The sequence below is a fragment of the Puma concolor genome, chromosome A1 (genome assembly GCF_028749965.1).
Source record: "Puma concolor isolate L17-30 chromosome A1, mPumCon1.1.hap2, whole genome shotgun sequence".
In the NCBI taxonomy this organism is placed as follows: Eukaryota; Metazoa; Chordata; class Mammalia; order Carnivora; family Felidae; genus Puma; species Puma concolor.
The window spans coordinates 133,347,835-133,924,550 of record NC_141667.1 but is presented as its reverse complement, the minus strand read 5'-3'; the positions used below and the strand labels follow the sequence as shown (position 1 = coordinate 133,924,550).

Below are 576,716 nucleotides of genomic sequence, written 5' to 3'. Positions count from 1 at the left end.
CAATGTCAAAACATCACATATTCTGTGATTCCACCTATGTAACATTCTCGAAATGATAAAACTGCAGGGATAGAAAACAGATTAAAGGTTGCCAGGAGTTAGGGATGAAGGCGGGGAGAGGAATGGGTGCTATTACCTAGGGGTAACATAAAGTAGAAGTTTGTGCTGGTAAAATACTTACAGATATTGATTGTGGTGGTGGTTGTAAAATCTACGCATGTGATCAGTGAAGTATACACATACATGTACTGATGTCAGTTTCCTGGGTTTGCTATTGTACTCTAGTTATGAAAGTGTAGCCATTGGGGTTAACTGGGGAAAAGGTACATGAGACCTCTCTGTACTATTTTTGCAACTGTTGTTTAAACTTATTACTTAAGAAGATAGTTCTGGAGCACCTGGGTGGCTTAGTTGGTTGAGCCTCCGACTCTTGATTTCAGCTCAGGTCATGATCCCAAGGTCATGGGGTTGAGCCCCGCGTGTGGCTCTGCGCTGAACATGGAGCCTGCTTGGGATTCTTTCTCTCTCCCTCTGCCCCTCAACCCCACTAGAGCACTCCCCCTCTATAAAATAATAAATAAATAAATAAACAAACAAACAAACAAACAAACAACTAGGGAAGCAGGGTGGCTCAGTCAAAATAGGTGTCCAACTTCAGCTCAGGTCATGATATTGCAGTTCATGGGTTTGAGCCCTGCTCTGGGCTCTGTGTTCACAGCTCCCTCTCTCTCTGTCTTTTCCCCACTAGTTCTCTCTCTCTCTCTCTCTCTCTCTCTCTCTCTCTCTCTCTCAAAAGTAAACATTAAAGAAGTTTTAAAACCTAAGATAAATAAATAAATTTTTTTTTTTTTTAAAAAGAAGAAATAGTTCTTGCCCGTGGTCGGTGAGCTCTGGATTTGAGCTACAGTTACCAAATATGTTTGTGAATTCTGTCATTTAACTGACCGTCAGTGTTTCTTGTCCTTATTTCTCCCCTTAGTCAGTTTGGACTGTGCTTTTCCATCATTTCAGTAACCCTCCTATCAACAGCCTGAATTCCGTTGTTCATCAATTTCAGTGCACCCATCTGACAAAACCCCTCTCTCAGGATCAGCTTCTGAGCACACAAGCACTAATGGAAACAGCCAAACAACAAGGCAGATCACTCCACGACAGACAGTAGTGTTCTGTGTTTGGTAGCAGGAGGATGAGGAGGTAATCTGCTGCCTTCTCTTGCCTCATGTCTCATCTAGAACCTTGCTCCCTGTCACTCTCAACTCCAGATCCTGTTCTTGTTTTCCTGCCTCAAACATGTCATGCTCTCTTTGCCATGATGGCCTCCAATCCTACTGCTTCCTCAGGTGAGAGGAAATTACAGCACAATCTTCTGTTCACGCTGCCCTCTTAATAAATGGTAATTGCCTCCTTCTAGATGCTTAGACAAAACATTGGAGTCATCATTGTTTTCTTTTCTTTTACTCTATGTTCAAAATATCAGTAAGGTCACATGAGCCTCATTTTTTCTAATTCTATGTCGTTAACGTACAGTGTTATATTAATTTCAGGTGTATGATACAGCGATTCAGCATTTCTATATATTACTCAGGGTTCATCAAGTTAAATGTACTCTTAATTCCCTTCACCTGTTTCATCCATGTTCCCACCACCTCCCCTCCAGTAACCATCAGTTCTGTATAGTTAAGCGTCTCTTTTGTGGTTTGTCTCTTTTTTTATTTGTTCATTCATTTTGTTTCTTAAATTCCACATTTGAGTGAAATTGTATTAGGATTTGTCTTTCTGTGACTCATTTCACTTAGCATTATATTCTCTAGATCTGTCTATTTTGTTGCAGATGGCAAGATTTCATTATTTTTATGGATATGAGCCCTACCTTTAAAACACATCCAGAGTCTTATCATTTCCAAACATCACCAGAACTCCAACCCTGGCACAAGCCACTGTCTCTCTCCCCGTGATTGCAGTAGCCCTCTAACTGGTCTTCATGCCTGTGCTCTCCTTCAGTCTCAAGAGCCAGAGTGATACATCTAAATTGTCAGTCATTTCCTGTTATTCTTCTATTCAAAACCCTCCAGTACCTTCCCAGCTCACTGAAAGCCCACATTCATTCCTTCTAAGGGCCTAGAAGGATCTCTGCTACCTGGCTTCCTCTGACCCTCTGACCTCATCCCTTCTGTTCCCCATCACACTTCCACCCATACTGGCTCACTTGCTCTGCCTAGAATAGGTCCTAGTGTCTTGAAAACCCCTGCTTTCCCTGCTGTAACACCATCTCCAGGTATCTGTGTACTTCATTCTCTCACCTCCTTTAGGTTTTTTGTAAAATAATAACTCAATCCCTTTCCTTTCCTTGCTTTATTCTTTTTTCACAGAACTCACCATCATCTGCCATAATACTTTTCCATTTTGTGTATTTAAAAAAAATTTTTTTAGTTTTTATACTTTTTGAGAGCAAAAGAGAGTGAGCAGAGGAGGGGCAGAGAGAAAGGGAGAGAGAATCCCAAGCAAGTTCCACAGTGTCTACACCGAGCCTGATGCAGGGCTCAAACTCTATCCATGAGCTCATGACTTGAGCTCAAATCAAGAGTCGGATGCTTAACCAACTGAGCCACCCAGGCACCCCTACATTTGTTTATTATATGTGCCCCATAATAATTGGAAGAACAGGGTTTATCCTGTTTTTGCATTGCTATATGTTCAACATTGTGAACAGTACCTAAACAGAGTAGGCACTTAATAAGGTAGGTGAATGAATTTTCTAGTGATCTCCTTGGGATAATAATACTTTATTCACTAGGCTTATTTATCATCCGTATGCCAAAGGAACACAGATGTTTATCTCCCACCCAGATCTCTCTGTCCTGAGCCCCTTCATTGCTTACCCATCCGTTGCATGGACATCTTCACTCAACGTCTCATTATTTCTTTTTTTTTTTTTAATTTTTTTTTTCAACGTTTATTTATTTTTTGGGACAGAGAGAGACAGAGCATGAATGGGGGAGGGGCAGAGAGAGAGGGAGACACAGAATCGGAAACAGGCTCCAGGCTCTGAGCCATCAGCCCAGAGCCTGACGCGGGGCTCGAACTCACGGACCGTGAGATCATGACCTGGCTGAAGTCGGACGCTTAACCGACTGCGCCACCCAGGCGCCCCACGTCTCATTATTTCTAACTCAGCATGCCCCTTTCCTTTCTGTCTCAGTCCTGCATCTGCTTCTCTCCCTGTGCTCTGTCACATGGAACGGTATCACGATCGGTCTCATTCCCAAGCTAAGCTAGGACCATTCTTCCTCAGTCTCCATGCCTGTAATCAAGTAGCAAACCCTCTTTGTCCAAAGCGTTCTCCTGCCAGAACGTTTGTTCATGTTTGCACTGGATTCTCAAACACCTTCCTCCCCTCTCTCGCCAGTCTTCTACAGCCCGTGCTCCACTTTTCAGCCAGACTGGCCCTTTAAAGGCTGGATATGTCAACCACTGTGCCATGTGGCACCCTTCTGTGAGCCCCGCTGCTCTCGGGACCAATGTCAGATGTAACTGCCTCTGGTTGCTAAGGCCCTTTGCGTGACCGTCCCTTTATCTTCTCTTGCCTGGGGTCACCGTCCCCTTCTGTGTCCTCCAGCACAGACAGGCGACTTCCAGTCCATCCCTCACGCACAGTGTGCTCTCTTGTGCCTGGGCCTGTACACGTGCTAGTTTCTCAGCCTAATACCTTTTCTTTCTCAGGCTTTGGTCTGTCTCTCCCCATTTATTTCCCTGAAAAATGGCTCTTGATTTTTTTGGACTCAGTTTATGTCAGGTCCTCTAGGAAAAAAGAATCTCCCTGATCCTCCAAATTGGGTATGTGCTCCTCACAAGCACCTTATTGTAGCAGATTTTGAGGTGTCTGTACTCTCTCTATGTCTGTGCTGAGTGGACAGACTTCCAAATATTAAGCTTCTGGTGAGTATTTGTTGCATAATTTTGAATATATATGCCATACCTTTTTATAGTAGGAACAATATGACTATTCAAATAATGAAAATCATCATCAGATCACTTGAGGGTCAATCCTATCTCTGCCTCTAACTGGCTGTTCAATTTGATAATATTAAATTCATTTGAAACCTGTTCATTCATATGTGAAATAAGACAGAGGAAACAGGTTTTCTCCAGAGTGTAAAAAAAAAAAAATTGGGATTGGATGGGGGCCAATTTAAAATATTAAAGCCAGTGGAAATCACAATTTTAAAAGCCCCTACCTCTTATAAAATGATGTGTATCATCAGAACGATCCACAATAAACATAATTAGCAGGTTAGCATTTTTTATAATTTTGTGACACATATCAATCAAACATGTTGGTCCATAGCATAAACAAAGTACACAACCGTGGTCTTTGCGTTATATAGCACTATGGAAGAAATTGAAACATCTAATTCTTTGAAAAAAACTCCAAGTCTTAATAACATATGACACCTTAAAATGCAAGGGGATTTTTCTGTTATTCTTATGTAATACATGAATCTGTGGCTAGGCAAATTAAATACAGGGTATCAATGCCATAGTGAACAGTTATTTTTAGAGACAAAAGATGCATGGCTTTAGCATTCAGGTGTTTTACATACACTGTGCTGAAATTTGGCTGAAATCCATGTTTAATGCATATCTTGGAAAGGGTTGGTCTCTTAAATCAAGACAAAGCCTGCCTGCCAAGGAAGTACTGGCTTGTTACAAGGATCACTATAATGTCACAATCTCAAGGGTATACTCCAGGAAGGAAGATTGGTGTCAAATGTTTATGTCATCTGTAAAGCACAGTGAATTGACAATACGCTGTAAAAGAAGAAATAGAAAGATTTTTATCTGAGTTCTCACTTGGAATGTGAATGGAATTTTCTAGACTAACTCCTTTCCACATTATTCATATATTTGGTTTGCTCCTCTCTTCAATGAAAACTCCGGAAGAGAATTATATATATATATACATTTATATATACATATATATGTATATATATATATAACTTTTAAAGCGTTGCAATTACAGCAGCTGTTTTTAAGTCCAAAGATATGACATAGTAAGCAGTCATTGAATAAACATAACCTACTTTGAGGTGTGAGAGCATACTGAAATGCTTTATTGCAGCTTATAATGGCATCTTAAAGGAAAATTTCAAAACCATGCACATTGAAGGCCATGTTCCAACTCCCCAGAATTGTTCAGAGCAGTATTCAGAAGCCACATGTGAAAACTGTTTGAAATGTTCAATTCTGAAGGCTCATTTAACTGTCTGTCTTCTCTTTGCAAAGTGATACCCTGTTCCATGCCTCTGGCTGTTATTTGGTATTTATAGAATCCCATCAGCATACGTGGAACTTTACTGAAGACATAAGCGAAGATCAGTGTCAAAGACTGTAAACTATTTTCCATTCTATTTATATGAGCTTAATAAACAGCAAAGGGCCTGACTGGTATCAAGCCAATAGAGTAGTAATGTAGCATGGAAATTGCTCTGAAGTTTCAGATTTGGATAATTCTACTACTGGTGTTACCAAATACTACAGTTCTTCTGTAGGATACTTAGAAATAGAAACAGCACTTTAAAAATATTTTGCCACTCTTGACTGAGCCTGATAGGCACGCCTTTTAACTCTAACCACCCTACCTTCTTGCTTAATGAAGCCCTGAAGAAGACTGCCAGCTATTCAAACACTCTCCACCTAGGATGGTGTTTCTTAACCTACATATCATGTATACTGGCATGCTTTCTGAGTAAGCAATAAAGGGAGTTGAGTCCTAGCTAGCACATGTGCATTCCAGGGAACGTTCTCATGGGATTCTGTTGCATTTCTAAACATCCTTGTAATGGAAAATCCTAGGAGAATTGCTTGTCTTAGAAATTCTTCTTTCTCCCTTTAGTAAGTTTGCAATTAGAAAATGCCAAATGTATAGGATTGAAAATTAGTGTATTGGAATGTAGAAGTGACATGTGAAGAAAGTTTTCATCAATAAGTAAATCTGAAATAGGCAGAATTCTGATATGTACTTAAGAGGCAGTTCGTTCCAAAGGATATGAGCAAAAATCAGTGGTTGGTGTGTAAAATATCTGCGGGCAAGAGTGATCAGTTTGTACGTGGTAGAGGTTTGGTGCCAGAAAATAATAAGTGATACATTTTGAAAATAATTTGAAGACATATTTCTTAAGGAGATAACTATTCATTGGATATCTATTTTTTCCCAGGCGTCCTCTCATTTTCCGCTCATAACTACTGTAGAATTGCATTACTCAGTTCACATCAAATTATACTTTGTACTCAACAACGTTCTGAAAAATAAAGCTTGAGATAAAAATACTTATGGAGTAACTTGTGCTCATTTTTTTTTATCCACTCTGTGTGTAGAAAAACCATGTGCCTTGTTTTGCTCTCCTGTTGGGAAAGAACAGCCTATCCTTCTATCAGAAAAAGTAATGGATGGAACTTCATGTGGATATCAGGGATTAGATGTCTGTGCAAATGGCAGGTGTCAGGTAAGACTTTTAAGAAGGGGGACTATGTGCTGAAGGAGGCTATGAGTGCCTTTGGGTAGCTGCACAGTATGGTGGAAAACTCTGTGCCCAGACTCAAAAGCTGTGGATTTAGTTCTCACTCAGCTGTCATCCTGAGCAAGTCTGATCTGCTTTGAAACCCCTTGTCTTCAGAAACCAGGGTTTGGACTAGATCATCTTAAAATCCATGACCAGCTGAAAGACCCTGAGATTTTAATTCTGTAGTGTAAATATTATGCATCTAAAATGGCATTTTCTGTCAAAATATTCCAGACCCAAAATTCAAGCACTGCACTTCTCCATATCTTGTGTCCAAGGCTGAGCTGTGTGGCAAAAACCTATAAAATCCATCCTATTACTCACTTAATATTGAAGCATTTTCAACATACTGGAAACAACTGATTTTCAAATATATATTCAGTTTTCTTACAATGCTTAAACATCTCATTTGCTTATATCTTTCTTTTTAAAAACCATTTCCATTGGGGCACCTGGGTGGCTCAGTCGGTTGAGCTGCCGGCTTGGGCTCAGGTCATGATCTCACGGCTCATGGGTTTGAGCCCTGCATCAGGCTCTGTACTGACAGCTCAGATTCTGGAGCCTGCTTCAGATTCTGTGTCTCCCTCTCTCTGTGTTCCTCCCCCGCTTGCTCTCTCTCTATCTCTCTTTCAAAAATAAAGATTAAAAAAAATTTCCATTTGCTACATGCATTGATGCAGTCTTCACTTATCTTGAGAAAAGTAGAAATTCTCTTATAGCAAGTGTGGACAGCAGAGTGGGAGAGATCAAAGGCTAGAAGTTAGAAGTTGCTGCTTATAATTCTACTGCTATCTCAAATTGGCTTTCCCTGGGAGATTAATAAACTGGAGAGGTTAATGCCAAGTGTCTGTATGATCACCATCCATGCTGGGAGGGGAAGGAGCCAGGGTCAGGCACAGCGAGAAAGTGTGCTATGGTACAGTCACAACAGGCTACCATGTGAGGAGCATTGAAGCTGGGATGGCTCTTCAGAGTTGTCCTCATTTGGGGTGAGAAAACCAGGCCTTTTTACCCTTAGCATCTACTCGTGTCTGGATGCAAGCTGCCCTAGGAGGGAGATGGGACCTTAGGAAAGGCAGTTTTCTTCCATCTAGGCAATTTCTGATGAGATCCATTGGCTAATGAACTTAATGGGCATGGGAAGGAAATAAATCCCTTAGTTAGGAAAGAAGCATCTGAGTGGAGCGGTACTGAATCCATGACAACCACTAAGAAATGACATTCTTATGAAAATCACTGAAAATGTGTTATACACCTATTAACCAGTCTGTCAAATGAAGTTGGTAAACCAATGGTCATTGACTTTTTTGTACAATACACTCCTTTGAGAGTCTGATGAAAGGTTTCCTTTTTTCCCCAGAAAATGCACGCCTGTGCGTACATACACACATGCACATGCGCCAAAATTTGAAAACATGTACAAGGTGTGGGTGGACCAACCTGTGTTCCAGTAGAGACCTACGGAACTCTGGGTAAAAACTTGGAAACAACATGGAACTTAAATGCTTTACCAACCCTAAGATTTTATGTTTTGCCCGCATTCTATAGAATTGAAAGCACAGAATCATGTAATACATTGGCATAAGAAACAGTCTTATAATTACATAGTAATTTCCTTTATTCTTTAACAGCTTGTGTCAGTTACCTGAAATGTAATTGTTTCATTTGCCTGTAAAAAAAAAAAACATTGCAGACATTTACCTATACATGTTTTGTTTTCAGACCTGAATGTTGTGCAGTTAAAGCTTTTAACTTTATTTCGTCACTGTATGTAAGTCTGTCAGATTAAAGTTTGTCTTCAATGCATTTATTTTTCAAAAAAAGGCATTTTCCTAACTGTATATGCTAAATACAATAGCCTAAATTGCCCATGTTTTCACTTAACAGTATTGTGTAAGCTAGATATTTTTACAGAGTTCCTAGCTAGACATCAAAATTAAAACAACAGCAACAAAAAAAATTCTGCGTAAGTGCCACGTGAATCTGATGGTTACAATTAAGTTCCACGAAATGGATTGTGACTTCTGACAGAGTTGGAATACTTCAACATTCTGGCTTTTAACTAAAATGCTACATTCAGTCTTTCCATATAATTAAAAGCATGCTACTTTTTTCTTTCTGACGACCTCCTGTTTTTCAGGTTTCGCTACACAAAATACATAGCACCAAAACTGAATGTACAATTGTATACTTGGAGAGGGACGAAGAAGGGCAGTTGAAAATAGATAGCTTTTGGGGTGCCTGGGTGGCTCTGTTGGTTAAGTGTCTGACTGTTGGTTTTGGCTCAGGTCATAATCTCATGGTTTGTGAGTTCGAGCCCCACATCAGGGTCTGTGCTGACAGTGCAGAGCCTGCTTAGGATTCTCTCTCTCCCTCTCCCTCTGCCCTTCCCCTGCGCTCTCTCTCTCTCTCAAAATAAATAAGTGAACTTTAAAAATTAAAAAAAAAGAAGAAAATAGCTTTCTCCTCGTGACCCATTTTGTCTCTGTGATATTTCTGTCCCAGAAAAGGATAGAAAAAGCTCTCTTCTGTATTATGTTATCTGCCCATCTCCAGGACACCAGTGGTATTTCAGGTGGCCACCCCAATTAAATTACATTACCTTCTCAAAGGCATTCATCCTCTATGTCTGGAGATATATAAGCATATTGTGATAAGTATGGGTACTTGACACTAAATTACAAAATAAAAAATCTTTGATTCTTATTTTTAAAATCCATGATTGTTGAGCTATGACATTATGTCTATCCCTGGCTTTTATATTAGGTGGACAGAATTATAGTATCCCAGTTACAAGGGTTGGAAAAAAATTAATAAACCAGTAGGTACTAATTTATTCAGTCATTTAACTACTATTTATTGGGTTTATTGTATTTGCCAAGAAACAAACTAGGGATAGAGCATTAGAGTTGTTGGTTTTGTTTTTTTTTTTTTTCATTTCAAAACCACTCTACACTCTACTGTAAATTTGTCCTCATTTGTATGTAAATGAGATTTTTTTTTTCCCCCTCACACCAGGACTCTCAGGTCTTTTCATGGCTCCCGCTTAGTGAGCTCTTACCCTACCTTTGTTGTATTTTGAGAATTTCCTGTGGTGGCCACCTCTTTCATCCACAGACATTCTTTCTATTTCTCCCTGAATACGCTTTGATTTGCAGATCAAGCTTCTCTACTAATGCATTGCTTTGCTACCTCTTGACATTGATATATCCCCCTGGATAAAAGGAAAGGATGCTATATTATGCAGGTTTAATGTGATTTTTGTCTTCTCAGGATATTCATCATCCGCTTGCACCACCAACACTAACCACAGGAAAAAAACCTGTTTTTGTTCCTGTTTCATATAATGTTTTTTAAATTCCTCTAAAATAATTGTAACTTGCTACAAATGGATGTATCATCAAATCTCTCTTGCAACTCCTTCTTGGCTAAGGATAATTGTGTAATCCAACCATTTATTTCTGACAGTATTGACATATTAATTTCTGCCCTTTGAGTATGCAGAACATTGCATACTTACTTATAATCATATTTTCTGAACATCAATGGGAGACCAGCATTATTCACTAGAAAGGAGTCGATGATTTTATCCCAGAAGATTCATAATAATGTAATTCCTCTGGAAGCAAATTAAAATGAATGTCCCCGCTGTTCATATTTTCTTACAGCAGCCGTGCTAGATGCCAAAGAACATGAGGATAGAAGTTTGTTCATGAACTATGGTGAAAATAAACATATGTTTGATTTTCACAAAGTTAATCTTTAATAATTGAGCATTTGCTTTGGAACCACTTTAAGAAGTGAAGCCTTCTATATATGAGTATATCTGTTCTATGTTAAGTAGAGTGAAGTAGATTAATCATGTTATATTTAATAGAAATGTGATTTCCTTGGGGATTTATATAAATTGCATTTGTCTCAATATTGTTTTTTTCCAAATTGCTTTAAGATACCATTTAATTCTTACTGTGAGAAAAATATTCTCATTGCTGTCCTGCTATTTGGTCACTTTACCAATGATATCATTTGACATGAGCTTGCTCTGTTAATTTGCACCAGAGAATATGACATTTTGCTCATTTGTCAATTAAATGTGTCTAGTGTGTAGATACTAGGTTCGTTCTAAATTAGTGGTGAAAAAAGCCAAAGTGGAAGAAAACTCACTTTATAATGTACTGTCAATCTCTTGTTACAGAAGGTTGGCTGTGATGGTTTTTTAGGGTCCCTTGCAAGGGAAGATCACTGTGGTGTATGCAATGGCAATGGAAAATCATGCAAAATTATTAAAGGAGATTTTAATCACACCAGAGGAGCAGGTAATTATTCTTTTAAATCTTTTCAAAAAAAAAATAAATAAATCTAAACCGTCTTTGGGAAAGAGATTACATGGAAGTTGACTTAGAAATCACAGTTCTGACTCCATCACTGAAGACTTTTTTAATGGATAGGAAGTGAGTTTTCGTGATGACATACAATACCTGTGACATGAGCCAAAGACTCTAACAAGCCCATGTCCCATTAATGTAAATATGAAGTCATCTGTTATGCATTTAATATATTGGAGCAGAAAGGGAATAATCTAATTTGCATTGGCTAATGCTATCAGGTTTCTAGAGATCTTATTCTCCAATGCAAAGCCTGATGTCTAACAGAGAATAATGATTTCTAACAGCGTGGAACAGCTATTGAGAGTATTAGTCTTCAGGTTTTCAGCCTTCCATTTTGTTTTTTGGTTTTTGGTTTTTTTTAATGTTTTTATTCACTTTGAAGGAATAAAATTTTGGAAACAGAGTCTATAGCAGTGTAGCATAGTGGAAATGATAACAGGGAGAATCAGAAGATGTTCCAGATACATGAATAGTGGAAAGTCATCCTTTCTTCTCTTGTTGCATCATCTCTAAGTACCAGTACTCAGGGGATGGAAGAATGAAATGACCATCAATGATCTATGTAGTGTGAGTTTTAAAGTGATCCACCACAAAAAGTGATACTGTCTGTACTGAAATATAATAACCTACAGATTTGCTTTATATACAGAAAACACCTTACACTCAGGTCCTCAAGCATACTGGGAGGAAGCAGACGTTTACATTAGTATCTTACCTGGATGTCTGTCTTTTAAACTATCTTATATTTATGATTATAATTTCATCATTATTAGCATGCTTAGACTACATACCTCAGCTTGTTCCTATTTTAAATTCTTTTCTTGTTCAAATATCAAAAAAACCTGAGACTAAAGTATGTATTATTTTGAATACTAAGAACAACCATTTGTGTTTGAATAATCAAGATAGCGGAGTTCCCCTAGGTAAAAGAGTCCTTCGGAAAAGAAAATTAGACACAGCCCTCTAAAGTTGAATGTAACCTTTTGCTAGGCCCCAGCAGAATAAAAGATAAGTGAGCTTGGAGATCTTAAAGCCTAAAAATAACTGAGGCCCAGGGTAAAGTGTAGATCAAAACTCTCAACCTCCAAAGCTGTGAAAAATGTGACAGGTCCTACAAGTCAAAATCTGCCAGAGCTCATTTAGAAAAGTCATACTTAACTGTAATAGCCTCTCAGACTTTCAACTAAGAAGTACAGTTATAATAACCTTTCCAGGATGATTGTAGCGGAGGAGGGTTTCCAGTATGAAGTTAAAATGAAGCCTGAAAGACCAAAGGGGTTTAAAGATACAAGAATTTTTGATGACTATTCTTGCATGGTTATTTACTATGCATGGAAACAGCATGCATAGGCATTCAGCCCTGATATCTTTATTTAGTTGTAATAACACTTTTTTTTCCCACTGAGCATATAAAAGAGAAATACCAGTTTAAAAATTGCTTTCCTTTCTGACTGTAGTTATGTGGGTACATCTTCCCCCAGATTCTTACTTCAAACCTCCTTTGTTTTTACTGCACTTTAATTTCTACTTTTGTTCATTTGTTCATTTGCTGTTGGTAACTCGTGTTCATGGAATCTATTATTTGGAAAATGTCTGAGATGCCTAAGATACCGAGAATATCAGAGACTATTAATGTTGCTTTCCTCCTTCCAGATATATGCTAGCTTCACATGGCTCTCAGGGAAAAGACTAGAATTGTTAGTTTGGACCGTGAAGTCCTGCATGGTGTTGTACCTACCTGTCTCTCCGACATCGTCTCACACCATCATCCCTTTCCTTTCCAAATTTCTTACAGATGTTCAAATGACCATGCTCCCTTTAGCACCTTGCATTTAAAAATATGGCTCTTTTAGCTTTCTCTTAGCTTTGCTGGTTAATTCTAGACATCACTTAGATCTCAGTTCAGATGTCACTACTTCGGTGAGCACTGAAAACCTCTACCCCCATCACTAACAACTATTTTAGTGACACTATATTTGTATCCATATGGTGAGGTTCTAATCACATTTGTAAGTTTACATTTATTAATTTTTCTTTCCCTGCTAGTCTTTAAGATTAATGAGGAAAAATCTCATGATTATTTTTAACTCTATATTCCCAATGACCAGCACAGTGTGTGATCCATTAATATTTATCAATGTAATTCATAATGAAACATTATATTTTAGGAAGTCTTAAAAACAAAAATCTGTATGAGCCCTTAATTATATCGTGGGCTTCATCTCCTTGTGATTTAGGGAATGTTTTGTACATTTCTCTTCAGACAATTTTATCCTTATGTTTATGGACTTCCTAGAATTTCTTGAAGGAATTGTAGCCTTATTTGGTCCAGTTGGCCATGGACACTGTATATATATACTGTATGAGTAACACATGTGCAGACACATGTGGGTGTTTTCAGTCCCTGTGCTCTATTTAGAGTTTGTTAATTCATTTTTCTTGGAGCTAGAAAATAAACTTGAGGAGGTTTTTTTTTTTTTCTTTTTCTTAGTGCATTTATCATGTCTCATTGTAACTTGCCTAGATGTGGGATAATTTTTAAAGGAATTTTTAAAGATAAATTGTATATTTGGCTGATAATAGAACTAGATAGTTATCAGTATACACTAAGAAGAAAATGGGCATAAAATGTGTTATTCTTAGCATGAGAGATGATGATACTGATCCTGTATAAGGAACACATCCTCTCAGACTTTTTGTTTGTATGTTTGGCACAGCAGTGGAGAGTCATAGTGTTATGGATTCTATTGCATGAAATAATAGCAGCGGGTCATAGCTCGAAGTCCATAGTGGAATCAGACAGATCTTAGGTCACAGCTTCAGTCATCTAATTACTGTGAAAGCAGTCTTGAAAATGGTAATTTTTCCCTTTCCCTTTATTTTCTCATCTATCAAATGAGAAATGTAGTATCTACTTTGGATGTTACCTTTATGATTAAATGAATAATTATGTAAATTGCCTACAATAGTGACTAGCACATAGCTAGTCACAGTCTGACGTTTATCATTATTACTACCATGAAGATAGTGATTGCTGTTGGCATTTTAATAGGTCTGTTTAAGAATAGAATCTCTGGTTATTAAATAGGATGTTCCTGTGAACAAAGCCAACTCTCCAACATGAGGATCAAATTTACAATTTTGACATCACAGACTTTATTCCAACTACTAAACTTGGCAGTAGCCACTCTCATATTCACTGCTTTAAAAAAAATGCACATTCTGGGGCACCTGGGTGGCTCAGTTGGTCAAGCGACCAACTCTTGATTTCGGCTTAGATCACGAGCTCGTGGTTCATGGGATTGAGACCCGCGTCAGGCTCTGCCCTCATAGCACAGAGCCTGCTTGGGATTCTCTCTCTCCCTCTCTCCCTATGCCCTTCCCCTGCTGGTGCTCTCTCTTTCTCTCCCTAAATAAATAAATAAAGCTTTAAGAAGTAAAATAATAAGATAAAAAATAAATTTAAAAATGCACATTCTCAATCATGCTAAATGATTTACCTACTGAAAAATATCTAGGTCCCCATTCATTGGCCATCTCTCTTCAAATCATTTTGCTCTGTATTTCTCTTTCTCCCTTTTTTCTTGAAACTCCGTCTAACTCATCTGTCCTTTAAGCGATTCCAGTTGAGTAATGACACTTGCTCTAGATAGAACTATAAATGTAGACATAACCTACTGTCCTAATGTACAACAAACCTCTGAGTTTACTGCTAAACTCAAATAGAAATTTACAGTAACTCCCTCTACTTCTCTCTCTCTCTCTCCTCTTCTTTCTTAACATCCTGAAATTTAATATCTTCTCCAAATACTTTATTAAGTTACTTTGCTCAGAGATGAATAGTCACCTCTTGATTGTGACATTCAGTGGGGCTCTCCTTAGTCATCTTTCTCTTTGATGTTTCTACAGCTTCTGACACAGTTGACCAACAGCTTCTCTTAAGACAATCCAATCTATAGTATCCCACTGCACCAGAACAGCCAGATCTCCTGCTTCTCATGATTATTCCTTCTCTGGATTCTTTTTTATTTTCAGTCTCTCTCTGTAAAGCTATGACTGTCCTAGGTTGAGTCCTTCACTTCTCTTCTCCCTCAGTTTTCTCCAGTTACTTCCGTGGCTGATATTACCACCTCACAAAAGTACTCCAATAGCCTAGTCTTTCTCTGGAGTTCCAGATGTTCCAGAGTTCTTCGTAGCTATTTTCACTAGTGTGTTATGTTGGTTTATTAACTATAATTTGCAAAGTTCAACTTGTCAGAACTATCAAAGATTGACTTCCATTTTCTTATAAACTATGGCTGCATTCTCACATAAGTAATAAGAAAGCTTTGTGTTCAGCGTTTATTTCCCCACTTTCTATTGGTTGTCAGTTCAGAATTTTTTTTTTCTCCACAGGGCCTACTGGGTTTTCTTCCTTAGCCTCTCGTGCTCCTGGAGTTTTACGTTAGCCTCCCAATACAGTTAATCCACAACTCGCCTATCACTAGGCATCCTGCATACTGCTCTCAGATAAAGCTTCTCCAAACCAGTAGCTGATTACCAAGTTCCTTGCTATGTTCACTAACTTCAGATGGATCAATTCAGTATCTTGGGCATGCATTAAAACTCTGTTTAACAGAGACATATTCTAACATCTTGTCTTTCTGACAGAATTATTTTACTTATGTGCTACGAAAAATATTACTTGCTCTCTTACTTTCTTTTTATACATATCCAATTCCTGTCCATTCTTCAATGACGGTTCATCTGTTTACTTCTTTGTGAAGCTTTACTTGACTCTATGAAATGTTCTCTTCTCTGAATCTGAGTGATTCGAGTTGATGCCAGTGTTTCTCAAACATGAGTAATGTGTATAACAATTTAAAAGGAAAACAAAAAATCCCACTTCCGTGAGTTAAAAATAGCAGTGAACCTTTTGAGTGGTGATGTGATCAGAGGAGGAGGACTATTGAAAGAGTGGTTTATATTTTTAAGCAGGGAGTTAACCATACCATCCTGCATATGATCTTTTTTACATAATTTTTGAATTTTTATTTAACTCTTATTTGTATAAGGTATTTTTGCTTTGTCTTTCCAATTTCATTATGAGCTCATTGAGTGCACAGATCTTCTTACCGTACTTCTGTGTATAAATCGGTAGTAAACATTTGCTTCTCCTTTCATCACTGCCTACTTTGTTCATGTTTTAAAATGATAGTGCTTGTATGATTTGGTTTGCTAACAATGGTTAAATTAGCATTCACTAATGGAAATTATGATTCAGAAAACACATGCCTCAGATTCCAGCCACTGCCACCGAGTGGGGTGTGTGCTACCTTTGGGTTTACACCAATAATTATAAACAGTTTCGGGACTTTGAAAAATTAATCAACAGATGACAACTCTGGGATCAGTTATTGTGCCTTTTTACTAGCTTTGAAGTTAGACTTTGATCAGATACATGGAGCTACACAAATGTTAAGAATATTAAATATTACCTATATCGTATATATTATAATATTAAAATTTAAAGCATAACTACTCAGCCAAAAGTAGGTGTCTGCTGTATAACTATTCTGCACTAAACGAAGTCTTAATTGTGACTTTTTCTGCAAACTCTCTTTTATCTCACTTTATCTTTTTATCTTATTTCACTTCAAGTGTTACATTCCTCACCTCTGCTAAAAAGGGTTTTGTAACAAACACTTAATTGGGTCTTGCTTCTAGCTGTTTGACATCTTTCAGGGTGATGCTAGATTGCAAGGTGCAACCTTACACTTTCTTGTCTCCAGCCCCAGTTTCAAAACCCTTTGTTAATCTCCTCAGGGAGTGCTTGGGTCTCTCTTGTCCTATTCTCAGCTACTCCAGGGACCTGATCCTGCCAGCTGCATTCTCTCCAGCTGCCTTTCCTTCTTCCCCACACATTCTAACTTAAAGGAGTTTCATGAGCAAAATCTGAAGTTACTTATTTTGTTCCATGATCTACTGTGTTTCTAACTGAGCTCTACCATTGTGGTTTTTCCCCCTCCTACTTCATAAGAGATCAATGAGCCTTTATGTTTTTTAACATAAAATACAGTTACCTTTTTGCCCTTAATACTGCTATAGACTCGACATCTTTCCAAGAAATTTCTCTCCTTTCAATGATGACAGCGTTTGTATGCATTTTTTTCTTTCCATAAGTATTGAAATACCATAGCAAAAACCAAAACCAAAAGAAAAAAAGAGCAAGTCAATTAAGAAAAGAGATCTTAAGAGAATTCAAGATTTATTTCGTGTTTTATTGACTCTTACAGGTTATGTAGAAGTGCTGGTGATACCTGCTGGAGCAAGAAGAATCAAAGTTGTGGAGGAAAAGCCGGCACATAGCTATTTAGGTAACCTGACACAGAGCCGATCCAAGTACGAGCCCCACTCCCTGCCCTGACAGTTCTGTAATGACGAAGACATCAATCTGTTTCTAGTTACATGTTTGAATTTCCCAGGAAGCACCTCTTGTCATATCGAGTAGGAATTTCTTTCCTTCTCTCCCAGGGACTTATCAGAGCAAAAGCAATCTGGTTGTCTATTTGGGAGAGTATAAATTGCTTCCACATGTTATGCTGTGTTATAAAAAAAAAACTCATTGGAGGATTTAGGTATGTTTTATTTCACACATATGCAGATATATTTCATAAACATGTTTATTTCATATATTCATATACACATTCACATTTATTGCACGTACAAATGCATGTATGTGTGTGTCTGTACATATGATTCCTTTAGAAATAGAAAATCTTGTGGGATTCTCAAAAAAATTCTGACATACTGAAAGGAATTAATGTTTTGATGGGAAATGATGCTGTTTCCTTTCCTCACTTTAGGTATATTCACCTATGAAGAGAGTATTTTAAATGTTTAAGTATTGCATATGGAAAGAATTGTATCAGCTATTTTAATTAGGCCAATTAATGATTTAAATATATGAAAGAAAATGCTCAGTTGCCAAAATACATATTGCTCACATATCAAAATTACAAACCAATTCAGTCATATGAAATGGTTGTCTGTAGTTATGGCATCCATGGATTAAAGGGATCTAATGTGATTCGGTCTGGTAAAAGAGTAAATATTCTACGTATAAGATCATATCATCTGCAATCAGAAATAATTGTACTTCTTCCTTTCTGATTTGAATGCCTTTTATGCTTCTGAATTCTGTTTGTTAGTGTATTGTTGAGAATTTTTAAATCAGTGTTCATAAGGGAAGCTCCTGTGTAGTTTTCTTTTTTTTGTAGTGTCTTTGTCTAGCTTTGGTATCAAAAATGAGCTAGGCCTCCTAAGTGTGAATTAGGAAGTCTTCCCTCCAATTCAGTTCTTTGGAAAATGTGAGGATTGATGTTGGTTTTTCTTTAGATGTTGCATAGAATTTACCAGTGAAGCCATTTTAACATCCAGTAATTTTCTTTTGGGGGATACTTTTGATTACTGATTCGGTATCCTTTCTAGTTATAAGTATTTGTGATTCGGTCTTGGTAAGATTTGTGTTTCCGGGAATTTGTACACTTCTTTTAGGCTATCCAATTTGTTAGCATATAAATTTTTAAAATTTCTATTCAAGTATAGTTGCCATACAATATTCTATTAGTTTCAGGAGCACAATATAGTGATTGGACAGCTTTATACATTGCACAGTGCTCACCGTGACGAATGCAGTAGCCTTCTGTTACCATATGGTCTTATTATAATTAACTGTATTCCCCAAGCTGTAATTTTAATCCCCATGACTTATTTATTTTATAACTGGAAGTTTGTACCTCTTAATCCCCTTTACCTATTTTGCCCATCCCTCCACTGCCCTATCTGTCTAGCAGCTACCAGTTTGTTGTCTCTATTTATAAGTCTGTTTCTGTTCGTTCATTTGAGATTACATATAAATGAAATCAAGCCATCTTTCTCTGTGTGACTTATTTCACTTTGCATAATACTCTAGGTCCACCTATGTTGTCAGAAATGACAAGAGCTCACTCTTTTTTTTTTTTGACTGAGTGATATTTCATTGTGTATATGCACCACACCTTCTTTATCTCTTGGTGGACACTGAGATTACTTCCGTATCTTGGCCATTGTAAATAATGCTGCAATAAACATGGGGGTGCTTATATCTTTTTGAGTTAGTGTTTCCATTTTCCTTGGGTAAATAGAAGGTGGAATTACTGGATTGTGTGGCATTTCTATTTTTAATTTTTTGAGAAATTTCTGTACTGTTTTCCACAGTGGCTACACCAGTTTGCATTCCCACCAACAGTACATGAGGGTTTCTTTTTCTCCACAACCTAGTTAAAGCTTCTTACTTCTTGTCTGTTTGATATGAGCCATTCTGACTGGCATGAGAATTATTACAGTACATTTCTTACCATCCTTTTTATTTCTGCAGCATCGGTTGTAACGTCCGTACTTTCATTTCTGACTTTTCAGTTGTCTTTTTTATTTTTCTTTCTTAGTCAAGTGCAGCTAAAGTTTTGTTGATTTTGTTCATCTGTTCAATGAACCAATTTCTGGTTTTGTTAGTTTTCTCTATTATTTTTCTATTCTCTATTTCATTTATCTCTGCTCTAATCTTTTTTATTTTCTTCTTTAGGTAGTGTTGGGTTTAGTGTGTTCTTTTTCTAGTTCCTTAGCTTATAAAGTCAGGTTGTTAACATTATAAGATCTTCTTTTTTTAATGTAAGCATTTGTTGCTCTAAGTTTCCATCCACAGCACTGCTTTTGCTGTGTCCTCTACATTTTGCTATGTTGTGTTTTCATTTCCATATGTCTCAAGATATTTTCTAATTTCCCTCATAATTTCTTCTTTGATCCATTGGCTTTTTGAGTGTTGTTTCATTTCCACATTAATGAATTTTCCAGTTTTCCCTGTTACTGATTTCCAAATCATTTCCCATTGTGGTCAGAGAAGATACTTTGTATGATATCTATCTTTTAGGACACAGGTATCTTTTTGGGGGCCATTATTTATGACCCCACAGTCACTAATTTCTATCCAGGAGTTTATACCACAACTAGTTCTTCTTGATAGTTGCCTTTACCACTCTAATACATCAGCAAGTCCTGTCAGTTACTCAGATATATCACTTTCTCTCCATAACCACCGTGACCCACAATCAAGCTACTCTCTGCTGCATTGTCCTGCTTTATTTTCTTCAGAGCACCTACCACCATCACCATCTGAATTTTCTTCTCTGTTTGCATACGTGCTTTTATATTGTGTATCTTCCAGTGTTAATTTTGAAGGCAGGGATCATTTTTCTCAGAGCTTTATCCACAGTAACTAAAGCAGACTCTGGCACACAGAAAGTAATAAAGACTTTTTTTGAGTGAATTTTAATTAAAAAAAGATGGTTCATACTTGTACAGTAATTAGTATGGGTGAGTTCTTTAAATATATCTGCTAAATAGATCTTCACATGTCTGTGAAGTAGGCACCACTAATTTTTTTTTTTTAAATCAAAAACTAGAGGACCAGAGAATTTAAGTTTCTTTCCCAAGATCATACATCTAAAAAACCATGATCTTAAATTTAAGCCCAAGCAGTGTGGCCATTTTATCTTGTTCCTACTGTCTCTTTTTACTTTTTGTTGTTTTTTTTTTTTTTAATTCATTGTCTCTCACATTAGGCTTGTGATTTTAAAGTACATGTCCTATCTGAACAAATTTTCCTTGAACTTCGCCCCCAATCTCCCTCTTTCCCCCCATTTCTTAACTAATGAGATCAATTGTATAGCGTTAACTCAGGGGAATATAAATCATGAAGTGGTGGTTTTCTTCTCCCGTCACTACCTCCAAGTATGCCAGATCCCATCTTCTTTCCCTTATGTATATCTCTAAACATAAATCTCCAACCACTTTTTGTTATGAGAAGAGCATTTAATTTAAAAACGGAATCCCATGTCTTTTTTTTTTTTTTAATTTGTTTAATGTTTATGTACTTTTGAGAGAGAGAGAGAGAGAGAGAGAGAGACAGGGCATGAGCTGGGGAGGGGCAAAGAGAAAGGAAGACACAGAATCTGAAGCAGACTGCAGCCTCCGAGTGTCAGCACAGAACCCAACATGGGCCTAGAACCCACGAACCGTGAGGTCATGACCTGAGCCAAAGTCAGACGCTTAACCGACTGAGCCACCCAGGCACCCCAGAATCCCATGTCTTTGTTATGTCTCTGGCCTCATGATTGTCACTTTTCTTTGTGCTTAGAATTAGGCATAAGTTACTAGGGTCTCTTACTTTTTAAGGAAATAGCATGAGTGCTCCTGAACCGTCTGAATACTACTTGGGAGATTCATGTTGAAAATAGAAGTTTCCTTACTTCTTAACTGAATCAATCACAGCTACCCTGATGAATTAGGAGAAGGGTGCAAGGATGAAGAGAAAGTGGCCAGTGGTATGATCCAGTCACAGACTGGGAATGGGAAGAACTCAGTGGCTTCTAGAGACATTGAAGTAGTTGAGCTCATGAAACTTGGTGAGAATGGGTGTGTGGATAGAAAGTAAAGTTCAAGGATCACTTCTAGGTTTATGGATTAAACAACTGGGCAAATAATAATGGCATTTACTGAGATAGCACACATGGATAAGAGGAAATTTTGGGGAAAAATGGCACAGTATTAAAATCCTCGATTTTAAGCCTAAAATCTTAGATTTCAAGCCTATCGTAGAGAACACATATCATAAACCACATTTCCTAAAGGCTTCTTTGGACATTGGAAGGAAGTTATTGAAAATCTTTATCTGAAATAGCATCAGGAAAATGGATTATTTCCTGGAAAGCTGATCTTTAACAAATTAACTTGTCTATATAAAACTATAATTTCATTGGAGACAGTTAATTCCCTCCCAATACAATTATTCTTTTATATTACTCGCTGAATTGTATTCCCATATGTAATTATTATCTGCATTTCTGAATATCATGGCTCAGTTTTGTTAATAATTAATCAGGAAGTCCAAAATGGAGAGTAGTTCAGATCGACCATATGTTATATCTTTAAAAAAATCACTGTAGCTTATGATTTTTAAAAGTCTAATAAAAAAGGTCATATGGGTCCATTTACCTTGCCTGCAGTTTTGCCTGCAAACCACTATGGAAAAACTTTTCACTAAAAACACTTTAAACTGTTGAGCAAATTACAAAAGGAGGAAAAAAAGAACACTTTTTTAAACTTACCTCTAAAATGGAAAGAAATTAAGGAGCCTTCACGTGCCAAAAACAAAGTAAGAACAGGAAGCCAAGTATTAGCCTGACCGAAATCCCACTTAAGCTTAATCCTGGTGACCAGTTTAGATTTTGAGCCCCAGGATACACGGTGGACAGAAAACAAAGCCTGAGGCTCTATAAAGTAGAGGCTCTAACAGGAGACACCTAAATAAAGCAGGACCCCAAAGGACTACAAGCTCAGCGTGAAGGAGACAAAGAAATGGATTTGCTCCATCAAAGATCAGGAAATGTGTTTGATACTAGGTGGAAGTAGAAAATCAACCTCCCTGAGGGTTCGTAACCCAAAGAAAATGCTCCTCTGGATTCATAGCACCATTTTACCCAACTATGAAGTACAAAACTCCAAGACATTTATTTTAATGAAGTTACCAAGGTGGCTGGCATATGCAAAGGCAAATCCTTTTTGAAGTAATGCGCCTTCAAACCAGGCCTCAAAGGAATTTTATAAGGTTCAACAAATATAATTTTGTAGTAAAGAAATGTTCAGAAAACACAAAAGGGAATAAACATTATGAGCAGTGAACATAAATAAACAGTAAAAATAAGGGAGAGCAGAATCAGATATACATTTGCATCATATACAGAAAATATAAAACTCTTGTAGTTAATTGTTTTAAAATATTAAAAATATTTTTAAAATATTAAAATAAAAATATTTTAAAATATTAAAAACATTTTTAAAACAAAAATATATAAATATTAAAATTTTAAATAATAAAGTTGTTTAAAATATTAAAAATTTATAATATTAAAATATTTTTAAAATATTTCATTAAAAAATTAAAAATACTAAAAATAAGCAAAAGTGGACTAAACACATATTCAAATAGCCAAGTACAATTTTCAAAATTAAATTTTAAAAATTCAATCAATAGAATACAAGATAGAAGAAAAATAATAGAAATATACAGAAAAAAATGAAAAAAGAAAGCACAAAAGAAGATAGTGTAAATAAAACAAAACATACTAGCAGTCTTAGTATGCATTTAAAAACTAAAATCTCTAGTTAAAAGACAAAAATTGTCAGACTGGATTTTGAAAATAATTCAGGTATATGGTATTCATCTAAGATTCACAAAAACTGAAAATCAAAGAATGGAAAACTATACTAGGAAAAATTAAAACCAAAAAAATACTAATAGAGCCATAGTAATATAAGTCAGAACTCACTTTCAAGGAAAATGCATTGTCTGAGGTGAAAGAAGTCACAGAATAATTACCTAAGCATTTAAGTCATCATTAAATAATATAATTTTATAATTATATGAACCCAGGAATATAGCTTGAAAGCTTTTAAGCAAAAATTGACAAAGAAAATTGGGAAAATTTATCTTCATAGTGAAATTAAGCACAAATGTGGGCATGAACTGACTTCTAAACATAGTGCTGAGGCAGCACAGAAGAGAAAGATATTCTTTAAACAAATAATGCTGGAATAACTGGGTATTTATATGAGGACTAAAAAAAATGAACTTTAGCCCCTACCTCTTATCATACATAAAAACTAAGTCAAAATGGATTGGAGATCTAAACAAAAAAGCTGAAATTCTAAAGCTTCTAGCAAAAAAACATAAGAGAAAACCTTTAAGACATTGGGCTTCACAAGGATTTCTTTACAATAGATGTACAAAAATACCAACCCTTTCACCCAAAAATGAATGTGTTTGATTTCGCCAAGAGTAAAACTGTTGCTCTTTGAAAGACACCATTAAGAAAATTAAAAGGCAAGCCATAGTGTCAGATAAAAATTTGCAAAAACTTACTTTTTCTAAAAACACTTGGCTCTAAAATATATAAAAATGTGATTTTCCTGACTAATAGTTACAAATAAATCCTTTCTTTAAATGTTTGTTTTTGAGAGAGACAGAGCACGAGTGAGGGAAGGGCAGAGAAAGAGGGAGACAGAATCCAAAGCAGCTTCCAGGCTCTGAGCCATTAGCACAGAGCCCAAGGTGAACTCATGAACCTAGAGATCATGACCTGAGTCAGTGGGATTTTAACTGTCTGAGCCACCCAGGTGACCCTAAATACAAATAAATATTCTTAATCAGTGTGTTACTTATGAAGGTAACAATGAAATGCAGGTATTTACACGTTATCTTTTTTTTTTTTTTTTTTAACTTTCTTTATTCATTTTGAGAGAGAGAGAGAGAGACAGAGCTAGAGTGGGGGAGGGACAGAGAGTGAGACAGAATCTGAAGCAGGCTCCAGGCTCAGAGCCCCAAGCTCTCAGCACAGAGCCAGATGCAGGGCTTGAATTCAAAACAGCAAGATCATGACCCAAGCCCAAGTCAGACACTTCACCGACTGAGCCACCCAGGTGCCCCTATATTTGTTATCTATCTCAGGAAAAATTATTTTTAGGAAGGAGCCCCTCCTCTTCTGTTTTCTATTTTGTTTAAAATTGGTAGTATTTTTTCTTAAATGTTTGAATGTTGGTATTTTCTTTGTGGAAAGGTTTTTAAAGCCCAACTTAATTTCTTCAGTGTATGTGTGTGTACCATATATATATATCCAGGTGGTTTTTTTCTTGAGTCAGATTTGGTAATTGGTGTCTACAAAGAATTAACCCATTTCTTTACCTTCTCAAATTTATTGTCCTAAAGCTTTTTTTTTTGTCATATTTTCCTATTATAATGCAGTGTCTGTGTTTGATCTTTTAAAATAACCAAGTTTTGGTGTCATTGATTGCCTTTGTTGTTGCTCTTTCTTATATATTTTAAGGTGGAAACTCAGATAATTGATTTCACTCCTTTCTTCTTTGCTGTTATGACAGTTTATCTATCTAAACACTGCTTTAGCTTCATATCACAATTTATAGATACTGTAATTTTAGTTAAAAATACTTTCAAATTACCATTGTAATTTTCTGATTTGACTGACCCATGGGTTATTTGTAAATGTGCAATTTAATTTCCAAATATTTGTAAGTTTTTTAATAGATATTTTGTTACTGGTTTCTAGTTTAAATCTGTGTGGTAAGAAAATACATTGAGTTTGATTTCAGTTGAGACTTGTTTCAATGACCCATGTTGGTTAATGTTCCATTTATACTTTAAAAGATTATATTCTGCAGTTGCTGACTCTTCTCTAAGCATCACTTAGCTCCATTTGGTTTATATTTTCTATATTCTTGTTTATTTTCTTTTTGCTTTATAAATTAGGAAAAGAAAACTATTGAAATCTCTGACTGAAATTGTGGATTTGTCTGTATCTCCTTTCAATTAGGTCAGTTTTGCTTCATGCATTTTTTTTAAGATTTTTTAATTTTTATTTTTAAGTAATCCCTATACACAACATGGGGCTCGAACTTACAAGCCCAAGATCAAGAGTCTCACGCTCTAGTGACTGAGATAATCTGGTGCCCCTTGCTTCATGCATTTTTTTAAAAAAAATTTTAAATGTTTTTATTTATTTTTTAGACAGAGAGAGACAGAGAATGAACAGGGGAGGGACAGAGAGAGAGGGAGACACAGAACCTGAAGCAGGCTCCAGGCTCTGAGCGCCAGCACAGAGCCTGACATGGGGCTCAAACTCATGGATTGTGAGATCATGACCTGTGCTGAAGTCAGACGCCTAACTGACTGAGCCACCCAGGCTCCCAGCTTCATGCATTTTGATGCTCTTTCTGTTGTACACTTAGGATTGTATCGTTTCCTTAATATATTTTTAATGGCATTTAGAATTTTGCATTTGAAGTAAGTTAAATTTAAGTGACATTTAAAAAAAAATTTTTTTAACGTTTATTTATTTTTGAGACAGAGAGAGACAGAGCATGAACGGGGGAGGGTCAGAGAGACTGGGAGACACAGAATATGAAGCAGGCTCCAGGCTCTGAGCCATCAGCCCAGAGCCAGACGCGGTGCTCAAACTCACAGATGACGAGATCGTGACCTGAGCTGAAGTCGGACGCTTAACCGACTGAGCCACCCAGGTGCCCCTTAAATGACATTTTAAAAACTCCCTTTTTTATCTCTGGAAATCCCTGAAGTCCATGCTGTCTGGTATTGATATAGTCAGTATATCTTTTTTTATGATTAGTGTCTCATGCTTAAGTTTCCCTATCCATTTAGTTTTAATCTACCTATTTTTCTGAACTGAATCGAGTGGGGTCTTCTTTTCCCCTTCTGGCCTGACAGTCTCTCTCTTTCCACCAATATCCTTAATGCATTTAAATATAATATAATTATGGGCATAGTGAATTATTTTCTGTGTTTTCCATGCCTTCTTATTCCTTTTTCCCTATTTCTCTGTCTTCTATTTTTTAGCCTTACACTTACTCTCTTTTATTTGCTTATTAGCTACATATAACTCTTGTTTTATATCTTTAATGGTCACTTTAGGATTTACAAAATGCATTTTTTAACTTCTTACACTCTCTTTTCAAATTATATTATACCATTTTACATATAATATAAGTTCCTTAAAACAGTGTGCTTCCCTCTACCTGCTTCTCCTCCTTTTTGCTATTATGCATTTTATTTCTACATTCCGTCTAATCACTTTATTTCTACATATGCTTTAATCACCAAAACAGATGTAATCATTTTTACCTTAAAGCCAATCATCCTATAAAGAACGGATTAACGAAAAAGCTTACTTAAGTATTTTTATGCATTTACTGGTGCCAACATTCTTCAGGCCTTCACATAGACACCCATTTCCACCTGGAACCATGTCCTTTCCACTTGAAGAACATCTGTCCTTTTACATTTTTTTTCTTAATGTTTATTTATTTACTTTGAGAGAGAGACAGACAGAGAATCCCAAGCAGGCTCTGCACTGACAGAGCAGAGCCCGATGTAGGGCTTGATCTCATGAACCGTAAGATCATGACCTGAAATCAAGAGTCAGATGCTAACCCGACTGAGCCACCCAGGTGCCCCTGTGCTTTTTCATTTCTTGCAGAGCAACTCTGCTGGCAGAAAAATTATCAAATTTTGTTTTTCTGAGAGTGTATTTTTTTTTCCTTTCTGAAGGATATTTTCACTGGATATAGAATTCTATATTTTGTTTGGTTTTCCTTTTTTTTTTTATTTTCTTCTTTCACTTTCAAGGTAATGTTTCATTGTCTTCTGGCTTGTATTAGTTCTGATAGTATATCCAGAAAGTTTGTAATCCTTTTTCCTTATATATAATGTGCCTTTTTCCTCTCTGGCCAATTTTAAGATTATTCTTCACATCATTGGATTCCAGCAGTTTGATTATGATATGCCTTGGTATGGCTTTCTTTGTGCTTATCATGCTTGGGTTCCCTTGTACTGAATAGTACAGTAAGTTTATGGTGTTCATCAAATATGGAAAAAATTGGTGCATTACGTCTTCAAATAATTTTTCTGCCTACCACCTATTCTCTGGGATGCCAATTATACCAATGTGAGTTTATCACATTTCCTGTGAGTCTCTTCACTTTTTCAGACTTTATTTTTCTCTTTGAATTCCAATTAGTTTCTAATCTATCAGCTGCTCTTCAAGTGTACTGTATTATTTTTCAATGTCTAATCTGCTCTTAAGCCCATTTAGTGAATTTATTGTTTCAGAGATTTTGTGTTTCTATTGTGAGAAATTTGATTTGCTCTTGTTCTTACAGTTTCCATTTTTCTCTTTAATATTACAGATTTTTCTTTAAATTCTTGTGCATACTGAACATATATAATAGTTGGGGTTTTTTTTAAGTCTTGGTCTGCTGGTTTCATCATCTCTCTGATTTCTGGGTCTCATTTTATTAACAGATTTTTTCCCCCTGATTCTGGGTCACATTTTCTGACTCCTTCACATATCTAGTAATTTTTTGGTTGGATGCTGGACACTGTTAATGTGACAGTTCCGAATGGCTGTTGTTTTTTATTGAGTGTTGAGTTTTATTTTGCTGCCCACTCAATTTAATTTCACATCAGCTTAACTTCTTGTAGCTTTTATAAAGGCTTTGTTAGGGTGGGTCCAGTGTGGCCTTTATTCTGGGACTAGTCCAGCCTTATTTCTAAAGTGCACATTTTCTAAGTGCTCCACTGAAGTCTCTGTGTGTTCAGTAAGACCTACCCACTCTGAATGAATAGAACTCGTATGTCTTCCAACCTTACATGAGATCCAGGAGCTGTATAGTTTCCAGGCCCTATGTAGTTGCTTTTTCCCAGCCTTGAGGAATCTCACCACACTTATTTACACCTTGGTATTTAGCCACAGGCTCAAAGGAACACCTCAGCAGATTTTTGGAGCTTGACTCTGTGTAGCTCCCTCTTCTCCAGTACTCCATAAAACAGATTCCAGATGCCTTAGCCAATTTGAACTCCATTCTCTGTGTCGTCATCTCACTGAAGCCGTTTCTATCTGTGCTTTTCTTGAGTTCCCCTTCCCTGTGGTTTGGTCTAGTAAAAATCTTCAGGCAGAAAGTCAAACAATTTTAGAGATCTCATTTGTTCTCCTTCTCTTAGGGACCTCAGTTCTCTCCTGACATTGTCCAGTGTCTGAAAACAGTTGTTTCATATATTTTTAGTTTTCTCATTGTTTAAAGTGGGGGAGTTAGTACACTTCCATTTTTTAAGGTATGACCAGAAACAGGTTTTCTAAAAACCCATTTTAAAGCTAATGAATTAGAAACAAAAACATAAAATAAGAAACATCACATACACAGAGTGTTAATTCTTCATATGAGGTTGCTATTAAGCTTATAAATTATGTGGATTTTCAGGTACCTGTGTGTTCCATTTTGAGGGGAATGCAGAATTCCAGAAATGTCAGTTGAGTCTAAACATTATACTATAGCCACCCCCGGAAGGTTTTTAAAGGCATTTTTATTAGAGATTTTCAGGAAATGTTTCTTTATAATTATGTCCTGAGTATATGTTGAAATACAGGAACAATATGGAATTATATGGACCACAGTTACCAATCTAGGCCAAAAAGATTTCTTAAAATATTTAATAGATTTTAGAGAAATATAAGGAAATATTTTATCTTTTAGGCAAAATCATTTTTTAAATCAGTTTAGCATTATCTGAAGTATATCCATTTGTAGATGGTAATAGCTATTTGCAAAGTGGTAAGAGTTTTCTGTCACCATTATTTCCCTCTCAAATTTAAAATTCAAGGTAAAAGTGAATACTTACATATTTTTCATAAAATATTAAGCATATATGTTTTCAGATTTATCTAAAATGTACTTTATGGATAGTACATAATAATCTTATTATTTGGTAGAAATTAATATTGATAAGGTAAAATTTCAAAAATTTTGTTGATACATCACTTATAAAGTGGAAATATTAGCACCAGAAAAATCCCTCAGTGGACCAGAAAAGCCTTAATAGAGAATCAATAATTTATTTTGTTAATTAAAAATTTTAAATGCAAATGCAAATGACTCATAAGCAAATGAAAAATACCTTTAACCCCAATAGCAACTAAACAAGAGATTTTTTTTAAATCTATCTTGTTCATAATTTAACTCCTGGTATTTCTCCTCACACATGTTCTTTTGCTTGTCTTTCCCATCTCATTATTTGTTGTCATAACCCACCTGTTTTCTCATCCTAAAAGTGTTGCATCATACCTCATACTTCCTATCACCCACGACAGCCAAGTCATCATCACATATTATCAGTTTCACTCCAAAATGCCTCTTGGTATTTTTCTCCAATACCTGAATCCAAGCTACCATTACTTTCAGTTGGGCTACTGTGTTAATGTTATATACTGTCTTCCCCATCCAAATTTGCTCCATATCGGTCCATTTCTATACAACATTGTTCACAAACTTTTATAGCTTTGTATTTTTTCTTAGGAAAAAAACCCTTAAAACATGAACAAGGCCTGTAAGGTCCGGCGATTCCTTAACCTCTCCAGCCTCCTCCTATGATCCCCTTCAGCGCATCTGGTGTCCTGCATACTTGCTCCCTGATTCTCACCAAGCTGTGACCTTTAAGGCCTTCCCATGTGTAGCTCTCTCGGTCTGGAATGTTCTTTCTCTGCTTCTCTTTTCCCCTGGTTAACATCCTCAGGAAATGATATCTTTCAGACAGGTTTTCTTCATTCTTCCCACACGAGTTTCAGCGTGTTCCAGTTAGATTAGAAGTTCAATAAAGCCAGATAACATATTTATAATTGTTAATTTGGGGAGGTCCCAGAAGTTTTGAGCATTTCCTACTTTATAGCTGATAGCTGATAACTGTTCAGTCATGATGAAATATTATACAAGAAAAAGGTGCTTCCATGAGGTATTTGAAGCTGGGTACTCTTGATCACTGTTACAGAAGCCTAAATTGATGCAACATTTGTGAAAATCAATTTAAAAATATTTCTCACAGTCTTTAAATGTTTAACATATTTGGGTCTGTAATTCCAAATCTAGGATTCTGTCTGAGGCAAATATTCAGATATACACATTATACGGTACATTTATCTGAGCATTATTTATAATATAAAAAACTTGGAGATGGTCAAATATTCAATCCATGAAGATTAGCTTAAACAATATTTAGGAAGATTTATTGGCTTACCTTATCAAAACATTTTCATAGAACTATGACATAAAAGCCTTCAATTAACCTTCATATAAATGTGTCTTAGAGAATTCAATTATGTGGAAGAGTCTGGAAGTTTCAATTAAAAAAAATCACTTGAAACAAAATAAGGACATGTTCAACTGTCATAATATTTTTGAACCTCTTTATAGCTCTACGCGACACTGGAAAGCAGTCTATTAATAGTGACTGGAAGATTGAACACTCGGGAGCATTCAACTTAGCGGGCACTACTGTTCATTATGTAAGACGAGGCCTCTGGGAGAAGATCTCCGCCAAAGGTCCTACCACATCACCTCTACACCTCCTGGTATGAGGGGACGAACTGATGACATTGCATAATCCGATTCCTATGGCAAAGGGCTTTCCCAATGTACCTTGTCTAATCTTTTTTCCAAGGTTGAATTGTCAGGTAGACATTCAAAGTTATCCGAGAGGTGGGTTTTTAGGTTTTCATTTTAATGTATTCTTTTTTTTTTTTAACGTTTATTTATTTTTGAGACAGAGAGAGACAGAGCATGAATGGGGGAGGGTCAGAGAGAGAGGGAGACACAGAATCCGAAACAGGCTCCAGGCTCCGAGCGGTCAGCACAGAGCCTGACGCGGGGCGCGAACCCACGGACCGCGAGATCATGACCTGAGCCGAAGTCGGACGCCCAACCGACCGAGCCACCCAGGCTCCCCTCATTTTAATGTATTCTAAATCACGATGTCAAAGCCAGAAATTACTGGGGGAAGAACAAGATGTTTTAGGGAATTCACGGACTCAAAGTAGAAGCAAATCATCAGGCAAGAAGGAGCCTATTTTTTCTAAGAGGAATTTTACTAACAGCATCTTAGTGAATCGCTAACCAGAGTGGATGTCTGTAAAGACAGTGTTATAGTGTGGCCAATCATAGCAGTTCAAGCATCGATGGAATGGGCATTTTCTGAATCTATATAAAATGCCTTTGATAAAATGCCTTTGATAAAATCCCTGGGAAAAGATTTGGTAAACACGTCTAACAGTGCTTCCAATCACCCTCTTCTGTTCTCTTATAGGTGAATTGATTCCTGTAAAGAATTAGGAAAATTTGAGTGTTTCTTACTACCATGTAGTAAAAGACTCAGTATGAGGCAGGACCGAGTATGAAGTGAAGGGAGCAGAACGCTGGGGCTCTGCGTCCCAGCTGGTGGCCGGTTCACATGCCCCTTTTGACCTTGATCTTTGCAGTCACTGGTAATGCCTCGGTAGCCAAGCACTCACTGCACAACTGGCACGTTCTCCATCTTAGTGGCAAAGTCTGAAATTCAGACACTTCAACACCTCCTTAAGTCCACACATAAAAACAACTCTAAAACACAATCAACTGACTGTTTATTTGGAGTGTAGTGTGCCCCATTACTTAATATCGGCACACAATTTAAGTTTTGAATTTGTCTTCAATTGGAGACATCTGTGTTGCTGGTCTAGGAGCCAGAGGTTCAAATCACATATCAGCCCGTTTGCTTTTTCTGCTTTAATGTTCCTGCAGATCACCTGGGGTTCTTGTTCAAATGCCCATTCTGATTCGTTTCATCTGGGGTGGGACATGAGCTCTGCGTTTCTGACCAGCTCCCAGATGATGTCACTGCTGCTGGTCCAGTGACCACATTTCAGATAACAGTGTTTCATGGAACTGAAATCATAGACCTTACCAACAGGAAGGAAGGGAGCCAAGTGAGATGCATGGGGACCTTCTGCTCCAGATCTTAATAGTAATGATCATACATACCACTCACTGAGCCCTGAGTCAGACACTGTTCCAAAGGGCTTTGCCAAAGGGCTTCATTAAAGCATTTAATCCTTACAGTAACCCTGAGTGATATGTATTATTACTGTTCCATTTCACAGATTAAAAAATAAACTTAGTATGAAATAGGTTAAGTAACGGGCACAGCGTCTCACTGTAAGTCATTCAGCTGTGAATAAACCAGGTGTTAATCAGTCTCTCCTGATATAAAGCTTAGATGTAAGTTCTTCACACCAGACAGCATGGGATCATAAGTATGCATATACTTTCAATCATTATGTTCTTCATCTCCTCACAGTTTCTTTGGATCCTGTTATTTAATTTGAATTGGAAACTCCACTCTGTGCCCTATGCCATCTGGAGAAAGAAAAAAAAAGTGACTTAACCAAACACTGTATGACCAACATCTGGCTCTTTCCATGATTGGGTCACTTATAATAACAACATTATCAACAACAAACCAATTTTTAATGCCTGGGTTGCAAAAAATGCCACCGGGTAACCTGCCTTATATGAATGTAACCTACATTTTTTATGGAACAAGACCGGTGCTCTTTATTAAGTCTCTAATTCAAAATCTTAAAACGGTCTGTGAGATCTCAGTGTTGGGCAGAGGAGTTTCCTTGCTGCAGAATCCTTAATCTGCCTGGTAATTACCAAGGTTTTTCCTGGAAGCATGAAGCATAATTAAAGTCAGTGAACTATGTCTAAAAGAAGGCATCTATGTGACCTGGATTTATTCAGTAATCCAAGGGAAACTGCACTTCTAAGATATTTTTCTTTAATGACTATTACAGATTGAAAGCCGGTACTGAATTTTGAAAGGCAATACCTTCTGCTGCCATGCTTCAAAATGTGCCCCTCAACTGTAACGCGGTCACACTTTCCTTCTCGCAGAGATACACTGCCAAACTCAGATGGTTTAAGAGCGAGCTAATGATTTTGTAGCCAATGTCTTTATTTTAAATGGCATTAGATATTCAAGGACAATCTAAAGTTCTATCAATGAAAAGGTAGTTTTTTAAGGAAAAAGAGACATGTTTTCATTAAATTAAAGAAGTTGGCAAATAGCTGTAATTTATGTTCCTTTTATCCCTTTAAAAACTATGTAATAGTCTGGTTATGTCCATAAACAAGATAAGTCAATCTCTATCTCTCTCTCTCTTAACTCATTTAGCCCCAAGTCACTTATAACTGGCAACATCAAATGCGATATTTAATGCCAAAATCAACACTGTGATGTACTTAGAATGAGTATCCCAGTATGTTATGTGTACGTGAATTTAAAAACTATTATTTTTATTGATACAACTGATTTATAATTCCAGTATGTTAGTTCCCAGATCCACATATTAAAATCTATCTTAGCATTTCTGTTGATAATATTGAGCAGAATATTGAGGGGAAAAAAGCAAAGAAAATTAACCCTGGGCTCGTAATTTTTTTTCCCATTGAGTGTTAACTGTAAATTACCTGTCATTACAACTCCCTTGATAGAGGTTTAATATCCAACAAAGTTCTTTAATAATTTAACAAAATATAAATTTTAAATAATGATTTATGCATGATATTGCATTGTATAGATTCTCAGATTCAAAGAAGTAATATGTTCCATGGAGTTGACATATTTTGTGTAAATGTACTTCTAAAGGAACATATATTCTCATTCATTCTTTCATTTAAAATGAATATACTTCAGGCATTTTTCTTTCATTTATTTTATTTTATTTTTTATTTTTTTAAAGTTTTTATTTTTTTTAGTTTATTTATTTACTTACTTAGAGAGATGGAGGGAGAGGCAGAGAGAGAGAGAGGGAGAGACAGAGAATCCCAAGCAGAATCCACACAGTCAGCATAGAGCCCGATGTGGGGCTCAATCTCACAAACCATGAGATCATGACCCAAGCTGAGATCAAGAGTCAGATGCTTAACCTACTCAACCACCCAGGCACCCCTCTTTCATTTAAAATAGACATGATTGCCCAAGATGATGTCCTTCTAATCTTGGCACTGGGCACCAGGGAGGAGCAAAACAGACATGGTCTCTGCTTATGTGCTAGTCCAGTGTGGCCCAGTGTGTAGTTATCCTCATGCATTTTTCTTGGTTTGTTGCACTGTTTACATATGTGTACCTAACTGTACCATTATTAAGTTAATATTTATTAAAGAGTTCATTTTAACAAAAATTTCTTTTCAAATGAAATGATCTTTGCTGCAAATGGAAAATCAGTAATCTTGCCAAAATTGGAAGTTAACTTTAAGCAACATGGAAAAATATTGTTGTTCTCTGGTTAATTTAGACATTCTCTATCCCTTCTGGGGAGAAGTGATTCCCAAAGTCTTCTATCCTCCTCCTCTACCAGTGACACAGGGACTTTCTGTCCATCTTTCTGTTTTATATGAGTGGAAGGTCTACGTTTGACATTAGATTATGGCTTATCTCTTGAAGTTAGGTAGGACAGATAGCCCCGTTCCCTCCACTAACTTCATCTTCTACATGTATCATAATTTGGGAAATTGCCTAGTCCATTCATAGATTAAAAAAAAAATGATCTGGTATCTCTGACCTCATTAAGTGGGCCATTTTTCATGTTGTCTTTAGCTCAGAGGTAAATGTGTAGCACCAGTCTTTTCAGAAGTATGACACTTCGATGATTTCAGTAATAATGTCACAATTCTGCATGTAAAAAGAGCATGTAATAAGTGTTTTAAGATATCGGTATCCTTGGTATTAGACTTCACATTGTCTGTGCTCTCCTTTAACCCATCTGCCTTGATCACTCTTATATATTATAGGTGCTGCTATTTCAAGACCAAAATTATGGTCTTCACTATGAATATACTATCCCGTCGGACCCTCTTCCAGAGAATCAGAGCTCAAAAGCACCCGAACCCCTTTTCATGTGGACGCACACAGGCTGGGAAGATTGTGATGCCACGTGTGGAGGAGGTGAAGGATTTTCCAATATTTATCTTACCAAAACTGTAGTTGTTTTCTGATTACTCACTGAGAATTAAGACAGCTCTGCAAACCCTTCTCTGAAATTCAAAGCTCCATAAAGGAGTGGAACCTGAAAGTTTTTTGTGACACATTTGGCCCCTAAAAGCCGAACTCTTCTGTGGCAAAATTGGACGTGATTTGAAAAAAGGCCATTTACAGTGATTCATTGCATTGCTTTGCGTAAATATTAATGCATTTGCTTGCAGGGTTGCCCTAGACCCCACACAAGCTGTTCCATCATGCATCATGCTTTTATAGTTACTTTCTGTATTTACTTTTTAATTTTCTAGAATCTTAACAGCTTCAAATTCTGGAGTACCTCTACCCACAAGAATTGTAGACCTGCAATAAATATAAGGGTCCTGTGAAGCAGCAGCCTCAAGCTTGCTTCTTTGCCACCTGCATACTTAGGGTGACTAGACGGAGCACATGGAGGACATCATTTCATTCCCCCCACTGCTTTCTTCCGATTTTTCAAAAGTATATGTCACTATTTTCTATAAAATATGGATGTATCTCAAAACTTCACTCACAGGTTTTAAATTATTTTTTCATGGTAGAACTTAAGGAGGCAAAAGCCCAAAATTACCTCGGCCTAAAATGTGCGCCTAGCAAATCACTTAATCCTACTAATGAGATCCTTGATTCCCAGAGATTCAACAGATTGTCACTCTCAGAGCCCGTTAGGCCAAGGCAAGATCTCAGGTCATGAGCAGCATAGTATTTCCGTTGTGCTTTGTACCTCATAACACATTTTCTATAGTTCTTTAGCAAGAGCTTCTTTTGAAGGCTAAAAGGAAACATTATATTCAATTATACCAAAATATAGAGAAGTGGAATATCAGTTTTGTTTTCCAGGCAAAGAAACTGTTGATATACATACCCTAAGTGTGCTGCGGCAGGAGCAGGCAAAGGTACAAACCAGACTAGCGTGTGGGGGAGAAGGTTTGGGGGAAAAGGAAAAGGAAAATATATAATACGAAGAAGTAATATAGTTTCAAAATGTGAAGAATACGCTCGATGAAAATTAAGCAAGAGAGAAAAATAAATACGGGTTGGGAGTTGGGAGGGGGTAGGTGCAGAAAATAGTCTGAGAAGGCCTCAGTGAGGACACCACACTGATTTAAAAATCTGTAGTGACTATGGATGGGCACAAGAGGGTGTCTGGTGGGGTGTCCGGTGGGAATGGGTTCCAGGCAAAGGTTCTGAGGTGGGAGTAGAGCTGGAATGCTCCAGGAATAGCAAGAATGCTAGCATGGTTCTCCTTTACTGAGTGATGTTATGTGCCATTAGAGGATTTGAATAGAGAAGTGGCTTATTCTGGTTTATGTTTTAAAAAGGTTTTTCTATGTCTGAGTTGAGACTAGATGGAATAAAAGAAAAGAGGAGAAGTAGATCAACCAGAAAGTTATTGCAATAATCTAAGAAAGAGATGATAATAGTTTGGCCACAGCGGTAGCAGTAGACATAGGAGGAAGTGGTCAGGTTCTATATATTTTTTAAAGTAGAATCAATAGAATCTGTTGAAAGGCTAGATGTGGAGTGTGAGAGAAAGAAAGATGTCAAGGATGACTGTGATGGCTTTGACCAAGCAACTGGCAGGACAAAGTCACCATCAACTTACCTAGGAAAGCCTGTGCAATAGCAGGATTAAGAAAGAGTTTGATTTCTAACAGAAGTGTGAGATCCCTATGGGACATCTAAGTGTGACATCAAGTAAGATATGTAAGTTGGGTGGCCGGGAGAGAAGATCAGACTAGAGATAGAAAATATATGGTAGGTATTCTAAAATGCTGAGGCTCAAGTCACCTAAGGAGTGAGTGAAGAGAGAGCGACGCTACTAAAGGATTGAGTCTTGGGACACTCTACTCTTTAGACTTCAGAGAGAGAAGGAAGCAGCAAAGCAGGTTAAAATGAGTAACCACCATCATAGGAGAAGAAGCAGGCAGAAGAGAGTGCTTTCAGCTAAAGTTGCTTTCAGCTCTTCCTGGGGACGAAAGAAGTATTGTAACATGGCGATCTGTCCCATTAAGCAGAATATAGGTCTTCAGTTTCTTTTGGGGGTTGGCACCCTCCTTACTCAAAGCTGTTTCCCAAAGGAACATTAGAAATCAAACATGGAGCAGGTCAGTGGCTTCTCTCTGGTGCCCCCAAAGGAGAGGTGCCGGGCTCAGCATGAGACGTGAGGGCATACAGGAAGAACCTCTAGAGGAAGTAAGTGAGAAAGTGATTACTCACTGAGAATTAAGACAGCTCTGCAAACCCTTCTCTGAAATTCCAAGCTCCATAAAGGAGTGGAACCTGAAAGTTTTTTGTGACACAAAAAAAAAAATGTAAGTGAGAAAATGTTATAAGAGGGATAGAATGATCAACTCTATCAAAAACTAACAGGTCAAAAATACTGTAGACTGAAAGTTGACTATTACATTCAAATATATTTATTATATTTTCAGATGTATTTATTTTATTTAAATATATTTATTATTATATTTTCAAATATATTTATTTGATTTAAATATATTTATTATATTTGAAATGTAGAGTCCAATGATGATCCTGACAAAAATAATTTTAATGAAGTAGTTGAGTCAAAAGATTAAATAGAGTGGATTCAAAAGAAAACAATCATGGTGTGAACTGGAGAAAAGACTCAAAGTAACTCAGGAAATCTTGCGGAGAGAGGAAAACAAAAATGTGGCAATAGCTGGAGGGGAATATGAGTCAAAGAGTTTGTTGTTGTTTTTAATAAGGGAGTCTATATATGATTGTTTGCCAATGTGCATTTTCTAGAATAGGACAAAAAACTAGTGATGCAAAGGAGAGAGCAAAAAAAAAAACTGCTGTTGTGATATCCTTGAGTAGGCAAGATTGGATAGAGGGAGTAGTTGACTACCTAGAAATATGGACAGCACATCCCTCGTAACAGGAGAAAGGACAGTATCTGAGCAGCAACAGGTGTCACGAGCTTATCCTTAAAGAACATCTTGCTGAGCATGAAGGTGGAACAGAAGACATTAGAATTTTGAAGAGTGATGTGAATGGTCACTTAAGACAATGAGAGAATGAATGAATTGGGTCCGTGTATTTTGATTTTTCAATAGCTTTCATGGTTCACTTGAAGTTAAGGGTCATGAATTTAGTGTGACTCCAGTCATCATAATAATATGTTGCCCTCCAGCTGTGTACAGCATTTAGATACACTTGTGAGTACGTTTGGAAATTGCCAGGTGAGTATAATAAAATGAGAGAACATGGTCCCAAGGTTGAATGCAAGGAGTTGAAAATGGTTGACCGTGGAATTTAGTTGTATAAGGAAGAAGGTAAAGGTATGAGGGGATTGAAAGACAGTAGAAAGGTGGTAGGACTGACAGACGACACAGCTCAGTGTGGGGCTAAAGAACTTTTAGACTTGGGGTACTCAAGGAGAAGGACTGGAAGTACAGGAGATGGTGACAGAAAATAGAGGTTAGGTTACGGAGGGGTTATAGTTTTGGTAATAACAAAATGAGGAAAATTGGTGGCTTGAGTAAAGTGAAAGGCAAGATCTCTGGGTAGGGATCCATTCAAATGAATACTGTAAACACAAAAATAGTGCCAGGGGCAGTGTTAGCAAATATCACAATCACCTAGAAGATAAAATCTTAGAGAGAGGGAGTGACCTAGGAGTTGATGCAGCAGCAAGGAAAATGTGTCACAGAGTCTGATCCAAAGGTGTAGGTTTAAAAAGAAGAAAGGGAAGATGGTCTGGTCATAGCAGTGAAGAGCTTGGACAGCCATGCCACCTCTCCATCCAAAGGTGTGGGACCTAAGTAAGAAAATGGCCACCCCGCTGGAAGTACAACAAACAGTACCCTCAGGAGAGAGGGGGAAAAGGTGGCAAGAACATGTAGAGGTACAGAGGATAGGGAAGAGGATTCCTGCCAGAAAGCTCAGAGCCTTTGGGTTCCCAGCCAACTGCTAGTACACCTGGCCCTCTCAGGTAGCCAGAGCAAAAGCAACATGGGGGACAAGAGAAGGAGAAGACACAGGACATACTTTGCTCCTGAGGATATAGAGTAATTACAGGGAAAGGATGTCAAATTTCTCTAGCAATTATAAAAAATGCTACCAGTCATCCTTGCCACAGTGAAGTTTTCATTGACCATGTTTCTCCAGGGACCCCATTATCGCCAAGTGACTTGGGATCCTCTGCCCCCCTGTCTTCTCTTGCTAGTGGTCCCATAAACACACAAAGTCCTGTTCCTCTGTTCCACCCATTCTTTAGTGATGCCAGGGCCCATTACAATTAGGGGGTTCTGCTTTATATCGTCTATCCAAATAAAAACCAGAAGCAAAATTAGAAACAAATACATTTGAAATGAAAATCTGTACAATTAGAATTTTCTCTTTAATACAACTCAGATAAAAGGAAGACCCGCCCCCATCCAATGGTGAGCTGCAGGGCAGTAGAGTGATGACAGGGTTGATAGTTCTTGTTAGACCCCTGAAAGGCATTCATTAAAATCTGTTTGTATTTGAAACTCTAAACAGAAAAATGTTTGCCCAGTAAATTTCGTTTTCCTCATTTTTTTTTCTTTCTTCTGCAATTGCAGTCAAAAAGGAGCTACATTAGAAGTAAACATACAGAATTTGTCAATCCTCATTTTGAATAAACAAATTTATGGGGGAGGGGTGGTTAAATTTTTTTTTTCCCAAAATCACATTCATTACAATCTAGATTGTGTTTTGCCAATTGCCAAACCTTAAGGAATAGAGATTTGCTACGTCTAGATATTCTTAAACATAACTTCTTAATTATCAATATGAGAAAATTTAAATGTGTAAAGATTAAGGGACTTCCCAAGGCCACATGCCCTGTGGGAGCAGAGTTCAAGTTAGAATCCAGGACTCCTAAACTCAAATCTTCTCTCTTCCTCACATCATATTTTCTTCAAGAGCAGCTCAAAAGGCTTAATGTCATTTCTTTTCACAAAATAGGTCAGGTCCCTTAGAGATCATATAAGTTTTGTTTTGATTCAAAGAGATGTTTTACTGAATCTGTTCAATGAGAAATTAGATATGTTTTTGTTTTTATTTTGTAAAATAAGTCCTAATTATACCCAGTCTTTATATGATTTGCGCTCGCACAGACCTTCTCTGTCAAATCTGTTCCACTGTGTTCATTCAACAGTTTTCAATTATCTCTATGTTAATAGGGTACATATTACTTTCAATGCCAAGATATTTCTGGGCTTTTGGTATTATTTTCCTTTGCAGTTCATAAATAAAGTGGATGGACAGGATTTCAGGAATCGTATCTTTTCAAACTTCGTATTGTCCATTTTATAGCCAGAAAGAGCTCTGTAATCTTTCAGCATATTCATGAATTAAAGGAGAGTCAGTTCAAAGCACAGAACATTGGAAACAGATTCATGCAAAATTTATCTTCAACAGCAAAGGCGAATAATAGCACTATTTTACTTCGCAGGACTATATTAAGCAAGAGCAAATAAAATATCACAGAGCTGTATAAAATTTCAATGTTTGACATGTTATTTTTTGGATTCTGTTGTAAGGCGTTAGATTGCCAGCAGTAAGGGGGAAAAAGAAATTTTTAAAAGGTACCTACTATCAGGTAGCTAAATTTTTATTGTAATGATCTTTCATGTCAGCGTCTCAAAACTGTTTTAGACTGAAAACCCAAATTAAAGTTAATTCACCGTGCAATATAGTTTTACTAATACTAGTTATTACAAGATATAAAAAGCCTTTAGAAGGAATATTTTTAAATATCAAATGGATGTTGATGATCTCAAGAAAAATTTTCCAACACAGTAACATGTATGCTTTTGACATCATCTTTTCAAATTCTTTTTTATTTTTTTTAATGTTTATTCATTTTTTTGAGAGAGAGATGGAGACCTAGTGTGAGTGGGGGAGGGGCAGAGAGAGAGAGAGAGAGAGAGGGAGAGAGAGGGAGAGAGAGGGAGAGAGGGAGACACAGGATCTGAAGCAGGCTCCAGGCTCTGAGCTGTCAGCACAGAGCCTGACACGGGGCTCAAACCCACCAACTGAGATCATGACCTGGGCCAAAGTCGTACGCCCAACCGACTGAGCCACCCAGGAGCCCCTCGTCTTTTCCCATTCTAATGATAGTTCTAGAAAAATTTGAAAGGGTGTATCATTTTATATTTTTGCATTGGCCACTAAAATGGGGTCCTTTTATTTTCAAACAGCTTAAAATGTATTTGAGAAATAAATGTTTACTTTGCATTGGTGTTCTAAAACATCTAAAAACTCTTTGAAGGACTGTTTTAAATTTATTTTGGCACCTCAGATGTAAGGTTTACTGGATCAAGTTCTTTTTGACATAAAAGACCTGTTTTAAGTGCTCTTGGAGTTCAGAAGCATTAGAGGTGTATCATTTCTTAATATCTGAGGGGGTATGTGGAATTAGCATTCCAAATACTGGATACAATAACTGCATTACTCTAGAGTTTATTTTGAGCTAGTGGATGAATTAATGATATAAAACCTAGAATAAGGACTCCAGAATTCCATAATCCCTTTTTGAAATAAATAAATAGTTAAACATGCTTTTAGGAAGACTAAAGAGATACAATTTGAAGGGAACAAAGTAGGTCAAATACCACATTCTTCACATAGTCCAATCCCTACCAGCTGACAACTCTCATTGTTGGCCTTGTATCATGAGATCCTTCAGACACAGCTTTCCTTGTGCGTGAACAGATTCTGAGGAGGATCCAAGCCTCCGGGTCCAAGTTGAGGAGACGTCTCCGAATAGAATACCCATACCTTTGCACTGGTACAGTTTGTTTCCATTTTTGCATCTTAAAGGCACCTTGCATGCACCACAGTAAATGTTATTAGTTGAAGAAAATGCACCAAAATATATTTTTTGTTCTCTGCATTATTTTACTTGAATATTATTTAACACAGTTTTGTATTCCAGTTTCTTTAATAAGAACATTTTATATTAATGTAAACTCTTTATCAACTTGAATTTTGATACCTACGTTATAATTCATTGACTGAAATTGCCATGGGTAACTGTGCCCCACAGTTAGTCATGTGGTTTGCCAATGACTTTTCACCATTTTAGGAACTAGTCTTGAGATGAACCTCTTAGCACAGAAAGTACTTTGGTCTTGACTTACATGCTTATATAGCGCTCATTGATTCCTTTACCAATACTGAATGTGGAGTCAGTATTGCTAAGTGGTCCATTGATGAGTGCTTTCTTCTTTTAGAGAATTCACTGTTCATTTAGTAGGGTCCAGATAATAGTAAAATCACTACACAAAGTGATATGGGAAGATGTAAAAAGCTTTCCAGGGCTATGCCTAGGTGCAAAGGCACTCAGGTTTGTGAGAATGTTTATTTCTGGGGTGTAAAATACGAGGATCGAGGAGTGGGAAGTAATTTGACCATTTTCTACTTTTTATAGAAAGAAGCTAGTGCATGAAAGTCCTTGAGTGTTATGCTAGAACTCAAGTTAAATTTATCTTGGAAGTTATGGGATCCCATTAAACTACTTATGTGCATGGAAATGATAAGTTCAGTTTGGATTATATATTGGGTGTTGAAAACAATACAAAATAAAAATATTTTCACTAAAAAAAAGATGAAATAGTCATTTTAATATTAAGCCCAAGCCCTGAGGGAAACTTTTTACAGAAATGTCAAAAAATGACTAAGAATCAAATGGAATGCACAATTTTGGAAGTTGACCAAGTTAGCAATTGTATGCCTAAAGAAACCCCTGCATTTTACATATTTCTAAGGAGTGCTCAGAGAAGAGCACTTCATCCTTATGAAAATATATTTACTTTTGGGTTACTTGTTTGCTGGCCATTGTGAGTTCAATAGAAAATAAATAGATAATTTGAAAGAAAATGATAAAGCCCAATGACTATATATAATCTCTGTCTTGTAGAGGTCCACAGTTTTATTTAAAAGTTTGGAACAGGGGCGCCTGGGTGGCTTGGTCGGCTAAGTGTCCGACTTCAGTTTAGGTCATGATCTCACTGCTCATGAGTTCGAGGCCCGCGTCGGGCTCTGTGCTGACAGCTCAGAGCCTGGAGCCTGTTTCGGATTCTGTGTCTCCCTCTCTGATCCTCCCGCGTTCATTCTCTGTCTCTCTCTGTCTCAAAAATAAATAAATGTTAAAAAAAAAAGTTTGGAACATCTAATAAGATAGAATTTCATCTACATATACTGAAGCACTGAACACATTCCCAAGAATGTGTTTCCACATTTATGGTGCCAGTTCTAGAAATGTGATCTATGTGGATAGAATATAGTTTTATTAAAAATATCCATTTCATGGGGTTAAATATAGAGCATAGAAAGAAGATCAGCTTGTATCTGAGACTGGAAAAGAAGGCACATGCATCTAGTCTTTGTTAAGTGTCTTCAGAGAACAGAGTCAGTAAATAAAAATTACCCTTCATTTTCAGATTTTGCCCGAATTTGGCAATGAGACCAATTGCTTAATGGTCATATTCTTGTATTCATAATTGTATTCAAAGCATCACAACTGATTTCCCCAAAACCGATTTAACGGGAATGACCTAGAGGTGAAGTTAATTGCCGTAAAGCAAGTAATACACTGTCAACAGCTTGCAGCTACTCATGGCTCAGGCGGAAAGCCAGTTACTTCATCACTTTGGGTCCGTCCCTAGGTTCCACAGTACGGGATGCATTGTAAATACTGCTATTAGATGCTAGAATGGAAATTTCCTGTGTTGGCTGGAACATAAAAATATATAAAAGAAAAAAGTCAAACAATAACATTTCCATATGGCTTGAAGATCTAGTTGTATTTTCATAGGCATAGTGTGCCTGTAGCTGAGCAATAGATTTCTTCCCCCTGATTCTATTGTTTTTGTTCAATGAAATTTTTTAAAAGTAGGGCCAAGTCTATCCTCTCTGCCAAAAAACGTATGATGTGAGCTTCCTTGCTCCAGTGTAGATGGAAATGTCCCAATTCATCATCACATGCCTTTCCACTTTCCTTGAACACCAAGGTGCTCCCTGAAATGAGATAGAAACCTATGTCTCTTTTGACATATCAACACTTGTCCTCAAAACATTTTTTTTCAATAGCTTCATATGTGAGCTCTGGGGTAGTATAACTAAAGTTATGCATTTCCTGAGGAAAGGAAAGAAATGCAGTGTAATTAGCCCTGAGTTATTTACTGCATGACTACATACGTGTTCACAAAAGCTTTCTGGATACTGTCTGTTAGTCATTTGTGTGTGCGTGTTGTATTTGGCAGAAAGCCACTCTTTAAATTAGTTTAGGCAACCACATCTATTCTGCAAAAGAGCGTCTTAGGAATTTGAAGGCCTTAAATTCGATTTTAAAACTAACATTTATATTTGATGAAAGGAACGTGTATTTTAATCCTGCTTTTAAGTGGGCATCATCATAATGTAGAAATTGTTACTTACATACGTTCGCATTATACAGAACTTGCATAATATCTATTTAATTGTGCATCAGGTCATAAAGGTGCACCTGGAACATGGGAAACTAGGAAGAAGTTACCCAAACCTCTGTGTCCCGATTATTTACACTTAGGTAACTCCTACCTTCTGAGGCCAGTTTTTTTTTTTTTCTGCAAAAAAAACGAACATAAGCCATTTCTGCTTTTCTAGCAATTTATTTGAAAATTGAAGTTGGTGGTACTGAACACTTCTGTGATTACATGTGATGCCGCACTCCACCCTTCTTGGCCTACCTGGGAATAGCCTGGACAGCCCCTAAGCATTTACCTCCAGCGTAAAATGTTGTCTTTTTTTCTAACAGTTGGCATCAGCTTGCCTGAACATGTGAGGTACACAGGTCAGGGCCAGGACTTCTGAGGCAGAGATGTTCATTCAAGCAGCTGACCATAAAGTCCTTAGCCTGGACACTGCAGTTGAGCTCACGTTCTATTTGCCAAGCTGGGAAAGGGCCTTTTACATGCCTGGCACTATGTTGTCTATATGGAGCTCCCATAGAATAAGCTGTATTGCACCGGAATTCTCCAGACCGGGAATAGTTTGGCCAACATTGTGCTAGTTGTACTAGAAAATAAAACTGAAGACCTAAATGATTTCAATAACATGATATGCAATAATCACAGATATAATTGTTAGTTAATACACACACACACATACGGGGGTGGAGAGAGAATCCTTTTTGTATACTACAAATTGTCATGGGACTATGCTCAGTGTTGTTGAGAGGCAGGTGAAGGGAAGATCCTCAAGCCCAACAACTGTTCTTTGCCTTCTACTGGGCCACCTTGTTGCTTCTCCCCATCCCCCATTCAGGTCAAAGCAAAAGATACTAAAAATTACTCAAAGTAGCTCTCTGTCTACATTCCTTCTTTTCTTCTTTCTTGATGCCAGCCTTCCCTGTCTGTCAATTAAATGACAGAATGACCTCTGTGCCACCAGCCCAGCCTGTCGTATTTGGCATGACTGTCATGAATGCTCTGAGTTTCCTAATTACCCATTGCATGACAGTCATGGGACCCTAACTAATGGCCTTTCAGTAGAGACCCAGAAGACTTGAGATTATTTTCTTAATCCTTTATGTCAAACAATAAGTTAAATTAGATTATTAAATCTTATGTAGATATTTAGACTTTTATAGAGAAATAGAATTAGCATATATTTACTAGGCTCTTTAGGTACCAGATGAAATAACGAAAATGTTGTCAAGTAAGTGTTCTTACCAGTCTCAAAGAACAAGAAATACCATACTAGTAGTCATTTTAACCTACTCTAATCAGACTTTATCATAACAGAGAAAGTAGAGAAGCCATTTTTCTGAAATCTGGTGAAAAATAGCAGGAGACCCATAGCTTTTCTTAGAGAACATCACAATGAATAGGGAACGAATATTTCTAGAATTCCTCATTGCGCTAAAACACTTTTATCAGAGACAATAAGAATAAAGGTGTGAGTTATACTAAAATATACAGAAAAGCCTGCTTTCCATAACTTACTACAGAGCACAGGTGGTACAGAGCCAAATGATAAAATACACACGCGTGTTTATGTGCTTCCATGAAAGTATACAGGTTTTTTGCAAATTACAGCTTTCCACCACTTAATGCTAAAAGATAGCGTAGTCCTTACCAACAAATCCTTAATTAATGTTTTATCAACTTATGCTGCCACAATCCCTTGGGAATGTAAAACTTGCCATTTAATTTCTAGTGAGGAAAACCTTACCATTTATCTTCCTTAAGCCTAGAGATGTATTTGCATGTAAATTTTAAATTATATCTTCATTGATATAACTTAAAATTCCTTTACAAATCTGAAAATTACAACCAGCCTATGCACACCTCCTAAGCCCATTTACATAAAGGCCTCTCATTTCTTTATGTTTGTTTGCTCTTTTCAGGAGAAAGGAAGACAACAGTGTCTTGCACAAAAATCATGAACAAAAACATCAGCATTGTGGACAACAAGAAATGCAAATACCTAACCAAGCCTGAGGCACAGATTCGCAAGTGTAATGAGCAACCATGCCAAACAAGGTAACCCTCTCCCTCCACTTGCTAATGCTCCATTTGGCCATTAAATCACTGGTCTTTAACACTGGGGCACCTGGGTGGCTCAGTCAGTTGAGCACCAACTTTGGCTCAGGTCATACTCTCACGGTTGGTGAGTTTGAGCCCCTCGTCGGGTTCTGTGCTGACAGCTCAGAGCCTGGAGGGTGCTTTGGATCCTGTGTCTCCCCTCTATCTGCCCCTCCCCCTGCTCGTGCTCTGTCTGTCTCTCTCTCTCAAAAATAAAATAAACATAAAAATGTTTTTTAAACACTCCAAATACTAACAAATCCACATTTTCCTAACAACAGTGCAAAGGAATATATACCAAGATGTAAGGTTTTAGACAAGCAAGATCTAGGAAAGAAAGATAATTGCCTGGATGGAAAGAGTATTAAAGCAGAAAGGATGGGGGGCACATGGGTGGCACAGTTGGTTAAGTGTCTGACATTTGATTTTTGGTTCAAGTCATGATTTCACAGTTGGGATCAAGCTCCGAGTCAGGCTCTGTGCTGACAATGTGGGGCCGGCTTGGGATTCTCTCTCTCTTTCTCTCTCTGCCCCTCCCCTGCTCATGTACATGCCTGTTCTCTCTGTCTCTCTGTATATCTGTCTGTCTGTCTCTCTCTCTCAAAATAATAAATAAGCTTAAAAATAAAAGCAGCAAGGCTAGGGCTTACCTCAACTTTAACTGTATTCTCCACAGGATGAAAACAACCACTAAGTGAGACAAAGGAGGTGTAATTAAAATTGCTTGGTAATCTGTTGGTCACTTCTTCAAAAACCTGACTATGGGTTGAAGTTAGCTATTTGTTCTTGAATTCTCTGAAATGGTATTGTAGAACTTGCTAAGGGAGATATAAAACAAAGCAGGACTGGCGGGACCCAGTCCCTCACGCGACACCAGGGATGGTGTGGTCCTCCTGGTTTCCCAGGCTACGTCTTCACTTCCTCTCCCAGAGCTCCCAGGGTGACTGCCCGATCCCTGACCTTCCATCGCCCAGTTCCTGAGCTGGGTCCTAGTTACTGGGCAGTCCATTTGTCTCGGTCTCCTGTGACTTCCCCAGTGAGTATGAGGCAACAAAGTAGGTGAGAAACTCTGAAGTAGGAAGTAAGACAGTGATGCTGAGCAGCTGAAAGTGGTGTAGAAACCTTAGTAACAGGCAGAGATGAAGTGGAACTGGAGTATCATTTTGGAGTGAGCTAGCAGCAAGATGGTTTGGAGTGGTTCCCATCATAGAGCTGAACGTCCACGTGTTTTCATATAAAAATTAAGGTTGGGCTTGAGTGGGACTGACCCCCAGTGTCAAAGGTCCTAAAAGCTTTCAAAGATAGAAGGATTAAATGAGTTTGAGGCTGCGTTGAATCCTCTGGAAAACAGAGACAGGCACATCTGTTCTATCCCAACACTCAGAGATCTGTTGAGGCTCAGAACACAGTTGTGAGTTCCTGGCGAGCCGAACAGAGATTGATCTCCCCTCTCATTGGCTCCTGTACAAGGGACACAGTGAATTTACATGTCCTGGAACTCAGGTGTGCAAATAATTTGTAGCTTTATAGCGGTCTATAACTAATATAATATTCTTCATGACCCTCCACTGAAATGAATAAGTATGGGGGAGCAGTTTAAAGAGGGAGGAGGAACAAAGTTGCCAATTAACTGTATTTAAACTTTTTTGTCTTAATCTCTTTGGGAATTAGTGTCATTGAGGCTAATGCTCAGTTCTTCTGGTTTCCCTGTTCCCCCTGCCTTCCCACCTCTGATGTAGCCCTGATCCTGAGTTCCCTGTATTTCAGGCTTATGGCAAAATTCAGTTATTAAGCCCTTCAGATCCAGCTCATGCTATATTAACGAGAGCTTAAAAGAATTTAGAAAATCCTTTCTTTCTTTACAATGCTGAAATGTCAAGGCTTGCTTTTCTGTAGATTCGGTGACAAAAGCTGAGTATCAGCTTTTTCTTTCCTTTCCATTTCTGCTCGAATATTCTTATTCTTCCCCAAACCCCAGGGCAAACTATGCTTCTAAGGAAAAGGACAAAAGAATGATATGTAAAAGACCATGCAAAAGATAAAAGCACATTAATATACTTCGATTGTGTTATGCCCATTCCCTCTACTTGACTGTATGTTTTTCAGGATGACTTCATGAGCAGATGAACTAATTAAGATTTTTTTACGTGGCAATGGAGTAATCAACAGGAAAAGTGACCTAGGGAATTACTGTTACCTGCAATCAAGTCCTTGACTCTCCTCTGTTCAGTGCGGGACAAATGGAACAGCAGAGTTTTTGGCCTTTGCCAAAAGAATCTGGACCATTTTTGTTATTGCCTTTCCTAAGATTTATCTTTTTCTGTGTCTCTTTTATCTTATTTTTTAAAATATTTGTTTATTTTTATGAGAGCACAAGTGGCTGAGGGGCAGAGGAGGAGGATGGATCCGAAGCGGGCTCTGCTGATGGGCTGACAAGCAGTGAGCCCGATGTGGGGCTCGAACTCACCAATGGTGAGATCGTGACCTGAGCCAAAGCCAGACACTCAACCAACTGAGCCACCCAGGCACCCCTCTATCTCTTTTAATAGATATTAAAATGCCACCTTATCTTGTGTTAAATTATTGCTAAAATATTTCAAAACTTCATTTGTTTCATATACCATATAACTTTTCCATTTGGAGGGAAGAGCATTGGCTTTTCCTGGTGTATCAGCAATCTTCGAGTTAAATATGAGGACTAGAACATGTTTGTCACTTCCTGACTTTGTCTGCAAGGGATCAGAATGTACAATATACACACCATTCATTGTTCGTTTGCTGACCTCGGCTATCTTGAGGGAAAATGCCTTGTTAATGACTTGGTAAAATGAATAGTTTCAAAGGGTCACTACATTTCTGAGTGAGAGTTTTTTGCACATGGAGACTGGATATCTTTTTTGTTAGAGATTGTTATCTTCCTTCCCTTGGAAAAGGAGTCAATATATCACAAATCACCAAGAAGCAATGTCAGTGAGGTTAGCCAAAACATTGAATAGTAAGAAATGGACACAAGCAATTGTTAAGGTTCATCATAGGAAAACTTTCTGTGACTTACTGGTTTTAATTTTCCTGCCTCTTCTTTCTCCCCACCCTAGTAAGAAACTTTCTAATTTCCATTTACATTTATTGAATAGAATCAAATAGTCTGACAGAACCCTATATGCCAAATATAAAATATATCAATGCACTAGTAAATAGCTTTGCAAGAGGGAATCTTTTTTTTTCTTCAATATATGAAATTTATTGTCAAATTGGTTTTCATACCAAATTGGTACCCAGTGCTCATCCCAAAAGGTGCCCTCCTCAATACCCATCACCCACCCTCCCCTCCCTCCCACCCCCCATCAACCCTCAGTTTGTTCTCAGTTTTTAACAGTCTCTTATGCTTTGGCTCTCTCCCACTCTAACCTCCTTTTTTTTTTTTTTCCCTCCCTCTCCCCCATGGGTTTCTGTTAAGTTTCTCAGGATCCACCTAAGAGTGAAAACATATGGTATCTGTCTTTCTCTGTATGGCTTATTTCACTTAGCATCACACTCTCCAGTTCCATCCACGTTGCTACAAAGGGCCATATTTCATTCTTTCTCATTGCCACGTAGTACTCCATTGTGTATATAAACCGCAATTTCTTTATCCATTCATCAGTTGATGGACATTTAGGCTCTTTCCATAATTTGGCTATTGTTGAGAGTGCTGCTATAAACATTGGGGTACAAGTGCCCCTATGCATCAGTACTCCTGTATCCCTTGGGTAAATAAATACAAGAGGGAATCTTAAAGATAAGGAAATGGGATAACTCCAAATCAATTCCAAAATATAAAGCATTTTTTCTCTTATTAGAATATGTTTTACACTTTAATTCTTATTTTTGAGCAGTTTTCACAAGGAATGGAAAAAGTAACTTTTACCATTATACTAAGGATATCTCAAATGTATTTTATTTAAAAAACATGAGATTCCAGGGGTGCCTAGGTGTCTCAGTCAGTTGAACATCTGACTTCAGCTCAGGTCATGATCTCATGGTTTGGTTTGTGAGTTCAAGCCCTGCATCAGGCTTGCTGCTCTCAGCGCAGAATCTGCTTCGGATCCTCTGTCCCCCTCTCTCTGCCCCTCCCTTGCTCACACTCTCTCAAAAGTAAATTTAAAGAAACATTAAAAGAACATGATCTCCCATGAAATTGCAGATACTTCTCTTTTCGGTAGTGTCTTCTAGGTCCCATAGTTGAAGGGAAAGGTGCATACGTGGGTTTAAATTTAATTATAACCCAGGTATCCTCATGTAAAAAGGTGAAGCAGGAAACTAAATAAATTTGGAAGATAAATACATTAGGAACAATCCACTAGGGGACTCCGAAGCAAAATGGTAGATCTGCATCATATCTGATAGATTTGCAGACAAGAACATTGTTAGAGGCAATATTGCAATGTAAATGTTATCGTGATTTTTTTTTTTTTTTTTTTTTTTTTTTTTTAGAAATAGAAGCATAGAATCATTTAGAACTAAATCCATTGTACAGATGAGAAAACTAGATTACATGAGGATGGGACTTCCCAAACTTTGAATCATTGCCAGGGGCATTTAGGCTTAAGTAAATTAGGAAGAATTGATGCTATTTCTGTAAAACACAGACACAAATTCCAAATCGAGAAATGTTTAATGACAGGCTGTTGTGTGCAAAGTGTTATGGATACAAAGGAGAATAAGATGTTGATCTCTGCCTTTAAAGAGTTATATCCTTTTTTTAATTCTTTAAACTTTTTTAAAAAAATTTTTTAGTGTTTATTTATTTTTGACAGTGCGAAAGAGAGACAGTGCGAGCAGGGGCAAGGTAGAGAAAGAGGGAGACAGAATCTGAAGCAGGCTGTCAGCACAGAGCCCACTGTGGGACTCAAACTCATGAGCCTCAAGATCATGACCTGAGCCTAAGTCTGATGCTTAACCGACCGAGCCACCCAGGCAGCCCTAAAGAGCTTATATCCTAATCAGGAAAAGGTCAACTTTTGTAGGGGGGCTGTGAGCCCCTCCACCTTGCTAGGGAATATTTAACAAGTGCTGAGTGCCACAAGCCAAATGCCAGAGGGCAGAGGAGAGCACAATCATTGTGGGTTGGGTGGAGAAGCTCTTTTGGGAGGAAGGGACTTGGACCTGGCTGTCAAGGATCCAGGCAGTGGATGCTCCATACACAGGTACCATGTGGAGAAAATAGAAAGTGTTTGGGGAGCAAACTAAGCATATGCTTTATTTTCCAAACAAATGAGAGAAGAAGCTAGAGAAATGAGTAAGTATAAATCACTTACAAATATATGGTAATATATATAGTATATACTATATCCTGAGTCCCTATTGTATGTCAGACAGTATAATAATAAACCCTTTTACAAAATGACAGAATGGAAACTTAACAGCTGTTAAGTATTGTTTCAAGAATGTGCACAGCTAGTACGAACCCCGAATTAAGCTCAGGGCTTCTGACTGCCCTTCACTGCGACGAAATAGGATCGTGCAGATAGTTTAGGGGGGGGATTTAGATCCCCCTGGGAGGTTGTCCTAATGATGGGAAATACAGAGAGGGTTTTATTGATGAGAATCATATATTGACTAGAATCATACAAATTTTATGAATCACTTTTCAGGCATAGGCCTTGCTTCTTCCTGAAATAAATTTGGGGATGTGTTTAAATTAGTGGTCCTAGGTTAGATCCGAATTCATTAGAAAAGGAAGTGCCATAGATATGTATCACTGCCCTCGTGGTTGGGTAAAGGATGTCCATCTAGGTATTAAACTACATGTGTGTGGGCTGAATCACTGAATCCGTGAAATCCAAGAATAACAGTTGGAGTTCTTGAGGACCTTTCACAATAAGGTCACTTGACGCATAGCACTCTGAGCCAGTCACTCCTGTGTCTGTGATTACATTGCAAGTACATAGAGGCTAGCCTGAGGAAGCACACATAGCTTTATCTGGAAGGTATGTCCCAGGCACAGAAATCTTGTTGCAGTACTAGGCATAATGTACTAATGATTGCTTCCCCCAGGTAAGAGGGCATTCTCAGTGACAGGGTTCTGTTACCTTGCTAATACCTGCATGTGTCTCCTTGTGAGGTCCTTGTACAACCTCACTTCCAATTTCTTACTTTACAACCTCGTGACCCTTGGTAAGTTGCTAAATCTCTCCTTGCCGTGGTTTCCCTCTCCACGATAGTTGTCGTACTTAACACATGGAGTTGTTGTGAAGATTCAAAACATGAAGAACAGGAATAACCCATGTATCTTAGCAATTGTACACTTAGAAGGTATCTCAGTGTGCCAATATGATAAGCAGCCACAGGTAAAGCACGTACTATGGTGTGGACAGAATCTCATTCTTTGAGATTCCAAGACGCACAAGGCCCTAAGGGGGGCGCTCGGGTGGCTCGGTCTGTTAAGCATCTGACTTGATTTCGGCTCAGGTCACCATTTCACAGTTGGTGAGTTTGAGCCCACATTGGGCTCTGTGCTGACAGTGCAGGGCCTACTTGGGATTCTCTCTCTCCCTCCTTCTCTGCCCCTTGCCTGCTCTCTAAACAAACAAACAAACAAACAAACAAGAACAAGGCCCTGAGATAGGAAATAAGGAGAATTCAAAATGATAGAAAGCACAGGTGTTTTAGACAATGCTATATTAATTAAGAAAAAAAAAGTCACTGTGCCACGATTCTAATTTCAGACATGTCAAACTACACCATGGGTTGATATCTTTTAACTTGTTTCAGTGGTTCTTGCTTTACTTTTAGATGGATGATGACGGAATGGACCCCCTGTTCACGAACTTGTGGAAAAGGGATGCAGAGCAGACAGGTGGCCTGTACCCAACAGTTGAGCAATGGGACTCTGATCAGAGCCCGGGAGAGGGACTGCTCCGGGCCTAAGCCTGCCTCCACCCAGCGCTGTGAGGGTCAGGACTGCATGACCGTATGGGAGGCAGGAGTGTGGTCTGAGGTACAGTGCACGCCCCCAGCCCTCCCCATTTCATTTCTCTCCTCTGATGCCCACCTTGTCTGACATCATGTGCTATCATGTTCAGAATCTCTGTTTACAGCAGTTTCAATACCATCTATTAACTTTTCTGACAAGAAAGAGGATATGCTGCTTATATATAATTTTGCAAACAGAAGAAGACAAAGTTATTTACTCTATTCAATAAATATTGTAACATAATCAAAAATGTATTCTATATACACTTTAGGTTGCTGCTTTTTTTATTTATATACCATGAGTATACTCTTCAGTGGGCAGATTTTTTTTAATTTCTTAATGTTTATTTATTTTTGAGAGAGGGACAAACAGAGCACGAGTGGCAGAAGGGGTAGAGAGAGAGGGACACAGAATCCAAAGCAAGCTCCAAGCTCTAAGCTGTCAGCACAGAGCCCAACGCAGGGCTCAAACCCATAACTGTGAGATCATGACCCAAGCCGAAGTCAGATGCCCAACCGACTGAACCACCCAGGCACTGAAGAAATTTTAATACACATTTGACTCATTGTCTTTCCCTCTCTGAGCACTTAAAAGAGAAAGAACAAGAAAGGGCGTTATCTTTTATCATCTCCTAGAAGCAAAGAAAGACTCTGTTTTTATTTCATATTTGGTATATGGTTTACATTTAATCATCAATCTAAGAAAGTTAATAGTTTCACCATTTTATAATTGATCTCAGAGACATTAAATAGTTTACCCAATCCTATCTAAGTAGAAGGGCTGGGGTTTGAACCCAGTGCAGTCAGACTCACTGTACCACACACCCATTGGCACGCAGTCTGTAGCACACCGGTGTGGTCCACGCCAAGCTGTATGGTTTATTTTCTTTTATCCTGATACATATGTTTGCATAATAATACACAGCAGTCTGGGCACCTGGGTGGCTCAGTTGGCTGGGCGTCCAATTTCAGCTCAAGTCATGATCTCACGGTTTGTGGGTTTGAGCCCCGCGTCAGGCTCTGTGCTGACAGCTCCGAGCCTGGAGCCTACTTCAGATCCTGTGTCTCCCTCTGTCTCTGCCCCTCCCCCATCACTCTGACTCTCTCAAAAATAAATAGATTTTAAAAATTTATATAGGGACTCCTCAGTGGCTCAGTCGGTTGAGCATCCAACTTCGGCTCAGGTCATGAGCTCATGGTTTGTGAGTTCGAGCCCTGTGGCGGGCTCTGGGCTGACAGCTCAGACCCTGGAGCCTGCTTTGGATTCTGTCTCCCTCTCTCTCTGCCCCTCCCCCACTCACATTCTATCTCTCTCCTCTTCAAAAATAAACATTAAAAAATGTATATAAAAATAATAAATGGCAATCATTACTTATAGTCTCTAGCTGCTCTGAAGCATTTTAGGTGAGTATGTGGCTATATGCCACACACACACAAACACACTCACGCTTACATACCCACACACATGAGCACACACACACACACACACACACACACACGCACATGCACACCCAGAGCCAAATCATTCAGATGCTTACTTTCAGAATATTAGATAGAATATAAAACTGACAAACAAAATGCTAGGGTATGATGAGCAGCTAATCCTTTGAAAATGAGGATAAAGTAGCTTAGATAGAAAGGTGTGGGAATATTCTTCAATTAACGCAACCCCACACCTACTAAAGTACATTGACCAGTAGCATGATTTGCCGGTGTCTCCCTTTTCTGAGCTACACCTTACACCTTGCTGCTTAACAGATTCTCCTTCATTTTTGATGTGTGCTTTGCCGATGAATGTAGTATCTAATATTACATCCAAATGAATCAGTTCAATCTGGAGAGAAGATTCACGTGAGCAAAGGAAAATATCCCACCTCCAGCCTAACCATAATGTTTTTGCAAACTCTTTAGGAGGAAATAGGTCAGAGAGATTCTGTACAGATTTTTGGCACCAGCTGGGAGAAATATTATGTCTCAATGCAGTCTACCATTTTAAAAAAATGTTTCTCTTGTTTTTATTTAATTTAAACATCGATTTTATGGTTGAGGGTTAGTTCCAACTGCAAAACATTAAAATATAAATTTTAAAATGCTAAGTCACACGTGTAGTCCACTTTAAAGCTCAACATATTCAAACATAAGCCATAAATTATGAGACAGTTACTCATTTGTGTAAAATATATGATATTTATAATATCATTAGTTTCATGCTCAGGTTTTCAACAACACACCTGTTGTAGTCCACGTGGTTATTCTTAATACTACGTCATTGTTAAATGTATTCCTGCAACTCTTGTTTTGGACATTTTTTAATCACAAATATTCATTGAATTTTCAAGTTTTGCCATATCTTTCATCCATTCCCTTCTCTCCTTCCTTTCCCTTCTCTTGCCCAATGCCATTTTGGTCCCTGTGTCCAGATAGTCAGTGATGTATATCTTTGTAAAACTGAGAAGCTTTACACATTCCATAATAAGAGACATAAATGAAAATGAGATGCCAAGTTGCACCTAGAAAAACTTGGTGGAATATACAAATATACATACATGTTTGTATGTTATGTCACCATCTTAAATCAGGCATCAGTTATTTATGAAATAAACAAACTGTTTTTCAACTGAATTTTATTTTCAACGCTTGCAGTCATTTAGAATGATAATTTCTAGGGGTATATAATTATGCGATTAAATATTTATTTTATTTTTGCTAAGATTTTTCTCTGTTTTAGCTTTAAGAAAAGTTTGTGAGAAATGACACCCTCTAAAAAATTTTTCTATCTTTTGCAAGCATTTCTTAGGGCTAAAACAAACTAAATCTTAGCAAAAATAAAATGAATTTTCTTAGGGGCGCCTGGGTGGCGCAGTCGGTTGAGCGTCCGACTTCAGCCAGGTCACGATCTCGCGGTCCGTGAGTTCGAGCCCCGCGTCAGGCTCTGGGCTGATGGCTCGGGGCCTGGAGCCTGTTTCCGATTCTGTGTCTCCCTCTCTCTCTGCCCCTCCCCCGTTCATGCTCTGTCTCTCTCTCTCCCAAAAAAAATAAATAAACGTTGAAAAAAAAATTAAAAAAAAAAAAAAAAAAAAAAGGAATTTTCTTAGATAATTATACATAAAAATTTTTATGGCAATCAAGTTCAGTATTTTATATTTTGATCATTGTATATTATTTGTCTTTAATAAACAATCCTTATGTTATATTGATCTCTGTAATAATGGTCCTGTGTTCCTGAAACTCATTTACCTCCAGCACTCTGTCTTGAGCTTCATCTGGCTCCTGGTACTGGCGTATAGCCAGGTGTTTAACTTCTCTTTGTTCTTTAACCTGGTCTATATGTGGTCATAGGCTTATGACAGATGATTAGAAATATTATTTAACAGTGGGCACCTGGATGGTTCACTTGGCTAAGCATCCGACTCTTAATCTCAGCTCAGGTCTTGATCTCAGAGTCATGAGTTTAAGCTCCACATCAGGCTCCACGCTGAGAGTGAAGCCTACTTTAAAAAAAAGAAAAAAGAAAGAAAGGAAGGAAGGAAGGAAGGAAGGAAGGAAGGAAGAAAAGAAAAAAGAAAAGAAAAGAAAAGAAAAGAAAAGAAAAGAGAAGAAAGGTGCGCCTTGGTGGCTCAGTCTGTTAAGCATCCAACTCTTGATTTTGACTCAGGTCATGGTCTCATGGTCCATGAGTTCGAGCTCCGCACTGGGCACTGATACTTCGAAGCTGCTTGGGATTCTCTCCTTCCCTCTCTCTCTGCCCCTCCCCTGCTTGTGCTCTCTCTCCCTCTCTCTCTCAAAATAAATAAACTGAAAAAAAAATTTTTAAAGAGAAAGAAATATTACTTAACATAATTTAACCGTTCATCTGTATCTCCTAATCACGGACTTCATCCAGACTCTCTGATATTTTCTGCTAGTGTTCGGTCAAGTGTGGCAAAGGCGTACGTCACCGGACCGTGAGGTGTACGAACCCTAGGAAGAAATGTGTCCTCTCCACCAGACCCAGGGAGGCTGAAGATTGTGAGGATTACTCAAAATGCTATGTGTGGCGAATGGGTGATTGGTCTAAGGTAAGAGTCTTTTGGCGTGTCTGTTGGGTTTCGATCATGTCTGCATCGCCCTGGGTGCTGTGACCACACAGCATGCAGTTTAGGACAAGTAGAGGACAGAGGTATAGATCATGGGAGATGGAGTGTTATATTCCCAGGTTCAAATTCGTGATCATGATCTCTATAAAACTGTTTTAAAGATTAAATAAGATAAAAGGTAAAAAAAACGCTGAAGACCATCTTTCACTTTTTGACACAAAGGAAGCTTTCAAAAACGGCTATTGTTATTTTGTTGTGAGTTTTTATTCATAATCGTTCTTTGTCAGAATATTTTTGCATGAAAGTTATGTAATATTAGAATACTATCAGATAAGACCATTTTGAAAATATAACTAAGTGAGGTAGTGACAGAATCAAACAGAGGCAATTCCCATCCTAATGTATAAAGGCATTCTTTTTCCCATCAATTTTTGGGGATGTGTATAGAAGACAAGGAAAGGAACAGCATACTTGAAGCCCTTTGGTCGAATCAAGTAGACACAACTCATGTGGCAGGTGAACAGAAAGTTTAATGTTGTGGTAATAGTATTATTTAAATTTACAAATAAAGTGATGCCCCATATATAAGTGAGCAGTCTATCTATTCAGTCTACATAAAGTATTAATCAATCCCATGTTTTAAGATAAAATTCTGAGGGGTGCCTGGGTGCCTCAGTTAAGCACCCAACTCTTGTTTTTGGCTCAGATCATGATCTCATGGTTGAGAGATTGAGCCCTGTGTTTGGCTCTGCCCTGGGCATCGAGCCTGCTTGAGATTCCCTCTCTCTCCCCCTCTCCACCTCCTCCCTCCTCTCTCTCTCTCTCTCAAAAAAAGAAAAGGTATTTGTTTTTAAATATATATATTTTGAGAGAGAGATCACGAGGAGTGGAGGGGCAGAAGAGAGCAAGAGTCTCAAGCAGGATTTGCACTGTCAGCACAGAGTCTGATGCAGGGCTCAAACTCACAAACCATGAGGTCATGATCTGAGCCGAAACCAAGAGTCAGATGCTTAACTGACTGAGACACCCAGGCTCCCCCCACCAAAAAAGTATTTAAGATAAGATTCTGATGATATTTAGGGGGAAAATGGCTCTCAAATACTAGTCTTCAGAAATTTAAGTGTTAATCAAATAATCCCCTGTGCCTTTCCACATCCAGTTGTGATATTATATACCTATTATCATGAAATCATAAAATTCTAAGGCTTCAAGGAGACATAATAAATCTTCTCTTCTTTCCCATTATTTTATTTGTGAAAAAAAAAAATGGTGGCTGCTGAGGCATGGTAAGGAGTGTGGTACTTTTCATAAAGATCCTAAAGGACATTCTGGAAGAAATCTTCTCATTGTATAATGCACTAGGGGTAGCCGTTTTGCCTAATGTTGCCCCCAAAGAAATTTCCTGACATTTAAAATCTATTTACTTGTGATTACTAATGGCTTTCCTCTCTAAAAATGTTTGCGTATTAGCATCACATCTGAGTTCTCATGAACTATACTCTTCTTTCTAAGACCTACAACATTTAAAGTTTGCATTGGGACTCTTTAAAGGATGCATTTGTAAACAATTTAAATTCATCCCTCACTACAGAATTAGGAAATATTCAGCCCAATCCAGGCAGCTTTGAACTGGTGAACCCTGTAAGGAAACTTCACACTTTAGAGCAAACAACTTTTAGGGGAAAGAGAATTCCAAATTAACCACAGATAGTTTATTTTATTTTCAGGGTTTATGTTTTCCTAATTCTAAGAGAAGGAAATAGAGTAGGAAGATAGGAAAGACCATGGCCTGGAAGTCAAGAGATGAGGGGGGTAGTCTCAACTCCTTCATTATGTAGATGGACTAATTGGTCAAGCTACTGAATATCTTGGTGTCTTTGTTTTCCTATGAGTGAAATAAGGAAGACAGACAACACCATTGCTTTCAAGCTTTTTGTATATTAATTCTTTCTTCAGCACTGATGATATAAAATAGGATGAGGAAATGGAAGTCCTAGTTGGAGGGATATGGGGAAGGTCACCTATTGTTTCCTTTTAATTCTGTGGGAACTCCACATTTGTTTATTTTGGCTAATAAGATTTGAGGTGTTTTCCTTAAGTGAAAGAAGTCTTCTGTAAGAAAAATTTTAAAACCCACAATAATAGCTGAGCTATATTTTTCCAGCTTTATTCATTAATAGGAATATTTTAAGTGGTAAATGTTAATCTCCAGTTCAACACACAAATTGTGATTACAACAAACAGAAGATCCAGGTTTTGTTGTGACTTCCAACACAGAACTGTAAATTCCTACATTGCTGTGTATGGAAATATGGCTAGCAAATCCTATTTTCATGACAAATACTATTGGTGTTGATTAATAAATGTGCCTATCATGTGGCCTCTGGTTAAATCTTAAGCAAAATCAAAATTTGTTAACTGGGGAGATCATAAAAAACAGGACTTTTGGGTTTTTGTGCTAAGCCTGAAAAAATATTTTTTCCAATTTTACTATAATTACATGTGTGTAAATTTTTAGGTATACTTAGACTGAATTACTTTAAGTTGGTTTTGTTGTGTTCTTACATTACTACGCAGCCAGAGCATTGCCTTTGTGAGTAAGGAAAGAAGGTGATAACTCTAATAACTATTCTTCTTTATTCTGTGACTTTTTACCTTTGTGCGTCTGTTTGTTCTTGTTTCCTTGTTTAGAAGATTCAGTATGTTGCACTTTTTTTCTTTATATGAATATAGTCTGCTCTTTACCTTAAACCAGTTTCATTGTTCTTTTTTATGACTTAGATCTCAGCCTAACAGATTTAAACAGCCTGCACAAATTAAAGTCAGTCGCGCCATGTGAACTTTATTGATTTCACCCCTTCTTTTTCACTCCTAAGAGATCACTTTCATGCAAAAATACAGACCATCCCAAAATAGTTACAGAGAAAAGGAATAATTCTGAGATTATTAAGTTTCAGTGAGTAAAGTATTCACGGACGGAGGAAACCATAGATTTCTTATTCTTATCAGCTGTGTCCCTGGAACAGGAATAGCAGCAAGATGTGTGCAATTGTAGGTGATTTCTGTGCTCCTTGGAGGTCAATTAATCTGTCAGTTTCACTTAAATTCTACGAATATTTTTTAAACTATTGATAAACCTAAGTGGACTTAAGATTAGGCCTTGGGTTGACTTGAATCAAGGATATTCAATGAGCTACCCATAAAATCTTGCTGTGCAACGCTGTTCCTCCCACAATATGGGTGGAGCACTAGAGAATAAGTTAAAAGCATAATATGTTCTCAGCTTCTCACACTATCTAAAAGTCAGTGGCCACAAATGGACTAAGGGTATATCAGTTGAATGGAGGCTTCCTAGGAAAATGGCTTATTCCCCAAACTGTTCACTGCATTTGTATCAGCCTGTGTGATGTCTATCATTTATGTTTTGGTGATTTTGTGTAAACAGTGGAAAATCTGCTCTCAGCTTGAAAAAGAAAAATATAAATACAGGAATATTCAAAACAGAAAAATCTGTCATAAAAATGTTACCTCTGATTCCTAAGTAGATGTAATACAGCCTTTGTTGAACAATGTTTGCATTTATTCCTTTGAAACTAGAAAATTGGCAAAAATAGGGCACAAACAATGTAGTTCCTTTATTCTGGCTTGCATTAACCAGTGACACAATTATATGCCACATTCTGACTATATCTCTGATATAGATATGGCCTTTGGGTCTTTCTTGGGATAACAGAACACAACCCATATGTTTCTGAGCAGTTAAAATCTGCATTCACTCATTTAAGCTGACCTTAGAACACTGACTTAAAAAATAACATAGTCCCTTATGTTTAATGAAATGCCTTATTTTCAGCCAGAATTTGACCTTTCTGCCTCCATTTGAATGTCTACAGCTTCTTGTTTTCATTATTGGAGCCTATAGAGAAGCAAATAGAAGAGCGTTGTTTTATCTACCTGTTACACAAAATTTGGTTCCTTCCTGAAGCTTTTATAGCATTAACGTTTCTGTGCAGCATTAGCAAGAGAACTCATTCAAGTGAGTGTTAATGAGAAACAAAACACCTTGGAATTGTACATAATTATTCTTGGTTTATTCTTAGATTCAATTCATAGTCCACAATTTGAGCTTAATTTAGTACTTCAAGATTCTGGGAAATGAATAGTTTTGGCCACATATCAAATCTTGACATGATTAATAGATTTTTGGACAAGAGATTATGAGTCTTTTTGTGATTATGATATAATTCAAAATAATGCTGGAAGCATAATAAATCATTTTGGATGATTTAATTATATAAATAGTATGTATGGCCTTGTTTAGAAGTGGTAAATATAAAGCTTGCAGTATAATGAGCCATTTTTAACTTATCCTGTAAAAGGAAACCACAGTTACATCCAGTATATTCAATTGAAGAAGAATCTAAAACTATGAAAGTGTGAATAATCACAGAGGACATTTCTTTCCACTGGAGGAAACCTCAGTGAATCATTGAAGGAAACGTAAAGAAATCCTCATCAGTGCAATCAAGAATATCTATCCTATGGCCAACAGGCACATGAAAAGATGTTCAGCGTCGCTCCTTATCAGGGAAATACAAATCAAAACCACACTCAGGTATCACCTCACGCCAGTCAGAGTGGCCAAAATGAACAAATCAGGAGACTATAGATGCTGGAGAGGATGTGGAGAAACGGGAACCCTCTTGCCCTGTTGGTGGGAATGCAAATTGGTGCAGCCGCTCTGGAAAGCAGTGTGGAGGTTCCTCAGAAAATTAAAAATAGACCTACCCTATGACCCAGCAATAGCACTGCTAGGAATTTATCCAAGGGATACAGGAGTACTGATGCATAGGGGCACTTGTACCCCAATGTTGATAGCAGCACTCTCAACAATAGCCAAATTATGGAAAGAGCCTAAATGTCCATCAACTGATGAATGGATAAAGAAATTGTGGTTTATATACACAATGGAATACTACGTGGCAATGAGAAAAAATGAAATATGGCCTTTTGTAGCAACGTGGCTGGAACTGGAGAGTGTGATGCTAAGTGAAATAAGCCATACAGAGAAAGACAGATACCATATGGTTTCACTCTTATGTGGATCCTGAGAAACTTAACAGGAACCCATGGGGGAGAGGAAGGAAAAAAAAAAAAGAGGTTAGAGTGGGAGAGAGCCAAAGCATAAGAGACTGTTAAAAACTGAGAACAAACTGAGGGTTGATGGGGGGTGGGAGGGAGGAGAGGGTGGGTGATGGGTATTGAGGAGGGCACCTTTTGGGATGAGCACTGGGTGTTGTATGGAAACCAATTTGACAATAAATTTCATATATTAAAAAAAAAAAAGAATATCTATCCTAAACTAAATGACTAGATAACACCGTGTTTTTAATCATGCATCTCTGTAGCCTAGTAGTTTTGTTTTCAGTCAAGGGAGACAAAAAGAACCAGACTCAAAATTCCCAAGGGAAGGATTTCTTCTTGGCCCATAGTCAGGCTGGGGCTTTAGGACTGTGGATTTCTACATACTACTGATCTAGTGCTGGCATACACCCCACCCAATTAAAATCCCCTTGCAAGAGGTCCCAGAATCCAAATGTGTGTCTTGTTGGTTTTAATACAACTAAACTAAGTGGGTTGTTAACAGGGTAGTAGAGGGAAGCTTAAGCACTTGTTAGAGGATTTCCCATTCAACTTTAAAGAAATAGTTGCAAATAGCCAAATTAAAAACCCTAATAGAATGTAAAAATAGAAAATGTTAACTACCAGCTGAAACCAGAGAATCAAAGAAATGAATGAAATGACAACTGCGATAATGGAGAAAATACTTTGTCAAGTTAGATACATTAGTAAGACTGGTATTTACTGAAGATCAAATGTCATCCTTTTTAGAAGACTAAATTCATATTAATTAAGGAATGCTTGAGGCTTGCATTTCCCAAATTATATTCTATGGCAAACCCATTTCTTGGGATGTAGTCTCCAGGTCTGAGAAATAATGTAGTTAAACAAAGATAAGCAAATACTGCAAATTGCTGTAGGACTTAAAGATCCTTTAACATTTTCCTATACTTGGTAAATCTCAAAGAGGGACTAGTATTTCTCTTTTCTTTATTTTTAAATTTTTTTTTTTCAACGTTTATTTATTTTTGGGACAGGGAGAGACAGAGCATGAACGGGGGAGGGGCAGAGAGAGAGGGAGACACAGAATCGGAAACAGGCTCCAGGCTCTGAGCCATCAGCCCAGAGCCTGACGCGGGGCTCGAACTCCCGGACCGCGAGATCGTGACCTGGCTGAAGTCGGACGCTCAACCGACTGCGCCACCCAGGCGCCCCGCTTTATTTTTAACCAAAGCTCACTTTTGCAGAGCATATGGCTAGTTTGCTATTTAGTGTAATATACTATGGGAAGGCTTACATTAGATTATTCAAATTTGAAAGATTAGTTTTGTAAATATTTTTTGGAACTGGAGAAAATTTGTAGATTGAAATCAAACTGAAATTATCTGTATCTAAAAACTATTCTTGGTGGATTAACATTTATATATAGAATTATTTTCTAATAATGTCTACAAGTCATTGGAAAAGATAATTGCCTATCATCTTTTTATAATTATAGTCTAAAAAGACACGAAAATTCGAGCAGCTACTCCATAAACCAATAAGAATCTAATACATCAAAATCTATCATTGTTGGATCAGTCAATGAATTAAAGAAATCAGAGATTGTGGGTTTGGTTTTAAACATTTGGACATCAAAGAAACCTATCACAAGGTGTCCTACAGAATAGATATTTTGCATTATAGGAACATTTACTTTGAAAATACACTTTCTCTGAGTAAATTGTTCATACTACAGAAATTACTCAGTGATAAATAGAATACTTTCTGTTATGTTGTTTAGATACATCTACTGAATATTTACAAAATTTGCTACTTACCATTCTTTCTGGAGAAGATAGCTATCTTCTAAACCATGCACAAAATCCCCAAATTATTGCCTATCAAATTGTTTAGCCTCTGATTCTTTTTTTAAATTTTTTTTTAAAAAATTAACATTTATTTATTTTTGAGAAACAGAGATAGAGCATGAGTGGGGGAGGAGCAGAGAGGTAGACACAAAATCTGAAGCAGGCACCAGGCCATCATGGGGCTTGAACCCACAGACCATGAGATCATAACCTGAGCCGATGTCGGACACTTAACTGACTGAGCCACCAACATGCCCCTGACTCTTTATACTGCAAGAGAATGGACATTTTTTGCATTGCTATCATTTTTAGTTTTCAGGTCATCTGACAATCTTATCTGTTGCCCAGATGTATTAAAAAAAAAAAAAAAAACAAATAACAAATTTCAAAGTGTTTGAATTACTCAAAGCAGTCAAAGCATTTGGCAGGTATGATTGAACATAGCAGATGTATATTAGCTTTGAAGAAATGATGCACATATACTATCTGTGTATATATTCTACCTAGAGAAAATTTAAAATTTAGAGAGACTGGGGTAGTGTCTCTGTGTCTCTCCATGTATACGTGTATAAGTATATATAATGTATGTATTATATATGTGTATACATGTATAATTATAAATGCAGATATAGAGACATGTTTAAGATCCTTTGTATTGGAAAATGCAAGACAACTTGTTTTTAATCCATAGGGCTTAATTATACTGTCTCCTTTTATTTTTAGTGTTTATGCATTTATTTTGAGAGACAGAGAGAGAGAGCACACATGTGGGGATGGGCAGAGAGAGGAGGAAAAAGAATCCCAAGCAGGCTCTGGGCTTTCCGTGCAGAGCCTGACATGGGGCTCTATCTTAAGACCGTGAGATCATGACCTGAGCCAAGATCAAGAGTCAGATGCTTAACCAACTGAGGCACCCAGGCACCCCTATACTGTCTTCTTAATAGATCATTGAAAAATCACCAGGCTTGTAAAATTATGCTACCAATTCTCTTTTGCTGCATACCAGGATATCTATAATTTCAGTTTCTAAATCATACCTGAAAATATTTTAGTAAATAAATATGACTGAGGTAAAAAATTACTTTTGATGTTCTTTATAGGGGATGGAGCATGGAACAGGCCAAAGTTCATTTTGGGTACATTGAGTGTTGGTGGGCAGCAGGGGAGAAGGGAAGCAGATTTTTTCACATAAAAAATATAAAGAAATTTGACAAGAATATTATAAAATTAAAATCAGTAGTATTAGCCATTGAGTGTTTTTTTGATTAGATATAGTGAAGTATATGTTTACCAAATGCCAGAGGATATCCAGAGATAGATATAACCATATCACCAGGACTAGCAGAGAATGATATCATTAAAATGCAAGAAAAATATGCAAATGATTAGCCAGTTAGAAAGACATCATATGGCAGGGTGCCTGGGTGGCGCAGTCAGTTGAGTGTCCAACTGTTGATTTCAGCTCAGGTCATGATCTCATGGTTCATGAGTTCGAGCCCCGTGTTGGGCTCTGTGCTGACTGCCCAGAGCCTGCTTGGGATTCTCTCCCTCTCTCTCTGTCCCTCCCCTGCTTATACTCTCTCTCTCTCTCTCACTCTCTCTCTCTCTCTCACAAAATAAATAAATAAACATTTAAGAAAGAAAAAAGGAAGGAAGAAAGAAAAGAAAGAAAGACATCATATGGGGTCTTGGGATGCAAAATGTACAAAAAAAAATTTTTTTAACAGGTCCCTAATTCTGCTTCAGGTTGAGTAGAACATCCAGAGAGCCAGTGTGCACAACCAGCATTGATTTTGTTTGGCGAAAATCAGTTCCCCCTAGCCTCGTTCCTACATCTGTAAAATGTGCCAAAGCAACTATATGTCTTTCCGAATTTTGTAGTGCTCTAACTGTGCAAGTAAAAGTAATCACCCAGCGTCAGTGGTCCAAATGGTACATAATCCAAAGAAAAGTATTTTGAGTGACTTGAAATGAAAGATCTACTTTAGGATTAGATTGGATTAGAAAAATACATTGGATTAGAAAAATATGTCTGTAGCTTTTTGTACTGTACACAGAGTATGTACAAGTCCATATAGTATAATAAATAAAACTAGGAAACATGTTTAGATATAAACACACACATGACTTTAGGGCACAGAAAAGCAATGAGAGGAGTGTGTTGAGGGATACCATGGGGCAACCAAAAAGCTCCAACTCTAAAGGGAGTGGATTCTACTCACTTCTGCCCAGGCGCTTTCACATATCTGTGTCACCATACTACCAAGACTGGATGTTAGCACACTTTTTTAAACTAATTTGATAGCTGTGAAAAGTAATACCTCATTTTGAAATATACACATTCTTAATTTTCCTTACAGACATTGTCACATAATTTGCTAACCGTATGTCTAAAGATGCTCATTGCAGCCTTCTTTGGCACAACAAATATTTGGAAACAACCCATATATCCAGTAACCAGTTCTATAAATCATAATCCCACATTCCAACAGTGGGATATTGTTTTTAAAAATATACGTATAGATAAATACATAATGATGGGAAAATTTCTCTAAGACCTACTATTAAGTGAGTAATTATGCAAAAGAGTTATATAGTATGAACTAAGGTTGTTTACATATATTATTCTTGTACATGTTAAAATTTTTCTGCATAGACATACAAAGAATAGTTTATTTGAATTACATTGGAGGAAAGGGCCTTCTGTGCTTATCGTTCCACCACATCCATATGTTACTTTTAGTGTTGTGAATGGGTTAATATTTTCTGTCTGAAACTAAAAGAAAACCTACTTGGCTAGTACTTAAATTTTTTAAGGCTACAATATAAAAAATGACTGAAGTCATAGATATAGAAAGATACTCAGAGAATATTACAGAATTTCCAGGGAAGGGAAAGGATTGGGGAGTATAAGAGGTAAGATAGCTCAGTGCCTGGAGTTAGACAGCCTTGGGTTTGAATTCTGGATCTTCTGTTCAGTGAAGTTAGTGAATCCAAATGAAATAATTCGTGGAAAGTTCTTAGCATAGTGTCAGTTACATAGTAACCGAATTAATGCTAGCTGTTCATACAGTAGTATAAATAGAGATAGAGAGGATTGGTTGGCTTTCGGAAATTGTTTTGAGGTTAAAATGAACAGACCTGGGGTTGATTATTTGTGAGAAAAAAGATGAAGAGTCAGGTGTTAAGGTAGTAAGGGCTCACGGCTTGGCTTTCAGGTCTGAACAATTTGTATGGATGATGCTTCTCTGATAGGAGGTAGGAAACCCTAAGAGTTAAGTTGGAGGGGAAAGATTTTCACTTTTATTTTGGGCGATCTTTCATTTGCCTGTAAGAGAGTTAAGTACTGGCATTCAGTAGGTAGATCAGAGGAGAGGAATGAGATGGAAATATAAATTTTGGAATTATCAACCCGTAGATGGCGCAAAAATGTTTAAAGTCTAAGTGTGCCTGGAGAGGGAGCATAGCTAGAGGGAGTGGAGGAAGGGGCGGACTGAATCTTTATTCTCAACCCAAACTTCAGTTGCCCTGGGACCCTGCCATTGGCGTTCCAGTAGGTCCTCAAATTTTGTATGTTTAAGACAAAATTCCTCAGTTTATTTCCTCAAATGATACTCCACTCCCAATTTCCTTTTTCTTGAAAAATGTCAATATCATCTTCCCAGCTACCCAGGCTAGAACCTACCCTTGGCACGTCTTCTTTACGCAAGTAGGGCTTTGCCTCAGTTGTTTTTACTCCAAATATAATAATACAGTCCTTATTTTTTTTCTTACCAGAACTGGAGTAACAGTTTCTAATACGCTTCCTTACCCCCATATTTCAGATCCATCCGCTCACAGGGATGACTTCTCCACTCAATCCTATAGCCTGAGTATTTGCAGAGAATTCCCTTTGGCTACCCTTTCAATTAGCAGATACTCACCCAGGCATTCAAATCTTTCCATATTCTGGTGCTAACCTACCAATTGAGAATTGCCTCCTTATTCCCATGATGGGTATCTCCACTAAGCTTAGGCCTGAGCGGTTTGTACTTGTACATTCTCTGGGTCTTTGTTGATACAGTCCTCTTTGCCTACAATGTGTTTCCTCTAACTATCTGAGTCCCTCAAGGACCATCGAAAATGCCTTATAATTTTCAAAGGGCTTCCCCAGTAAATGAGAGAATTTGTTTGCACTTACTCTGTTACTTTTTCTCTATTAATTATTTGTTGCCATATATGGTTGCTGTTCCGTTGAGAATGTCTTAACCCCTTTTACCCTTCCCATAAATCTCTCTGAGCAACCAGAAGACACCACTACATTTAGTGATGTTTATTGCATGAATGATCGCTGAACTGTTTTATCAAGAAAGCAGAAACTGTAGCATACTTCTACACATTGCATTTCTCCTGATCCATTTAATTTTCTGATTCTAATTCTGTAAGAACTATAGTGTTGCATACATTGTACTACCAAAGAACTAGTAATTAGCTCATTTTTTTTTCCAGGATAATTAATCAGTATAATTTTATGTAAATACAGGACCCCCTTGATCTTTTCCTGTGTGGTAAGTCAAACTACTTAAAAATGTGTTCTTTTTTTTAAGTAAATCCACCCTTATTTGAATAGCATAGTACTTTAAGCCAAAAAAGTGCTTAACATTGAGCTTCAAGGAAGCTGGCAGACTTCTTTTGCGTTCTCTTGAATCCAGTTGGCTGAGATACCTGCTGTCAGGTTAATGGCTGTTATCTAACCTAGAAGGAAAGCGGGAGATGGAAGCAAAGCACACTTAAGAAATTTCTCTGTCACCTGGCAAATACTTGGTTTATTTCGGGTTGGAATAACCTAAAGGTAATTACATAGTGCTCTCTGTGCTATTTTAAACCAAGACTTTATTAAAACAAACAAAACAAAATACACACACTTCTCCAACATGGCCCCCGAAGGATCTGATCCATTTTGGACACAGGATTGTTGGACTAGACCTGGAAAGTATTGTATTTGCAAAGGAAATTCAATCACTGTCATTCCAAACAGTTCTCTCTGGTGGGAAGATGTTCCCCTGGAATGATAGAGATAAAATAGAAATGTCTCGATAGTCTTTTTTCACCTCTCCAACACCCTGTGATTCATGGGCTGAGCACTGGCAGAACTGCAAATGTGTTCAAGAGTCTGTGCTTATTAATTGCTTCTTAATGCAAAACATCTTTTTTTTCCCTCCATCATTGTGGTGATCAATGTGTACTTTGATACAAAAAAAAGATTCAGGGGATTAATGTGACAGTCCTTTCAAAACATATTCACTTCTCTGCTAATCATTCATAAGCATTCTGCTTGATTTTGCCACACACGTTTCCTTAATTTGCTATAACTATATGCAGACATTTTCATTAAAGAGAAAAGAATAGTTTGAACTGTGGAACCAAATGATGAATTAATTAAACACATACGCAAAAAAATCCTCAAACGTCTGACCTCTAGGAATAGATTCAATTCCAAACAACCATGTGTTAAAAAAGGCAGATGAACTACTTTAAAAAGACACAGAAACACTGACCAAAATAAATAGCAAATCTTAAAAAACAAACCAAACTTTTGTTCCTTAGTATGCTTGTTTCACACTCACTTTATTAAAAAGTTGAAAGATGGAACCGCCAAACATATACATAAATGAATAGGAATGCTGCGCTAATAATTTCCAGTAGAAGTCATCATTTACTTTCCTTATGAGGTCCACTCTCCGCTGTGAATGCTACTTCAGTCTTGTTAAACCACTCTGGAATAATCCACTTATTCCCAAAGACAAATTATCCAAGTCAATGCTGTTAACCTTGTTATAGATTGGCACTCGTCATTATAGATTGTATCAGGTTCTGTAAGATTGTCTATTATATTGGTTTCAGAAATTTTTTTGAACTCTGTTTGCCAGTGACAATTTTCTCTTAATTTAGGAATTCCTATTTCTTACAGAGGCCAGCTGGAAATGAGTAAAGCATTACAGAGCCTTCCTTAGCTGTTGGCCTAGAGAATACACATTCTCTCCAAAATATATATCTTTGGCACACTCCAGAAGGAAGGAATCTCGGGTAATCTCTGTGCTGGCCAAGTGTGAGAATTATTATTTTTAACCCCTGAATACACAGCAATTTGTTTTTGTTTTTTTATAAGGAATTAACAAAGTAAACCAGCATTAGTTTAGCTATATTTGTTCGCCAACAAAACTGCAAATAAATATCTTATAGTGGTATTTTTAGTATTGGGTTTTCCCCTCTTTGGTGTGATGTTTAAAAGGACATTTTACAGCATTTACAGCTTGAAGAGTTTTACAGTTTAACATGAACAGATTAATGGTTCTATAAACTCACTGGCAAACTAGTTGATTATTTAACTGAAGTCTACAAATTTATTTATACCTCAGTGTCCCCATTTGTTGCCAAAGCTAAGTTATCGAAATATCCAGGGTAACAAATAACTAGCACCAAAAACAGTGTCTTTGTGACTCTTCTGAAGTTCTGAAAGGAGAGGTAAGAAACTATCGTTTAACCGATAACTTTAAAGTTTGGCACTTTACTACAGAATCCCAATACCCAAGAATAGATGTGGAAGTCGTTTTAGCTCCATGTTCAGAATTGTGTACGCAGAATAGATCTACTTGATCTCAGAACCTCTGGAGCACAGAAGCACTATGGAGTCAGAGATCAATGCCAAGAATGAGGGTCTCCTCTTTACATAGGAGAGTGGTTAAGAGCTGTTGGTGGACATTCCATTTATAAAGAGTTCTTAAGTGAAAATAAGTTTTCTAAAACTACATAGTAGGTTACTTCTTGGACCGGAAGAAAACAATGTTCTTTGCTGAATTTAACAGAGACATGACTCTTGGTAGATTTTACCATGAGACATTATGGATGGAAATTCTTACATGATTCATGAATATTCAATTGACAGAAAGATAATCCTATACTTTGCAAAAGTAGATTCAAGTAGTATGATGGACAAGAACCTATGAACCTTGAGGACCTCTTAAAATCATTCTCCTCTCTCATTTTGACACTTTATAAATTTTTATATGGCTATTTATTGGTGCCTGCGCAGCTCTTTTTCTTTGAATTAAATATGTTTTACTCATGTCAGTGTATTACAGAGCACATTTGCTATCTATCATTCACTACTATTTATTAAATTTATGTCATTCCGCATAATGGTATTCATAGAAACTCCGGGGAACAGTACATGTCGGTGATTTTTAAAAGATGCAGATTCTTGATAAACATATTGAAATACATCATGAAAGGATATTTCTATATAAAATAGTGAAAACTTAGGAACAGAGTACACTCATACCTCCTATGTAGTATTTGGTGCATGAAAAACTTGTTTATACCATTGTGCTCATTAAAAGCTAATTCTCTTCAATCCATCAGATTAGATTTGAAAACAAATAATCCCATCAGGCACTGATAAAATGTCTCAAGGTAAACAGCCTTTCCTTGAACACCTTCTCTAAGGTGTTTACATATTTTTCAAAATATTAAACCAAGACCTGAGCAACGCTGTCTATTAATGCCATAAATAATATCATTTCAGGAGTGAAATTTCCATGGTCACTTTCTTCCTGCAGTTCACATTTTGGGCAGTGCCTCACCACTCATCCATCTTTTTGTGATGGAAGGAAGGATTCCACACTGTGGCTTACCCATGAGATGAATTTCTCAGCCATTCAGAGTTCATTTCATCCCTCTCTATGATAATGCCACATAGTTAAGAGTTTGTTAAGGATTTTTTAGTGTGTTTGTTTTTCCTACATTTTTTTCTATTTCCCTTCGTTTGTTTACATTTAGGCCAATCCGTAACTTGGCAAAATCATTGTGGTATCTTAACCTGCCTTTACCAGTACTGGCAAATCCTGTCCATGACAGGGCTATCATCTAACTTATCATCTTAGTTGTATTTACTAAGTTAGTAGATACAACTTTCCAAGACATATCTGTATCTATCATCAGATCATCCTTGGCCATTGTCAGAAAAATGTATGAACTAAGTAAACATCTACTATACACTTTCCCCAACTTGGATGTCACTTACTTCTCCAGATATTTCTCTTTCAGTTAGTTTAAATGAAATTTTCTTAGGTAGAATAAAGTCTCTTATCTCTTATTGCCTCGCATAAGAATGGCAGAAAGAAAATTTTAGGTAATAGAAATGGTTATAAGATTCTATCAATGTGGACCTCATTTTAAAACAGGATAAAGCCTTCTTAATGATTTGCCAACATTTGTGTCTATGGTTCTCATTTACTAAATGATTTCTGTACATATTTTAATAACCCAAACTGTGAATTATCGAGAAAGTTTCCCTAATCAAGCTTAGTGTTTGACATACAGTGTACACATAATTTAATAGTCTTAAAAGTTGTCACTAATGTTCCAGGGCCAGAAAGGATTTATTCGATTATAAGAGAAATCTATGGTGATATGACTCGTGTGTTCCCAAGTGCAGGGAAGGTCATTATTTTCTCAGGTAGATTGAAATGATGACTATCAGGAAGTCAGTTAAACAAATTTCACTTCCAGAGACTTTGGGGCTCAGAATTAAAAGCTTCTAGTTCATGGAATTGATTCACGAGGTGCTTTGTTCCAAAGGTCCATCAGGGCAAGACTGACTGTTTGAATTCTTGTCAGACAATACAAGTCTTTCTATTTAAAATACTCCAGGGAATTTTCCCTGTAAAAGAAATATCAATGGCAAGTTATCAGGTACCCCTTGTGTTTCTTTACCAGTTGCTGGCAGGTTAATGTTGACAGTTCAGCATTTTGGCCTGTAGGGGGAAGTCTATAGTGCTGCCTTGTTTCAAGTACATTTTAAATTTACTTGGTGTTTGTATGAAGAGCAAGACTCAAAATGTAGTAGCTAAAAAGACAGAAGGAGGGAAGGTAGGAAGGAGGGAAAGAAAGGAAAAAGGGAGGAAGGAGAGAAAGAGAAAGCCATTGAAAGTAATTAATTCAAGATCTGTAGAAACACAGTGGAAAGAACATCATATTTGGAATCAAAAGACTTGCATTTGCTGTTCTTGGCACCCTCTCTGTGAGTCCTTATCTGATCCTCCTATTTGAATTACAAAGCCCCCCACCCCAAACTTTCCCATCCTTCCTTCCCGGCTTTAGTTTTTTCCATAGCACCTGTCACTATCTAATATGCAATGTAATTTAAATCTTTATTTTCTTGCTCCCTCCTATTAAAATGTAAACTCCCTGAGGGCATGTGTTTTTGTCTCTTTTGTGTACTGTCACATCCCAGTATCCAAAACAGTGTTTGGCACATTGTGGACTTCCCATAAATATTAATTGAATGAATGAATGAAATAATCTCAATGAGCCTCACTCTTTTCATTTGTGAAGTTATGGGGGTTATGACAAAGTGTAACCAAAGTTTAATATGCTGTGTAAAAGCATATTAGATAATGCATGAAATATAATAGCTGCTTCATGTGTCCATTCATTTGTGTTTACCGTCTAACACACAGATCAGTAAGATGTCTGTACATAGGGTGACTGTATGTCCCAGATTACGCGGGGCTGTCCCAGGGTATGCCTGTACTGTAGGAATAATTATCATCAGCAACTTCTTTCACAAGTGCCCTGATTTGGGTGATAAGTTATATGGTCACCGTATCTCAAGACAAATCATGCTTGTGAATTGTTCTTGAAAAACAAGTTTATCTTCTATCTTATAACCTGCGTTATAGCAAAACAAACCAAAAAGCCCTTCTTATTCATTAATGTTTAATCAAGTTCATAGTAAGATACGAGGATGAGAGGTTCATTTGGCAGGATAGAGGAAAAGAAAAGATTTCTGACTATTCATAGAAACAGAAGCGCTAGCAATGTTCCAGGATCCAGTAATTGGTTAAGCATCTAGTCTCTGAATTTAGCATATGTGAGTTCAGACTCCATTTCCACTCCAGTTCTGAACTGTAAAGACTTGAGCAATTAGTTTCACTTATTTGAGCCTCTATTTTCTCATCAGAGTAACAGGGACAAATATAGGACTTCATGTGAAATACTGAATAATCATGACCTAACACAATACCTGACATATAAGAAACAGTAAGTAAGTGCTAATTATCATTAGTGTTGTATGAAGTAAAAGCTTCCGGAATTAGTAGTATCAGTTTCCTTTGATCCTAAAGCAGAAAACTTTGGTTCTGTAGGGTGGCTGATTATTTAAAATACTAAGCCATTGAAAAAAAAATGAAATAAATAAATACATAAATAAATAAAATATTAAACAATTGGCTAAAAGTGGATGAAATTGCCCAATTTCCACAGTTTTGTAATCTGTTTCTAACTCCATTTATTTGATATGTTTTAGTGTTTTGTTAATAAGGTTTATTGATAAAAGTATCAGCTCCATCATATTAACAATTTTTGCTGTTTTTATTTTCTGCAGATCGTGAACAAAATGGGTGGTCAACAAATATTTGAAAAATCAATAAATGCTTGACTATTCTGAAACATTTAAGCAAACTCTAATCTTGGCAGAACTTCTGTCATACCATTGTTGGCTGGTACACTGAATAATTAATTAGATGATGAAATTATAGACCCTGTGCTGTGATGAAGCTTCACCACTTAAAAATTGCCAGACTACAGGGGCGCCTGGGTGTCTCAGTCGGTTAAGTGTCTGACTTGGCTCAGGTCATGATCTCGTGGTTTGTGAGTCTGAGCCCCGTGTCAGGCTCTGTGCTGAAAGCTCAGAGCCTGGAGGCTGCTTCGGACTCTCTCTCTCTTTCTCTCTCTCTCTATCCCCCTACCCCACTTGTGTCCTGTCTCTCTCTCTCTCTCAAAGTAAATAAAGTGTAAAAAAATTGCCAGACTATAGTAACTTAATAATAAGTCATTTGGGGTGCCTGAGTGGCTCAGTTGCTTAAGCATCCAACTCCTTTTTTTTAATACTTATTTATTTACTTATTTATTTATTTATGAGAGTGAGAGAGAGCATGTGCACACACGTGCATGAGGAAGGGGCAGAGAGCGAGGGGCAGAGGATCTGAAGCAGGCTCTGCGCACAGAGCAGAGAGACCAATGTGGGGACTCGAACCCAGGAACTGTGAGATCATGATCTGAACTGAAAGTAGACTCAACTGACTGAGCTACCCAGGTACCCCTGAGCATCCAACTCTTGATTTCTGCTCAGGTCATGATCTCCAGGTTCCTGGGTTTGAGCCCTGCATTGGGCTCTACGCTGACAGAGCAGAGCCTGCTTAGGATTCTCTCTCTCCTCTCTTCCTCTTTCTCTGCCCCTCCCCTGCTTGCATGCATGCACTTTCTGTCTCTGTCTCTCAAAACAAATAAGTAAACAGTAACAGTGTTATTTGGAATTTTTGCTTTCATAGTAATTTAGACCCAAAAGTGTAGTTATGATCTACTGCAATGCCTTGCTTAATAAAAAGGAAAAATAAGTTCCAGGTAAATTAGTTGTAAGAGACAGTATTGGAGCCCATTTTCCTCATGTCAAGGCCAGAATATTTGGCTTTTTCTTTTAATGTCTGTCTGTCTTTAATCGCAGTGACATGATTTGGGGAAATATCCAGTTGTTTAGTAGTATCTTCTATAATAAAGTAAGAACTAATTTAGAAGACCCTGGGATTTCACTTGTTTCAAGTATCTGTTCATATTTCACATATATGCAATGAAATTTTTACCCAAATGTATTTTATAAAGAAAATAATTAATAGTAACAGTCTGATATTTTTTATTGCCTAAGTGTGCTAATTAAAATTAGATCCTTAGGCTATTAGACTATTTAATTTTGTGAGAAAGCTTATTCTGTTAGTTTCAAAGGCAGAAATGATGGTCTTTTAGTTAAACGAATTATAGAATTTCCATTATTTCCTGGATACAATTTTCATTTTCAGGTTATTCCCAGACAGTTACAAATTTAGCTTGCATAAGGAATGCAACTAACATGTTTTCCTCTTGTTTTCAAAATTTTGAGAGGCACTATTCAGCCATTATCCGCTAAAATTATGTATTTTGAGTTATCATGTGTCTGTAGTTACTTCATTGCATTTTTTTATAATCCTGAACACTGATGTATGACTTTGGTGTGTTGATGTCCTTTGGAGTTGATAGAATTCTTTACATATTTTGCTAACTATGGCTAAATCTTTACTCTGTAGAAAATAGCATGCTTAGTTAATAAACCATTGTTTTCAGAAACAAAGTCATGTTTGCTCTTTCACATGTAACTCTGATACCATAAAACAATTGTATTTTCACAGTCAAATAAACATCAGCTTATTTGTGTTACAAATTAAATCTAGTGATATATTTGGACCTGAAAGACTTCTCTCATCAAAGACCATTGTATATCAAATATGTTCTTCTTTGAAAAATATCCTACAAATGAAGACAGACTCCATTCAGCTGAAATATAAGGAATCCATGAAAAGGGTATTTTATTAGAAAATCCAGATTATCATATTTGTTTTAAATTTTTTTAATGTTTATTTATTTTTGACAGAGAGAGAGAGACAGAGCATGAACGGGGGAGGGTCAGAGAGAGGGAGACAGGCTCCAGGCTCTGAGCTGTCAGCACAGAGCCCGACGCGGGGCTCGAACTCACGGACCGCGAGATCATGACCTGAGCCAAAGTCGGACGCTCAACCGCCTGAGCCACCCAGGCGCCCCCCCCCTTATTTTTTAATTTTTTTAATGCAGATTATCATATTTTTATTTGTACAATATTCTATCTCTCCTAGTGCTCAATTACCTGTGGCAAAGGAATGCAGTCCCGTGTTATTCAGTGCATGCATAAGATCACAGGAAGACATGGAAATGAATGTTTTTCTTCAGAGAAACCTGCAGCATACAGGCCATGCCACCTTCAGCCTTGCAATGAGAAGATTAATGTAAATACCATAACGTCACCCCGGCTGGGTAAGCAGACCAAAAAGGGGATGGTTTTGAGAAGCATGGAAATGCTTATGGCTGTTTTGTGTATTATCATAAAACTTTGTCATAAATAAATCTATATGAATTAGTTTGGTTCTAACTAAACTAAAACTATGCTTGACTATAGTTTAGTCCCAATGGTCAGGAGGATAAAAAAAATCCTAAAGACTAAACAAGACTCCTGAAACTGTCTACTCAGAGCCAGGCCCTGGAAATACAAATGCCACACCTCTCAAGGTCATCATAGAAAGGGTTGGAGGATGTAATCATATTTTGGTTCTGACCAGTTTTGTGGTAGAACTATCAACTAAGGTAATGGCTCTGGAAAGGTGAGATTGTGGTATATACCTTAGATGTCTCTGTTGTCAATAGCCTTCCTTTTGACCCTGGGTGCAAATTATCCTTTCGAGAGAGACAGAGTAAAAAATGGCTTTCAATAGGAATGGATACCTGGATCTAATCCACCAAACAAGAGGGAATAGCTTTTGAATCCTTAAGGACATAATATTAGATACGAATAAATGCTATTAACATGGATTTATGGAAAACCCAAAAGACTCCACCAAAAAGCTGCTAGAACAGATACATGAATTCAGCAAAGTCATAGGATACAAAATCAATGTACAGAAATCGGTTGCATGTCTATATACCAATAATGAAGCAACAGAAAGAGAAATCAAGAAATTGATCCCATTTACAATTGCACCAAGAACTGTAAAATACCTAGGAATAAACCTAACCAAAGATGTAAAAGATCTGTATGCTGAAAACTATAGAAGACTTATGAAGGAAATTGAAGAAGCCACAAAGAAATGGAAAAACATTCCATGCTCATGGATTGCAAGAACAAATATTGTTAAAATGTCAATACTGCCCAAAGCAATCTACACATTCAATGCAATCCCAATCAAAATTGCACCATCATTCCTCTCAAAGCTAGAACAAACAATCCTAAAATTTCTGTGGAACCACAAAAGGCCCCGAATAGCCAAAGTAATTTTGAAGAAGAAGACCAAAGCGGGAGGCATCACAATTCCAGACTTTAGCCTCTACTACAAAGCTGTAATCATCAAGACAGCATGGTATTGGCATAAACATAGACCAATGGAACAGAATAGAGAACCCAGAATTGGATCCACGAATGTATGGCCAACTAATCCTTGACAAAGCAGGAAAGGGTACCCAGTGGAAAAGGACAGTCTCTTTAGCAATGGTGCTGGGAGAACATAACAGCAACCTGCAGGAGAATGAAACTAGACCACTTTCTTGCACCATACACAAAAATAAACTCAAAATAGATGAAAGACCTAACTAAATGTGAGACAGGAAACCATCAAGACCCTACAGGAGAAAACAGGCAACAACCTCTTTGACCTCAGCTGCAGCGATTTCTTACTTGACATGTCTGCAAAGGCAAGGGAATTAAAAGCAAAAATGAACTATTGGAACCTCATCAAGATAAAAAAAAAAAACTTATGCACTGCAAAGGAAGCAATCAACAAAACTAAAAGGCAATTGACAGAATGGGAAAAGATATTTGCAAATGACATGTCAAATAAAGGGTTAGTATCCAAAATCTATAAAGATCTTACCAAACTCTACACCTGAAAAACAAATAATCCACCAAAAAAATGGGCAGAAGACATGAATAGACACTTTTCCAAAGAAGACACCCAGATGGCCAACAGACACACAAAACGATGCCCAACGTCATTCCTCATCAGGGAAATACAAATCAAAACCACAATGAGATACCACCTTACACCAGTCCGAGTGGCTAAAATTAACAGCTCAGGAAACAACAGATGCTGGCGAGGATGTGGAGAAATGGGAACCCTCTTGCACTGTTGATAGGAATGCAAACTGGTGCAGTTGCTGTGGCAAACAGTGTGGAGGTTTCTCAAAAAATTAAAAATAGAACTCCCCTATCACCTGGCAATAGCACTACTAGGAATTTATCCAAAGGATACGGGAGTTCTGATGCATAGGGGCACATGTACCCCACTGTTTATAGCAGTGCTTTCAACAATAGCCAAATTATGGAAAGAGCCTAAATGTCTATCAACTGATGAATGGATAAAGATGTGCTTTATATATACAATGGAATAGTACTTGGCAATGAGAAAGAATGAAATCCTGCCATTTGCAGCAATGTGGATGGAACTGGAGGGTATTATGTTAAGTGAAATAAGTCAGTCAGAGAAAGACAGATATCGTATGTTTTCACTCATATGTGAAACTTGAGAAACTTAACAGAAGACCATGTGGGGAGGGAAGGGGTAAAAATAGTTACAAACAGAGAGGGAGGGAGGCAAACCATAAGAGACTCTTAAATACAGAGAACAAACTGAGGGTTGATTGGGGGGTGGGGGTCTGGGGAAAGAGGAAGATGGGTGATGAGCACTGAGGAGAGCACTTGATGGGATGAGCCCTGGGCATTGTATGTAAGTGATGAATCACGGAACCTACCCCCAATCCAAGAGCACACTGTATACACTGTATGTTAGCCAACTTGACAATAAATTATATTTAAAAAAACGAATGAGCCACAGGAAAAATGATGTATATACATGTTTATATATAAAAATACTAAATAAATGAGAAAAATGAAAAAAATGTTGATTGGCATATTTTTATGTTATGAAATGTTTTCATGTATATTCTCAGTTCCCGTTATTCAATCTAATCTATCATCAAGAAACAGATTATGTATTTTCAGTAAATATAGCCTATGCTTGCCTAAAAAAAAATTCATAAATGAACTAGCCTTTATTTCTGTAGCAACTAGTGGCTTTTAACAACAGTACTACCTGTCTGTCATTGGGGTAATTTATGCTTACCACCTTTACTTTTAATCTGCGTGTACAATTTACAGGGTGACAATTAAACAGAACGATGTTGCCAAAATCAAAGGAGCTAAATTGTCATAGATATTTTTTAAGCAGTAAGATTCAACCAAATGGAAAAGTTTGGTTCTTCGTGGAAATAAAAATATTCCCATTTTCTAGCCAAATAATTAACATTTCTAGGAAATAGTCAGTTCAAAGGGAATTAAGAGTAGTTAAGACAAAAAGTTAAGCAATCCTAGAGCAGATGCCTTAAATCCATGCATTCAAAAACAACATAATCCCTTCCCTAGCAATTAGTTGGAGTCCTTCTTGAAGTATCACGGGGCAGAAAATAATGGATTGAAAGAAAAGTTTAATTAAAATTGCATTTTCTCCATTTATTATTTCTTGAAGGTATATCCCTGAACACACAAGCACAGTGGAAAACCTAAGGTTTTGAAAAGGAAAATAATGAATCTTATTAGAATAGTGGCAAAAGAAAGATTTCACATACCTTATCACTGTAAATTTCAGTCACTTTTGATGATCAGCTTTGATTTTATTTTTTTATTAAAATTTTTTTGGGGCGCCTGGGTGGCGCAGTCGGTTGAGCGTCCGACTTCAGCCAGGTCACGATCTCGCGGTCGGGAGTTCGAGCCCCGCGTCAGGCTCTGGGCTGATGGCTGGGAGCCTGGAGCCTGTTTCCGATTCTGTGTCTCCCTCTCTCTCTGCCCCTCCCCCGTTCATGCTCTGTCTCTCTCTGTCCCAAAAATAAATAAACGTTGAAAAAAAAAAAATTTAAAAAAAAAAATTTTTTTAACGTTTATTTATTTTTGAGACCTAGAGAGACAGAGCATGAACGGGGGAGGGGCAGAGAGAGAGGGAGACACAGAATCGGAAGCAGGCCCCAGGCTCTGAGCCGTCAGCCCAGAGCCCGACGCGGGGCTCAAACTCACGGACCGCGAGATCGTGACCTGAGCTGAAGTCGGACGCTTAACCGACTGAGCCACCCAGGCACCCCTCAGCTTTGATTCTAAAGATGTGTAAAATCAAGATCCCCAGATATCCCACCTAGATATGCCTGACATCTGAGGAAGGAGGAATGTGAAATAAGTGAGCGCGTTTGTTTTGATATTTCATCCATAACAATACTTGTTAATTTATATTCCCATAAAGGTGGATATAGTGAGCCTTTTCGTTTTTCTTTTTAATCTTCTCAACTGAAAATCCAAAAAGAAGCTTAAATGAAAGCCATAAAATTGAGCCTTAAACGCCATTTGTACCACAACTCACTGAATTTGAGAAATCTAGCTTGAATGAGTCTAAAAGGGCTCATAAGTAAGACCATTATTCATCCACTTTACTCCTTTATTATAGGGTGTGTGTGTGTGTGTGTGTGTGTGTGTTTCCTAATCTTACTGTTAAGTTCTAGAAGGCAATATGAGCGCGTCAAAGTGCTTGTGCAAAATCCTTCCCCTTAAGTGATTGCTACTTGTTTTGCCCCTGGCACTGAGGATATCGACATGTATTGAGTTCCCTGTTTTTCTTCTTCACAGCTGCGCTGACTTTCAAGTGCCTGGGAGACCAGTGGCCTGTGTACTGCCGAGTGATACGTGAGAAGAACCTATGTCAGGACATGCGCTGGTATCAGCGCTGCTGTGAGACGTGCAGGGACTTCTATGCCCAAAAACTGCAGCAGAAGAGTTGACCTCTAGCAGGCTGGCTGGCTCACAGCTCTTTGCAATTACATTATTTATAAACACACACACTAGCATGTTTCTCAGACCAAATATTATCAGATTATGTATAATTTAATCAGATTAATTTATTTTGGTGCCCGCCAAACATCCAATATGGTGTTTGTTTTGGTCATACAAACATTTTGATTTATACTATATGGCTTCATAAATAATTTTATATGAATAAGTTGGATCCAGTTTCCAGAATGAAAATAAAAAGGGAAAAAGAAAAAAAAAAAAGATCATTAGGCTCTAAAAAAAAAATTTTTTTTTAAGTTAGGGCTGTCTCTAAGGTGCTATTCTCTCCCTGCCGATACCATTGAGTTATCCAGAATGTATACTAACTTAGTGTAATAGTTTAGTTATATAAGGAGAGAAGTCATTTTTGTTTTCTTGGTTTCCTGATGCAGAATTAGCCCATTTTCTGTCACCTACAGGAGATGTGGAAACATAACAAACCTCAGAGTGTTGAACAGGTTTTTAGAGAATGTATTATGAATTTGGTTCGGATTTAGAGATATCCATAGGAAAAATTCTACTGTAATTATAACCTTATTTTAATAATGGAAAGGAAAAGTCAAAATAGAGACTTTGATCATGTTCATGAACATGTACTTGAACACAAGTAGTGTAACAATGAAACACTGTAATGATTTACACTGAATCACCATTGCACTGTTGATATAGTGTAGAGAAACCATTATAGAAATGGTAACATCCTACAAAAATATGTATTATTTTAACATGTTGTCATTAGATTTTAGCTTTTTAAAATATTTTGAACAAAGAAAGCAGCAATCCACCCGTTTCCTTGTATTTTTTTAGTAGATTTATAAAAGAGCATAGTACTTAGCCTCACGAATCATCATGAGAAAACTTACCAATTATTTTCCAGCCTTTTCCCTAGAAACAAGAAGAAACAAAATGCTTATGATACTGTGGTAGTTTCATTGTGTTTTTTCCTTTCGAAAACTAAAAGTTTTACAATTCTGTGAAACGTTAAAAAAAACAGCTTAAATGTTTTCTTGTGAGAAAATGTTGTACATGATTCACATGATTTCTTAGATTTTTTTTTTTTCAATAAAATATGTGAAGCTTCCTGTTGGGAGGCACTTCTTCACAGGTCTCTCACGTCTCTACACATCTTGGCACTGTCTGCTTTTGTTCGGGAGTATCTGGTAAGGGATGTTTGTACGGCCGTCGAAGACAGTTGCACAGCCTTGGATAAAGATGATGGAGCAAAGGGCAGACGTGCCTACCTCTCCTTATAAAGGTTTCCGGCCCTAAAACGGGGGTCCCTCTCCTGTGATACAAGTCACTGCATGTGCAGATATCACCCTGCTGTCTTTGTGTCACCCTGGGGGAGTTGGGGCTCAGGAAACTGGCACAAGAAAATGCTGACTCTGTGCTACTGCTATTGCTGTGAGTAACAAAGTCCTTTGTCTCCAACCCAGAGACAAAGAGTCTTCTCTTTGTCTTCTGTGTTCTGCCCTCAAAGTGGGCAGGCTGATACAACAGATTGGAAGTAGAGTAAAACCTCACCATCTGCACGGTTCATGACACATCCCTCATCAGTGATTTTTTACCTTCATTTTAATATGGAGGGCATTTTGATTCTAGATGTCCCCTTACTTATGTATATTCTTTCGTTTAATTGCTGAGATATAAAATTATTAACTAATATCCACACATCTTAAGTCATGAGAGTACGGGCATCGGAGAGGTAAAAAATTACATTTTAAGATGAGACGTTCTCAATCTCATCCCTTGATTCCTAAGTCTGTGAATCTAAGTAGAAATAGCACCCTGTGGGGCACCTGGGTGACTCAATTAGTTGGTTAAGCGTCCGACTTCAGCTCAGGTCATGATCTCACGGTTCGTGGGTTCAAGCCCCACGTCGGGTCTGTGCTGACAGCTCAAAGCCTGGAGCCTGCTTCAGGTTCTGTGTCTCCCTCCCTCACTGCCCCTCCCCCACTTGCACTCTGTCTCTCTCCACCTCAAAAATAAATAAGCATTTTTAAAAAATTAAAATGATGAATCAGAACATATGCAGTATCTTAGAAGACCTTCAGAATGTTTTGACCCAGTTGGTGCTAGAACTGAATACTGAGAGAGAGACAGAGACTGCATCATTCTATCAGGCCATCTGTTTCAGGGTGATGGTAATACCAGAGATTTGCATGAGCATGAGGCCTGTGCCACATTTTATTTGTTGTAACACAGGTTCCCTGAACGGAAACAAATATTGTATGGAATACCATAGCAGAGAATGAGGCATTTGGTAAATGAATGGGTGGTATTGTGGCAAAAACTTGGCAGCCTGAGAAGGCAAGTCCATGTTCAGGGTAAGTGTCTATTTCTATGAGAACAAATGACTCCTTGTTTTGTGATAGAAGCGATCTAATGTAATCCTGCAATCAAGATGGTTTGGCTGGATTGGCAAGGATTGGAAGGAGTGTGATTTTGAAACTGGTGACGAGGGAGTTCTAAGGAAAAGGTATATGGGCAGACCTTCCTGAAGAACTTCTATCCATATATTCTATTTGACCCCTCACCAAAGAGCACCCTCACCAGAGAGGTCTCAGTCATCAAGTGGATGAGATGACAAGGTCTGTGTATGTTGGCCAGTGTCTTTCCTCAGCCACCCTTTTCGTTGCCAATAGGCTCAGGAACAAGAGACATTGGTGGCAGAAATGGAGATTGTGCTTGGGTTCAGCAACATGAACATCCACTCACCAAGGCCAGTCACTGCAGAGAGCTCAACCTACCAATAGCAGAGAAGATATTTTTTCCCATGATGGTAGAATTCTTTGGGAAGACCTGCCCACCACCTTGAGTGCAGTATGCTTACATCAGTTCACTTGTGTCACAACACAGGCAGCGACTTGTTCTCACAGAAAGAGCTACTTGCCCTGAATGTGCATTTGCCCTTCCCAGCCTCCAAAGTTTCTGCCAAAATTTCTTCTATGAACCTACCAAATGTTTCATTCACTATTGTGGCATTCCATACAATATTGTTGTTGTGCAGAGAACTCATAGTACGGCAAATCAAACATAGCAGTGGGCTCATGCTCATGTAAATCTCTGGTATTACCATGTTCCCCATTACCCTCAAGCACGTGGCCTAACAAAATAATACAGTGTCTTTTTTTTTCTTATTATTCAATTCTGGCACCAGTATTGGGGGCCAGGGGCTTACCATTTTTGCATCCTTCAAATCCTTAATGATAGAAGTAATGGTGAAATCCCTCCAAGCATGCAATATTGGTTTTATTTCCAATTTCGGTACGTAGAGGCAATTCTAGGGGCTCCCATTGCCATTATTATCATAAAAACCCTCATTCAACGTATCATGGAACCAACAAGGTAAGCAGGGCTTCTGCCAGTTTCTGAGTATTGCTTTTCTAAATATGCTTCCCAGAATTAGGAAAATAACTGTGGTGTGGTTGTAGAGGCTTTGGGATTTTTATGAGAGAGACTTAAGCCAGAACTTGATTAAATTATCTGATTTCCATAAGCTCTTGCTCTGTGGGGCTATAATAGGAACTTAGGGTCACCAGGAATAGTATCAATTGACAATAATTTTCAAAAAGTATGATAATTTCCCTTCTCCAGTACATTGTGCCCATCAGAGAAAACCTGAAGGTAACTTACAGTATAATATTGGACAGTATAGCAGGATCCTTCCTTTTTTAAAATGATCCAGTCTCCTCTTCACTGAAGGCATTCTCAATGAACCGATTCTTATGTGGAAATTGATTAGGGGAGTGCAATTTCCTGATGTGGTTATCCAAATCAGACCTCTTCCCACAAAGTCTAGAGATTTAATGCTCACACAAATCAAATAAGACTTTAGTAGAATGCCCATCTATTTCAGTCCTAGGGACTCCATGATCAATTAGCCAAGATCTTTGCTGGTCAAACCATTCCCTTTACCCCTTTGATTCTGCTACCCTTCATGGTAACCATTCCCATCTGGTCTCTGACAGTGAAATGCAGCCCTTTGGTTCCTGCCCTTATGGAATTGTATCATCATTAAATTTAAGAGGTCCAGTTCTGTGGCAGCACTTCCCAATGTTATTTAAGGGCTTCAGAAAATAGGCTTTACCAAGTTCTTTAAGGATTCCAGTACAGCCTTCGCTGATGTGAAGGGAGTTCAAAGCCTTGGTCAAGGGAATGCCCTCTGGAGCCTTTCAGGGGATGAATTCAGCAGGTAGATGAGCATCTATCATATTAAAACCATCTCCCTACATGTCTGTATACTTTCCTGCATACTACTACATTATAACAAGGAAGTTTTGGCATCTCAATTTTATTCATTGTGGACCACCAGTGGGTCCAATTTTCAGGCCCTTTGTTGGAGTCACTCCCAATCACATGAAGTAACACTTTGAATCCAGAATCTCCACTTAGTGAACTCATATCAAAAACATGTAGGCTAATAAAACATTATATTCCTTCCGCCCTAATATAAAGCCATTAAGAATTGTCCCTATACATCTACCTTGGGTTTCAGTTAGCATGAATTAGTGAAATCTTGCAATTCCTTTGGCATGTGTAAAACCTCACATGTTATACCCCAGGGTGGTCCCCTTGGATCTTCTAGGACTTGACTCTGAATAGGAGTTTCGATGGTGGAGCATCAGCAGTACAGGTAAAAAGGTTTTATGTGAAGATAGTCATGGAAGCTTTCTGGTTCCCAACTTAGACCTTGAACTGTGAATTTAAAACCTAGGTTTATCATTCGCCAGATTTGAATTCACACAACTGCAGAAGCCCTGGCGAAGTGAAGAAGAGTTGAAGAATCAGAGGGGTCACCAACTAGTCTGAGCTGCCAGGTAAGTATGACTAGGGCAGGGTAATTTGTTAAGAGGTCTTTGGGATGCTGTCGCCTCTGTGAAGCTACCTCCTTTGTAGGTACACAAACACCTGGTAGTAGATCTGAGTTTGCTGTTGGTCAACAGGACTAACATTTGGAGAGAAGAAATGGACGTGGAGCTCAAGAGAGCAACGGCTTGGAACCCGCCAAGCACCTGTTTGCAAAAAGCCTTTCAGATTAATGGGTGCTGTTTCCACTTTCCTGTCTATATCTCACTGAAGTTCCTCTTTTGGCTAGTTCTAACCCAGAACCACACAAATAAAGAGATTCTGGGAAATGTAGTTTGTCTTTTAACTAAAGATGGCTGTGTGACTTTAACTTTCTTTCCTTTCCTTTTTTTTTTTTTTTCAGTTTGTATCAGAGACAACTGAAATAAAAATCTATGTTCTTAGCCACTCAAAATAACAATGAACCCTTTTTAAGCACTTCATATGCACCAAGCATTCTGTTAACTACTTTACCTATAAAATCTCACAGCAACCTTGTAAGGTACTTGTGTTATCTTCACATTATAGCTGAGGAATCAGGCTTAGAGAGATTCAGTATCCTACCCAGGAACACAACTTAGTTTGATGCCACTCTGACTCCAAATTCTGTGCATTCAGTAACCCTGATTGCCTCTGTTTACCAATTTTGAGACTGTTTTATAATAGACACAAAAGGGTTTATAAGCCAGTCACAGGCTTTCTTTGTAATCAAAACTATTCAAGTGATTTCCAAACTCTCCAATAATTTGATGAACCACAACTGCTCATCTGGACATTGTACAGGCTTTTCAGCTGGAAATACTTTCAAATATTTCAGTGGGTTATTGGTACAACCTAGAGAGGGAGGGAAGGAGAAAGGGAGGGAGAAAAGAAGGGAAAACAGGAGAGAGAATAAGGAGAAGAAAATAAGATTCATTCACATATAGACAGTTTTGTCTTGTGAGCCATACTTAATCCTATTTTTACAATTCTCACGGTTCAAAAAAAAAAAACAACCGTAATTCTGGGTCCAAATCCAAGAGGAAATGATACTTTTATAAAAATTGGTTACAAAGAAAAAGACCAAAAGATTACCTGCATGCTAAGTGTTGAGACGCCCCAGATGTGCACATTTCCACCAGATTTCCCTCCAGTAAAACTCTTTATATTTATTTATAACCATTGTCACTCTAGATGGAAGTTCCTAATGACGATAAAGAAATAAAAACCCTGAGCCAAAATTCGTCCAGTTACTTTTGGGTAAACTTTTTGAAGAGTTAAAAGGAAAACAATAAAATGGGTATTATGTGATCAAATAAATTTGGAAAATGCTAGACTTATCAAAGCAGGACTTCTCAGAGCCTTCAGTGTGAGTCTGTGCATCGTAAACTACCAGAAGAGAATATAGAGTATCATAAACATTTTTGGCAACGGAATCCTTTTTTTTAATGAGCTTGGAAAACAGCACTAAGCCATTTTTTAAATCAAATGTAATTGGATTATCTATTTCCAACCAGAGGAGAGCCCTTTCTAGTGCTTTTGAAGAGACAAGATCCATCGTTATTTATGGAGCAAAGGACTTCATGAGGGTCTTCAGGACATGACTCATGGGGAAGGAAGCATCCGAAAGGGCTGCTCTTTGGTAACGTATCATCTAGTATAAGGCTCATAAAAGAAAAGCATGAAATACATCATCAGACCAAAGATAGTAAGATGAGACTTCAAACAAATCACTCCAAGATTTCAAAGGAGGGAACAATCGTACCTACTTGGCAAAATACATAAATGTTTTGTGAAAGGCGAGTTATCAGCAGTAGCCCGTGAAGGATGATTCGGAGGTGGTCAACAGCCAGTTGGGAAGAAATGTTTCCAGGCAGAAGGACTGGCATTACCACAGGCACAAGTTGGGGTGGGGTGGAGTGGAAGTGGGGGCCAGGGGTGGGGAGGGGATGGCCAGTAACGATTTTCTGATCGTTAGTCATGTCGGTTACCTACAGTGAGAAATAAGAACCGATAGTTTGGGGGTGGGGGTGGACAAAGAATGGGAAAAGAGGGAGAGTCTAAAACTCAACTTGTAAACAGGAGGAGACAGTATACAAGCCTCTGGGCATCTAGAGCATGGCGGAGGGATCTAAGGGAAGGATGCCTAAGGAAAACTGAAGGCTCATTTCACCTACCTCATACTTTGGCCAAAGAAAAGGCCTAATCAAATATATTTGGACCTAGATTCTCTGTCTCTACTTGCCAATATAAAGAGCCAAAGAGAAGTAAGGTTCTTCTTGAAGACGTGTGTTATTCCCTGAAGAATCTTTTAGGAAAAGCAAACAGCCTGAGAAATATTTATTCATTAGATGTATTCTGGCAGCAGCCAGGAAAATCCAGAATGTATCAAGCACACGCACATGCACATAATACACTTGATTCTTGAAACACTTGTGATTTAACTGTTTTGTTATTAACTGTCATTATGAAGTAGCTCTTACTTTCTCCAGTAAATATATTGTAAAAACTACCCAAGTTTATTTCGAATATTGCAAGACAGTGGAAGAGTCTGGGTCCAAAACATTCTTACAGAAAATGTTGATGGTTCAAACCAGTTTTACAGCTATAAGTAGGACAGGATTTTTAAACTCCCTCATGTTTATTGCTATAAAGAAGGTAAGTACTCTCTAGTGTCTTGCTCAATTTGAGAACATCCTGGCTGCTGGTTCTTATAAGCTATATGGCACTCTTCTGAAATCTGGTGCTGATACATTCCACATGTGACCCCATTTACCCCTGGAAGAGAAACCTTCCTGCTGAATCAGATGGGTTTACAGAGGTGCACACATAACAAACAACCTATGTCTTTTTAAAACTGCTGATGCATCTATCCTTTGCCTTCTCACGGTGGGAAAGTATTCCTCTTACTCTAGATGGAAATCCATACTTTCCCAATGAGAAGCATGGGTTGCCTGAGGCAGAGTGACTTGAAATGTGAGAGCTTATGTCCATTAAAGTCATCATTACTTCCTGGCTTAATACAGGGTCTTCAGCCTCACTCCCACCTTGGCTCCCTGAACGGCAGATGGGTTCACTTAGGACAGCACATCATCCAAACCCAGCAGCCATGTTCCCCTTTGGTTCCCAATGTGCTGTGTGAACACCAAAGCACACCGAAGGAGTTTATACAGCCAGGAACAGAGTCAACGGGACCTTGGATAGCATATGGGTCAAGGCAGTAGATTAGGGTGCTGAATTCCTGTAGCAAACTATAACAGCAAAATTCTTGCCATTTCTCAGTTCGGACCAAAGCTGACAGTGGTCAGGTTTCATGTGAGCTTGAGACTCTGGGAGTCAAAACAGGAGGAGAAACAAGATCCTGCATATCATATGGGAGACTGCATCGGCGGGGCCAAATCAGCTGTGTTAGCTCAGCAATGTTCAGAGAGAAAAATTAAGAAATCTCTTCCTTACAGGTGATATCTCATGTGCTCCAGTTATGGACTGTGACACTGAAATTCTGGCAGCCTTTATCCAAAGACTAGTTCCTCTTAAACCGTTATGTCTGACCCTGTATGGAGAGACATTAAGCACTATATATCTAATTTTGGCATTTTGTGTAATTTAATGAGTACAACCCCATCTGTCCCTTTTAAGCCTCCTAAATGTGTGTGTGTGCATGCATGTGTGTGTGTGTGTGTGTGTGTGTGTGTGCGTGTGTTGGCGTGCTGTGTGTGAAAGGCAAGGCAGGGCGCTGCGTTGTCTATGTGCGTCAGCATATCATTTCGAGAACAGCTCCCCCGTGTAGCTGAGAGACCTGGTTTCAGATGCCAACCGGAGCATCCTCAGGCTCATTAATAATGGACGAGTCTGACAGAAGCAGCCTCACTTACCTTTGTTTTCCACCGTAGACGAGGGGAGACATGGATCTCTCTGTTTTGCCAAATAACAACCATCCTGACAAATTCCTGCAGCTCGATGTGAAGTCTTTCATGAGGAACTCAGCTCTTCTTCAGGCCAGCCTGGTGAGGTTTCCAGGTGGGAATTACCCTGCCGCCCAGCACTGGCAAAACCTCGTGTACTCACAGGTAAAGTCCAGGACAGCATAAAGCCCCCAGGCGAGGATCAGTTCTTTCTCACTACCTATTATTTCCTTATTTGTGCAGGGAGGGTGGGGGGAAGGCTGTAGGGAACACGGCACAAGGTGGCTGCCCTTGCAATATAAAAAAGGTCTTTCTCTCTTCCTTAACGTAAGGAAACTCTGATCACTTTATAAAATATGTGAATTCCTGCAAACATTCACTTCCCGCCAAGCACTAGCTTTGCAGCCCGTCCTCATTTTATTGCCTAGTTTTCATTTTACTCCTTTCCTTCAGAATTTTTCAAACCACTTGTTACTTTTGCAAATAAGACTCTGGGGGGGAGATCTACCTCTCTCTTCTGGTGCATTCTAAGCCCAAAGCAGCAGAAGCTTAAAAAGGGACTCAAACACAGCCTCTGAGACCACTGGGGAACTTGCTCTTGCCTTATTTAGGCTGGCTCCCTTTCATTTCTTGCAGAGAAGAGTCAGCATAACAATGGAAACCCAATGATTGAAGGAAAACAAAATAGAGGGAACTCTTCCCTTTTATTTTAGATACTCTTATTTTCTGCAGGTATCCATGTGGACAAGACATAACAATCAGACCTTCAAACCCAGTGCACACTTTATTTTTTCGCTTTCTTCTTTTGCACCTTCCTTCTTTTTGCTGACCAAAAGAGAGGAATAAAACTGTGATGAGTTCCATGTGCTGGAATAAACATAAAGGCCCTGACTGTTGGAAGGCTCAAGAAACAGGAATAATCTTTGTTTTAAGACGTGAGGGCTAATGGGGTTAAGGGTTAGTCAATTTAGAAACAGGAAGAAGCATTTCATTTCATAACAGATGTGACTGACCTACAAACCCCTGCAAGTCATTAAGTCCTTTGGAGTGGTTCAAATTCCCTGAACAGAAATTTGTTTTCTTTTAAGAAACAGTTGCTACTCATGAGTCCTGGTGTAAAGTGACTCCTTTGTGGTGTGTTTGTGGGCTCCTCGGGACCTTTATCATGAGATCATTCAAAATCAAGTACACTCAAATGATTATGTAAGTGTTTCCTCCACCTATAAGGGTTTTAATTTATTTCCATCATAAGGCAGCCTGTTATGACAACTGACTTTTTAAAAAATTTTGCATCCTTCCCTTTTGGAATCCCCAAAACTCTTCCCCCCACCCATACACACCTTTTTGGTTATTGTTTTCGTGTTTTAAGTTAAACACAATAAATTCCTCCTCATTGTTTATGCCACGGAATAAAATGACTCAAAAATCAGTTCAGAAAACCTTGGCCCTCCCATGCTATGAAGTTTAGTAGAAGAAAACATATCCAATAAATTCCTTTGAGGTTGGAACGTATCAATCTAACATCTTTTGTTTGGTACTGTAGTTGACCTATTTCCTTCACGGGAATCTTCACAGTTTAAAGCTCTGTTGAATGTTGTTCCTAAACCTGAATGAAATGCATACAATTTTTAAGGGGCATCTTTTTCAATAGGTAGGCTCTGATGAGTTGAAGCGGTTATTTAACAAAAAAACAAGGAGGTAAAAATCTGCTATGAATGTCTTTAGATATGTTATTGGTAATTTTTTAATTGTTTCTTTAAGTTTATCTATTTATTCTTGAGAGAGAGACAGAGAGAGTGAGCAGGGGAGGGGCAGAGAGAGAGGAAGAGAGAGGAAAGCAGGCTCTGCACTGTCAGCGTGGAGCCTGATGTGGGGCTCGAACTCACAAACTGTGAGATCATGACCAGAGCAGAAACCAAGAGGCAGACACCTAACCAACAGAGCCACCAAGGCACCCCTGTTATTGGTAATTTTAAACTGCACATGAACTCGATTTAATTATCCTTTTACCCTAAAATAACGTTAAATTGACAGAATAAAGGCTAATTTACTGTTGAAATAATGGGGTGAGGGGAAATAAATCTTACAAATTCAGTTAGCTGGGTAGCCATGACACAAATTAGGACTAACAATTATTTGTATTTACTACTTTAATTTGCAATATGTGAATAAGAAGTTCTTCTCTCATTAGCTGTATTTTAAAAAATCCAGGAATGATATATTTGTGGGATAAAATAAATACCTAAAATAAAGGACTTACTAAAGTTTTAAGTAGCTGTAGAGATACCTGGAAGAAGGCACAAAGTGTATCAGGTGCATTTGAGGCATTAAGGGTGCATAAGGTGGCCCTGTCAGAAGTTCTTAATTAAAAACCCTCAGTCTGCTGGGGATGCATTAAACCAACAGGAAGAGCATCGAATAAAGAGGGTGGAAACCTGGTTTCTTGTCTCACATCCACAGTAAGCCACTTTAAGAGACATCTATTGTGGCTCTTACTTGGTTCATGCCTCAATATTTTCACTTGAAAAACTACAATAATATTAATTTTACATATTTGTTTTAAAATGAGAACAAGTAAAATAACATGAGGTAAAACAATTGAGAGGAAATATTTCCCATAAAAGTTTAAGAAATGTGTGTTGTTGTTGTTGTTAGACAGCAGTCTGTTGTGTGTGTTGAAATTATCCTTTCATTAGACATTGCAAAACAGTAGATAATACTACTTGCATTTTTTTATTTATAGTGTGGATGGAGGGGTGTATGTGCTTGTGTGTAGACGGTGGTGTTAGGGAATATAGTCAATACATCTGTGAATCCATAACTCAAGCAGTAGATTTTTTACTCACACGAAATCTACATAGGCTTCAGAGTTGTGTCAGCTTACTGCTGGGTCTCACACCACCCAGGTGCATGGTGTTTGGGATTCAGACTACATCACAAAATGTCAAAGGACTTAACCTAGCAACAATTGCCTTCAAAATTAGTGGTAATTCAGCAGTTAAAACACAGATCTCATAATCCCGAATGTGAAGTTGAATTCATAACTATACGCAGCATATTCTTATCCATCTCAAATCTTTTCTATAAAAATTCACATAACATTTTCAGGGGAAATTCTTTAGGCCATAATTACACATGAAAGCAATTGTGGGCATATAGAAAAGCAAGCACTCGTTCTCACGCATGCCTATAGTCCAGGACGCTGTGAATTCCATGCCAGGCAAATACACAGGTCATCCATGTTTGCAGGGAGAGAGTATGAGCATATATTTCTTGATTCCACTATATTTACTCCTTCTTAAATTCTTTCAGTAGAGAAGCAAAGAAGCTTCACAATAAATTTCATCTCAGTGCAATGAACAAATGTTCGCCAAAATCTAATGTTTCTGGTTGTTAAAATAATTCGGGGCATGTATCTGATGAAGGCATGTGGAATTGTATTCTAAATATTTCTGCCAATCGCTTTATAGAACGAGGTAATGAAAGGAAAAGGGTGATTTTTTTTTTAGTTTAAATGCTAAAATATGTTTGGTTTCAGATAATGTAGTGCCCCCCCTTTTTTGATTAGCAGTCAGACTTCAGAGTCATTTCAGACTAATCTCTTTGTTTTATCTTTTCCTGGCTTCCATCACATCTTTTTCAGAACCCAAGAGCATTCCATGCTAAACTTGTGAGCTGGAGCAAAAGACCAAGGATAAGAGGTTGCTCTTCCCTTGATTTCTAGGCAGTGTCATTTCCTGGGTTTATTTCCTAGTCATTTTCCCCGCTTTTTGTTACAGTCTTAAGAGCTATCTTTTCCCCTATCTTCTAATGTCTCTTCTATCTCAGTTTTTTGTTTTGTTTTGTTTTGCTTGTTTGCATACTATAATTGTACTTCTTAATGATCTGTCTCTGGACAGGTCCCTGAAATCTGTTTTGCCTTCTCTAAAAATGTCTCTATTCCTAGTCCTCCAATTAGCGTTCTGAAAAGAATGCCCTGCATATGCATTAGACTCCCATTTTTAAGCATATATTTGGGGAAGAGCCTTTGAGGCTCTTAAATTATTATCTAGGAAGTAGATTGACAGGCACCGCTCAGTTGTTCAGGGATTTACTTGCAAATATCAGAACATGATTTATCAAGTTATGCTAAATTTATGCAGCTCACAAAATCTCCAGTGGGGTCTGGAATTTAGCCTTGGATGGTATGCTGCCAGAAACAACACCTAAGCTGTCTCATCATACTGCTCTCAGATCAGACCCAAATGCCTCTTGCACTAAAGCTTTTATTAAGGACGCCCTGAGTATTACAATAGCATGTGTGGGAGGTTAGGTGGAGGAGAAGGCAGGAAACAAGTTTCAAGAAAGGCCTGTGTCAGACAACAAAGGTTTGGTAATTGTCTGAGATTTTAAATTTTATCCTGAAAATTTTGAGGGGTTGGTGAAAACTTATTCTAGCAATTTGGGAAACAGAATTACTGGGGTCACTGGGGAGCTGATTTTGTTTGTATACCCACAAGTAATAGATAAACAAAATGCCTTGTTTGCAAGGCATTTATGATTATGAAAGGGACTTCGTTGTATGTACAGATTAAATTGGGGAAAAATGGAAATCTTTATAATCTTGATTCTCCCAATCCATAAACATGGTATATCTTTTTATTTATTCAGTTCTTCATATGGCCCTTCAATGATATCTTATAATTCTCCACATAGAAGTTTTCATAAAGTTTGTTAGGTGTATATCTAAATATTTATAGCACCATTGCTTTTAGACTAGAACCTTTTAAATCATGTTTCATAATAAAGTGTTACTCATGCATGCCATTGATTTTTATAGATTATGTAATCGTTATATATTAATCTTAAATCCAGGAATAGTGTTAAATCTTTTATTTTGACTGTAAACATCCCTACAGCTAATCATGCTATACGCTATTTTGTTTTATTTAAAACCCTATTTCTTTTATTTATTTTTCTGTTCTTATTGTATTGCTTAGGGCTTCCACTGAAATAATATGTGAATGTTTGTGATTACTGACATCCTCGTATTAATTCTGAAACTAAAACAAATGTTTCTAATATTGTAGCCATTTGGTAAACTATGCCCTGGAAGTTTTATGTAGATTCTCTTAATTAATTTTTAAAGATCACCTACTATTCCCAGGTGGTTAGGAAAGTTTGCTTTAAATGCGTTTGAATGTTTTCAAAATCTTTTTCAGAATCTGTTGTAAAATTCTGCATTTTTTTTCCTGTTAATGTGATGAGTTACATTCATCTTCTAATTTTAAATCACCCTCCAGGTAAAAATTATTTCCTGATATAAATCTTATTCTGGTATGTATAATTTATATGTATTGTAGGATTCTTTTTAGCAATAGCTTATTCATGGCTTTTGCATTGTGCTTATAAGAGAAATTGTCCTATAATTAAATTACCTTTTCTTTTACTTACTGCCTTTGTCTGGAGTTTATACCAAGCTTTCATAAAGTGAATTGGGGAGTATTCCTTGTTTTCTTATTTTCTGGAAGTGTTTGACAAAATATAAATGATCTGTTTCAGGGATATCCAGTAGAATTTGACTGCAATATTCTCTTGGCCTGATAATTTTCAGTTTGGGGTAGATGTTAAGTTATTGATTCAATTAATCAAATTATCACAGGTTTATTATCATTTTCTATTTTTTCTTTGCTTAAAATTTTTTCAATGTTTATTTATTTTTGAAAGAGAAAGAGACAGAGTGCAAGCGGGGTAGGGACAGAGAGAGAGGGAGACACAGAATCCAAAGCAGGCTCCAGGCTCTGGGCTGTCAGCACAGAGTCCAACACGGGGTTCAAACTCATGAACCATGAGATCATGACATGAGCTTAAGTCAGATGCTTAACAGACTGAGCCACCCAAGCCCCCCTATTTTTTTTCTTAATTAAGTTTGATAAGTTATATTATGATGGAAACTGCCCAGTTACATATAAAGTTTTTAAGTTGCTCATATTATTCTCCTATTACATTTATTAATCTCTGCTACGTCTCTTTCATTGTTTCTTTTACATTTCTAACACTGGATTTGTGTCTTTTTATTTTTCCTGAGCTGTATTGCCAGAGATATTTTAATCTGTTTAGCCTCTCCAAAGAAATAGTTTTCAACATTGTTCATCCTCTCTAATTATTTGTTTTTTAATTTGTAATATTTACTGATTTCTACTATCTTTTTTACTTGTTTAAATTGCAGTTAACATACAATGTAATATATCTACTTCTATCTTTATTGTTTCTTATTACCTCATTTTCTCATTCTGCCTTTATAATGCAGAAAATATTTTTGTAATACTCCCTCAAAATACCGTTTCAACTCCACCCAACAATTTTACAGATGTAGCATTTTCCATTTTAATTCTATTCTAAATTTTTAATTTCCATTATTTCTTTGAAGTGTGTGTTTTAGTTTTCTACAAAACGTGGCACTTTAACTTTTTGATATAAATATACAAATTTCTAACTAAGTTGACTGTGTTCAAACAGCACAATCCATATAATACTGAGTCTTTGAAATTTGTTTTAAAGTCTAGTACATTATCAACTTTTGTAAATATCCAGTGTATATTTTAAAATTAATGTATTCGGTTGTTTAATGAAGATGTCAGTATATGTGACTTGATCAAACTCGGTTTTATTGCTCAAATCCTTTATCTTTAGTAATTGTTTTGTCTGCTTGATAAAAATTCTCTGCATAAATTTCTCCTTGTAATTATGTCAAGTTTTGCTTTATAAACTTTGATACTATTTTATTAGATACATACAAGTTTAGAATTGTTATATTTTACTGATGATATCTGTCTTTATTCACTTTCTAGCAATTCTCTGTAACTAACAAAGTCTTTTATTTTAATACCTATTTTGTCTGCTAAATATATATTTTCTTAGTGGTTAGTCAGGCTAAGTTATGTTATGGAAACAAATTTTAGTGAGTTAACACAATAAAATGTATCTCTCACAACATCTGATGTGGGTGATGTAGATGTCCTAAAGGCCTGGCTTCCAAGTGGAATCCAGACTGTTCCTTGTTGAGGGTTTACTATATCAGAATCTCCATAGGTCTGAACATTGGAAAGAGAGTAACCCAGGAATCTTTCAAGGGATTTTAGGGGTCAACCATGTGTTGTTATTCATATGTCCTTGCCGTTGTATGCCCTTAAGAAGAAATGGATTTGCTAGTTAGGCTTTGCCACAGTTTATCATTCTGTCAAATATATTTACATACTATATATATATATATATATATATATATATATATATGTGTGTGTGTGTGTGTATATATATATATGTATGTATAGTGTGTGTGTGTATATATACAGTATATATATATAGTGCATATACATATATAAATACACTTATATGTTAAACATATTTACATAACATATATTGTATATCTACACAATATATAAATAACACACATATATATATAAACTCTCCCTTTCTGAATGGGAAAAATTAAAGACACAGCCGTCACTATTCCAAAGTAATTCTGAGATCCCATGGGAGTAGTTTGCATGGCCTCCTTCTTTGAGGATATGGAAGATTGATTAGGACATGATTCTGCTTTTTAGAAGGATTTCTGATGCATTGTTCTCTATAGTCCTTGATTACACTCTTTAGGAAACATCTCCTTGTTCACTTTTCTCTTTTGCCACATCAGAAGTAGACCCTGCTTCAAGGATAGACTTCAAAGTTTACTCCTACTCAAGGACATTTAGAAATCTAGGATTATTGTCATTGTTTTCTTTTGTTTTGTTTTAATTTTAAACATTTAAAAGCTTTTAGGTGTAGGCTTGTGATTTCTTTGGTAATACATTCTTTACAGAATTTAGGAAGCTATTTATTAATGTATCTTACCTAACATAACTGACTACTTGCAGTCACTTTTATATGTCAGTAAACACACCTACGTTCTTTGCAGACATAGCTCTCAAATAGGCTGTAATGCCTTGCTTTTCTGCCTCCATTTCTGTATTTTTAGAGTCAGTGACAACCGCATAGAGGCTCTCAGGGATAACAGTTGTGAAAGCACAGCCTAGCATGATCTTTATCTTGAGTCATTTTATTCAGTTGAGAAATTTCAATAGGTATTTTTTGCTCAATGCTTTTTAAAAAAAAATAATTCTGTGTTTTAGTATTGAGATCTACAAACAGACTTTCAACAATAGAAGGCATCACATTTCTAGATGCCTAGATTCCTCTCTACTATCTTTCTTCTTTCCAACTGTGCAGCTGTCTCTAATCTCATCTCTTTCTTGTAGCACATTAATGCTATGATTATTGTAATGTCATTATACGTACATGAATTCTCTGATTATTTCACATGTATCTCTCCTAGAGCTACAGGTGATTAGATTCCAAATTACAACAAATGACATTTATGCAAAAAAATTTTTTCCTATAGGACATGAATAACCATCATTCCAGCTTCTGATGTTTCTCTCATCCCTTTCCACTTTTTGGCTGCAAGTCCATGCCACATGTTTGTGGAATTTCAAGATCTACTACTTTATTAGGGAGGATAGACTAGGCTGTGCTAACACGTAACCCCACAAAACACCAGTAACTAAAAAGAATGTTCATGCTCACGAGAAGCCTAAAAAAGGGCAGGTGGATTTTAGAGGCAGCTCTTTTTTTTTTTTTTAATTTTTTTTTTTTAACGTTTATTCATTTTTGAGACAGAGAGAGACAGAGCATGAACGGGGAGCGTCAGAGAGAGGGAGACACAGAATCTGAAACAGGCTCCAGGCTCTGAGCTGTCAGCACAGAGCCCGACGCGGGGCTCGAACTCACGGACCGCGAGATCGTGACCCGAGCCGAAGTCGGACGCCCAACCGACTGAGCCACCCAGGCGCCCCGAGGCAGCTCTTTTTTAAGCAATAACCCATGGCCCCAAGTTCCTTCATCCTGTAGTTCTGCCATCACAGAACCCTTACTTAACAGTGACACAAAAATGGAAAATGAGCCAAAAATCTTGTGGAAGATTTCAGGGGCCAGGCTTGGAGGTGGTTTAGCTGGCCCCAATTTAACTTCAAGCCAGACTGGGAAAGACAGTCATCCATCCTTTATGCTTGGGAGAAGAGGATAAAATTCATAGGCATTTAACCAGTCACCACAGGACATAGCTCCCATTCTTCTTCATTTGCCAGTATATCTTTTCACATTCTTTCCCTCTCATTTTTGAGTCCTTATATTTTAGGTACTCCTCTTATAAAGATTACATAATTTCATTGAATTTTAAAAATCTGACCTGACAATCTCTGTCTTTAAGTAAAGAATTTAGTCTATTTACATTTAACATGATTATTTCTGAAATTGTTCTATTTTGCTGAAGTTCCCTCATTCTTGGTTTCAATTTTATTGTCTTATTATCAAGTTTCCTTTATCTTTTTTTCTGTTGCTGTACTGATTTAGAAACTATGGATTCTTTCTCTATTTTTTACTAATATTTCTATCCTCTCACTAACCTGATTTCTTAGAATGTTCTAATAAAAAATATTTGTGTTAAATTTTACTGTCAAGTGACTTAGTTATCCCTTATTCAAAAACTCACAAATTAGGGGTGCCTGGGTGGGTCGGTTGGTTGAGCATGCTGCTCTTGATTTCAGCTCAGATCATGATCCCAGAGTTTTGGGATCAAGGCCTGCACTGGGCTCTGCACTGAGTGTGGAACCTCTCTCTCTCTCCCCCTCTCTCCATCTCTCTTCCACTCCCTCTACCCCTTTCCCCCACTCATGCTATTGCTCTCTTTCTAAAATAAAAAAAAAATTAAAATAAATTAAAAATGGTTTAAATTCCCAAATTGGTGATTATTATCTCTGTTTTACCATAAAATCAATACTTACTTAGATATAGAGAGAGAGATATAGATAGACTTATCAATATTTTTTCCGTATTCCTTTTTGTTTTGTTTTGTTTTGTTCGGCATTTCTTCTTAATTTTTCCTTTTATTATCAAGTTTCTTCTTTCTGGAGTACAGTTTTTTTAGAGGCTCTTTCTTTATTGGTCTATTAATTGTATACTCTCAGTTTTTGTTTGTCTCAACGTGCACTCTATTTCATTAATTTTACTGATTGATAGTTTACTTATATATAAATGTTGTAAATAATGATTTAAGTGTATAAAAGATAAATGGACAAAGTAATGGTGATACGGAAAAGTCCAGGTAAGCTTTGAAATGTTACTTTCCTTGAATATTTTAAAATACAAATTATTGTAGAGTCCATATGGCTAAAATAATAGAATTACTGTTGAATTTTCCTTTGGTAAATATAATCTAGTGGGGTCGAGGGTTAGAATCAAATACATGCTTTTTTTTTCCCTTAGGCTATTTGAGAAAAATTATCAAAATGTGAATGAACCTCAACCATCATTAGTATTTTTTATATTGCTATCATATTCTTAGTAAAGAATATTCTATTATATATCTTAGTAAAAATATTCTATTAGTTTTCCCTTCACATGCCTTCAGACATGAAATTGTCATGCAACAGAAAAATAAATGGCACCATGTATTAAGATAAACCCCAGACTTCCAAGAATATGGTTTAGAATTAAGGGTTTGCATGTTCTTTTTACACTATAGGTCTGATTAATTTTTATCTTGTGCCTGTTAGTTTTTCAGGGTCTTTATACACTGTAATAGAGTCTGTTATTTTTTCCTGGCCCCCCAAACTGTATTTTCCTCATTTACAGAGCTTTCTTATTTAAGAAGCTCAAAGAATAGTCTAGTAGGCAAGAGAACTGACAAAGCAAATTTGTCAGTGTCCAAAGAATTATCCCTCTCAAAGATGATCAAAGATATCTATCCTCGAAAACAACAAAAAAGCCTTGAGTCAGAATTATGCGAAGCTGAAATGATCTAATTTCATATCAAATTGTTTTCATATCAAATTCAGAAACATGTTTTATGAGGTCATCCATCTTAAAGACAAATGCTAAGTCAAGATGATGTATTATTTCATTGCAAATTTCAGTATTGTAGAATATAAACTGATTTTCAGACCAACAACATAATAAATTCAGAGAAGATCTCCAAGTTGACCGCTAAGCATGTCAAAAATCTATGGGTTAAGAAAATTAGGGAAATGTAAGGCTGAAGAGAATGTGAATGGTTTTACCTAGATGGTTTTTTTTTTTTTTTTTTTTGGCTTATCAGCCATTTCAGAAGGAAACTGTATGTAAAACTAGTTTACAATTTAGCTTACATAAATACATATTCAATGTGACCTATATACCCCAATATATGCTGAGGAATCAGTATAATGGTGATAATAAAGATGACTAAGAAGAATATCAATTGCTATTGAACCTGTTTAGGAAGTCTGAAATATGTGAAACATATGCATTAAAAAATTGCTGTAAATTAGTGAAATGTGTCGCTAGCTTTTAAGGGTTAACCCTAAGTTTTCTGAAAATTAACTTATGTGAAATTCCTCTCCCTTGAAGCCCCATGATAACTGAGGCATTACTCTATAAGCTTTTGTTTCTTCTCAGCTTTATTTAACCAATGAACAAATTTTAATGGAAATATTTTCTACCTCCATGATACTTTTGTAGCCATAAGAAGAAAGAAAGAAAAAAAAAAGCAAAATACAAACCTGAAGGCCAGATCAGACACAAAAACACAACTGGCCTCCACTGTTAAACTTGGGACACTGGTTGTCCTTGGGCAGGGGAAGGGCAAGGCAGAGTGAGGTGTGCTGGTAGGTGCTCTGTTTCTTGGTAGCGTCTTGGGTTTATTTGGTTTGTGAAAATTTATCGAGCTATACATTTATGATATATGCAATTTTCTATTGTATATTTTGCTTCAAGTAAAAAAGATTTTAAAAATCTGAAAGTCAATATTAGAGCCATCTAATAGCCACCTGGTCTGTACACATATAAAGGAATATGATGCTGTTCTGTCCTCCAAACTGCCTGAAATAGGAGTCCCAAGAGAGTTTTTGTAAAAGCCAAGGCACATCTATAAAATGTTTGTAATCTTCACTTTGCTGGATTAATCCAGCATTGCTAAATATTATTTTTATCGGTCGTGGAATGCACAAATAGAAAGAAGTAAAATGTTATTAAATCTCAGTGCAAGTGAGCTGGAAAAGAAATTGACTTTGTTCAGATTCTGCGATTGGAATTAAAGGACAGCGTTCTTTCTCTATAGTGATGAAATAGCATTTTAATGAATGATTACTGAAGATGAGCAAGATCACATGCAAAGAAAAAACTCAGTTAAGGACAGGATTCTAGGTCAGACCAGATCCTAGAATCGTTTCCTCGTTCATTGTCCTAATCTGTTGGGGTTCCAGGCAGAATCAGCAAATTTTCAGGGGCGGTTATTTCACGTTTCATCCTCCGCCATCAATGAGTGGCCCATTGGTAAGAGGAGACTTGTCTCTGTGCCTCCTAACAGAGAGAGAAGAAGACTATCACTGCTCAGCGAATGAGAGGACCCAGTGCACAGCGTGCTGTTGCTACGGATCATCCCCCACCATCCCTGTCCTCTGTTCTGAAGAATAACCCACTGTACGGTGACATAAGTTTGGAGGAAGCTATGGAAGAAAGAAAAAAGAACCCCTCATGGACCGTTGAAGAATATGACAGGCATTCCCTGCACACAAACCTTTCTGGACACCTGAAGGTACTCAAAGCAAAGAATCACCTTCTTCAGTTGCTGAAGAAGATCAGTTGAAGTTTCGTTTTTTAAAAAAGGATATAAGGGTGCCTGGGTGGCTCAGTCGGTTAAGCATCCGACTTCTGCTCAGGTCATGATCTCACAGTTCATGAGTTTGAGCCCCGCATCGGGCTCTCTGCTGACAGCTCAGAGCCGGGAGCCTGCTTCAGATCTGTGTCTCCATTTCTCTCTGTCCCTCCCCTACTCATGCTCTGTCAGTCTCTCTCTCTCTCAAAAATAAATGAACATTAAAAAAAAATTTTTTAATGGGTGTTTAGGTGACCACCCCTCTTCACTAGACCCAAATGTCCAGATGTCAGATCATTGTGGCATCTGGCATCCTTTTCTCTGTCCTAGTCAGTACATGTTTATTGATTTGTTCTGAGTTTTACAGTGTCAGCAATTTCTGGCATCTGTATAGTGTAGAGAGGAGGAAATGATGTGATACAGAAAGGTTTACCTAGAAGGTAAAAGGTTTTTCAAAGTTAATTTGCAGATTATGTATGTTTTCCCCTAGTTTTATGACCATTTATTTCATGAATACTTAAGAATTCCCTATTCTGCATTTATTCAAAAATATTTATTAAATTCTCTGTCTTAGGCACTGTGCAAGGCAGTTCTCATCAAAGGTCATCTTATTCCAAGCCCACTCAATGATTTAAGATTGCAGATTTACATTTTGGACATTTTCCTGTGTCTCAGTAACAAAACAAAACAAAAACATTTCAACACAGGAAAAGTATGCAATGAACTCATTCACCCAGCCTAAACCCAACTTCAGTTTTTCTTTCCCCACCGCCCACCCGCACTCCCACCCCAACCCCACTGGTGGTGTCCTCTGTCACATGTATAGAAGATCTAGACATACCTGAACATCAGGGAAGGTGGCCCTGTATTTTTTACTAGATTCCTCCTCAGCCTCGGTTTGCCCTAGGGTCAGGGAGGCCTGACATTTTCCATATACCCTTCACATAACAAGGTGTATCTGCTCTGAGCCCCGTAACTTAAGCACCTGAAGATTTCTTTCTGTTGAAAAGGGGATAGCATTGTGTCCCCTTAAAATCTTACACTTAAAAATCTCCTATGTGCACTCTTGAAATATCTTCTTGTCCAGAGACTTTGAGGTTTTTTAATCTCCTAATAGATTTGATGTATCTACTTAATCTAGCCTTTTTTTCCAAGGAAGTTTCCATAACAGACACTCCCCCCTAGCAACAGTAATCTTGTGTTTTGTTTTGTTTTGTTTTGTTTTGTTTTGTTTTGTTTTTATCAGGAGTCTGAAGATCAGGACCTCTAAGAAGTCACTTTCTTTTTTTCTTTTTCTTTTTTTTATTAAGTTTTTATTTTAATTCCAGTGTAGTTAAAATACAGTGTTATATTGGTTTCAGTTGTACGATATAGTGATTCAACAGTTCCATACATCACCCAGTGCTCATGATGAAAATTGCACTCCTTAATCCCCATCACTTATCTCACCCAACCCAATCCCCCTCTCCTCTCCCCTCTGGTGACCATCAGTTTGTTCTCTATACTTAAGAGTCTGTTTCTTGGTTTCTCTCTCTCTCTCTCTCTGTCTCTCTCTCTCTCTCTCTCTCTTCTCTCTCTTGTTCCTTTCCTTGTTTGTTTTGTTTCTTAAATACCACATGAGTAGAATCATATGGTATTTGTCTTTCTCTGACTGACATACTTCCCTTAGCATAATACTGTCTAGCTCCATCCATCCATCCATCCATGTTTTTGCAAATGGCAGGTTATATTCTTTTCTATGGCTGAATACCATCCCATTGCGTGTGTGTGTGTGTGTGTGTGTGTGTGTGTGTGTATGTATGTGTATATATATATATACATATATATATATATATACACACCATATCTTTATTCATTCATCTATCGATGGATAACTGGGCTGCTTAAGAAGTCACTTTCTACAATTAGGAAAAAATGTATTGTTTTATTTTGCAAGCATTTCTTGACTGTATGCTAGAGCTTCTTCTCCACTCCATGTTGTTCACGTGAATGGCAAAGGGACTATAAAGATGAGTATTCCTGTCCCTGTTGTCAAATCGTTAATCTAACTGATCAAAGTAACAAACCATAATTATAAAACAAGATAGAGGAAGAGGATAGTGTTTGTAATAATAGTAGAAAGTGCTATGCAGATTCAAACGAGGACAAAACCACACTGGATTATAAAAAGGCTTCATGAGAAAGTCAATTTATGCTGGACTTGAAGAATGAGTAGAATTCCAAAAGATACGGAGAGTTTGCATGAGTGGGGAAGCTCTTCTGTCAGGAGTAGCAAGAAAAAAGGCACAAAAAAAGAAAGTGAGAGAGTTTGTGAGAACAGCAAATAGTCCAGTGTTGCTGGCACTGTAGTGTAAGTAATAGAATAGCTCTCAAAACCACTAAACAGAAAAGTTCGAATGTACGGCTGAGGAGATTGAACATCATTGGCAATGAGGAATAATGTTTTTGTTGGAAAATTCCATGAGTTATGTTTAGGAGGATCAAATGTAAATATGATAGATGTATTGCTTCACTAAAACCAGAGTCAGTCCCCTCCCTAACCATCCTCCACATATACAGTTACCTCAGAGCTTTTACAGACCTCATGATACTATTTTTCAGCACTTTTTTTTTTTTTTTTAATATGAGAGGGGTGGGGCATGGGTGAAGGGCAGAGGAAGAGAGAGAAAGAGAATCCCAAGAAGGCTCCATGCTCAGTGCAGACCCAATGTAGGGCTCAATCCCAAGACCTTGGCATCATGACCTGAGCTGAAATCAAGAGTCAGACATTCAACTGACTGAGCCACCCAGGTGCCCCAAGCACTAAGTTTTTAAAGAGATGTTTCTGGAAGTCATGACGTTTGTTCTCCTTAGAATTTCTTTCTATACCTCATGAATTCAACTTCTTCATCGCCATCCTTATCCATAGCTCATAACTAGCAGAAAGAGCCCCTAACGTATGTTCTGAAATTTTTCCACCTCTTACAGTCTATAAAATTCCAAGTGCCTTTGGTCAGTCCCATTTTTCTAAAATACTAAGAGTTTTATCAGTAAGAAAGGAGAAACGAAACCCCATATTTAGTTACCAGGGCAAACTACAAGCAGAATGTAAGAGAGGATTTCGACAAGGATTTCAAGATCATCTATCCTTCTGCACAGTTCATCCAAATTTTATTTTAATATTTTAGCTTTTCTAAGAGCAGGACATTGAAACTAGTAGCAATGTGGTCGAAGAATGGTATTGCCATCACCAGTATCCACCCACCTCCCTAGACGTGAGCCATTCCTCTCCTGGCAGCGCGAGCCTAGAGGTAAGTCATCGACCCCTGAGGCTAGAGAGGCAGAGAGGGTGAGCAGGCCGGCCGGCCGCTAGCCACTGATGATGAGAAATAATGATGCTATTCAGGGAAGCCTAGCCTCTCTTACTGCAACCATGACCCTTAAGCTTTACCCAGGGCAATAGGACTATTGGCCTTCAAACCTCTGAGAGTATCTTGTTCTATAGTATCAAGTGGTCTGTAACGCTGACTGATCACTGATTGATCCTAGTCTCCTGTGTAATTTTTTTTTTTTTTTTTAGGAAAATCCTAATGACCTACGGTTTTGGTTGGGAGACATGTACACGCCCGGTTTTGATACCTTACTGAAAAAGGAAGAGGAACAAGAAAAGCATTCGAAATATTGTCGTATAGGTCTGATTTTGCTCCTTGTTGCGTGCATCTTGGTTTTCATAGTGACCGTTTGCATGTTGTTCGCCTAAAGAAACTGCCGCAGACACAGACACTTGAAAGTTCTTAAGAATCTTTCTAAATAAACATTCGCAGAAAAACAGGTTCAAGTAGTACGAATGTATGCTTGAATGTACAGCTCAATGTAATTGTCTCGTAGAACACAAATGTTGCTGGAGATAAGCTGGCTTTCTCTCCTTTGTTCTATGAAATTTGTAAGAATTCCAGAATGGCTTTTTTCCTTTGGGAGGCAGGACTTCTGGGGATCACAGAAAAGTCACCGTATACAACCAAAACTTAACACTCAGAATAGAGAACGAAATCACACCAATAACTGTCAGCAGCTTCGTCTTACCTCCTTGCCACCCCCACCCTCCCTTCCTCCCTAAGACAGCTGAGCAAATCAGGGGCACCTGGGTGGCTCAGCCCGTTTAGTGCCTGACTTCCGCTCAGGTCATGACCCAGCAGTTCCTGAGCTTGAGTCCCCCTGGTTGGGTGAGTAGCTCGCCCCGGGAGCCCCATTTCTCCCTCTCTCTCTGCCTCTCCTGGGAGTCTTTCTCTCTCTCTCTCTCTCTCTCTGTCCCTCACTCACGTGCGCCCCTCTCTCTCTCAGAGGAAGGAAGGAAGGGAAGAAGGAAGTTGAGCAAATCATTTTTTGGCTGCCAGATATACAGGTTAAAAACTTGTGGTTGTGCTATCTATTGGGTTGGATTCAAGCTGCTTTATCTCGTTTTGTTCCTATTTAAGCCAGAAAAAAAGGGGTGGTGGAGGGGCTTGACTCAAACGTGTTCTTATTTTCCCAGGATTCCTTTTTAATGCCTCAGTTTGATGTCACACTGTCAGTACACCTAAACTTGAACAGGCCATAGTTATAGAATTAATTACATTTCTTTAGTTTTTTTTAACGTCTACTTACTTTTAAGAGACGGAGTACAAGTGGGGGAGGGGCAGAGAGCGAGGGAGACCCAGAATCCGAAGCAGGTTCCAGGCTCTGAGTTGACGGCACTGAGCCCAATGCCGGGTTTGAACCCACCAGCTGTGAGATCATGACCTGAGCCGAAGTTGGATGCTTAGCCCGCTGAGCCACCCAGGCACCCCCAAATTAATTACCTCTCCAGCCAATCTTGCTTACTAATTGATCCGCAGTGGCTAGTGTGACCCCTGGTGGCTCTCAGTGAGTATGTATCACCGGCCATGGCCTCAGAGGAAGGCCCTCGGAAAGCAGAGGAAATACAGCCAAGACAATGGGATCTGAATCCTGTCTTCTGCTAACTGTGGGACCCTGGGCAAGTTACTGTCTCTGAGAAAGGATAAGAATCAGCTCCCCCGTGGGGCTTGCCTAAGGACTGAACAGGAGCCAGATAAGAACAATACTTGGGTCCTAGTAAGTAGTTGCATAGTTAAGGACAATTGTTGCAACTAGTATGTGCTAGTTTATCGGTACCCTGAGGTACCTGACATTGCCTACAGATAACCAGGGACATGATTCTGGCCACAGACAGAGAATCAAGTCACCTCCCTTATCTTTTTCCTAGAACACTGGACCCTACATCACGTGCCCACTCCTTTCTCTTCTTTCAGGACTACCCCCACTCCCACCCCCACACTGTTTAGTGCATAAAACAGAAAAGGGACCTTTTCCTCTTCCCATCCATCAGCTTTTGCCCTTTGGGACTAGCACACCGTTCTACTGTATTTCTCTTAGAGTTACCTGAAATAAAAATTATTGAAGTGCAGCTTTACCGTACAATAGAATCACCGTGCACAACGGTAGTCTGAGCCATATTTGTAGTACTTCTTATTCCTCTCCTCCTTTATAATACGTTGTCATCCAATTTAGAACTGAATTAAGGAGAACAAAGGTCCCGGGGACTTCCAAGGGCAGGCCCGCTCACTGTGGATGCCTGGCAGACAACCTCTTGCTATTAACCCAGTTTGCGAAGCCTGCCCAAAGTTCGCCTCTAAGGGATTCAAACCATGTTCAGGTCTCTGCTACACGTAGAAAGCATTTGTGCTGCACCAGGTTACAACCAGCTGTCCAGGGTCACTTACAGGTAAGGCTCTCTAAGGGCACTCAGCAGGGATAACCACAGGACAGCTGTGTCAACCTGCCTGCCTCAACTTCTTGGCTCCTGCCCCCATCTCATTACCTTTCTCTTCTGCCCAGTCAGGAGCCTGGCATCCGTCCCCCTGCTGTCTCCAGCCCTCCTCTGCTTCTCGTCCATGATGCTAGCTAGCAGTCATTTAGATTTCAACATGATGTGTTTATTACTTTGCGTTGCTCCCAAACCAATCTTCACGTTTAGCCTTCAGTGTAACTATAGAATCAAAATATGTTATCCCTCATTGGATTAATGCGATGCACCTTCATGAAAGGGAAAGTCAAAGGACGAGTCAGTATATTCCTGTGTGCCCTCAAAATCATACCGTGAAAGCTGTTCCAGTTTCTCCTTCAGTATGGGTTTTGAAAATGGCTCTAGCAGAAAAAGCATGAGGTCATGGAAAATACAGAGGTGATGGCCCTAAACAGGCTTAAGTTCAAACCTGGGCTTTTTAAAACGACCTCTGATCCAGATTCAGTGAACGTATCTTTAAAGCATTTCAGTACAATCCTTGGTACATAATAGGTGGTCAATAAATAGTAATTACTATTATGTTCAAAAAATGACTGTTTTAGTCACCACTTTTTTTTCTAAATTGGGTGAGGAAGTCTGGGCTCCCCAAATTCCTCAGTGATAATGGTTTCAAACAGTGATCTTTCCCAGGCTCTTTAGAAGATGCTCCCCACAAAAGTTTTATTCTGTTGCTTTGTTGTGTTTTGTTTTGTTTTTTGGATATTAGGTTAGTGTGTGGGAGGCCTAAAAGCACATAGTCTGGTAATTTTCTAGAGAAAAACATTCCAACTGTGGATCCTGTTTTAAAGTGCTGCTCTCAGATTTAAAAGAAGAAATGAAATTGTTTTTTACATAACCCATTAATGGCTATTCCAATTATATTCATGTTGCTGTCACCTAGCGGAGACTTTAGTGGGTAGAAAACAAAGAAAAAGCGTCCTTGGCCGCACCATTTATCCAGAGTGCACTGCTGCCATCTGGTGGTGAAATATACCATCTGCCATTAGTCCATGAAAATGTATTTTACCAAAGGCGTTTTGCAGGTGAAAGCCCAAGTATGCTGCTGTGATTAGCAAGAGTGTGATCCGGTGGCCAATAGCTCCTACCGTCCCTCTCAAAACCGCTAATTTTGATTTCCTCTCATCTTGCAAGAAAAGAGACATGACTGCCCTAGAGTCAGACTGATTCCTGAAGACAGAGGAGGGATCCTCGGCATAAACTCGTGGCTCTACCACACAAGTTATGCTAAAGTCAAAAATAGAGGTATTCTTAGAGATTGCCTCCTTCCCAACCTCAAACTGGTTAAGAATTTAGGAATATTAAATTATTTACCACTATTTCAGGTAAGGCATGGTCTGAATTGCTTCCTTTTTAGCTCTCTGTAAATATTTTTTAAAATATGTTTTAATTCCTCTCTTCCCTCTACCTATCGTTTAGTAAGAGGTTTGAAATTCTCCCCTCGTGTCACTGAAGAGGTAGTTTTATCAGATATGAAAAATAATTTTAAAACTGGCATCAGATAGGGCCGATAAATATCAAGCTCTCTGGATTTCTACTTACTCACAGAGTCTAACGGACCGTGCTTCGTAGAGGAAAGATAACTTTTCTGGTTCCTTCCAAAAACTCACTTAGTCCAGGCTCTTGCCCAACTTGAGGTGAGAATATTCAACTGAAGTGAGCAATTTCAGAAACGGAACACAGCTCCTTGCCAGAGCGGTTGTTCTGCCGTTATTTTATGAACTATGACTCATGTACCTGATCACATTTCCGTCTTTGTGCAGACTGCTGGAAAAACTCCGGAGCAAACTGTGCTCTCTCTTCTTAGGAAGTGCGCTGGGCTTCCTCGTGTGCTGTTCTCATTCAAGGCTCCATCTCATAATCCGTCCTTTGCCTCATCTTCCTCTCTGCCTCAAATAGGTGGCATCTCACAGGGCTCTTACTATTTCTCCACACCTTAGGCCTACTGAACAGATAAACTACTAGGCAGAAAATTCTGCGTATGTTGGTTTTATGTGCTCCCATGTGTATATAAAAAACAAAGACGAAAGGCTCTCTTTCAAAAGGAAAATTTGAAATTAAAAGTATATTTTAAATAAGGAAATCCATGTTTTTGGTATAAAAAGTTCCCTGAAGAGGTTTCTCTGGCTGGAAGAAATGAGGTTCGAGGCTCACACAGTTTTATTCATACTATGCTTACTGTTTTCAAGTTCCTGACAAAAAGAAGAAAGTAAGCATTCGTGTTAGGCTAATTAAATTTTTTAGGTTTTTTTTTCTTCCAGGTTATGAAATAAATTCCCTCACATTTGAATTCATGTCCAAGTGGTCCAGGTTGGTGAAACGTTGTTTAGATAATTACCTGAATACTAAAATGATTGTTGTGCTAGATTCCAAACTTTATCAGTCAGTATAAGTGAAATAGTAGTTCATGAAACTTTCTAAATATCTATTTTTTAAAAGGCTAAACCATTTAGAATCAACGCTTCATCGTTAAGAGAATAATGTCACTGTATTTCCTGCCATTGTTTTATTTTTTTAATACAATGATCATAAGCCTTTTTCATGAATTCTAAACTTAGTTTTTTAATGGTGTTCTTTTTATTTTTTTTCTCAAGTTTTCATTTGAATTCTAAGTTAGTTAACCTATAAGGTAATATTGGTTTCAGAAGTAGAAACCGGTGATTCATCACTTACATACAACCGCCAATGCTCATCACAAGTGCCCTTCTTAATGCCCATCCCCCATCTAGCCCATCCCCCACCCACCTCCCTCCATCAACCCTCAGTTTGTTCTCTATCATTAAGAGTCTGCTTTGTGGTTTGTGGCCACCTCTTCCTCCTCGTCCTCCTCCCCTTCTTCCTCCTCTTCTTCTTCTTTTGTTTATTATCAACACATAAATGTACAACTTTAGAGCCATTTTTGAGCTATTCAGAAAGATTCTCAGTGGATACCCATGGACAGCAGCCCATACCTGCCACACACACACCTCAACCTGTCTGTTTGGCCTTCATTTGAGCTGTCTCGGGCCAGTATCAACACAACAGACATGGTCATTCTTTCTATATTTGATAGTCTCAAAACCCTCCCACTTCCACAGTCTCATATCACCTCAACTACAGTCTTGTGGGAGAAGTATCAAACCTGCATTTTATAAGAGACGAGATTGAGGTGCAGAACCGTCGGAAGACCTGTCAGAGTAGTGAGAGCCTCCATGATCTAAACGTATTCTGGTATTCTTTCCACCCTCATTTTCATCTTCTCATTACCGGCATGAGAGTTTGGTAGATTCCAGATTTTGACAGAAACAGGAGCAGTTTCTCTCTTCTCCCCTCCAAGCTCAGCGTATTCTTTTTCACCTCCAGTCTCCAAGAGTGATACAGAAAATGCATGATGTAAGTAAGGGCAAACACAGTTGCGCCCGCTGTGCCAGTAAAGGCGAATACCCTAAGGTCATGCCAGTTTGCCCATTTTAGTTCATGTGGCTTCTCTGTAAGATAAGAAGTGCTGACAGCCGAGAGTCTGCTTGGAATTCTCTCTCTCTCTCTCTGCCCCTCACACTCATGCTTTCTCTCTCTCTCTCTCTCTCTCTCAAATAAAGTTAATCAATCAATCAATAAAAAATAAATGAAATAGAAGCCAACCCTAGACCTCTTGATTAAGAATATTCATGGGCTAATTATCCTTTCTTAGTAAGTAATGTTGGTAGAATGTCTTTCCTCTATCACAGTGTTCCAGAGCACAAGACCTGATTTCTCCAGCGTTGTCTTGGATCATGTCAGCCCCAGGAAGCCCCAGCTCCTCTAGGGTCTGGACAGGAGGAGCCTGGTTCCATAGGCATTGGCATCAAACTCACTTGGAGGCGATTATAACCTCCTGCAAGCTTTTAGTTCCACCTCAGCCTCAGAGGCATTCCTGGAATGAATCTCTCAAATGCCCACTCTCCAATCCCGCCAGGTGAGGCACCGAGGCACAATGTGGCAACATCACCTTTTAAATTTTACACTCACCAAACACTCTTTGAATTGTTAACCATGGCAAGAGAGGGGTGGAGAGGGAGTAGAAAGGGGGCAGGGGAGGCAGAACTAAAGGATGGCTCTTACTTCCCTGTAACTTGGAGTTAAATTCTCACCACCAGATGGCAGGTGTGCACCGGGATGGGAAACTACTTCCTAAACGATTTGAGAGATGTCGTTCTTTGGTGTCAAAACAGGGAAATCCTGACAAATGAGCGGAGAACTTGCAGAGAACTGGAGTGATTAATTGTGCTGATGAAGCCCTAGCATGGGGAGCAGGGCCCTGCCGAGACTGTGGAGCATGCTGCGGTGCAGGAAGGTGACAGTAATTGAGGTCCCATACTGAGAAGTCTTCAGATGGAGCAGCTCAAGCTGCGCGCCCAGAACTCATTAACCAAGTCCTCCATGCAGTCTCTGCTCAAATTGTGGCTCATGCTTGTTAAGAAATGCAGAATTCCAGGACAGCTCAATCCGAATCTTCTTGTTTAACAAGCTCCCCGACTGATTTCTTTCTCTCTTCAGGTTGAGAAAAGATCTCAAAGAGTGTGGGCTCCTTAGCAAACTCTTTCAAAGCTGGGGTTCAGGGATGAGGGGCCCATAAAGATCCGGGGTTGTTTTGCAAATGTCAAAATACTCACTCCAGGCTCTCATGGATGCACAGTCTACTTGGTAGCATTTCCCTCTGGAATGAAAAGGCAGATATGGAGATCTAAGTGCTCTCTTTGTCCAGGGTCTATCTCCCTGCCTTTATACTGTCCTTGGTAACACTAAACTCATGAGCAGTATAACCCTTAACATATGGAAAACCTGATCTTTATTTAATAATGACTTAGTTTAAAATGTTGTGCTGAGGGGTGCGTGGGTGGCTCAGTCTGACTACAGCTCAGGCAGGTTGTGATTTCGCGGTCCGTGAGTTCGAGCCCCACGTCGGGCTCTGTGCTGACAGCTCAGAGCCTGGAGCCTGCTTTGGATTCTGTGTCTCCCTCTCTCTCTGCCCCTCCCCTGCTTGCTATCTCTCTGTCTCAAAAAGAAATAAACATTGAAAAAAAAATGGTTGTACTGAAATTGGTACTGCATTTTAAATGGAATCTTAGAAATATGTTTTGTGCAGGAAGAAATACTGAGAAAGCCTGGGCCATGACGGGTAATACAATAGTGATTTCTTGTGTGTCAGCAAGATTTTTGTGTGAGTTAGAGGTTAGCACTCTTGCCACATATTGTCTTTAACACTGGTTTCTGGGATACAAAGTGAATCCATCTGATCCCAAATTTCTGTCTCGGGTTTCAATTCTACAGCCACAGACTTGAGTGAGGAGAAAAGGAGCTACTGATCTGCCTCCAGAAAATAGTGTCGGGGCAAATTCAATCAGCCATTGATCAGGAGTACTAAGTCAGTCTCATTCAGGTTCGTATTTTAACTCTGAATTTCCTGCACCCTTTTCTGGAGGGGATACAAGTCTGGGAAGGATAAGTCCATCCAGATAATCTTCTGCACACCCATGGCAGGGGGAGTGGCATTCCTTTGTTGGTGGCATCAGTGCTATGTGGTACTGGCTCCTGCGGTGACACAATAGTCACCCATACAGTGTTCTGGGATTGCCAGCCTTTGGCTGTCTTCCAAAGGTCCCCATGCCTCACTGTAATGTGCATCTCCTTCACCCTGTGACTTTCTTTTGGTCAAGTGGCCTCTCAGGATGGTCATCAGCTCATTCTCCAAGTTCATTTTCACAGCTTCCCCTGGAGCCATGGGAACAGTATGGACCCCTTTGAAGTTACTCCCATGCCACAGGGAACAGCGAGTGAAACATGACTCTTCTGTCGTCCACGTGTGCCGGGTTTTTATTTTTACTCTTTCCCCAGAACTCCTTGAAGGGGGTACATCTCTGAGGTTTCTGTTCTTAAGCTACGTCCAAGGAATGGCAAATTTGTTTCATCTCTCAGAAACCCCCTATTTTTCAAGGTACCCACTTAAATTACCTTCCTTTCCCTTCTTCACCCACCCTTGGGCATGAGTGAGAATCTCTATTCCTCTGTCCATCTAAAGCAACATTCCTTAGTCAGCTGTGTCCTCCTAGAGCTTGATTTTTTTTTTTTTTTTTTTTTATCATTTCAAGGCAGGAAGGAAATTGGTGTGATCTGGTATACCCCTTTTGAGTCTGTCCTGTTTTGTGATAAGAGCAGCTTCTTTGAATGATGTGATTTAGATTCTGGTCCTTGCCCTCCATGGAAGTCTCCTTCACGTTTGTCAGTGCAGTCTGAGGTAGAAATCATTTGGGACGATGGCAGGAGATATGCTAGGGAAAGAGAAAGAGATCAATTATCAGTATTTCATTAGTCCTTCCCATTTTGTCTTGCCACATATAGGGGTACCCATGCAGAGTGAATCATGACATCATCTTAACCCCCTTTATCTATTTCATTGCATTTCCTTTGAGAACCTATTCACAAGGAAATGATCAATGTTACCACTTTCATTTAGACTGTAAGGCATTTCTGGAATCTCCCCAGAGTGTTAGGAACCATTGTGGGAAACGCTGAGTAAAATGTATTTGACAAGAGTCAAAACTATAGCCATAGAGAAAAGATCAACTGTGGCCAAGGTATGGGGAGATTTGAGTGCATGCCTACAAAAGGGCAGCCTGAAGGAATTTTGGCGGTGATGGAATTGCTCTATATCCTAATTCTGCTGGTAAATACACAGATCTATGCATGTATTAAAACCTTAAAAAACTATGCACCAAAATGTCAGTTTAATTGGACTCTATCATCTATCTATCTATCTATCTATCTATCTATCTATCTATCTATCCATCCATCCTTGAATGGTATATGAAAGCTTATTCTCAGAAAGTTCTACATCAAATAGTTTCTATAAGTAGGTTTAAATGAGCTGCCTTTTAAAATGTAGGTGAGGGAGTACCTGGGTGACTTAGTTAAGTGTCTGACTCTTGATTTCAGCTCAGGTCATGATCTCACACTTTGTGAGTTTGAGCCCCATGTCAGGCTCTACACTGACAGCGTAGAGACTACTTGGGATTCTGTCTCTCCCTCTCTCTGCCCCTTACCCTCGCTCTCTGTCTCTCACAATAAATATAAATGAACTTTAAAAAAAAGAAAGGAAAAAGTAAGTGAAAGTTGGGATTATTTTAGAGTTCTGTGTTGTGTTTATGTCCTGGGATAGGCTGGTTCTACCACCTGCAGATGAATTCCTAAAACAAATATTCCAGAGGATTTCCATAAATTCTTTATCACCAAAAACAATAGTACGATGTCCAGCCTATAGATTCATTAATCTTTTCACTAGTGTACCCATTTAATATTTGGGGAACTCTTTCCATTTCATTCAGTATTTTAAAACAGTTTTGTTGTTCTCACTCTCTTAACCAAAATTATGCTCTAAAATTGCATCCTGTTGTATCTAGTATAGGTGTTTGTTGTGTCAAGAAGATCAAAGAATGTACCTGAAGGTGCATCAGCCTGTTTTACGCAAGGGGCTTCTTTTGTTAATATCTTGTACTTGCTACAATCCCAGAAGTGTTGATCCAAGTACAGCAGGAGGTATTTGCTATGGCATAGACTCCCCTTGTTCAGCCAATAAGTAATTGAAAGCAATTACCAAGCAGGAATTAGTAATTCTATCACCTAAAAACCACCTTAGCAAGAAAGCCTAGGGACTTTTGTGGCACAGCTGTGGCCTTAGCAGTGGATTCGGCAGTAGTCGCTAGAGTTAAGGGGCACTGTTGTCACATGCCTTAACATGGACAGAAAGCAAATAGCGAAAAGGCAAAAGGAATAAAGGTTTCATACCGGAGATGAAGATCTTGATCTGTGAACTGTCTGCCTCAAGACCGTGTCTGTTTCTGGGGAGGAGCTTACCTAGTCCATTTTTTTCTGCCGGTTGTTTTGAGAAATAACTGACGTGCATCACTACATGGATTTAAGGTATACAGCATGGTGGTTTGATTTCCATATATGGCAAAATGATGACCACAATAAGTTCAGCTGACATCCATTTTCTTGTACAGAAATAATAGAAAAAAAGAAGCAAACATTCTCCTGGTGATAAGAAGTCATAGGATTTACTTTCTCACCAGGGTTCCTGTGTATCCCGTGGCAGTGCTAGCCACAGTCATCATGGCACCGCACATCACTAGCCCTCATTTACCTTACATAACTGGAAGTTTGTACCTTGTGACCACCTTCCCTTCTCCCAGACCCTCCACCTCTTATAACTACAGGTCTGAATTTTTTTTTTTTTTGGTAAGTTTTTTTTAAGGTTCCACATGGAAGCAAGATCAAACCAAAATTGTCTTTCACTGTTGGGCTTATTTCACAATCCCACCAATAGTGCGTAAGGGTTCCCTTTTCTCCACATCTACGCCAGGATTCATTGTCTCTTAGTTTTTGTATGATGACATTTAGCAGAGAGAAAAAGCAAGTAGGGAAGAAGAAAAGGGAATAAAAGTTTTCATACTGGAAATGAAGATGGCATGACATCTCATTCTGGTTTTAATTTGCATTGCCCTAATGACTAGTGAAATGGAGCATCTTCTCATGAACCTGTTGGCCTTTCGTATATCTCCTGTGGAGATATAGCTATTCAGGTCTTTTATACATTTTAATTAATTAATTTTAATTTTTAGAGAGAGAGAGCACGCTAGTAGGGGAGAGAGGCAGGGGGACAGAGGGAGAATCTCAAGCAAGCTCCACATTCAGCTCAGAGCCCGACGGGTAGCAGCTCAACCCCACAACCTTGGGATCATGACCTGAACCAAAATCAAGAGTCAGATGCTCAACCGAAGGAGCCACCCAGTTGCCCCTATCCGTTTTTAATTGGGTTATTGGTTTTTTTGCTGTTGAGTTGAATGAGCTCTTTATATATGTCTGATATTAATCTTTTATCAGATATATGCTTTGCATATATTTTTTCCCATTCTGCAGGTGGTCTTTTCACTTTGTTGATGGTTTCTTTTGTCCTGCAGAAGCTTTTTAGTTTGATGTACTTCCATGTGTTTATTTTTTATTGTAATTCTGTATTTTTTAAGTGTCACAGCCAAAAAAATCATTACCAAGACCCATGTCGATGAGCTTTATTCCTGTTTTCTTTCAGGAGTTCTATGGTTTTGTCTTGCATTTAAGTCTTTAATCCATTTTGAGTTAATTCTGTCAGTGTAAGATATCAGTTCAGTATGTTAATATCTAATTGCTTTAGCATCATTTATTGAAAAGGCTCTCTTTTCTTCATTGAGTATTCTTGGCTCCCCGTCAGATATTAGTTGACCATATATTCATGGGTTTATTTCTGGGCTCTCAATTCCATTTGCCTGTTTTTGTGCCAGTACCATACTGTTTTGATAACTATAGCTATATAGGATAGCTTGAAATCAAGAAGTGGGATGCTTTGTTCTCCTTTCTCAGGATTTATTTGCCTATTTGAGGTCTTTCGTGGTTCCATGATTGTGTTTTCTATTTCCATTAAAATATCATTGGAATTTTGATAGGGATTGCAATGAATCTATAGATGGCTTTATCTTAACAATACTCAGTCTTCCAGTCTGTGTATCGCGAGATACCTTTCCTGCAGCTTTACTGAATCCATTGATTAGATCTAACAGTTTTTTCGTAAAATCTTTAGGACTTTCCATCTATGAAATCATGTCATCTGCACATATCAACAATTTTACTTCTGCCTTTCCATTCTGTTGAATGGAAGTGGTCAGAGTGGGTGCCCTTGTCTTGTACCTGATGTTAGAGGAAAATATTTCAACCCTTCATCACTGAGTACAATTTTAGCTATGGGCTTGTCATATATGGCCTTTATTATGTTGAGATGTGTTTCTTTTCTGCCTAATTTGTTGAGTTTTTATCATGAATGGATGTTGAAATCTGCCGAATGCTTTTTCCGTGTCTATTGAGATGATTGTATGATTTCTTTCTTTCTTTCGATGAATGTGATGTATCACATTAATTTGCACATGTTGATGAGTGAGGCCATGGGCTGTGCTCTCTGTTCAGGTGCCGTTGTACATAGGACTGTTGAATGGGCTACGTAGCTCCAGTGTGCTTTGGTCAGGTTCTCTGTCAGAGAGGCTGAAGGCTGTATTTAGCAATGAGGGAGCAGGGCTACACATTTGATCCCCTGCGCAGGTGCAGCACGAGAAGCAGCTTTAAAGCTCTTAAAGCTCTTTGCTCCCTTAACTTGTGCTGACCCACCAACCCACATCCCAAATTCTCTGACCAAACAGGACCACTGGCTTTGTTTTGCCAACTATCAGCTCTGCACACCTGCCTCATAGCCTGAGTGCCACTGGAGTTGTTTTTCCAATACAAGTTGTGTCCCCAGCCTTTATGGTCACATGGAGCCTGAGGACTATGTCTCAGCTCCTTTGCCTGGGAGGGAGTGGTGGGGGGGGGGCGCGGAGGAGCTACTCCAAGCTACCCTCCATTTCCCCAATAGGCTCTGCAGCTGTGATGGGCTGAGAGCTACCTTCAGTCTTGGCTACCATTGAACCGCCCTGCCTGTGTGTAGCCCATGAATGCTCTGTGCTGGTAGTTGTGCTCTCGGCACATCAGCTCTGCCCCCTTGCCTCTCTGCTCCACTGCCGGTAAGTCACACTGCTTCCAGGACTCATTGCCAGCCCTTCTGGTCAGATAGGCCTGGAAGATATTCTCCAAGTGGCTGGGTCTTTGATTTAGCTCTTTGCCTGGGCATAGGCAAACCAGGCTGTAGAGCTGACAAAATTCATTTGAGAAACTAAATCAGATATGTACCCCCACTGAGTTCCCCGGTCAGAATGCACCCCTGACTTGGTTCTGCAGATGAGCAAAAACCACTAGTTAAGATTTCTACTCAAGCACTGCAGACATGAACTCAGTTTGCCAAGGTCCTTGTGCCGGTTGTTGCAAGCCCCTCTCACCTTTTTCATCACAGTCACATTCCTAGTGGCTGGGCCCCACAGACCTCCCTGAGTCCATAATGGTGTGAGACCAGAGTAAGGGCTCCTGCCAAGTGATCCACAATGCTGGGGGTGGGGCAACTTGACGTCCCCCCAGGTTCTCTTTTTCCGCTGGAGGAAGTGGAGGCTAAGGAGACCTCTCCAGGTGGTGCTGTCCTGGTGCAATGGAGGGGCAATGCAGTCAGCCTGTAGCTGCCTCTTTTACCCTTCTAATGCAGACTTGCCTTGGTCTCTGTGGTGTGGGGTAGGGGCTTCAGCCTTACCTCCGTGTTCTAGGATTCTCTCAGTGGTGTCTTGTTCTTGCACAGTTGTTAGTTGTTCTTGTGAGGGGGAGTGATGTCAGGAAGAATCTATGTTGCCATCTTGCTGACATCACTCCCTCTCTGGTCAATGTTACTTTTAGATCTCTAGGTGGCATATAGTTCCAAGAGGCTGGTGGAGTCCTTTTTCACTGAGAGATGTGGACTGAAAGTTCAGGCCCCTTGAATTTGGCTGCTGTCTGGGTACCGTGAGGAACCTGGCATGATCCCTCCCACATAGGTTCAAGACTGGACTTTAGGGGCATCTGGGTGCCTCAGTCGGTTGAGCATCTGACTTCGGCTCAGGTCATGATCTCACAGTTTGTGAGTTCAAGCCCCGCATCGGGCTCTGTGCTGACAGCTCGGAGCCTGGAGCCCGCTTCGGATTCTGTGTCTCCATCTCTCTCTGCCCCTCCCCAGCTTGTGCTCTGTCTCTCTGTCTCTCAAAAATGAATAAATGTTAAAAAAAATTTTTAAGACTGGACTTTATTCTTAGTGATTCCAAATCAGAAGTGTGGAAGAAAATTGAAAACATTTAGAAAGTTGTAGCCTGATATTTGAGGAAATTAGAAGAGTTCAGGATCCAGTTTGGTTTAGGGGTGTATAACAAAACTTCAAAGACAATGAAGAAGACTAAAATCTAATATTCACAAAGTTATGTTATCGTTTTCTACTCAAACATAGCTTTTTACTCTATAATAGCCCTCATTTCTATCAAAGATATTGAGAGCAGGACTAATTTGTTTGCAAAATAAGTCTAATTTCATTAACTTGGCCTGGTTATTTACATAAGTACAGAAACAGTAGTGATTGACCATAGAGGCTCTTATAAAATTTGCTTTGCAAAATCTATTAATAGAGAATCTTAGTTCAGTCTTATAAAGCTTCTCTAGGTTAAAAGGCCCACTCAAGGACCACCATCTGACTTCACCTGGAATACTTGTATACATTTGGGGTTAAATCCTCTTTTGTTGTTGTTGTTGTTGTTGTTTTGTTTTGTTTTGTTTTTCAGTTTTATTTTTTATTTTTTATATTAAATATAATTTATTGTCAAACTGGTTTCCACACAACACCCACTGTTCATCCCAAAAGGTTCCCTCCTCAATGCCCATCACCTATTTTCCCCTCCCTCCCATCCCCCATCAACCCTCAGTTCATTCTCAGTTTTTAAGAGTCTCTTATGGTTTGCCTCCTTCCCTCTCTGTAACTTTTTTCCCCTTCCCTTCCCCCGTGGTCTTCTGTTAAGTTTATCAGGATCCACATAAGAGTGAAAACATATGGTATCTATCTTTCTCTGTATGACTTACTTCACTTAGCATCACACTCTCCAGTTCCATCCACATTGCTACAAAAAGTCATATTTCATTCTTTCTCATTGCCACGTAGTATTCCATTGTGTATATAAACCACAATTTCTTTATCCATTCATCAGTTGATGCACATTTAGGCTCTTTCCATAATTTGGCTATTGTTGAAAGTGCTGCTATCAACATTGGGGTACAAGTGCCCCTAGGCATCAGTACTCCTGTATCCCTCGGGTAAATTCCTAGCAGTGCTATTGCTGGGTCATAGAGTAAGTCTATTTATAATTTTTTGAGGAACCTCCACACTGTTTTCCAGAGTGGCTGTACCAGTTTGCATTCCCACCAACAGGGCAAGAGGGTTCCCGTTTCTCCACATCCTCTCCAGCATCTATAGTCTCCTGATTTGTTCATTTTGGCCACTCTGACTGGCGTGAGGTGATATCTGAGTGTGGTTTTGATTTGTATTTCCCTGATGAGTGACGTTGAGCATCTTTTCATGTGTCTGTTGGCCATGTTAAATCCTCTTTTTTTGAGGTCTCCACAATATCCTGAGGTTCCCAGGACTGCCAGGAAGTAACCTTCCTTACTCACCTGGTAAAGCTTCAAGGTATCCTGTCAGCAGGATATCAGGCCAGTTTTTCCAAGGGCATTTTATTGTCTGCATAAAGTCAACATTAGTTCATTCAGTCTATCTGGTTATATCTGATTTTATGCTTATTCTCAAAAATGATAGTCTAGTCAAAGCCATGTTTCTAGTTGTGTCCTATTATAAGGAGATCTGATTGCTACTGAACTTGTGCAAATAATTATATTGCTATGAAATTAAGAATGCTCAGTAAGTTTCTGAATTATGGGGGGATTATATAGGGAGAAAAAGTAAATGTTTCCATTCTTATGACAAAGGTATATTGACAACATTAAGTCATAGGTAATTAAGAAAAAAGAGAAGAAACTTCCCTTAAATCTAGAAAATCAAAACAATAAGGAATGCTTCACAGAAAAAGTTATAAAAGTAATCATAATTATCCTCATCATTTCATTCAATATCTTTTTATTCTCATTTTCTTGAATCCAGTTTTTCCATTAGTTCTGGAAATTCTTCTCCCATTCAGCTCCATGATCTTCAAGTTATCAGAAATCTGTATTCCAGAGTTGTTCTCAGAGTCTTTTCCATGAATCTCCTGAAGATGAAGCATTTTTGCAAAAGTTTCAGAGTAAAAAGCTACAAATGACAAAAGGACTTTTTAAAAAATGGCTGTGGTTAGGGGCATCTGAGTGACTTAGTCGGTTAAGTGTCTGACTCTTGGTTTCAGCTCAGGTCATGATCTCGCGGTTCGTGACAGGCGCTTGAGATTCTCTCTGTCCCTTTCTCTCTGCCCCTTCCTGGTTCTCTCTCTCTCTCTCTCTCCATGCATGCCACGTTTAAAGCTGAGAGTTCATTTGATAAGGAAATGCAGTTATTTCCATGGCAGACAATAATTTAGAATAATAATTGGACAGTGAGAGTACTAACAAATTTTTAGAAACTTCACACAATTTCTGGAATACCTATATCAGTAACATATAACCATACACATGTGCCCTAATAAGGTTTATTATCACTTCTTGCTTGGTAATGCTTCCCATGGCATTTAACATACCAGTAAACCAGAATAGTTTAATATTTCTCCTTTACAAGATGGAGACAAATTCTTTGAGATTTTTTTTTTCAGGGGCCTTCTGGGAAATCTCCAAGTTAATTTGAAGTCAAATAGACTCCATTTAGAATTTGATTTTGGGAAGTTGTTAAAACATCAAAAGTTTTAAATATCTGACTAAATAGGATCACACAAAGTTATGTAATAATAACTATTTAACCAAAGTGGCAATAGAAGATTTTAAAGGCAAATACAGAAGGTTACATAGTTTTGGACAAAACTTAGCTCTTAATATTGAGAAGAGTAGATTTTCTTAAGTAATGAGAAACATGAGAAAGATAACGTGAGGCACAAGAAATAATTTTAAGACACAAGATCTTGGTTTTCTAGGGAGGTTATTTAAATGGTTAAAACACATGCACACACACACACACACACACACACACACACACACACACCTTCCACAATCTCTTATCAAGAGCAGATCAGTAGTCCAAGAGCATTTTGTTCTTTTAAAAAAATTATTTATTTATTAGAGAGAGAGAGAGAGGGAGAGAGATAGAGGAGGACGAGAGGCAGAGGGAGAGAGGAGATAGAAACCCAAGCAGGCTTTGTACTGTCAGCACAGAGCCCAATGTGGGGCTGTATCCTATGAACCATGAAATCATGACCTGAGCTGAAATCAGGAGTCAGACACTTAACCAACTGGGCCACCCAGGTGCATTTTGTCCTTCTAACACAGAAAAAAAAAGACAACAGATTCTAATTTTGCACCAGTGTAGTTCTGATATTAAGACACATTCTTTTAAAATTAAAATATCTTAACCAGCTTGACCACACATAACATTCCTTACCCAAGATTCCTTTTCTGCAACACTCTTATCCATTCTTGCTTTTCCTCCTTCTCACTCTGGAACGACCAGTCATTTTACTTTAAGTCACAGTTACTCTCTTTTTTACACCTTAACAACAACAAAAATAAAACATTTCCTTCATACTTTTCCTTTTCTGAATACACATTCAACTTTTTTCAAACGTATTTTTCATGTACAGGTGTTTTCTTTTGGCCTTAGCTCTCGTAGTAGTTCGAATTGCATATATTGATTAGAATTCTTAGAAACATTCATTTCTAGTGAAATTATTTAGCAGTAAGCAGCTTTTGAGCCTGTTGCAATAGCATTCTATAGTGTGGTAAGTTTATGAACACATCCAACCATATCATCAATTTTCTTCTTTATATTAGGTAGAAGACCTTCAACTATGATAGAAATCAAAGATTCTTATGTCTTAGATTTTGAGCTGTGTGTCTTGAGAATGCTTTAGTAAATCCTTCCATAAACAGCTTCAGAGAATTTTTCTTTACCTCTGGGTATATAGTTTTATTTTCACTTAGGGGAGAAGGCCTGAAAAAAAGTTCCTATCAGGCTCTAAATAGCAGCCTCCAATGTGGCCAACTTCTGACCACAGAGCGACTTAAAAAAATTCTTTTGAATATGTTGTCCATTTTCAGCCTGGACAAACAATAATTATTCCTGGAGGCAATGGAAAATCCCATGGTGTCCCCACAGAGGGTGCAGAAGATACTGCCCTCTCATGATCAAGAGCCATTCCAAAAAATAGCCAGAAGAAACAGAGACTTAGACAATTCTCCTGAGATCTAACAACAGTTAGTAGGGCCCTAGCAGTAAATGGCGGGCAACTCACACTTCTGTTCAGCCATATTTTAGAGCCCCCAACCTGAAGGTTCACCTGCCTGTGCATATAAGAACCTACATGTCCAGGGAGGCAGAAAGGCAAGCTAGGCTCTCAGCACACACCACTAGACAAATAAAAAGGCACTAACTGTTTCTGGGAAAGGATCAATAACCAATTGGTACCCAGAAGCAAATCCATGAGTCACAGTTCAAAGGTCTAATTCTTACAAATGTTTTTCCTGACAATTTGAATTTGGAAAGGAACGATTTTATCTTCCTTTCTCCACTATGTACCATAGAGGGAAATCTGGGAGAGCCGACTTCAGTAAGGATTCTTACTTTTTGCTGATTTCTATCAGTTTTCGCCAGATCCTATCTGCAGGCTGTGGAGTGAGTGGGGTGTCCCAGTGGATCTCATCTTGGTCACCAGAAACTGTAGAGGAAGAAAGATTATTTCTCCTCCACCCTTTATGGTGAGTACTTGGGCAAGACTCCTTTTTCTCAAGAGTATCTCAAAAATGGATACATTTATCAGGTTAAAATTTCTCCACTGGGGCCACTGTAATTCCACTTTAGCGTTGGTAAGATTAACCTAGCTGTTCAGCATTAAAACAAAAGTTTATTTACCCAAGGCTTTATACTGGACCCAGTCCAGCTCAAAACCCAGTCCAAATATGGCGGGTTTCAGACTTAGTTCAGAAAAGGAAATGCTCAAATGAAGGCTGAAAGCTCTTAACACAAATGCCGTGGAACTAGGATCCAAGAGGGACCTTCCAAGGCAAGGAGAAAGCAGCAAGCTTAAGGGGCTCAACAGGCACCTGTGTCTGCTTGCTCTTTACTCCTGGGGGTGTCTGTGATCTCTTTTGGTTTCCTCTTCTGGTGCTAGACCTCTTCAAGATGAAGTGGGGCATATTAAAATTTTTAAGAGTGTTTTTGGGAAAATATCAATTTGAAACTTACACTGCCAAACCAGAAGTGCTTAGGGGCACTCTGTGAACAGGCACCAGGGGAAATATTCCTGCAGAGAAAGCACAGAAACAAAGAAAGGAAGTGATCGATTGCCTGTAGCTTAAAGTCTAGTTGGCTTTTTGGTTTGGTTGTCATTAACGTTTTGATTTTGCAGCCTTAAAGCATTTTCAGACTTAGATTTTGGTTTGCTTACGTAGGCCACCATGGCATGAGAGCCCCTTCTTTCTAATGGCCTCCTTGTTTAATTGAACAGCTCAAAGAAAGTATTACCAAAGAACAAATAAATACAAGTAAACTAAAATAACAGTTCAAAAGAAGAAAGGTCATACTTGGTTGAGGATGATCAGAGGTTTCATGGAAGAAGTGATCTCTGAAATATGTCTGAAAGAACCGGTAAAATTTTAGCAGGCAGGGGATGCTTGGGTGGCTCAGCGGGTTAAGCGTCCAACTCTTGAATTTGGCTCAGGTCATGAGCTCTTGGTTTGTGGGACAGAGCCCCACATTGGGCTCTGTGCTGACAGCAAGCAGTCTGCTTGGGATTCTCCCTCTCCCTCTCTGCTCCTGCCCTGCTCACTTGCACATGCATGCATGCACACACACACACACACACACACACACACTCTCTCTCTCTCTCTCTCTCTCTCTCTCTCTCTCTGTGTCTCAAAATAAATAAATATTTTTTTAAAAAAATTTAGCAGGCAGAGGTAAATGGAAGGAGGCAATTGGTCCATAAAAGCAAGTCAGACCAAACTATTTGTACTATATGCCATGGAGGTTGGCAGCTGCCGTAGGTGTTGAACAGGTGAATGTTGATTTTCTTTTGACATTTACTTGGCTTAAGATAATAACTGAAAATGGATCTATGCTATAAAAAATTAATAACTCAAGCAAAAGTGAAATTCTGGCTTTGCTTTACTTACAGAGTGATCTCTGTCGGTTTCTTGAGTTCTCAGCCTCACAGAACCAGCCAGTTCTGTCCATTTTATCTTTCCCTGCCAAAAATCAACCAGCAGAGACAATAGGTCAGAAGTCGGGAGGCTAGAATTCAGCCTCAATTAGTTACTACCGGTGTGACCTTGGGAAAGTCTCCCACTCAGCTGGAACTTCTTCATCCATTAAAAAATAATGAATCATTTCAGGCCTTCTTCACAACACTGGAATGATCACATGAGTGAACATTCTGTAGGAATTATTTGTAAGCAGTGAAGTGTTCTGCCAAAGAAAGACAGCTTTATTCTACCATTTTCCATTGCCCCCCACCTCCTCTGCAGCATAATTAAGGCAGATGTGAAAGTGTATAAGGATGTGGTGGCATACCATGGTATTTTATGACTCAGCATTTTCACGTGTTACCATGTGCAATGACTGTTAGTAAGGATATATGTCCCTAGCCTATCTGGAATCCAAAGTGACACTATGCTTTTGTGCTCCTCGGCTATTGCAGGTGGGGATCATTTTCTATTTGCTGGAAGAGCTTTTAACTAGGTTAAACAATTTGAAGCCAGATGGGATATTGAGAATTATGCAGCCACTCTAAGCCCGAAAAGAAATGTAGCCTAAGTACTGTGATATAAGCAAGACTTTGGGTATGCAGCTAACTATGATGGAAAAAGTCATTTTGTGCCCTAAGCAAAAAGAGAATTATGAAAGTAATGTGCCATCAGAAAAAATGGGATGGTTTCCACAGAAGAAAAAACTGAACCACAAATATAGTGTAAGCCCATAGTTGGTCTAAGCAGTGAGACATCTCTCTTGATAGTGAGAATTTGGAGATGATACAGAATTTAACAGGTTAAAATGTTAAGTTACAAAAGAACTGTTTGGGAGAACTGAGTTAACTCAGGACTTATTAAACCTCTGTCCTCCTATTTCTGATGGCCTTTCAGAGGGTTTCCACATCCTAAATAGACCAGCTGAAATGAGATTAACTGAGGATAGTATATAGTTCTGGCCCTAAGAAAAACTGAGAAATTTACTAAGCCTTTTTTTTTTTTAATGGTTACTTCTCTCCTTCTAAAACCTACCATGAAATTCTTTTCATTGCCCTTGATGCTTTTTAGACATCTACTTCCTTTCTTTTCTCTTGTCTACCACCCCCCCCCCCGACTTGTATATCTATTTTATATTATGTATGGTCACTTACGCCATCCTACATATTCCATTTCCATTTTTTTTAATGTTTGTTTATTTTTGAGAGAGAGAGATTGAGAGAGAGAGAGAGAGAGAGAGAGAGAGAGAGAGAGAGAGAGAGAGAGAGAGAAGGAGACACAGAATCCAAAGCAGGCTCCAGGTTCTGAGCTGTCAGCACAGAACCCAACACAGGGCTCGAACTCACGAACCATGAGATCATGACCTGAGTTGAAGTCGGACACTTAACTGACTGAGCCAGCCAGGTGCGCCTCCATTTCCATTTTAAATCCTGTCTAGGCTTCAGAGTTTACCTACACTGGGTTGCAATCCCTCTGGAATATTCCTTCTACTCATATGGTGATGATTAATAACAAATTTGTTGACGTGCCCTTCAGCTCAAGAAATATATTTCTATTTTAAGCTGGCCTTCTGAAAACATACATTAATACAGTGGCACTTCAAGAGTAAGAATTTGACTGTGGAAAACCAACAAAAGGGGATTTTGCAGTAAGCCTTACAGAGGGTGTTTAGTTTTTAGTTTAGCGATTTAAAGCTAAACTGGATGATATCAGATAAAACACACTTTAAATAAAAAACAACATACATATAGGTTAAAAGTAAACGAATTGACAAAGCTGTGTCATGTGAACAGTAACCACACACATAGCTAGAATAGGCATATAATATCGGACAAAATAGAGGTCAGAGAAAGGAATATCACTGAGGACAAAGAGGGACATTTTGTAATGACAGAGTAGTCGATTTCAAAAAAAAAAATATCACAATCAAATAAGTATGCACCTCATAATAAATCTTCAAAGTACACGGAGCAAAAATGATAGAATTTAAAGGAGAAATAGACATCTCCACATTTGTAGCTGAGTTCAATACTCCTCCGTCAGAAACTGACAGAACAATGAGATAGTAAAAGGGCTGCCCTGAGCCCCTCCTTCCCCTGATCCTCCTTTAGTCACCCTGATTCTTGAGCCAGGTGTGTGTCACATTCTGTGATGATGGACAGTAGCAATAGCCTCTCTTGTTCTACATCCATACTATCCGGTTCACAGGTGTGTTTCAGTCTATCCTTTTACGTTCCAGCTCTTATTTGGGGTCACAGCTTGTCTTTGCTCTCTTCCCTACATTACATCATCTTTCCTTCCTGACTGCCTGTCCTGCAGACTGGCTCCAGCATTAAATGCAAAGACAGTAGCCTTACAGACACTGACTCACAAACTCCCATGGTTGTCTAAAGGTCACATCTGTATAGCAAATCTTGTACCCAATCTAGATCTGTATTTATGTACCTCTATCTCTATATAGCTGCATCTGTATCTATGGCCATAGTTACATCTACTTCATACATATAAGCTGCAAATCCTAATTGATTATGGTATAGAAGGCTGATTGGTGTGGAATTTGGTGCCGAGAGTGATTCCAGAGGAATGGAATCTTTAGGATTAGTTCTCTGAAATGGTTTTGAGTTTTCTGGACTGGATCCTCTGGTCAGATTAGACTTATAGGCCTTAATGACCTCATTTCCAGGGGAAAAAGCATCTTGACCATGCATGGCACACAATTTCACAATGATTACTTAAATTATCACCTACAGATAACTGTAAACATGTGCCTATAGAAGCCAATTGCTCTGGGAGGCCTAGTAATTGCTGCCATAGAACATTCTAGTGAAAATAAGGAGTATAATGGGGTTGGTTGGCTGTTAGGCTGCAGAAATGAGGGAAGGGAAAATAATGAGCTCAGGGCTTTAAATTCCAAGTTTAAGGTCTGCCTAAGGGACTGAAAGCTTCAATAATTGTCCTAAAGGAAACTCTTAACTGTTATAGCCATAAGGAAGATATTTCTCAAAATCAAACCCAGTGCCTTATCCTGGGGATGCCTGAATTACAAATGCAGATTGAGTTCTGAATTCTAGAGGATCTCTATTGTTAAAGTTGGATCATTGATATAGTTGGAATAGCACCTGAATAATTGAAAAGGGATCATATAGGCATATTCCAGTGAAGCTTGGTACTTGGAACCTCAAAATTCTGCCAAGCCTTCTTTGTCTATAGAAGAAGACTTTGAACCTCTGCCTAATGAGATTAGTCTTCTCTTGGCTGAAGAACCTGTACCTGCTTCTCTGGAGGTAGTTATCTGGCAAGGTACAACTGATATTCCTCAGGAACTACTCTCACTATCTCTATTTGCTTACAGACCTATAACTAAACTCAGGACTCAGTAGGCCTCAAAGGATGAAACACAAAGTATGATCCATGAGGAGATCTGATATACACAGTATAACGACTTTTCCAGAACGCTGGGAAATATATGTAGGAATAGATTTTTATTCTATGGATCGAGATGGAATCAGATGGAATCTGATCGAGATGGAATCAGTATAAATTTACATCAGCATAGGGATGCCAGGGTTGCTCAGTCATTTAAGTGTCTGACTTCAGCTCAGGTCATGATCTCGTGGTTTGTGGGTTCAAGCCCCATGTCACACTCTGTGCTGACAGCTCAGAGCCTGGAGCATGCTTTGGAGTCTGTGTCTCCCCTTCTCTCTGCCCCTCCCTTGCATGCTCTCTCTCTCTCTCTCTCTCAAAAATAAAATGAACATTACATTTTTTAAAATTATATCAGGATAAATGTAATGATAGGGCTCACTCATCAGATTCTGTATTCAAAGCTAAAGGGCTAGAAATGACTTTAACAGTTTTCTTGGTTAGCTGTCCAAAATGTGGACTCAAAGGTGGCCTATGCTAAATTAAGTTGAAGCGCCAGGTTTTGGGTATACTATAGAGTCAGTTATCCAAACATTAGGGTAATTGAACTATTTCACATATATTTAGTGATTGCTTAACGTATGTATTCTCTGCGCAGTATCTAACGTTTATAGCTATTAGTTTGAGCTTATTTTTAAATGTTTACTTATTTTGAGAGAGAGAGACAGAGAGAGAGAGAGAGAGACAGAGAGACAGAGAGAGAAGAGAAAGAGAATCCCAAGGAGGCTCTGCACATCAGTGCAGAGCTCAACGCGAGGCTCAAACCTGTGAAAATTGAGATCATGACCTGAGCTAAAACCAAGAGTTGAAAATTGAGATCATGACCTGAGTTAAAACCAAGAGTTGGATGCTTTAACCTGGATTGAGTCACCCAGGCACCCCTATTTTGAACTTATTAATTACATTATTCAACTTTGATATTTGTGATGGTTTGTTTCCTGTACCTATCTGCTTCAAGAAGCATGTACTAGAACTCTCTAAACACAATGGCTTGTCTCTTTCTCCTGATTCTATCAGCTTATTTTTTTTATGAAAATAATTCTCTAATGATAAAAAAGTTATATACTTCTTTCTTTAAGTTTTGTAACTTGGCCCTTTCCTTTGGGCTCTCCCCAAATACAACTCTCTTTGCAAAGGAACATTAATAAATAATGGTGATTTTATTAAACCTAACACAGGTCACATGGAAAGGGATTGTATTTCTCAGTGTATAATATTCATTTCAAAATTTTTCATTATATATTCCTCTCCCAAGTTTCCCTTCTTGACCTCCCATACATCAGGCGTCCCCTTTCCGTTCTCTCTGCTCTGCCTCCGTCCTGTGTTACCACAGGCCTCTCCACTCAATAACACTAAAACCACCACTATTCTCTCTTGATTTATTATATATAGTAATTTAGCTCTATCCCAGATTCTTACTGCAAACCATATGACTTAACCCACTACTTCATATAAATTCTGTCTATCTAAAGCCATTTTGATGAGGGGACACATATTGATTATGTTCACAAAGTGAAAGATTCCCCAGCATCTCCCTTAGGAGGCATTTTGGCTTACACATTTAAAAAAAATTTAACATTTTTATTTATTTTTGAGAGACAGAGAGAAACAGAGCACAAGGAGAGGAGGGGCAGAGAGAGAGGGAGACACAGAAACCGAAGCAGGCTCCAGGGTCAGAACAGAGCCCAACGTGGGGCTTGAACCCACAAACTGTGAGATCATGACCTGAGCCAAAGTCAGACTCTTAACCAACTGAACCACCCAGGCCTGGGCTTACATATTTAATACTGTAATGCTTTGCAGTTCAAAATAAGACATTTTTTTATGTGCAGAGAAGAGAGAGACAAAATTGTATTTTTTTTTCTGGTTATCTAAAGAGTAACAACCTGAATGAGTGGACTGGATCTGTGTTTTTATTTTAGGTTTTCATCAATTTCCATGATGTTTAAGCATCTCTTGTAGGCAGCCACTGTGACAACTACTGGGTTGACCCATCATTTAATCCAGTTCTGATCCAAGATCATGACAAGAGAAAGTACTGAAATTTCTTGAAAAATCAATGAATTTTAATGGCCTTTTACCTCATTGAATGATTACGTTGACAATGCTTCCTGTCCACACGTAGCTATATACAGAGAACTATCCCATTTTAACATAAATCATATAATGTTTTAGATTAAAGGATATTAGTCTAAGGTCAAAATTAATAGTTACAATTGTCTAAGGCCAACTAGCTCATGAGGGCAAAAACATGTAACTTTAATATTACATCATTCATCGTTACCTCCATGTCAGAAACTAAAAACTTAGCTGATGTCAGAAAATAAAAACTTAGCTGATCCTAGGTTACGCCGGTCTTAAGCAGCACTAGCATTCTGTGAGTACATATTTTCAGACTACAAACACATTTCAAGTACAGAGTTGACAAGTTGCATTTCTAACCGTCCCCACACAGCCTGAAGAGGCTGACATTATATAATTCATATTAAAGTGCTTTGAAAAGTTAAATGTACCATATAAGTAGACCTTTGTGTGCAGCAATATGATGTCCAGCAATTTTCTCTTATAGCCTTTGGCCAATTATATCTGTGTTATCAATTGACTGTACTCATTGCCAGCAGCGAGCACAGAAATGAACCTCAATCTGCTACTCTCCTTAATGTACTCTGGGTACTAGACCCACATTCATCTGACCTCTCACGTGTTCCCATAATCCTCTACTTTTCCTCCTCTGTGGGGCCAGGCAAGTGAAGCAGGGAATACAAGAGAGGTTTGTGGCCAATGATGACTGTCCCTGCCCCTGTGTAAAGATAATGGTTGTTATCCATTGTTGTGGTTTTCATGGTTTAAACACTCTTTCAAGGCATTTCAAATGAGGTGATTCCAAAAGATATTTTTGCTAGTAGTAAAATTATGTATATGTATGTATGTCTTCCCAAACATCTGCTTTGTAGAGTTATACATTGCCATTGCTCATATTCATGATTTAATAAGAGAGAGCTTGGTCTTGGGAGCTGAACAGGGTAGAAATAAATCCACGCTTGACTCATTTTGTATTCATAGCCTTGGACAAGTTGCTTAGCTTCAATTGTTTCTCTTTTTAAGATGTTAATTAGAAAAAAAAAAACACTTACCCAACAGAGAGGATGTGAGGATTAGAGATTAGTGTTAATACATGTCCCAGGCTTGGAGTGCTTAGCACACAGTGGATCCTAGGTCCTTGGTCACTGATACATATCGCTGGGGCTGCCCCTGGGTGTGGAGATCCCTGGCCACATATTTGTATGGGGCTTTTCAATAGAAACAATTTGATTTAAAGACATTATTGTAACATATATTGAAACAGGTAGGGTTTATTGGCTTATTGATGAATATTTAATGGGAAGAAAAAAGGTACTTACATATTTATTTTTTTAAGTTTATTTATTTTGAAAGAGAGAGCACGGGGGAGGGGCAGAGAGAGAGAGAATCCCAAACAGGCTTCTCACCGTCAGCACTGAGCTCAACATGGGGCTCGAAGTCACAAATGGTGACATCATGACCTGAGCCAAAATTAATAGTTGGACACTTCATCAACTGAGCCACCCAGGTGCCCCACTTACATATGAGTTTATTGTCCAGCCAGTGCACATAAATATTCTTTGTGGTGTTCAGATACCATTTTTTCCTGTTTGGGTAGAAGAACCACTTGTTGTGACCTTTACTGTCACATGCACCATCTTAATTTCATATCTCCCACTGTGAGAATAAAGGTGGCAACAGTGTTATTATAGACAATGCTGTGCTCTTCCGAACTTGTGTTTTTATTTTGTATTGAAGCATAGACTTCCTTGCCTCTGTAATTCCCTAATACCATTCATTTACTGCTGGTTCCATCATTACTCATGACAGTGTATCATCCTTAATAGGGCCCATGATCACTGACTTTCAATGATCCTCTCAAAGGCTGTTACTGACCTTCACTGATAATGACCACAAATGCATATGCACCCAGATTATGCAGGGAAATGAGACCAATAATTTATTTCCTGGTCATGTTAAATTCATCATTTCAAATTTTATTGCATACAATGTAGAAGAATATATCTTCTATGTCACTCTAGGTCACACATGATCACAGCTTTCCTAAAATGTAATCTTTTTCATCTTTGGCCACACTGCTCCCTTCCACATGTTGCCACCAGTGAGAAGGATAAGGGAGGTATTCATGGACAGAGTGAACAGAATATCAGTCACCACCATGGTTTAGGAATTCTTAGTTGCTTAGATCTGAAGCATGAGAAGACTTTCATCAGAAGGACCAATGGTGTTTTAGCAGCAGTCCTGAAAGCCCTCAAGGCCTCTGAAGAGATAGGGGTAGCCCTGCAAGAAGGACTACTCACTCAGGGTGGTGAGCTTGCAAGCAGAGTTGGTACAAACATCCTGGGTGCCAGTGGAGCCCCCTCTACGCAGGGTAAAGAATAAGCACAATATCCTGCTGTATATTAAAGAAGTACCTGTATGATGGTTGGAATGCACATGGGTAGGTGCCAATCAATAGGCTCATACACATGGACCATGATTTGGCAGTGGGCCTTCAGTATCCCAAAGCCATGCACTTATCCCACACCCAGTGTGAATGAGTGTCAGCCACAGTCAGCATGTCAGCATCATTCTGGAGGTGTGAATTTGCAGCATTTCACAAAACACTTACCATATTGGCAGCAGGAGTGATATGCTCACCAAGCTGCCCACATGGTACTGGGACCTGGCCACCGGCTCACGGGATGATGCAATAGGCAGAATCCTCAAGCTTTTTGGCACATCCAATCAACCTCACATGATTGGGAGGACTATAGGGTCAGAGGGCTCCCCAAAGGAAAAATGGGGACTTGGATCCACTAGGTCCTCAGCTGGACATAGAGCTTCAGCCTAGATGACATTGCTGGCACAGTCTGGTTTCAGGTACCAGAAGGGGACTCATAAATTTAAAAAAAAAATTTTTTTTAATCTTTATTTTTGAGAGAGAGATAGCATGTGAGCAGGGGAAGAGCAGAAAGAGAGGGAGATAAAGAATCCAAAGCAGGCTCCAGGCTCCGAGCTGTCATCACAGAGCCTGAAGTGGGGCTTGAACTCACGAGCTGTGAGATCATGACCTGAGCTGAAGTCGGACGCTTAACCGACTGAGCCACCCAGGTGCCCTGGGAGTTATAAATTTTTGAGGAAGAAACTCTAAAGCATGGTACCCTCTGAGGAGTAGCCAGAGCAAGGGTCTTGCTTGCTTAAGTCTAAGGTGGTGTTGCCAGTGGCCATAACCAATCTTTAACAAAGCTAATTGAGGGAGCCAGCGTTTTAGTTGTCTTATGAGCCAACTATGAGCCAAATGTAGGATGGAAACAACATGGATGCCTGTATTTGTTCAAAATTCTGACCAAAACTTTGCACTTGAACAAGGTTCAACAAAATAAGGTCCAAAACTCAGGATTTTTTGTAAGTCTTCAGCAGTTCTGTTCATGGTTACGTCAGGCCGCTTACAGCATGAAGCTGGAATGTAAATAAGGGGTGGCCTCAGCAAACAGGAAGACATTTAAAGGTGACAAACTTATCTAGGACTTTATCTCTTTGTCTATGTTTACTGTAGGAAAAACCACAGTGAGGAAAAGAAGTCACCAGACAGACATACCAGTGAGCTAGTAACATCAACAAAACACAACAGTCCCATCAATTGACCTTAACCTGTTTCTTAAACCTTTATGAAATATCAGAGAACCTCTTTCAGATTCCATTTCCTCAATGTCTATGATGCTTCTAAAGCTTGTCATCCATGGCAGTAGAAATAATATAGAAATTATGTGATGTGACATTTTGTGTGAAATATCATAGTACAGTAATTGATTATCCAAGGTTATAAGGTATCCAGAATGTAGTTTAAACCAATGTCAAAATGTGCTACATAGACTGCTTAGGTTAGAACCAAACAGAAAGCTCTTTAAAAAAAATGGCTTTTTGGGCTCTAGAATCATCGACTCTGGGAATGGGTTTTAGAAATCTGCATTTTTAACAAATCCATTAGGCAATACTAGCAAAAAAAATGTGAAAACCCTTAGATTAAGATCTCAGAAATGATTAAATTTAGCCTCATCTTCTGGAGGTAAGGCATTAATTCTGGTTTTTTCAGCTGGATGCTTCATATGCAATGCAGAAAATATCAGTGTCTGATTGCCCCAGGATGACCATCTCTTACCATTAGCCCACTGGACACTGAAGCCTCCAGCCCCTCCCTAGCATTGAATAAGAAGGAGTATTTTCATAGATAGAAAAACCCCATCATTGTTGTCTAGATTAGAAGATCAGTTTAGCTTTGGAGGGTCTCAGCCATCTGAAGTTGAGGAATAATGAAAAGCACATGTAGCAAAGCATCTTATAGACAGAAAATAGTACTTTTTAATAATTAAAACAGTAATCTGGGCATTTCTAGATTTATGATTTCTTTAAATTATTTTTTGCCTCAGCTGTTCCTGAGTGCATTTAAATCCTGTTATCATTACAATATTTCTTCTCTCTCCCTCTTGTGTTGGATATGTGTTGGTAGAAATTGTTGGTTGCTCAAAACAATTGTCTAAGCATTTCTAAAATCTTTAATCTCCATTTAATATCCATTCTAAAGGGTGGATTGCTTTTTTTTTGTAATGCAGTGTCTCCTAATGAATATGTTAAACATAACTTAATGTTCAGTTCTGTGGTTTTCCAATGTGAAATTATCTTATGAGAACAGTCTCCCAAGATGGGAAGTTAACCACTGCCTTATTATAAATTCTTTGAGATAGAGAAGTTGACCATTATTATCTCCAGCTCTGGGCTCAGTCATATACTGGGAAGAAAATAAGAATATGAAAAAAAAATTCTGTTGGGAATAGAAAAAGGCAAGTTCTTTAAGTGACTAAATTGACAACGTAGAATCTCAGGCCATTTTGGAATACTCAGGTGCATGAAGGCTAGAATTACTGTATCAGTTTACTTATGTTGAAATTTTTATCATCAGTACACTGTTAACCATAAGAAATCCCATATTTAAAAAATTAAAGAAATAGAGAAAGACAATTATCATATGATTTCACTCAGATGTGGAATTTAAGAAACAAAACATTTGAACATATGGGAAGTGGGAAAAAGAGAGAGAGAAAGAGAGAGAGGGAAACAAACTAGAAGAGACTTTTTTTTTTTTTTTTAAATTTTTTTTCAACGTTTTTATTTATTTTTGGGACAGAGAGAGACAGAGCATGAACGGGGGAGGGGCAGAGAGAGAGGGAGACACAGAATCGGAAACAGGCTCCAGGCTCTGAGCCATCAGCCCAGAGCCCGACGCGGGGCTCGAACTCACGGACCGTGAGATCGTGACCTGGTTGAAGTCGGACGCTTAACCGACTGCGCCACCCAGGCGCCCTAGAAGAGACTTTTAAAGATAAAGAACAAACTGAAGATTTATTGAACGGAGGTAGGTGGGGGATGGGCTAGATGAGTGATGGGTAGTAAAGAGGGCAATTGTTATGATGAGCACTGGGTGTTATATGTAAGTGATGAATTACTAAATTCTACTCCTGTAGAATTTAAATAAAATTTTGAAAAAAAAAAATTCCCGGGGCACCTAGGTGGCTCAGACAGTTGAGCATCTGACTCTTGGTTTCGGCTCAGGTCGTGTGGAGCCTTCTTGAGGTTCTCTCTCTCTCCCTCTCTCTCTCTGCCCCTCCCCCATGCACGCACACACACACACACACACACCCACACACACACACACACACACTCTCATTCTCAAAATAAAAAAAAATTAAATCCCACCACAAAAAAAATATAGATAGATAGATAGATAAATGAAATAGGTGAGGAATTTTATCTTCAGTCTTTAGTGTTCACCTACTTCTGGGCCAACACATCTCTGTCCTTTTTTCTTTTCCCTGAGTAGGATGTTGTTTTCCAGTATATGCCTGTCCCTGCATCACCATTGAAAAGCATCACATAGCCACAAGTCTTTCTCACTGTTTACAGCCTTAGCAATGGGTGTAATTGACCCAGAATTTACTTTATATGGAATTTGATGATAGGCTTTTACTTTTTAATTTAGGAACACAGGATGAACATGACAAAGTGGATAACTAGAAGATTTTCTTTTAGGTGAATGAAATATATTCTGTGTTCATTAGCTACAGTATGCCTGGCATTTAGCTTGGAGTTCAGGTGAGCCCAAAGAGAATGCTGGCCATTGTCCTTTTAGAATTACAGCCTAGATTGAAAAACCAGAGTAAAACACACACACACACACACACACACACACACACACACGTGCACTAACAATCCACGACTCTAATAATGTGCTGAGTATTATGAAGATTCAGAGAGATGAAAGAGAGAATTCATTTTACATTCAGAAAAAGACAACAGAAAAAAAAGAGTAATGTTTTCATTTTCTATTGTTTAGTTTATCAGCCTGAGAGTAAACATGCTTCTTTTCCCATCACTTCAGTATTTTTCATGTAATTTCCCACTCTTTTCCAATGAAGTAAGACCCATAGACTGCCTTAAAATCTGCATTTTAATAAGCTTCATAAATTGAATGTTCTGATAAGAATAAAATATAAAACAGTGAGATATATTTTCCTCAACATTCTTTTGATAAATAAAGTTATTTATTTTTTTAAAGTTTATGTTTTGAGAGAGAGAGAGAGACAGAGATGGAGAGCCCACAAGTGGGGAGGGGCAGAGAGAGAGAGACACAGAATCTGAAACAGGCTCCAGGCTCTGAGCTGTCAGCACCGAGTCTGACTCAGAGCTCAAACTCATGAACTGTGAGATCATAACCTGAGCCGAAGTTAGTCGCTTAACTGACTGAGCCACCCAGGAGCCCTGGCAAGTAAAGTTTTTTAAAATATTGTGATAAATATGCCTTTCAGGCAAAACCATTTCCTTTTCTGACGTATTTCTTTTATTAGTTAATATATGTTATGTCCAGGCTAAGGCTTTCAAAATATTTTTGGTAATACAAATGTTTAATGAATCAGATAATACTTTATTAGGCACAATACACAAGACTCTAATAAGAAAACATTTTGTTCTAATTATCTTTACCATCTCTTGGCAGGAAGACAATAATTCTGAGCTCTTCATATTGCCAAATTTTCTTTTTTTAATGGGATGTTATTGGTACCTGGCAAAAGATAGAACTAAAAGAAAAACAAATACCGGATAGGGGACAGAAATTAATGAGTTAGAGGATAGAAAAACTAGAAAACTTAATAAATGAAAATACTTTGTTTTGGAAAAGATCAGCAAAATAGCTCAAACTAACAAAAAAATATAGCTAACTTGATCAAGGGAAAAAAGGCAAAAGCACAGACACACAAAATAGTGATAAGATAGGCAATAATATTTGAAATAGAAGGGTTTTTTTTAATACTAAGATTCTATTTTGTAGAATTATGTGAATAAATTTGAAAACAGGCTGAATGGTTAATTGCCTAAAGAAATACATGTGGCTCCAGGCCCAGATGGTTTCACAGGTGAGTTCTACCAAATCTTCACTGTTTCATATAAGGAAGGCTCAATGTGCAGGTCCTTCCTGTCCTTTATAAGTGTCATTGATATAAAATGTCATTATTTAAGACATGTATTTCTTAGAAGAATGCAGAAAATGTCACACATTCCATTTGCTACAACATAGTAAATTAATTTTTCTGAAATGCTGTATTTTACTCACTTGCATTTGCTATTTGCTACTATTATATCCTTTCTTTTTCCTGGAGGGAAGTGAGGCGGGGAGAGAGAGAGAAAGAAGTCTTTAATTTTATGTGTGAAGTGATTTTGGATTTAAATAGGGAAATCTGACCAAAGGTTTCACCATCAGAAACAACACCAAGACATCTAGGGTCCCTGTTATTTCCTATTCTCTGAGGCATACAGGCATGATGTTACCAATATGTAAACCACACTGTGAAGGCCTGTGGTATACTGCCGTGACAAATCTCAGTCCAAAGTAGAAAGTAGCATTTGTTATAAGAGTAAATAAATCTGAGTCTAGATGGTAAGGGTGTAGTGCTGTGCTGCTAGGTTAAAGCAAAATTGTTATGCTATTTATAAAAATAGACAAATATATTCAGCTGACATAGTTTCCTACCATGTGCCGGGAGTTGCATTAATTTGCCTCAGTAAGAAAACCACATCTGAAACACAAACAGCAATTCACGTCATCATCTGATTAGGTTTATAATAACCCTTTGCCATTCCCCAAGACTTTTCAGTATTTCTAACTTCCCATCTGTGGAATTTAATGAGGATGTGATCAGACTGTAGATACCAATGTTGCATTTCCCCCAGTGAAATTATTTCACTTTGAATTTGCTAGTTTGGGAGAACAAAAGAGACCAAAGGACTTATTTTATGGGTAAAGAATTCTTGCAGTTGCTTGAGATATGTATTCCAACTATACAATAAGGGACTTGGGAAATAACCACAAATAATACTGAAGATCCCCTTCATGTACCATGAAACAAACTTAGCTTAGGCACATTTTCATGCCAGGTAATGCCCGTTGGGTCTATCTGGCTGAACTGGGACCCTAGACCTCCAGAAAGTAATGTCATCTCTCAGCTACCAGTCCTTCCTTACTCGAGTTTCTTTAGGAAAAAGTAGATGGAGGTACACACCTGTGCGTTACCACAGTGTCTCTCTGTCATGAGTTTAGCTAATCTCCCCCATGGTATTGCTGCCTTGGCATCCCTTTTGTTTGGCCAAGCAACCTGAAGTGATCTTAAACTGACACAAGCACACCACTGCCACCCCCATGTGCTTGCACGCACATGCTCTAGATAATAGCCCACAGAGTCACCAGCAGGTGCAAGTTCCTGATCTGATGTTTCCAATAGCTCTTGTGATCAGTAGCCTCCCCTGCCTCCCAGGGCCTTCCCATGGTATGCCCCTTAGGTAAGACCTGACCATGGAGATTCCCAAAACCTTCCTCTTTCAGTTTGAATTGACCAATCTGGACTGAACCTGGGAACTCCAAAGTACTCCACCCATATACCTTAATAAAGGCATGTGGCCAGGTCCGGGCTCTCTGTCTGCACTCTGCCTTGACTTCCCCATGTGATGGCCCCAAGGTATGCTGGGGTACTTCCCCCAGTACCTATGAGTAATCAACATTGGTATTTCATTGTCTCTTGAGGTTTGTTGCTGAACCACCACAACCTACCATCTGTATCCTGTGCTCCACTTAAGTGTTAATTTGATGAATTCTTCACACCTCCTTAATGGTACATGACTACTTCTTTATCCAAAGCCTTCTGACTCTTAATATAACTCAGGCACGAGACCTAGGTAGTGGTTGGGACTTGCTACTGTTAAGACTCAAATCAGGCCTCTGTTTACCAGACCTAGAATTTGGGGTTTTTACAATTTAAGTAAAGCCTAAATTACTTTCTGAATATTTTATTTTGGTGGGCCTCTATAATTATGTAACCCTTCTAGAGAATTCCGAGTGTCAATCATTCCCTGAGACACCATCTCTTCCCATTCTTCTCCATTTGCCACTATATAGGCACTGCCCTCCAGGGTCTTCCCATTTTTGCTAAAATCATAGAGTCCAATTTTGTCCATTTCTTTTTTTTCAAGTTTATTTATGTATTTTGAGAGAGAGAGAGAGCATGTGTGCATGAGTGGGGAGGGGCAGAGAAGGCGGAGAGAGAGAATCGCAAGCAGGCTCCATGCTGGAAGTAGATGCAGATCTTGATTTCAAGAGCAGTGAGATCATGACCTGAGCCAAAATCGAGAGTCTGATGCTTAACAACTGAGTCACCCATTTTGTCCATTTCAATTTCCATCTTTTCCACTAGAATTCCTGACCTGGAATGAACATCCATCAAAATTGTTTTTAAAGATTCTCATCCCTCTCTCATCAATCTGTTCTTCATCTCAAGTGTGAAAGCCCTGGAATGAGGTAGAGTTGTGTTTTTGTTTTTGTTTTTGTTTTGAAAGCATGGGATTTTCAATCTAGAACTTTTGTGTCCCAAACTCTTTCAAGTCTGTCTTCCAAATTATGTCAAGATGATTCTGTTCTCCTTTGCTACTTATGGTCTGTGTTCACTCTAAGTTGTCTTAATGAACCTGGAAAATGTTTACGTCTAAATAGAGCTCCCATGTTTGATATAGAAACTCTCAAAAGTTCTCTCATAAAAAATTTAGCCTAATCCAAAAATTTATTTTCATCATCCTTGGTTAAGCAAAATATTCATTTCCCCAGGCACTTTACATTTATGAATTCTTGTAATAATTTTTAGTCTTATTTTTCATTTTATCACCTAAGCAAAGTTGAGATTTTTAAAATCCTGCTTACTTAGAATAAGGCACTAGTAGAAGCTTTAGCTTTTCTTCTTCAGGGAGGCACATTTTATTCATCCAAGAGAGTAGCAGTGAAAATCATTTCAGAGGGGCACCTGGGTGGCTCAGTCCGTTAAGCCTAACTCTTGATTTTGGTTCAGGTCATGATCTCATGGTTCATGGGATCAAGCCTGTGATGGGCTGTCAAGCTCTGCGTTGACATGGAGGAGACTGTTTGGGATTTTCTTTCCCCTCTCTCTTTCTGTCCCTTTCTCTCAAAATAAATAAATAAACTTGAAAAAAAAATCATTTCAGATGCATTTAGTGGTCCAGAGCTTTCAAGGCCTTCAAAACCATCGCCTATTTCATTGTTTCAGTTATCCAAATCTCCCTCTTATTTGATCAAAGCTCTAACTTTCACCTGAAAAACCCTGACAAGGTTATTAATCCATAGGCTTCTATAATTCAGCAACTCAAAAAAAATCATTCTTTCATTTTCATTTTCAGTGATCTCTAACCTACTGCTGGAGTCAATAATAATTTTTTTTAGCACTGTCACAGGAGGCTAGTGGTCTCATCCTATGTTTTCACTGAGTATTGTACATTATGAGTTTGTTTTCTCTAGCTTTGTCCATCAGGACCAAATATTCCACCACACTGTCTGGCATTCTCTATCACATTTCAATTAGCTTTGCAGACGAACACCTGATCCCAGAGTGTCATTCTCAGTGGGCACGTGGTCCAGGTCACTAGTCCGAATAGACTGATTCATCCTGATTGCTGTGATTGGCCATGAGCGGCTCTCTCCTCATCCAGAAATCTTGCTACAGTTACTGCATCTCATCCAAAAACCAAATCCAAATCACATTTTCGTGAAAGTATTTTGCTAGAACCCAATTTTTCTATCTAATTTTGTTACATTTCTTTGCCTGTAATCAACAGAAAACAATCATGCTTCACTTAAGGAGGAGAAAAGAATGTGGTGGAAGAAAAGTATGTAGCTTACAAAATCAAAGGACAAATAGGAAAACTAAACCTTAAAGCAGACTAAACAGAATAGTTTCAGGTATTTTAATAGCAAAGACTCAGGAATCAGACAAACCTCTCCAATTTCCTTCTGCCTCTGGGTGTTTCTGTGTAATAACTGAACTCCAAGAGTAGAAAGTCTGATTTTCTGGCATGGGTCATGCACCCACCTTTGTGTTGGTGAGGAATAGACTGGGCTCCACAATTCCTCCCAAATTATACAGTTTAGGAAAGGAGTAATCCCCGCTCCACTACCCAAGAAGGGAGGCTGGGAAAGCTATACGTATGTACAGACTTAAAAAAATATCCCCTACACATGCAAGATGCTTAAGAATTCTTATTGATTTGTGTGATAATTCTGGGAAAGAAATCAGATTACTCAAATGATGCTAAGTATTCTCAGTACGACCACATACCTCAGCTGCCACAGTCATAGCCTTGTGTAAATTGTTTCCAGGGCATAGATTCTAGACACTCTTGTTTCTGAAACTGGGCCTTCACTTATCCTGGATGAGCTCAAGGGATTTGTAAATAGAAACTTTAGACAATGATGAAGGAGGCTGGTCATCAAGATTTCCTGGCTGTCTTAGTGCTCAACTATCCCTTCAAAGTCCCCCAAAGGTGCCAGTTCTGCTAAAGTTCTAATTAGGTGATCTCTTTTTTGTGTGTAGCTAGATATAAATGACAAATTACAAGATAACAGTTAAAGATTATAGCTAATGCTTTGCATTCGCAAACACCAACTCTTTGTGTGTTTGTTAACACAAGAACTAGATTTTCCTGCCGTGGTAACTTTGTTTTAGGGCTTTTCTTCTTACCGGGAGAAAAGATGTCATTTGGCCACTGAAGCACCATCATGCTGTTCAGTTTTGAAAACATTTCTCTCATGCAAGGCCACAGCTTGCCCCTGTGACATGTTGCTGCAAATTAGAAAAACACCCCCCTTCTGGGATGGTGTTAGAAAAGCCACTGTCTGAACGATGACCACCAGTCAGGTCTATAACTTGGCAAGCAGAGCAAGGACAGAGCTTCAGCTGCTCCTGGCCTGATGGCCTGGAGCTTTGTGTAAATGCATAATCTGATTGGCCGTTGGTGGTGGTTCTACTCTTGGGGGGATTTAGAACAGCTGGAACAACTGGAAACCTTTCTTTTGTGGTCATCTAGCTGGACACATCAGGAAAAAAGACCCACAGAAAATCCTGAACTGGAGCCATCCATTGTTTCTATATCCATTAGATTACTAAACCAAATTGCACCATCTTCCTGGTTGAAAGCTTTTTGCATTGTGGTACCCAACTCTTGAGATGTTTCTGTCTTGGTGTTTCATGTGATGCATCATATTTAAGATGCTGGGCCCCTGCTGATTGTAGTCAAAACTACACTGGGATGAACACTGGGATGCCTACCCTTTTTCTGAAAGGTGGCTTCCTTGCCCAATCAGGGTTCCTGTACTTTTATCTTTATTCCATGCTCTTGACTCTTCTTTCTGTTGTCCACAATATGTCTTGTCCCCTTAACTCACATTAGTGTAGGCTCTTATGTCTTGGTTATTATCCTAGCTGTGTCGTTTTCCCTCCATCTCATCAGTACCTTCATAGACATCATTAAGTCATGGGCCTTCCAACTTAGGTGGGCCCTCAGAACCGTCTCGTATGTATACTTAATCCACAATCTGGTTTGGTCAGACAGTTTCTCCCTGACTTTTATCCTTCCTTTCCCAATTTGGGCCCATGCTCACCACTTTCAACCCGCACTATGTATTTATTTTGATCCTCTGTTACAACTATCTAGCTGAGATCCTTAATGTAGGTCAGCTCAGCCATTCCCTCACTGGTTCTAGTAATACTTCGTATCAGTGGTTCTCAAATGTCATCTGGGCATCCCTAAAGCTCTCTCAAACTATTTCAGGGGGTCAGTGAGGTAAAAGTCAATTTTATATTAATATTTTCATGTCATTTGCTTTTTTAATTCTCATTTACTCTTGGTAGTGCACCACTGAATTTTCCAGAATGAATATAGAAGCAGATATGAGAATCAACCTATTTTGTGTTTGACCATATATTATAGAGAGTTGCAAAAAATTAAAAACAATGCTACTTTTCTCACTAAGATTTTTGCTTTCCACATACAGTTTTTTTCATACAAATGTTATATGGGTTAATGTGTAATGGGTTTATTTTTTAATAAATACATTTTCTTTTTTTATTTAAAATTTTTTAATGTTTCTTTACTTTTGAGAGAGAGAGAGAGAGAGAGAGAGAGAAAGAGAGAGAGGACAAGCAGGGGAGGGACAGAGAGAGAGACAGAGAGACAGAGAGACAGAGAATCCGAAGCTCCCAGTTCTAAGCTGTTAGTACAGAGCCTGATGCGGGGCTGGAACTCACAAACCGGAGATCATGACCTGAGCCAAAATCGGAGACACACCCGACTGAGCCAACCAGGTGCCCCAAATAAATAAATAAATTTTAAAGTTTTCAAAGGCTCTGTGGCAAAATTTTGTAGATATAATGCACAAATGGAAAAGCTCTGCTGGGCTCAATAGCTGTTAAGACTGAAAGCAAAATGTTTTAAAATCACTGTTGTGAAACATGAGCTCACTTGTGAACATTTGGGGAAAGTGCTATGCCAGGGTGCTCTTAAGTCCAGATATCATGCTCCATAGCAATTGGATAGTGAGTGTGGGTTTCAGGAAATGGATGATGAGTGATGTGTTGGAGCTTTGAGTTTTTAATGTGTAAATGACCATTTAAGCAGTAAGTATGGTTGAAATGTCCCAGGGAATATACACAATAAGAGGACAATTAGGACCAATTCCCAAGAAAGAGCAACCTGAAAAGATAGACACAAATAGAAGAGTTTGCAAAAAGGCCCAAATGAAATGTGTAAACACAGGAAGGAATTGAGGGCAGTGAAGTGTCACAGAAAGGAAGGGTCAAGTGTTTCCATAAGGACAGAGCAGTCAGCAGGACATCTGGCAAATCCTGCCACAGGACCAAGTAAGAAGAGGAGTATGGTGACTTTGGTGAGAGAAGTTTCAGTGACCTTGTTGGGGAGCAGGTTGGCAGAATTCACACATAAATGATTTTAGATGAAGCAGAAGATGGAAAATTTGCCAGAGCAACTTTCAAAACAATTTACTTAAAAGAGAAAGAGAGGGGCACCTGGGTGGCTCATTCCGTTGACCATCCGACTTTGGCTCTGGTCATGATTTCCCTGCTGTCAGTGTGGAGCCTACTTCAGATCCTCTGTCCCCCTCTCACTGCCCTTCCCCTGTTTGTTCTCTCTCTCTCTCTCTCTCTCTCTCTCTCAAAAAAAATAAATAAATAAAAAACATTTTAAAAAAGGGAAGGAGGGAAGTGATAGGATAACTGGGGAGGAAGGAACATAAGATGGGTCAGGATTTTGTTACAGGGAATATTAATCTACCCAACAAAGTGGCTTATTGGTCTATATAGTTATTTCCCTATGTCTGTCTTCCTTGTGTAAATGTTAGTACCTTGTGCCAACTGGTCCATTTAACACCCGTCTCTATATTTTTAGCATCTGCTTCCTATCAGACAAATCCAAGAAAGGTCATACTTGTTTGTTTACATTAATTAATTAACTCTTTTACTATTTTTTAATATAAAGCAGGCTTACTATTCTTTTTTATTTTTTTAATGATTTATTTATTTTGAGGGAGAGAGAAGAGTGCGTTAGGGGCAGAGAAAGAGGGAGAGAGAATTCCAAGGAGGTTCTGTGTTGATACAGTGCACAGGCAGATGTGGGGCTTGAACCCACAAACCATGAGATCATGACCTGAGCAGAAATCAAGAGTTGGACATTTAACTGACTGAGCCACGCAGGTACCCCAGCTTACCATTCTTAAAAAAGGAAGTAAAGAGCTAGCTACCATCCCATTTGAAACAAGTCTTAAAATGCTCATGTTAATAAGGCCATGGCAGCTAAATTGATACCACTTAGGCCAGAGACTAACATATAAAAAAAATTCCTGACAAATATGGATGAAAATAAATCATTTTTAACCCACAGAAAAATATGTTTTCCTAGTTTCTCCCTGATGAGGGGTTGTGTATTGACCGCATTTATTTCAAGCCAGTGAAATTGGGAAAGCAGGGGAGAGTCACCAACTGTGGGAGCTCTGAGAAAGGAACTGAAATTTGACTGATGTAAAGATGTGCTCAGTTCATCTGTTTATATATATCTAGAGAGTGGAACTTTGAAATCCTAAATATACACTGTAGTTATTAACAGTGATCTTTTAAAGGTCTATAAAGAATTAGTGAAGTGAAATCATCATGGAAAATCATATGTTCAGAAGAAAAATAAAATGAGCCTAATTAAAAGTGCTGGTGATTAAAATTGATATGTCCAATTCATAATTATTCAATTATTTTCATGACAGTACTCTAACATCTGTGTATAAAAAATTTCCATTACAAACACAAGGAAGCCTCTATAGGCTCAAAACTATAACAGAATTATGCACAACTGAGAAATCAGCAGCATGCTAATGACCATTTGTTTTATTCATTTGTGAGATGGCTAATTGGTGAAGTGAACACTGTCTACCATAATTTTTCATTAAAGAAACATTTTTCTTTTAAACTAGCAGCTCGTTTTCCACAGAGCAGAGCCAATGACAGGTTCTCAAAATGTTATCAGTAAATGCCATCCAGCTGTAATTACCGATGCGAAACAGGACTAGTAAACTCTTCACTCTTTCAGTATGTCGGTACAAAATACAGTAGGTACTAAACTTAAACCTTGTTTGTGATAGACATCTATCACGTTCTTCGTCCCCCACCATCTTTGTAGGGCTTTTCTGTTCGGGGGAAAATGTCTACAGTATGACATTTACAACGTGAAAATCAGAAGCAAATTGTTAGCTTCCTTTGCAGAGAGTGTGAAGGCAGGTGACCAGAGCACCACAGTCAGACACACCTGCTGAGCCTTCTAGTCAGAAACGAGGGGGAACAAGTGGATGTGGGATGTAGGAGCAGGGACAGCACTGGCTTCCCACAGGTGGCAGTGCTGGGCTTGCTGGGCGCACAAGCACAATTAGCCCTGGCGGCTGTGCAGTCACGCTGAACGTCTGCTCTTTGGCACCCAGCAGAGGCACTGGGCACAGTTTCCTCCACAGTCCATTCCCATGTCATGTTTTGCAGTGTTACCAGCAAAAGCTTAGTTTTGAGACTCTTTTTGCCCCCAAAGTATCCCGGTGAATTCATTAACCATCTGTTATTCTTCATATATTGCTTTTCTGATTCAACTAGTCAGAACAGAATCTATTGTTTACATCAAGTGTTATGAGTGGTACACCATCATAGCTCGTCAAGGTCTCCATGCTCCTTTGAGCTATTTGAGTCTTTATTGGAAGACCTTATGTTTCCAGTCTGAAAGGCCGATGAAACTGAGCAGCAAAGTGCAAGAATTGCCTGACCCGCACAGGTTTGAATTTGCTTCCTAACACCACCATAATTCGCTGTGGATAAGTAACTTCCTCTCTTTGATTCTTAATTGTATCACTTAAGATAGATGATAATAATACCTAATAATTGTCAGGATTAAATGGGATAATATTTATAAAGTATTACCGCAATGCTTCATACTTCAAGCTGACCGACAAAGAGCTTTTATTCAGCTATTGTTAATGCCTCATAATGGTGAATTTTCAGTTACAGAGCATCTAATCCATTCAAGCTACTTTAAGCAGAAAGGGATTTATTTTAGAGGATTAAATCACTTCCAGGATGTTTGGGAGGGCTGAAGAAATGGAGGTGAGGGTGAACTTCTAGAAAAGCCCCAAAGCCACCCTCAGAATATGCTAACAGAAAGCTGCTATCCCAGTTCTGACCGGTCAAGTGTAGCATCAGGAAGCTGTTTGGTAACTAGAAAGCTTTTACTAAAGTTCTGGCTCTACCACCTGTGTTATGCTCAGGACGCTCCCTGCGGGATCAGAAAATCATGATTTGATCCCCATCAAACTAAAAATATGCTTAGTTTGGCCTATTTTTGAGCTCTATACAAACGGAACCATAATGTAAATACTCTTTTGTGTCAACCATTCACCATCATGTTTGTGAGATGCAGGAGTTCTGCTCTGTGCAGTCGTGGTGCAGTCTTTTTCGTTGCTTTCTAGAGGGGTAAGGTTGGCACAATTGTGTCTTCCAGAGATGTCAACATGCTAACTAACACCTAGAACCTGTGACTGAGTTACAGCACAAGGCAAAGGAATATTGATTCGCAGACGGAAATAGGTTGCTAATCAGCTGGCCTTAATATAGGGGGATTATTCTGATTCTCCAGGTGGGCTTAAGGTAATCATGAGGGTCCTTAAAAGTGGAAGAGGGGGAACCGTGGGTCAGAGACAGCTTTGTGGGAAGGGCTCAGCCGAATTTGCTAGGTTTGAAGATGAAGGAAGTGGTCTAGGGGCCACAAAATTTAAAAAGTATAAAATACAGTAATGAAAACTGAGTGTCTTCTAGAAGCTAGAAAAGGTTCTTCCCTTAGAGCCTCCAGAAAAGAGTACAGGCCTGTCAACCCTGCGATTGCAGCCCAGGGCAGCCTGCAGTGGACGTCTGGCCTACAAAACTGCAAGAGAATACATTTGTGTTGTTTTAAGCCACTCGTGTTGTGGTCGTTTGTGATAGTTTGTGGTAATTTGTGATGTTATGGAAAACTAATATCTAAGGGTTCCCATCTTTGGCCCCACGGACCTTTTGGAGCAGATAATTCTTTGTCACAGGGGCCGTGCTGTGTAATGTAAGATGTTCAGCAGCGTCCCTAGATTCTACCCACGAAATGCCGTTAGCGCTACCGGGTGTTAAACGTAAGGGACGACTCACTAAATTCTACTTCCTGACACGAGTATTATATGTTAACTAACTAAAATTTAAAGAAAAACTTAAAATTGGTTAATTAAAAAAAAATTTTTAATGCCATTAGTACTTCCACTAGCTGTGACACTCAGAAATGTTTTCCAGAAACCGCCAAGATGGCTCCCACATGAGAAGCAATACACAACGGTATTTTATCTTATAAATATGCTGCAATTTATTTAGCCAACCTATTTGAAGATTTTTGGATTATTTCCAAAATTACTATAACTAATAATGCTTTTTGAATATTATCCACCTATGTGTTTCAGTTAATATATGTGAAGCTTATTCTTGGATATATACTGGAAAATGAAATCACTTGGTTACAGAGTATGCTTTTTATACCAATATGCAATTTTCCATGCAATGTGTGAAAATTCTCATTGCATCCCATTCTTGCTAATACTTAGCGTTGCCTGCCTTTTTAATTTTAGCCATCCTATGTGGAGAAACGGGAACCCTCTTGCACTGTTGGTGGGAATGCAAACTGGTGCAGCCACTCTGGAAAACAGTGTGGAGGTTCCTCAAAAAATTAAAATTAGACCTACCGTATGAGCCAGCAGTAGCACTGCTAGGAATTTACCCAAGGGATATAGGAGTACTGATGCATAGGGGCACTGTACCGCAATGTTTATAGCACCACTCTCAGCAATAGCCAAATTGTGGAAAAAGCCTAAATGTCCATCAACTGATGAATGGATAAAGAAACTGTGGTTTATATACACAATGGAGTACTACGTGGCAATGAGAAAGAATGAAATATGGCCCTTTGTAGCAACGTGGATGGAACTGGAGAGTGTTATGCTAAGTGAAATAAGCCATACAGAGAAAGACAGATACCATATGGTTTCACTCTTAAGTGAATCCTGAGAAACTTAACAGAAACCCATGGAGGAGGGGAAGGGAAAAAAAAAAAAAAGAGGTTAGAATGGGAGAGAGCCAAAGCATAAGAGACTCTTAAAAACTGAGAACAAACTGAGGGCTGATGGGGGGTGGGAGGGAGGGGAGGGTGGGTGATGGGTATTGAGGAGGGCATCTTTTGGGATGAGCACTGGATGCTGTATGGAAACCAATCTGACAAGAAATTTCATATATTAAAAAAAATAAAAATAAAATGCTGATGGGTAACAAATAAATAAATAAATAAAAGTTAGTTTCCTGAAAAAAAAAATAATTTTAGCCATCCTAGTGAGTGTGCACAGTATCTTCTTGTGATTTAAATTTGCACTTCCAAGGGGCGCCTGGGTGGCACAGTCGGTTAAGCGTCCGACTTCAGCCAGGTCACGGTCTCGCGGTCCGGGAGTTCGAGCCCCGCATCGGGCTCTGGGCTGATGGCTCAGAGCCTGGAGCCTGTTTCCGATTCTGTGTCTCCCTCTCTCTCTGCCCCTCCCCCGTTCATGCTCTGTCTCTCTCTGTCCCAAAAATAAATAAATGTTGAAAAAAAAAATTAAAAAAAAATAATAAATTTGCACTTCCATGATATCTAATAACGTTATGCATCTTTTCAATATGTGTAGTCCCTATGCTAGTCTTATTTATGCAGCGTCTAATCAAATATTTTTTTGCATTGTTTTTCTTGTTTAATTTCTGGAGGTTATTTTCATGTTCAGATCCATGTTCTCTATTTAGATAGGAATACATGTTGACTGGGTGATTGATCCTAATCATCTCAGTAAAGTTGTTGTTACCTATTGGGGTTAAGATTTAGTCCGGAATTGAAGTAAAACTCTGTAGTGCCTCATGGGTGGGCATTTACCTTAATTTTTGTGTTCTCAATACTGTGAGAATCCCCCAAATTCTATTTTCCTTTGTGGAGGCTTTCCAGTGTGGCTTCTTCGTCTCTGTGCAGATGCTTCGAGGAGAGACACCTTGCTGGGTAGGGCTCTCATCTCCATGCCTTGCTTCTCTTCTGCATCTTGGCCACCTCACATCTAGGTGTCTGTCTCTCTGGATCTGCGCAGGTGGTCAACACTGTGTGGGCCCCCCTCTTTCTTCTCTGTGGTGCCCCTCTTAGTTTCCCTGCCTGCCTCTCCAGTACCCCCTACAAGAATTGTCAAATACCTTGATGGGAACAGCAGAATTCAGGTCACTTTGTGATCTTGTTTCTCATGTTCTGGTTGCCTCAGGAACTCTCTAATCCCTTCCAACAGACAATTTTGTATTTCGGAGCAAATTTGTGTTGGGCTAACTATTCTCCCCTGGAGGGATGAGCTGCTGAATTCCAACGTAGCTGGATGTGCGTGTCAAAGGGGAGTTCTGAGGCCTAAATCTCACATTCCTTGTAATCATCCCCAATTCCCTCCTCTTCATTCAGCATCATTGTTCTACACTGTATTTTAATGTTTCATGATACTAAGATGTTTCTGATGTTCAGCTACACCAGCATCTGTAGCCAGCGATAAAAGATTGTTTCAGGAAAATCGCAGTGCTCTCAACCTCTGACTGTGCCTTGTACTGAGAACATCAAACTATGAGTTGGTTATTTTCTTTTTTTGTCTAGTACAGTTAGAGGCAGTGAGATTGTGCTCTTCATGCTCCAGTGGTTCATTGTAATAGCTGCTAGGCCTAACAAAGAGTTAGCCTCATTTCCCATCAAATGACCATATGTGAAAATTAATTGTTTTCCCATGGTTTCCATGGACCAGTTTCCTATAATTTGATGTTCATGCAGTTCTTTCCAGGTAGGATTATTTGTCCCAGATTCCCATTTCCTTGAGAGTTCCATGAGCTACACACATCCCTGTTACTCAGAAGTGCATTGTATCAGAAATAGGCAGTATCTGGTTTAACATAAAAGGGAAATGTTGATCATTCTTCCAGAATGGTTAGGACAACTGAAGAAATAGAATAGGCTAAACTTCTAGGGAAAACATATCAAAGCAATACATAAAACTCGGGCTGTTCGAGGGCCTACCACCTCTGCTGTGATCACAAGCTATAGAATCAGAAGTGGCTGTCGCCTCTCTTTCTCTAGAACCATTTCACCTCTGCCAAGTCCTGGACCGTCACGATAAGTCTCAAGCCCAGCTTGTCCTTCTCTTACTCGATTTTGAATCCAAGGTCACGTGAGTGCATCTAATTGGCAAAACCAAATCCTGATCTGATACCCTCCCTGTGAGAGAGGAGGGAAATGCAGCCTGAAGTTTTCAACCTTTGCATTTGAGGAATATATTCAAGAGGGGACCTGGAAATAATGACAAGCCAGTCTGCAGTGTCCACCACCCCACTTGTGACCTATTTTCCAGTGTATCATAATTCTTGTTTCTTCACATTACTTGACCAGGATGTCTTGCTCATAGGCCCCTTATACTATGTGTCAATAATGAAGTGATTCTGTCCTCCAGACCTGCTTCTCTCCCTGTTCTTTGTCTTGGGGAACAACACCGACCCAAACTAGAAGCCTGATAGGTAGCCTAGGTACTTCGTATTTTTATTTCATAACAGGCTTTCAGTTTTATTTGTTTATTTATTTATTTGATGCTAGATTTATTTATTTTTATTTATTTTTCAATTTTATTTAAATCCATGTTAACATATAGCATAATAATGGTTTCAGGAGTAGATACATATTTCTTTTTAAGAGAGAGAGCATGAGCCAGGGAGAGAAACAGAGGGGGAGACAGAGAGAGAGAGAGAGAATATCTATGTCCCAATGTGGGGCTTGATCCCACAACCCCGGGATCATGACCAGAACTGAAATCAAGAGTCAGACACTCAAATGACTGAGACACCCAGGTGCCCCTTCTGGGGATATTGTCTCCTTAATAAGCTTTTTATCTTCTCCATTCTCTCTACTCCTTAATTCACTTGGACTTTTTCTTTCTTAGATTATTTTCATAGCCTTTAATTTTCTTCTTTCTTCTGGACTCTCTTTCTACACCCTCCGCTCCAAACAGAGCATAGCCTTCTCACTACTGATGGAGCTTTTGGTCATTTTGCACATCCATCCAGGTGTGCACCCTTCAGGGTATGTATACAGCCACAGAGAGCTACTAATTGACCAAAGGCATTTTGTATTTTTCTTTTTCACTCTCATTTCTAATATTCCCCCTGCCTGAAAGTTCTTTTGCTTATCATTCTTTTTTTTTTTTTTTAAGTCCTGCTCATTCTTTAAAACTCTGTTCATATGTCACTCATTCCAGCAAGCCTTTCTAAACTTGGTCTGCTTTAGATGTGCATAATCCGTGACAGCATCGAACATACTGTTCCATCATTAAGGCTTCACTGGTCTGTTTCTTTCCACTAGACCATCAGATCCTTGAGGGTGGGTATACCATATATTAAACGTTATTTGCCGAAAGTATAATGTTAATAGCTGGAGTTGAGTAGTCCCGCCTATTTGTGGGGGGGTGGGGTGGGAACAGTGATTAGAATAGAAATCTTAGTAGTATTTTGCAAGGCCTAAAAATTAGATTATGATTTTGAGATAATTGCAAGCTGGAACTTGATAGTCTGTTTTGCACACTTGGTATGTTCTCAATGTTGACAGTGAGGAACAAACTTTACTAACCTGAGCCAGGAACCTTTGTCCTAAAAAATTCTCTGTTCAAGTTAGGGTTACAATATTTTCTAAAAAGTTAATGAACACCACTTCTCACAAAATTAGAATTTCAGTGTCATTAATAGGGCATAACCATTAATTTTAAAATCTTCCAAAATGTATACATTGTGAGCAAAAAATCCACAAATGTAACGGGTTATATGAGGATTACATTCTCCCATAGGGCACTTTTTCTAAAGTATTAGAATTAAAAAAAAAATCAATACTAACATTGTAAGGTGAACTGAAAAAGCATTTAACCTTTACAGAATGTTTTTTTTAAGTTTATTTATTTTGAAAGAGGGAGAGAGAGAGCAGGGAAAGGACAGAGAGTGAGGGAAAGAGAGAATCCCAAACAGGCTACACACTGTCAGAGCAGAGCCCAATGTAGGGCTCAATCTCATGACTTTGAGATCATGACCTGAGCTGAGATCAAAAGCCAGATGCTTGACTGATTGAGCCACCCAGGTGCCTCTTACTGAATATATTCTTAAATAAAACCTCATTCCTTTTAATACCACACCTCACTGATCTGGCACACTTACTCTGAATATAATACTGTTCTTTGTTTACAAAGACCACACTACTGCCCAGGGACCAGCAGAGTATGTAGTTTTTTTAAAGGGATAGTAAACATCCATTTGTGAACCTGAGTTGCACCAAACATAGTCAGGGCATTAAAAAAAAAAAAAAAAAAAACAATAAACAGCATGCATTTTTAAAATGTTCCAACAAAATGACAGGTTTATCTCTGAATTAGAAGTAGAGCAAAACCAGGTTCTAACCAAGTTGTTTATCAAACTGTATTCAAAGTAACATTGATAAGATTTTAATAGTAGTCTTTGAAAATAGCAATGTGGCAAAGAAACTTGGGATGCAGGGTTAAACAAATTTGGAAAGGCTTGTTTTTGTCTTGTCTTGGGTTTGGGTTTTACAAGACTTCTCAAAGTCTTCATATGATAATAAGAATTTTGTGGCTTCTCTAAGAAGGTATTAGAGTATGCAGTGTCCCCAAAGGACCTGACCACAGAATCGTCCCCGCTCTCAAATATGCACACTTTTCAAATAACTGGTGTGCATTCTTCAGCATTTAATTAGGGTAATGCTATCCTAACATACACATACATACATACATACATACATACATACATACATAAAAAATAACAGTTGCCAGGAAATCTTGGCAGCAGAATTTTATATAAAACAAAAAAATTTTAACACAAAATTGGACTTTATGAATCAAAACAAAGTTCAGAAAAATTTTACCTTTTAAAAAAAACTAAGTGAGGCACCTGGGTGGCTCAGTTGGTTAAGTGTCTGACTTGATTTTGGCTCAAGTCATGATCTCACGGTTTGTGAGATCAAGCGTGGCATCGGGCTCTGTACTCTCAGCATGAAGCCTGCTTGGGATTCTCTCTCTTTGCCCCACTTGGACTGTCTCTGTCTCTCTCCCTCTCTCTCAAAATAAATAAATAAACATTTTAAAAATAATAAAAAATAAAAAAAACTGAGTAATAAGAATAATCTTCCCACTGAGTCCCTTCTCTGAAAGAGAAACAATGGCTAGTTTGCAGAAAAGGGTTTTTCCCCCCTTTTGTTTCTTCCTTCCTTCCTTCTTTCCTTCCTTTCTTCTTTTTTTGGTCTGGCAGAATCGTACCTCAATTCTCAATTAACAGTGTCAGAAATGAAGTCCTCCCTTTAGAACTAATTTCTGCATTCAGTAGCTGGCTCTAACAGGAATATCTCTCTTGAACTGAAACCGCTCACGGGCTGTGCTCCTGGTACTGCAGCCTCTAAGAGGTATGCTAAGCTCACTCTGAGTTGCAAAACTGTACTACTGAATCTATAAATGAACCCCTAAACAATTACATGCCAACTAGGTACCAATCTCTTGTTTGTTTGTTTGTTGATATAGTATTCATATTAAATATACCATTTTAAAGTGTGGAGTTCATTGGTTTTAGGATATTTACAACATTGTGCAATCATCAACAAATTCCAGAACATATCTATCACCATCCTGCAGAATACCTCCTACCTGTTTTGCTTTGTTTTTTCAATTTTTTTAATGTTTGTTTATTTTTGAGAGAGAGAGACAGAGCATGAACAGGGGAGAGGCAAAGAGAGGGAGATACAGAATCGGAAGCAGGCTCCAGGCTCTGAGCTGTCAGCACAGAGCCTGACATGGGGCTCGAACCCACAAACCATGAGATCATGACCTGAGCCGAAGTCAGACGCTTAACTGAGTGAGCCACCCAGGTGTCCCAGAATATCTCCTACTTGTCAGCAGCCACTCCCAAATCCTCTCATTTGCTCACAACTACTCATCTGCTTTCTCCCTGTCTTTGCCTATTTTAATAGGAATTTCATATGAATGAAATCATATCATATGTGACCTTTTGTGTCTGGCTACTTTCACTTAGCATAATGTTTTCGAGGTTTATCTCTCGGTACTTCATTCTTTTTTATTTTTCAATAATCTTCCACTGTGTGAACATAACATATTTTGTTTACCCATTAATCCATTAAGGGGCATTTGGGTTATTTCCACTTTTTTGGCTATTGTGAATAATGTGGCTATGAACAAGTTTTTATATAAACATGATTAGTGTACAAATTCTTGTGTGAACATGTGTTTTTAGTCCTTTTGGATAGGTACCTAAGAGGAATGGCTGGGTCATATACCTCGATGTTTAACATTTTGAGGAATGGCCAAAATACTTTATTTACACAGAGGAAGCACCATTTTTCTCTCCCATCCGCAAGGTATGAAGGTTCCAATTTCTTCATAGCCTCATCAACTTTTGTTATTTTTCTGAAAATGTAACAAACCCTTATAATTTAACAATAAAAGGGCAATTAATGCAAAAATGGGCAAATAATTTAAAAAAAAAATTTTTTTTTTCAACGTTTATTTATTTTTGGGACAGAGAGAGACAGAGCATGAACGGGGGAGGGGCAGAGAGAGAGGAAGACACAGAATCGGAAACAGGCTCCAGGCTCTGAGCCATCAGCCCAGAGCCCGACGCGGGGCTCGAACTCCCGGACCGTGAGATCGTGACCTGGCTGAAGTCGGACGCTTAACCGACTGCGCCACCCAGGCGCCCCTAAAAAAAAATGGGCAAATAATTTAAATAGTTTTCCAGATAAGATATACAAATGACTAATGAGGTTAGGAAAAGATGCTCAACATTGTTAGTCATTAAGGAAATGCAAATCAAAACTACTTGTAGTTCTCTTGAACTTGAATAGAATATTCTGTAACTGTTTTTTACTTTTCTTGAAGAGATCCGTAGTTAGTTCCAAGGCAACTAACTTCACCAAGAAATAAAACACCTGGTGATCCCTGTACTTCTTTGCCATAGGCATTGCTAATCAGTTACCCATTTCATTATTAACCTTGTTCCTTTCTTTCTTTAGTCAAATTTGTACTTCATGCCCATTATCAAAGATGGGGTCTGTATTGTTCCCTATATGATTCCTGAATCTATGATAACTTTTTGGCACCATGAAGGAATTAATTCTGTATTTTCAATAGAACACTTCACCTTGAAAGGTGAACAGCATTTGACTACATGTTTTTTATGGACTATTGCCAGCACAGTTTTACTATTGTTTTCAGGTCTCCTACCATTTTATAGTTTAATCTTAGATCCAAGAAACCTTCGTTCTTAAATGGGTCATAGTTCTTTTTAAAGACTATTCAAGAGCCTCAATTTTATTTATTTTTTTAATGTTTATTTTTGAGACAGAGAGAGCACGCACGTAAGAGCGTGCACAAGCAGAGGAGGGGCAGAGAGAGAGGGAGACACAGAATCCGCAGCAGGCTCCAGGCTCAGAGCTGTCAGCACAGAGCCTGATGTGGGGCTCAAATCCATGAACCATGAGATCATGACCTGAGCCAAAGTCAGACGCTCAACTGACTGAGCCACCCAGGTGTTCCCAAGAGCCTCAATTTTAAAACCTAGTTAAGTGTAACAATACAACATTGGATAGAAATACAAAGGTGACATTGCAGACTATATCACATAAGATAGTAACGTTCTGTATCTAAAATGTATGAAAATTAGAAGATCATCTAATAACACTCAGACACAGACGTACACATGTTTCTAATGAAATACTGGGAGAAAAACCTGGACAAAAGGAAGTAGTGACCTACTTAGTTTTTCCTGAATGTTTTATCTTTGAGGCCAGAAATTTCACAGGTAACGTTTTGGTTCAAAAGATAATGGGAAGTACTTACAAGAATCATTCCATGTGCATGTTAAAACCTTTTCTTCATGACAGGGCATAATAAGATCATTTTTATATATAAGCCTTGCTCTTTTTTGCATGCCAGTAAGAAAAATACTACATCACATAATTGCTTTAAAAGTGGTCATTAAAAGTGAGAAATATATCTTTACACAACATTTTCACTTTTACAAAATTGCTTTATTTCCCAGTTTGGAAGAATTTGCTGAAGAGTGCACATAGATGTTTGAGAGTAAATTATGAGAGGCCATATTGGCGATACTGATTTTAGAAGCTTATGGTTCTCAGTGGAATTTTGATGAATGTCTTCAATGTATATTTATGCATATTAACAACATTTGAATTCCTCCCTGACTATAGTACTGCCTCTGAAATACTGAGCTTTCAAGCAGACTTAAAAGGTTTCATTAAAGGGGATGTTTTTCATTTCATCTCTGGGCATACACTTGCTCTTACTCTGCATCCTAGGTGGCTATGTATATGCTAAAGAAAATAATGTAAGCTGTAGCTCCATACTTGCAAATATTAATAACTCTGGCAAGGTTGAAATGCATTTTCTCTTCCTTCCTTCCACCTTATTTTCTTCGACAGTCATCCATCTGCATTACATTGCCTGTTTTGTTTAAAAGGCAGGACTCTTCTCCTTTTCCCCTGAGAATCATTTCAGAAGGTAGAATCTATGCCTTCTTAGAAACCAAGGGGTCCCACGTGCGGTAGCCTTTGGTGTATAATCCATTCTCAATCCACCAAACAGGCCTTACTAGTGAAAAATATGCGGGGCCAGTATCCATGACTTGATCGTTCAAAGGACTTTTTTTTTTTTAATTTTTTTTTTTAACGTTTATTTATTTTTGAGACAGGGAGAGACAGCATGAACGGGGGAGGGTCAGAGAGAGAGACACAGAATCGGAAACAGGCTCTAGGCTCTGAGCTGTCAGCACAGAGCCTGATGCGGGGCTCGAACTCACGGATTGTGAGATCATGACCTGAGCCGAAGTCGGATGCCTAACCGACTGAGCCACCCAGCCGCCCCTCAAAGGACTTTTAAAGCAAAATTGACTTATTTTATTAGTAAGAGGCTACCTTTTGCTCTTCCGTATTCTACCTCAACGTGGGGTGCTCTATTTGGTATGCCTTTTGATGATTTACATTTGAAAGGGCATGCAAAGTAATTGTAAAGATATTTTCATCTCCCCTCTCTGCTAACAGATTTGAAAAATGAAATGTGTTTCCTCTATTACTGATTTTTATCGCTTTGCCTGTGGCAAATGCAGATTCTTATCTCTTAACTTTTGATGCACGTGTCAGCATGTTCCTGTTTCATTCGCTCTCTCATTCAGCAGTGAGCTCAAAACTGATGGTAAAAGTGCAGTGGGATCCCAGAACTGTCCATGACGTGCCCGTTCCTCTTCAGCATAATCCACAAGTGTCAGACCCTTTCTCCAAGTTAAAGTCAAGCTGACATCATATTACCTGCCCATTCCCTTGGTCTCAAGGGAGATCAACACACTTGCCATCTTTTGATCTTTCTCAAGGGTCTCTGCAAATTTTCCCAATTTTCTGAAAATAGCAACTGAACCACTAACTCTAGAACACTGTATCAATGGAGACATCTACTGGATCCAAACGTCATGGCTTCTTGGGATCCGCCCTTTTTCCTTGCCTTCTCAACTCAGATTTTGAAAGTAGGCACTTTTTCAAGGGAATTTTTAAGCAATAGAGGTTAAAAAAATTGAAATTTGCATCAAAAAAAGCCAAAAGCATCAGAGTGAACAGATGAAAAAACACAGATTTTATGTTGTAATACAACCATAATTGATAGTATTTATTGAACTCTCTTTTATGTAGAAGGCAATGTCTTCAGTGCTCTAAACCTAAACCTAATATATATAAACCTAATCTAAACCTAATAATAATATTATCCTTTCTATTTCACAGATAAGAAAATAAGTAACATACCCAAGATCATATGCTAATAAGTGGTACTGTGATTAAGATCAAAGACTCTCTAAGGGCATCTGGGTGGCACAGTCAGTTCATCATCTGACTCTTGATTTTCACTCAGGTCATGATCTCACTGTTGTGAGATGGGGTCCCAGGTCAGGCTCTGCACTGGGCATTGAGCCTGCTTAAGATTCTCTCCCTGTCCCTCTGCCCCTTCACTGCTCTCACTTTCTCAAAAAAAAAAAAAAAAAAAAATTAAAGTCTCAAAATTGACACAGCTGCACGACAGAAGACACTGGACTCCTTAATTTAGCCCTGTCTGTGAAACTAGTTCTAAGCCATCTTTGTTGTTGTTGAGTAATTAATTAAGCTTCTTTGGAGGGCATAATCTTTTTTTTAACATAATTTATTGTCAGATTTGTTTCCATACAATACCCAGTGCTCATCCCAACAAGTGGAGGGCATAATCTCAACTATGAACTTCAAGTTGCACATCATTATGAAATGTTCGATACCATCTACCCTCTTCCTCACAAAATCTTTGTCCTAACAACTGAAATAATGTAAAATCTAAAAGAACATAAAATGGTTAAATTGTAAATATTCTTAAATGTGTATGTGTGTGTGTGTGTAAACATCCATTTCTCAAACATGTCCGGTAGATATAAAATGTAGATACATTAGGATAGGCAAAAATCATACACAAGTGAAAGGACAGTGAATGCAAGAGAAAGGCATTTCTTCCCACTGGGAATGGGCAATATTTGTGGAGAAAACCAATGTCCATAGAAACACAGTGAATAAATATTTTGTATATATTGCATAATCTTGAATAAATTGCAGCTGTAGAAGTTGAGGATTATCTGAAAACAGTAACACAAGCAATAGCCATTCTTGACCAGAACATCTTGGGACAAGAAGAGATGGTAGAAACATAAGAGGTTCAGGCCAACCTGACAGATTAAAAAGGACAAACCCTTCCCTGAGTTCAACAAAGAGAACTATTGAAGCACTAATGTAGGATTCTAACCAAATTCTGCAAAGAAGAATGAAAAAGTTATACTAGAAATTGGCTGTATATGACTGGTATGATTAAGGCAATTATGCTAAGCTAAGTGTATTTTAAAAAATGGTATAGGTATCTTCCCCAAAGTTAAAGGAACTCTCCAGGTATTCTGTTAGAGGTAAATGTCTGGATTTAATAACAATGTCAGTAAAAATAAGTGAGATAAAGCTTTCTGGGGCCAGTCTTAGATCTTGGGGATGCATGACTTGGGATGACACCACTAAGGTGATCTGTGCCAGAAGTATTCACTTTGTGATAGGCACCAATGGGCAAGAAACACCATGTTCCTGTGGGTGGCGTTTCAATGTCCTGCAGGATGTAGCCTTCATAATGCCGGGGCTTGGCGTTGGTTGAGGAGAGAGGCTGACCCGCCTGCAATCACTGCATGTGAACCAGAACACCTGTTTGTTGAACTCCGTTTCCATCTTCGTCATCTTTCTGCAGAGAGCACTTTGGGGAGCAGCTTGTTCTGAAGTCAATCTTGTGTGTCTGGTTAGTACAGAACAATCAGGCAAAGAGGATGGGTTTAATGTCCTTTGCAACACAGAAGACAGTGCACCATAGAAGGACAAAGATAATTGGTCTGCTGGACTCACACTGATGATCTGGAAGTCTAAGTCCCAATGAGAGCTGGATCACTGATTATCCAACCTTGGTACCATGCTGCTTTGAGGCCCTTCTCATCTAGAGGCACCCTGTGCCAGGCCCGTCCCCCAAGGAAAAACTTCATCTGTACTGTCGCCATCACCAAGGGCAGCAATGTGGAGAAGAACTGCAGTGGATTGCTCAAAACCAAAACTGCTGGCAGAAAGCCTGGCAGGGAAAAGAGCGTGTGAAAGGGATCTATGGCTCCGAATCATGTTTACCCAAGGAAGAATAAAAAATGTTGAGACATTGCAAGTTTGGTCAAAATTACAGAGCAGTTGAAAAATACTGAAGATGCCACAATTTCCCCCAAATCTACACCAGCCCAAGTTCCAAGTAGCAAACACCAGAACACGCTAGATGAAATCCAGAGGGCTAGCAGTTTATGGTGACTGAGAGACAAGAAGCTGGTACTTTCTGAGGCTTTTCTTCAAGATGGAGCACCAGTCTGAACCCAAAATATCCTGTAGGTCCAGTCTGGAATTAAATTATGCTCGAAGCGCACAAAAACAATAAATGATATTAAAATATCAGAAAATAAATAGGAAGAGGGTGCAATAGAAACTGATACTGAATCTTTCCTCCATCTTCATTGATTTTCACACGGTAGGAGAACCTTGTTTTTTTAATTATGTATGAGTGCTACCAAAAACAAAACAAAAGTAGGTTAATAAAAAAATACATAACACCAGGAAATAACTGAATCAGATAAGTTTCTCTAACAGTATACTACCATAATAAGACTCCTTTTTATCAAGGGGTGCTAGACCAGGGGATGCCACAAAATTCTTTCTTTGACAAATAAAGAAAGCAGACTACAGTCAGGGTCGCTGTTAGCCTTTAAGCATCCTTGGTGCTAACAAGAAAATGACGCCCCCTCTGGGCCAAACAGTCTTTTGCATATTCAAGCAGGAAAGCAGGTTATGCCTTTGGGCAAATCGCAAAACTGCAAGCATCCCTACGGGTGAATAAAATGCCATGATGGGGCCATATTGTCAAGGGAGCTGCAAACTGGATTTTAGTTCCCGCTTGGTCCCTTGGAAAGGTACTATGGTGCAGTGAACTTTCCACACAACTGTATGTGACAGCAATGCCTGTACTTTAATCACATTTTTATTAACAAAAATCACAGGAGGTGTAAGTATGAAAATTGGAAGGGTATACTAACCTTTGAACAGTATAGTGGCATCTCTGGATTGTGAAATGGTGATATTTTTATTTTCAAATTATCTGTAATTAATAAATTATCCACTACAAACCAGTATCATGACTGAGATAAGAAGAATAACAGTAAAAATTATTAATTGTCAAATCCCTTTTCATTTGGGGGTCTTCTCTCATACCATTATATTTTGCCTTTTGTTTTCACTTTCTGTTACTGTCTTTTGTTCCACTTGTTAGATTTTAAACGAATGCTGATGGCTGACATTTGTCTGGCATTGTCTAATCCCTGGCATTAGATACTTCTTCAAGTACTGGGGTGTGGAAGAAAGCGGCCTTTGAATCGCGGGTCTAACAGTTTCTAATTTGGTAATATTGGTCATTTAACTATTCTGAATCTCAAACTCCTCATGTATAAAATGTAATCTTTAGGTAGTAGGCTTACTAAAAAGGATACAATTAATATGTATAATATGGCTATGCATAAGAGGTTTTAATACATTATATATAATTACTATTACTATTATATCTGAATTTCTTCAAAATTTTGATTATACCCTGAGTAAGAATATTAAAGTCTCTTACAGCTCCCCGTGGCACTAACTGGTCATTCATCTTGGGTGAAACTGTACTTGAAGTAACTCTTAAATTAATAGGTTGGCTTTTAGTAATTGATTTCATTTCTCCTGAGTATATGCAGCTGAATTGGTTAAGGGTTGGGATGAGAATTAGCTCGACAATTGAAAACAGGAAAGAAGTGTTTGTCTAAAGTATCGATAAGCATGAGCTGATATTAAGAATAGGGACAGTTTTCATGAGTGGTGATGCCACACAGAGGTGGCAGAAGCAGGAAGTGGAGGAGAGGGCAGACGGGAGGTAGAGGGATGCTGGGTAAGACAGCCTGCGCTACCTGCCTGAAATAGAAGTGAGAATAAAGAGTCAACCACCGATCTCTGGGTTGTTGGCTCACTTAGAAAACAGCATGGAAGAGTCAGAGGTCTGGTTTCTAGAGCCACCTGCATAATTTCTGACTTGGCAATCTTTAGCCTGTCTCACATTTTCAGATTTCCCGTGTTATTTCTCACATTTGAAAAAATAATGATTTGAGTTCATTAAGGACCAAAAGAGACACATATACAAAAATTGCATTTTAAACATTCTGTCCACACGTGAGTTAGTGTTACGGGCAGTCAGAGTGGTAGTCTTCCTCTCCCTTTGAGGCTTGCTAGATGCTGTGCCAAGAGACCAAGAGGATTACAACCAGGACTGAAGCTGCAATGCATTTCCTAGCGATGCCGATGCGTTCGTTGATAAAACAGGGCTTATTCACCACCTTCAATTTACACATGGTAGATAGTGATACAGTGTAGGGGTGCAGTGGTAAATAAGCCAAGATAATACTCTTCCCTATGGCTACCAGCTATGCTATATAAGTTCTAAGAAGAGAGTTGTAGGATGCTGTGAGATGGGGCCAGGATCTGACATTTGACACGAAAGCTGAATAACAAAGCTGAGTTAAGCAGTCAAAGAGAGGGAGAAAGAGCCTTCTGACAGGGCAGAATGGACAAATGCTCCTGAAATGAGAGCTTGTATATGGTAGGAACTAAAAGAAGTTCAGTGAGGCTGAAACATGGAGGCAAAGAGGATGAGCTAAGATTAAGGTGTAGTCAAGGTCCAGTCCATATAGACATTGCAGGGCTACACTAAGGATTTTGGTCTTGAGGCAGAATGCAATAACCATATATCCAGTTGGTCAAGACTAGTGGCACTGGAGTATGAGAGGAGGACATAGAGAAAAGATATATAGTTAGTCCTCACAATGGATTTGCTAAAGGTTATGTATTTATGGGTGATAGAACTGGAGGCATAATATATATTTCCTAACTCTCTGCCTGCGTATTTTGATGGGTAATAGTCCCATTTAATGACTGCCAGATATGGGTGAAAGATCATGACTTCAATTTAGGCATGATGAGTCCAAAATGCTTTTGAGATATCTAAGGGGAAGTGCTAAGTAGGTTAATGGAAATTCAGGTCTGCCATTCAGGAGAGGAGGTCTGGACTGATGTATAATCTGATCCTTACCCGAGAATACAGGAGTTAGAAGCCACGGGCACAAAGACAGAATTACCTAGGATACAGAATACAATTAACTATATATATTTTTAATGTTTTTATTTATTTTTGAGACAGAGACAGAACATGAGCAGGGGAGGGACAGAGAGAGAGGGAGCCACAGAATCCGAAGCAGACTCCAGGCTCTGGGCTGTCAGCACAGAGCCTGACGCGCGGCTCAAACTCATGGACTGTGAGTTCATGACCTGAGCCGAAGTCAGACATTTAACCGACTGAGCCACCCAGGCGCCCCAAGATAAAGAATACAATTAAAAGGGAAGAACACTTAGACCAAACCTGAGACAAAACAGACTGCTATGTGAGCTATATGGACCTTGCTTAATCTGCTACATAATCTAAATGATCTCTGAAGACTAAATGTCTATAAATTGCATAGTTGGATGCCCACCAGTCCCTAACTCAATTTTCAGAAGCAGATTGTGTCAATTATACTTCTTTTATAGCTTGGAGATACTCTTGCTATGATCATGGCATGTTTTTTAGTCAATCTATTTTGTTGTTATTTGCTACCACTTTAGATTATTAAAAAGAAATGCAGCCTGTTTTAGAGAGCAGATCACTCAGTAAAATTGTGCCTTGGTGCCAGAAATAACATTAAGAAAAATAAATGGAAAAGAACGCAAGATTCTTTGATGTGAAAACTTAGAAAATAGTACACCAAAACGGAATGACAACCTCACCCTGCTTGGGTCCACAAACCACCACACCTTTTCGTGGGCCCATCCAGGACTGTCAAGATAGCAAGAAATAAATGTCTATTAAATGCAGCCATTCTGATTTTGGGTTAACTTGTTATTGAAAACTAATCCTTAATTTCATCCTGAGTGAGAGTGTTGATTTATTGATCTTTTACATGTAAATTATCTAATCATGGTGGACCATCCAGAGAGAGGACTTGTCAAGTTCAATTCAGCCTTGTTCAAAAGGAGCTGAGCAGTCATTTAGATCTACCAGTGAGGGAGCTGCAGTGAATCAATACACTGTATTTATTGTGTATTTATTTTGACATTAAATATATAGGTTTTTTTAAAGTTTATTTATTTTGAGGTGGGGTGGTGCAGAGAGGGGGAGAGAGAGAATCTCAAGCAGGCTCTGGGCTGTCAGGGCACAGCTGGACTTCAGGCTCAGTCTCAAGAACCATGAGATCATGACCTGAGGCGAAATCAAGAGTCAGATGCTTAACCAACTGGGCAACCCAGGCGCCCCTAAAATGGAACATTTTGTCAAGAAAGATTTCATGGAGATTCTGGTAATCCAAGTAATAGAGTAGCATTCATGATCTTATTATCTATCTACCTATCTTCTATTTTTTTTTATTTACTACCTACCTTTATGCTATTTTTGTTGATTGATAAATCAGTGATACACATATAAAGTTAGGTTCTTTCCCTCCAGCTTCAGCTAGGTGAGGTTTTTGTGTGATCCTAATGACAAGTACACAAACATCAAGCGATCAAGGAAAAAGCAGTCCCTTAATCTGTTATTGCTGACATTGATAGGTACTAGATAGTAGCTCTTTATCAGGAAATGTGTTTATAAGTCACTCTAAAAATTTGAAAAAATTTTAAGAACTGCCAAATTTGCAAAAATATGCATAATACTAAAATCAGCTGGAGAAAAACTAGGTGATCTTAGAAAAGAATGAATTGGTAGGAGATGAAAATATGACTCTACAACCATGACAACAAAGAATATTAAAGAGAGAGAACAATGGAAAGGAAAATAGTGAAATAGTATCAGATGTGAATATAACTAACAGGCATTAATTAAGTTGCAGGAGCAGAACATAATAAATAATAGAGAATTTTACAAAACAGACATTATAATGCAAAATACATGCAAGAGAGTTAAGCCCATTTAAAAATAATAGGACTTTGAGTAAGTATGAAGTTGCCCTAGAGATAGATAGTGAAACCTTGGATTGCGAGTAACCTGTTCTGTGAGTATTCGACCAGATGGGCGAACATTTCTAATACATTTTAACCTGACAAACGAGCGATGTCTTGTAATTGCGAGTAGTCTATGTGCCGAATGTCGCACAATGGCAACTGAGCCAGTGGTTCTTGAAATTTGCTGTGATATACACGTGCTTTGGATTATAAGCATGTTTCTGGAATGAATGATGCTTAGAAACCAAGGTAAGCATATTATGAACCAAGTTATTTGGAGGCCAACATTGAAAGACCTGGGTGGCTCAGCTGGTTAAGCATCTGACTTTAGCTTAGGTCATGATCTCACGGTTCATGGATTCAAGTCCTACAACAGGCTCTGTGCTGACAGCTTGGAGCCTGCTTGGGATTCTCTCTCCCCCCTCTCTGCCCAACCCTGCTTGCACCCTCTCTTTCTCTCTCTAAAATAAACATTTGTTTTTTAAATAAAGAATATTTAAACAGTGAAATAATAGAGAAGTTATTTGTGGATGATACCAGCAAGAAAAAAAAAAAGGATAATCCTATTTAAAAAATTTTTTTAACGTTTATTTATTTTTGAGAGAAAGAGACAGAGTGTGAGTGCTAGAGGGGCAGAGAGAGAGGGAGACACAGAATCCGAAGCAGGCTCCAGGCTCTGAGCTATCAGCACAGAGCCTGACATGGGGCATGAACTCAAGAGCGGTGAGATCATGACCTGAGCTGAAGTCAGTCACTTACCTGACTGAGCCACCCAGGCACCCCAATGATAATCCTATTTTTAAAAAGTTTTGACAATTATAAAATACTTACTTTTAATTTTTTTTTAATGTGTATTTATTGTTGAGAGACAGAGGGAGACAGAGCGTGGGTGGGGAAGGAGCAGAGAGAGAGAGAGAGAGAGAGAGAGAGACATAGAATCCAAAGCAGCTCCAGGCTCCAAGCTGTCAGCACAGAGCCTGCCTTGGGGCTCGAACTCACGTACTGGGGAGATTATGACCTGCACTGAAGTTGGAGGCTTATCTGACTGAGCCACTCAGGCACCCCTCAAATACTTATTTTTTAAAAAGTAGTGAAAATATGGGTAAAAGGCTATGGAGTTTTGAATAGTAGTTGGAGAAATAAAAGAGAAAAAGGAAACATTATTAACCAGTTAACCCATAATATTTTCTGACATAGACATCCTTTAAAAACCCACCTTTAGGAAAGAATGATTTTAAATGGATGTTGATATTCTTTCTGATAAGCAAACCAAACAAGCTAGAAAACATGAAACCAAAAATATTGGTGTAGTCATCAATATATGTTCTTTGACCAGATGTCTGTTTAATAGCATCCTTGGATTTGGGAAAGTAAATACAGGTTACAAAGTTAATTTGGACTTTGCCTTAATGAGAAATAGGGATTTGAATGTTCCAAAGCCAGGAATTATTATAACTCTAATACTGGCTAACATTTATTAAGGGATTTGTGTCAGCCACTGTACTAAGGATTTTACATGCTTTAGCAGGAAATATGATTAAACCAATTTTTACAGGTGAAGAATCTGAACATAGACATTTTAACACAGTAGCCAAGGTTGCTCAGAAATGGATACTTGTCAGACTGCACAGTGGGACGCCAGAGCCAGCATGCTCCCCCCTCTGCTGAATCTGCTGATACTAGGAAGAGAGACAGTAGAAACTTGGCCTACAGCCTTATAGTACTGAACTGCTTCTATCTATATAGGAAAGTGTGTGGTTCCCATTTTATTATATTTTATTTTTGAGCTTGACATTCATGTAGCAAGGAATCCAGCAGCACTAACTGTAATGCCAACACAGTAGTGTTCATATACTGGACAGGCAGGCTTGAGCTGATACGTAAGGTAGCTGTGGTTTACCTCCAAACAATGTGCAGCCACCACATACATAGGAGAGAGGCTCCCTCAGACAGGCCTGCTTTCATAGGACACCCAGAAGGAATGGTCTCACAAATCATCATGTCGAATACTAATAAAACTAATACCAACAATGACAAAAATAACAAACTCCAGGTAGAATTTTACTGAAACCTTTTCAGGCATACTGAGGAGGGAGTTAGCATCTCATGGTTCAGAGTGAAGTTCTCAACAATCACTTAACCATCTCTACTCTCTAATTTTTCTTTTCCTTTTTTTTTTTTAATGTTTATTTTTGAGAGACAGAGACAGAGCACAAGTGGGGGAGGAGCAGAGAGAGAGGGAGACACAGAATCCGAAGCAGGCTCCAGGCTCCAAGCTGTCAGCATAGAGCCCGACACAGGGCTCAAACTCACGAACGATGAGATTATGACCTGAGCTGAAGTAGGATCCTTAACTGACCAAGCCACCCAGGCACCCCTACTCTTTATTTTTTCTAAGATCACTCCAATGTTCTTATAAGTTTTCATTGTCTCTCTTTTCCTTCCCTTTCAGCTCTTTTCAGGGCCCCCTCAACCTGTGTTTCCTCTTCTCCCTTAACTCTGAATCATCTGCTGAGTGTTTCTCTTTGTCTTTTTTATGTAGCACAATGTATCCCTCTCCTCCATCCACGGTTTTGCATGGTCATCTATCATTTCCCTTAACAAAAAGTATCTCAGGAGTAACTCATTTAAGAAGATTCAGGGTGAGGGGCTCCTGAGTGATTCAGTAGGTTGGCTGGCATACTCTTGATGTCAGCTCAGGTTCATGAGTTCAGGCCCCATGTCAGGCTCTGGGATGGGTGTCGAGCCTGCTTGAAATTCTCTTTTCTTTAACTGCTTGCCTGCGTACCCACTTGCTCCTAAAAAAAAAAAAAAAAAGAAGGTTCAAGGTGGTGGGGATGATAACTTACCACATTTTCTCCAGTCACTCTTGTGACTTTCCGGATCTGAATGGATACATGTCACCTCCTGTTATCCAGTTTCTCATGCCTTTTGTTCCATCCACACTGACCTCTGTGCTGACCCTTGGACCTGCCAGGCACACCTTTGTTTTGTTTTCTCTCCCTGAAATGTTTCCCACAAGGTTCATTTCTTTATCTTCTTCCTCTTTCATCAAAAGTGATCTTCCAAGAGAGACTCAAAAATCTCAATCTCTGACATTTCCTCCTGGCTTTCTTTGTAACACTTAACCACTCTCTAACAGAGTATGTATTTTACTTCCATGCATATTTTACATCTATTTCCCTTTCAGAATTTAAAGCATAGGAAGGTAGGAACTTCTGTCTTCTTTTGTACACACTTTGTCTTCAGAGCTAAGAATAGGGCCGGGCAGGCAAAGCTCCTTACATATTTGTGTTTGAAGAAATTGTATCTAAGTGCCAACACATTGCTGGTAGGTACATTTTCAACTAATGACTGATTGACTTACTGAAGAAACGAGCAAACTTGCAGGGAATCAGAGAATTTAAGAATTTAAATCAGAGAATTGAAGTGAGTGGAATCTGAGAGTTGAGAGATCATATGCTTCATCCATCCAGTTTCACAGATAAGGAGATCGGGACCCAGATTGTAGGGATTTATAGATCCAGTGACCCTCACCCCACAAGTGAGAAGCAAGATTGTGATGATTATATAGTCATCTGACCTCTGAGTCCAGTGCCCTGTGACATGTGTAGATACATATTAGAAAAAGAATTAAATATATTTTATATTATTCTAAGGTTTATTTTATCAGATATTGATCAGAACATTTGAGTAAACCTCCCTGAATCTTAGCTTAGTGTCACATTCATTTTCAGGGCTTAAGCCTGGGTCGCTTCTGGCTTGGGCTGGTTTATTGTCAAAGCCCCTGCAACTTGTCTTTCAGCTGCTGGATATTACTTCTCACTGTATGAGCCACGGGTGATCTTTTTAATTCCACTAAGCTGCTGAAGCTAATAAAAGTAAAGGTCTTTTTGCCTCTGTAGCACTCCCGTTGATGCAGAAATGTTTCTTCTATGTTCTCTTGCACTAAATCCTCTCGTTTCTTAATTATCCAGAGGATGGAAAACCAAAAGAAAAGAGCATTTGTGCCCAGCCCATACTGGAACAGGGGAAAATAGTTTCCAAACTATTCCTACTTTTAAAATAGACTTCACAAGTAGAAAATCTCTTTCGCTTCAATCTTCTATATTATTTGCCATTTAAAAGTGACTCAGAAACGATCTTCGTTTTTGGCATGGGCAAAAGAAAAACCCTGGGCTCTTGTTGTTTACATTGATGGTGATAATGGACCATTTGTTGCTTTTTAATTATTGTATACTTCATAGCAGAGTGGACTATGTTCTTAAAGTCAAATGTAATTAATGGTTTCAAGCCTAAGAGAGGCATAATGATAACTCAGTAATTCCGTCCATTCAGAGATAAGGAAACAGGTAAAATATCTTGTCTGAGGGCACATAGCTAGAAACTGGCAGAATTTAGGTTTTAATTCAGATCATTCTGATTCTAATAGCTAAGCACTTTTGACTATAGTATGGCCATAAAGGAGAGTTGTCGTTCCCCTGTAGAGTAGTATCAACAGCTCCCAAGCTATTTTGAAAGAACTTTTATTTATTTTAAACATTTAAATTGGATTCTGGATGCATAGACTCTCAAGACTGAAAAATCTCTGGTGTCCTCTAAGCCATTCTCTCTTGGCAGCTTTGATCTCTAACACAGTGTCTGGGCCACTGAGCATCTGGTATCCTACTGAACAATTTGAGGGATGGGGAACTTAGTCATTACCTCCAAAATGGGATTCAGTAGAATTCTGACTACTAGAAGAGTCATTTATTTTGATATAAGTTCTACATCTCTAAAACTTTTGAGTTGTTGGAACCGAAATATATCCAGTTCATCGAGACTATGTTTTAATTCTCTCATTTATCAACCTCTTCCAGAGTAAAGAATCAGAACAGAGCACAATACCTTCAGACCTCACTGTAATAATATATTTGGCGAGGGGCATGGCCCCAAAATTAAAACGCTGGTTAGTGGTACAAGGAGGTTCAGGAAATTTAACCGTGATGGACTTGGGGTCCAAAGGTCTGTCTTGTGATACAAATCTACCTTGATCCCTGCTGTGCTTTGGTGCCACCTGGTGGTGGATGCTCTTTGACAGATGCTTTGATGTTTGCGCTGGGTACTCCGGTTGATTAGAAAAAAAGCAGACTTAAACAATGACACAAGTTAAGTTCATTATAACAAACTGATAATTTCAGAGAATAAGAACAGTGGTAAATAGAATAGAACAAAAATATTTTATTGAGAGTGGAAGTAAGGAAAAGCCTCTTTGAGGAGGTGACATTTAAAACTGAAATGATTATAGGAGTCAGTGTAACCACACCCCCCACCCCAACCCCAGTTAATGGTAAGGGAAGTAGCAGATACAAAGATCATCAGGAATATAGAAACAACGTATTTAAAAAACTGCAAAAAGCTCAATGAGGCTGACAAGTTGTTAATAGAAGGAGCTGTTGATAGGAGGGTAGTTGTTAACTACAAAAGTAGCCAGAAGCCTGAACTTGAAGGATCTTAAAAAGATTTGAGGTTTGAAGGATCTTGAAAAGATTTGAGGTTCTCAGACTGCAGGGGGAAGCCATTAAGGTTGGGATTGATATTACTGAAGCGAGACCAAGAGTAAAAGCAGGGAGACCAGTTAAGAGATTATTGAAATGGTTCCGCTGAGCCGGGCTTATAGCTTGAACTAGAAAGGATAAAAATAGACACATTGGCTGATTTGGGGGGAATTTGCTTTCTCTTGATTCCATTTTGTTTTCTCTTTTTCTCTTATGTGGTTTATGCACACATAATGCCCTGCATTTTAGAATGAAGAAAATGAGGTAATTAGAAGCACAACTGATTGAATTAAAACCACAGTTTTTTGGAGTTTGTTTTCATTTGTCTGTTTACCTAGATAGATCATCAGAGATAACTCTCTGAGTTGTATACATTAAAAGTCTATTATTATTTGTGTCACGTTAGAGAATAACAGGAAACACTTCTGATGTCACATTGACCATCTGACTTCCAAGCAGGTACCAAAGAAGAGAATGAAAATGGGGCTTAGAAAGAATCTTTTCTTCCTTCCTAGGGGTTCAGCTTCCTCTCAGGTGTGAATAAGGAAGGTGCACATAGAGGCAGCATAATTTCATAAGTAAGAACACGGGTTCTGATACAAGACTGCTTCACCTCTGTTCCACGTCTTCCACTTGGTTGGGCAAGTTACATAATCTCTTTATGCCTCAGTTTTAAATCTATAAAATGAAGATGAAAATAGAACCCACTGCATGGAGTTGTTGGGATAATGGAATGAGTAATATAAAGTAGGTGTTTAGAAGAGCGTCTGGCATATAAGCCTTGTTAAAAAATATTAGCTTTTAAGTTTGTGAAAGATCAGTATGCGGTTGTTAAATAGTTTGAAAAGTTGTCACCAATAAGAGGGTGATATATTTAAAGTAAGCATAAAAGTACACTGTTTCACTTTTTCTATGTGCAACCTGGAGATGAGTCACGTACTGGAAATACTTTCTTGCCAACTTGAACACCCAAAAAATCCAACATCAGCAAAAGGGCAAAATGAAGAAGGAAAATGAAAGGAACATCTAGGGTTTCCACTTACGTCCTCTTTTCTATTAAGAATTTGAAGGGAGAGGCTCTTGGTAGATGTTTGCTATTTTCCAAAGATGGAAATCTGTTGGAGGAACCTCTACACTTAAGAGCATTTTGACACCTCTAATTAGTGTATTGCAAATAAAGAAGTAAACAAATAAGACAAGGCAGGTCATGGACTTTACAGTGACTAACCTTAAATACAACTAAAGACATAAACTCTACGATGCGTTTTCTCTTAAAGAATTTTAAGAGATGCTAGAAAATAGTTTTGTCTGGATAACTGAGTTGGATTGTAAACAACAGTCTGCAAGAGTCATATTTCCCAAGATGGCACTCTGATTTTTTTTTTTTTTTTTTTTTTTTTTTTGTAAACCAGCAGACCGCTTTGGCAATAGCCAAAACATTCAGGAATAACTGTTAATGACATAGCCAGATGTGCCTTAGAGAATCAACTGTCTGGCCAAACCACCAAATTCTACAGAAAGGGAGAATGAGCTCAGCAGGTAGAAAAAATTCCATCATGCATGATGTATGCTAGGAATATTATTGTGACTCAATAGCATGGTCTTTATTTCCTATTGGGTTTAAAACTCTTCCTTAAAGAAGCCCATTTTCTTCCAGTGTTGCTGCAAGATAACAAATACACCTTTCTAAGTCATAGCCTGGTGTCCTGAAAGCATTCACCTGTGTTCGGCAGGCTTGATTCATTTCCAGGGCACCCCTGTACTCAGTGGTGATTCTCGCTGATTACAGAAGACAAGCCAGAATTAGTCATTCAAATGTTTTATTACATAAGAGCTGTTTTACTATGTTTTGTTTATTAAGAATTTATTTTTTAAACAAATTATGATTTGAAGATACTTCGGTAAGGAAACACTGGGTTATCCTTATATTAGCAGGGAATGCTTTCTCACTTCTTGGAACCTCCTCAGGCTTCCCCTTGAGGTTCTTTACCAGAGGAGGCCTCTCTCTTCCTGTCTCTCTCTCCTCAGAGGAGGTGGAGGAAGAGGATTTATCTGAATAGAGAGTTTGAGAGCTCATTCAGGGCAACTTCTTTGTTTCTCTGTGTTTCTGTCTGTTTCAGTGTCTCTCCCTCCATTTCAGCCAGATGCTGGCAAGAAGATGCATTCTCAGCTGTACCTTTTCCCACAAGAGCTTTTCTTGCCTGTAGGTGTTTTGCAATCTCATCTGCTTTCTGTCATGCGGTAACCTTATCAGATTAGGTTCTGGGTGGGGGTCGGAAAAGAGGAGTGAGAAGGATCAGGCAGTTTGTTTTTGAAAAGGAAGTACATTCAGTTCAGAGGCATGGAAGTAAGTCCACTTGAGCTATTGATGCCAATGAGTGCCTAATTGCTAGCGGAGTGGGATAGGGCTAGGATGTCTCAGGGATGAAGGAATGAGACTCGAGGGGTATCCACTGGCTTATAAAGTATCTCCAGCGTTTGAGCAAGGTGGAGCAGGTGTAATTGTAAGGGCTGTAACGCTGATTAGTAAGCTGCTCTGTGCCATTTATACACCAAGGGAAGAAAATGATAGTGGCAGAGGACTTAACTCTTAGGTCAACATGTGAAAGCTGAAAGGCCTCCATGGTAGCATTTAAAGACCTCCTCATCTCCTGAAGTCACAGGGCGGACCATTGTAAAGTTCAGTCCCAAGACCTGGTTTTCAGACTAGCAGATTTACAAAGATGGTTGAACTAACAGCCCTCAAAAGTTTCCTTGGTTAATGTCAAAGCGCTGATAAAGGAATGAGATCTTGAGATATGGACGAAGAATGTGTAGATGACTGTCCTGGACACCCAGACTCTCAGCTCTACCCTGAGCCTTCTAAGCCAACAGGAGTGTCTCCTTCCCCTTGCTGTTGGACAGCACCCTCTCCTTGCTTGGAGACAACTTAAAGTCCTCACGTAAGAGATGTGCCTCTCAAGGTGTCTCTGGCCTCAAAATCTGCCCTAACATCCCCCATGGCTTCTGAACCACAAACTAGATTCAGTCTCAATGTGGCCTGACCAGGGAACTATTGGGAGGAAATAGGTTATTCATCAAAAATATCTCAGGGGGCACCTGGGTGCCTCAGTTGGTTGAGTGTCTGACTTTGGCTCAGGTCGTGATCTCACAGTTCCTGAGTTCGAGCCTTGCCTCAGGCTCTGTGCTGACAGCGTGGAGCTTGGAGCCTGCTTCGGATTCTCTGTCTCTCTCTCTCTCTCTCTCTCTCTCTGTCTATCTCTCTCTCTCTGCCCCTCCCTCGCTCACGCTCTTTCTATCTCCAAAATAAATAAACATTAAAAAAAAAAAATCTCAGGACCTAGTTAATGTGTACTGGCAGGGACCAAAAGAGCATGCTGGGTACTGGATAAGGATACCTATAATTTAAGGTTTAATGTCTTAGCAAGTATACTTCTAGCTATTCCTAACAGGCTGCCAATATAGCTCCTTGAAGTTGGGGGAAAAAAATGATAGCTGGAAAAGCTGGAAATGCATGGATAAATACTAACAAAAAGCTCAGACAACTAGTCACGTCAGAAAAGATTTATTAGGTAACACCAGCGAAGGGTTGACTGTGTTTCCCAGAAGGTCCCAAAGGAAACTCCCATTCACTTGAGCCTTAGGAATCTTCTAGTGAAGGACGACCAGCATGATAAAGAAGCTCAGATGGCTGTTCTTTGTAGGCAGGGCAGAGAGTATGCTCTACTCTTAAGGGTCTGGGTTCCCTCAAGGTAATAGGATTCCAGGCTAGCAAAGGCCACGTGGTAGCACTTAATGATCAGAGTCTAGATGGATGCAATTACTATCATGGGCAGTACTGTCAGAGCCAATCAGGGAGCCCTGACCCATAGGGATCGGTCAATGGTAATGATTAATAGACCATGGTGATCGTAGGGTCAAGATAGATGGGCAGCCAGCAAAAGTATACTGTAACATCTAAAATAAAAAATGCTCAAGAGTGTAAGAAGAGAAGGCTTATGTCAGCCATAGCAAAGTCATGATCCCTTGCCAGTTTCCATATATGAGCCAGTTCTTAGACCTGGAGTTCAAAGACTTAAAAACTAACTTCCTTTGAGGAAAGATTCTTAAATGTCTATGTAATGTTTATATTGTGATTCTCTTAGTCGTCCTTCTTGGGAACCTATGACCATTTCACAGGTAACATGTATTCTACGGGGAAAGGAATATCTTTCAGGGTAGTTTGATACAGGGTACGAGAGGACTTTAAAGGAGGGTATAAAAACATCATCATGTCTCCCCTGCAAGAGTGCAGGGGGGCCAGTGATAGTGTCTTGGCTCAAAGTTGGTCTCACAGTGGGCCCAGTATGTCATTTTTCCTGGTCTCTGAGTGCACAATTGGTATGGATATACTTGGTAGCTCGATGTACCCTCATGCTGTTTTTCTGGCCTGTGGAGTAAGAGCCAGAAGGGGAGAAGAGGCCAAGTAGAAGCTCTTGAGCTTGCTGACTTTGGCCAAGATAATAAGTCAGAAACAATACGTCATTCTGTGTGCAATTACAGGGATCAGTGCTAACCTCAAAAACATAAAAGGATACAAATTACTATTATATCCCCATTTAACCTACCAGTCTGGTTGTACAAAAGTGAGATGAATTATCGCAGATGATGTGAAACTATTTATTGGGTAACATGGAAGGCTGTTACTTTAGAATGGGACTCCTCGGTATGTTCAGCCTGCATTACTAGCCCTGCTGCTACTTGGGCCATATGTCGTGGCAGATCCTATGTGCTAGAGATTTCTTGATAAGGATGCCATGTACGTTTTCTGCAAGCCCCAAAAGAAGCATCATAGCATAGACACCCCACACTTCTGGAACAATATGACATCATCTACTACAGGGAACTTTTCATCTTTTGAAAAGTAACTCCTTGGGGTGCCTGGATGGCTCATTCAGTTAAGCATCTGAATCTTGGTTTCGGCTCAGGTCATGATCTCATGGTTCTTGAGATTGGGCCCCACATCCAGCTCTGTGCTGACAGTGTAGAGCCTGCTTGGGATTCTCATTCTCCCTCTCTCTCTGCCCCTCCCTTGCCCTACTCTGCTGCTGGACCATAACAGACGCTTGACATCTATGGTACATGTCCATCTGTATCTGGGTTTTGTCGACCCACCAAGTAATCATATTGAAGGTAAAGCATATGAAGGAAATGATACATTCAAGTTCAGACCCAAAGGAGCCTGGAGGGCAGAAAGAAGTTAAAGATAATCCAAATTTCCTCTTCCAGACACCTTTCCTTATTGCACTAATGCAGTTCCCTATGACCAGCTGACAAAACATGATGGGTTCAGGCTGTCATGTTGGCAAAATTCAAGAGTGTATTGCTGCTTTAATCGCACTCAAGATTGTACTGAAAGATATCAGTGGGGCAAAATCCTCCTATGGGCAGAACTTTGAATGGTATACACAATCATCAAGTAGGTATGGAAGGGAAGTGATCTGAGGTAAGACTATGCATGTGCCTATATCCCTGACACTCTGACTATATCCATGGCAGCACAGTGCTTGAAAAATTGGCCTTTAAACAGAGTACTCAGAACATCAAGGATAAAGGTTTACACATGTATGCTAAAGGCCGCCCAGCTAGTATACATTTACTACCATTGCTGAATCTCAACCACTCAAACGAAAAAAAAAAAAAAAAAAAAAAAAAAAAGGATGTTAACCTCCCAATATGGCACCGTTCTTCAAGAAACCAAACAGCCACTGGGTGGCAAGTTGAAAATCAGACCTCTTTCAGCCTGGAGGGATGGATACATGTTTGAGTATATGTTTTTCCATCTTTTCCGGTGTTAAGGGGGCAGCACAACTCTCTATGTCTGAATACCTAGAAAGCTTCCAATCTCTTCCACTTTTTGCTTCTTCTGGCAAAGCTGGGGTAACGTATCCACACTGTTTGCCTGTTCTGCTCACTGACAAAGCCATAGCCCAACAGAAGGGAACGGTATTTCCCTCATACACCTTGTGTCAGTCAAGCTAGTTTCAGAGACCAAAGGCTGCCTAGAGACTCTTGTAGACCCAGAGGTTTGGGTCCAGCATGAGTGCAGAGCAAAATCCTGATCAATTCTGTTCAGCGCTTATCTCTGCTGAACTTCCGTACTGCTTCTCAAGTAAGATGCACACAAAAAGAAGGTCTGTGGGAGACTCACCACTCCTTTACAGACTCATGTTGCCCAAGACTGACTTATTCAACTGTCCTTTTCTGCTAGAACAAACAAGTAAAACTTAACGATATAGAAAGCTTGGTGACATTTTCCTCTAGCATCCCCAAACTGAAGAAGATGGTAATTAAGTCATTTCCTGTATAATAAACACAGCAAAATATTAAAGTGAAGCTAATCAGCCTGAGGAGCATTACTAAAAAGGAAGGGGAAGGAAGAGAGGGAGATAAATCACTCGTGGGTGCCATTGGGAGGAAATAAGGCAAGTAAGACTTGAAGTTTGTGTTTGGTAATATTCTAATTACAGCCACCCACTGTGGTGCAGAGTAAATTTAATTTTTATTACCCAAACGCAGCCTTCTGTTCTCACTGCGATAAGCATTACCCTAAGAACTAGCTTATGGGACTCAAACGGATTGACTTTTGGGGTTGGTGTCCTGAGGTGTCTTAATAATTTCATCCTCACATAAGAGAGTGCAGAGGAATACCTGGATGGATAAAGTATCAATGGCAATGTAATGGCAGATGTGGTGGGAATAACATTTTGCCTTATTCTTTCCATTTAAAAACCGTATTTGTTATGATATGTTTTCTCCTTTTCCTTTGCTTTGCTTTTGCTGGATGAATACAGTTTTTCCTCCTCTTGTCTTGTCTTGTGCTGGCAGCTTGATATTACTATTGTAGAGTTCTACTTTTCTAATGGCTAACTTCCTATTTCGAAGTACTAGCATTTCATTCTATACTTCTCGGTTGATGAAACAAATTTAAATAATATCATTCCTGGCAGTTTATTCCCCAGGCATCAAAAAGAGTTCTGATATGAAACCCAGCCTCCACTGATTGCACAGGTATGGGAGTGAGCAGAGACGATGTGTGTCACATGACAGTTTCTGGGTGAAAACCATCCAATATTGGTGGCTGTGGTGGGGGTTGTTGAATGATTCAAGGGCAAACACAAGAGCCAGTGACTCAGACTGCCTCAGTTCTTGTGCTTTTATTACAGTAAAACCTTGGTTTGTGAGCACAACTCATTCCGGAAGCATGCCTGTAATCCAAAGCACTTGTATATCAAAGTGAATTTCCCCATAAGAAATAATGGAAACTCAGAAGATTTGTTCCGTAACCCAAAAATATTCATATAAAATGATTATAATACTGTAATAGAATACAAAATAATAAAATAGAAAATATAAAGAAAAATAAACAAATTAACCTCAACTTACCTTTGAAAACCTTCATGGCTGGTGTGAGGGAGACAAGAGAGAGGAGGGTTATTGTGCAGGACAACTCTCACTATCACTAACAGAATCACTGCTATCTATCGGCTCAATGGATTCTTCTTCTGCATGGGGCCATTGTATTCACTTGCACAGATGATGACTACAGTACAGTATTAATAAACTCTTGTTACATACTGTATTTAATGTAATTGGCACTATGGCAGCAGAGGAAAGGGTCTGTATCTGCAGGCAGCCTGACCTAGAATGAAGCAAAGCATTCCTAGCTCACTCTTATAGGGAAAAGCAAAGGACTGTCCATAGATGCTTTGAAGTGACAAAAACTACACTAGTGTCAGTTGCTGGCACCTTCCAACATTCTGAAAAATCACTGATTTTTGGCAAACACCATGGCCTGAGACCAAGCATCTGAGGATGGGAGACGATCACCCACAGTCCTGCAGGGGGAGACAGAGAGAGAACAAGAGGAGTACCATTGGCTCAGTTGTGATCATGTGACGTTTGGTGTCACATACTAATATTACATTACTCGCTTATCAAGTTAAAATTTATTAGAAATATTTGCTCATCTTCCAGAACACTCACAGAGCAAATTACTCACAATCCAAGGTTTTATATATTTGCATTTTTCCCCCCAGACCCTGCTGTACTTTCTCATCTTGTGGTTATTGATAGGTCCTGCTTAAAAAAAAAAAAAAAAAAAAAAAAAAAATCCCTGAACTTTTGGATTTGTGTCTTTTTTTTTTAAGGTTTTTTTTTTTGTTTGTTTGTTTTTGGAATTTCAGAGTTTCCTCATCTAGATTTTGAGACCAAATTGTTCCTGTCTGCTTTGTGTTTTTAAGGAATTCCCCATGTTGCTGGTTTTGTTGTGCCAACATTTCCTGTTATTGGAGCCCCTATGAGTTAAGACTTGATATTTAATCTGTAAGTGAAGCTGCATTTTTTTTAAGGAATGCAAAGCCATGACATACATGGCTATTGTGGTCTCTATGCTAAAATCCAGAGAAAGGGATTGATTGAGTAAATGAGAAAACAATAGATCATTGGGGGTTATTTATATTTTGTTTGGGAAATGAGATTGACAAAGAAACTCACCAAACGTTTCCGGAGGCAGTATGCCTTAGATCAAATTTGAACATCATATAACTCATACTCAGTACTTCGTTTAATGCAAAAACAGCGCAAACATTTAGATTTTATTTTCAAATGGTTGTAAGAATCACTCAAGGGGAAGATGTTGATCCTCATGACGTCTTGCATTTATTATTTTTATTCTCCTAGCCACTTGCTTTCCTTTTTCTTTGGAGTCAAACATGCAGGGTCTGTCAGTCATGAATCCGCCTTTTTGCACTACCTTTTTTGTTTTCTACATTGGCATGTTCCACTTAGTTCTTACTTTCCACTGTATCGCTGTGTTGGAGGCTAGTTGTGAACAGAGAGTTGGAGCTGACTCCGTGTGTGTTTACCCAGAATTTCACCACCCACTGTTCCTTGTCATTAATTGAAAGAGAAAATAGAAGCTAACAGGAACCAGAGTTGATGTGGCTTACAAAGTTAATGAAGTGGAGGAAATGTGAAGATTCGGGAGATGAAGGACGACGCACCCCATGAATTACAGAAATAACTACTCCGAATTGAACGAGTTCCTGATGTTTTTTGGATGCATATTCTTAAAATATCAAGGGCTGTGTACAAAAACACGAAGTAATTAGAAATCCAGAAAAATTAATGGAAATAGATTCACTTTGCCACAGAAGGAAGAGAATCAGGAGTTTGGAAAGAGTTGATTTAAAAAAGATTGGTACGATACGAAAGAGAATTAAGAAATAATGAAGAGAGAAATGTATGTCTCAAAAGCACTTAGGCTGTGATATAAGAGGTCAGTATTTCAGTGCAATAAAATTATGTAACTAGGAGATATCAACCAATATATGGCTCTAACCACCTATGCATAAAAACCTAGACAACGTCATCTCTACGGACATAACAATGTAAATATGTTTTGGGGGGGATTTTTTTTTTAAGTGAATAGCACAACAATTCAAGGGAAAACAGCTTTATTGAGTAAGATGTTTTGATAAGCTTGTTAACCGGGACAAAAGCATTTCAGGTTAGTTCCCAGATGAAAGAGAAAGCAATTCTGCAACATAAAAGGTGGGGGAAGTAAAGGGATGCTCAGTGTTGCCATAAGGGTGGAGAAAATAGTTAGTATCGCTGACAAAACACTTTCAAAAGACCAGGCATATCTAGTGAGAATTTACCAAATTATTTGTTAGTGACTTTTACTTAAATCTTTTCTTTCATCTCACCCATAAAATTTTCAACAAATTCTCAGTTGCTCACTAATGCTTTTTGTGAATGGATTGTTTCCATGGGATATTTTAAAACTTCAGAGGAAGTAGTGTGATCTATGAAGAAAATCAAAATACCTTGGAAAGCCAAAAGCTTGCAACCACAGCCAGTCTGATTTGTGAAACTTGGAAACACAGTAAAAATATTTCTTTCATTTAGGAAGTGACAGAAACTGCCTACTCCTATATATTATGCTACTTTTAGTCATTCAACCTTGAGTTATGGACTTTCTACCCTTCATAAAGCACTCGTTAGCACAATTGAATGATTAAGTTTACTTAAAATGGGATAGTGAGTAGCAATTAGATCTTATATAATCAAATACCAAAGTAATTTAATGGACACTAAGTATAATGAGTATTCAGAAGTATAGATCACTCTGAAGAGATAACTGGGGAAAGAACTCAAAAAGGAAATTAAATATGAACTAGATCTTAAAAGATAGGTGAAATTGCTTTCCTTCCTGCCTTCCTTCCTTTCTTCCTCTCCCTTTCCTTCTTCCTCCCTCCTTCCCTCCCTCCCTCCCTCCTTTCTCTTTCTCTCTTATTTCCTTCTTTTCTTTCCCTTTCCCTTCTTTCCTCCCTCCCTCCCTTCCTTCCTTTCCTTTCCTTTCCTTTCTTTCTTTATCAGTAGGCTTCACGCCCACCATAGAGCCCAACATGAAGCTTGAATTCATGACTCTGAGATCAAGATTAGAAGCTGAGATTGAGAGTCAGATGCTTAGCTGACTAAATCACCCAGGTACCCAGATAGGTGTAATTTTCTTACACAGAGAATGGAGTGGACATTGAGGGACAAGAAGAAGGGGGATGTGTGAGTAACAGTGTGGAGATGTGGGCAAAGCACAAATGTGTTTGAGGAAGAGTGGACATAAAGTTCCAGTGGCAAGTGAGAATGGTAGCAAAATAAGCCAGAAATCAGAGTCTGATCCTACTTCACATGTCTGATCCTCAATCACAGCATTACCCAGGCTCTCTAGGACTTGTGGAAGTATGGGGATTGGTGGAGATTCAGAGGTCCCTGAGGCTTGGAATGTTGAGGTTAGGCTGGGGTGGAATGTATCCAAGAATTCTGAACCCACAAATCTCACAGAACTCCCTTTGCCAGCAGAGGCCCCCTTTCTTTTGTCCTCCAATGAGCTGGCTCTGCTGTACTTAAAGACCTCCTCTGAAGTAGTGACCTCCTCTGAAGCAGGCATGTGAACATGGATTTATTTTATTTTATTTTTTTATGTTTGTTTATTTTTGAGAGAGAGAGAGACAGACAGAGCACTAGCAGGGGAGGGGCAGAGGTAGAGACAGAATCCGAAGTAGGGTCCAGGCTCTGAGCTGTCAGGACAAAGCCTGATGTGGAGCTTGAACCCACGAACCACAAGATCATGACTTGAGCCGCGTTCTGGTGCTTAACCAACTGAGCCACCCAGGTGCCTGGAGAATGGATTTTTAAAGTGCTGGATCATAGAAGAAAGGACATGGCATTTCCTGGACCATTTCACACATAAACCCTCAAGTTCTTCATATAATTTGGCAAAATCTTGCAATTCTTTTTGGGTATAAACCATCTCCTTCTGGGTCAGACGTTGTGTTTGTTCCCTGACCTGTTAGTTTTACACGGCTGCTATTACAAAACTACCACAGACTTGGTGCTTAAAACCACACAAGTTAATTCCCTTAGAGTTCTGGTTATCAGAATCCCTTAATGGTGAGTCAGCAAGGCTGAGTTACTTTTGGAAGCTCTAGGAAAGAATCGGTTGCCTTTTCCAGCTTCCAGAGGCTGTCAGCATTCCTTGACTTATCGCCCCATCCTCCACCTAGAAAGCCAACAGTGTGGCAGCTTTGAATCTCTTTTTCTCAATCTGACCCTTCTTCTCCCCCTCTGATGAGGATTCTTGTGATTATACTGAACTCACTCAGATAATTCGGGATAATCTTCCCATTTCAAGAACCTTAATTTAATCACATCTACAAAGTACCTTCTGTAAGATAACATATTCAAGGGTCCCAAGGATTAGGATTGTTAAAATAATTGAACAAGAGGCCATTCAATTGAGGTGGCTGTAATGATTGGTAGCCCATATAAGCAAACCAAAACCTAAGCCTGAGTCAATTTCTATAAGTGCTCTCATACCCCAGAAAACAAATTTAAGAACACCCAATCACAAACAGCCAACTAGGTTTTCTCATATAAGGCAACTACTTAAACTGTAGCCAATCAAATATTTTCCTTTGTTTTGCTTCTGCAACTGCTGTAAAAAGCCCTTCCCTGGGGCACCTGGGTGGCTCTATTGGTTGAGCGTCTGACTTTGGCTCAGGTCATGATCTCACAGTTTGTGGGTTCGATCCCTGCATTGGGCTCTGAGGTCTGTTATTCAGTCTAATCTAGCTAGAGCACATAGGGATCTGATGTTCGCTGTGGGTTTAGAGGCAAGAAAATGGGAATGAGTGGCACATGAAGAGAATTGGTATTTTGTTGTAAAGTACCTGCTTCAGCATAGCTGTCTCAGCCACAGTGATGTAGTGACAGCCACAGTCCCTAGAACTCTGAGTGACAGCAAGAGTTTCCTGAATTCTGGATTACAGTGTCAGGGTGTGACTCTTAATTCAAAAATTCAGTTACAGCTTCTGCCCCTCTACTTCATCCAATGGGTTTGTAAAAACACCTCCCCTTCTGGGGCGCCTGGGTGGCGCAGTCGGTTGAGCATCCGACTTCAGCTCAGGTCACGATCTCGTGGTCCGTGAGTTCGAGCCCCGCGTCAGGCTCTGGGCTGATGGCTCGGAGCCTGGAGCCTGTTTCCGATTCTGTGTCTCCCTCTCTCTCTGCCCCCCCCCCCTCCCGTTCATGCTCTGTCTCTCTCTGTCCCAAAATAAATAAAAAAACGTTGAAAAAAAATAAAAAAACAAAACAAAACACCTCCCCTTCTGAGTAAATCCTTTGCTGCTTGAAATATCTAGGTGGGTGTCTATTTTCTGCACTGAACTCTGATTGATAGGCCTTTGAATCCAATACAGAGTTATGACCTATGGCAGCCAATAGCAATATTCTGACAGGTCTTAAGTTTGGAATCCCAGCTCTAACACTTAATGGCTGTGTGATCTCATATCAGTTTTATTTTTTAATATGCCTCAGTTTTCTTGCCTGTAAATGAGAGTTATAATATTGCCTACCTGCTGTCACCCAGGGGTTTCTTTCTTACCTTTTTTTTTTTTTTTTTTTTAGTTAAATGAATGACTATATGTAATTCTATATGTCATTAGAAAATGTCTGGAACATATCTTTACTATTATATAGAACATCACACCCCAAAAATATAGCAAATAATTTATTTTAATAAGAAAAAGTCACACAGGAAATCATAAAACTTTATCATTTGTATCAGTCTAGTAATTTAAAAGAAAGGATTTATATTAAAAAAAGTTCATGTTTATTTATCTTGAGAGAGAGGGAGAGAATGAGCAGGGGAGGGGCAGAGAGAGAGGAAGAGAGAATCCCGAGCAGACTCTGCACTGAATGAGTCAACCAGGTGCCCCAAAAGAAAGGATTTATATTTCAAAAGGAGACAATTTTAACATAAGTAATTTTTTTGTCTAGTTAACTGAAAAGGCAGAGAAGGACAGTATCATAAGGAGGCAGCTCTCACCCCTAGCTTTAGGAAAACAAAGTGAAGACATGGAAATTAATTAAAATTAGAAACTTGGAGGGCCCCCACAGAGCTGGAACCCTGGTCTCTGAGGAAGGCATGACTGGCTTTGCAAGAGTCTCTACAGGCAGTATGTTGAGGCTGATTCTAAAATTATTGGGGAAAATATAAAATGGATGCAAACACTGCTGCAGACTGGGACACACTTCCTTTGTTGGAAATGTTTTTAGAGAGCAAAGACAAGATGATGCTTATAAGGAGCAGGAAGCAAACAGGAAGCAAGCACAAGGCAACAGGATGGAACAAGTTTCTTTTCTGTGTCCTAAAGCTCTGACTGTCTCTCTCTAGTGCCAGATACCAGCTAGACAAGAGGAAGCCAGCCCACAGCAGCGATGTGATGTGGAAACTTTCAGCCATAATATCTCAAAATGAATATGGAAGGATAGGTATGGAGCTGACAGAGAATAGATTAATCAATGACTAGCGAATCTACCTAAACTACTCAGCATCCGTATTAAACTTGAGATAGGAAATTGAAATTCCCTATTTCTCCCCAACACAATGTAACTATCCTTCATACAGATGGAGATGCACTTGAGCTTTCCCAAACGGGAAGGGAAGCAAAATTCCAACACCCATTGTCCTCATCTCTGGAAGACAGCTGCACTGTCCCTTTCTGTGCTATGTTAATTAGTCATGAAAATTCACTCATGGGTCCAACTAACTATTGTATTACTTAAAGACAACTTTTTCTTTTTCTAAGTTTATTTAGTTGGAGAGAGAGAGGGAGGGAGAGCACAAGTGGGGGAGGAACAGAGAGAGAGAGAATCCCAAGAAGGCTCAGCACCTTCAGCACAGAGCCTGTGAGTTTGATGTGGGGCTTGAACTCGCGAACTGTGAGATCATGACCTGAGCCGAAATCAAGAGTCGGATACTTAACCAACGAGCCACCCAGGCGCCCCATATTACTTAAAGACAACCGTTAAACAAAATTTTTATACAATACTAAAGAGAAGGAGGAGATAGTGCCATGGGGAGAATCCTCTCAAAGGGAAAAAGGCACATTGCTCCATATATATATATATATATTTTTTTTACAACTTATTACAAAAAGAGTCATGATGTTTGGTAGGCTTTTTCATTTTTGCAGGCAACATTCTACCCATCTGAACACCTTTCTTGAATTTGCTCACCAAGTAAAATGACATTTTTGGATCTGACAGTTATTTGTGTTGAAAATAATATTTAAAAAATGGGTTATAATTGAGTATATTTTACCTAGCATTTTCTAGAGTATAAGGAGATAGTTACATTTCCAAAATTGTCAGATCATTCTAGCATCTCTCATACATTCTCCAAATATGCTCACTTTCTTCTCTTCCTATTTTTATACAGTTAATTTTTTATCCAATAAACATTATTTTCCATACCCTTCCATGAACCTTCATGATGTCTAAACATATTTAACTTGATATTGTTACTGATCATAACAATGCGTGTTTGATCTTTCAGTACTTCTGAATAAAGGAACTCTTGGCTTCTAATTGAAATGTAAATAATAGATATTTAAATACATTAGTGTATTATTATCCTTTTTTAAATTCCTTTTATGCACCTCTTCTCCCTTCATCATCTACAGGCATTTTTTTTTCACGACAGATTTTAATTGTTATATGAAGGATGCCAACAGGAAGATAGAGTCACCATTTAGCATTTGATGCCAAAATGGGATTTTTGAGTCAATAACATAAAAATAAACTTGAACGACAAGTTTGTTGAGAAGAGGATTTCATTAACATATCTGGGGCCAAGCTATGTTGATCCGATCATAGGATTTTATCATAAGCCAAGAATAGAACAAAATCAGAATAAAGTGGGGGCAGTTCTTGTCATACAGGGAGGAGAGAGAGAGAGAGAGAGAGAGAGAGAGAGAGACCATGCCTGATTGACCTTGAATGGGGGGAAGAAGGCCACAGCCATCATGGCAGTAAAGGTCTGTATCCTGTGTTCTATGTCCTCATGTCCCCTTTTCCAGACTAGTGGTCCAAGCATCATGGGGGGTATGTATTAGACATGTTCTGGAGAAAGTAGGAAACAGAATAACTTTCACCATGTTTTCTATTCAGAACCTTGGTATAACACACACCGGCTGACCCTTCTCCACCATAAGGGGAAATAAGGCGATTGGTGGAGAGCTGAGTGCAAAGAGCTAAGGTACCTTTACTGGCTATGCATAACAAAGGCTGATACAAGGATCTCACAGGACCGGGAAAGCCATGCCCCATGCCTTAAGGACTGCCATGTTTTCCCCTATATCCTGATTTCATTTTCAAGAGGAAAGCAAAAGAAAGAAAGATCCCTGTGGTAATTTTAACTATGGATTGAGAGAATGTTAATGCAGTACAGATTTTTAATTGAAAGACACTGTGCAAAACAAAAAATAATAAGCTATTGTTAAAATTTCCCTCCAATCCCAGTGCCTGTTGTCCCTTGTGGATAGTTTAGAAGAGCTACAGATAATAATGGATGCTTGCATTCTTTGGACATCTGTGTAGTGTATGTGTGAATTTAATTTCACAATAATTATCTATTGATTTAAAAGAGCTTGGTGATAAGGGCTCTAGGCACATAATTACATATAATCTAAGTCACAGGCATTTTGGAGACAGAACTCCAAATAGATAAATGTGGGGATTATACTGTTTAAATATTTCTTTAAACTATTTGGCAATGTTGATATTATATAGCAAGAAGCGATTAGTTATAATAGTCAAATAGGTTCACTCATGTAAAAGTGTACAATTTTCAATCTTTTGTGATATTTGAGGCTATTTCTACTCAAGAGCATTCTTATTGGATTTACTTCAGAGAAAAACCAATAAAAATTACTTTATTATTTGTAAAAGACCACTATTCACAGAATAAATGGTTGCATTTATAAGTTATCAGCTATGAAAAAATCTGTTCTAGTTCGAAAGTTTGAGGATTTATTCTATTTTTTTTTACATTGTTTTATTTTTCATCCAGCTTACATAGTTACATCTTGATTTAAGCCTAGGCATTGACTAGCTATATTTAAAATGAGACAACAGGGGCGCCTGGGTGGCGCAGTTGGTTAAGCGTCCGACTTCAGCCAGGTCACGATCTCGCGGTCCGTGAGTTCGAGCCCCGCGTCGGGCTCTGGGCTGATGGCTCAGAGCCTGGAGCCTGTTTCCAATTCTGTGTCTCCCTCTCTCTCTGCCCCTCCCCCGTTCATGCTCTGTCTCTCTCTGTCCCAAAAATAAATAAAAACCGTTGAAAAAAATTAAAAAAAAAAATGAGACATTATAAATGGGATTTTTTTTAATGTTTATTTATTTTTGAGAGAGAAAAAGCATGAGCTGGGGAGGGTAAGAGAGAGAAGGAGACAAAGAATCCAAAGCAGGCTCTGGGCTCCAAGCTCTCAACACAGAGCCCGAAGCAGGCCTCAAAATCAGGAACCGTGAGATCATGACCTGAGCTGAAGTCGGATGCTTAACTGACTGAGCCACCCAGGTGCCCCAAAATGAGACATTGTAATATAAACTATCATTTTATATAATAATTGCTGCCATATAATTTATTTTCCTATTTTAATACAGAATAATTTGATTTTAATGAGTTATCATTTTATTTGCTTCATACAATAATTAAAAGCCTCAGACTGGAACCACATTCTATTAAATATCTGTTACAACACATCTGTAGAAATGTCTGCTCTATGTGTATAAAATTCTCAGGAAACTGGAAACTTAATATTCAAGTTTTATATAATTCTGTTAAGACCACTCTGAGAAAAAACATTAAGGAAAATTTATGACTAAGGTACTGAAGTAGCTAACAAAAATTCTGCCAGTTTAGAATATCTGCTGGTTTGGTGCTATCCATAGAGTTTTTGTTTTAACACCAGAATCAAAGATTCCTTTTAAAAAATAAAATAAATAGTATGTCTGGTCCACTGGTTGGCAACTTTTGATTCATGGATTTTGTGCTGCTGGTGTCATCAAATGTAAGAATTTATGTCTTCACTTTTTTTTATGTTCCAATTTTTGCTAAGTATTTCTTCACACTTCTTTGAGTTCCATTTAATTTATTACTTTTTTAATGTTTATTTATTTTTGAGAGAGAGAGAGAAAGACAGAGAGCATGAACAGGGGAGGGGAAGAGAGAGAGGGAGACAGAGAATCTGAAGCGAGCTCCAGGCTCCGAGCCATCAGCACAGAGCCCGATGCGGGGCTTGAACCCACAAACCGTGAGATCATGACCTGAGCCTGAGCCAGATGCTCAACCCACTGAGCCACCAAGGCGCCCCCTAGTTCCATTTAATTTCAACGTATTATTTTTTCTCTACCTTTGCTTTGCTTCACTATTGTTTTTCCATTTCTGTACTATTACTTGGTTTGGAATGGATCTGTTTCCAAACAGGTGTTTTGTTTTCTGTGTGTACACTATTTAATATGATAATAATTTGCATTTATCGAGGACTTATCATAGGCCAAGTGTTGTACTATAACACACACACACGCACGCACGCACACACAATCTCAATTAATATCCTCCCCTTAAAGAGGCTGGTATTACTATTACCTTTATTACAGAAGAGGAAGCTAAGGCATACACACAGAAAAAGAGTAAAGTAACTTGTCCAAGGTCACAAAGCTAGCAAGTGAAAGAGGTGAGGTTTCATGACTTGTGGTCTGACTTTGAAGCACAGTTGACAGTATTCTAGTGAAGGGGCACCTGGGTGGCTCAGCTGCTTAAGCATCTGACTCTTGGTTTTGGCTCAGGTCATGATCTCACAAATTCATGAGTTCAAGCCCCCACATCAAGCAGTATGGAGCCTGCTTGGGATTGTTGCTCTCTTTCCCTCTCTCTGTCTCGCTCTCTCTCAAAATAAATAAAAATAAACATTAAAAAAAAAACAGTATTCTAGTGAAAATTCTGTTAGTTGTGATGGAAATTTATCAGAAACTAGCTTATAAAAGATGGCATAAAATGCATCATCTATATGAAAAATCCAGGAGTGTATTTCCAAACACACTGGATTTAGATACTTAACTAACAACAGGGTCTCTCTTGTCACCCTTTGGCTTCATTCTCTTCCCTCTCATACTGCCTCCATGTGACTAGAAAAATGGCCACTGGTGGCTGTAGTCTCATTGGCCTTGGCAGCCAGAGATCCTAGAGAAATGAGAGCATCCTTCCTGGTACTTCTGGCAATAATCCTAGGGAGGGTTATGATTAGCATTGTTTGGGTCACATGCTTAAAGGTGAATTGTGGTCAGGATATTTAAAAAGTTTTTTTAAATCTTTATTTATTTTTGAAAGAGAGACATAGTGTGAATAGGGGAGGAGCAGAGAGGGAGACACAGAATCTGAAGCAGCCCCCAGGCTCTGAACTGTCAGCACAGAGCCAGACGTGGGGCTTGAACTCACGAACCACAAGATCATGACCTGAGCTGAAGTCAGATGCTCAGCTGACTGAGCCACCCAGGCATCCCAGAATTGTGGTCAGGATTTTTAAAGACAGCTGTGAACAATAGTCAGCCCTATCTAAACCATAAAGACTGAACAGGATTACTGCAGAAGAAGGGTTCGATAGGGACTAAAGAAGGATATTGGGCAGGCCAAAAAAACAAAAACAAAAAACAAAAACATTCAACATCCATTAATGCACACTGGCATTAGACTTCGTGAATTACTAAATATACAAAACACAATGACACTACATAAAACTTTAGAAAAATACCGTTATCTTCATTTTTTTCAGATAACAAAAACAAAGACTGATACAACTTGGCCAAGTTCACATCATGTGTAAGTTATCACACCTTTTATAGATAATTATGTATCCAAATGCATTGCTACCTAGGGGAAAAACCTTACAGAATTCAAAGCCTAGACCTAAACATTAAGGCATCAATCTCAGTATCAATTTTTTTAAAGATTAAATATATGTAAATGGATGAAATTAGACATCAGTCTGATTTAGTCCTTCAGGATTTGATGATAATTAATTTAAAAAAATATTCTAATGCCTTATGCATCATTTTACTTGCATTTCCTGAGGGTATAGAATCAGAATGGAAAATTTGCTTCAGCTTTATTCACTTTCTTTAGTTGAATGAATGTGATTGGTTGAAACCATACTGAATAAAATAGGTTCAGAAGTTATAAGAACTTGAAGCAACAGCAAGTACCTGATTAACAGTCTATGTAAAGCAGAAGTGTCATCAGGGAAAGGAACTTATTAATGTTTGTAAAGGTCATTATTGCCTAAGGAAGGGGGAATGACATTTCATATGCATCTATATCCCCAGTGTACATGCATTTCATATTTCTTTATTTTTTTAGTCATCTTAAGTCCATCTCTAAGCCTCCATTTGCAGTAGATATTAAGAAACTAAATCTAAGACATTACTAGGTTATGCCCCCTACGTGTGGGTGACTAAAATCTGAAGGTTGTGCGCATCATCAAGTATCTCTGTTCCCCTGGAAGCCTCCCCTTGTCGAGGTTGAAACCATTGTGTCTAGGGTCCAGGCTCTGCGGAGGCTGCTACCTAAGAGGAGTCAAAGGACCCATAAATTTTGGTCCCTTTGACACATTGTGGAAATATCATCTCTCTCTATTTGGCCTTGATGGCTTTCCTCTCTTCTACCCTCTCTCCTCATCTGCTGGGACAGCCAAAATGATCTCACCCATGAGCAAGTACTTCTGTAAAAAATAGGAATGGCTGTTGTCCGTAAGATGATTCTACTTCAAGCTCTGCAGAAAGTCCAGAAACAAGGAAACACAAACTGCCTGGCTCCCAACTTGAAATAAGAGGAAGAGGAAGAAATAGAAGACAGACACCAACTATTGTCTTAAAAATGCTGTTCTATCATGTGTATATCACCAGGATCTACAGCTTGAATTATATACAGGTTCATCAGTGTTGTACCTCTGAAATCATGTGGCATATGACAAGAAAGTCTCATTACCTCAAGCCACCTGGAAGTGTGGCTAATCAACCACGTCTCAGCTCCTGTGAGTTGGTGATTATACCTGAAATGGATGCCAGCAGGATCCATAAACAGCAGCTAGATGAAGGAATGAGGAGATTCCATTAGTGGGGTAAGCGGAATAAATATTTTAAAACCGTTGGAGAAGAGTTTAAGAGGTCAGACAAAAATACCTACAGCTGGAAAGTGAGTCTACCATCTATTCTGAAACTGAAGGATATATAGAATTTTTGGTTTAGGGAGTCTTTAAACTCATCTAACTCAGAAATCATCATGTAGATTCTGTGGGTCCATGGAGGGGCTTAAAGTTTTCTGGAAATGTTTGATTGGTATTCCATTTATAAATAGTGGGGGTTTTTTCTTTTTGTTTTTTTGTTGTTTTTTGTTTTTTGGGGTTTTTTTTTTTTTTTGCTATCTGTAACACTATAATAAAAAACAGAAAGTAAACTTAAATATTAAATATATTGTGTAAATATACTTAAATATATTGTGAAGGGATACCAAATGGGTGTGTAAAATACAACTTAACTTGAGATCCTGACTTTCACGTAAGATGGGACTCCACGGGGCCCATCCTGGAGGAATATCTGTTAAACCCAGGTGATGCTACACCCCTCCTCTGTTCAACATCTACACTGGCTTCCCACTGTACTCTAGGGGCCTAACCCAGTCCCACAGGTGCTTCAGGACACACCCCTTACCTTGCCAACCTCATTTCTCACCACGTTTTCTTTGCTCACATATTAGCCTCCTTGCTGCTCCTAGAAAGTATCACCCTTGCTCCTATCTGCCTGCAATGTTCTTTCCATAGGCACCACTGTATTTTGCTTCCTCGCCTCCTTCAAGAATTTGCTTATATGCCATCTTGTGAATGAGACCCTTCCTGACCACTGTATTTAAAAATTGACTCCCTGTCTCTAAGCCTCTAATCCTCTTCTCTTACTCATGTATTCATATATTTTCTCACCATCTTACACACTGTGCAATTCAGTGTTGTGTTTTATTTTACTGTCTGGCATCCCCCACTAGTGTGCAAGCTCTCCAAGACAAGGACAAGGGAATTTGGTTTGCTTTATTATACCTAGAACCTCACCACATCGAAGGTGCTTAGTAAATCATGTTGAATAAATGAATACAGGGCTAGATGATCAGTGGAATAAAAGATCAAATGCCACCTCAGAAAGGCCAGAGTAAGTGATCAAATTTTCTTTATACATTTGTGTCTGTGTTTGTGTATTGTAACACTGAATGTGTTAAAATATATATTGACACTTTTATCTCTTATTCCAAATCGTTATTGCAGTTTGTCTTATACACACACAGGTGCCCATGCATTTATTGATCACTTGCTTAAATACACACACACACACACACACACACACACACACACGAATCATATTCAAATATAGGCTACATTTGTTAAGCACCTTCTGTGGTCCAGACCTTATACTGGGATTGTTCATCTCGTTTAACTCAATTGATCTGCAAAACAACTTACAAAGCTCTTAAGGTATTTCAATAGAAGTTAAACCCTGAAAGCAAGAGAAAGAGGGATTTTAGAATTCTCCACCTACCTTCTAGTCACTGCAAGGATTTGACAGGTTATCATAAAGGTAGAAAGTCCACATATTTGAGTAGACTCTTCCTTATTCTAGTTCAACAGTCCTCACACTGAAATGGCATTAAATACATCACACAGGGATATATATGGAAGATCATGTATAATCTACTTCATAGGCAAATAGGGATTATAAAGAGTAATTTTTACTCAACCTGATTTTTAGCTTATTTTCTAATTTAACCTGTTAAAAATGTCACTTGAGTTTTGTCTTAACATGAACCTCATTGTGATTGCAAGTTACCTGGTTTCTTTTTGCCTGAACTTCAGAATACAGCTTCAACTGTCATATATTTTTTTAAACTTTATTTATTTTTGATAGAGAGAGAGAGAGAGCAAGAGTGAGCTAGGGAGGGGCAGAGAAAGAGGGAGACACAGAATCTGAAGCAGGCTCCAGACTCCGAGCTGTCAGCACAGAACCTGAGGCAGGGCTCGAGCTCCTGAACTGTGAGATCATGACCTGGGCCGAAGTCGGACGCTTAAACCGACTGAGCCACCCAGGCGCCCCTCAACTGTCATATGTGTGCACATACCTAAACATTTTGTTAAGCAACGCTGGAACAAGAAGGTTGTTGTTCTTCTCCACTCTCTTTAAAATTCAAACTTGCTTGTGTCCGCTCACATAAAATCACAGCAGCAAACTCATCTGTTCTGTGTCTGCTCTTCACAGCATGGTTGTCAGCAATACAAGGACAAGAAAACACTGCAAGTGTTAGAATATATAGACAGCTTTATCTCCCATTCCAAATTGTTGGTGCTTCTGTCTGATTGCTGTATTTTGATTATGAGAGCTTTTTTTATTCTTTTTTGATATTGTAAGTAAAAATCAAAACCCCCTACTTCTCTTTTAAGAATTGGATCAGTTTAATTTCAGAGTGTCCTGAGATTGCAAGGTGAACTGTTAAAAAATTGCTACTATTAATAACCACTTATCTGCTTGAAACAGGATTTTATTTTTGAAATCATTTAACGAAAACTCCACAGGAATGAATTGTAGGCTAAATTCTCTCTAAAACTAATTGTCATCTACAGTCTCCAATGTCAAAGTTGTTGTTCCTTCCTTGAGTCTATCATACTCATCAAAGCAGCATCATTGTCCCTGATTGAATTTTTCAGCAAGCAATTATTATAAATTTTAAATTAATTTAAATAAATATACGCTTGTTTGTTTTAAGCAAAGGGTTTTAGAATAAGATTTTCTCTCTCTCTCTCTCTTTAAGGTTCTGCTACTCAAAATAGTTTAAAATTCACTGCTGTCACCAAGGGGTTGGTAAACATTGTCTGAAAGGGCCAAATACTAAATATCTATTTTTTTCAAGCCAAGAGACAAAACTGAGGATATGATGTACTTATGTAATTTTTAAAATGTAAAACCATTTTTAAAATTCAAGAATCACTCTTAATTTTGAAGCCACCAAACCAAGGTGGTGGGCTGGATTGGGGCCTGTGGGCTGTAGTTTGCCAACCTCTGTGCTAGCCCAACATCATTCTTTTTGTAGGTCAAGAAATACTTAGCAGAAGTGAATGTTCTATGGAAGGTTTATAGACACTGTGGCAGCATTGAGAGAAGAGTGTGAACTGCACTGTGGGCCTCTCGGTGTCTGACATTGCTGGATTGATTGTTAATGAAAACTTAATAAGAAAAGAGGCCCAGATGTAAACCTCCAAAGACCCTAGACCAGGGGCACCTGGGTGACTCAGTCGGTTAGGTGACCAACTCTTGATTTTGGCTCAGGTCATGATCTCATGGTCCACGAGGTCAAGGCCTGTATTGGGCTCTGTGCTGACAGCTCAGAGCCTGCTTGGGATTCTCCCTCTCTCTTCTGCTTGTGCTCATATGTTCTTTCTCTCTCTCCAAATAAACTTAAAAACAAACAAACAAAAAGACCCACACCACAGGTAAAGCCAAAACTACATGGAATATGACCACATTAAAAAACAAACAAATAAACACGTTTAGAAGGTTTTTTTCTTCCCCATATTGAACCCTACTTTTGTATCCAAAGGAAAATTTCTTATACTTCTTGTATAATTTCCTATGTAATAAGTCAGAAATTCCAGATGTCTAGGAATTATATATACATATATAAAAATTTAACTCCTCCTCTTACAATGCCAATTTAGTGAATAAAAAAGTAAAAAATACAGAAAACGTAAATATAGAAAAATACAGCATCTTTTTCTTCTCAGAGCCACAACTTTATGTCCTGATGTGTATATTAGAATATTGGTGATGACTAAAGATGAAATAGCAGGAAATGAGATTGTATCTGGTAGGAATGAGATTCTGTTTTTGGATTATTTCTATCAGTTTTACTGAGCAAGACCTTCTCAGGAACTGAGTATAGACATCTTTAATGTTCAATCATCTTTTAAAACCTCTGGGTCATCAAAAATTTAAGATAAAAAAAGATTGTACCATCAGATAAGTTTTCTCCTCACAGAAGTATTCCATTTAACAAAGGAAGAAACAATGGTGAATTAGAATTATTACCATGTAACTTCTAATGAATTAACAAATCTAGGAATTCATTATTAATAGCAGCTTATGTCAGAAACAGAGACAAATATTTTGTGTCTCCTACTGAAAGCACACAATATCATCTATTGAGTAGTTTTGTTAAAAAACAAACAAACAAAAAACACAAACAACAACAACAAAAAACCAACCCCGAACTTGTATCTGGAAATTCTCTAGGTCCTAATGCCAATTCACAAATTCACAGGACATACAGAAGACAGAGAAGCATGTGAAATGACACTGCAGGAATGGAATCTGCAGAATTCAGATGGTAGCAAACCCCATAGGACAAATGATCCACTTTTTTAAAAAGTTTATTTATTTTGAGTGAGAGCGAGAGCGAGAGAGCCGGGGAGGAGCAGAGAGAGAGGGAGACAGAACACCACACAGACTCTGTGCTGTCAGCACAGAGCCCAACATGGGCTGGATCTTGTGAACCGTGAGATCATGACCTGAACCAAAATCAAGAGTTGGACACTTAACTGACTGAGCCACCCAGATGCCACAATCTACTTTTTTTAAAAAAACAAATATAATACAAGGAAAATAAGGCAGAACTTATTAAAGAAGCTTGAGAGTCATATAAAACAATACTGATAATAAAAAAATAGAAGTATAAATTTATAAGACAAATTGTAAAACACATGGAATTGATGTGACTATTGACAGTTTGAATGATTATTTGATATTTGATAATATTAAGAAATAATTATCGAATTCATATAAGGTGATGGCATTTTTATAGTTGTCAGTTTTTAGAGCTACATATTAAAATATTTATGGATAAATGATGTCTGTAGTTTGCTTTAAAAAAATTCCAGCAGGAGTTAAGTGGTCAAGGACATACATAAAACAAGACTGGTTATGAGCTAAGTGTTGAAGCTGGATGATGGGTTCAGGAGGTTCCAGTACATGTACTTTGTATATGCTTGAAATTTTGCATTGCAAAATGTTTTTAAAAGATAGCCGAAGGGAATTCTCAAAACCAACTAAAATGGTCATAGTGGCCCTCCACCAAGAATTCTAGTAATTCAAAAGGGGATAGTAATAGGAAAACATCAACAACTCCAATAGCCCCATAAGAAGATTTTTTTACATAAGACACATTCATCAATGAATAGAAATCTGAATTTGCAAGGCACGCTTTTTGAAAATATTACTTTGTGTAGTAAATGTTACTTACACGGTTTGTATCTAATGTAATACAGAAAGTTCAGAAGTATGGCGTTGGGAATGAGTATCACTTTAATTTGTGGCTTAGAGCAGAGGATGCCAGAGTCCTGCCCACATCTCCTTGCCTTTACCACTTCCGTGCTTGCCACTGATCTGTCTTCCAACTGTGAGCTCTGTAACTCTTTGATGAAGGGCTTTTTCAAACTGTGCAAGGGGCAGGCTAGAAGTACTGGGGAATGTGTCCCCTGGGAGCAGCCCTTGATCAAGACTGACAGAAATTTGTCTATAAACATACCTGGCCTCTTTGCTCTTCCTATGGGATGAGTCTGAGGCCCATGGTCTACAATGATTCCAAGGGTTTCCCAAGTGGAATTAAACTCTAGCTTGCTTCAGTGGTAACTGACTTCAGCACTTACCTTTTATTGGTTTCTTTCCATTCCTTGAACTCTCCCCTTAACTTCTCCACTCTCCCATCAGTATTCCCCAGGATCACTTTCCAAATAAACCACTTGCTCTCAAATTCTTGCATCAGAGTCACTTCTTAAGGAACTCAAACCAATTTACATTCAATTTGTAAAAAGCAATCGAATAAGGGTGATTCTATCATTTGGGGCTGGCGAACCTAGAATTTCAGCTATGTATTCATGATTTTGTTTTTTGTTTCTGTTTTCTGAGGGTGATAAATGTCAGTAAACTGGTATAACAATTCTGCTTTTATGTTAATTTTTAAATTTAATGTATGTTCTTAGGACTTTGAATTATCCCACTTATCAAGGAAAATTAGAACAGTAGGTTACAAACTTTAGTATGTTTAAGAAATGCTTAGGTGTCTTTTTATAGATGTGGATTCCTGGGGGCACCTGGGTGGCTCAGTGGGTTAAGTGTCAGACGGACTTTAGCTTCAGGTCATGATCTCACAGTTTGTTAGTTCGAGCCTGCATCGGGCTCTGTGCTGACAGCTCAAAGCATGAAGGCTGCTTCGGATTCTATGTCTCCCTCTCTGTCTGCCCCTCCCTTGCTCACATTTTGTCTCTCCCTCTCAAAACTAAATAAATATAAAAAAGTTTTTTAAAATGTGGATTCCTGGCCCCCACCCTCAGTGATTCTGATTCAGAAGAACTCCAGATTTACTATTAATACTTATGCACATGAAAACATTAGAAATATTTACAGAGGAGTCCTGAGGACCTTACTTTGATAAACACTGACCTGGATGCCAAAGTTTTCATTACTTTTAAGACCTCTTGGGCCGCCTGGGTGGCGCAGTCGGTTAAGCGTCCGACTTCAGCCAGGTCACGATCTCGCGGTCCGTGAGTTTGAGCCCCGCGTCGGGCTCTGGGCTGATGGCTCAGAGCCTGGAGCCTGTTTCCGATTCTGTGTCTCCCTCTCTCTCTGCCCCTCCCCCGTTCATGCTCTGTCTCTCTCTGTCCCAAAAATAAATAAACGTTGAAAGACCTCTTGGCCATTTGGGTTCAATATGCCTATCAGAAGGTTTCATCTGACTCTGATTAGCTATATCATGTCCTGGAGTCCCAATTCTATGCTGCTAATGCTAAAACTTAAATTTAATTTTAATCTGGTTCATATGGTACTGTGGCTATTTCTGTCCGTTTTCTGCAAAGGTAGACGTGGGAAGTGCAGTCTGGAAGAAAAACGTGTGGTGTAGTATGAAGGGTGTGGTAAGCAGAACGGTAGCAAAGGTCTTAAAAATGCAGTGCTCCACCCCTCACTTATTTCTTGGGTGTGCCTCAGCCATGCTTCCTTTTGAATCTCTTTGTGCCCAGTTGGGAGATGAAAGCAGAAAGCACTGCTGGGAAATCACTTAGCTATGAGGCTAACATTTGCTCTTAATCTTCTCTTCAGGCTCTTCTAGTCCTTACTGCCCAGTGAAAAATCAGAGCTAAGGCCACAGGGAGCCAATGAGATAAAGTATCACCATGTCCCAGGCCTCCCCACACTCTTATTTTACATCTGGAACATTATTCTGAGAGCAATTTCCAAATGATGACCACTTATTTCATTTAGGAGAGCCACTTCACCCTTGTCAATTAGTTCACACAGTTTTATTTGGATTTTACATTTTGTCTATTCCTGGAGCTCCAACTGGCTTCAAAGGGCATATAACTGCACCTTCAACTTTATTGGTATGGCAGTGGTATCTTACTCTTTCCTCATTACATTGTATGACTCTTAACCTCTAAAAGTCACTTACTGAGACATGTTCTTTTTGGCACAGTAACACAAAATGGTTGGAGCCTTAGAATGATGCATCGTCCTAGAGTTGGTTTTTGTAGAAATGAAAAGTATATACTCCCAAATGTGTTAAAGTTACTAATTGCTACTTGATACAAATTAGAATTCTAAATGTCTGAGTGATTTAAATTCTTTTTGTCTCGAAAGATTCATTTCTGACATTCCCTTCCGACAGCAACACATGCGAAAACAAAACAAAACAAGACATCAAGGTACCAGATTCCAGAATGCAATAGGGGTGAATCTGAACACATGGAGGCAATTGTATACTTAAAAACATGTCACAGCTTTAAAAATACAAATTCAATGATGGTCACTCTCTTGTCATCCCAAACCATTAGACCAGTGTTCCATCAGGAGGAAGGCATTCTAACTCTTAATTTTTCCTCCTAAAAAATTGTCATGCTATTTCTAGTAGAACAAAAAGGCAAATGAAGGTATTTCCTTAGACCATTGGTTTCACATGTTTGGTTTTTGAAAGCTCTTTACAGTCTTAAAAATCAATGAGGATCCCAAGTATTTTTAGTGTGAGAAATTAAAAATTAGAAAAAAATGACATAATGACTCATACAGAAATAACAAACCTACTATATTTTAAATGAAAAAAACATTTTATGAACGTATGTATATGTTCCAAAACAAACAAAAAAAGTTGGAGAGTGGCAGAAAATAAAAGTTCTGTCCTCCCACTGCTAATATTTTATTGCCATCCATGACTTTCAAGACAATTGAAAGATGTGTCATTATTAGCTCACTATGAATTTAAATAAAAGTCCACTACTGGAAGCAGCAGTCATCAAATGAACTAAAACTATACCTGCCTTACTCTCTCAAAATGCAATGACAATGGGTTGAGAGATGTGATATTTAACCTTTCTCGCATCTTAGTAAAATATCCTGAAATTGCTGCATGACAGAAACGTCCCCCTAATTTCTCTTCTTATGTTTATTCTGTAATGGTAGTATGGCTATAAACACACACACACACACACACACCTGCATGCACATGTATACATCATATTTATGTAACCATATGCAAAGTATTTGTATATTGATACTTAAGAAAGCACAATAAATCCTGTGAATGTTCTGAAATCCATTTGTCTTTGTTAATCAGAAAATGAGCTTTTGGACTTAATAGTCAGAAATGGCTATGCTGGATAAAATAAAATAAAGTATTTTATTTAAGATTCACATCACCTGTTTTTACTTTACAGAATGTGGCAACTAAAAATTTTTCTTTACATATGTGGATCATATTATATTTCTTTTCAACAGCAGTCATCTGTAGGAGAGGAAAAGATAGTTTTTACAGGGTTTTAAAAGTTAAAGAAACAGGAAGGAAGGTAGCATGTGCATTTTAATTTTTGATAGATTAAAGTATTGAATTGGAGCTTATTAATATTTTGGAGAGTACTGAAAGGAGGAAAAATACAAAAAAACTTTTTTAGAATAAATTCAGATTGGTGATTAGGAGCTCTCTGAAGATTTTACAGCTCACTGCCTAATCATAGATTACTAGTACTTAAAAAGAAAAAAAGTCCTCATCATAAATAGTGCCTCTTTATTTGTTAAAGCATGATTGGGCATTTTACTTATGTCTAAGAGACCGTGTTGGAGATCAGGGATGATGGAAGAAGTAGAAGTTTTAATTCTGATAGGGTCACCTCTTGTCTCTTCCATAAGTGACAGCAGGAGTCTTATTTCTTCTCAAAGTACATTGATGATTTTGAAGAAAGAACCATCTTCATACTCAGATAAATCTATAGAAAATAAAAGTCAGGGTGCCTGAGTGGCTCAGTCAGTTAAACATCCAACTTCAGCTCAGGTCATGATCTCATGGTTTGTGAGTTCGAGCCGCATGTCGGGGGCTCTGTACAACAGCTCAGAGACTGAAGCCTACTTCACATTCTGTGCCTCCCTCTCTGCTGCTCCCCACTCATGCTCTGTCTCCCTGTCTCTCAAAAGTAAATAAATATTTTTTTAAAAGTCGTATGTGTGTTGATTTTATTTATTTTTTTTTTAATTTTTTTTCCCCAACATTTATTTATTTTTGGGACAGAGAGAGACAGAGCATGAACGGGGGAGGGGCAGAGAGAGAGGGAGACACAGAATCGGAAACAGGCTCCAGGCTCTGAGCCATCAGCCCAGAGCCCGACGCGGGGCTCGAACTCACGGACCGCGAGATCGTGACCTGGCTGAAGTCGGACGCTTAACCGACTGCGCCACCCAGGCGCCCCTGTGTGTTGATTTTAAACAAAATATTTTCTTTAAGGGTTTTATTACAGGAAATTCCAAATCTACCCAAAAGTAATAACCCAGTCCAGTTATCAATCCCTGGTCAGCCAAGCTCCACCCACATCGCCATCCACTTAGCACCTCCCTCAATCCTGTGTTATTTGAATTCCAGTCTGCATGCTAGCTCATCTACAAAAATGTCAGTATGTAATTCTGAAAAAATAAGAACTTTATTTTGGAAACATAGCCACAATACAATTATCATATCTAAACAAGGAGTTGATAATTCCTTAGCATGATCAAATAGCCAGTCAGTGTAAAAAACCAAAACCCTACATTTTCAAGTTGATTAACTAAATGTTAATTAGAATTAGGCTCTAAAACTTACCTAGGGTCATCATGTGCTCTAAACAGTTACCTTTTCCTGTTTCAGTATATGAACTTCTATCACTCCCTCATGTGCTGATTTCTGAGGAAACAAACATATAATTAGTCATCTTGTTATGTGTCTATGCTTAATTCTTTGTTTATTGAGATTCCTCTAGCTATTGATTGGCAATGTCAAAAATACCATATAACACAATCTACCCCTTAGAAACAAACAGAATTACATTATGATTATTAGCCACTAGATGCCACAGTTGTTTCACACAAATGAAATCAGCTCAGCCTTGGTCTGTCAAGAAAAAATGATAACATTCTAAATATCAGAGTAAAATACTAAATTGAAGTGTCAGAACTAGCCTAAACTGGCTTGCACCTAGTAGCAGACCCGTACATTGAACCATATATTTAAATATTTACCTTTAACTCTTGTACCTGAGCAAACTATGATAGCCACCCTTTTAAATGCATCTGTGCCTTTGTCTATGATTTTGAAGTTCTTGCTAATTCTTTCCAATCAATTCAAACATGGAATGGAGTACCTTCCGAGAAGCCTGCTGAATGGCTCTCTGTAAGTGTGTCAGACTTGATTTTGGGTTGGTTAAAGTTGCTAAGGATTGAGAGAAGACAGGGAATCAGTTTTGCATTTTTTTTTCTGGAAAACATCATACTTTTTAGAAGCTTTTGTTGTTATTACTTTCCTCAAAATCTGCTGAGCTGCTTCATCAAGATGAATCAAGTGGTTCACTAGTGTACCTACTGAAACATTCTTGTTTAGGTAAGAACAACAATCTTACCATTTTTGGTCAGCAATATTAGAATTATATACACTTCTGCAAGCTTTCTTTCAATGTAGTATTCAGATCTGGCTATATTTTCGTATACATTTAGTATGTTTATTCAATGATAAAAAGTTTCCATACAAATTTGTCACTTACCACCCCTCTTATTCAAATACAGGTTTTGTTGTTGTTGTTGTTGTTGTTAACTTTTCCCTAGAATGTTTTACCCTATTCTTTGTTTTAATAAAAAAACGTAGCCCTTGGTAGAAATTTTCCAGAAAAGCATCTACCTGAAAACTCATGTATCTCAAAATTAAAGTAAGTATGGGAAAATTACTTCACTGACTTTGGGAAATACCAAATAAATAGCCTGAGGAATCTCAACATACACGAAATTACACTCTTAGGAAAAGCTTTCTCAAAACTTCTACTTAATAAAAATGGGGAAAAGGTGTAGACACTGTGTGGGATGTCATGGAGATCACATCAGTAATGCTTTAAATGCTTTCCCTGATTCTACCCTTGTCCTTCCCTAACTTTTTCTTCTCACAGGAGCTAGAGTGGTCCTTGTAAAACATAAGTAAATAAAAAACATACTACCGTTCTACTCAACACCTTCGTTATCAATCAGAATGAAAGACCAAGCCTTTACAAATGTCTGTAAGCCTCAAAATATTCACAGTCTAATGTGATAGACACTAGTTAGATGTGTCTTTTGAACATGTGAAATGTAGCTAGTTTGAATTTAGATGTGCTATTAAGATGTGAAATACACAATGGATTTGGAAAACTTAGGACTGATTAAAAGAATGTAACTTTTCTCCGTAATAATTTTATATTATTATTTATATATAAGTTGCAGTAATAATATTTTGGATACACTGAGGTGAGTAAAATATGTTATTTAAATTAGTTTCACCACTTTTTTTTTTTTAATTTTTTTTTTTTCCAACGTTTATTTATTTTTAGGACAGAGAGAGACAGAGCATGAACGGGGGAGGGGCAGAGAGAGAGGGAGACACAGAATCGGAAACAGGCTCCAGGCTCTGAGCCATCAGCCCAGGGCCTGACACGGGGCTCGAACTCCCGGACCGCGAGATCGTGACCTGGCTGAAGTCGGACGCTTAACCGACTGCGCCACCCAGGCGCCCCTAGTTTCACCACTTTTTAAAAAACTGTATCCACAAGAAAAAAGTTAAATTACAGGACTTACATTTATGGCTCACATTCTGATTTTGTTGAATGGCACTAGCCTAAATGACCACCAGGTCACCAGCTCCCTCTCAGTTCCAACTCACATCAGCTTCTTTGCTATTCCTCAATATAACCATGTATATCTCAAGCCTTTGTGTTGGCTGTTCTCTCCTCCTGGAAAGTCTTGCCACAGATATCCTTATGGTTAGTTTCCTCACTTTTTTCTGTTCTGTGCTAAAATTATCAGAAAGAACTTCTCTGACCAATCAATTTAAGATGGCCTCACAGAACACTTGTACCTACCCACTTTTTTAAAAAACCTGTATCACCTAGCATATTACATGTGTTTGTGTGCATGCTTGCATGGTGTGTGTGTGTGTGTGTGTGTGTGTGTGTGTGTGTGTGTAATATTTCCTTAGTAGAATAACCCCCATGAAGTCAGGGACTGTGTTTTGTTTATTCCTGTTCCTCTGGAATAGTACCTGGATTTTGGTAGATACTAAATAAATATGTGTTAAATAAATGAAAGGATAAATATCACTAAAAATAAGTAAAGAGATATCTGAGGCATTTTATCATGAAGGTTTGGAAAATGAGAAGAATTAATATTTCCTGGGTGCCTACAATGAACTAGATACTGGGCTAAGCACTTATATATAATGTCTTAATCCTCACAGAAATGTATTTGCAGATTAGATATCTAAAGTTCAGACAATTTAAATAATTTTACAAGGTCATTTAGCCGGTATGGAACATCATTTCAATACTTTTTATTTCAATGTCTCCAAGTAGCTCCCCTGACTCCCAGAATAAATCAGATGCTCTGGTAAATAATTTCTAAGTACTTCCCCTTCATATAATTTGTCACCACTGTATTCATTTTGTAGTGTGGCACTTAATGTCTGTCTTCTCGCTGAATTATAAACTTCATGAGAGGTGGCAGTGAATATCTTGTTGATATTTTCACCCTAATACTTAATCTCTAGTACATATTTATTGAATACATGAATGAATAAAATTAACTTTATCTTACAATATTATAAGAGTCGATGAGTGGGTTATTTGTGGCCAATGAGAATTAATGATTTTGTAGATCTTCTAAAAGAATGGCACTCATTAGAATGAAACCCTGCTGGATATTTCAGGGGAAAGTAAGCTGGTGTATAGGTGTTCTTCACACTTGACCGTACCTTATGATCACGTCTTAGGGTCCACACCTTATGGATTTCCTCTGGAAATGTACTGTCCAACATGGTAGACATATAGGGCTATTTAAATAAAACTTAATTAGGGGCACATGGGTGGTTCAGGGCATTTGGACATCAGCTCAGTTCACGATGTCACGGTTTGTGGGTTTGAGCCCCATGTGGGCTCTGTTTTGACCGCTCAGAGCCTGGAGGCTTTTTCAGATTCTCTGTCTCCCTCTCTCTCTGCCCCTTCCCCACTCACACTCTATTTCTCTCTCTCTCAAAAGTAAACATTTAAAAAAATTAAACAATAATTAGATTCATTTCCTCAACTATATTAGCCACATTTCAAGTGCTCAACAGTCATACATGGCTAGTGGCTGCCTTAGGACAGAACAGATAAATAAAATTTCCATTATAGGGAGAGTTCTAATGAACTATTCTAGGAAGTTAAAAAATTCTTAGGAGGATGTATTTTTAAATCAGAAAGGGATGGTTCGATGAGTTTTGTATTCCAACTAAAATTAAATTTTGAAAAAGAGCTTAATAATCTGTATTCTCGAGTGTTTCTGGGCAAGACACAGACATGGAAAAGGAGCTTCATTGTCTAGTGGATGAAACATTTAGTCAGACGAGCTCATGCACAGCCAGTGACTGGTGTGGAAAGAACCACTCCTCTGAGGGCTCTGGCCAGGCCTACTGTTCCAGGGAAGCCGCCAGCACCTGGCGGGATTGAGCCCTATGTCTAATGCTATTCAATACCATCCCTTTGCGTTTGATGTACAAAACAGAAGACTGAAATTTGAAGAGGAAAGGGTTTGGAATGCCAAAACGCACCTCAAACTATTAGACTCACAACTTCTGGAGAGTTTTTAAATGTCCCCTTCCTCAAAATGTTACATATCTTCGGGCAATTTCTTCATCATGTAACTTTCAATAATCTTGGCGAATATAATTGAACTTCCTTTGAGATTCTGTCGCTGAATGTCTTTCTTGCTAATTGGACAAATAAGACATTTCCTGTCATGCCTAAGAAAATAAAAAAGTTTATAGGCAAGAATAAAAATTACATTTTCTATTTTATTTTCTGATTAAGTTTACTTATTGAGGGCGGGTAACAAGAATTTTCTTAAATTGAATCTTCTGGGTATTGGCTCTAGAATTTGTTCACATTTCTCCATCATTGGCCTCTCCCAGTGAATAAGTCTTTTACCAAGACTGACAATAGTTCATGGTTCTCACTTCTAGACAAGAGGCCAGTAGGAGAACTGAGGCGGAGACCAGGAACCAGCCCCACACTTCCCAACTCAACAGGTGGGGAACATGGGATTTTTATGTTCTTTGGGGACTGGGTCCCCACTCACCGTTATCTGTCAGTGTCTGCCTCTGAGATTTTCTTAGGAGAGACACCTAGGGACAGCGGTGCTCTGCGTAGACTGGAGAGGAGTGGTGAAGGAGGCAGGCGAAACTGGGAAGTTAGGAAGGTTGGGAGGTGAGGTCCTAGAGCCCGGACCTAGGATGGGACAGATGGTTCCCCCAGCAGTGCGCGGGACACCGAGCGGAGAGCAGAGACACGGAGGAGCAGCAGCAGGGGAGACGCGAAAAGCACCGCAAACGCGAAGAGTGGAGCGCGCACGGACCTGGGCGGGGCAGAGTGGGGAAGGGTCACGCCGGGACGTCACCCGCTGTGGGCCGGGGGAGGCAAGCGGGGCGGGAGCTGCGGGCGCCTGCCGGGGGCTCTGGGACCCGAGCTCCGCCGATGAGGTCAGTGGATCCGACGCGCCGGGAGGAGGGCAGTGGAGCCCCCGGACGCGGGAGTTGCGAGGCCGGCGGAGGGGCGGGACGGGACGGGAAATGGGACGGAGAGCTAGGGCCGTGGGAGGAGGAACGAGGGGGCGTCGGCGCTGGAAGCCGGAGGCGGCCCGACCGGGATCGTTTCCTTCCGGAGAGGAGGCCGGCTCTGGACCTAGGCGGGGACGGGGGGCGTCCAAGGGCGGGTGACGGGGAAATAGCGCGGCTCTCGCTTCTCCCGGGCTGGCAGCGGTGCTGCTCGTGGCTCCTCCTCGGGGCCAGTCCGGAGCCCGGCGGCGGGGGGGAGCGGGAGGCGGAGAGCGAGGGCGGGGGCTCGGGAAGGAGGGAGGAGGGAGGGACCAGGCGCGCCAGTGACAGGGTGGCAGCCTAGGAGCGGACGCGTTGCCGCCGCCTCCGCTCCACCTCCTCCTCCAGCAGCTCCTCTCGCTGCTGCCGCCGCCACTGGCGCCGCCGGGAGAAGTTTCACTCCCGACCCTCGTTCGGAGCCCGGACCTAGAGCCGAGCGGGGAGCGCGGCCGGCAGCGGCAACCCGCAGTGGGCCAGGCGCCCGGAGCGCTCCGACCGTGAGCCGGCGTCGGCGCCTCGGCGGCGGGCAGCGGCCCGGGCTGGGGGCGCTGAGGCGGAGGAGGGGCGGGTGTGAGCCGCGGGACCCGCGCGCAGCGCCGCAGCCACTCAGCTAGCGTCCGCGCCGGGGGCAGTCGCGATGGCCGTGCGCTCCCGCCGCCCGTGGATGAGCGTGGCACTGGGGCTGGTTCTGGGCTTCACCGCCGCGTCCTGGCTCATCGCCCCCAGAGTGGCCGAGCTGAGCGAGAGGAAGAGACGCGGCTCCAGCCTCTGCTCCTACTACGGCCGCTCGGCCGCTGGCCCCGGCGCTGGCGCGCAGCGGCCGCTCCCCCAACCTCAGCCCCGGCCGCGGCTGGAGCAGTCGCCGCCCCCCGCGCGCCAGGAGCTTCAGGGGCCGCCGCTGCCACAGGCAGCGCCTGGAGCAACCAGTTTTCGGAGCAGCCCCTGGCAACAGCCACCTCCGCTGCAGCAGCGGCGGCGAGGACGCGAGCCCGAAGGCGCAACGGGGCTGCCAGGCGCCCCCGGGGCCGAAGGGGAACCCGAGGAGGAGGACGGGGGCGCGGCTGGGCAGCGGAGAAGCGGCCGGCCGGGGAGTAGCCACAACGGCAGCGGGGACGGGGGCGCTGCCGCCCCGAGCTCCCGACCCCGGGATTTCCTGTATGTGGGAGTGATGACCGCGCAGAAGTACCTGGGCAGCCGCGCGCTAGCGGCGCAGCGGACCTGGGCGCGCTTCATCCCCGGCCGCGTGGAGTTTTTTTCCAGTGAGCAGCCCCCCAACGCCGGAATGAGCCAGCCCCCGCCACCCCTGCCTGTCATCGCGCTACCGGGGGTGGACGACTCCTACCCTCCCCAGAAAAAGTCCTTCATGATGATCAAGTACATGCACGACCACTACCTGGACAAGTATGAGTGGTTTATGCGCGCCGACGACGATGTCTACATCAAAGGTGACCTCCCAGCGCCGGCTGTCCCGCCTGCCCGCTGGCCCCCACCCTCTTCTCCCGAATCCTTCCTCTGCAACCAGCCCTAATCCCTGCCCAGCCCCTCTCTGCTTTGCTGCCAGCACGTGCTCTGAGCTCCTGCAGCCCCCAGCCCTCGGTCCCCACCCCTCGCATCCGCCCACCATGCCTAGTCCGCTCCTCCTCTTCTGCTGCAGTCTGGACCCTCCTCACACCTGACCGGTTTTATTAGCCTTTCTCACTCTTGCTGTTCTCCTTTCCGCCCAGCGCTTGCCCCTCCTCTTCACTCTGTGTCAACGCTGAGGAAAGGGACTTTAGGGTTAGCCAAAGGCGTTTCCTACTCTGTCCTCTTCCGAAAGCCCGGGTGGTAGTAGTTTCCCAAATCTATCTAGAGGGGCGTGTCCTCAGGAAAGGAAGGGAAGACCGAGGAAGCGGGCGAGAGCCGGTCTGGATACGGGTGTTCTAGCTTTATTCCACAACCCTTTTGTTTTGATTGGATCTAGCGCGGTTTCAGAAATGGTGAGATTAAGGAATTATTTTCGCTATTCGGGACTGTTCCCTCTGCGTTTCCTTCCCTCTCTTACGACCCCGTCAAGCCCCGGGAGTCCTTGAGCACCCACATCCACATCGCTCCAGCGCGCACCTCCTTCCAGCCACAGCAGTGCTGCACAGAGTCGGGCCCTAACCCCCACCCCGCCCCCCGCCCACCTCAATAAAACCCCGGGCGGAGGAGAGCATTTTCAGGAATTGGTGGTGCGCAGAAGGTGAGAGCGCGGGTGACTTATCCAGACCCCAGGAGCTCCAAGCTGTATTAGCATGTACTAATGTGGATCCTTTCCAGTCCATCTTGGTGGCGGCGGCGATAAGCAGAGGCTTGGAGTCCTTCCCCAAAACCACGCGCAGCCACAGCAGGAGAAAACTTTGTCAGTTTTAAAAGAGGCGCGGTCTTTCACCCTCATCGTGGGTGGCTCTGGCCAGAGGTTTCTAAACTCAGCAGAGAGAAGTTCTTAAGAGCGGGAGTAAATCTTCCCAGTACCGCCCGCTGTGGAGATGGACGCAAGGGAAGTCTCAGGGTTGTGTTGAAGTAGGGTCTCCCAGTGCTTCCTCCATTTCCCAGCTTCTTGGTCAAAGGGGGGCAGCCCTTCCTTACTGTTAAGAAAGCCTCGTGGCTTTCTCCTTATCCAGGTAGTCTTTCACAGGATTCAAGGAAAAACAAACAAATTCCGTTTTGGCTCAGGGAGTGAATGTGGAGTAATAACTAGAGATTTCTTGGGGTTAGGTTGGGAAGAGCGAAGTCATTCCATTGGTGATTCGATACAAAAATAAATGGTTGCCTTTCTAATGAATACGGTATCTTACAGACAGATTTCAGATGTATAGCTAAATATAGCTATAAGTGATAGATCCCTTCTAGTCCCCTTGTCTTCTGCGTATGGTTGAAGTCACAAAGGTTTCCTGGCAGAAGTTTGCCACACTTGACAGAGAATTTCTAAAATGCACGAACAGCATCTACTTCTGTCATTTCTCTTAATGGTTTGAAAGACTGTCCTTCAGAACACCGAAGTGCCATATTCATTCCATCTCTATTAAGAATGAAATGCATTTTGAATTAAGAACCCAATAATAGCTAAAACTCACTGAAATCCAAGGGGGAGGGGGGGAGGTGTGGCGTGGCTTCAAGATAAATGACTGCAGATGAGTTCTCATCAAAAAACGATAGTAAAGATGCTGACTGGGAATATAAAGAAGGTGGCTACTTCATTGTGTCGCTTTGTAAAATACCAAATGTGTTTTAGCTACACAATTTGACGTTTAAGTGGTTTTTCTTGATGAACTTACATACTGTAAGGAAACCAATTATATTATTATTTTAACAAATGTTTATTTTTTCCAAAAAGGTACTTTTCAAAGTTCCCAAGTTAAATTCCAACACAACTTTAATATTCTTTCTCTCTCTCAATTTTTGTTTGTATGTGACTCAAGTTTAGTTCAGGACAAAACACGACCAATTTATCAGGAAAAAATACTAATCGGATATCAACAATCTGCCAATCAGTGCTGAATATAAATGTTGTTATTTTCTGAAAATTTTATCATTAACTCAGATATGCTAAGAAATTTATCATTAATCTCCTTATCATAATCTCACCTTTTACAAAAAAAAGTCTGGTGATTATTATACTTAAGGTTTTCCAGTGACCTTGAGTAGAAGGTTAAGAACATTTTATTATGACTTAATTAGTAACGGAAATTTCATAGTTTTAAAGTAATAGAATATTCAGAGAGGTCTTTCTTCCTTTCAGCTGTATTATGACTTTTGGGGAGTTTGTGCACAATGTTGAAAGGTCTTTCCCTTACTTTGTATGTTCTAAATGATTACGAAATTAGGAAAAGGAGAGATTGTTGCCTTTCTCTTTGTAGGTGATAAGTTAGAAGAGTTTCTTCGATCACTCAATAGCAGCAAGCCTCTCTACCTGGGCCAGACTGGCCTGGGGAACATTGAAGAACTTGGAAAATTGGGGCTGGAGCCTGGAGAGAACTTCTGTATGGGAGGACCTGGCATGATCTTCAGTCGAGAGGTTCTCAGGAGGATGGTGCCACATATTGGTGAATGCCTCAGAGAAATGTACACGACTCATGAGGACGTGGAAGTAGGACGATGTGTTCGACGCTTTGGTGGAACTCAGTGCGTCTGGTCTTATGAGGTAAGACAGGCTGTGATGAAAATGTTCACATGTTATAGATTCTTGCCAGTTTATTGCCTGGGGCAATGACTATGTTTATTCTCTTGCTTGAAAATGACAGCATCAGCCGTGTATGGACACAAGGGTGATTGTGGGGAATAACTTTCTTCACAGAGCCGTGGCCTGTGGGAGGTGTTTTTTATTAACATGGCCCTTAACTTTAAGCAGGAATCTGTATATATGGTCACATCTCTGGAAGATGCTCTTTCCCCTCTATTTGCTTTATTGGTGTTGATATACGTGCTTATCCATTTCCTGTCTCTAACAAGGGACTAATTTTATTCTCTTGGGTTGTAGCTTTTAGCATTTGGTACTTGGTTGGTTGTTGCTGTTGTTGTTTTGGTTAGGTGTATAATTGCATCTCTTTGTTTCCGAACAGTTTAAGTTTTCTTGGGAGATTTTCAGGTGGAAATTTAACATGCATGTTTTTAAATCATAGGAAAAGTTAACTCATAGGGTATCATTTATGATAGATTTATTCACAAAATAAAGGGGGCTTGTTACCTGGGAAAATAGAAGAAGTTATGAAGATGTTAAGTAACTGTTTAGTATTATGACTGGTTCCCTACAATTGGTCTCTGTCTGCCGTTCTATTTCCTGAACAGCAGCTGTTGTTTATATAATCTGAGTTAGGAACTGTTCTTTTATTGTGATAATTAGTTTTATGAAATACTCTGGGATTTTTTTTTCCTTCAGAAATTTGTTTTGAAGAGAAATACAATTTTGTTTGAAATAGTTTTCCTAAAGGTTAGTGTTAGTAAAAATTTGATTTAACATTTGGTGTATTGCAGTTTTGAGTAGTTTGGTTTTCAGGTCATTGGAGTTTGATATACTCAGCTGCACACATATGTAAATTATAACTTAACTCATTTTTTTATCTTTTCAAATTTTTCTTGTCTCCCGGTATAGAAGAAACATGCAAATAGGTTCCTTGAGAAGTCATGATACCTCAAGATTACACAGTTACTTTGTAATTACTTTAGTAATTACTGTGTAATTATTTTAGTTAATTTTGCTTTATTTTTAATACTTTGTGGTATTTACACTTTTAGGTAATATTTCTTCTATCTATTAAAGAAACTAAAAATTATCAATAAATAGTTATTTGGAATATGTACTATGCAAATTTAAAAATGTTATTACCTCATTTCTTTTGATACTAAAATTGTATCATTGTATAACTATGACTACCCTGTAGAATAAAAATGTTTGCAATGCAAGAACATTATAGTTAAAAATAGGTATTTTAGAATAAACTCACTGAAAAATATTTGTTTCTCCATTTGCTATAAAACTAACTGAAAGGCATAAAACAAATACCCAGTATAGAAAACATATTAGGTTGATTTTGTTTATATGAAGATACAACTTTGGAGACATTCACTCTGTATGCATGAGTAAACAAAATTATTGATATTTAAAAATAGAGATGGAAATTTATAATGTTTTATTTGGTACTTTATTGCCTTAACATCACATAAGAGGTCTTAACGAACCTTTTGTTTAAATGTCCTTCCCTTCGGGGCGCCTGGGTGGCGCAGTCGGTTAAGCGTCCGACTTCAGCCAGGTCACGATCTCACGGTTCGTGGGTTCGAGCCCCGCGTCGGGCTCTGGGCTGATGGCTCGGAGCCTGGATCCTGTTTCCGATTCTGTGTCTCCCTCTCTCTCTGCCCCTTCCCCGTTCATGCTCTGTGTCTCTCTCTCTGTCCCAAAAATAAATAAACGTTGAAAAAAAAATTAAAAAAAAAAAATAAATAAATGTCCTTCCCTTCAAGTTTTCGTTGATCCTGCCGTCTTCATCTAGCTGTGAACCCATTTCATCTAGCTGTGTACCCATTTATGTTCCAGGAGAGTAAAGTAAACTCAGGTGACCTACATGCTCAAGAATCGACTTAATATTTTATTTTTAATATAGGCATTTTATAGTGGAACTTTAGGTCATATCATAAGCTGACATAAAAGAACAGATACACCAAGAAATTGCAAATCTTACAAGATGTAATGTCATGATCACAGTATTTTCATTAACTTTTCAAAATACATTTAAATTTACACTCATACTAGGTTATCAACTGAGTTCACAATCTATATGAAGAAATCATTTCTATATTTTTTTCCTCGCAAAAGATAATATTATTCTCTAAAGTTGTGCTCTTTTGCCAAAGCATAAGAGACTGTTGAGAACTGAGAACAAACTGAGGGTTGATGGGGGGTGGGAGGGAGGAGAGGGTGGGTGATGGGTACTGAGGAGGGCACCTTTTGGGATGAGCACTGGGTGTTGTATGGAAACCAATTTGACAATAAATTTCATATATAAATAAAAAAAAAATAAAAAAAAAATAAAGTTGTGCTCTTTTAGAAGATTGACTTTATCTTTTGCTTAACAATTACATAGAATTTACTTTGTTTTGGAATATCAGTTTTTAAAGAGCTATTTAAACATAATTTTGAGGGGGCATTGCTTTGGTAGTACAAAGTCTCAGGTCTTATTTAAAGGAATGATGGAACATTTCATGGCCAAGGTATTTATTAATTAGCATCTGTTAAGAAACTTAGTAATGGTAAATATACAATTAAGTAATAATTTAAGCATGTTAATATTAGGATGCGTTCTGTGTTATATGGGACTCCTGAGTAGATCAGTTGGATCACAGACAAACTAGGGTTTTCCAGTTTAGATTTTAGGTTAGTTCATCTGATGTCCATTCTTTGCTACTGTTCACATTATTTGAAAAGAATCCTCTGTTTTACTGTACACTGGTGTCCTCAGTAAAGATGAAATTGTACATCTGGTCGTATAACAAGCTATGAAAGGATCTTTAACTTTGTTTTCTTTTTTCTTTTAAAAGATCCATCTGTGATAGAATTCTCTTAAAATCTTGAATTTTCTTTATCTATACCTTTCATGGATTTCAGAATTTTGTTTGGCTTTCCCTCCTAATAAAAGTTCTTACAGAGTTAAAAGCACTGCCTATGAATTTTGAGTTTAAATATATGAAGCATTCATGGTGCAATATTATCTTTTAAAAATGATAAACAGGCTTGAAGATCTTCCAGGAAGAGGACTGGGCAAACATAATTAAACTATATAGACTTTGTAGCTTTTCTTTGTGATAAATTACAATTTTTATAAAACCTAGAAATCTTTTAGTATTATTTACTGTTCAATGAAAGTATACTTTCTCTGTTTTATATACAATTTAGCATTAATTGAGAGAGAGAGAGGATACACTTGAACTTGGGTTTGAGTTCTCTTGTCTTTGGTAGGTTAGTTCTTTGATCCTTGTTTAGTTCAACTGAAATTGGACATTATTACAGTGTCTGTTACATAATTTTTGGAGAAGATTAAGTGAATTGGCGAGAAAACCTATGTAAAGCCCTTCATATAGTGTTTAGTACACAGTAAATTTTCAATAAATGTTAATTATTATAGCCATAATTGTTGCTGAATAGATCATGTATTATACATAACATGGATTCATCGATATTTTATTATATTTTTTAATGATTAGTAATGAATGATTTGTCTATATCAAAAGAGTCAAACTAAAAATAAACTGAATTCTTTTCAGTTAAAGAATCCAACTTTAAGGTTTTTTGGCAAAGAGCAAGAAAGTTTCAAAAATACTGAAAGTATGGGGATTCCATGTCAGTAGAACTTACTATAAAACATGGAAGTCTGCATGTTTAAATGATGCATTACACATATTTGCTTCAGTCTTTGAGCACCATAATAATAGTTTATCTTAAAAAAACAGTGTGGAAAATATTATCTAACAAGTGATGATCTAATATACATATTTAAGGAATCTCAAATAGATCAGACTGAATATTAAAAAAAATATATATTGTATAGGTTTCTAGATGGGTTGCCGGAACAATAGCCCCTTTTTCTGAGTTTCTCTGGAATTTTCATTAGAAACAGAGGTTAATAGTGTCTCATTCTGCAATCAACTATATGAACACCAGGAACTTGGCTTTCAAGTAGCTAGAACCTGTTCCTGTGGTGCTCACTTTTGCAGGAAATGATGGATAGCTTTACTTCCTCCCTGGGGTAAGGTCCTCATGGTCTGGGAAAAATGTCTTCCATGGGGGCTTCTTGCTTTGTTTCTCTCTCTGTCATCTCCTCCCCTTTTACTTTTTTCTTTCTGTATTTAATGATATATAAAATAGATTACAAATGCATTTGGTATGCACCACTTTTCATCAAGTTCTTAGTAAATTAACGTGCTTATGATAGACCAGCTTCTATGTCACAAGAGATCACAGAATATGCGCCCAGATCACTCCTAGGGTGCAGGAATGACTTGACCTCTTCTGACTAAAGAGGCCTTTAGTTGCTGATCAGCCTCAGATGGACTGGTTCTCTGTGTGCCTAAGACCATTGGAGAGTCAGAATTATGATTCTCCCTTTGGTACTTGGAGGTAGAAACATCTAGAGTCCTAGGACATATGGCATATGTTAATCAACACACTTCATGGGTTGCTGTTGTACTCATTTATACCTCAAATTGTATAAGTAAAGATTACTAACTAAAGCATGTTCGTGAAAAATCATTCTATTTTATTCATTCTGTGAGTGTGAGAATTTATTGGCATCTACTGTTGGCTAAGTTCGCTTTTGTGGTAGAGCTCTATCTTGGCTACTGTTTTTCTAGTTCTCTGAGCTGCAATCTGGCAGCTTGGGAGGCTGCATATGGCTCTTAAACATTGTTTGGCTCATGGAGTGTTTTAAGGTTTTCTGTTTTTGTTTTCAGATGCTTTTAGGAGAGGCCGGCAGTGTTCAGTCCCCTTCATATCCTAATTCTAACAACAGGCTTCCCTTGCATGTTTATTTTAACTGCCTGGCCCAGGTATGCTTATGAGTCCTGATATTTTGAGGCAGATAACGCACATGTTGAAATTTTAATTAAAATATTCTCTAGAAGATGAAATGATTTTCTAGTGAGAATGAGATGTGTATTTTAAATACTGTAATTTACAGAAGAATTTTTTCCAACTTGGCTGTTAGAATTGTGTGTCATATAATATAGTTATACTTCCTTTGTTGTAGGTGTATTTTTAGTAACTAGAAAGTCCTCACTGTTAAAAACAGTTCAGCCAATCCAGTTTCAGCATGTGCCTTAGGAGAATTGCAAGTTCTATTTCTTTGGTTTCTGTTTTAGTGTGATCCTTTATATTCAAGCATTAAGTGATTTTAATTTTAATGATTCTTCTTCTCCCTATGAGGGAGTTTTACATTTCATCTAAGACTCATCTTCAGAACGGTGTGTATTTATCTTCTTAATGTTTATAGTTAAATGGAGCCAGAGAATGCATGTGTCTTTATTTCATTCAATTAAATGTTGTTTCGAATAAAATATAGCTCTATATTGATAAAGATATTTCTCTATGGGCTTAAAAACCATTTCTTAGGACTAAACAGATTTTTTATTAGATTCCTTAAAGAGTTAATTTCAAGCCAGAATGTCTTATGTCTCATCTTGGCCCCCTAAAGGCTATAAACACCCTAGAAAATTCCATTATTTCACAAAAGGATATGTTCTGGAAGTGTTTCTCTGGGCTTATAATACCAGAGAGCTATACCATAAAAAACTTAACTACATATAAGTTCTTCATAACATAACCATTAAGGTTAAAATAGTTGTGCCATTCTTAAAGGGCTATTGTACATCCTCCCTGGCATCTTCCTGTTAACTTAGGGGCTTCACTCTTCTACAATGCTAATTTTGCTGTATCATGAACATGGTTTATGCCCCCAGAGTATATTAATATGTATGGAGAAGCATAAGTGGGGACTTGGATCAAAAATTCAGTCGTTCAAACATCTTTTCTTGGTTCTTATTCACAGTTTAGTTTTTAACTAAAAGCGGTAACCTGCTCACACCTACCCTTCCCACCCCCATTTCGCTTGTCAGATGAAATCATCATGCATTGATTTTATGCAGCTTCTTTTCTGCTACATTGTTTTCTTCCTTGTACAAAATGAAATTGCATTCCAAGTTGAAGGAGAAACATGGTGTGGTTTTTCCATATTTTGTAGTCTTAGCTAGTTTATTGTTATTGTTAATGGATGCCTTATCACTTGAATTGTGACAACATATGCTTTATAAGATGATTCTGACAAATTGTGGAAAACAGTAAGTGAGAAAGATGCCTCCACACAATTTGAAATAAGTTCCATGACGACATAAATACTATCTTAGATTAAAAGCTTTGGATATTTTTCCTCCTTAATTGATCATAAGTATACTAATTTCCTGAAGAAATTCCAAGTCAACTTTTTACTTCTGCTTGCTTTGTCTTGGTCTCCAAAAAACCCCCTATGTTTTTAGAAACATTTATTTCAGTCTCTTTTCTATCGAATGAATTAGTGTTCATCATGCAAATAAATGTATTCAGTAATACAACTGATACGGCATTTTCCTTTGATAATAACATGTTACATGTTTTGAGCAAAGGTGTGCCTTTTAATAATGAGGTATTTGAGCTAGCCATAAATTTCATTAAAATAAGAAATTCAGTGTCTTTAGTCATTTGAGTCATTATTTGATATGATTGAACAATAAGAAAGCCTGAGTAAACTGAAAAATTAAGCGATTGCCGTTCCCTCAGAATTCTAACGTTCTGTTCATTTACTGTCCTAATTATTAAACAACACTCTAGTTAAGGCTTAACCACATACAAATAATTTTGAATGATAACATGCATTTAAGGTGACCCTGTCTTAGAAAGGTGTGGGACATTTATGGCACAGTATGTGATAAGTTTCTAAATTAACTAAATCAAAGCAATGCTAAAAAAAAAAATTAGCAAACCCTGTTTTGGAACTAACTAATGAATGGAATGGATTTCTTAATTCATTGAGTTTCTAAAATCTTTACTCACCATTTGTCATTCAAGCTCTGTCCCTCATTCTTCACTGTCAATGGCATCTGCACTTTTCATTGTCTCTTTCAGTTTCATTCATTAAAGAGAGATAGCTGAAAAAATATATGCATGCTAATAAAAGTAGTATGCAATAAAATTAAATTCAAATGTGAAGAAATAAAGGAAAAAGGAAAATGTAGAAAAATAAAAAAAAAATCTTTAAAAATGTGGGTTGGGCTCATGTTTTGCTGTTGTTAAAGAGAACTTTACCTAGATACTGAGACCTGAAAGAGATCTTTCCCATAGAACAGAGAGGGGCTCTGAGGGATCACAAAACTCAGCACCACTTCTGTGAGTAGAACAGTATGAATTGTTTCAGTATTTCTTGTAAATCACCTCAACATAAGCCAGGAGTGCCACACAGACGGGCAGTTCTGCATGAGGAGTTCTACTTGGAGACAGTGCAGTTATGTTCAAGTGCACCATTGCCTCCTGCCTTACTTGATTTTATTTTAAAATTTAGAATAGCTTTCAGAAAGCCCTTCATGGATATTGCCTCTCGCTAAGATGTTTCATAGTAGGTTGGCCAACAGGAAGTTTGAGTTATGCATGTTCTCTGGTGAGAACCCAGAATGTATCTGTTGTGTCATTGGTTAAGGACAGATACATGATTGTTCTTTGCTTATCAAGAGGATGATGGAAACACTAGCTACACATGGAGAAATCAAACCAGATTAGAGACCCAATGGCCGTCCCACCTGAGGAGCTCAGAGTGAAGTCCAAGAGAATTCCTAACATCTTGGCCTAGAATTAGCAATGTGGTTACCTCGCTATCAAGTTGATTATTAGAAATGTCTATTTTCATTAATTTGATAATTTATTGTATAATCATATAAGTTATGTAATTTTTATTTTTTATATAAATGTAAGTTTAATTTTAGGTAAAATTTGCACACCCAAATGAAAACATTGAACAATCAACATTTTAATGAAAATATCTCTTTTAATCTAATGTTCCTATATATAGAAATAAATTTTATATGAGTTGAGTATATTTAATACCCATGATGAGTGTTACAAAGTATGAGAAAAATTACAGTGGTAAATTAAATTTAAACTAGTCTGCCTTAGAATTCAGTCATCTCACATCTTATATAGCTGGCCGATTTCATTTGCCCAAATATGTCTCCATCAGCAGTGAACACACATAGACCTTCCTTGTCCTCATGGAGCTCAGAGGGAGGAGGGAGTCCCGCTTCTATGTTGTCTTGCTTTCACGTCTGATACAGAGTTGGGTTTCCCATTTTTGTCATCCTTCTGAATTCTCTTTCATTCTAAGTCAGGAGAGCTCCACTTGGGTTCACCAGTGATGTGTGTGTTGGAACTGGGATCACGGGGTCTTTATCTGAGTTTTCTTAGGTGAACATCTTCCTCTCTTGTTTGTATTAATTTACTGAAGAGGAGTAAAACAAAGGCACGTTTAGTGGTTTGATGGCATGTAAATATATTTTTTGCCTTTTGTAAAGCACAGGCCACTAAGAATTTGTTTTTTAACCAAATCTAGAGCTGGAATACTTGGCTTCAAGTTGTAGATCTGCCATTCACTAGCTGTATGGCCTGAGACAGTAACTTAACTTCTTTGTGCCTTAGTTTCCTCATCTATCAAATGGATATAATCCCAGTACCCACCTCCTAGAACGGTTGTAAGGGTTAAATGAGTCAATGTATATAACAGCACTCACAATAATGCCTGGCAGTGTTAAGTGTTCTGCAGCTGTTAGCTATTTTCGCAGAAGCAGAATGGTATAAAACGGTGCCAACTTTACAGAGCCATTGTGAGATGTAAAAAGGTCAACGTGTTAGAAGGCCTTAGACTAATGCTTGACACATAATAAGTCCTGTATAACTCTTAACTACTATTAATGTTTTCCAGTGTACAATGTTCATATTCTTTTTTACCCTCATGGGAAAGAGAACGTTGATTGGAAAGGGTTTATTGCAATTGCTTTCTGAAAGATGGGCTTTGCTGTAGCAGGGAACGTGCTGATTCAGTACTTCCTCAGCCTGACTGCACAATTGAATCCCCTGGGGGACTTCGGAAAAAATCTGATGCTGGAACCCATCCTTGACCCATTATATCAGAGTCTCTTAACAGGTGAGACCTGCCACATAGGTGATGTTTCAAACTCCCTAGGTGATTCCAATGTGGCTCTAAGATTTAGACCTCTGTATAACTTTTTTTTAAATCACTCTCTGTATTCAAATATCCAGTCCATTCTTTATTCCTTAAAAATGACTTTTTGTTCTGTTTTACTTTGGGGTAGATCATAGGAGGGAAATCGACATTCTGCATTTCTGTCTATGTTTGTTACTTACCTGTTCCAAAGAGTTAGTGACTGGATTTAAGATAATAAATTTAAAGCCATCACTCATAACTGTAGGTTTTCTTATGGTCTGCTTTTCATGGTTCACATATTACTCTTTTCTTTTTTTTTAATTAAAGATAGATTTTAAAACATTCTTAGAAAAAAAATATTTTTTTAACCCATGCAAGGCTAGAGTTTTTATACCTGTTTTTATTTAATATGTTTGAGTATGTATAGTAACAGAGTTCTTAAAATTATAGGTGGAATGTTTTCATTGACTTGATTGCATTAACATTGACTGGTGACTTGGAGCTCAAAAGGATAAAAGATAACGTAGTATCTGTTTGATTGCGGAAACAGTAATTTATTTACAAACTTTTTTGGGTAAATTTGATTTCAGCCAGTATTTTCAGCAAGTATTTCCATGCCCATGCTATAGTTGACTGCTGTAATGGAGAAAAATATAGGATACACAGGATTGTAAGGGAAGAAGTCCCCAAGGAGAAGAGCAAAGTGCAGTACTTCCTTCAAACTAGACGTCATATACAGGTGCATTACCAGGTAAGTCAGGGTGCCTGAGGAAGCAAAGGTGGAAGAACAGCATGATGGCAAATAGTGTGTTTGCTTCAAGTATGTCTGGAGGTAGGAGAAATGAGGCTCAAAAGCTGTTGGTAGAACTCAGGAAAGGCCTTGTACATCATCTTTAGAGGTTTAGGATTATACCTTGTAGATCACTGATTCTTAGAATCACCTGGGGAGATGTCATTGGTTTAGATACCGTAGTTGTGATGGAGCACTTGTGTAGAATTGCTAAAAATCTCTGGGCAATTGTAATGAGTAGTCAGAGTGGAAAATCAGTTCCATAGATCATGGGGAGCTTTGAAGATTATTTTTTTTCATTGGTGAATGCCATGATCACATTATGCTACAGGTAATGGTTGTAGAATGGAAGGATGGACTTTTTAGTTCCTAGGGATAGTAACAAAAGACAACTAGGATGATATGGTACCAGACCCATGAGAGATGAGTCTTGATGAAAGAGTAAAAGTGGCAGTAGAGGTGAGCCTAGCGAGGAAAGAAAATTGATAGAAGTAGGTGATTGATTACATACAGGGTGTAATGGGGGAGAGTACAAGGTAACTCCTGGGCTTTGGATTCATATGCTAGTACTATTCCCAGAGACCGCGAATAAAGGAAGAAGGGTGAGTGTGGGTGATTGGTGTGTTTCAGTTGTGGGCAGAGGGTGAGGAAAATGGAGGTCCATTTTGGATACATTGAATTTTGTTTATTATTTATCTATTCAACAAATACTTATTGAACAACGAATATTCCTGGCCCTTTTGTAGGAAGAAAAAAAGAGAAAGAAAAGAAATGGACAAAATTACTGCCTTGTTTTCTAGAGGGGAAAAAGAGTAAATCAGTAAGGGAAGGCCAAAAGAACACAAGACTGTGGGTGTGCAATTTTAAATCGGGTGGTTAGGTGGGCTTTACTAAGAAGATGATATTTGAACCATGTGAGGAAGAAGCTCTCCTGCCAAAAGCAGTCAGCAGTCAAGTCAAGAACTTGCCAGAGGGCAGAAGGGAAGCTGGAGTTGAATAACAGGCCAGGAGGGTGAGATCTGAGGGGATAAGGGGTAAGACATCATGTTCAGTTTTGCAGTCCTTTGTAAGTACTTCTTAGTAGAAGATTGAGGCCTACAAAGCTGTTGCTCTCTGAGATTAAGCTGGTAGGAGTATGGCTGTACCGTAGGTATTATCAGACTACGTGAATGCATTTGTTTTAGGCAAGCTTCACTCATGGGTGAAACAGTTATTGTTTAAAATGTAAAAAGAAAAACCATGCCAAAGCCATAGGATTAAAAGATTGTCTAAAATTTAATTTATTAAGAGTCATTGATTTTTAAATTGTTTACAATTCAAATTTTATTTGGTGATTGGAACTAGTAATATTATAAAATGGTTCAAAAACAAGGCATAAAAATGGATATAGTTAAAAATCTTTCAATTCCTGGACTCCATCTGCCTGGAGAGGCCTTCCCCCTAACAACTGTCTACTCTTTTTTCCAGAGTTTCTTTTGCATGTGAGACTATGCATGTATAGTATTGCACACCTCCCGAATTTACATTTTTCACAAGAGGTGGCATATTATATACATTGCTGTGAATGTTGCTTTTTTCAATAAAGAACATTTCCTGAAGTTATTCTGTCGTTACCTCATTTTCATTAATCTCATTCTCTTTAAAAAAATCATCATTATCTTTTATTTAAAATTTTTTTTTAATGTTTTATTTTTGAGAGAGAGAGAGAGAGAGAAAGAGCGAGCGAGTGGAGGAAGGCAGAGAAGAGAGTGAAATCCAGAATCTGAAGCAGGCTCCAGGCTGCTCAGAGCCAGACGGGGGGCTCAAACTCACGAACTATGAGATCATTACCTGAGCTGAAGTTGGATGATTAACCGACAGAGCCACCCAGGCACCCTATTCTCTTATTTATTGTTGCCTAGTATTTAAAAACAAAACTGAGGGGCGCCTGGGTGGCTCGGTCGGTTAAGCGTCCGACTTCGGCTCAGGTCACAATCTCGCGGTCCGTGAGTTCGAGCCCCGCGTCGGGCTCTGTGCTGACGGCTCAGAGCCCGGAGCCTGTTTCGGATTCTGTGTCTCCCTCTCTCTCTGCCCCTCCCCTGTTCATGCTCTGTCTCTCTCTGTCCCAAAAATAAATAAACGTTAAAAAAAAAAAAATTAAAAAAAACAAAAACAAAAAAAAAAAAAAACTGAAAATTGTCTCTTATTTTAAGAGGCACTGCATGCATTTACGTGAGAGCAAAAGGAAAATGGACAGTGCAGCAGCCTGCAATCAGTATATATATTTCCATCTTTTCTGGATTGCTAAATTAAAAAAAAAATTTTTAATGTTTATTTATTATTTGTGAAAGACCAACAGAGCATGAGTGGGGGAGAAGCAGAGAGAGAGGGAGACACAGAATCCAAAGCAGGCTCCAGGCTCTGAGCTGTCAGCACTGAGCCTGACATGGTGCTCGAACTCACGAACCATGAGATGATGACCTGAGCCCGAGTCGGACGCTCAACCGACTGAGCCACCCAGGTGCCCCAGTTGCTAAAATTTTTTATTGTGTGTTTTTTTAAGGTTTTATTCAAATCCCAGTTAGTTGATATACAGTGTAACATTAGTTTCAAGTGTACAATGTAGTGACTCACTGCATCCATACAACCCAGTGCTCATCACAACAATTGCAAACAAACAAAACCAAAAAACTGGGGCACGTGGGTGACTCATTTGGTTAAGCATCCGACTTTTGCTCAGGTTGTGACCTCATAGTTTGTGGGTTTGAGCCCTATGTCAGGCTCTGTGCTGACAGCTCGGATCCTGGAGCCTGCTTCAGATTCTGTGTCTCCCTCTCTCTCTCCCTCTCTCTTTTTCTGCCCCTCCTCCACTCACACTCTGTATCTTTAAAATAAATAAACATTAAAAACAATTTTTTAAAAACCCTGAAAAACCAAAACTAAAATAAATAAATAAATTTTTAAAAAGAGTAACAGACTCCCCACATGGTTAACCCTTTTTAAAAAAATGTGTATTTGAATATGTAAAATTATTATCTGATTTATTTAAGATATGTATAGTGTGATCTGAAAGGTAGCCTGGTACAAATTGTAATATTAAAAACATATTTTACATCTTATTTTTTTTTAATTTTTTTTTCAACGTTTTTATTTATTTTTGGGACAGAGAGAGACAGAGCATGAACGGGGGAGGGGCAGAGAGAGAGGGAGACACAGAATCGGAAACAGGCTCCAGGCTCTGAGCCATCAGCCCAGAGCCTGACGCAGGGCTCGAACTCCCGGACCGCGAGATCGTGACCTGGCTGAAGCCGGACGCTTAACCGACTGCGCCACCCAGGCGCCCCTACATCTTTTTTTTAAAGTTTATTCATTTATGTAAATAATCTCTACACCCAATGTGGGGCTGGAATTTAAAACCCCAAGACCAAGAGTTGCCTACTCTTTCACTTGAGCCAGGCAGATGGCACCCCAAAAGCATATTTTATATTTCTTGAATATGAAGGAAATATTTAAATATGTATTAAATATTAAGGAAATAAATAAATATGATAATATATTACATTTACCATATAATATGTTAAGTATGTTTGTTATATTTAATGTAAACATGTATGTAAATATGCATATTTAAATTTATTAACTTAGGAGCTTCTGAGGACAGATTTAATTGAGAGGCACAGAAGTGCTTTACTACTAAACAACCAGTAAGAAGATAACGGGCATAAAGCATAATAAATGTCAAGTCATAAATTTGGGCTTCCATTTTTTATATGTTATTTGCCAGATCTTGTATGCAATATATTATGTCATTGTAAAGTTTCCTGCAGTAGAATTACCAAACAAATTTAGGGTCATTAAAGTGTGGATCTATATTACACAATATTATTTGGCAATAGACTAAAGTTATTTTTTACTTCTCTTGAAAATTTTGTTGATAGTTTTAGATAAGTAATTGATTGAATACTTATAGGATATTCTTTGTTATATCTGGAGGTTATTCTTACAGTATAGAACTAAGTTACAAGGTTTCTATCTTGTATGGCTTTTGCTTAGTGTTTAAATACCTTAAGATGCATATCTTCCTTTGTGAAACTAGAGTTTAGGAATTATGAACATATAGTCTATTTTATGTCTTAATAGAACATTAGGAGCTTCTGCTACAAATAGATTTAGAGCAGAATACCTTAGATTAATTACATAGCATATAAATCCATCATCCTTAATATCCTACCCATATAATTGCTTACATTAAGATTCATATGTTTCCTTTATTCATATGTTTCCTTTCTGCATTTCTCATATTTAACCTTTCTCTTATTTCGGTTTCCCATTTTAATTAAATAGCCTTAAAGATTTACAAAATTATAGTCAATTAAATCATGGCAAGAATGTCTGCTGACTTTGAAAAGTCTATAGAAAGACCCAGTATAATCAAATAGCCTTTGTTAATCAGTATTTGCTTTTCTGACAGTACATTTTGTAGTAGTGTTTGTGAATGTTTGCTTTTATTGGTTGTCATCATGTGACTGATGATTACTCTTGTTGTTATACACATTTGTTGCAATAATATTTATATATTTACTCCAGTAAATTCTGCATATAGATGGTCTAACAATCAATTTTTAAAATAATTTCAAATCCATTTGAATTGATTTGTTTTTTCATTTGAAGAGCATTTCACAGTATACCATAAATTAGATTTTTGAAACCTAAGCAATATAATAAATGGTAGTATATTCATTGAAATACAAAATACATACATAATTATAAAATGATTATGATACTTTTATAATAAAGCAAAATTAGTGTAAATGTAGGTATTTTCATCAGGTCCTGTAAGGTCCTAATTTGAATACATTTTAATTTTTGGTCCTTTTTTTCTTATCTCAACCAAGTTCTAATTTTTGTAATCTTAACAAAATTTTAATTTCCTGTCCTTTATTCTCTTAATGTTTCTTCATTTTCTAGCACTCTTAGTGTTGAAATGCAATTACCAGGTTTTATTCTGCCTCAATCCATTTATTTATTTTTTTTTTAATTTTTTTTTTCAACGTTTATTTATTTTTGGGACAGAGAGAGACAGAGCATGAACGGGGGAGGGGCAGAGAGAGAGGGAGACACAGAATCGGAAACAGGCTCCAGGCTCTGAGCCATCAGCCCAGAGCCCGACGCGGGGCTCGAACTCACGGACCATGAGATCTTGACCTGGTTGAAGTCGGACGCTTAACCGACTGCGCCACCCAGGTGCCCCAGCCTCAATCCATTTAAAAAAAAATTTTTTTTTTCAACGTTTATTTATTTTTGGGACAGAGAGAGACAGAGCATGAACGGGGGAGGGGCAGAGAGAGAGAGAGACACAGAATCGGAAACAGGCTCCAGGCTCCGAGCCATCAGCCCAGAGCCTGACGCGGGGCTCGAACTCCCGGACCGCGAGATCGTGACCTGGCTGAAGTCGGACGCTTAACCGACTGCGCCACCCAGGCGCCCCATTTTAAAAGTAATAGCTAGCAGATATATAGCCACAGTGGCATTATGAATTTTGATTACACTTCTCTTATAAAACTAAATTGCCATATTAAGGAAGAAAATACATCACCTTATTTCAATTTTGACACTTTTAACACAAGGTCACATGGTTTTGTGTTGTTAAATGCCAGGACCAGCCTGGCAGACACCCTCAAACTCTCCAAGGCTTGTAAAACTTAAATCTCTTTTGCATTAGACCAGAGTTCCATTTCTCCAAGTACCTCATTTGAAGAGTTGCTTGAAAAGTCATAATGAGTGAAATTGATTTTATCAACTTTGACAGATAATTGTAAAATGTGTCTGGAAATAATGGCGAGCAGATCTGTTCTGATGCTCTCCAGGCTTTATTTTCTAGCAATTACCAGTTGTATAAAATATGTAAGTAATGATGCTGATAATTCCTGATTATATAAAATGTTTTATTTAAAAATTTTTTTAATGTTTATTAATTTTTTTGAGAGAGAGACAGAGCATGAGCAGGGAAGGGGCAGAGAGAGAGGGAGACACAGAATCTGAAGCAGGCTCCAGGCTCTGAGCTGTCAACACAGAGCCCAGCATGGGGCTTATACTCATGGCTTATACTCATGAGCCAAAGTTGGCCACCCAACCGACTGAGCTACCCAGGTGCCTCCTTTTACCTTTTTAAAGAACCCTGCTTTCACTTTATTCCTTGTCCCAAAGATGATTTGTGACCGAAAATGCTATGTGAAAAAAATATTTTTAGGAATGTGAGTGGTGAATCCCTTTTTTAGTTTTCCATTTCTCCATACTAGTATTGTTTCTCAATTTACATGCATGACTCTATGGGAGTCATCCAGTTTCCACAACTCTTAGGTAAGTTGAATAAAGAATGATTTTAGCAGTATATTATTCTCATGGCCAGTTCCTATACATTTATTAGTCACATTTTGGAATGTTAGAGATTTGTGAAAATGCTTTTTTTGTTAGTACATTTGCTGTACTTTTTTCTGTAAAGTAGAATTAATGTGGCTTAGACAAACTAATCTAGATCTGAATCTAATAGATTTTCTTCTGTTTAAAAAATTGGTGGATAATGTTGGCATCATTTTGTAGAGCTGTATTGGTCAGATTTATTTCTTTTGTTTTTTTTTCTTTCCAAGTGTTTGTTTTAGTTCCATTTAGCTAACAGACAGTATAATCTTATTCTCAGGTATAGGGTTTAGTGATTCATCACTTAGAATAGTCAGTATTCATCACAATAAGTGCCCTCCTTAATACCATCACCTATTTAGCCCATCCCGCTATCTACCTCCCCGCTGGTAACCATCATTTTGTTCTCTGTAAAGTCTGTTTCCTGGTTTACATCTCTCTCTCTTTTTCCCTCTTTGCTCATTTGTTTCGTTTCTTGATTTGTTGTTGATTTGTTTCAAATCCCACATATGAATGAAATCATATGGTATTTGTCTTTCTGTGACTGACTTATTTCACTTAGCATAATACACTCTAGCTCTATACACATTGTTGCAGATGACAAGATTTCATTCTTTTTGATGGCTGAGTAATGTTCCATTGAGTGTGTGTGTGTGTGTGTGTGTGTGTGTGTGTGTGTGTGTATGTGTATAGATATACCACTTCTTCTTTATCCATTCATCAGTCAGTGGACGTTTGGGCTCTTTCTGTGACTTGGCTATTGTTGATAATGCTGCTATAAGCATGTGTCCCTTCAAATCAGTATTTTTTGTACCCTTGGGTAAATACCTGGTAGTGCAATTGCTGGGTCATAGGGTAATTCTATTTTGAACTTTCTGAGAAACCTCCATACTGTTCTCCCAGAGTGGCCGCATTAGTTTGCATTCCTACCAACAGTGCATGCAGTGCACATCCTCTCCACATCCTCACCAACACTTGGTGCTTCTTCTCTTTTTGATTTCAGCCATTCTGACAGATGTGAGGTGAGGTCTCATTGTAGTTTTGTTGACTGTTTCCTTCACTGTGCAGAAGCTTTTTCTTTTGATGAAATTCTGATAGTTAATTTTTGCTTTTGTTCCCCTTGCCTCAGGAGATGTATCTAGTAAGACGTTGATACAGCCCATATCAGAGAGGTGACTGCCGATGTTTGGCTCTGGGATTTTGATGGTTTTCTGTCTTAAATTTAGGTCTTTTATCTATTTTGAGTTTATTTTTGTGTATGGTGTAAGAAAGTGGTCCAGTTTCATTCTCCTGCTTGTTGCTGTCAGTTTTCCTAACGCCATTTGTTGAAGAGACTGTCTTTATTCCATTGGAGATTCTTTCTTGCTTTGTCAATTGACCATACAGTTGTCGGTTCATTTCTAGGTTTTCTATTCTGTTGTATTGATCTGTGTGTGTATGTTTGTGCTGGTACCATATTGTCTTGATCACTACAGTTTTGTAATATAACTTGAAGTCTGGAATTTTTTTTTAAGAAGAACTTATTTTGTAAAATTAGTTAATTAATTATTTTGAGAGAGAGAGAGAGAGAGAGAGCATGAATCAGGGAGGGGCAGAGAGAGAGGGAGACCAAGAATCACCACATATTCTGATGTGGAGCTCGAACTCATGAACCAAACTGTGAGATCATGAAGTTGGAAGCTTAACTGACTGAGTCACTCAGGCATTCCTAAAGTGTGGAATTTCGATGCCTCCAACTTTGCTTTTCTTTTTCAAGATTGCTTTGGCTATCTTAGGTCTTCTCTGGTTTGATACAAATTTTAGGATTGTTTGTTTTAGCTCTCTGAAAAATGCTGATGGTATTTTGATAGGGATTGCATTAAATGTATAGATTGCTTTGGATCATACAGACATTTTAACAATATTTCTCTCTTCCAGTCCATGAGCATGAAATGGTTTTCCATTTCTTCCTGTCCTTTTCAATTCCTTCCAATAGTGTTCTATAGTTTTCAGAGTACAGATCTTTTACCTCTTTGGTTAGGTTTATTCTCAGGTATCTTAGAGTCTTTGGTGCAATTTCTTGATATTGAAGTAAATTTAGTTGCATCTCTACATCATGTTAACAGTTAAGGTATGTAGCCCATGGGAAAATGGAAACCAGAGTAAGGATTTAGGGTAGTGTAAAAAGCAGTGTATACAACCTAGTCTAATGTTGATCCAGAGCTTAGTGTGGTTCTATTCATTTTACTCTGTCTCGTTAAGAACAAAGACTATGCTAGGAAATGTCTAAAATGTCTAGTGTTTATTATATGATGAGCAATTACCTAATTGCCCACCTAAGCTTTTTAACTTGAGTACATAAAATAATAATAATAATAATAATAATAATAATAATAATATAAGCATCAAACTGGTTTATATTGATACATAGCTATAAAAATAACTATTGATCATTAGGTGCATACCAAACACTTTACTGGATGCTTTAACATGCTTTTCTGTGCTGTAAGGGTGATTAAGTAAGTTAAAGTGTCCTTTCTTTTGTCTTAGGGTATAAATGGGCACCATACTCAGAGCACTTTTGTAACTTGCCCAAATTCACACAGCCAGAGAGCTGTTTGAGTCTTGCTTTGAACTCTGGTTTATTTGATTCCAAAGACCATATTTTTCTCCGTAATATTACATTGACATTCTGCCTTAACTTTCAAAGAATGACATTTCATTTTTATTTTAAAACTATGTTGTCAGATTGGAATAGACAAGTTCAAGTATATTCAGTATGAGGAAATTGGAAAGAAATGACGTAGGCTACAAAGGTCAGACAGTAAAGACCAGAATGGAGAGCTGCTGCCATCAGTTTTAGCATCCTTGCCACATCCTTTCCTGTTGGAGATAAAGAGTGTCTTCATCTTTCTGGGAGAGACCTGTAAAGAGTGAATGAAAAGGACCAAAAGTGTTATAGTCCTTCTAGTCCTAAGCGTGTATGTTTACAGGAAAAATATCCGACACTAAAGTTTTCATTTTCTATAGAAGCAGAAAATTGTATATTTTACTTTACCTCAGGGCAAGAGTAAAAAGGTAGGCTGTCAGTTTTATCTTAATTTTTTTTTTTCTTTCAGCTGTACTGTTTAGGAACAAAGTATCACGCATGTGTATTAGGGCATGTGTATCACACTAGAATTTCACTTGTTGGGGTATATTCTGAGAATGCATGAATTTATCTTAAAAATATTCTTTGTTCTGTTAACTAGTTTGTGTTAGAATGAAGATTTCTCATGTACTTCTCAGAAGTGCATATACATAGAGGAAAATTTTCAGAAGTAGTTACATATTGTTTTTAAAAAAGCTGAAACTTTGTAGAAACCATTATTTCAGAGATTTTTATTATGAGTGTTCATAATTATTAGCTTCTAGGAGTGCCTTTTACATGGACTTACATTGTTAATAAATTCTTGTGAAAATCCCTGCAGATAAATGGGTTTATTACCATTTTTATTAGAATCGTCATAATAAGCAGGCTTGTGTTGAGTGCCAGCCGAATGCTTAGCTCTAGATAGAATATGAAAATAGAGATAGTGCTTCAGATAACAGCTTTAGAATCCTAGAGTTTACAGTAAAGTCATACAGTGGAAATGTTAGAACAACAGCCCATGTCAGAATGAATGCATTTCAAGCACTTACCAATATAAGATTGCATGTATTGTTCTAAAGACATAAACTTCTCTTAAAGAGTTGAGAGTATAGCTAGGAAAAAAGATAATCTTCACTATAGCATGTTCAAAAGGAGCCATCCCTGGGGGCACCTGGGTGGCTCAGTTGTTGAGTGTCTGACTTTGGCTGAGGTCATGATCTCATGTTTCCTGAGTTCGAGCCCTGTGTCTGGCTCACTCCTATCACCTCAGAGCCCACTTTAGATCCTCTGTCCCCCTCTCTCCTTGCCCCTCCCTGCTCACACTCTCTCTCAAAAATAAAACTAAACACTAAAACAAACAAACAAACAAACAAAAAATATATATATATGTGTATATATATATGGAACTATCCCTGGGAGCTATGAAATTTGGCAGAAGAGCTTCATGGAGAAGTTGATCTTAACTTTGAATAGTAGGTAGGTCAGTTTTCCAAGCATAGAGAAGAGATGAGCCAAGATGGGCTGTGCATGGTGCCCTGAGGGCATGGTTGTTGGGACCCGCCACCTCCCCTAGGTCAAAGCTGTAGAAGAAGGAGTCACAGCACCAAAAGAGAAAATTGGACATTCTTCTATCATAGGGATGACTGTGTCAGTGAGTACCAAAGAGCCAAACTGTTGGCAGAAAGCAACGCAAAGACTGCAGAGGAGACATGATCTGTGAATCCTGGAAAGAAGTGAGAATCTTCTTTGACCCCTGGGAACTTTCTAGGCTTCCAGTTAAAGTAATATCTTGGAATTCCAGGAACTCTTAGGCTACTAGGTTAACTTAATCTCTTTGAAAACTGCCATATTCAAATTCTTATCCAATGTAACTCATTCTTTCCAATCCAGTTAATTGTAAATTGCCTCTGTGTCCACCCCTCATTCAGTGATAGTGAGCCAGCAAAAAGGAATGACTAGGCATGTAGAATTACCTAGCCAATAAGGGGAAAACCTGAGAAGGAACAAGGGGGAAGGAAGGGGGTTGATCAAAACCCTATAAAACAAAACACCTTGCCTATAGTCGTGGCATTCACTTTCGAATGTCCCCTCTCTGTTAAGAGAGCTTTCATACTGTTCTTACGTTCTGATCTTACACTCTAATAAACTTTTGCCTGATGCTCAAATAAATAAAATAAATAAGTACATAAATAAATAAATAAATAAATAAATAAATAAATAAATAAATTGCCTTTCTCAGCCTCCCCGATTTTATCACAACCTCCCTCTTGGCAACATTTATAGACTCACATATCATGCCAATTGAAAACAATTTTTTTTCTCATTTTGAATAATCCACTGAAAACAGCTCCTGTTTAATACAGCTTTAAGAAAAATTTAAAATGTGTATTTGTGAAAAATATATCTAGCTTAAAAACGTGGCAGTACTCTAATCGACGCTGTTCTACAACCATTTGTACCTGTGGACAACCTGACTACCTCATCTTGCTTTGTGTGCTTCAATTGATTGGCAGCACTGATTTCTTCTAGCTTTTCTGTAAATGAAGGCCTTTTAACAGAAGACACTCATTAATTTCTGTCTCATATTTTAACTAAGTAAATTATTAAGTGCTTAACAAATTATACCTGGGCTTTTAATATTTGTGTTAATTTTGTTTTTAACCTTTCTATACGGAAACAGTTTACCAGCTTAATGGGATAGGTATTTGGGTAGGAGTGTATAAAGCCATTTTATGAGTTATTGTGTCACATAGGAATGTATTTGACTAAAAAAAAAAAACCCCACACAACAGAAAATTTGTACACAGTGGCTTTTGTCAATTTTCCAAAAGTGTAGGTGATGACTCCATGACTAAGTAGATGCTAAATGGTATCATCATGGTCCCATGCTTTAACTGTCTTTTTGGCTCTGCCTTTGCTTAGAATGTTAGCTTTTGTCCTCATGCTTACTGATTTCAGGCACTGTTAAGGATCTAATCCTAGTTCCAGGTAGGAAGGGGAAAGACTTGCTATTGCCGTGAGTTTAGTCCTTTCTTCAGGATGGAGGTCCTCCCCCATGGACTTCGGCCTACATATCCTTGGTTGGAATTGTGTCATATAGCCATCTGTGACTGCAAGAGAAGTGGGAATCTAGCTTCCACGGTAGGAAAAAAAAAAAAGCCAAGGAGAAGAGCTTGGAAATGGGTGTTCATAAGGCTAACATGCTGTATTAGAATTCTCTGGAGAAACAGAACCAATAAGATGTATGGGTAGCTGTCTATCTGTCTATTGATCTATCAAGTGACAGAGATATTTTAAGGAACTGGTTCACATGATGGGATGGGTGAGGGGTGCTGCAAGTCTAAAGTCTTCAGGGAAGGCTAGAGGTCTGGAAATTCTGACAGGAATTGATGTTGCAACTGAAATCTAAAAGTAGTCTGGAGGCAGAATTACTAATATCTGTTTAAAGAAGGGAAAGAATTTTTTAAGGAAAAAAATTTGAGTTTTCTTAGGGTCTTATTTAGTTCTAAGGTGGTAAATGACTTACAGCATTTTAACTAATAAGATTACTTTCACCGTAATGGACCAGAGAATGTTAGGAGGGATAGTGGAATGTTGACTGGCCTGGAAATTGGGATACCTAGTTCATCACCTTTCTTTTCTGAACCATGTAAGAGAACCACCTAATAATAGATCTCCTACCCTTCCAACTAGATTGTGACACTTACATGAGATAATGGATCTAAAAAATGCTTTATGAACCGCAGAGTGATAAAATACATGAGTATAAACCAGAATATAAAGGTAAGTGTCTTGTAATAACCTTCTCTGAGCTTTGAAGATGGCAGGGCTGGTGAGCTGTCAGATGAGGGTTAGAGCTGAAAGATCTGTTCCTAATTTTTTACAGGGTAAGCTTTAGTGCAGAGGGCCTCAGAGGAACATCTGTCCCATGAAAGTGTGACTGTGGAAAGCAATAGGAGGGCCATTTCCTGGCAGAATGAGGAATGTTTGAAGTTCACATCAGACTGTTAGATTTGGTCAGCATGACAGCTGTTTCAATCCGTGTTCTCTTTGGACATACACAACATTCAACTAATATTGGGAGAATATGGTTTAAGAAATACTTCATTTTAAGAATAAAATCTTCTAGAGATACGTAGTAACTTCAAAAAAAATACTAAATAAGGAATAACAGAAGAGTTTACCTAATGTTACATTTATTAAGAACAGCCTGTAAGTAATCCCAAGTGATGTTGCTTAATTTTACTTGTATATAGAATAACTAACCACAACTAATAGTCATTGATAATTTCTTAGTTCATTCACCCATCATTTAAAGCACATAAAAGTCAGCTAAAATTCCACAAAGAGTTGATAATAAATATACCTGCAGAATAGGATTTATATAACCCTGACTATATTTACCATTAATTTCTGACTTCTTCCATAAAATTCTCAGTGCCTTTCAAAGAATGATTTTGAATGTGTTTGTGTAGGATAGCAACTTTCTTACAAAATGCAGAAGATGTATCTAGCAATTTAATTCCTTTCTAGAATATTGATGTTGAAACTCTTAAACACTAGCTGTTAGCACTTTTTCTTGATGTTCATGTGGAGTGGATACTTAAAACTTCAAAGTCGGCTTCAAGTTTTCAATGTTGGTTACAAGTAATCTTTCTTCTGTCCTAGCAGTTTTGCTGCCCTTTACTGTAAGGAAAGTTGAGATTATTTTAAATTTGTAGTATTTAGTAAGTGAGGCACCCTTACCAGTAGAGAAAATGATTACAGTACTGTGCCTCTATATAATAGATCTGTAGTCACTAAATATGGTTTCCTACATTTACAGTATGAAATAGAAAAAATACTTAAGATGTAATGTGAAAAGAATGAGTTAAAAGTGGAATATAAATCATAACCTCAATTCAATATATAAATTATATATTGCAGTATAATTAGGTCTTTGGGGATACTACTACATTGCTCTCTGTTATTCTTGGTAAGAATATATTAATATGTATAATACTGGGAGTCATCTGTTTAATGAAATTGAGTGCATTTTTTATGTGGGGAAATGAAAAAAAAAAAAACAGACATATTGCCAGATGATGGGCATGGAGTCAACTATAGCATAATTTATTTGAATTTAATGTGGTAGGCACTGTCTGTCCTATGTTCTTCAGTAGTGGAGATTCATGATTACAACAGCCTTGTAGGAAGATACCCAAAGTAGCAGTATGTGGAAAATTCTAGAAGAGTGATTGTATTTGAAATGGTGGATGGGAACCTTTTATTTGTCATTCATGATAGGTTGTTCTTTGGTAGTTGGGTGTAAAATAGGCTTGGGATTGGTTCTTGGAGAACATAAGATTAAATTTAGATATCTTGGGGCGCCTGGGTGGCGCAGTCGGTTGGGCGTCCGACTTCAGCCAGGTCACGATCTCGCGGTCCGTGAGTTCGAGCCCCGCGTCAGGCTCTGGGCTGATGGCTCAGAGCCTGGAGCCTGTTTCCGATTCTGTGTCTCCCTCTCTCTCTGCCCCTCCCCCGTTCATGCTCTGTCTCTCTCTGTCCCAAAAATAAATAAACGTTAAAAAAAAAAAAAAAAATATTAAAAAAAAAAAAAAATAAATAAAATAAATAAATAAATAAATTTAGATATCTTGATTTTGTTTTCAAAAAACGATACAAACAGCTTTTTATTTCCAGTAGAGGTCTGCTATGAATCAGATAGGAGAAAAGAAAAGAGAAGCGTTGGGGAAACAAATTGCTCTACAGAGGTTTAGTTTGACAGTTGAAAAGAGTCTCACTGCTATGGTTAGCCTACCCAGGAAGATAACCCTACTAATTTAGGAGCCCTGAGTTTAGAAGGTGGCCCTTAGAAATACAGAAGGAAATTCTCACTCATAATAAGAATTAGACCCTTACATTAAATCAGTCATAGTGAGAGTTGGGCTATAAACGAAAGACAAACTATTAAAAGAGCTATTTTATTTTTGCAAGCAGTGGAGGGACAAAGGGGGGCAAGAGAGAGACAGAGAGAAAGTGAGAGAGAGAGAGAGAGAGAGAGAGAGAGAGAGAGAGAATCCCAAGCAGGCTCCACGCTGTCAGCTCAGACCTGGATGTGGGACTCTATCCCGTGGACTATGAGATCCTGACCTGAGTCCAAATCAAGAGTCAGATGCCTAACCAACTGAGCTACCAGAGGCCTCAAAGAGCTATTTTAATTACTGTTCTAAGAAGTACATTTCTAGTAAAGATAAAATTTCCTTGGTTGTAACATGTTTCTCTTGTGCAGTTACTTTTTTTTTTTTTTATTGTGAGAAAATTTTAAGTATTCAAATTGACATTTCTTCAGATATACTTCTCTGAAACGTATTGTTTTGGGCAGTTCCTTTAATGGTTAAATAATCTCTCTTTCTGATCACACGCATGAAAATATCATTATTATATACTCTTTTTCTTCCTAGTGGTCATATAGAGTTATATATGAAATAGGAAACAAGAAAATCAAAGAACATATTTGTTGGTTTTGGGAAGTCTATCTCTTTATTCTCTGTTCCTAAATTAGACTCACAACACAGCCTTACTTCAGAACACTCATTTTCTTGTGCCAAATAATGAAGGACAGATACCACTCCTGAGGCCACTCTGTCATTCATCCAATTAAAAGGTTGGTTCTTGACAGTCTGTCGTTTGGATAAAATACTCATTTCACACAGTTTGCATTTCCAGAGTTCATTCATCCGCAAGAAGGGTAACAAATAGCTGTGTAAGAGGAGCTCTTCACATAAATTGCCTGAATAAAAAGTAGAATGAATGGAAAAGCCAGCCTAAAATTGTACTGAGACATCAGATGCGGGTGCTCTTTGGAGTTACTTACTTTTTACCAAATTCTAAGTGAATCACATGAAAATATTGCCTTTTTAAATAGGTGGTGTAGCACACTAGTTACAGCTCTCACGCTCCAAACTGAAGCTACACATCCAGGCATTCACTTGCATAGCTCATAAATCGCTGGCCCCTGTTGAAACAGTATTTGTTGGCAAAGTTGGTGCAGGACAGTGTCCTGTTAAGTCCTCTTAAAAAAAAAATAATGTTTATTTATTTTTGAGAGAGAGAGGGGAGAGACCGAGCACAAGCAGGGGAGCAGCTGAGAGGGAAACACAGAATCTGAAGCTGGCTCCGGGCTCTGAGCTGTCAGCACAGAGCCCGACGCGGGGCTTGAACTCACGAACCATGAGACCATGACCTGAGCTAAAGTCAGATCCTAAATCGACTGAGCCATCCAAGTGCCGTATTAAGTCCTTTTTACAGCCACATTGCTACAGAGTAGTTTCTTATGAGACTGATCTGGGATCAGGGCTGGGAACAACTTATTTGTTGATTCAGAAGGCAATTTTTGGTATAAAAAATAATAACTTGAAGGCTAAAAAAATAAAGGATTTCAAAACTTTCACAGAGTACTAATTAAAAGATTATCAATATTCATACTGCTTTCAAGTATTAATTCAGTAATACATATGTCTTGATGTAAAATTTTGGGCAAAAGTGATCAACTTGATAAAATTCTTCAGTGGCTAAAAAGAAATAACACTTCTAAGTCAAACTCACATTTGGAGAACATTAATTTGCCTCTGACTTTTGGTCTTACATACCCTGCAAAATAAAGGTCAAGCACTTTTGCAGGGCGTATCAGTCAGAATTCTTCACTGAAAGCACCTTAATGGATTCCTACCTCTGGTGGGAATTTATCAAAGAGGATCTTGGGCAGTTCAAGGAACTCTGCCAGAACCTGAGAAACAGGTTAAGGCTAGGCTCCCCGAGGCAGGTCCCAGAATTATGCTCCTGTCCCTGTCTCGTAAGATACCAGGTGTCACATGTGATGTAGCAGCCACCACTCTTGCAGGGAAGCAGTCTACACCGTTCACCTCACTAGCTTCCTGGGTGGGGATATCCTAGATTAGATTTCCATACCCCAGCTCTAAGGAAGGCTGTGAACGTGACTGTATTCCAATTTTTGCTTCTTGGACAGATGTAAGATGGGGGGATTCCTCAACCATAACAATGGGATATAGATGATGAGAGTCCAGAAGAAAATTAAAGTGTGTATGCATGCAAGGTGTTCAACTACTAGCTTCATAGCTTATTCTGTTCCACTCTCATGTTGCCCCGTATACTCTGCATTCTGGCCATAGAGTCCTCATCATCCCTTCAGCATCCCTTATACCTTTCTGATAGTGTGGTTCGGCTCATATTGCTCCCTGATCTTGAAATTCTCTCATTTATGTGTACTGTCCTTCAAAGGCTGCCTCAGTAGCCAGGTGTTCCACAAAGTCTTCCTTTTTTTTTATCCCCCTGGGAAGAAATATCTTCTCTCATTTGGAGTTCTCTCTCTTGTTCTCTTACTGTCTTTTGGAGTTCTGTCTCATCCCTATTTGAATGAAAGCCTGTGCCAACTTCATTCATTTTTATGGAGCTTTATGTCATACTGATCATTTGGCTGTATTCATTGGTCCATCCTCTTGTCAAAGGAAATTTTTTAAATATGACTCATTAAGACTCTAATTTTGCAATATTTGAATGGGAATTTACATTTTCCCTATTTCCTCCAAACGCTATTTTGCTTTTAGCTTTAGGTATTATTTTTATGCATAGTGTGAAAAATAAAACAATCCTGGAAGTTACATATTTTGAATTTTTCTCCGCAAATGTGTAATGTTAAGACAAGTTTGCTTTGGCTGAGAAAACAAGCCTGTCTACCTGCTTGTCTCAGTGTAAGTTCAATTATATTGGTAGGTTATCATAAAAAAATAATTTTTCAGATTAGAAATAAAAGACAAAATACAAACCTATTTTATTACCACGTGAAGGCTTGGAATATGGAAAGTCTTATTCTGAATGAGGCTTTGAATTTGTATCATGTAGTGAACTTTATATCAGTGAGTCTGGATTTACTAATATTCTTCACTGGTATTGAAAATGATGGGCTCAAAGTAAAGGTGCTCCTCACTTTTTCACGCAGAGCCTGTAATATCAATTAACATGGGAAATCCTTTTATAAGTACTGCCTCCAGATGACAACTTAAAGCCTGAGAATATTAAGATGTAAAGATTATACATGGTTAAATTCTAATTATTCTATTTCATGTGATAGTGGCAGATATTATTCCCATTCACTGGGGACCATTTTCTGTTATCTGAGTTATAGAACTATTAAAGAAAGTATGATCTTGATACATTATCTTAGGTTCTAAATAGTTTATGCTAATCAAATTATAATGCCTTTGAAGGAATTCTTTAAAGGCTTGACATTAAATAGAAATGTTCTTAATTCCCTTTTTCAGTATGGGCTACCTTAGGAATGCGCAAGGAATATGAGATTAAACCTATTTTTTAGGTCTAAAGGACTGTGGGGGTGTTTTCTTGTTTGTTTGTTTTTAAAAAGCAAACAAAACCTTTGATTATTGCAGATGTGAGATGAATTTCTGAGCATTGAATTATGAATAAATTGATGTGATTAATCTTCTTTTGTCTATTGCTAGTTGAACTCATTCTTAGCATTTGTCGTGATGACTTGTGTGTGAATTAGGGATTAAAGTTTTCCAGAAGAGATGGTTGGCAAAAATATGTCATCAGACTTTTGTAAAAATTTTATTTTCAGGAAGATAAGCTTGAGGCATTATGTTAACCTTTTACAAATTACACTGAGAACAGATCCACACATTGGTAATTTTAGATAGAGTCTTAAAGATGTGAACATATGCTTTTGGGGGGGAAATTACATACATTTGACCTTGTCTCTCTTTTATAAACTGTTCTTTAAAATTTCACCATTACAAAAAATTGAATTGCGTATCCTTATGTGTGTGTATATAATACATATATGTATATAGTACATACAGATTACAGATTTATATGATAGAAAATTTGTGTAGTTGATATATACATTATATTATAATATATTCATTTACCTAAATAATAATTATACATACATATGTGTCTCTGTGTATGTCTATAATTATGTATACACACACACAGCTTTATAGTAGGCAGATTTATGAAGTCCTTCGTTATGACTTTTATATGACTTTTCTTGGCATAAATGAAACTTACCCAAATTTTTGAATACATCACTTTTGATACAGCAGATTTATGACTTCAGTTCTCGTGATATGAATACTAAGCTCATAAAAACCATCTCACATGTGAAGATTACCACAGAGTAACACTCATTGAAACTGTAAGAATACTGCTCATTTGTTTTATTTAAATAAGTCTATCATTCTCTTATAAATGTTAATCTCTAAAATTTCTATTAAATATTTGCAAAACTACATTTGTCAACCTTTTATAATTTTCATAAAATTAATCTATGTTGTATTCTTGAATATACATTTTATTCATGTATAATTATGAAATAAAATAATTATTACTTAAAAATTTTATTTCCAAAGGACATGGTCCCAATAAGCTGGAGTAAAAGAAGGTATAGTCACGTTTATTGGATCACACACTATGTATAACACGATCTGTATTATCTCATTTAGCTTTGACGGTAACCCTGCTGGTATGTATTCTTATCTCCATTTTACAGATGATGAAAACTGATGCTAAAGAGAAGGTTTAATCATCTTCCTAAAGTCTGTCTGATTGCAAAGCACACTTTGGTTTGGATTTCTAAAAGTATCTTTTATTTGATAATGGATTTGAGAGGTAGAGCTTATGTTTAACATTTTCTTTATTTCAAGCATGTTGCAAATTGAGTCAATAATAGTTTACAAGATAAGCTTCATTTGATCCTTAGATTTATCCTGCCTCTAATGGAAACTCTCCATTGGAGTGTTTTCTTGAACCTCCAGGAATCGGCAGTTGCATTCTTTTTTTTACATTTTTTGAAATTTTTATTTATTTTGAAGTTTTAAGTATTTTATTTATTTGAAGTTTTAAGTATTTATTTTGAGAGACAGAGAGAGAGAGAGAGAGAGAGAGAGAGAGAGCAGGAGTGGGATAAGAGCAGAGAGAGAGGGAGAGAGAGAATTCCAGGCAGGCTCCCTGCTGTCAGCGCAGAGCCCTACATGGAACTCGAACTCATGAACCATGAGACCACCACCCAGAGATCAAGAGTTGGATGCTTCACCAGTTCAGCCACCCAGGCACCCCAACAGTTGCATTTCTCTGGGTCTGAAAGTTCTCGACAGAAGTTATTCTGTGTTTTATTTTGATGATAAATTAAAAGTAATATAATGACACACGAACAGATTCTGAATCATTGGACAATGTCATAATTGAGTCTTGCCATGGAGAATCAGTATATTTATAATCATGTTTACTCTCTCATTGGAGCTAAATCGGACGCTTTTCATTATGAGTAAAGGGTAGCAGAGGAGTCAGACTTAATATGGACATAATACAGTAGCACCAAAATGAGGATTAAAATATCATCAGGGCACTTTATGAAAAGGGTTTTTCAGTAGTGCAAGCAGAGAAAACTGTTGGAGGAATTGCTTCATGAAATGGTGATTATATACACATGCTGAACTCAAAAGAACTTGTGCCATTGTAGGCAGGCGGTACCATAAACAATTTGCAAAAGAACCATTGTCACATTAAAATATTGCCAAACGAATGTTAATTCAAATTTTAAATGTTTGCATGTTTGTGTCGGTGCAGTTTAATTTGTGAAGTAATTATGTATAAATAAAACTATATTATTATGCAGGATTTAAGTCCACAGCTTTTATATTTAGTAATATGTTTATATATATTTAGCTAATACTGTAATAACTTAAATCAACAATCATGATCCTTCAGGTTTTTTTTTCTTTTAAAAGTGTTTTGTCAATAAAATTTCATAAAGGTAGGTTAGGATATTTCACATGTCTGGAGGACAGGGACCATGTCTAATTCAGAGCTCTAGACCATAGGTGTTTTCAATAAATTTGTGGATAATTAAATTGTATCATACGTTACATTTGTGGCTATTAAGGTCATGCACATAGAACACTATAATAATGAGCATATAAATTTTGGAGTTTCACTATTAAGCATTGCTGTGGAATTTGGAAGGCATTGACTGGAAATCTTGTGAGATTAGATGACGTCTTGGCAAGTTGTACCATGCTGCACAGAGCTAAGGAGCACATATGTACGAGAGTTGTAGTGAGGTTGTCTTCCACTATTCAGTGCTACTCTCTTTTCTAATGATAGCTCTTCAAGGATTCTTATCAAACTTCAAGTGTCCAATTGGAAAGTGATAGTCACAGAACTATGGTTTTCCTTTGGGCTTGTACACGGAGTCTATAATATCCCTCTCCTATGGTGCTTGGAAAAGGGCCAGGTGAAATTCATCTGAAAAAGAGTCAGCACCTGTACCTGGAGGTCTCCTTTCTTGGACTGAGATAAGTGACCCATCTGAATATCCGTGGCAGTTTGCTGGTAGAATTGGGGAGGAGGTGGAACACTAGTTGTTCTGGCCTGGTGGTTTAAGATAAGCTTGATTTTAATTTGCTTAAACAGAATTACAAGCCATGCATAGAGATGGCCTTATAAATTGCCAGTGGTCAGGGGCCTTCAGGTCATTCACTTGGGACAATGAAACAGATTGAGTATTTTCAGCTGTTGACTAGAGCATATATTTGTAACTAGTACATTAATTCTTTTAGATCAATGCACTTTTTAAAAGGTTACTAGAAAAGAAATTTGTCCTGTGTATAGATAAAAATATCAAGCTCTCTAGTTCTTCTTCTTTTCTTACTTACAAAAGCAACGTGTTCTTCTTAAAAAGTAACAGCACACATAGGTGAGGGGAAGAAAGTAAGTCTCCTTTCTCTGTACCCTTCATAATGTGTGTCCACATTTTAAACAAATCTCGCTTCTTGTTAAAAAATGAATGGCACATTAAGGAATGTACTCCTGAAATCATTGTTGCACTATATGCTAACTAAGTTGGATGTAAATTGAAAATAAATAAATAAAAATGAATGGCACAGCAAGGATTAATTTATAATTTTCTTTGCAAATGCTAATGTCACATGATAATTTTAGTATGCTAATATTCTTAGGAAATCTATTAGTTTCTTTTTTATTTCTTTAAATTTGTCTGCCCAAATTAACTGGATTGGAAATGAAAATAAATTGAGCCTACACGTTGGATTTGTTGTGCTTCAGTAAAAACAGATGTCTATTTTAATACCTGATTATTCCAATATCCAAAGTCCATGAAATCATCCTGAAGTTTTCTGTGAGCTACTGCCCTGGGTTTTGTAGGGGAGGATAGGCATCTAGGGACTCTGTGGGACAGGAGGAATGTGGAACATGGCACATGAGCCTGCTTGGAGAAAGCAAAAACCCAAAAATCGCTAGTCTGTTCTTTCTACATTGGCCTGGGCACCCCAAGAAATGCCACAGGCTAAATATGGTACAGTTTACCAAAGTATTAGCTTTGCTTGTAGTTTTGAGGGCAAACAGTTACAATGAAATAAATAAGGCTATGTAAGGAATAAAATTAAGTGCCTAATTCATAGGAATTTTCAAGTTTTAACAGAAAGAAATTCTTTTTAAGCATTGAGCTTATTCCATTAATACCTGAGTGTACGTAGCTCACCTCCTTCCTCATGAGAGTACTTCTGTTTGATAGGCACCTGGGTAGTTCAGTCAGTTAAGCGTCAGGTTCTTGAGTTCAAGCCCCACATTGGCTTGCTGCTGTCAGCACAGAGCCCGCTTTGGATTCTCTGTCCCCCTCTCTCTCTGCCTCTCCCTCCCTCTGTCTGCCTCTCTCTCTCTCTCTCTCGAAAATAAACACTAAAAAAAAGAGTAATTCTGTTTGGGAAAATTTGAGAAACTCTCCGGTATGTTAAGGAAATGAGGAAAGAACAGAGAAGACACTCATGGACTTTTTATTTTGGACAGTATGGGAGAAAAGACAGGGAGAAAAAGAACTGAAGATCTCTCCTTTTTAAATTTCCTACAGTATTTTTTTTTAAAAAAAAATTTTTTTTTTCAACGTTTATTTATTTTTGGGACAGAGAGAGACAGAGCATGAACGGGGGAGGGGCAGAGAGAGAGGGAGACACAGAATCGGAAACAGGCTCCAGGCTCTGAGCCATCAGCCCAGAGCCCAACGCAGGGCTCGAACTCACGGACCGCGAGATCATGACCTGGCTGAAGTCGGACGCTTAACCGACTGCGCCACCCAGGCGCCCCTAAATTTCCTACAGTATTTAGTACAACACCTTGCAGATGATAGGACATGTAAAATGCTTATGGATTGTTTGATTCAGTTTCTCTTCTTATTAAGGAGAATCATGCTGGAATAAGGTACTAGCTCCCAAATTTTGCCAGTAAGTTTTCTTTAAAACTCAACTATTACTTTTTTTTTTAATCCTGTAAATGTAAGAAGCTCTGACTCGTGAAGAGCAAAAAAGAACAAGAATTTGAGAGAAATGAAACTATGAAAATATTACTTGAGCCACAAAACTTGTTTTTATGTATTTTTTATTCAGGCAAAATTGTATATAACATTTTATTAGTTTCTGGTATGCTCTTGAACAACATAGGTTTGAATTGTGCAGGTCTGCCTATATGTGGTCTTTCTAAGAATACAGTATATAATACATGTAACATACCCATGAATACATGTTAATTGATTTTTTATATTATTGTTAAGGCTTCAGGTCAACATTAGGCTCCTGGTAGTTAGGTTTTGGGGAAGTCAGAACTTATATGTGATATTCCATTGTGTTTATATACCACATCTTCTTTATCCATTCATCTAAGGATGGACACTTGGGTTGCTTCCATATCTTGGCTATTGTAAATAATAATGCGGTAAACATAGGGATGCATATATCTTTTGGAATTAGTGTTTTCATTTTGTTTGGGTAAGTAAATACACCGTAGTGGACTGAACAGATCGTATGGTAATTCTTTTTTTAATTTTTTGAGGAACCTCCATACTGGTTTCTATAGTGGCTGCACCAGTTTGCATTTCTACCAACGGTGCATGAGTGTTCCTTTTTCTCCATATTCTCACCAATGTTTGTTATTTCTTCTAATAGGTGTGAGATGGTATCTCATTGTGACTTTGATTTGTAGTTTCTTTTTCTTTTTTTTTTTAATGTTTATTTTATTATTTTTGAGACAGAGAGAGACAGAGCCTGAACAGGGGAGGGGCAGAGAGAGAGGGAGACACAGAATCGGAAGCAGGCTCCAGGCTCTGAGCCATCAGCCCAGAGCCCGACGCGGGGCTCGAACTCACGGACCGCGAGATCGTGACCTGAGCCGAAGTCGGATGCTTAACCGACTGAGCCACCCAGGCGCCCCCCGATTTGTAGTTTCTTTTTTTTTTTTTTTTTTTTTAATTTTTTTTTTCAACGTTTATTTATTTTTTGGGACAGAGAGAGACAGAGCATGAATGGGGGAGGGGCAGAGAGAGAGGGAGACACAGAATCAGAAACAGGCTCCAGGCTCTGAGCCATCAGCCCAGAGCCTGACGCGGGGCTCGAACTCACGGACCGCGAGATCGTGACCTGGCTGAAGTCGGACGCTTAACCGACTGCGCCACCCAGGCGCCCCTGTAGTTTCTTGATAATGAGCCATGTTGAACATCTTTTCATGTGTTTGTTGTTATAGTTATATCTTCTTTGGGAAATGTTTAAATCCTTTGCTCATCTTCTAAAAATTAAACTGTTTTTATTGTTGATATTTTAGATATTAATCCTTATTGAGTATATGATTTGCAAATATTTTCTCCCTTGATTAGGTTGCCTTTTCATTTTTTGATGATTTTCTTTCCAATGCAGAAGCTTTTTAGTTTGATGGAGCCCCACTTGTTTATTTTACTTTTGTTTTATTTACTTTTAGAGTCAGTTCTAAAAATTTAATGTCAATACCTATGTCAAGAGGCTTACTGCCTATGTTTTCTTCTAGGAGTTTGATGGTTTCAGGTTTTACATGCAAGTCTTTATCCATTTTGAGTTAAATTTTGTGTATGGTGTAAGATAGGGGTCTTAGATTCATCCTTCTGCATGTGGCTGTCCAGTGTCCCCATTGCCATTTATTGAAGAGTCTTTCCTTTCTCAATTTTACGTTCTTGGCTCCTTTGTTGTAAATTAATTGACCATGTATATGGGGGGAATTTTGTGTACTCTCTTTTTTGTTCCATTGATCTATGTGTCTGTTCTTATTTCAATACCTTAATGTTTTGATTACTGTATTCTTGTATAGTTTGAAATCAGGAAGTATGATGCCTCCAACTTTGTCCTTTATCAAGATTGCTTCATCTATTCAGAATCTCTTGTGGTTTTATACAAAGTTTAGAATTATTTTTTTTGTGTGTTCCATGAAAAAATGTCATTGACATTTTGGTAAGAATAGCACAAACTCTGTGGACACCTTTGGGGATTACGGACATTTAAAAATATTAATTCTTCCAATTCATGAGCATGGAATATTCCATTTAGTTGTGTCTCTTTCAGTTTCTTTCATCATTGTCGTAGAGTTTTCACCATACAGGTCTTTCTTCTACTTAATTAAATTAAATTTGTTCTTAGATATTTTATACTTTTTGATGCAATAGTAAATTTTCTTACCTTATCTTGCTGATAGTTTGTTATTAGTGTGTGGAAATGCACCAGTTTCCTATGTATTGATTTTGTATCCTGAAACTTTACTAAATTAACTTATTAGTCTAATAGTATTTTGGTGGAGTCTTCAGGGTTTCCATATATAGTATCATGTCATCTACACAGAACAGTTTTCCTTTCTCCCTTGCAGTTTGAATGCTTTTTATTTTATTTTTGTTCTTGCCTAACTGCTGTGGTTAGGACGTTCGGTGCTATGTTGAATGGAAGTGTTGAGAATGGATACCCTTGTCTTGTTTCTGATCTTAGAGGAAAAACTTTCACTTTTTCTCCACTGAGTATCGTGTTGACTCCGGGTTTGTCATATATGGCCTTTATTATGTTCACATATGTTCCCTCTATAGCCACTTTGCTGAGAGTTTTTATAATTGATGCTGAATTTTGTTAAATGCTTTTTCTGATTCTATTGAGATGATCATATGATTTTTTTCCTTTATTTTTTTAAAGTGGTAAATGAATAATATTGATTTTTGGTCATTAAACCATCTTTCCATCCCTGAATAAATCCCACTTGATCATGGTGAATGAATTTTTAAATGTATTGTTGAATTTAGTTTGCTAATGTTTTAAAAATTGAGGATTTTTGCATCTAGGTTAATAAGTGACATTGGCCTATAATATTCTTGGTTTGTGGTGTCCTTCTGTGATTTGGTACAGGGTAATGCCAGCCTCATAAAATGACTTCGTAAACTTTCGTTTGTCTTCCATTTTTTGGAAGAATTTGAGAAGAAAAGGTATTAAATGCTCTTTGAATGTTTGTTACAATTCATCCCTGAAGCCATCTGGTCCTGGACATTTGTTTGTTGGAAGTTTCTTTCTTATAGATTCAATCTCTACTTACTGGTAATTGGTCTATTCAAATTTTCTTTTTTATCATGATCCAGTATTGATAGATTGTATGTATCTAGGGATTTATTCTGTTCTTCTTTGTTGTCCAACATGTGGGCTTATAATTTGTAATAGTAGTTGCTTATGATCCTTAATATTTCTGTGTATTAGTTGTGAATTCTTTTTTTCTTGGTGCCATCAGTTTTATCTTTTCAAACAACCAGCTGTTAGTGTCTTTAATATTTTCTCTTGTCTTTTTTTGTCTCTGTTTTTGCTCTAATCCTTGTTATTTCCTTGCTTCTACTAACTTTGAGCTTCCTGTCTTCTTTTTTTTTTCTTTTTTTTTTTTTAAATTTTTTTTTTCAACGTTTATTTATTTTTGAGACAGAGAGAGACAGAGCATGAACGGGGGAGGGGCAGAGAGAGAGGGAGACACAGAATCGGAAACCGGCTCCAGGCTCCGAGCCATCAGCCCAGAGCCTGACGCGGGGCTCGAACTCACGGACCGCGAGATCGTGACCTGGCTGAAGTCGGACGCTTAACCGACTGCGCCACCCAGGCGCCCCTTTTTCTTTTTTTAAAATATAATTTATTGTGAAATTGTTTTCCATACCACACCCAGTGCTCATCCCAACAAGTGCCCTCCTCAATGCCCATCACCCACTTTTCCCTCTTCTCCACCCCCCCATTAACCCTCAGTTTGTTCTCAGTATCCAAGGGTCTCTTATGGTTTGCCTCCCTCCCCCCAACCACCCCCCCATAACTTTTTTTTCCCTTTCCCCTCCCCCATGGTCTTCTGTTAAGTTTCTCAAGATCCATATATGAGTGAAAACATACGGTATCTGTCTTTCTCTGACTGACTTATTTCACTTAGCATAATACCCTCCACTTCCATCCATGTTGCTGCAAATGGTTAGATTTCACTCTTTCTCATTGCCAAATAGTATTCCATTGTATATATAAACCACGTCTTCATTTCAGATAAAAGGCTAGTATCCAAAACCTATAAAGAACTCACCAAACGCCATACCCGAAAAACAAATAATCCAGTGAAGAAATGGGAAGAAGACATGAATAGACACTTTTCCAGAGAAGACATCCAGATGGCCAACAGACACATGAAAAGATGCTCAGCGTCACCCCTCATCAGGGAAATACAAATCAAAACCACACTGAGATACTACCTCATTCCAGTCAGAGTGGCTAAAATGAACAAATCAGGAGACTATAGATGCTGGCGAGGATGTAGAGAAACGGGAACCCTCTTTCCCTGTTGGTGGGAGTGCAAACTGGTGCAGCCACTCTGGAAAACAGTGTGGAGGTTCCTCAAAAAGTTAAAAATAGATCTACCCTATGACACAGCAATAGGACTGCTAGGAATTTACCCAAGGGATACAGGAGTGCTGATGCATAGGGGCACTTATACCCCAATGTTGATAGCAGCACTTTCAACAATAGCCAAATTATGGAAAGAGCCGAAATGTCCATCAACTGTCTTCTTTTTTTATTGTCTGTTTGGTGTTTTTATTTCTGTTGGTAGACCTGTATCACTAGGAACTTCCCTGATAGAACTACTTTTGCAGTTTTGGATTGTGATATTTCCATTTTCATTTGTCTTGACCTATTTTATTATTTTATTTTCCCTTTTTGATTTCTTCATTGATCCATTCATGTTCAGTAGCATGTTATCTAATCTCCACCTATTTGTGGTTTTTCCATTTTTCTTCTTGTAATTAATTTCTCGTTTCATACAATTGTGGTCAGAGAAGAAGCTTAATAAGATATCATTTTTCTTAAATTTACTGAGACTTATTTTGTATCTAACATGTGACGTATCCTGGGGAATAGTGTATCTGCACCTTAGAATAAGGTGTATTCTGTTGCTTTTAGATGGGATATTCTATACATATCTATTAAGTCCATCTGGTCTAATGTATTGTTTAAGGTTGATGTTTCCTTATTTATTTTTTGTGGATACTTTATCCATTGATGTGAGTAGATTATTAAAGTTCCTTACTATCATTGTATTGCTTTAAATCTCTCTCTTTGGTCTATTAATATTTGCTTTGTATATTTAGGTACTCCTTGGGTTCATAAATATTTACAACTGTTGTGTCCTTTTCTTGGGTTAACCCCCTTTATCATTATGAAATGCCCTGTTGGTCTTTTGTTACAATTTTATTTTAAACTATTTTGTAATCGATATTTTTTTTAAGTTTGTGTTTGAGAGAGACAAGGATAGCATGAGCAGTGGAGTGGCAGAGAGAGAGAGAGAGAGAGAGAATCCCAAGCAGCTCTGCACTGTCAGCACAGAGCCTGCTGTGGGGCTTGAACTCATGAAACCGTGAGACCATAACCTGAGCCTAAATCAAGAGTAGGATGCTTAACCGACTGAGGCACCCACAGCTACTGTTTTACAGTCTATTTTTTTGTGACTACTCTGGCTTTCTTTTTGTTTCCATTTGCATGAAACATCTTTTCCATATATTCAATTTCCATCTGTGTGGGAGACACTTCCCTGTTGATTCCAGGTTGCTGATCTGCTTCATCTAGTCTGCTTTCGAACCCTTTTAGTGTATTTTTCAACTCAATGATTGTTATTCTTCATCTCTGTGACTTCACTTTGGTACTTTGTTTTATGTCTTTGATGAGGTTCTTACTGTATTCATTCTTCTGAATTTGGTGAGCATCTTTACGGTCATTAGTTTGAACTCTTTATCAGGTAGATATTTTATTTTTATTTCATTAAGGTCTTTTTCTGAAGTCTTGTCCTTTTGTTTGGAACATATTTCTCTGTTTCCTCGTTTTGCTTGACTGTGTTTGTATCTGTGTGTTAGGTGAAATAGTTACCCCTCTCAGGCTTGATGGTGAGGCCTCTTGTTTAAGAGATGCCATCTTCTCCTTCACCATTGCTTTAGCCCTTCTTCATCTCTCAAACCTCTGTGATTGTTGAAGTAGCTGACTGTGTTCTTGATAGGTCCCAGTTCTTTAGGGTGTGACGAGGCCTGCCACTTTCCCAAAGGGAAAATTTCTAGTTTCAGTCTAATTGGAAGCCAGATCCTCAGGCAACACCTTTTAAAACATACCAGTATACATGATCCTGAGAGACTGCAGTCATAAACCATATTGACCTCCAGATCAGGAGATCTAGATGTGTCCCTTAGGTGTATCTTGCAACACTTCAGACGAGTGTATGAGCTCCTTTTTCGGCGGTACCAAGGAAGTGTGGTGAGGCCAAGAGGGGCTCAAAGATGGTATCTCCCTGCCTACATTTCTTGGGAGCTTCTCTGTAGCCACTAGGTGTGTGGTATACCTGAAGCCTATCTCTCAGGTTGAAGCTCCAGGATGAGTGGATGGGCCCTTCATACAGGCAGGTTGTGGGGGTGTGTTTCAGTCTGCTGTCTGCGCAGTGCACTGGGTTTGGTAGTTTGGCTAGAACTCTGTTTCTGATAGTTTGAGTCCCTCAAGAGGAGTATCTGAGGTCCCCACAATCTTCCTTCTCTCCATCCCCTAGACATAAGCCCTGTTGGTCTCCATAGGTAGATATTTTTAGGGGCTCATCTGCCCAGTGCAGGTTCCCAGAGTTGGGGTGCCTCCTATATCACATGAATCTCTCATCCCTAAGGCAGAGGCTCCAGACATGGGAGTTACCTCCCTGTTGTAAGTTGCCGTGCAGGGGTGGGGTATTTGGTGAAACCATATCTCTGTGATCTCCTTGCTGCACTTAAAACAAATTTTTTTTTAATGTTTATTTTTGAGACAAAGAGACAGCGCATAATGGGGGAGGGGCAGAGAAAGGCAGACACAGAATCCGAAACAGGCTCCAGGCTCTGAGCTGTCAGCACAGAGCCCAGTGTGGGGTTCGAACTCATGAACTGTGAGATCATGACCTGAGCCGAACTCAGCCGCTCAACTGACTGAGCCACCCAGGTGCCCTTCCTTGTTGCACTTTTATCCTTTATTGTGGAGGGAGTTGTTCACAATAAAGAGGGAGAAGTGGAGGGAGAACTTTTCAGTTCTTTTTCTGCAGGAGTTATTCCACATGTAGCTGTAGATTTGGTGTGTCCAGGAGAGGAGGTGAGTTCAGGCCTTTGCTATGTCACCATCTGGGACTTTCCCTTCCCACAAAACTTATTTCTAACAGTCTATTGATACACAGCAGTAACTCTAAGAGCATCGGAGAAGCATAGGTTAACTCTCTAAAGTACTTGGGGGTGCTGGGCTGAGTTTTTCCACATTTATGGACACCCCTATGTTGTTCATCAGCTATTTCTTTTGCCTTAAATATGTGGGAAGATGTTAGGTAGTATAGTTGAAGTAAATTTAAAAATTTTCATTTTATTTTTTTTAATGTTTTATTTATTTTGTGTGAGAGAGAGAGCACAAGTGGGTGAGGGGCGGAGAGAGAGAGGGAGACACAGAACCTGAAACAGGCTCCAGGCTCCGAGTATTAGGATAAATACAACTCCGCAAAGGACCAAACATTGTAGGGCCATATGGTCTACTCCAACCTATTGCAGACGTCATAAAACTCTTTACTAAAGAGCCCCTCCGACCCCTTACATCCTCCATATTTATATTCTCACACGGAGTGTGAGATCATGACCTGAACCAGAGTCAAACGCTTAACTGAGCCACCCAGGCACCCCTACATTTTTAAAAGGTTAAAAGTTTAAAAAATGTTCATTAAATAGTCATTTCTAGAAATTTTAATTTCTCATTTCATAGATGCTTTCTAAAGAATATTTTGAAGACAGATTAGGGGATTTGGGAGGTAAATTTATTTCCAGAAAGGATTTCTCCAGATGAAGAAATTATTATCCATGATTAAGTCAGGGTAAAATATAAGATTATAGGATTAAAAGTAAAAAAGTATATGTTTTAAACCTAACAATCCAAATATAATTATAAATTTATGTGAACTTTTTGTTGGCATTGAAATTGTGTAAGTGTTAATAGATAATTTTGCATTAATCTATACTTATAATTTAGAAAGATACATTTAAGCAAAATATAAGAATTTTTATAACGCCTTTTTCACATTTTGAGAGTTAATATTATTTCTCAGTTTTTTGTTGGGTCTATAAATTGAAATGTGTAACTTAGTATAAGAAATAACATATAAGGTTTTCACTGTGACTAACATTTTTTTGAAACAGTTGGAAGAGTATAAATAAGTGGAATATATACTGTTTAATTAATATTCAAAAATATTAGAATACTATGGAATCTTAGAGAATAGGTTTTAGAATTTGCTTCTGTTCAAGAATGGTTAAATTAGGGGGCACCTGTGTGACTCAGTCGGTTAAGCTTCTGATTCTTGGTTTCGGCTTGGGTCATGATCTTGCGGTTCATCATTCTGGCCTCACATTGGTCTGTGTGCTGGCATTGAGGAGCCTGCTTGGGATCCTCTCTCTCCCTCTCTGTGCCCCTCCCCTGCTTGTGCTCTCTCTCTCTCTCTCTCTCTCTCAAAATGAATAAACTCAAAAAAAATTTTAGAAAAGAATGGTTAAATTAGTACACATACACAGATATTCTAAGAATTTTTTTTAAATCTTATCAATTTTCTCTTACCAAATATAATAGTTTTGTTACAACCTTCAGCAGATGATAACAGCTGAAAAAGTAGTCATCTTTCTCTCTGAATTACTATACAATCTTTGTCATTAGTGCACACTGATGATATTTTAATCTTCATTTTGGTGCTAATGTATTATGTCCATATTAAATCTGACTTTTTTCTGCTACCCTTCACTCATGGTAATGAAGAAAGTACTACTTGGCTCTAACAAAAGAACAATACTGATACTGCATGGGAAGCCTTAATTATGATTGGTCTAGGTATTAAAGGTTTATATTCCTTTTATTTATAAATACTTGTGCCATTCAGATTTAGGATCCCCCTGCCCCATTATTTCTTTGATTCATTCCTCTGTTCCATTTTGTTTTCACTTTTTTCCCCCTGATATTAATGCTCATTAGTCACATCTTTTACCTGCTTTATTTTTCTCTTTGTTTTTCTTTCATATTTTCCTCCTCATACTTACATCCTGGGCAGTATATTCAATTATGTGTTACAGACCTTCAGTTGATTTTTAAACTGACAATCTTGTAGCTTTCTAAATGTTATTTTATGTGTTAATGCTTTAAAAACATTAAATGTTTTAATGTTCTCTAATGTTTTAATTGCTTCTCTTTAGATCATGCAGTTATTTTTTATGGCTATAGCACCCCTCTTGATTATGTGAATGTTATTCGTTTGTGTGTTTTTCTTTTGTGGCTTAAATTAGCACTTTGTTCTGTTCTTTCTTGCTCATGTTGTTGCTTTTCCTTGGAGATATGGTGACTTTTGGTTGTCTGCCCATATGTGAGTGAAAGCTTTGGTTTATTGTTTAATTAGGCCGTGTGGATTTTTTCAATGTTGTATAACTAGACCCATTTCGTGCTGGGCCTTTCTCTGGCATAGGGTATCTGACTGGGAACTATAGGTAGGAAGAAGATAGACTGAGTGAAAAGTATTACTTAGGGTGAGTGCAGGGCCGAGTAGTAGTCAAGTGGATGATCACAAGCCTTCATTAACAAGTTACCCTCCAGGGGGCATCTGGGTGGCTCAGTCGGTTGAGCATCAGGCTCTTGATTTTGGCTGGCATTGGTGTGTTGGGGTTTGTGGGTTTACACCTTGCGTAGGGAGCCTGCTTGGGGTTCTCTCTTCTTTCTACCTCTCCCCACTCTCAAAATAAATAAACTGTCCCCCAGGGGGGCTTGGGTAGCTCAGTTGGTTGAGTGTCTGGCTCTTTATTTCAGAGCTGAGAGTGAGCCTACTTAAGATTCTCTCTTTCCCTCTCTCGGTCCCACGCTAGTGCAAAACTCTCTCTGTCTCTTTCAAAAAAAAAAAAAAAAGCAAATAAAGAAGCTTTCCTCCAGGTTACTTTATAATTTTTGTAATTTAAGTAATCCCTACACCCAATGTGGGGCTTGAACTCACAAACCTGATTAAGAGTTAATTATTTTTAACCTGCAAAGCAGAACTGAAAGTAAACAACAACACAGGGCACTGTGATTCCAGAGTATCTGTCACAGGTACCTTAGAGAAAAACTGTGAACTTTATTTCTTATCCTTCCTCTAGGACTTCATTGATTTTTTACTTTTCCCTGTGTTTCTTTTAATGAATTAATTAACTAATTAATTACGTTTTTAGAGATTCAAAATATATAAGCAGGAGAGAGGAGCAGAGGGAGAGAGAAAGAAAGAATCTTTGTGTTTAATGTTTATTTATTTATTTTGAGAGAGAGAGGGAGAAAGTGCAAGCAGGGGAGGGGCAGAGAGAATGAGAGAGAGAGAATCCTGAGCAGGCTCCGTGCTCAGAGCAGAGCCTGATTGGGGGGGGGGGGGGGGGCGGGCTTGAATCCTCGACCATGAGATCATGACCTGAGCTGAAATCAAGAGTCAAATGCTCAAAAGACTGAGCCGCCCAGGCTCCCCCTTTTCCTGTTTTTCTAATTAGGTTACTTTCTTTTTCCATTTCCCATAGAAAAAGAGAAGAATTAAAAACAAAAAAAGAGGTATGGTTAGAAGTAGGTGGCCTGCTGGAGACCACAAATAAATAGAATATGAAGCTGTGCAGTCTGAAGAAGTCCTATAACCTCCAAGTTAAACTGTTTTCAGTGGCTTCTTTTTAAGAAAATAGAGAAGTAATTTCTTTGATGGAGATTATTTTTGAAGGGCCAAAGAAATGTATAAAGATTAATCCTCGAGTGGTGGGCGCCTAGGTGGCTTGGTCATTTAAGGGGCTACTTCAGTTCAGGTCATGATCTCATGGTTCTTGAGTTCGAACCCCGCGTCGGGGTCTGTGCTGACAGCTCAGAGTCTGGAGCCTGCTTCGGAATCTGTGTCTCTCTTTCTTTGCCCCTCCTCGCCCATGCTCTCTCTCTCCCTCAAAAAGAAATAAACGTTAAAAAAAAAAAAAGAGATTAATCCTTGAAAGTATAAAATTCAGGACTTGGCATTTCCCTGCTATCTTAAATGCATGAGTTGTTATCCTAGCTTGTTAGCCACACATAGCAAATTTCTGTTTCTCATTCAGAGGTCGTTTTGAATCTTGACTCTTTTAACAATGTCTTCTCGGATAAACCCCAGTTGAATGTACTCTGTCTAGTTTATTGATATACTTAAATCTTTATTTTCCTCTTTCTTGTTAGACTTGCCCTATTTTGCTTCACATGCTGATGTGTGTGCTAATATTAATGTTAGAGGTTAATCACGTGAAAAATATTTTAATTTTTAGTAATTTTTGTATATTTCTTAGATGTTTTTGCCTAGGAGACAGTAAATATTATTGGTCTAATGATTGGAGTAATGCCAATCTCATTATTTTTCAGTGATCATTTGTTACTTGCTTCTTGGCAAAAAATACTGTGCATATATTGAGAATATTGCTGTCTTTTTGATGATTTCCTTTCGTATTTCCTAAGTTTATATCTGGGATTATTGTTTGTATTTTGACTTAGGGTTTGCGTCTTCAAATTTTAATGTCTTCTGTTTTTTCACATTCATATTTATTGTAACTCAGTAGTGCAGACAAACTCCTAGTTAGCATGAAAAAGAATGTGAGATGTGTCAGTTTCAATATTGTTAAGTAGGGAAAAATAACAATAAACATATATTTATGATCTGGAATAGTTGAGCTCATTGTTATTCAGATTGAATATGCAACTAAAGCAGCAAGATTATAAATGTAAGTGGTTTCCATAGATAGCATTTTTAGACTTGTTTGCATCAAGATTTCTACATCACCAGCTTGGGAGAGATGCTGAGAACTATAATAAATTTGGAAATTTTCTTCAATCACAGTTTTACTTTTCATGTACATTTTATTACAGTTTAAGGTACTGTTTTCCCTGTTATTATAATTTATGTATTTGTTTTAGAAACTTCCTGATAACACTATAAAATTTCCCTGATAGGTTATTGGATTATTTCATTACCACAGAGTTAAGTGGTTTGGAGTGTTAAAGCATTTCTGATCATGCTGGCAACATCATTGAGAAAAACCTCGGAAAATTGCAAATCCTCAGAAATATGAATGCACTAAGTTCATTTTATGACAACAGACGTCCATCTGATGAGGTTAAAGTGGCTTTTCTGGGGCTCTGTCAGTGCAATTTTCCCATCCTACAGATAGCAATGTGCCCAAATTATTTCTGTTCCCAAAGGATTGACCACACCTTTTTAACACAGCCTATATGCTGCCTTTGTTGCCTTAATGGGCCTCTTTCTCCATTTGACTTTGTGCACAGAAGTTTGGGTAGGGCTTGATACTTAGCTGATACTCATTAAAACCATGGAATGAATGAAGTCTGATTTCCTGACTGTTAATGCACCTTTGAAGGTTTTCAACCAAAAAAAAAACAGGGTGAAAAATCCGTCTCCAAAATATTATTTCCTGATACTCTAAAATGGCCATTGATACTGGGATTTTGTTACTTGGTTCATATTTTTAAATAAATATTGAAATTCAAAGATTGATTTTTTTATGGAACGGCTGAAATAAATGTGTAAGTTCTGTTCTCTGAAAAAGAAAACTGTGGTGAGATGAGCAAGGATTTGCACATTTTACTTGAATACATTGGATTTAAAAAGGTAATTTAAGTCCAATTCTGGTTTCGGTTAGATTTGTTTTTGCAGCTCTCAGTGTAGTAATCTCATAATTTGGTAAATGTGAAATGAAAGTTTGCATCATCATTGTTTTAGTACATCACTTGTTTTATACACTATTATCTTCTAAGTGATGAATTTGTTTCGTTGTTTAAGAAGTAAGCTAGTTTTTGCTTATCCTGAGATCTATTTAGCAGATTTTTAAGGAACATTTAAATATACCCTACTTGCAATGTGAACATGGATAGGGGAGAGTGTTAGAAAGGACTGCTCTCACAATAGTTTTACTTTTTATCTAGTGTTGAGTTATCAAATTAGAATTTATTTTCTAATATACGCTGAATACCGTGTCCACCAGTGGGTATGTTCAAACCAGTAGAAGATTTCTGCAGCCTGTTTCCGAGTTGAAATTCTTCCCAGAGTGACTTGAATTGGAATGTTGGGTGATTGCGGCAAGTCTGACTTGCCTTTCACCATAAATGGTACAGACGTGAGTTTTCAGAAAATGGGCAGTGGAAATTACAGCTAATGCATGGAATACACCAAAAGGGGTAATTGCTTCCTTCCTTCCCTCTTTAAATTTAGTACTTCTTACATTGCTCAAGTTGCTTAAAAGGCTCTCTTTCCTAATTGTGACATATTGACTCAGTAAAAGCAGGGGAGGTGAGTGAAAATAAAAAAGGGTTTTGAATTGAGAGAGAGTAACAAATATGTTCCCACTGGCCTGTTACCTCTTACAGTACTTCTGTGTGAAACCATAGCAATGTAGAGAAGATTATTCCTCAAAGATGGTCTGAACTCAAGGTGAATCCTTTCATTTGAGAGTGAAATTTTAAATCGCTTACTTACCTCTTTTAAAGAACAGTGGTCGGGGGCGCCTGGGTGGCTCAGTCGGTTAAGCGTCTGACTTCGGCTCAGGTCATGGTCTCATGGTCCGTGAGTTCGAGCCCCGCGTCGGGCTCTGGGCTGATGGCTCAGAGCCTGGAGCCTGCTTCCGATTCTGTGTCTCCCTCTCTCTCTGCCCCTCCCCCGTTCATGCTCTGTCTCTCTCTGTCTCAAAAATAAATAAACGTTAAAAAAAAATTAAAAAAAAAAATAAAGAACAGTGGTCAGTTGTGATGACCTCTTCACCTAATTTCTGAACGTACTATGCACAATATACTCTTAGCCCTGGTTTTTTTCCCTGACACCCCAAAGGCCCTGAAGCTCTCCGGAGTTGACTCATCCCCCTCTATTTCAGATTTTAAACAATATCTCAACCCCTTCTCGGAGCACAGTTGTTCTTTTTCTTTCAGCATAATTATCTAGTCCCTGCTTTTCCCTCTATTAGTCTTACTCTTGCTTTTCTTTCATATGTACATATGTGTGTTTATGTGTGTATATATATGTGTATATGTATGTGTGTATATATATATATGATTGATTATTCTAATTAGTCCTAATCAGAACTCATGAATAATTCTAACTATATATGTATACATATGTATGTGTGCATACATGTGTGTATAGTACACACATATGGACATACATACACACACATGTACATACATATGTAATTTCCACACCATGGCCTACAATTTCAGGAACATTTTATATTACAGCTCCCTTTAAGCCCAAACTTTTTTATATCCCAACTCCCTTTACGCCCAAGCACAGCCTGGTGTCAACTGGTGTAACTGCCCTTTATTTCTGTGATCTACATACTTTTTAAGCTTTCAACAACTACTTCAAACTTTCTACCCTCACACTTTGCATTTCTCATGTCATTCTCTACCGATAACCCTTTTTCTTCCACCCAAAAGAAAATAAAAGGCATCATTTGGAAACTCAGCTTCCCTCAGCCCAAACCAGGAAGCTACCCATATCTGGAGCCATCCTTTCAACTTGTTACTTAGGAGGGGCCCTGCCTGTATTATACCCATCCCTTCATCTGGGCTTTGTTTCCTGTATCCCCAACACTCAAAAAATTTCCGCGATAAATTCCTCTTTTCTCTTTCTCATATCAACTGTTTCATCCCAAAGGAATCATTTCAGTCGTGACTCAGATTCAACTCCTCCGTGCTCGAACGCATGACCTTCAGCATCATCCCCTGCCTCTGATCCTCTGATCTAGGTAAATAGCACCACTCTGGGAAATTGCACACAGAAACATGAGGCACTCTTCTCTCACTCTCTGAATTCAGTCTATCCCCAAGTGTTATTGCTGTTTCTCCCTAAAGGTCTGCAGTAAACCTCCTTCTTTCCATGTCCCCTCTCAACATCCTCATCTAGGCTAGCATGACCTTTGCCAGTGAGACTATGAAAGCCTCTTAATTCATCAAGACGGTTTTCCAATTTGAAGCTGTATTTATTCTTTCTGATTATAAATACCACCTCTCACTCTTCTCCTCAAAACTCTTTAGTCATTCCCCGTAACAAAGTCAAACATTTTTTTCCATAGCCTGTGAATTCCTGCATGGACTGCCCCCCCCCCCCCACCCCCGCCCCGCTGCCTCCGTTTGCACCTTTGCCTTTCTCTCCCCACGCTCCGTCCACACCAGCCTCGTTTTTCCGGTCAAACTCAAGACTCCTTCTTCCTCCTCTTTGATAATGACACCAAGTCCCTGGACTCTGGCTTTTTTGCAAATAGTAACCCAGTGGTGTAATTCTGTCTTCAAGGATTGCATTCAAATGAAAACTCCAGCAGAAAGAGGAGAATTTTCTAGAGTTATCGAAATTATCTAGAAGAATAAATTGACTCTGTGAGAGTTGGTCTAGGATGCAGCCACCTTGGGGACTCGTAGCCATTTCAGAGCATCCATTTTTAGGTGGGGTTTGTATTAAATTTTCTGCTGCTGAAATTCTGTCTACCTCATGCTGGTTCTAGGAAACTTGGGGTGGTTAACACAGTTCTGGCTTCAATGGTGAGGCCAGAATGACCAGAATTCACTATACTTACAATCAGTCCAGCAAAACTAGGGTGTGATGGAGTGAGAGAATCTCTGTGCTGACCCTAGGGCTAGATGAGTAAAGAAAATAGGACCTCATTTTATTTCTTAGGAAAGATGAGTGGATTGCAGCTGCTATAAATGCCTTACATCTCTGTAGCATTTTGGTGTTTATGAAACTTTGTTCATCTACCACTTCGGTTGATAATTCACTTATTAGGTAGACACAACACCCATTTTTCAAATTTTTTTCATATGGGTGAAGGAGCACAAAGAAAGGTTACAACTTCACATGTCACTTAAGTTTCACAGCTAGAGCAAACAGCTGCATCTGATTTCTACGCTCGTCCTCAAAGGGTTGGTATAAAATTCAACCCTATTCTGGATATAGAATATAGTGTGTACTATTAACATATTAGTGAAGTGTGATGTACTGGGAAAATAACTAGCACATGACATTAAGGAATCAATTTTCAGCTGGTTTTCACAATGCAGCCCTCTATTCAGCAGTTAAATCAACCTATTTTTAGTTGTGTTTGGGACGAGGCCCAGAGCAGTACTGAGCAGAATCTACAACCTTCTGTTTGGTGTTACTTGCCCTTCATCATCATTTGAATGTTTCTGATGTCATCTGACTCAGAAAATACACATTTTCATTGTTTGCTGTGGTATTGGTTCAGCTGATCCTGAGTCCTTTATAATGTAAGGAATTTTTTTGTGTGCTTGTTTTCCTTTAACAGGTTGAAAAAACCCTAAAAAAATGACTCTGTGTGTGTGTGTGTGTGTGTGTGTGTGTGTGTTTATGCTCATGTGTGGGTGTGTATCCTGTAATTCGCTTGTGATAAAGCAATGTCTGAGTCATGGTAGTGCTTAGTTTCTCCATCCTCACTTTTCAGAATGTGTGTGCCAGTCAGTGCATAACCCCCACATCAACCTCACCTCATGGCAGCAGGGGAGTGTATGCTGTATGGGAATGAGGTAATGGTTAGTCTCCTTCTTCAGTAGCCAGGCTTTCTGGCCATGTGATCCTAGAGTGACTGACTGCAGGTCTGAGTGACTCTGAATGCACCTATTTATTTAGGAGACAGGGTGTTTCCTTGGATAAGATAGCATTCCCAATAGTACCTCCATAGTTTCTCCTGTCTCATCAGTCAGTCTTTTGCCTAGCTAGGGAAAGACAAGGCAGGAGAAGGTGATAGTGGTCTAGGAAAGAGAAGAACGTGGTTTTAAGTTTCCTTGAAGCTAGGGGCTGGCGTAGCCCAAGTATGCATCCATGTGAAGCATGGATGATTCCAATAGGTCCCAACCCATCTCTGCCAATGCTATATGTTTCTTTTATGTTTGGGATTCCCAGCTAGAAACAGCACATGGTCTCCAGTCTTAGACTGAGTTATTCAGTATGTTTTTCCCCCTTGTGGATAGTAAATAGCATGTACAGAATCTTAATCACTTTAGAAATAATCTTAATTACTGACATAAGACAACTTATTAGTAATTCTGGTGTGCTTAAAATTCAAATTAATCCGAAGAGTCTTTATTCCTCACTGTACCAACTATGGAGCTGTGAAGCTGCTCACAGTGTAAACATTTCTTTCTTTTCTTTTTATTTTTTTTTGTTTTATCCCTGTGACCAAAAACACAAAAGATTCTTGATCTTTCTTCCCCACCATGAGTTTTCTTCATTCAACTACATATCTTTTTGGAAATAGGTTTCGACTGTTACCAGAAAGTACAGGTTGAATCACTTATAGCCTTTCATTTCTACCAATTTAAACTTTGATTTTTTTTTAAATGAGAAAAACATTTTTACATACATGGTCATAACAATCACCAGCCTAAGCATGGTGAACTTTGAGGGTCACTGTCATTCGCATCAAGTGCTGTAGCTATGCCTTTTACTTTGCCATCAGGACAGTACCCTTTAAGTATTTTCTCGGCTGCAGTTGGAAAGATCTATGTCAGTGCTGGTAGCCATACAGCAGCGAGTGGAGCACCCGTGCGTGCATGCATGCGTGTGTGTGTGTGTGTGTGTGTGTGTGTGTGTGTGTGTGTGTGTGGTGTGGGCATGCAGGATGGTTGGTAGGTTCTAGAAACTTTCAGGCTGCTAGGCCACACACAGCAGGAGCCATCTCTGCTGATATCTATTTGTGTTCCAAGTGTGTTCTTCTAGTTAAAGGTAATACCTCTCATCTCCTTGAAGATTTAAGCGACTGGGATTGTGACTAAGTCTTTTGGCAATTCATAGAACATAAGCTCATGACAGGAGATTTTTTGTTTTTAATGTGTTTGTTTACTGCTTTATCTCTAGCTTCGTGTACATAGTAGGCACTCAGTAAATAAGCTTTTGAATGAGTGAGTGAACTGGTTTTCAAGGCAGCTCACATACGAATACTCTGAACTACCCTCTGTAACCAGAGCACAAATTGATCTAAGTCATTGTTTTCTAAACTCTGTTCTCAGTGTGACATTTTCATAAATAGATTAAGAGCATTAATAAAAGCTTTGCATATTAAACTTATTTATTCAAATTATTTTTCAGTGCTCATTATATGTCAAGAAGAGTTTTAGTTCCTAGGGATTCCAAGATGAGAAAAACCAAATCCCATCCCTCTTGGAATTTACATTTTAGTTCAGAAGAAGAGGCAACAAACCAACAAATAAATTATTCTATGTTAAATGCTATAAAGAAAAATCAAGAAAACTCTCTGTGAGGTAACATGTAAACAGAAACCTGAAGGGAAAGTAGTGGTGATCCTTGTGAACACTAAAGAAAGAAAATTGTAGGCAGGGAAAATACATAGGCTTTGTGGTGGCAGCATGCTGGGTGAATTCATTTAACAAGAAGGCCAGTGAGGCTCTAGAAGGGTGGGCAAGGCTAAGAATAGTAGCGTGGAGTCAGTGAAATACTGGAGTGGGAGCAGACCATTTGTGGGCTTGCAATCCATTCTAAGTTACTTGCTGTTTTTCCTTTGAGTGAGGTTGGAAGCCGATGGAGGCTTTCTGAATGACTTGGTAGTGGGATCATCAAGGAGGCCGAGCAGGACCTTGGCCATCACCTCTGGCGGGTTGGCTATTAGAGAGCTACCCATCGTTATGTCCATGGTGTCTGCAGAATTATGATGGTTATTACCCAGGCCAGCATATTTCTAAACAGAGCTAGCCCAAGAGAGATCTATAGGTAAAACTGACACCACTGATCCATGCCTCTAACCCATCAGTACACATTTATTTAACAGACATTTTCCTTTTAATTTTTTGTCACTCTCATTTTTTTTTTTAAATTTTTTTTTTCAAGTTTTTATTTATTTTTGGGACAGAGAGAGACAGAGCATGAACGGGGGAGGGGCAGAGAGAGAGGGAGACACAGAATCGGAAACAGGCTCCAGGCTCCGAGCCATCAGCCCAGAGCCTGATGCGGGGCTCGAACTCATGGACCGCGAGATCGTGACCTGGCTGAAGTCGGACGCCCAACCGACTGCGCCACCCAGGCGCCCCTGTCACTCTCATTTTTAAAAAATGTTTATTTTTGAGATTGAAAGAGTAGGTGAGTAAATGCGAATGAGGGAGGGGCAGAGAGAGAGGAGACACAGATTCCAAAGCAGGCTCCAGGCTCTGAGCTGTCAGCACTGAGCCCGATGTGGGGCTCGAACTCACAAACCATGAGATCATGACCTGAGCTGAAATTGGACACTTAGCCCCCTGAGCCACCCACGCTCCTCTTGTTACTCTACATTTTAACATTAGTTTGACTTCTCTGAATGTGTGTGTTAGCAAAGACTTGGATTTAAGAGGAGTTTGCATTTCTGGAGTAAAAGATGAGTTTGGACAGTCATGTAGGTACACATTATATCTTAGATAAAGCTCTGAAATGGGTGTCAGAAATCTGGTTTTCAGGTCAGCTTCTGATAAACACTGCCATATGACCTTGGGTAAATGATGTTACCTCTTAAATACATGTATCTGTCATTTAAAACCAGCGGAATTTGCCTAGGTGTATTCCAAAGATTTTGCTAGTCAGTATGTTAGAGAGCTCAGGCTGCCTTAGCTTGGGTGGCTTAAACAATAGAAATTTATTTCTCACAGTTCTGGAGGCTTGAAGTCCCAAGATCAAAGTGTAGGCCACTTTGGTTCCTCGTAAGAGTTCCTGGGCTGCAGACAGCCTCCTTCTGTGTCTTTTCCTGTAACAACGCTTATTACCTCCTAAGTACCATTAAATGGATGCTTCAACTTAGGCATTTGGAGGACACACAAACATTCAGTCCATTACAGTCAACTTTAAATTCTGTGACACCATCACATCATTTTATTGAAGAATTTCCAAGTCATAATCTACTTGGTGCAGTTTGTTTGACATGCACCTCATCAGAAGTTGACTTTAACTGACAGTAGTGGTGGTTACATAAATAATTGTACGCCTTTCTTTTGTGGACCACTGGGTTTTGGGTATCATAGGCTATTTTGGTGCTGCAGCGAGCCTTGGGGTTATTCCATTTAAACATACTTTATATGAATATAATGCTTCTGAGAATAGTTGATGAAAAGTTTTCGTTGTACCTTGTTTCATTGAAGCAAGCTAATTGACGGGTTTCAAAAAGAAACCTAGGTTACTAATTCTGACATATAATTAATAAAGAGTAATTGTCATTCCACATTAGCCAAACGTTTTCTTCAGTAATTATTCTTGGCACCTGTAAGAAAGGAATTGTAGAGATGTCTCTTTTTGAGTTACCAGAGACTATCTTTTATATTACAAAATTTTCTGGTAGAAAAACATTTCAGTTATTAAGATCAGTGGTTTAAATTATTGTTTTAAAAGTTACCCAATGAGGGGCGCCTGGGTGGCTCAGTTGGTTGCACGTCCAGCTCTTGATTTCAGCTCAGGTTGTGATCTCAGGGTCATGAATGTGGAGCCTGCTTAGGATTCTCTCTTTCTCTCTGCTCCTCCCCCTGCTCTTTCTTGCTGTCTTTCAAAAAAAAAAAAATAAAGTTACTAGATGAAGCATAGTTAACTAACTCTTCTCGTATAACATGAATATGATGACCTGGTGAGGACAGAGGAGTGGCTCTAACTCCTGGCCTTTTCACATGATCAGTAGAATGACATTTAAAAACTATTTAGTGCCTTGTACATAACAGGATGTTCTGTATGGTGAATGTCAATAGTCAACATCTCGTTCATCAGTGTACAGTTCAGCTGGTAGGTGGGTCATTCTGTAACTTGTTACACTGCCCAGGTATGAGTCCTGGCTCTAGCACCTGCTTGCCTGATGACCTGTCACTCTTGAACTTCGTGGGCTCATCTGAAAAAGGGGCAATTCATAAGACCCGTGTCATAGAGTTGTTAGGAGCATTAAGGTTGATAATAAGATGTTAATAAAATAATAGAATTTTAATAATAAATATTTTTATTTTTGGCTTAGTACGTTTTAGAGGAATCCAAGCTGAAAAATTCCCAAGATAGAACCATTGAGTCATTTTGGAGTTTATAGAGCCTGCACATCAAGGAGAGATTCTTTACTAAGTGGGGGATTTTGCAGTTCCATAAAAATTTCCAGTTTTATCCAGTAGCCACTTGAGGGAAATACTCTAACCTACAATTGAGGATCAGTGTTCTTGAAATGTGTTTGGTTCTGGCCTTGAAAAGGGAAAGAAAAAAAGGCAGTGAGAAGTAACAATAAGAAGAGAGCCAATGCCTGACTTTATTTTCTCTCTCGGTGACCAAGTTGCTGGTCGTACACTGGGCATACTGTAAGTAATTTTATACTTAAAGTCAAAGGACTCCTTGTGTAGGGTCTCAACATGTCTAGTGTTACTTGTGTTGAAAGCAATTTAAGAAGGTAATAAATGAATGATTCTGACCATCTTCTATTTATATAACCAATTCAGAGTGACAGGGTTGTAATGGAAAAAACACTCATAATCAAAGGACCTTATGTTTAAAATCAGACTTCACTCCTCTTCTGCCCTCAGTGTCCTCATCTGTAAAATAAAAATAATATGCTTCTCTCATAGACTTCCTGGTTTTAATGTGCTTCATACATAAGTACCCCCTATACATTATTATTTGAAGTCAGCTTGATTTTTACACATGAGTTGGGAGAAACATCAAAATCCAACTTATTTGAAAGTGTGGTCATTTAGGTGTTGATCTGACCTATAGTACATCTCCATGTGTGTAACCAATTGGTTCTTCTGTATTTATGGGGATACAAAATAGCTTAAAGCTACTAGAGTCACGTATTCCAGTTTTTTAAATTCAGAATTGAATACCAATTATCCCTTGTTAAAATTGTTCAAAATATTTAACATCACAAAGTCTTGGGGTGCCTGGATGGCTCAGTCCGTTTAGTGGCTGACTTTAGTTCAGGTCATGATCTCACGGTTTGTGAGTTGAAGCCCTGCGTTGCACTCTGTGCTGACATCTCAGAGCCTGGAGCCTGCTTTGGATTCTGTGTCTCCCTCTCTCTCTGCCCCTTCCCCATTTGCACTCTGTCTCGCTCTCTCAAAAATAAATAAACATTAAAAAAAAAATTTAACAACACTAAGTCTTTAAACTTGTCATCAAAATAGTTTTTACAATTCAGTTTGTAATAATTCTCAAAATTGGTGATTAGATTTTAGGTATTGAGCCATTAATGAAAGATAAATGAGTGAGCCCAAAAGTCAGGCGTGGTTTTTTTTCTTCTTTTTTTAATGTGTGTGTGTAGATGTTTTAATTAGATTTGCCCCTTAAAATTCCCTTCATTCTTCTTTCTCCAACTTGGGCATGATATTCCTGTGATTAAAAATGGGAGGGAGGATAATGGAAACATTATCACTCTTCAGATAATTATATTTACTGAGATGGATTAAAATCAAATTTATTGCAAAAAAGCTGCATAACTCAGGTGCCAGGGGCCCGGGGAAGATGAAGAAGTAGCCCTCGCTCCTAAAGGTCTTTTAACATAATCAATAGGATAACATTTGGCTGTAGTAGGAAGGAGTTCTAGAAAATGGGTCCTGAGCAACGCCATAATCAAGTGTTGAGACATCTGGCTCAGGCAGGATTAATGAGCACAGAGCACATCCCAAGTAGAATTCCAAGTGAAAACGTGTCCTGTAATGCATAGTGGTAGGCAGGAAATCCAAAGCACACTTTAGGGTATGAGATGCAGTTCAAAAAGGATCAATTTAAGAAGGATGCAAATGAGACTGGTTTTATAGGACAGTATGGTAAACTTCATAGGCCACATGTGTATAGGATGACAAAGAGTTTAAAGGAAGATGGAATCGTTTAATGGAGGCCCTTTACACCCGTCTCAAGAGTTAACACTTGATCCAAGAAGAGTCAAGTGATGTGAATGAAGACTATTTTTAAATGATCATACGTGATGAACAGTGTTTCTTTGACCTACAGGTTACAGGTGTGCACATATATGTGTATCTGGTTTACTTCTAAATATTCTTTGAAGGGGATAAAATAAATTTATTTCTGTGGAAAGTGAGAAATAACTTCTAACTGTTCTTTTTCTGGCTAAATATGGCATTTATTTAAAAGGTCTAATATTTACCAGTCTCTGCTACTGTTTGCTTCCATAAAAACCCTCCTAATTATCTGAGAAAGCCAAATGTGATCTGGGCTTTCTTGGCAAAAGGATATTGACTTTCATTAAGACTGAATTGCAGTACAGACCTTTAAGCCTTTATCTGCATCTCATTAAGTAGCATGTGATTTGGGAGAGTGGCTATTAATTATACAGAAGACGGTGAGTGAATAGAAAGGATCGTTCAAAGGCAAACCATGCTTAAACCTGACTGTGTCCTCAAGCATTATACACTTCATTTGACAGGCGTTCATTTGCCTAAGTGTTCAGAGGCAGCCATAGTATGAGTTTTTAAAGGACATGTTTAGAAGCAACATTAACGTCTAGTTTTTTGTCAATTAATTTAATTTACTGCTGAGTCATTTTTCTTGGGTTTGCACGACTGCTTGGCTGAAGGGGCAAGAAAGGAGCATATATGATGTAATAGGAATAAATCCTGAGAAGCTAGTTTTGTTTTTACGAACTAAATCCTTGTCCTGTCCATCATCAACTATGATGGTGTGCTTTCTGAAAATCCACTGCAAGTTAAAATAACATGTTCTCTTACTGTAAAGATACAAGAACAGGCACTCCTCATACTTACTGTTAAGAGATCAAGAAGTAGATTGTGTCTTGTTAAATACTGACTGTAATAGAAATCTGTATTCTGCTTTCACTAGTATTAGAGTGACATCTTCTCATAATATATTTTTATAAACTCACACATAAGCATAGATTAAGATGTCTTTGCAGTAAATTCTGTGTGAACTCTGTTTTCAATTTTATCTGTGTAGCTAATGCTTTTGAAATTTGGCAACATGCTGTCAAGTTTGGCTTCTTCTAAAAGTCAAACTTACATCTAATTTTTATATGCAAAATTCGTATCCTTTCCAGTATTAAAATTATCTGCCTTAATGTAATTGGGCAAACTTACACAGAGAGTGCATACGCATTATTCTACATTAAACCATTTTTATGAGTGGCCAAAACTTGGAACCCTTACCACTTGAAAAGCAAGGTGAAGAAGAGAGGGTTTTCCAGCCCCCACTCATGGTGTGGATGGAGTGTTTAGTCATCTGATCTGATCCGTTAGTTTCTCATTAATTTTTATGAGTTTGAGTGTAACCATGTCTGTAAATGACAGATATTTCTTACACATTGGTGGAATGAAAGCTAATGGAAACCAATAATTTTGGTTGTATATTTTTATTACGTGGTAAGCATTATGTGACAAGATCCTGGAGTAAATAGGACACTGGATATTAAACACTCTTCTTGAGGTTTTCCAGGCTATGGAGGGCAGTTTCCCAAAGTTGGGGGTACCAGTAGGTCCACCTATCTATGTGATCTATGGGGTATTTGTTAATGTAGATTTCTTGCCCTGCTCCTGACTTAATGAGTCAGAATCTCTAGAAGTAGAGCCTGGGATCTTCATTTAACCCATTCCACAGGTGATTCTTAACCACTGATTTATCTTTCCAGCATCTAGGGTAGTGAGTGATTTATATCTATGAAAAATGTTTATACTTAGTGGATATCACATTATAGTTAAATAAGATTGGTATTCGTATGTATTTTAAGGAATTACTGTAACTTTCCAAAAAGGGATCTGTGGCTCTTTAGAAGTAAATTGATGCCACTGCGATAAGTACTTTCCTATTTTTTTTTTAAATGATACTTCAAAAAATATAGTTTGTACATATATACAGAAACACACAGATGAACACACATGAAGTTAACAGGTGGCATGGTTTGGGTTAAATAAATTGGTATAAGTTGGGACCAGATTTCTATAGTCATTAGAAATACCACTATATTTAAAGTAATTGATATTAATTCCGTTATCAAGGTAATGGTTTCCTCATTAATGTTTAATGCTTAAACATTACTTAATGTAATTAAATGAATCATATTTTATGATGCATATTTTCTTCAGCTAAGCGTTTGGTAATTGTGCTTAAGCCATTATAGATACCGACTGCATGCTAAACACATTTTCTGCTCTTGGTAGACATTTAATTTGAAATACCGTAAGAAAAACTATCAGTTATTTTTCTTTGCCTCTGACTGAACTCAGGCCTGAATAGAAACTTTATCATGAAGTATTTAATTTATTTCTCTTTATATAAAAGACATACTATTTCAAAACATGATGTAAATGGATTTGCTAGGTTCTTTGGAGTAAAATATATCCTTCTCCATATTTTAAATTCTTGTATCTTTCACTCAGCGGTGTAATCAGCTTGGTAAGGTATTCTTAAGTGCTATTTCTACAGTAGCTGAAGGTCAGCCAAAATATAATGTCAAGCAAAATGTTCTACCTTAATTAATTCATTAGGACAGTTCTTTCTGTTTGAATCTTCCAGGGGTAGAGGTGGGGTTGGGGGGGAGAACTTAAAACCAAAGACTAGTGAAGCACTATGCATGTATTTATTTGCTGAGTAAATAAAATGTATGCTGCATTTTTTCAGTTTCTACAGTTCTCCGTCCTGTTTCCTGCCTGAAAGTTCTCACCACACGCTGTACTTTGCTTATAAAGAGGTCCCCCAAGTTTGCAAACCTGCCTCCTTCTCATCCTTTAGACTCACATTTGAATGCAGTCTTCTCAGATCAGTTCCGTTTGCTCTCTGTGGCGTGGATCTCTGCTTTAGCCTTTTGTTTGCTTCTTTCTTAAGAGTTACAGTTGTAATTGTTTTGTTTGACTCATTCCTTGTCTGTCTTTTCCCCTGGGCTGTAAGCGACTTGAGATCAGAGAAAATATTTGTCTCATAAACATTTGTATCACCTGAGCCTAGCAGAATGATGGCCACATAGGACGCACTCCATACGTATGTATGTTTGTTTGAGTTCAGAGTTGGATGAATGGGTGGGTGGATGGGTGGATAGAGGGCTAAATAGTAAGTGCTCGTGGATGGAAGGTATTTACAGAGAGAGAAATGTTCAATGGCATGCTAACATGAAATGATGCTTACATTTGATCAGTGATGAGGGACAGGTAAACCTTCAGAGTAATGTTACATTTACCTAAACCACTTGAATGGAAATGGACGAATCAAGTTGGAGCATTTTGTAGCTTGTGTCATTTTTCTGAGATCCTGTACTTTACATTGTTCTGTGTGAGTTGGTTCAAACTGTACGTGTCATTTTCTTTGTGTACCTGTAGACATACTTTCTTCTCCTTTTTATAAAAAAAGACATGTTTTGTGGATATAATTTGTTTACTCATGCCACCAGCCATTCTTTTTTTTTTTTTTTTTTTAACGTTTACTTATTTTTGAGACAGAGAGAGACAGAGCATGAACAGGGGAGGGGCAGAGAGAGAGGGAGACACAGAATCTGAAACAGGCTGTAGGCTCTGAGCGGTCAGCACAGAGCCCGATGCGGGGCTCAAACTCACAGGCCGTGAGATCATGACCTGAGCCGAAGTCGGACGCTTAACTGACCAAGCCGCCCAGGCGCCCCATGCCACCAGCCATTCTAAGCTATAAAGTCATGCTGCCAGAAGTCATGCTGTGATTTGAAGTTGGTACTTATTTAAACCTGGTGATACGTGGACAGTGCTAGGGAAAAAGTGAGTTGATGTATGCAGTGCTAAATTATTATTGTTCAATATCGATGTAAAATCCTCTACCAAGCCAGATAAATGTAAGGCCATGGCAGCTCCTTTCCATGAAACTAGGAAATTAAGGTTTGCTGCAGTGGGTATTTATGAAATATATACTTAGCACATTTCTCAGTGTTCTCTTTAAAAATACATGAAAACACTTAGAAGAAAATGAAATACTTGGAATTCAAAAGGAGAGTGCTGAACAGGGCCAAGAGATTTAAAGTGAGTAGTTTTCAAGATTATTCTGTTCTCTAATTTATAATAAGATGAAAGTAACTCTGCATGTATTTTAATTTTAATAATAAGGTAGGAAACCATGCATTTTAGTTTTGGCATCATTTTACAGAGAAAGGTAGTACATATTTAATACATTGTTGAATTAGTCAAATATAGTAAGACTGTTGCAAAAAAAATTGTAAAAACATGGTGTTGATTCCTAATTTTATCTTCACGTGCTATTCATTTAGCTTTATAAATCTTCAGTCATTGATTAGTAAAAGACTGGCCTCAGAATCCCAAACACTGTAGGTTGAATTACTGTTACATTATATTGCAGGCACTGAGGTAGGCAAGTTTTTCATATATCTATATTCATAATGACTCTGCACATAGTAGTATTATCTCTGCTTTACAAATGAGAAAATTGTGGCTTACAAAAGTTACTGGTCTAAAGCCATATTGCTAAATTGCAGAGTCAAGTTTATCCGGTTTCAAACCCCAAATTCTTTATGCTCTATCACTGCTTCCAGAAAATAACTTCAGCAATTTAAGAGACTATGCAGAAACATTATTAACATAGTTTGTGTTTTCCAGTTAGTCAACAAACATTTATACGAAGTGATGAGGCGCTGAACTGAGAATTGGGGATAGCCTAAAATTATGCACGAAACCTGTCTCTGAGGACCTTATTTTTGTAAAGGGAGACTGTTGCTGGCAGCTGTAGATTTCTGCACATGCTTGGATGCTACTGGAAATTCAGCGACACTGTTTTACACATCTTCTCATCTCTAGCTAATGCAAAAGCGTGAAAGGGTGCCTCCCCTAGAGCAACTCTCCGTGTGCCTTGTTTAACCAACAATGACTAAATCATTCTGGCAAGAGACAGATTTTCCCTTATGAATCAGATTGGAATTTTGACTGAATTAAAGTAGGTAATTTGAACAAAAAGAACTTCAGTGCTGCCTGCTATCTATGGAGTAAATTAAATTACTTCGATTGATTTTAAAAATATATCCCCAGTCTCTAAATTCAAGAACATTCCAGAGTGTTTCTAGATTACCTCTCTGAACCCTCAGAGCCCAAAGGCCAGTTATCTACCTCCTTAGTCCCTAAATTTACCCTGGTGGTTATTGACACAAATCCTTTGCTGTAGGGTTTTCCCTGCCTGGAGTGTTTTTGCTGCTTTGGCAGATCTTAACTCGTATTTCACGTCTGGCTCAAGTCAACTTCTCTGGCAAAGGCATTTTCAACTGTTCTCATCCCTATTAATCATCCTTTCCCAGAACTCTTTAGCCCATATTGTTTCACATGTCCTTGCTGCCTAAACTTTTGTATACTCATTCGTCTCTATCCTCAATGTGTGACTATATTTTCAAATAGGCTGTACACCTCTAATGGTAAGGGATCACATCGTCTCTTCATTCTGTTTGTTTGTTTTGGCAATGCTCGGCTGGTGCTACAGATCCAACTGGCATTTAATGTTCTTTGGTTCAGTTAATAAATTCAATTACTAGGTGAGCATTTCTAATTTCTAGGGACCAACAACTGTGGTTATTTACCTTCTTTCAAGGTGAAAGCTCATTAGACTAGGACTAATCCACATTGAGTATTTCAATGGGGAGGGATGTTACCTTTGAGAATAGGGGAGAGATTCTAAGCAGAAACCTCTGCTTCTGATGACTGTTAATCATCTCTGAGACAAAGGGCCAAAGGCACAAAGTTTTTAGTCCTAAGGACTCTGCAGTGAAAGAAGTTGCACTTATACCTGGTTTGATACTTAAATTTTAAATATTCAAAAAAGGGTAACTGATTCTAATTAAAATGAGAACTGTCATGTTGAAATCTGTTAAAAGCTTAATTGAACATAAAATGTACATATAATATCATCGCCACGAACATGTGGACTGTCATATTGTTCCATTCAGTCTAATTGTCTTTCTGACGATGTCATCATGGGCCCTGTGCTTTTTGTTTTGTTTTTTGCCTTTAAACTAGATAATAAGACTTAACTGTGCCTAATTTCCTGAAATACACCATTGTCAGGGTGTCATCTGTAAGCATATACAAATATAGTTTCATCTTTTTCCACTTTTTTTATGACCTCAGTAACAAAATCCATATATAATATTTATACCATAATGTTACCTTCTGTTTAACCCAATACTTAGTTTGGGAACTACTATGAAAGGTAAGTGATGTGCAGGGCATGGGGAGAGTTCCTCAGTGTCTGAAGTGAATAACATTCTACTAATATGTGCCTGTGATCACTCTTTGCATTTGGAGTGCCCTTTGACCATTTCCTGCCCAACATCATGGTTTGAACTCAGATTCCTTCAGTAGACCTTTCTTCAAAAGGGTTGTTGCTCATATGCTTATGTGTTTTATTTGTATTTAGTATTTTAATGTATGTTCATTTGGAAAAAACAACAAAAAGCATTTTTCATTTAAATGAAGAATTTATTAATAGTTCCAGCTATATAAATGCCAAAGCATTCTAAGAAAATCCCAGTGACTAAGCAGACTTTAGAGTTCTAGAAAGATAGAAGGGTGAAAAATCATGCAAGAGAGAAGGGATGCCTTGAGGACACTTAACACTGTCCCTGGAATGTTTCCCTTCCCACTTTCTATTTCTGGTATTCCAGGATGTGGTAGAACAAGCCCAGTTTAGTCCTCATACCCTCACAGGGTATATATAGAAGGAGGTATCCTGATATTTTTTCATTAACTGAAAATTCTTGGTGTTAGTGGCCCTTCTTTGCTTGGTAAAATTCTTCATGTTTGTTTTAGGAGCTCTGTTCTGGGAAGTCTGTGCCATGAAAACAATTACTGGCCTATTGCTGTAGGCAAGTGTGTGTGAGTAGATACGCATGTGTGTGTGTGTTTGTGCCTTTGTGTTATTTGTGTATCTGGATGACTATGGGAAAATGCCTTGCAGAAATATGACTCTCAAAAATACTTCCCCCATCCATTGTGCACTCAAAATCAGGCTGTAGTTAAGTTCAGGAATAAATAGGGAGACTCTTCTCTTGATTCCTCTCCCACTGTCCAGTTCTTAGATATTGCCATCTTGCTTTCTGTCTGTTGCCTGTATGCTCTGGTTGCTTGGGTCTTAATTTTGTGCCTTGTATCTTCTTATGGCCGTCACCTCTGTCTTGCAGGCTTGTCTTGCCTGCTTTGCTCTTTTCTCCCATGCACTTCCTTCTCCCTTCTTACAAGACCTTTAGCCCACTGACCGGACCTTGTGATGAGTCACTCAGCTTTCTCATCTCATGATGAGCCTCATGCCTTCTCTTGCCCTCATGTGGTCGTTCTAACCATCTCACATGATGGTCCCTGATTCTCTCTCCCCTTTGATGGCTCTTTCATTAAGTGCCCCTATTGTGAGTTATCCTTTAGATGTGGTGTTTATAAACCTTTGTGCCATAGATCCTGCCTATGCTAATGATGCCTTATCAGGAATTTAGTCGTATCCACCATGATTGTTGATTCACAACATATCACTCAATGCAAGATCGTGTTTTCCAAAAAGAACCCATTCCTGTTTTATTCCTTCTAATTATCCTTTTTATGAAGAATTCTAAAGAGGATCCAGAATTTTATTGTAATTCTAGCTTAACTACCTCTAACTGCATATTAAAGTGAACCGAGCATATTTTGTATGTCTTTATATATCTCTCTGAATTATATTCTTTTATGATTAGCTATTTTCTGAATATAAAACTCTCGTCCTGTTCTAATGAATATAAAATGTTTCTTTTTGAATAGTTGCTAAATTTTTGAGATAATTTCAAATTATCTTCAGGATAATTTTCTTCAAAGTTATCTTTCAAAATTTTCTTTCAAAATTTTCTTTCAAAATGATTATGTTTTTCTCCCTCTCTCTTTCTACTACCCATTGTTGTTTGGTATGATTTCTGTTAGAGATTTTCAGCAGTCTATATTGTGACTTTGTAAAATCTATTTTCCTCAGTTTTTACAGGCAATGCTTTGATGAAAGGCCTCATTTCCTCTTCTGGTAGAATGATGAACTGCACCCTCGCAGTCCATGTCCTTTCCAAATGATGGCTTCTACAGTATTCTTTCTAAAACATGTCATTCTTGATAAGGCATTTTTATGCTTAGAGTTTTTGAATATCTCCCCATTGGCAAAAACTAGACGAGACGGCAAGATCTGCCCCAGCTTATATTTTCAATAAATATTACCCTATTTCCTGTAAAACCCAAACGACTTGTGTTTTCTTTTATAATGCTATGCTATTTCACAATACCATGGCTCTTTATACACTAGAACCCCCGTCTGGAATGCTTTTATTTTTGTCTGTTTGGCAAATCCCTATTTGCCATGCATTCTTAATAGATTGATACCCCTGAACTTTTTATAGTTGTAAACATAACTTAGTATCCCGAAGAACTGGATATAAAATATAGAATTTCAACATCTCTGTTTTATAATAAATAGGGTTTTCTGGCACAGAGCTTAATCTAGTAGTCCTAAATCAGAAGGGAAACATTTTAGCTTTTGAAGCCCTTTACACAGATTTGGTTACAACCTCAGGCCTGGTCTTCCTTGTGAATCACGCATAAGGGATGGAATGTGCCAGTCTGGGTGTGCAAATTATCACCACAGGAAGGAGAAACTCACTGGCCCTTTTGTGGTCTAACTCTGAGTTGGACCGGTCAGAGAAACAGTAATTTCAGTGGAATTACTTGAAATGTGTTTGTGCCCACCCCTACCCTCTAGTGCTTTTGATATAGTTCCTGTTACTCATCTTTAAACTGGGATTTTAAAACATCAGAAGCTTTTAAATTATCTCTGGTGAAATGCAAATACCATGGGTGAGGGTCAAAAGCACAGCATAGCTATAAGGGGTGCACTGAGGACAGAAAGCTGAGCATGGGGCTCCTTCACCAGGTGGTGTGGTGAGCAGAACAGGAGATGGTGAAAGAATCCTAGCAGCAGCACTGTAGAGTGTGACCTTTGTTCTTTCTGCAGAAAAGATCTAAATTTATAATTTATGCTGAAAAATATGCCATTGGCATCAAATATAGTGTAGAGAAGTCATGTTAAGCATGATGACATTTAAAACCTAGTAAGACTTGGGGCGCGTGGGTGGCTCCGTTGGTTCAGTGTCTGACTGTTGGTTTCGGCTCAGTTCATGATCTCACGGTATGTGAGTTAAGGCCATGCATGGGGCTCTGTGCTGACAGCGTGGTGTCCACTGGGATTCTCTCTCACCCTGTCACTCGGCCACTCCCCTGCTCACTCACTCTCTCTCTCTCTCTCTCTCAAATAAATCAACTTAAAACAAATAAAAAAACAAAACCTAGTAAGACTATAGTTTCCATTGTTTCTGATACAGTAGCAATAGCATCTACCCAGAACTTTAGGTTATAAACTGTGTGTAATTATTACTTAAATATGGTTACTTCATAATTTGTGATGTGACAAAATGACTTCTACTTGCTTTTAATTTGTAAAGGAAGTAGCAGGTTAAAGAATGTAACCAAAGCATCGATTATCAGCTGACTGTACTGATCTTTAATGCTAAAACGCTACTAGTTTACACAATAAGGAATTATTCATATGAAACAAAAACATCTTTGAAATTTTGTCTCAGATGGTCAAATAGAAATTTTAAAAAATGCTTTCCCTAATCTGATTATTTTTTTAACTTTATCAACAATTTTTTTCTGTAAATGATAGTATGTCATTCTGTGAGTATTTGAAATATTTTCCTTTGAAGCTTTCCATATGGTCAGCATAGTGAGGCAATGAAGAAATTACTTTAGGGTCATCTGGGTGGCTCGGTCTTTTAAGTATCCGAATCCTGGTTTTGGCTCAGGTCATGATCCTTTGTTCTTTTTTTGCAGAAAGGATCTAAATTTATAATTTATGCTGAAAAATATGTTATTGGCATAAAACAGAGCATAGAGAAGTCATGTTAAGCATGATGACATTTAAAACGTAGTAAGACTATGGGGCACCTGGGTGGCTCAGTCAGTTAAGTGACTGACTTCGACTCAGATCATGATCTCACGGTTCATGAGTTCGAGCCCCGTGTCAGACTCTTTGCTGACAGTTCAGAGCCTGGAGCCTGCTACAGATTCTGTGTCTCCCTCCCTCTCTGCCCCTCCCCCCACTCACAATCTCTCTCTTTCTCTCTCTCTCTCTCTCTCTGTCTCTCTCAAAAATAAATGAACATTAAAAAACATAATAAAAAAAATAAAACCTAGTAAGACAGGGGTGTCTGGCTGGCTCATTTGGTTCAGGGTCTGACTCTTGGTTTCGGCTAAGGTCATGATCTCATGGTATGTGAGTTCAAGTGCCTCATTAGGCCCTGTGCTGATGGTGCAGAGCCTGCTTGGGATTCTCTCTCTCTCCCCCTCTCTGCCTTTCCCCTGCTCATGCTCTCTCTCTTTATCTCTCTCTCATTTTAAAAAATTTTAAAAATGAATTACTTTTAACCCATCTTTCTTATGAGATTTCTCTTCAGTGATGATGACATTGATGATGATGGTATTATGATGATTATGGTATGAAATTTCAGCTCATGTTATGTGCAAATCCATGTTCTAAGGATTTTGTATAGGTTGTTTCATAGATTAAAGGAAATGGTTTATCAGGTAGATGCCATCATGTTCCTCTTTATGCAGGGAGTCTGAAGCTTGGGGAATTGAACTAACTTGCCCACGTTAGTAAATGGCTGCAATCAGAGTTGCATCCCAGATGGTCTGACCTAATTCTATGTTCTGTGTGTAAAAAAAAAAAAAACAAAAAAAAAGAAAGAAAGAAAGAGAAAAAAAAAAAAAGAAACTGAGAGCTTCTCTGATTGAAATTAGGGCCACAATCTATATCCATTTGCATAGCATCCCCAAATGTCTACAGGTTTCGTTGCATAATCTGAACTGAAAAATTTGTCTGAGCTTTTTGTTTCATAAATTCAGACACTGCTGAATAGAGAGACCATGTGACTGCCATGTGCCTTCATGTGCCTTCTCAGGGTCACATATCAGTAGCCAGTTAGGACTGAAACCTCATTACTCAAGTCAAATGTTGTTTCTGCTCCATGATTTGCCCTCATATTTAGTTTTACTTGAATGCAACTTGTGTGTTTCAGGCATCTGTTACGTCAACATCTGTCACATATTTGTCCATTACTTAATAGGCACTGGGGCCATCTCTTTCTCCACACTAGAGGTGACTCAGACACTTATTAAAGGTGATCCACTGTTAGGGGCTTTTTAGAGGCTGAATTCACTGGCTCAGACTTGAAGCCATTATATTAGCTCCCCTTGGATTGGGCAGGAGAACGCTTGAAAACTGTGTCAGAAATGAAACAGTTGGCGAGAATTTCATCTTGCTCAAGAATACCAGCTGTTTTATTTGCTCTCATCTTGGTATAGTAGTTGGTTTGAAAATGTCCCTATCTTGGACCCCACAGCTACTGGAGATTTGCAGTGAAGGTCTCACAAAGAAGTAAGATGGGATCAGTCAGTTTGGAATTCGAATCAGTGTTTTGTGAACTGGAAATTGTACTGATTGGCAGAAGATTCCTGAGGAAGAAGACTGGCACTCTGCCACACAGAGTACCTTAACCAGTTTGAATTGCTGAATGAACCCTTTCCTTCTACCATCAACAGATGTGGTGTCGTTGTAACTTTTCTCCCCACTGTGGATTCAGATTGTGTTCTCACGGTCAACATCGTTCCGTAGCTATCTTAGTCAATGAAGATTCCAGGTTCTTGCACATTATATTTAGGTACCGGCACATTGGGAGATCATATGTGTGTTCTGTTAATAGGTCAGGTATTGCCACTCTTAAAATCACATTCCCTCCTTACCTGCTGAAATAGGGGCAGATTCAAGAATTCAGGGTCTTTGTACTTATTTTAGAAGTATTGTCATCAACTTAACTTGGTATCAGAATTTTCTATGAGATTATTCATGTGTGTATAGATGTATTGTTGGTATTAACGAGGCATAAATTTACTTAAAAGTCCTTATGCATTGTCTTCTGAAACACAATTCTCTTTTAGTAAGAGTATAATGCAAAAGTAAACAACTTCTAAATGTTTAGGGTGACATGCTCCATTTTTTGTAACATGGAGCATGTTGTTTTCCTCTGAACTATTTGAAGAACATTACGGAAAACATATTAAAAATAGGTGAAGGGTGTAAATTCTGAAAAGTAAAAGAAGCAGATGTATAGTGATTTGAGCTCAAAAACCATTCCTGTCTTGGCTTCATGTATAAGATCCCAGGGAATATCTCAGATATTTGCTGTAACAGAGGTCCACCTAAAGACACTGTGAATTTTATGGGGATACTATAATCAAATGTTATAAAAGGAGATGGTTGAATATCTGAGGACCTGGACTTTTCTTGAAATTGTGTATTGTTATCAATATTTAATATAGATCTTTTTTCTTTATGTTTATTTATATTGAGAGAGAGAGAGAGAGAGAGAGCGTGCAAGTGGGGTAAGTGCAGAGAGAGAATCCCAAGCAGGCTCTGCACTTCAGGCTCAAGACAGAGCCCGATTGATATGGGCCTCGAACTTTCGAACCGAAATCAAGCCAAAATCAAGAGTTGGACACTAAGCAGACTGAGCCACCCAGGCACCCTTTAATATAGATCTTTCTGATTGAAAGATTTACATGTACATAAAAAATGTCACACGTTGATTTATTTTTTAATGGTGGGATTTCAGTCTATGTATACAATGGTTTGTATTATCAACTTTCTACTATGGCATTTTTACTTATGATGAAGAAAACTCTACTAACTTGAGAAGAATTTGTTGAAAAGAAGAGCTGCATATGGGGTGCCTCAGTGGCGCAGTCGGTTAAGCATCTGACTTCAGCTCAGGTCATGATCTCACAGTTTGTAAGTTCGAGCCCTGCATTGGCCTTTCCACTCTCAACGTAGAGCCTGCTTTGGATCTTTTATCCTCTGTCTCCCTCTCTCTCTGCCCATCCCCTGCTCATGTACACACTCTCTCTTTGCCTTTCAAAAATAAACATTAAAAAAAAAAAAAGAGCTACATAAACACATTGTTTTTCTTGTGATGGTCTCTGACCGGGGGTGGTTCACTTGAGCAATCCTTTAAAAATGTCTAAAACTGTATTCTTTAATTTGTTAAGAGAAAGCAACTTTCTTGCTTATTAAATAGATATCAATAAGCTAGATATAAGATGTTATGGTATATAAATGAGATGTTCTTGTTTGTTTTAGTTTTGCCTATTTTTGTTGAAGATAATAGTCTAATATTTTCATTGATGTCATTCAACTGAGCAGCTACTTTGCAAGGAAGAAGTACATGAGGTAGAAATTATAACCCTGCTTTACTTACAAGAAAGCCAAAGCACAGATAATTTTTTGTAAAATGACATTCCAGCAGTCATACAGGACATTGTATTATTATTCCAATCTCCAGTGTCTTAAAGATCACACGGTTTAACATATCCCACTGGCCCCAAGGGGAAAATGAATCCAGAGAAAGTAATTTCAATGATAGGTTATATATTCAACTACTGATTAGCAGCAAAATGATAGAGTATAAGCAAGCTTTTTTTTAATGTTTATTTATTTTTATTTTATTTTTGGGACAGAGAGAGACAGAGCATGAACAGGGGAGGGGCAGAGAGAGAGGGAGACACAGAATCGGAAACAGGCTCCAGGCTCCGAGCCATCAGCCCAGAGCCTGACGCGGGGCTCGAACTCACGGACCACGAGATCGTGACCTGGCTGAAGTCGGAAGCTTAACCGACTGCGCCACCCAGGCGCCCCATAAGCAAGCTTTTAAGGACAGTGCTTTGGGGGTGCCTGGGTGGGCTCAGTCAGTTGAGCGTCTGACTTTGGCTCAGGTCATGATCTCGCAGTTTGGGGTTCCATGCCCGCGTCAGGCTCTGCGCTGACAGCTCAGAGCCAGAGCCTGCTTCAGATTCTGTGACGCCCTCTCTCTCTGCCCCTCCCCTGCTCACACTCTGTCTCTCTCTCTCAAAAATAAATAAACATTAAAAAAATTAAAAACAGTGCTTTGTTTGGACACAGACTATTTGGGACTAACAACCTTTGTGAAATCTTGATGCTCACTGCTATGGAAGCTCAAAACAAAGCCATTCCTTGTGCATAAAATGTATCTTTATCAGATAAGTTATCCAGTTATTTTATTAATTTTATTAACTCAATTAATTATATAAGACGCATTTGTCACATATCACCTAAAGCTGGTGTCAGTTATCTGTAAGAAAATTTTAGCCATGTAGACAGACAATAAGTAAAATATGCTGTTGATTCATCAAAATGTGAGAAAAGAATTCATTGAACAGCATTTAACCAGGTTCTACATTTAGTGGTAACTATTCTCCTTAAAGAAGTTGAGTGTTCTTTTCACTTGGGAAGAAAATCAAAGATTGAAAAATGTTATTTTATTATGGCCATACAAATGACAAAAGATTGATGAGATTATCTGTTCTACAACTGTAATTGAAAATCAGTATTTTTAACAACATACATGGAAATATTAAGCCCTTTCCTTGATTTTGGCTTGCTCAGCATTACCATTATATGTGTAAGGAAAAAGCAAAACAAGTAAGTTATTTCAGGGGAAAAAGAAAGCAGAGGTAGATTTCCAAATGGAGCATATAAAATGCAATACTGAAAGAAATCCATCTAAAATTTCTTTTACCACATGTCCTCAGCCCTTTTCCTTTGTCAGTTTTGTTGTTCTTGTTTCCCATTTAAATGCAGTTTTTTTTCTACAAAGGAACTATGTTAATTACTTATATAGGAGTTTACAATGCTGTGACTTGAACATTAGTTTTATTTATTTTTAAATATTCCAAACTTGGGTTTCTAATGATTTTGTTAGCTTTCATGGTTGTGTTTTACTTGTGAGGAAAATGGCTGAAGTTCTGCTTCTAGTGAACTATTTCTGGAATGTTTGTAGTATATCTTTGATCCCAAGCTTATAATAATGTCTAATAGAAATAATTTATTTTAATCACACATAAATTATTTAATATACAGTAATTTGCCAGTGGAAATTATGCTAATATGAGTTTTTTAGTAGCTTCATTAATATTTTTCTCTTACGTTAGATATATAAGAAGCTCCTTGAGCTTAAGACCCAGAGGTAATTCATCTTTACATTTTCTAAAATGTAGCAGGCTCTGAAACATTTATTGAATTGAACACTAATTGTAAGAGTTTTCTAAACAGCTATGTATTTATCTTTTAAAGTGTATGTGTGTGTATGTAAATATTCTTGATTTTCATGGTCTTGTGAGGATGTATGAATTTGGTTTATAAAAGTAGAATAGGTTTGATGTTACCATTTAAGGTATTCTGACATTCTTGCATTTGATACTGTAGTCTCTCTGTTTCCTACCTCTTAAAAACGGAGAGATTTAAGCTTTGTTAAGCCTCATTTGAGTGTATCCACTGCTGGATTGAAAAGAAAAGGTAATTGTTATTTTTAACTCTCCTTTTTTAAAATGTTTTATTTTTTATTTGATTTTTAAAATATTTTTCTTGAGAGAGAGAAAGAGAGCACAAGTGGAGAAGAGTCTGGTACAGAGAGAGAGAGAGAGAGAGGACAGAGAGAGAGAGAAAGAAGAGAGAAGAGGGAGAGAGAAAGAGAGAAAGAGAGAGGGAGAAGAGAGAGAGAGAAAGAGAGGGAGAGAGGGAGAGGGAGAGAGAGAGAGAGAGAGAGGGAGAAGAGAGAGAGAGAAAGAGAGGGAGAGAGGGAGAGGGAGAGAGAGAGAGAGAGAGAGAGAGAGAGAGAGAGAGAGAGAGAGAATATCTTAGGCTCCATCTCACAACCGTGTAGATCATGACCTGAGCTGAAATCAAGAGTTGGACAATTAACCAACTGAGCCACCTAGGTGCCCCCCCTTTTAAAAAATGTTTTAAAAATTTGAGTATAATTGTATAGTATACAATGTTACATTAGTTTCAGGTATACAATGTGGTGATTTTCAACAATTCTATGCTATGCTCACCCTAAGTGGTGCTCCCATCTGTCACCATAGATTGGTATCATAATATCATCGACGTTATTCTCATGACTTAATCGTTTCACAACTGGAAATCTGTATCTCCCACTCCCCTTCACCCATTTTGCCCATCTCTCCAACATCCTTCCCTCTGGCAACCATCAGCTTCTCAGTATTTATGAGTCTGATTCTGTTTAAAATGGTTCTAGTTTTGAAATGTGTAACAAGGCTGGTTTAAATTTTGTGGTTTTGATGTGGCTCATCTGAATATGACATATCTGAGTGAAAGAATATATGTACATAAAAAAATCATCTCTATGTTAATTGTGACCCTTATCCTCCGGTTATTTTGAATTAAATTGAGAAAAAGAGGATTGTTCATTAACAGAAAATAGTGATATAGAAAGAAGGGATGTAGAAAGAAGGAGTTTTTACAAATTATGATAAGTACTTTCTCTGGGTATTAAACAATAGTTAAAATTAGTAAGAGGTTTTTGAGTGAAATGTCACTTCAGTACATTATAATCCTACGCCTCATCATTTACTTTTAGGACAAATCTAAAAAATTTAGGGGAAATACGAATAAAAGTATTTCTTGAAACATTGTTTATAATAGAGGAAAAACTGGAAGCAACCTAAATATCTACTACTGGATGTATTTTAAAAATATCATAGCATATTGGTAAAATGTAACGTGGTGCAGGCAATAAAAAGTATTATGTCTATTACCTATATTTATTATTTTAGAAAGATCTTCCTGATACATTATAAGATAAAAGCAGATTGTGGAACAGCACAGGTTTAGAATTATTTTCTTTAGAGGGAACCATGTATTTGTATGCACAAATTATCCTCAAGATAATTTATAATATTAAAGAAGTTTGCCTTCAAGCACTAAATATTTTGCCTTTTTCTTATGCTGAAATGAATTTTTTACAGTGGCTATATATCAGCTTATCTAAATATATAAAAATAGATTTAATCTACTTGGGAAAAAAAGAACAAACGGAGCATGTTTGATAATTTTTTTAAGTTTATTTATTTATTGTGAGAAGGAGACCATGAGTGGGTGAGGGACAGAGAGAGGAGAGAGAATCCCAAGCAGGCTCTGCCCTGCCAGCACAGAGCTCAATGTGAGGTTCAAACTCACAAGCCATGAGATTGTGAAGTGAGCTGAAACCAAGAGTCAGATGCTTAACCGACTGAGCCAGCCAGGTGCCCCTTGATAAATTATTTTTAAGCTTGAATTATGGTTAGTATATGGCATAAAACACAACTGTATTTATTTATTTACATATTTATTTAGCTATTGAAGAGGTCAGAGGGCTGTTAGTGTTACACTGTCATTAGAAAAATTGCTACGAATTTAGTAACAAGCAGTATAAACCAGAAATTAATTTAGTGTGAAAAATATCATATTAAATAAAATCATAAGTGAGGGTTAAAAATGGACTTATGGTTTAGATCTCTCTTTTTCATATATTACATACTCATGGACTTATGGTTTAGATCTCTCTTTTTATATATTACATACTCATTCACTGGATGATAACATGTGGCATTTCAGCTTTTCAGTTCGTAACCAGTGGTTCAATTAGAATGAGATCCTGGCTTGCCTTTTTTTAAAAAAATTTAAATCGTTTTAAAATTTTTTTTAATGTTTATTTATTTTTAAGAGAGAGAAAGAGAGACAGAGAGACAGAGAGGGAGGAAGGGAGTGGGTGAGGGGAATTGAGAGAGGGAGACACAGAATTGGAAGCAGGCTCCAGCCTCTGAGCTGCCAGCACAGAGCCTGATGCTGGGCTCGAATCCAAGAACCCTGAAATCATGACCTGAGCTGAAATCGGATGCTTAACCAACTAAGTCAGCTAGTCGCCCCCTGGCTTGCTTTTTAATGAAATTTGACTGCCATGTATATTTTTAATTTTACCAATGTAAGTGTTATCTTTTAGTAACCTAGTTCCATAATTTAGTTTCTTTTATAAATCCTCTTTTTGGTTCTTTATACTACACTCTTCATTTAATTCATTTATGTGATAAGAGTTCAGTCATCAGTGATTCCTTTCATATGCTTCTCTATTTAATTGTATTCTTCTGATGTGAAAAACAACTCTGCGAATTCTGCATATAATAATTGGCTTGGTTTTCTTCATAATCACAAATATTTTTAAACACAGGGCAAAGAAAGAATGTATTTCTGTTGCCCTTGTATTACATGTAGATGTGAACACTTTTCTTTAATCATGTCCCCTTTGGAGTGTCGAGTATTATCTTTAAAGCAGTTTGATGAAAATTTGTATCTTGGAGTTTTATTTTGAACAGTTCAGAATTCTTTTAAAAAGGGAACAGTTACTGTATTTAATACAATACCTTTCATTCATTCTTGCCAATGTATTTTATGGGTCTCATCAAATCCTAATGTAAATGAACATTCTCTTTCTAGGCTTTAAAATTTTTATATTAATTTAATTAAAGCAAAGTGTTAGAAGCAGTGCTCAGTAAGTTCTATAAACCCTAACAGAGTTAAGCTTAATTAGAAGTGTATATACTTTTAGCTTTTGATTTAAACATGAAGTTTTCTAGCTTCTTAGTGTTTCCTTATCTGATAGAAGCAAAAATGAGGGTAACTCCCTCACAAAGAGGTTTTAAGAATTAAATGGCCTGATGTAGATAAAGGGATTAATGCAGTACCTGCTGCACAATTAAAGACTCAATGAATAGCTTTTATTAATGGTTACTGTTCATTACAATTTTCTGATTGGAATAAGAATTTTATTTGTTGTCATTAAATTAACAAGTTAGTAATTTTCCATACCTTTCATATACTGAAGTGTAATGCTTTTTAAAATAAAAATGGACTTTTTAAGATAGAGTTTTAAAAAGACTGTATTATATATCTACCAAGTTAAAAAGTATAATAAAATAGACATCTTTTGAATACTTTAAGTTGTGCCTTTGGCTCATTTTTCTTCATTTTCTTCATTTATCAGCCCTGTAACTGTTCCCAGAATGGAAAGATGACATCTTTAGGCTTTGAGTTTCTCATTTAGGTCTCTGGTGCTGTACTAAACTGTCATTCTTTTAAATTCATCCTCACAGAGACAATGTGATTCAATCTACTTCATTTCTGCCTTAGTATTCTTTGTCTTCCTGGAGCCATATTTGTCAATATTATAAACCTGAACAATGTGATACATTACTTACTGTGAAATAAAATAAGTTTATGATTTGCTCAATTTTTAGAAGCACATCATCATTTTTTCTACCGTATACACTTAGATGAAGCTTAAATATTCTTTGCTCTCTGAAGAAGGTGAAATCTTTTAATTTTTGTCTGATATGGGCTATAAATGATTCTGTTCAACACATACTTATTGAGCAGCAACTATATCCCAGTGTTAGGATCTGTGCGAATGCTAAAACCATGAAAATTGACTCTGGCATGCTCAGGCACCTACAAACTCATGTCGAAGTAGTTTATTAAGTGTTAAGGCCAATTCATGCATAAATTGCTAGGGGAATGAGTGTCAGAAAAGTACCTAATCCAGTTTCCAGGAAATAAATTCAGTCCAAACAACTCTTCAGAAGGTGGACGGATAATTGTATTCAGAATTATCCCTCTGAATTATCACCACATCCTTAGTCATCAGCAGAGATTCACTTGTGATCATGGTAATTTCCTGAATATTAAACAAAACGTCCTAATGCATTTTAGTACAAAAATTTAAGGGTAGTAAACAAGGAGGGTTGTCTGCTCAATGATTAAGTAGAAAGTGCATTAGTAACCTCATCTCTTGAATGGTATTACTAATCAAGGATTCTCACTTTATTTGCTAGAGACTATCTTAATTCTTAATATATTACGGTTTTTTATAATACCAATGTGGTCGGTTTATTGCCATTTTCTGTATTTCAAAAAAAGTTTTCTTGTTAATGAGTTTTCTTTGGTTAAACACAAATGGACAAAGCTAGAAAATAGATTCTATAAAAAGCTGTAGCAATATTTTTCATTTATTTTATAATTATTTAAATTGCTAAAAATTTGCCTTTATTAAAGTTATATTTTTTGCAAAGTTTAGTTAATAGACCTTCATATTTAATAATTAAATATTAAAACATTAAAAAATATTTAAAATTAAATATTAAAATAAAGAATACAGAAAACATAAAAGATTGCAACACGCTCTAAAAAAATTTTTTTTTTCAACGTTTATTTATTTTGGGGACAGAGAGAGACAGAGCATGAATGGGGGAGGGGCCGAGAGAGAGGGAGACACAGAATCGGAAACAGGCTCCAGGCTCTGAGCCATCAGCCCAGAGCCCGACGCGGGGCTCGAACTCACGGACCGCGAGATCGTGACCTGGCTGAAGTCGGACGCTTAACCGACTGCGCCACCCAGGTGGCCCTGCAACACAACACGCTCTAGAATCCAACTTGTGATAGACAGAATTATGTTCATCAGTCTGTTAATAAATTTCTCTGGACTGTAGTAGGGAATTCAACATTATGTCCTTAGCAGGGCTGTTTGAAAAATAGAGTAATTCTGTAATACAAAACTTATGTTAAACACGCATCTCATTTAATGATGTATTAATAGAGATGCAAAATGTTGTCCTGGTCATATGAAATGAATGCAAAATGTTTTTAATATAATAGAACTTTTTTTTTACTAATTGGATCTTAGGACAGATTTTGTGTAATTAATAACAGGAGATATTTCTTAATTCATTATGTTAGCTCCCAGGAAATATTTTGGGGGTAGTCTTTTCATTAAAATATACTGGTTTTCTGGCATAGATGTAATCAGGGTTAAAGGAATGACCTCTCAGGAGAAATAATTATCTTATTCAAAGATATTAGAGATTTAGTGTTGGCTTTAGCTTGGTTTTAGCTACTCTCAAAAGAAGGCTGCCATGTCAACTCATTTTTTTTTTTTTCTGGTCACACATTAATTGGCGTGTTTGTGCTATGTATTATTTGACTATAAATCATACTTAAATAGTAGCTTAAATAGTAAGAAAAATAAGTAAATATTTTGATAGGAACACTCTTAACATTTGGGCTATTTTTTTCTGTTGCTAAATACGTTAGAGAGTTGATAACTCTTATAGCTACAATTGTGGACCTTATGTCATTTATTTGAACATCAGCTGAAGATGTCCTCTCTGCCTGTTTCACATCATTCTCAAAATCTCCCTTTTACCTTACATTGTGTTATGAAGTTTATAATAAGCAGTTGAATTTTTTAGGTGGCTAAAGTTATATCTGTATATACATAAAGATGTGTGTGTGTGTGTGTGTGTGTGTGTGTGTGTGTGTGTGTGTAAAACTTTATATATAGTTATACATATATTTAGTGAAACAAGGAATTCAACATAATTAATTTATAGAAAACTTTATATACATAAGATTACATTTGCTTCAAAATGACATTTGGACTCAGGGCTGAAAACAGGTTACTGTCCTTGTCCAGGGAAGTGCACTTTTCTGATAATGGCATATTGTTCCCTGAATTTGGATGAGTAATGGCACCAGAGCCATTTTATGTGTGAGTCTGGATCTTTAGATTCTTTTAATCCCATTTAACTCAGGATGAGGAATTCACAGGATGAAAGCATTATTGATAAAAGGCATACTTTGATCATTCATCTGAAAGATTAACATTATTTTCCTTTACCTTACCTTCCTTATCTTGATATGCCTTTCTCAAGCAGACCTATTTATAAACGCTGTTAAAGAATCAGGCAGTGGTAAGGATGGCCATGAAGCCCCCTTAGCTTTCATAGAATATTCTAGAATTATTCTTTTTTTGTGTGGATAATATTGTTAGCCTCACCTCAGAACATGTGAGTTTATGTATATGTTAGAAAGCAGAAGGACTGCTGTGGATTCTGCTTATTCTACGTCACTGTGTTTCATGCTTTGTCTCATATATACACTCACATATATGAGTGTATATAACCTCCACACGTAAGTAATGGACTGATACTGACTGTATTCTCATGGTATTGCACAAAAATTATGTCATATCCCTCTTTACCGTCCCAAGTCCTCACTTTCACTTGAAAAAGCCCATTTCCGGGGCGCCTGGGTGGCGCAGTTGGTTAAGCGTCCGACTTCAGCCAGGTCACGATCTCGCGGCCCGTGAGTTCGAGCCCCGCGTCGGGCTCTGGGCTGATGGCTCGGAGCCTGGAGCCTGTTTCCGATTCTGTGTCTCCCTCTCTCTCTGCCCCTCCCCCGTTCATGCTCTGTCTCTCTCTGTCCCAAAAAAAATAAATAAACGTTGGAAAAAAAAAAAAAAAAAAAGAAAAAGCCCGTTTCCAAAAAGAGGATTAATTATATTAGCATTTTAAGAACATGTATAAAAATACCTACTGAAAAACAAAGCAAAAGGGGCATATGGAGAAGAAATCTTCTTATAATTTAATGCCACAAATAATAAAACTTCTTTTACTTATTATGTATTAATTTTGAAAGGTGAAAATACACACTTATTACATTTTAAAAAATTTCTTTAAAATCCAGAGCAGGACTTCTCATTTATACCTAATTTAGAGTGTAATTTTGGTAAACTTTCAGGATAATTAAGCAGGTGTTTTAATTAGTTTTGTTCAGGGTTATATCCCCAGCACCTAGAACAGAGCCTGGCACGTAGTAGGTTTTCAAGAAATATTAATAAATGAATACATTATGTATATTCTGTTAGAATTGCCACTTGTGTGTAATTGTGTGGGCCAATCAAGTCAAAGATTCTGCCATTCGCAGATACTCTATTCTTAAGAAAGAGCTCTGATCTTCTGCAGTAATTTTAACTATTATTCAAGATTTTAGAAAGTGTGGAAGTATATAAATCCATGGTATAGAATTTAAATCAGTGAAGGAGCTTAAAACCTGTACTTTTGTACCAACATAGTTAGAGGGGCCCCTTATCCCTCCTGGAAGGGTAGCTTGGAACATTTCTCCATACTGTTTCACATCTGGCCTACTTCACACAGCTGCATTTCAGTGAGGGATGCCTCCAGAATAAAAGTACTTGCTCATTAAAAGAGTTTGAAGTACAGGGCCTCCTGGGTGGCTCACGTGGTTAAGTATCCACTTCGGCTCAGGTCATGATCTCCTAGTTTGTGGGTTCGAGCCCCATGTCAGGCTCTGTGCTGACAGCTCAGAGCCTGGAACCTGCTTTGGATTCTGTGTCTCCCTCTCTATCTGTCCTCCTTTGGCTTGTGCTCAGTCTCTCTCTGTCTCTCAAAAATAAATAAACATTAAAAAAATTTGTTTAATAAAAAAAAGATTTTGAAGTACAATAAAATCTACTTGGAATAATTGATAATCCTCATGCTTTCTAACAATTTAGCCCTAAAGCTTCATCATTAAGAAACAAACCAGAAAAAGTATGTCATTGAAGGAAGAAAGCAGCAAGATTAAGAATTATTTCAGGTAGATTTTATTAGATTTTAGAACCCATAGCATGACTCTGAAGGATACTACTGTGTTTTATATGTAAATATTTACTATTTGTGATATATTATTATTATCAAATATTTATACAATCATGGTCATTTTTAAAACTAGCAAACTGTTCATTAAATAAAGTACATCAAGTTAACTTGAATAAAAACACTGTGACATCCAGGGTGGTCAACTTGCAGAAACTCTTTTTTTTGTCTCACATCAAGTTTTATAAAATTGATGTGCCACAGTGGAAAACAACATGTAGATTAAATAACAACAACAAAAAGAGATTTTGACGAGCATTGTTTGCTCAGTTTTTTTCTGTTAAATGAGGCAGTAGTTAAGAACACAGGCTTGGGGGGCACCTGGGTGGCTCAGTCACTTAAGTGTTCCACTTTAGCTCATGTCATGATCTCACGTTTCGTGGGTTCGAGCCACGCATTGGGCTCTGCTCCAGAGGTGCGGAGCCTGCTTGGGATTTTCTTGCCCTCTCTCTCTCTGCCCTTTCCCCCACTTGTGCTCGCTCTCTCTCTCTCTCAGAATAAATAAATAAACTTAAAAAAAAAAACACTTAAAAAAAAAGAACGCGTGCTTGGAAACTTAAACTATGGTACCTCAGTTTATCATCCGTAAAATGGGAGTAATTATAGTGCTAACTTCATAGGATTGTTTGTGATTTAGTGATTTAATGTAGGTAAAATATCTAGAGCAGGATTCAGAAAACTTTTTCTGTAAAGGAACAGACTGTAGATATTTTAGGCCTGTGCACCTCCTGCACTCCATCGTTGTGGTTTTCAGGCAGGGTAGATAATCCCTAAATGAATGAATGTGGTTTTTTCCCAGTAAAAATGTATTTACCAAAACAGGTAATCCAAGTGTCAAAGATTGCAGACAGTTAGTCTAAAATAGTGCTTAAGAAGGAAGGTATAAACAGAGAATACTGATAAATGCAATGGTATTAGCATCAAATGTATATCAGGTGTGGCAGGTACTCAGTAAAAACTTACTGAATAAATAAAAAAAATATTGCTTAATACATAATCAGATTTCTAAAGGATTAGGTATTTTATCCCACCTTTTGAAGTTTTTTATCATTTAACCTATCATGGACACGCAGAATTCTCAATGTATAATGAAGTATCATATTTGAAAATCTATTTTTTTAAAGAAAAATACCAAATGATTATAATATGAAATAATGTCTGAAAATTTCTGGTGGTAAACCCTCAAGTTAGTTGAAGGATATGATTTGGAAATTTTATTGTAAAGATAAATGGAATTGGCTTAAAGACATTCAATGATTTGGATCAAGTCCAGCTGGGAAGCAGCAGCAATAGGTGCTAAAGGGACGGTGTGTGTGCGTGTGTGTGTGCACATGCGTGCATGTGTGTGTGTGTGCGTGTGTGCGCACAACCCTGCCTTCTGGTTCTATGGTTTTTCTACCAGCCTGTCTTAAGTATGATTGGATTCAGAATGTCTACCCTTTAGCCAAAGAGAAATTGAATATGAAGACAGAAAAAAAATTGAATATAAAGCATTGTGCTTATTTGAAATTGGGTAGATAATATATTGTCAGCTCAAACTTCCAATTTTATAGACCTTAACTTCACTATCTGATTGTACCTGACTTACTGCTAAAAATATTACCTCGGTCTCGTTTATATCAAGGTTGGATTCATCCAAACTTCATTTGTTTATGCAGTTGTGATTTTCACTTATATTCATTTATTTCTGGACTCATTTGTTCATTGATTCATTTAGTAATAATTTTGTTGAGTACCTTATCTAGAATAGGATATGAGGACAATAAGATGAAAAAAAGAGAGAGAAAGAGAAAGAACAGTCCCAGAAATCAGGGTGTTTACAGTAGAATAGTGACAATAGAGAAGCAGTAGGGTGATGACATCATAGTTGACAAAGGTACCATAGAAAGACACCCAGAGGGCGGTAAATGTGCACGAGAGAGCATACAATCTAGCCTTCCCCAGGAGTTGCCACCTAAGCTAAGACCTAGTAGATAGGTTCTTAGCAGGTTTAAGGATGCCTGGAAGGGTGTTTCAGACAGATGGAACATCAAGACAAGAGACCACAGGGGGATGTCACGTAGCTCACTAGGGGGTGAGTAACAGCACAGGGAGCTAGAGAGGTTGTTGGTTTCTGTGGGTGTAATTACAGGGATGGTGACCACAGCATTTAAGTTGGGGAATAGCATGATTGTACTCACCCTTTGGAAGAACATCTGTGGGTGGGGGGAGGGGAGGTTGATTGGAGGCAGATGAGTATGAAGGTTGACAAATTAAGAGTCTTGGAGTAGTAATCCAGGTGGAGGATGATGCCAGCTTGGACTTCTAAAGGGAAATTTCGGAGGCAGAGTTAAAAGATTGAGGGTAGATTCTGAGTGGGAAGGGAATGTTTAGATAGAATCAGGATAACTTATAGATTTCTGGCTCTTTTTTAGGTTTGGCACCTTCAGTGTGAAATTTCAACATACATTAATTATTATACTATGTATTGATTCACAAACTAATGATAGTGTTGATGTGTTCAAGATTTGGTTCCTTGGATAGTGTAACAGTAATAAACACTAGATGAGGTGTTGAGATCTGATCAACAAGCTTCTGAGTTTTTCTATAAGTTGAATTGTAATCAGTTTTTTTTTTAATTTTTTTTTTAACATTTATTTTTGAGACAGAGAGAGACAGAGCATGAACGGGGGAGGGTCAGAGAGAGGGAGACACAGAATCTGAAACAGGCTCCAGGCTCTGAGCTTTCAGCACAGAGCCTGATGACGCAGGGCTCAAACCCACGGACCGTGAGATCATGACCTGAGCCGAAGTCGGCCGCTTAACTGACTGAGCCACCCAGGCGCCCCTGTAATCAGTTTCTACCATAATCGTATAAACCTATCCTGTTAGGTTAGGTTATCCTGCCATTGTTAACAGTTGTGAAATTTGGATTTTGAAGTAATGTTACTGGGAAGCAGCCATAGGTAATAGATTTCACATAGCATGGGCAGTCTGTCACTGGATGAAGAATTAAGAGGAAGAGAGAAAAGAGAAGGAAGAGGAGAAGGGGAAGGGTCTTGATTCAGAATGGGAATCAGGGAAGCAGGTGATTCTTAGTCCTTAGATTAAAAAAAAGAATGCAAGGAATAATGTTGTCCCAGGGATTTTAGGGGAAATGAAATTGCTTCTTGGAACTGTCTAAATAGCTGTACTGTGTTTAATGTGTTCCCTGTGTCTAGAGTATATAGACAGACTCATAGCACAAACTACTCTTTGTTACTCCAGTTCGTTCTAAGAAGCGTTGGAAATAGTCAAGGATGAAGAAAGAAAATCAATTAAAATTGTTTTTTAGCTTTGCTTTGAAGTTTTCTGGGCCCTTCTTCAGCAGTTTAGACCCAACATGTGAACGTGTAGGGCAGCTTGCTAAAACTGAAAACTTGGAAGCATTCTCTTCCAGGATGTTATACACGTTTGCTAAGGCACACACTTTCTTTACCTTTAAATCACATACAACCATAAAAGCAAATTAAAATCTAGAGTTCAGTAGTACATTACCTTGGCATCCTAACAAATGATTTCCTTGATTAAACCAACATGTTTTTTCTTAAGAATAAGAATATCTCCTCTACTCTGATTTATTTATTTATTTATTTATTTATTTATTTATTTATTTATTTAATGTTTCTTATTATTTTTTTGAGAGAGAGAGAGAGAGAGAGAATGTGAGTGGGGGGAGGGGAAGAGAGAGAGGGAGACACAATATGAAGCAGGCTCCAGGCTCTGAGCTGTCAACACAGAGCCCGACGTAAGGCTCAAACTCACAAACCACTAGATTATGACCTGAACTGAAGTTGGACACTTAACCAAGTGAGCCATCCTATTTATTTTTTCATAGCATTTGATTTTATATAAACTTTTCAGTTGGAAGCCAGAAATCATGGACTTACTGTTGTTTTTTAGCTTCCAAAATGGTGCTGAAGTAAGCTACAAAAACAACATAATGTACATAATGGGAAGAAACTGACCTTCTTTGGTACTTAAAGATTTTGTCTTAAGTTCTTGAACACATTTCACATACTCTAGATTTTCAAATGGACTGCATTTGTATACCATCCCTGTGAAGCAAGGAAGTGATCTTGATGTCTATTATTTGACGGTATTATAAGTAGAGGAGGTGGATTGTGATCAGTAGTCCTGACCCTTCAATATATCCTGTGTTTTATGGCTGCAGCAATCATTTGTAGTTGCTGTCGCCTTTTGTGGCTTTGGCTTTGAAATCTCTGATCTGCCTAAATGTTTTGCTTGAAAGAGCCAAGCCGTTTTTAATTGTAACATGTTCTATTTGACACAATTTCCTAGTAAGTCCTCAGTTATGTCAAATTTTGCTCTAAAGCAGTAGTCCTACATTTAAATTTTCACGCATATTCTTTTATTATTATTATTATTATTATTATTATTATTAATTATTTTTATTATTATTGTAATAGATAAAATAAGTTTAGTTCCATGCTTTGAGTGTTGGTGTGTTTTATGTTGTGTTTTCAGTGTTTGGAATAACAAACTTCTGTTCACTGATTTGGGGCTCAGAATTGTGTTCTGAATATTGTATAAATGTCACATAATTTTCATCCTGACTCTTAGAAGTAGGTACTGTTATATGCTGTTTCAGATGGGAAAGATAAGCTCAGAAAGTTTAAGTGACTTGCTCAAGTTTAGATGGCAAATTATATTTGTTGGAATCCGGATTCTGGTTCTTGATCATTCATTCTGACTCCAGTATTTAGCCACATTACTGTCTAGCCTTGCATGTTATACGTAAGAGATGAATTACTGGATTCTACTCCTGAAGTCAAGACTATACTGTATGTCAACTAACTTGAGAATAAATTTTAAAAATCTTTTAAAAATTAAAAAAAGGATGATCTTATTCCAAAGCATATGTGTACATTAAAAAAAAAAGGCACATTAATAGAGGTTATAGATATTGCTTTTAGACACTGAAAGTGCATGAAGAAATTTCCAACTGTAGTAAATAGCCCCTTTTCAGGGCTACAGTTCACAGGTTGGAAAACCCTGGATTTGTCTGTTTAGGATTTTTTTTTCTTTTATTCCCCCTTTTCTTTATTCCCTTCCTTCCTTCCTTCCTTCCTTCCTTCCTTCCTTCCTTCCTTCCTTCCTTCCTTCCTTCCTTCCTTCCTTCCTTCCTTCCTTCCTTCTTTTCCTCTTTCTCTCACTCTCCACCCCAACTTTTTCTCTCTCTTAACTTCTAGCTATAGAACATCGAACTTTAAAACTGAATAGACCTCATGTCAGCGCTTGGTTTTCCTCTTCTATCTGATGAATTTTGAGAAAGTTACTGAACTGCCCTGAAACTCAGTTTTCCCATCTTGAAAAGGGGTAATAGTACCTTTGTCAGAATAATTTCAGTGTAAATGATTTTGTGTCTGAGAAGTGCCTAACCATAGTAGCTGTTGTTATTGTGATTAAATCTTGTTATTATTGTCCATATTATTACTTCAGGTCACACTGGAGCCTCACTTTCAATGCTGCTGTCATTGATACACTCAACCAGTGCAGCCTGATGGCCTTGTCATTGCTTTATGCTTTAGAGCTGATGGAATCATTTGCTTATAAGATCTTTTGAGAAACTGTTATTTCATACATCTGTCTGTAAATCTCCTAACAAACTATACAAGATGCCCAGTGGAATTATGGTGGCATTTTTTACACTCACAGTCCTGGAGTTGTTCGGATTTGTAGTTATGTTTATTTTTCCATCTTCCTACATTTTTAAATGTAGAACTTAATGCCAGCAACAGTTTCTCTCTTCCAACCAATATAGCGGATTTCTTGATTCGTTTCCTGGTTCATTGCTAGACAGAACTTGTTTTAAAATGCACAGCCAAGTTCTGTCTTGATGAATATCATAGATAAGTTTCATGTGGTCAAGTTTTTGTGGAAGAGGCCTTCTAAACTAGACTGGATGTTCCAAACACATAGCAATTATTATTAATGATAAACAAATAGCAATTCTAAAGTCTGCCATCACCAGTACACAAAGTCACGTGTACATACACATTACATCATTGACTTTATTTTCTTTTCTTTATAGCATTTATCATGTATGTAACAATCTTATTTGTTTACTTGTCTATGATGTATCTTTCTTGCCATACTCAAAAAAACATAAATGTATTTATTGAATATGATTTCAATATCCCCATTGCAAACCACATTTCCTGAATTTACATTTATATTTACATTCACATCAGTTTTTTAAATTAAAGTGATGAATGAAACCTGTAAACTCCCGATGTCTGGCTGTTTGTCTTTCTTGAATAATACTGGCATGAACCTATGATGTTTGAACCGTATCAATGGACACATTTCTCAGAGGACTTGAAGCATATTTTAAAAATTCTAGCTCTTTTGCATTTTTTTGCAGAACTAGAACGAACATTCCTAAAACTTATATGGAGCTGCAAGAGACTCTGAATAGCCACAGCCATCTTGAAAAAGTAAAGCAAAACTGGAGGCATCACAATTCCAGACTTCAAGTTATATTACAAAGTTGTAGTCATCAAAACAGTATGGTACTGGCACAAAAATAGACATATAGTCAATAGAGTAGAACAGAAAATTCAGAAATAAACCCATAATTACATGATCAATTAATTTACAACAAAGGAGGCAAGAATCTGCAACGGAAAACAGTCTTCTCAACAAATGGTGTTGGGAAAACTGGATATCTACCTGCAAAAAAAAAAAACACACAATGAAACTCAACCACCTTTTTTACACCATACACAAAAATAAACTCAAAATGGATTAAAGACCTAAATGTGATTCCTGAAACCATAAAAATTGTGGAAGAGAACACAGGCAATAATTTCTCTGACGTCATTTGTAGCAACATTTTTCTAGATATGTCTCCAAGGCAAGAGAAACAAAAGCAAAAATAAGCTATTGGGACTAAAGCTAAATAAAAACTTCTATACAGAAAAGGAAACAATCAACCAAACTGAAAAACATCCAAATGAATGGTAGAAGATATTTACAAAGGATATATCTGATAAAGAGTTAGTACCTAAAATATATAAAGGACTGATACAACTTAACGCTCAAAAAAAGCAAATAACCCAATTAAAAAATGGGCAGAGGACCTGAACAGGCATTTCCCCAGAGAAGACATCCAGATAATCAACAAAACATGAAAAGATGCTCAACATCACTCATCATCAGGGAAATGCAAATCAAAACCACAATAAGATTTCACCTCACACCTGTCAGAATGATTAAAAACAAAAACTCAAAAAACGTCAAGTGTTGGCGAGATTGTGGAAAAGGGGAACCTCTGCACTGTTGGTGGGAATGAAAACTGGTGCAGCCACTGTGGAAGACAGTATAGAGGTTCCTCAAAAAAAAAAAAAAAAAAAAAAAAAAAAAGAACGACTCTGTGATCCAGTAATTGCACTACTGGGTGTTTTCCCAAAAGATACGAAAACAGTAATTCAAAGGGATACATGCATACCTATGTTTATTGCAGCATTATTTACAATAGCCAGACTATGCAAGCAGCCCAAGTGTCCATCAATAGATGAATGCGTAAAGAAGATATCATACATATACACAATGGAATATTAGCCATGAAAAAGAATGAAATCTTTCCATTTGCAACAACATGATTGAAGCTAGAGAGTGTAATGCTAAGTGAAATAAGCCAGTCAGACAAATACCATACGATTTCACTCATATGTGGAGTTTAAGATACAAATGAACAAAGAAAAAAAAGAAACCAAAAAACAGACTCCTCACTATAAAGAATAAACAGATGGTTACCAGAGGGAAGGTAGGTGGGAATATGGGCGAAATAGGTGAACAGGATTAAGAGTACATTTAAGAGCACTAAAGGAAACATGGAACTGTTCAATCACTATAGTATATACCTGAAAATAAAACTGTACGTTAACTATACTGGAGTTAAAATTAGAAAAATAATTGTGATATAAGTCACATGCAACAGAACATAAAAATGTTGAGTGTAAAAAAAAAAACACTTCTAGCTCTTTTGTTTCATTCTCAAGGATGACTTTTTTGAACAAGTTAAAGAAAACCAGACTAGCTCTCTGTCTGTGCTGACTTTGCCAAAACCAGCGTATGACAATATATGCCGTATATATGACGGATAGATGGCACCCAGCTCATCCTTTCTCAGACAGTAAAGTTCTAGCCATAATGATAACTGTTTAATATGACTTTTCTCAAGCTAGGTTTTTTCTTTTCATTGAAAAAGCTATCCATGCATAGTTTTTAAAAATTAAACAAAAACTGTATGATGTCATGAATGTGTCTTTGCCACTTCAGGCTCTTTGACTTCATGCCCAGAAGTAATCAATTATTTAATGTGCAGTAATTTAACAGTAAAATATTTAGAAACATTTTACTCTTATGCTAGCGTCTGTATGTGTGTGTATAGTTAAATGAATACTACCTTTGCTGTGAACCCCTTAGTTACTTTTCCCCATCTATAAGTATGTATTTTTTAAAGATTTATTTTATTTTGGAGATGGGAGAGTGTGAACGGAGGAGTGGGACAGCGGGGGAGAGAGAATCTGTTTTTCTTTTTTTTTTTAATTAATTTCTTGTGTGAGAGAGAGAAAGAGCACCCAAATAGGGGTGGGGCAGAGAGAGAGGAAGAGAGAGATTCCCAAGCAGGCTCCATGCTGTCAGTGCAAAGTCTGACATGGGGTTTGAACCCACAAACTGTGAGATTATGACCTGAGCCATAACCAAGAGTCAGGAGCCCCCCAGGCATCCCGCAAATAAGTTTTTAAAAGATCTTTCTATATTAGTACTTGAGGATTCTGATTAAAAAACAAAAACTGCACAATATTTCATTTTGTGGATATAATTCCATGTGCTCAATAGTGTATTAGTGAACATTTAGTTTCTGACCTTTTTAGCATTTAAAAATAATGCTACAATAAATATTAATATAAATAATTTTTATACACATGTTAAAAATGTGGGGGCGCCTGGGTGGCGCAGTCGGTTAAGCGTCCGACTTCAGCCAGGTCACGATCTCGCGGTCCGGGAGTTCGAGCCCCGCGTCGGGCTCTGGGCTGATGGCTCAGAGCCTGGAGCCTGTTTCCGATTCTGTGTCTCCCTCTCTCTCTGCCCCTCCCCCGTTCATGCTCTGTCTCTCTCTGTCCCAAAAATAAATAAACGTTGAAAAAAAAAAATTTTTTAAATGTGTATAGGATGAATTCTTGAAGTAAAATCTTAGGTCAAAGGATTTGTGCTAAGTGATAATAGATCTTGTCAAATTTTGCTCTAAGTCATTTGCCACAATTTATACTTGTACCAAGAGTCTGTAAAAGTGCCTTTCCTGTCAGGTCCTTAACAATATTGTTTATGATCAATCTTGTCAAATTATATTAATCTGATTAGTGAGAAATGGCAGGTCTTTTTTTAAGCTGATTAACTTGGATTTTTTTTTTAACGTTTTTTATTTATTTTTGGGACCGAGAGAGACAGAGCATGAACGGGGGAGGGGCAGAGAGAGAGGGAGACACAAAATCGGAAACAGGCTGCAGGCTCCGAGCCATCAGCCCAGAGCCCGACGCGGGGCTCGAACTCACGGACCGCGAGATCGTGACCTGGCTGAAGTCGGACGCTTAACCGACTGCACCACCCAGGCGCCCCTAACTTGGATTTTTAATTATGTAAAAGGCTCAAGATCCTTTTATGTATTTGAAATCCATTTATATTTCTTTTTTTGTTGCCTATTTTTCCTTTGTGTTTTTATCTTTTCTTACTGATTTGTAGAAACACTTGAATCAATATGGAAATTGACTCTCTCTCCACCATATGTGGACAAATTATCATTTCAGTTTTCTGTTGGCCTTTTAAAACAACTTTACCATATTTTTTTTCATGCAAAGATTTTAAAAATGCATTGTTACTTATCTTTTCCAAAGTTTCTGCCTTGATGTCCCATCCTCAGTGGTCTTTCAGGTCACCTGTTTTTTTTTTTTTAATTTTTTTTTTTCAACATTTATTTATTTTTGGGACAGAGAGAGACAGAGCATGAACGGGGGAGGGGCAGAGAGAGAGGGAGACACAGAACCGGAAACAGGCTCCAGGCTCTGAGCCATCAGCCCAGAGCCCGACGCGGGGCTCGAACTCACGGACCGTGAGATCGTGACCTGGCTGAAGTCGGACGCTTAACCGACTGCGCCACCCAGGCGCCCCTCAGGTCACCTGTTAATAGCACTTAGCACAACAAAATTCCATCTTTGTGTGAAGTCATTCATCCAATTTCTGTCTTGTTCTCTAGACTGGAAGTTCCATAAGGTCAGGCATTATCCTTCTCTAACTTTCCATGTTGTGCTTAACACATGACATAGTGCCTGCCTGCTATAGAGAGCCTCTTAGGAGATGTTTGTTGAGTGAATAAGGGAAGGAAGTAATAAGTGATATGATGTAATTCATTCACCTTAAATGTGTGACTGCTTATAATCCAATGTGTGTTTATCACAGGCTGTATTCCCCAGAAGTATATAAATATATCTTAAAAAAATAAAATATGATCCTTCACTCTTTTTTTGTCAGTACAAGTCGTTGAAGACTATATTTGAAATTACTTCATATTTGGTCTAAGAACACTGGTTTTCATAAGGCCATGACATATTTCTCATTTCTCTCTTAGCATCACTTTGTTCATTCAGAAAGCTGAAGTATCCTGCTTGCCAAGAAACTTGTGAAAAAATTTAGCAGTATGTCTCAGAAACAGCTAACTTTGAACAGTGGTGAATATATATATATTTTTTTAAGTTTTTTTTTTTTTTTCTTTAAGTACGCCTCATTCTCAGTGCAGAGTCTAATGTGGGGCTTGAATGGGGCTTGAACTCATGACCCTGAGATCAAGACTCGAGCTTAAATCAAGAGTTGGACCCCCAACCAACTTAGCCAATAGGCAACCCAATAAAATACCTATTATAAAGGGGTGCTTGGGTGGCTCAGTTGGTTAAGAATACAACTTCAGCTCAGGTCATGATCTCACGGTGCATGAATTCAAGACCCGAGTTCGGCTCTGCGCTGAGGACTTAGAGCCTGGAGCCTGCTTCAGATTCCACCTCCATCTTCCTTTGTCCCTCCCCGGCTCGTGCTCTGTCTCTTTGTCTCTCTGTCAAAAATAAATAAATATTTAAAAATGCTTTTTATAAAGATTATCACTATTTTTAAAGAGCTCATAATTTTTTAAAAGAATTGACACTTAGTTTTCAAAACTAATGATTAAGAATAATATATATCTTCCCTCCTGTTGCTTTTTTTTAATGTCTTTTTTTTTTGAGAGAGAGAGACAGAGTGTGAGTGGGGGGGAGGGGAAGAGAGGGAAACACAGAATCTGAAGTACTTCTGTTGCTTTTCACAAGAGATAAGGGCATGCTAAGAATGTTTTTCTATACCTTAGTTTAAAAGCATCCTACGAGCATTCTGTGAGAATTTATCTATTGTTGCTTCTTGGTTAGGAGATGGAGTAATAATATGTGTGACATAATTTAAAAGCCTATGTATTAGTTGTTCTTCATGGTTATTTCATAAAAATTATAGTGTATTGTTTTTAAAAGATCCTTATGCTCATATAAATTGGCATCCCTTATTCTGAACATGTCTTCACCAACAGCTTTCAGCTTTCTGTATTTCTCAGGGGAATACAAAATGTCTGCACCCCTGTAATTGACATTCAGAGATTTAACCCAAAACATAATCTCATGTAAGCCACAAAGGGCAAAAAAAAAAAAAAAAGGTGGCAGGACAAGTTAATTAAAATTCTGCCCAGTTTCCTTTAGGTTATTGATATGTAAGCCAATGCTTTTATTTAAATTTGAATTACTCTCTATGCTTTTGTTCTAGTCTTTTTAACCCATGGCTTTAACAATAGAAGATAATATTCTGTTGCCTCTGTATAAAGATAGTCCAAGATGGCTTCCTTCTGTGTCTCATTTTGTTGTCTCTTAGGAGAACTCTGTCTCTCTACCTTTTATGGCTCAGGCTTCAGGACAATTTCTATAAACTTTATAGTTAAGAAACAGTCTTTACTAGGAAAATGTACATAGCCAAGGATCAAGAAGAGAAGATATGGGTGTCTGTCTTCCTCCTGTTTCCATAGAGATATGTGTCATGGCCAGGGTGCTTCTGGGGCCATGATCACAGAGGGGAATACATAGTCTAATGGGTGCCGTAGAGCCTGGATTTAGGATGCTAGATGTTTAAAAGCCTGGAAATGCCAAGTACTAGTACTTGCAGACCACGGAACTCTTGGCATATTATATACAGTTCCCTCTGCAGATAGATGCAAGTTGGGGAAGCTGAGCCTGGATGGCCCTTCCTGTCAGTAGAAAAGGGAGTTCTCATCCCAGCTAGCTTATTGTCTACACATCGTGGATATTCCCAGAGTCCTTTTCAGACAGTCCTGATCCTTGTACTACAGTGAAGAAGGCGCTGAGAGCAGATTGGAATCTAAAGACATAAATAGGGGCACCTGGGTGGCTCAGTCGGTTGAGTGCCCGGCTCTTGATTTCAGCTCAGGTCAGGATCGCATGGTTCCCAGGTTCAAGCCCTGCCTCAGGCTACCCCCTGAGAGCGTTGAACCTGATTGGGATTCTTTCTCTCCCTCTGTCTCTGTCCCTCCCCTGCTCATTTTCTCCCTCCCTCTCTCTCTCTCAAATTAAAAAAAAAAAAAAGACATAAATAAATTTTAACATTTGGAACCTGATATGCTTATTAAGCGTGTTTTTCTGTCTTTTTTGGTGGGGGAGAGGACTTATTATTTTAATTCATATAGCTGCATTTCCAACCTAATTGTTGTGCTCCCAAGTGGCTTTATAAATGCTTTCATTTGTTTGTTTCTGAATTATCATCTGCCTTGTTTTTAAATTTCCTGTGTACAGTCCTACTTGCCTGTGTCCCTTTGCACAGGAATGTTATCAGGACTTCTCAAGTAACTTTCTACTCAAACTGATTTGTTCTCAGCTGTCCTTCAACGACTGAAGATCAGCTGTGCGTGTCGTTAGAAACCTTGTCCTGGCTTTCGATGTTGCCGATAGGGTTGTTGCTAATTAAATTGTTAGGACTCTGGACAGGATATCGATGACAGCTCAGGTTCTTGTTTTGAATACTGTAATGTGGTCAGCAGCATTATTATTCAGGTAATGAGTTTTTCATGAGGTACAGTGCTATATCGTAATCGACTTTGCTGGCTTGGAAGAAGAAAATTTGTCTTTGTTTCCTTTGCCTGGACAGGAAGCTTTCAGAAAGCGATATTTTGTCATTCCTTTTGGGGCTTATTGTGGTTAAGATGCCCTTTCAGATTTGTGTATGACAGATGATTCACCTAAATGGAGAGCTGATTTAAAAAAAAAAAAAATTAACTGAAGCCTTGTTGGAGAGGGTTGGTGGTGTCTCAAGAAGGGCAGCGTGGCATCGGGCACGCATGAAATGCTCCAGGATGAAATGGTAATTGGGGTGGGTTCAGTGTGCATCATGTCCTTAACTCATGCTCATGTGCTAAAGGAGCAAGGCATGGAGAGGTAAACAACACAGGATAGAACAATAAAAAAAAAAAAAAAAAATAAAGCAGAACAGAAAAATCATCTCAAAGACCACAAGAAGAAAAATTATAAAGTTCTTCCCTATACAGTATGAGACTTTAAAAAACATTTTTTTTTAATGTTTATTTATTTTTGAGAGAGAGAGAGAGGCAGATAGAGAGGGAGACACAGAATCAGAAGCAGCCTCCAGGCTCCAAGCTGTCAGCACAGAGCCCGACTCAGGGCTCAAACTCACAAACTACAATATCATGACCTGAGCTGAAGTCGACGCTTAACCAACTGAGCCACCCGGGTGCCCCATACAGTGTGAGACTTCGAGGTTCAATTTTACCTAAATTTTTTTTTTTAATTTTTTTTTCAACGTTTATTTATTTTTGCGACAGAGAGAGACAGAGCATGAACGGGGGAGGGGCAGAGAGAGAGGGAGACACAGAATCGGAAACAGGCTCCAGGCTCTGAGCCATCAGCCCAGAGCCTGACGCGGGGCTCGAACTCACGGACCGCGAGATCATGACCTGGCTGAAGTCAGACGCTTAACCGACTGCGCCACCCAGGCGCCCCTTACCTAAATTTTTTTAAAGTATATTTATTTATTTTGAGAGAAACTATGCGAGCTTTAGGGAGGGAGGGGTAGAGAGAGGGAGAGAGAAAGAATCCAAAGTAGGCTCCATGTTGTTAGCATGGAGACTGATATGGGTCTTGAACCCACTAACCATGAAATCATGACCTGAGCTGAAATCAGGAGTCGGACACTTAACTGACTGAGTCACCCTGGTGCCCCATAACTTTACCCAAATTTTGTATAATGAGAAAAAGGGAATTATCATTGCAGAGCTGGCTTATGGACCTTAAATACTTCAAGGTTAATTCCAATGTAGAAAAAAAATTTTGAAAAATCATCCTTTGAGGTGTCATGAATCCATTTTTTTCATATCTTCTATTTTTTAGTAATGATTTATTTTTTACCTGCCTGAAGATAGATGTTAAAGCATTAGTGTTTTTGGTAACTTATGAAATCCCAGTTACTGCATACATAAGTAAAAGTAGCTTTAATGTAGTTTCACTAAGACTCACTATAACTTTTTGCCCATTGTTGAAAAGTGGCCATTTCAGAGTGATGCAGACACCTTTCATAGTCATTTTAGTGCTGAAATTTGAGAATGCAAGAAAATAGTTTCTTTTAATAAAATTGATATGTGGCAAATTCAATTAGTCTTTAAGTCTTATAACTAGGACAGTTTTTAAGCATTTTATTCTTGGTCCACATTGCATAGAGAAATTAGTTACATGAATGAGAGCTTCTCACCTTATTTTTCAGCTTTATAAGATATAATTGACAAAATTGTAAGATATTTAAAGTGTACTTTGTGATGATTTAGTACTGTACATTGTGAAAGAATTCTCTCCATCTAGTTACTTAACACATCCATTCATCCTTCCTTCCTCCCTCCCTCCTCTCCCTCCCTCCCTTCCTTTTATGTGTGTATGTATGTATGTAAGTATGTATGTATTTAGAACATTTCAGTTCAACTCAGAAAATTTCAGTAATACAGTACAGTGTTCTTATCTATAGATCCTCTGACCTTATTTATTTTGTAGCTCAAAGTTTGTACTGTTTACTAAACTCTCTTATTTCCCCCCACTCTCCCCAACTTTTCTGTCCTCTGGCAACAACTTTTCTACCCTCTGTTTCTATGAGTTTGACTTATATTTTAAATTCCACATATAAGTGATACTATGCATTATTTGTTTTTTTCTGTCTGACTTAGCTTACTGCCCTCAAATTTCGTCCATGTTGTTGCAAAAAGCAAGATGTTCTTTTTTCTGAAGAGTAGTAGAAATATTCATGGCTGAATAATATTCTGGTTTATATAGGCCACATTCTTCTTCATCCGCTCATTCCATCAGTGGACACTTGGGTTGTTTCCATGTCTTGGCTATTGTGAATAATGTGGCAAATGAGCATTATGGTGAATGATGCTCTCTCCCTCTCTCTGCCCCTTACTCTCTCTCAAAATAAATAAACATTTTTAAAAATTTTGTATTTTCTAAATACTGCATTGCATTACCCAAAAGGTAAATGAAGGACAGGTGCAGCACAGACGCGCAGGGTGCTGATACATTTTTGAGTTAGTGTTTTCATTTCTTTCAGATAAGTACAGAGTTGGAGTTGCTGGATTGTATGGTAGCCAATTTTTAAGAACCTTTTTTTCTGTTTGCTCCAGTGGCTGCACCAATTTACATTCCCGCCAGCAGTGCCCAACATTCTCCACATCCTTGCCAACACTTGTTATCTCTTGTCTTTTTGGTTACAGCCATTCTAACAGGTGTGAGGTCTTAGCTCATTGTGGTTTTGCGTTTCAATTTCCTGACAGTTAGTGATGTTGAGTACCTACCTTTTCACATACCTGTTCACCATATATATGTTTTCTTTGGAAAAATGCCTGTTTAGATCTTCTATGGTATTGTTTGTTTTGCAGCTATTGGATTTTATGAATTCTTTATATATTTTAGATGTTAACCCTTTATCTTATGTATGATTGGCAACTATTTTCTCCAGTTTTGTAAGTTTTCCTTTCCATTTTGTTGATGGTTTCCTGTGCTATCAAGAAGCTTTTTCATTTGATGAAGTATCACTTATCTTTTCTTTGGTTTCCATTGCATTTGGTGTCCAGTCTAAATAATTATGGCCAAGACTAATGTCAAGGAACTTACAATGTTTTCTTCTAGGAGTTTTACAGTTTTAAGTCATAAATTTAAGCCTTTAATCCATTTTGAGTTGATTTTGTGTGTGATATAAGATAGGGGTCCAGCTTCATTCTTTTGCACGTGGCTGTCATGTTTTCTCAACACTTGCTACTGGAATTTTAGAATTTTCCTATGAACCTCATGTAACATGGATATTTATTTGTTTATTTCAAGACTGGTTTGATGGAATAGCCATTTTTTTGGTTTGTTTCTGTTTTTCCTTTGAGAACTTCATTATTTGAGATCTCTACCTGTGTAGATATTCCAAACACTTGAAGCCTTTGATGAATTGAATATTCTCTAGATTTATGGAATCTTTATACTCACTTTAATTTACTTCACATTATAGCTTTTTTTAAAAATTGATTAATGTTTATTCACCTTTGAGAGACAGAGAGAGAGCACGAGCGGGGAGGGGCAGACAGAAAGAGAGAGGCACAGAATCCAAAGCAGGCTCCAGGCTCCAAACTATCAGCACACAGCCCCACTTGGGGCTTGAACCCACGAACTGTGAGATCATGACCTGAACTCAAGTAGGGACTCAACCAACTGAGCCATCCAGGCACCGCCACACTCTAACTCTTGAAATGCTAAAATGTAAGAAAGAAATCATCTCTTGTTTATTTCTGGATTCAACATGTAATGATCATTGAACTCACTTTTCTTCAACTATATTTTTTCTTACCTGAACTATACAACATGAACTTGACTGTTGAGTACCAATTAACAAATAGGGCGATATCCTTCACTAAATAAGTTTGTATTTTGCAATGTTGAAGATTTTTATATATTTGCATATCAGTGGTAATAGTTCTATTTACTTCAAAAATTTAAATTTTTCTGAAGTAGAAACCCAAACTGGAATTCGCTCACTCTTAATGATGAGTTAAAGTAAAAAAGTAAGTAAATCTGTGATAGCTACAGTTACCTAGCTACTTGCCTGTTTGTTCTTTTTTTATTGCTTAATAATATCTTCCTGAACAAAGACCAGATAGGATGAAGCAAAATATGAGGTTTGGTTAGGGTTAGAATGAGAAGACCTAAAAATAGTGTAGTCTTAAAACTTGGTATTAGGGATTGAGGTAGCTCTGAGTTATTTATTTGCTGCATATCTTTAAAAAAGGGATCATTTTTAAAGTGAATGTTTCAAAGTGATTTGGATATTATTCCAGAGACTGTGGAATAGTATTTATAAGACTAAAAGGTAATGAGGCAGGACTTGAATGGACTTGTCAATTAAAAATTATAGGTAGGCATATTTTAATTTTTTTCTTATCACCTAATAATCTCATGTTATCTCAATATTATTCATGTGTCACCATTTTTATAATATGTAAATAACCACTTTTATAATATATAAAATAACCAATTTTTATAATATGTAAATAACCATTATACCAAGTTAAGTGATGGATTGAGTATTATTGAAACATTATCTGAAAATTATGGTTTGTGCATATTTAATATTATATAATTTGAGAATTCTCTTTCAGTGCCACATATTTAAATGTAATCTATTAAATTTTTAAAACATATTATGGAATCTAGTTTTGCAAATTTCACCTTTATTTAAATAAGAAACCAGATGAGATATTTAAAATATCACCCATTAAATAATCTATATCATGTCTAGTAAAAATAAAAGTTAATTTCTAAAAAATCACTCCAGTGGTATATATCGCTGTACATGAGTGCAACACATTATTGAATTTCAACTTAAATTTACATTAACATTCTGAAGATATCGTGGAACTTTAAAATTGCATTTTCAGTCTGTAGGTATTTCCAATAAGATCTAAGCACTGTAACACCACTCTTAATTACAAACTTGAAATGTGGTCAACTAAAGTATTCTAGTGAAATATGGGGTTAACGCATATATAGTCCCTAATAATTTATGTTTGGCTGTAGAATACATTAATTCATGTATTTTTGTGTTTAGTTTATCTTCATTATGTTTTCAAAGACAAATATTTATTGCCTCCCTAGTCTGTTTAGAGTATTGCTAAAGATAATGGGAATCCTAGAGACATAGATATGCAACTTTATCTACCAGGTAAATTATACATGAAAAAAATGAACAGCACACAGTGGTACGTGCTAATGTGTGTTGAATGTATGTGCCCAAAGCGGATAAACACTGCAGGAAGTAGAGCAGTATTTGGGCCATTGGGGTTTAAGGGTAGTCATTGAACTTCATGTTTTTGAACTATACTTGGATATATGTAAATAAGCAGAAAACAAGAAGGAACATTTTTAAGCGGTAGAAATTTGAGTTAAGATGTGGAGCTAGAATTGTGTCTGGAATGCGTGTCTGGAAGAGGACAGATCGTGTAGTCTGACAGTGGGTGATAGAGATGAAGAAGTGTTAGGCTCAAGAGTTTGTTCTCTGTAGCTCCTGAAGAGCTGAGGCTGACAAGTGCTGGAGAACCAATTGTGTTGGATAGATCAGAGCAAGGAGATATTTCAGTATTTGGGGCTTCTGAGGAATTTATATTATCCCGTGTAGTTATAAGCAGCAATGGGAGGGCTCTTGGCGAACTACAGTGCTGGATGACCCAGAAAACCAATCAACTCTTTGAAGAAACTGTCGATCAGTGGCTCTCACATGTTAATGTCATAATCATTTGGGAATGTGGTTATAAGTGAAGATTCTGAGGGATGTCTCTGGCTGGTTCAGTTGTTAGAGCCTGTGACTCTTGATCTCGAGGTTTTAAATTTGAGCCCCATGTTGGGGGTAGACTTTACCTTAAAAATAAATAAATAAAGGGGTGCCTGGGTGGCCCAGTCAGTTAAGTGTCCTGACTCTTCGTTTCAGCTCAGGTTATGGTCTCCTGGTTCATGAGGTTGAGCCCCGCATCCGTCTCTACACTGACAGTGAGAGCCTACTTGGAATTCTCTCTCTGACTCTGTCTGTTCCTCCTCCACTAGCACGTGCTCTCTCTCTGTCTCAAAATACATAAACATTTGAATGAGTGAATGAATGAATGAATGAATGAATAAAATCTTAAAAAAAAACAAACAAGTTTCTGATTCAGTATGTCTGGAGTGTAGCCACAGATTCTCCATTTCTAACAAGCTCCCAGGTGATACCACTGTTGTATGTCCTTGGACTGCGCTTTGAGATGTACAGTGGAATTTTTATCAAGTTGGTCTCTTAGGGTATAGTATATGTGCCGTAACATACTCCATTATTATGTGCTGATTTGCATTTGAAATACTGCTCTCAGATTCTTTCCAACTACATTTATTACTTGTTTAAGTGTTTATTTATTTGTTTTGTGTGTGTGAGAGGGAGAGAGAGAGAGAATTTCAAGCAGGCTCTGCACCGCCAGCACAGAGACTAATGTGGGACTCAAACCCACAAACCATGAGATCATGACCTGGGCCGAAATCAAGAGTCGGATGCTTAACTGACTGAGCCACCCAGGTGCCCCCCAACTGCATTTAAATACTATGATGGATTCGTCACTCTTTTCTTTTTTCTTGATGTTGTTTTAATTATCTTTTCAGTTACTGATCTGCTATGAAAGACAAACAGTTGTAAAAGATGTTTTCATCACATTGAAGATTAATTAGACATGAAGGTTAAAATGGCATAGCAGACCTAGAATTTCTGCTTGGATTTTATTTAGTGGGCAGTGGGCACCGTCCATTAAAGGTTTTTGACGTAATAGAGGTGATTGGGAGGGATGCGCTGGTAGAAGGAGAATGGTGAAGAGATGCGTCGGAATCTCAGTGTGGGGCATAGTGTAGGTGACCCTGGTGAAAGTCTGAATATAATTGGGTCTTTTTGGAGACACCTGTAACCATCGAGCCATGATAAAGGATAGGATAAAGCTTAATAGCCATGAAATTTGAAAGACACTGATACAAGCCAGATTGATGTAGGTTTTACTTTTTTACTGTTTTCTTTATGGTGATTTGAAGTCCTTTGAGAAAAAGGATAATGTTGGCAGTTTGTTTGTTTGTGTGTTTTCTGTTGCCGCGGTGCTGGTGTGTAGGCTCGAACGTGTAAGGTCTATGTTTAGGAAACGCCTGCCTCCAGATATTCTGAAGCTTACCGGCTGTACCACCTCTCCATTCCTGCTGCTTCTTTTTCCCCACTCTGAACTTGAGATCCCCTTACAAGCTAGTCTGTCCATTGCCCCAGGCTTTCTTGAGTCATTAAAGTTCCAGCTGCTTCTGGGGTAGATGTTTTACTGTCTGCAGGCGCTGGGTTGGGGGCAACTTTCTAATCCTGACAGTAGTGGAAAGCATTGACAGAGAAAGTTATTTGACTAAACTGATCTCCTGAGAAGCCCTTATTATCCTGTTTTCTCCAATAAGAGAGTTTGACAAGCTTTTAAAAAGTCTTTTTTAAAGGAAATCTCCGTCCATATTCCTTTCTCTTGAACGATGTTTATAGCTTCCTTATTGTTGCCTTCAGACACATTGAGTGCTGATGCTCTGAAGTAAATTTTCTAAAATGTCCTGTGAGCAGTCTTTCATTGTAGGATGTGAAGCTTAGTAAAACCTACCTTTGGAATACATTTAAAGAAAACATAATAAAGTATTAAGACATGATATTCCATGGATTTAACATAGGAGCTCCAGAAAATAACAAAAACATTGCTTCCTTTTATGATTGCACTAGGGGATGAGAAAATCAGCCCTGACCCTCTTTATGCACCTAGAGCAAGGAAACTTAATGGTGGGAGAGTGGGTTTGAAGGATGCATGATTCCTTTATAGTAACTGCTGTGTTCCTTGTTAAGTGTCCTGGGGGTCATAGCCGGGTGCCCATTGCCTGGGCATCTTATGTGGGAATTATCCTTGGAGAGAATCAAAGTAGATTGCTTAGGTATACATTTAGATTCTTTTATTTGTAAAGGGGAAGAACATAATTTTGAATTTGTTTAAAAAATCATATTAACTGAGTGGAAATATAGTTAAGTTCTTATTTGCCAAATAAATCTTTATGCTTCTTGCCCAGGTAGACATCTCCTAGTGTTTTGACAACTATTCAGAAATATTAACTGCTTACCTTAAAAGTATCTATACTTCAACAACTGTTTAATGTACTTAATGAATAAGTATGAAATGGTCCTAGTAGTTGAGAGAATAAATACTTTTGCAGTACTCTTATTCTGGTTCAACCTGTTCTTTGAGTATTCTTCTTTAGCTTTGTGCCTTGGAATGAACATTTTCTTTTATTATTGTTGTTGTTATTTATTTTGAGAGTGAGAAAGAGAGAGCAAGCGGGGTGTGGGGCGAGCAGAGAGAGAGAGAGAGGAAGTCAGAGAGAGGAAGAGAGAGAATCCCAAGTAAGCTCTCTGCTGTTAACACAGAGCCCAACATGGGGTCAGTCTCACAGACCTTGAGATCATGCATGACCTGAGCCAAAATCAAGAGTTGGGGGGGCTCAGCCGACTGAGCCACCCAGGTGCCCTGAATATTTTCTTGTTTAGAAAAATTGTGGGATGATTATATTTCTTGGAGTTTCCTTATTTATAAAATGATTTGATACCTTTAACTACTGGCCAACTTTGTTGATCTTTTATGGGTCTATCCTAATATATCTTGTAGAATATGTATTTTTTAAAGTACTTGATGTTCTCATTTTCATAACTATTTTCATATCTGTTTGTTTGCAGAGTAATTGCTCTTATAGTTACCATTGAACATGGCAATATTATTAGACCTTAACATACATTCCAGAACATCTTATTTTGCCCTTCTTTTCTTTTTTCCTCATGTGTTTTTTTAATCTCTGTGAGTGGCAGCATCCACTACTCAGAAACCAGAAACCTGGACATCCTTTGCCTTCCAGTACTCGTTCATTCCCCCCAAATTATTATCTGATCGATCCTCTTACTATCTTTTAATTATGTCGCCTCCTTTCTGTTTTTATGTCCTCACTTGGCTTTCCTCCTCCTTACTGCACACGTGTACCTTTCCTTACCGGGATTATTGCAGTTTCTACCCAATTCATCCTTGTCCAGTCTGGCTGGTCCTCATACACACTTAACCCTTATTCTTTTTTCCTTGGTAGAAGTCATTTTGGTTTTTACAACTGAAACTTTATAAAATGTTTTCATTTGATCTTTGTATGGGAAAGTTTTATACATTTTTAATTCAGCTAGGTTGCCTCAGTTTGGATGCTACCTAAAGTCCTGTGCAGCTTTCATATCACTGGTACACTGGTGAGGGAACATGTTATTCTTCACACAGTTCTGTGGCTTAGCGATCATATTGTTCCATCCAAGAAATGGTAGTTTGTAGATATTTTAGATATACTTCAGAAAAATTTTAGGGATTTGGGTTGACTTACTACATATTATAATTCTTTCCACTTAAAATAATGGGAAATAAGTTCCAATTAGCCTTTTGCCAAAGAACATCAGAACAGCTTATTTTCTTGGGTTAGCGATGTTCAGAATGAGATGCGTATGTTTTCCTAACACTTGTCTTTAAAGATCTTAGTAAAACACAGATTTGACCTCCTACTTCCCAGATTAACCTTTTTCTGGTTCCTTTACATCATTTTGATTCAGGTTCAAAGTCTACCTTGCTTGCAAAAGCCTTCTCTACCTCCCCATGACTTTTCACACTGCCCTTCTGGTAGTATTTCTCTACCTAGAACTACTTGTATCTGAATCACCTGAAATGCACATTAAAAATATCACTTCCCAGGGCCGCCTGGGTCGCTCACTTGGTTAATGTCCGACACTCGGTTGCAGCCCAGGCCATGATCTCACGGTCTTGGGATCAAGCCCCACATTGGGCTGTGTGAACAATGTGGGAAGCCCTACATTGGGCTGTGTGGACAATGCGGGGCTCCTTGGGATTCTCTCTCTCTCCCTCTCTCTCTACTCCTGCCCCCTCAAGATCAATAAATAAACTTAAAAAAAAAATGAGTCCCCAGACTGTTTCCCAGGCAGACAGAAGTGAAAATTCTGGGAGAGAGACTAGGAATCTCTGCCTTTCCCCTAAGCTCATAAACATGGTATCTGCTGACCTTCACTCAAGCAGTAACTTGTTTGGGCCTGTGAAGTGTCTGTGTCACTCCCCTGGGAAGCTTGTCACCTCTTCCCCTGTCCCCTCCTTAGAATGTTGTCAGGATGTTTCAAGTCTTCAAGATGCTTGTCTTTGTCTTTATGTAGACCTTTATCTAACTCCCCTCTATACCAAAATGTTTTCAGTCATTACCATGTTTTTTCTTCTCAGCTCTATTGTAGACTCTTGAGTGAAGGAGCCATGTTTCAGGATCATATCCCCAGAATTTGATGTGCGGCAAATGTCTATGCATAAGTGCCTGACAGATAGGTGAATGCAAGTCTGTCTGACAAAGTAGTAAGCTTTGGAGGCAGGACCTCTGTTTACTTGTCTTATTGACTATATTTATGTAGCATCTGCTGTCACATATTCTCTATTACATGCTTAGGAGGATGGGTTTACTTAAAAGAATCTTGTCCTGATTCATAACTCCAGTAAGTATGTATTAGCATTATCTACATAATCTTAGCTAAGGGGTATGACTAAGTGCTACACTAAGAAATTCTTGGTCTCTATGCCTACACTTGTGGCTGTAATGCCGTCCTTACTACGACCACCAATAATTTCCCCCCAATACTAATAACACTTAACTAGAAATATTGAAATTTTTTATTGCTATTATTTTCAATCATAATTGAATTCTTATTCTGACTCCCATCAATGCAAAATGATTTTTTCTACATCTCCTGCTAACTATGGAGAGAATAAATGAAAAAAATGCTTTCTTCTCAGTTTCCATGGTAATGAAGGCTTCTATGTGTTTAACTAGGAAAGGATGCTAGCAGAACTCTCTCTCTCTCTCTCTCTTATCCCCTCCTGTCTCTCACACGCACACACACACACACACACACACACACACACACACACACACAGGAAATTTATTATTTCTTTCTGCTTCAGTTCATTTTTCTTACCTAGTGCTATTTCCCTGATCATAAATAGGTAAACACTATCTAAGTTTATGTATATGATACACATTTAGAAAATGAGAAAGAAGCAAATGTGTGACATTTTCAAAATCTATTGTACCTCTCAAGGTTATGAGTACTTCTCTAATTACTGGGATTTCACTAAAATTAGGAAGATCATTTTTATCCCTATTGTTTACTTACTGTCTTGCCAGTATACACTTTATGTCATTGGAAGGGTCTGAATAACTGGACAGACACATGGAACACAGAGGTAATTAACTGCATTATTCTTTATTGGCACAAATGAATGAGATCATTTGTTGGAAAGGTAGATTGAATTTCTTCTGTCTTCTGAAATGCTGAATTTACTTTCTGGAACTACCCTACCCCCTTATCCCTCAATGGGGGCTGAATGGATTTGACAACTTGATTTATAGTGTTAATGTAGAAAATAATTTAATTCTGTATGTGAGATTACTAAATGTCTATTTCCATCTATACCAGTTTGCTATTTTCAGTAATTTAACTTTATCATAGCGTTATTCACTTTGATCTTCATGCGTTTGAGAGCCACATCATTATGCTGTATATTTATATTCTTTATCTACAAACATTAGCATTGTCTACGTAATCTTAATAAGTGGTCATAACTATCAACTGTGCTAGGTAATTCTTTGGGGCTTTATGTGTACACTTGTGTTTGAATTGCTGCTGTTAAGAGCACCACTAATAGTAATATAGTGACTTATATGTATGTTTGTGTATGATCGTAGCAAAGGTGAAAATACAGGAGTCTTTGAAAGCAGTGTTAACTCTACTGTGTATTCTGTCTGTTGTTGACATTTTGCCTTATTTGTGTTCTCTTTTTAGTCAAGTATAATGTGTAATTTATTTTTTAAAATGCATTTTGAACAGGAAATGAAGTGATAAACTTAATTAATATGATTCTCTGTATAGAATTTAATCATTTTATATTCAGTGCATAGTCTTAAGTTCAGAGGGGCCTTCAATGAAATCACTTTATTTAAGTATTGCTTCCTATCTTGTATTTATTTTAGAATGTATGTAAAAATGAATGATAACTATATTACATAGAACATAAGCAGAAAGCATTGTTTTTGGTTTTGCAGAAAGATCCTATGAAACTTCCAAGAAACGTGAAATTTAATTCACTTGTAATTTAAAGTGTAAATATACGTCCTATGGGGGCGCCTACGTGGCTCAGTTGGTTAAGCATCCAACTGTTGGTTTCAGCTTAGGTCATGATCTTGTGGTTTTGTGAGTTTGAGCCCCACACTGGGCTCCAAGCTGACAGCGCAGAGCCTGCTTGGGATTCTGTTTCCCTCGCTCTCTGCTCCTCCCCCACTTGCACTGTCTCTGTCTCTCTCAAAATGAATATATATATATCCTATATATATATATAGGATATCCTATATATATAGGATATATATATATAGGATATCCTATATATATAGGATATATATATATAGGATATATATATATATATATATATATATATATATATATATATCCTATAGTTGTATATAAGGAAAGGATAATTTTGAAGTCAAATAATGATTGACTTACAAAATTGAGATATTGGGAACCATAAACAATGACTAGAATGTTCCTGGATATTCCTGGAGAGGACCTCTCAAAAATTCTTGAAAGACTTCACAGTACCTTCTAGAATGCTCCAGGTTAGAGTGATTTCTGTGATACATACTCTTAGATAATGTGACCCTCAACAACCCTTTTAGAAATGGGAAAGTTTCTGCATATCAATTGCATAATCTTTGAGTTTTTGTTTTTAAAAAATTTTTTTCCCTAGCCATTGCAGAAAAAATGAGGTTGTAGGGGTTACTGACGCTAGTGGACCCAACTGTAGGGAATTTCATAAATAATAAGAGGGTTTTTAGCACACATTTCTTCTACAGACATTAGACAAGGCAGAAGGGATCATAATCTGGTCTATGATTCTGATTAGCTGTATAATAACTTCTCTACCAATTTGCCTTATGATAACTATTGTGAAGCTAAATATAATGTAATAGCAATAATATAGGCAATATATAGTGGAAACTAAATTTTGGAAATGAATAAAGAGCGTTTCTGAGAATTTCATTAACTGTTTAAAACCAGTGTGTTTAACATTCTACAAAGGAGAAGATCCTGACCAAGGTTAAGTGAGAATTAATCATTGTGCCTTATGCCTTCAGATTGCACATGTTTGGTAAAATGTATGTAAGCAATGAATAAAAGACAATGAGGTCAGAAACCATGATTACAAGCTATTAAAGACCGTCTTGGGAACAGTGTTGTAAAAATTAACACCCAGGCCTTAACATAATACTTACAACTTTTTTCTCTGTTTTTGGTTTCCTGTGTTAATAAAGTATGCAGAGAGGGCAAATGAGTCAGGCACTTTAAACGAACATAGCAGGAAATAGTTGTTCTCTAAATCTGCCGCATTAAATTGCATATTACTTAAAAAAAAAAACAGCAAAGCCTTTTTTTTAAACAAAATAGCTCTTTGAAGAGAAATGCAATTTGTATAGCATGAATTACTATAATGATGCATAGTATCACATTTTCCTAATACCAGGTATTGTAAGTTCCTGTCAAGGTTTTTGAACAGTTTATTCTGTATGAAATATGTAACCAGTATAGATGCATTTTCTGGGTCCTACTTATACCTTCTCTCTACTGATCCAGCACCATCCCTGTCCTTCAGTGTGATACACAGCCAACTGATACTAAAAACCGCTCTTGACCATTTGGGGCTCTCTCCTTGCCTGTCTGCTAATTGTGTAGCTGTGGAATCTCCACCCCTGGGAGAAATCTAAATTTTTTCCTCAATAGGAATAAAATACGTTCAGCTTCCCCCCCCCCCGCCCCGCCGCCCTAACTTTTCTTGTAGAGATAAAATCCAGTTTGAATGAATGTGATAAGATTTCAAAATAACAGTAGGTCATGTAAATCTTTTAAATGTGAAAGCCCATGGCAGAGGTCTGTATTTTATTGAATCTTTACTTTGTTAATACGAAACACAAAACAAAAAAAACCCAAAAACCAAAAAAACAGAAAAAACAAAAAACAAAACAAAACAAAAACCTTGAGGGCTTTGAATTTACAAGTGGTTAGTTTGGGGAGGGTTTATTTGTAGGACAGAAATAATATACAGATCATTAAGCCGGCTTCCTGCCTCATGCAGTGGTCTCAGAGAAGAATCTAGTCTCTGTTATAACCTCAGTTAAGGGTACATTATAAGATAGTTTTTTTTTAATGCTTATTTATTTTTGAGAGAGGGAGACCAGACACCACACAATATAAGATAGTTTTAATCACGTAACATTTCACGTAATGCGTTTTTGCTGACTTCTTATTGACACTATGGGGAGCTAATTTTCTTCTACATACCTAGAGAAGTGACAAGAGATTAGAAGTTCTTTGTAACCATGGATAGCATGAAAAAGAAATTAGACAAAACACTGAGGCAGCATCCATGAAAAATCTGAAGTTTGAGGTAGGCATATTGTGACTGGTCACTACCAATGCTTTGTTAATTACTGTGTATAAGCTCTAGTGAATAATAGGAGAATTCAAAAGGTAACTGATATTACTGAGCCCAGAAGTAACCCTCCAATCCCAGCTGCAATCCTCACTGCCAAAAGAAATGGATGAGACTTTGGTGGGAATTAACTGGGCAAGTAGTGATGTTGACAGATATTAAAAAGTGTTTTACAGAGTTCCAGCAGCTGTTCCCATTTACTATCTAATTTAATCCTTTGAAAAACAGCACAAAATAGGCTGGACAGCTATTATTTTAATTGAAGTTTTACAAATAAGTTATCTGAGTTTCAGAGTTGCCCAGGATCAAAACTGAGAGTAGTGGCAATGGGACTGAATTCTGTTTTATGACTCTACAGTAATCGTTAATTGATTGAGCAAATGTTTGATGAATGATTAATTTATGGTTTGGAGCAGGTCATGCCTTGAACACTAAAGCAAAGAGTTCTTCCCTTGAGAAGTACTTTGACAAACATTACATTTTCTTCACCATGTAATACTAATTTCCAGTGTTATTTAGGGACCTTTATGGGTTAGTGCTCTAAGCATTTTTCTGGTTGGCCAGCCTCTTGACTTGACTTTGCATGAGAACAAATAATAAGAGCATTCTAACTTGGATTTATTAGGGGCATCAATGAAATCCTTTGTAAAGAAGTAACCTTTAGGTTGAGAACTGGTGAAATTAGCCATGTGGAAAATGTAGTGAAGGGTGTTATAGACAAAAGAAAAAAACACATGACAGGCACATTGCCAGCACCCACCTAGGAAGGTGGCCACTGTGGACAGAGTGAAGGGGCGGGGGGGGGGGGTGCGTGGGGAATCAGATAGGCTGGAGGGAGAGCCAACATAAGCCAAATCGTGCAGGCCCTTGTTGGGTCACAGAAAGATTTTCTTTTAGTAAAAGAAGGTGCCGCATTATTTAGAGGAGAAAAGTGATATCATCTGATTTATAGTTAAATAGATCGTTTAGGCCACCATGTTGAAAATGGACTGAAGGGCCAAGAAAGAAGCAGAAATAGATCCCTTTGACTAATTTCGGTAGCACCTTGTAGGCATCCAGGTGAGAGATGATGGTGTGTCCGAGGCACTGAATAATGAAGGAGAAAAGTGAGTGGATGTGAAGGAAATCTTACGGGGTCATGTTGCCTCAAACCAAGTAGGGCCACTTTTCATCGTTTTTGATCGTGTTTGATCTCTGATCACTGCAACCTGAGCTCTTCTTTTTTGAAATTTCTACATTACCATGGATTTCTTAGCAGTTTGGTATGGCATTCATACATAGGAATGACTGTTTTTCCATAGTATGTCCTCTTAATTACCAGTCCAACATTTTGAAAAACATCGCATCTTATTTGGAAAAGTATTAAAATGTGACTTATGAACTGATTAAAATATAAACTGCTTTCACTATAATTAAATACTATACTAAAGAAAGATAATCATTTTTTAAATAAATTGACTGCCTGCTGAAAACATGGGTAAGCAAGATTTCGTTCAATAGAATTCATTACTTCACATCAGCAAAAAAATGTTACTGTGGACTGTCAGATGGGATCTGTAAATAGCAGTGATATATTATAGTGATATTGATGTAAGTGGATTTATGCCTTGTAATTTCTGAACCTAATTTGCCAATTTGCATTCTCACAGGAAAATCCTATTTAATAACCATAGTCCAGAACCAATTCTCTGAAAATGGGGTTTTGCTGTGCTTCAAATTGTATGTAAATTGTTGGCATTTTATATTCAGCTGTGTGTTAAAATTAAGTTATTATAAACAAATTACAATAAAAGTTTGCCTTCCTTATGGAAGTTTGGCAGATTAGTCTAGTTAAATTTTAATTAAATAGCAATATATAGTGAACCAAAATACTTATAACATTTATTCTAGCATTTAAAAAATACTGGCTAGTTCACTTTTTTATAATTTGTGAGAAGAAAATATTTTCCCCAAGGACTTTGTGCGTGTGCATGCATGTGTGTGTAAATCTAATTTAAAATAATGGGCATTGGGGTGTTTGGTGCCCTCTTTTCCTGCATTAATGGCCGTCATTATTGAGGGGATACTATCTCATGTGACTTACCTGACAGCCCCTTAGGACTGTGACTAAATATGTGCCCCAAGACATCATGGGAAATTCAGCCTTTTGGGTTCTCTAGCTCCTTGCTACTTTTTGGGACAAGGTGAAGGAATTTTACCCTGGCATTTAGAAGATCTGCTTTGGCATTGAACTTAGCAAATTTCATATTAGTCTAACGAATCTACTTCACATAAAGGATCTAGTATTCCATTTGATACCCAGAAAAGTTAAAGCCCTAGTCAAATTTATTAAAGGAAAATATAGTTAGGAAGGAGAGTAGCCATCACTGTGCTGGCTGTTAGCTGGTTATTAAAATGTGTGTGACCCTGGGAAAACTGAAAAATGTCATAAGGGAATTACTGTACAGGTGAAATTAAATAAGAGGCAGCAACACATTAGATATTTAATAGTTTTTGATAATTATGAGCAACTATTATTATTATTAATTATTATGTGAAGCATCCACCATGTTGCCTCATACATAATAGCTGCTTAATAATGATTTGGGTTGGGGCGCCTGGGTGGCGCAGTCGGTTAAGCGTCCGACTTCAGCCAGGTCACGATCTCGTGGTCCGTGAGTTCGAGCCCCGCGTCGGGCTCTGGGCTGATGGCTCAGAACCTGGAGCCTGTTTCCGATTTTGTGTCTCCCTCTCTCTCTCTGCCCCTCCCCCGTTCATGCTCTGTCTCTCTCTGTCCCAAAAATAAATAAACGTTGAAAAAAAAAATTAAAAAAAAAAAAATAATGATTTGGGTTGAGGGGCGCCTGGGTGGCGCAGTCGGTTAAGCGTCCGACTTCAGCCAGGTCACGATCTCGCGGTCCGTGAGTTCGAGCCCCGCGTCAGGCTCTGGGCCGATGGCTCGGAACCTGGAGCCTGTTTCCGATTCTGTGTCTCCCTCTCTCTGCCCCTCCCCCGTTCATGCTCTGTCTCTCTCTGTCCCAAAAATAAATAAGCGCCTGGGTGGCTCAGTCGGTTAAGCGTCCGACTTCAGCTCAGGTCACGATCTCGCGGTCAGTGAGTTCCAGCCCCGCGTCGGGCTCTGGGCTGACGGCTCAGAGCCTGGAGCCTGCTTCCGACTCTGTGTCTCCCTCTCTCTCTGCCCCTCCCCTGTTCATGCTCTGCCTCTCTCTGTCCCAAAAATAAATAAAAAATGTTGAAAAAAAAATTAAAAAAAAAAATAAATTGCTGTAGTGAAAATGAGAACTTACTGTCTCACATTGCTAAGAAGTCCAGGAGTATTCCTGGTTTCCAGTTCATCCAGAGAGGATGGTAGGAAAATTTAGTCAACCTCCTCTCTCTCTCTCTCTCTCTCTCTCTCTCCCTCTCTCTCCCTCTCTCCCTCCCCTCCTCCCCCCTTTCTTCCCCCTCCCCCATTTCTCTCCCTCTCCTCCTTCTGGAAGGGGTGCCGGGTCAGGCCCCTAACAGGCAAATGATCGAATGCCAGGCAAGTAGTGGAGGGCTGGGCCCAGGACAGAAGCCTGGTCAGGGAGGCCAGGATGGGGGCTCCACACACCCCAGCATGGGGACCCTTGGATCCCCCCTCCCTGCGGCTACTGCAGTCCTCCCTCCTTCCCTTCCTCCTACTCTCTTCCTCACTGTCTCTCTTACTTTCTGTTTTCACTTCTACTTCTATCTTTGCCTCTCTGTTTCCTTCTGTTTGTCTTCTGTCCCTCTCTAAAATGTCTCTCTCCATCTTTTCTCTCATTGTCTCTTTCTTCCTGCTTCTATCTCTCCACCTCTCTTTCTCTCTTCTCTCTACCTCATTGCATCTATCTCTTTTTTCTCTTTCCTCTTGCCTTCCTTCTCCCACCCCACCCTGCCCTGTGTCTCTTCTCTTTCCCTCCTTCTCTCTCTCTGTCTGGGTCAGTCCCTTTGGCTTTGGCTTTTCACCTGTTCTATTTCTCTCCCTGCTCCTTTCCTTTGTGGGGGTTATAATTCTCTGCAGACTCTGGTGTCAGGGTAGCTTCTGATCATTTATATGGAAACCCATGCCTGTGACTCCACAGAAAAGAGGATATGATTTCTTCCGTACCTCCAGCTAAAGTCCACGTACCTCACTTTGCCCAGCAGTGAGTGAGGTGCTGTGTCTGCCCTGGTCTGAAACCAGGAACTTTCATCCACCAAAATCCATTGGACTCAAAATGGATTGTATGTAACAGTAATAAATACTGTAGCTTATTACGTATTTACTATGTAGCAGGCCGTTCTCTATGCATTTGTATAATCTTACTACATCTGCATAACATCTTTGAATGTTAAGAATTATATTTAACCCCATGCAATAAATGAGGCAATTGAGGTTCAGAGAAATGAAGGGTCTTGCTAGGGTATATCAAATAAGCATCTGAACTGGCATGAGAAAATAGACTGGCCCAAGCCCTATGCTCTTAATTCCTTACATACCACTGTCTCACAAGAAATTTCAATTCTTTGGGTCTCCATTTCTTCATCTGTAAAATAGGATGTTTGATTTAGATATGTATACGATTTGGTCCTCATGATGTTAATTTTGTAATCGATCTGCAGTATATTATAAATGTATTTAAACACCTTCTGCCCCTTCTAAGAGTCCTCAGCTCTGTTTTGTGTTTTAATAACAAAACATGGGATTTTATTTAACACATTGTTTCAGATCTATCAGAGCTCCTAGTAACTTAGCCTCTTCTTACCATCAAAGAGAAAATCAGCATTGTTGCTCTATATTCACAGTGTTGGCTTCCCTAACCAGCCCCCAGGCCCATTCATATTTTCCTTCATAAATAGGGATTTGAAGTCCAAGGACTTCTCATCCTCAACAACATGCCAAATCATATCCTTGTACTATAGCTAAAGATGTAAGAAGTGATGAGTTAGCTCTCTTTCCTTTGGATATTATAGATGACAGTTACTATAGGCATGAATATTTGCATCTGTTCTGTAATTAATTTTTTTTCCTAATTGGTGGTTTGATTTTTTTATTTCTCACTTTTCTAGTTCCTTTTGAGAGGTCCTCTAATTTATTCTCTAGATTATTCTGTAAATTTTATTATTTTATTTTAACCAAAATAGGATTTTCTCTCTTAAAATATCTTTAGCATCACTAATATTTCATTCTAATGAATTGAAAAAGGAAGATTTAAATGTCACAGTTTTCTAGTTGTGTGACATTTAGCCAATTTTTTTCAGTATGTAGGTTTAGAAGAATTTTTTTTAAGGACTGATTTTTTTTTTTTTTTTTTTACAGCAGTTTAAGTTTCTTAGCAGGACTGAGGGGAAGGTAGAGAGATTTACCATTATCCTCTGCCCCTACACTTGTACAGTCTCCCACACTATCAACATCCCACACCAGGACTGTACATTTGTTATAACTGATGAACCTACGCTGGTTTATAATCACAGAGGACCGTAGCTTACATTAGGTTCTTTTTTTTTTTTTTTAATGTTTATTTATTTTTGAAAGAGAGAGAGACAGAGCATGAGCAAGGAAGAAATCATGACCTGAGCCGAAGTTGGACCCTTAACGGACTGAGCCACCCAGGCACCCCTACATTAGGTTCTTTTTTGGTGTCGTTCTACAGGTTTAGGCAAATATATAATGCCATGTATCCACCGTTAAGGTTTCATGCAGAGTAAGTTTGCGGCCCTGAAAATCTTCCGTGCTACACATATTCCGTCCTTCCCATACCCTCAGCAATTCCTGGCAACCACTGTCTTTTAACTGTTTTCATACTTTTTAGAAGAGCTTAAAAAAAAAAAAAGTTGATATTCTTTGATTCCTTCTACCAAGGTATGCAGCCTGCTTTAAAAGAAATTGAATAAAGTTATTTCTATTGCTTAAACTCCATTTCAGGGTTACTTCCTCCCAAGGAGTGTGTGTGTCACAACTCTTGATATAATTGCTGGTGTTTAGCTTACTGTTCAAAAATAGAAAAATTCTAATATTACTCCTTAGTTATTATCTTGTTTGAAAATAACCGAGTAATCGTGGTTTTTAAATACTCTTTTTGGAAAATGTTGTATTAGTAGTGATTCCTAATTCTAAAATCCACTTTGGAAATACTGTTAGGCTCTTATCTGAGACCTGATCCCACAGCGCCCTCTGGGTGGGCTCTTTACTGAGTCAGGGTAGTCTTGCCTACCTGAATCCCAATGTTTGGGATTCATTGTTATCCTCCTGGGGTTGCTTTCCTAGAGAGCTTATGAGCCCAGTCTCTCTGGCTTCTGAACTTTTATTTGAAGGTTTGAAGATGGCCTGAAGAATGGTAGGTAAGACGTGTGAGCATATTAGTTTTGTATAAAACATCCTGCTGCAAGAAAAACAGCGGAAGGTTTTTGCCAAATTGCACAGCACTACAGAAGCAGAACAGGGTATAGTTTTTACTTTCTTATTTTTAATGGCTAGACTACAGCAGAAGTATAGACATGTTGTGGAAGAATAAAATCTTAGGTCTTTATTTTCCTTTGAAAATTATGAGTAAGACTTAATTAAAGATAGAAGGCAGATCCTGTAGTAAAAACAAGACTTGAACTCTGATGCTCTTTATGTGTAGCTGGATGTGGTCTTAATTTTTCTCACCTTTACTGACCCATAAGGGGGCTGAAAGTCTATTCAAGGGTAGGTACTATTAAACTCTAATTGTTTTTATTCATCTAAGATATAGCTATTTGTTTGCTTTCTCATCCTTTGTAGATATGGAAATTTAAATAATGTAAATTTGAAATATTATAATATACCATAGTGTTGTCTTACTGTGTGTACAAGATTTATAATAGAGTGACACCCCACACTAACTTTTTACTTATAAAAATACTGTAAAATTTCAAAAATGGGTGATTAGGTTATTTGTTTACTTTATGACATTGCATGTGGGAACATTTCTATGGCTGGTAAACCAATAAACTTGTTATTGGTAATCAGCGTTCATTGAATTACACTTTTTAAATTGGTTGAGGTCTTCATGCATGCATATTTTGCATCAATTGTGAATACCATGTATATTGCTCCATAAGATATTTCTAATGCCGTGAATGATTTGATAAAAGTTAGCTTATTGATTTAATCATGTACCTGAGTTACAGAAGATGGTGCAGACACAAAAGTGAACCAACAATATATGATAGCTTCCCCCATAAAGCATGCACAGTGGTGTTACAAAGTAACATTTGGGTGAATATGGAAGGATACTTGCTTTCAGTTTTAAAAATAAATTACCTCTGTTGAAATAAACTTGTTTTAATGGAAATATGCCCAAGCCAAACATTTTGGCATTCCCAGAGATAGGCTAGAAACTCTTAGACAAAAGAAATGATCTTCAACTCAGATATTTAATTTGATAAATTTGCAACTTGATAAATTGGAGATTGTCAGCATTCAGTTAAACATTAAGCAAATTCCAAGTAAAAGCAAATTTATATTTCAGTTATTTTGATCCCTGCTCTTGTACTACTTATGGTCAATAAGTCCAACTATGTAATTATATATTGGCAGATTTGGAATGTATCTGTGGCTTCTAAGTATCATTTGTGCCCTATAGTTACGGTATCCAGTGGGAGCCATTTTTGGGTCATGTTTTCCCCACATATTCAGAATGTGAGATAACTTGAAACAATAAAAGAATATTTCCCTCCTGAAATAGTTATTGTTTGGAAAATAGTATTCATAGCATCTAGATTATTGTATTATATATGTAATAACATAATATTTTGTCAGTCTATGTTTATTTTTGTTTTTTAAATTTTTGTTAGGTTTATTTTCCATCACCTGACACACCTATACCTTGCTAATCAGTCTAGAATATTTGTTCCTTTTCACTACAGTGTTGTTCAAGTCTTATGTCCTTGCTTATCTTGTCTTGTTCTTATATCCATTATTGAAAGTGGAGTGTTGAAGTCTCCTGACACTATTTGTCTTTTTACCTCTCTCTTCAATTCTGTCAAAGTTTATGTCATATATTTAGGAACTTTGATGTTTGGTGCATAATTATTCATAATTGTTTTATCTTCTTGGTGAGTTAATCCTTTTAATTAAAAAATGTTCTTCGTCTCTTGTAATTTTTTTAACTTAAAGTCTCTTTTGTCTGATATTAGTATAATGGCCCCGCTTTCTTTGGGTTCCCATTGTATGAAAAATGTTTCCACCCCTTTGCTTTCAGCCTACATGTATCATTAGATCTAAAGTGAATTCCTTGCAAATGGCATATTGTCAGAATCTGTGTTTTCTATCCATTCAGCTAAACTGTGTCTTTTGATTGAGAAGTTTAATCCAGTTATATTTTAAAAAGGTTTTTACTGTTTATTTATTTTTGAGAGAGAGAAAAAGAGACAGAGCATCAGCAGAGGAGGGGCACAGAGAGAAGGAGACACAGAATCTGAAGCAGGCTCCAGGCTCTGGGGCTTGTCAGCGCAGAGCCTGACGTGGGGCGCGAACCCACGCACTGTGAGATCGTGACCTGAGCCAAAGTCGGACACCTAACTGACTGAGCCACCCAGGTGCCCCAAGCCAATTAAATTTAAAGTAATTACTGATATGAAAGGATTATTTCCATTTAATTCATTGTTTTCTGTGTGTTGCAGCTTTTTATACTTCCCTTCCTTTATTTTTTAAAGTTTTTATTTAAATTCCAGTTAGTTAACATATCAGTGTAGTATTAATTTCAGGTGTACAATATAGGGATTCAACACTTCCAGCTTAATAGTATTTTGTTAGCCGTGTTTATTTTTGCACAAGAGTGTTAAAATGGAAACTTTGGCTGAGGTGCATTATCAAGATAGATCTTGTTTAGGCCTCCCTCAGAGAGAACGCTGCTGTCACTCAGTACTCACCCTCTTTCCCAAATGATAAGAGTGAGCATGTCCTCTCCTACCCCAAGCATAGTGATACAGTCTTTAAGGAGATTTACTGGAGGGAATTCTGCTGTGCATTTTTACCCCCACCTTCCAACCAGTATTACCCCCTTCACCTCAGGTCAAGAGAGACAGGATTTAAGCAGGTCTACTCTGAGGGCATAAAATGAGTCCCTGAAGGGGCGCCTGGGTGGCTAAGTTGGTTAAACGTCTGACTTTGGCTCTGTTCATGATGTCATGGTTCATGGGTTCAAGCCCCGCATTGGGCTCTGTGCTGATAGATCAGAGCCTGGAGCCTGCTACGGATTCTGTGTCTCCCTCTTTCTCTCCCCATCCCCTGCTTGTGCTCTCTCTCTCTCTCTCTCTCTCTCTCAAAGGTAAATAAACATTAAAAAAAAATGAGTCCCTGAAGTTTAGGGGTGTAGTAGACCACTGTCTAAAGCATGCCCGGAAAATCAAAATTGAATGCAAGTGAAAGAGTGGGTGCTTTGGGATAAAGCCTTACTCCCCACCTTTGATGGAGCTTCCCAAGAGGAATCTCACCCAAGTCCTCTCACAGGTTGTATTCTTCAGAAAGCAGGTGCCGAGATGGAGTTAGCACAAAAGGTTTCTTGGAAAGTTAGCATCTGTGAAAGGAAAAGCAGGGAGGTGGGACAGACTGTGCCAGGGAAGCCATCAAACAGCCATGTGGGCCTGACAGTGTCTCTGTCAGCCCAATAGGGAGCTCTGAGCTGAGGGTACTTCAGAAGAGTCTCCTGTTGTGTGGAAATGGCCAGGTCCTTGTACCAGAGTCTTGCTCAGTCACGGGCTGGGGGCCACGTTAAGAAGACTGTGCCCTTGGCATAAAAGCTGAGGCAGACCCTGATGAAGCTGATGGCTGGAGGCTATCCACTAACCAAAATCCTCACAGATGGGTCTCCAGTGCTTTCTTGGAGGGAAATCTGAGTGGGGCATCTCCGTTTGTAACAAGCCCCCCTAGCTTTTCTGTTTATACTCATAAAATGAAAATCCTTTGTGTACTTTTAGTCACAAAACAGTCTCATCTATGTAATTTAAAATTTCCAATCAAGCGTAGTAATTCAAAATGTTGAATTTCTTCAAAGGTTTTCTTTTCCCTCCATCCCCAACACATATTTGACTACTTACTTCTCTTTGCTCTTTAACTTTCTTTCTACCACTTGATGGAGGTAGTTTCTCTCCTTCCAGTTTGGACCCAGAGGGGATAAGCATAGTGGAAAGAGGAGACACTGCCGGGGTCTCTTTGACCCATTATGTGTGCAATTACTGCTTCTTTCTCATGAACTGTTTTGTAATAAATGGTACTTTGTTGAAAGAGGAAAAGTATTAGATGCTTTTGATGTATTTTCATTTTTTTAATGTTTTTACTTATTTTTGAGAGACAGAGGCAGAGCACAAGTGGCAGAGGGGCAGAGACAAAGGGGGACACAGAATCTCAAACTGGCTCCAGGCTCTGAGCTGTCAGCACAGAGCCTGATGCGGGGGTCGAACCCACGAACTGTGAGATCATGACCTGAGCTGAAGTCAGACACTTAACTGACTGAACCACCCAGGTGCCCCAAGATTATTTGTATGTTTTCTCCATTCTGTACTATATATTACTTTTGCCCCCACTACCCTCTTGATTTTTATTATATTTATCAATTACTGGTCTATATCAATTAGTACAAATTAAGTGAGTAAAACAATTAACTATCTTAAATCCAAGTTTAAGTTGCAGTTGCCTGTATGTTAGGAAGGTAGTTTTAAACGTAAATATACACTTTTTTGCTTTAGGAAAAAAATATGTTTTAGGAAGTTGCAAAAAGAGTGAATGCGTTAGAAAAGAAGTTGCTGAGAGTAACAGATCTGATTTACTAAATCTTGCCTTGGGCTGCTGCTAAAATATGTCTGTACAGGAAGGTCTCCCAGATGTTTGTTGGCAAATTGTTTTAGTGTTTATTACTTGAAACAGAATAAACATTTATTGTGCCTAGTTGTATTTTTTTTATGGTAGAATAATGCAGACATCAAGATTTGTGGGGGTGGCTATTATTGTTTACAAAGAACATATGAAATGGAAGCAAATTTTACCTCTTGTAACAGTGAATATTCTGATAGTTTTTAGCTTTTAATCTTGGCATAATTCTCCTGTGGGATACTCTATCATTATTAACTTCCTAAGTTATTCAGAATTCATCTCTTCCATATTTATAAGAGGTACAACTTTACATTTTTTAAAAGAATGGTTCATTTCCCCAAATAGAAATCTGAGCACTGACAATTTTAGCAACATTTTATTATGAGCAATTGTCACCATTCTCATCACTGACATTTAATTGGTTTCCTTTCAAAACCAAGAAAAGATTCAACCAGTGGATATTTATGGTGTAGGCACTATTCTAGTGGCTATGGATAAAACCGTGAACAAAACAGACAAAAAGCCCTTCACTTCACGACGCTCATATTCTAGAGAGGTGAGGTAAACAATCAAAAATAAAAACATTTAGCACACATGATGATAAGGGCAGTGTTGAAAAAAATGAAACAATATGTCAGGACAGAGAGTGCTGATGGGTTGGAAGCGAACAGTGTGTTGTAATTTTAAAGCAGGAAGTGGTCACTGAGAAAATGACATTTGAGTAAAGACTTGATGGAGGTCAGGGAAGGAGTCAGACAAATATCTAGGGAATGAACATGCCAGGCAGAGAGAACAGCAAGTGCAAAGGTCTTGAGGCAAGAACTTGCCTGGCATATTAAAGAAGGAGCAGAGAGGTCAGTGTGAGGGCACAGACCGGGGAACAGAGCAGATGAGGCTTGAGAAGTAATAGGGACATAGCAGGTAAGGTCCTGTAAAGTCATTTTTGGAGCTAGGTCTTTTATGCTGAATGAGATGGGAGTGCACAGAAGTATTTTTATTGTAGGAGTGACAATGGTATGACTTCTGCTTCAACATACATTGAAAATACAGTGTAGCAAAGGCAGAAAGCAAACAGATTGGGTAGGAGACTGTGTTAATAATCCAAGCGAGAGGTGATGGTGACCTGGACCAGCCATTGTAATGAGGAGACGGGGAGAAGAGGCCCTTTTTTGGAATATGCTTTGAAGATTACGTCAGTGGGGTTTCCTGAAGGATTGGCAGTGGAAATTGAACAAAGAATCTGGCCTGCCTTCAAGACTTTTGGTATTGAACAACAAAAAAGATGAATTGCCAAAATACGTGGTATCTCCAATTCACTCATAATCATGTATGCGTATGGCGCTCACTAGACACAGTACAAGGTATTGCTAGATAAGAGAAAAATAGATTAAATTGGCTGTAGTTAAAGTAAAGCAGCATGAGCCTTATGGATGACCTTAGGCTGTATACAATGCTGAGAAAGCAAGTAGAAATAAATGACATAACACATACGCCTCAAGATGCAGAAAGCAGAAAACGCACTGAGGTCATTTGCAGTGGGTAAAAATTATGGTGTGGAGGGGGTAATCAGTGCTGTTCTTGAAAATTCTTATAGTTAGATCTTCAACCACTTTGAAAACAACTGTTTCTAGCTAAATTCCTTTCTTTTCAAATTCAAATCAAAACCACACTCAGATATCACCTCACGCCAGTCAGAGTGGCCAAAATGAACAAATCAGGAGACTATAGATGCTGGAGAGAATGTGGAGAAACGGGAACCCTCTTGCACGGTTGGTGGGAATGCAAACTGGTGCATCCACTCTGGAAAACAGTGTGGAGTTTCCTCAGAAAATTAAAAATAGATCTACCCTATAACCCAGCAATAGCACTGCTAGGAATTTACCCGAGGGATACAGGAGTACTGATGCATAGGGGCACTTGTACCCCAATGTTTATAGCAGCACTCTCAACAATAGCCAAATTATGGAAAGAGCCTAAATGTCCATCAACTGATGAATGGATAAAGAAACTGTGGTTTATATACACAATGGAGTACTACGTGGCAATGAGAAAGAGTGAAATATGGCCCTTTGTAGCAACGTGGATGGAACTGGAGAGTGTGATGCTAAGTGAAATAAGCCATACAGAGAAAGACAGATACCATATGTTTTCACTCTTATGTGGATCCTGAGAAACTTAACAGAAACCCATGGGGGAGGGGAAGGAAAGAAAAAAAAAAGAGGTTAGAGTGGGAGAGAGCCAAAGCATAAGAGACTCTTAAAAACTGAGAACAAACTGAGGGTTGATGGGGGGTGGGAAGGAGGGGAGGGTGGGTAATGGGTATTGAGGAGGGCACCTTTTGGGATGAGCACTGGGTGTTGCATGGAAACCAATGTGACAATAAATTTCATATATTGAAAAAAAAACAAATGGCATCCTAAAATCTGTGCAGCTAATTACTGTTGACATTGAAACTAAGAACAAGGTATGTGGTTGATGAGAATACTGGCAATCCTCAGGGTAATTCGAGATCATTGAGTGTGCTTTTCATTTAGTGCTGCTTCACATGGAGTTCACGAACATCACTGAGTCAGGCATGATCATCCTGAATTAAAAAGCTGTACATGGTAAAACTGTTACAAGTCACTCTACTCCATCCTGGCTGGTGAAAAATGTAGCTTTGGTTCCAGATGTACTAGCTGCCATAACAAAATATAGACAGATGGGTTTAGCATCTCACCCTTGTCCCACAGTCTAATGTAGCATGACAATAATTTGTGAACACTTCTCTTACACTGTCTCCAGGACATCATGGAGAATTAATTAAATAATACCCATGAAGCATGCACTCTTCAGGGAACGTACGGAGTAAAAACAGTAGCAACAACCTCCCCATACATACTCTCCATTAATTGTATCTTCTCATTTTGTGTATTGGAGATTACCAGATTTAAACTTATGTGCATTCTTAAATTCTCTAGATATGATGTCCCTAATATATCTCTTCCATTCATCTACTTAACATAACTTATTCAGAGTACCATATTTAAAAAGTATCTAAAATGCACAGAATTTGCTTTTTAAATGAGTGCTGTTTAATTACTTTGGGTTGGTATACTGTAGATGCATATATATATATATATATATATATATATATATATACATATATATATATATATATATATATACATATATATATATGTATGTATATATATTAGCTCTTTTGCTAGATTTTTTTTCCTGTTTCATTGAGATATTATTGACATATGACATATATGTATATACTGGAAAACGATTTCCACAGTAAATTTATATAACATCTATCACCTCACATAGTTAGAAATTATTTTCTTGTGCTGAAAACTTTTTAAGATCTATTCTTAGCTACTTTCAATACAGTATTCTTAACTATAGTCACCATGTTGTACATTACGTCCCCAGAGCTAATTGATCTCATTACTAGAAATTTGTACCTTTTGACCATCTTCTCCCATTCCCTCTGCCCACAAGCAGTCACTAATCTGTCCTCTGTTTCTGTAACTCAGCTTTTTTAAGATGCCATGTATAGATGAGATCATACAGCATTTGTCTTTCTCTGTCTGACTTATTTTACTTAGCTTAATGCCCTCAGGGTTCATTTATATTGTCACAAATGGCAGGATTTCCTTTGTAGGGGAGGAAAAATTATTTTCTCCTACGCTTTAGGGTCTTCCAGCTGGTCTGAAAATTAAGTTGACATGAGACAGATTAATAGGAGAAAAAAAAAGTTTAATTATGTGCAAATGGAGGACCACTAATGAAATTGAGACCCAAAGACATGACCAAGGCGGGGTGGGGAGGCGGGGCGGGTTTTATACTTTTTAGACGAAGGGACAATAAATCTGTGAGAAATTGACAAGACAGAAAAAACTTAACTTAGGAAGCTTCAGTTAGCAAAGAATTCCCAACAGAATTTGGACTGCACGTAAATTAGTAAAAAGTAACTAGTGTTGTTTATACAGCCTCTGGCTCTCAGTTTCCTATCTCTGGTAATAAGGATGCCACTTTACCTCCTGGTACAGGGAAGGAAGCTTTTATTTATTTCCTGCTTTCACCGGGCAGAAGAGGGTGCAAGTGTCCTTTTGGCCCAGGTTGTCTCTGAAGTAATTTTTATTTATTTTTTAAAAAATTTTTTAATGTTCATTATTTATTTTTGAGAGAGAGAGACAAAGCATGGGCAGGAGAGGGGCAAAGAGAGAGGGAGACACAGAATTCAAAGCAGGCTCCAGGCTCTGAGCTGGCTGCACAGAGCCCAATGCAGGGCTCGAATTCACAAACTGTGAAATTATAACCTGAGCTGAAGTCGCTTAACCAACTGAGGCACCCAGGTGCCCCAAGTAATTTTTATTTAAAATAATTAATATGCCAAAGTAGCACATTGTGGGGTGGCCTGCGTTTGGCTCCTATACCTTCTTTCTATGGATGAAGAACATTGCATTTCATGTATACTACATTTTCTTTATCCATTTATCTATTACTGGACACTTAGGTTGTTTCCATGCCTTGGCTATTACAAATAATGCTGTGCTGAACATGGGGGTACAGATATCTCTTTGAGATACTGATGTCATTTCCTTTGGCGAGGGACCCAGAAGTGAAATTGCTGGATCATATAGTAGCTCCATTTTTATTTTATTTTATTTTATTTTATTTTATTTTATTTTATTTTATTTTATTTTATTTTATTTATTTTTTTAGATGGAGACAGAGTATACGAGTAAGGGAGGGGCAGAGAGAGAGGGAGACACAGCATCTGAGCAGGCTCCGAGCCCCACACGGGGCTGGAACCCAGGAACTGCGAGATCATGACCTGAGCCAAAGTTGGACATTTAACCAACTGAGCCACCCAGGTGCCCCATTAGTAGCTCCATTTTTTATTTTCAGAGGAACTTCCATCCTTTTCTCAGTAGTGGCTGCATCAGTTTACCTTTCCACCTCTAGTGCACAAGGATTCGCTTTTCTCTGCACCCTCACTAATACTATATGTTGTCATTCTGATAATAGTCATTCTAACAAAACCACATCTCAATGGAGTTTCCCTGAGGATTAATGATGGGGAACACCTTTTCAGGTACCTGCTGTCTGTTTGACTATCTTCTTTGGAAATGTTACCTACTCAGTTCACTTGCCCAGTTTTTTCGTTGGATTCTTCATTTTTCACTATTGAGTTCTATGAATCCCTTATGTATTTCAGATATTAACCCCTTATCACATATGTGGTTTGCAGCTATTTTCAGTTCCATCGGTTGCCTTTTCCTTTTGTTTATGGTTTCCCTTGTTTTCCAGAATTAACCGTATTAAAATATCTATACTACCAAAAGCCATCTATGAATTTGATGCAGTTTCTATAAAGATTCTGGTAGCATTTTTTCTCAGAAGTAGAAGAAACATCACAAAATTTATATGGAACCACAAAAGACCCCAAATAGCCAAAACAGTTCTGAGAAAGAACAGAGTAGGAAGCATCACACCTCCTGATTTCAAGCTATACTACAAAGCTGCAGTCACCAAAACAGTATGGTACTGGCACACAAATAGACACAGAGGCCAATGGAGCAGAATGGAAAGCTCAGAAATAAACCCATGCATAAACGGTCAACTCATATTTTACAAGAGAGCCAAGAAGACTCGTTGGAGAAATGACAGTCTCTTCAATAAACAGGGTAAGTTGGATAGTCACATGCAAAAGAATGAAACTAGACCCATATCTTACGCCACTCATGAAAATTAACTCGAAATGGAATAAAGACTTAAATATAAGACCTGAAATTAGAGGAAAACGCTGAAAGCACAAGCAATAAAAAGCAAAGATAAACAGATGCTATCCTTTTTAAATGTAAAGTCGATTTGCTCATTGCTTAAAAAGCATACTCCTTGTTAAGCTGCCAAAAGATTGCTGAGAAGGAGTCCATTGCTCTTGATGCCCTCATCCCCTTCTTGCAAGGAAGATACAGGAAGCGGAGTTAAGTTGCACCCTGAGGGCACAGGCTGCTACCTTTGGTAAAAGAAAAAGAAAAAGACGCATTGGGAACGTTATTTGTAAAACATAAAACAGCAAGACTCACTTTCTTCAAACAAACAAGATTTTAAGTCAACAGGAAAGGCATTGGGGATGTCTGTTTGCATTTTCATTGGCCAAGCAGATCTACTTCTGTGACATTATATGTAATGAAACCTTAATAGTGACTCCTTTTCATGAAGGTGGTGTGGAAGGGGCCTTTCCTTTTCACTTCAGAACTTCCCATTCTGTTTAAATTCTTTATCAGGAATACGATTTACTCTCTTTTAATATTCAGAGCTTTTTAAATGAAGGGGAAAATGCTGTTTTGTCTTAAGTGCCCAGCATAGTGCTGGGTTTATAATAGACAGCAGTAGTATTTCAGAGCCTAACCTGCTACAAGAGATAACCTTCCTCTCAGGGTTTTAGAAGTGAAGTTCCTTGAATCCTGCTTTCATTTAAAAGCAGTCATCTGATCATGTATAGAGAAAAGAATGTAGATTGTTTTGTAGTCCAGGGGTCGTTAGTATTGGTAATGAGATATTTATTTTTAGAATCACTTATCCTCTCAACCCTTAATTTCTGTTGCTCTTTGACTGTTTAAAAAATGGCTGTGAGAGGATATTAAGTGAGGTAAATGTTATTAACCTGAACTTGATCTTTCATTAGCCCCTGTGATATGTAGTGCTACTGAAGTCAGAAGACACCTGTTTTAGGAGGTTAATTTCTGACACAGAGGGAGTTGCTGAAATTTACATTTGCTTTGCATTTAACTATCTGTAGGAAATGACTTTAGATACTTCTGCCCAGGAAAAGGGCAGAGTATTAATACTGTGTAATTATCTTTTTCTTCCTATCCTCAGAATATTTGTCCAGGAAAAGGATTCAGTGCTAGTGAAAAAAGCACCTCTTTGTGTTTAGCTCTTTGGAAAGTTATAAGGTAGTATAGTTCTATTACCTTCTAGTAATAAAAGCAACCAAGTATTATTAAACTTGAAAATACTTCTTTTTTTTTTTCTTAAGTAGGCTTCATGCCCATCACCCAGTGCCCAACACCCAGTGTCCAATGTGGGGCTTGAACTCTTGACCATGAGATCAAGACCTGACCATGAGATCAAAAGTCAGATGCTTAATCAACTGACCCAAATACTTGAAAATACTTTTTATCCCACAGGAATACTATGCTATTGTAGGGAAGGAAAAATTCTTCCCCTACCCTTCAAGGTCTTCCAGCTGGACTAAGAATTAAACTTACATAAGACTGGTTAACAGGCACAGAGGCCAATATTTAAATTGAAGTCTAAGTAAATGGCCAAGGCCGGCAGCTTTTATACATTTTAGACAAAGAGACAATAAATTTGTGAGGAGTTGAGAGGATAAAGAAAACAGGTGTTTGGGAGCTTTAATTAGCAGGGAATCCTGAGCAGAATTTAGGCTGAGGTACTAGGTGAAAACAAACAAACAAACAAAAACACTAGTAATGAAGTTTGTCTCTACTGTTTTTTCTGCTTTAAAGTCCTTATCTCTGGTGATTAGGATATCTTTTTACTTCTTAGTATAGGGAGGGCTTGTTTCATATGGGACATTTGTTTCCTACTTTCAGGGCAACAGAGGAGGGTCTGAGTGTCTTGCAGTGGCTGTTTCTTGCATAACTTTAAAATAATCAATACTCCAATGTGGCACATTTTAGGGCAGCCTGCCTGTGGTCCCTACACTATTCTTAGTCATAATTATGACCCAAAAGAAAAAAAAAAAGGCCTGATAAACTTCCTCTTATATATGACAATGAAGTAATATACAGATTTGCATGCAGAGGTTTGCACCCTGCATACAGAGCTTCGGAAAGACTGAAGTACATCAAAGCCTTAGGGATGCTGTGAGGCAGCTAATTCTTTTGTAGGGACTCTCTCTACCTTCTTCTCCATAGAGCACTATTTGACCATTTTCATCTTTTATTCCTTTGCCAAATGATTAATTCCCCCTACATCTGCAAGAGAAGACAATGGGTGTGCTGCAGGCTGGATAGGGAATGTTTCTCTGCAGTGCACTAAACAATATGTACACCATTATTGTGGATGAGAGTGAATGCTGGGTTTTAGTAGCCCTGGAACAGAAGTCCTTAGGAAGGAGGAGAAGCAAGCATTGTTAACTAGATTATGCTTACTTCCCAGTCTATTTTCCCATCTATTATGCTTAAATATACTTCTAGTTATCAAAAGGAAAAGACACAGAAGCACTGCTAAAACAAATGCTGAAATGTAGATTCTGCAACATAATGGTTCCTAAAAATTATTAGAGACAGAGAAAAAAATTGAAAAATTTGGAGATTAGAGTTAAAAATTTTTCAAAATGCTTGTCTGATATAACTGTCTCTAATTAAAGATTCACCAAGAAGAAGATGGCAAATGTGTAGCAGATTACCTTTGTAGGACCTTACAATTTTTTAGAGCATCTACTAGGATACAGTTCCAGCAGCAGCCAATGTCACAGAATAAAAACAAATGATAGATTGGTATGTGTGTATGGCAGGGGGGAGGGGTGGAGAGGAGTGACAGCTCTGTAATTATTTCATAATATTCATGAGGTTATGTTATTGAGTGTTAAACATTTTACAAGATTGTTTCATATTTATTGTCTGGGTTCTAGAATTTTTCTCCTTAGTATAAACACTTTCTAATCCTAAATAGCAGCTGTGGCAAAAGGATTTATTCTTAAGAACAAATTTGTGGTTCCCTAATCTTTTTATGATACTTGATTTTCCAGGGTTCCCATTTGAAAGGTCCTAGATATTAGTTTTAAATTGTTCAGTTTCACATCAACGCCGTAGTTTTAGGGAGGTTGGTAATGGTGAAACCAGTCCGTCTCTTCTTTGTGGAAAGTGAAGTTGTCTGTAAACATTTTGAACTATAGACCAGGGTTTTGTGCTCTCTTGACCACATCACTGATTGTGAAGCATCTGGGTCCTTGCAAGCCCTGACCACCTGAGCTTTAATCAGAGCCTTTAGGTGTCTTTCCATTAAATCTGAGTTAAAGCCACTTTCAAAATAAATTCAGTTTCAACCACTAATCAGTGACCATTTTCATGGAAACATTGAATCATTGTCTTGCATTTCGAGTATAACGTGTGAAATCAAGTCGTAGGGAAAGCTTTCTTTGTCCAGCTATCAGCAGTACATTGTCATCAGGCTTCCAGAGTACCAATTTCCATATTGTGTGACAAAGTATTCATTCTAAAATGTACTCCCCCAAATTGTTCAGACATGTAATAATGTGAATTTGAGGCTGTGAAAAGGTTTGAACTGTCAAAACTGCCTTTCTTTGACCGTATTTAATTTCAAAGTGGTGAGGAAGTCTCACATCAGCAGGACATTTACTCAAATGTTCTGTGATAAATCCTCTATGGCTCTAGTGTTTTTTTTTAATATTCTGTCATGGAAAGCTGTAAATCATGATATGCTACCATAATGATGGAAATTAGGAAGATAAACTATTTGAAACTTCATGGGCCTTCAAAATGAGCAAATGGTTAGGTTTCAGAGAAACTGATTCTACGTCAAATACCTAAATGAATAGTTGTCAACCTAAGCTGACATTAGTTCTTGAAGAAAGTGAAAAAGTGGTTCTTTTCAGTATTCTTCCTGAACACTTTCAGTGTGCTTTGCATACAGATCACTTTGAGGCGCCACCTATATAATTAAATACACAAAGTGGTCTATTTATTTTCAGAAGAGAAAATAGTATTGATTAATCTCAAACAGAAATATTGGCTATTCCTTGAATGGCAGAAAATCAGTGCTGATTAACAGATATGACAACTAATGAAGATTTTAACTGTCTGAGCTGTTGCAATGGAGTTGAGATCCCCACCTGTACCATCATCGAGCCAGGCAGCAAGCTCCTCTAAGTGTTGACTGCCAACAGGTCAAGCTGTCTTTTTTCTCTCGAGAACTGCACGTGGCATAGCAAGAGTTGTCTTACCCCTCTCAGAGGTTATGCTTCCTTCCTGACCCAAGGACTGAGGAACATCCGGATATAGAAGGTGGCCCCTTTGCTTCAAGGTGGAATGCACTCTGCTGTGCAATGGCACCCATTGCTGCCCAAGCAGTCAGGCTGGAGCTAGACTCCAGGTAGACCACACCAAGCTTAGGTCCTTCTGCTGTAAATGCTTCTCTTACTTCCTTTTCCCCAAGAGCACTCCCCTCATAAGGCATGTGCACCTGAACCTGCCTCTAGGCAATAGAACTGAAGACAAAGGTGAATGCTGCATTTATTCACCTACACTATCACGTTGCTAGTATCAAATGGAAGAGACACCAGATGTGAACAAAAAGCCATCCGCCACTTAGCTCTAATCATCATACTAAACTGACAGAATAATAAAAATGAGTGTTTTCTCAAAAAGTGTATCCTAATTCTGTAGATGAGGCTCAATGAAAAAGGCACAAATAGTGGCTTTAAAATACAGGCGTGTGGGTCATTTAATTTTCTTTTTCTGTCGTCTTTTAATTTGAAAGCCATGAAGTTATATTTTAATATAGGTGAAGATAAACAGTGCATTGATGGAAATTAAATGCATGGTGATTGCATTATAAATTTTAAGAAATGTAAAAAATTTTAACACATCTTTTAAGGATGCCTGGGTCTTTATAAATTGGGAAGAGCACAGAAAGGGTAACAGTGGTAGAAATGATAAAAAAACTTCCTATGAAATTTTAAGGAAGCTTGAAATTAAGATTCAAGAATCTCTTTTGTTACCAGATATCATTTCTACTGTCTAGATTTTAATTTGCATATAAATTTATTGTAGCATAGCATCTAACTAATATGCATTTCCCCCAAGACAGTAATTATTCAGGCAAATCTTTAATTAGATCAAGGCAAAATAAATATTCTTACACTCTAATTTTGAATTATTTGCACCTCCTATTAGAATTTTAAAATGATAAATTCTCATTGTTGTATCAGTTCTGTCTACTGTTTGTAACAAACATAGCTCATTACTTTGATCAGCACCCTGAATATATGAAACAGCGTTTCATTGCTTACATGTTTTGGGTTAAGATATATAGTGTTGATGTCCTAAGTTTGATAAAGATACTTTTTAAGATTTTGTTCGTAATTTTTAAAATGATGATGCTTTACAGATATAGTTAATCATTTGCTTCCCCTGTAGAGTAATATATAACCATTACAGTTAGCAGGATAGAGTTAATAAGGGACAAAGGGGGGCATTGCTGTCTTTAATTTTCCTCCCTCTTCATATACCCAATAAACATTAATATATTACTTTGTTCCTAGGGTGTAGGACCCTGGAGGAGTTTCTCCTTGTTTTAATGGCATATATTATATAACCCTCATTAGTAGAAATACAAAAATGTACTCAGAAAAGGAGTTTGATTTTCTGGTTCCTCAGCAGGCTCACGATAGTAACTTACAGAATTCTACCTCAGGAAATGACACAACCAGCTTTGATTATAGGGAGTCAAATAGCTGGCCTCAGGTAGTTATCCGAAAACGTGAAACTTATGTAGAAATACTGCTGACCCAGTGAGCAGACTGAGATGTTTTCCTTAATGTTGATACAAAATCTTGTTATAGAAACTTTATGTTAATAAGCAGGCCTTCTTCATTCAACACTGCCTCCACTAACTGGGTCAGAAATGCAAAAATCTCCCTTTTTAAAAGATTATTTGGGGGAGGGGTGCGCCTGGGTGGCTCAGTCAGTTGAGCATCCCAACTTTGGCTCAGGTCATGATCTCGTGGTTCGTGGGTTTGAGCCCTGTGTTGGCCTCTGTGCAGACAGCTCAGAACCTGGAGCCTGCTTTGCATTTAGTGTCTCCCTCTCTCTCTCTGCCCCTCCCCAGCTTGCTCTTTCTCTCTCTCTAGCTCTCTCTCTCTTAGTAATAAACATTAAAAAAATTTTTTTAAAGATTGCTTTTTGTTGTTTTTTATACTTTGTTTTGTTTCCTGTGCTGAAAGGGAACTTTACTGTTAAATGTTCAGATTCTATGAAATGTTCAAATAGGCTTATCCTACAATTTATAATACCAGGTGGGTGATCAGAACTTTTCCCAAAGATACATTTTGACAAAGGCATAGAGATCGGAAGGAGGGTTTTGAATGGATTCAGATGTCCAAAGAATTGAGGAGCTAGGAATTGGAGGTAGGCAGCAATTTACTTGAGATATTTCCCTGATATCACAATCTTACCTACATAGGTCTGTTTGCATTTTCTGTTTTGGCAGACAGGTTTAAGGCACACACTCCCTCCAAATCCATCTTCAGTGGAGGACAGTGACAGCACAAGTATCATTTGCTGTACCATTCCACAGTGTTTTGCCTTCTAACGTGGAATTAAGTCACATATAATGCTGGTTATCTGTTTATTGCATTTGATTTCATGAAGCAGAAGTAGTTGGAGATATCTTTGGAAAACCACCTGATGTATGTACAAATTTTACCATGTTTATGGTTGTGCTCAAAATCTTGGAAACAGATCAGCCTTTAAAACTTAACTTGGAGAAAAATATTGGCTTCTGCATTTGTTACCATTTAATTCTAGATTCAAGAGCAGTGTATTTTTATGTTAAAAAAACATTTCACCATGCATGGCTTCTTTTTTCAGTTTTGGGCTTTGGATATACCCTAAATCAGAACTTGGAACATGAATTTGGTGATCTCATACTTCATTCATTTTGCTCATTAAGCAAATATTTATTGAGCACCTACTCTGTGCTCTTCACCCTGCTGAGTGCTGGGATCATTGAGGTTAACAGGAGAGCAGATCCCTGCTTTTGTGAAACTGACGACCTGTTAGAGGAGTCAAATAAACCAGAAAGCAAACAAGATAAATGTGAATCTTAAAAATGCATTGAAGAGAGTTAAATAGGTGATGGGACAGAAAGTAATAGGAAGAAGCTACTTGAAGCGAGCTGCTGAGTGAGGCACCTGCCATAGCTAGGTGTGATAGCTGGAGTTGAGGCAAGGCAAGAAGGCCAGGTCACCAGGGCATACCAGGCAAAGGTGAGACTGTGGAGCATGAGGCCAGACGGGTAGGCAGTGCCCACATCTCACAAGGTATTGTAGACAGTTGTGAAGGTTTCCTTGTCAGAAGAGTGGAAAGTCATTTAGAATTTTTTAAGCATAGCAGCATTGTATTCTAATTAGTGTTTTTATGAGACTCTCCGGCTCTGTCTGGAAAATTATGATGGGGGAACAAGGGTGGAAGCAGGGGAGATTAGTTAGGCTGCTGAGATGCACGCAGATGAATGCAGTGACAGTGGCAATAGATGAAAATTGATGGCTTAGTGATACTTTTGGAGATAAAACCAGTGGGACTTGCTAAATTAGAAAGAAAGAGGAAACAAATTAAGGGTTTCTTTCTTTCTTTTTTTTTAAAAGAAAAACTGCGCTTATGGTGGTGTCATTTATTGAGGAGGTGGAGGCTGGAGAGAGGTTGGACTGGGGGGCAGTATCAAGGCATGAATCAAAACTCGGATTTGGCCATGCTGAGGGTGCAATTCATGGTAGATATCAGTATGGAGGTGTTACATGCACGACTGGCTGGAGACTATAGCTTAAAGAATAGATCCGAGTTGGAAAGATATAAACTAAAATATATGTGTATAAAGATGTACATGGGTAGGGTGTATATAGATGGCAATTAAAGGCCTGGGATCAGTTAAGGTTACTTAAAGAAGACAGCACAGAGGGGGAAAGTGTGAAAGGTCCAGGAAAACTTATGGAGAACTTCCATCATTTGGAGGTCAAGTAGAGGAGAAAGAACAAGGAAATGATACCAAGGAGTAAGGAGTTGCTAATAGTGCCGGATAAAAACCAGCAAGTGCAGTACCATGGAGAGCAACAGACTAGACTGTTTCAAGAAAGGGGGGAAGGAGGTCAGCTGTGTCCGCTGTGGCTAGAAGGTGAAGCCAGAGACAATGTGACTGAGGTTAGCAGCGTGGGTTTTTGGAGGTGACCTTGATGAGAAGTTTCAGAGAGCATGGTAGACCGACATCAGATTGGAGTGTCCTGAGGCATGATTAGTAGGAGAAAAAAGGGACAGAAAGAAAGTTAAGTCAAACTTTGCTTGGAAGCAGGGAGAAGAAAAACAGATACTGGAGAGAATATGAGGTCAAAGGAGATACGTATTTTTTAAAGATATAAAATTCTTAGCCATGTTTTTGCATACTGATTAGGTGACCTAATAGAAAGGAAAAATTCGTGGTACAAGGTGAAGATATTATTTTATAAGAACAAAATCCTAGAGGAAACAAGAGAAGATGGACTAGAGCCCAACTGGAAAAATCGGCCGTTAGTAAAAGAAGAAAACTCCTCCTCCATAGTGACGAGAGGGGAGGCACAGAAGATGGGCACACATACAAGCAGATTTATTAATTCACTGATAGGAAAATGGAGTATTCTCACCTGATAGCTTCTGTGCTCTCAGTAAAATAAAAGGTATAATCTGGGGCACTTGGCTGGCTCAGTTGGTTAAACATCCGACTCTTGATTTAGGCTCAGGCCATGATCTCATGGTCATGAGATTGAGCCCCACATCTAGCCCTGCCTCAGGCTCCATACTTAGCATGGAGCCTGCCTAAAATTCTTACTCTCTTTCCCTCCCCCACTCACGTGTACACATGCATTCTCTCTCTCTCTCTCTCTCTCTCTCTCTCTCTCTCTCTCAAAATAATAATAATGAAAGTATAATCACTGAATAAGAATGAGTAGGAACAGGAACTAGGACAGTTTAGAGAATAAAACGTGTTAAATAATAATTTTTAAGAGTAGAAAATTGAGTTTATTAGGAACCCTAAAAGAATGTTCTGGCAATTCTGAGTGCTGTGTGATGTTTCTTGTTGTGAATCGAATGTGGTACCATTGTGTGATTTCTTCCAGCAGTGTTAGATGCTCGAATACAGATGTAGATAATGACAGAAAACTTTGTTGAAACTAGGTCAGGATTTTTCTGGGTGGCCAAGACATTGGAAATATTTATGAGGCAGTGACTATAATGATGGACCATGGAATTAAAGCCATGTAAGGAAATAAGTGAATCTCAGAGGATGGTAATAGGCAGTGAAAATGTGGAAGGGTCAGTGAAAATCATTATGAGGTAGTAGAACTTTAAAATTATATATTTGAGTAAATGAAAAGTTTAGAAGGGTGTAGTCAGAGTAAGATGCCTATATGCCAGATGGAGGAAGTGGCATGTTTCCAGATGAAAACCAGAACTGGGACGTTACTATGAGAGTGGAGGCTGAGAAGCAGAATAGAAAAAGATTATTGGGTGATGAAATCAAGGCATTAAGACATCAGGGTGTTGGATGGATATTCACATGTTGAAGGGTGGCAGAGAAGAAGATACCTATGTTGTCAATGCATGACCCACCTTTGATAAATGACACTGGTGAGAAGGTATAATGGGTGACATATTTGGGTGGCATTAGGAATTAGGGATTTTAGTGGGACTTGCTAAATTACAAATGGGGAAGCAAAATACTCATTAACACTTCCTGGCCCTGAAACAGGTAGAATATAAAAAGAAAATAAAAAAGCATTCACTAGGATGGCTAAAATAAAAAAGATAAGAAATAAGTGTAGGCAAATATGTGGGGAAAAAAGGAACTGTCGTGCATTGTTGGTGGGAATGTAAATTGGTACTACCATTATGAAAAATGCCATGAAACTTCCTCAAAAAATTAAAAATAGAAATATCATAAGACCCCATAATTCCACTAGTAGGTATTTATCCAAAGAAAACAAAAACAATGATTCCAAAAGATACATGGTACATTTATTTACAGTAGCCAAGATATGGATAAGATATGAAACCCAAAGTATTCATTGATAGATGAACAGATAAAGATTGATCTCTCTCTCTCTCTCTCTCTCTCTCTCTCTCTGTCTCTCTCTCTCTCTCTCTCTCTCACACACACACACACACACACACACACACACACAGAGAGAGAGAGAGAGAGAGAGAGAGAGAGAAAGGAATATTATGCAGTCATTATAAAGGATGAGATCTTACCATTTGTGGCAACATGAATGGACCTAGAGGGTGTTATGCTAGGTGAAATAACTTAGGGAAAGACAAATACCATATGAATCCACTTATATGTGAAATCTAAAAAGTAAAACACATGAATAAACAAAAAGCAAAATCAGACCTGTAAATACAGAGCAATCTGATGGTTGCTAGAGGAGGGAGTGTGGAGAAGATGGGGAAAATGGGTGAAGGGAGTGGAAGATTCAGACTTCAGGTTATGGAATGAATAAATTATGGGAGTGAAGGGCACAGCGTAGGAAATACAATCATTGGTATTGTAAAAGTGTTGTATGTAAATTTGTGGTGAGCATAACATAGAGACACATTGAATCACTATTTTGTACACCTGAAACTAATATAACTTTGTGTTTGGCCATACTCAAAGGAATTTTAAAGGCTTTTCTAGGGCAGGCTGGTTAACATAAATGACAAAAACAATGTGCTCAGGGTACATTGCAATTTAGGTATAGCTAGGTGAATGAAATGTTAAAGAAGAGATTGAGGGTAGAGGAAAGTTTAGCGATCATGGGTACAGGGTTTTAAAGGGCACATTGGAGCATTGAGAAAAGAGTAGAGGAGTGGCGATTTAGCACATGTGCACAGGACAAACTATGCATTAAAGGTAGGGCAATAGGATCTGAGAGGTTTGCTTTTTGCTGGTGGCCCGGGATGTGGGCCCGGGATGAAATTTGTCCTGAGAGCATCACTGTGGAAGGAAGACTAATCCGTTCTGTCTGTATCCCTGGAAATTAATCTGCTGTGGAAGATTTGGTACTCTCCATGAGAGTATATGGTGATGCCCTGGCTTTGGGATTGTTATTAGCGGTGAAGAATGTGGAAGCCTTCTGCACTCCTCTCTTAATTAGCTTCCTTCCGTCTGGATCCTGTGAAATCTGGTGAGTCATCTGAGACAGAAAATATGTCACTCTTATGTCAGCAAATATGAATACCCTTTGCTCACTCAGAATGGATCAAGGTTCCCAACTCTGCCAAGGTATGCTTTGAACCTGATTGTTTATGGAAAATTCCCTGCGCTCAGTGGCAGGGCCAGCAGTAAAGGGAATGAACGCTCATGAATGTCTAGCCCTGCTGAGCTCTTGACAACCGTGTCTCATTTGTTACGACTTCAGTCTCCTTTACTGCCCATTTTGTAAAAGTAACAGTCTCAAACTCTACCAAGGCTGCTAAGGCTACAGAGTGGGAAACAACTATTATAACTCATGTTATTATACTAGTGTCTTTAAAATTACCTCATCAAAGGGGAAAAAAAGTACTGGCCCAGGGAGGCCCCTTTATTATTATTACATTATATTTAAGTACAAATGACACTGCATTTGAAACTTAGATTTCTTGCATCCTAATCTCCTTGAAGATAGGGAAGCAATGTAGCATAGAAATGAAGGGGAACTATGTTATTTGTATCAAAATTTAAACTGGTTAAAAACTAAATGCCATTTGTGCTATGTATGCTACAGTAACTGGTTAAGGTTTGAAGAGATGGCTGGATGTTCATCTTGAAAGAAAAAAAACACCTTGCTCATTATTAAGGTGCTTCCAAACTTGATATTTTTTACCATGACCTTAAGCTTGTAGGCTAATAGAGTTGATCTTGTGATTATCACAAATATCTGTTGAACAGCTAATTTGAGGGAAGCTGTTCCTACAGATACAATATTAAATATGACATGTATCTTGATTTGAATGAACTTACCATCTAAAAGATACAATCAGTTGGCAATTGTAACACTCTAACCACCTACAATGGAAGACCAGGGAACCTAATCTCAGGAGCAGAGTGTCGGGCAGACCTCACAAATGGGAGATCTAAGCATCAATAAATAATCTTCAGAGACCTCCATATGAAATCAGAATTTTAATTTTTGAATTCAGTATTAAACGGTCTAGAAATTCAGACTTTTTGTGACCTTTTAGGTGCCAGCTTACTTGTAAACAAGTTCAGTGTATTTGCCTATTATCTGTTTGGAAGAAATTAGATTTTTAAAATTCATTATTAAATTAACTATAAGAGGGGCGCCTGGGTGGCTCAGTTGGTTGAGCGTCCGACTTCAGCTCAGGTCACAATCTCGCGGTCCGTGAGTTTGAGCCCCGTGTCCAGCTCTGTGCTGACCGCTCAGAGCCTGGAGCCTGTTTCCGATTCTGTGTCTCCCTCTCTCTCTGCCCCTACCCCGTTCATGCTCTGTCTCTCTCTGTCTCAAAAATAAATAAACGTAAAAAAAAATTTTTTTAACAAAAAAAATTATAAGATTTACTAAAATCATTAAAAGTTTAAAACATGACATTGTTTCTCCTATTCTGTTTCAGTGAGTACAGGTATTCCCATATCTTCTGTACATTCAACAAAAATAAAATAAGTCAAATTTAAAAGTTTATTTGAGAAGTTGTAAGATCTGGTTCTGCAGAAACCTTGGGATAATAAAAATAAGAGAGGAAATAGTTTTAGTTTTGTCATTGACCAACGTGATCTTTCATATTCACATGAAATGACTTTAGCTCACCTCACCTGTTATCTGATATTTCTCCATTAAGATTTAACTACTTTTAGGAATGGGGAGGAGTCATTCATTCATTCAACACTTATTTTTTTTATCTACTGTGTATAAAGTACCATATACCATATGGTTTGCCATATAAAGTGCTCTGAGTATGATATCAAGACAAACCAGACAGACGCCTCCAGCCACAGGATCTTACAAATACAAGGATCTGACCAATTACAAGTTAAATACTTTATATAGGAAAAACCTATTTCCCAAAAGAGTTGAGATAAGTAATTCATTGGCCACCTGAAGATCTTCATAATCCTCTGTTCATCCTCCAGGTTTTTTTCTGTCCAGATCCCACTTCTTTATAACAGGAAAATTCCTGTTGGTTTCAGCTGAGGTGAATAAAGTTCAAAGATAACATACTTCTTACACAGTGTATTCTAAAAACCCTCAGCAACATACTGAACTCTCACTAATGGCAAAGCAACAATGATATCTAATTGCATTTGAACTCTAGAAACGAGAAATAAAGACCAACCCGTTAACATCTGCAGCCCTTTTCCCTTCTGTCATTATCTCATCAAATCAGATACCATGCTACTGTTGTTTCATACATGTAGAGATGTGTAGTTGTTTTATTGCTTTTGTGAACTCATATTTCAGTGTAACGTTTCACTGTATGTGCTTACGGAATAGACTATGTTGCCACGTTTTTGTTTCTTTTAACTTGCAAATCTAAGGAGTAGCCATTCTTTTTCTTCCCTTCTTCAGTTTAAATAAAGCATAACCTGGGGCATCTGGCTGGCTCAGTGGGAAGAGCATGAGGCTCTTCATCTCAGGGTAGAGATTTCTTAAAATAAAGAAAAATTTAAATGAAGGATAGCTGTGTCTCCTTTGCAAACATAGGGCTTTAAAAGAGAAGGAAACTCCCTGTGTCGGGCTCCTTGCATGGAGCCTGCTTGGGATTCTCTCTCTCCCTCGCTCTCTGCCCCTCCCCCACTCATGCACGTGCACAGTCTCTCAAAATAAATAAACATTAAAAAATAATAAAAAATATAAAAGAGAGAGAAGCAAAACAATACAGGAGGGAAAAGTTTAAAAAGAAGTTTTGTTAATATAAAGTAAAATATATAACTGCTCTCTACACAATTTTCAACGTGTGTCCCTGAAAAATGATCATCCTACATATAATTACTTCAGCAGATGTGATTCTTTTTATTCTACATCCCCTCGAATGTGTGGAGCTCAGCTTGCGGTGGAGGCAGAACTGGGCAGACAGAGCCTTGTCTCTGCAGGTCTCTAAGTGTATTCCTGTCTTCAATTAGGGAACACACCATGTCCAGATCTGGGTAAATTACCCTGGCACATTTCTCCTTTTTTTTTTTTTTTTTTCCTTTTTTTCTCTTGCTTCTCCTCTGTTTTGTTTTGTTTTTTTTTTCCTTCTTCTTCTTTACTCTTGTTATTTACCTTTTCTCCAAGTTCTTATCTTGCCCCAACTTCTTTCGGCATTGGGGTGAGATGGTAAGGATACATATGAAGACTTGGATTGTGAGCCAAACCCTATAGTCGGCCCTGATTTCCCATTCCCACAGTTGCAGGGAAAGAGATGGGATCGTGGTTGCATAATTGACAACATTTATAATCTGACCCTCCATTGTCAGATGTGTTAATAAATCTCTAACCTCTCACTTTAGAACTTGGTGTAGAATTTCTAAATAACTGATAAAATATGACAGTTATCTGGCCAGTGTTGGGAATTTTGGTTTTCATGGTTGGAAAGAAATTATCGCTCCAAGAAGATTATGTATGTGTGTGTGTGTGTATATATATATATATATATATATATATATATATTTTTTTTTTTTTTTTTTTTTAATGCTTTCATTGACAGAGACTGGCGCTTCCCTTTATGTCAGCTGGGAACATGCTTGCGTAGTACAGGGCTCTCTTGTGAAAGAAAATAATTTGTTAAAGATGTGTCCGCTCACATTTTGCCGACAAATAGCTGGCACATGCCATGAAAAAGAACAAGAAATCATTCTCAGATGTTCCCTTACAAGTCACACAGAGCCAAAGGCTACCCATGTAGCAGCTCCTCAAACGTTAGGAAGTCTAACTAGACTTCTGGGAAAAACCTCTCGAGGTGTTTATGTGACATGGAATCTATATTGTTTTAATTGAAAGAGAGGCTGTCAGAGTACTCTTCTTACAGAATAAGCTTACTTAACTGATAAAGAATGAGGATAAACTCCTCCATTAGGATTTGCTTTGTAAATGTCATGGTAAAATGCTATTTGATACACTTATTAATTAGTGCATAACTGGGTGGTTCTCTTCAACAGCCAGCAATCAATCACTAATAAAACATTTCCTACATATATTCGCATGTCCGTAATTGAGATATTGTCCACAACCATGTCTGTTCCTTAAGAGTTCACAAATGGGAGGAAATAAGGTTCTTCTGTTCCATAAAGTCAGCATGGTGGGAGAGTAAGCTATTTTCCTTGCGCTAAATTGAGAAATTAGAACAGAGTTTGTTGTGAAAGGAAAAATAGCTACTATTTACACACTCTACCTCCTAAAGGAGATTAGGACTATAGGAACACTAAGTCAGTAAAACCAGAGGTAGGATGTGGTTGATTTTAAGCAGCAAAGGAATGTTATAGACGATGAGGGCAGAGACAGAGTCAGGACCAAAATGGGGCACAGCAACTCAAAGTTATAAGGAATCAAGAACTATGATTGAGGGGAAGTGATATAGAATGAAAGAAAAGAATTAGTGCACTGGAGGTAGCAAGGCCAGGTAGGCAGATCTATAGAAGGAATTCATGGAATAGAATTGAATTTTAATAATGATGATCATTCCTTATGTTGATGAGTCTCAGATCTATAGATTCTGCCTTGGTTCTACAACTCTCTTCCAGTTCCTGACTGTGAGCTCAGGCTTGTGAAGTCTTTGAATTGTGAACTTCCATATGATTACATCACCTTTATCACTTCACATGTCTTTACATTGACTCTACTGACCTGAGTGAATTTCTGTTCTTTATAATGAGAAGAGCCCTAGATAATGAGTAAGTATGGTCAAATGTCTCTGTCAGCTTGGCCTGCATAACAAAAATCCCATAAACAGTGTGGCTCACACAACAGAAATATGTTCTCTCACAGTTCTAGAGCTACAAGTTTGCAATCAGGATGCCAGTATATTCAGGTTCTGGTAAGAACTCTCTACCTGGATTGTAGACAGCTGCCTTCTCACTATATTGGAGAGAGAGAGAGAGTGAGAGTGAGCACGCGTGAGAGAGCGTGCATGCGCACAAACTCTCTGGTGTTTCTGCTTATAAGGACACTAATCCCATCATGAGTGCCCTGCCCTCATGACCTCATCTGACACTCTTTTTCTTTCAGAGGCCTCATCTTCAAAAATCATCACTTTGAGTGTTAAAATTTCAACATTTAACTTTGCAGGGGTCATGATTCAGTCAGCAGCAGAGCAGCAGTCAGGAAAAAGTTAAAGAATGCATTGCATTTGGAGACTGGGGGATTGGAAGAATATTAATGTTGGTGACAGAAATGGGGAAATTAAAATGCGTCTGTTTACATTAGATAAGCTCAGTTTGAGATACAAGTCTTAGTTACATTAACTTGGAGGTGACCAAAACCAGTGAAAATGCAAACATTTAGTAAATCTGAAAAGTTTGTCATAATGTGTCAAGATGTGTCCATTTTACTCATTTACCCAGCATTCACTGGGACTTGTAAATCTGAGACTCTAAAACTTTCCTGAGTTTTGGAACATTTTGTTTTATTTACATGTTCCCTTGTTTTATTCTCTTCTCTTTCTGCAAAGCCTATTGTCAAATATTGGACTCAGTCCTTGACATCCTTTGGCTTCCCTTTCATTCTTTCTGTGTCTTTGTAATTTTAACTGCTTCTGTGAGGATTCCTTGATTCATTCCAGTTTGTTCCTCAGCTGTGCCCATTCTCTTATATAGCTTGTCCAATGGGATTTAAATGTCAATGATCATTCTTGTCATTTCTCTGCAAACTAGTCAATTCTTTGCTATGGATGTTACAGCCTCTTATTTCCCTGATGACATTAATTATACTTAATCTAAATTCTTGAACAGATTTCTCTGTTAACTTTGTTTCCATACTTATTAATATTTATTACCTGTTTTTCACGGTGTTGGCTTTCCTGTGTGCTCACCTTCGTCATTGAGATTTTTTTTGTTAGCTCAAGAAAAGGTTTAGTGAAGTGGTTAAGAGCATGAAGTCCGGAGCCCCATGGCCTAGGATGTGACTTGACATTTCTGTGTTTCAGTTTCCTCATGTATATAATGCAGGAAGTTATATCCCTACCTCACAGGGTTTTTGTGATAATTAGATGATGAATATATGCAAAGCTTTTGGAAGGTAGGCTATCCCCTTACCTTACCCCTACCACCCAATAAGTCTTCACTTTTAATGTTAGGAGAGTAATGAAATGTTTAGTACCAATAGATAGTAGCTGTTAATATTATGTGACTACTGAAGCATTTTATGGTAGCCAGCCTCTAGTGATTGTATGAGATGTTAGGCTGTGCTGCTGGGGAGTATACTAGTAGTTTATCTTCTAAGTATGGGGCTGCTCCAGAATGCAGTCAGCTGCTTGAGACCCACATTTACTGTTCCACGGGGGTGGGTGGAGTCTGGAGATGTGGATGGGAGAACATGATAGTTCTTTCTCCAAGTGTATGTATGCGCACACGTGGAAGACTCCCCCCGCTGCTCCAATCTGATACCACTACTTTTCATGCTCCTATTGGGAGCATGTCTGCTTGTGGGTCTCTATGTTTTATGTCATTTGTAGGGCTTTATGATGAGAAAGTAAAGTATAGCCTGTGCTCTGACTCTCACCTGGGAGATCGTCATTGATTGTTTTGAATGCAAGTTGCATAATTCTGTTTGACAAACCATTGTGCTTTGTTAACTGTCCTCTTCTCTCCCAGTAGGTATTTAGTATTTGCCCCGTGTCAAAAGGGTCATTTTTAGCTGCGGGTTTGGCAGTCCACAAAAGTGTTATAAAGATAAGATGTTTGTTCCGTTCTCTAGCTTATGATATGTGGCCCTGGTGTCTGAATGTGTCCGTTGATACCACAGAGTATAGATTTTTCCTTGTGAGCTAAGATTTTCACTCACAAATTTGGAAATAAGAGTTGGAAGCAAGTGGAAAACATCTTAAGTCCTTGGCTCTTTGGTACTAATGAAATGTTGGAAGAGACGTGAGGGTTTCTTCAACTGTTACTTAGCTTACTGAGCTGTCTTAATTGTTTTCGTGGGATGAAATAATGTCTTTAAGGGAAGAAAGTCGGCATGAGCAGATGAGAGAACACAGCACCTAACAGTATCTGAATGCTGCCTCCACGTCCCAGATGAGAGTTTGCCCAGGAGCTTGGTAGCACAGCGACAACAGCCAGAAGCACCACGGTGTGAGTGGACTCAATTTTCCAAGCAGGGTGCCAGTGAGTCCTGGGCATTTTGACGAGATGATCTATTCAATGTCTGAGCTCATGCAGGGTGATGGCAGTTACCCTTTCATACCTCCCTTGCAGAGCTGTCATTGTGGCAACTCATCACCAACACCAAGAAATGACATTTGATAAAAATGATACCAGTAGAAAGGTGTGAAAGGGTGAAGAGAATTGATGTTGATTTTCTTTCCCTTTTGACCTCCTAAGTATTAACATCACCTCCGATTTGGTGCTTATTAAGATTCTCCTTAGCAGAAGAGGGGAATGCTTGCAATACCCCATCTGAGGTTTGGGTGACATGCCTTGAAAACCTCATGCTGCAGTTTCTTTCCTTTGCACATCCTAATTTCACTGGGTTGGATACAATTCATTGACCCAGAAAGTATCTGATGGCATTGATTTGGCTCTTAAACAAACTCTCTGACTCAGCCAGTTAAAGAAAGTTCTGGTTCATCAGAAGCAAAAGTTTAAAAGGAAAAAAAAAAAAAAAAAACCTCGAGCAGTTTATTTAACAGATCTCAGTGTTCAGTTCAATTTAAAATGCGTTGCCCTTTTGTTAAAATGACAGCATTCCATTTATTATGGTTCCCATCTTTGGGCTTTTTTTCTTTTGCTTAAAGAGCTTTGATAGAGTTGGGTAATAGCACTGTGTAAGAAAAAAGGAAATTTCAGAATTTCCTTTGAAAGAAAGAAAAGCCATTTCAAAAGGAGCCAAAGGTGAATCTTCACTGATCTCAGTAGAAAAGCAAAGGATAAATGGAAGCTTGACTTTCATAATTGATATTTTTGTTTTACAGCCAGTTGCCACTTCCATAAATGTAAAAAAGAAAGCACCTAAGTGTACATACCTATTACATTCTGCTAAAGTGAATATCAGCCTGTATTTATAGCAGGCACAGCATAGAGGAGTATAGTTTAGTGACTGGGATCATGTGTAAAATCCTGGCGTAAACCCTTTCTTAGCTTTGTGGCCTTGGGCAAGATCCTTAATTGCCCTGTGACTCCATGTCCTCATATATAAACTAGGAATAATAATTTTATCCACTTGATATGATTGTTAAGAGGACCACATGGGTCAATACACAGAAAGCACATGGAACAATGACTATTGTATATATGGAAGGACTATATATATATATATGTGTGTGTGTGTGTGTGTGTGTGTGTGTGTGTGTGTGTGTGTGTTTGCAATTAATGTTTCTTTTAAAGGAAATCACCTGAAATTTGGGGGAAGCTGAAGTTCTTAGACTGTATAAAATGAAATGATTTCTGAAGTTGTTTGTAAAATATATTTTATGGTTATGACATCATGTGTCATAAATGATTGCTAAATAACTCCCCCAATTCTTATTAGGAAACATGGAAATTAAACAGTCATTCCTTTTATGAGTATCATTGTTTTCTGAAGTTAAAATCATTTTCCTTCCTTTGGATGGATCAGTATAAAAAGTACCAAATATGTGATGTGCTACTTTGGGAAGGAAAATATTATCATACTCCCATAACAATAATATTTGTCATTAATAGCATGGCTCAGTGATACTATTTGTAGCATTTTTATTCATTTTCAGAGCTGATAGCAAAAAAAAAAAAGTTTGCATTAAGTCTTTACATGCATTGAATGACAATGCCCTTTAATGTAAATATAAAAAGACTAGTCGTGGAATTGTCTATAATTTTTGTCTTGCTTTCTTTTTGTGTCTTCTTCAGGGTTAACTCTCTGTTGATGAAAATATTCATACCGAGATGTTTATCCAACCCCTCAAATTCAATATACTCTAAACTTAAGTCCTCATGTATGTTTCTTTCCCTCCACCTGTCATCTCCGCCAACCCTCCCCTTACTCCCCCTGCGTTAGCACACATAGCCACACACCAACATCCTTCTCAGATGTGCCTTTGTGTTTCTAATCACCCAATCCTAATCTCTTCCATCCATTCATTCAGCAGGCAACTAAATCTTAGTGGCTCTTCCTTTAAGGTACCTCTCATTGTATTCCTTCCACTCTAACGGCCATGGAATGACTCTCCTTATATATTCCTTCTTTTCCATACCTGTCATGACTCTGGATAATATCTTCAATTTCTGATTTTCTTTTTCCATGCTAACACTGTATTTAACCGTCTGTGTCCATTGATCAAATTACTTTTTATTATCAGATCTAGATGCAAGACTCTCATTGCTTTAAAAATATTGTATCAGTTAATTATCCTTTAGGTGTGGGAAGATAAAAGATGGACAGGGGATGATAAAAATCCTATTATCATATCCTAAAATGACATGAGAAGAAGTTTAGATTAAATGGCTAAAAGCAATTTTCTGAGATGAGGTAGATATTAATTTTCTATTTATAGCTACTGAATTAGTTTTCTGTGGCTGTTACAGTCTATCCCACAAACTGGGTGCCTTAAAGCAACAGAAATTTGTTCTCTTACAGTTCTGGAGGCCGGACTTCTAAAATCAGGATGTTGGTAGGGCACTCCCTCTGAGGCTCCATGACTGAATCTCTTCTTCGCCACTTCTAGCTTCTGGTTATTGCCACCTTCCTTGGCTTGTGGCCACTGCTTTCTGTTTTACCTTCATAGGGCTTTTTTTCTGTCTGTTCTTTTCTGTGTGTCCTTAAGGACACTTGGGTTAATTTTATGTGTAAACCTGGCAAGGCTCTGATGCTCCGTTGTTTGGTCAACTGCTAGTCTGGATGTATCTAGTGTAGGTGTTTTGTAGATGTGATTAACATTTGTAATCAGTTGACTTCAAGATTATCCTCAATAATGTGGGTGGGCCTCATGTTTTTAGCTGAAGCCCTCAAGAGCAAAAGCTGAGGTTTCCTGAAGAAAGATTTCTGTTTTCAAGGCTGTAACATAAAAAACCTGCCTGAGTTTCCAGCATGCTGGCATGCCCTCCAAATTTGAGACTTAAGACTGTGTTAAGTCTTACCTGAATTTTCAGCCTGCTCTACAGATTTCAGACTTGCCAGACCCTACAACTGCATGAGTCAATTCCTTAAACCTCTCTCTCTTTCTCTATTTATACATATTATATTTATTCTATTTCACTGGAGAACGCTGACTAATGACTAATACAGGACCCAACCAGATAATTCAGCATGATGTCATTTCCCAATGCTTAATTTAGTTCATCTGCAAAGACCCTTTTATCCAAATAAGGTAACATTCGTAAGTTTCAGGAACTTGATATGAATATGTTTTGGGGCCATTTTTCTGTCTAGTGCAACTACTCTGTAAATTAGAAATTCCTATTCGATTTTAGGAGTACCACAGAATGTTACTGAGTTTTCCAAGAGGTGAGACAATTCTCAAAACAATTACCAGTACAGAATTAATTTATTCACATCAAAGAATGGATATGTATGCCAGATGTATGACAGATTGAACTGTTATAAGAGTAAAGAAACTGATAATGTGTAGTAAATTGTGACTTTAAAATTCACGTATGTAGCTGTTTTGTTACATAAATCTAGAATCTGTGCCACACTTAAAAAAGGAATGAAAGTACAAGGAAATCCATCTTTCTACAAAGTAGAAACCCAGTTTCTAAATATTAGTCCTAGAGGTTAGCACATATTATATTTGTTTTCATAATTTGCATATTTGACAGAGTTTATGAAGAGGTTTTTCCAGTGAATAAATTGTTCAAGCTCTTTGTATAACGGACTGAAATAAATAATGACCGTATTTTTAAGGTATGTATTAACTCCTCTCCTCCTGTCCATTTTTTTAAAGCATGTTGAGAAAACAAGGATTTTTTTTTCAAATAGGAGTCAGTGCCTAATAAGAAACAGATTTCTACTTAAAAATAATTTTGCATTCAGTGGATAATAAATAGCTCCTGGATTTTGTTGAGTGTGGTTCCTTTTAGCATTCTTTTCTTTCTTGCGTTTCAAAATTTCTTAAGATTCAACAATAGAACTTGGTCTTCTATATTAAATAACTACATTTAAAAAAAATTTTGTGATGAGGGTATTTAAGGTTCACTCAATTAGCAACTTACAGATATGCAAACAGTATTATTAACTATAGTTACCATGCCTGTAAATTATATCCTGATGATTTTTTTTTAACTTTATTTATTTATTTTGAGAGAAAGAAAGAGACAGGGTGGGGGGCAGGCACAGAGAGAGAGACAGAATCCCAAGGAGGGTCTGTGCTGTCAGTGCAGAGTCTGATATGGGGCTTGAACTCATGAACCATGAAATCATGACCTGAGCCGAAATCAAGAGTCAGATGCGTAACTGATGAGCCACGCAGGTGCCCCTCAATGACTTATTTTATAACTGGGAATTTGTATTATTTTGATTTTTAAATTTATTTTCTCAGCTTTTTGAAACAGCATAATTTTAAAAGATGGGTATACTCAAATATCTGAGTAATAATTTAGTGAATTGTCTACTGGCCCGAAACTCATCAGGTATTGGATTTGATGAGCGGGAAAGAGCTGAAAATAAAGTAACAAAGTAAGAACTTTCAGTATAAATGAGTGAGCTGTGTGATTTTACAATAGCCGTTAGGGGCACCTGGCTGGCTCAGTCGGTTAAGCATCTGACTCTTGATCTCAGCTCAGATCTTATCTCAGGGTCATGAGTTCAAGGCCCGCATGGGGTTCTGCAGTGAGCATGAAGTCTTTGGGAGGGAGGAAGGAAGGAAAGAAGACAGGAAAAAAGGAGGGAGGTTTTTGGAGCCACACTTTAATTAATACTTATGCACCAATGTCAAAAAGTCCAATATTGGATGTATTTCACTAGTACAATTTCCACTGTACTAAAATGGTTTTCATCTGATTTATTATTGTTGCGACATCTCAAACATACATCTGAGGAGTTCTGTATCTCTCTTACCTCTTTTTCTCCTAAATTCCCATCTTTCTTCTTGGGAACCTGTCATTGTTATTGTTGTATTAAATATCTGAAAAGTGTACCCAGTCTTTTTCTAAAACTAGTATATTTCCATTTCCTGGATAATTAGGGAAGTGAATATTGTTTAGGAGGTTTCTAGCAGTAAATTACTTGAAGATGACTGTAGAAGCAATCACCCTAAATAGGTGTTTCTATTCAGGCTCTATAGAAAAAGGAATTACAGGAGGCTTGGCAAATTAACACAGAGGTGTGGTAACGAAGACTTAGAAAAAACGGACTTGTCCTTTGGACTGGAGACATTTTTACATTAAAAAAATATTTCCATCATTAGCCCATAAGCTGATAGATATTCTTATATACTACTATTACTAGTAATTATTTTTAAGTATGCGTACTCTGTCGGAAACTTGCCAGGTGTTTTACACATATTATTTCCCATCCCTGCAACAGGACTGTCAGGTAGGTATAAGGTCCAACTTGCATGGAGAAGTTAAGGTTGACATTAGGTTACGGAATTTGCACATGATTATGCAGTGGCTGAGCCACAACTGGAGGTGAGGTCTATTTCTCCAGTTCTTCATTGGCTCTCCGTTTTGTGTTTGGAGGAAAGGAGGTGGTTTTGAAATGTTCTTCACTTGCTCTAGGCATGTCTCAGAAGCAAATCTACTGTGACACATGTTAAGAATTTCGAAACAGTTCAAATAATTTTACTTAATTTGGGAAACAGATGGAAATCTTCCCTGCTCTTCGTTGACTTCACGTTTTACATAATGAATATATGATGTTTAAATATGCACATGCCTGAATCTTTACCTAGGATCAAATCTGAGAGAGTTCCCAAGGGCAAGGGCTGCTCCCAGAATTCTTCCAAGTAATGTGCAGGGTCTAGAAAGTTAAGTCCAAAGTCATTACCATGAGAAAAGAGAAAAACTGGAGAGGTTACCAAATAATCATGCTGCATATGAAACACTGTTTTCCGTTCCTTTCTTCTGTTGCTGCCTTTTTGTGTTAAGTTTATGGAAGTGCCTGAGAAGCTGCCTAGGGGGAATATTTTTATTTTGAACAGTCAGGGATCCATGTATAGTTTATGCTTTGCATATATCAGTTTGCAAGAGCAGTTTCTTTTTCTTCTCCTCTTTACTGTATGCGGAATGATTTCCTGCATATGCTCTGAACAGAACTTGCTTTCTGTAACTCATTCATCTGGAAGAAGTCCATTATTTTGCCACTACTGAGTCAACAGATGCAAATGCCTCAGAAAAATTGTATTTATTTAGAAATCTGTTGTTTTTTGCAATGGTTGTTTGGATTGGCCCTTAAAATAAGAACTTGATGTTGATTATTTGAAAGAATAAAGTCACTTTGAAGGAAGAACTCTGTGGCAGGCTAGCAACAACATTGACCTTTAGAACTGGCTTGTGAAGTCCTTTTTAAACAATATTTGAATATTCATTGAACAATTAGCAGTAGCTCTCGGCTCCCTGTCTAATTCTAATAAAAACAAATACAAAAAAAAAAAGTTCTGGAGGTCAGTGGGCCTTCATCTGTTTCTTTTCCTAGAAAATTCTGATTACAGGAATTTTAAGCCATCTCATATGAAATGAAGTTGTTCGCTAGTGGTCTGGAGTTCACTAATGTCCATCCTTTATGTAACACTTTCCCCTGGGGCAGCTTCTTGTTCTTGGGTGCATATGAGAAACTGATGGAGATCAGACTACTAAAGTGTGTCCTTGAGAACCTTACTGATTAACTTTGTAAATCAAGAAAAGCTGGTTAAGTGTAAGAATCCTCAAGCTATCGCCACATTAAACCACAGGGTAGAAGAATCAGAGAAAAATTGTACTTCTAGATTGACATTTCATCCACTTTGTTAATATGTTCCTAAATTTATTATATGACATCAGTGTTTAATCAGAACTATTCATTCATTTTTCCAGTTTGGTGAGATTCCATCTTACTAACTGAAATGTCTCATTCATACAGAGAACCCTCCCTTGTCACATTGGTTCATGGCCCAAATTTTCCTAATTCTAAACAATTTCCTTGTTCAGGTTGCTTTATATTATACTAAGATCTCCCTAGTGCTTTTTCAGTTGTATTGCATTAACTCATTATTCCCAAACACATACTGGCTTCTGCCATGGCAAATACACCGAAAATTGGACACACCATGTCCTGAGACTGCACCAATCCAAAAAGTCATGAATCTCCGCCCTCATTTCTCCATAGGCCCTCAAATCAGTCTTTTCTATGCTTCTTTTGGAGGTTTCTGCTAATTATTAAAATTACTTCCTTTTTAATATTCCCATTTGTTTTTTTCTTTCTTTTATTATATTTTAGAGGATACTTAGGTGATTATTGAGCTCCTAACCAAATTTTTCTCTTCCTATTGATTTCATGTATAACTATACTGGGTATTATTTCAGAACACTCTAAGTATAATCTTTTGCCACCCCCACAATGACAGAGCATGATAGGTACATAGGAACCTTTTGGTCAGCCTCCCTCCTTTTGAATAAAAGAACTAATGAGCATAAAAGCTAAGTGACTTGAACAGAGGTCCACAACAAATTAGTAGCACATCTGAAATCTGAACTTAGGACCCTTCACTGTAAGTCCAATATTATTTCTATGCTGCTCTGCTCTCGAAACAAAGTGGAACTTGGGTGTTTGGGACCGTAGGGCTTAACCACCCCCCAAAAAGAATGTGAGGAAAAACCAAAGGAGAGCTTTCCTCATCTCTCTGGGAATTTCACCCAACCCTCGGGTATGTAAAGACTTACCTAGTCTCCTTTTTGTATTTCTAATTTGTATTTAACTTGCACAAGTACCCTGACGTTTTTAGGTAATTTTCATTGTATAATCTATCTTTTCCCTGAAGAAAATAAGGAGTCCTCTCTGAGTGTGTAAGCTTCCTTTCAGGACAGGGAAAGGCCTGAAATGCGGGGCTAGATACTACTCAGGGTCCTGACACTTCTTCGGCACCGTCCAGGACCCAGAATCTATGATAGGCTTACGGTGGCTACTTCCAGGAGGGTGTTGTTTCTTCCTGTGCCTGGGCTACTGCCAGCCAGACCAGGGTGCTAGATTCCTTTTGAATGGCCTATTAATAGAACAAATGTGTTTCCTAACAGGGCGTGAGAATTTTGGGAGTTAACACTTGGGTCGGTTGCCCTGCTTGCATTTTATTTTTATCGTTTTAATATGCATCTTGTACAATCCAAGTTGTAGTGGGTGTGAATGGCAAATGGTTCTTTGCTAAAGTTGTTGCATTGTAGTTTGCTAAAACTCCCAAGTAGGGCTTTCCTAAAACCTTCTCTAATTCCATTGGCAAAATAGCTCTCTCCCTTTTATGTATCACAATCATTTTGTACCCTGTACATTTCTCTGTGACTTGGCCACTTTCTATATTTTTATTAGATATACCTCTACCTTTCTGTTTTGTAATAGGTGTGAGTTCAGAGACCTTTTGAAAAATTGGCACATCCTTTGTAAATGTAATAGAGTGGTTTACACACAGTGGGCCCTCAAATATTTTCTAATCGTATGACTCTTTGAGATAATGAAATTTTGTTTTCTTTCCTGACTTTTCAAATAGCTATGAAATAAAAGCATGGATCTAGGCTATTTCTATAAAAAACAAACTTTTTGGGGTAGAAATGTGCATTTAGAAGAATTCAAGTTGTTCCAAGTATATAACCAGGAGGGAGATGGGTAGGAAAGCAATGTCTTTGAGTAATTAGACGAAATAATGTTATTTTAGGTGTAAATTTGGAATTTATGTTCTTTTGATTTGACCTCCACCTCAGTCCTGTTACCCTCCATGCAAAAAACTATGACACTCTAAGACCAAATATATTATTTCAAAGTGTCGTTTTGCTATGTGATTATTTTCTGCTGGAATAAATCATAAATTCAACAGAGTATGTGCCAGCCTGACATCCCATGAGTATAGAAATTTTCCTTGAGGTTTTATTCACACTCATTGTGATTTTGAAATGGAAACACACCATGGTGAGTGGTGAGGCAGAAGGCACTAAAAGGGGACTGTATACAAGAGACCCTACAAAGCAGCTTTTACTTTTGGACTTATGGCTGTACCATGTTTCGTCAGCAAACACCAACATTAAGTCAATATATCGATGAGCAGTCTTTTCTTGAAACAAAATAAACTTACTGCAGCTGATGCCAAAATGGCCCCTTATTAATTAGAAATATGTACAATATCAAATGCAACATATATACATCAGTGATCACTACACTCTTTGCCTGTAGGCCAGTGCCTGAGATACTAAATTATAACAACAGTGGTGACTGCCTGAAACACTGAGTAGAATGAACACTTAGTAGATGGGCATTAACATTCAGTGACTAGGGCATTCTGTACTGGAATGGAAAGCTACATGAAAATAGGAATTCTTAGATAGTTTCATGGAAAGCATGAAATATGAAGGTGGTACGTTGTGTGACTCAAATATGTAACACTATCAAGATCAAACTGCTAGACCCTATGGATCTATCTATATTTTTAAGGACATATCTGTCAATTAGAGAGATCCTTACAGGGGTATGATGGGACATGCTTTTCTCTGGATTTTTTCCTTAGCTTCTGCCCTATATTTGTTTCTTTAGTTTTCATACCTGCTAAATCATCTTACCATCTTCATGTTCTTGCCATCTTTTTTCTAAACAGTTTATTGGATCCCTTCTTCTATATTATGATACAATAACTACCATCCACTCTGAGAGTGTCAACCATGTGGCTCTGGAGGAAGAACATTCCTGGCAGAGGGAAAAGTCAGGGCAAAATCCCTGGCTTGTGTCTGGATTATTCTGGGAATAACAAAAAGGTTACTATGGTTAGTACGCAGTGAACAAGGAGGAGAGTAGTAGGAGATGGTGTGTTGAAAATACCCTAATAAGGCAACGCCAGAAGCAGGAATCCATCAACCCACAGAGGAGATGACAGTTTGGATTAGGGTGTCAGCAGGACAAGTGGTGAGAAGTGTACATGCTAGATATGCTTTATTTATTTTTTATTTTTTTTTAAGTTTTTAAAAAATGTTTTATTCACTTTTGAGAGAGCACTAGTGGGCAAGGGGCAGAGAGAGGGGAGAGAGAATCCGAAGCAGGCTCTGCACTGTCAGCACAAAGCCTGATGCAGGACTCAAACTCACGAACCATGAAATCATGAGCTGACCTGAAGTCTGACACTCAACCGACAGCCACCCACGTGCCCCTATGCTGGATACTTATTTTTTTTTTAATTTTTAAATGTTTATTTATTTTTGAGAGAGAGAGAGAGAGAGAGAGGGAGGGTCAGAGAGAGAGGGAGACACAGAATCTGAAGCAGGCTCCAGGCTGTCAGCACAGAGCCCAATATGGGGCTCAAACTCATGAAATGTGAGATCATGACAGGAACCGAAGTTGAATGCTCAACCAACTGAGCCACCCAGGCACCAGGGGCTGGATATATTTTAAACAGGTCAACAGAATTTACTGAAGAATTGAAAGTGTGTGTGTGAGAAGAAGAGAGGAGTTAAAGATGACTCCAGATATTTTTACCTGACCACCAGAAACTAAAATTTTCAGAGATAGAGGGACAGTCATCCAGAGTTGCCATAGTTGACTGTGACAAGAAGATATAGTAGATATAATTTGATGATAGCAAATTCTCAAGTGGCTGTTTTTGTGGAGGGAAAAAGGGGAACAAGAGCAGTGGCAGTTAAGATACCTACCAGACTTCTGTACTTGATGGTACTGAGCTCTTAGGAGGGGAAAGAGCCACTCCTCAAGAAGGTTCCAGGAAAAGAGGTGCCCTTGTGAGAGACATTAGACAAGGAGGTGAGAGGAATGATGATGGTAGAGGTTAAGAATATGAGTGATTATGGATGTTGGTGTATCTCTTTCTTCCCTTTCTTTCTTTCTTTCTTTCTTTCTTTCTTTCTTTCTTCTTTTTCTTTCTTTTTCTTTCTTTCTTTCTTTCTTTCTTTCTTTCTTTCTTTCTTTCTTTCTTTCTTTCTTTCTTTCTTTCTTTTCTTTCTTTCTTTCTCATTCTTTTTTTACCCAGTTGTGTATCAGAGCCATAGACTGTATTTTGCTCATATTTGGGTTCCAGGTATCTGTCACAATAAAGCATCGTTGAATAATTTAATGTCGGAGAGGTTCCCAAAAATAATTGAGGACATTTTTGGGAAACAAATCTCAGCCATAGTTTAGGTTTGTGAAACTTTAATGTTTGTCACTCTATGAATAACTGTCCCAGTGAATAACTAGGTCCTTGGCTCGTAAATGTCCAGGCAACTGTAAATGTATATTCTGTATAAATAAGTAATATTTAAGATGCCAGCTCCTCTTCTCACCCCTTCTTCATTGTGGCCTGTTTTCACATTAAATTTGATTTCATTTGTAATTCATTATTGGTTTTCCAACCCACAACTAAGTGTCATTATCATACACAGAGCACTACCAATTCCTGTTAATTAGCCCTATAATTGCAAGTGAAGGAATTGAATACACTTGAGTTTCCCATGAAAATTAAAAAATAAAATGGAAATCCACTAATTGCCTATTTCACTTTCACAAGATTTCATAATTACTGAAGCATCTCTCTGCTGCTTTGAATGGATGCTTCTGACTATAAATTATGGCCCAGGTGCTCACAGGATGGGCGGTCTTCAGTTGTGCCAATTTCCTATTTGTTAGTAACAAATAGGAAAACACTGTAAGAAAAATACTGCTCCTCTAATGCTCAAAAAACTATGTAACAGAATTTCTACTCTTTTCCTAACTTAAAAATATTTGTCACTTAGCATCCCTCAGTGTTTGTTGGAAGGAATATAGCAGGGCAAAAGGGATGCCAAGCAGAAAAATCTGGGTAGAAAATAGGAAACAGGATCAGCCCATACTATATTTCTTATGAACAACATAGTCTTGAATAACATAGTTCTATAAAATATTTTCTGAGAGCTTTAATCAGTTATGGTGGTATGTGATGTTTGTAGTCAATTTATTTAGTCTTCCATTATCAGGGTCTAGCTTAAAGAGCTGATCTTTCACTTTAGGTGAGCCAGTAGAATGTATTAAAAATAATTAACACTTATTGACCACTCTCTAAGTGCTAGATACTGTGTTAAGCACTTTCTATGTATTATTTCATTGAATCTTTACAAAAACACAAGGAGATGGGAATTATTATTAAGTCCATTTTACAGATAAAGAAACCAGAATCCAGAAGTAACTTTCCTAAGATCACAAAGCTGGTAGGTGTCAGAGCGGGCAGGACAGGCAGTCTGAGCTGAGAGACCACACTGAACTGCCCCTCAAAGACCTAGTTCCTCATAAATGAGGTGTTAAACAAGTAAGGCTATGGCCAAGTCAGTTTAATTAGTTGCTAAAGATTGTTCTGATATGGGTCCCTGCGTGGCTCAGTCTTTTAAGCAACCAACTCTTGGTTTCAGCTCAGGTCATGATCTCATGGTCAGTTCGTGAGATTGGGATTCTCTCTCTCTCCCTCTCTCTCTGCCCCTCCTCTGCTCATGCTCGCTTGCTCTCTCTCTCTCTCTCTCACTCTCACACACACACAATAAACAAATAAATAAAACTTAAAAAAACAAGATTGTTCTGATAGTCTTATATATATTCATTCAGTGATTTATTTACTGATTAAAAATATTTTATTAAGTGCTTATGTCAAGACCAGAAATGACCCTCAAGGTCAAGTATGCCAACATTCTTGTATTGTCTGGCGCTGCTGTATTCCTTATCCACACTCAGGTATTTTACGTGAATTATCTGCAAAGATTTTTTTTTCAGGAAAGTGGCTACAAACATTGTTATACATATTTATCAGAGGAATGCACATTACAAATTAATAGAGGCTCTTGTTTCCAGTAGAAATTCATTGAAAATGCATGTTAAGTGAATGAAATAGAGATATTTCAGGTTAATGAAAATGCCCAAATGCATAAAAGTAGTTATTTGCAAAACTGTAACCAAAACCAGTAGTGTATAGCTCCCAGACTTCAAGAAATCTTCAGTACAAACATGGAAAAACTAGTCCTCTTGTTTGCAGTGTCCTCTAAGAAAGATTAGACCAGATACCCTCTGAAGCAGTGTCTCTGTAGGAGGCTTGGGTGACTCAGTCAGTTAAGCGTCCGACTTCAGCTCAGGTCATGATCTCACGGTTCCTGGGTTCAGGCCCCGTGTCAGGCTTTGTGCTGACAGCTAAGAGCCTGGATCCTTCTTCGGATTCTGTGTCTCCATGTCTTTCTCTGCCCTTCCCCCATTTATGCTCTGTCTTTCTCTCAAAAATAAACATTAAAAAATTTTTTTAAAAAGAAAGAAGTATCTTTGTGAATAGTCTGTGTATATGGTAAGGTATAGTGCCTATAAGAATTCATCTATCCTTAAAGCATCTAAATTTTAGTAAACATCAAACAGAACAGCAAATACATATTTATTTTGGAGTCGTTTTTTTCTAAATAAGGTATAGTTGAATACATATCTCAACAGTATTTAATTTTTCTCTTTTTTTAGAATTAAAGGTCTTTTATTTTCACAAAAGAGATATTCAAGAAAACAGAAAAACATTAACATATGCTCTTACTATATCATAATTTTAATATTAAAAAAATAATTTAATGAAAATTAGTCCTTTTTAAAAAAAAGACGGTAGACATCTCTATGCACACACACACATGCAAATAAATATATATATAGTCCATACACTATAATTGTATTTTTTCATTTACCCACAGATCATTGAAAACTTCTTCAAGGCTGGCACATGTCCCTGCAACCATTTAGCGACCAATCTCATAATTTGCCTAATTATATCCAGCATTCTAAATACATTTCATTCATTCATTAAGATATTTATTAGTTTGATGAGTTTTAATTTTTCTCTATACTCTAGGATATGATATATTTAAGTACGAAAACTAGAAATTTTGTAGAGTCAATTATTTCTATACATCTTTCATCCCAATTGCACTTCCATTTTCTCTTTCTAATATCTGTTATTTAATTTTTCGGTCTTCAGGACTTACCATGAGTTTTATCTTAAACCTCAGATCCTTTTTTGTCTCTTGTTCTATATTTTCTTCTTAGTCTCACAGACTCCAGGGACACTTATTTTTCTGCAGGTCATTTAGATGCCTATTTGTCTCATGTACACACAGTCCCTATAGCATGGCCGACTGTTCAAGTAAGCCTTTTCAACCCTCATTCTGTCTTTCTCCACAAATGATGGCAGTTGGAGGAAGATAAATTAGAGATTTGACATTGTCAAACCCTGGAACTTTTTCTCTTATTCATAAGATATTTTCCCCTTTTCCCTCAGACCTCCCTCCTGCCATAATTGGTAATATTTATGCAGTCAGACATTCATTGTTTCATACATATCCTTTATTTCTCTCTACTGTAGTCTGTTGCTACTTGTTTAAAATGGTTAGAAGTATGGCTTAAATGAGAAAGATTCTTTTAAATACTCACATACTATTTACAATTTATACAATGATTTTGTATAGGAATGCTTATATGTCGTCTAAACTTTTAACTCTAAAATATTCATAAACGAAAAAAATTCACTAAAATGAGTTTTCTTTAACCTCACAGCTTTAAGTTAAGTAGACTGAGAACAATTTTTTTTTTTTAAGTTAAAAAAAGGGAGGGAGATGCTCTGTACCTTTTGCTTTGTCTTGTTTTGTTTTGTATTGTTTTATATTAGTGCTCTCAATTTTCTTCACAGTTTCCTATTTTCTAAACAGGCTCTTTAAAAAGGTAATTGTCATCTCACATTTGGTAATATCATCTCTAATGAACACAGACCAGAGGTTAAGTACTTTTATTTTGTGTCTTCATTCCTGCCCTCCACCACATTACTTACATGTTCTAAGTTCAGTGTCTTGCAGGTTATATAAATTGACTATAGCCCACTTCAGCATCAGGGGATTTAATTAGAAAAGACTGGATGGTTTGCTTTGTGAGGAAATTGCTGAGCAACATGCATAAATAAGCCAAGAACAAGGATAATTCTGAATGCCACAGCAGTAGGAGTTACTGGCCATCTACAATAGTTGACTGCCAGTGATTTTCAAATTTTAAATTCCTAGCAGAGGGGCGCCTGGGTGGCACAGTTGGTTAAGCGTCCGACTTCAGCCAGGTCACGATCTCGCGGTCCGTGAGTTCAAGCCCCGCGTCGGGCTCTGGGCTGATGGCTCAGAGCCTGGAGCCTGTTTCCGATTCTGTGTCTCCCTCTCTCTCTGCCCCTCCCCCGTTCATGCTCTGTCTCTCTCTGTCCCAAAAATAAATAAACGTTGAAAAAAAAATTAAAAAAAAAAAATTCCTAGGAGAGAGAATCCGAATGCTCCAGCTTGAAACCAGGGTGTTTATCCTGGGTTTACTGAACTCTGGTCAGGGAGCAGGTTTGGAGCACATACACTATTAGACATCAAAGGCCATGCCTATAGAAAGAGGAGGTGAGTGGGTAGCCATCTTTAGAAGTATTTGCAATAATTATCCATATTGGCTTCCTTCAAAGGGAAAATGAGAAATTCCACTCAATTTAAAGCATTGACACACACACACGCGCGCGCGCGCACACACACACACACACACACACACACACATACCAGTGAGAACATAAGTTCACTCTACTTCAGATAACTTAGAGTTTAAAACCTTGTTAACAGTAATATTTACATACTATGATGACTTCTGTATTTTGTTGATTTTGTTCATCGAGAGCTTAGAATTATCATGTGTCAAAAACACAAGGTTTATGAGACTTTTTTGATTGTATGTATAATTAATTCATGCTTATGTTTTATACTTTCTGAAAGAAAAACTACAGTTCCAAGTGGGGGGTAAAGAGTGACTTATAAGGGTAGTTCAGTAACCACTATAAAGCATGCCAGCTGAGGAAAGGGATCTAGCTTTATTCAATTGAACATCTACACGATCTAGTACTAGAGTGCATTACCAGGCTAGAACTCAATAATTATTTTTGAATGAATAAATAAATGGATGAAATAACCAAAAGATAGGCATATATTTCATTCTGTTTGTAGGCAGGTTGTCATAGAAAGTCCTATTCTCTGTTAGGCTCCAGGGTTTAACCTTTAAATCAAGGTTGCAGAAATTGAAAACATAAGTACTAGTTAGCTCATTGGATGGTGAATGGTATTACAGTGACAGATGTGTCCCAGTTCAGGCTTAACATCATAGAGACTGTGTATGAACACATGGACACACAGCCTGTATATCATCTTCCCAGCCATGGGAGATAAATGGATTTGAAGATAGGAGGCTACAAAGGAGGAAATTATCATTAATATTGATTTGCAACCAAAAGAACAGGCAGAAATAAAATATACATTTGAATTTCATTAATTATATTAAACAAAGATATAAGAAAAACTTATAAGGAGCAATTTTCTCATAGAATTCTTTTTTTCTTTTTGATGTGCCAAGTCTTATTTGGCAAGTGTATGCATATGAATCTTTGTTGACTTGGCTCTTTAACGTTTATTTAATTTCATGGCTGTATTTGCATAGTGTATCATTTATCATTTGACTTCTCACTATTAGTGTTCTCATTAGATTGAAGTTCCAGGAAACACAACATATTGTGGACTGTGCTTTAGATGAAGCTAGTAGGTAGGAATCTTAGAGTTTGGAAAACAATAATTATCTACCACTTACATTTATATTCCTTTTCTTCTCACCAATCTTTTCTCTCCTAAATTAAGATTTTGGTTGACAGTTCCTAGGTCATAAAAAAAAAAACAATGTCTAAGAAAACAAGAAATAACAAGTCTAAGAAAAATTATCAATAATAGACATAATGGAAAATTGGATTTTAGAGTTTATGAGCTGTCTTACAAGCATAGCATTCTTCAGAACTTCAGAAACATCTTTTCATTCAGTGAGCCAATGGGATTGCTATGTATGCACATGTTTCTCTTCATGAAAATCATATGTCTATATATATGATAGATATGTGAAAGATGTATAGATGACTTTCATGAAGAGCCTGCGTATTTGTTATTATCATTTCATTTGGATTATTGTTATGTACTCATTGTCATATAATGTTAAAAGAAAAGGGAGCTACTAAAGTAATCAAGCAATTTGTGTTGTTCCTGGAATTGATGATACTGATTGTATTACCAGGCTGCTTGCGAGTAAAGGGAGTGGGATTTATCCAGTTTTCAGCCAAAACTGAGCCAAGAATTGGGCGCAGTGATTGAAAAGCAAAAGATGTTTGCTTGAATGAACCCTCCAAATCCAGATTTCCCTGTTTCATCATAGTATGTTTTCTATTTATTTTGCTTTCTTAAAATCATCAAATAAAAAAAAATCTTCTAGATACAAACATGCAGTTAATTATTGAAGTCATAATGCAGTTTTGAAACAATTAAATGCGATTGATTTTATTGAGGTTGAAACTAGAAAATAATTTTAAGGTCACTACTCATTTATTTGGCTAGAGGCTGTAACTCTTGACTTATTTATTATAGTTTTAGAAAAATAAATTCAGCTTTTACTACTTGGGGAAAATATACAGCTCTTCAATACTGTTGAAATGTTAATAAAAGTAAGATAAATCTCAGTAGTGTTAAAGCTGTCTTCAGCAGCCAAAATAAAACTGGCTAGGAATAAACACAATAAAAACAGTCAGATTTTGACTGCTTTCAAACTCGTATCTGTTTTATTGATACCTTAGTAAAGACTGGAAGTCACTTAGAGTTGATTCATTTTCAATTGTAGGGGAAGGGTTTTGAGGTTTCACGGGCTTTTGTCAGATGTTAGTGTGTTCATATGTAATGCCTTTTCACTATATTTTTTAATATGGTACAGCTTAATAGCTTGGAAGTCAGCCTGATACCCAGCACTGTCGATAAATCAATGCCGTGTTCCCTTGGTAATATCACTATGAAGATATACGGAACCTCCTAAGCACATCTTTTGTTTCTTAGCTAATTGGAAAATTATCAAAGGCATATTTTGATAACTGTACAACAGAAGTAGCACATTAAGTGAAAAACTAACTAGTTTTTTGTGTGGCCTAATCTTTTAAATTTAGATGTTTGCATGGAAATGAATGAGAGTTTTCATTGAAAATTAATTTTCAAGCTTGATGTTTGCATATTGTCAGGAAGAAAGTTGAGTCCATCCCTTGAACAGCCTGGATGTGAATGAAATGAATGAAAACACCCACGTGTCTGTGTGAGAAAACTAAGCAGCTTCACTTCACCCCACAGTACAGGACCAAAGTATAGATGTATAGATGAGTAGAAAAATAGCACCACTGACAAAGTTGTATTGAAATAAACTATAATAGTATCCTCCCAAATTTTCATGTTAGGACACTGTATATAGTTTTCAAAGCATATTCACATTTACTTTTTTTATTATTGTAATAAACCTCAAAGCATATTCACATTTATTTTTATTCTCATAATAAACCTCACATATAGGGAGAAATGAGATACAGAGATTTGAAGTGACAAACTCAAGTTTGCAGAAGTCCTACGGAAAGTGCAATATTCTCCAAGTGGGAAATCAGACCTTTTTAGTTCATTGACTTTTTGTTTCCTTGTCTGTGTCCTAGTAAAATGATATGACGTTGGACAGTCTAATAGTTCTCCTTCAGCTAGAATTCAGCTATCATTTCTTTTCCATAATGGTGCACTACCATTTCTAAAAAGTGTGGTAGACATTTCTAAAAGATACAGCAACAGAGTAAAATAAAACTAGAACAATACAGAAAAATAGATTTGGGAGTAATGAAATTAGCTCACTTAAAGTGACTGTAAAATCTTGATACAATATAAAGTTGCTCCGTAATTCCCCCAAACGTCAGTATAAAAGATCCAACTGTATATGTGTGGAAAATACTTGGAATACTCCTGTTTTTTGGTTCTGGGGGTAGGAAACAGTTTGTTCTAGTAAATGCTCTTGAGAGAAGAAATAATTTATTAAAGGTTGTAAGACTGTTCATTCCTTTGATTTTTACATTAACCTAGCAGTGTCATAAATGTTCAGTACTGCCACACAAAAATATTGCTTCTATGTTTAGGATTCGGTGGTTATTGAATGCAGCTGGAAACTTTGCTTTTATACTAAATGAGGAGGAAAGCTGAATTTTTGAGAATAGCCAGTTGGAGTTAAATAAATACATAACAATAAGAAAAATTCAAAGAAGGGGATTACTTATCATGGTGTTTGATTTAGTAGCCACATAACTTTGGGGGACTTACCCTGAGGTTCACTGTCATCATTTGTAAATGAATTAAGAATTCTTCTTGTAGGGGCACCTGGGTGGCTCAGTCAGTTAAGTGTCTGACTTTTGATTTTGGCTCAGGTCATGATTTCAAAGTTAATGAGATTGAGTCCCATGTGTTGAGCTCTGTGTTGACAGCAGGGAGCCTGCTTGGGATTCTCTCTCTCTCTCTCTCTCTCTCTCTCTCTCTCTCAAAATAAATAAACATTAAAAAAAATTCCTCTTTTGGGATGCCTGGGTGGGTCAGACTTCAGCTCAGGTCATGATCTCATAGTTCATGAGTTTGAGCCCCACGTTGGGCTCTGTGCTGACAGCTCAGAGCCTGGAGCCTGCCTCGGATTCTGTGTCTCCCTCTCTCTCTGCCCCTCCCCCATTCATGCTCTGTCTCCCTCTGAAAAGAAATAAACATTTAAAAAAAGAAGATATTTAAAAAATTCCTCTTTTATTGGAATGTTGTCAGGATGAAATGGCATAAAGCACTTTTGACACTAAAAGTCTAATACACATTGAGGTGCTATACCATTTGTTTTAAAAGTATGGTTACATTTTTTTTTTAACAACAGCATAAGGATATTATGGTATATCTACGTTAAATGTGTGTAAAATGTTCTAGGCCCAGTGATATACTCAACTCTTTATTTTCTTCTTGCTTTTACAAAATGTAAACATACCTTTTTCTTTGTGATCTTGGATCTAAAATGTAAAAAAAAAAAAACAAAAAACCTCACATTCTGCGTGTGTTTCTCTCAAAAATAAATTTAAAAAATTTTTTAAAAAGGTGGGGCGTGCCTGGGTGGCTTAGTTGGTTAAGTATCCTGCTTCGGCTCAGGTCATGATCTCTCAGTACGTTGGGTTCAGGCTCTTTGTCAGCCTCTGTCCTGACAGCTCAGAGCCTGGAGCCTGCTTCAGATTCTGTGTCTCCCTCTCTCTCTACCCCTACCCTGATCACATTCTGTGTGTGTCTCTCTCTCTCAAAAATAAATGAAAAAACAAAAAAACAAAACAAAACTCAAAACCCTGTTTTGTTTTTAACATTCTGGTGTTAACAATATTTTACAACGAATTGAAATGCAGTGATAATGCAAAAAGCAGTATACAATTCAAAGAGATTGGCTGTATTTCTATATCATATACTTTAGTGAATTCAGTTTGTGCAGTAGTCTTCACTCTCTGGAAGAACTCCTTTTTGAATATACCGTACTTCCTCTCTGTGCATTTTCTCTTGATTTGCTTTAGGTTCCTGAGGTAGACTTGTCTTCTTCCCCAATTCGTTAGAGCTTTTACTTTGCAAGGGACTGTTACATGGAGAAGACCTTTTGCTAAGCACCATGAAGAATATAGTGCTAAAACGTATAAGCCTTTATCTCCAAATGCTCAGCACATAGTAGGATAAAGGCCAATCAGTTAGAGATACATATTAAAATTCAAAACGTGAAGTAAGCAGGAGTGCCTGGGGGAAAATGGAACAGGACTTTCTGTATCATCTCTGAGGAAGACAGGGTCAGTGGTACGAGACTAAGGCATAAGAAGAAGGTGTCTCATCTTAGGTGTTTTTCATATGGGCTGACATAATTTATTCACCTTATTTGTGATTGTTTCTTTTGCTTTCCTAGCACCTCAAATTCAATGATCCAAAACCTAAAGTTGTCATGGTTTCCAAAAAGTACTATTTGTGTTTAACCTGATTTTCCTGTTTGTTTTAAGGGTATCATCCCTGCCCCACCATCTTGGCTATGGAGGCTTAAAGTCTTTGTAATCTTTGACTCTTCAAGCACAGGATTCATGCCTTGTTTGCAACTATGCTTTGTCTGCTGCTTTCATGGTTCCAGCCTTGCTTTGAATTAACTACTTCCCACTTTAGTACCACACTTGATGCCACTGCTGCCCGGCACCCCGCATATCTCTCTTCCTATACCTGGAATGCCTTTCCTCTATAATGACTTATGGAGGGCTGTCAATAGCAGACTCAGATGCAGCCTTGTCCATGAACCTTGCCTGTCCTCTTTTGTACCACGTACCTTTGCATCTGGCTTCAGAACAGCTGTAAGTGAATCCTTTTTTTCGAAATTCTATATTCCTCAGTTTCTGTTCGGTGGCTCTATCCCATGCTGCACCACATAATGATTAACTGAGAACATTCCTTATTCCTTAACTAGCTTTAAAGGCCCTCAAGCAAAAGGACTGTTCCTTTTCATGTGGCTATTCTGAGTCTTGTGGAGTAAGGTAGGAATATATGCTTGTGTATGAATGAATGAATATATGAATACATAACCATAGATAATGTCAGACGTAAATGGTTCAACATTTTCTTGAGATTAATATTTTTGGAAATATTTCTATATACGCTCTTTACAAATGTTCTAAAGAAGTACGTGTATATTTAGATACATACACGCAGGATTTTACTTTTTTTACTCTCAGTATAAAAAGCATGTCTTCTTCCTAAGAATGCTATATTATTCCTTCACGATTTAAATGTAACATGATTGGGGGTGGAGTGTAATAGTTGTTCCCTGGAGTTAAAGATTTTAAACTAGGAAAAACAGTGACAATAGTTAGAGGGATACATCTTGCTGGGGAGACTTGAGGCCTGCTTTGCAAATTTTTAAAATTCTCCCCATCCTCCATATCCCTGGTGATGCTGGAGTTTGTTTTAATTTCAAGCAGTGCCCCTGCCTTCTAATTTGAAGTAGCTAGATACCATCACATGGCTAGAGTATAGCAAAAGCCAAAGTAAGAGTTTTAAACGAAGCTAGGAGATAAACATGGAAGTTCTCCTCGTGGACATGTTGGTCCAGCAATGTCATGTATGCTGTGTGTAAAAGATGTATGAAATATAATTAATTTTCTCCACTATTCAGGACGGTATGTTTAGTTCAAGGTAGGCAAGAAGAAAAGCTGGAAAAATTCTTTCTTAGTGTATATGATATTTTGTTTTAAGCAGATGCTCTGTACCAATAATTTGAAATTATCAGAGAAGTCTGAATATCAAAAAAGATAATCCAGAAGTATCAGATTACCCACTCTAAGATCTTATTCATGATACCTGACTTTTGTGTGTGCCTTTTTAATTAACTTAGTAGTTTTAACATACATATGTGTGTCTACACACATATATTTATATATGTATTTATATCCCTTTTTAATTCAGAAATCATCCTGAAGAAAAATTTTTGGCGTTTTATTGTATAGACCAAATAGAAACCTTCTAGTAAGACCATTTCTCAGGAAAATTTAAAGTGAGTAGGTAGTCAAAACAGCTAACATCTTTGAGCACTTACTAAGTAACTTACGTGCATTCTCTTTAGCCACCCTGGAACACTTGGAAGTTTTGAAGTATTGTTTCCATTTTGCAGAGAGGAAGCTGAGATAGAGAACGCAGAGAACTCACCCCAGGTGAAATAGCTTATGCATGGTTGCAACAGGCTTTTCAGTCAGGCCATCTGGCTCCACATCTTCCATGTGTGCCCGAGAACAGTCAGTACAACTTTACCTGTCCTGTCCTTGGTACCTGAGTCAGAAATGCCTCCTTGCCAGCCTACCAGCTAGGGCTTCAGGAACCCCACATATCATTTCCATAAATTTTCTCTGCTCATCATGCCGTGATGCTTTTACTCCCTGGGTCTGCATGTTGTTCCAGGAAAATTAACAGTGAGTGCTTGGCTATAGAGCTGCCGCATAAAGGAACGCATGTTGTGATCTCTGCAGAGCTGCCCCATCTCAGTGATAAATCACTCTGGGATTAAACAGGGATTCAGTCCTGAGATCGTTGGTAAAGGCTTTCAAAGCTTCACACATCTGTTTTGTTACCAGTGGGCGGTGATGCTTCACTTTATCAGATTTTCAGAAAGCATACATAATACTTGTACTTTTTGCTCTAACCAGTCTTGTTGAGCCAGATTGCTCCCTGGCCACTATTCTAGGAATAGAAGCAATGGGTTAAAAACCATGTGGCGGGAGGATGAATAACTGGACCTTAGAAAACCAAAATGCAGAACCCCAAAGTAAATTCCTACTGACTTCATCAAAGCAGGCCTGATTGTTTTGCTCAGCACTTGAACCTTTGTTGATGCCCAGCTGGGATCCAGAGGAGAGGGAGAAAGACAGGCATCTGTCTGGAAAACTGCCATGACCATCAAGAATGACAACCAGAGCCTTGGAGGATAAGATGGATCCACTGGTACTTGACCCCAACCTTGTCTTCCCTGTCAGCCTCTTTAATCACCCACCCCTCTGGGCTCGCTTGTCTAATATACTGTAGTCATCAAAGCAGGGCATTAAGTACTGAGATCCCTTTTCCTGCAAATGTTATTCTGAGGATTGATGAGATTATGTTTGTGAAAGTTTCTAGCAAACATCAAATGAAAAGCATTGCCTGTATAGCAGGAGCTGGTATGTTTGAAGCGGGACCCCGTTCTTCTCTGCCTTTTTCTCTTGTTTCCCTCTGAGACCCATGACAACATTCATCCTCCGTTTTCCCCAGCTGGTGGGGAGACGGTAAAGAGGACAAAGCTCCAAGTGGAGACCAGAAAGGCTTTCCTTAGACATTGATGTCCGACTTGTATGGCTGTCATCTCTTCTAAAAAGAATGTTTCCTTTCAAATATACGTTATGCCCCATAGATGTAATTAGACAAATGGAACTTTCTTTTTTAAAAGACTTGAAGCCACCTCTCACAAGGAACATTGTATCTGGCTGTGGTATTTTAAATTTTTGGCATTGGGATAAATGTCAGCATTGGGAAAACAGAATGTTTTGTTAGGTTTAAAAGCAAATATTTTTGCTACTTGCATTTATGATTTCAATGATGTTCTCATATGTAGAATGTAGTCCTGCTCCAGGTTTTGTGGAAAATGGTTTTAGAGAGAGGCCGAAGAAGATCACAAGAATATAAAAATATTGATGTCAATCTTTCAGACGTGGGTTCAAACACTGAATTTGACGCTTACTAAGGGCCTGAATTTAGACACACAGCTCAGTCTTCGTATATCTTTACTTTTTCTTCCGTAAAAATAGAATAATAGGCATACTTGTTGCATAGAGATGTTATGAGGAAACCAGGCATTCATATGAAACACTTGGCACAAGTTTCAAATGAACGGTCATTACTCACGATGGCTTGTGTGCTTTTAAAATACGTATCGAAAGCAAAGAGATCTGTGGGTACAGCATCAGTACATGAATTAGAAGGCTAACATTTCTCTCCCTGGCTTCCTTCTAATGATCCAAGTGATGTTATGACCATTAATTTTTTTGTTTGTTTGTTTTTGGCAAGATTATGGTTAGCCATGCTCGGGAAAATATTTTCAGCGCTAAAGAAATACACCTGAATGTTTATACACATATACATACACTTCAACATTGGCACAAAATGTGTGTGTATAGACATACATACATACATACATCTACCTGTCTGTCTATGTATCATAAGGCTGATGCCAAAAGCCACAAACAACTCAATCCATTTAATGGCTGTGAGGCCAAGATGAGTCGATTGGCTGTCCATTTATTCATCTATAAAATCAAAAGTTGAAAGTAGATGAACTCCCAATTTTCAACCTATGAGATTTTTAATGTATCCTTTCTTTTTATCTTCAAATGCAGTCATATATAATATAATATAGTTATATAATAATAACCACCTCACTAAGGCAGCCTTTCCTTACCCTCTAACTAGATCACACCTCTGTTACACACTCTCATTGCACCGTGTACCCATCCCTCTGTATGACCAGGGCATCTCCACTGCTCTGTAAGCTCGGTGAGATCTATTCTGCCCATTACCCGCACAGTGCCTGTAGGGGACTAGTGCCTAGTAAGGACTTCAGCCACATTGACTTTGAGACTGTTTTATACCTGGGCCTATTTCTGTGAATTTCCAACTGAAGCCGGCTGGAATCTCTTTCTTCTCAAAGTTTATTTCTGCAAGCAAGGTACTTTGTAACAAGCACATTATTTTGTTGATAATGTGTTGGCCCCGTTCTTAGGATATTAGGTAAAATCTGGGAAAGTAAACAAAATTTCAGCAATTATTTAATGTAATTCTTGGAAAATAATCAAGACCAGGAGTCAGTGTATGCTGAGCTGAACAGATTGGCTTCTTTAAAAAGGACCATCTGTATTGTTTCATTCCGTTAATACCTAAAAATTATGGGAAGCACTTAGGCAGAAAAGAGCTGAGTGCATCCAAGATGCTTCACTTCCAGTGCAGTCTTAGTCAATCTTTTAGAATCTCCAAGCCCTTGTTTTCGAATTGAACACTATATACCCCAAAGGCATAGTACGAAGATTAAATTAGATATGTTGCATGATATCTCAAAACAGCATCTTGTACCCAACCTCTATTTTTTGCCTCTTTTCACATATTTGCTACAACTATTTGACAGAGGAATTAATGAAGGAAAGTTCAAGTCATTGCTAAAACTAGAAATTATCTCTACTTATGTGCGTTTCATCAGAAGTAAATCCTGAAGACATTCTACATGGAAGCGTAGTATTTCTCCCAGAAACACCCACAGACCAGTGCGCATTCTAGGAATATGGGGGAGATTGTATTTCTCACCCGAGTCCAGGCTAATGGAAACCCGAGTGGCAGTGTTAATCATCTGTATTGGAGGTTCATGGAGTTATGATGATGACGGTCACTTTTCAAAAGCTCAGCAGAAATGGCATTTAGGGGAGATTGCTGAATTTTTACTTTTGTGTGAAAAAGGGCTTTGACTTTTTGAACGTAACAAGTTATTGATCATTGCAGTGTGGTTAATTACATTTTTAAAGACATGAATCTGTAAGAAAATCAATACAAGGGATTTAGAATATGGCGACTTTGAGAAGCAGTTGCTAGTATATTTTATTCAGACATAAATCCAAAACACAGTGGAGTTTATTTCAAATCATATGTTTGATCTAATGAAATATTTTCTTATAATGCTTTATCTTTGGTACTGAATGCTGTGAAAGGAATCTCTCTTCTTCTATTGTTATGAGAGCTTATAAATAAATCCCATTAGTGCTAATCTCTAAATTAAAGAATCTGACCAAAGTCCTTGTCTACTGATTTTTAAAAAATGATTGTTTTCATGTTGAGTATATTGTGTTTTATCCCCAAAGATCATGGATGGTTGAGTAGGGGTGGGGCAAGGGTGGGAACATATGTTCTCACGTTTTGGGCTGTACTTATAAAAAGGCTTCAACAAACGTAGAATAAACGTTAGTTTTTTAATTACAGAAGTGTGGTGTGTTTAATTACTCTCATGCGCTTGGGTGACAGCCCTTCTCCTGAGATACTGGACATCTTTTTTTAAGACTTTATTTTTTTGAGAGCAGTTTTAAGTTCGCAGAAAAATTGAGAGGAAGGTACAGAGACTTCTCATCTGCCCTCTGCCCCCACATATGCATAGCCTCCCCATCCACATCCTCCACCAGAATGGCATGTTTGTAACAATTGCTGAGTCTACACTGATGTATCATAATCACTCAAAGTCCAGGGTTTACAGTTCACCCACCATGTTGTATATACTATAGGTTTAGGCAAATAATAATGACAAAGATCCATCACTATAGTATCATACACGGTATGTTTACTGCCCTAAAAATCCTCTGTGTTCCTCTTGTTATTCCACCCTCCAATCCCTGGCAACCACTGATCTTTGATAAGCTTTTTTTTTTTTTTTTTTTAAAGAAGGAATTGTATTTGTCATAGAAACAGAGGTGATAGAAGTGAGGAGCTTCGTTTATTTTCAGTGCTGCAAGTTCCCACTCAATAGTGAGGAAACATAATGCACTCAAAACCTGACTATTTGTGTCTCTGTTTCCTTATATAACAAGGGATTACTTTATTCAAAAGTACTATTTTGTCTCCTTTGTGTTACTTTATTTTGTATTTGGGGGCTGTACATTTGATCATCAGTAAAGATGATCATTTCTCAGTTCCTCATCTTCCTACATATATACTCAAGTGAGAATAAGCAAATATTGGGCAGGCAACTCATCTTTTTTCACTGGATCCCGTTCTGTTATTTTAAAAATGTTACTCTGCTGTGTTAGCATTTTATGGAAATGTATGCATAGGAAAATATATCTATCTTTCTCTTTTCTCAAAACTCATTTGTACCGCCCTAAGGCTAATTAATATAAATTCCATGTTATAAGCAGGTATTATCACTTAGCCATCAATGACAAGAAAAATAATAAAATCACTTTGGATCATCACATGTAGCAACATCTAATTTTTATGGAATTATTAAGGAATTAGATAATAAATATAAATGAATATTTTAGATGATAAAGTATTATTTCCTTAAAAGTGCTTTTTTTTTATTTTAGTAAGTTTTCTCTAATACATCTTTCTAGAACACATTTATATGTGTATGAATTTTTGAAATATATTATTCTGAATATCAGCAAACATTTTTATGATGAACAAAGATCATTATCAGAAAATATATTTTTATTGTTTTGGATTTTTTTCTGTACTGAAATAACTCAGAAGCCTTTAATTTTTTTAATGTTTATTCATTTTTGAAAGACAGAGTCAGAGCACAAGCAGGGGTGGGGCAGAGAGAGAGGGGGACCCAGAATCTGAAGCAGGCTCCAGGCTCTGAGCTGTCAGCACAGAGCCCAACGCGGGGCTCGAACTCACGAACCATGAGATCATGACCTGAGCCGAAGTTGGATGCTCAACTGACTGAGCCACCCAGGCGTCCCTGAAATACCTAAGAAGCCTTTAAGGGGTGTACATTTTTGGGGCATTTTTATCAGCAGACTTGTGTTGGTCTTTCTGCTTTCTTTTTACATGTTCTTTTTTTTTCCTTTTTAAAACTTTTTAATTTTTTTAAATGTTTATTTATTTTTGAAAGACAGAGAGACACATGGCATGAGTGGGGGAGGGGCAGAGAGAGAGGAAGACGCAGAATCAGAAGTAGGTTCCAGGCTCTAATCTGTCAGCCTAGAGTCCGACATGGAGCTCAAACCCACAAACCATGAGATCATGACCTGGGCTGCAGTCAGATGCTTAATCAACTGAGCCACCCAGGTGCCCCAACATGTTCCTTTTTTTCCAATTGGAGATTGTATTCAAGTATTTTCCTTTCTCTAAATGTGAAAAATGTATTTTTATCCTTCAAGTAGCCCTATTGTCCCTCCTCATATTTACCTCTCTTTCCTTTAATCTAGCCAAAAGACTAATCCTGTTAAGCCAGTTAATATAATGTAGGCACAACTGAAGTTCCCTATAGTCTAAGAATTTTCATAGTCTCCTTAACATAATTTACATTAGCTCTGTGATTTTATGAAAGAGGCCCTTTCTCCACTTACTTCTGGGTTTATGATTGTTTCAGATACCTTTAATTGCTAAAAATATCCTCTTCAACAAGTGGAAATTCTTGTATCAGACTTTTAAATAGGAAAATGTAATACATATTGTTAATCAAATATTGATATGGATGTGGAGTGTGTAAAGCACCCTCAAAATTTCACGAACAGATTAAAATTAGTTTGGTGTTAGAAAATTTGTGTATAATTATCACGATTTTTATATTTTTAATTTTTTAAATATTTATTTTTGAGAGCACGCAAGCAGGGGAGGGCCAAAGAAAGAGGGACAGAGGATCCAAAGTGGGTTCTGCACTGACAGGCTGACAACAGTGAGCCTGATGTGGGGCTCGAATTCACAAACCGTGAGATCATGATTTGCTGAGGTCGGACACTTAATCGACCGAGCCATCCAGATGTCCCTAATTATGATGATTTTTAAATCAGAGCATTTTCTATCTCACCTGATATGGCATTATTTTATTCAACACCAAAAAACTCACTTTTCAATAGATGAAGCATGAAGTGAACAAAAGAAAAAATGCTGCCTTCCAGTGGGTATTACAATTTTTTCTTATTAATAGTTTCAATTTGCAAATGTTACAAAATGTGTTAGGTTGCATAACCATGATTTAACTTTCCAGTATCTCTGATCTGTTTGTGACCGTGGACACACAGGCATTGGTTGAAAAACAGTTGCCGAATTGATGTTAAAAGAATAGGCACTGCCTGACTTGACCCTGCCTGTTGGATTTCTTCTCATTTACTTTTCGAAAACTGGATTCCTATTACTTGTGTGTGTGTAACTATATACATTTCTCTCTGTGTGGATATGTGGAGGCAGATCAGTAAGGGAAATACAGAGCTCTGTAAATTGGCAGCCATGAAGTCCTGATGATAAGAGAAATGGAAGCTTATTATTGTCAGCATGTGTCCAGATAACAACAGTGGACTAACAAGGTTGTTCATCCAATATTTACACTTCAATGTGAAAATGCAGTTGTAACTGATTTATTGAACTAGCTGAACACAGTAGGGGGCACGCATCTTTATTCTTTAATGTTAGTATCTTTCCGTCATGCTCCTGGCTAAAATTCCTTGCAGTTCCCACCGCTTGTGCATTCACTCCAGGCACTAAAAAGTGGTTTTGTTTTTCAGGCAATAAAAAGTGCCCTGCAGTCTAATGTCAAATCTTCATTCTCTAACTAGCTTGCAAGTTCCTGTCTTCTCCTGCTCTGGCTTCCCTTAGCTTCTTCACTGTTTGCCTCCTCTTACACTCACTAGGCTGTCTGTGCTTTGGAGAGTTAGATGAGATAGATGAGACAGGGGAGAGGAAAAGAGAAAATAGGGCCCTCTGAGAAGGTGCCCTCTGAGACAGCTAGAGATCCAAATGCAATTTTTTTCCTTGTGTGGTGCTTTTGTGGTTTTCTCCAGGAGCCCTTCCCTGGGGTGTTCCAAGTCTCTCCCGTGCTCAAGGCCCCTCCATTCAGCCCCCAACAAATAACTCCCCCTCGGTACCTGACTGCCAGTGCTTTCCATCTGGTAGCTTCTCCCATCCACTGGTCCACGTGGGCGGAGTCACTTTCAGGAGAAGGCAAGGTTGGCTTCCTTTCTCAAGGGTCCACCTCTCACTGTTAATACTCTCACCTCCTCCTGCAGGTTCTAGGAGGTCTGTTGAGCATTTAAACGATTTCAGCTGTGTGCTTATCCCAATCCCCTGCGTCCTCCAAACTCTGAAGAGCATGTATCACATTGCATGACCCACCCATTTCTCTGTCCATGGGTTATGTTCCTTGCCCATGGACTTGAATGCACGTTATTTATGTATTTATTAAAAAAAATTTTTTTTAACGTTTATTGATTTTGGAGAGACAGATAGAGCCTGAGTGGGGGAGGGGCAGAGAGAGAGGGAGACAAAGAATCTGTAGCAGGCTCCAGGCTCTGAGCTGTCAACACAGAGCCTGACATGGGGTTCGAAGTCACAGACGGCGAGATCATGACCTGAGCCAAAGTCAGATGCTTAACTGACTGAACCACCCGGGCGCCCCCGCATAATTTCTTTATTCATGGTGCACACATATCGTGGAGTTGTTTCCATTTAAGAGTGCCGTGCTCCTTCAGTGAAGTCTCACCGGTAGGAGAGAAGGAAGCAATCACTTAATGAAAAGTGCCTCGTCTCAGATTGATGCTTCCCAAATGGAAGCTTTATACATTTGTGTGTGTGTGTGTGTGTGTGTGTGTGTGTGTGGATAAAGGGGAACCTAATTTGCTTTCACCTGTGAAGTAAGTGAATGAATTTATGGCTTGAAGCATGCTGTTAGTATAGCCTGTCTGTCTGACATGCTTTCTTCCTTTCAGATCTGTTTTTTTTTTTTTTTTTTTCATTTGGGATGTTCTATTTATGAAGTATTTATAATTCCTGTTTACCAGAAATGAATTTGGATCGTTGCCCAAAGCACCAGGTCTGCTGTTTCTGAACTTTAAAAAAAAAAAAATTCTCTGCTTTTGTTCTGTTTAATTATGTAGGCTTTTGCTTTCCTCTTATCAGGACCATGATTCAGTCCCTTTAGTGTGTAATTATCCCAAGTGTCCTTGATTTGCTAAAGTGAGAATCTCTCTATTTTTGTCAGAAAGCAGGACGTTGTTCTGCTTTGGAAACCTTTTGCAGCATTTTGTTTTTAGTTGTGCCTTTGTGGTCCCAATGTAAACACACAAGTTTGAATTCCTACTCAGTAACAAGAATTAATCTTGAAATAAATTAATAAAAAAAAGAAGGAAATGTCTAAGCATCCATGCCTTATTTGTAAAACAGAGTAATGGCAGGACGAGGCCACATGATCTTTTGAAGATCCTTCTAAGTCTGTCCTTTTATATAGGGTAAGAACATGAACTTCTGAAAAAAAATTCATGTCTTTAATTTCCACATGCTTTATCTGTAAGATAAGCTGATTCTACTTCATTCAAGTTCATAGGAACATTATATGGCATAATAGTGCCTGAAACAGGAAACATGAAATAAATGCTTGTTCTCTCTAACAATGCAGTATATTTGCTAATGAAAATGTTATTTCTAAAACTGCCCTTGAAGAAAGGGAATTTTTTTTAATGCCAATTTTATTGTCTTCTTGCAAAATTAATTACATTTCTGGATCCGTCAGACTTCATAAGGCTACCTAACCTGGCGTTTGAAATGGGATGGCATTCATAGTGACAATCCCTATCTTGCTGACTCCTACCCATGTCACGTCACCAGCAGTGGCATTTAGGAATCCCCAGAGAAGGAAGGCTTTCATTTGTTCTCATAAACAAATGCAGTCAGTACCTGTCTGGAGTCTGTCATTGGCTCCCTTTCTGTGCCTGCCTCTTTGAGTGAGGTCTGTTGCCGAATCGTAGGAATGCTCCCCAGTGTTTTGGATTCTTCCCTGGCCCCTGTGCTGCTGAGCTCCCATGCTACAGACCCTTCAAGGAGGCATAAGGGCCTATAATCTATGAAACCTTCAAAACACTGTATCCCATTTATCCCATTCTGGTTCCTTGCCTATGATATGGGAGAATGTTTTCTTCCCATCCTGCTCTATTTCATCACACAGTAGAGAAGAGGTTAGTTTGGGGGATCAATCCAAGTTATCTGAGTTATAAATGCCTAATATAGTAAGTGCTGGAGGTCCACTGTGCTAGCAGGTCAAATTTGCATAAGTTGGCCAAAACTCACAGTGATAGTATCATAGTCTTAAGCTGGGACCTCTATGATGATGATGTTTGGGTTTGTGCCTCTATATAAAATACTTAGAACTTTATTCACTGTCACTGTAATCCTGTACCATAGAGAAAAGGTGCCCCAAACATCTAGCTTTAGAAACCAATGGGGCTTGGAGCACCTAGGTGGCTCATTCAGTTGAACGTCTGACTTCGGCTCAGGTCATGATCTCACGGTCCATGAGTTTGAGCCCTATGTCAGGCTCTGTGTTGACAGCTCAAAGCCTGGAGCCTGCTTCAGATTTTATGTCTCCCTCTCTCTGTCTCTCTGTCCCACCCCCACTTGTGTTCTGTTTCTCTCTCTCTATCAAAAATACATAAACATTTTTTTTAAATTTTATTTGTTTATTTTTTTAAATATTTTAATGTTTATTTCTGAGAGAGAGAGACACACAGAGTGTGAATGGAGGAGAGGCAGAGAGAGAAGGAGACACAGAATCCGAATCAGGCTCCAGGCTCTGAGCTGTCAGCACAGAGCCTGACACGGGGTTAGAACTCATGAACTGTGAGATCATGACCTGAGCCAAAGTCGGATGCTTAACCAACTGAGCCACCCAGGTCCCCCTCCAAAAAAAAAAATTTTTTTTTAAAGAAACCAATGGGGTTTATGGCCATGGGACCCTGGCGAGGCTGTGGGGATGTAAGATACTGCTTTGGAGAAGCTCACGTGCAGACTCACTCATGCTGGGACCCAGTGCAAAGGCAACACTTGAAGACATGACTGTGTTATATGTGAAAGACATTTCTCTGTTAATAAGTGTCTTCTGGAGGGCCAGGGACAGGTTTGGACTTTTTTGGGGAGACAGGGGCACTGGTGAGCACCCTTTTTGCACTCTCCCTCTACCTTGCTAGTGCAGGCAGATATTCATGGACACAGCCTCATTACAGCCATAGTCATGCTCTGCCCCCGGCACTCATTTCTGGACTCCTGAAAACCCCAAGTGTGCCTCCCCTGCAGCATGGTTTCCTGGCCTCCTAACAGCTGTTCATGTGTCCTGCCTCTAGTGGTCTTCCCCCGCCTCACGAAACTCACAGACATGGCCTGCTCCGGAACCGTCCCACAGCCTCAAGAAAGCCAGCAAACACAATCCACACAGAGAATGCCTTTCATCATCTGGCCATCATTTGTGGCTGGAGAGGCTTGTGTTTCTGGGCCCCACAGGACTGTAACAATCAGAAAAACTATTCTGGCAGGCTACTCCAGTGAGGGCACTGCACAAAGAGTAGACTCAAATACACCACCGGTCTGCCTGTGAAAAAAAGCCCATCTACTTGTCCTGTAACTTCAACCTGAGGGACAGGCTTTAGGTTTGCCACACACCTAGAGGCCGTAAAGGAGCTCTTAGGGAGCATAGGCAGAGAAGTGCCATCTTTGAGCTTTCCCTTTGCCTTGCCACAGCTTGCTTGTAACTCCCAGAAAGGAGTGTATACAATCATCTAAAGCCCAATTTTTGTAAAAATCAAACAGGAACACCTCCAGATACTCTGGGGTGGAGATCAGCAGGGCTTACAACTGTAGTCCCACAGGGTTGTGTATATTGGCATACTTTAAAAGCTGCTACTTGAGGATCTGGCTTCCAGTCAGCCTGAAACTATGTGCTGACTGGGATTCTCCCTTTGGGACACTGACAGGCCTACTCATACCCTCAACAACTGGAACCTATCAAGAATATATCAGGCTGATTAGACAATCACAAAGGCTCAGGAGACAACCAAGAGCTGGGGCAGGGTTGTATAGGGAGGCTCATTTCCTACACTGGGCACTCTTTCAAAACTGGGAGAGATAGGTGTTTCACATAATACACGGAAACAAATACAAAGTCAAACAGAATGAGTAAAGAGGGGAATATGTTCCAAATGGAAGAACAAGACAACTTCAAAGAAAGACTTTAATGAAACAGAGGTAAGTTGTCTACCTGATAAAGAATTCAAAATAATGGCCACAAAAAAGCCTCCCTGAACTTGGGAAGATAAATGAACACAGTGAGAACTTCAACAAAGCAATAGAAAATATAACAAGGTACCAAAGAAAAGTCAAAGAGCTGAAGAATACAATATATGAACTGAAAAAGGCACTAGAGGGATTTAACAGCCTACCAGATGGAGCAGAACAGATCAGTGACCTGGAAAAGAGGGCAGTGGAATGCACCCAAAGTAGCAAAAAAAAAAAAAAAAAAAAAAAAAAGAATTTTAAAAAGTGATAATACCTTAAGGGGACCCTGGGGCACCATCAAGCAGAATAACATTCATTTTATTGGGATTCCAAAAGGAGAAGAGAGAGAGAAAGGGGCAGAAAACTTATTTGAAGAAATAATGGCTGTAAACTTTCCTAAGCTGGAGAAGGAAACAAACATCCAGGTCCAGGAAGCCAAGAGAGTTCCATATAAGATGAACTCAAAGAAATCCACATGAAGACACATTAAAATGAAAATGCCAAATGTTAAAGATAAATATAGAATCTTAGAAGCAGCTAGAGAAAAACAACTTTTTGCATACAAGGGAACCCCCATAAGCTATCAGCTGATTTTTCAGCAGAAACCTTGCAGGCTGGAAGGGAATAGCATGAGATGTTAAAAGTGCTGAAAGGAAAAAGCTTCTAACTAAGAATACTCTATTCCACAAGGTTATCATTCAGAATTGAAGGAAAGAGAATTTTCCAGACAAGCAAAAGCTAAAGTAACTCATCACCACTAAACTGGTCTTATAAGAAATCTTAAAAGGATTTCATTAAGCTGAAAATAAAAGGCACTAGCTAATAATAAGAAAATATATAAAAGTAAAAACCTCACTGATAAAGGTGAATATGCAGTCAAAATAGCCACTTATAAAACGAATGTGAAGGTTAAATCAAAAGTAGTAAAATTACTGTAACTACAATAACTAGCTAAGATGTACAAAAAATAAAATGATGTAAAACATGACATCAGAAACAATGTGGGTGGAACAAAAATGTAGAGTTTTTACTATGTATTCAAATTTAAGCTGTTGCTAAATTAAAATAGGCTGTTTTTTATATATAGACTATTATATGTGAAATTCATGGTAACCACAAAGCAAATGCTTACAGTGGGTACACAAAAAATGAGAGAAAAAAACTGTACATAACACTAAAGAAAGTCACCAAACCACAAAGGAAGAGAGTAAGAGAAGAAAGGAACAGTGTCACTATAGCAACAGCCAGAAAACAATGAATAAAATAGGAATAAATACACACCTATAATAATTACTTTAAATGTAAATGGACTAAATTCTCTAAAACACATGAAGTGGCTAAATGAATAAAAAAAAAATCAAGACATCCATATGTTGCCTACAGGAGACTCACTTTAGATCTAAGGGCACACAGACTGAAAATCTACGGAAAAAGATATTACAAACAAATGGAAATAAAGCTGGTATAGCTATATTTATACCAGAAAAATAGACTTCAAAAACAAAGACTGTAATAAAATATGAAGAAGGACATTACATAATGATAAAGGAGTCAATTCCATAAGAAGATATAACATTTATAAATATTTATACACCCAACATAGGAGCACCTAAATATATAAGCAAATATTAACAGACATAAAGGGAAAGATTGGCAGTGATACAATAGTAGGGGATTTAATACCTTACTTTCATTAGTGGATAGATCATCTTGACAGAAAATCAATGAGGAAATATTGTCTTTAAATGACACATTAGACTGATGATCTTAATAGATACATATACAGCACATTCTATCCAAAAGCAGCAAAATACACATTTTTCTCAAGTGCACCTAGAACATTCACAAGGATAGATAACATGTTAGGCTACAAAACAACACTCAGTAAATTTTTTTTTTTTAATTTTTTTTTTTTTCAACGTTTATTTTATTTTTTGGGACAGAGAGAGACAGAGCATGAACGGGGGAGGGGCAGAGAGAGAGGGAGACACAGAATCGGAAACAGGCTCCAGGCTCCGAGCCATCAGCCCAGAGCCCGACGCGGGGCTCGAACTCACGGACCGCGAGATCGTGACCTGGCTGAAGTCGGACGCCCAACCGACTGCGCCACACAGGCGCCCCAACACTCAGTAAATTTAAGAAGATTAAAATCAACCATCTTCTCCAGCCACAATGGTAGAAAACTAAAAATCAATTAGAAAAAAATAGAAAACCATAAATGTGTGAAAATTAAATAATATACTGTTGAACAATCAGTAAGTCAATTAAGAAACCAAAGAGGAAATTAAAAAATAACTTGAAAGAAATGAAAATGGAAATACAATGATCCAAAATCTATAGAATACAGCATAAGCAGTTCTAAGAGGGAAGTTTATATGATATAGGCCTACCTCAATAAACAAGAAAAATCTCAAACAATCTAACTTTATGCCTGGAAAACTAGGAAAGGAAGAATAAATAAACCTCAACATTAGTAGAAAGAAGAAAATAATAAGGATCAGAGCAGAAATAAATGAAATAGAGATTAGAAAATAAAAGATCAATAAAACCAAGAGCTGTTTCTTTGAAAAGACAGAACAAAATTGACAAAACTTGGTAGACTCACAAAGAGAGGAAAGAAATGAGTAAAATCAGAAATGAAAGATAGGAAGTTACAAGTGATACCACAGAAATACAAAGGATCATAAGAGACTTCTGTGAATAATTACTCATATTGAAAAAACAACATATTGAACATATTGAACAACATATTGAAAAAACAGAAGAAATGGATAAATTACTAAGAACATACAATCTTTTAAGACTAAATCATGAATAAATAGAAAATCAGAATAGATTGATTACTAGTGAGAAGATTGAAACAGTAATTTAAAACCTCCCAATAGAAAAAAGTCCAGGATAACACTGTTTCACTGGTGAATTCTACCAAACATTCAAAGAAGTTGTACTATGTTTTCTTCTAAAACTATTCCAAAAAGTTGAAGGAGTGCTTCCAAACTCTTTTCGTGAGGCCAGTATTACTCTGGTACCGAACTCAAACATGGACACCAATAAAAAAAAAAATTACACCTCAGTATCCCTGATCTACATGGACACAAAAATACTCAACAAAATATCAACAAACCAAATTCAATAATATGCTAAGATTCATTCACTGTGATCAAGTGGGATTTGTTCCAGGGATGCAAGATGATTTCAGCATCTACAAATTAATCAACATGATATACCACATTAACAAATGAAGGATAAAAATCATATGATTATCTCATATAGAAAAGATATAGAAAAGTCATTTGACAAAATTCAATGTCAATTATGATTAAAACTCTCAAAAAAGTGGGTATAGAGAGAATGTACCTCAACATGATAAAGGCCATACATGACAAGCCCACAGCTAACATTACACTCAGTTGTGAAAAGCTAAATGATTTTTCTCTAAGATCAGGAACATGACAAGGATGCCCTCTCTTGTCACTTTTATTCAGCATAGTATTGGAAGCCCTAGCCAGAGAAATATGGTGAGAAAAAGAAATAAAATAATCTAAATTGGAAAGGAAGAATAAACTGTCACTATTTGCAGATGACATGATAATACATATAGAAAAATTCTAAAGACCTTACCAAAAAACTTTTAGAGCTAATAAATGAATTCAGTGAAGTTGTAGGATACAAAATCAATATATAGAAGTCTATTTTGGTTCCATACACTTATATTGAGCTATCAAAAAGAGAAATTAAGAAAAAAAAATCCCATTTATAATGGCCTTGAAAAGAATAAAATACTTGGGAATAAATTTAACCAAACAGGTGAAAGGACTGTACACTGAAAACTGTAAGGCATTGATAAAAGAAATTAAAGGAGACACAAACAAAATGGAAAGATACTCTGCACTCATGGATTGGAAGAATTAATATTATTTTGTCCATACTACCCAGTCCACACTTTTGTATAGAATCACCAAAGACCTAAATAATAAAAACAATCTTGAGGAAAAAAGGAACAGCGTTGGAGATACCATGCTTCCCAATTTGAAGATGTACTACAAAGCTATAGTAATCAAAACAGTATAGTATCAGCATAAAAACAGACAGATAGATTAATGGAATAGAATAGAGAGCCCAGAAATAAGCCCATGCATGTATGGTCAATTACTTTATGATGTTGGAGCTAAGAATATTCCGTGGGGAAAAGAGGCTCTCTTCAATAAATGGTGTTTGGAACACTGATAGCCACATGCAAAAACAAAAACAAAAACAAAACCATGAAACTAGACCATTGTCTCACATCATACACAAGAATTAAGTCAAAATGGTTTAAGAATTGAAAGTAAGACCTGAAACCATAAAACTTCTGGAAGAAAACATGCAAAGTAAACTCCTTGACATCATTCTTAGCATTGAATTCTTGGATCTGACTTCAAAAGCAAAGAAAACAATAGCAAAAATGGACAAGGGGACTACACCAAAGCTAAAAAGGCTTTGCACAGTAGAGGAAACCATTAACAAAATAAAAAGGCAACCTACTGAATGGGAAAAAATATTTGCAAATCATATATCTGGTAAGGTATTAATAATCAAAATGTATAAAGAACTCAAGTCAATAGCAAAAAGCAAAAAAAAAAAAAAAAAAAGAACAGTTAAAAAATGGACAGAGGATCTAAATAGTCATTTTTCCAAACAACACATACAGTTGGCCAACAATCATGAAAAAATGTTCAACATCCCTAATTATCAGGGAAATGCAAATCGAAACCATAATGTGATATCATCTCACACCTGTTAAATAGCTATTATCAAAAAGACAAGAAATAACAAGCATTGGCAAGGATGTGGAGAAAAAGGAACTCTTGTGCTCTGTGGGTGGGAATGTAAATTGGTGCAGCCACTTTGGAAAACAGTATGGATGTTCCTCAAAAAATTAAAAATAGGACTACCATATGATCCAGCAATTCCACTTTTGGAAATGAACAAAGAAAACAAAAATACTTGTTTGAAATTATAAATGCATCCCTCATGTTTATTGCAGAATCGTTTACAATAGCCACGATATGGAAACAACCTACATGTCCATTGGTGGGTGAATGGATGAAGAGACACACGTGACTACAGACACACACACACACACACACACACACACACACACACACACACGGTAGAATACTGCCCAGCTGTAATAAAAGGAAGATTCACTGCCACTTGCAACAACATGGATGGATCTTGAGGGCATTATGTTAATAATGAAATAGGTCACACAGGAAAGAAAAATACTGTATGATTTCACTTTTATGTGGAATCCAGAAAACAAAACTTATAGAAACCAAGCAAAGACTGGTGGTTATCAGAGGGGAAATGGGTTGAAGTGTGGGCAAAATGGATGAAGGGGGTCAGTTGTATGGTGACAGAAGTTTAGTAGGCTTATTGTGCTGATTATTTTGTAGTATATACAAATACCTAATTACTATGTTCTGCACCTAAAACTAATATTCGAATTTTACCTCAAAAGAAAAAAAAGTATAGACTCAAATGAGCTACAACATACTCACTCATCCCAAGACAGAGTGTCACTCTGATTCCTCAAAGAACTTAAATCATGGACATTTTTAATGTGCCCAGTGTATTTCCTGACTATCTTCCACCTTATATATTGGTCTTACCATGATATGAATATTTATTATTCACTTGTTACAGTGGTTTTGTATGCCTACTGTTGGAAGACATATACATACAAACAAGAAACAGGCATGGGTCAGTCTTCCAGGAATTTGCACAGTCTATAAAATAGCAACCACAGAGAAAAATTTAGACATATCAGTACATATTATCTCATCATTTCTGAAAGACGAGCACTACTAAGTTTATCTGAATGATCTGACCACACTGAACTTCCTTGGAATCATAGTTACTTAATAAAAATATATGGATGAAAATATTAAACACCACTACTCTCATATAATCAGATTTCCCTATCTAAGAAAATATGTGCATGTTCTAGGTACTGCAAATGCTCGAACTTGCTTAATTATTATAACAACCTTGATAGTTATGTATTATATGGCTTATTTTATGAAGGAAACTCAGTGAGGGACATAGTAGGTTGTGCAGAATCACATAACAGCTGGTCCAGGGCAACTGTAAAGTCTTGCTTTGGATGTTACCTCCTCCTCTTTAAGGATACAGAGAGTCTTCTCAAAGGGTGGTTAATTTTTATTAATTATTTCATGATCATTTCACTCATTATTCATTATCTCATTTATATCTTTATAGCCAGCCACAGGTAGTAACTACCAGGAAGTACACTTGGAGAAATTGCTGTTTAGGCATAGAAAAAGGCCAATGAGTGATCATCACATCATGATAAGGATAATTACAAGTGGTTTTTAAAATTTGTTTTGCTGTTAAAATAGTGCTACATATTTCTTTTATTTCCTTCTCTGAACACGCTCCAGGCACTTCCTTTTCGCTCCACTTCACCATTATCCACTGTTACCCACAATAATCACAAAATCATGAGTTTACACAAAACTGCACTAGCACACTATGCATGAGCCATTTGCTGTCAGCACACTCTTTAGAGGGGTTCAGTGGGAGTAGATATGGCAGATTTTCTAGGGATCTTTGGCAAATAACCAACTGCTTTCCTGAAACATGGTTGTCTACCACATGGAAGAATAAAGGCGCAAACGAGTATTTCCGTCCTTTTCCGTAAATAGTAATGCTGAACTATATAGACTACTTAGAAGATTCCAAATGTAAGCAATCGAAGAAGGAAAAATTAACAATGACAAAAAATCCATGGTGTAAGTTTTGAGCTATGTAGATCCAATTAAAGGCCAAATCTCAGCACTAACGTTGTTTAGAACAACAGCAGTTTGGAGCTTTACAGATTAGACTTTGTCTCTTTTGACTTTGAGATGCATTATTATTATAACATGGTTAAAATGCTCTATTTAATTCTAATTAATTCCAAACCATATATGAGGATAATTGAAGTTAAAGCTTGCTTTGGTCAGTGTTTGGGAGAAGGGCTATTTAGGGGTTGAAGAAACTGTTCTGTGTGGATTGTGGAGACTGAAACACAGTTCTGTGCCTTAGTCAAAATCTACAGAACTGAACACCACAAAGAGTGGATCTTACTTTGTAATTAAAAACAAAAAAATCAAAGATGAGGGGAAAGATAGAATGAAGACCATGACAGATGAATCCAACTGTATTACCTATGAACCACGTAGCCACATTGAAGACGATGTGACTAACTTTGGGAAAAGCAGAGTTTTGACCAGATACTGTAAGCGAGGTCCACAAGAACTGTGCATAAGCCCTGGAATCTACTTGGTCGGTTTGTTGATGCCAGGATTGGGGCAGGGAAAAAAACACGAGTTTAGAGCATCTTGTGACGCTAGAAAGTGAGAGTTGCTAAAAACAGGATGGGGGATGAGGCATCTTCCCAACTTGGAAGAGCTTGAGTGACAGAACAATGATAGTATTCCATTAGGATCCAATGAAAACAATAAATAGCCACAAGCCTGTACTGATATAAATAAATAAATAATTGAATAAGTAGATAAGGGGGTTAAACAAAAACTTTCTTGTTGAGGAATTCCTATTATAAACGTAGGAGGAAGGACTCCATTAGAAATATCCATTGGAAAATCCCCATTGGTGATTAGCTTTCAACATAAGAATTTTGGAGGGACACTTGAGGCGCCAGGGTGGCTTAGTCAGTTACAGGTACAACTTTGCCTCAGGTCATCATCTCATGGTTTGTGAGTTGAAGCCCTGCATCAGGCTCTGTGCTGGTAGATTGGAGCCTGGAGCCTGGAGCCTGCTTTGGATTCTGTGTCTCCCTCTTTCTCTGCCTCTCCCCTGCTCTCTCTCTATCTCTTTCTCTCTCTCTTTCAAAAGTAAATAAACATTAATAAATTTTTAGAAAAAAAAGAATATTGGAGGGGCACAAATATTCAATTTGTAGCACAGGGTATTGGCAGACTCAACATACAGAATATTTCTGTCCTCTGAAGGATCTCTCATATTGTCCTTTTATAGCCACATCTAGTTCCCTCCTGCTCCACCCCCCATCCCTTAATTCCTGGCAACCGACAGTCCTCTATTTCTATATGCACTTAAAAAAAATCATAGGGGCGCCTGGGTGGCGCAGTCAGTTAAGCGTCCGACTTCAGCCAGGTCACGATCTCGTGGTCCGTGAGTTCGAGCCCCGCGTCAGGCTCTGGGCTGATGGCTCAGAGCCTGGAGCCTGTTTCCGATTCTGTGTCTCCCTCTCTCTCTGCCCCTCCCCCGTTCATGCTCTGTCTCTCTCTGTCCCAAAAATAAATAAACGTTGAAAAAAAAAATTAAAAAAAATCATAAAGACAGATTGATTTACCTTCTTCCCAATGAAAGGCAGTCTTTCTCCTCTAACTTGAAGGGTAGATAGCACCACATTTGTAGACTATATGAAGAACATTGATTTTTGAGTTGGATGTTTGTGAGAATTGGTACATTCATGGTTTGGTGATAAATTCACAGGGCTCAGCACCAAGCTACCAGGGATCAGATGATCACACACTGCGCCTTACTAGCTGTGTGACCTTGGACAACTTAGGAGACTTCTTTAAGACAGTTTTCTCACCTGGAAAGCCAGAGGTAACAAGAAGACCATAATGATATGTACCTTAAAGTCCTGGAGAGAGAAGTACCTGAGATGATTTAACTAGGTTACCCAACATAGCAGTTGGTATATACTAATTGATTCTTCTGGAGTTATTATGAGGTGGGGATGGCACTGATGGGGTGCAGAAAACAAGGAAAAGGCAAGTGACATCCAAATCTTTAACTCTACTTTTGCGAGTCCGGGAGGAAAAAATAACAAAAAAACAAATTTATACAAGATTATTCACCAAAAGGGATCATTATTAAGATACTGAGAAAGTGTGAAATTACCACCCCCCCACACACATTCCACATCTACTGATTGCAGAGTTCTGCAAAAATTAGAAATGATTCTTGATCAGTATTTTAATTTTGAAAGGGACCAATGACATTCACGTTTCATTTTCTACACTCAGAACCTATCCATTAGTGTCCTTCAAGCTTTTTAATTACTTAGAATTTCCCCTTCAAAAAATTCCTGGGGTGCCTGGGTGGCTCAAACAGTTGAGCGTGGGACTCTTGGTACCAGCTCAGGTCATGATCTCAAGCTTCTTCTCGTGAGATCGAGGCCCCCCCCCCCACACACACACAAACAGTGCAGAGCCTGCTTGGGATTCTCTCTGTCCCCCTGCTTCTGGTCCTCCTGCATTCGTGTGTATGCTCTCTCAAAACAAATAAAATGTTTTAAAAAGCCTTTATTTTATGATATGGGTTTAACTTTACCTTGCACACACAACCCTAAATGTGCACCTGGACAGATTTAAATTAATTCTCTCTAAAGCATACAGATCTCAAGAGCATTTGGGCAGAACACTGTCTATAATTGATATAACATATTGGTAAATCAACACATTTATTCCCCCTCACCCTGTTAGTCATGCAGCTGTATACATCTAAAATAAGCCTTAATTCTACCTCCCACAAACTGATTGGAAGACTCTCTGCTAATGTTTCTTTAGCAGTTGATACAAATGAAATAATTACATTGAATTTTTTTTTTTACCCTGGCATTTCCAGCTCTCCTTTTCAAACAGTTTTCTTTGAGAAAGTTTTTTTTTGTTTTTTGTTTGTTTGTTTGTTTGTTTGTTTGTTTGTTTGTTTTGAAAGGCACTGCTGTCCCTTTCTCCTTCTTTGGCATGCTGGTAACAATACAGAGAAAAATAGATGTGTCCTTTGTTAGCAATGTTTTTTGTTTTGTTTTTGTTTTTGTTTTAACTAATACTGGACCACATTTTACCACAGTTTCCAGGGATGTAGTGCCTTTGTGAAGTCTTACATAATTCTCAAAATTATATGGTTTACCAATGACAATGAAATAAGAATTCTCCTTTTATAAGTGAATAAATACATTGGTTCACACGAGTATGTGACAATTCTATTTTGAATGTAATGTATTCTTTTCATATCCAGGTCATTACCTATAAAAGTTACATAGAGCATTCCATCTTTTCCTTTCTTTTATGCATGCATGAGGAGATTATTATTATAAATTGCATTTGTGAACCTGGAATTGGGTCAGAGGCAAATGACGAAACATTTCCAGGAGAATCTTCTCTTGCACAGATTCTCAGGCTAAAATCATAAAGTAAGGTGTGGCACATGTCAATTTCTTAAAGTTAATGTCTGCCAGAGGTTTAGATCTGGCTGGTCACCATAGGAGAAAGTCTGGTGCAGGCTAAATCAGGCTCAGTTATAGACTGCGCAGAGTCTGGTGGGATGTGTCTCGGCTCTAATAAATCCCTGGTCATCTGCCATTTATTTTTTACTTTATATGAAATGTGATCACGTTTTGATCACGTTATATGAAATAGACAACGTTTTGCATGAAAAACTTAGAAACTACATACTGTATTTGGGAAAGTATCAAGGATTGATGGGAGAATGTTTTTATGAGCACAAGGACAAAGAATGGACATATTCATAGAAGGACAGAGATAAAAAGGCATTTAATATACTCTATTTGAAGATTTAGACTTCTAATCATTTATATGTTTTATGCTTATTTATACCTAATTATCAAATTATCCATTTGTCAGTTAATTACTGACTCTTCTCTGGATTCCACCTAAAGTTTGAATGGAAGAATCAGATTTAGGTCCCTTACTGATAATAGTTAAATAAAGTAGTTGCCATTAATTGAGTGCTTGTTATGTTCTAAGCACTGGGTTAAGTGCTTTGCATGAATTAAATAAACCTGAAACTAACCTTATGAAATTGATATTTCATTATAAATGTTATAGTAAAGTAAATTGAGGCTTAAATAAGATAAATAACTGAGGCAGTTGTAAATATTTGGGAAATGTATACTTTGTAAATTTGTAATTACTATCTCAACACTGTTAGAGAAGTCTTAGAAAAGGTACAATTGGTCAATTAATGTAGTCAAACATCAACCGTAGGATAATCAAAAAGCTCACCACAACTTTGCTTCAAAATGTTAATGTTTCATTTGTCTAATCTGGTCTAACCTTCTCTGAGTTGCCCAGAGTATAAACTATCTCTGTATCTAAGTGTATTAAACAGTTCCTGAAGTGCTCTTTAATAGAAAACCAAGATTGCTAGCAATTGTCTGAAAGGTAGAGTATCTCTAAAGAAGAAACATTCAATGAACTATTTTTATACTTCCATTTTCTCACTAGTGATCACACTGCCCAAAACCTTAAAAAAAAAAAAAAACTCATCCATGGTTTTGTTTTGTCAATTTAGCTCTGTCACAGTAATTCCAGCCAGATCAAATCAGTGCCATCTTATAGTTTATCCCTTCCCCCATACAATAATATGGTATATATCACTCATTGTTACCATCCATTCAGCAATTATTACAAGCTTCTGAGAAGCACTGCACAGCACAAAAGTTTTTCCTGGAAAAAAAAAAATCACCAAAAAGACATGACCATGTCAATCAAGTCTACATAATTATTTTTCAAAACATATCATTCTTGGGGCACCTGGGTGGCTCAGTCGGTTAAGTGTCCGACTTCGGCTCAGGTCATGATCTCGCGGTCCGTGAGTTCGAGCCCTGCGTCAGGCTCTGGGCTGAGGGCTCAGAGCCTGGAGCCTGCTTCCGATTCTGTGTCTCCCTCTCTCTCTGCCCCTCCCCCATTCATGCTCTGTCTCTGTCTCCAAAATAAATAAAAATTAAAAAAAAAATAAAAAAAACCATATCATTCTTAAAGAAGATACTGAGTAAGTATTACAAGTAAGATAGTACAAGTTATTATATTTAGAAATTCATGTATAGGGAGATTCAGTGGTTATATGATTATATATGATATGATATGATTATATATTATATGTATATGATTATATGATCCAGTGATTATATAGTAAAATGGATAATTACAATTGATTTCTTTCAGTATTTTGATTTAGAAGTAATTGAAATTTGCCATTGGCTGAAAAGTAAACCGTATTAATTCTGTATCACTCTTCAGTTTTTAAAAAAATTTTTTTAACATTTATTTATTTTTGAGAGACAAAGAGAGACAGGGCGTGAGCAGGGGAGGGGCAGAGAGACAGGGAGACACAGAATCTGAAGCAGGCTCCAGGTTCTGAGCTGTCAACACAGAGCTCGACGCAGGGCTCAAACTCACAAACCATGAGATCATGACCTGAGCTGATGTCAGACACTTAACCAACTGAGCCACCCAGGCGCCCCCACTCTTCAGTTTTTAATGAGCTTTCTCAAGGTGACTTTTTCCCTCTGCATTAGCTTTACAGGAGCAAAATATTTCCAAGCATCGTTTTACTTTTGCATTTTACAGCTTGCAATGGATGTTGAAAATAAGACTATATAGAGAAAAATAGCATTGTTTGCAGTATTATTACATACAAGTGCTTTCTTTTTGATGTCAGTGATATTGTTTCCAACAAGATGCTGGTCAAAGTGTACAAACTTGCAGTTATAATATGAATAAGTTCTGGGGATATAATGTACAGCATGATGACTATAGTTAACAACATTGTAGTATATATTTGAAATTTACTAAAAAGATATTAAATGCTATGTGTGTGCACACGTGCGCGCGCACACACACACACGTATAACTTATGTTAGGTGATGGAGGTGTTAACTAAGCTTGTTGTTGGAATCATTTTGCAATAATATAAGGATATCAAACCCTCACATTGTACATATTAAAAGTACACAATGTTATATATGTAAAAGGTATCCCAGTAAAACTGGAAACAAAAAAGAAACATGCATTCATGTATAGACACACACCAAGAATTGAGCTCAGTATCGATCACAAGTTTGATAAATATCTTATATCTTATCATTAATCTTGTATTTTATTGCTAACAAATTGACTTTAAATCTTTCAGAATTACTTTATCATCAATCTTGAATACTGTTGTAATTAAACAGTAGAATGTTTACTACTTATAAACTAGTGTCATTTGAAATCCTTTAATAAATCAGTATAATTGAAAACCTTACTGGGACTTAACTGTTGAGAAAGATTCTCTTTTTGTTTTTTAGCCACCGTCCCCCGACAATAAAAGAAAAACAGAAGTTCAGCTAGTTAGCAGTAGGATTTTCACTTGTTTTATAAATAACCATGTTTGCTTTATGGTCCGGAGCAAGAGCAAGGTAGGGTTAGTGTCCTTGCTGGTATTTAAGCAGGTGCCTGATATTAATTAATAAGATGAAATAAGGTTACTGACCCTGAATAATCCTTGAATCTAAAGGTGAAGCACAAGTTATGAGTATTGTTTAATTGGAATTTAAGCTCCTACATATTGGCCTGATTATGGAGGAGGCAAAATGGGAATGGGGTCTCAGGAATCTTCTGGCTTACGTTGTTTCAGAAGTTTATTGTGCTCCCTTTTGTGTGAGTCTTCTTACCTACATGTTTTCCTGGAAGCTTGCTCCCTGAGCAAAGGCTCTATGATGACTTGAGCTTACAGTGTCGCATGAGGATGAAAATGTTTACCAAGTAACTCAAAGGGCAACCAAAGGGTTATTTATTTGTTTAACAAAAAGTGAATCCCACGCCCTCCTAGAAAAGTAGGACTGCCTAGCTTCCTTGTTCCTAGATGCAACTATGGATTCCGCCAGATGAACATATGGCAGAGAGTAATTAAGAGACTCCTACTGGGAACAAGCCATGCACCTTCAGAGCCATTTCCAGAATGTTGAAAATTTCTAGCAACAGCATATTCTGTGGTCTTGTTTAGCCTTCTGGCCGCATTTGCAAGTTGTGTGACAATCCTACTTATGTAGGAGATGAGCTGTACGCAATCCATAGGTGAAGGGATCTGCAGAATTCTGTAATTAATATGTTATGAAGATTATATTAGGATTATTCCAATTGAATATTTTGCTCCTATGGTTTTGTACCACATTGAGAGCAGAAAGTAAGATCACTGTATGAACGCTGAGTATGTCCTATCAGGTTTACATAAATGTTCCCTTTCTGAGCCGCAATTTCATTATTATTATTGTTAATCTTCTTTTTATATTTTGGTCCACTCAAACTTCACCTTTTTGCTGAGCATACTCCAGACCCGGAAAATTGTGTAGCCTTGTATAATAAGATATGTTAAGGGAGACAAATCTCACTGTTGAGAGAAAAAAATGTGTGTGTGTGTGTGTGTGTGTGTGTGTGTGTGTGTAAAAAGTGTTTTTTTAAGTGAAAATGAAAAATGTTTCTATGTGAACAATCTTAAAACTACATAAACATTTACTCCTACAAATAGGGAAATCTTTTATATAAATTTTTGTTAATGTTTATTTTTGAGAGAGAGAGAAAAAGACAGAGTGTGAGCAGGAAGGGGCAGAGGGAGAAAGAGACACAGAATCCCAAGCAGGTTCTAGGCTCTGAGCTGTCATGTCAGCACAGACCCCGATGCAGGGCTCAAACTCAGGAACCGCGAGATCATGACCTGAGCCGAAGTCAGATGCTTAACCCACTGAGCCACCCAGGTGCCCCTACAAATAGGGAATTCTTAATGTTATGCATAAGTTTACCTGAGGGCATTGGCTTCTTACATATAGGCAAGTCTTGCTTTTTGCATTTGCATTTCACTCTCTTTATAAAATATCATCCTGATTCTGGCTATCCCTTGCTCTGTACATGCCCCGCATGTTTCTAGAGCTAGTGGAGATACATTGTTTGCTCCATGATAATACATTAATAATGGGGTTGCCAGGAGCCTCTTATATCTTAAAAGTGTCTTCTGTCTTGAAAGCAGCAGCTTGCTCTAGGCAAAGAGTAAATATGTGTTGATGGACTTCTAATTTAAGCATTCCTTTTTCATAAATGACCAAATGCATCTGCTATTTTTGTAGTTAAACTGGAAAGCACATTTTTAACTTCAGTGTTTTTTTTTTTTTAAAGTTGATTTTTGTTTCAGGGGGTTTACCTCTTATTGTTTATATCACTAGTCCATAACACTCAGTGGAAGCACTCATGGCTTGATTATTGTGATTAATAAAAAAAAATGCTTCCACGATATTTGCCAGCAGATTAAAATTGAAGCTGTTGATTAAACACATATTTCAGCCCATCTCCGCTGTGGTGTTTTCTTATGGGAATCCGTTCTCACTAAAGAGCTCTCACACATATATATGTGGCTTCGGGAATGAATTAACACTCTTGATCAAATTAACTAAATGTGTTTTCAAATACCACCTTCCATCATGGTAATGTGCTTTGTTAGTGAAACACAGTGAAACTCAAAAAAGAAAAATTGGGGCCTTGCGGGCTACTGGGGAGACATAACCTCTTTTCAGGAAAGACCATACCAAAAGCCACAGCAGACATGCAAGGGTCTCAGTCTCGTGGCCTGAACTGTCGGGTGAACAGAGAGAAGGAAGAGCACTGCAAGAACAGCACCGTAAGCAGAGGCAGGGGATGGGGTGGGTAGGGCAACAGCTTCTGTAGGACATCCTTTTTCAGATGCTGTCATGGGTGCTAAAGGCCTCCAGTTGAAGGGGGAGTTTTGGTTACAGTCATCAGGTGTAAGAACCTATCCTGGCTGTTTGAGCAGGACAACCTGAGTAATTTTCAGGGGTGATTAAGTGACAACAATAGAAAGTAGAAAATGTGAACATGGAGAGAGGGAAGATGGCAGCGTAGGAGGACGCTGGGCTCACCGCGCGTCCTGCTGATCACTTAGATTCCACCTACACCTGCCTAAATAACCCAGAAAACCGCCAGAGGATTAGCAGAACGGAGTCACCGGAGCCAAGCGCAGACGAGAGGCCCACGGAAGAGGGTAGGAAGGGCGGCGAGGCGGTGTGCGCTCCACGGACTGGCGGGAGGGAGCCGGGGCGGAGGGGCGGCTCGCCGGCCAAACAGAGCCCCCGAGTCTGGCTTGCAAAAAGCGGAGGGGCCTGACGACTGTGTTCCGACAGCAAGTGCGACTTAGCGGCTGGGAGGTCATAAGTTAACAGCTCTGCTCAGAAAGCGGGAAGGCTGGAGGACAAAGGGAAGGAGAGCTGCTGAGCCCCCGGACGACAGAGCTCAGTTTGGTGGGGAACAAAGGCGCTCGCCAGCGCCATCTCCCCCGCCCATCCCCCAGCCAAAATCCCAAAGAGAACCAGTTCCTGCCAGGGAACTTGCTCGCTCCGCGCAAACACCCAACTCTGCGCTTCTGCGGAGCCAAACCTCCGGCAGCGGATCTGACTCCCTCCTGCTGCCACAGGGCCCCTCCTGAAGTGGATCACCTAAGGAGAAGCAAGCTAAGCCTGCCCCTCCTGCCCCTGTGCACCTTGCCTACCCACCCCAGCTAAGACGCCAGATCCCCAGCATCACAAGCCTGGCAGTGTGCAAGTAGCCCAGACAGGCCACCCCACCCCACAGTGAATCCCGCCCTTAGGAGAGGGGAAGAGAAGGCACGCACCAGTCTGACTGTGGCCCCAGCAGTGGGCTGGGGGCAGACATCAGGTCTGACTGCGGCTCCACCCAAAAACTCCAGTTATACACCACAGCACAGGGGAAGTGCCCTGCAGGTCCTCACCACACCAGGGACTATCCAAAATGACCAAGTGGAAGAATTCCCCTCAGAAGAATCTCCAGGAAATAACAACAGCTAATGAGCTGATCAAAAAGGATTTAAATAATATAACAGAAAGTGAATTTAGAATAATAGTCATAAAATTAATCGCTGGGCTTGAAAACAGTATAGCGGACAGCAGAGAATCTCTTGCTACAGAGATCAAGGGACTAAGGAACAGTCACGAGGAGCTGAAAAACGCTTTAAACGAAATGCATAACAAAATGGAAACCACCACGGCTCGGATTGAAGAGGCAGAGCAGAGAATAGGTGAACTAGAAGATAAAGTTATGGAAAAAGAGGAAGCTGAGAAAAAGAGAGATAAAAAAACCCAGGAGTATGAGGGGAAAATTAGAGAACTAAGTGATACACTAAAAAGAAATAATCTACGCATAATTGGTATCCCAGAGGAGGAAGAGAGAGGGAAAGGTGCTGAAGGGGTACTTGAAGAAATAATAGCTGAGAACTTCCCTGAAGTGGGGAAGGAAAAAGGCATTGAAATCCAAGAGGCACAGAGAACTCCCTTCAGACGTAACTTGAATCGATCTTCTGCACGACATATCATAGTGAAACTGGCAAAATACAAGGATAAAGAGAAAATTCTGAAAGCAGCAAGGGGTAAACGTGCCCTCACATATAAAGGGAGACCTATAAGACTCGTGACTGATCTCTCTTTTGAAACTTGGCAGGCCAGAAAGAATTGGCACGAGATTTTCAGGGTGCTAGACAGAAAAAATATGCAGCCGAGAATCCTTTATCCAGCAAGTCTGTCATTTAGAATAGAAGGAGAGATAAAGGTCTTCCCAAACAAACAAAAACTGAAGGAATTTGTCACCACGAAACCAGCCCTACAAGAGATCCTAAGGGGGACCCTGTGAGACAAAGTACCAGAGACATCACTACAAGCATAAAACATACAGACATCACAATGACTCTAAACCCATATCTTTCTATAACACTGAATGTAAATGGATTAAATGCGCCAACCAAAAGACATAGGGTATCAGAATGGATAAAAAAACAAGACCCATCTATTTGCTGTCTACAAGAGACTCATTTTAGACCTGAGGACACCTTTAGATTGAGAGTGAGGGGATGGAGAACTATTTATCATGCCACTGGAAGCCAAAAGAAAGCTGGAGTAGCCATCCTTATATCAGACAAACTAGACTTTAAATTAAAGGCTGTAACAAGAGATGAAGAAGGACATTATATAATAGTGACAGGGTCTATCCATCAGGAAGAGCTAACAATTAGAAATGTCTATGCGCCGAATACTGGAGCGCCCAAATATATAAAACAATTACTCATAAACATAAGCAACCTTATTGAGAAGAATGTGGTAATTGCAGGGGACTTTAACACCCCACTTACAGAAATGGATAGATCATCTAGACACACGGTCAATAAAGAAACAAGGGCCCTGAATGAGACATTGGATCAGATGGACTTGACAGATCTATTTAGAACTCTGCATCCCAAAGCAACAGAATATACTTTCTTCTCGAGTGCACATGGAACATTCTCCAAGATAGATCATATACTGGGTCAAAAAACAGCCCTTCATAAGTTTACAAGAATTGAAATCATACCATGCATACTTTCAGACCACAATGCTATGAAGCTTGAAATCAACCACAGAAAAAAGTCTGGAAAACCTCCAAAAGCATGGAGGTTAAAGAACACCCTACTAACGAATGAGTGGGTCAGCCAGGCAATTAGAGAAGAAATTAAAAAATATATGGAAACAAACGAAAATGAAAATACAACAATCCAAACGCTTTGGGACGCAGCGAAGGCAGTCCTGAGAGGAAAATACATTGCAATCCAGGCCTATCTCAAGAAACAAGAAAAATCCCAAATACAAAATCTAACAGCACACCTAAAGGAAATAGAAGCAGAACAGCAAAGGCAGCCTAAACCCAGCAGAAGAAGAGAAATAATAAAGATCAGAGCAGAAATAAACAATATAGAATCTAAAAAAACTGTAGAGCAGATCAACGAAACCAAGAGTTGGTTTTTTGAAAAAATAAACAAAATTGACAAACCTCTAGCCAGGCTTCTCAAAAAGAAAAGGGAGATGACCCAAATAGATAAAATCATGAATGAAAATGGAATGATTACAACCAATCCCTCAGAGATACAAACAATTATCAGGGAATACTATGAAAAATTATATGCCAACAAATTGGACAACCTGGAAGAAATGGACAAATTCCTGAACACCCACACTCTTCCAAAACTCAATCAGGAGGAAATAGAAAGCTTGAACAGACCCATCACCAGCGAAGAAATTGAATCGGTTATCAAAAATCTCCCAACAAATAAGAGTCCAGGACCAGATGGCTTCCCAGGGGAGTTCTACCAGACGTTTAAAGCAGAGATAATACCTATCCTTCTCAAGCTATTCCAAGAAATAGAAAGGGAAGGAAAACTTCCAGACTCATTCTATGAAGCCAGTATTACTTTGATTCCTAAAGCAGACAGAGACCCAGTAAAAAAAGAGAACTACAGGCCAATATCCCTGATGAATATGGATGCCAAAATTCTCAATAAGATACTAGCAAATCGAATTCAACGGCATATAAAAAGAATTATTCACCATGATCAAGTGGGATTCACTCCTGGGATGCAGGGCTGGTTCAACATTCGCAAATCAATCAACGTGATACATCACATTAACAAAAAAAAAAGAGAAAAACCATATGATCCTGTCAATTGATGCAGAAAAGGCCTTTGACAAAATCCAGCACCCTTTCTTAATAAAAACCCTTGAGAAAGTCGGGATAGAAGGAACATACTTAAAGATCATAAAAGCCATTTATGAAAAGCCCACAGCTAACATCATCCTCAACGGGGAAAAACTGAGAGCTTTTTCCCTGAGATCAGGAACACGACAGGGATGCCCACTCTCACCGCTGTTGTTTAACATAGTGCTGGAAGTTCTAGCATCAGCAATCAGACAACAAAAGGAAATCAAAGGCGTCAAAATTGGCAAAGATGAAGTCAAGCTTTCGCTCTTTGCAGATGACATGATATTATACATGGAAAATCCGATAGACTCCACCAAAAGTCTGCTAGAACTGATACATGAATTCAGCAAAGTTGCAGGATACAAAATCAATGTACAGAAATCAGTTGCATTCTTATACACTAACAATGAAGCAACAGAAAGACAAATCAAGAAACTGATCCCATTCACAATTGCACCAAGAAGCATAAAATACCTAGGAATAAATCTAACCAAAGATGTAAAGGATCTGTATGCTGAAAACTATAGAAAGCTTATGAAGGTAATTGAAGAAGATTTAAAGAAATGGAAAGACATTCCCTGCTCATGGATTGGAAGAATAAATATTGTCAAAATGTCAATACTACCCAAAGCTATCTACACATTCAATGCAATCCCAATCAAAATTGCACCAGCATTCTTCTCGAAACTAGAACAAGCAATCCTAAAATTCATATGGAACCACAAAAGGCCCCAAATAGCCAAAGTAATTTTGAAGAAGAAGACCAAAGCAGGAGGCATCACAATCCCAGACTTTAGCCTCTACTACAAAGCTGTCATCATCAAGACAGCATGGTATTGGCACAAAAACAGACACATAGACCAATGGAATAGAATAGAAACCCCAGAACTAGACCCACAAACATATGGCCAACTCATCTTTGACAAAGCAGGAAAGAACATCCAATGGAAAAAAGACAGTCTCTTTAACAAATGGTGCTGGGAGAACTGGACAGCAACATGCAGAAGGTTGAAACTAGACCACTTTCTCACACCATTCACAAAAATAAACTCAAAATGGATAAAGGACCTGAATGTGAGACAGGAAACCATCAAAACCTAGAGGAGAAAGCAGGAAAAGACCTCTCTGACCTCAGCCGTAGCAATCTCTTACTCGACACATCCCCAAAGGCAAGGGAATTAAAAGCAAAAGTGAATTACTGGGACCTTATGAAGATGAAAAGCTTCTGCACAGCAAAGGAAACAACCAACAAAACTAAAAGGCAACCAACGGAATGGGAAAAGATATTTGCAAATGACATATCGGACAAAGGGCTAGTATCCAAAATCTATAAAGAGCTCACCAAACTCCACACCCGAAAAGCAAATAACCCAGTGAAGAAATGGGCAGAAAACACGAATAGACACTTCTCTAAAGAAGACATCCGGATGGCCAACAGGCACATGAAAAGATGTTCAGCGTCGCTCCTTATCAGGGAAATACAAGTCAAAACCACACTCAGGTATCACCTCACGCCAGTCCGAGTGGCCAAAATGAACAAATCAGGAGACTATAGATGCTGGAGAGGATGTGGAGAAAGGGGAACCCTCTTGCACTGTTGGTGGGAATGCAAATTGGTGCAGCCGCTCTGGAAAGCAGTGTGGAGGTTCCTCAGAAAATTAAAAATAGACCTACCCTATGACCCAGCAATAGCACTGCTAGGAATTTATCCAAAGGACACAGGAGTTCTGATGCATAGGGGCACTTGTACCCCAATGTTCATAGCAGCACTCTCAACAATAGCCAAATTATGGAAAGAGCCTAAATGTCCATCAACTGATGAATGGATAAAGAAATTGTGGTTTGTATACACAATGGAATACTACGTGGCAATGAGAAAAAATGAAATATGGCCTTTTGTAGCAACGTGGATGGAACTGGAGAGTGTGATGCTAAGTGAAATAAGCCATACAGAGAAAGACAGATACCATATGTTTTCACTCTTATGTGGATCCTGAGAAACTTAACAGGAACCCATGGGGGAGGGGAAGGAAAAAAAAAAAAAAAAAGAGGTTAGAGTGGGAGACAGCCAAAGCATAAGAGACTGTTGAGAACTGAGAACAAACTAAGGGTTGATGGGGGGTGGGAGGGACGAGAGGGTGGGTGATGGGTATTGAGGAGGGCACCTTTTGGGATGAGCACTGGGTGTTGTATGGAGACCTATTTGACAATAAATTTCATATATAAATTAAAAAAATAAATAAATAAATAAATAAATAAATAAATATGAAAAAAAAGAAAAAAAAAGAAAATGTGAACATGAAATTCATACATAGACAAGGTATGAACTCTTTCAGCAATACAGGCCACTGAACATCCTTCCCCTGTTTTGGTATTTTTTGTTTTTTGGTTTTTGGGTTTTTTTTTTACTTCCTTTTCTCTCTTCTCTTAAACATGATTTGAATAGAATTATTCAGATTATTCTTTGAAAACAAATTTTGAAACTGCAAGTTACTCTTTTATGTCACATATGTGTTGTTTAGACAAAATGATTCAGTCTCACTACCAGAGTAATTCATGGAGATAGAAATGGTTCCTAGGTGAGAGTTGGCCATTCATTTAATGCTTCATGTTGACGTTTGCAATGTGGCATGGTTTGTAATTATCAGAGTCAGTCCAGATACAACGATACACAAAGATGACAGATTTCTTACCAACATCAAGAAGGGCCTGCATGAAGTAACACATTTTCAGAACGCGTTGGCATGGAATTAAACGTAACTTTTAGTCATCTGCACTGTTTCATTCTGAAAATAGGTTGTGGTTATGCCGTCGTATTACGCACATTCCTCTACAGTAACTACTAACTAGATATTTAAAAATTATGCTTTCATTTATAGCCTCCTGACTGGTGAAAATTCTGTTAGAGTTCACGAACTACCATCCTCAACCTTTACTTTCCAGATGCATTTCTGCCACTATCATGAGCATTGAATTATCTCCAGATTACCTTATGGAAACATCAAATGTAAAACAAGGCTATTAAAACAAAGGCAGGGGGCACCTGGGTGGCTCAGTAGGTTAAGCATCCAACTTCAGCTCAGGTCGTGATCTCAGGAATTGTGAGTTTGAGCCCCACATCGGGCTCTGTGCTGACAGCTCAGAGCCTGGAGTCTGTTTCAGATTCTGTGTCTCCCTCCCTCTCTGAGCTTCCCCTGCTCTGATTCTCTCCTTCCCCTGCTCTGATTCTCTCCTTCTCTCAAAAATAAGTAAACACTAAAAATAAAAAATAAATAGAACAAAGGGGGGCATCACATTATTTGTACAAGGTGCTATGTAGCAATTCAAGGATTCTGTTCTGAAAATCCCAATGATTGGTACTTATGTCCATTTATAATTGTGTCAAAATGTCTCCCTGGCATTTCCCAGAAGACTAGGATGATTTTTTTTTTCTTTGTAATGAACAGAGTTTTTGGGTTTTAATTTTGGTTTTAGTTGGTTTTCATTGTGATTATGTGAAAATGTTTCACTCTGAGTGAGGCTTTTATTTAGCCTCTCAAAACAAACAACCCCAAATGGATTTAGATATGAAAATGAGAGTCTCAGGCTGCAAAGTAGCTGCCAATTATATTATTTTACTGCACCACATGATGCTTTTAATCAACCATATTAATTGTTAGAGAATGTTATTCTGTTAGTCATATGAAGAGACAATGCTTTGCTTTGCAGTGGCTTAAGTGGGTGTATTATACTGTCGTGTACTTATGCCTTTTTCATTAAGTCACATAATTTCAGTGCTTTTGAATATGTAAATCACCATCCTTATCACAAAATTCTTTACTTTGCGTTCAGAACATATTTCTTCTCACAATGCAGGAGGAGATCCACGCCCCATGGGCCAACCCATTACTTTGAACACTTGCCAGACGCTGTTCCAAGCTCTGGGGATACAGCAGGAGATAAAATGGATTGAGTCTCTACCTTCAGGCTGCTTTTATTCTATCGCAGGGATATAGATAGTAAACCCATAAACAAATGAATATATTTTAGGCGGCAATAAAGTTTTATGAAGGAAATGAAAGTGACTCAGGGAGTGAGAAGGTATTGCTGGCAGGAAGGTATTGAACACAGTTTAACCTGTTGTTGATATGACTTGGGATCATCTATTATAAATATTCATACTTGCATGGCACACTGATAGAGTTATGTTTGTCCCTAAAGACAGATTTTTAATCTCAGCTATCCCTGTTCTGGGAGTAATGATAGGTACCTCAAAATGCACCACTTAATATATTTATTACTTGCATGGGCAAGAAAGCCTGGCAATTAGCCTGGTTAGAAAAATTGCAGTAAGAGAGAATCAGTCTACCTCTGCATGAATACTAGGGAGGGCTGATAATTTTAGTCTAAGTATTTTTATGTAACATATGCTCTAGAATCTCAGTGATCTTTTTGGTTATACTTTGGTTATGCATTGAGGAGTGGAGATTGAACGAAATTTAATTAATTATTGTCCTTTTGTCCCCCATATGGATCCATTTCTGGCTTTGCCATTGAAGGATACTAAGTCTTTTACTAAAACATGAGTAACTAAGATTATTAATATGGTTATTAATGTTAATAAAGTTATTAATACAGCATGACATTGGTAAAAGTTGCTTCAGTTGATGTGTTTTTTTTTTTTCCAGAGAAACATCATTTTTACTTCTCTTTTATTATTTGGATCAGAGCCTTGATTATTCCATCTTTATCTGTAAAAACAGATAAAACTGATCTGAATTGCAGTTTTGCCATCCAAGCCTTATATAAAGGGTAAATTCTCCTGACCTTCTTCAGAATGTTACCATAGCTAATGTTAATAATAGTAATGCAGAATTCTCACTAGCTCAGCAAAATGAGTAGTATATATTTAAAAATCAAGGTGGCTTGCTCTGAGTCCCTCTTACTGAATAATTAAGCATTCCTTAGAGGGCTAGTATCTATCTATATAAAGGAAATGGTACTGATTTCAAAATAAACTTGAAAATAAGTTGGTTTCCTACTGCTTTATACATACATATATCACTAGCGTAAATGTGTTGTCAATTTCAGTAGCCCTGACTTCAGTCTTAGAAATATTACGTATGTATTGTTAAAGTATGTTTTGCCAATATGTGCATCAGACCCTGGCAGGTCTCAGAAAATCAAGGACGAGACTGGACTAGATACAGTGCAGAACTTAGTGATATTTGATGAATCAGATCAGTTCAGTTTAGTAAATAGGTCTAATTATTGGTATCATGTACGCACATCAGCATCTAGCCTCCCACCTCTCCCCACAATTGTCCAAATCAACTGTTTAGTTCTCTCTTCTCACTGACTTCCTTTTGCCAGAAACAGAAAAGCCAATGGGGTATGTCTGTTTCATTGTTTAGCACGCTTTCATAAGCCTGGTAGATGCCTTCAGTACTCATGCTGAGAAGTACTTCAATTATCAAAACAATTCATGTGACTACAAACGTAACACCACCTGACAATTTTATAATTCTTTATAATTTGTGAATGCCTTTCAGAAAGGACTTTCAGATACTTTTTTATTTTGGTACTCCAAATGGCCTTGTAAGTTAAGTGGGGCAAGAATTAATATTCCTGCCTAATTTTATAATTTACACATTCTAGTTGTTGGACATTTAATTTTAAAGCACTTGCAAAAACTTTTTACATAATGAAAATGCTTAAGATACATATATATTTAAATTTGTTGATGATGTGTTTGAAAGTTATCTGTAAAAATCAGACTCAGTTTGTAATTTCTATGTATAATTCCAGGGAATCCTTTTTTAAAATTATCCTCCTGGGTTAATGTTTTATATTAAATATTTATATTAGTGCATATAGTATATATTATACCTTTTGGAGGGCAATCCAGAGTCTATTAGCATACCTTAATACAAATAAATAACTTTTCCTTTGTCTAATTTGTATTGAGTGCCAATTTCCCACTTACCTAAGATTGGAGTTTTATCCTTTCAAGAATAGTACTTGTAATCAAATTTCCATAGAATGATAGAAAACAATAAAAGTAGCAATTAATTTAGGTTGTAATGCAGTGGCAAAGTTCTATTATAATAAAAACACGATCATATGTATATGAGTCTGTGATGTACTAATGTGAAGTTGAATCAACAGTAAGATTGAATTTATTGATTTCATTTTGTAAATGTGATAAAGCTTTTATATGATTTGAAAGAATAACTGCATTGATACTTGGTGTTTTTGTTAGAACATTCACATGGTATATCATCAACCAGAAGTAAATTCCTAAACAGAGACAGTTATTAAGCATTGTTATTCTGAAGTATTTTTGAAGATTTTTAAGAGGAATAACATCTGTAAAGCACCCAGAATAGTCATGGTATATATCATCTATTCAATATAAGTAAATATTAATTTCATATTTTGTGGGCACAAACGGGCTCTACAAATTTCCTCTACAAATGGGCTCAAATAACCTAAAGCATGGGTATTACTTAGTTGACTATGCCTTAGCTCTCAAGTTTCTTGGACAAAAAGAAGATTGTAATCTACTAAAGTTATATTCCATAATTTACATTGATAGTTACACCATCCTTTGAAAATACAATAAAAAATCAAATAAATTTCTAGTGGAAATAATCTTCAATTTGTACATTGGGATACAAGTCTTTGAAACTATAAAACTATCGACTAATTTATTCTTGGGCAAATACAGACTCATTACAGTTTAGAAATCTAGTTTGCCTACAGAAAGCCTCTGTTCACAGTCTTTGATTAGGAGTATAAACATCATTTTAAGTGTCCTGGATTGCCTTTAAATCTTCACCAGAGAAACACAGACATATATTATATACTGCATTTCCAGTAGGGGGTGACGTACTATTGAAAGTAGTAAGAAGAAAAGGTTTGAAAACACTTGCCCTACCAATGAGAATGGAAATTCTTGCTAGAAAGCTCTGAAATAAAATGTTTTAAGAAAAATAAGAGAAAATAAAATTAATACCTTTGAAGGTGGCTTCTGGAAGGAGAACTCTAAAATCTTCATTACACATACACATAGCTTTGAAGCTTAAATAGGTTAGTCAAGCATTTTTTCCCCTCCATTTCCAAATAGGAGTTCCAGTTTTGTTCTCATCAGTGTAGAATGTAAGTAGAATTTCTATCAGAGAGACCTTTTACCTTGCTTGATTCTTTAAAGAACAAAGTCTCTTGCTCTGAAGAGAATAATTTTCAAAACCAATTTTTGCACATAGAATACTTTGTAAAACAGCATGCAGATAAATACTGAGAAGCACTGGGTGGAAACTTGAGAAAGAGGTTGGAATCTGACAATGACTATGACGTGCTCAGAGCTAGACCCTGTGGGAGGCAGGTTGCATGCACTGTCTCAAGTAGTCTTCACAGTCTTCTTGTCTGACGCATAAATGACTTGAAAACTGCAAAGCTCCAAAAGAGGAGGCGGGCTGGAGATTAGGTATTAGGCAGTAGAAGAAGGTGGGATAGAGAATGGGAGGTTCAGAATTGTTTGGCATACCATCACTTACCATTTGCTAAAGAAAAAGGCTTTCAAGGGGGCGCCTGGGTCACTCAGGGGGTTAAGCTTCCCAGTTCGGCTCAGGTCGTGATCTTGCGGCTCCTGAGTTCGAGCCCCGCGTTGGGCTCTGTGCTGACAGCTCAGAGCCTGGAGCCTCCTCCGGATTCTGTGTCTCCCTCTCTCTCTGCCCCTCCCCCATTCTCTCTCTCTCTCTCAAAAATAAATAAACATTTAAAAAATAAAAATAAAAATAAAAGACTTTTAAAGATTGGAGTTGAAGATTCCAAACAACATGTGCTCAGCCTCATGAAGACAAAACATTGAGAGATCGTGGTTATCAATCGCAAACTTTCCTGCCTCTGAATTTTTTTTTTCCCCTGGAATTACTCTAAAAGAAATTTTCCAGAACCTTGTTTCTGTAGTGGCTTGGAAAACTAGTCTTGGCTTCTAGTGAACATGGCTTTGATAGTTGCCACTGTTTAGTTTAATTCAATTAGAAACCATTTAATTTCCTGACAACATTTTGGCTAACGTTATGCCTTTAACCAAACCTTCTGCCATAAAGGGTTGCATCGTAAATGCAATGGATACCTCGATTTAGGATTAAGAAAAAACTGTATCTCCAACTGATCTGCTTCGTCTGGCTGCCACGCCCATGATAACACAAAGAGAGGCAGCTGCTTTTGAGAACTGCTGCTTCTTTAGCTTTTGTAATTCATAAGAAATATGGTCTAACATTTCTCAAGGGAGAACCCAGGTAAACCACAATTTAATCTGTGGCTTTCATTCTGCCCAGAGGGTTTTCTGCAGACATAAATGAGTATGTGAAACTCAGTTCTCATAAGGTTTATCTTCAGGCATAGGGAGATAATAATTATAGTGGATAGACACTTAGAAGCAGTTTTTTATAATAACGTGGATGAAAAATGCATCCAACTTATTTTCTATTTCATATAAGAAGCATTGCTTTTTTACAGTTAATTAACTTGGGGATTTATTAAATCTAAATAAAGTATGAAGCATTATAGAAGATCCAAACTCTGTGTACACTATATTCTTGGTATCTTCAAAAGGAATATTTGTAGGGTCTTTAGAAATCTCCAGGCTTGGGAATTATAAAACCGTTTGGACAGTCTTCTGCTTTTGTTAAGAATTGAGTTTTTGCTGTGGGTATCTTTTTAGAGCTACCTTTTCAACTTTCACTAACACTTTATTTCTTACGTGTTGCCTGTCATCCATCTACAAACCTCCCATGTTTTTGTCCATGGAAAACGTGGTATGTTACTGTGAGGAAGTATGCTGTCCAGTGGGTGGGTGACGCTCAGTCACTAGCAGAGTAGCTCGTGAATCCAGTTCACCAGCCTGAAGGCATGCATTCTTCAAATCTGTTTCAGTAAATCCATATCCCCATAGCTGTGGACCTTCAGGATGAAAAACTGGTAAGGTTAAACCCTCAAATGCCAAGAACCTGCTATACTTTGTTTTCAGTAGTGTTGCCAAGATTGAAGGATTGCTTCTTCAATCAGACAGGTGTTTAATATTCAGTACATGTCAAACTGGAGTGTTTGGAAGGATACCTTTTTTAACCCTGAATAGATATGCTTTATTTTATCCTAAGGCCTCAGACCTGTCAAGTTCCAGATGTTATTAAGTGTGTGAGCATATTATGCAATCAGTCCAAGTTTTTAAACAGCTCTTATACGGCAGTAGACCTTTGCTCTATGCAGTATAAGGTTCTTCATATTGATTAACAGAGGATCCACAAATATGACCATTGTATTCTAGAAACATACCAGTTCAGCTTGGATTGGGGGAATACTTAAAGTCTTCTAAAACCTAGGCTCCAGCCTAGATCACACAAGTCAAAACCGTGAAATCAAACAAATTTAGAAAGCTTCCAAGGTGCTGCTAATAGTCAGCAGGGACTGGGAACCACTGCATTAAACTGATTTCTTTCAGCCACCTGGAAATAACCTGCTGGCAGAGTATAAGCAGGTAAGACAAGTTGACTGTGGGGGTGAAATATAACAGATGCAATCAATTTCACACATTTTATTTTTTTCCCAACACATATATAGGACCTACTAGATGTCAGGCAGAATTTAAGCAGTTGACTCATTCAACCCTTCCAGTAATTCCGTAAGTTACGTACTAACTCCTCCCCCTACACAGATGAGAAAATTGAGATAAACAACTTCTGCAGGTTTATTCAGTCGGTCAGGGGCTGAGCCTAGATTTAGAATCTATGTTTCAATTCATTGGTTCTCCAAGTGTGGTCCCTGAATTAGCTGCATTGGTCTCAGTTGGAAACTTGTTAGAAATGCAAATTCTCTGACCTCCCCATCCCTAGAGTTTCTTAAACCTGCTGGGGAGCCTGAAAGTTTATATTTCTACATTTCGAGGTGCTGCTGCTACAACTGCTGATGTGGTTATCACCTGGAGAACCATTGTTATATACTGCAGAGACTCTGTAAATCGTCCAGCCATGCTCTAATATAGAACACTCTTGTGAATGATGGAACACCATAAGTGTAAAAGTCCAAGTCTCAATAAATATAAAATATTTTTGTCACTCAGAGTCACCTTTATTTATTTGGAGAGGCATGGGCTTGCATCATTTGGAGTTGATACATCAGTGTGTAAATTGCACAGGCTACCAGTGAGTTCTTGATCAGAGACTGGGAAAGTGAGATTTAGAAAACAAAAGGCATTGAAAGACAAATGACATCGTAGATACAGAGCATCCTCGTTTCACTTTTTTTTTTTTTTCCCCGCCACAATCCAACTCTTTCCCCCTTTAGGTATTTTGTTTCATGTCATTCTTACTCCTTTTTTCTTTAGCTAAATAATTCAGTGGTTAGCAATATAATGCAGAAAATTACTATTATGGTCTCATTTGTAGCTGATATTCAGAGGCAATTGGAAGTCACATTTTAAGCTGGTAGTATTATTCTTTTGTTTTTGCACAGCTGTGCTGGGTGAGAGATATATTATATTTGGAATTGTATAATCTTGAGTCCTGCTATAAAAGTGATATAATAAGTGTATACATATGAGAGAGGAGAGTGAGAGGGACAAGGAGAGAGGAAGAGAAAGAGGGAAAAATTCTTTTAAGAACATGAGACAGAATATCAGCTAATATTCATAGCAGGGAAGACAACACATGATGGATTCATAGATTATCTCTCTGGTAATATTTCAGCTCCAAAATGTTAGTGTTTGTATAAATCAGGCATATCGTCCCAATATATTTTTGTCTGAGCTTAGATCTTCAGGATGGCTTTGTCCATTACAAGTGAGTTTTGATCTCTCTAGGAACATGTTTTCAGTACAATTCTGTATATTTAATTATTTCTCAATCGATACATGTCACAATATGTATTTAAACTCACAAGCGAAATACAACTATTAAAAGAACATTTTTTATTCATTCAACAGAATCCTGTTTTCTATTATAAGTAGTAATCCAGAATTAAAGAAAAAATACAGACCCAGCAGGTAGAAAGCATGGATACCCTATTATTCCATGACTTCACACACACAGAGTAGGCCTCCAGTGTCTGAGTTCTCCTGTTGCATGATTCCTTTGTCTGGCATATGGTTCAGTCTCTCCATTTTAATCTGCAGTCTTATGCTTCCTGGGAACTACAGGAATGATAGACCTGCAGGAGAGACCGTACCATCCAGAGCTGTTTCACCAACCATAGCTACCAGCAAATGGAATCATTTTTGTAGCACTCTTTTTACAGGTACATAAAAATCAACCGTTTTCTATAACAATTGCTCCTTCCAAAAAAATGTGAAGCAGGAAAGTGCTAAAAATTCTATTAGTAGAATCAATAAGAATTAGATAATTCCAGGATACTCTTTTGCCATTGCCACCATAACAACTACATTATGTTTTTTGAATGTGGGGATATGATGCTACCCCTAGTGCTTTATATCGCTTACATCATTTTGTGAGACTTGAGTTTTGTTCATATCCTTTTTCTTCATTGTTGCCATAAATGATTTGTGTGAGGCAGGCTGAGAAAAAGTCATTGTAGATCTGAAAACCTCAGATCATAGTTTATCTCAAATGCAGTTATTATTAAACCTTATTTTTGGTAGTTCTTGATATTGGCTTATAAAGTCAACAAAACAGAAGCCCAGGGACTTTTCCAGCTGGAGAATTATGAATCAGTTTGTTCGTGTGATGGCTACTGATTTGGAAGAGAAGGCATGGGAAGTGTGTATAATAAATGAGTAATACAGTGAAGACCTATTGGATGTTGCTGTTTGTTGCAGACTTTGAGTCTGGAGTTCTCTCTTATCCAGCAAGAGAGCAGACAGAGAATTGAATATGAGAGAGGCTAATGTCTGGGAGGAGACAAGAGCCCCCAGTAAGGGTCCTCGTTCCATATTTATTAGGATCATAAGGCTTACAAACATGACTGACATGCAGAAAGAGACAATGAAACAGTGATCATTAACTCTTGTGTGCAAGAGAAAGACGCTTTTAGGGGTTTGGGTCAATACAAAACAAAATCCCCGTGTGTCTATCTACCTTAACTTGCCTGTGGGATGAGATAGATAGAGCATGCTACCTCAGGGTCAACAAGGCACCTTTCTTTTGCTAATTAGCTCCGCTCTGAGTAATTTCACCCTGCTGCCTTGGTCTAGCACCTTGTTTACCTGTTTACCTAATCAGGACACTTCTGTCCTGTGAAAGCCGCTTCCCATTCTTACACTTTTGTTCTATGCCGGGGGCGTTTACCTATTCTGGACACTTTCATACTAAGTTGTTAACCCATTGGTGCAGGCTCAGGGAATTCCTAAACTTATTCCACACAGCTGTTCTTCTGGCTTCCTAAGACCCCAGAGCCCTTATGTGAGATGAGAAATGTAAAAACATGTAATACTTTTTACATCTCTGCATCCTGAGAATAATTTTATCATCCACTTTACAGAGGTGTCATGAATACGTAGTGCTGTGGAAGTGTTTGAGAAATGAAAAGATGAATTAACCAGAAATAGATTCATTGAAAGCTTCTTTTGGTGATGGTCCTGAAGCACAAAGGACCTTTGTGCTTTAAATTGTCCCTGCCATTTTCAGAATATCTGCAAGAACTCTTCAGATTGTGCTCCCTTCTGGCTGTCCTTTAGGACATCACCCTGCGGTACTGGGCTGAGTGACATGACCCCCCTGCTCCCCTTTCCTTGTACCTGTTTCTCTTCCTGACTGTTGCCTGCAGGAACATCTGTCCTTAGCTGACTCCTGAAGATGCCACTCTGGTATGGATGAAACAGTTCTCCCTCAATTAGTCCCAGATCTATCAACTCTCAGTGGGGTCTGTAGATATCACTTTGGAATGTGCAACTGACATGTTAAAACAGAAATGAAGACAAAAAGATGTGCACAGAGTATGGTCACAACTATGCAAAAATATAAATACACGTATGTGCAGGGGTAAAATTAAGCCAATATTAAATAAGAGTTTATTGGCTTTTAGGCGATTTTATTTCTTTTCTTGAGTTTTTTAGAAACCGTACACAATGGAAGATTATAATATGAATGATTGCAGAGAGGATTTTTTTTCAAAGCCCATCTCCAACCCTCCCCCCCCCCCACCGCCAACACGCACATTAGAATGAGAAGATTTAAGATTTTAGGTTTTTCTTTTTCATTCCATGTCTTTACTTCCATAAATACTGTTTTATGCTCCAAAATTCCATAAATTTTGTGAGCAAATAACCAACTTTAATGTTTTGGTGGCAATATGTTTATATTCCTAAATTGCAATATTAGGTCTGAAAAAGTCACTTCAATGTGATGCATGAATTTCATATTTTCCCAATTCCCATCAAGTGCTTTTCCATGTTACCAGTTTCTAACATTTTCCATTATTTTTTATATCTCCAGAGTCCCATAGGTTACAAAACCAAATTTTTTCCTCCTCATGATACTGCTTGAACTTGAAGGCCCTGATCATTCTATCCGAGCTAGAATTTGACACTAGTGTTGTTCTTTCCTCCTCTTTCTTAAACCACTGATTCAGCCTTTCACTTTGTTCCTGCAGTATCTTTTACTTCCTCAAGGACTTCTGTCCTGATCTGTCAACAGTTTATCAATTTAGGGCCCAATTATCCATGGCTCACCTGGGTTATGGTAGCACTGTCTGTTATGACTTCCTGTCTATGCCTAGGTATGTTAGTGAATTTTGAACAACTAAGAACAAGGTGTATGTGATTGTTAGTGCTGAAGAACATTTGGACTCGTGGCACCAAGGTGGCTCAGTCCATTAAGTGTCTGATTTTGGTTCAGTTCATGATCTCATGGTTCGTGGGTTTGAGTCCCGTTACCAGCTCTGTGCTGACAGCTCAGAGCCTGGAGCCTGCTTCTGATTCTGTCTCTTTCTCTCTGCCCTTCCCCCGCTCGTGTTCTGTCTCTGTCTCTCAAAAATAAATAAATGTTAAAAAAAAATAAAAAATAAAATTGAGAACATTTAGACTGAGCTCAGTCAGGTTATGTGGTGATGCTGAAGACAGAGCTGCTCTTTGGAATGACATTGTCCTGGGGATTCTTCCTCCAGGCAAGCAGCCTTCAGGAACCCAGAATGGCCTCTCATGTCAATATCCTTTAAAATGGCTCAGAGACGCCTCTCCTCCTCTTTCCAAGTTGTCTCCCCCTTACTGATGCAAGAGGTTCTCATTACTGATGCAAGAGGTTACTGGTGCAAGAGGTTCTCATTTCTGATCTAGGGAAGGCTTTTAATCCTCAATTCATTAACTATCCCAAAGTGACCCAGTCTAAGTGCATCAGTGTCTCTTTCTTCTCCAGAATCTCCCTGGTGATTCCTCCATTTGCCTCCCGGAATTCTTTTTGAAAAATCTTTCTGGGAAGTTTTAAGATATTTGACCCAAATAGCAACAACAACATTTCCAGCAGTAAAAAGAGGAGGGTTATACTCCCACAGTCTTAAGCAATCATACTAATTATCTTAGAGGACTTCAATGTGTGACAAGGACAGAGTACTAATTGTAATGTTCACTCTCTGACACATTTGGGCTATAAATATGATATTCACAATCAGAGCAAGCACTGTGCTTTTAAATATATTCTTGAAATAAGTGTGTCACTTTTTATATACAACATTTAATTCTTCTGGTGTGTTTGTTCCTATGGAGTAAACAAGACTTCATATGAATCAAAGAGTGGGGAGGATTGATGGGCAGAATTAATCCTGTGACTTTAACAGCCTGGGCAGGAAGCTTAATTGGCATATGCTTTTCTTTATTCCTGATGTAATTGGTCAGTGTACTTGGCGGTGATGAATTCCTCCACCTCTGTGGACAGTTGGTGCATGCCAAGTGAAGTGCTTCTTCCTGATTTCATTAGTCCATCGCTCCTCCTGAAATGGAGAACTCACTACCTGTATGTATCACCTGAGATCACACAGAGCCTATATGCATGCCTCTCATAGGAATGACAGCCCGAAGGCAGCACCAGCAAGTGAAAATCATATGATCCACTTACTCAGAATTGGTTCTCCTGAGAGCTCAGTCAGCAGTATAAGGGACCTGGCTGACTGGCCCCAAGTGGAAATCACCTTTGAGCTTCAGCTTAAATCATCTGACTAAGGAAAGTTATTGCAGCAAAAACAGATTCATTGATTGAGTAGTAAGCATTCTATTTTTTGTAGCTTATAAAGAAATTTGGCATGATTTCAGAGGGAGACAGGCTACCTTTTGAAGGACAGAGGAGAGAGGTGAAAAAGGAACAGAGAGCATCCTGATTCTTCCAGTCTTTCCTCCTCTACTTAGCAACTCCTTGTCGTTTGAATGGGACTGTCTGGGAGCATGTCAAGGAGAATTAAGAAACCCACAGCAGAAAGTGGTAGAAAGCAATGAGATACCTGTATGGGCACCCTCCTGATGAGTGCAAGGAATTAGTGGGCATGGAAGGGCAATGGTTTTGATGTGCCTTCAGGATGTAGAGGAACCTGAAAGATGTGTCATATCTTAGTAATCTCTATACTGAGCAAGCATGCACTCATGGAACTTTGGTGATGGAAGAATTGTTGGAAACAAAACCATACCAACCATTTAAGTTACAGCCAATGAAAACTGAAGCCCAAAGATGCCCCCTTGGGATCTCATGGTTAGATAGTGGCAGAACTAGGAATAAGCAACCCATCTTCTATAACACATACCATACATCTGTTGAATACTGATGCTTCCAGAACATTTTTTTTTTGGTGCTCAGAGTAATACTGCTGCATTTCCACAACATTCTCAATGTTAAGAATTAATATTTTAGCTTTGTTTTCAATATATATAAATCAGGGCATTCGTAGGGTTTTAAATGCAAATAGACTTACTAGAACAATTAGACCTTGCCAATTGTTTTATCAATAATCCAGGTTATTCTACACAGAAAATTAGCACATCTAGCATTACTACTAGCATATATATTACTAGCATATATATTACTGCATATATGAATAATCATGATCCACATTGCCTTTAGGCTATTTCTATATGGAGAAGAAAAATCGGAGCATGTGAGCCTGGACTACAGAGTATGGTACTTTTCAGCAGTATTTTTGTCAATTACCATCAATCTCTTTTCTCTACATGTAACCTAAAAATGAAGAATTGTGCTTTTCTTCTAATGGAGGTGAAATTTTCCTCCCTAAATTACCCTCAGTAAAGCACTTTTCTAAGTGATTCTTTAGCTAAGCGTCCATGAAATAGGAGTGTGTGATGCTTTTGTATTCCAGGTATGTCATTAAGGGCAACTGCAGTAATGAAGATCCTGCCAATTTTCCCTTCTTCTTTCTTCTACAGATAGGAAGAATGATGACTAAAAACCCAGCTTGTGTCGTTTAATGTCCCTGGGACTAAAAGTAAGCGTACAATTTTCTTTCAAACTGGACACATCTTAGAATGAAAGGGGACATTATTAAGAATTACTTAGGACTGGGTGTTGTATGGAAACCAGTGTGACAATAAATTTCATATTGTAAAAAAATTTTTTTTTAAAAGTAAGTTCCAAAGGTGAAAACAAAATAATTACTTCGGGGCAATCGGTAGAAACAAAGGCACCAGGAAATGAGGTCATCTTATTTTTGACTCCTAGACAAGAACATCAGAGCCTCCCATCGAATAGGTAGCAAAACTAAGGTTTAGAGAGGATAAATAATTTGCCCCAGCATCCTATTTAGAAAGTGAAAAGTCTAGGAGTCCAACTCCAGACTGTCTTGACTGCCAGACAGATGCAGTCTCCTCCATGCTTTCTTTCTATGGCATTCAACAGCTCCCAGATGATTTACACAAACATACCGTTTTGCGGCCATGACTGCAGGAGCAAGAGTCAAATGCTTGAGCAAAACAGAACTGTGCTTAACACCCTTTAGCCATTACTCTGTGCGGTTGATGCATTACGTGGGTATGTAGTGTGTGAATGCCTTTGAGGAGCCTCAGACCTCATCGACAAGCTCCCTCATACCCACTCATATGCCCTCTCCTTCCTGGAGCAGCACTGGCTCCTGAGTTTCCATCTTTCTTCCAGGCTTCTGTTTGGCATATTCAACCTGATACTCCCAACAGAAGGAATTCTCTTTCCCCAGTGGACGTTCATTGCTTGTATTCTTGACTCATCACCTACGACATTTCCTCCATTAGAAACCACCACTCTGCCCCTTCCTGTCCACACCTGCCCATTTGTGTGGAGAGTCTTTGCTCTTTGGTGACCTTGACCTCCTCCAGGGCCTCATTCCCTCTTGCCTAGATAATTCTAGGGACTTCCCTCACATATCTCTTACGTTTTTTTCTTACATTGCTACCAGAGTCATCGTCCTGAAAAGCAAACCTGATCTAGCACAATTTGGTGTGTCCCTATGTGTTCTCTGTTGCCTTTAGATAACATACAGTCTTCCCAGAATATTTACAACCCACTCCTTGGGGGCCGAGCGGGGGAGGTAGTATCAATCTCTCTTGAAAGAGGAACAGAGAGAGAGGAGGGAAGGGAGGGAGGGAGGAAGAGAAAACGTCTGTCTCAGGGACCCACTGTACAGCACTGTTGTCTGCACAGGTCAACCTGACTGCTCGGCTCTGGCCTGCATGCTGCTTTCTGCTGCCCTGAGTCTAGGCACATGGATTAGACTGCCTGGAAGGAGAGACTTCTTGTTTTAATTTGCACAAAAACTCCTCCACTTGCCAAACCATGTGCTCACAGGGCTTCATCCATCTGGAGATCAGTACCTTTTAAAAATGTGCCCGACGGGAGCGCCTGAGTAGCTCAGTTGATTGAGCATCTGACTTCAGCTCAAATCATGAGCTCACAGTTCATGACTTTGAGCCCCACATTGGGCTCACTGCTGTCTGCACAGAGCCTGCTTCGGATCTTCTGTCCCCCTCTATTGCTGCCTCTCTCTCTCTCTCAAAAATAAATAAAACATCAAAAGAAAATGTGCCCAGCAGCTCTGTTTGGATTGGGTGTGGCCCTGGCTGTTTCCTCTGAGAGACTTTGTACACTTCAGATGGAAGGCACTGTGTCTTCCTAGCGCTTCCCTAATGCGAATATGAATCACCTGGGGTCTTGTTATAAAGTGCAGGTTCTGATAAGGTGGTTCTGGGTACTGATGCTACTGACCCACACTTTGAATAGCAGGTCCTAAACCCTAGTCATGTTTTTAGCATATAGTAGGGGCACCATAAAGAATTCTTGACTAGATGGGAAAATGGAAGGCAGGGAGGGAGAGAGGGATAGAGAGATGAAGCATATTTCATATGTACCAGAGACCTAAAGTTCCATTTCTCTAATTTAGGGAAAAGATAAAATTACAGGGGAGAATTGCGAACTTTTTCCCTAGGTAAACTTTTTTTTTTTTTCTTAAACAATTTCAGGCCAGACCATAAATCCATTAGAGGAGTTCTCTGTGTTTTTGCTCAGAGCTCCCCTGTAGCCCTAATCATAAAGCTTCACCTCCACAGTAGCATAGACATAGATAGAGGGGGTGCATCCCATTTTAAAATAACTGCTGTAAATTATTTGTGTGTTGTGACATTTATGTAATTTTTGAGGAATTTAGGGCAGTAATCTTGTTGAATAGACTTGAAGCCATTCATTTCAGTGTTTACTTGTTTTCCCTTAAGAAATAACAAAAAGTACATACTTTGTCATTGGTGATAGACAGGCAATAAAAGCAAACACATTTTGTTTTGTTGAGCCACATACACCTCCCAATTGCTGATCTCATTTTGGAAATGGAGAGCTGGTGGCCACTGAAAAGGATGAGTCTGGGCATCATGGAGGCGGCAGCAGACCTCAGTGCCTTTCGCTGCACGCATCGTCCGCGCAGCACGTATGTATTGAGTGCTTACTGAGTGTAAAGACCCCTCCCTGTACCCGAGGCAGTGTAAGTGAGTACCTTGTATTAGGTGACCCCAACCTCCTTTTCCTGTCTTCAAGTCAGGAATATGTGTGACTTGCCGTGATATACATAATTACATGAAGGAATAAGTAATTGAATGAATGAAAACATGTATACATACATACATACATACATAAATGACACCCATCTGTGATAACAGGAGATGTAGACATTCATCAATTTATTGCTGTTTTTGTTGCCCCCCCCCGTCTTTGTAATTATTAGATCATATTTCTTCTTGGAGTTGAATTAGAACTTTTTTTAGATTTTCAGCTAAGATTTGGGCAAAGCAAAAGATTGGTCTCATCTGAGCAGAACTATTGCTTTGTGTGGCCTTTACTTAATGGTGAATATCATTCCACACATAATGGCTTTCTGGAAAGAAAACAAAAAAGAAGTATACATCTTTCTCCAAGCCTGGGGCAAGTAACACAACGACAGCACTCAGCTTCCTGACAACACTGTCTTCCAGAGGGTATTTGTGTCGGTTTATAAAGAGAAACATTCAGACAGTTCCATAGTTGTAGATAGGCAACAGCCAGCTTCTGCTGTTAGGTTGAGAGTTGAGGTTGTTAGTTTTGCTTATGCTGCTTCCAAAATTGAATACTGTTTTCTGGAGAAACTGATAAATATTTTGGCGTACGTAAATATCTAATGATTAAAAAAAGGTGGTTGCCAGCCAGGAATAAGTTTATTAAAGCATACTGTATGCTGCCCTTTCATGTCATTTATAAATGTTCTTTCATACCAACACATATTAAAAGCAGCATATAATGTGAGAAAATTACGCACATAAGAAATGCATTTCCAGCATCTATTTGCTCTTACTTCAGTGGTCAAGAGAGGTGATGTTGACTCACCACATGACAGTATTTCTGTGATATTAGATGCTGCCCCACCTTTAGATTTTATGTACTTGGAACAAATATTCTGGCATCCATACTACTGGCCCTTTCTTGAATTGGTAGGTGTGATCCCTACTCAATAAAGTGGGGGGAAAAAAAGGTTAGTTTAAAAGTTTAATAGCACAGAGCCATCATTAAAAACTTTTCATCAGATATTTATAAAATAAAAGATTAATTTTATAGGTTGCCACTGTGTTAAAAATAAAATTATAGGGGCGCCTGGGTGGCGCAGTCGGTTAAGCGTCCGACTTCAGCCGGGTCACGATCTCGCGTTCCGTGAGTTCGAGCCCCACGTCAGGCTCTGGGCTGATGGCTCAGAGCCTGGAGCCTGTTTCCGATTCTGTGTCTCCCTCTCTCTCTGCCCCTCCCCCGTTCATGCTCTGTCTCTCTCTGTCCCAAAAATAAATAAACGTTGAAAATAAAATAAAATAAAATAAAATAAAATAAAATAAAATAAAATAAAATAAAATAAAATAAAATTATAGTAATTTGAAAACATTTCTTTTGAGACTCAAAATAGGGAGACTGAGAAAAGGAGTAGGTTTTCAATTCACCATTTTCAATCTAATGAATATGCTGGTTTTTTTGAATGAGCTTATTAGAGCCCATTGGCTACTGTTCTTTCTGTCTTTTTCTCAAATTCTCAAGTGCCAGGACACGCGGACACAATCAGTGTCCAAAAAGAGTTTATGACAGTATTAACAAAATTAATGTAAGGAATAAGGATATGCAGTTCTAAGAGCAAAGGAGGGAAAGCACAGAATGGATAGAATACTACAAGATTTTTAAAAGTCATGTGATAAAACAGAAGAGACAGAAGTTGCTGGATAGCATGCAGTCCCCAGGATAAGTGCCCTGGTGTCAAGATAGTGTCTCAGAGGTCTGCTATTTTTGTTGTTCCCCCCTGTCTCTGTAATGATTAGACCATATTTCTTCTTGGAGTTGAGTTATAACTTTTTTTAGACCTTCAGCTAAGATTTGGGCAAAGAAAAAGATTGGTCTCAGAGGTCTGAAATAGCCTCTCTAAGCCAGCCTCAGTCTGTATGGTCCAACTTGTATCCCCTATTTTCCTGCTATGTTCTCTGCCCTTAAATCCGCTTCGTGGGAACACCCCACTGAGAATGAACCAACAGTAGTAATCCTTATAATCGTATCTGTAAAATGAGGAAGCGATGTTTGTGTCTTACAGATGTGTCCATGCTTCAATTTGCTGGGAAGTTATTTCAATAAGAATACCAAAAAACATTCCTGTTGAACTCTATAATCTTTAAAAATGCAGCTTTTTAAATTTGACTCTAAGTGTGATTTCTCTTTCCTTATTCTTCAGGCCTCTCTCTCACATTTTGCTGTCAGTGTCGGTAAAAATTCTAGCAGAGAAAATGCTTGTTAAAAAATAAATGGATTCAATAGCAGCCATGACGCATTTTTCTTCTTTTTCACTTTATCCCTGGAGAACAAAAGAGTAAGGGTTAGAAATGGAATGCTGAGCTATAAATAATAAAATTTCAATATAGAGAAGGTGATGAACTCCAAGTAAATATCTAATTTAAGATAAGAATAAGGGGGGAAGGGGCAAAATTTAGCCTCTTGATCTCCAGTCTGGTCTCAAAGCTGTACACAAGTGTGATGGTCACTTGGAAACAGGTCTGTTTGCCTTGGAATCTGTTGGATTGATGGTGGCAGGACCAAAAGCAAAGCGATAAGTGATCCCAGAGAGCTGCTTTTGTGAGGGTGTGCTGCTGTCGAAGGTCCCCTTGGATAGCAAGCCTGAATTTTATATTTTGTGAATCTGTCTCTTATCATTGTGCAAACTGATCCCATGAATGTCATCCCTCCCACTCTATAGCTGATAAAAATGAGAACAGTTAATTAGAGCTTTTAAGCTGACAGTAGCCTCTCAGCTTTGAAGATGCCTCCCTCACACACACTATTTTTTAAAAATATATAAAAATGATATTGATCATTAGGATAACTTGGGTTTAGCTTTTGCAATTCCTTTTTTATATACTTATTTTCTCATTGTTCTTTGTCGAATGCTATTCTATTTAATAATCACATTTTGAAGTTGCATGAAAATTGATTTCATGTCTGCCTCCGGTATGACTTTCTTATCAATACAGCATCCCTAACACATTGCAGGTACTTGATAAGTATATGTGTATTGATTTTCTGCTGAATGCCCTCTGTTGGGCTCATTAAGCTCACCTGAGGAAGAAAGACCAATGATTATTGGCTATATAGATTGAGTAGAAAATGTTGGGTATTAGTTTGTAGCATTAGATAATCTTGCTGTTGTGCTTCCAAATTCTTATGCAATTTGTTGAGTTTGTGTTTATACTCATTAAGACACTAACTCTGAATCAATGAGGACATAACTATGCTTGTGGTATTAAGCAGAACGTCCTAGTAAGAATGGTGCCCGTCTGTCTTTTCTTTCCTGTAATTATAAGATTGGCTTATAATTTAGTTAGGAGAGAGCAAGAGCTCGACCCTGCTCTGTCTGCAAATGGAAAAATGCACACTGATCTTAGGATTTTGTGTTTTTGTTCTGGTAGGCTAAAACTTGCATGGTTAGATCATTCATATTTCATTCCTTGACTTTTGTTTGTTTTTTTTTGTTGTTGGTCATAAAATCCAATAGTAGTAAGACCACATAATAGATCATACAAACCAGGACACTTGGCTAATAAAAGGGACACTTTTGTAATTATGTAAGAATGAAAAGTACAATTGGGCACTGTAAAGTCACCTTGTCATTATTGGGTTTTTCCCCCCTTTAAGCTGTTATTTCACTTGTGAGGCACCCCTGATCTGACGTCAACAGATGCCAGAAAGGGCCTTGGTGTGGTTTGGTTGCTCCTGGCTGTGTGGCTCTCCTAATGCTTTCTGGCTTTGCATCAAGTGGAACATCTTTCAAAGAGATATAAAAGATGTCAGCATCTTCCAGTGAAGGCTGTACTTATTTTTCTTTGATACATATATGGGCACTATCAGGGAATCTAATCTGAATCAAGCAGCAACTTTGTTTTCCAAGTATATATTATCAATATACCACGATGGGCAAAAATGCTGTAGCATGAATAAGTGTAACTGATTTCACATTTTTCTCTTAAACCAAATCATCATGGGCTTAATGAAATTGCTAAATTTCAATCTGTGGTAATTATACCAATCATATTAATATTTCCAAAGTAAGCTTCTATTTCATGCCACACACTGTGCCAGACACTTTCCTACATCATCTCTAATCATTAAAACACCCCTGCAAGCTACGTGTTATATCCCCATGTGAAATCAGAAGGAAAAAGAAGAGAGAGAAATTAAGAAATTTGCCTAGTCAGGTAAACTGTAGATTGTGGGTTGTATCCTAGATCTATCTAACTATAAGCCCATATTCTTCTCCTAAACCCTGATGTCTCTTTAATTAATAACCACCATCAACTCTCTAAAACATAATTATGTTTTACCCTGAACTATCTGACCACAGCCATTTTCCATACTTTTGTGAATAAAGTATTTTATTCTAATGTTACTTATATCACTGTTAAGCAATAAATTAAGAAAATAGACAGTCACAAAATTAACAAGTTCTCAGGTTACGTAAGTAAAGGCTTGTTAACACAGTGTTAGCTGCTTAAGGGTTAACCTATTTCTTGTGATTTTTCTCCATGAAGATGAACTAACAAGGTTTTGTTCTAGTCTAAAGATTATCTCAGAGCGTGGGATGCTTTATTATGATTTTACATTATTGGTGCTCTCAATTCTATAAATATATGCTTTAAAATATAGCAGTGAGTTGCAATTCTAGCACCTTATCAACCAAGAAAGGAAGCATGTACCTAAATTATTACCACCACACTGACAATTTGCAACTTCACATTATTCACAGAGTTTGAAAGAAATATATCCCAACTTCATCCTTAATGGAGCACTTAATACAGAAAGTAATGTTTTTAGCTTGTTCCAAGGAAATGTTTCTAGTTCTAACAATGAACACATTCTGAGGAATGAAAACACCAAAATCCCACAAAGTAAAAAAAAAAAAAAAAAAAGAAGGAAAGAAAGAAAGAAAATAATGCCAGTCTCTTTTAAAAATTCTGCTCTCAGGGGCGCCTGGGTGGCGTAGTCGGTTAAGCGTCCGACTTCAGCCAGGTCACGATCTCGCGGTCCGTGAGTTCGAGCCCCGCGTCAGGCTCTGGGCTGATGGCTCAGAGCCTGGAGCCTGTTTCCGATTCTGTGTCTCCCTCTCTCTCTGCCCCACCCCCGTTCATGCTCTGTCTCTCTCTGTCCCAAAAAAAATAAATAAACGTTGAAAAAAAAAATTTAAAACTTCTGCTCTCAGAGTTTACCAAGATTGAAAGATTCTCCCTAACCGCCTTTATTTCTCATTGAAGGAAAGGATGTGTGCATTGATGAAACTGAGATTTTTTTTTTCCTTTTTTCAACATCTCTGTCTAGAGATTCCTCAAGCAGAGTTATGGCTACTCTAACTGGCCACTACTCTAGGGAAATGTGCATAGGCACACGTTTATCTGCTCTGTTCTCTTCTAGTGATACACATCTTAACTGGGCAGATATAGAAAGTCAGTCCCGTGTGTCAAGTTCCCTCGAGATTATCAATGCTGATTATGTGGAAGGTCCGCAGTGCTTATTGTCTTATTCTCTACTATTTAATATGCCTAAAGTATAACACTGACAAAAGATATCATCAGTTTAGCTCAGATCTTCCCTGGACTGAAAGGCCATGTCATATGGGTTGAATCACTGTCTGACCAACTTGAAACGTGGTATCTCTCTAAAAGGATGGGTTAAACAAGGACTTCTAAGCTCTCTATTCATGGTGTGCTACCCATAGCATAGAGTTACATGTCCCTAAGGTTTTAGGTGAGCAAAGGAACCGCTTGGCTTTGTCAGGCCTCCTCCTTGTTTACAGAACACAAATTAACTTATAACACTCAAGAGTTTCATTACCTCGTTTATCTTTCCAAGTCACAAAATGGAATGATAACCTTCCCATGCGTGGTTATACATGTGCTATTTACAAAACTAAGAAAATCTTGAGGCCTCTACCCTCCTATAGAGATACAATGATGCAGGTACACAAAGAAGTTTAGAAAAATAAATATTAAAAAAATTAATTTTGAGTTTCGTCATAAAACCTGTTATAATGGCAAGAACAATGGGCGATCTGCCACATGCTAACTGTGTGCCTGTAGAAAAAGCTGTAGCATCTGAGGCTCATTTCTCTTATAAGTAAAGAGCCAACGATGCCAGATTTCTCAGAGTGACCATGACTACACAATGAAAGAAAGCACATTTACAGTCCTTAAGAAGTTATACCGTACTATATACATATAAACTGATATTATTAAAAATATTTCATTTGACATACTTTTCCTAAATCTTAAGTGAAACCAAATTGGCTTTGGATGCAGAAAATACCATCACAATGAGTTCTTTTAGAAGATCAGAAGCAGGCTCCACGATGACAGAAGAGAGCCTGACGCAGGGCTCAAACCCAGAAACTGCGAGTTTATGACCTTAGCCGAAGTCAGACACTTACCTGACTAAGCCAACCAGGCAGTCCATCCTCACAATGATTTTTAAAAACCAATTAATTTCACAAATTTCTACACCAAAAGGATTTTATGAGAAACTAGAAATAGAGGAAATTAATTATCTTAACTATAATATAACTTTTAAAAATGTTTATTCTATTAGGAAATCAGGGTTTATAAACCAATGGTGTAAATACATATTTCCATTTGAATGACTTACTTATTTTAATTTCATACTGTCTATATATATATATGTGTATATATATATATATATACATATATATGTATACATATGTATACATATATATATATATATATCCCTCCTTAAGTTTACTTCCTCTTTCTTGTTCTTTTTCTTTCTTTCTTCCCATCTGTCATTTATTCTTTTTTTCTTCCTTCTCTCCTTCCTCCCTCCTTCTTTCTTCCTTTTTTCTGTCTTCCTTTGTTCTTTCTTTTCCCTTCCCTCCTCCTTCTTTTCCTTTTCTTTCTCTCCCATCACCTCTCATTTTGCTTTCTTGACATCAGGCCCAAATGCCATTAGGGCAGAATGACTTGTGCTAGCCCACGACCAGGAGGTTACATACCTGAGCAATCTTCCCCTGGTCATCTTGCTTTTATAGTTGTGACAGGACTTTCCCAGTTAATGCATCTCTGATTTCCCAATTCTTCTGAACCCTCTCTCCCAGAATTCCATGCCATGTAACTATTTTGAAACCTATATTCTTAAATCTGCGTGTACCTGAAATTCTGCTCTACTCTTCCCTCCCTAGCTCTCGCAATCCCTGGGATTCTAACAATCACTTTTTCTTCGGCTTGTCGTTATTTCACTAACTCATTTCTCCTCAGCAGCCAGCGTTAGGGTTACAAGAGCCCATCTTCCAGTTACATCTCCTCCTTGGGACACTAAGACTCCTCCTAGTCTTTGAGAGAGACTGACAGAAGATGACCCAATTATTGACATTCACTCCAGCGCACTTCCTGACCCCCACCCCCTAGGTTCACGACATCAGGAGTGCCTGTGCTTTCCTCCAATCCACCCAGGCAGTTGGAACTTATCCCTGTGATGATTGTAATTCTCTCCCCTTTCTCTGTGTTCACATGCATGTTTCCCAATCCCTTTATTCCTTCATGTCCACAAACATTCACACAAGTGTTTGTTTTCTTTTAAGAGGTACTTCTCTGACCCATTTCTAGCAGAGGTTGTTTCTAAGAAGTAACGCGTCATCTTGTATTCTGTTTCCTGCTGTCCCTATGGCAGTCTCCCAGACATGTTCTCTTGTCGTGATTCTCCATACTCTTTAATTCCTCACTGCTCCCTGAAGGTTTCTCAGAGCTTATTCTTCACCCTTCATCCTTTTAAATCTCCACACATCTCGCTAAGTGATACCATTTACTCTCACTGCTTGTAAAGCCCACTGCCTGCTCATCACCTACTCAAACATCCTAAGGCAGGGCCACCCACAGTTAAGATTATGCTCCGGAATATTCCCCCAAATTCATTTCCTCACTGTCTTCTCCACCTTAGGAAATCATTGAATGGGTCAAGCTGAAAACTCCAGAATGTTCTTGGATTCCTCCCTTTCTCTCACTAGCATCCCTAACATATCCTCATTTGGTGCGCTTTTCTATGTCTCCACACCACTATTGCCCACACCACAGTGGGCTTTACTAGAGACATGAGCGAAAGCCTTGTACCTAAGCTCAGCTGTCTCCACTCAGCTCCCCACACAGCAACCAAAAAGCACCTCTACAGTTATAAATCAGATCATGCCATTTGCCTATTTAAAACCCAGGAATGTTTATATTGCTACTTAAAAAACAAGTATCTTGGCGCCTGTGTGGCTCAGTCAGTGAAGTGCCCGACTTCGGCTCAAGTCTTGATCTCACAGTCTGTGAGTTCAAGCCCCATCTTGGGCTCTTTGCTGTCAGTGCAGAGCCCACTTTGGATCCTCTGTCTTCCTCTCTCTCTGCCCCTCCTCTGCTCTCTCTCTCTCAAAAATAAATAAACATTAAAAAACAACAAGTCTCTTTTTGAAGCCCAAGATAATAATGAATATCTAAATGTATCTTTTTATTTAACTACAAACACCCCATGAGGGAAGAACCATTAATAACCTAATTGAATAGAGAAGAAACTGAGGCACAGAGAAGACCGGAAACTGTCCAACATGACTAATAATAATGGGTGAATCCATGATGAAAACCCAGGCAGCTGCCTCCAGAGTCTCTATCATGAGTGCAGGTTTGCTGCTCAAAAGCACTGCACAGGTGGCCGTTGTTCACCCATTCAGCCTGACTGTATCCACTAGATCATAAGCTCCACAAGGAGGAAGATGTTAATCAACTTGATTAATTGCTATGTTCCCATATGTGGAACAATGTGTGTGTACTGGCAGGCAAGCTCTACCCGCCCGTGAACTTTGTCCATGCTGGTCCCTCTACCTGCACACAATTCTTTTTTTTTTTTTTTTAATTTATTTGATGTTTATTCATTTTTTTTTTTTAATTTTTTTTCAACGTTTTTTTTTTTTTTTTTATTTTTGGGACAGAGAGAGACAGAGCATGAACGGGGGAGGGGCAGGGAGAGAGGGAGACACAGAATCGGAAACAGGCTCCAGGCTCCGAGCCATCAGCCCAGAGCCTGACGCGGGGCTCAAACTCACGGACCGCGAGATCGTGACCTGGCTGAAGTCGGACGCTTAACCGACTGCGCCACCCAGGCGCCCCTGTTTATTCATTTTTGAGAGAGAGACACACACACAGAGCATGAGGGGGAAGGGGCAGAGAGAGAGGGAGACACAGAATCTAAAGCAGGCTCCAGGTTCAGCACAGAGCCTGATGCGGGGCTCAAACCTATAGACTGCAAGATCATGACCTGAGCCAAAGTCGGACGCTTAATCGACTGAGCCACCCAGGCACCCCTCTGGACACAATTCTTAACCATACCATATAGAAACATCCTTGTATGTAAGATGCTATCTAAACTAATTCCTATTCTCAAATCCCGCAAAAAGACCCCCAGTGACCACCCTACATATACTAAGTTGTATCTGACCACTCTTACCTCATAATTCAACTAATTTCCTTCATTCTGTGTATCCAAATTTAAACCTATTATTAACCAATTTATTATTTTCCTTTTTTTATATATTTTTTATTTTTTTATTTATTTTTTAATGTTTATTTATTTTTGGCAGAGAGAGAGAGAGAGAGAGACAGAGCATGAGTGGGGGAGGGGCAGAGAGAGAGGAAGACACAGAATCCAAAGCAGGCTCCAGGCTCTGAAGCGTCAGCACAGAGCCCAACGCGGGGCTTGAACTCACAAACCGTGAGATCATGACCTGAGCCGAAGTCAGACGCTTAACTGCCTGAACCACCCAGGCGCCCCCTATTCTTTTCCTTTTTCACTTACCTGGTAGAATGTAAACTCCATAAGAGCACAGACATTTTTACTATTGTAAATCTAGTGTCCCCCATAGAAGACATTGAAGAAATATTTGGTGAATAAACCTACTTTCCATTTTCAACTTTCAGCTCTCTTTACCCTCAGAGATCTCAAACAAGCATAGTTATTCCTGATACCTTCATAAATGCCAAAGATGTTAAGTCATTTATTATGAGGCCTAGGAACTCACCTAGGAACTAGAGATACCACGATGAGAAGTTTAAACATGGTCTTGAACTTCAGAGAGCTCACAGTCCACAAAGGAGAAACATTAAAAATAACGTACCACCAAATAATTATAATATAAGATGATAAGTTATTACAGAATAACCCGTGTTGTTGGTATCTTAAGCCACAGTGCCAAAATCCAAGGTGATATATGACCTTTTCTGACAGACCTGCAATGTATATACATAATATATGTAGTGTAATATCCTAGGTAGATACTTCAGAAAGGGAGCCATGTTGGATCTGAACTATAGTCTGCCCTAAGTCTTTCAACAAGAAGATGCTCTTTGCTTTGATTTTGACCTTCCTCAGAGGACAAATAGCAATTTGCTTTGCACATGATATTGCTTGGTGATTCCTGCCGATGTGAGCTCTTTCTCAAGCTCTGGCTTCTGCCTCAGCAGAAATGACTCCACAATGAGTAGACCTTTCTAGAAGGCATGCTTTCTCTCATGTCTGTTGTTCCCCTGCCTTGTTCTTTTTCTGTACTCATTCTTGTAACACTGTATCTAATTCTACTCTATTCATACATTTGTCCCTAACTCCCCAGAGATCCAATTTCACCCTCTGTCTACAGCATCTCAGGCCCCCACTGTAATGAACTTAGCTTTACCCTTTTTTGTTGAATTCCTCAATAATCTGTCTTAAAAATGGAGGGGAGGTGGGGGGAGGGATGAGCTAAATGGGTGATGGGCATTGAGGAGGGCACTTATTGGGATGAGCACTGGGTGTTATATGGAAGTGGTGAATCACTGGGTTCTACTCCTGAGATCAGTACTACACTGTCTGTTAACTAATTTGAATTTAAATACTTTTTTTTAAAAAATTGAGCACCAAATCTATATTGAGAGATGGCTGCAGCTATGAGCCACATAACATCCTTCCCAGCAACTATTGCCATGTCCTGTCTACCTCTAGTCTCCATCAAATGCTTCCACATGGGTGTGTGTGTGCATGTGTTTATGAAGATACATATGTATCTCCCCACAGATATATCAAAATCGCCAACATAGTAAATAAGATGTACAGTGGACTTCTGTCCACAATGAGAAATTAAACATGAAGGAGAATAATAATTATTATTATAGTAACTAAGGCATTGTTCTAGCTATTTATACTGAAGAGAATGAGTAGGAAATTAAATCAAAATACAACAAAACAAATAGTGGGGGGCCTGGGTGGCTCAGTCGGTTAAGCGTCCAACTTCTGCTCAGGTCATGATCTCATAGTTTGTGAGTTCGAGCCCTGCTTCAGGCCCTGCTTCAGATTTTCTGTCTCCTTCTCTCTCTCTGCCCCTTGCCCACACACACGGTCTCTCTCTCTCTCAAAAATAAATAAACATAATTAAACATTAAATAACAATAAAAATTAAAAACAAACAAAAACCTTGTTAGTCAAAGTTTTCATCATTCTGACATAATGGAGCAGCGTAGGTTCATAAATATCACCAAAGGGCTTTTAAAATCGTATTTATAGCTACTGATCGTTTCTTTAGAAATAGAATAAATAAATTGATGAGGGAACAATAATATTGTCAAACTGCTTAAAAGACTGGTACCTCCTCCTTCCCCACCTGCGAAGTAAATTAAATATTTAATATGTACATTCTTAGAGAAAATGAATAGGCTTAAGGTAGCAAGAGTTGAGTTGGTTCATACAAATAGCCAATGCTTCTAAACTGGAGGCAATTTTACCTCCCACCCCAGGAGACATTTTCCAGTAAGACATTTACAATTGTTACAATGGGGGAGGTGCATCTGGTCAGTAGAAACCAGAATGCTGCCAAGCATCCTATAGTGCACGGTGCCCTCCTTTGCATGTGCGTGCGTGCGTGAGCACACACACACACACACACACACATAAAATCATTTTCTAGCCCACAAAGCCAATATTACCAAGTTTGGAAAACCCTGAGATAGCCTAATACAGGCCACAAAATCAGACTTCTATAGTCTTTCCCCAAAAACATCATAAACATTATAGTTAATATTTCCTAAGCCCCTTCACTAGGTATAATTCATGCAGAAGATCTTTATTAGAAATTACTGTGGGAGTATAAACTGTGCCCCTTATTGACTCTTTCAATAATATAGGACATGTTGGAGAGAGGTGCTATTAGCACTGAGTCCTGGGATTTTTACTTAAAACGTTTTATAGTCATTTGCCAATTTACCAAAAGTTCCTCTTGGTAGATATAAGAAGGACTTGTAGTCTCAGCACTATGACAAGGGCGAGAGTCAGAAAGTTTTAATAATTTTACTTCCATTAAACTCTCAATCGTCTGTGAGATAATTGTGCAGATGACTTGTATAATTTTTCTCCTCTCAGTCAGTCTTGGAATTGACCCCTTGCTGTGCATAGACATGCGTGATTGTTGGGTGGCCTAGGGTGTCATCTGGGACACCTAATTTATACTTTCGGCTGTCGGAAATGTGGAATTAATGGAATATTATGATTTTCACTACATTTCAAAAGAGTGGGTTTTCGGAAGAAGTTAAACATAAAGATAAGTTTATAATGTAAGAAGACAGTCAAAATGTCTCTGATAATGGGCTACCAACCTAAGGGAGAGAAGCAGTGGACAAAGCTGGTTTTGGTTTGCTCCAAAATCTACACTCCCTTTATTCTGATTGCCTGCTTTCCACCTGATGGAAACCTCTCCACCTTAAAGGTAGTCACCATCTGTCACCATAAACATTATTGACCAAAATACTATTGAGCCAAAATACTATTGACTTTATTCCCTATGCTGTACTTTTTGTCTCCATGATTTAATTTATTTTATAACTGGAGGTTTGTGCATCTTTTTTTAAATTTTTTTTTCAACGTTTTTATTTTATTTTTGGGACAGAGAGAGACAGAGCATGAACGGGGGAGGGGCAGAGAGAGAGGGGGACACAGAATCTGAAACAGGCTCCAGGCTCTGAGCCATCAGCCCAGAGCCCGACGCGGGGCTCGAACTCACGGAGTGCGAGATCGTGACCTGGCTGAAGTCGGACGCTTAACCAACTGCGCCACCCAGGCGCCCCTGGAGGTTTGTGCATCTTAATCCCACTAATCTTTTAAACAACTCAGTGAGATATGTTCCCTTGTTTCTGAAGAGGGCAATGGGGCTTAGAGAAGCTATATTGCTTTCCTGGGGTCACAGAGCTTATAAGGGGATGATTTGGATTTAAGTCCAGGTTTGTCTGGTTGCATGTGCAGTCTCTGGTCCTAATCTCCAAGTTATTGCTATACTAGCATGCATGGTGATTTATTTTAACATTTGAACAATTTAATTCGTTTTGTTTTTTGCTTCCATTGGTAAATTCATAAGTTTTATGATAATTTTAGAAGGGGAACCTTAGAAATTGAAATATATAATGTAAAATTTTGGTAAGGCACACAAAGATTTAGGATTATTGCTTTGACATTGGCAGGTAACAGTCAAGAACATATAGCATTTTTCTGAATCCTGTTGATATTCACCAATTGTAAACTACAATTATGAGGTTATGTAACATTCTACTTACATATGTTAAAGACATTACCTTTCTTGAAGAGGGCCTTCATCTGCTAAGGAGAAACTTAGCTGAGTTTAGAAGGTTGTTCCTGGGGTGCCTGGATGGCTGAGTCAGTTGAGTGGCTGACTCTTGATTTTGTCTCAGGTCATGATCCTAGGGTTATTCGATAGAGCCCTGCGCTGGGCTTCACACTGAGCATGGAGCCCCCTTGGGATTCTCTCTCTCTCTCTCCCTCTGCCCCCCTCCCTCTGTTTGTGCTCTCTCTCTCTCTTTCTAAAATTAAATTAAAAATTTTTAATGCTGTTCCTAAAAATCATTATATCATCTTAAAATCACAAATTACTATTAAAACCACTATAATGATTTACTTAAGATCTCTGATTTAAGGTTTTAGCTAAAAGAACAAACAAACAGTAATTCCAATTTTGCTTGCAACATTTACCTACCCACAAAATACCACATACATCATTGTTTTAATGGTAAGGATAACTTTAGCACAGACTTTCCTTAAAACAGTGTGAATGATTAAATTGCAGTCATCTCTGGTTTTATTTACTTAAGGGTTCGTTCACATTTTGTGGAGTGTTTCCTTTGAGTATTATGTGACATAAAATTCACATATGTGACTAAAAATTCACAAACTACAAAAGGTAAATAATGAAAAGTATGTTTCTCTGTAACACCAGACTCTTTTTAAAAATTTTTTAAAAATATTTTTATTTATTTTTGAGACAGAGAGAGACAGAGCATGAGCAGGGGTGCGGCAGAGAGAGAGGGAGACACAGAATCTGAAGCAGGCTCCAGGCTCCGAGCTGTCAGCACAGAGCCTGATGCGGGACTCAAACTCACAGACTGTGAGATCATTACCTGAGCTGAAGTTGGACGCTCAACCGACTGAGGCATCCAGGCACCCCTGTAACACCAGACTCTTAAAGCCTATTCTCCAGAGTCAATCTTACCTTCCCCCCAAAAATTATTTGCATATAGACATAAATAGGCATAGATATAGATACACACATTCACATTTATATATAGACCCATACACATACTTGTGTGTGTGTGTGGTCTCTTCTTTCTGGCTGTAAAGGTGAAGATATTATATGAAAGTGTTACATAAATAGTTTTGTTTACGTTCACTCCATAGTATTTCTTAAAACTTAAATTTCTCTTAAAACCTACTCCACACTAACAAATACAACTTTACATTATTCCTTTTAAGGACTACAAAATGAATTGCTTCAGAGATGTTGATGTTTGTCTTTGGAAAATCAGGGTATGAAGCATTTTAACTGTCTGAAGTAAACGTTTGATTCTTTTTTTCATAGATTTTCATTTGTTCAGCATTGGAGCTCATGACAGTCATATCCTTTCGTGACTTTTTATGCTTTCAGATTCAATTATGTTTGTTGTTTGTTACCATCGTTTTTCTCCACCTCGTTGTATCACAATGAATTGGTTTCCCTTCATGTCAAAACTGTCACTGAAAAACTGTTCAGAAAGCTCTCAGGCTTTTCAGCTAGTACTGAACTCATTACTCATTTCTCTGGAAATAAGGTAGCACTTCTCAAGAGGGGCCATGTCTTGATCATATATCTCTTCATAAAGGCAAAAGAGATAGAAAATTATCTTGCTACCCTCATTAATCTTTGACTTAGAGGAAATTTTAAAAAATTCAATTGTTTATATAAACAATTGCTTATATAATTGTTTATATAATTGTGTATATAATTGTTTAGAGACTATCTAAGACCAATATAGCAAAATTAAGACCGTTAAGTATTTTTTGTTCTTCCAAACACTTATTGAAGGTTTTCCATTTCCTAGGTATTATGCCATGTGTTCAGGATTCGCTAAGAAAATTTCCAGACCCTTGCGTTTAGTAAAAGTTAATGAGGGAGATAAACAAGTGGGTAAAAATAATCGGCCATGGTATTATATAAACAGGGTTTGCATTGGTACTGTGAGAATCAGAAGACTATCTCATGTAGCCATGTAGGGGTCAGTGGAAGGCTTCACTGAGAAAGCAATGCTTGATTTGAATCTTAATGATTGAGGAGATTAAGCCACAGAGAGAAGGATTGGGGAGGGGTGGTGCAAGAGGTAGAGAAGTGGGTAAGGGTCCAGGCACAAGGAATAAACTCAGTCCAAGGCAAGAAGCAGCATAATATATTTGGGAGAACGTAAGTAGTTTTGTGTAACTGGAATGCTTTGCGTGTGCAATGGCTACAGAGAAATCCCAGGACGGTCATGGAGCCTCCTGCCAAGGAGCTTTGAGCAACTGAAAACTGGAGGCAGGGAGCAGTACCAATGGATTTTAACTCTGGCAGCTGTGTGGCAGATGGAGTGGAGAAAGAGGAGACTGGGCCATTTCAGAAGCTACTGAAATAGTCCAGGCAAGAGCTGATGAGACACAGACCTAAGTACTGGCAGGGATGATGGAAAAAAAAATAGTTTGAGATTTATCTAGAAATTAAACAGACAGGGCTTAATTCACTCCTGAGTCATTCAACAAGAAAGTACTCACGACCTACTGACTGGTAAGCTCTGCCTCAAATCCTGAGGATCCATGGAGTGTATGAAGAAAACAGACAAAATGGGAGCAATGATATTCTCCACCCTGCGTTGGGAGTTTATACTTGGTGCAATGAGGACCAAGGGAGAGAGTAATCACTTCTATCTGTGAACTGCTAGTCTCAGGCTAGAGCCGTGCATGTGAATGGCATGGAAAGGAGTCAGTGAACAGATCCCAGAGGCCTCACATGCCTCATAAGAGTTTGGAGTTTGTCTACTAAGCAAGGAAAGCAGTTGGCAGGTTTTATTTTGTTTTTTGGGTTTTTTGGGGGGTTTTTTGTTTGTTTTGGTTTTGATTGGTTTGTTTTTGTTTTTTGTTTTGCCTGTTTTTGTTTTGCTTTAATGTTTATTTTTGAGAGACGGGGGCAGAGACAGAGAGAAAGGGAGACAGAGGACCTGAACGAAGCAGGCTCCACGCTGACAGCAGAGAGCCTGATGCCGGGCTTGATCTCATGAACTGTGAGATCATGACCTGAGCTGAAGTCGGATGCTTAACCGAATGAGCCATCCAGGGGGCCCAGCAGTTGGCAGGTTTTAAGCCAGATATGCCTTTTTTGAAAGTTTACCATGAAAATCATATGAAAAATAGCTTGGAGGTGGGACAAGAACTCAGGCGGGGCAACAGTAAAAAGGCCAGTTGAATAATTTAGGGGAGGTGACAATGCTAAACTCATAGTCAGAAGACAGGGAGGACACAAATAAGGCTGGTATTATGAGTTAGAATCAGTAATACTCAGTTATAAATTAGATGGGTGAGTGGAACAACAAAGTTAAGGATGACTCCTAAATTCTGGAATGGCCAACAGGGCCAATAAGTACAGGAGCATCACCAGATGGGTTGCATTAGTGGGAAAGATGATATGTTAGGTTTGTGTTCTGTTTGGGTTTTGGGAACCTGTGGAAATATCAAGCAGAGAAGTCCAGTTGGTGGCTGAATCTATGAAGATAAATCAGAATGTGCAGGAAGAGAGTGCTAATGGAGCCCCAAAGAAGTTGATGAACAGACTTCTGAAAAACCCTCTGAGTGATGGGTAAGGCTATGTGACCTCCCCTTGTGACCCCTCCATGGCTTCAGTCTTATAGAACTTGTTGAGCTTTTCTAATACTCCAAAACTCCATTCCCCTTTAAGGCCATTAAACTAGAACTTTTTTTTTCTACAGAAAATGGTCTGCTTGATGGCTTCTTCCTCAGAGAAGACATCTCTGAGCACCCTGTATTAGACTCTCCCCATTCACATCCCTGTTGTGTCTACTACATTACCCTTCTTTTACTTTCTTCGTAGCACATAGCACGAGGATTCTGATTGATCGCATGTTTGGTGTTGCATATCTGTCCTATATCCCTCCATCTTGAAGCACATTGAAATAAGATTTTACCTATCATTTTTGCCACTGTACTTCCAGCCCCAGATTTGTGCCCAAGATGTATTAAGTGCTTGAGAAATATATGAACTATGAAAGAATGCCAAATTCCTTATGCCAGATGTGTTTTTATTTATATACATGGGTTGTATAATTGTTGGCTTTATTCCTGTTTTCAACTCAGTGTGCATTTCCAGAAAGATCTTGACAGTTTTTTTATGTTCATATGTCTTATATATGTTTTTATCTTAGCATGTATTACTACAGCACCTAACTTTCAACATTTTATACTTAGATTGCATAGCGTAAGTGGAGATTTTCATTATCTTTAGATCTGAGACAGAATCTCATTATTTGTACACTGTAGCCACGAAATTTTTGACAGTTCTTTTCCGAAAGAAATTGGATTTTATTTGGAACAGCTTTTCTATTTTTATGTTATTTTATGCACCAAAATATACATGACATTTACTTAAAATATAATGCATCATAATAACATAAACATTTTTGAGCCCATCATCTAACTCAAGAACCAGATCATCAGCAGTAAGTGAGTCTATTTATTTCTTCTTATACTCATCCCCCTCTTTTGGCATAATATCCACTGTATTGGATCGGAGCTCATCTTTTTCCTGCTTTAAAAAAATTAGTTCTATCATGAGAGTATATATGCCTAAAAACTGTATTAATGAATACATTAATTAACCATTTGATTAATTATGTTATTGAGCTTTATAAAATGATGTCACTGTATAGAGACTTCTGGGGCTTGCTTTTATTACTGAGCATTACTTTTCTAAAGATTCATTCATGTTAGTTTGCATCATTATCGCTCCTTAATTTTTACTATCACGTAATATACCATAGCTTACCTACCTATTTTTCCCTTTATTTTGGGGGGAAGGAGAGTGGGTTGTTTCACTTTTGATTTCAAGGTCTTTGTTGTACTTGTTCTCCTGTTGCAAACGGTATCATGATGAACATTCTTGACAGCCTGCTAGCAGTAAGAGTTCTCTAGGGCACTGCTTCGCAAACTTTGTTGAATAATCAGTTTTGTTTTTCTTGTTTAGTTGTCTTATTTCCAATACTTCAAAGATTTAAAATATCCTGTGTAAAAGACAGAGGGAGAGGGAGAAGACAACAAAAATTATTTCTTTTAAATGAAAAAAGACGTAAAAGCCATTCCTAATTTTGGGGTCACATTTAACAGAGGTGAATTGCTCTGTTGAAGTAATTTATTCTGTGCCTCTTTTTTTTTCATTATTTTATTAATTTTTTTCATCTTGACTAGGGTACTCTTTCATCTCTATCCACTACTTCCCTCATTCCCCCCACCTGCCTCCCCTCTGGTAACTATCAGTTGGTTCTCTATGGTTAAGAGTCTGTTTTTTGCTTTATCTCTCTCTCTCTCTTTTTCTTTTCCTTTGCTTGTTTTCTTTCTTAAATTCCACATATGAGTGAGATCATATGGTATTTGTCTTTCTCTGACAGACTTATTACACTTAGCATTATACTCTCTAGCTCCATCCATGTCATTGCAAATGGTAAGGTCTCATTCTTTTTTTTTTTTTGTCTGAATAATATTCCATTGTGTGTGTGTGTGTGTATATATATATATATTACATCTTCTTTATTCATTCATCACTTGATGGACATTTGGGCTGTTTCCATAGTTTGACCATTATAAATAGTGCAGTAGTAAACATAGGGGTGTGTTAGTGTTTTTGTATTTTGGGGGTAAGTACCCAGTAGTGAGATTTCTGGATCATAGGATAGTTCTATTTTTAATTTTTTTGAAGAACCTCCATACTGTTTTCCACAGTGGTTGCACCAATTTGCATCCCCACCACCATTGCAAGAGGGTTCCCTTTTCTCCACATTCTCACCAATACTTGTTTCTTGTGTTTCAAGTTCAGCCATTCTGACAGGTGTGAGGCAATAGACAACTCATTGTAGTTTTGATTTGCACTTCCCTAATGATAGTGATGTTGAGCATCTTTTCATGTGTCTGTTGTCCATCTGTATGTTTTCTGTGAAGAAATGTCTCTTCATGTCTTCTGCCCATTTTTAAATTGGACTATTCATTTTGGGGGTGTTAAGTTTTAGATGTTCTTTTGTATTTTAGCTACTAACCCTTTATTGGATATGTCATTTCCAAATATCTTCTTCCATCTAGTAGGTTGCCTTTTACTTTTGTTTTAGGAGACATATCTAGAAAGATGTTGCCATGGATGATGTCAAAAGAGATCACTGCCTATGCTCTTTTCAAGGATTTTTATGGTTTAGGTCTCACATTTAGGTCTTTTATCCATTTTAAGGGTATTTTTACATATGGTGTAAGAAAAGTGGTCCAGTTTCTTTTTTTTCTTTTTTTTTTTTTTTTTTTTTGCATGTGGCTGTCCAGTTTTCCCAGCACCATTTATTGAAGAGACTGTCTTTTTCCCACTGGATAGTCATTCTTCCTTTGTTAAAGATTAATTTCATAACTGTGGTGTATTTCTGAGTGTTCTATTCTGTTCCATTGACCTATGTGTCTGGATTTTCGCCAGTACTATACTGTTTTAATTACCACTGCTTTGTAATATGATTTTGAATCTGGAATTGTGATACTTCAGTTGTGTTTTCCTTTTTCAAGATTGCTTGGCTATTTAAAGTCTTTTGTGACTTTATACAAATTTTAGTATTGTTCTAGTTCCGTGAAAAATGCTGTTGGTATTTTGATAGGGATTACATTAAATCACTAGAATGCTTTATGCATTTTAACAATAGTTGTTCTTCCAAACCATGAGCATGGAATGTCTTTCCATTTCCTTGCATCCTCCTGAATTTCTTTCATCAGTGTTTTATAGTTTTCAGAATACAGGTCTTTCACCTCTTTGATTAAGTTTATTCTAGGTATTTCATTGTTTTGGTGCAATTGTAAATGGAATTTTCTTCTTAATTTCACTTTCTGCTGCCTCACTATTGGTGTATAGGAATGCAACAGATTTCTGTGTGTTGATTTTATATCCTGTGACTTTATTGAATACATTTAGCAGTTCTAGTAGTTTCTTGGCAGGGTTTTTGGATGAGTCTTTAGGGTTTTCTATACATAATATCATGTCATCTTCATAGTGAGAGTTTTATTTCTTCTTTACTAATTTGGATGTCTTTTATTTCTTTGTGTTGTCTAATTGCTGTGGCTAGGACTCCAAGTCCTATGTTAAATAAAAGTGGTAAGAGTGGACATCCTTTCTAACCTTAGGGTAAAGCTCTCAGTTTTTCTCCATTGAGTATGATGTTGGCTATGAGTTGTTCATATAAGGCCTTTATTATCTTGAGATATGTTCCCTCTAGACCTGCTTTGCAGAGAGTTTTTATCATGATGATGTACTTTGTCAAATGCTTTTTCTGCATGTACTGAAATGATCTTATGGTTTTAATCCTTTTTCTTATCTTTCTTTTGTTTTTTGTAAGTTTTTTTAAATTTATTTTAAGAGAGAGAGAGAGAGAGAGAGAAAAGTCCCAAGCAGGTTCCACACTGGCAGCACAGAGCTCTGTGCAAGACTTGAAGCCATAAACTGTGAGATCATGACCTGAGCGGCAACCAAGAGTTGGGCACTCAACCAGCTGAGCCACCCAGGCACCCCTATCCTTTTTCTTATTAATGTGATGTATCATGTTGATTGTTTTAGCACTATTGAACCATCCTTGTATCCTGGGCATAAATCCCACTTAGCTGTGGTGTGTGATTTTTTAAAATATATTGTTGGATTCGGTTTGCTAATGTTTTGTCAAGTGTCTTTGCATCAATATTCATGAGACATATTGGCCTGTAGCTCTCTTTTTTCTGGTGTCGTTATTCTGTGCCAATCTTATTGCAGACAGTAAAAAAGTTTGAGGACACACTTTGAGAAGCACTGCCTTATAGTCTTAGAAATCGACTTGCCATAGGGTTATACTTGGCCAGGTAATGAAAATTGTTTCTAAATCACTGTCTTGGCTTACACTCCCAGCAGCAGTGTATAGGTCCCTGTATCATCCAATCATCACTGATATTTTCTGGCTTTTTACTATTTGCAGGTTGGATAAATATAAATGATTTTTTACTGAGGTTTCATTGCATTTCCCTGACTACTTTTGCAGGCGACATCTTTTCAAAATTTACTGACCATTCATGTTCTTCTTGTGTGAAATGTCTGTGTCTTTTGCCTGTTTTTCTGTTGATTTGGTTATTTGTGTGTGTGTGTGTGTGTGTGTGTGTATGTGTGTGTGTGTGTGTGTGTGTGTGTACTATATGCTAAATTTGTGCCAGCTGTATGTACTGTAAATATCTTTTCCCAGTTTGTGACTTTCCTTTTCACTTTAGAGGCAAGTTTCACTGCATCAAAAAATATTCGTGCCTATACTTCCTCAAATTTTATGAGAAGACATAAGGTATAGATGGTATTGTAGCTATGTCTATGCATTCCATAAGATGGACACTTTGGACATGTTTAAAGACTATTAATGTAGGCATGATAGTATTTTTTTCTGTTTAGCAAATGAGGAAGCTTGGGCTCAGAGACAGAACAAATGGGTCCTTGATAAGTGTGTGTATATATATATATATACACACACACACACACACACACACACACACATGATATATATATATCATGTGTGTCATATATAATCATGCATCCATATATATGTACACATGTATATGTACATATATATGTGTATATATATATACACATATATATGTACATATACATGTGTGTGTATATATATATATATATATATATATATATATACACACACACACATATATATCTTTTTGATTCCTTTATTCCGTTGCAAATTCAAAATATCAGGGAAATGGATAATCCAACTGTTCCATATAATAACGTGAAGATATACCACAAAATGACAAGTAAGGACTGGTGAATGCATTGTATAACTAGAAAAAAAATGTTAAAATTCCCATGGTGTCATCACATCTTTAAGACTTAGGTTTGAAAGAAGATATGAGAGAAGGCTGTAGAACCAGTAATAAAGTGGGTTTTCCCCCTTTTATCTTTGATGAAACACTTCCTTTCCAACTGACAAGTTGTTTTTATTTCTTTCTAAATATTCCTAACATTTCCTCCTCAAAGATAAGAAGTTAGAGCAGGAAAAAAAAAAAAAAAGAAAGAAAGAAATCCCACAGAGAATGTTAAATCTGGTCTCTGAAAGACAACAATAAGAGAATATCGTCAGAATTGTTTATTAGGAAACCTTTTAATATAGATATCCTTTTGAAGGTCTTGCTAATTACCCTGAGTACACGTTTGCTCTTTTCCTGGGATAGTGGTTCCATTTTATTGGCTGTGATAAAGCAGAATGCACAAATGGCCTGTGCATTCTGAACATGCTAAATCATTTCCTTGTCTTGCTGGAGAGACTTAGATTTGCATAACTACATATTTTGTTAAAATAAAGTTATTTTCTTGACACTCTTCTCCCTCCCATTTAGAAAATCGATTAAATGCTTACACTTGGACTTCATCTTAATCACTGCTGATCTATACAGATAGCATGATGTGTGAAGGAAATAAGTTTTGAGATTTTAAAATACTCCATAATTACATGTGAATTTTGAGGCAAAACTAAGCTGAACAACTGAAATTACGTGGGGGTCACATGTAAAAATGTCAGGGGAGTTATAGATTTCTTTAATAAAATGTGTTCAGTGCTCAACATTTATTAAACTACCCCTGTATACAGGGCTTTGGGTTATGTGCTAAGGAAACATATACCTTAACTCATCAAAAACTTATACATGAGGAGGAAAAAAATAATGAACTATTATATTTTGATTTTTTATTTCTTTCAATGAGCAAAAAGTACTCTAGAGTAAAAGATTCATTTGATATGCACAGAGTATTTTCTAGGGATTATTTTCAAGGACAAGAATATATTTTTACCAAAAGAGTCACTCTTGTTAAAAAGTATATATTATTTTGATGATCCTTACATATGTCTAAAGTAAATGTGAAATGGCCTTGGTTGGCATTTAACTTGTACAGAAATGGTAGGTACCTCTATGATGAATCACCAAAGTATGTTCTAGGGATGGAAACCAATAGAAAGACCCAAATGTATTGTCTCTGAATTGAAGCGTGTATTTCAGTGACAAAAGCCTAATAAGCCTGAAAATGACTGGTATAACCTCAAAATTCTTAGGGTTTTCTTATCTTCCACTGGCCCCAAACAATGCTTAATGTTCAAAACCATTACCTACCTTCATTCTTTCTGCATTTTTTCCCTTACACACTCCCTTTATCCCTCCTCTACTCTTTATATAAAACTGATTTAAAAAAAAAATCAATGTTCTCAGTGTAATGTCTCTTTTTACTGAAAAATCATAGGCATTTAGGTCTGAAGGCAAAATTAGGGTCTATAGGTGTTGCTGTAGATGCTTCTGGCACACAAGCAGGGATGGAGAACTTGTCACATCCTGTGGTTTTCCATACTATTTCATGCATCCAAAACATGTCTCCCTACAACTCTTTCCCATCATCAGTCCTGTGAAACCACACAGCAAGAGTTAATTCTTGGGGCACCTGGGTGGGGGAGTCTATTAAGTGTCCGACTCTTGATCTCGGCTCAGGTCATGATCTCACAGTTCATGACTTTGAGGCCCACATCGGGCTCTGTGCTGATGACATGGAGCCTGCTTGGGATTCTGTCTTTGCTTCGCTCTGGCCCTCCCCAACCTGTGCACTGTCTTTCTCTCTCAAAAGAAATAAATAAACATGAAAAAATAGTAAAAAAGACTTACTTCTTCTTATAATGACTCCTCAGATATGTGAAGATTATCGTGATCTGCTAAGTTTTCTCTTTTCCAGCTACATATTTCAATATTCTTAGTATTTCTTCTTGGTCTTGAATCATTTCACCATCCTGACCCTTTTCTCTGAAGTGGTCTATTTTATGGATAAAAAAACTTAAATGCCAACAAGAATTGGGCTAGTAACACAAATGTGTGAATTCAACTGGAAAGATGTCAGAAATGTTGCATATTGCACATTTAGGAATGCTTCCATACCATTAGAACTATTCTCTCTTCTTTTTTATTAGCATGTAACTAGATCAATTATTTGTTTTCCCACTTTTAGTTGACACAAGTTAGAAGACTTTATCAACTTTCCACTTAAATCTGGCATATGGAAAAATGCAGCAGTACCAACATGATGTCCAGGGTCATTGACATTTGGTTACAGTTGCAGAAGACAATAGGTTACCCAGCAACTGTACCATCTGGAGACAGAAGTCACACACAACCTGAGTAAACAAGGACTGCTCATTTCAAGTAGAGGGTTGCCACGTGGCAGCATGGATCTGACGTGTTACAGCTTCCACCTTCAAGTCAGCCTGGAAATTTGTTTTTGTATTCTTGTTTGCTTGCCTTTTTGTGCGAAATTTTCTAATTTGTAGAAGTCAGTAGTAAACTTAACAAAAAGAAAGAAAGGAAAAAATCTCTGTATATCAATACTGTGCTAGCCAAGCAAAACACATGAATACATCTGTAGGCCAGACATGGCAGGTTTGTAACTCCTGCTTACCAACCACTGCTTCCAGATGTTGTTTTTAGAACTGAAGCTCATTTGGCAGAAGTGTGGAGCCAAAGAGGCACAGCTGGGCTGAGGAGGCCGTGCAAGGGCTGAGCCAGGACCAGGTGCCACGACATATCTAAATGAGCCAAGGGCAGCATCTCCTTAGGAGTCTGGTGACAGGCTGTGGCCAAAGGTTACATAGTCTGTCAGCAGCACTAAGGAGGTCTCACAACTACCTAAACATGAGCAGGCTTTACCTGAAAGGCTTGTGCAGCAAAGAAGGGCTCCATAGAAGCACAGGTAATGGGCATAGCTTAGAGATAGGGAATTCAGAGGCAGTCGGCCAGGGAGAAATTCTGAAAGTGATACAGTTTTCAGGGCAGAAGTAGGTTACCGGGAAGGCAAGACGGAAAGCAGGTAATAGAACAGCAAATCAAGTCTGATTTGGTGCTGAACTATTAGCCGAGGCCCTTACATTCCTTATACCCAGAAATAGGATTGGTTCCAGAGCTGAGAGTGAGGCTGCACCTGGCAGGTAGAAGGTGAGGGATGGGGTGCAGGTGACAAAGTGGAGGGCAGGGCAAACATAAGTGTGGTAAACAAAGATTTTTTTAAAAAGTGCTCTGTTATCACAGAGGCAATTTTATTCTTTACCTAAAAACCCTAGGATTAAAGATAATTTGAAATATGCAAATAGGTGTGTGTGTGTGTGTGTGTGTGTCTGTGTGTATCTTCACTTTTATTAAAGTAGAGCAATGATGAAACTATCAAAGGAAAATATCTTGATTCAGCCAAGGCTAGAGTTTTTATATATATGAGACATATAAGATATATATTATATAATCTTCCTAGCCTATAAATGCTATATATCAAATAACTTATATATATAAACTTAAAGCCTACATATGTATATTTATATTCCTAAAACAGAATTCCTTGAAGAGAAATTTTTGTATGCAAGATCTCTAGTACATCTTCTTGTTCTTTCTCCCTTGACAAAGCTTTAAAAAAATTAAAAATGAGGTTCACATAAGAAAATCAGAGATTCTGGAGAAAGGTGGGCCTTTAGGGAAAGGAATCCTGGATCAAAGATCTCTATTGCAGCTGTAATTCCAAAACTTCTCTTGTATAATGGTTTTATCTTTTCCTTAGGAAGTCAAACAAGGAGGACTATCACACCCTAGCTATTTTTGAATGAAATATGCCTCAAAAATTATACATGGTTCATTATATGTAATTATCTGTTCTCCAGAGGTAGACAGGAAGGGGGTTCTAGGAACTTTTACAACATTTAAAAATCACATTCATCTACCCATGTGGATAAGAACCAAAATATAATAACCAAAAATTAGCTGTTTTCATAATTACAGCTAATATTGATAATCCTTGTAAGATTCTGAAATCAATTGTATGAAAAGAAAAAGAAAGTAGCCTAAAGAAAAGTCTGGAGGGCCGTACTGCATCACTGAGCATATACCTAGTCTGGTATAGCATATGGTGTATATTGGTACTTAATTAGTATTTGTTGAGTGAATGAATGTTTCACAGTATGGAAGGTGGTTTAAGGTCTTCTAAGAGAGAGGTAAATGAAATATCCCTCTTAATCTGTGCTTATGGGAGATGCATTTTTCATAAGAATGATGATTAATAATAGGATTAGAAGATTTTGTTTCATGGTGAAAAAACTTTCTGAGGTCAGCGTTTGTTTATTTTTACTTGCAGACCCCAAAAGGGTAGACTAGTATATATTAAAATATTAACTGTTAAATCGTGGTCATAAATTTTTAAGGAACTATCTTTTGGGGAGCAATCTTATGTAATATGTATAAAATGGATCATTGTAGCCAATTTGGCTACATTTCATAATCATTGGCATAGATAATATAGAGATAATAGAGGCCACATGGGAAATAATCCCTTCATCTGCTTTAGCAGTCAGCAAGAGATAGCTAAAATAGTGATGAATTATAAGATAATGATGTATTAACTCAAGAGCTGATACAGTTCCTGCAGGTTGGACCTGAATCCCTTTTGTTCAAGTAGAGCAGTGATGAGACTATCAAAAGAAATCTATCCAGGGGCACCTGGGTGGCTCATTCGGTTGGGCATCCAACTTCAGCTCAGGTCATGATCTCACAGTTGGTGGGTCCAAGCCCCACGTCAGGCTCTATGCCAATAGCTCAGAACCTGGAGCCTGCTTCCGATTCTGTGTCTCCCCCACTCTCTCTGCCCCTCCCCTGCTCACACTTTGTCTCTCTCTGTCTCTCAAGAATAAATAAAAATGTTTTAAAAATTTTAAAAAAAGAAAAGAAATCTATCCAAAACAGTGTGCTTCTTCCAAGGCTAGTAATTGATTGGATCAGAGTTCCCTTAGCAAGACACATGGGAAATAACCTTGAAGAGAGAAGTCCAGATAACAGTAATTGATGATGTTTCCCATTTTTTGAGGTTCAGAAGCTCAGAGCAAGCTGTGTGGGCTCTATCATACTTCAACAGGACACTGAATTCTTCGAGTGAGCTCCTGGTTAGAATGAATATGATAACTTTACATCTTGAAACTGAAACCTAGGTAGCTGGTACAGCAGAAAGCTGTTAATCATAAGAGATGAGCGTTAACTAACACTTCATTAGAAGATCTAAACAAGATCTAATTATTTTTAGAATAATTGCTGTTTTACGTTCAAGAGGTTTTCTTCTGTCCTGCTATTGGGAACATGTGGCTGCCCTCTGAGTTATTACAACAGAATACGAAACCATGCAGTTACACTCTGATTACTCTGTATTTAAAATATGGCAAAGAATATTCACAATAATCATTAGGGGTGCCATTATAATAGATGTTGACTATTGTGGAGAACTGGAAGCAAACCTAATATTTTTTTAAAATTTTTTTCATGTTTATTTTTGAGAAAGAGACGGAGACAAAGAGACAGAGAAAGAGACAGAGTGGGAGTGGGGGAGAGAGAGGGAGACACAAAATTCAAAACAGGCTCCAGGCTCTAAGCTGGCAGCACAGAGCCCAACACAGGACTCAAACCCACCAACCATGAGATCATGACCTGAGCTGAAGTTGGACACTTAACTGACTGAGCCACCCAGGTGCCCCAAACCTAATATTTTTAAGGCTTCTGTCTTACGAGATTTCTTAGTAGTGTGGTTTTAAAACAAATTTTTAGCCAATGTGTTTACAGGAAACCTTACCCCAAAACTGCAACTACTTTTCATAAAATTTAGCTATCAAGTCAAGGTCCATGGCGGTTTTTGAAGCATTTTTTAAAATTGCAATAGTAATATGGTTTTCACATCACTAGACTAGCAATCAGTATTTTCTGAATTTTATTTAGATCTGGTTCACAGGGCCGATACTTAAAGCCACAGATAGAAGAGATGAGGATCTTATAGTACTTTGAAACTCAATAGATGGATAGATGGACGGATGGATGGATGGATGGATTGATAGACAATGATTTCATTTATTTAAAACAAATTGTGACTTCATTTGATAGCTATTATTTCACTTGGTGACTCAAACATTTATTCTCTGATGTAAGAATCTTAGTCTTTTGTTTATAATTTTTCTCTTCCAATTGGAGAATTGAAACCTTGCTTTCCTAAAATGTTGCTTTTAGCTAAAGAGGAAATAAAATATTCCAGTGTGATTAGATTTGAGAAAATACTTTTCAAGTATGGCATCAAAGTCAATCTGTTTTCTTTTCTTTTCTTTTCTTTTCTTTTCTTTTCTTTTCTTTTCTTTTCTCTCCTTCCTTCCTTCCTTCCTTCCTTCCTTCCTTCCTTCCTTCCTTCCTTCCTTCCTAGAGAGTGTGCAAGTGAAGCAGGGGATGGGCAGAGGGAGAGGGAGAAGGAGAATCTTGAGCAGGCTCCACACTCAGTGTTGAGCCCTATACGGGGCTCAATCCTGTGACCCCAGGATAATAACTTGAATGGAAATCAAGAGTCAGACAGTCAACTGACTAAGCCACCCAGGCACCCCAAAGCCAATCTGTTTTTTAAAGAGTTATTGGTAGTGGTGGTGGTGGTGGTGTAGGAATTAATTGCATAATATCAAGAACTAAATCATCAAAACCTTACTTTTGATACTGTTTCTGAGCAAACATTATCTTGGCTGCTGTTAAATATGTAGGGAGTTCCTAGAACATCCGGTCAAGTCCCAAACCTCGACTTTCCAAGGATGGAAAATTGGTGTCCTTCCCCTTAATGGCTGCATTAGTGAGTTTTCTATTGCACTTGGAAGAGCCGAGCTCCTGGAAATAGGACAAAATCAGATGAAATTTTGTGGGTGGAATTTAAGATTTCCCAACAGTCAGAACATAGGAGATGGCAAAAAAGAGACAACGGAGCCACAGTTTCAAGAGACAGAAATCATGTACCTGGAACTGGTCCTGCGTTCTTCTCTACAAGTATGGAAATCTATTAAAGCCTAAATACGTTTGTTTTCTAACTAATATGTATTGCTATGATTTCCATGTGTCTGTCTGAAAAAAATAAATCCTTAATTACAATAGCAAAATTCTTTGTAGATAAAAGTGTAGTGGTTGCTTAGTAGAAGGAGCTAGTACTTTCTTCAGACTGTTTCTTTCCTTCGATCATTGTCACAGCTGGTGTGAGTTCCACCAGGTGAAACAAAAAGGAAGCCCTCCTCTGGAGTTAGGTAAGTATGAGAATGGTTGTAATAGCAAGATATAATACTAAATCCACTAGGAAAAATAAGTAGAACATGAAGCGAAAAAGTCTGAAAAGACCCACTGAGGTACCAGAGTTCTAAAGATAGGTCAAATTAATATAAGCTGTTTGAAATCTAAATAGATGAATTCATATAGTATGTGCTGTTTTGTGTCTAGCTTCTGCCATTTAGCATTACACTTGAATCACCTATGCTGTTCTGTGGAGTTCTAGTTTGTTCATTCTCACCATACATTCATTCTACTGGTTGATTGATATTTGTATCCAACTTGGGGCTATTGCTACTATGAGTAATACATACTATGAAAACTTTTACACATACCTTTTAGCGAACGTATATACATGTTTTTCACATATCAAGGAGTAGAATTAATGGTCACAGAAGATATAGATTCTTAGCTGTATTGGATATTCCCAAATAATTTCACAGAGTGGTTAAACCAGTTTTATACTTCCACCAATAGCAGATGAAAATATTACTTTTATATTCAGGAGAATTCCTGTCACAAAATAAACATCAGAGGGGCACTTTCACATTGTTGTCTTCTGTTTCGAAGTCATTCAATCTAAGGGTGTATAGACATTGAAGGGAGTGATTTGTAGGTTACCTTTGGGTCACTATCTTTAAAGAGTTCCAGATGTATTCATTCTTTAAAGATATTCTTCCAAGTTTTAAAATTATTCAGAAGTACTTCCATGTTTACTAATGGCAAACCTTTGAATGACTTTGATATGAATAACGGTACTTTATATGTATGTTCCAATAATGGAACACAGAAATATCTTTCTAAAACCTGTAAGGGTTTTCACATATTGTTATCTAATGACAGTACTGTTCACATGATACAATTGAGATCCTGAGCAGTTAAAAAGTAGAAACCTTTGTTTAGAGAAAATCTCTCTACATTAAGTTTTGGCCTGAGATTCAGACGTTCAGGGTGCAAGCTCCTTCTTCCCACAGGTGGACATTGATCTGTGAACGAGTCTTTGAAGTAAATAAGAATTACGATTGTATTACCTGGGCTTTATTGATTCCAGGTGTTCAGTACCACTACTAATTTGCATGATCACTTTATCTTAATTTATATGTTAGTATTCTTTTGAAAAAAAATTAGAGACCAAGTCAGAGAAAGATTAAGTGTTTACTTAATATTACTGGAAGGTGATATTCCATTCCTCAAGTTTCAGTTAAAATGTGTTTAACTTCTACAACATTGAGGATTTTGACTGCATGTAATGGCACCTCATTACAACAGGTTATTACATTAAATGGGACCAATTTTGAGCATGCAAAGAATAAGAACTGCATTTTGGATACAAAGTCTGGTATACCAAGGGTCATATCAATTCCAAGAACTGGACAGAGTTGCTGCTGTGCAGTTATTAGTAGAAACACCAGCCTCTATGTCCAAGTTTCTTAAGTGAAGTGGAATGTTACAGTAATTTTTTAAATGTAAATTATGATTGGAATTTTTGTGCAGTCACTAACGATGCTTACGAACTATTTGAAATAACTAGCTTTAGAAGTATATTATGAGATGATATGTGCCTTATGATCACAACTATGTATGATATGTAGAAAAAGATTGAAAACACATATAAAAATATAGTGACTCGTGATCTTGAAAGCAAGAGTATATTTTGACAACTTTTTTATACTTCCCAAATTTTGTACTAAGTATTCATTTTTTAAAAATTTTACTCAATTTAGGGTGCCTGGGTGGCTCAGTCAGTTAAGCATCTGACTTCAGCTCAGGTCATGATCTCACAGTTTGTGAGTTCAAGTCCCTCACAGGGCTCTGTGCTGACAGCTCAGAGCCCGGAGTCTGCTTCAGATTCTGTGTCTCCCTCTCTCTCTGCCCCTGTCCTGCGTGTGCTGTGTCTGTCTCTCAAAAGTAACTAAACAGGAAAAAAAAAAAAAACCGAAAACAAAAAAAACAAAAAAACCTTTTAAAATTTTACTCAATTTAAACTAAAAACAAAAAACAAGTAACAGTTCACCCATTTCTTCCACTCCCTACCCCCTGCCTCTTACAATCACCAATGTGTTCTGTAGATCTATGGGCATGTTTTTTTGGTGTTTGCTTGTTTGTTTGCTAGGGGGTTCCACATATAAAAGAGATCACACAGTATTTGTCTTTCTTTCTCTGACTTATTTCACTTAGCATAATGCCCTCAAGCTTCATCCATGTTGTCACAAATGGCAAGATTTCATTTTTGTAATTGCTGAATAATATTCCATTGGATATATATATATATCACATCTTCTGTATCCATTTATTTGTCAGTGGACACTTAGGTTGTTTCTGTAAATAATGCTGCAATGAATATGTAGGTGCATATATCTTTTCAAGTTAGTATTTTTATTTTCTCTAGATAGATACCCAGAAGTGGAGTTGCTGGATTGTATGGTATTCTATTTTTAAGTTTTTGAAGAACCTTCATACTGTTTCCCAAAATGGCTGAACCAATTTACTTTCCCACCAACAGTGCACAAGGGTTCCCTTTTCACCAGATCCTTGCCAATCCTTGTTGTTTCTTATCTTTTTGATAACAGCCATTATAACAGTCGTGAGATGATATCTCATTGTGTTTTTGATTTGCATTTCCCTGATGATTAATGAGGTTGAGCATCTTTCCATGTACTAGTTGGCCATCTGCAGTATGTCTTCTTTGGAAAAATGTCTACTCAGATCTTCTACCCATTTTTTAATCAGAGTGTTTTAATTTTTTGCTATTGAGTTGTCTGAGTGCTTTGTTATTTTGGATATTAGCCTATAATCAGATACGTGATTTACAATTATTTTCTCCTAATCAGTAAGTTGCCTTTCTGTTTTATCATTTCCTTTGCTGTGTAGAAGCTTTTTAGTTTGATGCAGTCCCACTTGCTTATTTATGCTTTTGTTGCTTTTGCCTCTGATGTCAGATTAAGAAAATCATTGCCAAGACCTATGTCAGGGATCTTACTGTTTCTGTTTTCTTCTAGGAAGTTTATGGTTTCAAGTCTTACATTCAAATCTTTAATTCATTTTGAGTTAGCTTTTGTGTATGTTGTCACTGGTCCTGTTTCATTTTATGACACATGGTTGTCCAATGTTCTTAATGTCATTTATTGAAAAGACTATTCTTTCCCCATTATGTATTCTTGTCTCCTTTGTCATAAATTAATTATCTGTATATTTCTGGGCTTTCCATTCTGTTCCATTCATCTATGTGTCTGTATCCATGCCAGTACCATACTGTTTTAATTAATGTAACTTTGTAGTTTAGTTTGAAGTCAGGGAGCATGATACCTCCAGCTTAGTTCTTCTTTCTCCAGATTGCTTTGACTACTTGGGATCTTGTGAAAATTCTATACAAGTTTTAGGACTATTTGTTGTAGTTTTGTGAAAAATACCATTGGAGTTTGATAGGTATTCCGTTGAATCTATATATTGCTTTGGGTAGTATGGACATTTTAACACTATGAATTCCTCCAATCTTTGGGCACAAAATATCTTTACATTTGTTTGTGTCTTCTTTAATTTATTAATGTCTTGCAGTTTTCTATATATAAGACTTTCACCTCCTTGTCTAAATTTATTCCAAGGTGTTTTATTCTTTTTGATGTAATTATAAATCAGATTGTTTTCTTAATTTCTCTTTATGATAGTTGATTATTAATGTAAAGAAACAACAGATTTTGTGTATTGATTTTGGATACTTCAACTTTATTAAATTTGGTTACTAGTATTAACAGTTTGTTGATAGAGTCTTTGGCATTCTCTATAGATTGTATCATGTCTTTTGCAAATAGTGGCAACTTTACTTTTTCCTTTCCAATTTAGATGACACTTATTTTATTGCCTAATTGCTCTGGCTAGAACTTCCAGTGCTATGTGCATAAAAGTTTGAGAGTGGGCATTATTGTCTCGCTCATGATCTTAAAGGAAAAGGTTTCAACCTTTCCCCGTTAGTATGATGTTAGCTAGGGGCTTGTCATATATGCCCTTTATTATACTGAGGGTATATTCCGTCTAAACCCACTTTGTTGAGATTTTTATCATAAAAGGATGTTGAATCATCTTGCATCCTGGAATAAATTCCACTTGATAAAGATGAATGAATCTTTTAACATATTGTTGAATTTGGTTTGCTGATATTTTGTTGAGGATTTTTGCGTTTGTGTGTATCAGGGATACTGATCTATAATTTTCTTCTTTGTGTGTGTGGCATCCTTTTTTGGATCTGGTATCAGAACAATGCTGGCCTCTAAATTGTGCTTGGAAGAGTTACTCACTCTTGTATTTTTAAGACGAGTTGGAGGATTAGTATTAATTCCTTGAAGAGATAGTAGAACTCACCAGTGAAGCCTTCTAGTTTCAGACTTTTGTTTGTTGGGAGGTTTTTGATTACCATTCCAATCTCCTTGCTGGTAATTGGTCTTTTCAGATTTTCTGTTTTATATATAATGATTCAGTCTTGGTAGGTTGTATACTTATGGGAATGTCCGTTTTTTCTATGTTATCCAATTTATTGGAATGTAATTTTTCATGGTAGTCTCCTGATCCTTTGTATTTGTGTGGTAGCAGTTACAACTCCTCTTTCATTTCTGATTTCATTTATTCGAGTTGTCTCTTTTTCTCTTGGTGAGCCTAGCTAAAGGTTTGTCAGCTTTGTTTATCTTTTCAAAGAATCTGCTCTTACTTTTCTTGATCTTTTCTATTATCTTTTTAGTCCCTATTTCACTTATTTCAGCTTTTGAGTTAGGCATTGATAGCTACACATTTCTCTCTTAGAACTACTTTTGTTGCATCCCATAAATTTTGGTATGTTCCGTTTCCATTTTCATTTGTCTCATGGTATCTTTTTTATTTCTAATTTCTTTTTTGACCCACTGGTTGTTCGGTAGCATGTTGCTTAATCTCTACATATGTGAACATTCCAGTTTTCATCATGTAATTAATTACTGATTTCATTCCATTACGGTTAGAAAATATACTTGATATGATGTTAATTTTCTTAAATGTGTTAAGACTCATTTTATGACCAAAACTAGATATATCTTGAAAAATGTCCCATGTACACTTGAAAACAAAATAAGATTCTGTTGCTTTAGATGGAGTGTTCTGTAAGTATCTGTTTAGTCTATCTGCTTTAACACATTGTTTAAGGCCGATGTTTCCTTATTAATATTCTGTCTGTATGACCTGTCCATTGATGTTAGTGATTTCTACTATTATAGTATTGCTTTGTTTCCCTTTACATCTATTAATATTTGCTTTATATATTTAGGCACTCCTATGTTGGGCGCATAATACTTACAATGTTATATCCTCTTGTTAGATTGACCCCTTTATCATTATGTATTGCCCTTCTTTCTCACTTATTACGGTTTTTGTTTTAAAGTCTATTTTACCTGATATAGGTATAGCTACTCCAACTTTCTTTTGGCTTTACTACTTACTACTTTAAGGTAAAAAAATACTAGAAATTATGATGTGCTAGAGAAACCACTGAAAATACTGCTGATAAGCAGAGAAGTGTTTAGTCAACTGGTATTGATTAATAACAGTAAATACTTGATGATATACTCTTAACAGAATTCTAATGATTACGTGATATTTAGAGCAAAGGCAGTCTCTGAAGGATTACTTTTAGCCATAGTGTTAAGAGCATGGTGACCTTTTATGCTAAGTGTGCTCACTTACACATAAATTAGGACCTCAGTCAGAATTATAAACTGCATTAGCACTTACGTTCTTGCTAATGAAAAGCACATTTGAAGTAGCACTGGATCTGCTCCAGTATTAATACCATGGATTTTCCATCTCTTCTGAATCCCCAAGGAGGAATAAAACTTGCAGCTATATTGGTTTCTCCTTCTGTGTTTTATGTAACTTTGAGGCTCCATAAAAATATTTCCATGCACCCTAGAGAAATAATAAAAGATGTTTTAAAAGAAATCATGTGTTTGTGTGGGTCCCCCCCCCCACCATTACCTCTAGATCTAGTTGCAACACCACACCAAATTGGTTTCAGAGCTTGACGACTAATACAGAAATGTTTCACAAGCTCACAATGTCTGGAAAAAAGAAAAAGAAACTGTAGTCCACTGTCATTAAGATGCACACATTTTCCTGGGACTATGGGTGCCATATTTTAAGTGATATTTGGAATGTGGATGCTGACTCATCATCACCCACCAAGGATATGCAACTCTTTCAGGCAGTCTCAGTTTTGTAGGTAGTTAGAGAGGAAAACTCTAATTAACATTATAGTTTCAAGACTGCTGATGGCTGTGTAGGATGTCATCATTCTGAGCATGCTAATACACTGTTGATGAACAGTTGTGATGAGTCCTTTATCTGCCTGATAGTTTGTGTGAGACAGAGAACCAACCAAGTAAAGGTCATGAATTTCAGAAAGCAAGTGTTGACATGTTCAATTCATTCTTCTTGTATTTACTTAACCTATGGTTATGGAGTACCCTCTTTGTGCCAGGTGCTGATCTCATTGCTGGGGACATGGCTGTGAACAAAACAAGCAAAATCCATTCCATCACAGAGCTTGTACTGACTTGCATTATCACTGTGGATACATCTCAAAAGCTTTCCATTCCATGAAGACGTGGCTGGGCCAGACACTCAGTGTGTGTGATTAGCCCAGCATCTTTGAAAAAATAGTTTTGGAAACATTTGCATCATAATCACTTAGGACACCTTTAAAAAAAATGGGATCAGAGACACCTGGGTCTCATTTGGCTAAACATCTGACTTGATATGGGCTCAGGTCGTGATCTCACAGTCGTGGGATTGAGCCTCACATTGGGCTCTGTGCTGAGCATGGAGGCTGCTGGGGATTCTCTCTCTCCTTCTCCCTCTGCTCCCCTCCCCTCTCAGAATAAAGAAATAAACTCAAAAAAATATATTAAAACCAATGATCCAAGAAGATAGATCTTATATTAAGTGTTCTTAATGTATGCACATACATGCAAATAATAATAATATGATAATAATAATAATAATGGTGAGGTGATGAGAGGAAATTCTAGGAGGTAATGGATGATATGTCTGTGGCCTTGATGGTGGTAATGATTTCATGGGTGTGTACTTATCCTCAAACTCACCAAATTGTGTATATTAAATGTATACATCTTTTTCCTGTCAATCATACCTCAATTAAGTGGCTCCAATTTATTTTAATTTAAAATTTTAGATTTAAATTAAAATTTTAATTTTAAAATTTAATTTAAAATTTCTGATGGAACAGAGCCTGCTTGGAATTCTTTCTCTCTCCTTCTGCCTCTGCCCCTCCCCTGCTTTCTCTCTCTTTCTCTCTCCCCCAAAATAAATAAATAAACTTAAAAAATGTTTTTAAATTAAAAAAATACATAAAAACCACTGGTGCAGGCATTTATTTCTAATATTTTTTATGCAGACATAAAGAGAGAAAAGTATTTGAGGCCAGAGTAATTTGCAAATTTGTGACCATAACCAAACCAAATTTTTGATTTGCCATGAAAGGTGTGGTCTTCCCATTATAACACTCTGTATTTGGAAAGAAGCAGCTTCACACTGACTACATTAATGATTTCCAGAGCACATATTAAAAATTAAGTAAAATATGTTTAACAGCATGTTTTAATATTCTAATAAATTTCATCATTTTTTCTTCTTCCTGTAATTTTTATAGATATTTTTGTGCTGAGTTTTTTTTCTTTACTAAAGAGCAATTAAGATTTTTCCTATCAGTTCTATGATGGTGAGCAAGAGGGGAGAGTTATTTAAGTTCCTAATCAATGCACTTTTTCTAACATTGGAGGTAAATAAATAATTAAAAATCACAGATGGAATACTTACAATTAAAATTACAGATCTAGCAATAGACATAAAACTTTTCTTCAAAAGCAGCAAATAAAAGAATCACAGCTGTTGTTTAAAGCTATTTGGGGAAGAAATATGAAGCCAGCTTGATTGATCATATTTAATGCCCTTTGAACATCTGTTAAAATCTCTTCTTTCATTTTTGGTAATGTAGGGGAGGAAAAATAATTTCCCACCACCCTTCCAGGTTCTTGGCTAAGAACCTCCTATAATAAAAGACAGATTGACAGGAGAAAAATAAACAGAAGTTTAATAACATATATACCTCCTGTATACATGGGAGAGACCCAGGAAAACTAACTCCCCACAATGGCCCAAGCCATCACCTTAAATACCATCTCCAGCTGGAGACAAAATAAGATGTTGGGGGTTGGGGGAAGACCAGTTACAGAAGTTATTAGAAAAGCACAATAAACAAAGGTAAAGTTGTTAGATCTGAGTCATTGCTTTCCCCATTAATGAGTTTCTAGTGATTTAGTCATCCTTTTTTCTTCTTGCTACAGAGGAGAGACATCCTTACAAATGGAGATTTCCCCTATAAATGTGAACATCCCTTACCAAAAAAAGAATACATTCTACTTGGTTTTCAGTGCTTTTCCTGTGTCTGCTGTTTCTTAAAAATAATCAGCTCAAGACAGTCCGTATGCCAAAGAACCATATTTTGGGGTGACAAATTCTGCTCCCCTTCAGTAATTTCTAACAACTGAAGGAATTATTATGAGCCTTTTGGTGTAGCGTGATAAGTTTATATTCAGTGAAATATTATACAATTCTTCTATGTGGATTTTCTCCATATCTCCAGTCAAATCAGATATATCCTACAAAAGCAACTACTCATAAAAGAAGGTTCCCTACTTTTTTTTGCCCCATCCTGGAGAATGATCATTTTTAAGAAGAAATCATATGGTGTTATTCACCAGCTGCTTAAAGTTAAGCATATTTGTTGCCTGTGTATACTCTCCTCCTAGTCATTCTGAACTCTGCATTTCATCAAAATATCATTCTCTCTCTCAAGCCTTTAAGTGTTGCAAATTAATTTTTCTGATCTGGAACATTTTCTGCCATGTCTCTCTTCCCTTTTACTTTGCACCTTTTGTTCCCTAAAACCTCAGCTCATAATTCCCAATCTGGAAAGCCTTTCCTCATTGCTCTGGAAAATTAGCCTCTTTTTCATCCATAGCTGCCTGCACACAGGCTTCTATTTCAGCACACATCACATTGTGCTTCCTCACACTGTCTGCCCCTGGAAAAGTGACAACTAGTTTTACTCATCATGGAACCTCCACCGTGAGCTGCTGCCCAGCTTTTGGTGGGTCAGTATACCCTGGAGTTTAAAGTAGAGGCTGCAGACTTCAGCCCACAGAGGTGTTTTGTTTGGTCTATTCATGGTTGGTTGGTTGGTTGGTTGCTGATTGATGGATTGATTGATTGCTTGTACCCAGTATTTAAAAGTTAGGTGATAGCACATGTCCTACAAATCTGGATTTCTGGCTATTTTTAAAAGTCAGAAGATATAGCAGCATTAGGCCCAACAGATTGGAGCTGACTTTTCAAGTAGGACAAATACCTTTTCACTTAATCCCCTTCATCTATTTGCTCCTGACCCTAATCGAATTTGTGTCCCACCCCCACATTTAAATCCCAGATGCCATGGGGCGCCTGGGTGGCGCAGTCGGTTGAGCGTCCGACTTCAGCCAGGTCACGATCTCGCGGTCCGTGAGTTCGAGCCCCGCGTCAGGCTCTGGGCTGATGGCTCAGAGCCTGGAGCCTGTTTCCGATTCTGTGTCTCCCTCTCTCTCTGCCCCTCCCCCGTTCATGCTCTGTCTCTCTCTGTCCCAAAAATAAAATTAAAAACGTTGAAAAAAAAATTTTTTTTAATAAAATAAAAAAATAAAAATAAATCCCAGATGCCCTAGAATGGAGTGCAAGACATCATATAGCCAATCCCAGAGTATCTGTGCATCTCAATAAGTATCTGTATGCTCTTACTTTACCCCCTTCACAATGTCTCAGAGCTTCCTTAAATGCCGTGTTTCTCTGTGTCTATCCAATCAGACTTATAAATGAACTCAAGGGGTTTGCCGTTTGCGGTGCATTCACTTGAACACAACCCAAGGAAGTGTTGAAAGCAAACAACTTTTATTACTTATTACAAGTAAAGAGACGGGGAAATAGCTCTCGAAGCACTGTCTCTCCCTGGGGTTAGTGCAGGAATCTTTTATGTAGTGTGTTGGAGACAGGACAGGGAATGTGTACATATTAAGGGGAACTTACACATCTTCTGTTAAACACTCCAGTTCAATTGCACATACCTAGCATGTCAACATACTAGAACATACATCATACATATGTTTTAAAAATGGCAGAAAACCCTACCCACAGGAGGAGATTTTTGTATTATAATGAGCTAAAAGAAATTTTGGGACAACTCAGGGGGGTTTCTGCTAGGGTCCTCAGCTCCAGACCAGCTCAAACTGGCTCACATAAGAGGCTATCAGGCAAAACACCTAGCTGGGTATCTCTCTTGGCGGGAATCGCAGGTTCTGCAAAACAAAACACATTTCTTCCTTGCTTTTGTTCCTTCTCCCTCCACTCTCCTACTGATAGCTCTCAGCCCTCCTAACTTCTTGCATCCTAGCTAGCAGCAATGTGATTACTCATACATTGATAACTCTTTGGGTTGAGAGTGTGTCTTTTTTATTTGTGTATGTTATATAGCACATAGATGTTCAATCAGTAGTAAAACCGTGTCTCATTGTATTGCGCTTCACAGCTACCACAATTTTTACAAACTGAAGGTTTCTGGCAAATCTACCAGTGTCAGTTATCCAACAGCATTTGTTCACTTTGTGTCTCTGTGTCAATAAAGTATGTTTAAATTTGGTGTGTACATGTTTTCTTAGATGTATCACACACTTAACAGCCTACAGTACAGTGGAAACTTAACTTATATGCGCCGGAAAACCAAAAAGTTAATTTGACTTGCTTTACTGCAATAATTGCTCTATGGCAGTGGTCCAGAACTGCACCTGCCGTATCTCCCAGGTATGCCTAAAACGTGTTAATTAAGTAACTTTGACATGAAGTGTCTCTGTGGTATTACTGTATGACTCTCAGATTAAATTATTTTCCATTCAATATTATATTGTAGCATTATAAGTTATTGTTCTGAAGGTGAGATGAGACAATAGGAGTACTCAGGGACCTAGAGATCTTCCTGAGGACACAGGGAAATGGATAGAACTGACTAACCCTCTGCTACTAAAACTCTTAACTTGCCTGCACATTACTTGGGGATCTTGTTAAACTGTACTTCCTTATTCAGATGGTCCAGGGTGGGACCTGAGAATGTGCATTTATAACAAGTTCCAAGGTGATACCCATGCTGGCACCTTGGACAGGAATTCCTATATATTTGACTCTTTAATAGAGAATTTCAGGGGCACCTGGGTGGCTCAGTCGGTTAAGCATCCAACTTCGGCTCAGGTCATGATCTCATGGTTCACGAGTTTGAGTCCTGCATTGGGCTTTCTGCTGTCAACACAGAGCCTGCTTTGGATCCTCTGTCCCACCCCACCCCCCTCTCAAAGATAAATAAATATTAAAAAAAAGAAAGAATTTAAAAAAGTTTTAGAAACAGAGAATTTCATGTTGGTTAAGTGGTAGACCACCTCTCTAGGACACATTGCAATCTGAAGAAAGGGCGGTGGGAGGTGTTTACAGGAGTTTACTTAACTTTGGCCTTAATTATTCAGTGTGCCAAGAAAACTGAATCCTGGACTCTGCATTACAAGTTTGTAATGGGCCAACAGATTCCCTGTGCATAGTAAACATGGTACCTTTATGTATTTAGGATTCCCTTATTCTGAAAAAATGTTCACATAAAGGAAGACCCTTTGATTTCAGTTCAAGGGCAAGCCATCTGGCTCTCTCCTTGTGGAGTAATCAGGCTAATAGTGCCAGTGGCTTCATTGGAGAAAGCATAGAATGGCACTTTAAAGTCTGTTCAGGGGCCTATTTTTAGACTCTGGCAGTACAGGAAGGAGTGTTTATTTCATGTTGAATGCAACCTTCTACTTCAAACTAAAAATGTTTCTTTTCCTCTACTGAGTTGCTATCAAGTCTCCCAAGAAACACTGCCAGCTTTGCATATCCCTATCCTCTAAGATGATTAACTGTTTAAAATTGAAAAGCCCTAAAAATGCAAATCCTGCCACAGGCCCCTGATGGGGTAAAAAGACAACTCAAATAAAACGTTTCCAGATGGTTTAGGCATTATGTTCTTTATATTCTCCAAGCAAGGGAGGAATCCTAAACTGGACGAGTTAGTAAAAAGTCATTTTGAGGAATATTTCGCAGCTCTTTTTTTTCCCAAAAGCCCGTGAAGGCCGCTGCATAGTTGCTGGGTATCATACATTAGTGACACTCTGCTGAGCAGCTGTTCATCCCTGGTAGGAGCTGCCTTAGCAGAAGGCTGGGATGGCTCATGTAGTCTCCTGGTTTTGAACGTTTATGCTCCTGATCTATTTTGCAATCTCAAAATGTTATCTTAACCTGACAGTTTCGAATGTGAGAGCAAGCTGTGTCTGTTAATCCAAATCAATGGCTCTATTGCTTAAGAAGAGTGCAGTTTTACCTTTATTACTAATATTGCGTTTTTATAGCAAAGAATCCTGAGCTGTCAGGTCTCTAACCATATACTACCTGAAATCACCCCCCCTACGCCACCCCCCAGCAACTTAGTTGCTTCTCTTTCTGACATTCCCTTAAAAGATAGCCATTACCTTTTGAAAAGAGAGACATTCACATTACGGCTTATTTGTAACTTTCAGCCACAAAATCTATAAAAACTGTGTTGCTTCAAAATACAGTAGGAGCCTGACCAAGTGTATATTTTGAGCAGGTGTAAGGTTGTTTGTTTGGTTTCCTACTTTGAGCCAGTGGAGGCCATTTCAGCATCTAGGACATGTTAATCCCGAGGTACACTTGTCTACTGTTGAATACACATATTTAGCATTTAAATAGCAATTTGCATTTTCAAAGTGTTTTCTGAACGTTAATTAGCATTTCTTCCCAGGATGCCTGTGAGATAGGTCACTGTCATTATCTCCATTTTACAGATCAGAAACATGGGATGGCAGAAGAGTGAAATAGAGTGGATTCATTGAACCAGCCTGCGAGTTCAAACGTGTGGCACTCTCTTGAGCATTGGTGCCCCTCCACCCAGTGTTCAGAGGGTGCTTACTATTAGTAAATGCAAAGATAGTTTTGCTTAAGCAGCAAAAGAACGAATTAGTAGAGGGTTTAGTTGATTAATTTTTCAGTGTTTATTTATTTATTTATTTTGAGACAGAGAGAAAGAGAGAGAGAGTGGGGGAAAGGAGTAGAAGGAGAGACATAGAGAATCCCAAGCAGACTCGCACAGTTAGAACAGAACCTGACTCGGGGCTCAATCCCCCCAACCACAAGATCATGACCTGAACCCAAATCAAGAGTCAGAGGCTCAATGGACTAAGCCACTAAGGCGCACCTAGTTGATTATTACACGAACTAGCTCTCCTGTGTGTAAGCCAGCTGTGTCACATGGAGATCTGCTGACTGAAACCATAGAATAGGCTTGTTGGCATCATCTCTGACATCATGGAAATTGTTTTTAGTTATAAGGAAATACTTTTTATTTAGCATCCACTCTGCATGCAAATGATCTTAGAATCTACAAAGGTCATTGCTGTGACACCTGTAAGGTGGTATTACCAATCCTGGTTGATGGATTTAAGGAATTAAGGTTTATAGGTTAAATTCCTTGTCCCTGTCACTTAACTGAATCAAGATAAGGCTTAAATCCAAACACAAGTTCACGAAGGGTTTACTTGTGGTGCCAAAGTGTGCAAGTGATGAGGTTAAGTGTCAGTCTGGAGGGAGACTTTTCTTGGCAAACTACCCAGCAATGACTTCTCTTTCTCTTGTTCTTATCAGTGGCTCAGGCAAAGGCACAGAAAGCAAGCACGTCGTGTTTAACAACCCTGTGTAGATTGGGTTGCTCAGTTGGTTAAGCGTCCAATCCTTCATTTTGGCTCAGGTCATGATTGTGATCACACTTCATGGGATCGAGCCCCGTGTTGGGCTCTTTCCTGATGACACAGAGCCTGCTTGAGATTCTCTCCCACCCACCCCCCCATCCCTGCCCCACTCACTTGTGCTCTCTCAAAAAAATAAACTTTTAAAAAAAGAACCCTGTGTAGATTAATCGCATAAATGTTAGGAGAATAAGAATACACTAAATTTTCTTTTTTAAAAAAATGTTTAAATGTTTATTTATATTTGAGAGACAGAGACAGAGAGCGTGTGAGCAGGGGAGGGGCAGAGAGAGACAGAGACAGAATCTGAAACAGGCTCCAGGCTCTGAGCTGTCAGGACATAGCCCGACGTGGGGCTCAAACCCACAAACCGTGAGGTCATGACCTGTGCCGAAGTCAGACGCTCAACCGACTGAGCCACCCAGGCACCCTAAGAATACACTAAATTTTCAAAAAGCCAAGACAGTGAGGCAAATCAAATGTTATGCTAATCAGGCCACACTAAAGAGCTGGTGAGTGTTTAGTTTGGTTTATTATACTCTAAGAGTACTAAAGACCAGCAAAAACATGTTTAGAATAAGTAATTAGTGTGCCAATAGGAGCTATTTAGGTTGTATAGCAGCAGATCCAACTGATCATAGCCCTCTTTTACCTGAAAATGTGTTGTGTGGAAGAAGGAATAGGATCTAGGTTTGGCTTATTAAATCACAGAATTCAGGGGTGCCTGTGTGGCTCAGTCGGTTAAGCATTCGACTTTGGCTCATGTCATGATCTCACAGTTGGTGAGCCGGAGCCCTGCTTCGGGTTTATGCTGACAGCTCAGAGCCTGGAGCCTGCTTTGGATTCTGTGTCTCCCTCTCTCTCTGCCCCTCCCCAACTTGTGCTCGGTCTCTCTGTCTCTCTGTCTCTCTCTCTCAAAAATAAATAAACATTAATTTTTTTTTAATTCAACCAAGTAAATTTGAAGATCTGGTTGTCTTTATTAAACAATTCATGAATTGGCAGGACCCCACCTACCAAGTAGAGAGGCACTCGTAGGTGGTGTACAAAATGGAAGGTTTTTACAGACAGAGGACTGGGCAAGAAAGCTATTAGTGAAAGAAAAGGATTGCTCCAAGTGAGGCTGCTTGCTAAGGGAAAAGCAAGGCGTCTTACACAGATTTCTTGATCTTTCTTTGGGGGATGGAAAGGACCTGGGTGACAAACTCGTAGGTGCTGATGGAAAGAAAAGTTTTCCTGACTTGACTGGTTCAGGCCCCATTTTGGGGGAGGTTGAAACTGCAATTTGTTGTGGATTAAGCCTGGGTTTGGGAACTCAGTGTAAGTGACACCATTTTAATCCTGCAGTTTTCTTTTTTCAGTAGGCACTAGACCACTACCTGTTGGAATTAACACCAGTGGTTAAGAGTTAGAGGGCCAAAGATCTTAGGAGAGAACATCTTTATGATGGTCAGCTATATCCAAGCAATAAATCAATGAACAGCAAGGTATCAGATCCCAACCATTAAAGTCCTTTGAATGGTTTAGTGAATGGCAGGAGCATGCCTTTGGAGCCTGACATGCAAGAGTGTGAGTCTCAACTCTACCACTGGCTCTGATGATACCTTGCACTTAAAGAAACAAGTAACCACAGGATCTACCTTACATTAAATTTCCCGAAGTACTTCATGGCCAACAAGAGCAAGTGGTAAATACTTAATATCAGTTTCTTAGTTTAAAGGGATCAAATGGAATGCATTTAACATCAGTTAGAGACTAGACAAGATGTGCTTCAAAGGGCTCAATATTATACCCTGGAGAGCCTTTGATTTCTTAATCAGGGGCAGACATTAAACAGGGGAATAAATTTTTTAAGTGGTGATATTTCATAAAGGAAAGTACAAATGAGTTGAAAGTTTGTCTCCAAGCTTCTGCACCATGTCTCTGAAAGTGTTACTGAAGTGTAAAGAGAGAAAAAGAAAACTGTGGTCAGGGAGGTTTTCAGTATATTTTAAAAATGTGTTCCTTAGTTGTGTATTAAGATGTTTTAAAGCATATTGCACCCAGAAGCTGTACCTGAGTCAAGTATAAATTTAGTTGTAAGTACTTTTCTTTTCCATATTGGATCTTCTCTTCTGTGTTCTTTCAACACGTTCAATTGAGGCATCATGAATAAATGAAATAAAAGCTGGAATGCAGCATCTTAATTATGTAATATGACTTTTCCCTGTAGGAATATAAATTAAATCTCATGACTTTAAGCAACCAAATTAGCATGTCAGTTATACTTAGCAATTTTTGTACACATGAGTAGAGGTGTGAGGAGTGGGACGTGGGTATTGGCAGTATGTGAAAGGAAGAGCGAGGAAGGTTAGAGATGGGCATCGGTGATTGCTGTAGGTCAACTAAGAAATGTATCCAACGTAATTGGTTACTGGCAATACTTCCCATGGAACAGCATCTTGGTAGAAGTGCATACCTAATGTGACATGGAATGTTTCCAACCAAAAAATCTCTAATCTTAGTTTCTTTGTTTTGTTTTTGTTTTGTTTTGTTTTACAAAAATCATAGGCAGCATAGTGGTTTGAAAAGAGCTTGAAGGTGTCACCCTGGTTACAGAAAAGGGAGGCATATGTGTTTGAAGGATAATCTATTTTGAGATTCATTAGCACCATTTAAAGACAATTCCATCTTAGAAGATGATTTCTGTCATATCTTGCATTCCAGTTTGGATCTAAATCTGGAACAGATTGAGTTTTTGCATCCTATTTTTATTCATAGAAAGATTATGTAAATCAGAACCACAGATTTACTCATTTCAACAAAGCAGAGTTGAATCGACAGCAATCAAGTTCCCTGACCGTCTTATTCCCAATACTTGCCTTACTTAAAAGTAGTTCCTTAGAAGTCACAATGCAAGCAGACCCTCATCTTCCCACCACCAATCTTCACTCCTGCCTGTCTGCACTCCTGTCTCCTCATTGTCTCTTATTGTAACACAGTCAGTGTCTTTTCTCCTATGCTTCCTCTCTCTGAGCCAAAGAGTTTTGATTGTTTCATTATCACAGAAGGAAGATGCTCAGAGACCTCCATTTCCCCCTCTCATTAAGTACAACACTGTAACAGCTGCTAGAAGGGACCTATATTGGTTTCAGCCTCGCGCCTCCAGAAAGGAATCTTCAATTGTTAGTACGGTTCTAACTTGGATGGCGTTGCTCACTTGGCCAAAGAGGGTAAAGGTAGAGGATGAAGGGGTGGCCAAGAGAGGGCGTTTCATCATAGTGGCAGCTAAACCTTTGGAGGGAAGACCGGGGGCAGCTCCAGAATGTGGAGCAAAGTTTTCTGGTCCTTTTTATTACTTTCCAGCAGGTATAGCCTATGGGCTTATGGTGATATTCAATTACTACTTATCTTCATGGTGAAATGCTTGTTTATTATATGTTTACCATATGTCAGCCATTCTGAACATGCTGTGTATACTGTATAACCTTCATGATCATCATAATGTTTTCCACATTTTACTGGTACGAAAACCAGGATCAAGAAATATTAAACGAGGGGCGCCTGGGTGGCTCAATTGGTTGAGCGTCCGACTTTGGCTCAGGTCATGATTTCGTGCCACATGAGTTTGAAGCCCACATCAGGTTTGCTGCTGTTAGTCTGTCAGCACAGAGCCTACTTCAGATCCTCTGTCCCCCTCTCTTTTCCTCTCCTCTGCTTGCACTCTCCCAAAAATAAATAAATATTAAAAAAAGAAATATTAAATGATTTATGCTGGGTCCTATCAGGTGGTCTGATACCAGAGCCAGCCTACTCATCCCTGTTGCAAGATTCTCAGTGATCTGTTTAGGAAGACAACATCAAGAAGTCTCAACAAAAAGTGTCCTGTTCTCCCATAGACACATATACTCAGTATGTTTAATGTGCCTTAGTTAAAATAACAAAGAGTAGAATGTATTAATCTGAGTCTTTCCTTATGAAAGTAAAGTCCCAAAGTGGCAGAACAGAATTCTTGGGTTCCATTTGGTGCTTTTTTTTTTTTTCTGTGTATACTCCATAACGTGTGCTCTTTTCCCCTATGAAAATCTTTCTTATCATTATTCAAGTCTAAAGTATCCCATCTTGGGGCACCTGGGTGGCTCAATCAGTTAAGCAGCCTACTCTTAATTTTGGCTCAAGCCATGATCTCGTGGTTTGTCAGATCGAGTTCCACATGGGACTCCATGATGACAGAATGGAGCTTGCTTGCAATTCTCTCTCTACTCTGCCCTTCCCCCTGCTCCGCTCTCTCTCTCTTTCTCAAAATAAACAAACATTAAAAATAAATAAAGTATCCCATCTTAAAAGAACACACATGTGGGGCGCCTGGGTGGCGCAGTCGGTTAAGCGTCCGACTTCAGCCAGGTCACGATCTCGCGGTCCGTGAGTTCGAGCCCCGCGTCAGGCTCTGGGCTGATGGCTCGGAGCCTGGAGCCTGTTTCCGATTCTGTGTCTCCCTCTCTCTCTGCCCCTCCCCCGTTCATGCTCTGTCTCTCTCTGTCCCAAAAATAAATAAAAACATTGAAAAAAAAAATTTAAAAAAAAAAAAAAAAAGAACACACATGTGAGAAAGGTAATTTTCTTGCAATACTTACATAATTTTGTGTTTTTGCATATAGATTAGTCATCATCCAGAATGTATATTTGCGGGTGTGTTCAAAATTAGGAATCAAATTTATTTTTCCTATATTATGGACATAGCATTTGTTGAATAATCGCTTTACTTACCTATTAGATATACTACCCTTTAATTTATTAGATTTCCGTATATGTGTAGGTCTCTTTCTGTTTTTTTTTCATTCTATTGATCTATTTGTCTGTTCTTATACTGTTACCATACTATTTACATTAGTCAAAGAAATGTGATGACCTTCTTTTCAAAACTTTTCTGTCTAGTTTTTTTAAACCAATGTAGATATTTTAGGGCAAGCCTGCCGAGTTACATTTTTTAAGTTGATATATTTTCGGGAACTGCCTTGTTTGTTTAAAAGGCCTTTTAATAAATTCTAATTAAGTAATTAATTTGTAACTAATATAGCAATTAATTTTTAAAGACTTGCTTCCTCATTCAGGATTTTGATAAATTTTCTAATTTATTCAGAGTTTGTATTCTTAAATTCTCTTTAGTAACTATTACACATTTCTTACTAGGATTTTTGAAGGTACATTGTAATGCATATTATAAAGTTGGCATGGTTATTTTGCAAAGTGTATCAGTCAATTACACAATCATTACAAACTTGTCACAATAAGAGAATGCTCAAGGCGTCTTCTCACCACTTTCATTTTAAAATAATGCTTCTGATTTAGAATTGAGTGATTTTAATCCCTTACAATGTAGTTTGACTATTTTGTCTTAAAAAAAGACCCTAAAATTATTTTAGGGACTTAGAAATAAGATATTATCTAACATGAAAGCATCCTTAATTTTCCTGATAAAGGAGGGTCATAAGAAATCCTGAGTTCTGTGGTGCCTGGGTGGCTCAGTCAGTTAAGTGTCCAACTCTTGGTTTCTGCTCAGGTCGTGATCTCAGGGTTCATGGGATCAAGCCCCATGTCCAGCTCTGTGCTGACCGCTTGGAGCCTGTTTGGGGTTCTCTGTCTCTCCTCTCTCTCTGCCCTTCCCCCAGTCTCTCTCTCTCAAAATAAACAAATAAACTTAAAACAAATCCTGAGTTCCAAAGTAAATAATTGAAAACCAGTTTTCTGGTCTGTGTCAACTAACTTCCTAACCTACTGTCCTTCCTTGCTGTTATTTAAACCTTTAAGTTAGGGGCACCTGCGTAGCTCAATTGGTTAAGCCTCTAACTCTTGATTTCAGCTCAGGTTATGATCTCACAGTTCTTGAGATAAAGCTCTGCAGTGACAGGGCTGAGCCTGCTTGGGATTCTTTCCCTCTCTCCCTATGCCCTTCTCCCCTGCTGGTGTGCTCGCTCTCTCTCTCTCTCTCTCTCTCTCAAATTAAGACAAAAAAAACCCTTTAGATTGAGAAAACATGGTTAATAAAATATTAAAGCAATGATAATTTTAGAATGTGTTCAAACTGTACTATCTATATATCCTACCCAAGCTTTTCATACACTATTACCCCACTGAGAGTTACTGACCTCAGATGAATAACGCTTGATTTTTTTTTTACTAGAAAAAATAGTTGAAAACTTAACAGTATCCTTGGGTAATGTTTTGAATTTAGGTTAGAAAAGACTTTTATTTAATTATTATTTTGTCAATTGATTTTACTTCTCTTAAGAGCTTTTATCAATAAATATGTCTATGTAATAAATGTCATTCCTTGATTTGTTGGGACATTTATTAAACATTAACATATAACCGAAGATACATATTTTCTACATCTCTTATTTTAAACCGCTCATTTAAATAATGTATCATTGACAGGACGCCTGGGTGGCTCAGTCGGTTAAGCCTCCGACTTCAGCTCAGGTCATGATCTCACAGTTCATGAGTTCAAGCCCCACGTTGCTGTCTGTGCTGACAGCTCAGAGCCTGGAGCCTGCTTCAGATTCTGTGTCTCCTTCTCTCTCTGTCCCTCCCCTGCTCATGCTCTGTCTCTCTCTGTCTCAAAAATAAAGAAAAACATTAAAACATTTAAATAATGTATCATTGATATAAATACATTTAATGTTTTCACATAACTGTAATTTTAAAAAAAAGTTTTAGTGTTTTTTTTTCATTTTTGAGAAACAGAGTGCAAGAGGGAATGGGAGAGAGAGGAAGACACAGAATCTGAAGCAGGCTCCAGGCTCTGAGCAGTCAGCACAGAGCCCGAGGCTGGGCTGGAACCCAGAAACTGTGAGATCATGACTTGAGCCAAAGTCGAACACTCCACCAAATGAGCCACCCTGGCGCCTCAAAACTGTACTTTGATCTTCACACCTACATTGTACATGTGAATGGACAATGGTTTATTCTCCCCAATTAATAGGTGAGAAGATTGACACAGACAAATCATGTGATGTGGTCACTATCACAGGGCTGATCAGTAGACTCTCAGTCCAATGGTCTTACTTGGAAAATCAACTCCTTCCTATAAACCTTTGCAAAAAGCCATGAAGCCAACAATCAAGATTCATATCCTTGCTTTTGTTTTCGTTTATATGTTATTTCTCATTATGCTTTCTGCAAGTGGCAGTTCTGGGGCAGAGCTACAAGGACACGTAAGAAGGGCTTCTTGAAAGTCCATGCCAATCATTGTGTTGATCTTACAGTAATAGAGGGAATAAATTACAATGGCACAATCAACTTAGATCTAAACTCAGGTGATGTGAATGTAGCAATATTGTACCTTCTCTATGTAATTGCAATTACTTTCAAGTTTATTTTGTCATCAAACAAGCAATTTTTCAATCAGTGCAGCTTGTGCAAATCAGCACTCTGGTATATGAATTATTTAATTCATTTATCATGCACTTCTTAATGGCCAGCTACACCCTCCTGAAAAAAAAAAGATCAGGAAGTTTAAGGAAAGATTACATGGAAAGCAAATATAAAGAGAATATCTGAGTTGGTTCTTATTCTCAAAATAATTTTTTTTCAAGGTAAAACTTAATGTGTGAAGAGTAGAATAAACTTATTAGTAATATACATGATTTTATTTTATATATTTTCCCTTCAAATTCCTAAAACAACGTATTTCTTTTTTCTTCTTCATTAATATCATGATCATTTAATCAGATTTTGTTATCCCTAACCATCTCAACACTAGTCATAGTGAGGTCAGTGTAAAATCTGTTAGATAGTATCTTTGCCAAAATAACTTTACAACCTAACTGTGGATAGGGGAGGATTGAAAATAACTAGGTAGATACATACATACATACATACATACATACATACATAGATCTCTAATTGACAGAATTAAAAATGAGAAAGCCAGATATTATAGTAAACAACAAACTGCATGATATAGGGAGCTCTGAGAAAGACAAGCCTGTCCTAGAATTGATAGAAGATGCGTGTGTATAGTAGGAATGTAGCTATAATTAAAGGATGAGTAGCATTTGAATTGGTAGGGCTATGCAGAGAGAGCAATCTCAGGTGATTGACAAGAGTGATTTTCAAACACTTTTTTACCTTTTGCAGAAACTTTTTTTAGGTAAAATATTACTTACAAACCTAGTATCTAACAGCTTGCATCAGAGCTGCTCTGAATGGAGGAGGGACCAGGGTGCTGCTAATATGTCCTCCTGCTTTCTCCAGAATTTCTGATTTAGTATGTTCAAAATTATCCATGCAATTTCGTTTGTATCTTTATCTTTTGTGATTTCTTTTATGTCTGCATCCCATAATGGGGATGTTTGCAATAATTCAGACTTGAACCATGATCCAAGCCAGAAAAGGGAAAGAAAAAGAAAGGATAATTAGGAAGCACTCGTTAAAAGGAAATAAAATGTTTTTAAAAGGATGGTGGGAAGTAGAAAAAAGTAGTCTGAGATGTTGCTGAAGTGATATGTATATATGTATACATATCAGTAAAAAAAATAACTGTACCAGGTAGAGAACTGGGAAATCAGAAGAAATTATATTGGCTTCTTTGTTTTACTATGTATATGTTTTATTTATTGTTTCCCCTTTCAATATATCACTGTGCTGAGATGGGTTTTAAGGCACAGACTTAAGGACCAAATTTACACTAGTTGGATCTTTAAGTGTGTATCTTGTCTGAAAATCTGGAATCTCCTCATAGACATGTGATGTACATCAAGGCTCCTATCCCCACACAGCCCTAGTCTTGCATTATTTATGGCCTATTAGGCGCTGGAGATAGAATAATAAGAAGGCCTGGTCCTAGCCTTCAGAGAACTCCCAAATTCATTTTTAGATGAATAAACCAATGTAAAATTAAAACTGTGCTAAATACGTGGAGCAGAATGGTACCTAGTGCCGGAAGAACATCTACCAGTCCTGAACTAGTCAGAGAAAGGATCCATGAAACAGTGATAGTCAAGCTAAGTAATAGTTAAATAGAAGATAGTAATAGTTATAGTTAAGATAACTAATAATAGTTAAGTAATAGCTAAGTAATAGTTAAATAGAAGATAGTAATAATTAAATAGTTAAATAGAAGAAGAAATGGAATTAACAGGTAGGAGAACATCCCAAGGAAAGGGAAGGGCATGTGCAAAGACACTAAGGAGAGAAGAAGCCATTATGGCTGAAGCATAGAGGGTGAGAGGTAACAGAGAAAGCTGGAGAGGAATGCATTTTTCTAAGAGCATTATTATTCTAAGGGCACTGGATTTCATTGATAGGGAAAAGGAGAGTCACACGATCATATCTGGGTCTTGGAAAGATGACTAGTGTTGCATCTTGGAGAATTGTTTAGAGTGTGGCCAGATGAGACACAGACAGGTGACTGCTGCATAAACACAGAAGTTCTTGGTATCTTGAACCAGAGCAGCTGTCCTGAAGATGTAAAGCAGAGAATCAAGACCCAGGAGACATAAAGGATGTAAAACAGATTGGACTTGATGATGAGGGTTAAAGGAAAGCAAAGTTAGATTAATGATATATTAAGTATATAGTAACTCTTGACATGGCATCATCATTGCAAAAATCACTTTCTCAATTTAATGTTTGCTTTTTAATTTTATTTATGGTGCTTTTGATATGGGAATATTGTAATGTATTATTAAAACCTATTATTTTTCATTTATATTTTTTGTTTATGCTTTTGTTTTTGCTTAAAAAGGACATCCCCGGGGTGCCTGGGTGGCTCAGTCAGCTGAGCGTCTGACTTCAGCGCAGGTCATGATCTCACAGTTCATGGGTTTGAGCCCCATGCTAGGCTCTGTGCTGAAAACTCAGAGCCTGGAGCCTGCTTCAGATTCTGTGTCTCCCTCTCTCTCTGCCCCTCCCTCGCTCAGGCTCTGTCTCTCTCTTTCTCTCTCAAAAATAAATAAACATTAAAAACAAAATTTTTTGATTAAAAACAGGACTTCCGAACATGCTTAGAAAATGTAAATGTTTCCCTACATTTTCTTTCCATTATTTTTTTGTATTTTTCCTTTTTGTAGGTGTGGTACTAACAGGATTTAGGTCTTTAATACATCTGAGATACATACACATATATGTACGTACACATATACATATATATATGCCTATAATGTATTCAGTATAAGATGTGAGGTAGGGAGAGAACCAAAGACCTGTTTTTCCTTGTAAATAGTTAACTGTCCTATAACCTATATATTAAATTGTGATTCCAAGTCATTTGCCTTTTTGTGAACTATTTTCACAATCAATATTCCACTGACATTAGCCCTACAAAGCATTAAAAAATTGGATTTGATATTCATATGAAAGTTTTAAGTGATCTGTTTTTTAAAAAGAACACTGTAAACATTATGTAAGACAAATTTAAAATGCTGTCCAATATTGGGAGCAGTACTGTTGAAAACAAATCCAATAACTAGTGAGATCTGGAGTGGACAGTTTTCTTATTTATCAAATACAGCTTTTTAACTCACTGAATATACTAATCATTGTTATTTTCCTGAGTTCTCATTCATTTTCTCCTTGGAATTCTACCTGTGACTTTTAGGACTAAAAATAAGTCATTTATTTTATTTTATCTTCTCAAGAAGGACAAAGATTTAAACTCCTTTTAACCCATTTTGAAGGATCACTGTGCAGCTGTGAAACCCAGATTATCCTTTACTCTTTTACTAAAGGTAATGAGTGTATTGTGACACTTACTGGGTCCCAAGAAATGATTTTATTAATTTTTAATGTAAATTACACTTTCCTGTTATGACAACTTTATATATGAGAAACACAGATGAGGTATACCCAGTCTGCAGTAAGGAAATGTCATTGTAATTAGCAGGGTCAAAATGACTCAAGTCCTTGTGTTTTCATTTCCAGAAAACTTGACTTTTGAAAGATTAGGCTTCACTTATTCTGAGTTAGCACCATCTTGGAAACACCTACCTGCTAATTAAAGCTGTGATTCCCATCCATTCCCACAGCAGTGTGTGCCCATGCAGAAGTCTACAACACTATAATTAGGAATTTTCTTCTAGGAAAAACATTATAATAGACATCCTGCCATGCTTATGTTATTTTAATTGGGTGTTTAGCTCTAGGGATCATCATAATTTATCATGAAACTTTAATGTTAATAAAATCAGCTGGAAGGAAGTGCTACTTATCTCCTTGATTACACCATAAGGAATAGGATCTTAATTTGAGCCTTTCTTTTTCTTCTTTTTTTTTTAAGCTAATGAGAGCAGAGTTTTAAGCAGATCAAGGGATCTAAGGGCTGTAACACAATGTTTCACCAAGTGTTGCCAGTGACCCACGAGAAACACTTTATTCAAAACTATTGCAGTATGGAAGAGAGATTGAATTCAAGCACTGCTGAAATAAAAGGCAGGAGAGTTTTTAAGCACTAGGGTGAGCTAATGAAAAGGTACTGGAGGACTTTAGCAAGGATGTTGGTCAATGTTATTAGGCCATCTGTGTTTTTAATGAGTGCTCATTGAACTTGGGCTCCCTCCCTTCCCACAAAGACTGGGAGATAGGGGCTCTTTCCCACTGATTACATTTCGAAGGAATGGTTCCCAGGTCCTTGGGAAAGACATCGTTGGGTTGTAAAGCTGGAGAGAGGCCAGAAGATGTCCACATCAAAGGAGCAGAGGAAGAATGTATGCAAGGTTTCTAAAGTAAAGGCTCTAAGAAAAGGGAGGTCAGGGACCTGTAGTCAGGAGAAAGTCTGTCTAAAGTTTAGTCAAATTGAAGGGAGTGTTAAGGCCATGTTGGTCACCCATTGGTGGACTTCTAGATTTTAGCTGATGATCTGGGAACTGATCTACAAGTCCCTTCCTACAGGCAAATGGATACACAATCTTACAATCTTTAAACTTTATTTATAACTAAAAGTTGCTCATTAGTAACCTGCCAAATTAGAGATAATGGGGCTATCTTTGCAATCTGCTTTAGAATGCAAGAAATTTCAAAATCTAAAGTTTACTAAGCAATAATACAGAGACATCTGTTGAGTACTTAATCTATGCCAGACAGTGTTTTAACCATGTTTCATATAATGTAGAAAATAGTCCAGCAGTCCCTCTTGTCTTAGAAGTTGTCATTTGTACATCAACTGGAAGTGGAAGAACATATCTCAAAACTGGGCCTGGAATTGCAAAGCCGGGATTTTAGCCCCAGATAGATACACATGAACATGAGCCAAAAGAATGACAGAGAAACAGACAGTAGAGTTTCATTTTTCTTTTTCCTTTCTTTTAAATGGTTGAAATGTCCCCCAAAGCCAGGCCTAACTCCACAGTCCTTTAACAATTCCTACATAAACCACAGTTCTGTTTCTTGAAGGGAAGACTCTTGTCTCCATACAGGTGGAAGGACCTTCTTCTAGCATTGCTTTTATTCTCATTAACTGTGGTCTCCCAGCAGCACCTCATTTATTTGTGCAGAAATTATTAATGTGACAGAACCCACAATGATTTAGAATCAGTTTAGTTTCCTACAATCATTTCACATTCCAGTGGCACAAAGCAGAAATGATGATGGGTGTCCTCGACCTTTCTCCCTGCTTGGATGACTGCATCAATTATGGAAATAGTAAAGAGATGTATGACCACCATCAGTCATGGTACAGTAGTACGGACTGTGAGTCTCTACTTAAGTAAGATATAAAAGCTGTAAGATAAGTGCCAAGCCATCCACAACATAGATATTTGAAGTCTTGTGTTACATTTTACTTTTTAACTTGAGGAAACATTTAGAGGCCTAGGAAATAAAGTGGAACGCTGAGAATTTTCTTGGAGGGAATTAAAGTTCTTACAGTAAATGTTTTGATCCCTGTTTTGGTTACCAACTTGTTTGGTGGGGTGGAATATGTTAACTTACTAAAAATTAATTATAAATATTTCATCAAGTGTTAGACCCAGGCTACCCTCTGGGAATAGGCCATCTAGAAAGGCACACGGTCAAGTAAAGCAGCAAATACAATATGGTATAATTAGTGCAGTGAGCACCTGTCAAAATCAGACAGCTACTTATGAATCTATATATTTACTGCTTGTCTCCTCATTAGGCAGTTAACTCCATGAGCACAGGGACCATGTTTCTTTTGTGGCTGTATGCATGGCCACTGACACGTTTTGGAAACTCAGTGAATATTTTTAAATGGATGAAGGAGTCATTTATTCTGTAAGTAAGAGAGGCAGTCCAAAGGTTGGGGAGGACCGAATCAGGAATGGTGTGGGCAGGGAAAGTTACCAAAAGAAATTGTCATAGAATGTATTATGTTATCTTCCTCATGTGTTCAATGTTTATATCAAATGGATGCCACCAACTTTCTTGAGCATCTACAATGCACATGCCAGTTCACTGTGTTCTCTAATCCAATTTATCCAGTTAGACTGTATTCTGAATGTACTGGCAGCTGAAGTCGACTTTATACATAAGGAATAAGAAGTTTTTACTCCTAAATTTTAACAATACAATGTCTTATTTTCATTTCAAACTATATTTGAACATACACCTTCTGACATAAGACACTGCACAAACCAATTAACATTGAATGCTGTATAATGGCCCTCCTTCTATTTGTTGGAAGGTCATCAAGTTTTAGCCTCTTACAAACAGCACTCCAAGTTGCCCTGAGGGTTACTACAGGAATATTAATGACTATCACTAAAAATTGTCCTGTAGCCAAAGTCCATAATTACAGAAGTGTATGTCATTCTTTAGACAAAATATCGTTAAGTGTGCCCTGTCAAAAGTTCGGAAATAACAGAAGTAAAACCAGTGAATCAGCAGAAGTAGCAATTAGTAAAAGTTTATTGTGCACACACCAAAAAGACAGTGTGAAAACCAGGAGCACTCAAACCAAAACATACAAAGAGGCTCAGCGGTCTATTTTTACGAGGCAGCTTATATAGTGGGATGGCAGTGACTGTTTATTCTTCAGTGATTGAGTCGAATGTTAGGATTTTTTTAAATGATAAGGAATTGCTCAGTGGTTACCTCCTATCAACCTTGGGAAACCTTTCAAGTTTTGCTTATGATTTCCAGGGGCATAAGCAAGAAGTGACCCAGATCAAGTTAGTCTTGCCAAATAAGCTAAATTGATGCCTACAGTATGCCTACACTGCTTTTGTCAGCTCAGGGAATTTTCAAGACTGGTCACTCTTGTTTTTTTATTTTAACAGCCCCAGTCCTTATCTGTCCCATTCTTAAACCTTCTACATTTGTGGATGACTTGATGTTCAGACAGAATTAGATAAGTTATGATAAGTCTTTCATTAGGACAAATGACTGGTGGCTTGAATGTAGGAAAAAAGGAAATAAAAAATTAGCAACAACAAAGAAAATCTTTGCCTTTAACTTTAGTTAAATAGGACTCTACTTGGAGTTTGAAAGCTTTCATAACTGGAATAAAATCCATGAACTTAAAAAAAGAGATCATTTTCTCTTTTTTTATTTGAAAATCAAGGTATAATTTTATACATGGTCAGTGCCATCAAATAGTCAATGAATTTCCTCCACTGGATACAATACATTCATTAATTGTGTTTATGCCTTTCACAATGTTGTGGCAACTGTTATCCATTCATCAGTCGATGGACATTTGGGCTCTTTCATTTAGCTGTTATTGATAGTGCTGCTATAAACATTGGGGTGCATGTGCTCCTTCAAATTAGCATGTTTATATCTCTTGGATAATCTATTATTACTTATGATGTGACAAATCGCCAGTGAAGGGAGTAGTTAACTTATGTTGGTATTGCATGAATGAAAGTCTTGTGCGTGTTTGCAATTTGCAAAGTAGCAACTTGAAAAGGTCTTAAAATTCCTCTTTGCCTCTTCTAACAAATTGTGAGTAGAAAAAAAGGTTTAAGGAAAGAATGAGTACAGAACATTTACTTGACAATTTACCAAAACTTTTAAAATGTCTACAAGGGAAATGAATTGTTTACATTTCAACAATCATCAACTGTTATCTTAACTATATATCAGGAAGCATCTTTATGCTAAATTTAGGTAAGTCAAGCTAAATCAGGCAAATTAATGTGCGGCCAAGTTAAACTATCATTAATTTAGTTTTGTGTTTTTGATTGGAGTATTAATTTATTTATTATTTTATTTATAACAGTGTTATTTTATTTATTTTAATTGGAGTATTATTTTATTTAATTATTTATTTTATTTTAATTAAGTTGTATGCGTTTATTTAAACTAACACATGCTTGAGGCACCTGGCTGACTCATTCAGCAGAGCATTAAACTCTTGATCTTGGGTCCTAAGTTTGAGCCCCACATTGGGCTTGGAATCTACTCAAGAAAAATAAATAAAAATTAAAAAAAAAAAACTAAGAAATGGTTATGTGCCATGATACTATTATGAAATGAAAGCTCATTAACTTAGTGGTTTCTTTCTGATTTTAAATTTCTTTGATATTTGCCTTAGAAAGTATGTGTTTAGAATTTCCCTGCTGGGGAATCTCTATCACATGATTATTTTCTGTGTTGTCTGAAGTATTTTTAAACTGTAGAGAATACATACTGCTGAGAAAACTTACATATAAGAATTGGTATCTGGAAGCTATGTTCTGTGTTGTCTGACAGTTTTTGTTTTTTTTTTTTTTAACTAACATAGCTAAGAAAATGAATTGTAGCAGGAAGACGAGTACCAGTTTTAATGGTACAGACTGTCCATAGGATTTCTTTTTTCTTTTTTAATTTTTTTTTTAACGTTTATTTATTTTTGAGACAGAGAGAAACAGAGCATGAACGGGGGAGGGGCAGAGAGAGAGGGAGACACAGAATCAGAAGCAGGCTCCAGGCTCTGAGCCATCAGCCCAGAGCCCGACGCGGGGCTCGAACTCATGGACCGTGAGATCGTGACCTGAGCTGAAGTCAGATGCTTAACCAACTGAGCCACCCAGGCGCCCACATAGGATTTCAGTCAAGATTAAATTAGCTAATTAAACAGGGGAAAATCATATAGAGCATTAGTACAGAGCTGAAATTAAAATGTAGCAACCTATCAGATCATTTATGACAAGATTCTTTGGGTTGCAAGTCAAGCTGCAGAGCTAAACTACCTGAAACAGAGAAGGAAGTACTGTCCCTGGAAACCAGAAAGTCTGACAGTAGTCTGGCCTGAGGTACAGCTCAGTGCTATATTCATTGTTGTCAACAGCATTCAGTCTTTCCTCTATCACTTCTCTGCCCTTGTGTGGGTGTCAAGGTCTGCTTTTCTTACTGTGGAATTATAATGTATAAAATGTGTACCTGTGGGGGCACCTGGGTGGCTCAGTCAGTTGGGTGTCCGACTTTGGCTCAGGTCATGATCTCACGGTTGGTGGGTTCGAGCCCCGCGTCCAGCTCTGTGCTGACAGCTCAGAGCCTGGAGCCTGCTTCAGATTCTGTGTCTCCCTCTCTCTCTGCCCCTCCACTGCTCTCACTCTGTCTCACTCTCTCAAAAACAAAGATTTAAAAAAAATTTTTTTAAATAAAAAAAATAAAATGTGTACCTATGGCCAACAGGAGCCATTTTTTGCTATCAGGAGAGAGAACTTGCCCATAAATAAAGCTTAACTGAAGTAAGCCATTTATAACAAAGTATATTAATTAGCCACACTGTGACTTGTATTCTGGTTTAGGAAAGGTGAGGATCACGTGAAATAAAAAACAAAGAACTTTTTTTTTTAAAACCATTTTAATCGTGTTTAAGTGTACAGTTCAATAGTGTCAACTATATTCACATTGTTTTGCAATAAATCTCTAGAATTTTTCCTCTTGCAAAACTGAAACTCTATACCCATTGAACAACTCTCCATGCCCCACTCACCCTGCCCCTGGACATCACCATTCTACTTTCTGTTTCTATGAGTTTGACTACTTTAGGTACTTGTATAAGTGGACTCATAAAGAATTTGTCTTTTTGTGACTTATTTCACTTAGCATAATGTCTTCCAGGTTCATCTATGTTGTAGCATGTGACAGGATTTCAACAGGGAAAGACATTTTAAGATTTTTTAAGTTTCTTTAAAAGGATATCCAACAGGGACACCTGGGTGGCTCACTCGGTTAAGCGTCTGATTTCAGCTCAGGTCATGATATTGCAGTTCATGAGTTCAAGCCCCGCGTCGGGCTCTGTGCTGACAGCTCAGAGCCTGGAGCCTGCTTCAGATTCTGTGTTTCCCTCTCTCTCTGCCCCTCCCCTGCTCATTCTCTCTCTCTCTCTCAAAAATAAGTAAACATTTTTTAAAAGTTACAAGAAAATGATATCCAAGAACTCAGATACCCTCTGGCAACTGAAATTCATGAAGGAAACATAAAGAAACTCTATGAGACTGACAATAGCTAGAAAATGCACTGCTCACTTAACATTTTTTGAACTCAAATTCATTTAGACCATTGGCTTACCAAAAAAAAAAAAAAAAAAAAGGCACCATCACATCTGCATTCTTTGAACTACAAGTTTTCAACACTTGCTGTTTTCAGTATCCTTTGGGGGTGATTTAAAAAAAAAGAAATGTGACAATTTTTTTTTAATGTTTGTTTATTTATTTTTGAGAGCGAAAGAGAGCATAGGAGGGGCAGAGAGAGAGGGAGACAGAGACTCCCAAGCAGGCCCCTCACTGTCAGCACAGAGCCTGATGAGGGGCTCGAAGCCACAAACTGTGACATCATGACCTGAGCCCAAATCAAGAGTAGGACGCTTTATTGACCGAGCCACCCAGATGCCCTTACAACATTTTCTTTTAAATTTTTTGCATGTGATTTTTAGTTAAACCTTTTACTTTTAGGTAATTAGGTGATTTGTGTACTTCTGTAAAAAAAAAAAAAAAAGTATTGCAAGGGAATCCAATCCCATGTGCGCCTTAATGTGGCAAAACCTTGCAAAACTCTAGTTAAATATCACAACCAGGACATTGACATTGATATAGTCCACGGATCCTATTCAGATTACTGCACTTTTCCTGGCATTTATTTTTGTGTGTGGGTATGTGTGGGTATGTACACACATGTGTCTTTAGTTCCATGCAATTTTATCACATGTTGTACATTGAATTTTTAGAGTATGTGGATTAGATGTGGCTATTTCCAAGATGCTATTATTTTTATTTATCTTAGTAGCAAAATAATGCTCTTAACTTTATGTGACAAACATATAAAGATGATATGAGGAAGACCATATCTTATATTTAAACTAATCTTACTAACTAAACTAGTCAGACGAGGTGCCTGCCTCTTGATCTCAGCTCAAGTTTTGCTCTCAGGGTTGTGAGTTCAAGCCTCACTTTGGGCTCCCTACTGGATGTGAAGCTTATTTAAAAAAAATTTTTTTTTAAATAAAAATAAATAAAAGTAAAAACTTAAAAAAATTTTTTTTTACATTTATTCATTTTTGAGAGAGAGAGAGAGAGACAGAGCATGAGTGGCGGAGGGACAGAAAGAGAGAGGGAGACATAGCATCCAAAGCAGGCTCCAGGCTCCCAGCTGTCAGCACAGAGCCCAACGCAGGGCTCAAACCCACAAACCACGACATCATGACCTGAGCTGATGTCAGTGCTTAATTGACTGAGCCACCCAGGCGCCCCAATAAAAACTTACTTTAAAAAAATGTTTTTAAATAAAAATAAGAATAAACACTTTGCATTCAACAACTTATCCAAGCTGTACCCTTTAAGATTTTTGTCATTCACTGTATGATTAGAGAATGATATATGAATATTTATTTTTACCAAACTCATTTCTTCTCTTTAATATTTAGAATTGGGTACAGTTTTCATTATGGCATTATCACTGGAGAAGTAGGACATACTGTAAGAACTTTACTATTAATATTTGAAGACAATAATTGAGGGAAAATAATAGTGTTAATTTGAAAATCCACTATTTTGCCTATTACCTTCATATTTACTGGTTTTATAACATAAAAGAAACATCATAAGGCATTTTCATTGAGGGTAATAAGACTCCTCATTTAGTTATATAGTATTGCATCACTACATCATAGAGGATAAAATGAGTTTAAACATTTGCAAAGCAAATTAACCAACTCTTAGGTACACGTTTGCCATTATATTTTATGCCACTTTAATGATTTATTATTTCTTGTTCACATCCATACATTATTCTGATTTACAGAGAGTCTGTACTTCCTAGAACAAGAATGACTTTTTTTTCTCCTACAAATTCTCCTGAATCTCATTTGTAGGAAGAGATTCAAAGAAAATTTTCTAAGTTAGAAGATCCTTTCTTATAACAAAAAGTGAGCAGGATAAGGAGAACAAAAGAATTTGCACTAAATTGAAAGAGCCTCTTCACACAAAGTAAGGAAATTTTCTCCTTGGAGGAGAAAAAAATTAATGCAGCCACGTTCTTAATAGAGAACAGGAAAGATGTTCATGAACAGGTTTCTGATAATGGCATGGCCTTCACGTTCTCCTTTGTTTCGACAGAGACCTCATAAAGACAATTTAGCTTTTTAGTTTTTAGATGATGATATGAAGTCAAATGATGGCTACACTGAGCATACTTGAATTAATTTTTAAGGAAAACTTAAGGCCATTCTCATTTGCTCACTTTTTCAATACCTACACTAATAATAATAGTAAAAACAAATAACTACAGTAATAATACCTAATGATTATTAATACTCTTGTTAATGGCAATTACTATATACTTAGTACTCTTCTAGGCATGTTAATTTCTCTAATCCTTTGTAACTATTTATATTCCATTTTTTAAGCTTTCCTGCTTTTTTAAAAAAAGATTTTGCGGGGCGCCTGGGTGGCGCAGTCGGTTAAGCGTCCGACTTCAGCCAGGTCAAGATCTCGCGGTCCGTGAGTTCGAGCCCCGCGTCAGGCTCTGGGCTGAGGGCTCAGAGCCTGGAGCCTGTTTCCGATTCTGTGTCTCCCTCTCTCTCTGCCCCTCCCCCGTTCATGCTCTGTCTCTCTCTGTCCCAAAAATAAATAAATGTTGAAAAAAAAAATTAAAAAAAAAATTTTGCTTTTCTTTAAATGTTTATTTATTTTGAGAGAGAGCAACCAAGGGAGGGAGGGGCGGAGAGAGAGGGAGAATCCCAAGCAGGCTCTGTGCTCACTGTGGGGCTCAAACTCACAAACTGTGAGATCATGCCCTGAAGCAAAAATCAAGAGTTGGTCACTTAACCAACAGAGCCACCCAGGTGCCCCTAAGATTTTATTTTTCGTAATCTCTATACCCCACAGGGGCTCAAACTCACAAACTCGAGAGCGAGTTGCACTCTCCACCGACTTGAACCAGCAAGACACCCCTAAGCTTTCCTACTTTCTATCTTTTCTGTCCCTTACTGAACTCCCCATGATGTCTCTTCTTTTCCTTTCCTCCTGATTTTTTCATAGTTTACTCTTTAAGCTTTCTTTCTTTCTTAGTTCTGTGAACTGACATTTCGTCTCCCTGTCACATCTCTGAGATATTTTATTTCTCCTTTGTTGTTTTCAAAGATAGAGGAAATTGTTTCTTATGTTTTTAAAGCACTTGCTTAATGTTTCCCTCAGTTCCGTGGCTTCTGTTTTTCAGGAGGGTGTGTGGAGGAGAGGGCAGAGGCTAGTTTTTCATCTAGTGTTTGTTTGTTTGTTTGTTTTTTAATATGGAAACTTTGGGGTAATGTGGACTGTGTTCCTTTTTTGGAAAACATACTTATCCCTGGAAAAATTCCTTTTCCCTGGACAAGCTCTTCACCATAGATATTTTGGCAGGGATGCTTGTTAGTGTTCTAGGCTTACTGATTTCAGTGGAGAAAAGGCTTTGGTCCTCTCTACTACCTCACGGTAAACTTGCTTCTTGAAAACATGGCTTAGGGGCACCTGGGTGGCTCAGTCAGTTAAGTGTCGTTACTTTTGTTAAGTGACCTGACTTTTGCTCAGGTCGTGATCTCACAGTTCGTGAGTCCACGCCCTTCTATAGGTTCTTCCCTGACTACGCAGAGCCTGCTAGGGATTCTTCCTCTCCACCTCTCTCTCCCCCTCCCTGGCTCAAGCTCATGTGCTTGCTCTCAAAATACATAAATCAACTTAAAAAAAAATTTTTTAAACATGACTTCATGACTTAATTCTTTGACTTCGTAGCTCCTTCTCTTCTCTGAAACAAACCGTTTCCATCCGGGGCTTATTCGGCCCTCCCCAATCACCTCAGCTCCTGCACCCATACATAATTGTCTACACAGGGTAGGTTTGATACCCTACATTGTCAGGCAGCGTGTCTTTCCTGGTTATTTCAGAGATCTACTGTCCTTTGAACCCTTTTGCCCCTGACATTGCTGTGTTTGGCCTTTTGTCCTCAGTTGCTTCCAGATGCCCCTGCTCAATCTCAGCTTTTGGAAAACTCACACATATTTTGGTGACTACGTACTGTTCTGGTCTTTTTGCTTTTTAAAGATGGAGTTGGCTGTATATGATTTTTAATATTTGCTATGTCTTTTAAAAAGTCTTATCAAGGTCTAACGTGCATTCTACCAAAGTCTCCCCTGTACATGTACAGATTAGTAATAGTTAGTAAATTTATACAGTTGTGCAACCATTAACAAGTCTAGTTTTCTGAACATTGCGATGCTCCAAAAGCGACTTTGTTGTGCCTATTTGCATTCTTTGAAAATGTATTTGCTGAAATGGAAGTCCTTTACTGATATGGCTATGATCATTCCAAAAATTATCTATGCTATGTTTTCATTATTCATAAATCTAAGGGGGGAAATGGAAGGTTAATATAGTAGGAGACTAATAATAATATACAACTGTATCTTGGCATCTATTCTTCTCTCTGATTTTTATAATAGAGTTTTCTATAGCTTCTTAGGTAATTTTCTTATCAGAGAGTGAGATTTGTTGGAGGGGACAGTTGAAGCACTGAGGTCTGTCAGGACCCACTGATGTTAATTGTTGCTGTGATTTTGTTGGTGTGGAATGCTTTTCCCCTTCCCATATCAATCTCAGGAAGTAGCGAGAAATCAATTGGAAGTTCTAGAAAGAAGCAGCAGCCCATCTGCATTGGACTTCCTGAATTATTTCAAACAAGCTAATATAATTTTAAAAGTAAATTTTATACTTTTTCTTAAAACCATTTTGCTACATTCACAATTTAATGTGATAAATAATAAAACCAACTGTTTATTCTGGTTGTAGTTGTGATCTCTTATATCTCAGTTGACTCAGGATTAAATCACTTAAGCATGAACCTTGGTTTCCTGAAATTTCCTCAACAACTTATCTTTTGTTAGGAGGACTCTTGTTAGGAGAGGATGCCTCAGTGGCATGTTAGATGTATTGAAGCACTGAGTGTATGCAGCCAAATTGTAACTATTTCCAAGCATTTCCAGAGATGAGCAAAGATGAGGCAAGCCAATGAAAGGGTGCCACTCTCCTTCTATGAAAATTCCTAGCTAAAAAGAACAGCCTCAGGAGGAGATTGGCAAATCCTTGAACTGTTACTTATGTACAGTTGCCATTTACTGAGTGTTTTCCATATGCCAGACACAATGTTAAGCATTGTGTATATATTTTTCTTATAGAGCAACATTTTAATATACAGTGTGGCAGTTAACATTTTCTCTTTTATAGATATGGAGGCTGAGATTTAGACAGGTTGGCTAGGAAATGGCTTAGAAAGGTAGAGCCAGTCTTCAAATCCCAATCTGGCTAACTCCATAGCCAGGTTCTTAAATGTTCTCACATTTATGCTGTATAGCTTGGACCTCCTCCCTACATATAAAAATAGGAAATTTGGATATGTTCTATGTTTCTTCATGGAAAATGTGGCACGAATTCAAGATGCTTTCATCATTACTGTACTTCCTGGAATGTGTCTGAATACATGGTTTCCAAGGATTGCTTCCATCATGGTCTTTGTCTATTTGTAATATTTCTGCAAAGGATTACATTAGAAAGATAAGCACCATGGATACAGCTTGGGCTATAATGATGTGAGTGATATGAGTTAGTTAAATATTTCAATACTTAGATAGTATTTGTTTTATAACAAAATGTCACCTTTATCAAATTGTGCTGTATTAATCACTTTAATAGCACTAAAAGAGCAAGATTAAGTCAGCAATCTCCCAGTTTGCCTCTGAACATTGTTTCCTGTTTAATTTAACATTGCCCCTTCTTCTTAGTACTGTAAAGCATGCCTTAAGAAAGAATAGTTTCATATAGCCAATACCTTTTACAGGTGGTATAATTAGTCTTTCATATATGATCAGAAATATTTTTTTTGCCTTCTTCCATACAAACAAAAAAAAGCATGGAAAGTTAAATACAGTAAAATATTGAAAGCAATTTCAGGTATAAAATATTAATACCACAGAAGTAGAGATACAACAGCTCACTGTAAATTATGGATTCAGTTTGATTTATCATCAATCAGAATGTTAAATAAAAATTATCATGTGTTTTGAGAAAAGAAAATGGATGCAGTTAAACTATGTCTTGAGTTAAGTGCAAAATCCTTCTCAAAATATCTGCTGTTATATTCTTCAAAGTCATATCATGGTGATTTGAAAATCTGAGTATCTCAGTTTTACTGGAGATAAAGAATCTCCTATAGTATGGGTCCTACCCCTTTTAGGTGACCTTCTATAGGAAAACTTCTATGATTTATATTCTCTCTCTCTTTCTGTCTCTCTGTCTTCTCCACCCTCCTTTCCTCCCCTCCAGCCACATATCCACACATATTTATGTACATACATATCAGAAAATCCTACCTAATTCTACATACATGTATATCACAGTTTCAAAATAAAATCTTTTATTAATTGGAATATAACAGACAAACATATCTTAAGTAATATTTCAATGAATGCTCACAAATAGAATATGTACATGTCACCATGAACTAGATCGACAAATAGAACATTAACAGCTCCCTGTCCTCTTTCTTGAATTTTTATTACTATTCTAACAGCTAATAGTATAGGTTAGCTTTACCGGTGTCTGAATTCCATGTAAATAGAGTCAAACAAAACATATTCTTTTGTGTATGTCTTGTTTCACTTGTTTGTGAGATTTGTCCATATTGTTGTAGTAGTATATTTATTTGAATTGATGTTTTATTTGTTATTATATGAATATGTGACATTAATTTATGCTACTCTTGATACACATTTGGTCGGTTTCAGTTGGGAGTATTTTGAATAATGCTTCTATGAAAATTCTTATATATATATTTTAGGTGTATGGATGGTTGTATTTATATTGGGTATATATCTAAGAGTAGAATTACTGAGTCATAGGAAATGTGTGGGGTCATTTTACTTGATACATTTTCCATACTGGTTGAACCAAGTTACAACCTCATCACACATGTATGAGAGTTCCAGATCCTAACAATACATTATCAGTCTGATTAGTTTTAGCCATTCTTATAGGTCTGTAATGTTATCACATCATTACTTTAAATTGCATTACTCTGATGGTGAATGAGATAGAGAATGTTTTTGTATGTTAATTGGTCATTTGCATATTCTCTTTTGTGAAGTGCCCATTAAGGGTTTTTTATTTATTTTTTTTTTTTTGGTTTTTTTTTTTCCATTTTGCAGCTGGGTTTGTCCTTCTTGCTTACTAATTTGTATAGGTTTATTACATATTCTGGGTATTAGTCCTTTTGGTATGATCTGTTAAAAAATGTCTTCTCCCATTCTGTAGTTTACCTCTTTGTGTGTGTTTGTGTGTGTGTGTGTGTGTGTGTGTGTGTGTGTGTGTATGTGTGTGTGAATTCTTTTTTTTTTCAAATGTACATAATTTACCCTTTATAATCTTATAATGATGTTTTTGAGGAACAGAATTATTAATTTTAATGTAGTCCAGTTCATCAATCTGTTTTTATAGTTGGTACCTTGTGTCATATTTAAGAGTTCTTCACACAGTCAAAAGTCATGCAGATATTTTATTGGGTAAACTTTTATATTTATAACAACAATCCATCTGGGATATATTTTCCATGTGGGGGCAGGGGGAGGAAGGGGACCAGTTTTTCCTTTTTTCCACATGAATATCCAACTATCCTTGCATTATTGACAGAAAAGACCATCCTTTCTCCACTCTTCAGTGTCTTTATTTGTTGTAAATTATGTGATATTGTAAATCATGTGGTAGGTTTATTTATGGATTATTTTGGTCTTTTGTTCTATTTGTTTATCTTTGTATCAGGATCATACTGTCTAAATTTCTATAACTTTTTAATCTGCAGTATATCTTTTTTTAACATTGTCATGAATATACTTGGCTTTTCATTTCTCTATAAATTTTATATTTTTATTATTTTTTAAATGTTTATTAATTTTTGAGAGAAAGAGAGAGAGACAGAGCATGAGCAGGGGAGGGGAAGAGAGAGGGAGAAACACAGAATCCAAAGCACAGAATCCAAATCCTCTGAGTTGTCAGCACAGAGCCCAACGTGGGGCTTGAACGCACGAACAGTGAGATCATGACCTGAGCCAAAGTCGGACGCTTAACCGACTGAGTTAACCAGGCACCCCTCATTTCTGTGTAAGTTTTAGAATCATCCTGTTAATATCAAGAGCAACATTTTCTTTTTAATAAAGGGTGGGATTTGTATTGAATTGCATTGAACCTATATATCAAATTGAGAATTGGTATTTCACAGTATATTTTGAACAAACATTTGCAAATATAATCCAGCTGTATATAAAGAGGATGATATATCAGGATGATGATGGGTTTAGTCACTGGATAAAATGGTTGTTTAATATTGGAATTTCAATTAGTGATTCACCATAACAGAAGAAAGAAAGAAAGAAAGAAAGAAAGAAAGAAAGAAAGAAAGAAAGAAAGAAAGAAAGAAAGATAGATATCACACAGTCTTCTCAATGGATGCAGGAAAAAAAAAACTTTGGATCAACTTGAAATGTCATTCATGATGAAAGCTCTTACCAAACTAGAAATAGAAAGGAACTTACTTAATGTCTTAAAGAGAGAAAATGACAACTTCTTCTCTGAGTCTGGGATCGGAACAAGGTTGTGCTATACCACGTTTTACTGAAGATCCTGGCCCGAAACAAGGAAACTAACTCAGACTTGTGACTTGGCAGTTGGCTTCTGCAGAGTGGCAGTTCCAACAGACAAGAAGTGGAAGCTGCCAATCTAGAAACGGGTGCAGTGTTGTTTCTAGTGTGGTCTCTTAGTTAAAGTAGTGACAGAATCACTGGGATCCGAGAGAAAGGGACAAAGACCCGTCTCTCGATGGGAGGAGCATCAGAGAATTTATCACTGCTATTCTGCCACAAGTTCTTTTACAAGTTAGGAGCTAGTTATTTTTTGCAGTAAACTTGAGCCCCTAGCTTGATTGACTAAAAAATAATTAGTCATTAATTTGCTTCCTTGGGGTCTTCCTAGGCTGTACTCTACTGTTTTTCAGCACTGATGTTGCTATGGAAAATGTTGTGACAAGACTTGTTCTTTTCCCACTTGTTCTTTTCCCATAGAGCCAAAGTGGGTTTTGTATGTTCATTCTTCTCTTTTTTTCTCTTGGCCTAATGACACATAGATATATATCTGCCTCTATTTTAAGGGAAACATGTCCCTCAGGTATATTTCACATATATAATTTTATCTTAAATGTATATCTATGTGTACTGAACATATATTCAAGCGTTTAAATGCATATAAATATTTATATTTATATATGTGTATGCATGTATACACAAAGACTTATATCTCCAAACTTCTTATCCCCTCTTTTATGTTTCCATTATTCGGCTAAATTTTCTCAAGTATCTTTCTCCTGAGTTTTCCACAAATCTCTTTCTTGGGTTCTTGTAATGTGATTATCTTTCATTTTAGTTATTTTCTTTAAGCACATGTATATATTTCTTGAATTCTTATTTATAGAGATTGTATTTTTTTTAATTTCTTTGACTTGTCTATAATTTTCACTTGCTTTAGATATGTATTCATAAGTTTGCAATATTCTTTTCCTCTTTATTCATCAATATACTTACAGCTGTCTCCTGTCGCTGCTGCCACTGGTAGTTCTCCTTCTGTTCTTCCTCCACCCCCTCCTTTTCCTTCTCCACTGGTACTTCTCTTGAACGAGTGTAATGGAGGTTTCTTTATTGATAGAGAAGAAAGAGTCAGCTGGCAGTTTGCAGTATGATCTCATAACTCTAGATTTTTCCCCATTTTGTTTCTATTTGAAGTAGTGAACTTGTCATACACCAGCATAGAAACCTTCTGGCTCGTAAGGATGTGAAACATGTCTAATTTGGGACATGATCCTTTAGATCAGTAGTGTAGATCAATATAATTTCTGTTCCACATTAGCTTAACAAGAACTTACTCCGAGCATTCCTGGGTGGTTCACTCAGTTGGGCGTCTGACTTCATTCAGCTCAGGTCATGATCTCACAGTTCGTGAGTTCAAGCCCCACGTCAGTGTCTCTACTGTCAGCTTGGGGCCTGCTTCAGACCCTTTATCTCTCTCTCTCTCTCTCTCTCTCTGCCCCTCTCCCACTCATGCACACATACATGCTCTCTCTCAAAAATAAATAAGCATTAAAGCAAATTAAGAAAAAAAGAACTTACTCTGTAAACATGGTATATCAGAATGCTCAATAAAACTTAGGTCTCCTTTGGGGCTGGTATGGCCATTCCAAGCAACAAGTCATGGGGTTTACTCCTCAAGGTTAACCCTCTATTTTGTAAAGCCCATGATCTATCCACACTGCCTGTCCCTCACAATGATCCTTTATGGGTTTTGGATATATTCAATTCATATTTTCTTTGATGTTTTGGGTTGACTTCAAAAGGAATAGAAGGACAAAGATTCTTTACTTTGGAATACACAGCTGGACTTTAGTGTGCAGTATATGTATGTAACGGGAGGTTAGGTTACAGTGTTTGGGCGTGTGAATTTGACATTTTAAAACTGTTTTCATTTCTTTTATATATAAATTTGACAGTTCATTTTCTAACTAATTTCATTAAATATTTTAATTTAAGTTTAAAGGTTTTCACTTATTGCTTTATTTATTTTTAAATTTATTGTAACTTCTTGATTTCTTTTACTTTTCAGATGCAACAACTGTTCCATGAAAATTACGAACATAATCGGAAGGGTTATATCCAGGACCTTCACAACAGCAAAATCCATGCAGCCATAACACTGCATCCCAACAAAAGGCCTGCCTACCAATACAGGCTTCACAATTACATGCTCAGCCGCAAAATTTCTGAACTTCGCTACCGCACCATCCAGCTCCACCGGGAGAGTGCTCTGATGAGCAAGCTCAGTAACAGTGAAGTGAGTAAAGAGGACCAGCAGCTGGGAGTGATGCCTTCTTTCAACCACTTCCAGCCTCGGGAGAGAGATGAAGTGATAGAATGGGAGTTCCTGACAGGGAAGCTCCTTTACTCAGCATCTGAGAACCAGCCTCCTCGACAGAGCATCAACAGCATCCTAAGAACAGCACTGGATGACACAGTCCTACAGGTGATGGAGATGATCAATGAAAATGCCAAGAGTAGGGGACGGCTCATTGACTTCAAGGAAATTCAGTATGGCTACCGCAGGGTTGATCCCATGCATGGGGTGGAGTACATTTTGGATTTACTCCTCTTATATAAAAGACACAAAGGGAGGAAACTGACTGTGCCAGTGAGACGTCATGCCTATCTTCAGCAGTTGTTCAGCAAGCCTTTCTTTAGAGAAACTGAAGAGCTAGATGTCAACAGGCTTGTTGAGAGCATTAACAGTGACACTCAGTCGTTCTCCTTTATATCTAATTCTTTAAAGATACTATCTTCTTTTCAAGGTGCCAAAGACATGGGAGGGCACAATGAAAAGAAAATACACATTCTTGTTCCTCTCATTGGAAGGTATGACATTTTCTTGCGATTCATGGACAACTTTGAAAAAACTTGTCTTATTCCAAAGCAGAATGTAAAGCTGGTCATCACCCTTTTCAGTAGGGATTCTGGCCAAGATTCCAACAAGCATATTGAGCTGATCAAGGAATATCAGAATAAGTACCCTAAAGCAGAAATGACCCTGATCCCAATGAAGGGAGAGTTTTCCAGAGGTCTTGGTCTTGAAACGGCTTCTTCCCAGTTTGACAATGATACTTTGCTGCTATTTTGTGATGTTGACTTGATCTTCAGAGGAGACTTTCTCCAACGATGTAGAGACAATACAATTCAGGGACAACAGGTGTACTACCCCATCATCTTTAGCCAGTATGACCCAAAGGTAACCAATGGGGGAAATCCTCCCACTGATGATGACTTTGTCTTCTCAAAGAAGACTGGATTTTGGAGAGACTACGGCTATGGAATTACCTGTATTTATAAAAGTGATCTGCTGGGTGCGGGTGGATTTGATACCTCAATACAAGGCTGGGGACTGGAAGATGTAGATCTCTACAATAAAGTCATTCTATCTGGCTTAAGGCCCTTCAGAAGCCAAGAAGTAGGAGTGGTGCATATTTTCCATCCAGTCCATTGTGACCCTAACTTGGACCCTAAGCAGTATAAGATGTGTTTAGGATCCAAGGCAAGTACTTTTGCCTCAACCATGCAACTGGCTGAACTCTGGTTGGAAAAACATTTGGGTGTCAGGTATAATCGAACTCTCTCCTGACAGTCCAGGCAACACATATTGCCTTTTTAAAGGGGAGTTTACCTCATTGTTGGTTGTTGTTATTTTTATTTTATTATTGTTATTTTTATTATTATAATTATTATTGTTATAATTTTATTTTGTTATCCTGGTCTTAAACTACTCTTGGTTATCTTCCAAAGAGTGTTTGTTGACCTCAAGCAAGAAGAGTCTGCAGTTCACTGATATTTCAGATTTCTACTGAAGTCAATTATGTATTACTTTTATATATCTTTATTCGAGATTGAGTTAAATCGTGGCAATCAAATGACTTTTGAAGCTCATTCATCGTGAGAGACAGCTTAGAAGAATGTTCTCTTGGGGCTTAAAGATGCAATATCGACTTTTATTTCGTTTGTTAAATTCAATGTGATACAAATATTTACTGGTGAAAGGTACCACAAAAGTGCTTTATGCTTCCTATGGGGAAGGGACTCTGTAACATAAACTTGAGTTTTGTAATTTATACAAGGACTTAAAAATATAGACAATAATTTTCTTCATCTTTAGAATTTTTAAAGTAAATGAACACTTATGATTGTATGTTTATTTTTTAAAAAAAGTTTTAAAAATTGAGGAGTTTTGTTCCACAAGCAACCGGTACGGGCTACCCTGGTCTTCTGACAATTATGTACTCCTCACAACTGTCTGCTATAAATGCGAATGAACTTTATTTTCTCAAGGAAATATGATTTAATTAAATATTCATGTACATTTTAGAAGCTTTATGAAACGATGTCCTTCATTTGCTGGCAAGAAGATAAACTATGACAGAACCTGGTTATTTATAATAAAACACAGGTATAACAGTAGTCTTTTTCAAAAACACTGAAAAGTTTGTGTTGTTTCCTTTCAGTCATACTTGATGTAATTCTTAGGGGTCATACTCACCAAAATGTGCTTATTATAGAGACTGGAAAAGTTAACAAGGGATTATAGGCATATTGTTTGTTTTGTTACGCTTTAAATCCTGGCCTTCACAACTGATTAAAATGAGTGGCTTCTTTATTCAATAACTTACATTCCAGGAGAAGCATTCTTCCTCAATCTCCTCAGCTTTGTGATCAAACTGAACCAAGAACAGGTCAGAAACTGCCTTTAATTGGGGTTAATTTGGGTTCTCACAAAATGTAGCATATTGTACATATTGTTCTACACTCTCGTTTTCTTTTTTCGCACAATAGGACCAAAAATTGCATCAAAGTTGATTTGAAAGCTGTTGTAAGTTGCTACCATTATTTGGAACTAATTGCCAGGAGGCCATACAGCATTTGCCTTAGCGACGGGTTTTGTACAGGGTAATAGTCTCCTTTAGAGAGGACACTTGGGGAGCCTCAAAAATAGATAACGTTGCTTAATGTTGTGACAAATATGATGGCACTCTCCTTGACCGTAACATATAATCTTAATAATGTCAGACTCATTAGAAAGGAATTACTGGCACTTTTAGACGTTAAAAATCTTGACAGGGCCAACAATTCAGAATTGATCTCTGCTCTAATATTTCCTCAGCTTTCATAAACCCTTACTTTAATAGCTTATTTTCCTACATCATGTGGCTTACTTTTTCAGCGGGTTTTATTTTCCTGAGCAGTAAATATATTATCATGCAGTAAAGATAGTCATTTGGAAAGATCTACTGCAAACTAATAATTGTTAATTATTTCATTAATGAAGAAAAGAAATCAGTGTCTGCTCATCTGTTTAGCTTAGACAACTGAAAAAGAGCCCGAGTTGTGAGGCGACTACCCAGGGATGAAGTGGCATTCTCTGTAATACTCACGGAATTATGCTGATGAAACAAGGAAATGCAGAGATCTCATGTGACCTTAATTACATACACACATACTGTACTAAAATTAAGATAAGTGCATTTAAGTTCTGTTTTGTGACTTTGCATTAGGCTTTCCTATGATTTTTTTTTTTCAGGCACTGCAGTATTTCCTGACTGAAGATTTATTGGAATTATATTAGTGAAATTAAGAGTGTTTTCCTGTCTGTGCAGTGTGTATTATTTAAAACTCCTTTAAGGTTGAAGGGCAACACAGCATGAATGCAACCTGAAGCATCATATACGTATGTTACCACCATTACCTTATTTGGATAGCTGCGAGTTTCCTGTTTAAGCATCACTCCAATAACAGTTCAATCCTAGTGATCATCTTCTGTCCACTCAATATCATTCTATGCATTTTTCTTCCATTATCCTTTTATTTTTTTATTTTTTAAAGTTTATTTATTTATTTTGAGAGAGAGAGAGAGAGAGCATGAGCAGGGGAGGGGCAGACAGAGAGAGGAAGAATCCCACACAGGCTCCACACTCAGCGTGGAGTTCAACACGGTGCTCAGTCTCATGAAACTTGAGATCATGACCTGAGCCAATATCAAGAGTTCAATGCTTAACAGACTGAGCCACCCAGGTGCCCCTACTTGCATTGTATTTTTAAACATAATCCTCTCAACATCTCTCAGAATACTGATATTATTTTCTTTATTCAACAGATATGGACACTGAGGCCATGAATAATGAAGTCACATGTCCTGAGTTACAATACTGGCATACTGTCCTTAAGATTTAAGTTAACTCTTGTCCAGACCTGGAGCAGCTGTCTTTCCACGTGAACCCAAGGCTTCTCAGCTGTTGGGGTGATATAGAAGACAGTGGGCAAAGTTCTGGCTGACACCATGAACACGTTTGATCCGCCGTTCAGCTTACGTCTGCTGTATGCTCATTCTGGGCCAAACTTAGTTTGCTGATGGTTGGTCAGTAAGAGCCCGTTCAGGCTTTTCATCCCAGTCTTCCACCACTTTGCTAGCTCCCTCTGAGTAGCACTGTGTTGGGGAAAGGTTTCTTCTAATTGCTTGCTCACAGGTCACTGGATATCAGCCAGTAGAAAAAAAAATGCTGAGGGTTCCTGATGCCAGCAGCAGCCCTTATCTCTGTGGTGTCAGCCTGCTGAGTACAGAAGCTGTCTGCCATGAGCACCACCATGTAATTGTGTGATTATTTATGTCATTTGACCCATACAGACTTGGCATAAAGCAACTTTGTCAGAGCTATTTCTGAATCTAAGAGTTGAACCCATTGTGCCTAGTAATAGACGAAGAACAATAGGAATAAAATCCCCAAGTGTGTGAACTGATAGTCCAAACAACAGAATGGAATGCTCCCTCGAAAGGGAAACTATAAAGTCCCACTGTTTCTAACATAAGAAAGCTGGAGCCCATCTCCTCCAGTCAGCAGCTCCATTTCGGGGCTACTCTGGTTTCACGTGGTTGCATTTTCAGATCAGGCCTGGGCAGTTCCTTCTTCCAGGAAGAGGACCCAGAAGACAAGGGTCCTTTCTAATGGCTTGGATTGCCCAGATTGCCTGTCATGCTGCCAGTCTTGTTAAGCCCTCACCTGGTACTGTCTTGTTCTTGAGGGAATGGCCTAAGCCAGACGTGGTCCTAGAAAGAGACTGGTGTCTTCCCTCTTTACCTCTCTGCACCCAAGACAAAATATTTTTAAGCAGGTAAAATATACCAAGATGAGTTGCAAAGAGCCAGTAAAATAGCTATAGTTCTATTTCAGCCATGGTGATGAGATATGTATAGGAGAAGGAAGGCATCGACACATTTGAATTATGTGGCCAAGTTGCCTTTCTTTCCCTACCACTTGCTTTCTGAGTCACTGCAAGTCCCCTTCAAAGTTCTTACCCTAGGGATGTCTGTAAGAAGGGACTGCTAAATTCTGCAGGAAATTGTACACTTAAGCTCTCCTTTGTGCTTGATTATTGAAGGCGTATCTCTATGATTATGGATATTACAAGGCAAGTGGGCAAAATAGTGTCCTAAGGGACAATACAGGTATCTGTTATCACTTCTTAGTGCTGCTGACTTGTCTACCCTTCCCATCTCCACTCTTTTCTTTCTTAATTTTTTTTAACGTTTATTTATTTTTGAGACAGAGAGAGACAGAGCATGAATGGGGGAGGGTCAGAGAGAGAAGGAGACACAGAATCCGAAACAGGCTCCAGGCTCCGAGCTGTCAGCACAGAGCCCGATACAGGGCTCGAACCCAGGGTCCGCAAGATCATGACCTGAGCCGAAGTCTGACGCTCAACCGACTGAGCCACCCAGGCGCCCCTCCCCATCTCCACTCTTATTAGCATCCCAATTATTGTCAAAGATACAATACGTGCTGAGTCCAGAAGCCTTCTAGATCTTCAGTTTTTGAGCAGTGGCAACAGTAGAGGCAGGATGGAGATGCAGAATAGATGCCAGTGCAGCTCGGCCTCTGTGTGCCCCCCAGCCTCTCGCAGGCACCAGCTGCACTGCCAACGTTGCCTTGACAGATGGTGGGGATGAGGAGACTTCCTTCGGCGGTGATTCATGCCCCCAGGTGGCGACATAGTCACATCTGCCAACCACCTGGTGCTGGCACAAAGCTGCCAGCATTTTCATTTCCATCTTCAATTTTGACATCCACTTGTCTGTTTCCCTCTTCCTTTCTCATGTCGGAAGCTGCCAAGGGCTGTGCCATATTTAGCGTTCTCTTCCGTGAAGGATTTTACTTCAGTTGAATTAAATAGATACGTATTCATCTGTAGGTTGATTTAAAAGTAGAGATGGGACGCCTGGGTGGCTCAGTTAAGCGTCTGATTCGGCTCAGGTCATGATCTCACAGTTAATGGGTTCAAGTGCTGAGTCCTGCTCTGTGCTGATAGCTAGGAGCCTGGAGCCTGCTTCAGATTCTGTGTCTCCCTCTCTCTCTGCCCTTCCCCCCTCACTCTCTGTCTCTCTCTCTGTCTCTCTCTCAAAAATAAGCAAACATTAAAAACATTTTTTTACATAAATAAAAAATAAAAAGCAGACATACTGAGTTTTTATTATCCATCATGCACAAGTATACATTCTTGATATTCCATTCCCTGCTGCAGTCATTATAGGATCAATTTTGATGGAATTGGTGAGTATAAGATTGGAAGGAAAAAAAATGTATTTACAATGATTTAAAATGGGCCTGTTGGGGTGCCTGGATGGCTCAGTCATTTAAGCATCTGACTCTTGATTCTGGCTGAGGTCATGATCTCATGGTTTGTGGAATCTAGCCCGGCAGTGGGCTGTGCATTGACAGTGCAGAGCCTGCTTGGGATTCTCTGTCTTAGTCTCTCTGTGCCCCTCCTTTCCCCCCCACCCCCCACCATGCTTTCTCTCAAATAAACATTTATTTTTTTTAATGTTTTTATTTATTTTTGAGACAGAGACAGAGCATGAGCAGGGGAGGAGCAGAGAGAGAGGGATACACAGAATCTGAAGCAGGCTCCAGGTTCTGAGCTGTCAGCACAGAGCCCGATATGGAGCTCAAACTCACAAACTCTGAGATCACGACCTGAGCCGAAGTCGGACACCCAACCGACTGAGCCACACAGGCGCCCCTCAAATAAATATTTCAAAAGCAATAAAATAAAATAGACCTATCATATAAAAAGAGAGTGTTCAACAGAAAAAAAAAAAGATGCTTTTCTTTTTTCCTAGAATGCTCTTTATTTTGGTAAAGTGTTAACCAGTTAGCAAATATTTATTGAGAACTTCTTGGGAACAAAAAGCTCAAGCAGGAACTCTAAGACTGAAAATAGGCGTCACCTGAAGGCAAACTTAGAGCTTCACTCAGGCCTCCTATGGAGCTGTTCTCCATTTCCTTATCAGGTCTTCCCCAACTCCTATTCCCTAAATCTCCACAGCCTTCACATTTCCTTATTTTATCCAAGTGGGGAGAAGTATGTGTATGTGCCAAATAGAATCTGAGATCTGAAGGTGAATTTCAAATACAGAAATATGAACCCACCTTGATTCTGGCAGCAGGTGTTCAACTTCACATCAGTCAAAAATAACTCAGGGCCAGAAGTTCCTATAAAAGTGAAAATACATACCACAACATTAGGAGTAAGAGCTTTCTGTGTCTCATCTGTTAACTATTCACAATCAGCCTCAGGTTTATTTCCCCTTCTTTCCCAAACTTACCAAAGTGGCTCCAACACCTCTTTCTGAAAGGAAACTCTTGATAGGTGGTAAGTCAAATGTGAAAGGCAGTAATACTAAGAAAATGGGGGAGGGGGAAAAGCAGTGTTCTGTGTATCCTTGAATTATTTTATTTTTCACTTGTCTGCTAGCTTTCATGCCATTCTAATATGCCGATAACCTACTCTTCTTTTTAATATTTTTATTTTCTCTGCCACTGGGTTCTTCCCTGTCCCTCCCCCCACTCCCACTTGGAGCTACTTGATACTATGTAAGCTTTAGACTGCAAGTTCCTGGTATTGGTTTTGAGAAGTTATATAAATCATGAGCTTGAAGGCTGAAGTTAAGATAAACTTTTCAACTCTTTTTCATTAGCAACCCTGGTCTATTTAAAGTATGCTGGGATTCATCTATCCTCCTTGTTAGCCAACTGGAATCTCAAGGGCACAGATTTTACAAAGCCCCTTGCGCATTTGGACTAGAAACTGAAAGAAGAGAACTTTGAAACTCTTTGATCCTCTCCAAGTGCTTCCCGTTTCTCAATTAATCTGTTCAACATTAAATTCAGGTTTGTGCTTTGATGGAAAAAACGTTGCATCAAAATGTTTACTGAGCTAATCATTCAGTTAAAAGAAAATAGATTTTACGAATAAATCTTACTGTGTATTTTTTGAAATCATTTTGCTTTTGTATACTAAATTTATCACAAAAGATACCAATTTGCATATATTTTATAGTATTTTTCTGGAAATCTATTTTTTTATCAACACAGAGAGAATGCAGGCACACGAGTGGGCGAGGGGCATGGGGAGCAGGAAGGAGAGAATCCACACTCAGCAAGTGAAGCCAGCCACAGGGCTCTATCTCATGACCTTGAGATCATGACCTGAGCCAAAATCAAGAGTGCCACACTCAACTGACTGAGCCACCCAAACACCCCTCTGGTGATCCATTATTACATAGATCTTCCTTAAGAATATCAAATAATTATATGATTTAAAAACTTATCAGTGTGTTTTCCCATTATCAATAAAGTTCATATTTTCATATGCTACATAAGACAAGAAGAATTCTTTTTTTTTTTTTTAATTATTTTTTCAACGTTTTTTATTTTTTTTTTTTTGGGACAGAGAGAGACAGAGCATGAACGGGGGAGGGGCAGAGAGAGAGGGAGACACAGAATCTGAAACAGGCTCCAGGCTCCGAGCCATCAGCCCAGAGCCCGACGCGGGGCTCGAACTCAAGGACCGTGAGATCGTGACCTGGCTGAAGTCGGACGCTCAACCGACTGCGCCACCCAGGCGCCCCAAGCAGAATTCTTTTTTTTTTTTTTTTTTTTTATTTTTGGGACAGAGAGAGACAGAGCATGAACAGGGGAGGGGCAGAGAGAGAGGGAGACACAGAATCGGAAACAGGCTCCAGGCTCTGAGCCATCAGCCCACAGCCCGACGCGGGGCTCGAACTCACCGACCGCGAGATCGTGACCTGGCTGAAGTCGGCCGCTTAACCGACTGCGCCACCCAGGCGCCCCAAGCAGAATTCTTTTAAGAAGACTAAGACTCAGAGCTCCGAAGAGAAAGGAACCATTATTGCTCATAATTAATTACCCATACTTTCTTTTACCCCTACCCCTTAGACAATGTGCCATTAATTTAGAAAAGGATCCTTTTGTTTCCAAACACTTCTGCCACCTATCACCTCACTTAGGAAGTCATTTTAATAAGGAAAGGGAAAAGGCAAAGTGATTTGTTTGTGTTATTTGACTCCTTATTGTGACTGCAAAACAATATTGTTCATTAAATGTTACTCTGCACTGTTACTTAGGAAACCTCTCCTTTGAGCTTCATCAGCTCTCAAGTATGTACCATTATCCCCATTTTACAGATGAGCAAAATGACTTCAGAAAGATGCACTTTGTTACTGTAATTTTAAAAACTAGAATTTGCTTTAGAAATGTCCAGAGTCACCTTTGTTTTAAACTAATATTTCACTCATATGGGGAATTTAAGAAACAAAACAGATGAATATAGGGGAAGAAAAAGATAAATCAAGTAAGATGAAAACAGAGGGGGAGGCAAACCAGAAGAGACTCTTAAATACAGAGAACAAACTGAGGATTGATTGAGGGAAGGTGGGCAGAGGATGGGCTAAATGGGTGATGGACATTAAAGGAAGACAATTGTGATGATCACTGGGTGTTTCTACTCTTGAAACCAATACTACACTATGTGTTAACTAACTTGCATCTAAATTTTAAAATGTAGAAAAAAAATATCTGAGGATATTTAATCTCCATTTGGTTAAGATTCAGCACTGACTTTTGAAGACCCAAGTTGTGGTTGTTTGAATTAGTATGTTATAAAACTCCACAAGTAAGCAGGATTTTGATTATATATAGTTTCATTGTTACTCTCTTCTTATAACTCTCTAAAGTTTTCCAAGCTTACTCAGAATAAAACCCAAACGCTTGTGCCTGGTGATCTGCCCTTGCTTCTCCCCTACCCCATCCCCTGTCTCCTCACCCACACCCTGCTGTGTTCTGTTCCCATCACACTGGCCTCTGCTCAGATTTTTAAGCATGCCAAACTCGCTCCCATGCTTAGGCCCCTGCCCTACTTGTCTCCTGAACTTAGAAAAATCATCCTTGAGATCTTGATCTTCTTCTCATGGCTGGCTTCCTTTCTGTACTTCGGGTCTCACCACAGAAGTCATCTCTGGAGAGAGGTTTTGCTCACCACCAGTCTTAAATAGCAACCTGCCACTTCATCTAAGTTATGTTCCTTAACCTCTCTGTTTATCACCATCAGATCATCATGATTACCCTGAGAAAGCATTTCATATGCCTTTGTCTGGCATATTGTTTGTGTAAATCTGGTGTTATTTTCATTGTTTGCTTTTTTATATACCTCTCTCCTTGTCTCCTTCCTTTCTAAATAATACACTCCATTAGAGCAAGGGCCATTACTGTCTTGCTCAGTGCTGTGCACTCAGGCTCTAGACGAGTGCTTAGCTGAACTCTCACTCTGGCTCAGGGATCTCAGTGCTGGGAGCATGACCCTGACTTAAAGAACGCTGCTTGTATTGATCAGGCTGCTCTCCATGTCTCTCTTCTCTATCCCTGTAATTATTCTTCTTCCTTAATGCACCTTTTCACTTATTTTAGCTCTGTGAGTTTGTAGCTTCATTGTATTCAGTGTCATGCATCATTTTATTCCTTTTACTCCTCTGCCCATCCATCAGCAAATTTTTCATATTTTAGCATAAGCTGAATATTTGTTAAATAGTAAGCAATACAGGGGGGGAAATACCTCCCTCCTCATAAGAATAACAAAACACGAGGGGCACTTGGGTGGTTCAGTCGGTTGAGTGTCCAACTCCAGCTCAGTTCACGATCTCACAGCTTGTGGGTTCGAGCCCCGCATTGGGTTCTGTGCTGACAGCTCGGAGCCTGGAGCCTGCTTCGGGTTCTGTGGCTCCCCTCTCTCTGCCCCTAACCCACTCGCATTCTGTCTCTGTCTCTCTCAGAAATAAATAAACATTAAAAAAATGTTTTTTAAAGAATAATAAAACACGAAAAAAACCAACCCCAAGTTCAAAGGGTTCTCCCCAATATCAGCAAGGATACTATTGCTCATTTCTTTCTTCCTCCTACTCTGCACAGTTGTGGCGGTGCTTCCCTTTAAAAGCTGTTTTTATTTCCAGAATATGGAAATAAACCAGGTCTCCAGTTGTCATTGTACTATCACCTAATCCATGCTCTCAGATCTCTCCTATGTTTGAAATTGTAGATCAAAGACTCTAATTTAAGGGAGTCTACACTTCTGTGAAATCGAAACACTCCTGGGGTCTATCAGTGACCGTCATGGACTCAGGGATCCACCTTATCAAGGGGTTTTAAGCAGATTTTGAGACTGACTGATCTGTGTTAACAAATCTTACAAGGCAAAGAATTCCAATGGCTCCTCAATACAATGATAACAATGCTGATTAATTTACAAAGGCATATTGGCTGGCTCCATGTTATTATCTTTTCAATATCCAGAGCTTCCTAGAAGCAAAATTCAAGAAAAAGGGGTATCTGGTAAGCACAGGTTTGGAGTTAATGAAAACGGATGATGATAAACCATATTGCCATCAAGCTCTGAGGGGCTAAGAGTCAAAGGCGTAAAGCAAGAGTCTCCCTGGACCATAAGTCTTTATCTCAGATGGGCTACTAATCATCCTTCCAATGCATGTTACTATATTCCCTCTTCAGTTACAGCACTGTTAGAATAAAGTCTAGTATCCTAGTGCATGTACAGCCATGTTTTAGAGGGCAAAATATTTTGGACTATTTCAGTCTTCAGAGCTTATTAAATTATATTTTTAAAATATCAACTAGGGCAAACTAAAATCTTGCACTCTATGCAAGAGCAATTATAAAAAAAAAACCCTGCATTCTTACTAATGTGCATCGGTGACTAATGATCAGGCTAAAAAGACAAAGAGAAAAATATTCAGAAGTTTTCAGTGCCTTGAACTCACTTCAGTTACACACTTTATTTTAACTCAACTGTTTGAACTTTGCAATCAAATGTGTGCTTTGCAGCTAAACTGAAAAAGCAGTACATGAAGGCAGCACCTTCTACGTTATTGAGAAAGTGACTAGCCACAGCTAATGACTAATTGCTAATTGATATGTCATATCCATCACACATGTAAGTACAAATGAGAGAGAATTGGGTTATACAGAAAACAAACTGTTTGAGGCATGACTTTCACCTTGACCTTTACTAAATCCAGACCAGCTCTGACTTCTTAACTGTAAGCAAGTAATTACCAAGCAGCTAGAAAATTCCAGTCTGCCAGTCTCTCTAAAATCATGGAGGTACTGTAAGAAATGCCTCTTGTTCTTGCCCCTGTTCTAGCTTGTATGCACATTATTCTTCTATCATGACAATATGGCTTTATGAGGGATGTGTTAAATATGGTTAGATTACAGATTATTTTATATAATTTTTTTATTTTTTTTAATGTTTATTTTTGAGACAGAGAGAGACAGAGCATGAACAGGGGAGAGTCAGAGAGAGAGGGAAACACAGAATCCGAAACAGGCTCCAGGCTCTGAGCTGTCAGCCCAGAGCCCAATGTGGGGCTCGAACTCACAGACCGCGAGATCACGACCTGAGCCGAAGTCGGACGCTCAACCGACTGAGCCACCCAGGTGCCCCAGATTATTTTTTTATTGACTTCATCCTTACATTGAATCCATGAGGATTGGGGGTGGGTCTGTAGTTCCAGAAACCACACACCTCTATTCAAGTTTATTAAAACCAGCTAATACAAGGCTCTGTGCCAAGGTTAGAGGTATGAAATTGGCAAAGCCTGTACTTCATCCCCATTCTCCATTTCATGTAAGTGGGAGAAATAATTTTCCACTTCACTGGTGACCATTTCTGCCCTTGCAATCAAGTTCTAGTCCTGCACAGAGTATGGGAGTCTAGCTAAAATCTGTACATGATTCTATTTTTAAAATGCTTAATTCTTGTCTTTAATAGTATTTTCCAACAGATTCCACCGCCTTCATCAACACATTTTATTTTTTGAAAATTACAGAAAAAGAATAAGAATAGAAACTTGATTAAGCAGACTCAGGGACCTCTAAGCCCCAAACAATATAACGTTCACTACAAGGCTGGGGACTTGATCCCCAAAAACCCCAATCCCGTTAAGTTTTTAAACCTATATTTATTTTGTGCTGATACAAGAGGTATCTGTCTTAGAGAACAGTCGATCGTTTACTTAGGGAACATCGCGCATTGGTTTCCTATACCCCAGCTGCCTACGGGGCGATGCCACGAAAGCAAGACATACCTGAAAGTGTGCAAGGGGTGGAGACTCCTATCACAGGAGAGGAACTCTCAAATTATGAATCTTGGAGCTTTCATAGAATGCTTGGCAGCGTTGCCCATTGTCTACTCAGGAGGAGAGACCTTATCTTTCTAATATGAATAAATCCTCTCTGACCAGAAGAGAGCAAGGACGCCAGAACCATTGCCCTTGTAACCTCAACTCTTGTTGGAGGGGCACTATATCTGTAAATCTTTCTCTCTGGTGTATCTCAATTTAGCTTCCATGGTGTGTGTGCCACTCTTTCATCTTAACCCCAGTTTCTGGCAATGTCTGCTCAGAAAGCTCTGACCATAAAGAAACATGACAGGAGTCATGGAACAATGTCTCCTGAAACTCAACGTACTCACTTGCAAGATCGCCTCTTAGTGATGTGACAGTATATGACACAACATGGCAGGGTCCGGAGCCATACACTGGTTTTCTTTTGGGTCGGAAAGTAACTATACTTTGTCTCAGTCCCTGTTTCTAAATGCTTCATCTTCTTGAGGCATCTGGATGGCTCAATTGGTTAAGTCTTCGACTTCGGCTCAGGTCAGTCATGATCTTGCAGTCCATGGGTTGCAGCCCCACGTCGGGCTCTGTGCCGACCACTGGAAGCCTGGAGCCTGCTTCGGATTCTGTGTCTTCCTTTTTTCTCTGCCCCTCCACTGTGCTCGCTCACTCTCTCTCTCTCTCCAAAAAAATAAATAAGTAAACATTAAAAAAAAAACCTTAAAAACAAAATGCTGCAACTTCTTTTAGTCCTTGGAGATCAGGGTGAGTTTCTCGTCTTCTTGTTCTCTTACCTGTCAATAACTCATGAAGTTAGATTTTGAAGGTTCACTTTTATATTGATTCAGAAAACTAAAAGAAGCGATTAAGTACTTTTTCTTTAAAAAAAGGGGGTAAAAATCAAGAGTGACTTAATGTTTTTGCCTAGAAAACTTAGAAACTTGCTCCTGAAAAAATACTGCTCATTTGTAACAGGGATTCCCTCTGTCGTGGTTTACTTTGAGATCTGGAACCATTCGTAGAGATTTTATTGTTTAGGTGGCAATGTGACTATTTTATGTTAAGTGTCTACACTTATGAGTAAAGCAAAACAAAACAATTTCACCCCAAATGAAAGTTTAGGTATTAAAGGGTTATTCTCAATTGGAATGGAATTTCAGCATTAGAATTTTATTTAACTTATCTTTCAAATCAAAGGTTTTGTCCTGACAGAGATGAATGCATCTGCTAATGACAGAAGCATTTGTCATTTTTATGAACTTGACATCCTCTTCTCTCATCAGTTCTAAGCCAGGTCAAAAAGGCACACAGCATTCTGCAGAAATTTTTAGGTAGTAGAAATTTTGACACTTTATCACTGCTTAGGTGAAAATTAAGGATAGGTGTGAAGAATATCAATTTTTTGTTACTACTATTATTTCTGTACTCAAAAGGTGTATTTTAGTTTAACATTCTCTGAGTAACCTTATTATATGCAAATTGGACAACTTTTCCAGCCTTTATAATTTAATCATTATTTCATTATTTATCCAAATGCTCTACTGAAACTCAAATAGAAGGCAGAGTTGATGTTACAAATCTATAAGAAGTTTTCAGTAGAGGGTCGCCTGGGTGGCTCAGTTGGTTGAGCGTTCACCTTTGGCTCAGGTCATGATCTCACTGTTGGTGAGTTTGAGCCCCACATCCGGCTCTGTGCTGACAGCTCAGAGCCTGGAGCCTGCTTCGTATTCTGTCGCTCTCTCCGTCCCTCCCTTGCTTGTGTTCTCTCTCTCTGTCTTTCAAAAATGAATAAACATAAAAAAAATTTTTGAGAAGTTTTCAGTAGATTCCCGTTTGTTCTGGTTAACTCTTGTTACATAATCAACTACTCCCAAAAGCTTTAGTGGCTTAAAGCAAACATTTTTTATTGCTCATAATGTTGTGGGTCAGGAGTACAGGAAGGGCTCAGAGGATTCCCATGGCATCTGCTGGGATGGCTGGGGCAGGAGGGTCCACGTCCAGGATGGAGTCTTCACTGCCATTTCTGGAGCTGTGCTGCTCTTGGCTGTTTCTCTCCACATGGTGTCCCATCCTCCAGAGCCCTCTTCATGTGACTAGGGCTTCAGAAAGCATGGTTGCCCCAGGATAGTTAGCTTCTTACGAGGCAGCTTTGGGGGTCCAAGAACAAGTGTTCCAGGAGACCAAGACAGAGTTTGGAAATCTTCCTGTAACCTACATTTAGAAATCGGCCACACTTGGGCGCCTGGGTGGCTCAGTTGCTTAAATATCCAACTCTTGATTTTGGCTCAGGTCATGATCTCACAGTTCGTGGGTTTGAGTCTCGCATCAGGCTCTGTGCTCACAGTGCAGAACCTGCTTGGAATTCTGTCTCCCTCCCCCGCTCAGGCTTGTGCTCTCTCTCTCTCTCTCTCTCAAAATAAGTAAATAAACATTAAAAAAAAAGAAATCTGCCACATTCTGTTTGCTCATCAAGGAAGTCACTCAGGAAGGAGGATTGGAAATAATTATAAAGAACATGTGGCCCTTTTAAATCTACAATACACTCAGTATGCATAGAAATTTATTTCATCATCTCCCTCCCCTAAAAACTGCAGATTAAAGCCAGGGAAAGAAACACCAACTATCTTTGAAGCTTGAAATTTCAATCTCAGTATCATCAGACAAATTGAAATAAACAAAACGATGTACTGAACTGTAAAGAAAAGGAGCAAGAGTTGAACTTTTTTTTTTCTCAAGAAGGCAGGTGTATTCATCGAAAATAGGTTTAAAAAGCACTTCACAGCACACTTTTTTTTATAACATTGCCTGTCAGTCTCTCACAGAGACAAAGGATTTCTAGCAGGCTGCAAATGCCATGATGGGAGAATGTGTCAATCAAGAGTCGTGATTAGAGAAAAGTGTTAGACATAGGAAACTTCAATCTCAGAAGAGCGTGTTTACTTGCTTTACCTTTCCAGCCATTTTCAAGTGCTCTGAAGAATGTGGCACTTTCACACAGGTAAATCCAGCCTTTTTGTTTATCCGTTCATAAGATAACCTGAAAAATAAAGAGGAACTCTTTTTTATATAAAAGAATAATAGATAAATCTCATGTTTAAAATTGTCCTACAACCAAACCATATCACTTATACTCCAATAGATAATACATACATGGGTTTTATAAATCTAGTGATTTGTTTCCTTTCAATCTATCACCCTCTTCTGTACCCTATGTTTGGGATTTTTTTTTTATCATTCGGAACAGTTTTGATTTACATACATTTCAATATTCATGGAAACTTTTAATTTTCAATAATGGGATTTTCAAAATTATTTCCTTTCTTTTTTTCCATTGTAGTAAATCATCATCATCATCATCGTTTTTCCTCCCTTAAGTCATTGTTGATGAATGGCTCCAAATAACTGCTTATTGCTCTGAAAATGATACATAAAGAAGTTGTTTATTTTTATCTTTATTTCTCAGCATTCTCCCCTTAGGCAGATGCTGGCTCTCCTGCTTGTCACATTATACGTTGATGTAAAGAATAAATGTTTCTGATAACTTTAGATAGCTGTGTGTGTTCTCTGACTTTCCCCTTCCCACTTTCTCTTATTAATTCTAGACTTTTAAATAGTTATTCATACTGTAAATAGTTTTGGTGTGCCCACTATATTCCTCTCTGTATGACCACGGCGCTAATTTCTGGGGCTAATTTCTTAGGGCTGTTGCCCTTAAGGAAATTATAGCCTAGCAAAAGAGGAAGAAGAGCCATTGCAAAACACATGGAATGCCATGGTAGAGGAATGCCCTGGAGAGTCAACAGAGTCTGCAAATTACCCTTCTGGACAAAAGAGAGAAGGCAGGCATCATCTTCTCCACAAAAGGCCAAAGACCTTTAGTGTCATACTAAGGACTTTGGAATTTATTCTGTAAACAAGGGCTAGATAATGACAAGAATAAACATGCATTTAGAATTATTTTTCACAACCAAATGTTAAAGTCTATGACCTTTATCTTCAATTTTGTGAAAATTTTCAACATATTGTCTATAAAATTGTCTCTCCATGCATGCATATAAGAGTGTAAAGTGTTCTCCCTTCCCTAGATCTTTCTGTTTGAATGAGTTTGCCTTCCTACATATCTTTTCTTACTTTTTAGAATAAATCCTCAGAAATATTTTATCATGAAAGAATTCCTCATCCGGTATTTATGACCTTCTTTGAAAAAGATACATGGGTTATTCTTAACCAATATTTATATCTGAAAGGGATACAGGTTTAGATAATACTGCAAATAATAATAAAAATAATAAGTTTATTGATGTCTAGTCATTTTCTAGTACTCTACTGATTATAGACATTTTCTCATTTTGTTCTATAATAACCTTACAAGTTAAGTATTATGATTGTCTCTATTTTACAAATGAGGGTGCAGAAACACAGAGATTAAGTTACTCTGCCCAGGTCTCTTGGCCAAGAGATGGAACACCAAGGACTGTAATACAGGCACCAAGATTTGAGAGTGTGTAAACTATTTCACATAAGAGACCCCCCAAAATATGGTACCAGTAGCCGCTTAATAGATACTGTCCTACATTCTGACAATTTCTAAGCATACCATATTTATTATTTTGCTACTTTATTTTTTTTATTTAGCTGTGTCATCCTGAAATTTTCAAAATGTCTCCTTTTGCTGTAATAGCTGATGCTAAAGTGTGTCCTCCTTTTATTTATTGAGTATCATGTGAATTCAATAAAATGCACAAATCTTAGTACAACTCGATGAATTTTCATATGTAAACATACTAATTCCACCCGGATCAAAACATATCCCTTTTCCCCAGTAGTTTTTCCCTAAAGCTTTCTAGTAAATAACTGTGCACCCAGATGTAACCACCATCTTAAACTCTGCCACCATAAATTAGTTTTGTTCCCTTTCTGAATTTCATATAAACAGAAGCATACAGTAGGTATATCTTTGAGTCCTGTTTGTTTCGTTCAGTGTAACGTTTTTGTGATTTACCCATGCAGTTACATGTAGCAGTAATTTTCTTTTTCTTTGCTGTATTCCATTGACTGAGTATGCCACACTCTTAATCAATTATACTATGGGTGGATGTTTGAATTGTTTTCAGTTTGGGGCTATCATGAATAAATCCTTTTTGTGTGTATGTGCCCTTGTTTCCCTTCGCCACGTAATCCAAAGAATAAATTGCTAGAGTATAGAATCGGTGTATATTTAATCTTATTACTATGTGCAACGGGCTGTTCAGAGTGGTTTACTGTTTCACTTGTACTCCTACCAGCTATGTATGAGAACCACTTTTCTTTACAATGTCTTCAGTACACGTAAGTCTTTCTAATTTTAGTTTTTCTGATATTTTATTTTGGTTTTAACCTCACTTTACTCAGCTATCACTGGATCATGACTTAAAAACAGATTGGGCATTGCAAGGAAAACAATCCATTAAAATTTTTATTTCAGTTACTGAGTTTTAAGATCTAAAATGTCTACCTAGTTCTATTTTAGAGTTCCTATTTTTTTTCTTAAAGTGTCCCATCTCTTTACAAATTACATCCATGTTTCCCTTTAAATATTTTAATATATTGTTAATAACTGTATTAAATTCCTTGTCTGCTAATGTCAGTAACTTGCCTATTTGCAAGTTTGCTTCTCTTGACTCCTTCTCTTGATTCTGAGTCACACTTTCCACTTTCTTTATGTTTTTAACGTATTTTATTATATTCTGAGAATTATCTATAAAAGAATCTTGGAGACTAAATGTATATGTTTCGTTTATTTCTCAGAGGGTGCAAGCCCTTTCCTGTGTCTAGCAGCTTGTTTCAGGGCTGTTTATGCAGATTCCTTCCAGGCTATGTTGAGCTGGAGCTAGGCTGAAGCTGTAAATAGATTGAATTTACTATGATTATCTCAAGTCACTATTCTCCGAGGTGCCATCTCTTTGTTAAATTCATTATTTGTGTAGGGACAGGATTGGCAGAAATTTTAGATACTTGTGGTTTGCCTTTGGATTCAACTTAGATGGGCTGCAGAATCCAATTACCTTGGTGATGCACTATGTGATTTCTTTCTGTTCATCAATCCCTCCTTTAACATTGTTTTCTGACCAAAATTAAAAGATGGAGAATTAATGATCCAGTTGTTTCTTCTTATAGTTAACTCATTTCTAGTTGCAATCCATTCTATTCTCAAAAACCCAGATGATTTCCACTTCTTCATGTAAAGTTTCTCCAACATCCCCTATATCCCTACCTGTACCCAGAGCAGTCACCTTTCTACGAGTATGAATGCTAATATGGCTCTGTTTGCCTATAAAGGGCTTGATTTGCTCTGGAATTCTGTCCATCACTACATCTTTGCTAGTTATGCAATCCACAATATTTAGAAGTATGAAGATGAAAATATTTATATATAAATCAATTAGAAAGATCAAGCACTACCATTTCTGTTGATGCTAGAACACTTAAATATGCCAATTCTAGTGACTCAGTCATGTCTGCTTTAGAATTCAATCACTTTGGGTAAATATCCAGTCCAATCCAGGTCCCCACCTCCTCTTTCTCATTCTTACTTCTTGGTTACATACCTAGAGTCTAATGTGCCATTTACCATTATGGCACTAAGAGATAGTTATCATGTGGTCATACCCTTTGGGTCTTGGTTTTGGCTTCTGTTGAGGAAGAGCATCATACCTGATCCCTATCATCCTGAGCTATCAGATAATACTAAAGATATCCCTGTAATTTGTATCTTCTTTGTCTTCCTTATTCTTTCTTAGTCATACTTCTCTTCCTGCTGGGACTCTTGTCTAATGCTTTCCATCACTGCTGTGGTGTATAAAGGACTCCAGGAATTTGCCTCTGGACCGTTTGCCTAGGTCACCCACTCAGCCCTTGCCTGGGTACTATTTAGATGTGTATTCCTCTGAGGCACAAGAAAGCCTTAGAGCACACAAGGTGAAGAATAAGTTTATCTATTCTCAGATTCACCAAAATCTATGTGGAATTCCTTTCAGCTGATCCTGAGGATCTCAATCCAATGGAGAACCGAAGACAGGATTTCACATTTGCGTCTATGCTTTTTTTTTCTACTTTTTTTCAGACATTTCTCTCCAAAATACCACCTCCTCCTTTTATAATTGAAAAAGCGTCCCTGCTCCACATTGGCAAACAAAAACAACAAAAAAAAACCCTATTCTCATAATATTGAATCTTTTCCTATTTTATGGTTTATGTTACTAGACCATATTTATAGTTCTCTTGGCTTTGGTTCTCAATATGAGAAGTCAATCATTTGGAATTCAAGGAAATCTTTTCTCTAGCTCTTGAAATGAAGACTCATAGTTTTTAAGATGATCTTTTCTGTTAAGAGCTTAATTAACTTCTTTTTTCTACCTATATTTGTCTTCCACATTAACCAATGGATATATGAAATTATTCCACTACCTGAATCATGGGGTCAGTTAATGGTGCAAAGAAGCATGAAGACATGATTCATAAAACTTCATTACATTGGCTCTATTAGTCATGTTTCTGCCAGGAAAGAGATAGCATACTCAAAATGCAGAAATGAAGAAAGTTTAAGGAAGGGAATATTTACTAGGTTTGGACATGGTTGATGGAAGCCCACTAGAGGTGAAGGAAACAGGAATTACTATCTTTTGGTAAAGGATGAAATAACTGGTTTTAAAGAAGAGAGAGCAGCTAATACCCTTTTATATAGCTTTAGGAAAGGAATGATGATGTTCATAAACCATAAGTATTTAATATAGCTAGAAAGCAGTCTTCAAATTGGATTTATGAACTATGGGTATCATATTAAGACTTTAAACGAGTGTGAACACATGGTAAATATTAAAGGATTTATTTCAAGATGTTCAAGTTTTCCAGATTTGATGTGCCTGTGAAAGTGCCTTCTTTTAAGTCCTCCTCAACGTGGATAGAGATTCACGGTATTACGGCCTGGGTTGGAATGTTTTAAATTGCAATATATTGTGTAGTGAGGCAGAGGGAATGATGTCAATTTTCATTTAAAGACCTTGCCACTTCTCTTATCTGTCTTCTAAAAATGTATCATCTGGAGGGACAGAACTGGTGAGAAGGAGCTGTGGTCTTAGGTAGAGGAACATAGTAATTGTCAAAGCAGGGCCTGGCAGAGAGGAAGCTGGGGGGAATAAATAACCCCATCTTTATTTCCTGGTACTACTCATTGCTATTGGCTGAAACCTTCAAGAAGCCAGAGGACAAGTAGTATAATTGATGCAGTGCATAAAAACCAGCTTTTGGGGACAAGAACCAGGAGATAAGAGTGGAGTCCTAGAAAGGGAAAGGGAGAATATAAAGCAACTATACTACTCCATTATTTTCCAGCTTCTTGATTATTTTCCATGTGAATGTAAGAACAGTGTCATTCCTACTTTATCGTATATGTAACTCCCCCTTTCCATCATTTTTCCCTCAAGCAATTCCTTTTCTCTTTAAGGAAGTGAGCTGGAGAGTATCCTCTGTCCACATTGTATTCCAGCTGTATACCAAGTATGCCCCCACTCCCTTTCTTTTTTCTGCTTTGCCTTCCTGACCAGTCACTATTCATTCTTTGAGATGCTATCAGGAATTATTGCATGGGATTGCTAAACATTGAATGAATGAATAAATGAATGAGAAAAATAACCTCTTGGAAGCTATATTCAGTCTTTCCAGTTTAACCACACTTCCTTCTTTTGTAGTTTTCCTTTATTCTCTTAAAGAACTACGTTTTAAACTCTACAGTTACTTATTCCTTGTGCACTATAATTGGTTGCTTTTCTTGTCGTTCCTCCACTACACTTTGAACTCTGGAAAGCAGGGATTATGTTTTATTTACCTCTTTAGTCTTGGGATTTAGCATAGGACCTAGCACACAGTAGGTAATCGTAAAAATTTCCTGAAGTAATAACTTTGTCCCTGTCCTTGTGAGGTATTTTACTTCTAATCATTTACAGAGTAGAGCCTTTTTATGTCTGCTCCTGTGATCAACATCCAACCTGTTTTTTTTTTTTTTTTTTAAGTTTATTTATTTTTGAGAGAGACAGGGAATGAGCTGGGGAGGGGCAGAGAGAAAGGAATATGGGAGACAGAATTCCAAGCGGGCTCTGCACTGTCAGCCCAGAGCTGGATATGGGGCTCAAACTCACAAACCATGAGATCATGACCTGAGCAGAAATCTAGAGTACTACGCTTAACTGACCGAGCCACCCAGGTGCCCCAACATCCAATTTAACAACACATCCATCCCCATCACCCCAACTTTCTACTGAATGTAGATGCCACCTATTCCTTCTCACCCTTTAAATTGTCGTCTGAATTCTCCTGTTTCTTCCTCATCCCTCTTTCTTGAGTGTTTTCTCTTTCTATAAAAGTTACTGCTATTTTGTGCTTTCCTTCCATTAAATTTTTGGGATGCTATTCCCTTCCTTCATGCACTTTTTTTCCTCTTGTGCTGTCCTCCAATGAGATTATCTCTCAGTTGGAGCCCTTTTTTCTCACCTGCGTATAAATTGTTTAATACTTTTCATATAGGTATTCTACAGCTTTTTCAACTTTACAATTATATCTATCACTTCTCTGCTTCCCCCAGATCATCTGCATCCTACGTTGTATTTTGTATTTTTTTATACTCATGCATCCCAAGGAAGATTCTTTTTATAACCTAAATCTTGATAGCTAACATTACTCTGCTCTTTCATATGCTGTGTACTATTCTAAACGTTTTATATATATTATGTTAGTTAAGCCTCACCACAACCTAATGAGGTACATACCTCAAGTATTGCCATTTTTATGGTTAAACATGAGGCCCAAAAAACTAGCTGACCCATCACTCAGTTATTAAGTGGTTGGACTGGTATTCTCTGTCTCCAGAGCTCACAGTCCTAACCACTATGTGACACTACCTCCTATATTTTCTTCTCACTCTGTAGACACATGTAATGAGATGGACAAATGTCACTAGCTTCGGTATTCCCATTTTTACAGCCCTTACTGTTGTTTCAGATGTTTCAGATGCTTGTACCTGTCTTATTTTATATCTTTTGTGTAGTTTGCATGAAGGTTCCAAAGCAGACTGATTGTCGCCACCTTGGTAGTCCCCATTTCAGATCGTATTGCAGGGGACCCCCGCCACACAGGACAAAATGCAGGAGGTTTGGACACGCCAAGGCCCCACAGGCCTGCATAGCCCCAAAGCCCAACGCCTAGGGGAAAGGCCCGTTCTGCCCATGCCCATGCCTTGAAGTTCGGGGAACCTGAGATTTGGAACAGTTGAAGGGTAGGGAAGCGCCAGGTCACTGTAGGGGTTTATGAGGTATCCGAGGCATCTAACTAATTCCAACCCCTACCCTACCTAATGTCACGTGTTCCCCATGAAGGCAGAGCTGGAGGGAATTCAAAAGTTTTGCCAGGTTACGATGGGAAGGGGATAGCCTGGAACCTCCCGGAAGAGGCATTTGGGAATCCTGGTTGCTGGCGTGGTTGCTAGGGGGCGGGGCCATCGGAGAGCGCGTGCGCATACCAATCCGCCCGCCCAGGATCCCGCGCAAGCTGGCGGGTGGCTGCTCTCTGGAGTGAGGGGAGATGAAACCCAGCGGCCTGACCCAGTTCAGGAGAGGCCTGTTTCCAGGCTCCACTCGGGAATTCTTGAGGCAAACCAGGCATCTGGCGTGGTCTCCGCTCACACCTGCGCAGAGACCTTTATTCATCTTGAAGTCAGATACAGGAACACGGCAGCCTTCATTGGCGAGAACTGTGGGTCGTAGAATGAGAGGCACCTGGGAGTACTGGTTCTTGGAGAAGCCCGTGTCCAGACAAGCCGCGTGACCAAATGCGGATTCACCGTCCTCTCCTTTGCCGTCCCAAGTATCAGATCATATTGCGAGGGGGACCCCTCACCCAAAACAATAGTCAGGTGGTTTGGACAGACCGCGGCCCCGCAGCCCTGGGGGGCTCATAGGCCCAGGCCTGCTGAAAGGTTGCATATTCCACAGACGCGTGCGCTTGGATGTTGAGTGCATCTCCTTCTGTTGCCCAGCCCTCTCTGCCTCAGCCTGTATCTGTGGCCACATGTCAAGTTCCCGGAGATAGAGTTGACTGAGGAAGTAAATTACTAAACCTGATTTGCAGGTATGTATGCACAATATGATGGTACTACCCAGAAATGAACTCCTGCGCTATCCCCGGGGTGTCCTTGAACTGTAATAAGCAAGTGGTCGTGTCTTGTTGGCTTTGTCCTAATATATATCTGGAGGGCTTGGAAAAAGATGGCAAGAAGTGTGACTATAAACTGATTCATGAACAGTGGCTGATGTTTAGATGGAATGGTCAGATAATTGGAAGAAGTATTTGAGGACTAGGAACAAGATTTGAGCCCACTTTAAGGATAGTCTTCTCAGAATGGGCCCAGAGTATAAGAACACCTGTGTCCCATCTGAATCGTCATCAAGGGCGCTCTTTGCAGAACACGCTTTCTGTAATCAAGTGGACAACATGACTTTTTTTTTTTTTTTTTTTTATGTCTGTGTAATTCTTTCCAGTTATCTCAGCGCTTTGTTTGCTTTTTGGGTTAATAAGTGGCCAAGGTGGTGAAGATGGGATTTATAGGATTCTCAAAAACTTTGGCTTTCGCTCAGCAAAGTTGAACTGGTTAACCCCATTGCTAAGTGCCTCATCTGCTAACAGCAGAGACAAAAACTGACCCTTTTTCCTTACGTTAGGGAGGGTAAAACCAACCACATCAGCATGGATGGGGCACAAATTCCCCTTTCCTGTTCCTATTTATTCTAGATACCTATTTGTCTTTTTTAGACAATCATAAATGTCTTATTCCTCATTATTGTATCCCTTATACATTGCTCTTAACAAAGAAACCATTTTATGGTGAAAAAGTGGGAAAACATGGTGATGCTTAAAGAATTCATTACAAAATGGTGCAGTTGTCAATAAATTACTTCAGTAGGACAACAACTTTCAAATTTGAGGTGCTGTCCCACAGGGTGCTCTGTCTGCTTTGCACCAGTAGCTAATATCTGATTCTTTTCTTTTGCCCCAGAGCCAGAATACAGCCACTAAGGGCATAGTACTTTTCATTATTTCACTCTCTTGTAAAGATTTTGCTTTCATTCTCTCCGTCTGTGCTTTTGATAATTTAGAATTTTTGGTTTCCAAAGGCAAGAATGTTTTCACAAGCGTGCAAAATAATGGTTCGGTTGACCTCGCTGTTCATGCTGTTGACCTTTGGGGCTTCTCCTGCCCTTGAATCATTATTAAGAAGGTAGTTGATAAACTTTGGTGACTGATTCCAGAGTGAATATGATTGATGTTATTACACAATAAAGGAGAAATATGTCTGAAACTCCAGAAAATCTCAGGATGCCTCTTAGCGCTTACACATCCAGTTGAAAATGTTCATGGAGGTTTCAAACAAACCAGTGATGATGATGATTATGATAATAATAATAATAATAATAGTAACTACAACCACCACAACTACCAAAGTTTAGCCCCCCACAGGAAAAAAGATTTGTATCACTCAACTCTACCATCTGAAGAACATGGCTGTATGATCATACCAACTCTGACCTCAGTACCAGTTAAAGAATCAATTTTAACTACAAACTGTGTATTTTCATTTGTTTCCAATTTTGCTGTTTGTATATTTATGAACTTAATCAGTTTTCCCATTTTTTTTTTCTTTTTCCTTACTATTTCATGTGCTGGTGGTGGTTAAATTTATAATTTAGTTCTGAGTTTTCAGTATATCATGGTAGCGCTGTGACTAAAGTTAGAAATAAAAAATAGCCAGATATTGAAATAGTTACTAATGGAATGAAGGATATATTTGGATATTTAACAAAGTAGTGGACTTGGTGAATTGGTTTAGTTCCAAGCAAATATTAAATGAGAAAAAGAGGGCCCTTTAAAGATAAAGCATGCAGTCCGCAAGAAGTCTATAACTTTGAGGCATCTTTATTTACCAACTGTCATACCACAAAAATACATAAAGCAAAATGCTAGTGGAAATTCATAATAGTTGTAGGTGAATTTAAATAAACTCTGTCAGTTGATGATTGATGAGGTACCCCAACATATGGAAGAGTGCATTGTATGATAAATCAGGTGGTTGACCTAATCAGCATGTGTCAAACACAATACCCTGACAATAGAGAATACTTTTTCTTTGTGTATTCTGATAAAACTTGTACAACTGATTATTTATTAGGCTACCAAAAAAAACCCAACCTCCATAAATTCACAAAAGTAGAAGTCGTGTAGATCATATTGATTTCCTTTTTAACCTAAACAACCTAAATACTCACTTTTGTTTTATATTCACGTAACTCCCCTGTTTATTTTAGTGAACATTTTGCTGTTAAAATACTTAATAGAGAACTTGGAGAAAAAGAATGGAAATGCTTATGAAGAAATTGCTTCTGGCTGCTGCAGTGGAAAGAGTAGAATCAAGTTGCTGCATACTTTCCCCCTAGAGAATAAAAATAATGCGTTCTTACTTTTACTTAAAACAAACAGAACCATTTACAAATCTTTCATTTTCTCTTTATAAGCCTTCAGATCAACTCAGGCTAGTACTAACAAGCAGAATTTTCCCTGGGGAAAGATATTTGGAAAAATTATTACTTCATCCTATTTTGCTTCTCAGTTATTTTATTCATTATAAACCAAGTCTGAGAATATTCGGGACTAAATTAAATAGGACTCAATTATGAGATGGAGCATACTGGCTGCTGAGTCAGGTGAATCACATAAAAGAAAGAAGGGTCTCATCAGGTCCTCAGTATTTCAATATATTTTAAAAGCTATTGATCCCTCTCAAAGTTCTGGATGAACTAAGTGGACAAAAGATATCTCTGTATATATTTGATTTCTTCGAAATGTGCATGCTTTATTCCTCTAAGTATCCTCTTTCTTATCAAGGAGTGTATCTTGTTTCTCTGCAACAATATGCATTTGTTTATCTCTTCCATTCTTATGTGCTCATACTGGGGTTTTGCATAATGTTACTACTCAGAAATCTGGCAGTGTAATATACAAAACAAACCAGGTGTGAATGTGAACTGCAGTGTGAATCTGAGTATAATGAGCAACACAGAAATAGTACCAAATGCTTTAGGAATTCAACCTTCCAGTGAGTATTTAATGAGGATCTAGTAACTGTCAAGTACCATTCCAGGTACTGGAGAAGAAAAGTGCCATACCCACATTCCACTGGAGGAAACAAAAAACAAACAAAACAGGCAAATATGTCAGAGTATATTATGTGTTATGAAGAAAAGTAAAGTGGGCTAAGGAAGACAGGACCAGAGTGACCAGAGGTTGCTGCCTTACACATGGAGGTTGCGAAGGCCTCTCTAGTAAGGTGACAGTTGAGCAGAGATTTGAATTAAGTAAGGATAGACTTATATCTGAGATAAGAGTTTCCTTAGCAAAGAGAATAGTAAGTGCAAAGTCTTAAGATGGGACTGTACTTGAGTTTAGAGGAAGAGCAAAGAAGCACATGTGGTTATAAAACAGCAGTGGGGATGGAAGTGGTAAGTGATGGTAACTTAGAGGTTATATAAGGCATTATAAGGTATAATGACTTTGGCTTTAACTTAAAAAATGGAAAGCCTTAGGACACTGTAAACAGAGAAGTGCTGTGATCTTACTTAGATTGTAAAAGATTTTAGGGGAGCTCAAATAAAGGGAGGAAGGTGGACAGATACTCCAAATTTGCCTAAACACTGTCATAGTGAATGGAAACATGAACAATGGAATTTAATTGTTGCAAGTGGCAAGACGTCATTCTTTTAAATGGCTGAGTAATATTCCATTGTGTGTGTGTGTGTGTGTGCGCGCGCGTGTATATGCACACTTACCACAACTTTTTACCCATTTGTCAGTCGATAGACATTTGGGCTCTTTCCATAATTTGGCTGTTGTTGATAATGCTGCTGTAAATACTGGGGTGCATGTTATCTCTTTGAATGAGTATTTTTATGTCCTTTGGGTAAATACCTAGTAGTGCAGTTGCTGGATTGTAGGGTAATTTTATTTTTAACTTTTTGAGGAACCTCCATACTGTTCTCCAGAGTGGCTATACCAGTTTGCACCCCCCCCCCCCCAACAGCTCAAGAGTGTCCTCGCCAACACCTGTTGTTTCCTGTGTGTTGTTAATTTTAGCCATTCTGACAGGTGCGAGGTGATATCTCTTTGTAATTTGATTTGTATAACTCTGATGATGAGTGATATTGAACATCTTTTCATGTATCTATTAGCCATCTGGATGTCTTCTTTGGAAAAATGTCTACCTATGTCTTCTGCCCATTTTTTACTAGATCACTTGTTTTTGGAAGTTCAGTTTTATAAGTTCTTTACAGATTCTGGATATTAACCCTGTATCAGGTCATTTGCACATATCTTCTCCCATTCTAATGGTTGCTTTCTAGTGTTGTTCATTGTTTCCTTTGCTGTGCAGAAGCTTTTTATCTTGATGAAGTCCTAAGAGTTTATTTTTGCTTTTGTTTCCCTTGCCTCCAGTGATGAGTCTGGTAAGAAATTGCTATGGTGAATGTCAGAGATGTTCCTGCTTTGTTCTCCTCTAGGATTTCGATGGTTTCCTGTCTTAGATTTAGGTCTCTCATGCATTTTGAATTTATTTTTGTGTATGGTGTAATAAAGTTGTCCACTTTTATTTCTTTTGTATGTTGTAGTCAAGTTTTCCCAACACCATTTGTTGAAAAGATTGTCTTTTTTCCATTGGATATTCTTTCCTGCTTTGTCAAAGATTAGTTGACCATATAGTTGTGGGTTCATCTCTGGATTTTCTATTCTGTTCCAAAGATCTTATGTGTCTCTTTTTGTTCCAGTACCATAACTGTCTTGATCAGTAAAACTTTGTAATATAATTTCAAGTCCAAAATTATGATGCTTCCAGCTTTGCTCTTCTTTTTCAAGATGGGTTTAGCTATCCAGGGTCTTTTGTGGTTCCATGAAAATTTTAGGATTGTTTGTTCTAGTTCTGTGAAAGATGCTGGTGATATTTTGATAGAGATTGCATTAAATGTGTAGTCTGCTTTGGGTAGTATGGACATTTTAATAATATTTGTTCTTCCAATTCATGAGTATTGAATGCTTTTCCATTTCTTTGTGTCCTCTTCACTTTCTTTCATCAGTGTTGTATAGTTTTCAGAGTACAGCTCTTTTACCTCTTTGCTTAAGTTTATTCCTAGGTATTTTATGGTTTTTGGTGCAATTGTAAATGAGATTGAATCCTCCATTTCTCTTTCTGTTGCTTCATTATTGGTGTATAGAAATGCAGCAGATTTCTGTACTTTGATTTTGTATCCTCTGACTTCATTGAATTTGTATATCGGTTCCAGAAAATTTTGGGGGGAGTCTTTTGGGTTTCCTATATAGAGTATCATGTTGTCTGCAAATAGTGAAAGTTTTTCTTCTTATTTGCCAATTTGACTGCCTTTTATATTTTTTTGCTGTCTGATTGCTGGGGCTAGGACTTCCAGGACTACATTAAATAACAGTTTTGAGAGTGGGCATTCCTCTGTTGTTCCTGACCTTAAAGGACAAGCTCTCATTTGTTCCTCATTGAGGATGATACCAGCTGTGGGATTTTGTTACATGGCCTTTATGATGTTGAGATATGTTCCCTCCAAACCTGCCGTGTTGAGGTTTTTATCATGAATGGATGTTGTACTTTGCCATATGCTTTTTCTGCATCTATTGAAAGGTCCATATGGTTCTTATCCTTTCTTTTATTAATGTGGTGTGTCACATTGGTTGATTTGTGAATATTGAACCACCCTTGCAGCTCAGGAAAAAAAATCCCATTTGATTGTGGTGAATTATTATTTTAATGTACTGTTGGATTCAGTTGGCTAGTATTTTATTGAAAACTTTTGCATCCATTTTCATCAGGGATATTGTCCTGTAGTTCTCTTTTTTAGTGGAATCTTTGTCTGGTTTTGGAATCAGGGTAATGCTGGCCTAATGGGATGTGATTGGAAGTTTTCCTTCTTTTTCTATTTTTCAGAATAAAAGAATAGGTATTAACTCTCCTTTTTTTAAAATGTTTATTTTGAAGGAGGGAGAAAGCGTGTGCCCATGAATTGGGGAGGGAGGGGCAGAAAGAGAAAGAAACTCAAGCAGACTCTAAGCTCTCAGCGCAGAGCCCCATGTGGAACTCGATCCCACGACCCTGAGATCATGACCTGAGATGAAATCAAGAATCAGACACTTACCCGACTGAACCACCCACATGCCCCCATATTAACTCTTTAAATGTTTGATAGAATTCCCCTATGAAGCCATCTTGCCCTGGATTTTGTTTGTTGGGAGATTTTTACTACACTTGATCTTAGCCAAAAGGCCGAGAAGCGATTGTTGGGAGATTTTTAATTACTGATTCAATTTCTTTGCTGGTTATTGATATGTGTAGTTTTATGTTTCTTCCTGTTTCAGTTCTGGTAGTTGATATGTTTCTAGGAATTCATCCATTTCTTACAGATTATCAATTTGTTGTATAATTTTTCATAATATTCTCATAATTGTATTTTTATGGTGTTGGTTGTTATTTCTCCTTTGTCATTTGTGATTTTATTTATTTCGGTCCTTTCTCTTTTCTTTTTGGTAAGTGTGGCTAGAGATTTAGTAATTATATTAATTTTGTCAAAGAACCAGATCCTGGTTTCATTGATCTGTCCTATTGTTTTTGTTGTTGTTGTTGTTTGTTTCCATATTACTTCTTTCTGCTCTAATCTTTATTATTTTTCTTCTTCTTCTGGCTTTAGACTTCATTTTTTGTTCTTTTTCTGGCTCCCTTAAGTGTAAGATAAGGCTGTTTGTTTGAGATTTTTCTTGCTTCTTAAGTTAGGCCCGTGTTGCTAAATACTTCCCTCTTATGACTGCTTTTGCTACATCCTAAAGGTTTTGGACTGTCCTGTTTTCATTTGTTTCCATGTATTTTTTTTTTATTTTTTCTTTAATTTTCTGATTAATCCATTCATCCTTGAGTAACTTGTTCTTTAACCTCCATGTGTTTGTGGTCTTTCCAGATTTTTTCTTATAGTTGACTTCATAGCATTGTGGTCAGAAAATAGGCATGGTATAATTTCATTCTTTTTGTACTTGACTGAAACCTGATTTGTGACCTAATATGTGATCTATTCTGAAGAATGTCCCACATGCACTAGAAAACAATGTGTATTCTGCTTTAGGATGAAATGTTCTGAATGTATTTGTTAAGTCCATCTGGTACAGTATATCATTCAAAGCCACTGTTTCCTTGTTGGTTTTTTTGCTCAGATGGTCTGTCCATTGCTATAGATGGGGTGTTAAGGTCCTTCACTATTATTGTATGATTACCAATGAGTTGCTTTATGTTTGTTATTAATTATTTTATATATTTTGGTGTTTCAAGTTGGATGCATATTTACAATTGTTAGATCTTGTTGGATAGTCTCCTTTATTATGATATATTGCTCTTCTTCCTCTCTTATTATAGTTTTTGTTTTAAAATCTAGTTTATCTGATATAAATTTGGCTACTCTAGCTTTCTTTTGATGGAGGACTACTGTTTTTCATATTAAAGCTTTCGTTACCATTTTCCCTTCAAATTGTGCATGAATATCTTTTAGAGAAATAAAAGGTAAATTTACATTTTTAAAAAGAGGTCCTAATCTTAAAGCTTCCTAGCTCATAGCTTGTTGGTTATTGCCTGGTAACAGCTCCTTGATGAATCAATCTCCTTTCCTTCTTCCTTCCTCCTTCCCTCTCTTTCTTTCTTTCTTTCTTTCTTTCTTTCTTTCTTTCTTTCTTTCTTTCTTTCTTGTATAGTTAACAGTCTTATATTCATTTCAGGTGTACGTTACAGTGGCTCAACAATTCTCTATGTTACTCAGTAGTCTTCATGATAAGTGTACTTTTAATGCCCTTCACCTGTTTCTCCCATCCTCCCACTCACCTCCCCTCTGCTAACCAACAGCTTATTCTCTATAGTTAAGATTCTGGGTTTTTTGTTTTTGTTTTTTTTTGGTTTGTTTCTTTTTTGTTTGTTTCTTAAATTCCACATATGAGTGAATTCATATGATAATTGTCTTTCTCTGACTGATTTATTTCACTTAGCATTATACCTCTAGAACCTTCCATACTGTTGCAAATGGCAAGATTTCATTCTTTCTCCTGGCTGGGTAATATTCCATTGTATCTACTACATCTTCTTTATCCATTTGTCTCAGTGGACACTTGAATTAGTTCCATATTTTGACTATTATAAATAATGTTGCAGTGGCTGTAAGGTTGCATATATTCCTTCTAATTAGTGTTTGTGTAGTCTTTGAGTGAATACCTAATAGTAGAATTACTGTAATTATATGATAATTTTTATTTTTAATGTCTTGAGCAACCTCCATACTGTTTTCCACAGTGGGTACATCAGTTTTCATTCCCACCAAAAGTGCATGAGGGTTTCTTTTTCTCCACATTCTCTCCAACCCTTGTTGTTCCTTGTGTTTTTGATTTTAGCCATTCTCACAGGTGTGAGGTGGTATCTTCATTGTGGTTTTGATTTGCATTTCCCTGATGCTGGGTGTTATTGAGCATCTTTTCATGTGTCTGTTGGCAGTTTGTACGTCTTCTATAGTGAAATATCTGTTCATGTCTTCTACCCATTTTAAAATTAGTTTATTTGGTTTTTTGGTGTTGAGTTTTGTAAGTTCTTGATATATTTTGGATACTGACCTTTTCTTTGATACTCTCTGATGAATTTGAATACTCACTCATTAACATTTAGACCAGTGGTTTTCTACTTGTAGCTTGAAGTTTATACCTGGTCCACAGATGTTTTGCACAATGTTGACCCAAAGAGGGCTTTTCAAGTGTAAATTGGTTCCATCATCTAAAGTTGGGTGATTCATACACACAAAATTTCCGGTTTCCATTGAAAAATCAGATTCTGGCAACACTTGGGTCACCTTCCAATGTGACACAAAGTAGCTGGTGCTGAATAGCAACAACCCATTTCACTTGGGTCTTGCCCTCTCTAGTTCTCTCCAGTCTCTACCACTTCCTGTTTTTTCTTTGACAATGAAACAAAGTGTCAGTTGCCATTTATTACTGTGCTGTGCTCCTGCTTCCTTACAGTGGAGTCAGGAGAAATATTTCTCTCTCAAAATTGGGAAATAAAAATGAGAGAGCAATATATTTTTAAAGAAAAATGGGAATCACGTATTTTTTACTAGGAATGGAAGAGAATGCTACTTGTTTGTATGCAAACCAAATGTGTCTGTGTTAGAAAAATACAAAGACATTATTATGAAACATGATTACTTGGTCAGAATTACAAGTTTTGAAAATTAAAAAAATACTTAGTGGCCATAGTTTTAACAAGTTTCACTTTTTTTCAGTATGTGAAAAAAATAACTAGTACTATGTGGAATGCAGTTGTGTCTTAAGCAAAAATATTATCTAGGTTTTTAAAACCTCTGGCAGATGAGAGTAACTATTAATGCAGCAAAAATAGTGAACCTAAAAACCACAAATGATGTTTTCTAAATTAATTCTTACCAGAAATGCTACTCATCAGCGTGTTGAAGATTTAGCTGATAATTTCCAGAACAATTGCATGAAAAGAGTTAAATTATTCCTTGGCAGGTGTTGAGAATACAGATGTAAATAATTCCAACTAGATAACATTTTGATAGGACTCTTGCATTTGACATGATGCCCATGACAAGCTCTGCATAAAGAACATTATATTTTTGTTTTAAAAAGCATCTTATAAATTTTAACATCAACTGGTCAAAATTGTTAACACTGTCTACACATAGTACAGCTGAGGAATGGTCCTTCTGACACTGGATCTGTTAGAGAAAAATAAAAGGAGACAACATATTGTGATATTGCACGAACATAAGTTCATTGTATCATTCAACGGGATGGAATTGTATTCAGAAGTTCAAAGTGGGGTGCCTGGTGGGCTTAGTCATTAGAGCGTGCGACTCTTGATCTCAGGGTCATGAGTTCAAACCCTACGTTGGGCATAGAGCTTACTTAAAAAAAATTCAAAATGAAATCCTTCATGTATTATATAAGATTATATCAGTGCAAGGAATAAGAGGTTCCAACTCATAATTGGCTTAAAATACGAAAATTGGGGCACCTGCATGGCTCAGTCAGTTAAGTTTTGACTCTTGGTATGGGCTCAGGTCATGAGCTCATGTTTTATGAGTTTGAGCCCCATTTTGGGCTCACTACTGACAGCACTGAGCCTGCTTGGAATTCTCTCTCTCCCTCTTTCTCTGCCCCTCCCCTGCTCATGCTCTTTCTCTCTCTTAAAAATAAATAAACATTAAAAAAAGGAAAATTAATAATTTCATAAGCAGAACTTGCAGAGAAAGGGAGGGTTTTAGGATTGATGGATTCAACACTTCATTGTGTCATTAAAGACCATATACATCCTCAGTGTCAAAATTTAAAAAATGTTTATTTAGAAAGTGTGTGTGTGCATGCGAGCAAGCATGGGGGAGGGATAGAGGGGAAGGGGCAGAAAGAGAGAGGGAAAGAGAGGAAGAGAGGGAGCGAAGGCCAAGCAGGCTTTACATTATCAGCACAGAGTCTCTTATGGGCTCCATCTCACCAACTGTGAGATCATAACCTGGGCTGATATCAAGAGTTGGAAGCTTAGCCGACTGAGCCGCCCATGTGCTGCTCCTCCTCAATGTAAATTTTATATTCAGGCTTTAGCAAGATGTCTGATGAGGTGTGGAACACATTTATTTAAAATGTTAATATCCAGATGGAGGAAAAACAATCACTGGAAAGAGGAATTTTATGTACACCAGTAAAGCCTGTCCTGGAAGCCTCAGTTGGGTCACTTTCCCTTGAGATGCATGAACACTTAGATTTTCTAGGAAAAAATCAGGGTTCTATTGGGATGGAAGAAAATGGATGTATATGCTAGATGAGAACAGACCCTGTTATCTTAGATGTGTTTTCCTGGCTTGACCTGGAGACAGTTCAGTCTTGACTGAGGAACTGCAGTCACAGTAGGGTGGTTGGCTCTATTCATCTGAGGTTAGGTAGTTTTCTTAAGAAGTGGTACTGAATCCTTCTATGGAAATTTTAAAACATTTAAAATCAGCTAACCAATGAAGACTGGATCAGAACCTTTTGAATGAATATTTTAACTTCTTGAAATCCTTTGACTGTTTCTTAGCAAGGTCTTTAAAAGAATTTATACCATTGTATAACGGTATAATGATTTGCTTACTTGTTGTGAAATTATGATTGTGGGAAATCCTGTCAATCAAAAATCAATTATTTGCGAGACACAAACTGGTTTGTCTCCATCAGCCCAAGTTGGTTTCAAAATGTAAGTAATGGCCTGAGTTGCATTCCAAAAATTTGGGGGTTGGAGATCAATTTTCAAAAAAAATTCTCTTTCATTACAAACTTTATGAAAATAAACTATAATTTTCCAGTTCACTTTCTCTCATACATTTGAAAGTGTGACTGCAAAATTACTAAGGGATGTTACTGAATTATAGGACTACATAGTACTAAAATGAAATGGGATAATATTAGAAACCAGAATTCTATAAATATCTTAGTAGTCATATCTACTAATACAAAGCCTGCTACAAAATATTATCCATGCTTGTAAGTACCTATTTTTGTGTACCACTCTTTCAAGGAATAAACTATTTAAAAATAAATACTGTACCAAGTTAAAGGATCAAAAACTGAAATAATTCCTGATTTTTATAGTTTGGTGCCATAGAAATATGTCAGATTTCAGATTACAAGTCAAAACAGTAACATGTAAGAAGAGAAGAATTTAAAAATTAAATATTGCTACAATTTAAATTAATGTCCAGTATTACTTTCTTTTTCTTTTCTGTTGTCTTTCTTTTTCTTCTTCTTCTTTTTTTTTTTTTTTTTTGTAGAGTATTACTTTCATTTTGTTTTGCTAAATGTTTACTCTGAGATTCTATTGCCAGTAGTTGGATTTTTTTTTTTTTTAACACATGCTCTGCTTTTTGCATTTGAATTACCTGCCTGTAGTTATTTAATTTGGAATCTGTTTTAGGTCCGAAGGTGTTAATTTACTTTAAAACTCAATGAAAATTGTATGAAGGACTGGGAAATGATTCTGCCTGTACCCCATGAGGACTGCTTTCTTAATTCCAGATCTGCATTTAGGTTATTTCTTTAGTGATTTATGGTTAAACACTCTCTGGTGGAGCTACCAGCATTTAGTGCTGGACCCCACCAGCTGTGATGGTTAATTTCATGTGTCAGTTTTCTGTGTCTCTGTGGATGTTTCTGGATAAAATTAACATTTGAATTGATAGACTGAGTAAAGCAGTTTGCCTTCTCTAATGTGGAATGCTTTAGCCAATCCTTTGAAGGCCTGAAGAGAGAAAGGTGGAGTTAGGAGGGAATTTTCTCACTGCCTCACTGCCTGAGCAGGGCTGTTGGTGTTTTCTGGCCTTCAGACATGAACTGAGACATCAACTCTTTCTGGGTCTTGAGCCTGCAGTCTTTCAGACTGGAACTATACCTTTGGGTCTCCTGGGTCTCCAGTTTGCCAAATATGGACCTTACAACTTCTCACCCTCCATAATTGCATGAGCCATTTCCTTCCAATAAATCTTATTTCTCATATATTTATACATATAGGTATATTGTTTCCATGTATAAAGAGATATTATACAGATAGCTATATATATATTTCAGCTATTTTATATATAAAATATTTATATATATAAATTTTACATTTAAAAAATTTTAAATTATGTATATGTGTATATATACATATATGTATGGAAAAAATAAAACAAACTAGAAAACAGTTTTTCATATCCTCTTGGTTTCAGCAAAAGTTAAATTAGGCAATTTATTGCGTTCATGCTTCTCTTGATTGTAGCTGGACCCAACATTTGTGTATAGTCTATTTTGGGGACCTTGTTGAAATGAACTTCTAGTATTGTAGGTATGGAGGAAAGCCTTAATTTCTCCATTTCTAGCAAGCTTTCAGCTGATACCTGCACTGCTGATCTCAGGACTATTGTTTGAATAATAAAGTGTTTAAAAATTGTAGTTTTACAAACATTGGACTTACCCTTAAACTTTAACAATATATGAAGTCTCACTTTCTGTGGTCTTTGTAGATTTGTGTCTTGGCATTGCAACACAAAAGTTAGCTTAAATGAGACCATATTTTCAGAATCTTCTATTGCCATCTAATGATATCTTAGAAAAACAGTGAGGTCTGGGGTGCCTGGTTGGCTCAGTTAGTTTAGTGTCCGACTCTTGATTTCAGCCCAGGTCTTGATCCCAGGGTTGTAGGATCACCCCTGAATTGGGCTTTGCACTAAGCATGGAACCTCCTTGAGTTTCTCTCTCTCACCCTCTGCCCCTCTCCCCCACTTTTGCTCTCTCTCTCTCTCTCTCTAAAATAAAAAAAAAATAAAAGAAAAAAGAAAACTTTTATTTGGAACTGCTAACTAAAAATAAAAATCTGCAAACCACAAACAATTGGTTGTATAAACTTGAGATGATTTCATTTCTTCATGGCATTCCCAAATTCATAGAAGCAAGGAAATTCTTAGACCAAGCCTGACTCAGAGAAGAAATCTTTACAAGGAATTTTTTTTTCACTGTGGAATAGTTCTTTAATTCTCCTTTCACGTATACTTTACCCTGTCAAACAACACTATATGCATATGAGGGAACGAAAATTTTAGAAGGTAGAAAAAACTTTATCAGGAGGTTATTCCTATTTGTACTTTATTCCGGGAACTCTTACTCTTAACTAATGTCTAGTATTCTTACTGAATTGATGTGGGAAACAAGGGCAAATGAAAAATTAAATTTCCGTACTATCTACAGCCTATTTGATGAGTCCTTGAAACAGGCAGAGTGACATTCCTCTAGGGACTCAGCTGCCTTGATGGTGACCCTTTGCTAAGGGCAAAAGGCATTCTTAGCCCAACCCCCAGCATCCTGTAAGTCTACCCTAATATGTAAAAATTCCTTTGGAAACTTGGTTTATATACCTCCCCCCCCACCAATATAGAGATTGGTAATCATACTCCAAGCTTCTGGTCCACTGATACATATCTGAAGGGTCTCATGACTGAGTTTTTACCCATTACTACCTCAGTAAAGCTCTATCTGCCCATGGGTCCTGTACCTGTGCTTTAATCACCTTATTGCACCAAAGATATCTCAAGAATTCTTTCCTGGCTATCAGCTCTGGACCCCCACCACTCTAAAACTGCATCAGAATGATCACAGTACTTTATAATTTTAATTATTTTCCCATAAATTATAAAGAATTCTGGCTTGTCTTGGTGCCTGAATCAAACCTTGAAAATCTATTTTAATATTGTACCTTAGCATAATTAATATTTAATTTAATAATGGTCTTTCTTGAAATTTCAGAATATGAGAAAGATTTTAATTTACTTTATTTATTTATTTATTTTGATGGAGTGAGTGAGCAGGGGAGGTGCAGAGAGAGACAGAAAGAGAGAATCCCAAGCTCTGCAGACAGTGCAGAGCCCAACATGAGACTTGAACCAGTGAACCGTGAGATCATGACCTGAGCTAAAATCAAGAGTCCGATGCTTAACTGATTTCAGCCATCCAGATACCCCTGAAAGACTTTAATTTCTAAGGAAAGAAATTTGAGATAACAGACACATTTATATAAAGATACAATATATTTTTCCTGTAACTACCTATATACATACAATCCCAATTATATGTGTAATTTTAATTATATGTATAATCTTTGTTACAAAGATGCAGTACTACTGCCTTTGCCTGAGTCTTCTGGAAAACAGAGCTGAGACAGTAATCATGTTGGCAGTATTTTGGGGATAGAAGCCCAAGGCATGCAAGGTGAGAGAAAATGGAAATGAAACAAGGTATAATATGATACATATAGCATGTGATGAGGCCTACTTGTTTACTTGGCCAAGTGCAGGGTTTCTCAGGAAGAAATACACAAAGAATTGAATTTGAAGTAACCTGTAGGAGAGAGAGAGAGAGAGAGAGAGAGAGAGAGACATTTATCTGACTAGCAACTTCTATCCCATTTATTATTTTTCAGTATTTATCCCAAGAGGGTTGAGGATTCTGAACTGCATCATCTGGACTTAGAGCGGTGACTCAAATAGTGATGTCCCATACCCTGCAGTGTGTTATTTAATCCAAATCTGAAAATAGCAGATTTTCAGTGGGCCACTGACCAAAGGAGGAGAGACAAAGGCAGTTGTAGGAATCGTAAAAACTTGATGTTAGAATATACTGGCATAAAACTTACTGTTTTGCACAGTACTGTGTGTAGCAATTTAGTAACTTAGCTAGAGTTTTATTTAAAACCAGACACTTAAATGATAACTCCTAGTGTCATCTGCTTACCCAGCCTTTAAGAAATATTTTTTATTGTCACAAATACCTAGAGTATCTATAAGATTTCTGGGCTAATTTTCATTAAAATGTGGTTCTTCAAGAGAAGTGTGGAAATACACTTTTGGCTAGCACTATATGGCAAATAAAAGTATTTTTTGAACACTGTACATAAGAATGCTCAAAGTTCTTTTAGAAATGAAACTAATTATTTGCTGGGTAGATACTTCACAGAAGTTTTGTGCATCACTGTAGGTAGTGAAGAATGCAGATCCTGACCGTGAGGTTTCCTTTGATAAATAAATGACCAAACTGGCAGAAAAGGCCACACTAATAATGCGTTCAGTCTATCTAAATGCTTGTGTCATTTTAATATCTCTAATACAGCTGGCTGAGCATAATTTTTGTATACCCTATTGGTTCTTAGCCTCCCAATTTTATAGGTGAATTTTTTGTGATTTCAAAGGAAAGTTGGGTTAGTTTTTCATGGTGCTTGCGTAGTATTTCAGAGTATGATCACAGTTCACAAGAGATCTCTGAAAAATAAAATAAATGATGTAATGCCATAAGACAACAAACACCTATTTCCTGATTATTGAATGGAGCACTATTTTTGAGAACAAATCAGAACTTTTGGAAAGATCTATGAAATAGAGACATGAACTTCTATAAAATAAAATACTATACGAAATTAAAAGTGCTGTAGTACTGTCTCATATACCATCTGGGTGAATATTTCTGCCAGATTTGGAATTTGCTTAAGGAATGAATAGTTATAACTTTAGGAAAAAAACTCCTTGAATTTAGTGTTCATCCTGGGTAGAGCAGATAGATGAGCTTTATTCTTTGAGAATATTTTAAGATAAATCACATGATACTTTGCTTTTGCCAGAATGGCAGACTTGCTTGTCTGCGGAAATTCTCGTAATGAGACAATATGCTTTTAAGGGAGATAAAAACCTGAAATATAAAGGAGTTGGTGGGAAATGAAATGAAAGATGTATGTAAACCTAAACCAACTGAGTGTGTGTGTGTGTGTGTGTGTGTGTGTGTGTGTGTGTGTGTGTGTATAGTGTTTTATTAAAGTATTTTAAGAGTTAGGGGCGCCTGGGTGGCGCAGTCGGTTAAGCGTCCGACTTCAGCCAGGTCACGATCTCGCGGTCTGTGAGTTCGAGCCCCGTGTCGGGCTCTGGGCTGATGGCTCAGAGCCTGGAGCCTGTTTCCGATTCTGTGTCTCCCTCTCTCTCTGCCCCTGCCCCGTTCATGCTCTGTCTCTCTCTGTCCCAAAAATAAATAAACGTTGAAAAAAAAATTAAAAAAAAAAGAGTCATATATTCAGTGTGCCTGGGTGGCTCATTTAGTTAATCAACCAACTCTTGGTTTTCGGCTCAGGTCATGATCTCATGGTTCGTGAGTTCAAGACCTGCATTGGGCTCTACACTGACAGTGTGGAGCCTACTTGGGATTCTTATTCTTTCCCTCCTTCTCTCTCTGTCCCTCTGTCTCTCTGCCTCTGTCTCTCTCTCCCCCTATCCCACTCTCACTAGCCTTCTCTTTCCCTCTCTCTCAAAATAAATAAACTTAAAAAAAAGTCATATATTTTTCTGAAGAATGGTTAATTGTTCAATATTAGAATTTTTTGGTGATCTTCAAGGATAAAAGCTAAAATAAATATAGGATTGGTAAAACAGTAAGAAGAAATAACAAAGGCAATAGCATAGAAATATAGGACAAGCAGAAAAGTTAAGATAATACAAGTAAGCTTGAGGAGATTAACAACCACAGTAAAAATGAATGGGTTGTAAATCAGAGAAAGCAACGAGTAGAAACTAATTAGAATTTAGAAATATAATTAGAAACACCATTAATAATAGGAATTAATAATATTAAAACAAAACTATTAGTAACCAGATGAGTAAGACTTGTCTGGAAATAAGTATTATTGAAAGTTCTTAAAGAAGCTCTGAATAAATAGATATGTATTCCATATTTATAGAAAGAAAAACAAAATCATAGTCTTCCCAATTTTACATTTAAGGTGATTCTCTCAGAGTGCCAGCAGTTTTTATATGCAACTTGAGAATCTCTTTTAAAATTTAGGGGCATCTGAGTGGCTCAGTCAGTTAAGCATCGACTCTTGGCTTTGGTACAGATCATGATGTCATGGTTTGTGAGTTTGAGCCCCATCTCAGGCTCTGCGTTGTTATTGTGGAGCCTTCATGGGATTCTCTCTCCCTTTCTCTCTGCCCCTCCCTCCCTCAAATAAACTAAGAAAAAGAAAGGAATCTCTTTTAAAATTTATATGGAAGCACAAAGCCCAAAGAGTGGACAAGACCTCTTAAGAGAAGAGTATAAGAACTTGCCCTATGAGTAATCATAACTCTCAAATTATAATAATCAAGACCATATATAATGGTTCCAGCTTGGAAAACATTAAAATTTTTAATGATTCATAAAATGCTGATGCTAAGTAGTCAGAAGAGACTTCTGACCAATCAGAATAAAGGTCTGACAAGTCAGAAAAACAAAAGTAGATACGGTGTACCAGTTCTGGACAAAAGTATGAATAAATTGGGAAGAGAATAGAATGGATAAACTAAAAAAAGACCTAGTCTTACATGGAAAGTATGTATGGTAGAGGTATCCTCTTATCACTGAGAAATGAATAACTGTTTAATGAATGAGGTGGAAATGAGTGTGGTCAGATATTGAAAAAAACACAGAATTCAGTTTCAACTGATTAAGTACACAAAAGCAAAAGAAAATACCTAAACATCTTATAAGAATATATTTAATAACATCTGTCATTAAAATAGGCAAGACCATAAAAACGTAAATTAAGTTTATTGCATTAAAATTAACAAATTATGTTCATCAAAACACAGAATTAAAAAGTCAAAAGGCGGGGCGCCTGGGTGGCGCAGTCGGTTGAGTGACCGACTTCAGCCATGTCACGATCTCACAGTCCGTGAGTTCGAGCCCCGCGTCAGGCTCTGGGCTGATGGCTCGGAGCCTGGAGCCTGTTTCGGATTCTGTGTCTCCCTCTCTCTCTGCCCCTCCCCCGTTCATGCTCTGTCTCTCTCTGTCCCAAAAATAAATAAACGTTGAAAAAAAAAAAAAGTCAAAAGGCAAGTAACAAACTTGGAGAACTTATTTTCAAAACTTAAAACTTACAAAGCTTAGTGTCCAGAATATATAAGGAAGGGCTAAAAATCAGTAAGAGAAATAATTGTGTAGGAAAAATTGTATAAATGTAGACAGATGAATCATAAATAAAAATTCTAAAATTGTGCTAAACCTTATTTGACATTTGGGATTTGCAAACTAATGTCTACTAAATTGAGACTAAGAAGTGGTGGAGAGTATATCGATAAATGGAAACTCCTACCCACTGCTGCAGAGTTAATTGATACAACCACTGCAGGAGAACATTTTTGATTATTGTGTCTTTGTTTGCATTACTGAAAATCCAGCAATTCTGCTCCTAGGCATACACCACAAAGAAGGGAAACCACTAAACCTTACAAGAATGTAGCACTATTTATACTAGCAGCAAACCAGAAACATCCCCAAATGCCCCCGGCAGGAGAATGGATAAATACATTGCAGTATAGGTACATAATGGAATACTATATAAAGAAGGACTCTGGGAAATTACATACAAACTTACTTTGGCACTAAACAAGCAAGTCCTTAAAGAGATTCCACATACAGAAATAAATCTCAGGAACAAACAAAACCAAGCAGCATGTCTTTTTGGAATACATATATGTGTGATAAAACTTGATAGAGAAAAAGCAAGAGATTAATTAATGTGGGATATTGTTGAGGGAATGGAGGAATGAAATGAACTAGGAGAGGAATAAACAAAGTGCTAGTCGTGTTCTTAGAACTTAAATTGGTTAGTGGAATTATGGATGTCCTTTTTATTTTACCTATGTGTAACTTACCTGTGTGTTATAAATATTTTATATTTATCAAGTATTACATTTTTTATGGCATATAGTAAAAGAGGAAGTAAAATTATACATGTAGATTTCATTGTATTTCAAGTTCTAGATAGAAAAATATTAAGTATAATGATAATTAGTGAGATCCCACTAATTCACAACTTAGGATAATACAACTTAAAGCATACCAAAGTTCATATGTATACTATAAGATATGAAATAATGTGTTTAACTATAGCACAATATATAGTAGATAGAGGAATTTAACAGTTTAACAATGAACTGTTTTAGGCACCTGCACAGAATTGTTTGCAAGTGTAAGAATGCTGTGAACTTAGATGGATCTAATTAAAGGTATCCTCACAGGTAATCAAGACCCTGTGCTGGTGAAAGGGTGGTAGCAACCTCAGATAATGAAAGAGCAGCTTGAAAATATCAAGCACTTGGAGAAAACACACCAGGAAGGGAAGATGGAGAAAGGTTGTCCCTCTTATGCTGTCAGGAGGGGTGCAAGGTTGAGGCAGAAGATCCAGTAGATAACACTGTCATAGGATCTATGATGCCTACTACCCACAAGGAATGGGATACAACTTCCTGTGTCAAAGGGAACATTTGGGAATATGTGGGTACTCAGTGCAGGACTCATGTCAAAAGGAGCTGGATGATTAAATGGTTTCTCATGGAAAAACACACTAAAACACCACTCACTTTCTCAAACTTCTGATCTGATTCTTTCAGTTAACCATAGTGATTTATTCTAAAGCCTTCTTTCTTAATTTAAACTTCAGATTTTAGTTATATTCTAACTTGGCCTGTGATAGTTCTATAAATGCTTTTTTTTTTAGACTTTGCAGTGTCAAGAACCATGTGATTTTTGGCAAATGCTAACCACTTTATTTATTTACACAGGTAGAAATTGATACAGTTTTTCTAAACACAGGCAGTGCTCCTACCCTCATTTCGTACATGCTATGCTGATGTTCCTACCGGTTATTGTCTTCTCTCAGGAAACACTGATTGATATATTAGAAAATAGCTTTGACTGTAGCCTACAGTGGAGCATGTGAAATTGAATTCCTTCTGTAATTTTCTTTTTTTTCCCTTTATTATGTGGTATCCAGGAGATGGTAAGGTTAGAAACACTACCAATTTCTATTATCCAGTGATTAATGATAATTAAAGTGAGTCCATTATAAAGAGCCAAAATTAAAGTATCTCCAAGGTTTAGGCTAATATGAAAGTGATGAAACATTTTGAGCCTTAATATAAAAATAAAATAAATGATATATATATATATATATGTATGTATATATTTCTTTTGCATTCGAACCATATGTACCCTTCCTACAAGTGTATTTGCAGAAACATGTTTCTTTTTCATCAGAAAACAGAAGTATGAGATTTAGTGTACTGTGATTTGATGTACAAAATTATAGATATAGACAAACAGAAAATTAGCCATGCTAAAACTACTTTTCCAAGAACCCTTATGTTTTGAGTAGGAGTTGGCCACAGGAGAAATTCTAAGATTTGGAAGGGGGAAGTAGATTACCGTTTAGCTCCTAAAGTCATTGTATGGTACTGGGTACCATCATCCATAGTTAGCACACATTGCTGATGATCTGCTGGCTTGTTTTGTTGGGAAAAGGCAGCAATCAGTAAAGCTGATGACCTTCACCACTACATTTTGCCAAATTTCTTTGCTAAATAGACATAATTTTTCCTCCTCTTTCATGTTAGGATTCCCTTACCTCCTTCCCCGGTGGTGGTTTCATTACAAAGGTACTACTGATCCTCCTAAGGACTTAACTACAATACCTCTATTCCTCCTAGACCTGTAACAGGGTTCAAGTCCCAGAAGACCCTTGGAGACAAGGGAGAAAGTACAGCCTCTGAGGAGTCTCACACCACATCAATACTTCCAAGATTTTGCCATTTCATATTGATACAAATCTAGGGAACAAATATGAGAATGAATCACAAGAAATATTCAATCAGGGTTATAGAAATATAAAGTTGGACTGAACTGAATTTGTAACTTTGGTTTCACTAAGCAGAGATTCTGGATTCAATTTGTTAACTTGGGCAGCTCAGAGTGGCTCTGACAATTTCCTTCACTGGTTAACTGAAAGAAACTTGGACTCAGAGTTGGCCCACACTGAAAAAAGTTGAGTTGTCAGAAGTTATTTGGTATACCATAGAGGAAGGTATCTAATGGCTTAAGGAAATCAAAATTCTAAAATGGATTTATTATGTAAGTTACTTACACAACTTCAGAGAACAGTGTCTTCAACCACAGTTGTGAGAAATTAACATTAGCATCCTTGAAGGGCTGTGTCATAGCTTTGGTTGGTGGGTGAGAAATGACATTGGGTACTGCTGTTACCAAATGTAAGGCATGATTTCAGTGGAGATGATAGGATCCTACAGTGCTGGAAGCTGAGTGGTAGTTGGAAGTTACCAGCAACAAGTTGGGCACTGTAACAGGCACCAGAGGAGGATTAAGTAGAATGGATTTGATCTTCAGAGATTGTTGGTGTTGGCTGATTGATTAAGCTGTCCCTAGAACTGAAATATATGAGGCAAAGTTTTAAAGTATTACTTGCTTTGAATATCCAGTTTCTCATTTGGTAAACAAAAGTCTGAATTTGAATGTTTTCAGCCACTCCCAAGCTTAGGCTGATTCATCCACTCTGAGACCTTCTAATGACAGAGTCTGGGTTCTCTTGAAAAAGGATCCTGCTATATTGACAAAAATGTATGCTATTAACACTTAGAATTGTTCAAACCCAGGATCTAAGCCTGCCCCTGCATGACTTGGCCTCACTAGCCTTACCCTAATCTGTGTTGGATACTCACTGTCTTTATTTAAAATGTTGGTATTTTGTCCATCACAGATTTTTTTGCACAAATTTTAACTTTTATAATATTACATTAAAACATTATCCATCTACTAAGTTTTTGGCATCTCATGAGATTATGGGTGAGGGACTCGTTTTTAGGGTCTAGTGTCTCAATTCCTGGCCCTGTATCCAGCTCCTGCCAGATTTCCTCCAACTTCTGTAATGCTGGGACAGACACACGTGCAGTTCTGTCATGCAGGGCATGTTTTTCTTCTGAAGATATCCCATGTGGTTGAGATCAATGGTGGGGAGAGATAGACATGGGTTAAATTTTGACCTTGTGATTCCAGTTTGTTGCTATGGGTTCTCGACTCTAGCTTATCCCCTTCTTCCCTACCTCATACCGTACTTCATCCCCTCTTCTGGTCTCACCGATGTACAATAAATTCAGGCCCACCACCAGACAGAGAAGCAGCCGCTTTTCATAGATTTCTTTACCAGCTCCCAAAGTTGTGTAAGATCCAGTCCTCATAGTAACCCTCATTCTGTATTGTTCACAGCAGTCCTCCTTCTCTGCTTGAACCTAACTAATGGACCCTCAGAATGCCTTGTTGCTTTTTCTTGATTTTTTTTTCCTTAGAGTTCTTCAGTACTCCCCAAACAGTGAATATTTTGGTTTTACTTGGATAGCTTGCCAGAACTTCACAGAAGTGTTTGAACTTCACCAACATATACCACTTGAGTTCTTTGCCAGCGGAGTTCTCAGCTCCCATTTACATAAGCATCTGGCGCATCCTCTTTGACTAGTCACCAGATATGACCAGACATATCTGGCTTTCTCTTGCTCAGGCTGTAAACCCAAAATACCCAATATTTTACAACACAGTGACATTACTCCAATTAATATATAACCTAGGATATGTCCTTCAAAGATACTCAAACAGTATACAGAGGAGCATTTAAAGTTGCTTGTTAATATTTGCTTAAAATCATATTTTTATGCAAGCATTTTTTTAGGTAAAAGATGTCTACCTCAAAAACATGATTTTCTAGACTTACCATCTGTATTCATTTCCTAGGACTGCCATAACGAAGTACTCTAAAGTGAGTGGCTTAAAACAAAATAACTTTATTATCTCTCAGTTCTAGAGGCTAGAAGTCCAAAATCAAGCTGTCAGCAGGGCACTGCTCCCCCTGGAATTTGTAGGGGAATATTTTCTTCCCTCTTCCTTGCTTCTGGTGGTTTGCTAGCAAATGTCGGTGTTCCTTGGTTTATAGCTGCATAACGCTAATCTCTGCCTTTGTCATGCCTTTGTGCTCTTCTTCCTGCATGCATTGTGTGTTTTCAAAAAGCTATCTTCTCATAAGGACACCAGTCATACTGGAGCAAGGGTCCATCCTACTTTAGTGTGATCTCATGTGAACTAATTCTATCTGCCACAACTCAGTTTCCAAATATGATCACATCCACTGGCAAGGGTTGGGGGCTAGGACTTGAACATATCTTATTTGGGAGGAGGACAGAGTTCAACCCCTAAAACCATTTTCAGCCTCCTCTGGAGTTACCTTGCCAATGTTCTTAAAATGTGGTGCTAAATTCTAAACAACACCTTCTGAATAAGTTTTGACCAGAGCACAATATAGTGAGATTATTACTTTATTCTGCTATTGGCTTATTGTTTCATTTATCCTACAAATATCCATTGAGCTTCTCTTCCATGCCTGACATCCTGCTTGTGCTAGGTGTACATCATAGCAGGAAAGGGATAAAGATGTTATGTTCGTAAAGCCTACATTCTCATGAGGAGAAGTAGACCCTAACCACATAGACTTAGGATAGAAGCTCAATTATTTCTAAGTGATATGAAGAACACAATGAGGTAATTGAAAAGAAATGATAGTGGGTGTTACTTGAGATAGGACTCTCTTTGAAAGAGCCAGTAATGTATGGTATGGGTGCGATCATGGTATGTATGGGGAATTTAGGGCATAGAAGGGAGGTTGGGGTGGCCAGAGGACATCAAAAAGTGACCTGAAATGAGAGCAGGAAGGTAATCACAGCCTTAGAGATAGGACTGTGGATTTTATCTTAGAAGTAAAGTTAGTTGAAGGGTTTTAAGCCCCTGAGTCACATGATGGAACATATTTTAAAGAATTCTTCTGGCTGAACAGTGCTCTATTCTATTCTGCTGTTATAATACAACAGAGACAGCTGACACACCTATTTTGGAGCCATTTACAGTAGTGCACATGACAGATAATGGAAACATGGGCTAATGTGATAGCCATAGTGGTGATAATTGGCCAGATCTGGGATGTATTTGGAAGACATTGGCTTTCAGGATTTGCTGATGAAGAGTAAGTGAAGAAAAGATGAGTGTTAGGTAAACTTCTAGTACTTGGAGATTTAGAAGGAAAAGGGAACTCCATAAAAGATATTGAGAAGAAATGTCCTATGAAACAGAAGAAGAACAAAGAGTGATATCCAAAAGTCAAATAAAGAAAGTGTATTCAGAATGAGGGTGTGGTCAAATGGGCTGATGCTACTGGTAGGTCAGGTAAGATGAGGACAGGGAATTGACCACTGGAGGTCATTAGTGGTGTGGTATGAAGAGCCCCAGGGGAATATCCAAAGAAAATGTGAGCTGAGGTAAAATGTTGAGTGAAGGCAATTCTTAATCACAATCACTATTGCAAACCAAATTATTGAAACATACTCACCAGTTTCATCTCCACGCGTGAACTTTTCCAAATTATCTGACCAGCCGTTTCTGAAGCTTTCCAGATGGCTAATGGGCATGTTCCCAGGAGCAATTTCCTAAATGGTTGTCCACTCAGCCTCCTTATCTGTTCTCCACTGATTAGTTATAAATGTTAGCTTCCACAAAAACTAGCTGAAATACAATATTTTCCTTAAATGTTTTATATGAGTTTTCATTTAAAAAAATGAGAAAACTAGATTCAGTTCAGTTTTTATTTGCAAGGTGACTTCATCAGTGGTGTTAGGTATATCCTTTAGGAATTGAATGCTGTTTGGTTATTTCTTCCTAATTATAGCAGAAAAATGTTGGATTTGAGTTATCACTATGTTTCATTTCCATATGGATATATCCAAGGTTTTTTTTAAGTGTATTTATTTATTCTGAGAGAGAGAGAGCACGAACAGGGTAGGGGCAGAGAGAGTGGGAGAGAAAGAGAATCCTAAGCAGGCTCCACAATGTCAGCATGGAGCCTGATGCGAGGCTTCAGTTCACTAACTGTGAGATCAATGACCTGAGCCGAAATCAAGAGTCAGACGCTTAACTGACTGAGCCACCCAGGTACCCACTTCCAAGATTTTTTTTAAGGCCAAATTTTATACATGCATCTACTAAATTGTTTCTTAGTTCTGTTATGTCACTTTAGTCAGTTGAAACATTAAGCACATCCAAAAGCCATATTTTTCTATTTTGTACCAAAGTCTCAGGAGAAATTTTTGCAAATACCTTGATAAATCAAGGTAAAATATTTCAAGATATTTCTTCTAATTTATACACCTTGGACACAGTTAATCCATTGATAGTTCAGCAATCAACACATCCTTTACAAAAAAATTTAGAACCAGTCTATGTAATATTTAGTTCTACAGTTCTCATAGGGATCAATAATTCATAGATCCAAAGTTTAATAAAACAATTTTTTTACAATAATTTATAAACTTCTGACCAGTTTTTCTGGAGCTTCCTTTAGCTTTATACAACTTCAAAAAGTGGGTAATGATTTGTGATTATATCTGCACATCTTTCCAATACTCTGAAATAGGATTTTGGGGGAATTTCATTTCTAATTTCTATTCTAGAATTTCTATTCTAATTTCTGTCTTCATGTTTTCTGGCCTAATTTTTGCTCTCTATGTGTTCTCTAGCCTTTCTACTTTGAATATGATTCTTCTTGTAGAAAGAAGAAAACAAAATAGGAACTGGAGAATACTTCTCCTTGTCCATCTACCCAAGTTCTAAGGGAATTCCAAGGGAATGAATTTTTGTATTTGTTTATTTCTCATCCATTTTGCTCACCTCCTGTCTCCATTCTCCCCCATTCAATATCAGCATGATGACCACTGGAATTTTGCTTCATGTCCTGCTGGATTCGCACCACCTGTATCAGTCCGAACACCAGGACGAGCTGAAAAAATATTTGTTGAATGAGTGAAGTGTTTTAGACAGTCTTTTTGTCATGATTTAAAATGCATATCTTGTATATATACAACTTTACACTAAAATCTCCCATTTCCTCTTTGTCAAGAAGAAATCTTGGAATCTTTGTACTTTCATTTCTAATTGTTTCATGTCATAACTCTTATATACAATTCTTCTCTTTTTTAGTTAATAACATATTTTTACTTTAATACTCATGTACATGTAATCCTAACACAGCAACACCTTTTTGGTTTGTTAAACAGTTTTCATTGTTTATTGTCAGTTGGTTTCAATTTGACTTTGTAGCCCAAGCTTTGTAGAGACTTTGATCAGAGTTCTCCGGGGATTATCAGTTTGATTTCTAACTCAGATACTAGATCTTTTGGACTGCTCGCCTTGTCATATCCTCTCTGACAGCTTATTGTGAGCCAGTTATTCAGCAGTTCAGTTGTGTTGGAAACATATTCATTGTTTCAGGCTTCCTATCAAAAGAAACTTCTGTTTCACTCTGTAGTTGTAGCAGTGATTTTCTCTTTAAATCCATTTCTTTGCACATAGAAACTGGGTAAGGAGGGGCACCTGGGTAGCTCAGTCGGTTAAGTGTCCGACCCTGGCTCAGGTCATAATCTCACAGCTCAGGAATATGAGCCCTGCATAGGGCTCTGTGCTGACCGGTTGGAGCCTGGAGCCTGCTTCAGATTATGTGTCTCCCTCTCTCTCTGTCTCTCCTCTGCTTGTGTTCTCTCTCTCTCTCTCTCTCTCTCTCTCTCTCTCTCTCTGTCAAGAATAAATAAATATTTAAAAAAAAAAACAAACCCAAGAAACAGAGGTAAGAATAGTGTTTACATAAGTCCCATCCTGACTTCCCTGTTTTATTTTCTGTACTTGTATTCAAATAGCTGAAAGTTGCTTTTTTTTGTAATTGTTATTCTCCACTTATGAAAACTTTCTTAGGATTGATAAAGTGTTACTGATTTAAAAACACAGGAATCTTTTGGTTGAGTTAGTAAGGAGGGAAAAAACCCTACAAGGATGTATAAGAAACTTCAAAGGAGATGGTTGATGGGAACCACCAGCTGGAAAACAAAATTGAGGGAGATGTATACTTTCTGTGCATTTTTATTTTAAGAACCTTGTAAAAAATATTACATATTCAGAAATTAAAAAAAAAAAAAGAAACCAGGAAATGCAGTAGTTTAAAATACCTTCATCCAAGCATTTAAAATGAAACAATAAAAGAAGTAGATTAGGAATACTGAGGAACGTGAGAGTCTTGTTAGTTGATAGGATAAAATTGGGGGTAAATCAATTATACATAGGCTCAGGTTTCAAAAACATTCTCCAAATTTTCAGAGTAAGAAATACTGTCTTTCCCTCTCTAGAATTGAGCCAGTTATTTTCAAATTCTATGAGATGTTTTTTTTCTTCAGAATATCCCTTTGAGCTCTTCCTTTTCATTGCCCAGGGTAACAGCCCAGACTTCCTCAGCATTTCCTCACACCTGCAGGGACATTCCTTGCTCCCTGCTTCCGTGTCCTCACTTACCATCCTCCACCTCACTTTTAGTCCAGGCACTCAGCATGATTACATTGTGTCACCAGCCAATCAAACAGTTTAGTGGTTCTTTGCTTCCTTTTATAAGAAGCCAAACTCTAATTTGATCTAGGCCATGGTTTGTCACCCTTGGCTCTAGGGCTCTAGGTTTGTCACCCTTGGATAATTCTTGGTTGTGGCAGGCTATCTTGTGCATTATAGGATTTTTAGTAGCAAACTTAAACTCTGCCTACTACCCTCTCTACTCTCTACCTTCTACCCCTGTAGTACTGTCCAGTTGTAACAGCCACAAATGTCTCCAAACATTGACAAATGTCCCCTGAGGGGCAAAATAGGCCCCGATTGAGAACCACTGATCTAATCCTATTCTGCTTATTAAAAAAAAATAAGAGCCTGACATGGGGGTCGAACTCATGGATGCGAGATCACGAACTGTGCTGAAGTTGGATGTTCAGCCGACTGAGCCACCTAACCCTAACCCAACCTTAACCCAATTCTGTTTATTAAACTCAGTCTCTCAGTGGCTGATTGCTTTGCTTTTCTATCAATATGATATATTCACTTCCACACTTTTTTTAATGTTTGTTTTTGAGGCACAGAGAGTGCAAATGGGGGAGGAACAGAGAGAGAGGGGGGACACAGAATCTGAAGCAGGCTCCAGGCTCTGAGCTGTCTGCATAGAGTCCGTCATGGGCCTCAAACTTACGAATCAGGAGATCATGACCTGAGCTGAAGTCGAATGCCTAATGGACTGAGCCACCCACGCGCCCCCCAAACTTGGTTTAAATGGTTCCTTTTTTCATCTTGCAAAGTTCTCTTTCTCTTCCTTCAATGTAGGTGTAAATGCTATTCATCTTTTATTTTCTTCTGATTAAATGATAATACTGATTTCCTAAAAATACTTTATGGCCCTTCCTTATGAATTCAGTTCTTTCATCAGCAGCAATGAATTAATGCATTTTAAAATAGTTCATTTTGCTTCACCAAGTTCAATCAGTCTGTCTCTTTAGTTAATAATTCGGGCCAATGACTCAGTTTTTACCATTGTACTTACTTTTTAAAAATACTCAATAATTTTTTCTTTCTAGTGATTCTTACATACATCAGTGAAATCTTTTGTTGGTTATCTGAGTCACTTCAGAGTAATCAAAATGATTATTCACCAAAATGTTTTTGACTTATTTTATATATTATCCTATTTGCATACAGTTATGATAGGATTCTGTGATGAAGATTAAAATTTGATAAAAAATAGATTAGAAATCCTATGTACTAGATACTTTCTCCTGAGATATGCCAGTGTTCCTCTATATTTAATGTACTTAACCTTTCTTAGGGCTTTTTCATCTCCATTTCCAAATAAGTCTTAAGCAAACAATCAAACAAAAATAACATACTCATTTTATCCCACACTTTATCCCCTCACCCACCCCTGCACTGTCAACCATTAACAAAGGCAGTCTCCTCAACATAGGTTACAAAATGCCTAGCATAAACAACCCCCACCTGCCACCAAAGAAGCACGTTATATTGAAACTAATTTTACCATGGTAGCAAAGACCTCCTAATTGATAAATCTAGTGGCTTAAGATAAATTCTTCTCGGGGAAGTCATAATAAGGTATATAGATCACCACCCTTTTTTTCTTTTCTAAATATATCACATGTTGTTTGGCCTCCACATGGCCAAGTTTGACAGAATAGGCCATCTTAGTAGTTATTTTAGGAAGTCATCCCCCTCTGTTTTGACAGGACAGAATCCTAGAGCTTAAACAATTCAAGAAAGTTAGAAAAGAGTCAGCTCTTCTGCTGTAATTGACAGTTGTCACCAGCTATGCTGTGTCTCATGTTAAATATCTAATATTTCACAGATAATTCTTTTTTTTTTAAGTTTATTTATTTACTTAGAGAGAGTGAGCAAGAGAGCAGGGGTGAGGCAGAGAAAGAGGGAGACAGAGAATCCCAAGCAGGCTCCACACTGTCAGTGCAGAGCCTGATGTGGAGCTCGAATCCATGCACTGTGAGATCATGACCTGAGCTGAAATCGAGAGTCAGATGGTTAACCAGCTGAACCACCCAAGGGCCCCCACAGATAATTCTTTAACGTCAACACTCTTATCAGTTGATTAGAGTCTGTCTCAGAACTGTTACTGAACTTTTTAGCCCCACTTTTGTTTTCTTAATTTAGGCCCTTATCATTTCTTAATACATCAGAGTCCTTCCTATAGTATGTTTGTACCTATTCTCTCTGAGCTTTATTCTCTCTTCAAATAGAGTAATGCTTAAAAAAATAAAAACTTAGATCTTTCCTTATCCTCCCAAATTCTGTTATTACCCAAGTAAATTGGACTATTTCCTCACTTTTTTTTTTACCTCATATTTCAGGCTTCAAATGCCCCCTTATGACTTTTCTTTGATTTCATATGTATAAATATGGGTCACCAATATGGTGCAGTTGTGTTTCCAAGTGCAATAAGGGCCACTGCTAATCAAATATCTGATTCTAGGTCCAGATGCCAGGAAACGTGAGAAGGAACTTCTTAAACTTCTACAGTGTAGGAGTCTGTGAGGCACTGATGGGAATGCTTCTAGATTTTAATTTACACTGATTCCAGAGCCTTTTGCTGGAGCAGACCCCATTTAAAGTGGGCTGACTCATAAGTAGCAGCATCAGTGGGATTAAGTAAAATTTGTGAATGAGAAATATGTTGTCTCCAGAGCCAAAAAGGACTAAAAGATGGTGCTCCTGTATGTCCTTAATGAGTATGTGAACCATATACCTTGGAGGAGGCATCATCAATGTAATATCATACCTGTGCTCATAGAGAAAGATGTATGCACTTAAGATCTTGTCTGTCAAGACTGTGTGTGATGACATAGCTGCTGAGGCACCATGGTAGCCTAATGCTGACACATTGTGCCCCTTCACAGATGAAGGTGAACTGTGACTAAGAAGTTGTGAAAAAGTACTGACCAGAACTTATCAGCCAAATCTGTTATAACATATTTACCGGTTATTGATGAGACAGGGTTAGTAATTTTTAAAAATTTTTTTAATGTTTATTTATTTTTGAGACAGAGAGAGACAGAGTGCTAGTGGGAGAAGGCAGAGAGAGAGGGAGACACAGAATCTGAAACAGGCTTCAGGCTCTGAACTGTCAGCACAGATCCTGATGTGGGGCTTGAACCCACAAACTGTGAGATCATGCTCTGAGCCGAAGTCAGATGCTTAACCAACTAAGCCATGAAGCCACCCTGACAGGGTTAGTAATTTTAATAATACTGGGTATTGGGTTTGAGGCCTTAATGGATGTACCACAGCATTAAGTTTTCAGTAATCCCCTGTGAGGCATCACTTAACTTTTTTCAAATTTAGGAACAGGAAAAATTGGGTTGTCCAATGCAAAAGAAGTGAGGTTAATGACCTGGTCATTAATTAGGTCCCATATAAAAGGTCCTGATCCCAGGAAAGGAAGGCTCAAGAGACCCATCCTCCTACTGCCTTAAGAAGGCTTTACCTGGCCTAGTTTTAAAGTCCCTGGGGTTTAGCCAGTTAGCCCTGCTTGTATTGAATATTCCCACAGAGAGAGGTGGTGACTTACATCTTTCCTTATCCACCCCAATTCTATTATTACCAAAGTAAATTGGACTATTCCCTCCTTTTTTTATTGTTTTTTTTTTTTTTTTTTTTTTTTTACCTCATATTTCAGGCTTCAAGTGCCCTCTTATGACAGGCAGACAGAGATGTAAGCAGCAAGGCTAAAGTGAAGCTCCAGTTCCTGCTTAGGCTGCTCTTGGGTTGCTTTGGAATGAAATTGTAAACCAAGAACAGACCTCCAGGAAGCTATTTAAGAGTCAGCGGTTGGGGCGCCTGGGTGGCTTGGTCGGTTGAGCGCCCGACTTCGGCTCAGGTCATGATCTCATGGTCCATGAGTTCGAGCCCCGCGTCGGGCTCTGTGTTGACAGCTCAGAGCCTGGAGCCTGTTTCAGATTCTCTGTCTCCTTCTCTCTCTGCCCCTCCCCTGTTCATGCTCTGTCTCTCTCTGTCTCAAAAATAAATAAACGTTAATAAATAAATAAATAAATAAATAAATAAATAAATAAAAAGAGTCAGTGGTTATGGCCATGCCATCCTGCTCACTGTGTCACTTGTAAGATTCTTCTGATGGTGAGACTCAACACCCTGACACTTGAATAGATGGAAGCCAACAGAAAGGCTGCCGGGCTCGGCCCACAGCAGGTCACATGTGGGTAAACTGCAGCAGCAGAGGGACACTGGCCTGTCACAAACGAAGTGAGTTTAGCTAGGCTTTGTGGCCTTCCTGGGGATTAGCTAATATGAATAATTTCAGTGGCTGCAGAGTATTGGGGCTGTGTCTGGTACTTGGCCCTGGGGCAGTTAGCATGGGCATTTAGTGGCCCAGAGTGTGAATGCCAGTAAGGGAAGTGATTGGTATAGATTTTAATAAGCTGCTCAGGAAGGGCAAGTGATTGGCCTCTAGCCAGGGCCTCAAAACTCGATGGAGACAGCCCTGGGGAAACAAGAGAAAACCAAACCAACACAGTATTTATTATACCTGTAAAAGAGGAAGGTTGCTGGACCCCTCTTCAGATCTCTTGAATTGACTTTCTTGGGCAGGACTTTGGGAATCTGTGAAGCTAATTTCCAGTATGGTTTCTAATTGCTCATGTTGGGCTCTGGAATTTGGCTATTTCATTTACAGGCTACATCTGCCAGCTCTAACCCCTGTACTCATTACTGTACCTCTTTAGATCCCAACTTTCTCACTGTAAAATTGAATACAACAGTGGCACCTACTTCCTGGTTGAATTGAACAGTAAATGTAATAATAGATGTAAAATACTTAAGAGGTTTTGCCCCATATCATAAGTGTTTATATTAACCTTAAAGATGTATGAACTTTAAAAATTCTTTGAAAAAAGAGGAGACTCATGAACATTCAGTGTTTCTCAACAATTCATTTATAAGGATTATAATAGTTGCTTCTGATTTAAAGAAATACTAAACACGGGATCAAGTCACGTAGATTTCTCAATATATATATTTTTTATTTTAGAGAGGGAGAGAGGAGTGCAGGGAGGAGGGGTGCAGGGAGAGAGCGAGAGCGAGCGAGACTATCTTAACCAGGCTACATGCTCGGCACAGAGCCTGATGTAGGGCTTGATCCCTTGACCTGGGTTCATGACCTGAGTTGAAATCAAGAGTTGGATGCTCAACGGACTGAACCACCCAGGCGCCCCTATTTCTCACTAATTTTTAATATTAGGAGTCACTGATCACAGTAGTCATGAGAAAAATCTTCTTTTTCCATTCTGGTTCATTTGATTTGAAATAAATCATCTTAGAATTTTGGAGCGATCCTACCTTCCAGAAGCCTTTAAAACTGTGCTTAAAGTACATGTTTTGCAGAAAAACAAAAGGGGGCTATTTTAAAAGCCTTTAATCTTCTTTCCATCAGGAGAGAATTGATTACTACTTGCTTACAACATTAGAAGCTGGAAAGACCCTATTGGCATTTCCCAGATCAATTTTCTCCCTTCACCTTTTAGCCACAACGAAAGCAAAATTGTCCAGTAATGTGATGTTAGTTGTCTGCAAGAATATCTGAAATGGCCCTTTTTCCATTTATAAGAAAATTATATTCCTTTCTCATAGATAAAACCCCTTTGACGGTTGAAGAGGAACTGCTATTTTTCAAAATCAGTCTTAAAATGATAAAATACATAGTTCTTATTCTGTTAGCAATGGGTTTGCTAGACTTCCACCTGTCTTATTAACTTTATATTAAATTTTTAGTTTAGTAGAATATAATTGTTAAAATAATTACAGTTTTTAATGTCCTAATTTTACAAGCACTCTCACCGAATAAAATAAATAGAAAACTACATTTCTTCCCAATAGGTTAAATTAAAGATTTTTAAATAAGAATATCTTTACATTAAAGATTTTTAAATAATAAGGTATTTATAGAGAGTGTCCATCCAGTCAACTTACTCATTGAAATCACAAAAATGGGTAATATTTGACATGTTAAATATTTATTAAATTCAAATAGTTGATCAATGTCAAAAGAAACTCTTCTAACAACTTTTAGTGAAACAACATTTATTTCCTGGTTGGTCACAGTCTACGTAAATTAAACTTTTGCAGACTACAGACAAGTACCTTTTACATATCTTAATGAGTAAAGATCCCTGTACTTTATTCCACCAAACTGCTATCACAGATCATTTTACTATTGTTTTTAGTTTTAACTGATAAATCCTTAGTGTATTCAGCACAGTGCCTGGAGCATGGCTGATATTCAAAGAACATGCTTGCTATACATTTTAAATTTTTTTATTTCAGGTGTTGATCATCATTTATCACTGTCTAATCCTTATAGGTGTATACTTCATGTATGTCAATAATCATAGTAATCAGAATGCCAAAAATATAAGTAGCATTTATTTTGTGCTTACTGTGTACCAAGCCAACAGCCTAGTTGCTTGCACAGCTGTTATTTCATTTGTTCCCCAGAGCACTCCTAGCATAAAAGTAATATCATCATTTTTTTTTACTAGACACAAGTGTGAGCAATTAAATATCTTGTCCAGAGCCACAAAACTTTTAAGTGGAACAAAAATTTAAATCTCAATTCTTTTAATGCTGAAGTCCCTTCCCTCAACCCTCAGCTAAATGGCTTTTCTCCATAGGGAAAGCACCCTCTTCTCCAGGAGCCCACCTCTAATAGTTGACATTTGCTCTTGTTAATGAAAGCCTCTTTCTCCTTTTTGGTGTATGGTTTGCGTGGGTATAGCTTACTGGTACTGTCTGGTAGAAATAGAAAGCATGCTATGTGCCTCATTTAAAATGTTTTAGTAGCCACATTAAAAAAATGGGCAAAATAAATTTAATAATATATTTAGTTTAATCTGATAGATGCAAAATACTATTATTTCAGCATGTGTCACTAGCCACATTTCATGCATCCTATTGCCACTTTGGCTGGTGACTACCACCTTGGAAGGACCAGTCTAAAGTTCTTAATATTCGACTATTCAAGGGATTGTTGGTATAAGATAAATTACCTTATTACAGATTAGTGTCACACACATATCACAACACTTAAATCACAAGTATGTTTAATAATATTCTATTAATTTTCATAAAGAAACTTTTAATGAGTAGTATAAAATCTGTTACTGAAGATAGGAAATCATCTATCCAAATAAATGCTGATTACTGAGGCTAAAAACCAGGGTGGCATCTTGGAGGACAAGACTATGAAACCTTACCATGTACTTAAGCATCTTCAAGTTGGTTGCATTGGAGCCCACAGCATAAGGCAATATTATCATTGGGGGTTATACCCAGGGCTTTTCAACATTTGTTTCATTAGCTTCAGAAATGACTTTATGTACAATCAGCATAGTCTGTATTAGGGGTAATATATTATGAGGGAGTTTGTTTTCAGAGAAGGCTTTATGTGGATAGTAACAGCTTGATAATTTTTATGCCAGTAATATTGCAAAAACATCTTGCATACTTTTAAAAGTAAAGAAACTTCAGATGGTTTCACCCTCTTTAGTTTATCGTTTTATTATGGGGCACTTATTAATGACCCCATCCAAATGCCAGTGCCAACATACTTCGCTAAAGCTTTTAATGAAATGATGCATGAAATTTTATATTTTTAAATTATCAAAGACTGCTTTAATGTCACAGAGTATCCTAAATGCAATTAATTATTATGATATATTATGGTTGTAACTACTTTTAACTGAATTACATTGAATATAATTACTACATCATGTTTATTTTCTATGCCAACTTGCATGTTTTCCATAACCCTCACCTCCCTCCTTAATCTGTAAAAGTCAGTAACCAATTATTTGTCCCTGTATGGCTTAAGTAAAAGAAAAACATGTAAGTGTAAGTGGCACTAATGAATTTTCAAAATATTAAAGTGAAGATATATTTCCCCTGCTTTAATGTATTATAAATTTGGGACATTAGGAGAAATTATGAAAGGGAATTTTTTAAAAGAAAAAAACATAACTGATGACGATTATCTTTTACTTCATGGGGCTTACTTTTGCCCTGGGGTTCCTCATTTCCTTGATTCTGTGGTCCCATGGGTTTATTTGTGAAATTAAATAAAACAACACATATAAAATGCTCACGTTTCTGATAGCACAAGCACGTCTCAAACAGATTTCTCATCCTCCTCTTTCTTTCTGCATAGTCATGGTAATTGTGATAAATTATACCTATTTGCCTATGATCAGGTTCAGTTGTATGCCATAGCTGACTTGTGAGAGCCAGTTGTAAATTTTCACGAATTTGTGAGACTGTTCTTAAACATAGCTATTATTAAAAATTTAACTTTATAAGCTTACAATTAAATTATATGAAATATACATGTAATAGACACTAAAAAGATCTCTGTTTGTGATCATTTTAGTATATTCTATAGTATCTATGCTCTTGAGGTTAAATGCACAAAGTCCATTGCAGCTGTATGGTTAAAACACAGTATAATGGTGTGCTACTACTGCATGTTCCTTCCCAACTGTGCATTCAGTAACCTTATACTGGTAGTTTGAAACTGACCGCAGTATAGCCTTTATAGCACAGAAATTAGCAAGTGCAACAAATTAAGGCTTTCCCTCTACCCTGAAGAATCATTTGTTAAAATTTTTACCTGGGACAGGAAATATACAAAATATTCCTGGGGCAACTTACAGTGCCAGAAACTAAGGAAGTACTGAAAAGAAAGAAAGAAAGAAAGAAAGAAAGAAAGAAAGAAAGAAAGAAAGAAAGAAAGAGCAAGAGCTGAAGGAAGAAAGAAAAAGAAAGAGAGAAAAAGAGAAAGAAAATAAAAGAAGAAGAAAGAAAAAAAAATTTGTAATGATGGAGGTATGCAAAAGTGATGCACATATCAACTGAAAGAGCTCCCTATGACCAAAGCTAGAACAGTTTGAGTGAAAAGTAGTAGTGTATTATAACACGAAGTATGAAATACATATCCATGAGGCCATACTGATATAAATAACTAATTGAGTAAATAAATCAGTGGGGGAGAATAAACAAACCTCACCTGAAGAAGAATTCCAAATAACTTACATAGATACTCTACCCTCAAGAAGGTGAAACAGAATTCTCTGCTGCTTAACTCTTGGCTGCACATGGAGACTTCCTTCCAAGAAGTGTGGTATAAAAAGGAGAAGAAAAAGAGTTAACTTGCAAGTAGAGTAACCTTACAAATACTTTCTTAGGTGGTCAAGGTCATCATCATCAGATAAATGATACTGACAGTATATGCCCTTGATAGACATGACAGAAATGGCTCTTTACTTCTGTGGTCTTCATCCCAAATCCAATAACCTCGTTCTAATCATGAGGAAATTTTTTTTTTATAACATCTAAAGTAGTGATTCTTTTTTAACGTTTATTTATTTTTGGGACAGAGAGAGACAGAGCATGAACGGGGGAGGGGCAGAGAGAGAGGGAGACACAGAATCTGAAACAGGCTCCAGGCCCTGAGCCATCAGCCCAGAGCCTGACGCGGGGCTCGAACTCCCGGACCGCGAGATCGTGACCTGGCTGAAGTCGGACGCTTAACCGACTGTGCCACCCAGGCGCCCCTAATCATGAGGAAATTTAAGATAAATCACATTGAAAGACATTCCACAAAATATCCAAGCAGTACTTCTTATATCTGGCAAGGTCATCAAAAATAAAGTCTGAGAAACTGTCACACCAAGAGGAGCCTAGGGAGACACAGTGAGTGACTAAACATAAAGTAATGTCCTGGATGGGATTCTAGAGCAGGAAAATAATCATTAGGTGAAAGCTAAGAAAATCCAGGCAAAGAATGAATTGTTGTTAATAATATATCAAAAATGATTCGTTAAGTGAACAAATTCACCATACTAATGTGAGATATTAATAGAGGAAACTGAGTATATGTTGTATGGGAACTCTACCTTCCACAATTTTTCTGTAAATCTCAAATCATTCTATTTTTTTAAAGAAAAATGTATTAAAACGCAACTAATCTACCTAGGTTACTGATGCTGTCATTAACTAGATTCTGCCCTAGTTAGCATCTGGTGAAGTTCTACCCAGTGCCAACAGGTCAGTAACTCTGGGCAGACATAAAGCTATTTTATTGATATGCCAATGGATCCTGACATATCCCTCAAGTGTCTCATGCTGGAAGGACAAAAGGAACCTTGATGAAGTAGGCATTAATTAGTTTCTGTTAAACACATTATAAATCTATATCACATAGTTTGAATTCTTATCACATCACTGTTAGCCTCAAATATATAAGCCCAGGATAGCAAATAAACAAATTTTAGCACACCTCTTTAAATATATGGGTTAAAATTCACTGTGTTTGTCCTACATTTTGCTCAATATGGCCAGAATAGAGTTCTAATTCAAGGATATAGACTCTAAACCTTCAGGGTTAGGCTGGTAAAGGAGTGCATTGACTGGAGGGAAAGACATAGGGCACAGGGGAAGCTTCATCAACCTAGAGAGTGCTGCTCAACCTCAAAGCATTCAAGTCAAATATTTATTTAAAAAAAATTTTTTTTAATTTATTTTTGAGAGTGAGAGAGCGTGGGCAGGGAAGGGAGAGGAGACACAGAATCTGAAGCAGGCTCCAGGCTCTGAGCTGAGCCCAATGCAGGACTCAAACCCACAAATGACAGCATCATGACCTGAGCCAAAATCAGATATTTAACCGACTGAACCATGCAGGTGCCCCTCAAGTCAAGTATTTATTAAAATAATTTTGTAGGCCTTGGAAAATTTGTCTCTTTTTTGGGAGGAACGTCTACTCCTCTAGGTTGTCAGTTAATTCCAAAGGAATTTTTTGACTGTCTTCAGTGAAATTGTTGTTTTTTTGTTTTCATAGTGTTTATAGAAATGTAGGTCTTGAGAAATGTTGATATACACTGGTAAATTTCTTCAATTTGAAAATAAAGTTTGTTTATCATGTTGATAAGTAGTGTACATTTTGTGCAAACTGGCAAATAGGAAATAAGCCACTTTCTAGAGTCTTTGTCAAAGTCTGTTTCTAAAGTATATTGTTTGAAACATTCATTACTAAAATTTAAGGTATTTTCAGCTTCATGTTACTGGAAAATCAATAGTTTTTCTGTTTATTCTTTTTAGTTCAGCGCTCTTTTGAGACTATACCTTTAAATAATGCACTGATAAGTGTTTGTTTGCCAGAAAGTATTAAAAATAATGAATTCCACTACTTCCTTAATGCTCAAGCACATGCCTTTTATTTTTCTCTGATGTGAGTCCTGTTGAAATTAGTCAAGGGCAATGGGTGAGCTAAATATAAACCATTATTAGGAAAGACAAGAATTAAGACTTCTAGCCATGGCTTAATACAAAAACATTCATAGAAAAAGAAAATACATTGGGTAGATTCCTTTGGGCTAAAACAATATTTTTTATTTTAGAAGCCGCAGAGACTACATAGAAATAATCATGTAAATCTCATGTAGAAATAAACTCTATTAATCTATTGGACAAGATTGTTTGTGTTTGGGGGCACTAATGCTAGAGTATAATTTTTTCCCCACCTATAGATAATATCTTTTAAGTTTCTTAGCTATTTGAGATACACTTGTAATGAACTAAAAAATCACCAGTGACCGACTTTATTACTACATCCAGTAGATACGACTTAGTTCTTATCTTACTTTACTCACAGCAGTATTTGATGATAGTGGGAATTTTTTTGTTTGCTTTTTGCTTTTTTCCTTCCTAAAATGTCTGAATCCAAAGCCCCCACTTGAACTTGTCTCCTACCTCTCTGGCTTCTTTCAAATTAAATTTTATGGCCCTTTTCCTTCTTTTCCCTTTCTCAGTCCTCTTGTTCTTAAATACCTCTTCTGCTCTCCCCCTCCACATGGCCAGATGACTACATCTGTTTTCTGAGGTTCTCCAATAAATCCTGTGACCAATGGATTTTAGTGTTAACATATTTATTCTGGATTGAACTAATGATACAAGTATTAATAGTAAATATTCCATCAAAACAGCATATATTGGTCATTTTAATAGTAAGTATCCAACTTAAAAATTAACAACTTATTAGAAACCCATTCCTTAAATATACAGAAGGCATTGCTTTTCTTTACATAGATATGAAATCTGAGAAGCTTCATTCTCACAGATAACTGGATGGGATGGAAGAAATTTTATTCGTTCAAAGTCACTCATTATTTGAACTCCTGAGTTACAGGATAATAACCACATTGTTTTCTATCGTAAAATATTACTTAAAGTATTTGTTTGATTAGACTGCCTTCAGTTTTGTTGAATGCAAAAAATCAAAATCACCTGACCTGAAAAATAGCTATTATTTTTGTCATTACAGTCATTTGGTTTTCAGTTTCTTGGAAATTATCCAAAAACAATTTTACCAAGACTTATTCAATGATAATTTTATTTGTTGTGCTTTCATTGGAAGGCACATTGTTGATGGTATGCCCCTGGGGAAAAACAACTTGTACCTACTGGAAGACTTTTTTTTCCTCTTCATGAACAAAGAGCTGTACATTCAGGCCAAATTTTATATTTGCTTTAGATTATCTAGAAGGACCTTATGAAGGCATGCCACACAGGCCAGCAATATGAACACTTAAAGATTATTACCCTTAGTTATATTTTAAATACTATTTCATGGTTGATAATCATCACACTTATAAACCTGGTTTAACAGAATTAAAACACTATGTCAACATGCAAGATGGAGGAATTAATCATAATGAAATAAAACTATTTTCTAAAGTTAAGGACATTATCTCTTAAATTGGATTCTGGGAGCATTTTTGTCCTATGAGTATATGAACAAATATTATTATTCCATTTTACCAAATGAAATTTAGTCTAATTTGTTGAAGTTAGCAGCCAAAAAGAAGGCATTGACCCACTGGTACATAAGGGCTTCATAACCTTGTTAATGACTTAATATATGTGTTATTTAAAGTAGAATGTAAAACATTCAGAGTAAGCTAATCTATATTTAATATGCATTTTGTTCAAATGACTAAAGAAGCAGAGAAATGTTTGACAAGTAACAATGAGTAGGAAGCTTTCATTTGAATGAAAAATGAGAATGGATTTATAGCTTCCAATAAATCTCATGGCAAACCTTAATGGAACCATATCTTAAATGAGTCTGAATAAATGTAAATGTTCACGAATATTTCAAGCATTAACTAGCCTCTTTTATAAGTTTTCTTTTATTTGAAAATGTAACATTCATCTGTCAGAAATAAAAGTAGGATTATTAAATTTCTTCATGCTTAATATTATGCAAAACATGTAAGACACTGATGTATGAGAGTTCTCCCCATGCACTTTTTTTAATGAGGATGTAGGAGAAAACTTTCTCAGACACTCTTCACTCCCTGCTTCATAAAAGTCTTAGAAAAATCTCATTGTAAGATAGATGGGCAAGACACAGAACCTTGCCATGAGTTTGTCACCAGTAGAAAATAATGTCCTGTTGGCTTCCATATTTTTTACTAATTCTTTCCCTTGAGAGTGATATGTTTTTAGAAAGCCCAATATGAGAAGCAGCAAGGTTTTTTATATGATAATTGGCATTATTCCCTCTGTCCCAGTGTACAGTACATTGAAATGTAAAACATCCCAACACAGGCCCTAATGTTCCGATTCTCCATAAGGTCTTTTAAGGTCTTTTAAGACCTCCATAAGGTCTTAAAAAAAAAAGGTGATTTCTTAAGTACATCAGTTTTATGAAAACAAATTTAGAGAATTGAGGATTTAAAAATAAATCCCTTAATATTTACCATGTGTTCATATGCTTTCAAAGTCTAAATATTCTGCCAGGTTTGTAGACCACTATTGAAGCTGAAATACATTACTTGTGGTTTATGAACATGGCCATCTCTTTCCCATGGCTATATAAAAGTACAAGCTGTTCTCTCTCCTGTAAAACCAATCGTTTTACTCTGTTAGCTGACATTTCTTCTCTGTGTGGAAACAGTCTCTTAACCTGGATTAAGAGGGCTGGGAGTGTTAGTCAATTTCATTTTCCTTAGTATTCTCAATATTCTTTGGATAAATTTACATGTGGTTACTGCACTATACTATAATCATTGCTTCTGACCAATCAGCTCAGATTCCCATGACCCCCTCCTTGGTTCAATTAATTTGCCAAAGCAGCTCACAGAAGTTAGAGAAACATTTTACTTACTAGATTACTAGTTTATTGTAAAGGGATGTAATTCAGGAACAGCCAGATGGAAGAGATGCATAGGACAAGGTGAGTGGGAAGGGGCATGGAGCTTGATTGCCCTCTCCTGATACCTCCACATGTTCATCAACCTGGAAGCTTCTGAACTCAGATCTTTTAGATTTTTATGGAGGCTTCATTCTATGGGCATGATTGATTAATTCATTTGCCACTGGTGATTGATGCAATCTCCAGCCCTTCTTCCTTCCTCAGAGTTGCTGGGAAGAAGGGTTGGGCTAGAAGTTCTAATCCTTTAATCACACAGTTGGCTGCATTGGCAACCAGCATCCATCCTTAGGTTCAGTCCAAATATATCATTAAGAAAACAAAAGACAACTTTCCTGCTCTTATCACTTAGGAAATTCCAAGAGTTTTGGGAGCCCTGAGCCAGAAACCATGGGCAATGACCAAATACATATTCCGTATTGTAAATCACAATATCATGTTACTCTCCTCCATTAGGCATAGAAAATTTTTATGAGGAAGGCTGAATGCACTAGACTGTCCCTAGTGCACAATGCCTGTCTTAGTATTAATGTTCAGTACATTGATAGTTACTGCATGAATAGTCATGACCACTAGCATAGCCCCTATAATTAGTTAAATTGCTCATCAATAAAATAATCTCTTTCAAAGCATTCTAACATATGGTTACCCAATTTTTGACCAAAGGTATTCAGGTATAATTATGTTGCTACTTCTTGTGAAGTCCTTTAGTTGTTGGCTGTCTTTATTTGGTACCTAAGCATGCCTCATTATAGCTTCAACATCATGTCTAGGTTCTCTGGGGAAAAAAAAGTGTACAGACTGGTGCTTTTTTGTGGCACTTGTATTTTCTTCTCTCCCTTTTAAAAAATAATTATTTTAAGTTAAACCTTTTTTTCAGATATTCAAAATACGACATGGTTATCAAACAATTTTGGACAACTGCTTCTATGTCTTTTTTCAGATACCCTTTTTGAAATATGACATAGGAATTGAAAACATTAGATAGGAAATGATCAGCATAAAGCATATTGGTTACATGGCCTCCATAATGTTGATTTAATAATTCTATTATAAGGCCAAATGTTTAATATTGAACTGTTACTTACTGCTTAAAGTGCTATCACATCTTAACTATATCATCTGCTCTTTAGATTAAAAGGTCAGTGCCTTTTTAAATTTTTTTTTTCAACGTTTTTTATTTTTATTTTTGGGACAGAGAGAGACAGAGCATGAATGGGGGAGGGGCAGAGAGAGAGGGAGACACAGAATCGGAAACAGGCTCCAGGCTCCGAGCCATCAGCCCAGAGCCTGACGCGGGGCTCAAACTCGCGGACCGCGAGATCGTGACCTGGCTGAAGTCGGACGCTTAACCGAATGCGCCACCCAGGCGCCCCGGTCAGTGCCTTTTTAAAACAAACCCTCCTTTGATCCACGAGGCCTAATAACTGTTGATCAGTTTTCTCTTCCTATAGTTTTGCTCACTCAAGAGTTCCATGTAATTGGAATTATACAGTATTTGGCCCTTTGAGTCTGGCTTCTTTCTTAGCATAATACATTTCAAATTCTTCCATCTTGTTTCCTGTATTAGTTTATATCTTCCTATTTTTTAATGGCATTCCTTTGTTAGTTTATTAGTTTACCAGCCAAAGGAAATCTGAATTATTTCCAACTTCTGGTAATTATGAATAAAGCTGTTATAAGCATCCACACATATAGTTTTATTGCACTTGGATAAATCCCTAGGAGTAAGATTGATGGCTTCTGTGAATGGGATGTTCAGTTCTATAACAAATATCAAGATACTTTCCATTTTGCATTCCAATCAGTAGTGTTTGAGAATTCCAGTTGTTCAGTTAGAAAATTCTGTTTGCGAGGCGCCAGGGTGGCTCAGTCGGTTAAGCATCTGACTTTGGCTCAGGTCATGATCTCAGGATTTGTGGGTTTGAGCCCTGTGTCCGGCTCTGTGCTGACAGCTCAGAGTCTGGAGCCTGCTTGGAATTCTGTGTCTCTTTATGTCTCTGTCCCTCCCCCACTCTGTCTCTCAAAACTGAATAAATGTTTAAAAAAAAAAATTCTACTTGCACAACAGCTTCGCCAGCACTTGGTATCATCAGGTGTTAATTTTTATAATTTTATTACAGTCATTCCAGTATGTGGTTGGTGACATCTTACTGATTTTCAGTTTAATACTGATTTTAATGTTTAGCATAGTACATTATCTTTTCTAGTGATTATTTCCCATTCGTGTATCTTTTTGCTTTTTCACATCTCTTGTCTGCTTACTAATTGAATTATTTGTTTTCTTATTAAGAAGTTTTGAGAATTCTTTATATCTTCCGGATATATATGTACTTTTTTTTTTTAATGCAGGCTTTGCAGATATTTTCTCAGATTTTGTGACTTGTGTATTCTCTTTTTGAACACTGTCTTGCAAAAAGAAGATTTCACATTTCTTTGAAGTCCATTTTGTCTACCATGCCTTTTCTTTTATGGATTGTGCTTTTGGTATCACATCTAAGAAATCGTTTTTTCCTTTATTTTCTCTAGGGGTTATACAGTTCAATTTTAAATTTAAGTCTGTGGTCCATGGATAGATGTTTAAAGGTTTTTGCATATGAATGTCCATTGTCCAGCACTCTGTGTTAAAAACTATTTTCCATTGAATTTTCTTGGTCAAAAATTGATCTTTGTCAAAATCAGTTGACCGCATACATGTGAGGTTTATTTTGGACTTATTTTCCTGTTCCATTTATCTTTGTGTTAATCCTTTTGCCAATACACAATGTCTTGATTGCTATAACTTGAGGGTAAGTGTTGATAGTTGTTCCTCTACCTTTGCTTCTTACCAAAATTGTTTCAGCTATTCTAGATAGTCTGTTTTTTCCATACAAATTTTAGTATCTAATTCCCAACTTCTGCAAAAAAATATTTTTTGCTGGGATTTTTTTTTTGTTGTGATTGCATTATATCAGTTTTGGGAGAAATAGCACTATTGGGTCTTCTGTATATGAATACAGTATATATCACATATTTAGGTTCCCTTTGCTTTCTTAAGTGTCTTGCAATGACCAGTATACTTGTTTTACTAAGAATTTATTAGATTAATATGTAAGTATTTCACATTTCTCTGTACTATATAAAAAGCATTTTTTAAAGTTTCAATTTCTAGTTGTTCATTGCTGGTACATAAAAATACAGTTGATTTTGTACATTGACTTTACATTTTACTACCTTGCTAAAACCCCTAATTAATCCTAATAGCTTTTTTGCTTTGGTAGGCTTATTGGAATTATCTACATAGGGAATCATATCAGCTCTCAGTAGAGACAGTTTTTTATTCTGCCTTTTATTTCCTTTTTGCATGCCTCTTTTCATTGACTAGACTCTCAGTAAAATCCAGAGTAAGTTTTATTGATGATAAAGAAGATATCTGTAACTTGGAGCACTGAATTTTCTGTTGAAAGACTCAAATTTGGATATCCTTTGATGATAGGCTGTTTTTAGAGAAGTTTCTGTTATTACATGTGCACATCAAACTTCTTTGTTCCTTCTACCCACATTCTGTGATATTTGCTATTCACAAAAGCTGGACAGAAACCTTGGATAATGCAGCAAAAAGTTCTTAAAAGCAAGACATGACAATTTGCATTTAAAATTAATAAACACCAAAGATACCAACCCTGCTCATTCATCTCAGTTTAATGTAGGGAGATTTAACCACTTACCTTAACCTTTTGTACAAAGAAGAACAATTGGAATATAACCCAAAAATGTTTATATTTGAAATAACATTGAAATGGATTCTGTGGGGAAAATAGTCTGTCAGCGCTCTGGCAAGGGCAAGGCCTCCATGAGTGGGAACTGTCAATACTCTGCCTTCAGGAACATTACTGAGTGTGACATTTGAAATAAATTTAGCAAAAGAAAAATAATGATAGGGTGTTCGAAGATACTTTGTACTGTTTGTCTAAAAGGCTTCCAAGAACACTGAACAGTTATAGCTCTTTTTATAATGTGTATTATCAAATACACTTAAAACTATCCTAAATATTATTAGCAGATTAGTTACTGCTCCAGGCTTGTAAAGGACTGCATGATAGACCTTTTCTAAAGCCATCATTTTTTTTTGTTCTTATAACCATATAAAAACTGAGGAGCAAAATGCTTTCAAGAATTGTCAAACATCCACACATTTACTTCCTTCAAAGGTAAAACAAAATAGAAAAATGATAAAGTACAAAATGGTAAAATTGAAAAATGGAGACTTTTGAGTAGCTCTCATGGGTAAAACCTTGTTTATTTAAATCATGTATTTTAAAATTAATTCTTGGGGGATAATTTTACCTTCATAGAAAATTTACGAAGATCGTATGGAGAGATCCTGCGTATGCTTCAGTTAGTTTCTCCTCTTGTTCCCGACTTACGTAACCATGAAACATTTATTCAGATTAAGAAACAAATACTAGTACATGAGTATTAACTGAAGACATAATTTTGATTTCAACAGTTTTTCCACCAACATCTTTTCTGTGTTCCAGGATTCAATCCAAGATATCAAATCGCACTTAGTTGTCATGTCTCTTCATTGTCCTCTGATTAGTGACAGTTTCTCAGACTGTCCTTGTTTTTCACGACCTTAACAGTTTTGAAGAGTCCAGCAAGTTTCCTTGCTTTATAAGTTTGATAGTTTAAGGAGTCAAGTTCATAGAATGTGCCTCAGTTTGGAATTGTCTGGTGTCTGTTGCATGATTTGACTGGGCTGTATGAGTTTTGGGAAAGAGATGAAGTGTTCTCCTCACATCATGTTAGGCGATACAAGACATCACTGATGATGTTAAACTTGGTCACTTGGTTGAGGTAGTGTCTGCTCATTTTCTCCACTATGAAGTTACTATTTTCTCTTTTCATACTTTGTTCTTGGAAGCAAGTGACTAATTCCAACCTATAAACTATATTTCAAATATACGTATTTTGAATATTCAAAGAACTTCACTAATACCGGGCAAAAAGTTCATTGCATTCCTGTTGTCTTCATATGAAAAAGGAGAGCAAAGACACCACCAGGATTCTTGACAGTTAAAATGCTGAAAGCAAGGATGAACTAGAATTTCAACTGCATGACTTCTTTTTGTCATTGTTAATTTCTCAGGCTTTTGCCACACTTCTAATGAATTTACCAATAATTCAGTAACTGTAAGATTTCTAGGATTGAACATTCAGCATCCCTGCCTAACAAAGTGCCTTTCACGCTGTAAACTAAATAAGTAATTTTATTATTCATTCATTGATTCACTTGAAGCAGTACTAAGCCAATGATACAAATAGTGCAGTAAATACATCTATCTGGGGAGTAAATGGAAAAAAAATAGGATTGAAGAACATTCTATGTTGTAAGAGAATATGTATGTTTTTATTGGAACAGGTGGTTCAAGAATAAAAAGCAGTGTATTTAAAAGTTTGGCCTATGCAAGATGCTTTCATGGCTAAGTTTGCTACCTCAGTACTCTCTGAGAATTTGGTAAATAAAATTACCAAATTTTCTGAGAATATGGTAAATTGCTGAGACTATATTAAAGAAAATTGCTAATGCTTTGTTAAAGTTATCACATGTATTTCAAGTCATAAATCATCATGATTTATTATAAAGGATGGACTAATAACTCATTAGTTTAATTGCTTGATTTTATATACCGTTTTAACAATCTTCTTAAGGAAACTTGTATACTTTAAATCTATGATCAACATAATTGGTTAGTAGAATTGGGTAAGATGCATTGATGATCTGCAAGATTTCTTGACTCAGGATTCAAGTCGCATGACAAAAGGAATACTATAATGTAACTAGTCTCAATAGTAACACATGTGGCTAATGATTTGTTTGAAAGGTACTACAAGTAGCACTTATTCATAGCATTGAACTGCAACTATTCAAATATACATTAATGCCATTCTTTAATCAAGTAATAAATATCAAAGAAAACGCTTCCAGAAGCTTTGCAATCATTGGTCTCTTTGATAATTAAGTTATTAAAATTCCAAAAATATTGCTGTAATACAATCTAATGCTTCATTAAGTGAGCTACAATGTGTGTGGGGATGGAGAAATCATGGCCTTTCAACATACTCTAGTGTATTCAGTTCATATCTGAAATACCATATTACAACTATAGATCATTATAAGAGGGAAAAATATTGTCAAATTTCTGTTCATTCTACACTCTCCTTTTGTGAAAACACTTACTCCCACCTTCAATCCGTAGGTGAATTCCTGCTGTCAAGGTAGTTGACCAAATCAGTAGATATCAATCCATAGTCTAAGCTAAGCTAATTATATGCTTCCTCTGGGAATTTGGTATTAGGACACAAAGTCTAAATTTTTTTTTGGTTAGTTCAACACAACACAAAAAGTGATGTAAAACTGAGTCTGAGTCAATCATGCTGGTCTGAGAGGATGTTTTGCTGGAGCAAGAGGACCAGAGAAATCTCTCTTCAGAGAGAGTGGTGATTGAATCTGATCCACTGAGAAAAGCAGAGGTGAAAGAAATCCTGATAGTAAGAAGACACAATAAAGCACAAATGCCTCTATTCCTGGTGGCTTTTATTCCCTGTTAAAATCTTCAAGGAACATGTCTGCTCTTCTCGTGTAGTCTTTGATATATCCATGTAATTTTCTAAGAATTCTCGCCCCCTTTTTTTTTGTTTAAACAAACTGTGTTTTGTTCTTTTCTTTAGTACAAAAAATTACCACCTAAATAGAAAAAAATGGACTAATCCATTTATCTTTCAAACAATAGAAAGTGTATAAATCAGAGGGCAAAAAGAGGGAAGAGAGTACGGTAACTCTAATGGCTGAAAGGCTTTCACATCATGTCCAGATTTGAAATAAATAAATAAATTTGAATCAAGAGATGGAAGTTCTAGTTAGAGAAATAGATTCAGGCTTAAAATAATGTAAAAATATACCAACATTTTGAGAGGAATCAAAAAAATGAGAAGACCTTCCTCATGCTCTCTAGATTTGTTCTATTTGGGAGCAAGAATGTCCTGTCCCTTTCAAGTTCTTTCTAGTTGGACTAAGAATCAAGTTGACCTGAGATAGATTAACGGGAGAAAATCAAATTTAATAGTGTATGTAACAGGAATCCACACAGACATGGAAATTCCTAAGACAGGCAATATGAGGTGTATAGTCATCCTGAACCGAAGAGAAGGCGTTAGGGGTCTGGGACTTCAGAGGAATGGAATGCAGTATACCGGGCAAGAAGAAGGGCAGATTCTTGGTAATTCCATGTGTGCCCTAACATACCAATGGGTCACTGAGTAAAATTTATCTCTGCTAACAACCCCTATTCTGGGAAAGACCCTCAATTTAGATTCTTCTCTGTAGTTAAGGGAGAGGCAAAAGTTTCTCTTGAGACTGATGAGGGAGCATAAGGTAGGCTGAGAGCAAAATACAAGCTAGCACACACACCCCTCCACCCACCCCAGGTGGGATATGTGTGATATTCCTCAGATATTCCTGGCTGCACAAGGACAAAGGAAAGGAAAGAAAACAAATGACCAACTGATACAGATCACAGTTATACAGGACATGGGTCTCCATCAGTTTACAAATAACTTAGTAAATTACAAGAAAAAGGGAATCTTATCAATAGCCTCATCTCCAGAAACCTGTAGACTTCAGTTCCTGGAGCCCCAGCATCACACCTCCACAGTGATAAGGGGAACGAAGCCAAGAAGGAAATGGCAGGTAAAATTAAATTTCTCTATTACCTGCCCATTGACAGATAAGAGGAAGGCAGGATAAAATGTTTCTCTTGGAACTCCCTACTGTCTTAATGTTAATGCCTTACTAGAGAGAAAACAACTTTAGCTTGACAATAACAAGGCCTCAAGTATTTTAGGAGTCCTCTTTAGCATATCAAAGTCCTTTTGGAGGCCCCCCTTTTTTTTTTTTATTTATTTATTTATTTTTACCTCCCCCAACTCCATAGTATATAACCAGTCACTCTTCACAATCCCAGTGCAGCTCTTTTTGCCCAGGGGTCCTTTCCCCATACTTTAATAAAATCACCTTTTTGCACCAAAGATGTCTTCAAGAATTCTTTCTTGGTCGTTGTCTCTGGACCCCCTTCCATCACCCCAAAACCTCATTAAGTCTGTAGGGTCTCTCTTGTCTTCAGCTCAGAATAATCTTCATAATAAAGTCGCCTAGCTTGGGGGGTAGCCTGCCATTGGCCCCTACATTTTCTTACCAGGAGTCTTCCAGAAAAGACTGCACGCACCCACCCTGGAATGTGTTACACTGAGCGAGAAGCTTTCCTGAGTTCTAAGTATGCTATGACTGTAAGTGATGATAAAATGATTCATCTATTTTGGCCATTTCTGGAGGATGCTTAATGATGTTGCACAGGAAAGATGTAAAAATGTGGAAGCTTAGTTTCATTTCAAACGAAAAGAAAAAAAAATCCTTCTCTCCAAAAACTACAAGAAAGAAAAGATCCTTCCCTCCTATAACTGTACAGAGAAAATACATTCATTGTAACAAAGATTGCTCATAATAAAACACTGAGGTCAGAAAGCCAGAGCTGAAACATAGTCATAGTCCTTTCTGGAGAGGATAAATAAAGTTCTGCTTCTATAAACCTGTCCATAAGTAAATTCTGACAATTACC

The 576,716-nt window shown here is 38.0% G+C and overlaps 3 protein-coding genes and 3 long non-coding RNA genes across 7 annotated transcripts in view; 4 read left to right on the top strand and 2 right to left on the bottom strand.

Annotated features, from left to right (window-relative positions):
* The window catches only part of ADAMTS19 (ADAM metallopeptidase with thrombospondin type 1 motif 19), a 247,466-nt gene extending 163,786 nt beyond the window's left edge, over positions 1 to 83,680 (top strand). Inside the window, exons 14-23 of one of the 2 annotated variants that reach the window (XM_086704877.1) lie at positions 6,376 to 6,503; positions 10,756 to 10,876; positions 17,224 to 17,304; positions 30,854 to 31,011; positions 35,270 to 35,423; positions 46,882 to 47,017; positions 53,834 to 54,038; positions 57,919 to 58,071; positions 77,801 to 77,978; positions 82,378 to 83,680. In XM_086704877.1, the coding sequence (XP_086561003.1) occupies positions 6,376 to 6,503; positions 10,756 to 10,876; positions 17,224 to 17,304; positions 30,854 to 31,011; positions 35,270 to 35,423; positions 46,882 to 47,017; positions 53,834 to 54,038; positions 57,919 to 58,071; positions 77,801 to 77,978; positions 82,378 to 82,529 (1,466 nt within the window). In that variant the 3' untranslated portion in view covers positions 82,530 to 83,680. Of the gene's footprint in view, positions 1 to 6,375; positions 6,504 to 10,755; positions 10,877 to 17,223; positions 17,305 to 30,853; positions 31,012 to 35,269; positions 35,424 to 46,881; positions 47,018 to 53,833; positions 54,039 to 57,918; positions 58,072 to 77,800; positions 77,979 to 82,377 lie in introns of those variants that run through there. The other variant, XR_015250415.1, reaches the window with a different exon arrangement.
* Positions 83,681 to 91,298: 7,618 nt separating this feature from the next.
* On the top strand, positions 91,299 to 107,818 carry MINAR2 (membrane integral NOTCH2 associated receptor 2). The gene is made up of 3 exons (XM_086719510.1): positions 91,299 to 91,475; positions 103,729 to 103,965; positions 107,576 to 107,818. Exons 1-3 carry the CDS (start codon positions 91,311 to 91,313, stop codon positions 107,753 to 107,755), a joined length of 582 nt encoding a protein of 193 aa, XP_086575636.1. The 5' UTR covers positions 91,299 to 91,310; the 3' UTR covers positions 107,756 to 107,818.
* A 15,364-nt stretch (positions 107,819 to 123,182) lies between these two features.
* On the bottom strand, positions 123,183 to 127,266 carry LOC147584486 (uncharacterized). The gene is made up of 4 exons (XR_015250412.1): positions 127,037 to 127,266; positions 125,749 to 126,171; positions 124,899 to 125,006; positions 123,183 to 123,588 (listed from the first exon to the last, which is right to left on the bottom strand). It is a non-coding gene; the product is annotated as an uncharacterized LOC147584486 (long non-coding RNA).
* Positions 125,968 to 198,479, top strand: LOC147584485 (uncharacterized). Its single transcript, XR_015250411.1, has 4 exons — positions 125,968 to 126,211; positions 142,978 to 143,081; positions 193,761 to 193,807; positions 194,675 to 198,479. It is a non-coding gene; the product is annotated as an uncharacterized LOC147584485 (long non-coding RNA).
* A 5,245-nt stretch (positions 198,480 to 203,724) lies between these two features.
* LOC147584484 (uncharacterized) lies at positions 203,725 to 205,561 on the bottom strand. The gene is made up of 2 exons (XR_015250407.1): positions 205,184 to 205,561; positions 203,725 to 204,320 (listed from the first exon to the last, which is right to left on the bottom strand). It is a non-coding gene; the product is annotated as an uncharacterized LOC147584484 (long non-coding RNA).
* A 4,730-nt stretch (positions 205,562 to 210,291) lies between these two features.
* Positions 210,292 to 503,712, top strand: CHSY3 (chondroitin sulfate synthase 3). The gene is made up of 3 exons (XM_025924783.2): positions 210,292 to 211,665; positions 214,099 to 214,382; positions 501,297 to 503,712. The coding sequence occupies exons 1-3, from the start codon at positions 210,858 to 210,860 to the stop codon at positions 502,857 to 502,859; spliced, it is 2,655 nt and encodes an 884-aa protein (XP_025780568.1). The 5' UTR covers positions 210,292 to 210,857; the 3' UTR covers positions 502,860 to 503,712.
* The last annotated feature ends 73,004 nt before the right edge of the window (positions 503,713 to 576,716 follow it).

Bases quoted from the DNA above. Each gene is read 5' to 3' on its own strand.
- MINAR2 (XM_086719510.1), top strand. From the start codon at position 91,311: ATGGATCTCTCTGTTTTGCCAAATAACAACCATCCTGACAAATTCCTG. The intron at 91,476-103,728 runs GTAAAGTCCAGG...GCCTCCTAACAG, and splicing joins AAAACCTCGTGTACTCACAG to AGAGAGAAGAAGACTATCAC. The intron at 103,966-107,575 runs GCAAAGAATCAC...TTTTTTTTTTAG, and splicing joins GACACCTGAAGGTACTCAAA to GAAAATCCTAATGACCTACG.
- CHSY3 (XM_025924783.2), top strand. From the start codon at position 210,858: ATGGCCGTGCGCTCCCGCCGCCCGTGGATGAGCGTGGCACTGGGGCTG. The intron at 211,666-214,098 runs GTGACCTCCCAG...TTCTCTTTGTAG, and splicing joins CGACGATGTCTACATCAAAG to GTGATAAGTTAGAAGAGTTT. The intron at 214,383-501,296 runs GTAAGACAGGCT...TTTACTTTTCAG, and splicing joins AGTGCGTCTGGTCTTATGAG to ATGCAACAACTGTTCCATGA.